The sequence below is a fragment of the Apostichopus japonicus genome, chromosome 12 (assembly GCF_037975245.1).
Source record: "Apostichopus japonicus isolate 1M-3 chromosome 12, ASM3797524v1, whole genome shotgun sequence".
NCBI lineage: Eukaryota > Metazoa > Echinodermata > Holothuroidea > Aspidochirotida > Stichopodidae > Apostichopus > Apostichopus japonicus.
The window spans coordinates 217,530-650,000 of record NC_092572.1 but is presented as its reverse complement, the minus strand read 5'-3'; the positions used below and the strand labels follow the sequence as shown (position 1 = coordinate 650,000).

Here is a 432,471-nt window from a genome sequence, read left to right as displayed (position 1 = left end):
GTGTGACTGGATCACTATTTTTATTTAAATCATTGGCGGTGATTGTTAAAATTATTCAATTCTTTCCCATGTAGATCCAGCTTCAATCAGATACGCAGGGAATGACATACTTCATATATCTTTGCACCAGTTTGCCAACGTATGCTGCATATCTGAGGGTAACCCTAGACCAAGTGTTGAATTACAATGGCTGTCAACAGAGGGACGTTGGAAATTCCTCTCCAACGTCACTGAGTATATTTATCATATAGAACCATTCACGTATTGGACGTTCATGATACACGTCGCAGTGAGACAGCCTCTGCAAGTCAGATGCTTCGCTATCAACAAGATTCCCCAGCTGCAACAACACAAGCATTAAATCTTGTAGCTAAATGTAAGTCTTCAGCCATGAACAAGTAACTAAAAATACACGTGAACTTATTACCATTCACACTAAAAGGTATCAGTTGTTTTTGTTTACATAGTACCAAATTCTGTGTTTAAAATTTATTCTTCACAGTTCCCCATCTGTGCTACAAATTTAACCCTGATTTAAGTTTCTTTATGAACAAGTTGGACCAGATAATTTTGTAAAATGTCAACTAATGTCAATTTCTCTACAGAAAATAGCAATGCAGCCCTCTGTTAACTACTTAAACCTTGTAATATAGGTTTAACAGCAAAGCACAAATGATATACGTTTATTTTAATTGCTTTTGTAACAGATCTAGCCAGTGTACGTATGCTGAGCCCCTCAACTACGGTACCCGAAGGAAGTGACATAATTTTTGAGTGTCAGTCTGACGGATATCCTCCCCTGATACAGTGTTAGTTATGATCCCGAACATGAATGGATCTGAGGGAGCACACCTTCCCATCAAAGCTAAGATGAGCAACAAAAGCATTACTAGTTGGAAGTTTGAGCTTAAAAGCCTTGCAATGAACGATTCTGGGAAATACCAGTGTGTGGCTAATAATTCAGCAGGATATATTTCAAGTAAGAAGATTAAAATAAATGGTAAGTTCACAACTGTGTGTTTAATAAAATATTTGGCCGGCAGTTTCACTAAAGCTCAAATAATTTCAGAAATTGTTAACAATAACACATAGTAGATTTCTTTCTTTAATTATCATGTGAAAGTTCAGGTTTCACAGTTATCGCTTGAAGGACGTGAACTAATCCTTCTGAATCAAAATTAGCGGCCTGCTTAGTCACAGTTCCCCTGACCATAGTTATGTGTGTATTTTAATTGATCAATTAATTATTGACTCCACTGAATAATACGTACATCCCTCTGTTGTTTGTTTTCTTTTGTAGTGACATCCAGGGTATATTTTTCACGAGAATTATTGGCAATCGTCATGTTAGCAGTTCTTGCTTTAATTTTTCTGGTGGCTCTGCTAATGCAAATATTAAAAAGTAAGTACATCATAATCATGGTTTCACTTTAAGCTATGTATAATGCAGAATTGAACAATGTAACATCGACAAACGCTTACAACTATATTCACTTTCTTTTTACAAAAGTTTAAGATACTGTTACAGCAGGTAAAATAAAGCTATTTAAAAATAGTAATCGAGCCTTTATGCTTTATGACATTGAAATGCATGTTTATTTACCAAAGCTATTGTCCAATGGAGATTTAAAGAGAACAATGCTTCACATTGCAGGTGCGTGTTAATAGTATGGTTTATAAATTTAATTTCCAACTCAAAACTAGTCTTATCATCTTTTCAGACAGACACGATAGAAGTTGCGTATTCTCTTCCGAACGTGAAAGGTATATATATTATTGAAATATACAAAAAAAACTATACCTTGTTAGCTTAGTAAATTATAGCTTTAACCATTTTTCTTGCATCTGCCGTTACTAATCGGGAATACAGCAAGTAATGTATTCGAGAAATGCACAAATCCAGAAACAGTTATTGTCAATTCCCAAAAGAAAAACCTTTTCCATCCAATAAAAGTTAAGTGTTTGTTTCTTGATGGAACTGTTTGCATGCATTTACGACTGAACAGTAACTACATAGCACGTTAGCTTAGCACATTAAATATTGTACTATACCAAGTGCGTTTTCATAGCACACGTCAATGACCGTTATGTCATTTCACTGTATCGCTGTACGTCTTGACATAAACGCATCGGTTTGTGTTGCTTACCAACTATGTCCTTGCGTCAGATCGTTTTGCTGTTCAGTATAAAGCCCCATTCTTACTTTACCAGCTTGGGAATCTTATGAAAATCTGCTGAATCAAGAGATATTCTACAATACATATACTGCATAATTGTACGAAAGGTTTAGATTCAAAACTTTGTTCTTGCCATCACAGTCCAGATTGGACTGTAGAGAAGCGTTACAAGCACACAACAACAAAGCTGTATGCTGAAGAAGGCATATCTAGGGAAAGATATTTGTTTTTGCAATTGCAGTTTTTATGAGGTTTTGATTCTATTTTAATTGTAAGTTAAAGGTATTTTTGCATATTTTGCATTTCTCAAATATACTTGGTAGCTTTGCTGTTAGCTTAAGTTTACACTGCAGTTTAATTTTAAATGGTGTAAGATTTCCAAGCATAGCGTAGTTGTCATCATAGTTGAAACTATTATAGATGGTGATAGTATATACGATTAACTTTTATAAAACCTATTTTCCTGTCTCTCTTTCTCTTTATTCTTTTTATTTAACTTTTCTGTCCTTTTAGATTTCAGAATAAAGAGAGCAACAGTGAGAATGACAAGAACGAAAGACAACAAAGTGAGTTATATCACAATAATACCCTGGAGGCATGCAAAGCAGCTGTTTTCTTTCATAACAATCTATATAATGCCAATTTTAACATGTAAAACTCTGGTTTGAGCTCTTTTTATGTGGACGTTTTGATTATCTTATTTTTAATGACGTTAGAAGCTTTACATCAGGTATCCTAACAATATAAGTATTGCTACCCAAATGAGTACTTGGACAATATTAATAAAATAAGAAATTCTGTTTCTTTTTCGTCTTCATATCTCCTGATACAGAAACGTATATTGCTATAATTCCTCATTTTGCTTAATATTTCGTACCGTTGTATTTTCGTCCATGCACTCTACAGGCACTCATTGTTACGCGGCCACTGATCTTAGATATGATTGGTATGTAACTCCCTTTGCTACTTAAATATTTCCTTAAGAATCTAAGATTTACCCAAAAAAGTATGTTACAATATTCTATTTGAAAGTTTTAATTGTATATTATTTCAACTAACATAAATAGAGGTGTAGAGTTTGTTCCGGAAGCTTACCAAAATTTAACATTTAAGAATTACCATTAGCCATTTCTGTAATGATATCATGTATTTAATGCATTAAAATAGTAGACATACATAAAAAAAATATATAAATATATATTTCTTCCTCTGCATATTCAACATTAGCTTAACATTATGTTAATAATAATATATTATAATTAATATACGTAGTATTAGCAAACGTCCTTGACGTGTTCATGAAAGCTTAACTATCAGTGAATCATGTTTGTCATGCTTTCTTATTTCACTTTTTGTATTTCCAGCTGTGATGAGGACAATGATTGGGAAAATGAACCCGGTCCCTTCGTCAATTGTGTCGACGATTATTCGCCTGGGAATGAATACTTTGTTCTAAATAAGGATTAGCAGCAATAAAAACAATTTAGCTCTTTCAAATTCTTTAAAATACAGCCAGCTTGTACAATGTTGAAAAAAAATGTCATATATACTATACTGTCGTATCATACCAGGTTTCAAAATACTATCACTGATAGTTTGAACAGTTCCTGAACCTTTATCTAATAGAAAAATTATATCCATTACGCTACTTCTGTCGGCAAAAGTAAAAGTGTTTTGAAACATAATATGAAAAGAAACAGTGTATACAAAAGTGATCGCAAAGACATAAAGGAAAGGAATATGAATTACAAATTACATCGAATAGCAAATAGCTGTGCATCAAATGAAGTATCCTTTTGTTTGTGTGTGTTCTTCTTGTAATGTGCAATCTTATTGAAGGTGCTATTATTGCCATTACAATTAAACGTGATGCTTGGATACTTGAAAGTTTAATAACAATTTTATTGTACAATGTTTACGTATTTAACTTCCGTTTGCTCCTTTCCCATGCAAAAAATGAACATTAACTAGATGAAACAGTAACACATAAATATTAGTTGTATATATGCAATATATGCACTGCACTCCATTGTCCTTCATTATTCGGTTAACTTTTTTATTTGCTGGAAATAATATTACAATTAATTAATGTAATGGAAATTATTTATAAAAAGGAACTGTGTTCGTTCGTTCATGAAAGCATTTTCAGAATGCCAACACTTTCAGAAACACCTTTTGAGAAAGTTTACGCCGAGAACAAAATATCACAAACTGATTGCCTGAAACGATTATATTTGGTAGAAATGTTAAGATATATTTCAAACATTTATTGGTATGATCGGGATCATTGAGAATACTTTCCATTTTGCTACTTCTGGTTTGTCACTAATGATTTACTATAGTAAAGATTTTACACGTTCCATATAACATGATATGTTTTATAGAGACAAAGAGTACCAGCACAATCTCCACTATAAATATATACACTTTGGTCTCTGTGTTGTCTATTGTCTGTTGTATTTATTAACCATGACCTCACATTATTATGTTATGTTTGCTTTTATTTTCATTATTGAATTTCCTTCTAAGCATGGAAGTGTAGAAGCAACATCACATTGACGACTAACACACACAGCAAACCTGTGCAAATTGAAAATAATCGTTAAGACAGTTCTAGGGTAAGGAATATTTATAGATATGATCAAAATATATAGGGGTATCCTCCAGAAGAATGTAAGAACATGCAACGATGACCAAAATGAGATGTAGGAAATGTCTATTATTTATTTCCAAATTTATTATCTTCTCGAAATATTTGCTCATTTTCTCGAAATATCGAGAAATACATTTTGTTTCACAATCTCGTCTTGGTTTTCTTTACCACTTATGACTTTGAAGTGCCATTTTTTTTTATCTAGATCCCCTAATGGGAACAATATCAGGCGCGTATCCAGGGGGATGTTGGGGGCGTGCGCCCCCCCCCCGGGTAAGAAAAAGAGGATAGAAAAAAAAAGAGAAGAAAAAAGGGATAAAAGAGGGGGGAAAGAGGAGGAAGGAGAGGAAGGAAGGGAAAAGAAAAAGAAGAAAGAGAGAAACAGGAGAAAAGGAGGGAGTAAAAGAAAAACGCCAAGACACCGGGAAAAGAGAGAGGAACAGTGACATCATTACAGCGCTGATCCCTATTATATACACATGGCCGGGTAGCCAGTGACGGATCGAGGATTTCGGAAGAGGCGTGCGCCTCACCCTACCCTTACACCGACAACTCCATTTTTGACGTTTCCATTTTCCTCTCTCACTAATGTATCTATATATAAACTAAATATGGTCTATCATAACGCGTGTGTGTATGGACGCCTAAACAATTGTGCTATGAAACCAACTGTGGCAGGTCTCGACCGAGTCGTCGGGGAACATGACGAATTTTGGGAAGGGGGAGACCGCCCCCCGAGCATATTTTTTTTTATGATTTTATGATATCGCTAGTAATTTCAAAATAGAAAATGCTTGGATGAAACTTACAAGGCATGGGAAGTGTCATTTCTAGCGATCTGGGAGGCATTTTCGGTCAAAATTTTCTTGTACGCTTCGCGCTTACTCGTGGTGGCGCTACGCTTAGAAAGTTTGCCTACAGGCTTCGCCCCTCCCTTGGCGCGCCTGTTCCAATTTGTAAAGCAAACAGCAGATATCACATCATATCAGTGAACATGAAAATGGTGTAGTCATAAGAACTCAATTTGATTTTGGGGGCTGTAACGATTAGCCCGAAAAATATCACCTAAATTTTTCGCGCGCCAAGCGCGCGTTCAACATGTTAATGTCAATGTCATAAGAGCAAGCATCGGTCATTACATCGCATGACATCGTGTACCGTACTGTCCGTTGAAATTGAGCAGTATACCGCGGGAAAATGTAAACAACGAAAAGTTTTAAGCAGATGGAGAAACAGCACGGTGGTCCGATTGTGTCAAATTCTCTTTTACATTAGTAATGGCGAATAAGTCGGCCAAGCTTAGAACTTTATTTTAATTATCAAGGAGATACTTTTTAAACTATTCATTTCCTTTAGCTACATCATTGCAATTTATTTTTCTTTCAGTAGGAGCCCCCCCCCCCCCCTCGCCTCCTACGCCTATGTGTGTAGTGTTCGGTCTCGGAAATATCTCGTATTTTTTTTTCATTTCCTTCAACCAAGTTTTATAATAGCCGTTATAAGAGGGGTTAATATTTGTACACCAATAAATTAACTGTGACTGAATTTTCGAAAATTTCCTTACCAACATTCTTCATCATACTTCCCTCTACTCGTGTAATTTTGACCGGTCTGTTAGAGGTTCAAGGAGGTTTTTCTATATTGGTTGTCCATAGATGACATTTTGTGTATTATGGGTATGTTTTGAAGTGAGTTTATTCACGGCAAATGTGAAGTTTCAAATTCTGAACAAATAATGGGCTCAAAACCTTGAAAAGTGGGCCTGTCGTGTATGGTGGGCCGCGACGATATAGAATCACCTACAAAAGCAATGATCCACAGGAGATGCGATGAGGTAAAACATGATGTGTGACTGGTGAAAATCTTCAAAAAGGTTATGGATGGAAAAAAAAACTATTGGGAAATACTTGGTTCTCAGGCAAAAGTATACAACTGGTTGGTCATTTTCAAGCCTGAAAAGTGCCATTTCCGGTGATCTGGGTGGTATTAAAACCAGATATTTTCTTGTACGATGCGCGCCAACCGATGGTGGCGCTCCGCTTAAATAGTAATTCGCGCCCCCGGGTTAGAAAATCCTGGATACGCCCCTGAATATATATGGGAAGGAGTGGGAAACCCTTGAGAGGTCAGTCCCATTCTGGCGTAGATCCAGTGGGGAGCTTCACATAAAACTCGTACAGGCAGGAGTATTAGTATACGGTTAAGACCTGATTATAGACCTAATTGTATAACTAATTTATAGTATGATAGTATTGGACCTCAAAGGGCTTTTATTCTGGCTGATGGGCCTCAACCTGCCCCCTCCCCTCCCGCCACCCACCAACCTGACAGTCGTCTTATCGATACCAATTGTATAAAAATTGCACTTGTATAGTATTTTCACAATTTTGCATAGCATTTTGTGAGGCGGTCCGGATAAATTATTCCGCGGAAAGTGACCATTTTCAAGACATTTGTTCATAAACCACAGGCTTTATTGTATGCAACGTTAATTGAAGACAGTATGGAGGGATTAATAAAAAATAGACCAATTAAGTTGGACATTCTTTCGAAGTTTACTACGAGGCCACAGTACAACCTGTATTTTCTTTGTATTTTAGTGTTGTATGACCTTTAATATAGATAGCCAGGTCATCCAATCTCAAAATTTATACTAGTTTGTACTGTACAGTTTACACAAAATTTCATGTTTATCCATAGGGACATACAGGTGAAGAGTTAGTATGTTGCAATATATAACTTGTCAAACACATTGGTGAGTTTCAGGTTGTGGGAATTCAAAAATAAAAGCCATGTTATGTGTTCCATTTCAAACTTGCCCAAAACGTTTACAACGTTTAAAATTGTTTACAATAAATTGGCAAATCTACTAAATCTTAATAAAAAAGTGAACACTGTGTCTTTCGTATTGTCTTTTTATTGTTTTTAGAAATACTTTTGCAGAAATACACACACTCACAATTGTAAACAAATACAATCATAACAATCACACGTTGTGATTCTTCCATACAAAACTAGCGACATTAAGAGTACTGAGATGTTCATGCTAAAAATAGTCTTTTCCAACTTTCTCTCACCTATTGTTCGCAAACATTCTGGCAACTACAACGCTCAAGAAGCACAGAGTATGTTATCGAAGAAAAAGTACTTGTAAAATTACTTCAACTGTGTAGAGACAGTGAAGTTGTGTTACAGGCTATCATATGTTTGTACGCAAATATCATAACATTAGGCCTTGTCACAAGTCCAGACGACAACGCTTGTGGTTCTACTATCACGTGATATCTGAATCGTTGTTTCGATTACAAATGCCATGAGTTGGGACAATTTATCAATTATTCGAGAAGCTAACATCTCCGATGCCGAAAAAGATTTTCCATCTAACAATATGTTATTTCTCTCCTTTGAGAATTGTTAAGGTGAACTGTGCATTCATACCACTACCAGTAATTTCTTCGTTGCAATCTTGCGTAAATTCAACTAGAATTTTGTTCGTGTGCTACGATAGTGTGTAAACTGTATCACACATATTCTAATGTAGCTATTGAAGCGGGGGTCTTTAAATTTACATTGCGTCAATAGTTCTTTATATATTGTAATACAAAAGGGGTCGGAACTGGCCGAGAATAGGTTTACTTGATTGTAGTGGACGGAAAAGTAAAAACGCGCTAAAATTGAATAAAACCAATAATCAATCACTTTTATAGTCTTTTCTGTCACCAACGAAAGGCGGTATTCTAAACATAAACACGGGTGGAGCCCCTTTAATTGCTTTCATAAATCCACACAACGAATGTTTCTTGTTAGAAGGTCACTTTCTTAGTATAATATGTTAATATTACGTATTGTTTTCTAACCCAAGTTGCCGTCGTATTACTGTGACATACTGACGGATCGTGCTTCTTTGACTTTCAGAACCATTGTAATTTACATGAACTATTATAATAAAGTCATATAGAAAGTAAAGGATTAATAATAAAAGTCAAGATCAATATTGAGAACAATGGATTTCAGTTTGCTAAACAGGAAAGACACTGTCATTTGCTTTCTGGAGGCAGCTATTGCCTTTTTTCAGAACAGTTTTATTTAGCGTCGAGATTTGTCTTCATTTTAACCAACACAATTTTTCAAAAATCCTTTAACCTACTAATGGATGTAGAAACTTATTCAATACAACTACCGCCGTACACAAGATGGTTGCTATTTGCTTTCATAGTTTCTTTGTCAGGTAAGTGTCCAATTATTAAAATTATCAAAACAGATCAACTTTACGAACACATCTTATTTAGTAAAGTATAATTCAGTTCACATATTTCCATTTCAGTTCCGTCAATCAAGTATGTCACGGTTATCACTACTTTTAAACAATAATATTAGAATCCAGCAAATTAAATTAATAAAAGGGAAATACTGTCCTGCTTTATATTTGATAAAAAAAAATTGACACTTATACGCCTGATGATTGTGTTCAAGTTCAGCCGATATATCATAGCTGGAACAACATCCAGTGTGCATTAGTAATGACTGCTGTGTATTTGTGACACGGTAACATGTGTTACAGGTAGCACTGTAACAACTGCAAATTGTTAACTTGTTCCCATGTAAGACAAAGAACTGCGCGACTGGTCAAGGAGTCTATTAAGTAAAGGAAGTACGGTACCATTTGATTTCAGTTAACACCTCTCTTTGAATTCCTCATGCCGAGAACGAAGAAAGGCCATCTTCGGGTGTACCCATCGGCCTATTTATAGCATAAAACGACTAGATACGACTTCATTTTACAATCGCGTATTCCTGAACTTGCACTGCTACTGCTCATACCCCACAACCTTACATCATTAATTACTACGTTTTGTTCGTAACACTGTAACATTTGTTACAGAAAACGAGCAATAAAACTGTACCAGCGATCAGTATCGGGTGTCAAGTTCATGATATGTGCTATTTAAAGTAATTACCATTAAGTTAAACATTTAAACGCTCAGGAAGTGAGCGATAAGGCAAATTGTCAGCCAATACTATTTTGGAATACTCCTGTCTTGTTATTAATCTAAACATGCAAAAGATACTTACTATTATCAGGGGTTCTGAGTTATTGCTCCAATCGCTCAGTTATTTTGCAAACAAATAATCGTATCAAGTTCGTTAGTTACATTTTTTTAATCTTCAGTATCATATTTCTGTACTTATACCTCAAGCAATTGTGAATGCTTGTTCTATCTTACAGTATCTCTGAACGAAAGCACGGAAATTCTAATACGACTTGGTACCGTTGGGAAAATAAAAGTAAACTTCGTCACGAGTGGACATGTACCATTCGTCACGTGGACTTTGCCCCAATCAACAACCATTCAACATGATTTACAAGTGGATAGCGTAGTAAAGACGACCGAAGACTACAAGTCTACTGTAGCGGAAGACGGCATGTTTGCTGCACTGGAGATTTACAATGTCAACTTTCTTGATGCTGGTACATATACCTGTCGTATGGATTTTTCGGACACAGGAACATCGTCAGAGAGATCTATTCAAGTTTCAGTTATTGGTGAGAACCACTCATTTAAATAAAACATTTCTGTGTCGCAGAGCTAATTAACTAGCTTAATAAATGCTCAATGTGAACTTTACCTTTTTTAAGCAATGTGAACGATCTTAGTCTCTTTTACTCCCGCAGCTTTTCCATCCGTGTCAATGAGAAATGGTGCAACAGAAGATAAGACAACATCAGCTACATGTTGTATAAATGTATCCCTTGCAGTAGAGGATACCATCACATGGACTATCAATGAAAGTAGATCGTTGCTTATTTCGCAAGAAGTGAAAACGTATTTTTCAGCGGGAGTTATTAAACAATTGAGTAGTGAGATTATCTTTGAAGTAAATCGCCGCTATCATCGTCAAATGTTAAGGTGTTCGTTGCGTAAAACGATGAATGTCTACTCGGAAGTGGCAATGGACGTCCTATGTAAGTAATATAATTTGCACAATACGTTGTATAATATTTCACAGTCATGCTCGTGAAGATATGTAAACATGAAAATGAGTTTTTACATTCTCGTCTAAGAAGGTGTAAGCTTAAAAACTAAATATATGTTAATGGTCATACAGGAAAATACACAGTTCGTACATTATTATGTATTCTAGTCATTGTCAAATGGAAGAAGCCCACTTTATGTATATCGCCTTTGTAAGGTATGTTGTGAGACCCATTGTATTCGATATTAATTAATTCAAAATTCAGGATAACTTTGCATTATCCCACTAAATCAGTTTATTCTTTAAACCAAATCATTGATTCCAATAGCGGCAGATGATTGTATAATTCCTTTCCATGCGGTACACACATGAATGATGTTCATAAATAAATTATGTTTTGAATACGCTAATTCTGAATTATGTAAATACATTGCCATGTTTCTTTAAACCAACTCATTGATTCCAATAGAGATCGGTGATTGTTTAAATTGTTAAACTGTTTGAAACTTAGATCCAGCCTCAATCAGATACGCAGAGAATGGCTTACATCATCTATCTGTTTACCAGTTTGCCAACGTATGCTGTATTTCTGAGGGTAACCCTAGACCAAGTGTAGAATTACAATGGCTGTCAACAGAGGGAGATTGGAAATTCCTTTCCAACGTCACTGAGTATGTTTATTATAGAGAACCATTCACGTATTGGACGTTCATGATACACGTGGCCGTGAGACAGCCTCTGCAAGTAAGATGCTTCGCTATCAACAAGATTCCGCCAGTTGCAACAACACAAGTATTGAATGTTGTAGCTAAATGTAAGTGATCAATTATGAAAAAGTAACAAAAATTACAGGTGAACTTATCACCTTTCACACTCAAGGGTATCAGTTGGCTGGGTTTTACATAGTACCAAAACTGTTTTAAAAAGTTTTCTTCACAATTCCAAGTCTGTGCTACGAATTTAACCCCTAATTCAAGCTTCTTTACCAACAATAAGGACAAGATAATTTGGTGAAATGTCAACTTAAGTCAATTTCTTTATTTTTCTTTTGAAGTGACATCTATTAGAAATTTATCTACGGTGTATTTACCACGACAATTATTAGCAGCCGTCATTTCAGTTGTTCTTGCTTTAATATTTCTAGTGGCTTTGCTAATACGAATATTAAAAAGTAAGTACAACATAGTCATGGTTCACTTTAGGCTATATTTAAACAGAATTGAAAATCCAACATCGAAAAGCTATCACTAATTTATTAAGTTTTGCTTTAAGAAAAGTTTAAACTACTGTTAACTAGGTAAAATATAGTTATATTGTCTACATGTATAAGTTTCTTAAGAAAACAAATCGATACTTTCCTCTTTATGTCATTGAAATGGATATTAATGAACGGAAATTGCTTAACATTGGAGGTATTTGTTTAAACCCAATGTTTCAAAGGAAACTGCGTTTAATATTAAGAAGGGTTTATTTCCAACTTAAAAATATTTGTATTATCTTTTCAGACGGACATGATAAAAGTTGCGAATTCTCTTCCAATCGTAAAAGGTATATTTTCAAATATGAACATATTATACGTTTGACACCGTTAAAAGAGTATAGCTTTTATTGTTGTTTCTTACATCTGCCCACCCGATTCTCCTAGCTAGTACAGTAACTACTGTTCATGTTCCACAACCGTGCATCAGTAACTATTAGGCTGTGTTCGCATCACGGTAACATGTGTTACAGGTGGCACTGTATCGGGTGATCTGCCGTAACTGATCGTAAACACAGCAGCAAATGTATATCATTAATGCACGAATCAGGGGCGTAGCGAGCGGGGGGGGGGGGGGGGGGTGGGGGGTGGGGGGTGTCACACCCCCCCAATAATTTGGTCGCTGTCGGCAAATTTTGGGTCTGTCGGCAAAAGGAGAAAAGGTGAAGAGAGATCGGAAGGGGAAGAAAGAAGGAAAGCTGAATAGAGAAAAGGAGAAAGGGAGCTTCTTCCGTGCCAAATTTGACTTAAAATATGCACCACATTGCATCTAAGGACGTTTCAAAACTAAAAATTTTCCAAAGGGGAGGGGTAGACCCCCTACCCTTAGACCCCTCCCCGATTTCAGTCACCACTTCAAGATCCGTCGGCAAATCAAATTTGACTTAAAATATACACCAGATTGCATCTAAGGACGTTTCAGAACTAAAAATTTTTCAAAGGGGAGGGGGACACCCCTTCCCCTTAGACCCCTCCCCCATTTCAGTCACCACTTCCAGATCCGTCGGCAAATCAAATTTGACTTAGAATATACACCAGATTGCATCTAAGGACGTTTCAAAACTGAAAAATTGCCATTTCAGTCACCACTTTCAGATCCGTCGGCAAATTAAATTCTCCACACCCCCCAACAAAAAACCCTTCGCTACGCCCCTGGCACGAATCGAGGAACAGTAAAAGAAATAGTAGTTCTTAACCTGGTTCACACCTTGCCCAGTCTTATCAAAGTTAACTGTTTGTTTTAGAACTCTCTTGATGGCATTGTTAACATGTATTTGAGCCTGAACAGTTACTATATAGCTTATCACAGTATATAGTGAACTGTACAAAGTACGTATTCGTAGCACACGTCATTCATTGACCGTTATGTCTATCCACTGCCAGGCTCGCAGTACGTCTTGACATACAGACATCGGTTGCAATACCAACTATTCCCTTGTATAACGTCGTTATGTGTAGCCTATTTTTGACCTAACCAGCCTGGATATCTTCTTTATAAAGATCTACTGTATAAACATATTTTGTACATTACATATACTACATAACTGTTTGATAGGTCTACTTTCAAAACTTTTTTCATGACATCACAGTCTAGATTACATATGTTGTTTCCTAAAGTTTGCAATTAATTTTTAAATGTTGAAAGATTTCCACGCATAGCATATTTGTTATGTTCATGATGAAATCAATCAAGCTGGTGGAAGTATATAGGATTAACTTTCTCCGTTCTTCTTAATTCCTTTTTAACTAACGTCTATGTCGTTATAGATTTCAGAAAGAAGATAGTTACAGTGATAATGACAAGAACGAAAGACAACAAAGTGTTTACTATCACAATTACCCTGCAGGTATTCAAATAAGTTATATAATAAAGTTATATCGTCTACTTGTATAAATTTCCTAATAACACTAATCGATCCTTACTTCTGTATGTCATTTAAATGGATGTCAATTAACCGAAGCTTCTATACACTGGAGGTAATTGTTTCTTAAACCCAATTCCTCAATAATATGTAATAGGGTTTATTTCCAACTTCAAAATATTTTTAATATATTTTCAGACAGACATGATAGAAGTTGCGTATTCTCTTCCGAACGTAAAAGGTATATATTTATATACAACATATTATACGTTAGACACAGTTAACAAATAATAGCTTTTATTATTGTATCTTACATCTAACGTTACTTATCGTGAACACAGCCACAAAGAAAATTCAAGTAATGCACGAATCGAGAAACTGTAAACGTCATTTTCCAAAAGAAGTAATAGTTCTTGACCTGGTTCACACCTTTCCCCGTCTGATAAAAGTTAACTGTTTGTTTAAGAACTTTCTTGATGGAATTGTTCACCTGTATTTGTGACAGAACAGTCACTATATAGCTTTTCACAGTATATTGTGTACTGTACGAATTAATATTCGTAGCACATGTCATTGACCGTTATGTCAAATCACTGTATCGCTGTACGTGTTGACATAAACACATCCGTGTTGCTTCACCAACTATACCCGTGCGGATCTTCATGCTGTACTACGTATTGCTGTGTACCATATTAATTTTGACCTTACCAGCCTTCGAGTGTTCTTTATACAGATATATTGTATATAGATATGTTGTACATTGCATACACTACATAACCGTACGATAGATTTAAATTCGAAACTTTGTTCATGCCATCACAGTCTAGATTACATATATATATGCAATATTTCCACGCATAGTATACTTGTTATGTTCATGATAAAATTACTATACCTGGTGGAAGTATATACGATTAACTTTTATAAACCGATCTTAATATATCTTAACTTTTCTGTCGAGATAGATTTCAGAAAGAAGAGAGTAACGGATATAATGACAAGAACGAGAGAAAACATAGTGTTACTCTGCAGATATTCAGCTTCACGCAACCACTAATTCTATATATGAAATGTATGTAACTTTGTTTATTACTTTATTATATTTTAGAATGTAAGTTTTACAAAAAACAAGTATGATTTCATATTCTGTTTGAAAGTTTTAGTAATATGACTGTCCATTATTTCAAGTAAAAGACATATAGATGTAGAGTTTGTTTCTGTAGCTTACCACATTCCACATTCAGTAATTACCATTAGCCATATTTGTAATGATATAATGTATTTAGTGAATTGAATAAAATAGGCCCTTACATAAAGCAAAAACGTATTTCTTTCTCTAATTTGTGATTATGCTGTGATCCTGCACATTAAACATTACCTTCACATTATGTTAATAAAAGTTTATAAAAATATTCATAGTATTAGCAAAAGGCCGTAACGTATTCATGAAAGACGAACCTTTCAGTGAATCATGTTTGTAGTTTTTCTCTTTTTCAATTTTTATAGTCCCAGCTGTAAGTAGGATGGGGAAAGGGGATATGAGCCTTGCGTCATCGTCGATTGTGTCGCAGATTACACGGAAAAGAATATGATGTCTAAATCTGGATTAGCAACTATGGAAACAAATTTCGCCCTTTTAAATTTATATTTTACAAATACTGTACCATACTATACTGTCCTATCATACCATGCTTCAAATCACTGACAGTACGAAAAGTTTCAATAATGCTCCATCTGTCAGTTGTTTGTGTTTTCTTCCTGTTATTTGCATTTTTAAAGTAGGTGTTATTAAAGTGCAAAGTGCAATCAAACGTGATGCTTGGCTTCTTGAAAGCTCAAACACGATATCGCATTCCTTTTTATTGTTAAACATTTATCTTCCTTTTTCTAATTTTCCATGCAGCAAATATAAATTAACAAAAAGAAACAGTAACACAAAAAAATTTCTGTAGCTAGAACAATGCACTTGTCTTTTATAATTCTTATGAACATTTGTGATTTGCTAGAATTAAATATTAATATTAATTAATGAAATGAATATTATGTTAGCGAAGGATATGTTTTCGATTGTTTATGATAGTATTTTCAGAACGCCATCAATAGAATATATATATGCGAAGAAGCTGTGTTCATTTGTTCTTGATAGCATTTTCACAACGACCTCACTTTCAGAGGCACCATTCTTTAAAAACTCGAGAATACTTTCGTTGGTAATAATATTACAAATTAATTGCCTGAAAAGATTATATTTGTTGAAAATTTTAACATATTTAAAAAGTATTCATTGTGATAAACGAGATCATTGAGAATAATTATAATTTTGTTACTTCTAGTTTGTTACTAATGATTTACTAAAGTTAAGATTGAAAGATTACCTTTTTCGGAATAATAGCAGAGCGCATACAGATCCTACCACAGCACAGAGACAGCTTTATTACGTGTGCATAACGGTTTGTTATTTGCTGCTGACTATGGAGATGAAGCAGTTTTGGAATGCTGGATTATTCTGCAGCATTTGATACAATTAATCATTACCTTTTTGTTTGACCGCCTTGTAAACAGATATGGTATTGCAGACACGGCACGAAATTGGTTCAAACATATATGACTCATACATCTCAAGTTGTGAGCGAGGGGTGCCACAAGGCTCTGTAATCGACCCGTTTACGTTCATCATGTACACGTCTCTTCTGGAGGACATTATTCAAAGTCATGGTACCATGCTGATGATACGCAATTTACACTCTCATGAGACACGATAAACTATTGCTATGCTTTCAAAATCGGAATCCTGTGTCAGAGATATCAAATATTGGTCTATTACAAATGATATGAAATTGAACGATGACAACACCGAAATTATTCACCTATCATCTCGCTTCAGATGGGTACCACCTGTTTCATATGTCATTATCGGTAACGTTCTTATTGAACATGTGTGTAAAGTTCGGAATATAGGGGTCATATTTGATAACAACCTAAAGATGGATTCGCTTGTAAATAACATTTGCCATGCAGCACTTTATGCTCTTCATAAAAGCGGTAAATTTGTAGTTTCCTCGACGGACGAACAACTGAGCGTCTTGTTCATGTATTCATCTCCTCTCGATTAGATAACTGTATCAGTTTGCTGTTTGGTCTACCAGATCATCAATTGAGCAAATTAAAACGCATTCAGAAATCTGCTGCCAGATTGGTCTCACAGTCTGGTCGTGTCTCTAACATCACACCGACCTTAATTGGATCCCTGCCAAACTGCGCATTGAAAGTCATCATGTTAACTTTTAAGTGTATTCATGGCATCGCTCCTCGCTATTTGAGTTGTGCAAAACTACACTCCAGCGCGCCGTCTAAGGTCTAGTCCAAATCACACCCGGTATCCACAAAGCCATATGGCCAACGTTCCTTTCAATGTGCTTCGGTTTTTTTTTTTTAATAGTCACCCAGAGCATTTCAAATGTGCTCAGTATGTTAATAACTTCATATGTTTTCACGATTGTAGTGTATTATATTTTGTATACATGTTTGTTTTGTGTACAACACATCAAGACTTTGTTGTGTGTTGCGCTTTATAAGAACTGTGTTATTATTATTGTATTATTATTATTGTCATCGTCATCATCATCATTATTATTTTTATTAAGATTGTACACTTTCATTATTTCATCAGATTTTTTGTAGACACAAGAGTAACAACACAATCTCCCTATAAAGATACACATTATCTCTGTGTTGTCTAAACTCTATTGCATTTATTAACTACGACCTCACGTTCGTAAATTACTTTTGCTTTTATTTTCCTTATTGATTTTACTCCTAAGAACTCAAGTATAGAGACGATTACCTATTTCCCATTGACGACTTACACACACTGTAAACCTGTAAAAAGTTGAGGATTACCGCTTTAGACAGTTTTAGGTATATAGGTTATAAATACAATACTATTGGGTTATTAAGGCGGAAGGGGATTCTCCAAAAGAATTTAAGCCGATACTTGTAGCTGGTACATCAATACTGTGCATGTCCCACAACTGTGCATCAGTAACTACTACTTTGTGTTCGTAATTAAGTGTTACAGGTGGTACTGTAACAACTACTAAGCTGTTAAATTGCTCCCATGTTTCTCCCTGAAATACTTTGTCATTTTCTCGAAATATTGAGAAATACTACAAAATCGTCTTCTTTTTCTTTGCCGCTTCTGACATTGAAATGCAATTTTCTCATCTAAATCCCCCTAATGGGAACAAACATTTCTAAAATTACAGGAAGGGAAAAAACTCTACAGAAGTAAGGCTCCTTCTGGCGCGGATCCAGGGTGTGTGGAGATTCACAACAACAATACAATCCTAAAGGAGTATTAGCATATGGTTTAACCGGATTATAGACCCAATTATCAATCGAATTATAAACCTCATTTATAGTGTAAAGATGCCTCGGACTATTGGTCATCAAAGGGTTTTATTCTGACTGATGGGTGCATAAACTCCTCGCGGTCGACTTGGCAGTCGTCTTATCGATAGTATATGTATAGCAATTTGAAAATTCTGCATAGCATGTTGCGATGCCATACCGGATAACGTATAAACTTGTTTTATTAACTTAAACTTATTAGTTTCAAGACTTATGTTTAGAAAACCCACGATTTGTTCTATGTAACGTTCCTTGAAAACATTATGGAGGGATTAATAATAAAAGAGACCAATTACGTTGGACATTTGTATACTAAGAGGCCATGGTACAACCTACATTATATTTGTATTTAAGTGATCTATTACCTTTGCCATAGTTAGCCAGGCATCCAATGTCACAATTTACACTGCTTCTCCCATTTATGTGTACTGCACAGTTTACAAAACAAATCATATATATGGGGACGCACATTTGAAGAGTCAATTTGATGCTATCTATCACAGATTGATGAGTATCAGGTTAATGTAATTCCAATTATGTAATACATTTTAAACTTGATCGGATCGATACCAGAGTCGTCAGTCTGTGTCAACGATTTTGACATTTGCATTTAGAAAGCAATTGTATATTTATGACAAAGTGCTTTCCAAAAATTTTACAATGAACAATTGGCAAATCCAAATCTCAATAAAAATTTCAAGACTCTGTCTAGCTTCTGTTTACCAATAATTTCAGCTTTGTTAAGAACCCAGAACTCATAGTTTTAGCCGAGACACAAAATATTTAAGCTGCATGCGTCCGACGGACGGATTTTTTTTTTTTTTTGGAGAAATACTTTGGAGAAGTACACATACTCACATATCACAACAATATAAAACATAACAAAGGACATTATTATTGAATGAGCATCGTTCCTTCTTTTTCTTGAAATGCACAACTTCTTTACAAAAGTACCAACATGTCTTCTATGATCCAAAAAATGTGATGCTTCAATACCGAGCTGGTAACTTTGGATTACTGAGATTTTAATGCTAAAATAGTCTATGATGTTAGGCCATTAGGCCTTGTCACAAGTTTCGACGACAACGCTCATGGTTCTACTTTCACATAATATCTGAATCATTGTTTCGATCACAAATGTCATGAGTTGGGAAAATTTATCAATTTTACGAGAAGCTTTCCTCTCCGATGCAGAAAAGGATTTTCCATCTAACAATATGTAATTTTTCTCCCGTGGGAGTTGTTAAGGTGAACTGTGCATTCATATACCACTGCCAGTAATTTCTTCGTTGCAAACTTGCGTTAATTCAGCTAGAATGTTGTTCTTGTGCTACGTTAGTGTGTAAACTACATCACATATCTTCTAAAGTAGCTATGCCAACTAGTCAGCTATCCGGTGATGGGTAGCGTTAAGCTAGTGAAAACTTCTATCTAGACTTAGAGACCACATTACTTTTGTGATATAGTGTGTAAGTCAATGGGGCTTTTAATGGGCGTATGCTATCTACAACAGGGACGTTTCAAAACTGGTCGTAGGTAATGACGCATTCAATTTAGATACATCATATCTATCAAGCATGAATAAAAGTAGGATTGCTACAGGACTAGACATAATGTAGTCTTCGTGACATCGATGTTAAACTCTTCGGTAGGTGTTGGTTGCGTAACCATCAGGGGCTAAAAGGCAAGGCTTGTCCATCTGGAAAGATAACTGCATAACAAATGATATGCCAAGATCATCACCAATATGGTCATATATGATATTAAGAATTAATTCTTCTTAGAAAAGAGAATTTATAAATGATAAATATGACCCTAATGAAAAGTAGTTTTTTTCCTAGTTAAATGTATTCTACCCACCTCCCCCATTAATTCAGCGTTTAGAGTTATCACAATGCGCTCTCAATACGAATTACATTTACCTGCTTAACTTATTACATCATTTTATTGGTTCCTTCATTCATTAAACGCGTCCCGGTTCTTCCTTCTCTCCATGCCTCTCACCTATGAACATGTCATTCAGGAATCTAGTCATCTCAGGATTTAACCAAATTTCTGGAAACGAAACACGAACAAACAAAAAAAACTTCAAACAAAGTTGTCAAACTATAAGTATAGAAACAAGAAATGAAAGCATTCTGCGTGACATAAAATCGACAAGACAGAACTATACACAATAGAGATAATCCAACTGAAAAGAATATTAAATATTCCAATTGCAAAGAAGCAAAAGCCTGCAAGAGAGTAGACTACGGAAAACTGCTAATGTTAGAACAATCAGTACTCGGATAGTATTACTTCAATATAAAAATAAAATAAAGATATTTACGAACAACTCTTAACAAAAGCTGCAGCCTCTCTATAACAGCATGAGATTTCAGTATAGTTTGACGCATTGATAATACTGTGCTTAGTCAACGACTCCGATTTGATATCCCAAATTTAATCACCCATTAATTATAAACGTATTCATCTGTGTAGGATTGTGTTACCGTTAATATAAATATACAATTTGAAACAAATATTTGTTGATAAAGAGAAAATTTCAGATAATCTGTTCATAATGTCGAATATTGTATTGGATCGATTATCACCCACAACACCCTGCTGAATGCTAACTTCATGTGTGTTAATTGCACTATGCCTAGTATAACGTTAATGTTAACACAAAAATAGAGAGGGCGCAAGTTCATTAAAATAGTCAACTGTGAATTAAACCATTCTTTCGTTCTCTGTGCGGGGATTATCAGACAGTCGGCTGTTTACTAACATCATACTTGCTTATACTGTGCTTAGTGTAACATAAACGGTGACACCAAACAGGACAACAATAGAGGGCGCAAGTCCATTACAAGAGTCAGAGCCGTATATAGAGAGAGTTTGGCCAACCATGTAACCGATTTGGATTGGTCGAGAGGGAAAACGCCCACACAGGGTGGTAAAATAGGTCCACTTGAAAACTTTATAGCAGACGACACGCATACTCACAGTGTATAGACTATCGTTTTGTACACGAAAAAAAGTACGAAATTATGAAAGAAATGTTGCTGGGGATGCTGCAATCGGTCAGAACATGGATATTGTTGTTCGATTATCCGACTGACCATAAAAGAAGAGGAATTTTTTGGAAGTAGAAAGAACAAGATGGAGATCTAATGAAAAAAAGTCTGTGTAGCCTAGGCCCATACTAGCCATAGGCCCTAGTGTAATACGAGTAATGTACAAGCAATGCGAGAATTTTACGTTCAGACTGGTTTCTGTAATTACATGCATGGCTATTCTCTCTCGTTTTACGATCCACAAATTCGATTTCATTATGCCAGCTCTCCTAATCATAGGCATGGCAGTTTCAGTCGCACATATAGTTATCCTAATTCCTAGTTATTGTATGCCTAGGCTATGCCTAGCCTAAAAAAGTATCACTTTTAGTTCTATGTAAAAGGGTGGGCTAGCCTCTAGGCATCACGTAAAGCCCTAATCCTTAGTTAAGCCCGAAGCATAAGTTAAGCCTGGGCTTAGTTAGACCTGGACCATTCTTGCTATTACTACAACTGTTATAGCACATTACATAATATGGCATAGTATAAGGCCCAATTAAACTAGGTCTAAGGAAAACAAAGTAGCCTAGGCCTAAACTAGTTAGGCTAGGTCTATACACATTGGCAACTTGTGGGTTGTGTACACATACAGGCCTAATTATATAGACCCTTTTAGTATGTCATAAACAAGTGCCCAAATGGTTAAATGATCTTGGTTTGTGTTAATTGTCAGCATTGGCCTAGCCTTTTTAGGCTAACATGAATTCAGCCTAATTTTTTCTTCTTCAAAAGTATAGCCTAGGCCTTGGTTTAATTTGGATGCAGTCAACTATCATTTATCAAAGTTGCATCAGTACCTCCTTATTCCCTTAATTGACACCCACATTGACGATTGAAGTTAAAAAAAACCTTTTTAAATTATCTTTAGACAGTAAATTTTAACTCCCTGAATTTCAGGACTTGTTTTACAAATCAAAGGTGACATGTGCTCTGAAGAAAAACTCCTAACATAAAAAGCCACAGTTAGCAGACTGTGATAATGACAAACCTGGTGAGTGACTTCTAGACTGAAATCCAGTTCCTGCAACCACAGCAATAAAGTCTTTGTTTTAATCAATGCACTTGTGTGTTTGAAACTTTCAAATGGACACTCAATGGCAGTTGGTTAAGATATAAGGTTTTACCTTCATCATGGAGAGTCGAAGGGAATCTGCCTCATCATCTGAATAATGGACTCAAGGATAGCAACAAATCATGATTGGATAATGATTTTGAGCAAGTAAATATCTGGCAATTTGAAAGTTTGTATTATTTTTTTACATATTATTTAAGCTGTTTAGCTCACACACAAGCAAATGATCAAGTGACAACAACCGATGCAGTATATTTAAAGGTATTGAAGACTTGCCCTAAACCGCATGCCGCGCTCTGAAAAAGTTTACTTTCCGTTGCTTGCAAGTGAAGTTTTTTCTTGTGTCGCTACAAAATGCAGACAGTAATGAAACCCGATACCTTGTTATCTTTTATCTAGACCTGAGATGTCCACGCTGCTATGTGCACTGTGTTGTGGGTATTGACTGTGATGTTTGTATTGACTGTACACTAATGTCTATTTAAAGATGGTAGCAAGCTGTATGTGTATTTTCTGGGATCAATGGTGGTGTCTAACACTTCTGTTACACCGCATTCGAATCTAGGTCAGATAACCGGCATGAGACGTTTCTTTGTGCGGGAGTCTCCACACCCTTTAAGGAGAAGTATTTATATCCCATTAATAGAGAAAGAATTATGTTTCAATTGGTAGCATGCAACTTAAAATTTTGCAAACATTAGATACAATCAAACAATAACAAGGTTCATTTACAAGGTAATCTACTGCCCTTTATTTCACATTAGTCTGTCACATCAGAAGGTCACAGCTTTCAATAATTATACAAACAAATTCCCTTGATGGGTGCTTCGTTAGATTCCTGCAATTTTCAAGTTTATCAATGTAATAAGTTCTGAATGTGGCAATGTGGAGAAGCTTTGGGATAATCTGTGGATAAGACTGCCAGACTATCAACAAGATTCCACATCCATGCAACTCCAACTGCTTCCTTCACCTCCTTGCAGATGTACCACATGTCCAAAAAAAGTCAGCATTGGTTAATGTAATTAAAATCTGGCTTCCTCCTGAGCTGGCAAATACACATGAATTGTCAAGTACAGAGGTCAGTGTGAAACCACTGAAAGATCTTCTCAGCTTTCAAGAAAACAAAGACTTGAAGCCAAATTGACAGAAGCCACACTGATACCATTCCACTCTCATAAGATAAAGGTATCACACACACACTTCATTTTGCTTCTGCGATGCAGTGCCTGGTAGACTGTGAGGGTCACCCAATGGATGTTTTAACAACTGCCTGGTTTATTCATCCTAATGTCTAGTCGTCATCCTGTCATGGCCTTGAGCAAGTTGAACCCACTTCAACACAAAGCAGCTATTGAATTCTTGTCTAGGTACTGTCAAATCCACATCACCATCATTGCGGGTTCCAGCTACGCTGACCATGATAAAAGAGTACAATGAGGGTTTTTTACTTCACCCAACAGAGCTTGCATTCCAGTACCATTGGGCAGCTGAAAAGATATTCAGAAATTGTTATATATGAGTGTGTTTGTATGCATGCATATGCGTGATTTTCTTGCTTTACAGAACAGCTCCATTTTGATAAGCTATGTAACGTGTAAACCTGCCAATCATATGTTTGAAATAGGACAGGCTGAAACGATTCTTAAATGCAAAGCTTAACGACTTCTTGCATTTTTATACATCACTGTTCAGGTAAGGCCAGTAAGGGCAGTATGAAGAATAAGTAACAATTAATAATTATCATTATGGCCATTTGCTGTCTGCATAAAAACAAACTGAATGATGTCATCAGCCCTATGCTCAGTTGACAACACTGACAAGTAGGCACACTATGTCAGTGTGATCCATGAAACCTCATTAAGGACATGACCGTATAGTATATATGTTAATGGAAAATACATAAGCTACAACAGACACCAGTATTTAGTTGTTGCAGGTTTTTTTTTTTCTCGACAGACCCATTCAATCTGTTGCACCTACTATAGCCTAGTACTACCTTCCTGAGAAATTAACACCACAATATCAGTCTTAGGTTTGCCCACAGACTCCCAACTATTGCTAACTCCTACACTCAAGTATATAGTTTAGTTTAGTAGAAAAAATGACCAGGAGAGACATTCAAGTCCCCATTAAGGACCCTAAGGCTATATGAGAGGAATAAAACCGAGGACATCAAATGCCATACCCAATTACAATGCTTAATGTACTCATCCAAAGTATTCTTAAACCCATACACACTACTTGCAATTCAACCTTCTCAGGCAAACCATTCAATCCATTCACAACCCTTGTATAAGTTGTATTAGACTTTAGAGAAAAAGTTATGCCGAATATTAATCCTACTATGTAACTTCTGGAGTTTAATACAATGACCTCTGGTACAACTACTTTTTGGCAAACCTGAAAGATCAGTGAAGCATAAATTGTCATTTTATGTGTAGGCCTACTTTATTTAATTGAAGGATCTATTAATGTAGGCCTGAAGCTATAGTTGTGCGTCTGTAATCTAGCCTAGCCAGGACTGTGATGTGTGCTTTTCGTTTGTATGACTAAAGTAGGACTAGTAGTATGAGGCGTAAAATAAAACAAGTGTAATGACAGGTTTTCAGCTAGTTTTCTATGCATTTCAGGTGTGAAGATAAACGTAAATGTCATTAACTAACGCATACTCTAATTCATTACCTGATATCCATTTTGTTCCTCGTATGCCTGTCAAAATCTGACATTCTGAGTCGCTTCGTTTGTTCGCAACGAGCACAGTGTGCAAAGCTGCTATATATTGTGTGTGGTGTTTTTCGTGTTTCGCGCAACTGGTAACGACAACTGGACCTATTTTGATGCCCATGGTTTGCGTGTGACGTCACAAATCGCCAGTTGGCCAAACTCTCTCTATATACGGCTCTGACAAGAGTCAATCAACAGTTAAAACACTTCCCTCTTTCGTTCTAAATGCTATGTACCATCAACAACTGTACACTTACAAATGCACCAAAAGAGTAAACCACGATATTTGTATGTTATGTATACCACATAAAATTGAAAGGGAAATTTTTCAATCGCTATTCTTGGGAATATGAAAGCTAGTTATTGACGTCAAACAACGTGAGAGTGCATGAAATAAGAGACTGTCCACATTCATGTCCTTTCTCTAACCATTTTTAAATCTAAAAATACGAATATTTAAGTCGCCCCAGCTCATAATGTGCACTCGCTATATGTTGAGTGCCTTAAATTACAATGAAAATTGATTGTGAAACATACGTTTTGGCAAACGTTATTAGTTGATTGAAAAACATACATAACTTGCAGAGAAAAACTTCCCTATGCTATACATAGCACATCTCCACCTAATAAATCCCATAGCTAACTTAAGCTATATTGAAAGTTCCATTAACTTGTAGCAGTGAAAGAACAGCAATGTTTGTCATCAACAAAAGGCGACGCTGTTACGTTTTATATAATGCCTGCTCTTAGTGACTGTTTCTGTTGTACTGAATTTTCAAACAGGAACCAGGATTATTCAAGGAAACGGAAGGCGGTAACGTTGCAAATGATCGGAATCACAACCGTATATTTACATATACTTTTTAAGAAAAGTCGCCAGGTAAGGACTTTGGCACGTAAAAAAAACCGAACGACTGATCCGCTCACAACCCTAGTCCCATTGCATCGAGACTGTGACTGTGTGATCATCGAAGAAGGCGAACATAATACCAAACATGATCTTAAGAAAGAGGTCGAGAAGTCTTTTTGCATATACGGTTCTGATAAGATTAGAGTAAGACCAACTTCTGTATCTGTACTGTGATCTGTCCTTCGGCTCCGATTTTTAATGGTAGTGAATATTGTGTACAAAGACTAATGTGTAGTGACCAGGTTTTAAAATTCCTTACACTCGCCAGACAACCCTTCTTTACATCATGTCAAGTTATCTTGTATTCCTATTGTTACTTTGTATATGAGATGGCGCTAGTTGATAGTATATATTTGTATATCACATCTCGATACATGGTTAGTTGAACAGAGTAAGCAGTAACCATGTTTCTCTGTATCATGTTAGTTAATATTCTTCTTCTTTTCATTCTAGTTACATGTCAAATACGGACATGTATTATTTATTGTGTTATAAGATGCTTTCCGTCCTCGTTCATTAGATAGCTAATGCAGGTCCCATCTAAACGATAGTCACAAGTTAGGGAACGATATTAACTGTACCTGTCTCTACCGTTACACTGCATTATACACGGCATTTTCCTGACCCGTTACTTCTATTACATACATAGTTCATATTGCGACCATACCATGCTAATATATTTATAGTTATTTCAGTTATTATAGTTAATGTAGGCTACATATCAAACTTTCATGAATGTGAGTTAATTTACTCCTTGCCTAAAACGAAAGTTTATTTATGATGACGTCGTTTCTTGTTAAGTTAGCTGTATTGACAATAAAGTGAAACTGCGCCATCCAAAAAGAGAAAACACATATGTAAAGGTGGACGTAACTACTAAATTGTGAACTAAAATGTATAAAAATGTTAGAAAATAATTACTTTTCTAGTCTTCTAGCAAAACACAGATTCAAATTTCTTATTTCTTTACGCAGGTTCAGTTTTGATAAGATCGAGTGAACGCTGTTATGTTTACAGATATGTTTATAGCTACTTAGATTACGTTGCCTCTGATGCTAATGAAACTATATAGCGCCCCCTCTTAACTAACATACGTGATTATGAAAGGAAAAAGAAAGAAAACAGCACTGGTGTATTATAAGCTCAATATACAGAACAGAGGTTCGACCAGTTAGAGATTGTTACAAAATTCCCTCTTCTAACGAGGCATTGATGTATTTCAGCCGTTCAGGTCAATACAAGGTCAATCAGCCTGCTGAATGCTAATATCATGTGAGTTATTTACACTATGCTTAGTGTAACGTTACCGGTAACATAAAAAAAAATGATTGTGGAGGGTGCAAGTCCATTTAAATAGTCAACTGAGAACTAAAGCATTATTTCTCTATGCTAGCATTATCAGACAGCCCGCTCAATGCTAACATCATTAGAGTCAACTATACTATGCTTAGTGTAACATTAATGGTAACACCAAACAGAAACATAAATAGAAATTGCTCCGATCTTAACATAACAAGAAAGCAATACTATTAGTGAATTATTGGGAGATGAATTCTGTGTTTCTGAATGCAGAATGTAGGCTACATATCAACACTTTCATGAATGTGAGTTAATTTACTCCTTGCTTGAAACGGAGGTTTATTTATGATGACATCGTTTCCTTAATTAATTGTATTTGTGTGTGTGTGGTATGCAATCCTTGAAATCCACAACGTATTCTAAGATCCCAGTAGAGTTGTAAAGTTAGCTGTATTGACAATAAAGTGAAACTACGCCATCCAAAATGAGAAAACACATATATAAAGGTGGACGTAACTACTAAATTGTGAACTAAAATCTTTAAATATGTTTACAATATAGCTTCTTCCCTAGTCTTCTAGCAAAACACAGATTCAAAGGTCTCTTTCTTTACGCAGGTTCAGTTTTGATAAGATCCACGAACGCTGTTATGTTTACAGATATGTTTATAGCTACTTAGATTACGTTGCCTTATGAAGCTAATGAAACTATATAGCACCCCTCTTAACGAAAATACGTTTGTGAAAGGAGAAAGAAAGAAAACAGCATTGGTGTATTATAAGCTCAATATGCAGAACAGAGGTTCGACCAGTTAGCATATGGAAAAGTTTAGGCTATAAAAGAGCATTTGCTCTACAAAGCCACACAGACTAAAATCCGCCGATGTTATGAGTCACCGGTATGAATATGCATATTGACAGGCGGACTGTTCCATTACCGGCAAGGGGATTGTATTTGTTTCTAAATGAATTGATGCTAAAATAATTATAGCAGTGAATGTAAACGAACACTGAGACATGACGTTGTGTTTATACATTTATTTGTCTGCACACCTTTTAATCGAACTTGAGAAAATAACATTTGTTACAAATCAATTGGTTGTAAAAGCAAAATAAAGAGTTACCCACTTACAGTGGTATCATCCAAACAAACAACCAGTGATAGTCCTAGCGATAGCTTTAGCCTACGTACATACGAGTGTTAACCTAACTGTACGAAACCATATGCATTAATACATAAAGCACGGTAGGCCTGTACGTTCGCTACAAACGTTTACGTGGGCAATTTATATCACTATATTCATCCTATTTCAAAGGAAACTATGAAATAGGATTCTCAGCTTGTTAATTTATGTTTATTGCAATGTCGTCATCTTATTTCATTGCATATTACTTAACAAATTTCGAAATTCACCTCAGAAATCACAATACGGTTGTCGGACGAAGCATCAGTGAGAATGTTGTTGATACACAAGCTGATTCGTGACGTAGCTCATGAATAAATAATGAGGCGTTATAATGAGGTTTTCGAAGAAAAATTTCTAACGGAAACTTTCATTCGATGGAAAAAAGACATACAGTGAACATTAACCAATCAGAAATAGGCTTATATAATATGAAAGAACAGAATTTGAAGTTAGTTGCGCAAGTTTAGCCATGCAGTTTGATAAAACGGTCTGAGAATTCGAGTAGTTTGAAGTTAGCGTCCTTGTAAAATAAACGAATATGCAAGCACATAAATCCGACTGGACTAAAAATTTAAACTTTTTTAATCGGAAAACGACATACAGTAAAGTTCAGATTAATGATGATTCGTTAAAAGATTATGAAAGAGAAATGTTTAAACTACTGTAATTTGTTTTAGCCGATATCAGTAAATGATATCGGTACATTGATTTTGTTCAAAAGATCGCGATACGGTCGTTTTGGAAGGTATAAAACACACACTTAAGGCCCGAGGTCGACTATGCACGGATCAAATGATCGCCACCTTTCCATATGAGATTGTTACAACGTTCCCTCTTCTAACGAGACATAGATGTATTTCAGCCGTTCAGGTCAATACAAGGTCAATTAACCTGCTGAATGCTAACATCATGTGTGTTAATTACACTCACTATACTTAGTGTAACGTTACTGGTAACAGAAAAAACAGAGTGAAAATAGAGGGCGCAAGTCCAATAAAATAGTCGACTGGGAGTTAAAACATTCTTTCTTTCTCTGTGCAAGGATGATCAGACAGCCTGCTAAATACTAACATCGTGTGACTTTATTATAATATGCTTCGTGTAACATTAACGGTGACGCTTACCAGGACAATAATAGAGGGCGCAATTCCATAACAAGAGTCAATTGACAGTTAAAAACACGTTCCTCTTTCGTTCTTTATGATAACGTTGTCAGTAGATCATTTTTTTACCAACAATGACACTGTTTCCTGTAAGCGAAGTTGTTGTCAGAAAACATCGATGGTCTGCAGCAGAGATGGGCATGGAATTAATCTTGCAATGTGCAATAATTATATTAAACTCATGTGTCTTTACACTTCAAAGTGCAACATTGACTGTAGACTAAATTTATAGGGGTTGAAAAGCCCGAGGGCTCCGAAAATTACTAACGGTTCGCACATAACCCAATTTCACTGGGTTGTACAGCCACATTTGAGGCAAAATCTGACTAACGTTCCAAAATATTTAGCAGGTAATTGTTAACATACAATTTGACAATTTTATTGAAACGAAATATATTTCAGAATGCAACTTGATAACCTAATCTCAATATTTTGCTCCAACTGGAGATATAGTTGATAGAATGTAATCTGTTTTGACTGGCTTAACCCTCGACTAATACAGGGAGATTACTCTGGAAGGTGATGGTGTCCTGGTAAAAGGTTTACTTAAGATATAATGTCGAATATTTACTTAGATGTCAAAGAAGATACCTTTTTGTTCACGCTGTATAACGTAGCATTATATAGTAAATATACCACAAATTAAGGCCAAAAGAATCGCAACGTTCAATACAAGTTCGTGAGAATTGGTTAGGATTAAGTATTAGATAAAACATTTTATGCACGGTAATGAAACAAACCCCCTCCGTGTCATGGTTTAAGTAGAGTTTATTTGTGTCAATCCTACCAGCACTTGTGTTTGCTTCTAAATTTTTAAGAACATGAATATTTTACTTAACACCTTATCATCCTTTAAGAAGACTTATCAATCGTCGAGGATAAACACGCGCCCTGTGAAAGTGAAAAATGCTCAGATATTTAGGTTAAAGCACCGTATCTCACACATATTGAATGGAACAATACATTCACACGAAACGATCTAAGGCTGGTGTGAGAACCTTCGTTATCCTCTGTAGAGAGGGTACTGAACGCATCATACTATTGAAATGCTTTTAACATGTGTATGTGCAGCTGTAATTGTGTTTAGTCATCTACACTTAATCGTAGTGCCTCATCTACACAATCAGTGGAATTACAACTGAGATAAATCTTCAAAACAATGTGCATTGATTGCACTGTGTCTTAATATTTAATGCTTCCGCCTTGAAGGACTACAAATTAACATCATTGGTCAACCCGGATTTCGAATACCACAATTAACTAGAAATTGTGGTTAAGATAAATCGATCGCAGCTACCATGTCCTTGATGATCGGTGTATTTAAACAAAGACCTTGCATTTCAGTATGTAATATCAAATTCATTAAATAGTATGAAAATATGGTACCGTTCGTGACTATGAATGTATTGAGCCATGGGGACCGCCGCCCTAATGTTCTTCTTTGATGTGTGCACATTAAAATGAAAATAACTGATACAAGAGCACTCTGCCGCCAATGATCCGGTTTAAAGGGAGACTCGAACGTAATACAAGACTTAGTGATTATTTGCTCATTGCAGATATTTTGTAATTGCTTTGGTTTCAAAGTGAGAGTTTTGGATATATGATGTTTGTAGGGTATTAACAGTTTGAGCTGTATTGACCCAAACTGAGCTTTGACCTTTATCAAAAACAATATGACAATTATGTTACGCCGACTGCGTTTGCACCAGGCGTGTTCAGGCGGGTTTTAGTAGGACCGCACCGGACATATCAAAACCTTCGTGCGTATGACAAGAACACTGGTCAGAGAGAGCTAGAGGAGCTCAGCAACGTGGAATTCAGCGCGGTCGCCAACTCGCCATTAGCGTTGGCGAATTTAAGCGTTGGCAAATAGGAAATGCACTTCGCTCGACAGTTTGGCGAGTGACTCGTGGGCTAGTCAAACCTCGATATTAGCAAGGCTATCTTTACAAGCAGATAAAGCTATCCTAGCTCAATGGGAAGTAAATGTGTAAAATGGTTCGCTATATGCATGTTTTTTTTTCCGGCATTTTCATTTGCAGAGGTTGTGCACAAACATCAAGGAGCATTTATAAACCAATGAAAAATGTTTATTAAACATCGATATCATGGCGGCTTGGTTATGCGCAGACAACCCCCATACACAATAAAGTATAGTACCAGCGGTCCAAGTAGACTGCTTACAGTAAAGATGTGGACATCCCCATCTGAAGTTAAAATATAAGACCATTACATGATTATTACAAACAGAACTGTAACAATGTGTAAACACTTTATTCCAAGTTTTGTGATTTTGAAATTCATTACTTAATGGCACAAAACCTCTTTAGAGTTGATATGCAAAAAATCCAGCTCGAAGTACACGATTAACTGTCATTTATGTAAAACATTTTTGACGACAAAGCATGGAACTGTCGAGTTGGTAAGGCTTCACTATGTCATACACTAACAACGGTAGCATAATATGTATGTATGTATGTATGTATTTTGGATCCTCCTGAGAGCAGGAACTCGCGAAGAAGCCTCATTGGCTTATCAAAGCCGCAAGTTGACCGAAGTCAGTCTTTTAGATTCATATTTAACGTCCATGATTATGAATTGTCAATTGTCAACAACTCTGTAACTGGACGACTTACATTAATCTTGGAGTGACTCGAACTGGAGACCTTGTGATTGGAAGGCACCGGCGTTAACTACTGAGCTAACACTCCCATTAGGTTCGTTAATACAAACACGTGAAGAGAAAGTGTTCGTGTCAGAATACCAAAACACTTAAGGTGGCCAAACATCTCCTAAATTATTACTTGAGGTATTTTTTTTTCTGCATGTTATCGATCATTATTTGCAAAATATACCACAATTGAAGGAGTTTGAGACAAATTTGCTGTTATCGCTGCCATGATTTTTATTGCAGAGATTTTCTCTCAACACCAAGTGCAAGTGGAAGATATATGCTTTGTCAGCTTGTCAGCTTAGATTTCGTCGGTTTTGTTCCTACATTAATTTTTTTTTTACATTTTTTATGGATGCCTACTGCGGACGATGGAATGATATAGACTTGTGCATCATGATGATAGTGTTAAAATATCTACGTGATGACAGTATGATCCATATTATAGGTACCGTAGAATGGGTTTTCATAAAACTACCAATTTTGAAATTTGACCCGTATGGAATTCCACAGAGACTTTTATTATTACCAAGGGCAATCCACATGCTAAGTCGGTACATCAACAAGATATTACTTCAAGAGTCATTGTTTTTCCTCCTAGTCACCCTTCCTAAGATATCTTGCCTACAAGCAGTTTAAAAGATTATAACATTTTGACCTCTGATGACCTGGAATGACCTTTTACTTTTACAAAAACAAATAGGTTTTTCTACCAAATATGGGTTACCCACATGTTAGTTATGAATTTAATCGAAGTCTCAATTATTGAGATATCGAGTAAGCGTCACATACACACGCCATCATCATCGCATATATTCCTTTGGCCTTCGGCAAGGAATACAAAAATGTGATATTTTGCGTATTGCTACAAAAAAAACTTATAAATATCTTTAAAATATTGCACGAATTATACCGACAAGATGTGAAATCATAAGCTATGTAACATGACGTGAACTGAACGACTGTGAGAGCATTGCTTTGTGACATTCGAAACCAAAAACATCACGTGGTAATATGGATAACCCAGTACTGGATGTGAGATATATTTTATGTCCAGTAATAAGGTGATATAAAATAATCAGTAAAACTTATTTACATAACACTTGTTCAGAATATCGTCCAAATATTACAAGGTCGTTAAAAATAATAACTTTCTCTGATGTCCGTCTTCCATATCTACACTTCATTAAGGGATGACCAGGTTCGAGTTAACAGTACGCAGATAAGATTTGTTTGTTAGGTCAATATGAAATTGTTGCGAAAGACCATACCAGCACATGATAAGACCATACCAGCACGTGATAATACTCAATTTGTGAATCTGGTTTGATAGTCACTGTGAAACGATTTTTTTAGTACGTTTTTAGTACATTATGTCTGTAGTGATCATCACCCTTTTGCATAATGGACTTGCCCACATCATCATCATCAACATTTATCAGTTAGGAAGAGCAGTGAGTTACTACGAAGGACGGGCCTGGATTTAGTGTCAGTCTGAATGGAGGCTCCATTACGTGAGCCACGTTTTACTGTACACACGTGAAGATATCGTTAGGCGCCGCCATCTTTGTTTGGACCCGAACTTCGAGCGGACACTGCGAATTGCGGAATATCGAAGGAGCAAAGTAACATAAGTTTGGGGGTGAGTTAATTATTTATCTTAGCCTTCAACATGTCATTGCAAAACTAGTTACCATGGTCGAAAACATTTGGGAAAATTGATGAAGTGATCCCCATTTTAAAATTCAATCTGATCACAGTGATAGTTGTCCGAAGGAGGAAAAAGAAGGAAGAAATATCATCACCATTATAATCGTCTACGTGTTCATAACCCTCGTGTTTAACATCATCTTTATTGCCTTCTTTCTCGTTATTTCCATAGTCAATGTCAACGTCATCACCAAAAATATTACAATCTCTTAATGTTACCGTCATCAAAAGAACTGAAGATTGAATTAGTCAGTGAAACCTCTAATATAGTTTGCATTGAAAATATCTTAACAAAATTCACTCTGGAAGATGCATGTTTGTCACACATGAACATCATCCTAACCAGCAGTCATTGCTTCATTGCGTGGAAGAAGGACCAAAGCCATATTCATGCTAATACAGTTATACAGATACTACAAGTAAGGGCAAACCAATAATACATACGAAGGCAGTTCAATTATGTTCTTTGTTGCTTTGTCAAATGCATGTGCTAAACGTGTAACAATGGGGGAGCAATGTAACCCCTCGTTAAAAGTGAAACGGGAAAATTGTACTCTCATTGTAAATTGGACGTTTTAAACTATTGGAAAAGGTGTTGTTAGCTAACGAATTGTAAATAATTATTGTATTGCGTAACAAACATTGCATTACCTTTCATTGATTGATTACTGTCATCCTTATCTTAGCCCTTACACTAGTAGATACATTCTTGATATTAAAATATAACACATTGAAATAAAATTAGGCTGGAAGTTTTTTCACTGTTCTCTCATTTTCCAACTCATTACGATTTTCAATCATATATATAATATATGTATATATATATATATATATATATATATATATATATATATATATATATATATATATATATACATATATGTGTATATATATATATATATATATATATATATATATATATATATATATATATATATATATATATATATATATATATATACATAAATATATATATATACAGTGGAATTACGACCTTCCTTACCGGTTCCGAACCTCTGGACATACAATCAGCGTCCGTAGCCTAGTGGTTAGGGTGTCCGCGTACAGAGCGGAAGGCCCGTGGTTCGAATCCCGGTGGAAGCTGAAAGTTTTTTCACTGTTCTTGATTTTCCACCTCATTACGATTTTCATATATATATATATATATATATATATATATATATATATATATATATATATATAAACGTTGTCTCAAAATAAGTGCTGACATGTATATATATATAGGCTATATATATATATATATATAAACGTTGTCTCAAAATAAGTCCTGACATGTCGTCATCTTACTGTTGTCATGTTTTACTTACCAATAACACACCGAGTCCACTTAATTAATACGTTAACTGTCTGTCGATATAGCAACGCCTAGTCCACCATTTGTTTACATATGATGTATAGTGAAAGTATGTTGCATTAGTTATCATACGTCATCTTGTATCGGGTACAGTACTCGCCCAACACAATCGGAAACAGAAATTGAAAGTATGTTGTCTCGTGTTCCGTCCGTGCTTGGGCGCTACTTCTTTACGTAGGAAAGAAATGAGATATTTTTTCATGAAGGTTGACAAAATATCCAAATTTGTCTTCTTCAATATTTTAAACAAAGGTTACATTCGGTAACAACACTACACGCAATGTTTACAATGAAAACCCTTGGATTGTTCTCACCCCTGAGTCAGGTGAGATTATCCGTCATATTTCAGTATGAGCGTAAAACGATACCAATACCATTCAATTAAGTTTATTCCATGTTATCTTCCTGTAAGTGATTTTGCCAAAAGAAATAAAAGAAATACTTCAGTCGAACAATGACAAGGAAATCATGGACTGAAATAAATCAGTACATCAAACGCTGGGGATGTTAGTAATTTAAATAGTAAGTGAAAGATTACGTTTCCGTTGTGTTTTACGGTTATAATATTACCCTATTAATAAGCTGATTTCACTTTTACATCGTTACATGAGCATTGTATCCTATAAACGTTTCCGTCGTGTACATAGTGCTTGCAATACAGTGAACGTCATGACACGATTAAGGTCAATACTATTTGCTCTTCTCAGCCTGTCGTTTGTTTTCTGCGGTAAGTAAATTCGGTGCATTAAAATCTGATAGAAAATAAATGATAGTATAACATTATCTAAAATGAAATTGCGCTATACGTTTCGTTTGCAGACGACCAAGAACAAGCTACTTGCATTTGTGACGAACTAGTTTACAGTCAGTCTTTTCCGACCTCCGTATGTAATGCCAGGTCGTGTGATCATGTCTGCCTTGTTTGCCCGGTTTATACAGAAAATAATGTGGAATGGTTCAATTCTGAGACTAACATTGCTCACGGAGCGATTTACTTGGGGGAACGTGTTGGAGAAAGCGTAAATAGCTGCCATGAGACGAATGCTTCGTTAACTGTGAAACCCTGTGACGATGAGAATGAATCCTCTATTCGATGTCAACAGGGAGAGAAAGTGTTGGCCAAATTTACACTCATATGTGAAATAGACGGTGAGTAGATTACATTGCTTCTGTAAGTGACTATGAACTTATCATATTTAATTACAAGCTGAATTAGAAAATTACCCCTCTTATAGAAAAACAAAGCAAAATGTGTTCATTCTCTGCAGACAATGATAATAATCAGAGAGAAATTCATTTTCAATAACAAAACTAATGCGATTCCATTTGATAATAATACATTGTATATTATGAATTATGTGTTCATCGTATACTGGAAGCGACACTCATTTGTCATTGATATTTTTGACCTTCTCTGCAGACAAAGATAATAATCAGGGATTTCCACATGGTAAATTGTTTTTCAATAAAAATGTAATTAATATTCCCTGTAATAACGATCCACAATGTATTTTGATAAGTATGTGTTCATCGTGTATTGGAAAGGACACTCAGGTTTTAGTGAAGATGGTAGAAAACATAATTGTGAGAAATACTTCAAGAGATTTATTTTCTTGTATACTTGTTGCAATAAAACATTTTGTTTCCATAATCAGTAATCATCTTTAGAGATAGTGTAAAAGAGTTGAAATATGGATAACTGTGTAACAACGCATTGGTGTAAGTCTTCGAAAGTCTTCAACAGGTGTTGCCATTAGTATCAATAACCCGTTTTTGCTTATGTAAATGACTTCTTATAATATTCTAATGAGAAGAATAATATTTCACTGATATTGATACAAGGAATGTCAACGAGTCCATATTAAGTGTAGCATAAATAAATCATATACAAAATATGATATTTATTATTTAATGTAGGGAAAGTACAACGTGGTTCTAATTATTTGCTAGATATTAATTCATTGTTATTTCCGATTTCTAATAAAGAACTTAAAGCTAGCACATATCATCAGTCTGACTATTCAATAAATTAAAATTAAAACTGAAAACCAAGTAATTTTAGAAAACGATCGTCTCTCTCTTTTCCCTTAGTGACAGATGCAGTGCCTGTAACAACGGGTAAACAGAGTTGTTCATTTCGTTCATTTTTTTTTCTCACTAACAATGGATGTGACGAAAGCATAAATCAAAATTATATATATCTAATATAAATTTCGGATTATTTGACTACATGTTGAGAGCACCAAGTGCCCTAATGTCTATGACGAATTCGCTTCTGAATTATACATAAAGTATCATATGATATAGTACCTCATTCACTGATGTTTTTAAAATAATCCATTTTATTTTTCTATTTCCTATACAGATAATCATCCCAATTTCACATTAACAATGTATATCATCACCGTTGGAGTAACAATTTCTATAGCTGTAGGCTGTGGTCTCACGTTTGCGTTACTTTTCTCCCTGCGAAAACGTAAGTTTGACCCAAACCCAAAGCGTAAACCCACTCAACCTATTTCTGCGTTTGTATCGAATATCAAATGAAACTCATTTGTTATCCCCGGTTATAGGTACGCAGTTTCTAGATATTTTATATATATATAAATATATATATATATATATACTTGTACTATTTATTGTGTTTTTATATGTTTTCCGTCCTCGTTCATTAGATAGCTAATGCAGGTCCCATCTAAACGATAGTCACAAGTTAGGGAACAATATTAACTTTACCTGTCTCTACCGTTCAACTGCATTAAACACGGCATTTTCCTGACCCGTTATACTTCTATAACGTACATAGTTTATATTGCGACCATACCATGCTAGTAAAGCTTATTTGCATATTTATAGTTATTTACAATTTATAAGCGATCTACTAGTGTTCGCCCGTTACCTTCTTCGTGTTCTTCTGAACGTGTTTTCAGTACTAAAGTAATGAAACATAGACTATACATTTACACATCTTCCCAAGGCCGTCTTACCCAACACCAGACCTTCTTTCAAGATCATAGCTTTGCAATAAGTATCGACAATATATCTTGATCATGTTAGCTCTGTAACCCTAAATTAGCCTAGATTACAATGCCAGTATCATGTACATGATAACTGGTGTAACATATGTAACGTTGTACGTAACTACTAAATTGCGAACTTAAATCTATAAAAATGTTAGAATATAACTTCTTTCCTAGTCTTCTAGCAAAAAACATATTTAAAATTATCCTTTCTTTACGCAGGTTCAGTTTTGATAAGATCCATGAACGCTGTTATGTTTACAGTTTTGTTAATAGCTACTTAGATTACGTTGCCTTATGAAGCTAATGGAACTATATAGCGCCCCCTATTAACTAACATACGTGATTATGAAAGGAAAAAGAAAGAAAACAGCACTGGTGTATTATAAGCTCAATATGCAGAACGGAGGTTCGACCAGTTAGAGATTGTTACAAAATTCCCTCTTCTAACGAGACATAGATGTATTTCAGCCGTTCAGGTCAATACAAGGTCAATCAGGGTACCGCGTGTAGTTTACGATCACTTAGACACTTTTCTGTCTCCCTTTCAGAATGAAATATTAAAATCTAAAATAACACGCCGTTCTTGCAACTTCGTCAAATTAACTTTGATAAAGTTTTCTATTGAGGAATCAATTAGTACTTCAAAGCATTGCTTAAAAGAAAGTCATTCCGAGACCAACGTTGCGTGGTGTTAGACATAGTTTGTTAACTCCGACCTCTACAATATGTGAACTTCGACATTTAATTGCTCACGACGAATAGTGCGATGGAATAAATCCGTGTACCGTTCGACATAGTAAGCTGTAACCGACCCATCTAGTTTGCTAACTTCGACAGTAATTTCAACATGGCGTACTTTCCGGTATTCGACATAATCATGAACCGAGTCTCTTCGTCAAAATCTCACTGTAACCATTGCTTCCATTTAAATCTCTCAAATCTTTCAATTAACAAAATGTTCAATTAAGATTTCCTAAAAAACTTTCAGTTCATGTTTATCTTATATTTTTAAGAGGTTTACTACACAATAGACAAGTTCATATCGTCTAAAGGTACTTCGACATTCTGTGATTGGGTGTATTCGTCAAATAAAACAAAACATGGAACCATGAAGATAGAACAAGCATCAAATGTACCTCAAAGAAATGCCAGTTTACCTGCTGCGCTACAATTATCGTCACGCGATCCCTATGTTTCTTGTGTGGTCAATAGGGATGTATATATATATATATATATATATATATATATATATATATATTACATGCGGTCGATTCTACACGGCTGGTGAAGCCCAATTAATCAACTTTCAACATATTTTAATCACTATTTTTCGACATGCATATATATAACAAAGGTCGTGATATCACCAAGTTGAACAAGATAATGTTCTTAATTAGAAGTATTCAATAGTTTGTTTCACGATCTGACCAATTTATTTTTATAAAGGAGGCTAATTTGATGAATTTATAATTGATGTACTGTAATGAATACGCAATATGCATTGCAAGGTACGCATTATCTAAGAATATTTTGTTTTGCATTGAAATGACCAAAATAACATCTCGCTGACTGCAATTCCCTGTTTTACTATTCAAAAAGCTAACTGTCTTCAAATTTGTGTTCATGTTTAAACTACATCCAATATAACATTGTGTCGTCAGTGATTTGAACGTTAAACTAAAATATAACTTCTTGAGGAACATAATTCATTAAGAACACAAGTCAGTATATGTTTATATTCATATCAACATCCAATATTCCATCTGCAATATTTTTCTTCCGCTCTATATAATTTTTGTTCAGTTGTGTTCAATTCTATTATTGTTAATTCTTTTGTTCAGTTATATGTAACTTATAGTTTTGGTACTTAATAGTTTCTGTGTTGCATACAAGGCTTGCGGTTAATATGTCATTCAATAGGTTGCGGTTTCTTTTCGCCAACGAGGGGAATACCTTTCATGATAGATCGTACTTGAATGTTAGCCTCGTTGTAATTAGTATACATGAACACACGATAATAACATCAGTAGACATAGCCTAATGCTTCCTTACTGAATAAGTGTATTTATACATATATTGATCAAATGCTAGTATATAGAAGCAATAATGTAAAAAAGAAGCTGCTGGGTATAGGTAGATCAAAACCAATACCATTCAAATTATGTAGTCATAGACCCAATATCGTCCTCAGGAGTTTCCACAAAAACATATCTTTACTCGTTTTACATCCTTAGGGAACAACAAATGGATGATTGTGGCTGGTGTTGTCGGGTCCATTTCCAGTTGTCTGTTAGTTTGTGCTTGTTTCACAGTCAGAAAATTCAGATGTAGGTATTAGTATTGTACACAATATTGAACTTTCAAATTTATGAAACAATGACAGCAATTTATATGATATAGACTATAACGCTGTTTCGTTTATCAAATACGTTAGCAAAAAACATCATAGAACTACGTATAGAACACATTATCGAGGTATAGCCACACAAATTGTCCACATGCCTATTAGAAAAGTTAAAATTCATGTCTGATCTGTAGGCATTAAAATTCCTTTTTAGACTGTTCTCTGTACTACAACGTAATGTAAGCATATAATAAAATGTTGTGATATGACCAGGGAGACATTTCAAATGTTAAACAGTGGATCAAATGAGAATGGGTAAACAATAAACCTTCGGAGATAGGAAGAGGTAGGACGAAGGTCTGGGTGCACGTATTATTTAAACTTCAAACATTTTACTACAAACTAGATCAAACTTTTAAAGGAAAGATGATATATCTCCTGATGCACAATTTACTACTGCTTTTATTATCTCAATAGTTTAATAGTACTTACCAACATTAGTGTATTTATGGATTTTACTTTATCATGTATATTACTTTATCATGTATATTTGATTGATCCATTTTCAAGATATATACTCACAAATGCATTATTTCTTTCTATGTTTTACAGTAACACAAAACCGGCGAGGGTGAGTTTATTAAAATGTCAAACTTTGGCATAAACACTACTTCTACCAGTAGCCCTCCAGCCACATCATTCCATCCCGCCTCTTCTTAACTTTTATTAGTAGCCCTTCAGCTACCTCGTCCCATCCCTTCACTACTTAACTTCTACCAGTAGCCCTCCAGTCACCTTATCCCATCCTGCCTCTTCTCAACTTCTACCAGAAGACCTCCCGCTACCTCATCCCATCCCGCCTCTTCTCAACTTCTACCAGTAGACCTCCCGCCACCTCATCCCATCCCGTCACTACTTAACTTCTACCAGTAGCCCTCCAGCCACCTCAATCCATCCCGCCTCTTCTCAACTTCTACCAGCAGCCCTCCAGCCACCTCATCCCATCCCGTCACTACTCACCTTTATCCAGTAGCCCTCCCGCCACCTCATCCCATCCCGCCTCTTCTTAACTTCTACCAGTGGCCCTCCAGCCACCTCATCCCATCCCGTTACTACTTAACTTATACCAGTAGCCCTAGCAAGCAATATGACTTACAGTGATATATAGAGCAAGGCAGAAATTATCACTCTCGCTTCCTCTTCATTCTCTTTTCCTTTCGGATTGGAATTCCAAATGTCACCTCATCAATGTCAAGTCATCAAATGAATGTTCTTGATAAAGGAGCCTCAGATACCGATCAATCAAGTAAGGTTTTATTTAAAATAAATTTCTGGATCTAATGTACAATTTCAAGTTTTGCTCTAAGATCCCTTTTATATGACACATGTTCTCATTAACCTTGCTTTGAAATGCTTTGTTTCATATTTCATTTCACAATGAACATTTAAATACAATACTATTATTACAAATACAACACTCAAAACACAAAACATTACTCCTTCAGTGATCTAAGTTCACGTTAGTTTGATTATAAAATGTATAACATAATAATATTATATATTTATTACATTTTCTGTTACAATTTAAATTGGTTTTCTGAAAATGCAATATCCCTACATTTTATGGAAACCAATAAGGTTTATATAAAATTTTCTTGAAAAAAATTCTCTTTATTGTACAGTTAATCGAAAAAGTATTCTGACAGAAGGAACGTAAGGAATTCTCGATTTGTTGTCATGTTCACTACTCTGTTGCCATGTAACCCAAAAATCATGATGTTTAAGTAGTGTGTAGTATATAATCCCACAATCACGTTGTTAAACTATTGTGTAGTATTTATCCCACAATCATGATGTTTAATGATTTTTTTATATATATTTATTACCACAATCACGATGTTTATTTTTGTGTAGTATGTAATCCCACAATCACGTTGTTTAACTAGTGTGCAATATGTAATCGGACAATTACGATGCTTCACTGGTTTTTCAAAATGTTGCCCTTTTCGCAGAGATCGAGCCACTAAAAACTTAAAACAAACACAAGCGTGTCCCATTCTTTGTTATTGCTGTGGTCGAGATGAAAAATTAATCGGACGCAAAAAGTACATAGTCATGTTTGTGAGATTATTTACTACACAATTAAACCAGAACAGATTGTGGAGTTAGGGATTGGTTGGTTCGTGTTTATAATGGAATGCATAGTGGGGGTTAATATAAAATGTTTTATGTCTTTCAGAAATATATCCCATTATTCAATTTATTTCATTACCCTTAAATTACTTCCAGAATTTTTTTTTTTCAAACGACAGATATTTGAAATTAAAGTATTTCCTTTTAATAATTTACTACATGGCTATTATGTTGATGAACTTTGCCAACATGATGCAACGCCATTTATTTCTGTAACAGGAAAGCATTACCAAAGATACCTGATGACGAAGAAAACTCACAAAACTCGCACAATTCTGGGGGAAGTGAACCGAGTAAGTTTACTCCAAATGGTAATAGTTTGAAAGTAAATTAATTATTGAAAGATAGCAGCTGTTTATCGTATACAGACTAGTCGTATTTAATAAAGTTTTATCTGTGGGTTATGATGTTTGAAAAGAAGATGGAAGAAAAGACAATACATAGAAGAAGATTAACATAGTTGACATGTAATTAAACTATGTCGACTGTTCAATCACTAATTAGCCAATGGGAATTGTCGGTCATCAACAGCCAACATTCAACGATGACTTACAATAGAAAATGACTACGATATATGCTCATTGGCCGTAATGTACGTTTCTCAACTTTTCCACAGATTATTATTCTACAGCAGATGTGATTGCAGGGAAAGACCCCCGTTTGTTGAGTGAGAATGAAATTTCCATCATCAAGAAAATAAAGATAGGAAAAATCTACAAAAGATGGATGGGATCTATAAATCTTGCTAATGAGACCAATAAGTGTGTTGTAATAACAACCCTAACAGGTTAGTGATATATTAAGTGAATATCTTCAAATTATGGCCGGAATCTGATCTAAGAGAATACTTCAATTTGTTGTGTGCAGTAAAGAAGGATTTATTCCTTTTGGATCTAGTTTCCCGATTGTATTATTAAATGGTGCTTCAGTCAACATTTTGAGCAGTATGAAGGCACGCCGTATTGAATTGATGACTTGTTGCGTTATATTTTCAGAAAAGCTCATTAGAAAGAAAGAAATTCATTGGGAGGCTTACATCAGAAAATGTCTCGAATTACCAGCATCGAACCATCTAGCAAAGATCGAGGCTATATCTATCCAAAACAGTGAGTTGTTGACTCTTTCAATCCTTTCGATATCTCTGATATTTCGTACACACGCTATCAAGTGATGAAGAAAAAAAAGCACGAAAGAATTGCAAGAATTACATAAGAGACAAATCTATCATATCATGACATGTATTGAAATGCAAGCTTCCCACAGCATCATATCGGACTACAGCACAGTATACGATTACAAGGAATAAGGACAACTGGATGTAAATAAAACTGACTGAACTCAAGTTCTCAAACTGGATGTAATGTTAAAAGTCATGTGATACAATTTTGTTACTTACTTTAATTTTTCTTACATTTATTTTACATTTATAACAAAGGAATGATTAATTTTCAGTCATTGATATCAAATTACGCTTATCTTGACAGGACATTGCTGTTCTATATATATCCTTATGTAATTTTGATATAATCCATCATTTTTTTAGATAGACTTTGGCTGATAACTACACATTTCGCTGGCGAAAATCTGCATAGCGTGTTGTCACGTGACACTAAAGAAAAGGGGGATTATTATTGCTGCAGTTCAATGTCAGTTACTGACGTCATCAAACATATCTCAGGTATCTTAGAAGGAATGGACATTCTTAAAACCTTCGGGGTAAGTGACCACACACATTTTGTTTGCAATTCGGATGTTCCGGCCAATTTTCTGTTTCATATGTATATAAGCTTAACGTACTTTTGTTTTCTAATCCTTTCTTGACCTTTACGGAGATCATTGTTGTAAAACAGAGAATCTCTATGAATGAAGTTTAAATGACTGGTTTAGAATCTTGGAGGCAATTGATTATATTGGGTTTTGGAAACAGCAAATGGCAGGATAGCTCTGCTTTAGCGAATAACTTGTAATCCTTATATCTCTGGTACAAGTCTCGTTACAGCCAACATTATTACTTAGCTCTTTTCAAATGTGTTTTGGAGAAGATAAATTTTACAATTATAACCACAACTTACTTTTAACCGTATTCATCTAGATTGATGGTTTCATCGTGAAATTATTTGTTTATTGCAATTCTTTTCCAAATAATAAATTAACCGTTTTTTTGTTGTAATAAATCCACAGTTTCTTCATCCTGGATTGTCTTCTAAGAAGGTTTTACTGACAAAAGAAGGACATGTCAAATTGTACGATTTCTGTCTCTCTAGCGATGCACGGAAGCTAGCCATTCTTAAAAAGGAACAGGTGGACAAACCAATGATTTACTCTGTTCTCATACGTTTTCCCTCCCATATTCTCCACATATCTCATCACCGTCAATATATCTCCCACATCACCCATCTGACGAATAGTTATTACTTCATTTGCTCATTGAATTTACTTTTTTCTTAATTTTAAGATCAGTAAGTAAACATTATTATTTTTCCAAGCTTCCTTAATCTCTGAGAAAGTGATTTATGTCTGGCTATTGTTGAATATTTCTCTTGGGAAACAAATAGTTTTATCATCACGTCAGGAAAATCAATAAATTAAGAGTGTAAGAAAGTATCTTATTTGAAATTTAATAACTCTATCATTTCATGAATCGTAGTTCATAAAAAAATCTTATTCATGCTTAACTCAAGTTATATATTCGTGAAACATATTTCTCTTTGACAATAGATACGCTTGGTGAGTTTGAACCAGTTTCCACCAGAACTGTTACTATTGAATGAATATACAGAATCCAGTGACGTGTGGTCTACAGCAGTAGTAATATGGGAGATTATGTCAGCTGGTAAACTATCCATCAAATATCATACCATCGATACGTATTTCTGTGCTCATTGGTTTATTGGCAGTCATATATGATTGCCTAAATACTCATAGATAAGTGTTTAACGTCGATAGTGATTGTGTGTGCTGGTATATATACTAATGCACACTCAGTAGCCTACTTCCACTGTATGTGTCCTGATAGTGATTGTGTGTGCTGGTATATATACTAATGTACACTCAGTAGCCTACTTCCACTGTATGTGTCCTGATAGTGATTGTGTGTGCTGGTATATATACTAATGTACACTCAGTAGCCTACTTCCACTGTATGTGTCCTAATAGTGATTGTGTGTGCTGGTATATATACTAATGTACACTCAGTAGCCTACTTCCACTGTATGTGTTCCGATAGTGATTGTGTGTGCTGGTATATATACTAATGTACACTCAGTAGCCTACTTCCACTGTATGTGTCCCGATAGTGATTGTGTGTGCTGGTATATATACTAATGTACACTCAGTAGCCTACTTCCACTGTATGTGTTCCGATAGTGATTGTGTGTGCTGGTATATATACTAATGCACACTCAGTAGCCTACTTCCACTGTATGTGTCCTGATAGTGATTGTGTGTGCTGGTATATATACTAATGTACACTCAGTAGCCTACTTCCACTGTATGTGTCCTGATAGTGATTGTGTGTGCTGGTATATATACTAATGTACACTCAGTAGCCTACTTCCACTGTATGTGTTCCGATAGTGATTGTGTGTGCTGGTATATATACTAATGTACACTCAGTAGCCTACTTCCACTGTATGTGTTCCGATAGTGATTGTGTGTGCTGGTATATATACTAATGCACACTCAGTAGCCTACTTCCACTGTATGTGTCCTGATAGTGATTGTGTGTGCTGGTATATATACTAATGTACACTCAGTAGCCTACTTCCACTGTATGTGTCCTGATAGTGATTGTGTGTGCTGGTATATATACTAATGTACACTCAGTAGCCTACTTCCACTGTATGTGTTCCGATAGTAATTGTGTGTGCTGGTATATATACTAATGCACACTCAGTAGCCTACTTCCACTGTATGTGTCCTGATAGTGATTGTGTGTGCTGGTATATATACTAATGTACACTCAGTAGCCTACTTCCACTGTATGTGTCCTGATAGTGATTGTGTGTGCTGGTATATATACTAATGTACACTCAGTAGCCTACTTCCACTGTATGTGTCCCGATAGTGATTATGTGTGCTGGTATACTAATGGACAATCAGTAACCTACTTCCACTGTATGTGTTCCGATAGTGATTGTGTGTGCTGGTATATATACTAATGTACACTCAGTAGCCTACTTCCACTGTATGTGTCCCGATAGTGATTATGTGTGCTGGTATACTAATGGACAATCAGTAACCTACTTCCACTGTACGTGTCCGGGAGGAGTCTATTGATTGGTATATCGAACCATTACATTGTCTTAGCGAAACTAATGTAGATCTAAGATGATTCATAGTATGTGCATATTACTTTTATTGTTGCGTTAACTTGTGTGGTCTTTAAATATCTGAAAATTGCAATAAAACTATGATACCTTTCTTTCAGGGAGGTATACATTTATAAAATTGTTGTGTTGCGTACTTGGTAACTTATGTATAATGAGTCTTCTGATATCATCAATCTACATGACTTGAATTTGCATTATATTTTAAGATGAATGTTATCAATGTTCATAACTGCTGTTAGGAACACCACCGTTTCCGGTCGACATGGAAGTGGAATCGATTGACAACGTTGCAGCGCCATCAGTACCTTGGCCAGAGAGGTACATGCAGATAAAGTTAGTATCGTATTAATTTACTTTTTGTCTTATCCACAATGTCCGTACACCGTTTGGTGCTATTTGATAATCATACTGAAATCGGGTAACAATATAATCCAGTATGGTTCAAGAAACAATGAATTTTTTCAATGTCTGTTTCAATGGCATTAATATAAATATTGAAGTAGTTCAAGGAAGGATTAAATGCAGAGACCTTGCTATTTTCTTAGACTCTATAGAATTTATTTAGTAAACACCCAGACATAGTTTGCAGTCTTATTTTGAACAATTCTTGGTCGATGTTTCATGGTGTCAACCAAACTCAGAAAACTGATTTCATTCACTGGTTTCTTTTTATGATTGAATTTCGTAACTTTCTTGTATTTTTTTTAAAGTGTCTCCAAAACAAAGAGCTGTATAGCAAAATAAGTACTGTCATTTGTGTGTCCTTAATTATACCAAATCGTCAATACCTTGCACATTTGAGAATGATAAATAAATGAAGCTCAAACTAACAATTTACATCTCTGATACCCGTTATACACGGTACCTCACAGGGAATCAAATGCATTGATGGTAAAGTGTTGCTTTGTGTCAAGAACATCCCCATACAGTCTCGTGGAAATTCTTGGCAGACAATGGTTATAAAAGTAAAAGTATTTATGGTCCCCTATTCATGTTAAATACTGCGCTTCTCAACACAACATTTTATGATTGTGGCTTAACAAACAATGCTCGGTTTTTGATGGCCAGGCTGTATCTTGGCTGACGTTATTTAAGAAAAAAATCTGCTCAGCACTAATCGCATTTTGTTTTGGAATATTTGTAGAGATGAGATCTTGTTCGATTGCTGGAACCATAACTGTTCTCTTCGACCTTCCATTCATCATTTGAGGGAAACGTTCGTAGCTGTAAGTACTGTTTTTCTCTTTACTGGTCTTTCCAACGTGTCGTAACGTCTATAATGAGCGTCTATTTGGAAGCATGATTTGACAATATTTGTTGGTGGTAGCATTCAACCAATCTTCTTCTCCCTTTACGTCTTTGAATAATGTAATGTTGTACCATTAAAAATGTTGAGTACTTGTGACCAATGGACTCTGCTCTTGAAAAAAAAAAACACCTTGTTTCCACACAGCTAGTTATTGTTTGTAAATAAACCGCCTTGTTCCAACACAGCTAGTTATTGTTTTGTAAATAAACTGCCTTGTTCCCACACAGCTAGTCATTGTTAATAATAAATTGTCATTTTCCCACACAGCTAGTCATTGTTAGTAAATAAACCACCATTTTCCCACACAGCTAGTCATTGTTAGTATATAAACCGCCTTGTTTCCACAAAGCTAGTTACTGTTGGTACAAAAACCGCCTTGTTTCCACACAGCTAGTCATTGTTAGTAAATGAGCCGTCTTGTTTCCACAAAGCTAGTTATTGTTGGTAAATAAACCGCCTTGTTTCCACACAACCAGTTATTGTTTGTAAATAAACCGCCTTGTTTCCATACAGATAGTTATTGTTTGTAAATAAACCGCCTTGTTACAAGATAGTTAAGCTTATGTAAACATGTGTGACGTCACCACAACCGCCGTTTGTTGATTTCCATTACAACGATACAATCTATAAAGATGTTGCAGAGATGCGAGATGATAGGCTCATAATATGGACAGCCCTTTAATAGATTCATGGTGTGTGTTTCTTTATTGTTCAACATATATAGAAAACATGTTTTAACTGGTCACTAGGCTGTACTCGAATAGCATCATTCTCCTTGTTCTTTCTCTTGTTTTTATATTAATTATGGAGTGAAACGTGATGATTAGTTTGGGCAGACGTTAAAGCAATTCACTGAGTGACGGAAACACGGAAATTCATTCTGTAACAAAAATACACGCATTATCCCTTAACAGAAATTTGAGAAACTAATCGGCGACAGTTCGTATGAGATACCGATTCCAACAACGTATGTTCCCATGGGAGCCGCGAATACCGATCAAGCAACCTACGCAGAACACATCTATCATGCTGGGAACTAGAACAACTGGGTGTAGCTAGGATCTTCTTGGATGTCAGAGGGAATGATTTTAATAATCATAATATTAAGCGTATTACATAAAACTTTAGGCGGTTGCATTTTTTCTTCAATTCTAGCGCTTTCTTTATTTTTGTTTACAAACGGTAGTTTTAAGGGTGTAAAATGGTGATTATCGTAACCTTTCCTCAAGGTAACCTTCTCGCTTTGTGAAAAAGACATGGAGTAAATTGAGATATTTTAAGAAATCAGATTTGAATGATTTTAGTGGCAACCATCCAAGTTGGACAGGGTGTGTTGGTATTGAGTAATATTTCAAAAAGTTATTAAAGAAACTTCTGAGTTTTAAAAACTTCTAAATTATCTTAATCATTTTTAAGTGCTCACGTTTAAATGAATTTTACTTCCTGCTTCTTGGAATATATCAAGCCACCATATTTATAGTAAGGAAGATGGTCTTTTGATTTGGATTTCAGCTAAGGTATGTGGAATATTTTTGACATTATTGATTATCTCACATTCATAAATAACTCAAATATAAATTATTCTAAGATCACCGAGACCAATGTAAATAGTTTCGCAAACTCAAAACATGACAGTAGCGCTAGATATCATTCATTATATCAGGTTGTTAATTGGAAAGTTGACGCATATTTATTATTTTTCAATAACTTTCTGTATATATTACTTCTTTACTAAACCATTTTGAGCTGTTTTATAGCATAGGCTAGCCAAAACAATGCCGACAAAGTGATTTAAGTCTCCCAAAAGCATTGTATATCATTTTTAATGGTATTGACACTAACAAAACAAACGCAGCGTTTAGTTTGGCTTAGGATAAGTAAGTAAGTTTTCATTTTGGACGACATTATTACCGTAGTGAGTTTAACAGGTTCTCTTACATGCCATTAAATGAATGAAGCACTGAACCTTAACTAATATGAGAAGAGTTCCATGAATATCATCCATAAGTCAATCACATAACTATTTTACGCCATACATATCATGACTAATTGTATACTGCTAACTTTTTTTATTTCTGTCTTTTTTTATAGACTAGATTCTGAAGTAGATAGTTTTAAACGAAAATAAAGAATAGACTGAAAGATATGAACACTTTAATACTTTTCTGTTTGGTTAAACTTCACAAAATCTTGTTCTCCATTATGCAAAGATTGCATAGTAAGCTATGTGAGTACAGATGACAATGTCAACACAGGAAGAATATCTGACATAGTAATCTATGTGAGTACAAATAACACTGTAACACAGGAAGAATATCTTGCATAGTAAAATATGTGAGTACAACTAGCAATGTCTACGCAGGAATAATATCTTGCATAGAAAGCTATGTGAGTAAAAATAGCAATGTCTTCACAGGAAGAATACCTGATACAGTAAGCTTTGTGACTACAGATAACAATGTCAACACAGGAAGAATATCTTGCACAGTAAGCTATGTGAGTACAAATAGCAATGTCTTCACAGGAAGAATATCTCACACAGTAAGCTATGTGAGTACAAATGGCAATGTCTACAAAGGAAGAGTATCTTGCATAGTAAAATATGTGAGTACAAATAACAATGTCTTCACAGGAAGAATATCTTGCATAGCAAGCTATGTGAGTACAAATAGCAATGTCTACACAGCAAGAATATCTTGCTTAGTAAGCTATGGGAGTAATAATGCCAATGTCTACACAGGAAGAATATCTCACACAGTAAGCTATGTGAGTACAAATAGCTATGTCTACACAGGAAGAGTATCTAATATAATCAGCTTTATCGAAGAAATCACTGTAGTGAAATTCCACGCATGTCTTAAAAAACTTAGTTCACACTACCTATTAACAATGCACTATGCTAGGCAGTGATTGCAGTATAGGCAGAGGTAGGCAGTTTAATTACCATACCATTTTAGCCTTAACGGTTCCTGTTGCTTATTCCAACATAGTAACATTATTCAATCCGCAAACCGTCTCTTGCGGAATATACTATTCTTTGTTTATAAAACAAAAGTACAACATTAAGTTGATGATGCTCTGGTAGTTAGTCTTATGAGGCATAAATTACGCAGCATGAAAACAAAATCGCTCAAAATGTGAGGTTAATAGGGTTCCACGTCTCCTTTGTCCAGGCTCTTAAATATGTTGCAGGAAATTAAATTAGAAATAAATCATATTATATTACACTAATGTTGGTGTATCATAGAAAAAACATATTGCGATGAAATTATAGACCACAATTATATATGTTATCTTTCCACACAATACGATGTCCAATGACACCTGATACACACAGAGAACACAGTTACTAAATATGATATATGAACCACAGTAAAAACTGGATCGTGTTATAAATCAGCTGCATGTTCTATTAGAATTACAGAAAGAACTGAAGATATGTGTAATCCCAACAAAGCGAGTTGTTGAGATTCGATGAGATTACAAATATCCTCAGTTTTTACTGTAATTCTAACAGAACATGCTACCGATTTATCATATATTTTTTACTGTGGTACAAAACTTTTGCAGATTAACAGTAGTTACTGTAATCTCTGTGTGAATCGGATGGCAATGAGTTTACAAGGAAGTATAACACATCGTGGCATTAACTGACACAGAACAGTAAAAAACAAGAAAGTGAAAGTAGGGTGGCCACTTCACACCGTATTAAGTCCTGAACAAAGAGGTGAATACCCACATATGATATTATACAATAATATGTTCTGTTGATGCAACACGGTATTAGAGAAACTTATATGTTTCTATTTTTTGTTTCTTCGTTGTATATATAGGCTGTTACATGTCTTTGTTAATATACAATATATTCAGCACACATCGTATTACTATCGTAGTAGCAATGGAGAGTGATTATATGCAGTTTTCGATTAACACTAAGCTTAACATGAACATATTGAAATAGTGAAAACGTTGTTATCAATACTTCTGATAATGAAACTTCCATTACTTATAATCGTATAAAATAACGCATAGGAAATGGTGTATTCAGAAAATGGCTTGTAAGAAACTCTAATAAATACAAGAAAATCAATAGTTCTCATATTATCGGCCTTGTAAAGTTGGGAAACATCATTTTCTTCCAAGTATTTCCATAATATACATCAGTTACATGGTTTAGTCACTTGAAATTTGGAATCTCTTCTTTATTGACAGGTGTTTCTGTGAAACAATAACAAAACCCATAAATGATATAATAATATAATAAATGCTGATATCTTACTAGTAAGGGTTATGGCTGTTAAATACTAAAATGATTACATTTTAAATTTAAGATATGGATATATATGTAAATATACAAGCGCAAGTTAATAAAATGTGATAAATCATCGTTTGTTTTAACAGACCATTCCCCTCCCCCCCCCCCCCCTCCTAAACCCACCTCATCTCAATCACAGCTACCTGTTGAAATCATATTTCATAAAATGGAACTTGTGGACAAGAGAAACGTTTATTAATAGTAAGTAATAACATAACACTTCTTTCGAATTTGCCTTGCCACTAGTTTTCGAAAATATGTCAATTTCCCCGTTATGCAATTGCAAGTTAGCCTACAGTATATCTGTGAGTCAACGAAAGTACCACAGTGAATAGAACATGTGTGCGTTATCCGATAAAACGCCAAAAAATGAATAATTATAAATTGCAGAAGAAAATTTCGCAGACACTTTAGTTCTAAGATATATACGCGAGGTCTTTATTGATTGATACCATGAGAATTATTGCAGTAGTGAATATAAAGTCTTATAATATTTTGGTTCTCATGTTATAACTTGCGTTAATATGAACATTTAACACATACGACCAACACATTCCTAGAACTAATGTTTCAATATACAAAGAAAAAAAGAATCTCACCAAAAATAGTTACCATTAATGCGTGAGAAAGACATATTCAGTGCATATATTAAAATAGTTGGTCAAAATATTCCTTCGATGTAGGAGAGAAGTTAATTACAATTGATCATATGTCGGATATGATAGCCAATCGAGTATTACTGACAATACTCTACAGAACTGTGTACTCTGATATGTTGATGACATAATTCTGCCAGAGAACAGTTAGTATAATAGGTGGCGTAATATCATAATTGCAAATATGGACCCGTATACTGAGAGATATGGCGTATTGGGTACTAGAAACTATATCACATGGTGCACGGGTGCCATTTTAGGAGGTCATCACATAACTAATAAGTATGTTGTAACTAACTTAGTAAACACATTCTCCCTAAAGCTTTCGTAAACACATGTAAGCTAATTCCCCTAACAATGAGTTTTGGGTGAAAATGTTTTCTTTAAATTTCAAAGATACACAATGATAGGACGCAAACCTGTGACGATAAAGGAATCAATAACCTTCATCTAAGCTTTAATTTGGAAGGGGTTTACCCCAGCTGCTATGGCCTCTGGTGATAACACCATGTTAAGTAAAACCACGAATCAGTTTCAACAACTCTCAGGTTAGGATGTTTTAAAGAAAAGAAAATCTCGCGTTGTTTAAATGCGTTGGCATATTAACTATATTAGCGAGACTTTTCGAAAGCCTTCAGCTTGCAATACTTTTTGATACTAAAATCACATCATGAACGATGTAGTGAGTCCACAATATCCACTTTATTTAAAAAGGGCGAGGGTTTTTAAGTTTCCAAGTATTAGTTTAAATGAAACAAATTAATAACCATCTTACATCAAGAAACTTGTCTAGTCCGAAAATGCTGAGAATTGAATGTAATGATTACTTTATCGCTCCTATCCGATAACCTTCATTTCCGATAACAGAGTATTAGTTAAATCCATTTCAGTACTTTTTCAGTAGTCTATACATCATCATCTTGGTGAAATTATCAAACATTTGCAAACAAGTGCTTTAAATTTTCCATCTCATCTCTCTCGACTCTCTCATTTTATTGGCTCCTGAGCTAATCTTGTACATTAACGTCTAATTATTTGTGTTTATATGAACGTGACCATGTGCAGATTTTCTCTATCCTTGTGTAGGCAGATGTGGAATTATTTTTGCCTCTAACGTAAAATCAAAACTTAAATTGACTCTCTTGCGAGAACAGATAGGCTCTCATCAATGTTGTAATTGCACACCGCTATTTTGTCAATAAGTCATATCATGTACATACTTCCCTGCGGATTTTAGCGTAATAATAAGTGGACATTGTCTTCCCAAGGGTCTGTGATGTACTTGTGTACTTGTGTAATATGTCCTCATTTTTTACGTTGTTTTATATTCTTAGCATTTGTAGCAAGCACTATGTTTATTGTGTTGTCAAGTGTGTTTTTTTTTCTCTCTGGTAATATAAGTCTTCCTACAGTAAGCTTATCACTCCTGGTACTAGAATTCTACCTACATTTTGATTATCACTCCCGGCAATATATATATATACCTACAGTTTGCTTATAACTCCTGGCAACATATTTTACAGAATGTTTGCTGATCACTCTGGAAATAGAATTCTACCTACAGTTTGATTATCACTACCGGCAATGATATATACCTACAGTTTGCTTATAACTCCTAGCAACAGATTTCTACAGAATGTTTGCTTATCACTCTGGAAATAGAATTCTACCTACAGTTATCTTATCACTCCTGGTAATAGAAGTCTACCTACAGTTTGATTATCACTCCTGGCAATATTTATATATACCTACAGTTGCTTATCACTCCTGGCAACATATGTCTACAGAATGTTTGCTTATCACTCTGGTAATAGAAGTGTACCCATAGTTGTGCTTCTCACTCGTGATACTAGGAGTCTACTTACAATTTTTCACTCCTGGTAATAGAAGTTTACCCACAGTTTACTTATCACCCATGTTAAATATTTTCTTTAAGAGTTAGATCTTAAATAGCGCCCTAAGTTTAAAGTATCATAATCGCATTCATCGCTTCTCGGCCTTTTGGCTAAGATCGTGTGTAGTATATGTTCCCTTTCGAGAGGATGGTGATGCACACCTGACAATTATCACACAGATGCAAGGGGACTGGGGTTGAGAGCGGATCAGTCGTTCGGTAGTTGGGTTTTCGTGTCCAAGTTCTTTCCTGGGCGACTTTTTCTTAAAAAGTATAATCGCATTCATTAATGTGTGATAAGACCAGGTTTTCATTCGATGTGATTGCCATAGAAACAATGTGGCTTCTTATGTTCATCAAATAGCTAATCATCCTAATCTTCTAAGTACTGACAAATCGTTCATGAAATGTTGTTATTTGTAAACTATTTAGTAAATTTCTCTCGCTTTAGTGACGTAGTGACACGATTAATGTATAGAGTTAAGATGCAAGCTGTTTTTAAATTCTGTGATCACGTAATGGCATGCTGATGGTAATCTAAGAAGCAGCACAGACACCATAAGTGAGTTTAAAGTTCTTTTGAGATATCTACACTGTCGCATTTACTAGATAGTAACATTCTTGTCACGGAAAAATTCAAGGCATACCGAATCTGAAATATAAACATTATAAAAATAAGTGATAATTCTCTCGATTGTTAAGATGAAATATTGTATTTTAGTTGGTTTGGTCATTGCACAATAATCGTGTTGCGTCATACATGGACCACACCAACTTCGTGTACCTTTAAAATACTTATATAACATAGAAAAACAATTAAAATACATGACATGACTATGGGGTGTTATCGTATAATCGTAAGATGTGATCAAGGACTTAACTAGTAAATTGTATGTTTACACAAAGCATTTAAAGAATTATTTTTTTAATACGTTGTACATATACGACTCTTTAATAACGATTATTAATTACCAAAGTTCAAAGGAAACAAAGCATATAGAATAACGGTAAAAGCAGGTATTTGTTTTGATTTATAAAATGAAACAAGTAGCCGAGTGAGACATTGAAGCGTTTCGTTACACTTTGATTAGTTTAATATGTTTTTTTGCTAAAGGCGCAGTTTTATCATATAGGAGGACTGCTGCCATGGTGCTGTTATGGTGTAGTCACGGTGATGTCATGATGAAGTCACGGTTCTGTCACGGTGCAGTCACGGTGCTGTCATGGTGAAGTATATCAAGTTTCTCACCGAAAGTAAAACACATACCATTAACTGATGACGCAGATATAAAGATGAAAGGTGCATAGTCAATTCTACGATAAATGTGTTTAATTGTTGTTTTAAAAGGATACACAATGCAAAGCCTATATAAGGATCTGATAACAAACGTTCGTTCAATACCTCCAAAGCCTTTCAATTCTAACAAAATATCAGTTCTACAGTATCGATCGACAACACAAAAGGTTTATGAAAGCAGTCTAGGCTGTTTGCTAAGAACGTCAATTGACAATAAAATGAACAATTACGTCATCTTTAGTGTCATAGTAATCACAAAATAATCAATGTATGACGAAAGAATGCTACTTACTTGCGTTTAATTGATGCTGCTCAGTTAAAGGGAAACAAGAAGAGAAAAATATGTAAAGTGTTTCTATGGTGTTTACTATTACAACGTTCTTTTGAAGTTTTTTGTTTTCATTATGTAAAGCTGCTAAACTATGTGATATATGTCAGTCTTTAAAAGTATGATGCTTGAATGTCTTGCTAAATAAACACACAATAGAATGAGGGGAAAAATACTTTTAACTGTGAAAAATATTCTTAAATGGTATTTATCGAAATGAGTCTTAAACGAAGGGATGTTGTCATGGAACTTCTTACTTATCACAGGTCACAGAGAGGTCAAACAGGGTATCATGAGCGGTTTTCGATCACTTAGATATTTTAACGCTTATTGTAAAAAGGAGAGAAAGTAACGTATTTTACAGTGCAATTATGGTGTGCGCTATTCCGTCTGGTATCTTATCCCTATAAGATAGTTTTGATTGAAGATCGCTTACACACTTACAATTGTGATTTTTTAGTGGCAATCGGGATGGGGTCTTAGGCATAGTACGCGAACTTCGACCTCATAGATAAGCAAACTTCGACCAAAAGATATGCTTATTTCGACACGAAAGATGAATATTTTGCTCCACGTGGCTAAATTCGACATGTCCATTGTTATTCCGGCATGTTGAATTCCGCGATATTCGACATGCTTTATCAAATATCTTTGAGCAGTTCGATTAATGCAGTCACCACGTGAGGCTAATTATCCCCGTATACGTTAATAAGTCACGCGTGGGATTTCTATATCCGGTTTATATTTATTAATTCCGTAATCTGTAGTTGTTAAATCTGTTTATTTATGATAATTCCGACAGTGGTCGTAAATTCGACATGTTTGTATTGGGTATAATCGACATGGTCTTAAAATCATTCTCGCCCATTTAAGAGTTTTTCTGATAGGCAATAATCGAACACACATTAGCCAAATACTCCCGAACATCTTATATTTGGATACATATTTGATAAATGACCATATTACAAGACTAATATGGTATAAAGCCACCTTTCGACCTGTCGGATATCTGAATGCGGCATGAAAACATTTTGCTAATTGTATCCAAGGGAACAATTGGAAAGTTACATTATCATTGTTAGCATCAAGTTCCGTTTTCGCTTTAGGTATCAGCTATGGAATTGAAACAATAACTAATTAGACATAACTGTGTTATATCATTCGTTATGATGGTTGTGTTCAGGAACATGAACTTGTGCAAATCATCACTTTCAGTGTCTGTGTGATTATCATAAATGGGCAACTGTAACATCATATATCTGAATACATAACTGTCATCTACACGTCTCGTTCTTTTGTATGTTGCAAACAGTTCAAACAGTAATAAATTTAACAAATAAAATTGAGGAATCAGTTTGTAGCTTATATTAGCTAGCATTTAATTTAGAAATAAGCAGTCAGGTGATCTCTTTAAAAAGATCCCATTATTACATTCATAAACAGAGAAGTGGTATCCTTTTTACATTCATTAGCAGTAAGGTGATCTCATTCTTACAATCATAAGCAGTAAGGTGATTTCATTCTTACATTCATAAGCAGTAAGGTGATCTCATTCTTACATTCATAAGCAGTAAGGTGATATCATTCTTACAATCATAAGCAGTAAGGTGATCTCATTCTTACATTCATAAGCAGTAAGGTGATATCATTCTTATATTCATAAACAGTAAGGTGATCTCATTCTTACATTCATTAGCAGTAAGGTGATCACATTCTTACATTCATGGACACTAAGGTGATCTCATTCTTACATTCATAAGCAGTAAGGTGATCACATTCTTACATTCATTAGCAGTAATGTGATCACATTCTTACATTCATGAACAGTAAGGTGATCAGATTCTTACATTCTTAAGCAGTAAGGTGATATCATTTTTACATTCATAAGCAGTAAGGTGATCACATTCTTACATTCATTAGCAGTAAGGTGATCACATTCCTACATTCATGAACAGTAAGGTGATCTCATTCTTACATTCATAAGCAGTAAGGTGATCTCATTCTTACATTCATAAGCAGTAAGTTGATATCATTCTTACATTCATAAACAGTTAGGTGATCTCATTCTTATATTCATAAGCAGTAAGGTGATATCATTCTTACATTCATAAACAGTTAGGTGATTTCATTCTAACATTCATAAGCAGTAAGGTGATCACATTCTTACATTCATAAACAGTTAGGTGATCCCATTCTTACATGCATAAGCAGTAAGGTGATCTCATTCTTGCATTCATAAGCAGTAAGGTGATCTCATTCTTACATTCAAAAGCAGTAAGGTGATCTCATTCTTACATTCATAGGCAGTACGGTGATCTCATTCTTACATTCATAAGCAGTAAGGTGATCTCATTCTTACATTCATGAGCAGTCAGGTGATCTCATTCTTACATTCATTAGCAGTAAGGTGATCTCATTCTTACATTCATAAGCAGTAAGGTGATATCATTCTTACATTCATAAGCAGTAAGGTGATCTCATTCTTACATTCATAAGCAGTAAGGTGATATCATTCTTACATTCATAAGCAGTAATGTGATCTCATTCTTACATTCATAAGCAGTAAGGTGATCTCATTCTTACATTCATGAGCAGTTAGGTGATCACATTCTTACATTCTTAAGCAGTAAGATGATTTTCATTCTTACATTCATAAACAGTTAGGTGATACCATTCTTACATTCATACTATTAATTTTGTTTCACAGATGATGTGTTCGCTTTGTTATTGGGTAACATAGCATCGATTATTCCCAGTGTGATGGCGCTTCTGACCTGCTTTATGTTACTGTGTATGTATATCAGTAACAAGAGAACTAGATGTAGGTATAACAAATTATTAATTAAGGCTAATTAGTAAGACTCGTTTATGTCTCTCATTTACACCATCTTTATGTTTATAACACACACACAAAGGATACCTAAGTGAGTGCGTTATTACGCCAGAGGAATGTGATTCTAAAGTTAACCCGTAATAGAGTTCGTTCCAGAGTTAGTTGACCTTTAACTTAACATGTAATAGCTTTAGCACCAAAACGAATCAAATCAATGTTCTGAGTTCTTTCTGTGCTTTCAAATTTCTTCTGATTATTGACAGTTTTGTCTTTCTTAGAAACTTAGCTAATCTGCGTTTGCAAATAATTGATTACCTCCTTTTAACACTAGATTCGGATTGCACACTCGATGGCTCAAATTAAGCGACATCAGCCCTAAGTTTAATACGAAGTTTTAACTCAATTCCATTAACGTAATGCATTTGAACTTTCCTGAAATGTGCTCGAATCGAGTATAGATGGATCACCATCTTTTTACTAATGCATAAACATTATACCACGTGTATGCTTTAGCTAATAACTATGTAGCTGGTGTATATAGCTGTAGATCCTGGATAGACCAGTGCTGCAGCGGTATTACTACCAGATTATGTTCTATGGAGTGAAATAAATTGCAAATAATTATGACTGATCTTTACTGATCGTATTTATAGCTGTTCGCAACTGTTCGCAACTGTTCACGACTGTTTGCGACTGTTCGCGACTGTTTGCGACTGTTCGCGACTGTTCGTGACTGTTCGCAACTGTTCGTGACTGTTCGCAACTGTTCGTGACTGTTCGTGGCCGTCTTGTTCTATTCGAGTATATGTTTAATGGACATTCGAATTATTTGTTATTACATTTACTGTAACACAATCAGTTTCGTAAATGTAAAATAGTTAGATATTGTGACTAACACATATGTATAGACCTCTACTTGAAGTGTGCTTAGCTCCCATCATAAAGCTATTACTGTTAGCATATTTTCATCGATTCAGTTCACTTAATTTAAGTTCATTCCACTATGTAAAAAACAAGGAAAAACCAAGTATTAATAGGAGACGTGGATGAGAGCTGAAGAAGCTAAATGCATTTACAGGCAGCTGCTATTTACATAATTAAGACAAAAGTTAAAGCAATTCGACCAACTGTCGATATCATTTCTTCCTGCAGCAGACCTGATGACAGTTGGAACGTAAGTACTCCAATCATATGCACCCCTCCTCACCCCACATCAACCCTTATCATAATAACAACACTTTGGTGAACCATTGATGTGATAAGTCCAAATTGGTTTCGTAATTGATAAAGTATCAATAAAGGATCGCTCGTAAAGAAAATATGGCTTTTGCTGTTTTACTCAGTAAGTTGCTGGTCCAGGTGATAAAAATTAATTTGTATTCAGTATATGACAAACGACATAGCACAACAAGTCTGATGACTGCATGATTGTATTCTTATTTTCGTTTTCCTTTATAGAAGGAGCGACGCTGCACTGAATTCTAATGAAGTTTCTTTGAACGTTCTCAGCAGAAATATTGAGAATCCTCAACGACCGGGTAAATACTTTTGAAATATAAATTTTGATATTTTAACTTCAACAAGTCAACAAGTCAACAACTTTTCAATTTTTTTCTGTTTTTCCTTCCTTTTTTTGCATGTTTAACTAAACGTAATAGTTACCAAAATAGTTAAGTAGTTCAGCAGGTTGGTCGCGTCTTATATAAAGGACGTCTTATATAATATATATAAATGAGTGTTAGCTCAATGGTTAACGCCGGTGCCTTCCAATCATAAGGTTCCCAGTTCAAGTCACTACAAGATTGTATGTCGTCCAGTTACAGAGTTGTTGACATGAACGTTAAATATGATCTAAGAGACTGACTTCGGTCAGCTTGCGGCTTTGATAGGCCAATGAGGCTTCTTTGCGAGTTCCTGCTTGCCAAAAGGATCTAAACTACATATATACATATTTTGTGCTATATGTTTTCGGTTTGTTTGTATATTGTACACGTCCCGTTCATCTTGAAGCAATATGAAAACACTTGCACATAACATTAGGCTGATATGTTCTCTATGTATGAATGATGTGTACGGTGTCAATTTTACTAACCAAATACTTATTTGGCAAGATTGAAAGAAGGGGGAGCATGGCTTACTCTTTATCCTCTGCAGTATACTAGTAGTATTTTAATCAGGAAGCACTTGACTGTCATGTTAATTACTCATACCTTCTCATCTGATACATTTGCTGTATGCTTCTGTCAACTAGCTTGTCATGTATGTTCAACCTTATGGTATCAGTACTACGTTGTACCAGGAAAATGGGAAAATAGAACCTGGCCATCTCAGTCATCTTCCACGATATTGGAGTTAGCAATATGTTACGTATAACATATACAATACACTTACATGACTGTACTCCAACTGCAATACGTTGCCTCGTAGAATCTACCATAGCAATGTATTCTGAGAACTTTATATATATATATGTATATATATATATAGAGTAGGTTGGCGTCTATCTTGGCGCAGAGTGCTCTATGTCCATTGGACAGAGCGGAATATATGTTGATACTAGATGAGACTAGTTGCAGTTGTCTGAAGATCGCTACAAAGCGTGAAACTCCGAGTTACAACTACTAGTGTTCCACTAGTCTCATCTAGTATCAACATGTATATATATAAATATATATATATATATATATATATATATATATATATATTTATATATATATATATATATATATATATATATATATATATATATATATATTTATATATATATATATATATATATATATATATATATATATATATATATATATATGAGATTATTTCATAAATTCAATTTTCTTTCTCCATTTTCATTAAAAAAAACTGTTACGTCATTAGTCAGTTGATTAACATAAAACCTTTCTATTACTTGCTATTATTTTAGGTAGAGAATTTTAAATACTATATTTTTTCTTACTTTATATTTTCCTATATAGTTGTTCAACCTAGCATTCCAGTACGCAAAAAGTAAGTTTTAATTACCCTGTTAATAATTAGTACAGGGTTATTCCCTTCGTTTAAATGATAAATGTCGATATACTTAAGAATGGGCTTACCATAGCAGACGAATGTCCCGAATGTAATGGCACACTTCTTACAGTATTCAGTTAGCTTAGCTTTGTGAAGACACACTCCCCATGGTATTCAGTTAGCTTAGCAATGTAAAGGCAACCTCCTATGGTATTCAGTTAGCTTAGCTATGTAAAGGCAACCTCCTTGTGGTATTCAGTTAGCTTAGCTATGTAAAGGCAACTTCCTTATGGTAATCAGAGGCACACTCCCTGTGTTATTCAGTTAGCTTAGCTATGTAATGGCACACTTCTTACGGTATTCAGTTAGCTTAGCTTTGTGAAGACACACTCCCCATGGTATTCAGTTAGCTTAGCAATGTAAAGGCAACCTCCTATGGTATTCAGTTAGCTTAGCTATGTAAAGGCAACCTCCTTGTGGTATTCAGTTAGCTTAGCTATGTAAAGGCAACCTCCTTATGGTATTCAGTTAGCTTAGCTTTGTAACGACACACTCCCCATGGTATTCAGTTAGCTTAGCTATGTAAAGGCAACCTTCTTATGGTATTCAGTTAACTTAGCTAAGTAAAGACACACTCCCGTTGGTATTCAGATAAATTACGTTACTAAATCTTCTAGCGGACACTCACTTTCATTGAACTTATGTTTTTGTTTCAGAAAAGAATTACCAATGATTCCTGTTACAGCAGAAAATTCGCGGTAAGATCAATATGCTTTGTCAAAAAGAAACCGTTTCTTCCTCCTTGAAGAATATCCTCTTTTTTCTTACTTTGGTTGTATTTTAACGATAATTGCTTTAATTTGGTCATTTCAGAATATATAAGGCAAATTTACTCGAACAGAGACTTGGAGGGGATATCTCAAATGATTCTTCAGAGAGCGAAAAAAGTAAGTTGCTTCAGTGACCTTTCAGTGTTGTTCTCGTCTAAAATATTACATTAATTTAAATAAGGGTAACTCCTGTTGCCTCAAAAGAACAATTTTTAGCGAGAGAAGCACTGTTTTATCATAATAATGGAAAACGGGACGACGAAATAGTCAAGAAATTTTGTGGCAATACTTAAATACCATGACTACAGGAACATGATGTTGCATGATCAGTGTAAAAATATAAAGATTTAATTTGTAACGAGAAGATAATGTTACTAAAGCGACATCCTTTCATCATAATGTGTGGAACATTTCTCAATCCAAACATGTTTTGTTAAACCTATCGTGTATATAAGCAAATAACCTCGCCTAAATGTCGAACTTTATGAGAATGATGATATTGCATTTAAGTTATTCCGTATGAAATGAATAATATAACTTTAATAATTAAATTAAAGATATCGTCTTGTAAATAATTTGCTCCTGTCTTGAATATTTCGGTAAACTTTTAAGACATTCAAGGGAATGTTGTTTGAGTAGAAAGCAATTCTGTACGTATCTGCAAGTATCAGGTAAGTTCATTGTTTGGATATTAAAGTAACATATATAGCCCATGTGGATTAGTGGCTGTCAATTACGTCATACATAATGCGGTATTGGTGCTGCTGTTACATAACTCTTTACGATGTAATAATTAACCATCGAGTTATGCGTTCCCCTGACAGAGTACTATTCTACGACAAACGAAGGGATATACCATGAGGATAGGATCCTAGACCAGAAAGATGTTAGTATTATTATGGTTATCAAGATTGGAAAGATCCACAACAGATGGACGGGATCCATTAACATCCCTGGTGGTATCACCAAATGTGTGGTACTAACAACTATGGCAGGTAGGAATGTGTATTATGCAGGAACACAATGTTTGGTATGACAGTATTGACAGGAATTTAACTAACTAACTTGACATACTAGGGCATTGAATGGGACCATCTTACTTGATATACTAAGGTTTTGAATGGGACAATCTTACTTCACACACATTAGGGTATTGAATGAGGCAATCTCACTTGACATACTATAGGGCATTGAATGGGACAATCTTACTTGACATACTAGGGTATTGAATGGGACAATCTTACTTCACACACATTAGGGTATTGAATGGGACAATCTTACTTGACATACTAGGGCATTGAATGGGACAATCTTACTTGACATACTAGGGTATTGAATGGGACCATCTTACTTCACACACATTACGGTATGGAATGGGGCAATCTCATTTGACATACTAGGGCATTGAATGGGACAATCTTACTTGACATACTAGGGTATTGAATGGGACAATCTTATTGACATACTAGGGTATTGAATGGGACAATCTTACTTGACACACATTAGGGTATGGAATGGGCCATCTCACTTACGTTTGCTCTCTGATAAATGTTCATTCTTGTTACCGTATTTATATTTCCAGATGGACTTAAAGAGTTGCGCGAATAATAACCAAAAACCTTTTTTCTTTTCTAAAGATCGAGTGAAAAAGAAGACAATCCATTGGGATGCTTTCATCAAGTTATGTCTAGAATTGCCAAAGACAGAGCATATCGTAAAGGTTGAGGCGATTTCTATCCAAAAGAGTAAGATATAAGCAGCTTCCAGTTGCTTCCCTCTCGTGATGTTCTATAGATATATTACCGATCCAATGTTTTACATGAGTAATAACAAACAGAATATAAATTAACTTGCTTTCCTAAGCTACTTATATCGTTTGAAGAGTAAGTTTTATATTAAACAACAATAAGATTGATCAAAGTTAGAAAAAGAAGTAATCTGATGTATTTTTGTTGCCGCCTCATTTCAGAATACAATTATCTCATTACCGAGCATCTTGTCTGTGAAACCTTGAAGAGCAAACTCTCCCGGACAGGAGATGAATCTGCTGCTGCTAGCTCATATGGTTCACTTTCCATTCCTGACGTCATCCAACACGTTGCAGGTATTTTAGAAGCAATGGACATTTTGAAGTCGTTTGGGGTAAGCTTTAGTTTATTGACATATGTTATGTCAAGCGTATTTACCATTAAGCTTGCTATCATTTAAAGATGCATGTTAATATGTACACTTCGGTCTTATATTTATTACATCGATTATTAATGTAGGATGATGTATTCTGTATGATGCTATACTATCTTGTTTTCTTTGCATCAAAGTTTCTCCATCCTGGTTTATCAACCAGAAAGATCTTGATAACTCACCAAGGAGTTTGTAAACTTTATGATTTCTGTTTGGCTGGTGATGCACCGAAGATAGCTGCATTGATTAAACAGCAGGTAATTTAATACATCATTTCAAAGTAGTATCATTTAAAACTGGCGATTTGCTTTTCCATGGTGTTTCTGAAGAGACAGGCAAATTGTGTACGCTGACTGTTGTAGTTTAATATTACATTCGACAATTTGTCATATTTGTCAAAACGTCATTGTAGTCTAACTCGATTGTCAAGAGATAGACTTTTGTTTTGAGATGCCGTGAAGTTAAAGGTAAACTAGCTCCATGTGAAAAATCAGCTTTTGACAATTGACAATACTTGTGAAGATATCACGCTAGCGTGACTTTTTCTTTCTCTAATATAATGCAACACAGTCACTCGACAATTTGGCAAAGTTAGTCGAGATATATCATCTATTAAAGTACGACAGCTCAACAAAAGTATACATTTTTCTTATGATGTAATTTTGTTTCTGACACAGTGGCTATATATTTTCGCTGTTACAAGAGATCTGAATATTCTGGTTGAGCATATTTCTGCTGTTACAAGCAATTTGATTTTTCTAGTAGTGCATCCGCCTGTAAGAATATTCCACTTAGGAATGGGTCAGTAGATACACTCAGTGTGAATATTGAGGTGGATCAAATATGAAATTTTGACCTTTGTTTCATACAACTCTCATGTATCAAACACAAGACATCCATGTACACTGTAATGTTCGATAAAGTTATAATAATGGCAAAATTGATACATATCGTCATTGATACTGCTTTTAGTAATAATCAGCTAAGGGATATATCATCGTGAAAACAAAAACGTTAGTTATGAGTAGTAACAAACAGTGCATTTGCCTCTTAGATGATGAATGTGTCATTGAACGAATTTCCACCTGAAATGTTGCTGTCAAGTGAATATACAGAATCCAGTGACGTGTGGTCTACAGCTGTGGTGATATATGAAATTATGTCAGGTGGTAAGACTATACATCAAAGAAACCATGTATATAACATACATTAATATTTATTGCACTTCTTTATTACATAGGTTGTATAAAGTAGCATGATTAAATCGAATCTAGCGATGTTTGATCAAGAGCAGTTGTGATGTTTATGACCATGATTTGTAGTTACATCTTTCGGTACTTGTTTACCTTAAAGCAATGGTTCCCTAACTAGGGTGCATGAACCCACAGGGGTACGTGAGTCCATCCCAGGGGGTCGTGAGACGTTTCTGAAAGTCAAAACTAGAGTACTTTTTGTTGAACTAAAATCTGAAGTATCATATCATTTAGTAATGTACAAAAGTTGTACCTATCGACAAACTCTTTTGGCGTTCCATACACATATGTTGCCATAGTAGTACCGTACCGTGCACTTTTCATTACATTATTACACTATGAACTTGATCTTTAACAAAGCACTGTTATGAGTGTTATAGTATAATAATTACTCAGATCGTGTCTCGAAAATTGCGGGGTTTGTGGACATCTCTGATATCCACAAGGGGTTCGTGGGGGATAAAGTCAGGGTAACCCATGCCTTAAACTATAAGACTGTTAAGTACCAGAGGAATGTCCTGTAACTGCAGTGTGATTCCTGCTCAGAGATAATTCATGATAATTTGTTTAATCAATAACATTACACTGGAAACCTTATTAATATATACCTCAATAATTGAAAATTGGAGATATTTATTTAAGTCTTATAATATGCTCTTGCAGGTAATCCGCCATTTCCTGATAGCATGAAACCTGATAAGGATATGCCTGCAACAACTCCATCTTGGCCGACAACATACAAGGAGTTAAAGTAAAATTGTGCAATCTTTGCTTGGGTAACATATTGTTAGAGCTGATAGAAAATTTGAACTTGGATTATTTATAATAAAACAGAAAAATGTCCTAGTATCCAGATACAGCGATTATGATAATATTATAATAAATGCAATATAATTAAGTTTGCATAATCATTTTCACTCATCCCTGCATGTAATGTTAACGTGTAATGTAATAAGTTTGCATGTTTCCTTTTCCTTCTTCCCTGTCTGTATGGTTAACTTCTTATTTATTAAGTTTGCATAATTCCTTTCATGTATGTAATGTGAAACGCAGCGAACCTTTGTGGTTGAACGAAGAGTTTTTTCTTGTATGAATCACTAAAACTTTTGCTGACTATGTTATTAATGTTGCTAGTGCATGTGAATTCTACAGAAACAATGCGTTGTTTGAGAGCTGGAGTCACAACTGTTCTTTGCGTCCCTCCATTCACCATTTAAGAGGAACATTTTTAGAGGTAACTCATATTCCTGCTAATTGTTCTATCGTTAATTATGTCTTACTTTAGAGGGTGGCTGGCTTTGCTAACGATCCACATTATTTTGCTTGTAACGTTATTCCTGGTCAATAATATTTTCAAGATAGCATTAAGTCTAATCATCACCTTTTACTTTATTCTTGATCACCAATGATTTACCAAAATGTATTTTTGCAGAGGATTTAGTTCTATATTTTCCAATCCTCATTCTCAACATTTATTCTTCTTTTTGCGGGATAGATTATATTCTGGCAGAGGCACTGCTACAATCTTTGTTGTATTTACTAATAGAAATAAATTGCTTGAATCGACAGATTTTTGAGAAGATTATTGAAGACGGTTCATATGAGATACCAATCCCAACTATGTACATACCCATGCCAGATCCCTATGACGTCACTGACGAGAAATATCAGGACCACATTTACCATGCTTGGGAGTAATTTAGTCAACTGATGATTCACGTTCATAGTGTTTTTAAATATCAATTATGTTATTGTTTCAATCTTGTTTCAGAGTTTGAATGTTTTACCAATGTAGACAATTTTATTAGTTATTTTAATCATAACAGAAAACTAACTGAGGAATTTTAGACGATGGAAAAAACAAATAAATACTTTCAAACAGTTAATGAACCACCACATTGTAAAGTGAGCGCTCAACGTATGTTTACTATGTTGGATGATTAAAATTTGTGTATCTAGCACATGAGGAAAGTAAGATAAGCTATTAATGCAATTAGTGTTTGCCCACCATGTTTACATGTTTAGGTGTCTGTTGGGAGAGCTGTATATTTCACATGTTACTCGTTTGAAAACCAAGTGCTTTGTAACTTTATTATTTCTTAATAACTGTGTGTATAATGCACTTGAAGCATTAAAATATTACTTATGTCTATTTTGTGAGTTTTCCTGAATAAGAAGAGGGAGGATGTATGAAAGACGCAGATAACGCAACAACAAAACCATTTGAAATTGGACATTAGAAATTACCACTCCTTTTAGTGTTACTTCAAATCATTTTCTTGCAAACAGACTTTATGATGAGCAGTATGTATATTAATTATAAGTGCATGATAATGTGTGGGTGCAAACAAGTGTTGACAATTCTTAATGAAGACATATCGATAAATGTCATTAATTACCTATGGTATTGGAAGTTGTGTTATTATAAAACCACTATAACTCCGGAAAAGTGACTCACTTAAAAACACAGTTACTGTGTTATTAATACACACACATAACTACTGTTCCTACAAGGATATTTCAAGGCAAACTGGTTATATATGCAAAATGTTATTGGAAATAAAATAAATGCGCCTTTGTCCAGGAAATGATGCTCATACGTATACTTTATGTATCAGTTTATTTGTTCGTATCTAAATGATGCTAACGAATTAAGGAGTCTTAATATACTTCAGTGATACTAGTTGAATAGTTAACGTTGTCCGCATTTAATGAATGTACAATTTCTTCATTGAACGAGTATCGCTGCAGGGGACTTATGTGTTGTTCTTGATTGTCTTATATTGGTCATCATTGACTAATACCTTCAAAACTGGTCAAACAGAATAATAAATAAGTAATGACCGATTAATAATTTCAGAGTAAACTGAACATTATTTCCGTCACATGAATTGATTTTTTTCCCTAATAAAAATAATAATTGCGTAGACACAGTTATCAACAGATCTTTGTTTGAAATTTTGTCAACTGTTCAGCTCATTATTCTCAATTATTTCTTGAATCATATATCCTTCTCTTACAGTCATCGTAGACACTGTATACCAGCATAGACCGGCAAGCAGACGAACAATACAACATCATTTTCAATTGTTTAGTTGTAATTCAAAGCATGTCAGTTATAAATAGAAATTTAAAAGTCTGTAGTTCAAGCTTCGTGTGTACAGTTACATCACCCATCACAACTTTACTACTATAGAATTAGTATTGTCATACAAACATTGTACATTTATGTAGACTGCGAATGTATAGGTTTGATTTATAATAGGAATAATACAAGGAAGTATTATCAAACAAGGAAATATTAATGAACAACTAACGCAGAACAACGAATCCAGATACTGAGAGATACAATACTCAAAAGGGAAATTGTTTAAAAGATACTTTTATTGCACATCTGTGTTAAGTTAAAAACGATACTAAAACCTACTGATTTGATCAGTACTCTATATACGTATGGCCATTACATTACATATGATGAGTACATATCATTGTCCTAGCAGGTAGTAATGCATCGAGGTTTCTGTTTCTTGGTTTCATTTTATATTCTTTCAAAATGGTTTATTTTTACTTAGCTCTCAAAACGAGCTTAGCAGCTATTAAGGAACAATAATGTAATTTCTTAACATTTTACATTAAAAATATTTAGTTTAGTGGTGATGAAGAAAGCTGTCAACACACCTACATTACAATAATTAGATTGTTTGGAGTTATACATGGCAGTCAATATCTACTGTTATTAGCTTCCATACGACACTTTATATCCCGATATGTGTCCTCGTACTATCCTAAACATCCCGATACGTGTCCTCGTACTTTCCTACACATTCCGATACGTGTCCTCGTAATATCCTACACATTCCAATACGTGTCCTCATACAATCCTTTACAATCCGATACGTGTCCTCGTACTACCCTACACATCCCGATACGGCATACTCTATTTGTTGCACTAAAGGACAATGTAGAATATTGATGTTAGATGGTGTAAGCTGGCTACGTACATCTCCATAGAAGTAAACGCAATACAGTGGCTGTCTTCACTCATTGGTAGAAAGGGATCAGATGTACCACGGATTACACCTGCTACCAAACGATCCAAGTCCATCACGGATTACACCTGCTACCAAACGATCCAAGTCCACCACGGATTACACCTGCTACCAACCGATCCAAGTCCACCACGGATTACACCTGCTACCAACCGATCCAAGTCCACCACGGATTACACCTGCTACCAAACGATCCAAGTCCACCACGGATTACACCTGCTACCAACCGATCCAAGTCCACCACGGATTACACCTGCTACCAAACGATCCAAGTCCACCACGGATTACACCTGATACCAACCGATCCAAGTCCACCACGGATTACACCTGCTACCAACCGATCCAAGTCCACCACGGATTACACCTGCTACCAAACGATCCAAGTCCACCACGGATTACACCTGCTACCAAACGATCCAAGTCCACCACGGACTACACCTGCTACTAACCGATCCAAGTTCACCACGGACTACACCTGCTACCAAACGATCCAAGTCCACCACGGATTACACCTGCTACCAACCGATCCAAGTCCATAAATTGAATACCCTAAGTGTTGCATATATATCTCGTTTACTTGTAGCGGGATTCCTCTACCGGCAATCGTATCTGTGGAAATAAATCCATTAGGGAATCGAAAATTGTGCGATTTGTATATATTACATGCTTCTATAGCACTGTAAATGTTGAGTGTAATATTTACATTCCATCGACTAGATAATAAAACGCTTTATGCTATATTTTAGTGAATCATTTACATAGGCACTGTACAGAGTATGTTGCAATCCCCAATTAGCATGGCAAACGTAGTAAGTTACACACAAAACGATCTGTAGGCCTAATAAAATAAACAAGTGAAATATTACGAATTAATAATTCTAGATGTGAATCACTTACATTATAATAAATACATAAATACATAAGTTATTTTATTATTAGCTTGAAAACATCTTTATCTATGATCTATTACTTAACTTCCATCAATGGATTCTTACAGACCGTAGTAAGAGCATTGCATTGAAACTACGAATCACAATGTTAGAGCCATAGGAAACATCAAATTTGCACATTTTCACCAACGGTAAAATAATTGGTGAAATATTAAGTCAAGAGGGATTCTTTTGATAAATGTAAACACTGAGGCAGAATTTTCCTGTAATATATCTCAGGAAACAGGAAAGAAATGCAACAGTCGAATATTATGGCTGACCGATTATTCCCGACTGTACCCTAATTAAAAAGAACCCGTCTAATATCATTGATTACCTCGCGTGTATGATACACATAGTGACTTAGTTAATTAAATGTTAAAGAATCCTAAAGCATAATAGAGGGGGTTGATTCATTAAAGTACTTTGCGCTGCTGTCTGCAGTTTCGAAAGCTGTAAAGGAGAACACTAGCATTGTGATAGCTTACAATGGTTTCTAACTATTTCTAATTATAGCTTACAATGGTAGCATACTCCATATAATTTTCCGGTTCATTTAACTTACACACGTTACGATTAAAGTAATGTGTCTCTAAATCTCTGTAGTTCTCAATAATTAAGCCCTTCCCTTCACAAGAGCGTTGCCACGTTGGCTATTTATGTCACCTTCAGTTAGCCGTATCATGACCGTGTACAATTAGCTATGAGAGCTGAAGTCTTCGTCATATGTGAACAAAGCTCTCTGCAGGAATCGCTAACTGCAGGACTCGCTACTGTAACTGCAGGACTCGCTTACTGCAGGATTCGTTGGTGACAGATCACGCTTACTGCAAGACTCGCTCTATGCAGGATTTGCTTACTGCAGGATTCGCTTACGGCAGGAATAGCTTACCGCAGGAATCGCTAACTGAAGGACTCGTTACCTGCAGGATTCGCTTACTGCAATACTCGCTTACTGCAGTAATAGCTCCTAACTGCACGACTTGCTTACTGCAGGAATCGCTTACTGCAGGATTCGCTTACTGCAGGACTCGTTAACTGTAGGAATAGCTTACTGCATGACTCGCTAACTGCAGGAATCGCTAACTGCAAGACTCGCTTACTGCAGGAATAGCACCTAACTGCGATACTTGCTTACTGCAGGTATCGCTACCTGCAGGATTCGCTTACTGTAGGGCTCGTTAACTGCAGGAATAGCTTACTGCATGACTCGCTAACTGCAGGATTCGCTAACTGCAAGACTCGCTTACTGCCGGAAGCGCTCCCTTACTGCAGGACTCACTTACTACTGAAATCGCTACCTGCAGGATTCGCTTACTGCAGGACTCGTTGGTGACATACACGCTCTGTGAAGGATTTGCTTACTGCATGAACTAACTGAATGAATCGCTAACTGCAGGAATCTCTACTTGCAGGATTCACTTACTGCAGGACTCGTTTACTGCAGGACTCGCTCTCTGCAGGATTCGCCTGTCTCAAGACTCGTAGTAAAGGAACCTCTACGTGCAGGACTTGCTTGGTACATGATTGGCTTACTGCAGAACTGTCGCTCAGCAGGACTGTCGCTAATACAGGACTGTCGCTAATGCAGGACTGTCGCTAATGCAGGACTGTCGCTAATGCAGGACTGTCGCTAATGCAGGGCTGTCGCTAATGCAGGACTGTCGCTAATGCAGGACTGTCGCTAATGCAGGACTGTCACTAATGCAGGACTGTCGCTAATGCAGGACTGTCGCTTAAGCAGAATGATCGAGGGATAATCGTTTCGTAATAAGAATTCAGTGTAAATTCACATTAAACAGTGCAAAAGGCTTCTCCAACAAAAGAACGATATAAATTTCCAAGGATGATTTGCCCTTTACTTTATCGTTGGACGTATCGGTTAGTTTTTTCTTGCATTGAGAATTCAACTTTAAGTGGAAGAACGCCATCACTATCACATAAAATTTCGTGCTACACAAACGTTTGTATAGTGAATTAAGAAGAACATGTACAATCGATGTCACACGACCTTTTAGATATCAGTGATCGAGGAAATAAAGCTGTAACTGAAATTTGCTGCTCTTCAGGTTGTATTTGGAAATACTAATTACAATGAACATTCAGCTCGGTATCATTACGTGAGTAGAACTGAATTATTACATGATGTAATATTTCAATCATATTACCAAATCTGAATCGCTTCGTTTGTAAATCAGTGCCTATTTGCGGAAATGCTGTTTAGAGATTACTCTCTTGCAGTGAACATTTGTTATGTTGTTTACTATTTTTTAGTGTTTTATTTCTATACCACTTTAACTGCAATTTTGCAAAGCTATCCGCAAACAAATATTTGACATATTTTGTACTAGATGTTCAGTGTAAGTCACGTTAGGGTACAGTTTGTTCAATAATGTTAAAGGTACACTACCCTAACCGTTGTCATTGTATATTGAATAGAATTTTGAAAAGAGAAAGAAACAAGAAGTATATTAAATCAGGTTTTTTAAGTTTTGCATGAAACGCAAAGGAATTATCTCTCATGTAGGCCTATATGATGTGAATTGATTTTGTTACATTTGTGCCATGATGTAATCACAGTTACTTCTTCTCCTTCTCCTTCTCCTTCTCCTTCTCCTTCTCCTTCTCCTTCTCCTTCTCCTTCTCCTTCTCCTTCTCCTTCTCCTTCTCCTTCTCCTTCTCCTTCTCCTTCTCCTTCTCCTTCTCCTTCTCCTTCTCCTTCTCCTTCTCCTTCTCCTTCTCCTTCTCCTTCTCCTTCTCCTTCTCCTTCTCCTTCTCCTTCTCCTTCTCCTTCTCCTTCTCCTTCTCCTTCTCCTTCTCCTTCTCCTTCTCCTTCTCCTTTTCCTTCTCCTTCTCCTTCTCCTTCTCCTTCTCCTTCTCCTTCTCCTTCTCCTTCTCCTTCTCCTTCTCCTTCTACCGCCTCCTCCTATCTCTGACATTAAATGAATTCTTTTGGTTCGCAGTTCATTGTGATGGGAGATTATCTGCAGTTGTCCTTGTACATTTTTGGACTGATTATTCTGTGTGCGTTATGTATGCTGTCAGTGACATGTTGCTGCATATACAGGAGGAGAACAAGTAGGTATATCAAGATTATTCTTTATAAGGAGCAAGTTAAATCAAGAATGAATACATTGGTTAACTTAAAATAAACGTATTTGTTTAAACATCTAACGGTTTGCTGGTTATGAGGGGCACAATATCAACTGCATATTATTGAATTCATGTACACTAGATATAGTACCACTCAGCAGATCTTATGATATTTTCATGTTTAATTTAATAAACTATAACTACTTAGACTACTAATTAATTTGCTATAGATAGTGTATTTTTGTATAAAGCATTCATTGTCTTGTAACCAAAAATGCATTTTGCTATTATTACAGGAAGCAGAAGAATGTATGTCGAAAGGTAAACTAAATAGACTTTACCATTTCAGAATCTAATTATCGAATAATTTGCACTACTACCGGAATATCACAAGACATCAACTATTCGTTTTATATATTTTTGTGCGTGTCTATTGACACGCAACTTGAATCTTAACGCAACTTGAATCTTGAATCGTAACTTGAATCTGATTTTGCTTTCTATGGGATGGAATGAATCGGAATGGAAGAGGTGGGGATAGAAGGGGTGGGGATAGAAGGGGTGGGGATAGAAGGGGTGGGGTAGAAGGGGTTGGGATAGAAGGGGTGGTTGGCGTTTGGTTGCTACAAAGCCTCCAAAAAACAAAGCACCTCAACTTTTGCATTTGTCAGCCATACTCTATTGGTACTCTAGTCTTATTATCGATGTATACATATTGCATTCATTTTTACTTCTTATCTTCAAAGCAGTTTAAATTTAGCAAACAACCAGCCAATGCACCAGCCTGATACAGGTTAGTGAGAACCACAACATCAGTTATCATTGCATACCTCAATACATAACAATATGTTTCCCATAACAATTTGCATACCATAATACATACCATATAATACATAACAAGCTAGGTCAGATCTCACATCAGAACGTATTACTTAAGTCAGTTTTAACCATGTTCACCAATTTCTTGTAACGTCAACAAACGTGTAAGAATTTTCATTCTTATTATCCTTATTCCCAACAGAATTCCTTGTTCAGAGGATTCATATTTGTATAATTTTTGAGGAGGATATGATTGAACTCAAAAGCATATGCAAATAAACTGAAGTATATTATATCTTCTTATTACGCTTCTACATCGTGTTAATTTCGTTTGATTTCATCATGCATTCAGGGCATATATGATATTACTGCTATCCTAAACCAATATTTTAATATTACTATATTATTTCTTTGGCACTTAATCCACATATATTCTTCATAATGCATCAAACCTGTGATTGGATTGCATTCCATTTTTCATCAGATATTCCGAGAAACTCTCAAACTTTCAAAAGGTGAGCATATTGACTTTGATTTTCGATTGAAGATATGCCAACACGGAATTTAAAGTAACACTATACGTAAATGAAAGGTAGAATTATCTTAAAAATAAAAAATTAACTTGTTGTAGAAACAGCAGTTAGTCTTATCTCTTTCTTCTTAGTTTTATTGAACAATATCTAGTACAGTGCACAATAAAGAAGAAAATATCTAATTATTAGCTTCATACGCTTTTGAGTATCTTTACAGAGCAATATCCATAATTTATTGTCCATATTTTGTGTTCTCATTTTTATTCTTCTTTTGTGTATCGTTTTAAAATAATATTTTTGGCTTTGTTTCATTCCAGTCTACCAGATATATCATTTCAAGAAGAAAGTAAGTTTTTCTGATCTAAATCAAACTTCAGTAGATATGGACGACAAATATAGAATGTATTGCAGAAATATATTAAGTCTAATTTCTTCAAATCTAAATCAAACTTCATGTTTCATTGTTGATAAATAACAGGAAATTTGCAACATTGGCTACATTTATGTCTACTCAATAACATCAAGGTAAATTGAAAGTATATGTTATTTATTTGATTTTGCTGTCGAACGAAGCAACTTTTATCTCATTAAAGCGTCACAATTTCTATCAATGTTTTTATTGAAATGACACAGCTGCATGTTCGTTGTGTTTTTTCGTTCTTTGTCTTGGTTGGAAAAATGGTTTAGGGTCAAATTTATTCTCCCTGACTAAACAGGAATAATGTTAGCGTATTGGTAAATTCTCGTTTAAACCCTGCATGTTATATCCGAGATAATAATAACATGTTAATTTAGTTTCATTAATGAACATTGACAAAACTGATTGAATTTGGAATTCTCCAAGCGTTATGTGTGATGTTGTAAATTGATGTTAGAGGACAACACTTACTTGGTTTCTTTTGCAAATGTTGATTCAATGTTGTTAACATGTTTACGTATATGTAAAATTCACAACTCCTATATAGATTAATTTAAACTATACCTAATCCACGAATAAACGACAGAGAGGATATTAAAATTTACTATGAAAAGCAAAACCAAATGCAATATTATAATTAGTTTTAACTATAGGTATCCTCTAAAACGGTACATAGCAATTGAGTACAAATTCGACCAAGAAATTCTTCTTCAACCTAAGTCTAAAATCGATGGATTATACCATTAATTTGTGAGTGTCAGCAGCATTTTAATTGAGTATTTAGAAATCAAGTCTGTAAACAAGCCTTATACCGACGTTTCTATTACAGAGTACTACACAGCTACGGATGTGATTCCATGCGATGATTATAGATTGATTAAGGAGACCGATGTATGTATCATAATGCCGATGAAGATTGGTAACATTTACAGTAGATGGATGGGTTCAATAACTCTGCAGGGTGACATCGGTAAATGCGCAGTATTAACTGATTTGACAGGTAAGTAAATTCTAATGCAAAGAATATGTGGATGTGTACTACATAAATGAAGTGATTACACGAACGAAAGACAATAATCTAATGCAATGAATATATGGATTTGTACTATATAAATAAAGTGATTACACGAATGGGTGACAATAATATAATGCAATTCATATATGGATGTGTACTATATAAATAAAAGTGATTACACGAACGGGTGACAATAATCTAATGCAATGAATATATGAATATGTACTCTATAAATAACAGTGATTACACGAACGGGTGACAATAATCTAATGCAATGAATATATGGATGTGTACTATATAAATAACAGTGATTACATAAACGGTTGGTAATAATCTAATGCAATGAATATATGAATGTGTACTATATAAATAAAGTGATAACACGACCGGATGACAATAATTTGACAGGTTATTGGTGACTACGAGAAACACTCAACGTAAACAAGAAAGTATTCAACACAAGTGTTACTATATAACCTTACAAATAGAAGTGACCAGCATAAAGCATGTGACACAGCTTATAACGTTCATCCATTTCGTAAACTATAACAGTGAATAATAGTGTCTTTCCTTTTTTGTTCTGTACACTTTGATCCTTATATCACTTTGTATAATTGCCTTTGTATAAATGAACTTATACCTTGCCCATAACTTTACATCACAGTTCATATAACAGTTTTGTAGAATGAGATTACAAGGATTCAAGTTAATGATCATATTTGTGAAAAGAATTTTCCTTTCCATGTTCGCGAGAACACGTAATGATCTTAAAGTAGTAAATCAATGACACATTGAACTAGGAATAAGTACCAGCAAGAAAGGCATCGAGTAGTGTCCGTGTTGGTAGAACAGACCTGTATTGTTTCACAAAGATTCCTATACAGAAACTAATATTTAATGATATACTAACGTCAAATACCATTACTTTCTAGGTAAGAATGGCTAGAATGAAGTCTATGTTAAATATATTAGGCAGAGGATTGACAGCAAAGGCTACAAGATGATACACCTGTATTCCTAGATCCAATCAGCTGGAGTGACAGTGATGAACCTCCCAGCAAACAGTCACAAAAGCCGCGGTGGCAGACATCGCGAGCTGCCCCAAAATCTATGACTTTCTTGCTCTTTTCTCTCACAAATTTAGAGAAGGTAAAGAAAGAAAACATTTTCCATTGGGAATCTTTTCTTAAGAAGTGTTTAGCTTTACCAAAGTCAGATTATCTTGTGAAGATTGAAGGAGTTACAATCCAGAAAAGTGAGTACATTATTTTAATGAGTTTTTATTATGGTAGGATAGTTTAACAAATGTAGTTTATATACTCCGTTTAAATAGAAGACAATGGGATCACGTACGTAATGTATATAATCAGGTTTGTATGTATTTCTTTAAATTATACAATTGATCATTATAAGTCACCATACATTTGAATTTGTGCTTCGACTATATAAAGTTATGTTAAAACATGCATATCTATCATTCAATCAATTTATGAGAGGATTAATTAATATAGTTTACTATATAATTTTACAGTAAACCAGTTTCTAATTAGTGAACACCTTGACTGTGAAAGTCTCGATGGATTATTTACCAGGGAAATGACTGGAGGTAGACCAGCGGACAGTGTACTTTCTGTTACTACTCTCATCAAATATATATCCGGTATCTTAGAAGGTATGGAGATAATAAAGACCTATGGGGTGAGTTTTCTATAGCTTAGTATGTTACTTTACTTTAAGAGGTCGTGGTTTCTTGTCTTCATCATATTAAACTTATAACCAGATAGTAGATTGTTTTCAAACACACCTGCTGAACAGCAACAGCTATATTTTATGATAGATGACTGAGATATTTCGTGCTCTATGGTTTAATTTTAAATACGTCAGTTGAGTAACACATAAATATAGTCGTACATCCATTGCGTATGCTATATCATTAATAAACATTTTTTTTAAATTAATGTTTGTCATGTGAGCATGTTTTAATCAATGTTATCTGACTCTTGAAAATTCCCCCCAAAAAATAACGTTACTCAAACGAACACAACAAAACAATTATAGTATACTAGTGAATAAGTTTAAGTTTACGCAGCTTTTCGTTCTAATGCGCCCCTCCCCCTGGCTTCAATCATCAAACACTGCCTTCTGTTTGAGTGATTTCCAAACTAAGCTTATGTTTTTATTATTTTGTCTTTATCATTACCAAATAACTCTCCTTCCTCTCATTGAACTTCAGTTTCTCCATCCTGGTTTATCAACGAAAAAGATCTTACTCACTCAATTAGACTGTTGTAAACTCTATGAGTTTTGTCTCGCTGATGACGCAGCTAAGGTTGCTGAACTAAAGAAAAAACAGGTGACTAAAGACATAGTTATATATATATATATATATATATATATATATATATATATATATATAAAATATATATATATATAAAAAATATATATATATAAAAAATATATATATATATAAAATATATCTATATATATATATATATATATAAATATATATATATATATATAAATATATATATGTATATATATATATATATATATATATGTATATATATATAAATATATATATATATATATATATATATATATATATATATATATATATATATATATATATATAAAAAACATTTGCCAAACATTCATCCGTATTCTCTGCTCCGATGATTTATTCATAAGTCATAACTTGTATGATAGCGCAAATAAAGAACACATAACTGGCTGTGTAAGAATACCGTTATAAAAGAAGTGGCTACGAGAACGGTATTTGGTTTGGTTCTTATGAGTTTGTAATAAAGAAAGGTCGCTTTTAAGTTTTAAATTTGTTTATTACAACATTAATACTATTCATTTTTATCATTTCTGTGTTATAACTAGATGAAGTCGTTCTCTTTGAACCAGTTTGCCCCAGAAACCTTGTTTTCAAAAGAGTATACGGAATCAAGTGACGTTTGGTCTACAGCAGTAGTGATATGGGAGATATTGACAGCAGGTATTAAGACCATAAAATATTGAAAACGATTGTAAAACATAGTCAAAATATGCATTTATTTCTGGTTTCGGTGATAAACTTTGAAGCATATTTCATGGAAAATTGATGGAATATGTTAGTTTTTACAACAAAAAAAGACTCATAACTCGTTTCAGAGTGACCTTGATTAGTTCACCTGGTACCTTGATGAAATAATACCACCACTGATACTGTATTAGGCAAGTAAAATCAATTACATTGCATCAGGAAATGAAAATGAGTAGTAGATAATAAAACTGACTTGACATTCAATTAAACTTAAATAGAGTTTACTTAAAGGCTTACTATATGATAGAATCACAGCTCATATAAACCATCAGTATTAAACTTAAATGGAGTTTACTCAACAGCTTACTACATGATCGAATCGCAGCTTATATAAACCATCAGTATTAAACTTAAATGGAGTTTACTCAACAGCTTACTACATGATCGAATCACAGCTCATATAAACCATCAGTATTAAACTTAAATGGAGTTTACTCAACAGCTCACTACATGATCGAATCGCAGCTGATATAAACCATCAGTATTAAACTTAAATGGAGTTTACTCAACAGCTTACTACATGATCGAATCACAGCTCATATAAACCATCAGTATTAAACTTAAATGGAGTTTACTCAACAGCTTACTACATGATCGAATCGCAGCTTATATAAACCATCAGTATTAAACTTAAATGGAGTTTACTCAACAGATTACTTTATGACCGAATCACAGTTCATATAAACCATCAGTATTAAACTTAAATAGAGTTTACTCTACATATTACTATATGATCGAATCACAGCTCAATAAACCACCAGTATTGCCCTAAAATATGTAAGACAGTCAACTAATGTTCACCTTTTGCTCACATTTCATTCGCACTTTACTCTTATTCTAAAATAGTTATCCAAAACAGATATTTAATTATCTCATTTTATATCCTCAGTGCTTTGGTATAAAATGGTACTTTCGCAAAGATTTCGACATTTTCTTAGCATGCTAAACTGTTTTGCCAATGCTGATGACCTGGTCATTGTTTTCAGTTAGGAACATCTTTTAGTGCTTTTATAATTTCTCTTGTTTCTCCAGGCGCGTTACCCTTCCCTGTAGATAAAGTGGTAAAATCAGAAATGGATGTACAATTACCAAAGTTATCCTGGCCGGACAAGTTCCTGCAATTAAGGTAAAAGGGCGAATATCGTGTAAACCTCAATGGTTATAGAAACATTACTAGCACTCAATTTCCATTTACAATTAATAGGAAACAATTAATATCGTGTAAACGTCAATGATTATAGAAACATTACTAATACTCAAATCCCAGTTTGCTCGGATAGTAACATATCAAGACTATATATTTCACCTGATTCCCCCTTTCATGTCAATAATTACTTTCATGTAGAATGTATATGTTATAACACGTATCCGTGATCGTTAGAAAGTTCAATTAAATGACAGATATGATACACTACAGCATCTTCTTTACAGGAACAACGTATTGGCCGAGTGCTGGAATCTTAACTGTTCACTTCGACCCTCGATTCATCATTTACGGGGATCATTCTTAACGGTATGTTAGTCATTCAATTCAGTATTTATAGGTCGAATCACCATTTACCGAGATCATTCTTGGGGGTCAGTCGGCCATTCCATTCACTGTTTATAGGTCGAATCACGATTTTACCGAGATTATTCTTAGGGGTCAGTTAGCCATTCAATTCAGTATATATAGTTCGAATCACCATTTTACCGAGATCATTCGTAGCGGTAATTTAGCCATCCATTGACTATTTATAGGTCGAATCACTATTTATAGAACTATTCTTAGCTGTATTATTTACTCTGAATCCACACAGCTATAATACAAATCCCAGGCCGAACTGTAACTCAATCACCCATTGTGTCTGGGAGGTTTCAATTCTGTAAACTCTTATCCCTGGGCCATTACATTGATGTAAAGCTGGTTGCTATTATCTCATTAACTTCATGGAGTAGTTTAACATTTTCTTGAATAGATTTTTGAGAAGTTGATTGTGGACAGTGATTACGAGATTCCTATTCCTAGCACTTATACTGCAATGGGAAGCACAAAAAGAGCGAGACCATGGAAAGAAGACGCGGGAACATTACATGATGTAACTTTGTGAACTTTTACAATATTTATTAGTATACTCATTCTCTTACAACCAGAAATCAAACAGCCATTCTCGATGTATGATGTCACACGATAACATTATTCTACGATGGATAATATTTACAGTATGTGGACTAAATAGTATTTGACTTATCTATATTCTAGCGTCGCTGTCAATATCTGTCTTGATGGACCATACGGTTATGTCTCGTTACTCTACGGCAATGTCGTCGTAAAAACGGTAAAATTATTACCATTTTCTTACAACAGATCACATCTAAACCATTCAGTAAAGAAGATATAAGATGGTTTGTTTTATATATGATATCCTTGGGTGTCCTATGATTTAAGTTTAGATATTATATAATGTATAGCTGTATTTCATCAACTAAACGACCTCTGATAATTCTAACATGTTTTTAGCTTGAAAGTATTTCCACAGGTCATGGTACTAATACTTCTAGGGTCTCCAATCACTATTCATTACAGTGTAGTCAGGCCCATTGTTATCCAGTTGAATACTTCAATATGTGTATAGATTGTACTGACTCTTCACTGTATTGAGCGGCTGTATTTAAAAACAATCTGAAGGATTTGGATCGAGGGACTTTCCAAATCAACTATTTAAACTGTGTGACCTCATAATGGTCTTCCAATTGTTATTGGCAATAAAGTGAAAATGAAACATAGTAGCCATAAATGAAGAAGCTGATCATAACAAATAAACGAGAATAGTTTCAAGTTTGTCAGTTTCAATCTGTACAATGTGATGTAAGAAATTATAAATGACACTTCTATTTCTTCAATATGATCAACTTAACCATAGAAAGATAATTCAACTCGTTGAATGGTTAAATAGTCAAACCCTTGATGTACAAAATAACAACTCTATATAACACTAAAGAAATGACACGAATACAATTTCTTGCAAAATGTATGATGTAAAGTACAACGCCATCTTTCTTGCTTTGCACACTACGTCATCAAGCAAAAAAATGTGCTGACAAAATTATGCTATAAACAGTTAAGATAATAATTTGTTTCTTTCTTTTGGAAATTTACAATAATTATTAAAACAAACCAAAACGTTTGAAAGCTCATTTAGGGAAAACTCATCAACAAAATTATTTGAGAATATTGTAAATCCAAACTATGTCATGGTTATGTCAAATCCTATATCAAGTGTTACGTCACGTAGTTTAAGAACACACGGCCCGTTCTATTTTCTTCTAAACTATGCATAATTAATAATCATAACATAGTCTATCTGAACACTGTGCAAATCAATAAAGAGAATTGACGTTTCGTTTGTCCTGTGTCACGATTCAGTACTTATGTAACTAAGGCTCATCGAACAACATTATGAAAGTGAAAATAAAGTCAATGTATTACGTACAGTACTGTACAGTTAATTTAATGCGTGAGTTCATTCAAACACATACTACTTATGTGTATATCTTTTAGTAAGCATAGTATCTCGTGCGTGATATTTGTAGGGGAGCTTTCCTTACGTTATTATTGATTCAACATTTTGTTTTGGACGGGAATGTAGGGGCACAGGGTTAACTATATGACGACTACAACTCTATCCATGTATCATGAATAAACAAAAGACTGAACATATACAACTGGAATCTATGCACCATAAGCATGTGTATTATATGAATGGTATAGGTATTATGGATATAGCCTAAATTAAAGACTAAATCCATATAACTGTAATATATGTAGCATGAACATGTGTATTATATAAATGGAATATGTAATAGGGTATACCCTATATAAAACACTGAATATATACTACTGGAATCTATGTACCATGAACATGTGTATTAAATGAATGGAATATGTAGTAGGGGGTATAGCCTTAATAAAACACTAAATATATACTTCTGGAATCTATGTACAAGGAACATGTGTATTATATGAATGGAATATGTATTAGGGGTATAGCCTTACTAAAACACTGAATATATACTACTGGAATCTATGTACTGTGAACATGGAATTTATGTATTAGGGGTATAGCCTTAATAAAACACTGAATATTTACTACTGGAATCTATGTAAACATGTATAATGAATGAATGGAATATGTATTAGGGGTATAGCCTTAATAAAACACTGAATAAATACAACTGAAATTAATGTACTATGAACATGTGTATTATATGAATGGTATAGGCATTATGTGTACAGCCTAAATTAAACACTAAATATGTACAACTGGAATATATGTACCGTGAATATGTGTATTATATAAATGGAATATGTATTAGAGGTATAACTTACATAAACAACTGAATATATACATCTGGAATTAATGTACTATGAACATGTGTATTATATGAATGGAATATGTATTAGGGGTATAGCCTTACTGAAACACTGAATATATACTACTGGAATCTATGTACCATGAATATGTGTATTATATGAATGGAATATGTATTAGGGGTATAGCCTAAATTAAACACTAAATTTATACAACTGGAATTTATGTAACATGAGCATGTGTATTACATGTATGGAATATATATTAGGGGTAAAGCCTAAATTAAACACTAAATTTATACAACTGAAATTTATGTACCATGAACATGTGTATTATATATGAATGGAATATGTATTAGGGGTAAAGCCTAAATAAAACACTAAATTTATACAACTGGAATTTATGTACCATGAACATGTGTATTATATATGAATGGAATATGCATTAGGGGTATAGCCTTAATAATACACTGAATATATACTACTGGAATCTATGTACCATGAACATGTGTATTATATGAATGGAATATGTATTAGGGGTGTAGCCTTAATAAAACACTGAAAATATACAACTGGAATCTATATATGTACACATGTATAATGTATGAATGGAATATGTATTAGGGGTAAAGCCTAAATAAAACACTAAATTTATACAACAGGAATCTATGTACCATGAACATGTGTAATATATAAATGGAATATGTATTATGGGTATAGCCTTAATAAAACACTGAATATATACAACAGGACTCTGTGTACCATGAACATGTTTATTATATGAATGGAATAGGTATTAGGTGTTTATCTACAAATTAAACATTAAATTTATACAACTGGAATTTATGGACCATGATTATGTTTATTATATGAATGGAATATTTATTATGTGTACAGCCTAAATTAAACACTAAATATGTACAACTGGAATATATGTACCGTGAATATGTGTATTATATAAATGGAATATGTATTAGAGGTATAACTTACATAAACAACTGAATATATACATCTGGAATTAATGTACTATGAACATGTGTATTATATGAATGGAATATGTATTAGGGGTATAGCCTTACTGAAACACTGAATATATACTACTGGAATCTATGTACCATGAATATGTGTATTATATGAATGGAATATGTATTAGGGGTATAGCCTAAATTAAACACTAAATTTATACAACTGGAATTTATGTAACATGAGCATGTGTATTACATGTATGGAATATATATTAGGGGTAAAGCCTAAATTAAACACTAAATTTATACAACTGAAATTTATGTACCATGAACATGTGTATTATATATGAATGGAATATGTATTAGGGGTAAAGCCTAAATAAAACACTAAATTTATACAACTGGAATTTATGTACCATGAACATGTGTATTATATATGAATGGAATATGCATTAGGGGTATAGCCTTAATAATACACTGAATATATACTACTGGAATCTATGTACCATGAACATGTGTATTATATGAATGGAATATGTATTAGGGGTGTAGCCTTAATAAAACACTGAAAATATACAACTGGAATCTATATATGTACACATGTATAATGTATGAATGGAATATGTATTAGGGGTAAAGCCTAAATAAAACACTAAATTTATACAACAGGAATCTATGTACCATGAACATGTGTAATATATAAATGGAATATGTATTATGGGTATAGCCTTAATAAAACACTGAATATATACAACAGGACTCTGTGTACCATGAACATGTTTATTATATGAATGGAATAGGTATTAGGTGTTTATCTACAAATTAAACATTAAATTTATACAACTGGAATTTATGGACCATGATTATGTTTATTATATGAATGGAATATGTATTATGGGTAAAGCCTAAATAAAACAATGAATATATTGAGTCAGAAGCAATTAAAACTATTAGTTAATAAAAAAACATACATTATACATATATTATAGATTTGTATAGGTTTTAATGCGCCAATGTTCACCCATGTAGTCAGCAGTATGGGAATATGACTCAACAACAACATAGTATCTTTTACTACGATAGGCTGCAAGGCCTCCAAGTACAGTGAATGGTTAATGACATCATTGTTTAATGGTTACGTCTGTGACGTCACTTGAAGAAAGAGAAAATAAAACAAACTTCATCAAAACTCATTGCGTTAGTTTTCATTATTTCTGCTCGCCATTACTGATAATACAAACGCAGCTGATTGTCCTTACTTATTTTTTTTTAAATAAATCATTCATGTTATTTGATGTCTTGCGATCTCATTCAGGGTAATGCCAACTCATCAACCAATAGTCTGTTAAATTATCTACGGGATCACTTTGTCAGAATGACCGATATTCCTAGAAATAACACGACTATGTTATATTAGTTGTATTAGTTTTATTAGTTATATTAGTTTTATTGGTTTTATTAGTTATGTTAGTTATATTAGTCATACTAGTTATACTAGTTATATTAGTTATAGTAGTTATATTAGTTATACTAGTTATATTAGTTATACTAGTTATATTAGTTATATTAGTTATACTAGTTATATTACTTATATTAGTTATACTAATTATATTACTTATGTTAGTTATATGCTGGATAAGCAGCATGCAGTCCCACATGAAAAGAGTATTGCTATGTTAATATCAGTCGTGAACTGGATTGTATCAGATAAACACTTGAGCACAAATCGAAAGTGATTTATTGAGTGTTACTTCGTAAAAGGGAGAAAGAGTTCTTTATCAATCAGTTAGCAATATTGGATGTTGTAATCAATGTAGATGATAATGACACTTCTCATCAAAGGCAAAGGCTCATCAAAGACACTTCTCATCAAAGGCAAACATTGACCATTAATATTATAGTTGTAATGTCGATATACTTTCTTGATATATACATATGCATATAACATAACCATCTTAGTCATGTTTTCAACTCCTAAATGTCGTTTTTAAGATATTTTTCTACCTTCCATATTTTTGTCAGGAAAATGAAAGAAAGAATTCTGATTTCAAAAATATATCGTTCTGTTTTGGATCTTTTCAAAGTTGATTTGAATTTTAAAAATCAATACATACGAATTAAACACACTACTGTTGAAAACCATCAGTAAACGCTGAAGGGGTAAACTATTCAAGATTGCAACAGTAGATTGAAATTTAAAATGAAGAAACACCCGCACAAAGTAATAATCATCAGCCAATCATTTATATCAAGGAAGATGTACGTGGTAATTGTTACGACCTAGAGAAATGCAAAAGAAAATGAATCAAGCTAGGTAAGACCTTAGCGATTTAATAGGTGAAATATGAGACACGACCCTATAATTGGTTGTAATTACCTATGAATATTTATAGGGTGGTGAGTCAAAACATTGTTCTATGTATTTTAATGTATCAATATAAAATAGAACTGTTAGCAAATTGCTTATCCACTAGAGAGCCTGTGTAATAGAATGTGTAAAAGTAAGTTGGCCTGACGTTTCGATCCTAGCAGGATCTTCTTCAGAGGCTAAATGACAAGTAAAGGTAACAGAAGGGACAAAAACACGCACAGAATACAGACAGGTTAATAAGCACGGTGAACACAATGAGAGAGATGTAAGGGGATAGTAGACAAGGGATGAAGACAGCAAAGCAACAGGGGAAGAGGAGAGGGTAGGAGATAAACAGTGGAGGGACAAAGGGAGGATTAAAGGAACGGGGTAGGGAATAAACTGGAGAAGGACAAAGACAGAGTTTAATGTATGTGAGACTCAATCAAATCACAAGGTTAAATTCATGAAGGTTACAGACAATTGAAACGTGGCGCTCTACCGTAATGATGGTGCTGTTTACATATTCCCTTAAGTTAGTCCTCGCAGACAGAAAACGAAAACGATGAAAAGATATAAAATATTGCGCAGATGTGAAGCAGTTTCTATTTGAAGAAATCAACGGACGTAACCTAGACAGGAAGCAGATGAATAAGCCAATATGCGAGAATCTTTGCACTGTAAAGATAAAATACAGAAAATTCATATTAAATACAAAGGGATTTGAACATGATGCTAAAACATCCAGAAACATCGAGTATGTGATATATGTACATTACATGGCTTAACTACGTATAGCAGTTATAAATTATTAAGTTTCATTAATATTATTATTAGAGACGTTTGGAATTGATGAATGTATTTATTCTTTTCTTACATCATTTTTGTCCATTGTCATACCGAACCACTAGTACTATGTAAACTGTGCCAAGGTATCTCAACACTGCTGTATGTCTAGCGTTAATCGGTTGTATGACATTACTGTTCAAACACAATCAGCTGTTTACAAATGGGGAAAATGAATGTTAATTCCTCATGGGAAACTGAAGCATTAGCTGTAGCTCTATACAGCCGCGGCAAAACCCTGGAGCTTTATAGCTCTATAGCAAAACCCACACAGACTATCAGAACGCTAAGTCTGCATGATCCAAATTGGTGGCGCCATACCAATCAAGTCTCTCTCCATCTGAACAATTTACGATGGAAAACACGTGTGGAGATATAAAGCAATGTAGATTTGACTAGTCGATAACACGTGATCAAGACTTGGATTCTTCTACTGCCACCGTGATGGAGCACTACTATTGGGCGGATGACGTCATGATGAAGAGAACGTTAAACCCATATGGTAGTTTACCAAGTCCAAACCAAATATGCAGCGGTCACTTCAACATGCGTTCTCCAAATTAAGTCACATAATTTCTTTATTGTTTTTTTTTTTTTATTTGTATCACTGTAAACAGTTAAAATAGGCAAACTTGTGTGTGTTTGTAATGATTATTTCATCTCGTATTAAGCTAAAATCAAGATGCAGGAGCGGATCCATAAGCCTCCTCCCTTATCCCCTCCCCAAACCCTACAACAGAACAATAGAGGTGAAATGATGCATACTAATGAATACTTAACACCACATATAAAGCGTTGAAAAGTGTACAAATGGAACACTTTTAGTATTTTGTATATTCTTATTATATGACATGAAAGCGTCCGAGCATCAGACATGTACAGTTTAACTGAACTTGAAAACACCCTCCCTCCTTCCTTGATGCTATACCGCACATTCAAATAACCACATTGTTGGGAGTCTTCCATCGTAACCGTTATTGTCGGTTTGATTTGGCGCAAACAATTACAGATCTCCATTAACGACCTTTGTACGAGTTTTGTTTGTATTTTATCTGATTTTCATCGCCATTGAATAGATGTGTCTACCGCCAATACCTTGTAACGCCTTTTCAAAGCTTGTTGCAAATATCTGTTACATTTCAAACTGGTGAATCAACATCATAAATTCATTCAAAATACAAGTTCTCTTAATTTGTGTTGAATATTTCCTTAAACGATTCGCTAGATTAATTGTCTTAGTCTGTATATCTGTATATCAAAGATAAGGTTTGGGATAAGGTTTGGAATAAGGTGGTACATCACTTCGTTCATCTCACACGCTGTTCCAACGGTTTACTTACAGTATCTCATCGTAGATGTTCACCAACTGAAAAGCACTGAAGATTGTAGATAAGATGTTTGTGTCTTGTATTTTACTGGTTTTCGCGTTCCCGCTCGTTCCTGGGCAGGGTAAGTTTTGATACTGTTTTTATTAAATAGGTTACGTATTACATCTACTCTTGAATTCATGTATGTGCCTTCGTTTGTATATCAATTCTGGGAGGGATGAAATCATTTTTAGGTAGTGAAAATAACACGCATTTGTTAGTGTAGTACATCTCATTTTAATACTCCAACACATAAGTTTTTAGTCTTATAAGTCGGCTGGTCTCGGTCGTAGTCAAAGCAATTAAGTTGTTCTTTTGTGTAAAAGTATAATTAATGTCATCGTTTGTAACTCATATATACGAAATATATAGTGAGTACTGACCCATTGGCACACCCTATGTGTTCAGTAACAATGAGGCATGGATATATGTGTACATCCTATGTGGTCAATAATAGTGGGCCTCTGGAAAATATACACACCCCAATAGTTCAATAATAGTGAGACACTAAAACAGTGAGACACTGATATATGTACACACTCTATATGTTCAATAATAGTGTGCCATTGGTATATATGCACACCCTTTATGTTTAATAATAGTGTGCCAATTGTATATGTACACACCCTATATGTTCAATATTAGTGTGCCATTGGTATATGTACACACCATATATGTCCAATAACAGTGAGATACTAATACAGTGAGGCACTGATATATGTACACACCCTATGTGTTCAATAATGGTGTGCCACTGGGGTATGTACACACCCTATATGTTAAATAATAGTGAGATACTAATACAGTTAGGCACTCATATATGTATACACCCTATGTGTTGGCAATAATGGTGTGCCATTGGTATATGTACACACCCTGTATATTCAAGAATAGTGAGGACACTGATATAAGTGCACACCCTATGTGGTCAATGATAGTGGGCCACTGACACATGGGCGCACCCTAATTTGCAATTGTGATGGAATCTCTGTTTGTCCATGTAAAATGCGTGGTAGTTGTACAACAATTAAATATTTTTTATAACAAACTCTTGGAAGTTCAAATTGATAATAAATAGGATCTCAAAATAATGTGATGTTCAGATGCAACTTCCAAAGTATGGGAAGTGTCATTTCAGGCGATCAAGGAGGTATTGTTAGCAAACGTTTCTTTCTGCGCTACGCGCCAATCAGTATATAGTGCCACAAATAAATCTGTCTCTTCCCGCTAACATATAATATTCAATATCTAGTCTGGCTCCTTGTCCGAGGTGAAGAGATGATGCCGATATCGTAATATTATAAATACGATCATAGAGTGAAGAGGTCAACAAGACATGCTTATACACGTGACTGACATGAAGGGATCAAAGGGCAAGCCCGCGTCAATTAGAAGCCCCAAGAAGTATAGGATTTTCTTAATAAACTTAAGGTAAACGAAGACTTTAAGTGCGAGGCCCGGTGGCGTAGTTGTTCTCGGGACCCTACATGTTTCTCAACAAAATCTGTTAAACCCTAAATAGAAATGAGCAGAACATAAACACTAACACCAGAAATGTACGTCTTTCTTCAAGGTAACCATTGAAACGTTCACGATAACTGTTTACTACTCGCTTATCAGCATGTATCGCATGTACAACGAGTATCCATGTCTTTGAACAGCGAGTGTCCCAGTCCATGTCTTTATTATTATTAACCAATGTAGACTAATGACTTGTACAGTACGCCTAAACATGTACACGTTATCGTAACTAACTAAGACAATGACTCGCTATATATAATCAATTCACACACTCACGTTCATGCGTAACAACCATAGAGATGTGACATAATATGGTATGCCAGATTTGTACTATGGACCTTAGTTAATCAATTGCCTTGGATGTTTAAACACATAGAAACAAACAGTGTGTATACAACTGAGTAATATTCCCTGTTTATATGACCTTTGAGACTCTGTGTAAGTTTAAAATAGTCTCAAACATCTCTTCGACGGTTACTATGACACTAGACTTTAGTTTCTAGTTTTATTGTTTGGCTTTATAATTTCCCTATAAAGGTATTAACACGACCAATATACAAGCAGAAACAACTATGTGTCGTTTTTCAGACTGAACCCTATCCCTGGTAAAGACTATACACACTGTATATCCTACAGGAGTTTTATAATATGTTAAACAACCTTTGCCGAAAGCATATTTGAAGAAGCGTTTGTAATGCGATCATGTCGTTCCTTCTTCATGTATTGACACCTCTTGGTTCGAGAATAATGAATCATTTCATATTTATTGCTAAGTATCATTTGATCATCATGACCCGTTTGCAATACTGAAATGGTCGCTAAGTACGTGTGTGTTTTTCATCATGTGTTAAGATGTTAAGTCTACACTGTCCCCATTAATTGAATACATTTATCATACAGTTTGCAGTAGGGACATTATCGCAAAACACATACTATATATGTAGTTGGCAAACAACACAACTATCGTAATGTCATATCCACATAAAAAACCCGATGATTTGAGTGACAATCTCTGACTAACGTTACTATTCTAAATAGATTCAACACTACCAGTGGCGGAGATTTCTTGTCAGAAGTGGGGGGGGGGGGGGGGGTTGCAGGCCATTGATGAAATAAAAAGTCATAACTGCTGGCTCACTATCTAAGTGGAGCGCCACCATAAGTTGGCGCGAAGTGCACAAGAATTTTTTGGCAAATATTGCCTCCCAGATTGCAGTAAATGGCACTGCCCAGGCCTTGAAAAGCTGCATTTAACCAGGGGCGTATGCAGGATTTTCTAACCCGGGGGCGCGTATTACTATAAGCGGAGCGCCACCATCGGTTGGCGCGCAGCGTACAAGCAAATTTCTGGTTTTGTTACCCCCAGATCACCGGAAATGGCACTTCTCGGGCTTGAAACTGACCAACATATATGTACACTTTTGCCTGAGAACCAAGTTTTTCCAAATACTTTTTTTCTCATCTATAACCTTTTTGAAGATTGTCACCAGTCACACATCATGTTCGACTTCATCACGTATCCTGTGGATCATTGCTTTTGTAGGTGATTCTTCATCGCGGCCCACAATATCCGTCAGCCCCACTGTTCAGAATTTGAAAATTCACAATTCTCGTGAATAAATTCACTTCAAAACATACCCATAATGTTGCACAAAATATCATCTATGGACAACCGATATAGAAAAACCTCCTTCAAAACCCAACAGACGGGTCTAAATTGCACGAGTATGATGAAGTATAATGAAGAATGTTGGTTAGGGAATTTTCGAAAATTCAGACGGCTACTAAAAAATTTCGTTGAAGGAAATAAAAATATACCAGATATTTCCGAAACCGAACACTACACACATCGACAGTTTTGAGCATGGGCGCAGATCAGTCTTGGATAATGGTGGGGACGCGTGTCTGTTCTATGACACTATCTAAGCGGCGCGCGATCATGGGTTCGCGCGTAGCGTACGATTTTTTGGGGCAAATATACCTCCCAGATCGCCGGAAATAACACTTCCCAGACATAATGATGCTCCTTACCTCCTTAAGTTTTAGATCTCATAGCTTAGAAATTTAGTTTGGAGAAATACATGGGCGTCTGCAGAAAGAAAATCAGGGGACAAATAATCCAAGTAGACTTTTGTATATACGATGGGTCTGGGGTCCTCTCCCAGAAAACAAATATAGACTGCCGCAAATGCGATTTCCGTCCTATATTTAACAACTGTGGATAAAATACAATAAAATGAGAACTGCTGCATGTCATTTGCGCAATGCTGGATCAAACTGCGCCAAAGTTCAATACAGGGGAACTTGAAGTGCAGCTATTGGTCAAGACAAATTGGTGGGGACACGGTATATCATGTCCCCACTACTGAAAAAGTTGGTGGGGACGCGTCCCGCTGTCCTCACCAGGATCTGCGCCCATGGTTTGGAGGCTGTTTATCGTGGAACGCCATTTTCATGCTCACTGATATGATGTGATATCTGCTGTTTGCTTTACAAGTTCGAATAATTTCGTCACTGTTCCTCTTTCTCTTCCGTTTTCTTGCCGTATTTTCTACTCCATCCTTTTCTCCTTTTCTCTCTTTCTTCTTTTCCTTCCTTCACCTCGTTGAATTTGGCAAGTGTATACAGTTCCAAAGCTATTCAACAGCAACAAAACGTTATTTTGTGTATGTCTGTTGTGGGGTGAAGTTAGTGCTATGAGCAACAAGTTCCAATGCGCAAGGTGGGGGAAAAGGGCTAGAAATAATGTGTGCATGAGTCAATTCTAACTCGGTTTTCGGTCGTTAATTATTGATGTAGCCTACCAGGTAAAAGGTTGAAATGACTTTAACAATTTCAAATTTAATAATTTGATTTATTATGCCATTTGGAGCACATAACATAGGCTATAACAGAACATTACTGGCAAAAACTAGGGGGGTTGATTGTGTGGGCCAACCCCCCTCTTCAAAAAGTGGGGGGTTAAAACCCCCCAACCCCCTGCTTCTCCGCCACTGAACACTACATACTTGGGTGAGTGGTAATCCTTGAGCACCATTTAAAAACTATTCTAGATAGATTCAGAACTACAAACTTGCGTGAGTCGTAATTGTGTAAATATACTCTTCTCCTCGTTTCTGTTGATTTTATGAACCTCTCTATTATCTCTTAGAAACGGTTCAAGTTAAAGTTGAGGATAATCGTTAAACACCGTCAACCTGTTTACACAATGGCTATATATTTACTTTGAACAAATTAACTGCTCGGCATTCTGGACTGTGAGTAAGACCGTTGGTATTCTGGGAATAGTAGGGGTATACAAACTGTACCGTAAGGAATATTGTAGCAGCCGTATCCAAAACCGTAGTGGAAGGTCCCACAATCGGTTAGTAAGTGGTTTGGTCACGTTTACTTAATCGCCTTGCTATTTACCAAGAAGTTCATTCATATGTAGGTGGGCTTGTCTGTTTATTTCATATTAATTGGACTAACACAAGCTGGTATTGACTAAGGTAAAGAGAGAGGAATGGTATTTTGCTAACATTTACTCATAGTTTGAAGAAATAATATAACTGGTTACTTATACGGATCTGCCCGTAACACAATGGCTTATAGGTAACTTATACAGCACTGCCCGTAACACATTGGCTCATTTGTAACTTATACAGCACTTCCCATAACACAATGACTCAAAGGTTACCTAAGCAGCACTGCCCGTTACACAATGTCTCTATGGTAACATATACAGTACTGCTCGTAACACATTGGCTTATTGGTAACTTATACAGCACTGCCCATAACACAATGGCTCAAAGGTTACATAAACAGCACTGCCAGTAACACAATGGCCCATTGGTTTCTTATAAAGCACTGCCAGTAACACAATGGCTCATTGGTTTCTTATAAAGCACTGCCCGTAACACAATCGCTCATTGGTAACTTATACAGCACTGCCGTAACACAATGATTCATCGGTTACCTATACAGGACTTTCCGCGTAACACAATGACTCATTAGTAACCTTTCACAACACAAAATCTTTAGCTAGCAAGTAATTTATCAAATACATGACTTTACGCTGCAGACCAGGCCTACACTGTTAGGATTTATTTTTAATACATTTAGTAAATGATTCACAATGGCTTTTTGGAGGATATCACATTTTACAACAGAGTCTTCTAGAACAGTTTTACTAATACCCACATAACTTGAATTCCAGCTATTGTTGGCATTCCATCTATTGATAACATTTCACCATATGCTAGATATTCAATATTTTATGTTCAATTTGTTATGAAATATCATCTCTGGAAGCTGTGAGGGTTGTCGGTTTATCACTCATGACCATTCGAAGGAGCTTATTGCAGTTATAGCTGAGTTACAATGATACTAATATAGTAGATACAAATACTCCAGATAGAACCTAAGCATGAAAACCAAAACCAAAACTAGAATCACTCTCAACTACTAACGCCTGCTCACATTGAGACTGTAACCAAACGTGACATTAAATATCACGAGGAGTCTATACTGCCCATGTAAAGGTTGGTGAGTGCTCTAGACCGTGAACTATGCAGCTGTTTACAACTATATAGAAACCAACCTACTTGATCGAACCCCAACCACAGCCCACTTACAATGATACTTACCATATGTGACATTAAATATAACGAGACTATACTGAACATGATCTGTGCAGCTGTATATTATTCATAGCTATATGGACACCACCCAACTTGATCCACTCTCAACCGAAGCCCTCAGCGCCCACCTCCTCCCCCACCCCACCCCACCCCTCCCCCTCCCCCTTATATCGAGTCTGAAATTATAGTGATAATGATAGCTTTAAACCGATTGTAGGATCACGATACTAGTCGAATGAGAATTGATAAACACATGATCATGTTGAACGTTGATGAGCCTCCTAACAGTGCACAATAAACGGACGATCTTTCGGCTTGCTTTGGTGAGTAATCGATACTGGCTAGATTAGCAAAACTTCCGGGCTAGGGAATGAATTCAGATCTATACTGGCTAGATTAGCACAACTTCCGGGCTAGGGAATGGATTCTGATCTATACTGGCTAGATTAGCACAACTTCCTGGCTAGGGAATGGATTCAGATCTATACTGGCTAGATAAGCACAACTTCCGGGCTAGGGAATGGATTCAGATCTATACTGGCTAGATAAGCACAACTTCCTGGCTAGGGAATGAATTCAGATCTATGCTGACTAGATTAGCACAGCTTCCGGGCTAGGGAATGAATTCAGCTATATACTGGCTAGATAAGCAGAACTTCCGGGCTAGGGAATGAATTCAGATATATACTGGCTAGGTAATCACAACTTCCAGGATAGGGAATAAATTCAGATCTATACTGGCTACATTAGCACAACTTCCGGGCTAGGGAATGGATTCTGATCTATACTGGCTAGATTAGCACAACTTCCTGGCTAGGGAATGGATTCAGATCTATACTGGCTAGATAAGCACAACTTCCGAGCTAGGGAATGGATTCAGATCTATAATGGCTAGATAAGCACAACTTCCTGGCTAGGGAATGAATTCAGATCTATGCTGACTAGATTAGCACAGCTTCCGGGCTAGGGAATGAATTCAGCTATATACTGGCTAGATAAGCAGAACTTCCGGGCTAGGGAATGAATTCAGATATATACTGGCTAGATAAGCACAACTTCCAGGCTAGGGAATGAATTCAGATATATACTGGCTAGATAATCACAACTTCCAGGCTAGGGAATGAATTCAGATATATACTGGCTAGATAATCACAACTTCCAGGATAGGGAATAAATTCAGATCTATACTGGCTGGATTATCACAACTTCCGGGCTAGGGAATGAATTCAGATCTATACTGGCTGGATTAGCACAACTTCCGGGCTAGGGAATGAATTCAGATCTATACTGGCTAGATAAGCACAACTTCCGGGCTAGGGAATGAATTCTGATCTATACTGGCTAGATTAGCACAACTTCGGAGATATTAGAGCAATTACTACAGACATGAGGGGCCGATTACAGGATTCCAGGTATTCATGCCAAAGATAATTTCCTATAGTATAGAGCAAGTCTTCTATTACATTGTACTTTGTACATCACGTCGGGAGCAAACCTATTTTTTGGATATCGAGGATTTCAGTGAATAAGTTAAAATGGTGTCACAATAAGACTTAATCCTTTAAAGATAAAAGCTACAAGATCTACATATCAAACTCGTAATCCTATTATGATAAAAGTTACAGAAGCTACATATCAAACTCGTACTATCTTGTGTCGAACAGGATTTGTTTATTCTTGAGAAGGCTTTAACGATGCGCTATAATCATACAAGAGGAGCGTGGTTAATGCTGTTTAGTGGTAATGAAATTAACCCAATTCGGAGTTCTCATGAAAATGTTCATTAAACAGAAGAATTCAATGACAAGCATGAAGTGTAGCTTGTTGGAATTACGAAATAAATCTAACAGTCCTTTTTATAATACTTTGGAAACATAAATATGAAAGACAAGTGACATATTAAGAAAATTGTAATTACTAAAGCTACTTTTAATTGAAAATTAAGCAGAAATAGTAATTAAACATTGCCGTTTTGTTTAAAAAAATAGCATTCATATATAGTTACCATTTGTAGTTGAAAATGCACAGATGGTCAATTTGTGGTTTGCTCTCTTAAATCAAAGTCACGTGTCCCATTACCATTCTTGGTGTGCACCCCCCCCCCCACCTCTTCAATCCCTGGTATCCTTGCTACGTGATCGTCGCAGGCATGATACCTTTGATTATATCACCCAATGTTTTAGCTGTCTTCTAATTTTACAGGAATTGGAGATCTTTATCCCTTTGGACCATCTGTCTCTGATTCTTCCCTCTCATCTGGTAATGATCTTTCCGACCAGCTCGAGCTCACTGTTCCGTTTAATTACTACGAAGAGATCTTCGAAATATTATATGTAAGTAAAGCGATACCCATGATTAACCTAATATTAAATATGTAAATATGCTGACTAATGCGTACAGATTGGTTAGCGTCCAGTGAACACGTACATAGAGTAATGACTGTTTGTCATTTTACATTCACTCTGTTACTCTAAATTAACAGCTCAATGTTCATCTTATGTAGGCCTACTTAGGATGTTACAGTGTAAATTAGTGTAATTTGCAATTGTATACAAATTCATATCGATCATTTTTCAGATGTTGTTGGTCGAAAGTGCCATATTCAAGTTGTAAGAAACATGGACCTTGATGCACGAAAATGTGATGTCACAAACTCAATTTTTTTTTTCTCGTCACTTATTTTCCCTTTATTCTGACCTTGGCAGTGGTTATGAGACTTCCCAACTTTCACTGCAAGTGAAGTGAAACTTAAAATAATATATTAACTTTCCTATTCTTTTCGTTTAGCAGCAGAATAGTGCGATATTCTGTAAGTGATTAACAAGTGAGAACTATAGTGGAGAACTTTATCCCAAACTAGCAAACTAGAAACGTTCGTAATAATGTCAAATAAAATGGCGATAAGATCGAGTTTCTTGTTTGAGATGATGATTGCATATTTTTCTTCATGGACAGATCAATACTAATGGGCTTATTTCATTCAACACTGCTGTATCGGAGCCACAAACGGGAAAGTTTACCAATTCCTTCCCTCTTAATCCAGAGTGGGTAAGTAGTTTTATGCACTGTTTATCAGTTAACAAAGAGCGCCATCTTACATATTTAACGATCGAATCTAGCAACACCTTGTACGTTTGAAAAGGTCACGTGTAATGAAAGCTGCTTAAAAAGCTGGTTATGGTTTATCTATTTCACTGGTCGTATTAACATTACTCCTCACTTATACCAGTCTCCTATACAGGTGTCATGCCAAGTTAATTGCTCCTTTTGACTTACACACTAAACTCGTCACCTTCCAAGGCTGCTAAAGCATAGACAAACGTTTTCGACTGACATGTCCAACCCACTCTATGATAGCTGATAGCTTGGGCTATGACAACACATTCAACTGACATGTCCAACCCACTATAAGATAGCTGATGGCTTGGGCTATGACAACATATTCAAGTGACATGTCCAATCCACTATATGATAGCTGATGGCTTGGGCTATGACAACATATTCAACTGACATGTCCAATCCACTATATGATAGCTGATGGCTTGGGCTATGACAACACATTCAAATGGCATGTCCAACCCACTATATGATAGCCGATGGCTTGGGCTATGACAACACATTCAAATGACATGTCCAATCCACTATATGATAGCTGATGGCTTGGGCTATGACAACACATTCAAATGGCATGTCCAACCCACCATATGATAGCTGACGGCTTGGGCTATGACAACTCATTCGACTGACATGTCCAACCCACTATATGATAGCCGATGGCTTGGGCTATGACAACACATTCAACTGACATGTCCAACCCACTCTATGATAGCTGATGGCTTGGGCTATGACAACACATTCAACTGACATGTCCAACCCACTATATAATAGCTGATGGCTTGGGCTATGACAACACATTCAAATGACATGTCCAATCCACTATATGATAGCTGATGGCTTGGGCTATGACAACACATTCAACTGTCATGTCCAACCCACTCTATGATAGCTGATGGCTTGGGCTATGACAACACATTCAACTGACATGTCCAAACTATACTATATACTAGCTGATGGCTTGGGTTATGACAACACATTCAACTGACATGTCCACCCCACTATATGATAGCTGATGGCTTGGGCTATGACAACACATTCAACTGTCATGTCCAACCCACTCTATGATAGCTGATGGCTTGGGCTATGACAACACATTCAACTGACATGTCCAAACTATACTATATACTAGCTGATGGCTTGGGTTATGACAACACATTCAACTGACATGTCCAACCCACTATATGATAGCTGATGGCTTGGGCTATGACAACACATTCGACTGACATTTCCAACCCACTATATGATAGCTGATGGCTTGGGCTATGACAACACATTCGACTGACATGTCCAACCCACTATATGATAGCTGATGGCTTGGGCTATGACAACACATTCGACTGAAATGTCCAACTCACTATATGATAGCTGATGGCTTGGGCTATGACAACACATTCGACTGACATGTCCAACCCACTATATGATAGCTGATGGCTTGGGCTATGACAACACATTCGACTGACATGTCCAACCCACTATATGATAGCTGATGGCTTTGGCTATGACAACACATTCGACTGACATGTCCAACCCACTCTTTGATAGCTGATGGCTCGGGCTATCAAAGTAAATTCAACTTTGGTCTCATTGACTTTTTAGATGCAGAGCTAAAAGAGCTGAAAGTTTAGCAAAGTGCTCCCCTTCTAATCTGCCAGCTGTTGCTGCGGAATTTTCTTGTTTCACCCAGGATTTTCTAAAATGCCTTAAATCAAATTCAATCCCCCAGATTGCTTTAACAATCAGTACTTTATTTCGTTCTCTTCAACATCCAAGCATCAAAAGAATAGTGATGAATTAAAGTAAGGGTGAGAAAACTCCCCAAACATAAGTACAGTAGATCACTTTAGTGCTTGTTCCGACGTTTAACCTTACACTACTCTAATAGTGGTATACCTTGCCTAATAATTGGTAAGATTCTTGCACAACTCCCCCAATATTCCCTCTATGAGTACACTAGCATTCTCTTGTATCTACCATTCAGAAGTCGATACAATCCTGTTTCTAACAGGATTTATAGTTATATTTATATTGAAACACGTTCTCAACAACTTAGCAAGTATCGTAATCTGTGTTCGAAAGTTAAAGGTCAACTTGTTTTACTCTGTCCACCGCTTCGTATAATGATATAACCTAGGTTTACCTCCAGTTATTAAATGGCAGGGAAGTATTTCACTAGGATATACAATTATTTGTTGTATTTATAATTGTGTATATAATACGGTAGGATGTTCATAATACCTTCCTAGCTTATTTATTTTGTGTTATTTAAATCTTTTTCCAGGATGGTACTTTTGGCACCGATATTTTAATTGCGCCATTTTGGGCTGATGTTGATACATCTAATGGTCGTGGAAATATCTACTACCGCCAATCAACAGATTCTCAACTTTTAAATAGTGTGAACTCTGATGTAAGAGAAACGTTTATTTTATACTCGGACTATTCAGCCGTTTGGGCTTTCGTTGCTACCTGGGATGATGTCTCATTCTACAATCATAACACAGCTTCAGCCACAGATCCAGTAAGTATGAAGTAGCTCAGTAGTATATATATATATATATATATATATATATATATATATATATATATTATATATATATATATATATATATATATATATATATATATATATATATATATATATATATATATATATATATATATATATATATATATGCATATATATCGATTTTTCGATTTTTGCCCGAAGCCCAAAGGCAACAAGATATGAACACTGCGTGCGGAGCGCACTGATTTATTTTCCTTCCTGATAAAACATGAATAAAGTCCAGCCACCCCCCCCCCCCTCCGCTGAGAGAGTGTCACACAAACTGACCTGTATGCAGTTTTTTGGACATAGAAGGTTCGAATGATTGATTATATAGCTTAAAATTGTTATCAATAAATCTGCTCACTAACATTTCGCACCGTAGAGCATCTCTGGCGGGCCGGACGCAACCATGCGGCGGGCCGGACTGTGGCCCGCGGGCCGTAGGTTGGACAACCCTGGTCTATACAGTATATAATATACGATACGCTGCGATAAGAAACTGGATATACCCTATGGACGTAACATTCTTGTTCCATTTGCATGATTCTGATTGGACAATTAATCTTGTTATATTTACATGATTCTGATTGGGCAACCAATCGCAGAGAGTCACATTCATAATACTATAAAAGTAAAAGTTATTCCATTTTTCTGGTCGCATTGGATCGAATCGCATATATTATGTAGTAACTACAGTAGTGTGAAAGGTGCTTCAGGTGATATATTTGTTTACTTCTTTGTTTCTAATATCTTCACCCATACCGAAATTATTACAGCCCTTCGATCTCATGTAAGCTGAAAGTACCATTGTTTCAAGTTAAAGTCGAAAGCACATACAATTTTTAAGTTTGCGCATCCTTATGAATTATCCTTGATTGATTGTTCATGTGAATAAAAATTCATATCATAGTTTGATGTTATATTGCGTATTCTCCAGAGAAATACATTCCAGTTGGTTTTAACAACTGACGGCATCCAGTCATTTGCATTTTTTCGCTACCAAACAATAAAATGGGAATGCGGAACAAAACTAGAAGGAGATGACGAGACAGGACTGACAGATATTCCAGCACATAATGCAGTGGTAAGAAACAATGGGGGACGAGGGGGGGGGGGGGGGGATGTACAGTAATGTGTAGGTAGGAATTAAGCAGTATATTAACCGTCTCTCGCACAAAACGATCTATATAAGTATAGTATATCTATTTACTTTCTTTACAAGTGGTAAAACAGCACGATTTCTTCCTTCCTAGTAAGCTCCTCAATTTAAAGAACACAACCCCTCCTTACTCCTCCCACCATACTGTTCCCCACCTAAATCCTCCCCACCGTACTCCCCCACCTTACTCCTCCCCCACCTTACTGATATTCACCTTATTCCTCCCACCCCTCCCACCTTACTGCTATTCACCTTACTCCTCCCCCACCGTACTGCTCCACATCTTATTACTCCTACCACACTCCTCCCCGCCTTATTCCTCCCCACCATACAGCTCCCAACTTTACTACTCCTACCTAACTCGAACCTACCTTACCCCTTCCCCACCGTACTGCTCCCAGCGTTCCTCTTCCCCACTTTAATCCTCCACACCTTACTGCTCCCCAACTTACTCTTCCCCATCTTACTCCTCCCAACCTAACTGATACCCCACCTTACTCCTCCCACCTTACTCCTTCCAACCTTACACCCTATACCTCCCAACCTTACTCCCCCACCTTACTGATCCCCTCTTTGCTCCTCCCACCTTACTCCTTCCAACCTTACACCCCAAACCTCCCAACCTTACTCTTCCCCCACCTTACTACTCCCCATCTTACTCTTCTCAACCTAACTGATACCCCACCTTGCTCCTCCCACCTTACTCCTCCCAACCTTACACCCCATACCTCCCAACCTTACTCCTCCCCACCTTACTGATCCCCCTCTTTGCTTCTCCCACCTTACTTCTTCCAACCTTACACCCCAAACCTCCCAACCTTACTCTTCCCCCACCTTACTCCTCCCCATCTTACTCTTCTCAACCTAACTGATACCCCACCTTGCTCCTCCCACCTTACTCCTCCCAACCTTACACCCCATACCTCCCAACCTTACTCCTCCCCACCTTACTCGACCCCACCTTACTCCTCCCCCACCTTACTCTTCCCATCTTACTCCTCTGAACCTAACTGATACCCCTCTTTGCTCCTCCCACCTTACTCCTTCCAACCTTACACCCCATACCTCCCAACCTTACTCCTCCCCACCTTACTCCTCCCCCACCTTACTCTTCCCATCTTACTCCTCTGAACCTAACTGATACCCCACCTTGCTCCTCCTACCTTACTCTTTCCAACCTTACTCCCTATACCTCCCAACCTTACTCCTCCCCACCTTACTCCTCCCCCACCTTACTCTTCCCATCTTACTCCTCTCAACCTAACTGATCCCCCTCTTTGCTCCTCCCGCCTTACTTCTCCCCACCTTACTCTTCCCATCTTCTTTTTTGGCGACACAGAACCTCTTTTCTACAAATATCCTAACCTTGAACTTGATTTCATGTTACTATTTTATATCCAGGTCGGATTTAACAAAGGCGATGGACTAACGACTTACAATGATGTCTTTCCTGAAGAAGTCCTTGATCTTCCAACATCATCGAATGTCGACGTCCCTGGTCTCTTTGCCTACCAAATTGACACCGATATGATCCCTGCCGGATGTGACAATGGTAAATACTCAACCTCCACACATCTTCAAGGAACCTAGTTGATGAGTTGAAAAGAAAGCAGGGCAACGTTTTCTAAAACATATCGTAAACGGTTAAGTATGAAAGTAATCTTGTAAGTTGTAAGAGTTTTAAGATTTTGGAAAACATTATTACCACATATGCAACACACGTAGATAGCAATTGTAAATATGTATAAACTATGTTTGACACTCAGCAGAGCATTATCATTTTACATACGGTTTACACATTCTTATCTTTTATTTGTACATATTTTCCTAGTCTTTGATGTTTCTGTATATAAATATTTTTATATTCATAATGACGAAAACTAAATAAAATGATATTTGATTTCAGGTGTCACGTTTTACACATATCCAGTATATGGGAATATGTTTGGTGGAGAAAAAGTTTATCTGAATGGTCCGTGTTGGGGTATAAACCAAGGACTAAAGTGTAAATTCTTGTACAATGGGAACGAGCTACAAATATCTAATGGCACACAGGTGGACAGGCAGACTGCCTACTGTATCCCGGAACCTTTCTTCATGGTAGGAGAAATCGATCTGGAAGTATCTGTCGATGATGGTATCGACTGGATGTATACAGGAGTATACCGAGTAGGTGGGTAGATAATGATATCATCTATATACTGGATTTATATAGGAATTTATGGAGTAGGTGGGTAGATAATGATATCATTTATATACTGGATTTATACAGGGGTATATGGAGTAGGTGGGTAGATAATGATATCATTTATATACTGAATTCATACAGGGGTATATGGAGTAGGTGGGTAGATAATGATATCATTTATATACTGGATTTATACAGGAGTATACAGAGTAGGTGGGTAGATAATAATATCATTTATATACTGGATTGATACAGGAGTATACCGAGTAGGTGGGTAGATAATGATATCATCTATATACTGGATTGATACAGGACATACCGAGTAGGTGGGTAGATAATAATATCATTTATATACTGGATTGATACAGGACATACCGAGTAGGTGGGTAGATAATGATATCATTTATATACTGGATTGATACAGGACATACCGAGTAGGTGGGTAGATAATAATATCATTTATATACTGGATTGTTACAGGAGTATACAGAGTAGGTGGGTAGATAATAATATCATTTATATACTGGATTGATACAGGAGTATACCGAGTAGGTGGGTAGATAATGATATCATCTATATACTGGATTGATACAGGACATACCGAGTAGGTGGGTAGATAATAATATCATTTATATACTGGATTGATACAGGACATACCGAGTAGGTGGGTAGATAATGATATCATTTATATACTGGATTGATACAGGACATACCGAGTAGGTGGGTAGATAATGATATCATTTATATACTGCATTGATACAGGACATACCGAGTAGGTGGGTAGAAAATGATATCATTTATAAACTGGATTTATACAGGAGTATACCGAGTAGGTGGGTAGATAATGATATCATCTATATACTGGATTGATACAGGACATACCGAGTAGGTGGGTAGATAATAATATCATTTATATACTGGATTGATACAGGACATACCGAGTAGGTGGGTAGATAATGATATCATTTATATACTGGATTGATACAGGACATACCGAGTAGGTGGGTAGATAATGATATCATTTATATACTGCATTGATACAGGACATACCGAGTAGGTGGGTAGATAATGATATCATTTATATACTGGATTGATACAGGAGTATATGGAGTAGGTGGGTAGATAATGATATCATTTATAAACTGGATTTATACAGGAGTATACCGAATAGGTGGGTAGAAAATGATATCATTTATAAACTGGATTTATACAGGAGTATACCGAGTAGGTGGGTAGATAATGATATCATTTATATACTGGATTGATACAGGAGTATACCGAGTAGGTGGGTAGAAAATGATATCATTTATAAACTGGATTTATACAGGAGTATACCGAATAGGTGGGTAGAAAATGATATCATTTATAAACTGGATTTATACAGGAGTATACCGAGTAGGTGGGTAGATAATGATATCATCTATATACTGGATTGATACAGGACATACCGAGTAGGTGGGTAGATAATAATATCATTTATATACTGGATTGATACAGGACATACCGAGTAGGTGGGTAGATAATGATATCATTTATATACTGCATTGATACAGGACATACCGAGTAGGTGGGTAGATAATGATATCATTTATATACTGGATTGATACAGGACATACCGAATAGGTGGGTAGATAATGATATCATCTATATACTGGATTGATACAGGAGTATACCGAGTAGGTGGGTAGATAATAATATCATTTATATACTGGATTGATACAGGACATACCGAGTAGGTGGGTAGATAATAATATCATTTATATACTGGATTGATACAGGACATACCGAGTAGGTGGGTAGATAATGATATCATTTATATACTGCATTGATACAGGACATACCGAGTAGGTGGGTAGATAATGATATCATTTATATACTGCATTGATACAGGACATACCGAGTAGGTGGGTAGATAATAATATCATTTATATACTGGATTGATACAGGAGTATACCGAGTAGGTGGGTAGATAATGATATCATTTATATACTGGATTGATACAGGAGTATACCGGTAAGTGGGTAGATAATAATATCATTTATATACTGGATTGATACAGGAGTATACCGAGTAGGTGGGTAGATAATGATATCATTTATATACTGGATTGATACAGGAGTATACCGGTAAGTGGGTAGATAATAATATCATTTATATACTGGATTGATACAGGAGTATACCGAGTAGGTGGGTAGATAATGATATCATTTATATACTGCATTGATACAGGACATACCGAGTAGGTGGGTAGATAATGATATCATTTATATACTGGATTGATACAGGACATACCGAGTAGGTGGGTAGATAATGATATCATTTATATACTGGATTGATACAGGAGTATACCGGTAAGTGGGTAGATAATAATATCATTTATATACTGGATTGATACAGGAGTATACCGAGTAGGTGGGTAGATAATGATATCATTTATATTACTGGATTGATACAGGAGTATATGGATTAGGTGGGTAGATATTGATATTTGATATTTACTTATCCATAGTCTTTCCTAGTCGAGTAACAAATGTTGGAAGAGTTACGAGGGAATCGTCAAACTCAGATGCCTGGTCGACCGCAGGTAACAGCCTCTCCATCACATGGAGCATAGATGAATTTGAAACCACCGATGTCCTGGATGCTCATGTACTGGCGTACAGAGAAGACGGAAGTGCTGGTCCTCGATGGGAGGTGGTCTATACCATAACTACCGAAGAGACAAACGATGGGTCCATTTCATTCACTCCTTCAGCTGTCAGCGAAGTAACAGAGGACAACGCATTCGGTCTGATACGGATACAGCCATCAAATGGAGGGTAAACCCAATCATTGGAAAAAGCATTAGGCTGGATTTAATGACCACATTTATAACATTTGTAAAGTGAAGTGATGTCAAGCAAAGTTTGCAGTTCAGTTTAGTTGGTTTAATACTTTTATACGATTATTTACTGTAACCCATTCAGGTCTGAGAGAGATAAAATTGTTCCTATTTTTCATCATATATACGCAATGGGAGCTCCACCTTGTCATGTATGGCGTTAACATTAATTTAGATTATTGGTTATGCATATACCCTAATATTAAAACCCCTGGTGTGAGATTACACAAATAATCCAGTAAATTATCCCAACAGAATACCCACAGACGCACACAAACAATCGAAGAAAAAAAACAAATAATCACTGATACAATAACTTCTCATTCTGATTAACCTATGTAAGATAAATTTGCTCTGAATAAAATCTTTTGAATGAATATAAACACATTTGCTTGTTTTCACTTGTTACTTTTGCCATTTTACTTTTATTTGACAATGCGACAATTATTGTCCTCATTTTCTAGGATAGGACGGAAGTTGTACAGTACTGAACATGCGTTAGGATATATTTTGGAAGAGCAATACCAGGAAAACCCAGTACAGTGGTCTAATGATAAATGTATTGACTGGTCATCGACAGACAATAGTGCCTATACCAGTAGTCTTCTCGCCTGCCCGTGTACCCTTGACCAAGCTTTAGCTGATTCAGGGAGGTTTCAGCCGGACACTGGATGTAGCATGTTCTCTGGTAGTGTTTGCACATACCATGTTGGGGCAAAACACTGTGTCAGAAGTGTGTTTGCTAGGTGAGCTTTACAATATTTACAGCAAACCGTTTATTTCGTCAAGAATCTTTCCTGCCACATGTGATACTCTTTCAGTACCTCAGCTGCCTTTTGAAACATGTCACATATATTGAACAAAATACATGTATATTACGTACAGAAGTTATAGCATATCTTGTGTAAAACACTGGTACCCGTGGCCTTAAATACATCACAGAAACTATAAATGGATAGGCCGATAAATTATTCATATTCGATCTTGCAGTCTATCTACTAAGTGTTAAACATATTCCTCTTTCACCAACGTCATTCTCCATAGCACCGACCATGCAGGTACACAGTGTTGCTATGATGTAGAGGGCTCACTAATGTATGCAGGGGACTCTGACCAGGGTAGCACCAATGATAGGTCCCATGTATGGGGGTCAGCTCCTTACCTACAGGCTGATATGGTACCGTCTCTTTCACATTGGAAACATGATGTCATTACCTTCTACTATTGTTGTCTATGGGGCACAGACTGCAAGACGTATATGGAGAGAAGAATAACTATGGACTGCTTTGATTATGAACCGCCAACTCAAGGTAAGCTTACTTAAAATACCTTTTACAGATGAGATCAAGCACCAAAATGCTCAAATGAAGTAAAGTCGATATGTTTACTAGACGCATGTTGAGATTAACGTTTGCATATTCGACTTAAAATGTCTAATTGTCGAGATAAAAAGGTCATATTTCTTCAACGTTTATTTCTGTACGTGCGCAAAGCCCGTCGGTTCTCTATTACCTTTCACTACCACCCTCTACTATACAGAACGTGCGCAAAGCCCGTCGGTTCCCCATTACCTTTCACTACTACCCTCTTCTTCATATCTGAACCAGGCCAGTCTCTAGAGAACTTTGAACTATCTCAGGCCCGTCAATTATAGAGTCTGGACTGCTAATCCTAAATCACAGACACTTAGGTGACTTACTTAGAATCAGAACATATATGTCAACAATAAATCGCTGATATTCATGGCCTCAATTTACATGTTTACAATGCATTGCACTGTCAAATGTCATGCTAGGGTACTTTATGAATGGTGGACTAGGATATACAAAACATGGATTATCATGAAAACAGGTATAAACGGAGAAGTCGACTCTATCTTCAATTTCGACTTTTGAAGCGTATTTTAGCACATTTTAATATCTGTGTATGGTAAATTTCGTATACTTGGTAATCACCTTAGATTTATCATTGAGTTATGTCATATATGATCATATTATTTGTTTTCTATTGACCTTAAAAGTAGAAAGCTGACTTGTTTTCTTCTTCTTACATTTTGCGACAGCTGCGATGTTTGGAGATCCACATATAATTACTCTTGATAATGCTAATTTTACCTTTAATGGTAAAGGAGAGTACACTTTACTGGAAGTTGATAGTGAGTCATTCCGATTGGACGGAAGATTTGAAGTTATACCTGCTTTTTCGAGCGGTGTTAATCGTAAGCATTCCTTTTCTTTTTCTTTCTGTTGCTACGGAAACCAACCTAGACCGTGCTAAAGATCATACAGTGTCGAATCTTCAATTCCTTACAGTAACACACATCTTGACTGGAGTTGGAGTAGCCAGGATGTACAGTCACACGTATATAAGTATTGATATGTCCCTTTGCTGGGAACATAAACCGAAGGCATACGAACAGGGAAGCAATACATAGAGGGTTCATGATATCGAGAAGTTTTGAGTATGTCTTTGGCTTGGCCTCACCCTGACTCACTCCTCTCCGTCGTTCCTGTCTGTCGCCACCTTATTCTACATCACTGCTTCCACTTAATTTCGACTCTTGTTTTGTGTGTGCATTGTTGATAATTGATGTGATACATCAGGTTCCAAACATTTAGAAGTTGAGCCTATTATGTGAAATATCAATGAACACACTGAGGACACGTTGCAATGTTAAAATCATTTACGACCGGACCACTCACAAAGCAGGAATAGTCAATCAATTGTTGACGTAAATCACAGAAATGGCGATTCCAACCTTAACGTTGACTATCAATTATTAAAGTGAGAGCTGTTTATGGCTCGGAAAAAATTGCATCACACCAATGAGTTGTTGGATACAAATATACATTAATCGAACTAAAAACTAGGGTCAGTTCTCAATATGACTAAAAGTGGTACCTCCTGCTCCTAGTACAAGGGACGTTTAAGTCATTTTAATGCCCCCTGCTTCCTGCACAAGCTACTCTTAGGTCATTTTAATGCCTAATGCATCCAGTACAAGATACGCTTAGTACATTTTAATGCCCCTGCTTCCAGTACAATATACGCTCAGTACATTTTAATGCCCCCTGCTTCCAGTAAAAGCTACTCTTAAGTCACTTTAATGCCTCATGCTTCCAGTACAAGATACGCTCAGTACATTTTAATGCCTTCTGCCTCCAGTACAAGATACGCTTATTATAAGTCAGTTTAATGCCCTTGCTTCCAGTACAAGCTACTCTTAAGTCATTTTAATGCCCCTGCTTCCAGTACAAGCTACTCTTAGGTCATTTTAATGCCCCCTGCTTCCAGTACAAGATACGCTTAGGTCAGTTTCATGCCCCCTGATTTGATTAGTTGGTTGTAAATTGATAAGGAAAACATACAGATAATTATTGCATGGTACTTAATAAATACTAGTTCACGATTGTGTGTTTTGTAATAAACCGTTATACACTTCATAATACTCTCCGTAGAACAAGACGGTGCAACAGGAATTACAGCTGTTGTTATGTTAGATGACTATTCTGACGTGTTACATGTTGAGAAGAATAACTTAGCAGGCTTGGCTCTCTATCGTGGCGAGCATACCGACCTAGCCGTTACTGATTGGGAAAGAATTGTATTCAGAGATCAAACGTGGCTAGATTTACCAGGTTTGTATGAGATCAATAACGCTAGAAATTAAGGGGGGGGGGGGTTGCAGAATTATAAAAGGTGCACATCTCACAAATGGAGCATTATTATACTTAACAGAGTGCCCTGGTGTACAAAGAAATGTAAAATAAATTTGATTAAAAGTCATGTTATATTGATAATTGTTGATGTCATAATGCCAATAGGATGTTGAAGTGTTTGCTCTCTTTTTCTTTGGTATTTTGTGTTTGTGTACTTTTATTCATAAGGCAGCCAGACGGTTAAAGACAATATTTACAAATAAAAACAATGCAATAAATAGGTTAAGTTAAATGATTCAATGTGAAAGATACATATATCGATTAAACATTGTAATACTTAAAGACAAACATACACAAATAGCAACACGTGTGGCTAGATGACGTCATACGAAGACTTGACCAAGTCTTATGTAAAGGAATATTAAACCTGTTTTATCTCACAAATGGAATCAAATGTTCTTAACCATTTGGGAAAGCTTTTCATGACTGTTATCTCTATCGCAGAATCAATAATGTTTGGGCCTGTGTCTCCTAAATGAAACTTACAATTTATTCGTAAAATCAAACAAATATATAGAGATGACACCGCGGATGTGATAAAGTACTGTGTCCAAACAGTAAACAGTGTTCTTGATCTGACTAGTAACTGAATGCATCTCGACAGAAACTAAGCAAGACAAGGCAGAGTGATTTCATTACTTTCACATTAGTTAGCTATTATTGTGGTATTATAAGACTGTACTTTTCTTGTATATGACCATACATGTAAATCTTTCGTTCAATCTATAATTCTCTTTAACTTGAGGTGTGTCTATCACCATCAACAATGATATGATATCAGATCAAATTATTACGTCCCTAATCGTGATGTTCGTCAATATTGTTTTCTTAATTTCTCTAGGTGTATCTATCACCATCAACAATAATTTCGAGTCAGATCAAATGATTACGTCACTAACTGTGATGTTCATGGAGAGTCGAATCGGTGTTAATGTGACCAGCGAAGAGGATCAAAATAACTTAGCTATATCAGTCATTCTTCCACCGGACCTGAAGGTTGGGTTTTCCGATGAATACACCTATACGCAGCTTAAAATGATAATTTCGCTTGATTTTATAAGATATTGGGATAGTTTCAAATGTTGGATTTGATGACTATAGAGACCTGAGTTCTTTCTGTCGTTTGGAGAGTATTACTAACATACCACTCTATCATAAGAATACACATATTTAAAGTCCGCGGTTATTGTTATGCGTTTATCTGACTGTTCATTTGGTTTTATATTGACCTGTTTAATTCAGAGACAGCTATTTTATGACTTCAGCGAATATTCTATCATTAAGTCCTAAATGTTTGATACTTTTACCAAATTTTAAATAGTATAGTATCATATAAAATCTCTCTTTCCCTATTCTGCACAATTCGATTAATTCCTGGAAATGCTGTAAATCATTATTTAGGGATCCAGCGGTGTACGTGGCATGCTGGGTAATTACAACGATGACCCCGATGATGACCTTCGGCCAAGGTCAGGATCTGTCTTGGACCCAAATACAGCCTCTGAGGAAGAAATTTATGAAGCTGGCTTAACATGTAAGTAAACTATTCAGACAAAATAATATATAATATAATACACCTAACCCAGATAGATTGCTCCCCTAATCCAGGTATGTCCTCATCCACTGAACCAGGTACGTCATACCCCCTTACCCATGTAGTTACCTCCCCTAACCTAGGTGTGTCTCTCTTCCCTTACCCACGTATGTCTCCCATCCCCTCACCCAGGTTTGTACCTCCCATAACCTACGTATGACCTACCTCCCTTAACTCAGGTTTCTACCTCCCCTAACCCATGTTAGTCCCCCACCCTAACCCAGGTATACCCCATTCCCTAACCCATGTTAGTCCCCCACCCTAACCCAGGTATACCCCATCCCCTAATCCAGGTAGCTCCTTCCTCTATCCCAGGTTTTCCCTCAACCCAGGTCTCTTAGAAAATAGGTCAACAGGCAAAACGATTTAGAACTTCCCAAAATATATTGCTCTGTATACCCACAGTTTTCAATTGATACACATACTTGCAAACTAAAGTCAACATGGAAGAAGTAATAGATAACCTCTCTAAATATATCCAACCTCCTCCCTCCCTCCCCCTCCCCCCACCCACCCCCCCGTCCTAATAAAATGGCTATAAGCTTTCTTTGTTTTAAATATGTCGCTTAATAATGATTGATATTCTGTGTCTAATTTTTACTATGTACATGCTTTTGCTGATGAATATTAAAGTTACAATTGAACAAGGCACCATAATAGAAGTAGACCTATGAAAAGTATATTGCAGCATTTTAAGCAGTACATTATAGTCTACTTACAAGTATTCTCCTTCTACTGTAACATTTGATTGTTTTCATTTTGTAAATTAATCTCCATATTGTAACTCTCAGCGGTCATCGGTGATGCATGGTGACTTACATGTAAATACTTTAAATTGTCATGAAATATAATTTATCAATTCTTAACCACAAAGAGGATGCATACATGTGTATACCACAAACATTTCATCTCATTGTCATTTGCTTAGAAGGAAGGCCTACAACAGGGCCTCAGTCGAGTTGCATGTTAGGCTTCTTAATTTAGCAGTTAGGCCTATATAGACAAACAGAGCAGACTGTCATCTTAGTCTCAACAAAGTTTGTTATCACCATTACTTGAGTTCTTTTTTCCTACCTTAGCAATTGGATATAGCCTAGGCCTGATTACCACTGTTGTATTAATACAACGATAACTTTATAGTTATACTACTACTAGTAGTATCAGTACTAGCTAACTTGTAGCTAGGCTATGCAAGCCATATGCTATCGTTCGTCTGTGTCTCTGCCAGTGAATGCTAAAAGACAACCGGAGTCTTGCGGTAATATAATACTGATCTATGAAGACTTCGGTAATATCCTACGAGTTGTATATTATTTGTTCAGTTATGTGTTGTTACGTCCCAGCAGTACACATCGTAAAACTATTTTTAACAGAAGTGGCTCTCAATGCTGAGCATATTTTCCAATTTTTATTATAAGTATCTCTAACAATTTGGAAAATTAATTCGGCAATTCATTGTCTAACGTTCAGACTACGTAAAATGCAGGGTAGGTTGACGCTTTTGGGTGAGCTGCTGATCTCCGATTTGCTGCAAGCGACAAGTCGGAAGTATATTCTATGTATACATTTCTGCGTGATATATCGCTAGCTTTATACGCATAAATGGTGACGTCACAGGTTTCTAACTTCACTGACAGTTAAACTAAATCGAATTTTCTTTTTTCCTCAGGGGAAACGGTATACCCAATGTTATTTCGATATAGCGGTGGCAAAACCCACGCAGATTATCAAAACAGTACCGTATATAATCCAGTATTGGTGGCGCCAGACGAGTCAAGTCTCTCTTCATCTGAACAGTCTACGATGGAAAACACGTGTGGAGATGTAGAGCAATGTAGATTTGACTATTTGGTAACACGTGATCAAGACTTGGCATCTTCTACTGCCACCGTGGTGGAGCACTACTATTGGGCGGATGACGTCATGATGAAAAGTACGTTCATAACAAGTAAACATTTATGAGCTAATTTTAAATTTACGAACATCCCACTGACCTTTATTTTATGATCTACATGTCTGATCTACCTCTATGATCTACCTGTCTGATCTACCTGTCTGATCTACCTGTCTGATCTACCTATTTGATCTACCTGTCTGATCTATCTAATATACCTGTCTGATCTACCTGTCTGATCTACATGCCTGATCTACCTATCTGATCTACCTGTCTGATCTACCTGTCTGATCTACCTGTCTGATCTACCATTCTGATCTACCTTTCTGATCTACCATTCTGATCTACCTTTCTGATCTACCTATCTGATCTACCTCTATGATCTACCTGTCTGATCTACCAATCTGATCTACCTGTCTGATTTACCTATCTGATCTACCTGTCCTACTATATAATGTACCTGTCTGATCTACCTGTCTGATCTACATGTCTGATCTGTCTATCTGATCTACCTGTCTGATCTACCTATCTGATCTACCTATATGATCTACCTATCTGATCTACCAATCTGATCTACCTGTCTGATTTACCTATCTGATCTACCTGTCCTACTATATAATGTACCTGTCTGATCTACCTGTCTGATCTACATGTCTGATCTGTCTATCTGATCTACCTGTCTGATCTACCTATCTGATCTACCTATATGATCTACCTATCTGATCTACCAATCTGATCTCCCTGTCTGATCTACCTATCTGATCTACCTGTCTGATCTACCTGTCTGATCTACCTGTCTGATCTACCTGTCTAATCTACCTGTCTGATCTACCTATTTGATCTACCTGTCTGATCTATCTATTATACTTCTCTGATCCACCTGTCTGATGTAACATGTCTGATCTACCTATATGATCTACCTATCTGATCTACCAATCTGATCTGCCTGTCTGATCTACCTATCTGATCTACCTGTCTGATCTACCTGTCTGATCTACCTGTCTAATCTACCTGTCTGATCTACCTATTTGATCTACCTGTCTGATCTATCTATTATACCTCTCTGATCCACCTGTCTGATGTAACATGTCTGATCTACCTAATAAACCTGTCTGTTTTACCTGTCTGATCTACCTCTCTGATTTACCTGTCTGATCTACCTATCTGATCTACATATCTGATCTACATATCTGATCTACCTATCTGATCTACCTATCTGATCTACCTATCTGCTCTACCTATTTGATCTACCTGTCTGATCTACCAATCTGATCTACCTGTCTGATTTACCTGTCTGATCTACATATCTGATCTACATATCTGATCTACCTATCTGATCTACCTATCTGATCTACCTATCTGCTCTACCTATTTGATCTACCTGTCTGATCTACCAATCTGATCTGCCTGTCTGATCTACCTGTCTGATTTACCTATCTGATCTACCTGTCTGATCTATCTAATATACCTGTCTGATCTACCTGTCTGATCTACATGTCTGATCTAACTATCTGATCTACCTGTCAGATCTACCTGTCTTATCTATCCGCCTGATCTACCTGTCTAATGTACCTATCTGATCTACCTGTCTGTTCTACCTGTCTGATCTACCTGTCTGATCTACATGTCTGATCTACCTATCTAATCTACCTGCCTGATCTACCTGTCTGATCTACCTGCCTGATCTACCTGTCTGATCTACCTGTCTGATCTACCTGCCTGATCTACCTGTCTGATCTACCTATCTGATCTACCTGTCTGATCTGCCTGTCTGATCTACCTCTCTGATTTACCTGTCTGATCTACCTATCTGATCTAACTGTCTGATCTACCTATCTGATCTACCTATCTGATCTACCTATCTGATCTACCTGTCTGATCTACCTGTCTGATCTACCTCTCTGATTTACCTGTCTGATCTACCTATCTGATCTAACTGTCTGATCTACCTATCTGATCTACCTATCTGATCTACCTATCTGATCTACCTGTCTGATCCACCTGTCTGATCTACCTCTCTGATTTACCTGTCTGATATCAAAGACCTTTACTCTCCCACCGACCTACCTCATATTTGCTAGCCCTACCTCATCTACCTTAATCACCCACAGCAACCTATCTCTTTTATCTTAGTAACCAATCCTAACATACTTATCTAATCTTTAGTTACTTACCCCAACCTACATCTCTGATCTCAATACTGTCTTTACTAACCTAGCTCTCTGACCTCACTAACCTTTACTAGCCTACTTCTCTGACCTCACTAACCTGAACTAAACTACCTCTCTGATCTCAATAACATTTACTTGTCTGATCCCACTAAACTTTACCACCCCACCTCTCTGACCTCACTTACCCTTACTAGCCTAATTCTCTGACCTCACTTACCATTACTCAACTACTTCGCTGACCTCACTAACCTGAACTAAACTACCTCTCTGATCTCAATAACATTTACTTGTCTGATCCCACTAAACTTTACCATCCCACCTCTCCGACCTCACTTACCCTTACTAGCCTAATTCTCTGACCTCACTTACCATTACTCAACTACTTCTTTGACCTCACTAACCATTACTAAACTACCTCTCTGATCTCAATAACCTTTACTTGCCTTCTAAGTTTTCTGATCCCACTAACCTTCACTATCCCACCTCTCTGATCTCAACTACCATTCCTCCAATGATAGGGCCATGATGAAGGTTCAAGCACCCGGTGTTCTACTCTTTCTTGTTTAGTTATTGATTATACTATTTCACATTTTCTGTTCATTGCAGTGACTTCATGTCCTTTCTTCGACACTCCGCGTAATGGGAGCAAGACATACTCACAGATGGAAAACGAAGAGGTTGTATCCAATGACATGAATAACTTTGTTGGTACCACGGTGATGATTGAGTGTGGCGAGGGGTCCGTGCTAGTTGGATCTCCGGAACGAACATGTCAGGAAAATGGAGAATACTCAGGCTCAGAAAACCCAACTGATTGTATTTGTGAGTTACAAACTTGAACTGCCCTTAAAGACTACTTAAGTATTCCATTCTAACAATGAACTAACTTAAACGTCACTCTATACGTCTTATACGTCACTCTACAGTCTTCATTTACTTGAATATTGTATAGTAAATATTCAAACAGTCTTCACGATGTACTGGTTCGCACAAACTTTGGCCCAATCGAGCGAATGTTAAATGAACGCTAGTCACGGGTTAACTTTGTCATCTCGACCAAAACAATAACACACAACGGGACACCTTTTGGTTTCGATTTTCTCCCACAGTTCGACCTTTGCGAATAGGCCAAAGTTTGTGCAGTAGGTCATCGTAATAATTGTATTATTTACTACACAATAGTAATGAAAAGATATTATTTAGACCGTCAGGATTGATTGCATAATTGGGAATTAAAGTTCCGAATTGCGAATATAATCATACTTAAACAGTTTGACTTCATATATATGACTTATTGTACTTCCATCTTCCTAATCAGTATCTTATTATTGGCTTAGGCCTATTGTACTTCCATCTTCCTAATCTTCCTAATCAGTATACATGTTTGTAGCGAAGGTTAGTGAAACTGCAATATCATTTACAAAAGCAGGTATTGTAGGCTATCAACATTAACAGATAATGATATCTCAGTATATCACATGAAACATGCCTTCTTTTGTATTACTACTCACAACATGTGGTTATACTCATATTTAAAGATTGTTTGTCAATATCTTTGTATCTTTGTTTGCAGTTTCTCCCTGTGGCAGTCTCCCTGCACTGGAAAATGGTTACATGTCCTACTCAACTTTTGAAGAAACACAGATTATAATAGTGACATGTGATGACGGTTACAAATTAGAGGGCGCTTCACGACACGAATGCAGTGGCGATGCTTGGTCTGGATCAACCTCCTCTTGCGTTGGTCAGTAAATGTCTTTGTTTGTTATGTGTTATGTGGTAAAGTCATTAATGGTTCAGTCTCGTTTAAGTAATACTATGTGAGCTGTGTATTGTAGGCTACAATTAGCCTTCTAAAGCAGGATATGTACATCAAATATTAGCCTTCTTAAGCAGGATATGTACATCAAATATTAGCCTTCTTAAGCAGGATATGTACATCAAATATTGGCCTTTTAAACCAGGATATGTACATCAAATATAAGCCTTCTAAAGCAGGATATGTACATCAAATATTAGCATTCTTAAGCAGGATATGTACATCAAATATTAGCCTTCTAAACCAGGATATGTACATCAAATATTAGCCTTCTAAAGCAGGATATGTACATCAAATATTAGCCTTCTTAAGCAGGATATGTACATCAAATATTAGCCTTCTAAAGCAAGATATGTAGTTCAAATATTCCGAACGTACAGCTTGAATCTCACGAAAGTAGTTAACAAGTGACTTTCAAGGTTTTGAACATTGTCACTAACTCACGATATCACTGAAGGGGCACGTCACAATGCCATGCTAATTACGAGATATCGATAAATAGACGAGGTGAAGTTTACACCAGACGATAAATAAATCCTCATGGTTCATCTTTTATGACAGGCCTAGTCTTTTACATATTCTGAATTCAACTGCATGAAATAAAGATTACTTGTTCTAAACATCTTTTTGGTTTTCATGTTCTGTAAATGACAATATTAAACATTTTTTTCACAATTTCTTTTCTTTCTCAGATGATAAAAATGGCGGTAAAATAGCCGGTATCGTGATCGGGAGCATTGTAGGAGCAGCTCTTCTGATTGTCTTAGTTATTCTTGCAATTCTCTACTTGCCGAAATATTTGAAGACACCGGTAATTCATGTTATTTAATTCAAAATTATTTACCTAAATAAATCACCTGTTTAGGCAGACCCGTGATAACATGATATTATGGAAGGTCATCAGGATTGAACCTTATTATGGTGACAAATGTTGGACTCCCAAACTACAAGTTCATCAACATTCTATTACAATTCTCAAGAATTTTTCCTAACTGAGACAAGGAATTGTTTAATTTAAGACTCTTACATATCTCAAATGAATTTGGAGATAAAAAAGCACCTGGTTTCAATTTTTACGTCATGAAGCTGTATTAAATCGACCTCAGAAAACAATGTCACAATGTTCATAATGTGATTCAATGTTTATATATTTAAAATAAGTTTGAACGTAGATAAAAAACTAATCATCTTATCATTAATGTATTCATTGACTGATTTGACATGATTGTGACTGATTTAATGATTCCACAGATATTTAGATGAATTCTTTTTCATTATGCATTGATTAATCTGAATACTCTTGAGAACATTCGAATCGCCGAGGAAAATGAACATAACATTTGGCCATCATGAAGGTTGCGAAATGCCACGTGGCTGGTTAGTTTAATATTTTAGATTTGGAGTAACTTTAAGTTACCAAAACATAGTTGTTGATAAACATGTAGCAAGATTATTGGATTTTAGCCTCTTATAAATTTGAAGTAGAGTTTTATCATAAAATTTTAAACATACTTTCGTTTTCCAAGCCAGTCAATAATTAGTTAGGAACACTCGCAAATACAAAGGTCCAATATGCTGGATTTTATTATAGCACATAGTTTAATTCAAAATATGTATTTTAATATCTTATATTTACCCAGCAAAAGAACAAGCCCAAGACGGCACGGCCAGTATATTATGACGCAGAAAACCCGAATAGCCCACAAAGTATCACACAGGTTTCAGTGCATACAGCAGGCTACAATAACCAACCAGGAGAATTGAAAAGTACAGGGGCGCCATCTGTTAGAAGTAATCTGGCGCCCTCAGTTAAGAGTACCGGGGCGCACTCCACACGGAGCAATGTCAACCAACCATCGCATAAGGATGACATGTCATCGTTGGCAAGTTCCGGGAAAGGGAACGACGAGACAGATCGAAATGAGTTGTGATCAATATTTCTCAAGCAACCGTTATTTACAAATGATTGTCATTGCAAAACAATGATGCACGATATTCACGTTGTGTATATGGTCTGTGAACTTCACATGCCTCCATTCATCACATATGGTCAATGAACGCCACATGCCTCCCATTATGGGTTTATCACTGTATCCTCGTCCAACATGGACCATGACTTTAGTTACGCACGGTTAGAAGACAGTCGTGTCAGTGATGTTGTTAGAGTAGTAACCTACGCATTAAACGGGCGTCACTGCATGTATATCACGTATTAACCATCGGGACGTTCTGGGCATACATCAGCTAGCCATTGCTCTATATATGGGTTGTATGATGTTCAATGTAATTACTTATCGATCATACTACCAATGAGATTTAATATACTTTGTGGTCATGCATCACTACAGGGAAAACTATAATATTATTTACGCCATAGCAGATCTTCCTTTCATCGTTTGCCCTGAGCATGACACAATGCGATTCTTAAAATGACAACATCCTGTTTCAAGAGGTACAAAGTTCCAATTGTTGGTATTTACAACTTTCCAAAGCTATTTTCCACAGCGTTTTGGATGAGTGACCGTATTTTTAAAATTGAGCCATTTTATAAGTTTTATCTGTTGCTGCATGTACCACAATGGCTAACTACCTTGGAAAGATGGCATGTTCAAGGCAATTAATGTTTAATTTTCAGTTTCTTTTATATGATTTCATATTTTACATAACTTTTTCTCTGTTTATATAATAGTATGTAGATATAACTGACGTATCCAAACTTTACAGCTTGACTATCAAATCATACGGAATATCAATATATATAAATACTCCAAATAGCAGCAAACAAACATGATGATTGTAAGACTACTTGACTAAAGGGGGCGGGATGGGGGAGTTGCAAACGATAGAGGGCAAAATGACTTCAAAGATCGGCAAGAAGGGATTTAATGACAAATGAAATATCATAAACGCCGTTTGATGGTGACAGTTTGGTTTATTAACACAGCACACATATCAGCAATGTTTCATGTTTGGTGTCAGAGAATGGAAAACGTAAACAAATGTGTAAATTTTTTGCCAAATCGACAATGACCAATGCAAATGATAGCAATAACTATACCATCCATTTCACTGCAGAGAAGTGTAATGCTTTATACAAATAAAATATAACGTAACTTAAAATAAAATATAACATATTGTAAAACATTTCTATCACATTGTTACATTTTCTTGAGCTATTAGACCACATTGCAATTATACAGATGTGCAACTATTCAATTTTTTATAAATTTGTATTCCTCTTTGTAGCGAAGTTAGTCTAATCGCATTAAAGTTAGTCTTAATCGCCTTATAGTGAGTCTTAATTGCATTAATATTAGTCTTAATTGCATTAAAGTTAGTCTTAATTGCATTAATATTAGTCTTAATTGCATTAATGTGTAAATACAGGGAAGAAAAGAAGAGGCAGGTCAAATCTTGAAAACATGTTGCACTTCGATAACTCAGTGACATTTTACGTTTGCAAGATGTAATAGAAATAAAACCAAAATTGATATTTTTGTATAAGATGAGTGATACAATATGATGACCATGACACTTTCAATAATTGTCATGTTTTATTAACAAGGAAACTACTTCTACTTGTATCATTTATGTCATACTGTTTAATAGCTTGGAATAGGAAGCTTAACATTTTACATGCATATTCAAATAGCACATACTTGAATCGACTGGGAATAGATGTGTGTTGTGTAAAATAAACTTTAACCGTGAAGACAGCTTTCGTTTCATCTTTCATAGCTGATCCATAAAATAACTGAAAGATGTGTACATTGCATAAACAACTCATGGAAATGGGAACGTCCGTTTTGTTACCAAGTTCACAATAAATCAAGGTTATGAATTTGGAAGGAATGTTTGAAGACAAGGTAAGTGGAAGAGTTATCATGAGATACTAGTGTCAGAACATTGGATGGATTGTTCAATTAAACACAGGTGCCAAGTAGATAACTTCAAAAATATGAAAGACTGAATATTAAGTTATTTACACAGCAACTGACTGAATGACTGGATATGAAACACTATTAGAAGATTAAATTAGCAATGAAATACTATAATCAAACCAATTGTTCTGTTGGGTTTGAAACAAACAGTACACAGTATCATAAGATTACTGGGTTCATTACATTACAGGACTGAAAATACTAAGCAGTATCTATTGCAGTCAACATATTAAAGGACAATACAATCCTTTGGTGATCTAAATTGCAAACTAATTGTTTGGTTTGTCTAGAAACACAAAATCTCAGTATTTAAGAACAGAGAACTTAATAATGAAGTACATAAAATTTCAAATTGCATCCTCTATTCACTATGAAATCATTTTTGGTTATGAAGGTTCTTTCATTTCTAAAGTTCAGTGACTATGATGCCAAGATTCAGTATGAACACACAGAGAGCCAAAATACATAAGACGCATTAATATCACAGAGAAACTGTCATCAAGTTGAAACGTGCAAAAATGAACAAGCAGAACTTGTGTACAAATACTGACCACTGGATTGAAAGTATTAGCTAATATGCAGGTGCATCCTTGTCAAATATGCTCTTTTTATCAATTGAATCATCACCAGGAGAACTTGCTCTTGCATTTTCTGCCTCTTGTTTGCCATTTTCATCATCAGCATTGTCAAGCATTCTCTCCAGAAGTGGTTTAGCAACATCTGTGTTACTTCCATCCTCAATGTCTTCCACTGCTGTAACATCTTTCTCATTGTTTTTGCTTCCTTCATCCTCAATAATATCCTCTTCTTTGGCTTCTTTCTCCAATGGAATATTTTTCTCTTCCCCATGATCTCCTTCAATGTCTTCTTCCTTGTCTTGTCCTTTGTCGCCATTGCCATACTTGTCTTCAAAGTGCTTCCTCTCTTCCCCAGCTTGATGTTCTTGTTCTGTTACCTCTTCATCATCATCACCATCATCATCATTATTGTCATCATCATCATCATCATTGTCATTGTCATCGTCATCATCATGATCATCGTCATCATCATCGTCATCATCATTGTCATCATCATCATTGTTATCATCATCTTTTTGATCGCCATCTGTTCCTATAGCTTCCGTTGCATCACTGTTGCCAACTCTGTTTCCATCATCACTGGTCGGTGATTCTATCAACCTCTCCTCACCGACTGTTTCAGAGGAATCATTCTTTGGTTGTCGTGCTGTCTTCTCCTCATCTTCCTCTGTGAATTTGTTACCTTCTCTTTGATCTATGAAATCATTATCCACTTCCTCTGTTGTCCTTTGGTCTTTGTCTTCCTCATAATTATCCATTATAGCATCTTCTCTGTTTGATAATGCAGAGACAGATTTCTTACTGGATCTTCTTGATGCTGCTGACCCTCCTCTCATATTTGACCTATCTACCCCCTCCTCCCTTACAGAATGCTTAGAGGACCTGCTACCTCCACTACCTGCCCTCTTGATTCCTGGGTCAGATCGTAAGCTTGTCTGGGATCCTTTCCTTTCAACAGCATCTTTCTTAAAGCTACCTAAATTGCCTTGTTCCCTCCTTGCCTTATCTTTCTCAGATGTCCCTGACATGGTGCTATGGAAAGACTCTTGCTTCTTTAATGATTGTACATCATTTTCCTCTTTGTCAGTTACCATCATTTCCTTAGTTTTGGATCTTACTCTTTCATTGGAACCGTATGGAGAGGTTTGCTTTTCTGGTACCTCAACATTATCAGAAGACTTCCTGCTACCGGCACTGCTCCTAGATTTATTAGATCTTCTCTCGGGATTGGGAACCTTTCCTTGACTAGTCCTTGATGTGTTAGACTCTGCTGATTTTCTGGATGCTGTTTCAAAGAAATCATCTTTTTCAACAGTTGTTATCTTTTCACTCTGATCAATGTCATCACTCTTTAGTACTTCATTTTGGTTCTGATTATCAAACAGCTCTTCCTTTTCTTCTCCGAGTAATACCTCTTCTTCCCTGCTTCCACCTCTTGACACTATCTCGTCCTCATCCTCTGTCCTGTCATCTTCATCTGTCACCTCTGTTTCATCTTGTTTATCATGACTGCTTCCTGATCTGTATGATTCATCTGCTGAGCTATCCTCCTTCCCCTCGTCTTCATACCTCTCTGAATCTGACTGTCCAGTAGATTTAGCATCATCTTCCTCTGTCTTCATCTTACTTATGTCTTCTTTTTCCCTGATGTTAACTTCCACTTCTTCACTAGCATTCTGATTTTTGTTCTCTGATTCCTTTTTGTCAGGAGATCTGTAGTCAAAGAGTGAAGTAGTATGTCGCTCCTTCCCTAGATTTAATGTTCTGCTGGTGAGAATAGCTTCAAACTCATCTGGTTTGATCTCCTCCCCAGTCTCATCACTGACTTCATCCATAACTCCAAGATCCTGACCAGGTGGCTTAGACTGTTGGGAGGAAGACCTCTTAGACCCCTGAGATTTAGAGTGAGCTGACCCTGCCCTTGATGGTGTCTCACTGTCTTGCTGTGGAGTATCCCTTGTTAACCCTTCATGAATGACACCAAGAGCAGACCGCCTGGACTGTCTTGAAGGAGGTGGTTGATCTGACTGGTCCCCCCGGTCTCTTGTTTGTTCCAAAGGTGGAACAGGCAGTGGGGATGATGAGTCACGCAGTTGATGTACTTTTGGTGATTTAGCTTCTGTAGTACGAGCTGCTGGTTTTGGCCATTTCCTTGGGCCATGCTCTGACAAACCTGGAGAGATGAAGAAATGTTTATGTTGATTATACCAATTAATTGGTAGGTTTGTTTGTCCTGTGAGATAAGTAAGCTATCTACATTGCATCTATCAGCTGATATCATGAATCATTGTATCTGTCTTTTCCAGTGCATACTTAAAACTAGAAGATACAATAACATAGATGCTTACCACCTGCTGAGACACAGACTATTCACTGGTATCAGATAGTAAGCAAAGCTGACAAAAATGACATCACAATCTTTCATCAACTTGATGTTAAATGTGTAACAGTGCTTGCTTACCTGGATCTAGTACGATGGATGTTCTCTGAATCTCCCACTGAGAGGCAGGATGGGGGCATGGTAGGTCTACTGTAAAACAACAGACTTGTCTATAACTGTTTATGAAGACAGGACAGCAGTACATCTCCATGCCAGATGGCAAGTTATCTCCATCACTAGATTTATCATCTTGCCTTGGTTCCTCTCCCTCTAATGGTGAAATTGACCTCTGGTTTTTAAGGACTGGATAAATATATAGCAAAGGAATCAGCTGAAACCCATCTCTGAAAGATATTAAACAAGAAACATTAGAAGTCATAATGAAATTTCAGCATCATCTTGATTATTACCAGTAATATAACTATTAGTTTATCTTCCCAACTTGTTTGGCAATATGACTAGCATCAATCAAGGTAAGAGAGACCTTGTGTCATGTGCCTATTACCATTACTTAGTGCACTATGACTCAGATACAGTTCTGCTGACTTCATGACATTATCAGAAAAGATCAAGCAAATGTTGACTAAGAAAACTGAGGGGAATACTTTAATACTGTGTAGTACATACCCTGCTTTAGTGAGGGCTCCCTTCTCTACATCCCATGATGCACCATTCATGAAGACATCAGTTATGTAAATACCACCTTCATGACTGACTGCATCAGTCAGTGACCCTTCTGCTGGCACCTCACAGACAAGACCAATCTGAACACAAAATAGCAAACAAGAGAATAAGTGAATTAAAGAAAACCTCCAACTTGTCATAACTTAAGTTGTGACCAGATCACACACACAGTCACAGCTTTGACCTACAGCAAAACTTAATCCAATATGTCCTACAACTTGACACACTTCTTGCTATGTTGACAGTAATAATTGGAAATTTTAATTAATGTAACTGTCAAAAGGGATTTCTAGTCTGATTACACTCTCATATACATTTGCCAATAAACTCACACTTACAGGGAATTGCAGATGCTATTATTACTTGCATTATCATAGTTCAGGGAATGCCAGATGCTATTGGTTACTTGCACAATTGTAATTAGATTAGATTCCCTAATCTATAATAACATATGGAACAAAGGGATTATCCTCACCAAGCTAGACAGAGATACTCTGATGTATAAATTGACACATAATTTGGCATACAAGAGGTAGATTTTGCATACACTGTACTAATGGTGAATATGACCACCAATTAACCTGTAAACTAAGTATATTATTATTCTGCACATTTTGTGACCAAACGGATAAAAAATAGGTCAAGATATCAATACTGTGCCTTTACATTAACTGATAATAATAACAGTCAGTTACCAGCGGCTCTAACATTTTGGTATACAAAAGTTTACTGCTTAATTTGTTAAATCTGATAGAAAATGTAAAATTAATATAAATGAAAGACAACAAGCTGATCTAATGATTTCAGAAGTTACTCTTCACCTAACAAAGCTAGATTGGTTAATTACCTCACTCAGAAGGCACTTCTCCAACACAGCTTTTTCAAGTCTTAGAGCTGTAATGCAAGCCCCAGGATTAACTAATCCACCCAGCCAGAGTGAAGAGAGGTGGCCATGGGGGTCCAATGGGCGTCGAGGATCCTGAGATGATCCTGGTACTTTGCCTTCTTTGATCCACTTTCTCATTTGGTTGTAACGTTTCTTCAGATCTGGAGTTATGAGAGCACAAGAGAAATATCATGTTACTTGATTCTGGACAATGTATATGCAAGGTTGGAGACCTCTGAAGTTTATCAACATGTAAGTTAGGATGACAGTATTATCAAAGGTATCAATGTAGAATGTTTCTCATTTTTATTATTCCAATTCTTCCTTCTTATCATGAGAATGCGCAAACCAATTCATATTGGAGTTGTGGTCAGTATAGTCGACTAACATTATGATTCCACTTCCCAGCCAGCCCCCACCCCTTTTATCTAACCCTGAAGCTTTAGAAAAATAACACTATTGAATAAAAAAATATTGGAAAATGACACAAGCATTGTCACAAAAACATTACAATTCTATTTATATTCTATTAAGGTTTTCCAGTATATTTAATGGTTAGTTTCAAGAGAATTGAATCTTACCAAGGGTCCACGAGACAATAGAGTGGCCACAGGGTAGTCTGTTAGGATGGACCCATAAAGATGGCACAGCATCCTCCTGTAGGGCCTTGGCTATCATAAGAACATCCTCAGGCATTGCCTCCTGACCCCCCAGGATATTAACCTCTAGATTATGCAGTGATTGACGTACATGACACAGCAAAGAGTTAAGCCAATGACACTCCTGAAGAGACAAATGTAGCAATTCAAATTGGTGATTAAATATGAATGTACATGTACCTTATAGCAATTGATACCCTCCTGCACTTCAAGACCAACATTGGATAAATAACTATATACCCTCCTGCACTTTAAGACAAACATTGGATAAATAACTATATACCCTCCTGCACTTCAAGACAAACATTGGATAAATAACTATATACCCTCCTGCACTTCAAGACCAACATTGGATAAATAACTATATACCCTCCTGCACTTCAAGACCAACATTGGATAAATAACTATATACCCTCCTGCACTTCGAGACAAACATTGGATAAATAACTATATACCCTCCTGCACGCACTTCAAGACAAACATTGGATAAATAACTATTCCCTCCTGCACTTCAAGACAAACATTGGATAAATACAGTACCGCTCACGTATAACTGGACATGTGTACGCGCACAGAATCGTATAAACACGTATAAACACGTACACTCGCGTATAAACTCGTTGACAAAGAAATTGCCGCGTAGAGGCCGCGTAGACACCGCGTATAATCCCTCTACGAGTTTATACGCAGGAAATGCTATTGTGCTCAATGAATAGGGATTAAAGTCGCCGAAAGAGTTAGTGAGATGTTTAAAACAGCCGTTTCTTACATCATAGTTTAAGAGGTGATATTCACTTTGCAGCGAAGGGGACGAAGGTAAAGTGTTTGATGGCATAGAATTTTTTTTGTTAATTGGGTTTCTATTCAGTGTTTCTTTCCCCGACTTTATTTTTCAGTTGTAGAGGTTCTGTTCCACGGAGGATTAGTTTACTTTGAATAGTTGTCAACATTTGGAAGAAATAATAAAGTATTACTAAGCGTTTCTTTGTCAATTTTTATTTAATTTACCGTTGGTTCGTTGGAATGAAAAGAAAAAATTCCACCGAACAACTTTGAAGCAGGGCCGGTTAAAAACAAAACATGTTTTTCGCCCGCACAAGGGGCCTCCTTTTTCCTGAATCCCCGGGTGTCTATTCGGATTACAAGCAATCTAAACTATCATTAAATAATATTTTGTAAAGGAAGCCACGTATTCCGAACTAGTATTAAAGCAATGAAAAGAAAAAATTATGGCCGCCCGTTTTTTTTCAGATTTCGTACGAGAAACATTTTATTTGAAAAAAAAGAACAACTCAAACGTATGGTAATTTTTTGTCGCAAGAAGTGTGTTATTGGAAAATATGTATTGAAAGAGGCAGAGAATTTGCCGCAAAACGGCGGACCTTTCATATGAAAATATGTAAACCTTCATTGAACATCCTGTTCTCCCTCAGTTGATTTGAGTAGGCCTAGGCCTATGCTAAAACAAAACTTTGAACAAAAAAAGAGGTGTTACGTAAAAAAACTTATACTTCTTAGAATGTAGGAAAACAGTTTCCAATTGCATGACTTTTTCCCTTGAATGTCCGTTTGCCAAATAAAAAACATTTAGGATCCACAGACTGATTGGCCATGACAAAAGTGTTCGAGCACAATTTAAAATGGCGCTAAGATGCTTACCAGCTCCATTCAACTTGACATTATAAGAACCAGTTGTAACCGAACATCAGAAGAGTAAAATCCACGTATTCCAACAGTAAGTTTCATTTGAGGTTTTTGTTTTCCCATGTCATGCGTACTAAAACGTGATCACCAAATATCCCAACTGCAGGTGCGCGCGCGGAATATTGACTACCCTGGAAATCTAGGTCATGTCCTGGTTTCTGCTCACAAGCCTGACACCTGTTAATTTGCATTCCATTCTGACCTAACAAGGAGTTGTTACAACCCTGGCAAACTGCCAAAAACGTGCGACACTATATTAACCCGTCTCGTAAGAGAGTAGGGGTGGCCCAAGCAGTCTCCCAGGTACCTTGCTTAGCGCGTGTGAGCTCAACCTTTGCAGCAACGAGCTTTACCCTGGATTCCTGGAAGTACAATTATGTTCGTGAGATTTTACGCCCTGGGATTTGTTTCTCAATGTGTTCAAATTTTGCGAATAACATTTCCTCATTGTCAAAAACAAACTTCGATAACCATTGAAGATGAAAAAAAAGGAAAATAACCGGACGATTGAACGGTGAGAAAAAATACAATTAACGTAGGGGTAAAACGTTCGTAACATTTGCATATTACTAGTACTTTCAGATGTTTCCGACTTTTTAAACAGTGTTACATTTCGTGGCGCCTTGTGTGTCTGGTAATGGCGGTACGTTCGGCGTTATCAATAAAAAGCTTAGCAACTTTTAAGGAGCTACGGGAGTGACATGTTAAAACGTTGAAATTATTTTTTTTTAAAAAGTTCAATACGTATCTCCGTGTTACATATTAAACATTAAACATTTTCGGTTGTGTCGGCAGGAGGTAAACATTAAAGTAACGATGCTGTAGTGTATTTATATTCGTTATTCAGTCTGGGATTTATTGGATTACTTCATGTGTACCGTTGTTTTGAAAATATTTTGTGCGACGTTTTGAGCCTAGGTAAAACGATATTTTTGTTGAACGGAAGCCACTTAGAACCAGGATAAGATATACCGATGGCCATTATCATCAATATGTCGATATTTCTCTTATTTCGTGTTACTGCTCCCCACTCCTGCTTGAATTTTTGTTTCAAAAGGTTAGTAAATAGTTATTGTACATTGAATGCTTTTGTCAAAACATGACGTTACTTCAATATATTTCTTCGCAGCAATTTTGTGTTCAAAGTTGTATCACCTTTGACTTTGTTCAAATCATTAATTCACCTTGCACGATTTTTCAACACTTTCTGAATGGCCAGGCCTATGTACTTTCAATATAACATACCAGCAATGGCCCTTGTGAAAAAAGCAATACACTGCATTTCGAAATATTTTGTTTGGCATCGTGCCAGGAGTGCAAAATAGAAACGCTACATATACAGTAGGAAAAGTATCCAAAGTCGCTTATGTTTGTGTTAACGATAACATTTTATTAAAAAGGCAACCAATCATAAACTTCGACTGATAAAACTTCTTTCGTTCCCATGGTGAAGTGAACCTGGGCAAGTTCGAATGTCGATGACCAATTTATGTTCCGTGACTAATGTCAATGGGAATTATGTGTGTAAAAAATCGGGTCTTTCCACGTGTTATATATATATATATATATAGAAGTTTTACGTAAGCGGAGCGAAATTCTTGGAGGCTCCTTGATTGTGAGGAAGCACTAATACCTAAGCCTCAATATTTGTGGAAAAAAATCGTAAGGGTTTTCTTCTGAAAATATTTTTTCATAGTAGGCCTAACCAAAACCTTGTCATTGCTTTTGGGGGAAGTCAGATCTTCAAGTTCAAATATTGTTTTTTTTTTCGTTAAACGGTTATCGTGGTTTTCTTGCGAGGCATATACGGCGTAACTTTCGATGAAGGCTAAAAGGTAGGATAGGCCAAGGCCTACCTTGTTCTCATTAATTGTTACCTACATTCAATTGAATGCCCAACGGGAGGAACTCGTATAAATATTAACAGACTGGTGCACATTGTAATTGATAAAGTTTCCTTGCTGAAGTTTTCCTGCACTGATTGTATCGATCGTTTGTACTTCTAGTAGCGCTGTTTTCTTTGTTACTCTTATCCTTAACGGCTTAAGTATATGCTTACTCTGTGGTTGAATATTTTGGAAAGGCTTAGGAGACATTACTTGTTGTTGAGTTTACCGACTCTTTTCTGCATCACAGTTTATTCTAACCCATAGAAGCTCTGCTATATAAAGCGGCTGAGAATATCCTACGTTTACAGATTATACGAGATTGTACGTCTTTACGCGCGTATAATCCCTATTCAGGTGCACTGAAGCGAAGCCCTAAGCCGCGTAGACACGGCGTAGACGCCGCGTAGACACCGCGTAGAAAGTCGCGTACAGAAACGTATAACATCGTGTAATCGCGTATAATCGCGTAGATAAACGTAGAGTATACGTCTACGCGAGTTATACGTGAGCGGTACTGTAACTATATACCCTCCTGCACTTGAAGACAAACATTGGATAAATAACTATATGCCCTCCTGCACTTCAAGACAAACATTGGATAAATAACTATATGCCCTCCTGCACTTCAAGACAAACATTGGATAAATAACTATATACCCTCCTGCACTTCAAGACAAACATTGGATAAATAACTATATACCCTCCTGCACTTCAAGACAAACATTGGATAAATAACTATATAACCTCCTGCACTTTAAGACAAACATTGGATAAATAACTATATACCCTCCTGCACTTCAAGACAAACATTGGATAAATAACTATATACCCTCCTGCACTTTAAGACAAACATTGGATAAATAACTATATACCCTCCTGCACTTCAAGACAAACATTGGATAAATAACTATATACCCTCCTGCACTTCAAGACAAACATTGGATAAATAACTATATACCCTCCTGCACTTTAAGACAAACATTGGATAAATAACTATATGCAAGTTAAGGAGTTGGAGTAACACCCCAGTACTTCTAAGGAAGCTTTCAAAGCACCACTTGGTACCTCCATATTCTCCAAGAAGCAAGATAAAACCATCCGCTCCATTATCATATCTTAACTCAACATTCTGTTACTCTCTGTCTATCTCTCTGACTCAATTGCAATCAACATCAATATTTTATAGCTTCAAGACACTTCCTCAAATTGATTGTCTAGAAAATTCACCATTAATTTACCATTAAAATCATGTTATTACTAGCAGTATTAGAATAAGCTTACCTGCAGAAGGACAAATCCAATGCTCTGAGGCATTTCATTGTTGGTAACACTAAGAAGGCTCATCAATGAAGGGGCATGGTAAGGGAATGTATACCTCTCTGCCTCATTGACAATGTGTAGTGGAAGCTCCCCAAGGTCTAACAGAGGTGGCAGCTTCTCACTGATAGCATCTACTGCATTCTGAACTTTAGTCAGATTTAACTTTCTTTGTAACAGGATATGGCTGTGAGGTCCACTGTGTTGAAGTTCATAGATGTTACTAAGGTGTCTTAAAAACTGCAACCCGCTGAAAGAAATGTAACCAATTGTGATATATGAAATTGATTCATATTGCATAGCCTGATAAAAAGGACTACTCCATTGAGGCAAAACTTGCAAACATTGCATATTTAATGCAAATCAAGTATTGAGAGCATATATGTCAAGCACAAGGGATCAGTCTGCTGTGAGTTTATCAAGGATCAGGCTTCTGAGCATACATACCAGGGATCAGTCAAGATAAAACAGTGTTGATGAGTCCTGTTACATCAAGGATTCTAATATTATACAGATCAGTCTAAATGAACGATGTTAATAAGTTGATGGTTTTTTTTCCTACCTGCAGCTCTGTAAAGCTCTTTTCACTTCTCTGGTGAATCCGTGACCATCATAGCTGTCATCCCTATCCTCCCAGCGCTCCGCCAGCCAATTTGGATAATCTCGTATGTCAACATTGGTAGGAGGGGTGGCTAAGGTGATGGCACCTAACTGAATGGACCCTGAGGGACTACAGGCTGACATTAGGATGTGATGGGAAATGGCTCTAACATACACCTGGTCCCAGGGGTCACTTATAATATTACTGTACACCAGCTGCAAGTGGAACAGAAACGAGGAAGGTGGCATTAAACTTAGCTTAACTTACATTTAATAAATAGTTTAGTGCTCTTATAGCAATTGCCAGCTCAGACAAATGATTAAGGTGCTATTTTCAAGTTTCAAACTCCCAAGTTTTAAGCAGAGGAATTTGTATCACACTGACTAAACAATCCTATCAAAACAAGGATAATGCGATATGAAGGCAAAGTTGGAACATTATGTCTTTCTGCAAAAAGAATGGCAACAAGCATTTTTCAACAAGCATTATGAACTTATGGACTGTATTACATGGAAATATACTTCATAGAATGATAAGCTTTACAATGTAAGACATTGATAGTTGAACTATTACTGTTTAACATCTCCAGGAGTCTATGAAGGGCATTGTCCAATCATGCAAGGCTAGTAATTAACATTAAACTATCAAACACTGTACTCCATAGAATGATAAGCTTTACAATGTAAGACATTGGTAGTTGAACTATTACTGTTTAACATCTCCAGGAGTCCATGAAGGGCATTGTCAAATCATGCAAGGCTAGTACTTAACATTAAACTTTCAAACACTGTACTCCATAGAATGATAAGCTTTACAATGTAAGACATTGGTAGCTGAACTATTACTGTTAAACATCTCCAGGAGTTTATGAAGGACATTGTCCAATCATGCAAGGCTAGTACTTAACATTTAACTATCAAACACTGTACTTCATAGAATGCTAAGCTTTACAATGTAAGACATTGGTAGTTGCACTATTACTGTTTAACATCTCCAGGAGTTTATGAAGGACATTGTCCAATCATGCAAGGCTAGTACTTAACATTAAACTTTCAAACACTGTACTTCATAGAATGCTAAGCTTTACAATGTAAGACATTGGTAGTTGCACTATTACTTTTGAACATCTCCAGGAGTCCATGAAGGACATTGTCCAATCATGCAAGGCTCTTAATTAACATTAAACTTTCAAACACTGTACTCCATAGAATGCTAAGCTTTACAATGTAAGACATTGGTAGTTGCACTATTACTGTTTAACATCTCCAGGAGTCCATGAAGGACATTGTCCAATCATGCAAGGCTCTTAATTAACATTAAACTTTCAAACACTGTACTCCATAGAATGATAAGCTTTACAATGTAAGACATTGGTAGTTGCACTATTACTGTTTAACATCTCCAGGAGTCCATGAAGGACATTGTCCAATCATGCAAGGCTCTTAATTAACATTAAACTTTCAAACACTGTACTCCATAGAATGATAAGCTTTACAATGTAAGACATTGGTAGTTGAACTATTACTGTTTAACATCTCCAGGAGTCCATGAAGGGCATTGTCCAATCATGCAAGGCTAGTACTTAACATTAAACTTTCAAACACTGTACTCCATAGAATGATGAGCTTTACAATGTAAGACATTGGTAGTTGAACTATTACTGTTTAACATCTCCAGGAGTCTATGAAGGGCATTGTCCAATCATGCAAGGCCAGTACTTAACATTAAATTTTCAAACACTGTACTTCATAGATTGATAAGCTTTACAATGTAAGACATTGGTAGTTGAACTATTACTGTTTAACATCTCCAGGAGTCCATGAAGGGCATTGTCCAATCATGCAAGGCTAGTACTTAACATTAAACTTTCAAACACTGTACTCCATAGAATGATGAGCTTTACAATGTAAGACATTGGTAGTTGAACTATTACTGTTTAACATCTCCAGGAGTCTATGAAGGGCATTGTCCAATCATGCAAGGCTAGTACTTAATATTAAACTTTAAAACACTGTAAAGTTTGGGAACAAAACTAAACAATAAACATAAAATGGTTAACAATAATGATGAAATATTATACTGGAATGTTTGACTTACTTTTGTTAACAATTCTCCAAGTTCTTGGAGTTCACTGGGTCTGTTTTGTTCCCTGAACTTTGACTTTAATATTACATCAATCCCATGATGCACTTGTGAATTACTAAGTGCATATATCTTGGTGAGACCAACTGGTCCAAACATCTGCCTGGAGACCAACAGGCCATGAATCATGCAGACAGCATACACTGCTGCTCGTACATTAGAAGCACTCTCTTGAAGCGTCTGCAAGTAGGCCTCTGGTATAGACTTCAATGAGGTTATTACAGCTGGTGGTATTGAGAGTGAAAGATCACTATGAACACAATGAATTCAGTGCACTATAACATAAACTGATCTGAGAATGAATCAGCATCACATAAATAAACACTTTACTAAGCAGTAGCTTCTGTGAAGTCATTACAGCTGGTGGTAAGGGAAAGATCAAACTATACTGATGAATGAATTTAGGGACACTAACTGAACTTTGCATTAGCTCAATGTCACTAGGACATTTGCAACAATCAATACAAACAGCTTCTTGAGAACCAAACACTTTAAACTATATATCCTTGCACAAAGCCATCCATTTTAAAACATTCAGCAATCTGTTTTATGAAATCTTTAGAAAGATGTGAAAAAGGAACCACACATTTGTGAAAATCAATGATCTCTGTATAACCCTCTACATATATGAACATTAACACTGAGGATGTCACCTTTAGATAAGATCCTGCAATTAGCAATGGAAAACACTTTCTACTTACACTAACTACTTACACTACATACTTACCCTACACTATAATGTTCATACAATGTTTGTTAACCATTAGCCTGGTTTATGCATTATACATACCAGTCTTAAATGTTTGGTTGAGAGATGGAGGGTTAAAGCTATCAATCTCTGCTTCTTGCTCCTCTGTGGTGTCAGGTGCAAATACATCCCATGTCACAATACGTAAATTCTGAATCAGAAAGTAGGGTATAGTGGAGGATGGTTCTGATGTCATCCAAATACAGGAACGTGATTGGTCACCTCTGTTAATGGGTACCATGCCTAAAGAACCTGACAGAGAAGAGTTAAAAATAAATATGAAAACAATGATTAGAAACAAGATTTAATGTTTACAACATCTAAACATGAATCACACTCAAGTTTACATTATATCTAAAATGCTACCAGAAAGCTGAGACCTCCCACTCTATGGTTACTCTGTTTATTAGTCTTCATAGAGAACTGAGACCATTATTTCTACTCTACCATTACTCTGCTAATTAGTCTTAATTGCTGTTGAGAATTTGAAGCAACTCTACTATTACTAACTCACAGTTTCTTCGCCAAAGAAGTAACTATGATAGAATAGGAATAACAGAACACATCAAAGATATTGTCTGCAAATGTTTTTATCATATAATATGAAAAAGTCATATACAATTAGTAGATTAATGCGAAACCCATTTCCCAGGGTCCTGGTTATAATACTTCCATTTGGCCTGGACTCTTTACATTAACACTATAGAGGGTAGTGTTATAAAGCATGAACTTGATATATGCAGCAGCAATGAGTGTGTTACACTGTGTATGTGGTACAGTAGAATGTTAACATACAAATGTCTGTTAATGTCAACAACACCTCCAGTTTCATCGTTATGGTTACAGTAATTAAACTGAGTGCCTCACCTCCCATATTGCCACCTCTTATCAGCTGATGTTTGAGGCTGGCTAAAAAACTCTTCTGAGCAATGAGTGTGTTGCACTGTGTATGTGGTACAGTAGAATGTTAACATACAAATGTCTGTTATTTCATCGTTATGGTTACAGTAATTAAAGTGAGTGTCTCACCTCCCATATTACCACCTCTTATCAGCTGATGTTTGAGGCTGGCTACAAACTCTTCTGAGGCCAGATGAAGACGTTCAATGACTAACCAACCTTCTTTATCAGTCATGGCGTCAATCATCATAGTAACATGAGCTTCACATCCCTCACCCAATGTTACCGACTGGAACGGAATACTCTTACGCTGTAAAAAAGTAACACCAGATTCATACAAATATGACACCCTAAATGTACGTAAACTTTGAAAGTTAATATAATGTCCAGAAAATATAAATAACCTTGTTCCATCATCAATATAAAGACTGGAGCATAAATCATACGGTTGGTCTGTTGCATATACTGTGGTATTGAATAGATTTGCATATAAGAGTTGGGATGGATATATCATGATCAGTAAGTAATGAGATAAGCAGTTACCTTTGCATACTCTCTAAGTATGTCTCTTGGGTTGGATATCTGTGTGATTTCGGAAGTCAACCTTACATTCCCGTAAGCTGGGGTGGGGGGCATAAGAATAAGCACTCCTAGCTGGTGGTGTACGCTAGCAACTAAACCCCCTAGAGAGGTGGGTAGAGCCTTCACCACCGTCAAATGCCTCGCAACGTACTTGGAAGCTGCTATAGCAAAACGATCTGGTCGCAATAATCTAAGAAGAACCAGTTGGTGGAAGTCTGTCAAATCTCCAAGGTCAGGCGTACTCTGCCCAGACTCAAGATCCCGATCTTTGGCTTCCACTTCCTCAAGACCTGTTTAAAGCAAAAAACGCACTTGGACATAATTCTGATAAAGTAACATAACTTTCAGCAATACAGTAGCCTAATACTTGGCCTTTTAATGGCCACACTAGTGAAGGCATATCCCATGACCCAACCATTTCATAACAGCTAAGGTCAAAGGGTACACATATGGTTTATTCCATGATCCAACCATCTCATACCAGCTAAGGTCAAAGGGTACACATATGGTTTATCCATGATCCAACCATCTCATTCCAGCTAAGGTCAAAGGGTACACATATGGTTTATTCCATGATCCAACAATCTCATACCAGCTAAGGTCAAATGGTACACATATGGTTTATTCCATGATCCAACCATCTCATACCAGCTAAGGTCAAATGGTACACATATGGTTTATCCATGACCCAACCATCTCATACCAGCTAAGGTCAAAGGGTACACATATGGTTTTGCCTCTGTCAAGTGAAAATAAATTAAAAAACAAATATAATTTATTAAAGATATTTATTTCTTAATGCATTTCATTTCCTGCCAGAAGTTCTGAACTAATATGAATGGTTTTGAACATTAACCTACCTGCCAGAGCACTTGTGGTGGGCCTGATTGGAATGGCTTCCATCTCTGGTTCTTCAGACTGGTACCATTTGGCCCATGGTTCAGGAGACTCTGCCAGCTGTACACAGATGCCATCCAATGGCCCAGGGAGTACTGACACTGCCATCAAGTCTTCCCACTGCTCTGAGGGGAGGAACTCTGGGGGTGTAGCATCGCTTTCAAAGTCTTTCAGGGTAAGGTCCATGGTGCCCAGACCAGGGTTACCTTAAAATTAACAAGAATGATCTAGCTGTTAAAATCCTACCCTGAAAACTGAAGGTTCTTGTTTGGTCAGTCTAAGTGTAAGCACTGCATCACCATATGTAAATAAGTAACATATTCACTTTGATAATATCTGTGCATTGTGTAGCAAGAATAGCAAACAAGTAACCTTAATTATAGGCAGTGTGCAAGAAATGAAAAAGTGTGCAGTTACTTATAATGCTGACTATGTTCACTCTTAGACCCCCCATAATAAGATAAACTTTACCTGATGAATTCCTATGTGTGCAGTTGAGGTCATATGTCCAATATCTGTCACCAGATGTCTTAGACAAAGAGCCTTAAGGTGCAATAAGAGACATATAAAGTGCAGATTAGTGTCTGGAAGCAGCAGGAGGACAGAACAGTTTAATAAAGTCATAGAAAAATATAACAGCAAGGCAAGAGAGGCTGCAGTTACAAAGGTAATGATTAGTTTTCATAATTACCTTATATTATGTTAAATATGTATCAGTTACTTACAAGTCTAGTTAAGTTACATAGAATTAATTTCATGACTTGATTAAAGTGAGGATCCTTCCATTCTACCCCCCTACTACATCATTTAAGAATTAATAACAATAACATGAGCAGTAATAAATTACTACCAACAGCAAGTGATGGTTGTAAACCTAAAAGTTTCTTTAATTAAATGAAACAGAAGATTGAGTTATTCATCTGAGTGTAAGACTGAAACTGACCTTGAAGTAGGAGAGACAACTCTTCTTCTGAAAATATGTTGAGAGTCTCGTACTGGATGTTGAGACAGATCATGGTAGCAAAGAGAAGACGGTGCTCCTCATACAAAGACCTGGAAATATTATTAACAGAATCAAATATATAACAGATCATGGAAGCAAGGAGGAGACGGTGCTCCTCATACAAAGACCTGGAAATATTATTAGCAGAATCAAATATATAACAGATCATGGTAGCAATGAGGAGACGGTGCTCCTCATACAAAGACCTGGAAAATATTATTAGCAGAATCAATTATATAACTTACAGATCATTTAAGGCTACTTATAACAACTGACTGGCTGCTGATTTAATTATAATGGCTCCCTCTATTTCCAAGCAATATCTAGCAATAAGTAGGCCTACGTGAACCATAACAGATACAACAGACTTTAAGTGTCTCTCAGGTTTGCACATTATATTTATGTATGTTTGGTTGGTATGTTTGGCTGACAGGCTGTTGTATTCTATAACCTCTTTGTACACAGTCAAAGCCAGTAGAGAGTACTATGATTGTAAGACTTACTGTCTGACATTCTGAAATACTGTCTGTATTAAGGAATCCACTAATTGTTTGATATGATTGGCTGACAGGCTGTTGTATTCTACTCCCTCTTTGTACACATTCAAAGCCAGTAGAGAGTACTATGATTGTAAGACTTACTGTCTGACATTCTGGAATACAGTCTGTGTCAAGGAATCCACTAATTGTTTGATATGATTGGCTGACAGGCTGTTGTATTCTATTACCTCTTCATACACAGTCAAAGCCAGTAGAGAGTACTATGATTGTAAGACTTACTGTCTGACATTCTGGAATACTGTCTGTATTAAGGAATCCACTAATTGTTTGATATGATTGGCTGACAGGCTGTTGTATTCTATTACCTCTTTGTACACATTCAAAGCCAGTAGAGAGTACTATGATTGTAAGACTTACTGTCTGACATTCTGGAATACTGTCTGTGTCAAGGAATCCACTAATTGTTTGATATGATTGGCTGACAGGCGGTTGTATTCTACTCCCTCTTTGTACACATTCAAAGCCAGTAGAGAGTACTATGATTGTAAGACTTACTGTCTGACATTCTGGAATACTGTCTGTATTAAGGAATCCACTAATTGTTTGATATGATTGGCTGACAGGCTGTTGTATTCTATTACCTCTTTGTACACATTCAAAGCCAGTAGAGAGTACTATGATTGTAAGACTTACTGTCTGACATTCTGGAATACTGTCTATGTCAAGGAATCCACTAATTGTTTGATATGATTGGCTGACAGGCTGTTGTATTCTATTACCTCTTTGTACACATTCAAAGCCAGTAGAGAGTACTATGATTGTAAGACTTACTGTCTGACATTCTGGAATACTGTCTGTATTAAGGAATCCACTAATTGTTTGATGATTGGCTGACAGGCTGTTGTATTCTATTACCTCTTTGTACACATTCAAAGCCAGTAGAGAGTACTATATATGATTGTAAGACTTACTGTCTGACATTCTGAAATACTGTCTGTGTCAAGGAATCCACTAATTGTTTGATATGAATGGCTGACAGGCTGTTGTATTATACTCCCTCTTTGTACACATTCAAAGCCAGTAGAGAGTACTATGATTGTAAGAATTACTGTCTGACATTCTGGAATACTGTCTGTGTCAAGGAATCCACTAATTGTTTGATATGATTGGCTGACAGGCTGTTGTATTCTATTACCTCTTTGTGCACATTAAAAGCCAGTAGAGAGTACTATGATTGTAAGACTTACTGTCTGACATTCTGGAATACTGTCTGTATTAACTCTTTGTACACATTCAAAGCCAGTAGAGAGTACTATGAATTTAAGACTTACTGTCTGACATTCTGGAATACTGTCTGTATTAAGGAATCCACTAATTGTTTGATATGATTGGCTGACAGGCTGTTATATTCTATTACCTCTTTGTACACATTCAAAGCCAGTAGAGAGTACTACTATGATTGTAAGACTTACTGTCTGACATTCTGGAATACTGTCTGTGTCAAGGAATCCACTGATTGTTTGATATGATTGGCTGACAGGCTGTTGTATTCTATTACCTCTTTGTGCACATTCAAAGCCAGTAGAGAGTTCTATGATTGTAAGACTTACTGTCTAACATTCTGGAATACTGTCTGTATTAAGGAATCCACTAATTGTTTGATATGAATGGCTGACAGGCTGTTGAATTCTTTTACCTCTTTGTACACATACAAAACCAGTAGAGAGTACTACTATGACTGTAAGACTTACTGTCTGACATTCTGGAATACTGTCTGTGTCAAGGAATCCACTGATTGTTTGATATGATTGGCTGACAGGCTGTTGTATTCTATTACCTCTTTGTACACATTCAAAGCCAGTAGAGAGTACTATGATTGTAAGACTTACTGTCTGACATTCTGGAATACTGTCTGTGTCAAGGAATCCACTGATTGTTTGATATGATTGGCTGACAGGCTGTTGTATTCTATTACCTCTTTGTACACATTCAAAACCAGTAGAGAGTACTATGAATGTAAGACTTACTGTCTGACATTCTGGAATACTGTCTGTATTAAGGAATCCACTTATTGTTTGATATGATTGGCTGACAGGCTGTTATATTCTATTACCTCTTTGTACACATTCAAAGCCAGTAGAGAGTACTACTATGATTGTAAAACTTACTGTCTGACATTCTGGAATACTGTCTGTGTCAAGGAATCCACTGATTGTTTGATATGATTGGCTGACAGGCTGTTGTATTCTATTACCTCTTTGTACACATTCAAAGCCAGTAGAGAGTACTACTATGATTGTAAGACTTACTGTCTGACATTCTGGAATACTGTCTGTGTCAAGGAATCCACTGATTGTTTGATATGATTGGCTGACAGGCTGTTGTATTCTATTACCTCTTTGTACACATTCAAAGCCAGTAGAGAGTACTATGAATGTAAGACTTACTGTCTGACATTCTGGAATACTGTCTGTATTAAGGAATCCACTAATTGTTTGATATGATTGGCTGACAGGCTGTTGTATTCTATTACCTCTTTGTACACATTCAAAGCCAGTAGAGAGTACTACTATGATTGTAAGACATTCTGTCTTTGTGCACATTACCTCTTTGTGCACATTACCTCTTTGTGCACATTCAAAGCCAGTAGAGAGTTCTATGATTGTAAGACTTACTGTCTGACATTCTGGAATACTGTCTGTATTAAGGAATCCACTAATTGTTTGATATGATTGGCTGTCAGGCTGTTGTATTCTATTACCTCTTTGTACACATTCAAAGCCAGTAGAGAGTACTATGACTGTAAGACTTACTGTCTGACATTCTGGAATACTGTCTGTGTCAAGGAATCCACTAATTGTTTGATATGATTGGCTGACAGGCTGTTGTATTCTATTACCTCTTTGTACACATTCAAAGCCAGTAGAGAGTACTATGATTGTAAGACTTTGTGTCTGACATTCTGGAATACTGTCTGTGTCAAGGAATCAACTGATTGTTTGATATGATTGGCTGACAGGCTGTTGTATTCTATTACCCCTTTGTACACATTCAAAGCCAGTAGAGAGTACTATGATTGTAAGACTTACTGTCTGACATTCTGGAATACTTTCTGTGTCAAAGAATCCACTGATTGTTTGATATGATTGGCTGACAGGCTGTTGTATTCTATTACCCCTTTGTACACATTCAAAGCCAGTAGAGAGTACTATGATTGTAAGACTTACTGTCTGACATTCTGGAATACTTTCTGTGTCAAAGAATCCACTAATTGTTTGATATGATTGGCTGACAGGCTGTTGTATTCTATTACCTCTTTGTGCACATTCAAAGCCAGTAGAGAGTTCTATGATTGTCAGACTTACTGTCTGACATTCTGGAATACTGTCTGTATTAAGGAATCCACTAATTGTTTGATATGATTGGCTGACAGGCTGTTGTATTCTATTACCTCTTTGTACACATTCAAAGCCAGTAGAGAGTACTATGATTGTAAGACTTACTGTCTGACATTCTGGAATACTGTCTGTGTCAAGGAATCCACTAATTGTTTGATATGATTGGCTGACAGGCTGTTGTATTCTATTACCTCTTTGTACACATTCAAAGCCAGTAGAGAGTACTATGATTGTAAGACTTACTGTCTGACATTCTGGAATACTGTCTGTGTCAAGGAATCCACTAATTGTTTGATATGATTGGCTGACAGGCTGTTGTATTCTATTACCTCTTTGTACACATTCAAAGCCAGTAGAGAGTACTATGATTGTAAGACTTACTGTCTGACATTCTGGAATACTGTCTGTGTCAAGGAATCCACTAATTGTTTGATATGATTGGCTGACAGGCTGTTGCATTCTATTACCTCTTTGTGCACATTCAAAGCCAGTAGAGAGTTCTATGATTGTCAGACTTACTGTCTGACATTCTGGAATACTGTCTGTATTAAGGAATCCACTAATTGTTTGATATGATTGGCTGACAGGCTGTTGTATTCTATTACCCCTTTGTACACATTCAAAGCCAGTAGAGAGTACTATGATTGTAAGACTTACTGTCTGACATTCTGGAATACTTTCTGTGTCAAAGAATCCACTGATTGTTTGATATGATTGGCTGACAGGCTGTTGTATTCTATTACCCCTTTGTACACATTCAAAGCCAGTAGAGAGTACTATGATTGTAAGACTTACTGTCTGACATTCTGGAATACTTTCTGTATTAAGGAATCCACTAATTGTTTGATATGATTGGCTGACAGGCTGTTGTATTCTATTACCTCTTTGTACACATTCAAAGCCAGTAGAGAGTACTATGATTGTAAGACTTACTGTCTGACATTCTGGAATACTGTCTGTGTCAAGGAATCCACTAATTGTTTGATATGATTGGCTGACAGGCTGTTGTATTCTATTACCTCTTTGTACACATTCAAAGCCAGTAGAGAGTACTATGATTGTAAGACTTACTGTCTGACATTCTGGAATACTGTCTGTGTCAAGGAATCCACTAATTGTTTGATATGATTGGCTGACAGGCTGTTGCATTCTATTACCTCTTTGTACACATTCAAAGCCAGTAGAGAGTACTACTATGATTGTAAGACTTACTGTCTGACATTCTGGAATACTGTCTGTGTCAAGGAATCCACTAATTGTTTGATATGATTGGCTGACAGGCTGTTGTATTCTACTCCCTCTGATGGAAACTCCTGTACTTGGGGTAGCTGTATGTCAATCTTTGGGGCAGATTCTTCCTGGGTTGGTGATGATTGAGTGTCTAATGAGGAGTAAATCAAATAAATAGGTAACGGTTTGCTTCTCAAGAGCATGGTACACTAAAATATTATATAGCCAACAAAAAGTACAGAAAAATTCAGGATCTTACATGAGCTTTGCCAAAAGAGAGAATTAAAAGACTGAAACTCAAGAAAATGTGTGTAGTGAAACACCAGAGAACCTGTTAGCACTACACATATCATAACCTTACCTATATGCTCTCATACTATATATCCCATACTAGTATGTACACAGGGGATTTGAGGGATGGAGGGAAGGGAAGGGAGGGAGGTGATGGAAAGAAGGATGGAGGAGGGAAAGTGATGGAGGTAAATGAGGGAAAAGATGGAGCAGAATGAAATGATCAATTTCAAACTATCAGTTTAAACTTATTCAGAACAGGTTTAAATGAGCACAGCGTAGTTGGCAGGCAAGTGCATTTGATTTTTTTTTTTATATTGAAGGCTTTTAATCAGGGCTGCAATAATATCAGCCAATTATGTCAAAGATAAACAGTAAAAGATTACTTATTGTGTCACTTAAGTGACGTCCTTCTGCTTGTGTGTCATCATTCCTTTGGTCTGCCTGTAAATCTTCCTCTCTCAAGACCCTAGAGATCTTTGTAGAGGCACTGAGAGATGGCCGATGGATGGACTCATCATCACTGTCTTCTCCATGCTGGATAAAAAGGAAAATACATGGAGACAATAAATCCAACTACTAGGAATTAAGGTACAAGATAATACTGTATATGGTTCTAAGATACCTTGTCTCTGACCTCACTGAAGTGCCAAGCCTGTTTAAATGAAACCATCTAGAGTATATATAGAGCTCTATAGGTCTCTTAACAACTTACATTTATCTCCTCTCTTCCCACGATATCATGAGAAGGATCTTCTCCTACTGCCTGGTCAAACATCCAAAGAAAGAATGGCAGAGAGAGATGGTATTCCCTCTGAATGCCCCGTAGGCTGCTACCAATAGAGTATAACATGGCACCCCTCTTGGCCACAGCCTGAAGACCATCCTTGATGGTGTCTAGAGTGTTGATAATCTCTTCCAATTCTTGAAGTCTGGCATAGACAGCTTGTTTATTGTCCACAATGGAAGAGACGTAGACCGTGTGAGAGGTGATAGCATTAGAGCCAACCTCTCCTTCCAGCACAACCAATAACTTGTCATCTAGAGTCTACGGAGATGATGAAAAAGATTACAGTCATTTTACAAACACAGCTTTGGCTGATGATTAGAGCCATACCAAACTGGTTGTAATTAGTATACAAAAGCAAACATTTTTTCCCACCACTTTTTTCTACTATTTGACCTACCAGTTTTGCTACATCTGCTAAATCTTTCCTGTTTGTTCAATAATGATGTAGTGATGGGTGGCTCATTTTAACCCCCCCCCCCCCCCAAATGAAGAAGGTGCACCAGAATCTTACTGAAGATCCAAATTACAAGGATATCTCTTACCTTGATGGTAGATCTCAGTTCCTTCAAGGATGCCATGACTTTTTGCCGTTCCTTGTAGAGATGTGGTAGGACCCTCTGGAAGGCTCTGTCTAGTAACTCTTCTTTTAAAGTCTCAGGAGTACTGCAGTAGTTCACCACTACAGTACTAGATGCTATTCTAGAACTAAGCTTTGGCAGGTTGTTGGTGGTTGCCATGGTGACGCAAAAGTTTTCATGCCCTAGCAATCGCCGTCCACAATACTTGATGAGACGGGCATCTGTTGGAAGTAAGTCAGGTATGTTTAACAATTAGTGAGCTCTTAATTTAGTTTCGCACAGTTGATTAATTGTATTAATGTAGTAGCTATTATTAATCCTGTTAATTAAACTACATAACTATGTCTATGCTTTATTACTTACTTCATCTGAGACCTATATTTCCACACTTCTTTACAATCCTCTTTGAACAATGCTTTGCAGTACTTCATTATGCTCATGTAAGACCACATGTTTAGATTTGTTAAAGAAAGTCAGGTTTCATCAATTACCTTCAGGTCCCTGGATTTCACTGCCATGATTAGCATGATGAATCAATGGAGACACCATATTATCAAAGGAATCATCTTCACAATTCATCAAGAGTAGAGGGCGTCCTGACAAAATCGCCTTCTCAATGCGAACTACAATGGATGGATCGAACCTGCAAAGATTGAAAACATTTGTTCATTCATACTTAGTAAAGATTCCTAAATCCTATTGGTCCATTCAGGTCAGCTGACCGTGGTTAATCCTGTGAGTAACGCACGGTAAAATTACGGGGCATCACTTTAATAAATCTTTGGTTATATGTAACCAAAAATGTTTTGTTTTATGATTTTCCCCCCACACAAATGGTAGTGTATGAATGAACGGGGTTAATCAACGGTCTAGCGTGCGTTACTCACAGGATTAATGCACGATCGGGGGATAATGCAAGCGATGCACGAGGGCGGAGCCCGAGTGCATCCAGCGATAGCATTAACACCCGTTGATTAACCCCTTATTAAAGTGATGTTTTGCACATTCAACACTAGTGGTAAGTTACGCATAGCATGTGTCACACACAGTCAGTATGACAAACCATCTGACATAAAGGAAACAATGAATTCACCTGCTTTGTAGAGTTACTAGCAATCTGCCATTAGGACGGGCCATGAGAGGCAAAAAATTGTTAGAAGCAAAATCCTAAGACAGCTCCCTGTCCTTAAGGAGCATTTTCTTATCCTCTGTTCATATTAAACACATTATGTGCAGTTCAGAGGAAAAGTAACTCAACCGAGCCTTTCAGCACTCCAGGCAGCTATGACTGCCGAGTGAGATAATGCTCTGGGCAGATCAGACAGTCTCAGAGAAACGGTAGGTTCTCTGAGACTGTCTGATCCGGCCCTAACTGGAGGCACACTGAAATTAATTCAGCCCCAACTGAAGCACACTAAAATTAATTCAGCCCTGTCTGGAGGCACACTGAAATTAATTCAGCCCTATCTGGAGGCACACTGAAATTAATTCAGCCCTAACTGGAGGTACATTAAAATTAATTCAGCCCTAACTGAAATTAATTCAGCCCTATCTGAAATTAATTCAGCCCCAACAGGAGGAACACTGAAATTAATTCAGCCCTCACTGGAGGCACACTGAAATTAATTCAGCCCCAACTGGAGACACACTGAAATTAATTCAGCCCCAACTGGAGGCACACTGAAATTAATTCAGCCCCGACTGGAGACACACTGAAATTAATTCAGCCCTATCTGGAGGCACCCTGAAATTAATTCAGCCCTAACTGGAGGTACATTGAAATTAATTCAGCCCTAACTGAAATTAATTCAGCCCTATCTGAAATTAATTCAGCCCCAACAGGAGGAACACTGAAATTAATTCAGCCCTCACTGGAGGCACACTGAAATTAATTCAGCCCTAACTGGAGACACACTGAAATTAATTCAGCCCTACCTGGAGGTACATTGAAATTAATTCAGCCCCAACTGGACACTGAAATTAAATCAGCCCTAACTTGAGGCACTGAAATTAATTCAGCCCTAACTTGAGGCACACTGAAAATAATTCAGCCCCAACTGGAGACACACTGAAATTAATTTAGCAGTTAAAGGTTGAGTGGCAACTTATAATCAACACTCAAAGTATACCAATCAACTTATATTCAACACTCAAAGTATACCAATCAACTTATAATCAACACTCAAGTATACCAATCAACACTCAAAGTATACCAATCAACTTATATTCAACACTCAAAGTATACCAATCAACTTATAATCAACACTCAAAGTATACCAATCAACTTATAATCAACACTCAAGTATACCAATCAACTTATAATCAACACTCAAGTTTACCAATCAACACTCAAAGTATACCAATCAACTCATAACCAACACTCAAATTATACCAATCAACTTATAATCAACACTCAAAGTATCCCAATCAACTTATATTCAACACTCAAGTATACCAATCAACACTCAAAGTATCCCAATCAACTTATATTCAACACTCAAAGTATATGTAAAGAGAATTTGGTCAACCAACTTGATGAAAGCAAATAAAATACGTAGACAGATCACTAATATGAAGTACATACCCTATTTTACTCTCCGTATGGCTTGCAAGTGGAAATGAAGAATGACAATGAGGATATTAGCATGCAAATGTAATCAAATGATATGTAAATGACCAGAAGTAAGCATCAACTGCTGACACTAAGGAATGTGAATTTGATGAAATACAAATATATACATTTAGCAGGAATTCCAATAAAAAGTGCAAGATTACTTAGTTATGTTGGCTTAATCACAATGGATATCAACTTTAGGTTCTGCAATGTTATTCAAAGCAAAAATTTATAAGTTTTACAGTTTTTAACTTTTTTGGCAAACTTCACTTTTCCAAGGGATGTGATGGTAAGTAATTGTAAAACTTTCGAATTGTTCAAATTGTTACATTACTTGAAAAAGGTTTTGATAAATCCATCAAAAACTTAAATATATATTGAAATTTATATATTTATGATTCTTTATTGAAAATTACTATATGTAGAACCATGTATAAACTGGGGTAGAGTTTATTACAAAGATTACAGAATTTTAGTGCACACATAGCCTCTTCAAGCAGTGACACTCAGCAAAAGAGGGATAGACTTGTGACTGGTTAGGATAGACTTGTGACTGGTTAGGATAGACTTGTGACTGGTTAGGATAGACATGTGACTGGCTAGGATAGACATGTGACTTGTTAGGCTTGTGACTGGTTAGGATATACTTGTGACTGGTTAGGGTAGACTTGCGACTGTTAAAAGTGAGAGACTGACTGGAATAAGGTGTTGATAAACAGACAAGATGGAAGAACCAACAGTGCAAGAAGACAAGAGTAGCTTGTGACTGGTTAGGGTAGACTTGCGACTGTTAAAAGTGATAGACTGACTGGAATAAGGTGTTGATAAACAGACAAGATGGAAGAACCAACAGTGCAAGAAGACAAGAGTAGCTTCATTAAAAACTTACACCAACAAACAGATTATTGTAAAGTTAGAATATATCTAACTTAATAGGGTTAATTAAGTCAATTTAAAGGTGAGTTCCAATTTTTCATCACATTTTGTTGCCAAATCAGTTTTCAAAAATCCACTTGCAAGAATGCAAAATTTTCATTTATGGCTAGGTTATAGTTACTCAAAAGCATTCTTCTTACAACTAGGATTAACTCAGTATCTTTATCTGTAAGTTTGAAATAAATTTTCAAGTTTTCTGTTCTTCGATAAGAACTTTTCTGACTTTTAAATGATGTGAGTGGTCTAATTCCAAGTGCGAGTTGTTCCAGTTGTGCTGCTACAAGGGCAAAGCCTTAGGAGAAGATAGTCTTAGAAGGACATGGCCTTAAAAGGGCATTGCCATAACATTGAATAGGCAGAGCACTGCCAAAGAGGGGCATTGCCTAAGAAGGGCTTTCCCCTTAGGAGGGCACTGACATAGACAAGCATTGTCAAAGAATAATGCCACCTAAGAAGAGAGCTACCTAAGAAGGGCATTGCCTTAAGAGGGCATTGTCTTAGAAAGGCACTGCTTTAGAAAGGCATCAGAAGAAAGGTTAAATCACACTTCAAATACATGCTTACAATTCAAATGTTTCTTTCACATATATTTGTACATGTTGATGTCGCCTGCAAAAGCATGATGGAGAGTAAAATCAGAAATTCAGGATGGAATAGTTGAAATGATCTCAATAGATATGATAAAGAGGTACAATGAATATCAAGGCTGTCAAATTGGAGGAATCTGTGGGAGGGGTTATAAATGAATATGCATGTATGGAACTAAAATGATGATGTTAGTAAATTTCTTTTACCACCCGTCCTCAACTTGTAAAATGACAAGAAACCAGGCAGTACCATGAAAAACAATACCATGAAAAATGATTTATGCTGATCATATTTGATCTGCTCTATCCAACATTTGTGAGAAGTAATGGTATCAAAGGCTTGCTTCGCAAATTCTAAAGTCATGCTGGTAGCATAGTTTGTTCAAGATCTGTGTATACTGTTATACCATAGGATGGCCACATAAATGTAGTTGCAGTTTACACAATACTGGGTCTTTCTACATCATCTACCTGTTGACATTTCCTAAGAGACCCTGCATGCTCATTGTAGCTGCAGTCTATGTATTATCACAGATATATGGAGTGGATACATGGTGTTATTAATATGAACTTAGAGACCCTGCAGGCTCATTGTAGCTGTAGTCTATGTATTATCACAGATATGGAATGGATACATGGTGTTATTAATATAAACTTAGAGACCATGCAGGCTCATTGTAGCTGTAGTCTATGTATTATTACAGATATATGGAGTGGATACATGGTGTTATTAACATAAACTTAGAGACCCTGCAGGCTCATTGTAGCTGTAGTCTATGTATTATCACAGATATATGGAGTGGATACATGGTGTTATTGACATAAACTTAGAGACCCTGCAGGCTCATTGTAGCTGCAGTCTATGTATTATCACAGATATATGGAGTGGATACATGGTGTTATTAACATAAACTTAGAGACCCTGCAGGCTCATTGTAGCTGCAGTCTATGTATTATTACAGATATGGAGTGGATACATGGTGTTATTTACATAAACTTAGAGACCCTGCAGGCTCATTGTAGCTGCATTCTATGTATTATTACAGATATGGAGTGGATACATGGTGTTATTAATATAAACTTAGAGACCATGCAGGCTCATTGTAGCTGTAGTCTATGTATTATTACAGATATATGGAGTGGATACATGGTGTTATTAATATAAACTTAGAGACCCTGCAGGCTCATTGTAGCTGTAGTCTATGTATTATCACAGATATGGAGTGGATACATGGTGTTATTAATATAAACTTAGAGACCCTGCAGGCTCATTGTATCTGCAGTCTATGTATTATCACAGATATATGGAGTGGATACATGGTGTTATTAATATAAACTTAGAGACCCTGCAGGCTCATTGTATCTGCAGTCTATGTATTATCACAGATATATGGAGTGGATACATGGTGTATTAATATAAACTTAGAGACCCTGCAGGCTCATTGTAGCTGTAGTCTATGTATTATTACAGATATATGGAGTGGATACATGGTGTTATTAACATAAACTTAGAGACCCTGCAGGCTCATTGTAGCTGCAGTCTATGTATTATACAGATATATGGAGTGGATACATGGTGTTATTAATATAAACTTAGAGACCCTGCAGGCTCATTGTAGCTGTAGTCTATGTATTATTACAGATATGGAGTGGATACATGGTGTTATTAACATAAACTTAGAGACCCTGCAGGCTCATTGTAGCTGTAGTCTATGTATTGTTACAGATATATGGAGTGGATACATGGTGTTATTAACATAAACTTAGAGACCCTGCAGGCTCATTGTAGCTGTAGTCTATGTATTATTACAGATATGGAGTGGATACATGGTGTTATTAACATAAACTTAGAGACCATGCAGGCTCATTATAGCTGTATTCTATGTATTGTTACAGATATATGGAGTGGATACATGGTGTTATTAACATAAACTTAGAGACCCTGCAGGCTCATTGTAGCTGCAGTCTATGTAATATTACAGATATGGAGTGGATACATGGTGTTATTAACATAAACTTAGAGACCATGCAGGCTCATTATAGCTGTATTCTATGTATTGTTACAGATATATGGAGTGGATACATGGTGTTATTAACATAAACTTAGAGACCCTGCAGGCTCATTGTAGCTGTAGTCTATGTATTATTACAGATATGGAGTGGATACATGGTGTTATTAACATAAACTTAGAGACCCTGCAGGCTCATTGTAGCTGTAGTCTATGTATTATTACAGATATGGAGTGGATACATGGTGTTATTAACATAAACTTAGAGACCCTGCAGGCTCATTGTAGCTGTAGTCTATGTATTATTACAGATATGGAGTGGATACATGGTGTTATTAACATAAACTTAGAGACCATGCAGGCTCATTATAGCTGTATTCTATGTATTGTTACAGATATATGGAGTGGATACATGGTGTTATTAACATAAACTTAGAGACCCTGCAGGCTCATTGTAGCTGTAGTCTATGTATTATTACAGATATGGAGTGGATACATGGTGTTATTAACATAAACTTAGAGACCATGCAGGCTCATTATAGCTGTATTCTATGTATTGTTACAGATATATGGAGTGGATACATGGTGTTATTAACATAAACTTAGAGACCCTGCAGGCTCATTGTAGCTGTAGTCTATGTATTATTACAGATATGGAGTGGATACATGGTGTTATTAACATAAACTTAGAGACCATGCAGGCTCATTATAGCTGTATTCTATGTATTGTTACAGATATATGGAGTGGATACATGGTGTTATTAACATAAACTTAGAGACCCTGCAGGCTCATTGTAGCTGCAGTCTATGTAATATCACAGATATATGGAGTGGATACATGGTGTTATTAACATAAACTTAGAGACCCTGCAGGCTCATTGTAGCTGCAGTCTATGTATTATCACAGATATATGGAGTGCATACATGGTGTTATTAACATATAGACTGGATAGTGGAAGAATACATACCATCTACAAACATCCAAAATGAAAGCAAGAAAGAGAGAAAATAAAAGAGGAAAAAAGAAAACACTAATGATATCACAATACTACAATGATATGATAGGGATCACATTGAAAAGGAACACATGACATTATTATGTGATTAGTATCATATGGAGAGGATCACATGACAAGGATCATAAGACATTATCATACCACAAGTTCATATCAAAAGGATCACATGACAAGGATTATATGACATTAACATATGAAAAGACTTGCATGGCAAGAATCATTTCTATATGATAAGTATCATATGAAGAGGATCACATGACAAGGATCATATGACATTATCATATGTAAAGTCCATATAAAAACGATCAAGTGACATGGATCATGTGAAATATGAAAAGTTTATATAACAAGGATCATAGGACAGTATCCCAGAAGTTCAAATCAAAAGGATCACAAGCATCATATGACATTAACATATGAAAGGTATCATATGAAAAGGATCACATGACATGGATCATGCGACATTATCATATGAAAAGTTTATATGAAAAGGACCATATGACATAATGACAAGTACCATAAGCAAAGAATCACATGGCAAGAATCATATAACATTACTACATGATAAGTATCATATGAGGATCACATAACAAGGATCATATGACATTATCATATGTAAAGTTCATATGAAAGGATTACACAACAAGAATCATGTGACATTGTCATATGTAAAGGATCATATGACATTAACATATATGACAAGTACCATATGAAAATGATCACATGGCAAAAATAATGACATTATTATGTGATAAGTATTATATGAGCAAAATCACATGACAAGGGTCATGTGACTTTTTTGATGATACATATCATATGACGAGGTTCACCTTGACAAGTATCATATGACATTGTGAAATGACAAGTACCATATGAATCGGTCACATGACAAGACGCATATAATATTACCATATGGTAAGTATCATATCAGAAAGGATCACAGTAACAAGTATCATGTGACATTACCATATGATAAGTATCATATGAGATGGATCACATGGCAAGGATCATGTGACTTTTTTCATGATTCATGTCATATGACGAGAATCACCTTGACAAGTATCATATGACATTGCCATATGATAAGTATCATATGAGAAGGATCACATGGCAAGGATCATGTGACATCATAGATATCATATGACAAGGATCATATGACATTATTATATGACAAGTATTTCATATGAAATATATTACATAACATTACCATTACTAGTTCTCATTTCTAGCAACCAGAATTACTTGTTGGTATAGTACATGTAGTTCCTGCTGAAGTCATATTCATAAGCTATGCGTCCTTTTCTGACTGACAGATAAATACAATATAAAAAGTGTTTTTAAAAGTATTTGAGAAGTTTTGTACCTGGAAGACATGTCAATATTGACCAGGTTACTCTGCTGTATGTATTTCCTGAGGAGATGAACCCCTTCCATGTTGGGATCTACCAGGAGAGGAGGTCTCTGCCAGCAGGAACTCTGAATCGAAAGGTTCTCCATCTGTTTAATGCTTAGACCTATCAAATACAAACAGATTCGCTTTAGGTTTAGCAGGGAATAAAATATTAACAAAAAGGTCTTTCAGGAAAGAAACAGACAGTATTTATAAGTTACAATACATCATTCAGTCTGGAGGCTTAAAGCTATAAGACTGGAAGATGGAGTCTGCAGAACTTTTAAAAAGTTACGATACATCATTCAGTCTGGTGGTTAAAGCTTTAAGACTGGAAGATATAGTCTGCAGAACTTTTAAAAAGTTACAATACATCATTCAGTCTGGTGGTTAAAGCTTTAAGACTGGAAGATATAGTCTGCAGAACTTTTAAAAAGTTACGATACATCATTCAGTCTGGTGGTAAAGCTGTAAGACTGGCAGATATAGACAGTATTTATAAGTTACAATACATCATTCAGTCTGAAGGCTTAAAGCTATAAGGCTGGAAGATAGAGTCTGCAGAACTTTTAAAAAGTTACGATACATCATTCAGTCTGGTGGTTAAAGCTATAAGACTGGAAGATATAGTCTGCAGAACTTTTAAAAAGTTACGATACATCATTCAGTCTGAAGGCTTAAAGCTATAAGACTTAATAATGTAACTGGATTTATCTAATCTATTGAGTTACTTTTAAATTAAACTTATAATTACCAGAAAGTAATCTGTGCCTAAAATCCCTGTACCCTACAGATATAGACAGCATTTATAAGTTAAAATACATCATTCAGTCTGGTGGTAAAGCTGTAAGACTGGAAGATATAGACAGTATTTATAGGTTACAATACATCATTCAGTCTGAAGGCTTAAAGCTATAAGACTTAATAATGTAACTGGATTTATCTAATCTATTGAGTTACTTTTAAATTAAACTTATAATTACCAGAAAGTAATCTGTGCCTAAAATCCCTATACCCTACCCCTTATATAGACATCATAACTAACCCTTTGTGATCCATTCTGTGACTGTCTCTGCTCCTACCAGTGATTTCAACATTGCCTGTATGTATTTCTCATATTCTGTAGATGTCACCTTGATGATTTAAGATCCTTGTACCCTACCCCTTATATAGACATCATAACTAACCCTTTGTGATCCATTCTGTGACTGTCTCTGTTCCTACCAGTAGTTTCAACATTGCCTGTATGTATTTCTCATATTCTGTAGATGTCACCTTGATGATTTAAGATCCCTGTACCCTACCCCTTATATACACATCATAACTAACCCTTTGTGATCCATTCTGTGACTGTCTCTGCTCCTACCAGTAATTTCAACATTGCCTGTATGTATTTCTCATATTCTGTAGATGTCACCTTGATGATTTAAGATCCCTGTACCCCTTATATACACATCATAACTAACCCTTTGTAATCCATTCTGTGACTGTCTCTGTTCCTACCAGTAATTTCAACATTGCCTGTATGTATTTCTCATATTCTGTAGATGTCACCTTGATGATTTAAGATCCCTGTACCCTACCCCTTATATACACATCATAACTAACCCTTTGTGATCCATTCTGTGACTGTCTCTGCTCCTACCAGTAGTTTCAACATTGCCTGTATGTATTTCTCATATTCTGTAGATGTCACCTTGATGATTTAAGATCCCTGTACCCTACCCCTTATATAGACATCGTAACTAACCCTTTGTGATCCATTCTGTGACTGTCTCTGCTCCTACCAGTAATTTCAACATTGCCTGTATGTATTTCTCATATTCTTTAGATGTCACCTTGATGATTTAAGATCCCTGTACCCTACCCCTTATATACACATCATAACTAACCCTTTGTGATCCATTCTGTGACTGTCTCTGCTCCTACCAGTAGTTTCAACATTGCCTGTATGTATTTCTCATATTCTGTAGATGTCACCTTGATGATTTAAGATCCTTGTACCCTACCCCTTATATACACATCATAACTAACCCTTTGTGATCCATTCTGTGACTGTCTCTGCTCCTACCAGTAGTTTCAACATTGCCTGTATGTATTTCTCATATTCTGTAGATGTCACCTTGATGATTTAAGATCCCTGTACCCTACCCCTTATATACACATCATAACTAACCCTTTGTGATCCATTCTGTGACTGTCTCTGCTCCTACCAGTAGTTTCAACATTGCCTGTATGTATTTCTCATATTCTGTAGATGTCACCTTGATGATTTAAGATCCCTGTACCCTACCCCTTATATAGACATCGTAACTAACCCTTTGTGATCCATTCTGTGACTGTCTCTGCTCCTACCAGTAGTTTCAACATTGCCTGTATGTATTTCTCATATTCTGTAGATGTCACCTTGATGATTTAATATCCTTGTACCCCTACCCCTTATATAGACATCATAACTAACCCTTTGTGATCCATTCTGTGACTGTCTCTGCTCCTACCAGTAGTTTCAACATTGCCTGTATGTATTTCTCATATTCTGTAGATGTCACCTTGATGATTTAAGATCCCTGTACCCTACCCCTTATATAGACATCGTAACTAACCCTTTGTGATCCATTCTGTGACTGTCTCTGTTCCTACCAGTAGTTTCAACATTGCCTGTATGTATTTCTCATATTCTTTAGATGTCACCTGTGGGAAGTTGTCCACTGTGTAAGAGTGGTGGGTTTCAGCCGCTTCACTGAAGGCATAGTCCTTCATAGTCTCAGCATTGGTGTTAACATTCTCATATTCAGGATCACAAACCACCTCCTGCTCCTCTTCATCTGAAGAAATGACATAAATAAGATGTAAATAAACACAAATGTTAAAATTGATTGATAGATACACTTGCTGCAGTATTATTGGATCAAATTCAATCAAAGTACTACATCAAATACTGCATCAATATTACATTTACTGTTTGATGAGAAGGGTTAAACAATTACCATTAGTAACTAACTGCAATAATTTTATGATACATTGATATCACAAACTCTTGTATATCAAGGCAAATCCATTTCATTTTCTTTCAATTTTTTTTGAGGTATCAAACAACTTTTATGACACAATTTCAAGAAGTTAAGAAACATTCATATTTTTCTACATGCATAACAAGAATAACTGACCTCTCAAAATCAACAGCTCTTACTAAAAATGATTGACATGTAACATACATGATCATGAATGTTACAGTTTTAACACACAAATATCACATAAATAGTGTGAGATACATAGAATATTGGAGGTAGACACTACAGAATGAATCTGACCTTTATCAACATCTTCTTCAGGTTCCATTGGTACAGCTGGCTTCTCCTCAGTAATATCTTTCTCTTCCATGAGTCCATCTTCATCCCTTGCTGCTGCTTGTTCCTTCTGGTCGACCTCTCCTCTCTCCTCTTGCTTTATTTCATCTTTCCTTGGACTACTGCCAACACTCAACAGTCCCCTGGTACTGGGCCTAGACTTGGCCTCAGTAGCAATGGCCCATTCAATGATCCATCCTGTCAACAGCAAGCAACATCAAAGACTCAGGACTAATATAGACATGCTAGAGGAATTGCAGCAGACTGTTGGAATATTTATATTGACATTCTATAACATCCAATGTAACAGGATGACAGTCTGTTGTAGACACATCTGGTCGTATCAGCAGAGTGTTGGAATATTTATCTAGCCACTCTATAACATCCAATGTAACAGGATGACAGTCTGTTGTAGACATTTTTGGTCATATCATACATATACTTATAATTATTCATTTTAATTTAATATCATTACCCATGTACTTTAATATCAGTATTAATATTATTTTGATATTACCTTTCATTGGATCAATAGCATCCATGACCAAAGGAATGCCTCTCTCCTGTAAGCAGATTGGCCAGTGAATGGTCAATACTGATTTCCTGAAGCGATGTTCATAAGGTCCTAGATATGTAGCAAACCCTGATGCTATGGCAACAGCACCAAATATGGCAAACTCTCTCTGGTTAACAGACTGGCAGATCTGTTGACAATGCTCGTACTCAACAGCAAGAATCTGAAAGTCAAATTTGTAGCAGCACATTATAGCAGTAGCATTATAGCAGCACATTGTAGCAGTAGCAGCACAGATTAGTACAATGGACCCCTAGGAATCTGGAAGTAAAACTTGTAGCATACCAGAAATGTAGTAGTTATGTAGAAGCTAATACCAGATATATAGCAGATATGTGTAACAGATATCATATCAGATATATGCAGTAGTTATGTAAAAGAAACATACCAGAAATGTAGATTTGTAACAAATACATACCAGGTATTAGTGTAGCAGATATGTAACAGATATCACACCAGATATATGCAGTAGTTATGTAAAAGAAACATACCAGAAATGTAGATGTGTGACAAATACATACCAGGTATGAGCCTAGCAGATATGTAACAGATATCACACCAGATATATGCAGTAGTTATGTAAAAGAGACATACCAGAAATGTAGATGTGTGACAAATACATACCAGGTATGAGCGTAGCAGATATGTAACAGATATCACACCAGATATATGCAGTAGTTATGTAAAAGAAACATACCAGAAATGTAGCAGATGATTTAAAAAATGCATACCAGGTATGAGCCTAGCAGATATGTACGTAGCAGATATGTATCAGATACATACCAGGTATGTAGCAGGTATACCAGATATGAAGTTATCCAACACAGACATACCAGAAATGTAGCAGATGATTTAAAAAATGCATACCAGGTATGAGCGTAGCAGATATGTACGTAGCAGATATGTATCAGATACATACCAGGTGTGTAGCAGATATACCAGATAAGTAGTAGTAATGCAACAGAGACATACCAGAAATGTAGCAGATGTGTAACAAATACATACCAGGTATGTACCTAGCAGATATGTACCTAGCAAATACTGTATGTACATAGCAGATATGTACCTAGCAGATATGTAACTAGAAGATACTGTATGTACATAGCAGATATGTACCTAGAAGATACTGTATGTACATAGCAGATATGTACCTAGAAGATATGTACCTAGAAGATACTGTATGTACATAGCAGATATGTACATAGCAGATATGTACCTAGCAGATATGTACCTAGCAGATATGTACCTAGAAGATATGTATCTAGAAGATATGTATCTAGAAGATATGTAGCAGATGTGAAGCAACTATATACCAGGTATGTACCTAGCAGATAAATACTAGATATTTAGTAGCTATGATAACAGATACATACCAGAAAAATATTATTATACCAATGATTTACTGTTTATGCCTACATGTATCATACAGTTTAATACCAATCAGTTACTGTTTATGCCTACATGTATCATATGTATATTATTATACCAATCAGATACTGTTTACGCCTACATGTATCATATATTATAAAACCAATAAGTTACTGTTTATGCCTACATGTATCATATATATATTATAATACCAATCAGTTACTGTTTATGCCTACATGTATCATATATTTTAATACCAATCAGTTACTGTTTATGCCTAAATGCTTACATAAAAAATAAAACAAGACAATATCTAGATGTGTACATTAGTTCATATTCATACACAATGTTCAAAATTCACAGTAATGATCCTATCAAATATCTTCACAGAATAAAGATGTAACCTGTAAGATAACCTACTCACCTCTCTGAATCTGTTAGCTGTCTCTAATTGTTTCTTCATCTCAACAGACAACTCATCTTGATCATTCTTGTCAACTGTTGCTCCTTCAAAACTCAAAGCTAAATCTAACAACCGTTCCTCCAAACTCTGATTTTTGGAAAAATGGAAAAGAAAGATTAAAACTACTGAATATGATAGCTGTAAGGAGTTTGATAAGTCCCATAAAATAACAGAATTCATAAACTTGGTACACAAAGTGATGTGGCTGACATCTTGGATTCAAATTCCTCTAAGGAACAACTGATGTGGTTCAGCAATGACACAGCAATGACACAATCTATTGTAGCTGAATGGATTAGATTTATGTCAAAACAGATGATCAAACAACTAATAACACCAGGTTACCTTAGCTGGTTGCACCAAGGGATTTATGGAGAACCCTATACAACAGGAATCAACACCAATCTACTCTATTGAGTCATAAACAACTAACCTTTTTCTTACTTTCCAGCATGGAAAGTTTCCTTTCTGCTTCACCAATTTCTGCTGTTGTCTCCTCTACTCTCACATGAAGGGGTTTAACTTTGGAAATCATTAGACGATGATACCTAGGACATAAAGTAAACAATTTATTAATCTTGGAATGTACCTGAATTAATTACTTGAGTGCATTTTGTGAATTATAAAACAAAGCAATTACTTTGATGTTACATGATATATATTTTACAATTAACAGACATCAAATAGGGCACAACACCTATAACCCATCTACAGAGTGAGGTTGTTACTCCTTAAACTAACTGAATTAAAACTATGTAAGTCATGGCTTACCTGACAACACCTCTAACCCATCTACAGAGTGAGGTTGTTACTCCTTAAACTCACTGAATTAAAACTATGTAAGTCATGGCTCACCTGACAACACCTCTAACCCATCTACAGAGTGAGGTTGTTACTCCTTAAACTCACTGAATTAAAACTATGTAAGTCATGGCTCACCTGACAACACCTCTAACCCATCTACAGAGTGACGTTGTTACTCCTTAAACTAACTGAATTAAAACTATGTAAGTCATGGCTTACCTGACAACACCTCTAACCCATCTACAGAGTGAGGTTGTTACTCCTTAAACTCACTGAATTAAAACTATGTACGTCATGGCTCACCTGACAACACCTCTAACCCATCTACAGAGTGAGGTTGTTACTCCTTAAACTCACTGAATTAAAACTATGTAAGTCATGGCTCACCTGACAACACCTCTAACCCATCTACAGAGTGACGTTGTTACTCCTTAAACTAACTGAATTAAAACTATGTAAGTCATGGCTCACCTGACAACACCTCTAACCCATCTACAGAGTGAGGTTGTTACTCCTTAAACTCACTGAATTAAAACTATGTACGTCATGGCTCACCTGACAACACCTCTAACCCATCTACAGAGTGACGTTGTTACTCCTTAAACTCACTGAATTAAAACTATGTAAGTCATGGCTCACCTGACAACACCTCTAACCCATCTACAGAGTGACGTTGTTACTCCTTAAACTCACTGAATTAAAACTATGTAAGTCATGGCTCACCTGACAACACCTCTAACCCATCTACAGAGTGACGTTGTTACTCCTTAAACTAACTGAATTAAAACTATATACGTCATGGCTGACCTGACAACACCTCTAACCCATCTACAGAGTGAGGTTGTTACTCCTTAAACTCACTGAATTAAAACTATGTACGTCATGGCTCACCTGACAACACCTCTAACCCATCTACAGAGTGACGTTGTTACTCCTTAAACTCACTGAATTAAAACTATGTAAGTCATGGCTCACCTGACAACACCTCTAACCCATCTACAGAGTGACGTTGTTACTCCTTAAACTAACTGAATTAAAACTATGTACGTCATGGCTTACCTGACAACACCTCTAACCCATCTACAGAGTGACGTTGTTACTCCTTAAACTCACTGAATTAAAACTATGTAAGTCATGGCTCACCTGACAACACCTCTAACTCACCTACAGAGTGATGTTGTTACTCCTTAAACTCACTAAATTTAAACTATGTTAAGTCACGGCTTACCTGACAACACCTCTAACCCATCTACAGAGTGACGTTGTTACTCCTCAAACTGACTGAATTAAAACTATGCAAGTCCTGACTTACCTGACAACACCTCTAACCCATCTACAGAGTGAGGTTGTTACTCCTTAAACTCACTGAATTAAAACTATGTACGTCATGGCTCACCTGACAACACCTCTAACCCATCTACAGAGTGAGGTTGTTACTCCTTAAACTCACTGAATTAAAACTATGTAAGTCATGGCTCACCTGACAACACCTCTAACCCATCTACAGAGTGACGTTGTTACTCCTTAAACTAACTGAATTAAAACTATGTAAGTCATGGCTTACCTGACAACACCTCTAACCCATCTACAGAGTGAGGTTGTTACTCCTTAAACTCACTGAATTAAAACTATGTACGTCATGGCTCACCTGACAACACCTCTAACCCATCTACAGAGTGACGTTGTTACTCCTTAAACTCACTGAATTAAAACTATGTAAGTCATGGCTCACCTGACAACACCTCTAACCCATCTACAGAGTGACGTTGTTACTCCTTAAACTCACTGAATTAAAACTATGTAAGTCATGGCTCACCTGACAACACCTCTAACCCATCTACAGAGTGACGTTGTTACTCCTTAAACTAACTGAATTAAAACTATATACGTCATGGCTGACCTGACAACACCTCTAACCCATCTACAGAGTGAGGTTGTTACTCCTTAAACTCACTGAATTAAAACTATGTACGTCATGGCTCACCTGACAACACCTCTAACCCATCTACAGAGTGACGTTGTTACTCCTTAAACTCACTGAATTAAAACTATGTAAGTCATGGCTCACCTGACAACACCTCTAACCCATCTACAGAGTGACGTTGTTACTCCTTAAACTAACTGAATTAAAACTATGTACGTCATGGCTTACCTGACAACACCTCTAACCCATCTACAGAGTGACGTTGTTACTCCTTAAACTCACTGAATTAAAACTATGTAAGTCATGGCTCACCTGACAACACCTCTAACTCACCTACAGAGTGATGTTGTTACTCCTTAAACTCACTAAATTTAAACTATGTTAAGTCACGGCTTACCTGACAACACCTCTAACCCATCTACAGAGTGACGTTGTTACTCCTCAAACTGACTGAATTAAAACTATGCAAGTCCTGACTTACCTGACAACACCTCTAACCCATCTACAGAGTGAGGTTGTTACTCCTTAAACTCACTGAATTAAAACTATGTACGTCATGGCTCACCTGACAACACCTCTAACCCATCTACAGAGTGAGGTTGTTACTCCTTAAACTCACTGAATTAAAACTATGTAAGTCATGGCTCACCTGACAACACCTCTAACCCATCTACAGAGTGACGTTGTTACTCCTTAAACTAACTGAATTAAAACTATGTAAGTCATGGCTTACCTGACAACACCTCTAACCCATCTACAGAGTGAGGTTGTTACTCCTTAAACTCACTGAATTAAAACTATGTACGTCATGGCTCACCTGACAACACCTCTAACCCATCTACAGAGTGACGTTGTTACTCCTTAAACTCACTGAATTAAAACTATGTAAGTCATGGCTCACCTGACAACACCTCTAACCCATCTACAGAGTGACGTTGTTACTCCTTAAACTCACTGAATTAAAACTATGTAAGTCATGGCTCACCTGACAACACCTCTAACCCATCTACAGAGTGACGTTGTTACTCCTTAAACTAACTGAATTAAAACTATGTACGTCATGGCTTACCTGACAACACCTCTAACCCATCTACAGAGTGAGGTTGTTACTCCTTAAACTCACTGAATTAAAACTATGTACGTCATGGCTCACCTGACAACACCTCTAACCCATCTACAGAGTGACGTTGTTACTCCTTAAACTCACTGAATTAAAACTATGTAAGTCATGGCTCACCTGACAACACCTCTAACCCATCTACAGAGTGACGTTGTTACTCCTTAAACTAACTGAATTAAAACTATGTACGTCATGGCTTACCTGACAACACATCTAACCCATCTACAGAGTGACGTTGTTACTCCTTAAACTCACTGAATTAAAACTATGTAAGTCATGGCTCACCTGACAACACCTCTAACTCACCTACAGAGTGATGTTGTTACTCCTTAAACTCACTAAATTTAAACTATGTTAAGTCACGGCTTACCTGACAACACCTCTAACCCATCTACAGAGTGACGTTGTTACTCCTCAAACTGACTGAATTAAAACTATGCAAGTCCTGACTTACCTGACAACACCTCTAACCCATCTACAGAGTGAAGCTGCTGCAATGCTGTTGGTTTTTCTGAGCAGGTTCTGTGGTTGGAAAGACGCTTTCTTTAAGTAAGGTTCAACAAGATTAAGTGTTGTTTCTGGAAGTTCATGGTCATCAAATGAACTCAATTCTTCCATGAACCTGTAGAAAAAAAGAAAAAAAAACCTTCTCACTATATAGAGCAAGTCTCTGCTCACATCCAAAACTTTCACAAATAGAATGGACAAATAACAAAACGAAAAATACACAAGAACCTACATTTCTTTTGATCACCTTTCATGTGAACATTCCATTTATCTTTTACATCATATTTCTGAATGCATCATAAATGCTGGATAACAGCTTCAACAACAAACCTTTCATGTGAACATTCCATTTATCTAGTACATTATATTTCTGAACGCATCATCAATGCTGGATAACAGCTTCAACAACAAACCTTTCATGTGAACATTCCATTTATCTAGTACATTATATTTCTGAACGCATCATCAATGCTGGATAACAGCTTCAACAACAAACCTTTCATGTGAACATTCCATTTATCTAGTACATTATATTTCTGAACGCATCATCAATGATGGATTACAGCTTCAACAACAAACCTTTCATGTGAACATTCCATTTATCTAGTACATTATATTTCTGAACGCATCATCAATGATGGATTACAGCTTCAACAACAAACCTTTCATGTGAACATTCCATTTATCTAGTACATTATATTTCTGAACGCATCATCAATGCTGGATAACAGCTTCAACAACATACCTTTCATGTGAACATTCCATTTATCTAGTACATTATATTTCTGAACGCATCATCAATGCTGGATAACAGCTTCAACAACATACCTTTCATGTGAACATTCCATTTATCTACTACATTATATTTCTGAACGCATCATCAATGCTGGATAACAGCTTCAACAACATACCTTTCATGTGAACATTCCATTTATCTACTACATTATATTTCTGAACGCATCATCAATGCTGGATAACAGCTTCAACAACATACCTTTCATGTGAACATTCCATTTATCTACTACATTATATTTCTGAACGCATCATCAATGCTGGATAACAGCTTCAACAACATACCTTTTATGTGAACATTCCATTTATCTAGTACATTATATTTCTGAACGCATCATCAATGCTGGATAACAGCTTCAACAACATACCTTTCATGTGAACATTCCATTTATCTAGTACATTATATTTCTGAACGCATCATCAATGCTGGATAACAGCTTCAACAACATACCTTTCATGTGAACATTCCATTTATCTAGTATATTATATTTCTGAACGCATCATCAATGCTGGATAACAGCTTCAACAACATACCTTTCATGTGAACATTCCATTGATCTAGTATATTATATTTCTGAACGCATCATCAATGCTGGATAACAGCTTCAACAACATACTTTCATGTGAACATTCCATTGATCTAGTATATTATATTTCTGAACGCATCATCAATGCTGGATAACAGCTTCAACAACATACTTTCATGTGAACATTCCATTGATCTAGTACATTATATTTCTGAACGCATCATCAATGCTGGATAACAGCTTCATCAACAAACCTTTCATGTGAACATTCCATTTATCTAGTACATTATATTTCTGAACGCATCATCAATGCTGGATAACAGCTTCAACAACATACCTTTCATGTGAACATTCCATTTATCTACTACATTATATTTCTGAACGCATCATCAATGCTGGATAACAGCTTCAACAACATACCTTTCATGTGAACATTCCATTTATCTAGTACATTATATTTCTGAACGCATCATCAATGATGGATAACAGCTTCAACAACATACCTTTCATGTGAACATTCCATTTATCTAGTACATTATATTTCTGAACGCATCATCAATGCTGGATAACAGCTTCAACAACATACCTTTCAAGGTTGGCCATTTGCCGCTTTGCCCCTTTCTTCCAAGTCAAATCCGTTGATGGACTTTTCACTAGAGTCAAGAAAGGAAAAGATGGTGTCTAATATGGGATTTGAAAGGAGACACTCAGGCAACTCATAAGTATAGGGGAAAGGGACAGGAGAAGGAGGGGAGTAACTGAGGTGTGATGAGGGTGTAGGTCTTATATCATTACCAGAATGTTATGAGGGTGTAGGTCTTACATATCATAACCAGGGTGTTATGAGGGTGTAGGTCTTACATATCATAACCAGGGTGTTATGAGGGTGTAGGTCTTACATATCATAACCAGGGTGTTATGAGGGTGTAGGTCTTACATGAACCAGGGTGTAATGAGGCTGAATGATATCATAACCAGGGTGTTATGAGGGTGAAGGTCTTAAATAAACCAGGGTGTAATGAGGGTGAATGATATCATAACCAGGGTGTTATGAGGGTGAAGGACTTAAATAAACCAGGGTGTAATGAGGGTGAATGTCTTACATATCATAACCAGGGTGTAATGAGGGTGAATGTCTTATATCATAACCAGGGTGCTATGAGGGTGTAGGTCTTACATATCATAACCAGGGTGTTATGAGGGTGAAGGTCTTACATATCATAACCAGGGTGTTATGAGGGTGTAGGTCTTACATATCATAACCAGGGTGTGATAAGTGTGTGGGTCTTACATATCATAACCAGGGTGTTATGAGGGTGTAGGTCTTATATCATAACCAGGGTGTGATGAGGATGAAGGTCCTACACATCATAACCAGGGTGTGATGAGGGTGTAGGTCTTATATCATAACCAGGGTGTGATAATGGTGAAGGTCTTACGTATCATAACCACGGTGTAATGAGGGTGTAGGTCTTACATATCATAATAATGGCTGCCATGAGATCCTCTGTATCAACGTCTGGTTTCTGCATCCCTCTGAGTTCACTCAGACTGTTTAAATCCATCTCATCAACAACTTTCTTGGTGTCCTGTACAATGGCCACAGTCTTGAAGACAGCCTTTTCATGGGCTAGGGCATATCTTGGTAATACCTGTGAAAGAATACAGAAAACATTCATACAACCATTGTCACAGTAATATGACCGTAGTCTTGCCGATCAACCAGGGACTAGGGCATACCTTGATAAACCTGCATTGAAATCACCTTACACAATGTAAAAGTACCATCTAAACATGATTGTATAACAGTATACATGTGCATATAAGTAGGTATGTATCACCACTGTGTAAAAGCATACAATACAATCAGATAAAATCACTGCATAATAGCAACATCAAATGTCACGGACATTTCATTTACACCATCAGAAATACTTCAGGAAATCAAATGAGAACTTCTAAGATTTAAAGTTGCAAGCTGCTCAGAAACTAAACCTTTGTCAAACATGAAACATTCCACACCTGCGAAGACAACAAAATAGTTACATCCTTTAGCTTCTGTATGTAATCTGGGCATGACAACCAGGAGAGTTAGTATCATGATACTTACAACCCTCAGCTTATGTAATCTGGCATTGACTAACAGGAGAGATAGTATCAGGATACTTACAACCCTCAGCTTATGTATATAATCTGGTAATAACTAACATGTGAGTTAGTATCAGGATACTGACAACCCTGAGCTTATGTATGTAATCTGGCATTGACTAACAGGTGAGTTAGTATCAGGATACTTACAACCCTGAGCTTATGTATGTAATCTGGCATTGACTAACAGGAAAGTTAGTCTAGGGATACTTACAACCCTGAGCTTATGTATGTAATCTGGTATTGACTAACAGGAGAGTTAGTATCATGATACTTACAACCCTGAGCTTATGTAATCTGGCATTGACTAACAGGAGAGTTAGTATCAGGATACTTACAACCCTGAGCTTATGTATATAATCTGGCATTGACTAACAGGAAAGTTAGTATAGGGATACTTACATCCCTGAGCTTTTGTAATCTGGCATTGACTAACAGGAAAGTTAGTATCAGGATACTTATAACCCTGAGCTTATGTAATCTGGCATTGACTAACAGGAAAGTTAGTATAGGGATACTTACATCCCTGAGCTTATATAATCTGGCATTGACTAACAGGAAAGTTAGTATAGGGATACTTACAACCCTGAGCTTATGTATGTAATCTGGTATTGACTAACAGGAGAGTTGGTATCATGATACTTACAATTCTGAGCTTTTGTAATCTGGCATTGACTAACAGGAAAGTTAGTATAGGGATACTTACATCCCTGAGCTTATATAATCTGGCATTGACTAACAGGAAAGTTAGTATAGGGATACTTACATCCCTGAGCTTATATAATCTGGCATTGACTAACAGGAAAGTTAGTATAGGGATACTTACATCCCTGAGCTTTTGTAATCTGGAATTGACTAACAGGAAAGTTAGTATAGGGATACTTATAACCCTGAGCTTATGTAATCTGGCATTGACTAACAGGAAAGTTAGTATAGGGATACTTACAACCCTGAGCTTATGTAATCTGGCATTGACTAACAGGAAAGTTAGTATAGGGATACTTATAACCCTGAGCTTATGTAATCTGGCATTGACTAACAGGAAAGTTAGTATAGGGATACTTACATCCCTGAGCTTATATAATCTGGCATTGACTAACAGGAAAGTTAGTCTAGGGATACTTACAACCCTGAGCTTATGTATGTAATCTGGTATTGACTAACAGGAGAGTTGGTATCATGATACTTACAATTCTGAGCTTTTGTAATCTGGCATTGACTAACAGGAAAGTTAGTATAGGGATACTTACATCCCTGAGCTTATATAATCTGGCATTGACTAACAGGAAAGTTAGTATAGGGATACTTACAATTCTGAGCTTTTGTAATCTGGCATTGACTAACAGGAAAGTTAGTATAGGGATACTTACATCCCTGAGCTTATATAATCTGGCATTGACTAACAGGAAAGTTAGTATAGGGATACTTACAACCCTGAGCTTATGTATGTAATCTGGTATTGACTAACAGGAGAGTTGGTATCATGATACTTACAATTCTGAGCTTTTGTAATCTGGCATTGACTAACAGGAAAGTTGGTATAGGGATACTTACAACCCTAAGCTTATGTAATCTGGCATTGACTCACAGGAAAGGTAGTATAGGGATACTTACATCCCTGAGCTTTTGTATGTGGTCTAGCTGTTTCTGGACTATCTTGACTTGTTGTTCAGCAATTGCTGTGTCCTGACCAATCTGAGAGAGTAACTTAATGGTTCCCTGGCAAGACAGAAAAACAGAAGAAAACATGTAGGATAGGATCAAGGAAAGCTATGAGACATCTGTTTACAGGAACAGATGGCTCCAAGACATCTGTTTACTGGAACAGATGGCTCCAAGACATCTGTTTACTGGAACAGATGGCTCGCAGACATCTGTTTACTGGAACAGATGGCTCCAAGACATCTGTTTACTGGAACAGATGGCTCAAAGACATCTGTTTACTGGAACAGATGGCTCGCAGACATCTGTTTACAGGAACAAGAAGGCTCCAAGACATCTGTTTACAGGAACAGATGGCTCCAAGACATATGTTTACTGGAACAGATGGCTCCAAGACATCTGTTTACAGGAACAAGAAAGCTTCAAGACATCTGTTTACAGGAACAGATGGCTCCAAGACATCTGTTTACAGGAACAGATGGCTCCAAGACATCTGTTTACAGGAACAAGAAAGCTCCAAGACATCTGTTTACAGGAACAGATGGCTCCAAGACATCTGTTTACAGGAATACATGTCAATAACAATTTGTTTGAAGGATATGATCAAACAAGGCTCCAAGACATCTGCTTACAGGAATACATGTCAATAACAATTTGTTTGAAGGATAGGATCAAGGAAGGCTCCAAGACATCTGTTTACTGGAACAGATGGCTCCAAAACATCTGTTTACAGGAATACATGTCAATAACAATTTGTAATACTGTGAAAAGTATCCAGTAAACAGTTTTCTCATTTATTTTCCTTACCTCTTTTCTTTCTTCCAAGACCACCAGTTCATGCTCTAACTGTTTCTGTAGCTTCATTGCCAGTTTGTTCTCCTTGTTAATGTGATGTAGTGCCTTAGTCACTGTAGCATGCTCACTGAAAATCCTCTCATACCGTTGTTTGTACATTGAAAGAAACCTGATATAAAGAAGACACACATACTTGCTATTTGAAGTTAACACTTCAATTCAATGAAGCTAAAACAGTTGTATAGTGGCACTGTACAATATCAGCTGCTCATGCAATGCTACTAAAGGCATACATGTTACAATACATGTTATCACCTAGTTTTGACTGTGTCCTTCCTATGCCCTCCCCCACCCCCTCCCTACACCATCTAGTGAATCTCTCACTCTTTAAGGTCTCTTTCTTATTCTGAGATCTACAATATGACAAATATGACTTGGTGGTTATTACATCAAATGTTAATGGTTTACGTAACAATATATTGATAAGCTTATTCTGTCCACTTCTAACAGACCTTATAGACTCTGATTATAACAGGATTCACTGTATATTGTCTGGTACGAGGGGAAGAAAATATTTATCAAGATAAAATTTACTCTTTACTTTGTTATTCCATATTCAACATGCTGCTAACACTGACTCTATGGGTTGTAAGTGCTTAAGGATTTAAGTAGCATTACATGCATCTACACGTTCATATTCATCTCTTACCTCTCAACAAACTTCTCATGAGTGGTGTTTGTGAGATTTAACTAGAGTTACATGCATCTATACGTTCATATTCATCTCTTACCTCTCCACAAACTTCTCATAAGTGGTGTTTGTGAGATTTAACTAGAGTTACATGTATCTATACGTTCATATTCATCTCTTACCTCTCCACAAACTTCTCATGAGTGGTGTTTGTGAGATTTAACTAGAGTTACATGCATCTATATGTTTATATTCATCTCTTACCTCTCCACAAACTTCTCATAAGTAGTGTTTGTGAGGTGATTATATCGACCACATCCAGTTTCCTCACCATCTAATTGTCGGATGGAGAGGTGCATGGTGGCCAACAGGTGGGCCAAGTTCTCCTTCTGGATGCTAGTTAAAGTCTTCACATCTATAAGTCAAGTATAATATCTTAATAAGATGCAAGAATGGTACTCATTGGTAAGATCAAACATAGTCTTCACATCTACAAGTCAAGTATAATGTCTTAATAAGATGCAAGAATGGTACTCATTTCAAGAACAAACATTGTCTTCACATCTTCAAGTCAGATATAATGTCTTAATGAGATGCAAGAATGGTACTCATGTCAAGTACAAACATAGTCTTCACATCTACAAGTCAAGTATAATATCTTAATGAGATGCAAGAATGGTACTCATGTCGAGTACAAATATAGTCTTCACATCTATAAGTCAAGTATAATGTCTTAATGAGATGCAAGAATGGTACTCATGTCAAGTACAAATATAGTCTACACATCTACAAGTCAAGTATAATGTCTTAATAAGATGCAAGAATGGTACTCATGTCAAGTACAAATATAGTCTACACATCTACAAGTCAAGTATAATGTCTTAATAAGATGCAAGAATGGTACTCATGTCAAGTACAAATATAGTCTACACATCTACAAGTCAAGTATAATGTCTTAATAAGATGCAAGAATGGTACTCATGTCAAGTACAAACATAGTCTTCACATCTACAAGTCAAGTATAATGTCTTAATAAGATGCTTTAAATGACAAGAGTAAAGGTATTTATCTGCCATTCAATTGACAGTAGTTTGATACCTCTCAGGTGGAACATAGCATGATCAACAAGGTTCTCTCTAGTCCAATGTTGAAACCAGAAACAGTTGAGATGTTCTGTCAGTGAAGGATACTGGGTGCACCTTTGCTGGAAGTCACCACCAGTGGAGGAAGACACCAAAATCACTCGGAAATTATTCCTCACGGTTCTGAAAATGAAATGATCATGGTCAGGAAATAAACAGTAAGTTGCTTAAAAGAATGCTCAGCTGCTGTTGGTTATTTATTCGAGTGGCATTTTGTACATTTTAGCAAAGTAATCACCCATCATGGTTTACAACAATAGCATAAAGCTATTTATCAGCTTACTCTAAAGTTACACATATTTAACCAGTCTTCTTCTTAAGTGTAGATAATCAACACCAAAAGTTTTTCATAGGCCATGGTTCCATCTACTCATGAATATTATCAAAATGCTGCCAACTTAAAAACATCACAAAAAAGAATGCAATGTTTTCATAAAATATTTGGTTCAATTTGAAGACATTATCTTTAGTGAGTTTTTGAGTTAGTGTTCTCCAGCATTCAGAGCTTACAACTTTGGATGAGAACCTAACTTGCCATGTTTGCAAAAATCACACAATATCTTTTCACCATAAAGTCTGAAAGAATGTTATAGCCTACTGCTGTATTGTTGTTACTTTTTGATATAACCAACGGTTACTTGGATGATTTAATAGAAGATATCTTACTTGAGGAAGAAATCCCAAGCAGTTTCTCTGGTGTAGGTGAGTCCAGCAGCGGTCACCTCAGTCCTGATGGCATTTATGACTGTAGTCTGCTCCTCGGGTGTAAAGAGGTGACTGATGGCACCAGTCACTACATACTCTTCCATGTACACTAAGTAGTCTATATCTTGCAACTCCTCTTCATTCAACAAAAATACAATCTTCTCTCCCTATATATAATTAGAGATATTGAAACATTAAACAATCTCTCTGAATAATTAAAAGATATATTCATACATTATACAATCTCTCTGAAATGTCACACATTTAGAGAGATATTATTGCTGTTACAGACCATTGCATCAATGATATCCCTACTTCAACATCTAAAGAGATATTATTGTTGTTACAGACCATAGCATCCATGATATCCCTACTTCAACATCTAAAGAGATATCATTGTTGTTACAGACCATTGCATCAATGATATCCCTACTGCAACATCTAAAGAGATATCATTGTTGTTACAGACCATTGCATCAATGATATCCCTACTGCAACATCTAAAGAGATATCATTGTTGTTACAGACCATTGCATCAATGATATCCCTACTGCAACATCTAAAGAGATATCACTGTTGTTACAGACCATTGCATCAATGATATCCCTACTGCAACATCTAAAGAGATATCACTGTTGTTACAGACCATTGCATCAATGATATCCCTACTGCAACATCTAAAGAGATATCACTGTTGTTACAGACCATTGCATCAATGATATCCCTACTGCAACATCTAAAGAGATATCACTGTTGTTACAGACCATTGCATCAATGATATCCCTACTGCAACATCTAAAGAGATATCATTGTTGTTACAGACCATTGCATCAATGATATCCCTACTGCAACATCTAAAGAGATATCACGGTTGTTACAGACCATTGCATCAATGATATCCCTACTTCAACATCTAAAGAGATATCACTGTTGTTACAGACCATTGCATCAATGATATCCCTACTGCAACATCTAAAGAGATATCATTGTTGTTACAGACCATGGCATCAATGATATCCCTACTGCAACATCTATAAGAGATATCATTGTTGTTACAGACCCAACATCCAGAGATATCATTGTTGTTGCAGACCAATGCCACAGTGATACTGTCAGTGACATTCTATGTTAGTGACAACAACAAAGACCATCTGAACATAGCATAACAATTTGTTTTAAATGACTATAAATTGAATGATAATTAAATATGTAACTTATACTGAAACCATATGTAGCTCCACAGACTGCTTTAATTCTTTTAAACTAATTTGAAGATAGAAACATTGCTAACCCTAACTCCGGCTTTTGTGTAGGCAGCCACCAAGTCTGTTTTGAACTGATCAAGTTTAAATTGTCTGGAAGCATTTGCTGGGCTAGAATTCAGGTCATAGGCATTAAACCCACAGAGATTAGCAGCCAGGCGAGCCAGGAGTGAGGCAAGGCCTGGGTTACCCTCGGCAACGATAAGGATATGAGACACATCATGGGGTGATTGAATGGTCCTGGCCAGACGACAGACATGTTGAATGGTCTCCTGAGGAAAAGGACAACAAGAACAAAATGAAATTAATATAAGTTATGATTCAACACTGAGAGAGAATCAATGGAAGATTAACACATGGTTACTCAAAGATACCCGTAGAGTGTAGAAAGTGTCTGCAAGGTGGTATCATTTCATTTGAATTAATAGCTTAAAAAAGAACAACAAAGATGCTAAAATAACAACGGTATTTGATGGAGAATCTTATGCTCCCTTGTACCAACAGAGTTTCATTGGTGTTGTCTTCTCCCCTCACCCCTCACTAGTTATTGTTTGATGATACCTTATATAAGGATATGTTTATCTTTGGCTGTCCTTTATTGTATTCATCCAGATCTAACCCTAACCCTACCTTGTACCAATAGAGTTTTATTTGTTGTCTTCTCCCCTCACCCCCTCATTACTTATTGTTTGATGATACCTTATATAATGATATGTTTATCTTTGGCTGTCCTTTATTTTATTCATCCAGATCTAACCCTAACCCTACCTTGTACTGACAGAGTTTTATTTGTTGTTGTCTTCTCCCCTCACCCCCTCATTACTTATTGTTTGATGATACCTTATATAATGATATGTTTATCTTTGGCTGTCCTTTATTGTATTCATCCAGATCTAACCACAACCCTACACTGTACAAATAGAGTTTTTTTTTTTTTTTTTGTCTTCTCCCCTCACCCCCTCATTACTTATTGTTTTATGATACCTTATATAAGGATATGTTTATCTTTGGCTGTCCTTTATTGTATTCATCCAGATCTTACCATAACCCTACATTGTACCAACAGAGTTTTTTTTTTTCCTTCTCCCCTCACCCCCTCATTACTTATTGTTTGATGATACCTTATATAATGATATGTTTATCTTTGGCTGTCCTTTATTGTATTCATCCAGATCTAACCCTAACCCTACATTGTACCAATAGAGCTTTTGTTGTTGTTGTCTTCTCCCCTCACCCTATCATTACTTATTGTTTGATGATACCTTATATAAGGATATGTTTATCTTTGGCTGTCCTTTATTGTATTCATCCAGGGCATCCTTGACCAGATCTTTGATCCTATCCACCGCCTCACATGGTTGGTATTGGTCTGTTAAATCCTCCTCACCGACAGTGCTACTCGTTGATGCCACCGCAGTTTTGTAGCCCCCTGCCGTAACTATGCCGCTGTCCTGTTGTACCAGGTTACTAAAAAGTGGCTGGCTGGAGTCTATTATCAGATGGAGCTGAAAGGTCAAAGGTCACTTCCATACTGAAAAGTCTCATACAATCAAGTCATTGATAAAGTAAATTCTTTATTTGTCAGTACTAGATATCCCTGATGGTACAAATGTCATGTTCTCCATTTTGAGATATTAAAAATTCAAGGTGCCTTACCTGTACTAAATAAAGACAAACCAAATGTTGTTAAAGATATGCTGACATAGAAATAATACCACTATACCTGGTGTCACAGCATGGTGTTAGAGATATGCTGACATAGAAATAATACCACTATACCTGGTGTAACTTACAGCATGGTGTTAGAGATATACTGACATAGAAATAATACCACTCTACCTGGTGTCACTTACAGCATGGTGTTAGAGATATACTGACATAGAAATAATACCACTATACCTGGTGTCACTTACAGCATGATGTTAGAGATATGCTGACATAGAAATAATACCACTCTACCTGGTGTCACTTACATCATGGTGTTAGAGATATGCTGACATAGAAATAATACCACTATACCTGGTGTCACTTACAGCATGGTGTTAGACATATATATGCTGACATAGAAATAATACCACTCTACCCGGTGTCACTTACAGCATGGTGTTAGAGATATGCTGACATAGAAATAATACCACTCTACCTGGTGTCACTTACAGCATGGTGTTAGAGATATGCTGACATAGAAATAATACCACTCTACCTGGTGTCACTTACAGCATGGTGTTAGAGATATGCTGACATAGAAATAATACCACTCTACCTGGTGTCACTTACAGCATGGTGTTAGAGATATGCTGACATAGAAATAATACCACTATACCTGGTGTCACTTACAGCATGGTGTTAGAGATATGCTGACATAGAAATAATACCATTCTACCTGGTGTCACTTACAGCATGGTGTTAGAGATATGCTGACATAGAAATAATACCACTATACCTGGTGTCACTTACAGCATGGTGTTAGAGATATGCTGACATAGAAATAATACCACTATACCTGGTGTCACTTACAGCATGGTGTTAGAGATATGCTGACATAGAAATAATACCACTATACCCGGTGTCACTTACAGCATGGTGTTAGAGATATGCTGACATAGAAATAATACCACTCTACCCGGTGTCACTTACATCATGGTGTTAGAGATATGCTGACATAGAAATAATACCACTATACCTGGTGTCACTTACAGCATGGTGTTAGAGATATGCTGACATAGAAATAATACCACTCTACCTGGTGTCACTTACAGCATGGTGTTAGAGATATGCTGACATAGAAATAATACCACTCTACCTGGTGTCACTTACAGCATGGTGTTAGAGATATGCTGACATAGAAATAATACCACTCTACCTGGTGTCACTTACAGCATGGTGTTAGAGATATGCTGACATAGAAATAATACCACTCTACCTGGAGTCACTTACAGCATGGTGTTAGAGATATGCTAAGATAGAAATAATACCACTCTACCTGGTGTCACTTACAGTTTGGTGTTATACATATGGATACAGTTAGTCCTATTACTACAAACATGCAAATTTACTCAATTGAGTTTGGCTAATAGAACGGTTAGTATAAAAAGGCAAAATACAAATTGACAGTCATTTATGATATTGTTACTTTCATTGGTAGAGTGAAATGTGTGTATACCAGAAGAGCACTATGAAATGAAGAGAGTGGCCAAGAGTACCATGTACTCTATGTATATCAAGAGTGCAATGGTCGTGTGCAGACATGTATGTTAATACTTTGGTAAATCATGGACCTAAAAATCAAAACGAATCTTTTACAACCTTCATTATTGGCCCGCAATACCATAAAAGAACTGACTTTATCATAAATTTATTGTACTTCGAGAGGAGATAACTACTGTGGAGGGGAACTTAGCAGTTCATTAATTAATATAAATGAAATCAACTGTTATCAGAGACTAAAGAAATATTATAACTAATCAGGCAAGGTGATGAAAGTTTCCTAATTGTGACAAATTAATGTTGTGCAATAAACATTGCATGTGGTGTTGTGGTGCTTGGAGCATACCATTTCCTGACTTCTGATTATAGAAGTGCAATAAACTATAGTGGTGCAATAAACCAGTGCATGTGATGTTGTGGTGCTTGGAGCATACCATTTCCTGACTTCTGATTATAGAAGTGCAATAAACTATAGTGGTGCAATAAACCAGTGCATGTGATGTTGTGGTGCTTGGAGCATACCATTTCCTGACTTCTCATTATAGAAGTGCAATAAACTATAGTAGTGCAATAAACCAGTGCATGTGGTGTTGTGGTGCTTGGAGCATACCATTTCCTGACTTCTGATTATAGAAATGCAATAAACTATAGTAGTGCAATAAACCAGTGCATGTTGTGTTGTGGTGCTTGGAGCATTACCGTTTCCTGATTTCTGACAGCTGTCTCTGCTAAACGAGCCTTATCCTTAAGTTCATGAGGGAGCTGATATGAATGTAAAATAACAAGTCAACAATGAACACAAGAAGGAATGATGATAGCGCATACTGCAATATTATACTAACAATGAATATTCATAGAACTTTAGGCTGACCTTATATGGACTTATTTCCTTTACAGAAGAATATTTAGACTTGGCTGTATACATTTATAGGAGACAATTCTCTAGCTGCAAATGTTATTAGTTCATAAACATGTTAGTCCATGTTAGAGTTTTGACTATACTAATCAACACAATACTTAAAATGTGGAAAATTAATTCCAATTAAATCTCATGAAAAGGGACTGAAAATAAGCAACTTCAAGTCAATTGTTGATTGAAATGTTACAAAGTTCATGTAAAACCATATCAGACCAGGATAAGGGATCCATTATTGACTATCATATAAAAGACACCATATCAGACCAGGATAAGGGATCCATTATTGACTATCATATAAAAAGCTAATTATATAATAGCCTTATCTTAAAACTAGACTCTTGGATGGATCTAAGTTACAAAATGATTTTTGTTTCAGTGATAATCCCATATTTCACTTCATCCACATTAGATATTCCTATACACATACACAAATTTTGTTCAAATCAAAAAGTTCTTAGCGCCTTTCTGAGGACAAAAGAGCAAGAAAATGAAATGATCGAAACAAGTTTCTATTGTATCAACACCACCAGCCAGTAAATTAATTTCACTTTTTGAGATTAATTTAGAAGACAGTAAAGGTATTGACAAAAGATGGAGAGAACAGGGGTGGATAAATCAATGATAGCTATACTATGAGTGTGACAATGATACATAGGAGACTTAAATGCAATGGGCTGGATAAATCAATAATAGCTTTAGTATGAGAGTGACAATGATACATAGGAGACTTAAATGCAATGGGCTGGATAAATCAATAATAGCTTTAGTATGAGAGTGACAATGATACATAGGAGACTTAAATGCAATGGGCTGGATAAATCAATAATAGCTTTAGTATGAGAGTGACAATGATACATAGGAGACTTAAATGCAATGGGCTGGATAAATCAATGATAGCTTTAGTATGAGAGTGACAGGAGACTTAAATGCAATGGGCTGGATAAATCAATGATAGCTTTAGTATGAGAGTGACAGGAGACTTAAATGCAATGGGCTGGATAAGTCAATGATAGCTTTAGTATGAGAGTGACGATACATAGGAGACTTAAATGCAATGGGCTGGATAAATCAAATATAGCTTTAGTATGAGAGTGACAATGATACATAGGAGACTTAAATGCAATGGGCTGGATAAATCAATGATAGCTTTAGTATGAGAGTGACAATGATACATAGGAGACTTAAATGCAATGGGCTGGATAAATCAATGATAGCTTTAGTATGAGAGTGACAGGAGACTTAAATGCAATGGGCTGGATAAATCAATGATAGCTTTAGTATGAGAGTGACAGGAGACTTAAATGCAATGGGCTGGATAAGTCAATGATAGCTTTAGTATGAGAGTGACGATACATAGGAGACTTAAATGCAATGGGCTGGATAAATCAAATATAGCTTTAGTATGAGAGTGACAATGATACATAGGAGACTTAAATGCAATGGGCTGGATAAATCAATGATAGCTTTAGTATGAGAGTGACAATGATACATATGAGACTTAAATGCAATGGGCTGGATAAATCAATGATAGCTTTAGTATGAGAGTGACAGGAGACTTAAATGCAATGGGCTGGATAAATCAATGATAGCTTTAGTATGAGAGTGACAGGAGACTTAAATGCAATGGGCTGGATAAGTCAATGATAGCTTTAGTATGAGAGTGACGATACATAGGAGACTTAAATGCAATGGGCTGGATAAATCAAATATAGCTTTAGTATGAGAGTGACAATGATCTATAGGAGACTTAAATGCAATGGGCTGGATAAATCAAATATAGCTTTAGTATGAGAGTGACAATGATACATAGGAGACTGAAATGCAATGGGCTGGATAAATCAATGATAGCTTTAGTATGAGAGTGACAGGAGACTTAAATACAATGGGCTGGATAAGTCAATGATAGCTTTAGTATGAGAGTGACAATGATACATAGGAGACTTAAATGCAATGGGCTGGATAAATCAATGATAGCTTTAGTATGAGAGTGACAATGATACATAGGAGACTTAAATGCAATGGGCTGGATAAATCAATGATAGCTTTAGTATGAGAGTGACAGGAGACTTAAATGCAATGGGCTGGATAAATCAATGATAGCTTTAGTATGAGAGTGACAGGAGACTTAAATGCAATGGGCTGGATAAGTCAATGATAGCTTTAGTATGAGAGTGACGATACATAGGAGACATAAATGCAATGGGCTGGATAAATCAAATATAGCTTTAGTATGAGAGTGACAATGATCTATAGGAGACTTAAATGCAATGGGCTGGATAAATCAATGATAGCTTTAGTATGAGAGTGACAATGATACATAGGAGACTGAAATGCAATGGACTGGATAAATCAATGATAGCTTTAGTATGAGAGTGACAGGAGACTTAAATACAATGGGCTGGATAAATCAATGATAGCTTTAGTATGAGAGTGACAGGAGACTTAAATGCAATGGGCTGGATAAGTCAATGATAGCTTTAGTATGAGAGTGACGATACATAGGAGACTTAAATGCAATGGGCTGGATAAATCAAATATAGCTTTAGTATGAGAGTGACAATGATACATAGGAGACTTAAATGCAATGGGCTGGATAAATCAATGATAGCTTTAGTATGAGAGTGACAATGATACATAGGAGACTTAAATGCAATGGGCTGGATAAATCAATGATAGCTTTAGTATGAGAGTGACAGGAGACTTAAATGCAATGGGCTGGATAAATCAATGATAGCTTTAGTATGAGAGTGACAGGAGACTTAAATGCAATGGGCTGGATAAGTCAATGATAGCTTTAGTATGAGAGTGACGATACATAGGAGACTTAAATGCAATGGGCTGGATAAATCAAATATAGCTTTAGTATGAGAGTGACAATGATACATAGGAGACTTAAATGCAATGGGCTGGATAAATCAATGATAGCTTTAGTATGAGAGTGACAGGAGACTTAAATGCAATGGGCTGGATAAGTCAATGATAGCTTTAGTATGAGAGTGACGATACATAGGAGACTTAAATGCAATGGGCTGGATAAATCAAATATAGCTTTAGTATGAGAGTGACAATGATACATAGGAGACTTAAATGCAATGGGCTGGATAAATCAATGATAGCTTTAGTATGAGAGTGACAGGAGACTTAAATGCAATGGGCTGGATAAATCAATGATAGCTTTAGTATGAGAGTGACAGGAGACTTAAATGCAATGGGCTGGATAAGTCAATGATAGCTTTAGTATGAGAGTGACGATACATAGGAGACTTAAATGCAATGGGCTGGATAAATCAAATATAGCTTTAGTATGAGAGTGACAATGATACATAGGAGACTTAAATGCAATGGGCTGGATAAATCAATGACAGCTTTAGTATGAGAGTGACAATGATACATAGGAGACTTAAATGCAATGGGCTGGATAAATCAATGATAGCTTTAGTATGAGAGTGACAGGAGACTTAAATACAATGGGCTGGATAAATCAATGATAGCTTTAGTATGAGAGTGACAGGAGACTTAAATGCAATGGGCTGGATAAGTCAATGATAGCTTTAGTATGAGAGTGACGATACATAGGAGACTTAAATGCAATGGGCTGGATAAATCAAATATAGCTTTAGTATGAGAGTGACAATGATACATAGGAGACTTAAATGCAATGGGCTGGATAAATCAATGATAGCTTTAGTATGAGAGTGACAATGATACATAGGAGACTTAAATGCAATGGGCTGGATAAATCAATGATAGCTTTAGTATGAGAGTGACAGGAGACTTAAATGCAATGGGCTGGATAAATCAATGATAGCTTTAGTATGAGAGTGACAGGAGACTTAAATGCAATGGGCTGGATAAATCAAATATAGCTTTAGTATGAGAGTGACAATGATCTATAGGAGACTTAAATGCAATGGGCTGGATAAATCAAATATAGCTTTAGTATGAGAGTGACAGGAGACTTAAATGCAATGGGCTGGATAAATCAATGATAGCTATAGTATGAGAGTGACAATGATACATAGGAGACTTAAATGCAATGGGCTGGATAAATCAATGATAGCTATAGTATGAGAGTGACAGGAGACTTAAATGCAATGGGCTGGATAAATCAATGATAGCTATAGTATGAGAGTGACAGGAGACTTAAATGCAATGGGCTGGATAAATCAATGATAGCTATAGTATGAGAGTGACAATGATACATAGGAGACTTAAATGCAATGGGCTGGATAAATCAATGATAGCTATAGTATGAGAGTGACAGGAGACTTAAATGCAATGGGCTGGATAAATCAATGATAGCTATAGTATGAGAGTGACAGGAGACTTAAATGCAATGGGCTGGATAAGTCAATGATAGCTTTAGTATGAGAGTGACGATGATACATAGGAGACTTAAATGCAATGGGCTGGATAAATCAAATATAGCTTTAGTATGAGAGTGACAATGATCTATAGGAGACTTAAATGCAATGGGCTGGATAAATCAAATATAGCTTTAGTATGAGAGTGACAATGATCTATAGGAGACTTAAATGCAATGGGCTGGATAAATTAAATATAGCTTTAGTATGAGAGTGACAGGAGACTTAAATGCAATGGGCTGGATAAATCAAATATAGCTTTAGTATGAGAGTGACAATGATCTATAGGAGACTTAAATGCAATGGGCTGGATAAATCAAATATAGCTTTAGTATGAGAGTGACAATGATCTATAGGAGACTTAAATGCAATGGGCTGGATAAATCAATGATAGCTATAGTATGAGAGTGACAATGATACATAGGAGACTTAAATGCAATGGGCTGGATAAATCAATGATAGCTATAGTATGAGAGTGACAGGAGACTTAAATGCAATGGGCTGGATAAATCAATGATAGCTATAGTATGAGAGTGACAGGAGACTTAAATGCAATGGGCTGGATAAATCAATGATAGCTATAGTATGAGAGTGACAATGATACATAGGAGACTTAAATGCAATGGGCTGGATAAATCAATGATAGCTATAGTATGAGAGTGACAGGAGACTTAAATGCAATGGGCTGGATAAATCAATAATAGCTATAGTATGAGAGTGACAATGATCTATAAATATTCTCAAAGGAGAATTAAATACAAATGGTAGACAATTATCTAGTGTATAAACCATAAAATACAAACCCATGATTTAATAATCGCTTCTACTTTGTTTTTATCCATACCCAAAAGTTCAATACTTTCAGGTGTTAGTAAAACTGGCATCTGGAAAGTTAATCAAATTGTTAATTTAAAGATTATTAGTAGATAAAACAATGTATTAGTAACAGGACTAAATTGTATTAAACATCTTTGTAAATAATCTACATTTCTCATGTATTAATATGAACAGCAAACATGCATTTAATGAACACTGTAAATGTTAGTTCTTCACATCTGCCATTTAATGCAGCAAGCAGTAAGCACATGTCATTGTTTCAAGAAGACAAAAACACAAACTATCATGGACGACCAGAAAGAGAAGTATTTAATAATATTCTAGTGTGATGTATACTTTGGAATGTTTCCATTGACATTTTCCTCTTTGTTGTAACTTGATCCTTTTTTAAACTTACCAAATATCTCAAGTTTGCAGAAATAATCAATATATTGATTGTAAATGCATTTTGCATCTTCAAAAAACAACCACTCATTTATAGATCCATATAGATCAATACCCTTTTTGTTTGTGTGAAACTCTCTTCCCAGACTTTAGCAGCAATAGTTACACTAAATAAATGACTTTGGTCTACATAGAAGAGCTTTATCTTCAGACCTATAAGGTTAATATGTTGATGAGTGAATTTTTATTAATTTTCACGATGTAAATGTGTTTTTGTTCCCTACTGCCTTGAGACTATCTCTAATAGATGTAAACAGTTGTTAGTAAACACAGCACCCTTTCAAGGTAGAGTTATGAGCAAACAATCAACAGAACATTTTCTAAATATGAGAAACTAATAAAAGCAGCACCCAGTAAAGTTAACCAGTTAGATCTTTAATGAGAATATTAATAAATAATAATTCAACACAGACATCCCTTAATGTTCTCACCAATTCTTCACTGGTGAATTCCTTTCTGGCTGCAGTCACAAAAGTAAGATTGAATCTTTCAAAGTCTACTGGGGATACCAGACGGCCTCCATAAATCCATTCACACTCATGACGCCACAGCATTAACAGTGATTCCAACGTTGCCCCAGGTTTTAATGAAAGACAAATGTTTCTGTAAAATAATTATTAAAGATATAGACTTTGTTTTGCCTCTGACTGATGAGTACAATGTATTAGAAGAGGACTTGGAGAGCTGGAACAATTGTTAGGATCAGCCAATCAAGATGGAACTACTCAATCTTAAAGAAAGAAAATGCTACAAATGTGGTAAGAAAGAAGATCCACCTCCAAGCACTCATGTCAAAGGTTAATATAACATCTACATCGACCACATATCTGTGACTTCATTTTGCATGACTAAACAGTTAATAGCCTTATTATACAGTTTATGTAGTAATAGCCTTGCTATACAGTTTATGTATTGATATCCTTACTATAGAGTTTATGTAGTAATAGCCTTACTATACAGTGTATGTAGTAATAACCTTACTATATAGATTATGTATTAATAGCCTTACTATATAGATTATGTGTTAATAGCCATACTATATAGTATATGTTTTAATAGCCTTACTGTACAGTTTATGTAGTAATAGCCTTACTGTACAGTTTATGTAATAATAACCTTACTATATAGATTATGTATTAATAGCCTTACTATATAGTTTATGTTTTAATAGCCTTACTGTACATTTTATGTATTAATAGCCTTCACATATATATATATTTAGATATCACTCTACTTAATACTTACCTATACATTCGTCTCATGTCTCTTAAGGTGAATACATAATGACATCTTTGTGCTGTAGGCAGGAACATAGTTCTCATTCGGTCTTGAACCTCAATCGTTACTGATACTATCATCGAAATTAAAGCACCAAGTTTCTCCTCTTCCTTGTCATTTAGAAAGTGTCTCTGTTCAGGGACATGAAAGAAATGCTAGCAATCAGTGTATGCGATGGATAATAGACTCTTTACATAGCAGTAGGCTACTTACAGATATTCCAATCAGCGTAACCGATGGATAATAGACTCTTTACATAGCAGTAGGCTACTTACAGATATTCCAATCAGTGTAACCGATGGATAATAGACTCTTTACATAGCAGTACGCTACTTGTAGGTATTCTCTATATAAAGGCACTCATCTTTTCAAATCTGCTTAACTTTCAGAAATCAGATTATGAAAACAAATAACATTGAACTAAACTGATCATTGCAGTGGATCAGCAGTTTAATTAAAGCAGATAAAGCATCTTAAGTTTTGTGCAGAAAGTTAACAATTAGTGATTGAGTGCACATTTAAGCACTTCCACAAATGAATGCTTAGAATTGTTGAATAGAAGAAGATGACATATTAGTCTCATTTTGAAAACATGAGAAGAGTTGCTTAAGCCAATGAGCATGTTGCAAAAATTCATACATAAAGTATATTTTTGTGACACAAAATGCATTGGAAATACTGCCCTCTTTATGCTCATAAATATAATGATTCAATATACTATGTTCTTTACCCTGTTATCTTTAGCAGAATTAGATGAGGTAGTTGCAGGCGTCAGGAAGTGAGTGTTGAGCAGGGTTGTGAAAATACTGTGTACTTCAGAGGACCTGTGAAATAAGACAACAAACAATACTGTGTACTTAAGAGGACCAGTGAATAACACAACAAAATACTATGTACTTCAGAGGACTTATGAAATAAGACAACAAACAATACTGTGTACTTAAGAGGACCTGTGAAATAATGCAACAAAATACTGTGTACTTCAGAGGATGTGAAATAAGACATCAAACAATACTGTGTACTTAAGAGGACCAGTAAAATAAGAAAACAAACAATACTGTGTACCTTAAGAGGACCAGTCAAATAATGCAACGAAATACTATTACTTCAGAGGACCTGTGAACTAAGACAACAAACAATACTGTGTACTTCAGAGGACCTGTGAAATAAGACAACACACAATACTGTGTAGTTATGATGACCTGTGAAATAAGACAACAAACAATACTGTGTACTTAAGAGGACCAGTGAAATAATAAAACAGACAATACTATGTACTTCAGAGGACCTGTGAAATATTGCAACAAAATACTGTTACTTCAGAGGACCTGTGAAATAAGACAACAAACAATACTGTGTACTTAAGAGGACCAGTGAAATAATAAAACAGACAATACTATGTACTTCAGAGGACCTGTAAAATATTGCAAAAAAATACTGTTACTTCAGAGGACCTGTGAAATAAGACAACAAATAATACTGTGTACTTCAGTCAGTGGACCAGTGAAATAACACATCAAAATAATGTGCACTTCAGAGGACCTGTGAAATAAGACAACAAACTTAAAATACAAGGATAGATCTGCTTTCTCGTGATGTTGTGTTGGATTGCAAGAGTGTCACAAACAATACTGTGTACTTCAGAGGACCTGAGAATAATACAACAAAATTAAAATACAAGGATAGATCTGCATTCTGGTAATGTTGTGTGTTGGACAATACTGATGTTGCTTAGTTGAGATCATGAGTAACTATTACTACCTTGCTCCCAACAAAGCACTGACTGTATCAGACATAACATCCTTCCCTCATACATACTGACAATGGTAACATGATGGTAGTGTATACATATATTACTTTATTTACTGAAGCAGAAGTGACTCTTGACTTACTTTAGATAAGGTATTCCCAGCACTGCAAAGTGCCTGAGCAGTCTAGGGTTCAGCTGTGGTACACTAGCAGGGGTATGGGGGTTAACAGTGGCAACATATGTCAGATTCTTGATTTCTCTCAACCTATAGGTGTCTGGCTCATAAACTCCTCCACTGTCTAGATGTTGTCTGACCATTTCACAGGCACTCTGTCTGCCTCCTGGATCAACCTGTAAGTAACATATGACATTACAAGTATTATACACTTTGATGCATGTTGACCTCATGTGACCTTTACCTTTTACCATTGGATAGGGTTCTTGAATTCAATACAGTGGATTTACATACCCCCATGAACCTATTGAGTTCCAGTATTTACAAGCAAGTGTCACACACAAACCATCGCATGGATTCCTTCACATTCTGCAAGGAATCTAAGACTAGGATCCATAGATGGTTTGTCAATGGTATCAATCAGATCAATAGATCTGTTTATACTTCACAAAACAGCAATAACCTTTGTTTTTCCAGATGGAGACCTTACGTGCATGATACTTACGTAAGCCAGATTTAAATCATCAACCAGGCACATCAGTTTCTTGTTTCCTCTTGGAACAAACGTCCTCCCATGACGCCATTCCAGTCTCTCCTCTAGCCTCTGCCAGAGAACTCTACTGGTTGTGAACCTGATCATATAAATAAAGATCCTCTTTCAGTTAATTCAGAGTTACTTCACATTCATAACATATTATTGTATTATTCAGTCTGACTCACTGCTGCACTTGAAACAAGGTGAATGGAAAGAACCTTTTATTGTAGCTGAGCATCACAGGTTCTGTAGCCATAGTTCCTACAGCACAGCAGAGACACTCTCAGGTATACATATATGCAACTATATATGAAGTAGAGTGTTAAGTGTTTTACCTGTTACTGGTACCAGTCAATCACAAGACCGCAACACTCTCAGGGTATATGTATAATCAACTATATATGAAGTATAGTGTTAAGTTTCCTTTACCGGTTACTGTTAACAGTCAATGATAAGACCGCAACACTCTCAGGTATATGAAGTAGAGTGTTAAGTTTCCTTTACCTGTTAGTAGTAACAGTCAATGATAAGACCGCAACACTCTCAGGTATATGTATAATCAACTATATATGAAGTAGAGTGTTAAGTTTCCTTTACCTGTTACTGGTAACAGTCAATGATAAGACCGCAACACTCTCAGGTATACGTATAATCAACTATATATGACGTAGAGTGTTAAGTTTCCTTTACCTGTTACTGGTAACAGTCAATGATAAGACTGCAACACTCTCAGGTATATGAAGTAGAGTGTTAAGTTTCCTTTACCTGTTACTGGTAACAGTCGATGATAAGACTGCAACACTTTCAGGTATATGTATAATCAACTATACATGAAGTAGAGTGTTAAGTTTCCTTTACCGGTTACTGTTAACAGTCAATGATAAGACCGCAACAATCTCAGGTATATGTATAATCAACTATATAGAAGAGTGTTAAGTGTTTTTTACCTGTTACTGGTAACAGTCAATGATAAGACCGCAACACTCTCAGGTATATGAAGTAGAGTGTTAAGTTTCCTTTACCTGTTACTGGTAACAGTCAATGATAAGACCGCAACACTCTCAGGTATATGTATAATCAACTATATATGACGTAGAGTGTTAAGTTTCTTTTACCTGTTACTGGTAACAGTCAATGATAAGACTGCAACACTCTCAGGTATATGTATAATCAACTATATATGAAGTAGAGTGTTAAGTTTCTTTTACCTGTTACTGGTAACAGTCAATGATAAGACCGCAACACTCTCAGGTATACGTATAATCAACTATATATGACGTAGAGTGTTAAGTTTCCTTTACCTGTTACTGGTAACAGTCAATGATAAGACCTCTGCCACTTCACCAGAGCAAACTGATCTGATTCTGTCGTTAACAATAGCAGTCTTACCACAGCCAGCCTCTCCTACCAGAAGGACTGGTTTACCAGCATCTGAGAGGATGCTGAGCAGGTATGAAATTTGCTGATAACAAGAGAAGTAAAATATCATACACTTTAATACTGGTTGAAACAGTCACTATACATCTAATTACTGGACTCACATCATTTATTAACTGAATAAAATAGTCACTATGAAACTTATCATCGGCTAAAACAGTCACTGGTCAGCTAAAACAGTCACTGGTCAGTTAAAACAGTCAATGGTCAGTTAAAACAGTCACTATGAATCTAATGATCAGTTAAAACAGTCACTATACATCTTATTACTGGACTTCCATCATTTATTAACTGGTTAAAACAGTCACAATGCATCTTATGATTGGTTAAAACAGTCACAATGCATATCATGGTCGGTTAAAAAAGTCACTATGAATCTTATTACTGGACTTCCATCATTTATTAACTGGCTAAAACAGTCACAATGCATCTCATGGTTGGTTAAAACAGTCACAATGCATCTCATGGTCGGTTAAAAAAGTCACTATGAATCTTCTTACTGGACTTCCATCATATATTAACTGGTTAAAACAGTCACAATGCATCTTATGATTGGCTAAAACAGTCACAATGCATCTCATGGTCGGTTAAAAAAGTCACTATGAATCTTATTACTGGACTTCCATCATATATTAACTGGTTAAAACAGTCACAATGCATCTTATGATCAGTTAAAACAGTCACAATGCATCTCATGGTCCGTTAAAAAAGTCACTATGAATCTTATTACTGGACTTCCATCATTTATTAACTGGCTAAAACAGTCACTTTGCATCTCATGGTCGGTTAAAACAGTCACTATACAACTCATGATTGGTTGAAACAGTCACTATGCATCTCATGGTCGGTTAAAACAGTCACTATGCATCTCATGGTAGGTTAAAACAGTTACAATGCATCTTATGTTTGGTTAAAACAGTCACATATTAATGGTTACTACAAATGATATGAGAGTATTACTGACATAGGTATTTCAAACTAAAACCACATAATTAATCTATCATTGAACACTAAATAATCAATACTTTTGCTAAGACAGTGAACACTTGTAGTAATTGTTTTAAATGCTGTTAACTTAACTACAGATCAGTCTGTGTATTTAATAATTGGATTCAATATGTTGCTCTACCATCATTTTCTTACCCCATTGCTGACTGTGTGCACAAAGGCATCCAGAGGAATGCCCTCGTGAGGGGGCATACTGTAAGGGGGAACTGCCTCCTTCCAGTGGGTAAACTCCTGGGTCTCTCCATCTACAAAGTAGTCAAACACCTCACCAATCTCAGGGTACTGGACATGCTCTTCCCACTCTGATCGCCACCAAAAGTTAAAAGCAGACCTATGAGTGTCCTCCAATGTACCAGCAAATGCCCAGATTGCAGCAAAATTGACCAGAAGTTCATATTTGGATTCTGCTATGGCAACACCCTGAGGAATAGTTGACTAATGGAGGAAACAGAATGGATTATGAATAATAAGTAGTTAAAGACTAAATCTCCAATTGTTGCTTATAAAGTAAAGTCTAAAGTAATCAAATCTACCCGCTCCCTGTCCCACCACTAAGACTCCACCCCTCCTCCTTCATAGAGTCCATGACATTTACGTTAAACATTCCTTCATTCTCAAATTTACTATCCATGCATGAGCTCATGCACTGAGTGAAGTTTACTAACATCCACCTTTCTCTTCATCTTTTCTCCTGTCACCAAACACTCATTCTTTAGTATTCATTCCTCATAATCTTACCTCTAAGATGTGACAGAACATCATCACCATGCTAATGTCACTAACATCCACCATTCTCTTCATCTTTTTTCCTGTCACCAAACACTCATTCTTGGTATTCCTTCCTCATTATCTTACCTCTAAGATGTGACAGAACATCATCACCATGCTAATGTCACTAACATCCACCATTCTCTTCATCTTTATTCCTGTCACCAAACACTCATTCTTGGTATTCCTTCCTCATTATCTTACCTCTAGGATGTGACAGAACATCATCACCATGCTAATGTCACTAACATCCACCATTCTCTTCATCTTTTTTCCTGTCACCAAACACTCATTCTTGGTATTCCTTCCTCATTATCTTACCTCTAAGATGTGACAGAACATCATCACCATGCTAATGTCACTAACATCCACCATTCTCTTCATCTTTTTTCCTGTCACCAAAAACTCATTCTTGGTATTCCTTCCTCATTATCTTACCTCTAAGATGTGACAGAACATCATCACCATGCTAATGTCACTAACATCCACCATTCTCTTCATCTTTTTTCCTGTCACCAAACACTCATTCTTGGTATTCCTTCCTCATTATCTTACCTCTAGGATGTGACAGAACATCATCACCATGCTAATGTCACTAATGTCCACCATTCTCTTCATCTTTTCTCCTGTCACCAAACACTCATTCTTGGTATTCCTTCCTCATTATCTTACCTCTAGGATGTGACAGAACATCATCACCATGCTAATGTCACTAATATCAACCATTCTCTTCATCTTTTTTCCTGTCACCAAACACTCATTCTTGGTATTCCTTCCTCATTATCTTACCTCTAGGATGTGACAGAACATCATCACCATGCTAATGTCACTAACATCCACCATTCCCTTCATCTTTTCTACTGTCACCAAACACTCATTCTTGGTATTCCTTCCTCATTATCTTACCTCTAGGATGTGACAGAACATCATCACCATGCTAATGTCACTAATGTCAACCATTCTCTTCATCTTTTCTCCTGTCACCAAACACTCATTCTTGGTATTCCTTCCTCATTATCTTACCTCTAGGATGTGACAGAACATCATCACCATGCTAATGTCACTAACATCCACCATTCTCTTCATCTTTTCTACTGTCACCAAACACTCATTCTTGGTATTCCTTCCTCATTATCTTACCTCTAGGATGTGACAGAACATCATCACCATGCTAATGTCACTAATGTCAACCATTCTCTTCATCTTTTCTCCTGTCACCAAACACTCATTCTTGGTATTCCTTCCTCATTATCTTACCTCTAGGATGTGACAGAACATCATCACCATGCTAATGTCACTAACATCCACCATTCTCTTCATCTTTTCTACTGTCACCAAACACTCATTCTTGGTATTCCTTCCTCATTATCTTACCTCTAGGATGTGACAGAACATCATCACCATGCTAATGTCACTAACATCCACCATTCTCTTCATCTTTTCTCCTGTCACCAAACACTCATTCTTGGTATTCCTTCCTCATTATCTTACCTCTAGGATGTGACAGAACATCATCACCATGCTAATGTCACTAACATCCACCATTCTCTTCATCTTTTCTACTGTCACCAAACACTCATTCTTGGTATTCCTTCCTCATTATCTTACCTCTAGGATGTGACAGAACATCATCACCATGCTGATGTCACTAACATCCACCATTCTCTTCATCTTTATTCCTGTCACCAAACACTCATTCTTGTATTCCTTCTTCATTATCTTACCTCTAGGATGTGACAGAACATCATCACCATGCTAATGTCACTAACATCCACCACTCTCTTCATCTTTTCTCCTGTCACCAAAAACTCATTCTTGGTATTCCTTCCTCATTATCTTACCTCTAGGATGTGACAGAACATCATCACCATGCTAATGTCACTAACATCCACCATTCTCTTCATCTTTTCTCCTGTCACCAAACACTCATTCTTGGTATTCCTTCCTCATTATCTTACCTCTAAGATGTGACAGAACATCATCACCATGCTAATGTCACTAACATCCACCACTCTCTTCATCTTTTCTCCTGTCACCAAAAACTCATTCTTGGTATTCCTTCCTCATTATCTTACCTCTAGGATGTGACAGAACATCATCACCATGCTAATGTCACTAACATCCACCATTCTCTTCATCTTTTCTCCTGTCACCAAACACTCATTCTTGGTATTCCTTCCTCATTATCTTACCTCTAAGATGTGACAGAACATCATCACCATGCTAATGTCACTAACATCCACCATTCTCTTCATCTTTTTTCCTGTCACCAAACACTCATTCTTGGTATTCCTTCCTCATTATCTTACCTCTAGGATGTGACAGAACCAGGGATGTAAGTGCAGCCAAAAAAAAAAAACGGAAAAATATTCGGAGACCCCAGGTGAATGCCGTCCTAACACATCCTACTCCTAGCTCTGACTTCTTACACACTATCGTTACTGTATGTTAGGCTAGCTTAGAAGTATTAGCGCTAACACATCCTACCCCTAGTTCTTACTACTTACACACTATTGTTATGTTAGGCTAGCTCAAAGTTACGAATACGTCGCAGCGAACTACGGAATAAAAAACAGTCTCACATTCGAATGCGATCACAAATATCGACTTTCATATGAGTATCCCGTAGATTTCCGCCGCTCGCAAATATCACAAGCGTTAATTCCAAAACTTATGTCGAGCACCAGCAGTTACGAAGATATTAATTAGCAGTCCAATCAACATGAATTAGGCAAGGTTTTTCAACGACAGAAATGAGCTATAGCGATTTGAAGTTCGCACGTACGCAACGATATTCACATGGCACAATGTTGTACAGTGCAATGCGATGATGCGAAACTAGAAATGGTATTTTGAGTGATCGATGAGTGAAAATTGAAGTTAGCTTGCTGCAACGGGCCAGGCACTTTTGCCGCGTTGTGTCTTTCATATTCGTACAATTTTGTGGAACTTTATTGGAATTTAAAAAAAAAACGGATTTCCGTAAAAATACGGAAGACTTATTGGGATTAAAAAAAAAAAACGGATTTCCGTAAAAATCCGGAAGACTTACATCCCTGCAGAACATCATCACCATGCTAATGTCACTAATGTCCACCATTTTCTTCATCTTTTCTCCTGTCACCAAACACTCATTCTTGGTATTCTTTCCTCATTATCTTACCTCTAGGATGTGACAGAACATCATCACCATGCTAATGTCACTAACATCCACCATTCTCTTCATCTTTTCTCCTGTCACCAAACACTCATTCTTGGTATTCCTTCCTCATTATCTTACCTCTAAGATGTGACAAAACATCATCACCATGCTGATGTCACTAACATCCACCATTCTCTTCATCTTTGGTAGTTTTGCCTGTTGGTTCTGACTGAGCATCACAGCTGGACTGGTGCACATATCTAAATAATCCAGTGTCTTCTTGACATATCTTTCTATCAGTTTTTCAAGAACTAGCTGCTCTTCTTCTGGTCTTGTCTTTAACCAGTTCATCACAATGAGCTGCCATCCAACATCAGACTTGTCCATCGAAAGCAGTCCAGTGTGGGACAGGATAGAGGGCGCTACGCTAGCAAGAGACTCAAGCTGTAAAACGAGTAATGTGAAACCTTCTTTATGTTCAACTTGAAAACTTCTTAATGACATACACAGTGATGTCTCCTTAATGATATACACAGTGACGTCTTCTTTATGAGATACACAGCAATGTCGTCTTATGATATCAACAGTGATGTTTTCTTATGAGATACACAGTGATGTCTTCTTTTTATATCACCAGTGATGTCTTCTTTGATATACACAGTGATGTCTTCTTAATGATATCAACAGTGATGTCTTCTTTATGATATACACAGTGATGTCCTCTTTATGAGACACACAGCAATGTCTTCTTATGATATCAACAGTGATGTTTTCTTATGAGATACACAGTGATGTCTTCTTTTTATATCACCAGTGATGTCTTCTTTGATATACACAGTGATGTCTTCTTTATGATATCAACATTGATGTCTTCTTTATGATATACACAGCAATGTCTTCTTATGATATCAACAGTGATGTTTTCTTATGAGATACACAGTGATGTCTTCTATTTAGATCACCAGTGATGTCTTCTTAATGATATACACAGTGATGTCTTCTTAATGATATACACAGTGATGTCTTCTTAATGATATACACAGTGATGTCTTCTTAATGATATACACAGTGATGTCTTCTTAATGATATACACAGTGATGTCTTCTTAATGATATACACAGTGATGTCTTCTTAATGATATACACAGTGATGTCTTCTTTATGATATCAATAGTGATGTCTTCTTTATGATATCAACAGTGATGTTTTCTTAATGATATACACAGTGATGTCTTCTTTATGATATACACAGTGATGTCTTCTTAATGATATACACAGCAATGTCTTCTTATGATATCAACAGTGATGTTTTCTTATGAGATACACAGTGATGTCTTCTTGTTATATCACCAGTGATGTCTTCTTTGATATACACAGTGATGTCTTCTTATGATATCAACAGTGATGTTTTCTTATGAGATACACAGTGATGTCTTCTTAATGATATACAGTGATGTCTTCTTAATGATATACACAGTGATGTCTTCTTTATGATATCAATAGTGATGTCTTCTTTATGATATCAACAGTGATGTTTTCTTAATGATATACACAGTGATGTCTTCTTTATGATATACACAGTGATGTTTTCTTAATGATATACACAGCAATGTCTTCTTATGATATCAACAGTGATGTTTTCTTATGATATACACAGTGATGTCTTCTTTATGAGATACACAGCAATGTCTTCTCATGATATCAACAGTGATGTTTTCTTATGAGATACACAGTGATGTCTTCTTTTTATATCACCAGTGATGTCTTCCGAATGATATACACAGTGATGTCTTCTTTATGATATCAACATTGATGTCTTCTTTATGATATACACAGCAATGTCTTCTTATGATATCAACAGTGATGTTTTCTTATGAGATACATAGTGATGTCTTCTATTTAGATCACCAGTGATGTCTTCTTAATGATATACACAGTGATGTTTTCTTAATGATATACACAGTGATGTCTTCTTTATGATATCAACATTGATGTCTTCTTTATGATATACACAGTGATGTCTTCTTTATGAGATACACAGCAATGTCTTCTTATGATATCAACAGTGATGTTTTCTTATGAGATACACAGTGATGTCTTCTTTTTATATCACCAGTGATGTCTTCTTTGATATACACAGTGATGTCTTCTTTATGATATCAACATTGATGTCTTCTTTATGATATACACAGCAATGTCTTCTTATGATATTAACAGTGATGTTTTCTTATGAGATACACAGTGATGTCTTCTATTTAGATCACCAGTGATGTCTTCTTAATGATATACACAGTGATGTCTTCTTAATGATATACACAGTGATGTCTTCTTAATGATATACACAGTGATGTCTTCTTTATGATATCAATAGTGATGTCTTCTTTATGATATCAACAGTGATGTTTTCTTATGAGATACACAGCAATGTCTTCTTATGATATCAACAGTGATGTTTTCTTATGAGATACACAGTGATGTCTTCTATTTAGATCACCAGTGATGTCTTCTTAATGATATACACAGTGATGTCTTCTTTATGATATACACAGTGATATCTTCTTAATGATATACACAGCAATGTCTTCTTATGATATCAACAGTGATGTTTTCTTATGAGATACACAGTGATGTCTTCTTGTTATATCACCAGTGATGTCTTCTTTGATATACACAGTGATGTCTTCTTTACGATATCAACAGTGATGTCTTCTTTATGATATACAGTGATGTCTTCTTTATGATATCAACAGTGATGTCTTCTTCATGATATACACAGTGATGTCTTCTTTATGATATCAACAGTGATGTCTTCTTAATGATATACACAGTGATGTCTTCTTAATGATATACACAGTGATGTCTTCTTAATGATATACACAGTGATGTCTTCTTTATGATATCAACAGTGATGTCTTCTTAATGATATACACAGTGATGTCTTCTTTATGATATCAACAGTGATGTCTTCTTAATGATATACACAGTGATGTCTTCTTAATGATATACACAGTGATGTCTTCTTAATGATATACACAGTGATGTCTTCTTTATGATATCAACAGTGATGTCTTCTTAATGATACACACAGTGATGTCTTCCGAATGATATACACAGTGATGGCTTCTTCATGATATTAACAGTAATGTCTTCTTTATAATATACAGTGACGTCTCCTTTATAAGATACAGTGATGGCTTCTTAACACTCTACATTTGATATCTTCTTTATATTTAACATACTGAAGTTTGATGTATGTTGTAGATAATACTTGTCTTCTTTATGTGTAAACATATTCAAAGACTTGCAGAATAGACCTTGATCCTAAGCGCATATTAAGTGCCTTATGTACTGTCCACAGATGGCTGTTATCTGTTACATATCCATGATGTACACTTACCTCCCAGAACAGCCTTAGATTGTCTGGCATGTTAATCCGCTCATTATTAGCAAGAGTTAACGAGCTTGGATCTTGTAAGACACAGCTAAATACTTCCATCTGGTAAGGATCAATCTGAGAAGAAAAGAAATAATGTTATATCAGAAACTACAGGCTGGATAAAAGAACAATTTTGAATATTACAGTGTCAGACACTACATACTGGATAAAAGACCAATTATAAATAATACAGTGTCAGACACTACAGGCTGGATAAAAAACCAATTTTATATAATACAGAGTCAGAAACTACAGGCTGGATAAAAGACCAAATTTAAATTATACAGTGACAGAAACTACAGGCTGGATAAAAGACCAGTTATAAATAATACAGTGTCAGCCACTACAGGCTGGATAAAAGACCAAATTTAAATTATACAGTGACAGAAACTACAGGCTGGATAAAAGACCAGTTATAAATAATACAGTGTCAGCCACTACAGGCTGGATAAAAGACCAAATTTAAATTATAGTGTCAGAAACTACAGGCTGGATAAAGAACCTAATTTAAATAAGAAACTAGAGGCTGGATAAAAGATAACTTTAAAATATTGCAGTGTCAGACACTACAGGCTGGATAAAAGATCAATTTGATATAATGTGGTGTCAGACACTACATGTAGGAAAAAGATCAATTTTAAATACTGCTATGTCAGAAGCTACAGGCTTGTTAAATGACAAAATGTAAATAATGTTATGTCAGAAACTACAGGCTGGATAAAAGACCAAATTCAAATTGTACAGTGTCAGAAACTACAGGCTGGATAAAAGACCTAATTTAAATAAGAACCTAGAGGCTGGATAAAAGATACATTTAAAATATTGCAGTGTCAGACACTACAGGCTGGATTAAAGATCAATTTGATATAATGTGGTGTCAGACACTACATGTAGGAAAAAGATCAATTTTAAATACTGCTATGTCAGAAATTACAGGCTGGATAAATGACAAAATGTAAATAATGTTATGTCAGAAACTACAGGCTGGATAAAAGAACAATTATAAATAATGTTATGTCAGAAACTACAGGCGGGATAAAAGACCAGTTTTAAATAATGCAGTGTCAAAAAATACAGGCTGGATAAAAGACCAGTTTTAAATAATACAGTGTCAGACACTACAGGCTGGATAAAAGACCAAATTCAAATTGTACAGTGTCAGAAACTACAGGCTGGATAAAAGACCTAATTTAAATAAGAACCTAGAGGCTGGATAAAAGATACATTTAAAATATTGCAGTGTCAGACACTACAGGCTGGATTAAAGATCAATTTGATATAATGTGGTGTCAGACACTACATGTAGGAAAAGATCAATTTTAAATACTGCTATGTCAAAAACTACAGGCTGGATAAATGACAAAATGTAAATAATGTTATGTCAAAAACTACAGGCTGGATAAAAGAACAATTATAAATAATGTTATGTCAGAAACTACAGGCGGGATAAAAGACCAGTTTTAAATAATGCAGTGTCAAAAAATACAGGCTGGATAAAAGACCAGTTTTAAATAATACAGTGTCAGACACTACAGGCTGGATAAAAGACCAATTATAAATAATGTTATGTCAGAAACTACAGGCTGGTTAAAGACCAGTTTTAAATAATGCAGTGTCAAAAACTACAGGCTGGATAAAAGAACAATTATAAATAATGTTATGTCAGAAACTACAGGCTGGATAAAAGAACAATTATAAATAATGTTATGTCAGAAACTACAGGCGGGATAAAAGACCAGTTTTAAATAATGCATCGTCAGAAACTACAGGCTGGTTAAAGACCAGTTTTAAATAATGCAGTGTTAGGCACTACAGGCTGGATAAAAGACCAGTTATAAATAATGCAGTGTCAGAAACTACAGGCTGGTTAAAGACCAGTTATAAATAATGCAGTGTCAGAAACTACAGGCTGGTTAAAGACCAGTTTTAAATAATGCATCGTCAGAAACTACAGGCTGGATAAAAGACCAGTTATAAATAATGCAGTGTCAGAAACTACAGGCTGGTTAAAGACCAGTTATAAATAATGCAGTGTCAGAAACTACAGGCTGGTTAAAGACCAATTATAAATAATGCAGTGTTAGGCACTACAGGCTGGATAAAAGACCAGTTATAAATAATGCAGTGTCAGAAACTACAGGCTGGTTAAAGACCAATTATAAATAATGCAGTGTCAGAAACTACAGGCTGGTTAAAGACCAATTATAAATAATGCAGTGTTAGGCACTACAGGCTGGTTAAAGACCAGTTTTAAATAATGCAGTGTTAGGCACTATTCTCTCAATAAATGCCAGAGTGTTAATTACATATTGAGAAATAATTGATCTCCTAGAGTAGTTACTCACCTCGCCATCTAGGTGTAGTACTTTCATCTGTGGATTGGCATCTATGAAACCATTGCTGGGAACCAGGCTGAGTTTCCTTAGTAAAGTAGTGAATAGTCCATCCTTCCATTCCCTATGGAAATCAGTTAAACGATCATTATTTGTCACCTAAAACTTTGGATTAATTAGTTACAGTTTACTGTCAGCAGTGTTGAACTAAACAGAGGTATCACTCTTCCTGATATTATATTGTGTGGTAGCAAACCAATAACAAGAGATCCGTCCTTCAATTGTGCTGGTCAAGCAACTGACAATTACTTAACCTACATTTAATTTCTTCACAACCTGATGTATGGAGTACAGTCACTACAGGCACATGCTGCACTGCCTATAATGATGGCCCTGCCTAATGTGTTGTTATTATGTATTACCTTGTTTCTGGATCAGAATATCCCAGGAGTTCTTGAGATTCCACAGACTGTGTGTAGACTCTGTATGATTTGACTAGTTTACCCATCTCACCATGAGTACAGCCCCTAAAGGCAATGTTCTCTTTTTGCATATGATACACTGCCTATAATGATGGCCCTGCCTAATGTGTTGTTATTATGTATTACCTTGTTTCTGGATCAGAATATCCCAGGAGTTCTTGAGATTCCACAGACTGTGTGTAGACTCTGTATGATTTGACTATTTTACCCATCTCACCATGAGTACAGCCCCTAAAGGCAATGTTCTCTTTTTGCATATGATACACTGCCTATAATGATGGCCCTGCCTAATGTGTTGTTATTATATATTACCTTGTTTCTGGATCAGGGTATCCCAGGAGTTCTTGAGATTCCACAGACTGTGTGCAGACTCTGTATGATTTGACTAGTTTACCCATCTCACCATGAGTACAGCCCCTAAAGGCAATGTTCTCTTTTTGCATATGATACACTGCCTATAATGATGGCCCTACCTAATGTGTTGTTATTATGTATTACCTTGTTTCTGGATCAGAATATCCCAGGAGTTCTTGAGATTCCACAGACTGTGTGTAGACTCTGTATGATTTGACTAGTTTACCCATCTCACCATGAGTACAGCCCCTAAAGGCAATGTTCTCTTTTTGCATATGATACACTGCCTATAATGATGGCCCTGCCTAATGTGTTGTTATTATGTATTACCTTGTTTCTGGATCAGAATATCCCAGGAGTTCTTGAGATTCCACAGACTGTGTGTAGACTCTGTATGATTTGACTATTTTACCCATCTCACCATGAGTACAGCCCCTAAAGGCAATGTTCTCTTTTTGCATATGATACACTGCCTATAATGATGGCCCTGCCTAATGTGTTGTTATTATATATTACCTTGTTTCTGGATCAGGGTATCCCAGGAGTTCTTGAGATTCCACAGACTGTGTGCAGACTCTGTATGATTTGACTAGTTTACCCATCTCACCATGAGTACAGCCCCTAAAGGCAATGTTCTCTTTATGCATATGATACACTGCCTATAATGATGGCCCTGCCTAATGTGTTGTTATTATATATTACCTTGTTTCTGGATCAGGGTATCCCAGGAGTTCTTGAGATTCCACAGACTGTGTGTAGACTCTGTATGATTTGACTAGTTTACCCATCTCACCATGAGTACAGCCCCTAAAGGCAATGTTCTCTTTTTGCATATGATGCACTGCCTATAATGATGGCCCTGCCTAATGTGTTGTTATTATATATTACCTTGTTTCTGGATCAGGGTATCCCAGGAGTTCTTGAGATTCCACAGACTGTGTGTAGACTCTGTATGATTTGACTAGTTTACCCATCTCACCGTGAGCAGACAGAACGGTCTTGATACTCTCGGTCTTACCACAGCCAGGTGGACCAACTACAACCACCTAACATTAATAGAAGGCAACAAGATCAAAATAAATAATCATTCCTTGAAGTATATATAAATTTAGTATTATAGTAATCATAATAATAAAACCATATTTATAAAGTGCTATCATATCCATCAATACAATGTTCATAGGCGCTATTACAAACTATGAACTTCTAAACTATTATCAAAATGACAAAACTTACAAATTTTAGACATTTATAGCTGTTTTGAATAAATGAGTTTTGAGGTGACTTTTAAAAATGTTAAGAGATAAACAACAATGAACATGTGGAGGAAGAGTGTTGAAACATTGGACCCCAAAATTTTCAAAAGCATGATATTTATATAAAATCTTAGGCCTTTTACCATCATTCTTAGACTATGTGACAGACTTAATTATATTGATACTGTATTATTGTATTGATATATTATAGATATTGTATATATATATTTATATAATATAGATATTGTATATTGATATAGTATAGATATTGTATATATTCATATATCAGTGATATTGTATTATATTGATACTGTATTATATATTGATATAGGTATTGATATTGTATATTACATATATACACAGATGTACACTAAATAAACACTATGGCCCTACTGCATTACACAGATACACTAAATATACACTATGGTCCCTACTGCATTACACAGATGTACACTAAATACACACCATGGTTCCTACTGCATTACACAGATGTACACTAAATACACACCATGGTTCCTACTGCATTACACAGATACACTAAATACACACTATGGTCCCTACTGCATTACACAGATGTACACTTAATACACACTATGGTCCCTACTGCATTACACAGATGTACACTTAATACACACTATGGTCCCTACTGCATTACACAGATGTACACTTAATACACACTATGGTCCCTACTGCATTACACAGATGTACACTAAATACACACTATGGTCCCTACTGCATTACACAGATGCACACTAAATACACACTACGGTCCCTACTGCATTACACAGATGTACACTAAATACACACTATGGTCCCTACTGCATTACACAGATGCACACTAAATACACACCATGGTTCCTACTGCATTACACAGATACACTAAATACACACTATGGTCCCTACTGCATTACACAGATGTACACTAAATACACACTATGGTCCCTACTGCATTACACAGATGCACACTAAATACACACCATGGTTCCTACTGCATTACACAGATACACTAAATACACACTATGGTCCCTACTGCATTACACAGATGTACACTTAATACACACTATGGTCCCTACTGCATTACACAGATGTACACTTAATACACACTATGGTCCCTACTGCATTACACAGATGTACACTAAATACACACTATGGTCCCTACTGCATTACACAGATGCACACTAAATACACACTACGGTCCCTACTGCATTACACAGATGTACACTAAATACACACTATGGTCCCTACTGCATTACACAGATGCACACTAAATACATACCATGGTTCCTACTGCATTACACAGATACACTAAATACACACTATGGTCCCTACTGCATTACACAGATGTACACTAAATACACACTATGGTCCCTACTGCATTACACAGATGCACACTAAATACACACCATGGTTCCTACTGCATTACACAGATACACTAAATACACACTATGGTCCCTACTGCATTACACAGATGCACACTAAATACACACTATGGTCCCTACTGCATTACACAGATACACTAAATACACACTATGGTTCCTACTGCATTACACAGAGGTACACTAAATACACACTATAGTCCCTACTGCATTACACAGATACACTAAATACACACTATGGTCCCTACTGCATAACAGAGGTACACTAAATACACACTATGGTCCCTACTGCATTACACAGATGCACACTAAATACACACTACGGTCCCTACTGCATTACACAGATGTACACTTAATATACACACTATGGTCCCTACTGCATTACACAGATGCACACTAAATACACACTATGGTCCCTACTGCATTACACAGATGTACACTAAATACACACTATGGTCCCTACTGCATTACACAGATGTACACTAAATACACACTATGGTCCCTACTGCATTACACAGATACACTAAATACACACTATGGTCCCTACTGCATTACACAGATGTACACTAAATACACACTATGGTCCCTACTGCATTACACGGATGTACACTAAATACACACTATAGTCCCTACTGCATTACAGAGGTACACTAAATACACACTATGGTTCCTACTGCATTACACAGATGCACACTAAATATACACACTATGGTCCCTACTGCATTACACAGATGTACACTAAATACACACTACGGTCCCTACTGCATTACACAGATGTACACTAAATATACACACTATGGTTCCTACTGCATTATACAGATGTACACTAAATACACACTATGGTCCCTACTGCATTACACAGATACACTAAATACACACTATGGTCCCTACTGCATTACACAGATGTACACTAAATACACACTATGGTCCCTACTGCATTACACAGATGTACACTAAATACACACTATGGTCCCTACTGCATTACACAGATGCACACTAAATACACACTACGGTCCCTACTGCATTACACAGATGTACACTTAATATACACACTATGGTCCCTACTGCATTACACAGATGCACACTAAATACACACTACGGTCCCTACTGCATTACACAGACGTACACTAAATACACACTATGGTCCCTACTGCATTACACAGATACACTAAATACACACTATGGTCCCTACTGCATTACACAGATGTACACTAAATACACACTATGGTCCCTACTGCATTACACAGATACACTAAATACACACTATGGTCCCTACTGCATTACACAGATGTACACTAAATACACACTATGGTCCCTACTGCATTACACAGATGCACACTAAATACACACTACGGTCCCTACTGCATTACACAGATGTACACTAAATACACACTATGGTCCCTACTGCATTACACAGATACACTAAATACACACTATGGTCCCTACTGCATAACAGAGGCACACTAAATACACACTATGGTCCCTACTGCATTACACAGATGTACACTAAATACACACTATGGTTCCTACTACATTACACAGATGCACACTAAATACACACTATGGTCCCTACTGCATTACACAGATGCACACTAAATACACACTATGGTCCCTACTGCATTACACAGATGTACACTAAATATACACTATGGCCCTACTGCAGTACACTAAATACACACTATGGTCCCTACTGCATTACACAGATGTACACTAAATACACACTATGGTCCCTACTGCATTACACTTAATACACACTACACACTGACTGTTATAAATCCTATCAGACAATGGCAGTGTTTTTGTAATAGCCTGCAATAACCTTTCTCTTAATATTCTGTATTTGAACTAATAGTTCTTTTTGTAAAAGTTTAGGGACAGAAATAAACATTGCATAATTATTAAGTTCCATGAAGGGCCACAAAATCTACTGGAAATTAGGGAGCACATCCTCCAAGGTACAAGAACAATTGATTACTTGCTGGTAAATTTGACCTGTAACCAATACTCACAGTTTGGTGGGTGTCCATGAGTTGGGCCAGTTGAGCAACTCTACTCTGGAAGGCCACAGCTGGCAAGAGACCCAGTTGATGGCTGGCCACTGCAATGGCAGCTTCTATATCCTCAAGGGCCTGTGTGTCACTGCCTCCTGCCACAGGGACCTGGGCATTGTGTCCAGCAGCGGGATGAATACTAGCTAAAGGAACATTTAATTCGGGTTTCTCTGTAGAATGACAAAGAGTTGTTTCATCAATAAACTCTACAGATCATATCATCTTACTGATAACTAATATTCTACATAGTCCTTTTCTAAGCAGTCCTTTTCTAAGGATTTCAACATTCTAACAATAGCACCAAATATAAACTAGTTTCATAATATCTGAGAAAATCTATTCATAGTATTCCTGTTGAGCTATTCATAGTATTCCTGTTGAGCTATTCATAGTATTCCTGTTGAGCTATTCATAGTATTCCTGTTGAGCTATTCATAGTATTCCTGTTGAGCTATTCATAGTATTCCTGTTGAGCTATTCATAGTATTCCTGTTGAGCTATTCATAGTATTCCTGTCCTATGAATTGTGTGGTTTTGTTTTTTTCCTTCTGTTTTATAAATAACGGCTACAGGTAACATGTGGATTGAAATAAACCATTAAAACAGGTTCAAAACAGGTTTTTTTTTCCTTAATATTTTCTTTAATTTTGCATTCACCCAAATCTCTCCAAAAGTAATACATTTTGGATATCAATTATACATCCAACCAATCACAGAGACAAGTCATAATATGCTTAGCAATATGAAGACTAATGTTGCTAACAGTATGATTCAAGAACCTCCCTGGTTATATAAAATTACCTTTTCTTGTATCTGTTGGGTCATGTTTCCCTCCAAACATCAATGGTACTCCTACATCAGGGAAGACATCCTCCACCATACCAGCAAACATCTCAGCATCACTACCATGGAGACGAGGCATGTAAGTGTTCCTTACAGCAGTCACAATAGCTTTGTATTCAAGCTGGAGGAAGCTGGAGGGGATATCTTCTGAATCTGTCAACAATCATAAGAACAAGAATCATAGTAAGTAAGACATAAACATAGTAACATAGTAAGTAATGCATAAACATAGTAACATAGCAAGTAATGCATGAACACAGTAACATAGCAAGTAATGCATGAACATAGTAACATAGCAAGTAATGCATAAACACAGTAACATAGCAAGTAATGCATTAACACAGTAACATAGTAAGTAAGACATCAACACAGTAACATGGCAAGTAATGCATGAACACAGTAACATAGTAAGTAATGCATAAACACAGTTACATAGTAAGAAATGCATGAACACAGTAACATAGCAAGTAATGCATAAACATAGTAACATAGCAAGTAATGCATAAACACAGTAACATAGCAAGTAATGCATTAACACAGTAACATAGTAAGTAAGACATCAACACAGTAACATGGCAAGTAATGCATGAACACAGTAACATAGTAAGTAATGCATAAACACAGTTACATAGTAAGAAATGCATGAACACAGTAACATAGCAAGTAATGCATAAACATAGTAACATAGCAAGTAATGCATAAACATAGCTCATTTAAAGGCATAGCTGGTGGTTCTTCGACTTCATCTTATCTGTTCAAAATTATGTCACAATGAATGTTTACACTTGTACCTTTCCATTGATGTATGGCACATTGTTTTATTTTCTTTACGGACTCAGTAAACTTAATCAAACATAGCACTTTTGGACAAGGAATCTGCTCTTTAGGCAAAAATTTCTAAGCGCTCACGTGACTGCAGGTCACCCTGTGACGTAAACGTGCGGAGTCGGTTGAGGAAATATTTCGATAAAGCTATTAACTTTATTAAGCTTTATTAAGCTATATTTCATGGATTCGATTAATATTGCATACACCGACTGGAAACTAACTGCAAACACGATTAATTGCAACAACAAATGCATATATACCCGAGATGTCGACAAATTTCACAAGGTATGCATTTCATTTGCGGCAAGAACTTGATATAGTATGGCACAGTATGTATACTGACCTATCATAATGTACACCGGCACAAAATTTGACTTTATTCTTGTAGGGAACAATACTGGTTTAATATTTTCCTTCACAACGAGAGATAAACCAATATTTACCCATATATCTTCATATCCTTGACAATGTATGATTTGTTCTTTATAAGCCAGAGTAAACATCATACCTCCTATTTCTTCTTGTTCTTCATTTTCTGCTGTTGCTCCCTCCTCCATGAGGTCTTCTTTCTTCAAGAACTCTGCTTCTCCTTGTCTCTGGTTATTGTTGTTATTCTCTGAATCTTTGTTCTGTCTCATCAAATCTAAACAAGGATGATATTACATGTGTCACTGTCATTAATTAATGCAATTAACAAACTTTGTTCATCAGTCAAATATCAGGTTAGCAGTCTAATTACTAAATCAACAGAAAATAATTACAAACAATTTAAAAGCTTGACAACTCTGGTGGTATTAATAACCACATCTTGTACAAGTATTCTACCTTGAGTTATCAATTAGATAATAATCTTCTATATCAGCTTACTTTTCTCCTCCTCCAAGGTATTGTGTTCAACTATAAGTTTATCCAAGATGGCCCCAGCCTCTGTGACAACCAGATGGAGGGTGTGAGGTGTCCAACCATGGCTTTCATCAAAGTCACCTACAGAAATTAACAAGCAAGAGAACTACTTTAGGCTGAGATATTAACTTGAATGTGCAACTGTGTGAATTTTATTACACGAATTCATTTTGTAGAATATAGTATTTATTTTGTCACTGTTCAGTGAGATATTCAGAAGTAAATAAGCCATGCTGACACAGCACAAGATGACTGAAGATGTGATAACTCATGACCATAACGTCCAGACAAGGAATGTAGAAATAAGTCACACACATGACGGTGATCATACCTAGCTGACAGCACTCTGGGGTACTCTGTACATAAGTCACACACATGACAGTGATCATACCTAGTTGACAGCACTCCGAGGTACTCTGTACATACGTCACACACATGACGGTGATCATACCTAGCTGACAGCACTCTGAGGTACTCTGTACATACGTCACACACATGACGGTGATCATACCTAGCTGACCGCACTCTGAGGTACTCTGTACATACGTCACACACATGACGGTGATCATACCCAGCTGACACCACTCTGAGGTACTCTGTACATACGTCACACACATGACGGTGATCATACCCAGCTGACACCACTCTGAGGTACTCTGTACATACGTCACACACATGACAGTGATCATACCCAGCTGACACCACTCTGAGGTACTCTGTACATACGTCACACACATGACGGTGATCATACCCAGCTGACACCACTCTGAGGTACTCTGTACATACGTCACACACATGACGGTGATCATACCTAGCTGACCGCACTCTGAGGTACTCTGTACATTCGTCACACACATGACGGTGATCATACTTAGCTGACAGCACTCTGAGGTACTCTGTACATACGTCACACACATGACGGTGATCATACCCAGCTGACCGCACTCTGAGGTACTCTGTACATACGTCACACACATGACAGTGATCATACCTAGCTGACAGCACTCTGAGGTACTCTGTACATACGTCACACACATGACGGTGATCATACCTAGCTGACCGCACTCTGAGGTACTCTGTACATACGTCACACACATGACGGTGATCATACCTAGCTGACAGCACTCTGAGGTACTCTGTACAGCAGCAGGAAGCAAACTGGTGAACATTTCTCTTAGAGAAATCAGCCTTCTTGAGACATCAGCTGACTGAGCAAATCCTACAAAAAAAAATGAATTACATTATAAACATGAATTACTTTGCCACGGATTGCAAGCAAAGGAGATTATGAAATATCTGAAGAGGTTAAGCTCTATTTACTCCAGGAATTGTGATAGAGTGACTTCAATAGCCATCTGGTTACTTCACTAGAAGAGATCCCTTCCATAGTTATCTAGTTACTTCACTAGAAGGGATCCCTTTCATAGCCATCTAGTTACTTCACTAGAAGGGATCCCTTCCAGGGCATTTGAGCTACCTTGACTTAACAGCATAGCACCACTGCATAATTTAATGTTCTGAGTAAAGTACCTTACCTTGACTCAACAGCATAACCTCCAAGGCTATCTTTAAATCAGGATTGATCACAGCTACCACTCTAAACATATCAGCTACATCCCTCGGCAATCGTGACACAGCAGACTCCAACCATACAACATGGTCAACTGTGGACATAGAGGGAGCCCTAACTTGACTGTCAAGAGTAGCAAAGCAGGCACCATTAGCATGCAGGGTTATTTCTTCTCCTTGAAGAGGGAAAGTCATAACTGTGGTTTTGGCTTGCAGAGCTTCCTGATAGGACTGGAGTAGCTGAGAGAAGATGCTGAGAGCTGGTGCTGGGATGTAGTTAAGATTGTTGAGGCAAATCCAGGCTCCTGAATGGAAAGAGGGAATCAGCAGCAGATATATGGAACATGTGATCATTACTAAATATATCACACATAAATATAGGTAAATATTGTGATTGCTAAATATAAATATATCATATATGGTTGTCTATATAGCATACAGTGTTGTGCCGGTAACTTTACTAACCTGTATCTGGTTGCTACATAGCATGCAGTGTTGTGCAGATAACTATACTAACCTGTATCTGGTTTCTACATAGCATGCAGTGTTGTGCAGATAAGTATACTACATGTATCTGGTTGCTACATAGCATACAGTGTTGTGCTGATAACTATACTAACCTGTATCTGGTTGCTATATATAGCATGCAATGTTGTGCTGATAACTATACTAACCTGTACTAGCAAGTCCTCTGAAGATGTCACCCAACATGATGGCATCCATATTCTGTGAGCAGTTAAAGAAATACAGCGGCTGACCAACAATACGTGACAACTCATGCAGGGTCTCAGCTCGACAAATGGGCTGTGCAAACAAAACAATATTAAAAAGACATGAAGAGAAATGTTAGACTATCATTTCACATTGGATATGCCTCAGTTTGCATGATCATAGCAGACTAGCATTTGACAGGGAATATGCCTCAGTTTGCATGCTCTTAGCAGACTAGCATTTGACAGGGGATATGCCTCAGTTTGCATGCTCTTAGCAGACTAGCATTTGACAGGGAATATGCCTCAGTTTGCATGCTCTTAGCAGACTAGCATTTGACAGGGGATATGCCTCAGCTTGCATGCTCTTAGCAGACTAGCATTTGACAGGGGATATGCCTCAGCTTGCATGCTCTTAGCAGACTAGCATTTGACAGGGGATATGCCTCAGTTTGCATGCTCTTAGCAGACTAGCATTTGACAGGGGATATGCCTCAGCTTGCATGCTCTTAGCAGACTAGCATTTGACAGGGAATATGCCTCAGTTTGCATGCTCTTAGCAGACTAGCATTTGACAGGGGATATGCCTCAGTTTGCATGCTCTTAGCAGACTAGCATTTGACAGGGTATATGCCTCAGTTTGCATGCTCTTAGCAGACTAGCATTTGACAGGGGATATGCCTCAGTTTGCATGCTCTTAGCAGACTAGCATTTGACAGGGTATATGCCTCAGTTTGCATGCTCCTAGCAGACTAGCATTTGACAGGGGATATTCTTCAGCTTCCATGCTCCTAGCAGACTAGCATTTCACATCGGATATGCCTCAGTTTGCATGCTCTTAGCAGACTAGCATTTGACAGGGGATATGCCTCAGTTTGCATGCTCTTAGCAGACTAGCATTTGACAGGGGATATGCCTCAGTTTGCATGCTCTTAGCAGACTAGCATTTGACAGGGGATATGCCTCAGTTTGCATGCTCTTAGCAGACTAGCATTTGACATTGGATATGCCTCAGTTTGCATGCTCTTAGCAGACTAGCATTTGACAGGGGATATGCCTCAGTTTGCATGCTCTTAGCAGACTAGCATTTGACATTGGATATGCCTCAGTTTGCATGCTCTTAGCAGACTAGCATTTGACATTGGATATGCCTCAGTTTGCATGCTCATAGCAGACTAGCATTTGACAGGGGATATGCCTCAGTTTGCATGCTCTTAGCAGACTAGCATTTGACAGGGGATATGCCTCAGTTTGCATGCTCTTAGCAGACTATCATTTGACAGGGGATATGCCTCAGTTTGCATGCTCTTAGCAGACTAGCATTTGACAGGGGATATGCCTCAGCTTGCATGCTCTTAGCAGACTAGCATTTGACAGGGGATATGCCTCAGCTTGCATGCTCTTAGCAGACTAGCATTTGACAGGGGATATGCCTCAGCTTGCATGCTCCTAGCAGACTATCATTTGACAGGGGATATGCCTCAGCTTGCATGCTCTTAGCAGACTATCATTTGACAGGGGATATTCTTCAGCTTGCATGCTCCTAGCAGACTATCATTTCACATCGGATATGCCTCAGTTTGCATGCTCTTAGCAGACTAGCATTTGACAGGGGATATGCCTCAGTTTGCATGCTCTTAGCAGACTAGCATTTGACAGGGGATATGCCTCAGTTTGCATGCTCTTAGCAGACTAGCATTTGACAGGGGATATGCCTCAGTTTGCATGCTCTTAGCAGACTAGCATTTGACAGGGGATATGCCTCAGTTTGCATGCTCTTAGCAGACTAGCATTTGACAGGGGATATGCCTCAGTTTGCATGCTCTTAGCAGACTAGCATTTGACAGGGGATATGCCTCAGTTTGCATGCTCTTAGCAGACTAGCATTTGACAGGGGATATGCCTCAGTTTGCATGCTCTTAGCAGACTAGCATTTGACAGGGGATATGCCTCAGTTTGCATGCTCTTAGCAGACTAGCATTTGACAGGGGATATTCTTCAGCTTGAATTCTCCTAGCATACTGTCATTTCATACGGGATACGCTTCAGTTTGCATGCTCCTAGCAGACTAGCATTTCACACGCGATATTCTTCAGCTTGCAAGCTCCTTAGCAGACTAGCATTTCACACGCGATATGATTCACCTTGCAAGCTCCTTAGCAGACTATCATTTCACAGCATTTCGCAGCATTATCCAGCTCTTCTTAAATCTGATCATTTGCTCTTATGTTCCAGTACTTCAAATTTTATGAACAAATACATCAAGATTTGTAATGACAATAACTATCATGGCAGCTTAAATATAGCAAAACTTTATAATTCACATGTGTCAACATAATAATACTCATGCTAGAAATACTTACATTAGAACCAACACAAAGACTGGCCTTACAGCTTTCAATATTTTGCATCATAGATACAAACATCTTCTGTGATGATGGGGTAATAATTAGCCGAGATGCTGAACCAAGGTACTCAAAACCGTAAATGAAATCGGAGTCCATCAACTGAAACAGAATGTTAACGGCAATTAACCCTTCAATGAAATATTTATGCATTGAACATGTGATTAACAACTTACAACATCCATAGATATTAAGTATACAAGTGAATAACATCCATAGATATAAAGTAAACAACTTACTACATCCATAGATATAAAGTATATAACTTACTACATCCATAGATATACAGTATACAACTTACTATATCCATAGATATAAAGTATACAACTTACTACATCCATAGATATAAAGTAAACAACTTACTATATCCATAGATATAAAGTATATAACTTACTACATCCATAGATATACAGTATACAAGAAAGAAAAACACAAATGTAGAATTATTCTGTTCAAAAGTTCAAAGTGTTCTGCCACAGATGAACATCTTAGAAAGGATGAACAAGACAAGATGGAAAGATTGAGCTTGATGGAGTATTGGAGTTTACCTTAACAGTGAGCTCAGAATTAGTTTCATTCCAGATGTATTTGAGATGAGACTGCCAATCAAAGGAGTCCACTGATACACACTTGCTCTCCTCTTGTTGTGTAAGCAGACTGTGGTGGAAGAAGTAAAACTAGAATCAGAATGCTGAGAATTCACAAAGCAGATAATCACTCAACATAGTCTCTATGGTGAGCCATTTATGTAACAAGATTGCTTGCTTACCTATCTAAATAGTCTCTATGGTGAGCCATTAATGCAACAAGATTGCTAACTTTTTGCATCTGTCCTGGGAAAAGCATTAGTTGTAACTCTGTCTTGTCAATCTCTTCTTCAACAACAACTGTGACCTTTGGTCTCTCAGGAGGCAGCACCACTTTCATGGTATCAACAGCAGCCTTGGGTTTATCCCCACCTGTTAAAAGTAAGATAATATTTTAAGATGGCTTTCATCAGTAAAATAAATTAAAGTAAATAATTAGAACTAAAATCATTCACAAACAGAAGCTAACTCTTGCTATGTGACACAAAACCATCAACCAATCATAGCTCAAATCATTCACAAACAGAAGCCAACTCTTGCTATGTGACACAAAACCATCAACCAATCATAGCTCAAATCATTCACAAACAGAAGCCAACTCTTGCTATGTGACACAAAACCATCAACCAATCATAGCTCAAATCATTCACAAACAGAAGCTAACTCTTGCTATGTGACACAAAACCATCAACCAATCATAGCTCAAATCATTCACAAACATAAAGTTACTATTGCTATGTGACATATTTGGCTAACCTTTGTTAATACTGCCCTGAAGTTGGACTTCCTCCATCATTCCAGATTGTATACTTCCCTCCTCAGCTATAGGGGGTGCTGTCACAATGGGTGCAGGTTCACTCAAGCTCCACTGAGATCCAAGGTTAGATCGGGCACTCTGCCTGCCAGTCTGTGAGACGTCTGTGCTGTTTGCTATAGACCCTTCTCTGACAGACTTCTCTGCTACAGCTAGGCACAGAAAAGACACAAGAAAAGTGCATTTATTATTATTATCATTATTATGATTCCAGCTTAGGCAATTCAACTAATTATTAAACTTAATTCAGTAGAAAAAGAGCCAGAGCATAACAGATGAAGATCAAATCTTACATTTGAATGAAAACCTCTGTCCACTTCAATCAGACACAAACAAATACTGGCCATTCATAACCTAGTATAATATTTCTAGCTGCTCAGATTCCAAACAGAATATAGTACCAAGCTGTTTACAGTATTAGCTTTATAAAGTTTGCAAGAGGGTTATCATGCTCACATGACTGTACAAACATAATGAAATACTAACATTAATCATAACTCTACCCACCAATGAAGACTTTGGACACCCCCCCACCATATAGGATAGTTCATGATATTACACACTCTACCCACCAATGAACCCTTTGGACATCCCCCTACCCTATTACCAAATAGGATAGTTCATGATAAGACACACTCTACCCACCAATGAACACTTTAGACACCCCCCTACCATATAGGATAGTTCATGATATTACACACTCTACCCACCAATGAACACTTTAGACCCCCCCTACCAAATAGGATAGTTCATGATATTACACACTCTACCCACCAATGAAGACTTTGGACACCCCCCTACCCTATTACCATATAGGATAGTTCATGATATTACACACTCTACCCACCAATGAACACTTTGGACACCCCCCTACCCTATTACCATATAGGATAGTTCATGATATTACACACTCTACCCACCAATGAACACTTTAGACCCCCTACCAAATAGGATAGTTCATGATATTACACACTCTACCCACCAATGAAGACTTTGGACACCCCCCTACCCTATTACCATATAGGATAGTTCATGATATTACACACTCTACCCACCAATGAAGACTTTGGACACCCCCCTACCCTATTACCATATAGGATAGTTCATGATATTACACACTCTACCCACCAATGAACCCTTTGGACATCCCCCTACCCTATTACCATATAGGATAGTTCATGATATGACACACTCTACCCACCAATGAACACTTTAGACACCCCCCTACCATATAGGATAGTTCATGATATTACACACTCTACCCACCAATGAACAATTTAGACCCCCCCTACCAAATAGGATAGTTCATGATATTACACACTCTACCCACCAATGAAGACTTTGGACACCCCCCTACCCTATTACCATATAGGATAGTTCATGATATTACACACTCTACCCACCAATGAAGACTTTGGACACCCCCCTACCCTATTACCATATAGGATAGTTCATGATATTACACACTCTACCCACCAATGAACACTTTAGACACCCCCCTACCCTATTACCAAATAGGATAGTTCATGATATTACACACCCTACCCACCAATGAAGACTTTGGACATCCCCCTACCCTATTACCATATAGGATAGTTCATGATATTACACACTCTACCCACCAATGAAGACTTTGGACACCCCCCTACCCTATTACCAAATAGGATAGTTCATGATATTACACACTCTACCCACCAATGAAGACTTTGGACACCCCCCTACCCTATTACCATATAGGATAGTTCATGATATTACACACTCTACCCACCAATGAAGACTTTAGACACCCCCCTACCCTATTACCATATAGGATAGTTCATGATATTACACACTCTACCCACCAATGAACAATTTAGACACCCCCCTACCCTATTACCATATAGGATAGTTCATGATATTACACACTCTACCCACCAATGAACACTTTAGACACCCCCCTACCCTATTACCATATAGGATAGTTCATGATATTACACACTCTACCCACCAATGAAGACTTTGGACACCCCCCTACCCTATTACCATATAGGATAGTTCATGATATTACACACTCTACCCACCAATGAAGACTTTGGACACCCCCCTACCCTATTACCATATAGGATAGTTCATGATATTACACACTCTACCCACTAATGAACACTTTAGACCCCCCCTACCAAATAGGATAGTTCATGATATTACACACACTCTACCTACCAATAAAGACTTTGGACACCCCCCTACCCTATTACCATATAGGATAGTTCATGATATGACACACTCTACCCACCAATGAACACTTTGGACACCCCCCATACCCTATTACCATATAGGATAGTTCATGATATGACACACTCTACCCACCAATGAACCCTTTAGACACCCCCCTACCATATAGGATAGTTCATGATATTACACACTCTACCCACCAATGAACACTTTAGACCCCCCCTACCAATTAGGATAGTTCATGATATTACACACTCTACCCACAAATGAAAACTTTGGACACCCCCCTACCCTATTACCATATAGGATAGTTCATGATATTACTAACCGTGTTCCATTGACTGCTTCTGCTTGTCCAGTCTTGCTTCCTTTTCTTTCTTGTCTTCGATTCCTTTCAACATTACAACAGCTGCCCAGAGACTGGTGCTGATCTTATCTCTTAATGACTAAAGAAAGAATGAGAATAATGAATGGATTACATCATAGCCAGCACTACTGCTCTTCAAAAAGCTAATTCTGTTAGGTAGAGTAAGAATCAGCTAAAATAGCTTACATCATAGCCAAGGCTACTACTCTGCAAAGAACTGATTCTGTTAGGTAGAATAAGAATCAGCTAAAATAGCTTACATCATAGCCAAGGCTACTGTTCTGCAAAGAACTGATTCTGTTAGGTAGAATAAGAATCAGCTAAAATAGCTTATAATCATAGCCAAGGCTACTGCTCTGCTAAGGACTGATTCTGTAAGGTAGAGTAAGAATCAGCAAATAGCCAACACTACTGCTCTTCTAAGAACTTATTCTGTTAGAGTAAGAATCAGTTGATGGTAATTCTTATTTACCTTGAGGGTTTGCCCTTTATCGCCTCCTTCCATGGCTTTGATGCCCTTCTCAATCTGTTGAGTCATCTGTATCTGCACGGCTAGATGGATGACCTCTGAGGTATGATCAAGCAGCCAAGACCCACCACTAACCACCTCAGTAGCTCCAGCTACCCCTTCCTGAGATTCCCTGGTGCTTGGTCTCTTTCCTGGTTGCATCCCTGTTCTACTATTTGCTCTGCTTCCATTTCGACTACCAGGAGCTTATGAAGACAATATGTTAAAACTTAAGCAGTTAAATGGGGTCAAACTTAACATGTGCTGGTAGTACTTAATACACTGGTATTACTTAATACACTGGTATTACTTAATACACTGGTAGTACTTAACACACTGTAGTACTTAATACACTGGTAGTACTTAATACACTGGTGTCCTTACACACTGGCAGCACTTAACACAATGGTAGTACTTAACACACTGGTAGTACTTACCACACTGGTCGTACTTAATACACTGGTAGAGAAGTTTAAATCAATGATACCTTTTCGTTCTTCTTTGTTCAATGTGACCCTCCTTGCACCTGCACTCTGGATGGATCTCTCCCTCTTAAGTCTTTTGGGGGTGAGTGCATCTTGTAGAAGCTCCTCACCAAGAGCAGACACTAGCTGCTGTTGGAGGCTGGCCTTGATGATTGGTAAAAGGTTTGCTAACCAGTTCTCAATGTCACCTTCACAAGACACAGACTAAATGGCAACAATCAGAATACTTATTATTAGAACAGGGTTAAACAATAGGTCTTCAAAGTTAACTTGACTTCATCAAATAAATTTACACAAATTGAGCACTTTCTGAAGGTTTGAAATTTCCCCATCTTTTATGATTGTCATGCATGCTCTTTAAGTGAAAACCAAACACCATTTACCAGGTTATCCACTTTACCTGTTTCAGTGGAAACTTTTCTCCCATGTGACTGATCAGACCAGTTATCTCATGATGGAGATCTGAGGCTTCTGTCTGGGCCTCCTCAAACTCTAGACGACCAAGGTTTTCAAAGAGTTTGGGCAGATAAAGGTTGACTTGATTCAAATCATAACCTGACAAAGATTGAAAGAATAAAGATGAATGTAACTATGTATCATTTATATAAATATCATATACACAGAGCACATAATGGTGAGGAGGGGAATAATAACACATTTTCAAAATATTGGTCCACATGAAACACACTTCAAGCTTGAGATTTCAATCAAAATATTAGGCCACATGAAACACACTTCAAGCTTGAGATTTCAATCTCACACATAACCTTTTCTTGTTGTACTTCATCCATAAATGTATTCATATTATTAATATTTTAGTAATTCATAAAGGTAAGGAAGCCAACAGAAGCTCAATTGAAACCCTTTCCATGTGATGATGTGAATGAATACTAGCTATTTAGTTAGCCTTCTCTCTTTGGTCAGTGTTTACAAAGTTACTAGGCAACCTGGCACATAATTGTTCCACCCATTCCTGCTCAAGACATCCCCTAAACGTCCCAATCTGACACACCTCAGAACTTTATGAAATACCGAGTGAGGTGAATGCAACCCATTCATCATCACAGCTGCAGTACCGAGTGAGGTGAATGCAACCCATTCATCATCACAGCTGCAGTACTGAGTGAGGTGAATGCAACCCATTCATCATCACAGCTGCAGTACCGAGTGAGGTGAATGCAACCCATTCATCATCACAGCTGCAGTACCGAGTGAGGTGAATGCAACCCATTCATCACAGCTGCAGTACCGAGTGAGGTGAATCCAACCCATTCATCATCACTGCAGTACCGAGTGAGGTGGATACATCCCATTCATCATCACTGCAGTACCGAGTGAGGTGGATACATCCCATTCATCATCACAGCTACAGTAACGAGTGAGGTGGATACAACCCATTCATCATCACAGCTACAGTACCGAGTGAGGTGAATGCAACCCATTCATCATCACAGCTACAGTACCGAGTGAGGTGAATGCAACCCATTCATCATCACAGCTACAGTACCGAGTGAGGTGAATGCAACCCATTCATCATCACAGCTACAGTACCGAGTGAGGTGAATGCAACCCATTCATCATCACAGCTACAGTACCTAGTGAGGTGAATGCAACCCATTCATCTTCACAGCTCCAGTACCGAGTGAGGTGAATGCAACCCATTCATCATCACAGCTGCAGTATCGAGTGAGGTGAATGCAACCCATTCATCATCACAGCTGCAGTACCGAGTGAGGTGAATGCAACCCATTCATCATCACAGCTGCAGTACCGAGTGAGGTGAATGCAACCCATTCATCATCACAGCTGCAGTACCGAGTGAGGTGAATGCAACCCATTCATCATCACAGCTGCAGTACCGAGTGAGGTGAATGCAACCCATTCATCATCACAGCTGCAGTACCGAGTGAGGTGAATGCAACCCATTCATCATCACAGCTGCAGTACCGAGTGAGGTGAATGCAACCCATTCATCATCACAGCTGCAGTACCGAGTGAGGTGAATGCAACCCATTCATCATCACAGCTGCAGTACCGAGTGAGGTGAATGCAACCCATTCATCATCACAGCTGCAGTACCGAGTGAGGTGAATGCAACCCATTCATCATCACAGCTGCAGTACCGAGTGAGGTGAATGCAACCCATTCATCATCACAGCTGCAGTACCGAGTGAGGTGAATGCAACCCATTCATCATCACAGCTGCAGTACCGAGTGAGGTGAATGCAACCCATTCATCATCACAGCTGCAGTACCGAGTGAGGTGAATGCAACCCATTCATCATCACAGCTGCAGTACCGAGTGAGGTGAATGCAACCCATTCATCATCACAGCTGCAGTACCGAGTGAGGTGAATGCAACCCATTCATCATCACAGCTGCAGTACCGAGTGAGGTGAATGCAACCCATTCATCATCACAGCTGCAGTACCGAGTGAGGTGAATGCAACCCATTCATCATCACAGCTGCAGTACCGAGTGAGGTGAATGCAACCCATTCATCATCACAGCTGCAGTACCGAGTGAGGTGAATGCAACCCATTCATCATCACAGCTGCAGTACCGAGTGAGGTGAATGCAACCCATTCATCATCACAGCTGCAGTACCGAGTGAGGTGAATGCAACCCATTCATCATCACAGCTGCAGTACCGAGTGAGGTGAATGCAACCCATTCATCATCACAGCTGCAGTACCGAGTGAGGTGAATGCAACCCATTCATCATCACAGCTGCAGTACCGAGTGAGGTGAATGCAACCCATTCATCATCACAGCTGCAGTACCGAGTGAGGTGAATGCAACCCATTCATCATCACAGCTGCAGTACCGAGTGAGGTGAATGCAACCCATTCATCATCACAGCTGCAGTACCGAGTGAGGTGAATGCAACCCATTCATCATCACAGCTGCAGTACCGAGTGAGGTGAATGCAACCCATTCATCATCACAGCTGCAGTACTGAGTGAGGTGAATGCAACCCATTCATCATCACAGCTGCAGTACTGAGTGAGGTGAATGCAACCCATTCATCATCACAGCTGCAGTACTGAGTGAGGTGAATGCAACCCATTCATCATCACAGCTGCAGTACTGAGTGAGGTGAATGCAACCCATTCATCATCACAGCTGCAGTACTGAGTGAGGTGAATGCAACCCATTCATCATCACAGCTGCAGTACTGAGTGAGGTGAATGCAACCCATTCATCATCACAGCTGCAGTACTGAGTGAGGTGAATGCAACCCATTCATCATCACAGCTGCAGTACTGAGTGAGGTGAATGCAACCCATTCATCACCACTGCAGTACTGAGTGAGGTGAATGCAACCCATTCATCATCACTGCAGTACTGAGTGAGGTGAATTCAACCCATTCATCATCACTGCAGTACTGAGTGAGGTGAATGCAACCCATTCATCATCACTGCAGTACTGAGTGAGGTGAATTCAACCCATTCATCATCACTGCAGTACTGAGTGAGGTGAATGCAACCCATTCATCACCACTGCAGTACTGAGTGAGGTGAATGCAACCCATTCATCATCACTACAGTACTGAGTGAGGTGAATGCAACCCATTCATCATCATTTTCAGTGTAAAGTTGGTCAATAAAGTTGTTTGGAAACCATCGAAAGAACAAACAAAGCCTCAGTTTAGAATTTGCAAATCAGAAATACCAAATGAATGAAAAACTGTTCATTGATACTGCAAGCTTCAAGCAAGTTTGAATAGGTTAAAACAATCTGGTGTCATGAGGATTTGAACCGTGAACCAGATTATCGTACGGGAGGTGGCACACACTGACAGCTACATCCACTTTACCTGCAATTTGCCTGAGCCTCCCAACAATAATTACTGCAAAACTGTTTTGTTCATAACCCTCCATAACTACAACTCTTCCAGTACCTTATGTCCTGATATAAATATTCTTTGGATTTGTATATTCAGTCTTCATCTTAAGGATTTAAAAGGTTGAAGAAATCACAATGTGTTAATGTATAATTACATGATGGACCTTTGTTGACATCAAAATTGCTGTAATGTCCTAGTGTCCTGTTTATCCATAATAACAGAATGTCCTTACCATTACACACAATATGTAGAACATCCTCCATTGAGAGTGACCTATTTATCCATAATAACAGAATGTCCTTACCATTACACACAATATGTAGAACATCCTCCATTGAAAGGAAGTAGAACCGTGGAAACCTCTGGCGCCTCTTCTCAAGATGTTGGAGGAGAGATTTACGGCAAATCTGTAGGTTGTTGTTCATTTTTTCAAGTATTGTTAGGATGCCTGTTGAAACACAAGAGGGTATCATATCATGTTAATCTGCTGTTTAACATTACCTGTTTACTCAATACACAACAATAGCTGGCAGTTCGTAGTATCAGATTATGTTAATCTGTTGTTTAACATTTCCTGCTAACTCAATACACAACAATAGCTGGAAGTTCATAGTATCAGATCATGTTAATCTGTTGTTTAACATTTCCTGCTAACTCAATACACAACAATAGCTGGCAGTTCATAGTATCAGATCATATTAATCTCCTGTTTAACATTTCCTGCTAACTCAATACACAACCATAGCTGGCAGTTCATAGTATCAGATCATGTTAATCTGTTGTTTAACATTACCTGCTAACTCAATACACAACCATAGCTGGCAGTTCATAGTATCAGATCATGTTAATCTGCTGTTTAACATTACCTGCTTACTCAATACACAACCATAGCTGGCAGTTCATAGTATCAGATCATGTTAATCTGCTGTTTAACATTACCTGCTAACTCAATACACAACCATAGCTGGCAGTTCATAGTATCAGATCATGTTAATCTGCTGTTTAACATTACCTGCTAACTCAATATACCACAATAGTTGGCAGTTTATACTATCAGATCATGTTAATCTGCTGTTTAACATTACCTGCTAACTCAATATACCACAATAGTTGGCAGTTTATACTATCAGATCATGTTAATCTGCTGTTTAACATTACCGGCTAACTCAATACAAAGCAATTGCTGGCAGTTCATAGTATCAGATCATGTTAATCTGCTGTTTAACATTACCTGCTAACTCAATACACAACAATAGCTGGCAGTTTATAGTATCAGATCATGTTAATCTGCTGTTTAACATTACCTGCTAACTCAATACACAACAATAGCTGGCAGTTCGTAGTATCAGATCATGTTAATCTGCTGTTTAAGATTGTCTGCTAACTCAATATACCACAAAAGCTGGTAGTTCGTAGAAAAATGTTTGCCACATACATATTAATACCTCTCAATTATACTAAAGTCTAAACAATTTCATATCATTCCAAAGTTTTATCTCAAATACAGCATTTCTTGTAAACAACTCAGTAACATACTACTGAACAAATTTGACATCCAGAGAGCACTGCAATATGTTGATGTTAATATACCACATAACAGCACAGCAATATTTTGATGTTAATGAACCAATTGATTGATTTCTAACCTTTCCTCTGGCAGCATTGTAACACATTTGGGTTCTTTTCTGTAGCTCTCATAAGTAACCTGAAGTCCCGGTTTGAGGAACTGAAGAGGGTGGCCTCATGAGATAGGGCATTCTTGATATCATTTCCACTGAATACCTATAAAGATAAAAATAGAGAAAACTAAGAAACCACCAGCATATGTAAGCAACCTCTACAAGCCCTAGTTGTATTACTGAATATTCACACAACCTTCAGCTCTCTCCATGCTATTCAATATTCCCACACAGCTCCTTAAGTATCCACTGTGTCATTGAATATTCACACAACCTTCAGCTCTATCCATGCTATTCAATATTCACACACGGCTCCTTAAGTATCCACTGTGTCACTGAATATTCACACAACCTTCAGCTCTATCCATGCTATTCAATATTCACACACAGCTCCTTAAGTATCCACTGTGTCACTGAATATTCACACAACCTTCAGCTCTATCCATGCTATTCAATATTCACACACAGCTCCTTAAGTATCCACTGTGTCACTGAATATTCACACAACCTTCAGCTCCTTCCATGCTATTCAATATTCACATACAGCTCCTTAAGTATCCACTGTGTCACTGAATATTCACACAACCTTCAGCTCTATCCATGCTATATAATATTCACACACAGCTCCTTAAGTGTCCACTGTGTCACTGAATATTCACACAACCTTCAGCTCCTTCCATGCTATTCAATATTCACACACAGCTCCTTAAGTATCCACTGTGTCACTGAATATTCACACAACCTTCAGCTCTATCCATGCTATTCAATATTCACACACGGCTCCTTAAGTATCCACTGTGTCACTGAATATTCACACAACCTTCAGCTCTATCCATGCTATTCAATATTCACACACAGCTGCTTAAGTATCCACTGTGTCACTGAATACTCATTCATTGTCAAACTCTATCCATCAACTCACACAGCATCATCCAGTACCAATCACAGTCATGAATATTCATTAATACCTTCTTATATGCCATCAATATCAATCAATAGTCACAATACCTCCTCAAGCTCCACCCATTTTTCCTGAACCTCTAACCAGATGGTGAGCACAGCTTCAATGGTCTGGAGTCTCTTCTGCCATTTGGTGACCTCATCAAGGAACGACCCTGCTGCACTACTACTCTGCATTCCCTGAAGAGCAACTTGATGGGATTCCAGCTCAGTGAAGATTGGAGCTGTCTCCGATAAGAGGAATAACTGGCCAGAATCCTGAAAGCAACAACAGCAGCACAATAAGAGACTCTGTTACAATCTAACACTCTTAACATGTTCCTTCATGTTGTCTGATCAAGGTACAGTTTGGAGCCATTTTGTTGTTTACATCTGTCTTACTTCAGGCTTCAGTATAGTTAGAATAAAGCAAGCAATCAAGACTAGATAACTCCACAGAGGATCTGAGTAAGTAGAAATCAAATGCTGCATTAAATTGGCGGTGCCTAATTATGAAGTACTATACTTGTCGGTACATTTTCCTTGTTTATGCTATGTTATACATAGTATTCTAGTTGTTTGTACTTTTCCCTTGTATATACTCTGTTATACGTAGTACTCTAGTTATTTGTACTTTATCCTTGGTTATGCTATGTTATACATAGTATTCTAGTTGTTTGTACTTTTCCCTTGTATATACTCTGTTATACGTAGTACTCTAGTTATTTGTACTTTATCCTTGGTTACGCTCTGTTATACGTAGTACTCTAGTTGTTTGTACTTTTCCCTTGTATATACTCTGTTATACGTAGAACTCTAGTTATTTGTACTTTATCCTTGGTTATGCTCTGTTATACGTAGTACTCTAGTTATTTGTACTTTATCCTTGGTTATGCTCTGTTATACGTAGTACTCTAGTTGTTTGTACTTTTCCCTTGTATATACTCTGTTATACATAGAACTCTAGTTATTTGTACTTTATCCTTGGTTATGCTTTGTTATATGTAGAACTCTAGTTATTTGTACTTTATCTTTGGTTATGCTCTGTTATACGTAGTACTCTAGTTGTTTGTACTTTTCCCTTGTATATACTCTGTTATACGTAGAACTCTAGTTATTTGTACTTTATCCTTGGTTATGCTTTGTTATACGTAGTACTCTATTTTTTTGTACTTTATCCTTGTTTATGATTCTTTACACAGCACTGCTTTAGACCAACCGTCCTCTGAATGGTCAAGAAGACAACATCATGAAATACCCTACAGATGAAGAACAGTCACTTGATAGACATTGCAGGTATGGAACCTTGTGATGATTGAATCTCTGTGATGCTCACCTCACCAAGGTTTAGAAGAGATGCTGGCAGGGAGGACACACTTGCTCTCCTCTGCCTGCCACCTGCTCCAAGGGTCAGAGAAGACATTCTGCTGTGAACACGACGTTTGCTGCTATCCCGGGCAGATATGCTCATGTCACTCTGACTCTGGGAGTATTCACTCTTGGTGTCTGTATCCTGCAAACACATAATTAATGACATTCACTGTAAACAAACAAATAATCACATCCACTGCTAAAGCTTGACCCCAATCACATAGAAAGGCTAGTAAAGAACGATCAACATGGTATTAATAAAATATTGATACACAGTTTGTTGTATCCCATCTCATCCCACATTATTTTTCCTATCCCCATCTCCCCTCACATTATTAATCCACACATACCTCCCTACATCACTAGTCCTACCCCCCATCTCACATTACTAATCCACACCTACCTCCCTACATTACTAGTCCTATCACCCATCTCACATTACTAATCCACACCTATATCCCAACATTACTAGTCCTATCCCCCATCTCACATTACTAATCCACACCTACCTCCCTACATTACATGTCCTATCCCCCATCTCACATTACTAATCCACACCTATATCCCTACATTACTAGTCCTATCCCCCATCTAACATGTGTAATCCACACCTACATTACTAGTCCTATCCCTCATCTCCACCCCACATTATTTGTCCTACCCCACACCTACCTCCCCTTCCACTCCTCTATTCTTTCAAAAAGACAATGATTACAATGTTCTTACATCTTTGTCTCCTTTTTCAAGTCCAGTCCCCGGTAGAGATCTTGCATGGGACCTCATATCGAACAGTTTGCTCAGCCAAATCTCTTCATATGTTTTTAAAGCACCCTCTATGGTTACATCTTTGATAGCTCGCTGTACTATTGACCTGACTTCATCTGCATGATCTACAAACAAACATGATCACATATAAACATCTATACAGATGTATATGATGTATGCAGATGTATACAGATATATATGTGCAAGACATGGAACATTGAAATGAATTACTGGGTACATAGAGTATTGCTGCCTGAATTGTAACCTTGGTGATACATATATAGTACCTTAACAGTTCAGATATGTTACAGAAAATAAGCCTCTGACAAAGAAAATGCAATCACTCAGAAACCAATTGATAAGACAATTTACTTTGTATTCCTCACTGATAGAGCTGTCCTTATTACCTGAACTCACTTTGTAGTACAGGCTGTAAGAGCTGTCCTAATTACCTAATAGGAGGTCTTACTTTGTATTCCTCACTGTCCTAATTACCTGAACTTACTTTGTAGTACAGGCTGTAAGAGCTGTCCAAATAGCCTGATAGGAGGTCTTACTTTGTATTCCTCACTGATAGAGCTGTCCTAATTACCTGATAGGAAGACTTACTTTGTATTCCTCACTGATAGAGCTGTCCAAATAGCCTGATAGGAGGTCTTACTTTGTATTCCTCACTGATAGAGCTGTCCTAATTACCTAATAGGAAGACTTACTTTGTATTCCTCACTGATAGAGCTGTCCAAATAGCCTGATAGGAGGTCTTACTTTGTATTCCTCACTAATAGAGCTGTCCTAATTACCTGATAGGAAGACTTACTTTGTATTCCTCACTGATAGAGCTGTCCTAATTACCTGATAGGAAGACTTACTTTGTAGTCCTCACTGATAGAGCTGTCCTAATTACCTGATAGGAAGACTTACTTTGTATTCCTCACTGATAGAGCTGTCCTAATTACCTGATAGGAAGACTTACTTTGTATTCCTCACTGATAGAGCTGTCCTTATTACCTGATAGGAAGACTTACTTTGTATTCCTCACTGATAGAGCTGTCCTTATTACCTGATAGGCAGACTTACTTTGTAGTACAGGCTGTAAGAGCTGTCCTAATTACCTGATAGGAAGACTTACTTTGTATTCCTCACTGATAGAGCTGTCCTAATTACCTGATAGGAAGACTTACTTTGTATTCCTCACTGATAGAGCTGTCCTTATTACCTGATAGGCAGACTTACTTTGTAGTCCCAGCTGTAGCAGCTGTCCTAAGGTCATACTCTGAAGACTATCGTTATCAGTAAGCATAGCGCCCCCAGTCACTCTGACCAGCTGCTTCCAGTGCCTGGTACGCATGGCTGGGTTACTCAAGTCTTCAATTAAAGGGAGACAGGCCTGTAATATATCAACAATAACAAATCAGTCATTGGTCTGAACTGATGTTCCAATCGTACATTAGTCTTCCATTAATTTAAACCATGTTTTTCTGAAATAAATGGGGTTTCTTTTATGATCCAATGTTTGTAAATAACCTAAAAGTTTTTGTTCTTACTTTAAAAACCTTAATTGAACATCCTGCAATGTATGTTTGATAATGTCTGAAGAGGGGAACCCTTGTATCAGCAGGTTATACTGTTGGGGTAGTACTATATACATGACACAGCTGTGAGAGGTTTATACTATCATAGGATACCTTGTCCTGCAATGTTTGTATGATATTGTCTGAAGAGTGGAACCCTTGTATCAGCAGGTTATACTGTTGGGGTAGTACTATATACATGACACAGCTGTGAGAGGTTTATACTATCATAGTATACCTTGTCCTGCAATGATTGTATGATATTGTCTGAAGAGTGGAACCCTTGTATCAACAGGTTATACTGTTGGGGTAGTACTATATACATGACACAGCTGTGAGAGGTTTATACTATCATAGTATACCTTGTCCTGCAATGTATTTTTGATATTGTCTGAAGAGTGGAACCCTTGTATCAGCAGGTTATACTGTTGGGGTAGTACTATATACATGACACAGCTGTGAGAGGTTTATACTATCATAGTATACCTTGTCCTGCAATGCATGTTTGATATTGTCTGAAGAGTGGAACCCTTGTATCAGCAGGTTATACTGTTGGGGTAGTACTATATACATGACACAGCTGTGAGAGGTTTATACTATCATAGTATACCTTGTCCTGCAATGTTTGTTTGATATTGTCTGAAGAGTGGAACCCTTGTATCAGCAGGTTATACTGTTGGGGTAGTACTATATACATGACACAGCTGTGAGAGGTTTATACTATCATAGTATACCTTGTCCTGCAATGTATGTTTGATATTGTCTGAAGAGTGGAACCCTTGTATCAGCAGGTTATACTGTTGGGGTAGTACTATATACATGACACAGCTGTGAGAGGTTTATACTATCATAGTATACCTTGTCCTGCAATGTATGTTTGATATTGTCTGAAGAGTGGAACCCTTGTATCAGCAGGTTATACTGTTGGGGTAGTACTATATACATGACACAGCTGTGAGAGGTTGATACTATCATAGTATACCTTGTCCTGCAATGATTGTATGATATTGTCTGAAGAGTGGAACCCTTGTATCAGCAGGTTATACTGTTGGGGTAGTACTATATACATGACACAGCTGTGAGAGGTTTATACTATCATAGTATACCTTGTCCTGCAATGTTTGTATGATATTGTCTGAAGAGTGGAACCCTTGTATCAGCAGGTTATACTGTTGGGGTAGTACTATATACATGACACAGCTGTGAGAGGTTGATACTATCATAGTATACCTTGTCCTGCAATGATTGTATGATATTGTCTGAAGAGTGGAACCCTTGTATCAGCAGGTTATACTGTTGGGGTAGTACTATATACATGACACAGCTGTGAGAGGTTTATACTATCATAGTATACCTTGTCCTGCAATGTTTGTATGATATTGTCTGAAGAGTGGAACCCTTGTATCAGCAGGTTATACTGTTGGGGTAGTACTATATACATGACACAGCTGTGAGAGGTTGATACTATCATAGTATACCTTGTCCTGCAATGATTGTATGATATTGTCTGAAGAGTGGAACCCTTGTATCAGCAGGTTATACTGTTGGGGTAGTACTATATACATGACACAGCTGTGAGAGGTTTATACTATCATAGTATACCTTGTCCTGCAATGTTTGTATGATATTGTCTGAAGAGTGGAACCCTTGTATCAGCAGGTTATACTGTTGGGGTAGTACTATATACATGACACAGCTGTGAGAGGTTGATACTATCATAGTATACCTTGTCCTGCAATGATTGTATGATATTGTCTGAAGAGTGGAACCCTTGTATCAGCAGGTTATACTGTTGGGGTAGTACTATATACATGACACAGCTGTGAGAGGTTTATACTATCATAGTATACCTTGTCCTGCAATGTTTGTATGATATTGTCTGAAGAGTGGAACCCTTGTATCAGCAGGTTATACTGTTGGGGTAGTACTATATACATGACACAGCTGTGAGAGGTTTATACTATCTTACTATACCTTGTTTCAGACAGTTGATGGTGCAAAGCCTAATACTTGGCAGTTTATATTACAATTCTATGTATATATCCAGTGTTGTACCTGTATGACAAAGATTGACTCCTGTAGTCCCATGTACACATCCCAATGGCTGGCTTCTTCCGGGAGTGTGTTGACCTTCTCTAACTGTTGATTGGTTGCATCCTTCAAGTATTTGGTATTCTGTTTCTGCCAGCTATCCTGCTTCCAGCTCTCCTGTTGTTCTTGGATGTACTGTACAGTCGCCCATACTTCATTCAGATTGTGCAACTCGTGTCGACACCTGGTAACATTTAAAAGATATTTACACTGACCATAACTCCATTATAACAGACAATAGTGAACTAAGACAAACCTTTGAACAAACAATCTGAGTAGAGCAGTAAACCTTACAAACAAATCTATTTCTTTGTGGAGTTCTAGAGTGAGACACATTTCAGTCATAAAAACGTTCAATTTTATAGTTAAAAATACTCTTCACTTACTCTGGCAGGATGGTAAAGTTGACAACTGCAGTCTCAAGGAGCTCTTGCAACTCAATCAGGTCCTGAATTAAAAAGAATAAAAACCATTGAACAAATGATGAAGGCCTTTCTTATATCTGATATTAATAGTGTAGTTTGATATGTCTGAGATTCACTGTAATGTAGGTAATAAATCATTTTTCTATGATATTTTAAGTCTTTATTTATATCTGTTATTAATAGTGTAGTTTGATCTACCTGAGCTTCATTGTCCAGTTGATCTAGCTGTTCCAGGAACACTTTGATAACATCAAAAGCCTCATCAATAAAACTTTCTCTGGTGTAAACTTCAGATTCAGACAATTCAGTCTTTAAATCTTCAACTCGCTTCCCAAATGCTTGAAGGTCCTGTAGGAAAATATAATGATCAAACTTTTAGTTTTGAATTACTTCTGTCTATTGTAGATATAGGTACATTTGCTGTGATATTGTTTCCAAATAGTTTGTTATACTATGATACCTTGGAAACAGTGTGTAATACAGCTGCTTCCAAATAGTTGTTATACTATGATATCTTGGTTATAATAGTTTGCTACGCTATGATACCTTGGAAACAGTATGTTATACAATTGTTTCCAAATAGTTTGTTATACTATGATACCTTGGTTATAATAGTTTGCTATACTATGATACCTTGGAAACAGTATGTAATACAATGTTTCCAAATAGTTTGTTATACTATACCTGGAAACAGTATGTAATACAATTGTTTCCAAATAGTTTGTTATACTATGATACCTTGGTTATAATAGTTTGTTATACTATGATACCTTGGTTATAATAGTTTGTTATACTATGATACCTTGGAAACAGTATGTAATACAATGTTTCCAAATAGTTTGTGATACTATACCTTGGAAACAGTATGTAATACAATTATTTTCAAATAGTTTGTTATACTATACCTTGGAAACAGTATGTAATACAATTGTTTCCAAATAGTTTGTTATACTATGATACCTTGGCTATAATAGTTTGTTATACTATGATACCTTGGTTATAATAGTTTGTTATACTATGATACCTTGGTTATAATAGTTTGTTATACTATGATACCTTGGTTATAATAGTTTGTTATACTATGATACCTTGGAAACAGTATGTAATACAATGTTTCCAAATAGCTTGTTATACTATGATACGAGGTTATAATAGTTTGCTATACTATGATACCTTGGAAACAGTATGTAATACAATGTTTCCAAATAGTTTGTTATACTATGATACCTTGGAAACAGTATGTAATACAATTGTTTCCAAATAGTTTTGTTATACTATGATACCTTGGTTATAATAGTTTGTTATACTACGATACCTTGGAAACAGTATGTAATACGTTTCCAAATAGTTTGTTATACTATGATACCTTGGAAACAGTATGTAATACAATTGTTTCCAAATAGTTTGTTATACTATGATACTAGGTTATAATAGTTTGCTATACTATGATACCTTGGAAACAGTATGTAATACAATGTTTCCAAATAGTTTGTTATACTATGATACCTTGGAAACAGTATGTAATACAATTGTTTCCAAATAGTTTGTTATACTATGATACCTTGGTTATAATAGTTTGCTATACTATGATACCTTGGAAACAGTATGTAATACAATGTTTCCAAATAGTTTGTTATACTATACCTGGAAACAGTATGTAATACAATTGTTTCCAAATAGTTTGTTATACTATGATACCTTGGTTATAATAGTTTGTTATACTATGATACCTTGGAAACAGTATGTAATACAATGTTTCCAAATAGTTTGTTATACTATACCTTGGAAACAGTATGTAATACAATTGTTTCCAAATAGTTTGTTATACTATGATACTAGGTTATAATAGTTTGCTATACTATGATACCTTGGAAACAGTATGTAATACAATTGTTTCCAAATAGTTTGTTATACTATGATACCTTGGTTATAATAGTTTGTTATACTATGATACCTTGGAAACAGTATGTAATACAATGTTTCCAAATAGTTTGTGATACTATACCTTGGAAACAGTATGTAATACAATTATTTTCAAATAGTTTGTTATACTATACCTTGGAAACAGTATGTAATACAATTGTTTCCAAATAGTTTGTTATACTATGATACCTTGGCTATAATAGTTTGTTATACTATGATACCTTGGTTATACTAGCAGACTCCTCCTGTATCCTGGGACCCAGTCTCTGCTTGGCCAAGGATACCTTGGTCTTGAGGTTATTCCAGCGTCCAGGAGCCCCATCATATAAATGTTTTGTTTTATCCGGCAGAGACTGTTTGTACTTGCTTAGGAGTAACACTGTTCTGTTCATAGCAGTGAACTGCCCATCCATTTCCTGCTGTTTTGCTGATACCTGTGTGGAGACAAAAATCATTAGAAACTCAAGAATACAATGTGATTAGTTTCATTCAGAGATTAACGTTTTAGCCAGTATCTTGAAGTAACTAAAAGAAGCAAGAAGAAAAGTGGACTCAACCAATGTGTGGATATTCTATGATCTAAATGAGTTCTGAGGGTAAATATTCAACAGCCCTGGCTGGGATAGATCAAACACCATCTTTTCTAAAGTACAACGGTCTGCAAATTCCAATTCAAAATATTGAAGGTCTTTATGTATATTAGTCGTGAATAGCGAATCACTGGCTCCCCTTATATAAGTAAATATTCCATACCCCTCCCTCCCTGGCTTCCTTATATCAGTAGTATCCCCTATCCCTCCCTCACTCCTTGGCTCCCATTATAACATTAGTATCCCCTACCCCCCAGATGGATCCCCTACCCCTCAGTAGTATTCCCTACCCCTCAGAAGTATCCCCTACCCCTCCCTCCCTGGCTCTCTTATATCAGTAGTATTCCCTACCCCCCAGTAGTATTCCCAACTCCTCCCTCCCTTGGCTCCCATATTACATCATACCTCATTGAATATCCTCATCATCTTCATAAAAGATGCAGTGTCTCTCTCTTCCCCGGTGATGCTTTCAATCTCTGGTTCTATCCTCTTCAAGAACTGATCCAGGTCCTGCAACAATGCTGTCACCTAAACAGACAAAATTAATTTATTCTCAAAAGTACATACATACATATCATTTTTTTAATGCTTTAGTTTGTTCCAGACAATACATTTTCCACATATAAATGTCAACACTCTTGATCCAAAGACTCTGAAATAGGTCAAAACTTTCCTCTCTAAAACTAAATATTTCAACCTGAATTTTCTGTTCTCATTTAGAAAATAAAAAAATAAGAGCCAGTACTGTACATCAAACTGAACATCAAAATCTGGATCCATGATTCCTTTATTACAGTCAAGCAATATCTATTCTATTTCTGGTTGCAGTAGCGTTAAACACAGCAGATCCACCCAGGACAAGTCTATCCTAGCTGTGATTAGTTGTCATTAATTAATTAATAAATTAATTAATTAATGGTTACCTGATCTGAGAGGTACTTAGTGAAGGTCCACATCCAGCGGCTTGCATAAGTTGTCAGAACCTGTTTGATTGGTTTCAGGTCAACTCTGATCCAGCCAATGTCACGATGATCCACAATGCCTGCAATCTCATCCCTAGCAGACTATAAGGAAGATAGCAATAAATACATTCACTTTCAATATCACACGAGTGCATAGCACATGTTCAAACATGTGCAGTAGTTGTAATGTAAGCTGCTGCTATGATTACATCATGAAGGTAAGGTGCAGAATCTACAACTTCATGAGTCTATTGAAGAGTGGTGATATGACACTGTATACCTACTGCAATGTTTCTATGTAGGTAAATGGTTACAGACAGTGTTAAGTTAGGACTGTGTAACCTATCACAGTCACTGGTAAACTTACATTGAGGGATAGTGTAGAGTTTCATTAATGATTCTGTAGTAGTTAGGACTGTGCAACCTATCACAGTCACTGGTAAACTTACATTGAGGGATAGTGTAGAGATTTATTAATGATTCTGTAGTAGTTAGGACTGTGTAACCTATCACAGTCACTGGTAAACTTACATTGAGGGATAGTGTAGAGTTTCATTAATGATTCTGTAGTAGTTAGGACTGTGTAACCTATCACAGTCACTGGTAAACTTACATTGAGGGATAGTGTAGAGTTTCATTAATGATTCTGTAGTAGTTAGGACTGTGTAACCTATCACAGTCACTGGTAAACTTACATTGAGGGATAGTGTAGAGTTTCATTAATGATTCTGTAGTAGTTAGGACTGTGTAACCTATCACAGTCACTGGTAAACTTACATTGAGGGATAGTGTAGAGTTTCATTAATGATTCTGTAGTAGTTAGGACTGTGTAACCTATCACAGTCACTGATAAACTTACATTGAGGGATAGTGTAGAGTTTCATTAATGATTCTGTAGTAGTTAGGACTGTGTAACCTATCACAGTCACTGGTAAACTTACATTGAGGGATAGTGTAGAGTTTCATTAATGATTCTGTAGTAGTTAGGACTGTGTAACCTATCACAGTCACTGGTAAACTTACATTGAGGGATAGTGTAGAGTTTCATTAATGATTCTGTAGTAGTTAGGACTGTGTAACCTATCACAGTCACTGGTAAACTTACATTGAGGGATAGTGTAGAGTTTCATTAATGATTCTGTAGTAGTTAGGACTGTGTAACCTATCACAGTCACTGGTTAACTTACATTGAGGAGGATAAGTGGGTGGATGACCTCTCCCAAAAGAAAACCAACCAGATTTAAGAATTGTAAAGATGAAGGAGTAAGGTATTTACCCTATAAATGTCTATCTCTGAGTCAAACATATCCAAAGATGGAACATTAATGCTCCCGGAGGTCTCTGCACTCTGAGGTCGGAGGAAAGCCTTCTCTGCCGTACCCATTGCCCCTCTCTGGGAAATGCTGTAGTTAGAAGCAGAGCTTGCCCTGAACAGTGAAAAAATAATAAAAAGACATACAGTCATTGAAAATTTAAGTCAAATGAGATCCATTCACAAAATCTTAATATTATAATTAAGCAGAGAAGGATGTAACCATGCCGATTACCATCCATTAAAAGCGTAACATGTAGTTGTGAGCCAAGAACTTTGTTAATAAAATGGAAAACAAATTTATAAGAAATACCTTCCACTATGAGCAGACTTAACAGATCTTTCAGAAGCTGCAGACCTGAGTCTAGCTGAGGCACTGCTTCCCTGTAGTCTGAGAGGGTTAGGAGTGAGACGCCCATGAAGAAATTCATCAAATGTCTCAGTTATGTCCTGAAGCCACAGAAAGGTGTACCCCTTAAAAATTTCCAAAAGTTTCTAAAAGGAAAGAAAATGATAAGCAAGTGATGTATGAAGCTCACAGTTTGAAATGATTTCAGGTTTACAGACACACATCAGATAATAGTTGTTAACATTGTAATAGCCTCATAAGTAGAAAAGATAACCCCCCTTTATAGAGGGTTATATTTGTATGACATCATGAAAGTATTCTTAATCATGACATTTGCTTATGTTTAGGTGACATATCACAAGAAAATTGTTATTTTACCAATGTACCAATACAGATGCTCAGAGGATGCAACAGGTTTGTGCTTAACTCAATAATCATGGTCATATGACCCTCTTTACTGGTTATTCATAATCAGGTCACAGCTTGAACCAATAATCATGGACCTGCTACCCTCTTTGCTGGTTATTCATAATCAGGTCACAGCTTGAACCAATAATCATGGACCTGCTACCCTCTTTGCTGGTTATTCATAATCAGGTCACAGCTTGAACCAATAATCATGGACCTGCTACCCTCTTTGCTGGTTATTCAGAATCAAGTCACAGCTTCATCCAATAACCATGGACCTGTTACCTTCTTTACTAGTGGCAACTGCTGATAACCTCCCAAATCAATACATTCATTAACCCATAAAGATGATAATTATTAATCCTGAAAACAACTTGTTTTCTCTCTAACTGGTACCATATGTATTCATACACAATACCATGGTTCTCAATATGGTGGTTTGTATTCATCCATTAATTGGATCATATAACTATTTAAACATGATCTCTATACTGGGTCCTTTTGCGAACACAATACCACGGTTCTCAATATGGTGGTTTATATTCATCCATTAATTGGATCATATAACTATTTGGACATGATCTCTATACTGGGTCCTTGTGCGAACAAAATACCATGATTCTCAATATGGTGGTTTATATTCATCCATTAATTGGATCATATAACTATTTGGACATGATCTCTATACTGGGTCCTTGTGCAAACACAATACCATGATTCTCAATATGGTGGTTTATATTCATACATTAATTGGATCATATAACTATTTGGACATGATCTCTATACTGGGTCCTTGTGTGAACACAATACCATGGTTCTCAATATGGTGGTTTATATTCATACATTAATTGGATCATATAACTATTTGGACATGATCTCTTTACTGGGTCCTTGTGAGAACACGATACCATGGTTCTCAATATGGTGGTTTATATTCATCCATTAATTGGATCATATGACTATTTGGACATGGTCTCTAATTTACTGGGTCCTTGTGAGAACACAATACCATGGTTCTCAATATGGTGGTTTATATTCATCCATTAATTGGATCATATAACTATTTGGACATGATCTCTATACTGGGTCCTTGTGAGAACACGATACCATGGTTCTCAATATGGTGGTTTATTCATCCATTAATTGATAACTATTTGGACATGATCTCTATACTGGGTCCTTGTGCGAACACAATACCATGGTTCTCAATATGGTGGTTTATATTCATACATTAATTGGATCATATAACTATTTGGACATGATCTCTATACTGGGTCCTTGTGCAAACACAATACCATGATTCTCAATATGGTGGTTTATATTCATACATTAATTGGATCATATAACTATTTGGACATGATCTCTATACTGGGTCCTTGTGTGAACACAATACTATGGTTCTCAATATGGTGGTTTATATTCATACATTAATTGGATCATATAACTATTTGGACATGATCTCTTTACTGGGTCCTTGTGAGAACACGATACCATGGTTCTCAATATGGTGGTTTATATTCATCCATTAATTGGATCATATGACTATTTGGACATGGTCTCTAATTTACTGGGTCCTTGTGAGAACACAATACCATGGTTCTCAATATGGTGGTTTATATTCATCCATTAATTGGATCATATAACTATTTGGACATGATCTCTATACTGGGTCCTTGTGAGAACACGATACCATGGTTCTCAATATGGTGGTTTATTCATCCATTAATTGATAACTATTTGGACATGATCTCTATACTGGGTCCTTGTGCGAACACAATACCATGGTTCTCAATATGGTGGTTTATATTCATACATTAATTGGATCATATAACTATTTGGACATGATCTCTATACTGGGTCCTTGTGCAAACACAATACCATGATTCTCAATATGGTGGTTTATATTCATCCATTAATTGATAGCTATTTGGACATGATCTCTATACTGGGTCCTTGTGAGAACACGATACCATGGTTCTCAATATGGTGGTTTATATTCATTCATTAATTGGATCATATGACTATTTGGACATGGTCTCTAATTTACTGGGTCCTTGTGAGAACACAATACCATGGTTCTCAATATGGTGGTTTATATTCATCTATTAATTGGATCATATAACTATTTGGACATGATCTCTATACTGGGTCCTTGTGAGAACATGATACCATGGTTCTCAATATGGTGGTTTATTCATCCATTAATTGATAACTATTTGGACATGGTCTCTAATTTACTGGGTCCTTGTGAGAACACAATACCATGGTTCTCAATATGGTGGTTTATATTCATACATTAATTGATAGCTATTTGGACATGGTCTCTAATTTACTGGGTCCTTGTGAGAACACAATACCATGGTTCTCAATATGGTGGTTTATATTCATCCATTAATTGGATCATATAACTATTTGGACATGGTCTCTAATTTACTGGGTCCTTGTGAGAACACAATACCATGGTTCTCAATATGGTGGTTTATATTCATCCATTAATTGGATCATATAACTATTTGGACATGATCTCTATACTGGGTCCTTGTGCGAACACAATACCATTGTTCTCAATATGGTGGTTTATATTCATCCATTAATTGGATCATATAACTATTTGGACATGGTCTCTAATTTACTGGGTCCTTGTGAGAACACAATACCATGGTTCTCAATATGGTGGTTTATATTCATCCATTAATTGGATCATATAACTATTTGGACATGATCTCTATACTGGGTCCTTGTGCGAACACAATACCATGGTTCTCAATATGGTGGTTTATTCATCCATTAATTGGATCATATAACTATTTGGACATGGTCTCTAATTTACTGGGTCCTTGTGAGAACACAATACCATGGTTCTCAATATGGTGGTTTATATTCATCCATTAATTGGATCATATAACTATTTGGACATGATCTCTATACTGGGTCCTTGTGCGAACACAATACCATGGTTCTCAATATGGTGGTTTATATTCATCCATTAATTGGATCATATAACTATTTGGACATGATCTCTATACTGGGTCCTTGTGCGAACACAATACCATTGTTCTCAATATGGTGGTTTATATTCATACATTAATTGGATCATATGACTATTTGGACATGATCTCTATACTTAAGTCCTTTCCGGGTGTTGCATGAGCGTACCTTGCTTTCTTCTCCATTTTCTTGAACCAGTGAGAGGATTTGATCACACAGGTTGATGACTTCATCATCCATTGTAATGTAGTCCTTGTAGCTTCCCTGAAGAATCAACAACAACAAACCTTGATTCAAACTGAAAGAGTATCAAACTTGTCTCTTGACAGAATCAGTCTCAACATCTAACAAAACAAATACAGGTCGATCACTGAATAAGCTTATTAAAATTATGCTTAAGATAACTGCATCAGGTCAACACTGCATATTGTAAGTTCAACATTGCATGTATACAGCATATTGCAAGTTAAAACAGTCAGTTATTAATACTCTGCATAACATATAACAATATAATATGGATGCGCTGTTTACATGATGCAAATGCACACATATACAGTGATCATACCTCAGTCAGTGGGTTGCAGTTTACATGATGCAAATGCACACATATACGGTGATCATACCTCAGTCAGTGGGTTGCTGTTTACATGATGCCAATACACACATATACAGTGATCATACCTCAGTCAGTGGGTTGCTGTTTACATGATGCCAGTACACACATATACAGTGATCATACCTCAGTCAATGGGTTGCTGTTTACATGATGCCAGTACACACATATACAGTGATCATACCTCAGTCAGTGGGTTGCTGTTTACATGATGCCAATACACACATATACAGTGATCATACCTCAGTCAGTGGGTTGCTGTTTACATGATGCCGATACACACATATACGGTGATCATACCTCAGTCAGTGGGTTGCTGTTTACATGATGCCAGTACACACATATACAGTGATCATACCTCAGTCAGTGGGTTGCTGTTTACATGATGCCAGTACACACATATACAGTGATCATACCTCAGTCAGTGGGTTGCTGTTTACATGATGCCAATACACACACATACGGTGATCATACCTCAGTCAGTGGGTTGCTGTTTACATGATGCCGATACACACACATACGGTGATCATACCTCAGTCAGTGGGTTGCTGTTTACATGATGCCGATACACACATATACGGTGATCATACCTCAGTCAGTGGGTTGCTGTTTACATGATGCAAATGCACACATATACAGTGATCATACCTCAGTCAGTAGGTTGCTGTTTACATGATGCCAGTACACACATATACAGTGATCATACCTCAGTCAGTGGGTTGCTGTTTACATGATGCCAGTACACACATATACAGTGATCATACCTCAGTCAGTGGGTTGCTGTTTACATAATGCCAATACACACACATACGGTGATCATACCTCAGTCAGTGGGTTGCTGTTTACATGATGCCGATACACACATATACGGTGATCATACCTCAGTCAGTGGGTTGCTGTTTACATGATGCAAATGCACACATATACAGTGATCATACCTCAGTCAGTAGGTTGCTGTTTACATGATGCCAATACACACACATACAGTGATCATACCTCAGTCAGTGGGTTGCTGTTTACATGATGCCAGTACACACATATACAGTGATCATACCTCAGTCAGTGGGTTGCTGTTTACATGATGCCAATACACACACATACAGTGATCATACCTCAGTCAGTGGGTTGCTGTTTACATGATGCCAGTACACACATATACAGTGATCATACCTCAGTCAGTGGGTTGCTGTTTACATGATGCCAATACACACACATACGGTGATCATACCTCAGTCAGTGGGTTGCTGTTTACATGATGCCAGTACACACATATACAGTGATCATACCTCAGTCAGTGGGTTGCTGTTTACATGATGCCAATACACACACATACAGTGATCATACCTCAGTCAGTGGGTTGCTGTTTACATGATGCAAGTACACACATATACAGTGATCATACCTCAGTCAGTGGGTTGCTGTTTACATGATGCCAATACACACACATACGGTGATCATACCTCAGTCAGTGGGTTGCTGTTTACATGATGCCGATACACACATATACAGTGATCATACCTCAGTCAGTGGGTTGCTGTTTACATGATGCAAATGCACACACATACAGTGATCATACCTCAGTCAGTGGGTTGCTGTTTACATGATGCAAATGCACACATATACAGTGATCATACCTCAGTCAGTGGGTTGCTGTTTACATGATGCCAGTACACACATATACAGTGATCATACCTCAGTCAGTGGGTTGCTGTTTACATGATGCAAATGCACACATATACAGTGATCATACCTCAGTCAGTGGGTTGCTGTTTACATAATGCAAATGCACACACATACAGTGATCATACCTCAGTCAGTGGGTTGCAGTTTACATGATGCAAATGCACACACATACAGTGATCATACCTCAGTCAGTGGGTTGCTGTTTACATGATGCCAATACACACACATACGGTGATCATACCTCAGTCAGTGGGTTGCTGTTTACATGATGCCAATACACACATATACGGTGATCATACCTCAGTCAGTGGGTTGCTGTTTACATGATGCCGATACACACATATACGGTGATCATACCTCAGTCAGTGGGTTGCTGTTTACATGATGCCAATACACACACATACGGTGATCATTCCTCAGTCAGTGGGTTGCTGTTTACATGATGCCGATACACACATATACGGTGATCATACCTCAGTCAGTGGGTTGCTGTTTACATGATGCAAATGCACACACATACAGTGATCATACCTCAGTCAGTGGGTTGCTGTTTACATGATGCAAATGCACACATATACAGTGATCATACCTCAGTCAGTGGGTTGCTGTTTACATAATGCAAATGCACACACATACAGTGATCATACCTCAGTCAGTGGGTTGCAGTTTACATGATGCAAATGCACACACATACAGTGATCATACCTCAGTCAGTGGGTTGCTGTTTACATGATGCAAATGCACACACATACAGTGATCATACCTCAGTCAGTGGGTTGCTGTTTACATGATGCCAATACACACACATACGGTGATCATACCTCAGTCAGTGGGTTGCTGTTTACATGATGCCAATACACACATATACGGTGATCATACCTCAGTCAGTGGGTTGCTGTTTACATGATGCAAATGCACACATATACAGTGATCATACCTCAGTCAGTGGGTTGCTGTTTACATGATGCCAGTACACACATATACAGTGATCATACCTCAGTCAGTGGGTTGCTGTTTACATGATGCCAATACACACATATACAGTGATCATACCTCAGTCAGTGGGTTGCTGTTTACATGATGCCAGTACACACATATACAGTGATCATACCTCAGTCAGTGGGTTGCTGTTTACATGATGCCGATACACACATATACAGTGATCATACCTCAGTCAGTGGGTTGCTGTTTACATGATGCAAATGCACACACATACAGTGATCATACCTCAGTCAGTGGGTTGCTGTTTACATGATGCCAATACACACACATACGGTGATCATACCTCAGTCAGTGGGTTGCTGTTTACATGATGCAAATGCACACACATACAGTGATCATACCTCAGTCAGTGGGTTGCTGTTTACATGATGCCGATACACACATATACAGTGATCATACCTCAGTCAGTGGGTTGCTGTTTACATGATGCAAATGCACACACATACAGTGATCATACCTCAGTCAGTGGGTTGCTGTTTACATGATGCCAATACACACACATACGGTGATCATACCTCAGTCAGTGGGTTGCTGTTTACATGATGCCAATACACACATATACAGTGATCATACCTCAGTCAGTGGGTTGCTGTTTACATGATGCCGATACACACATATACAGTGATCATACCTCAGTCAGTGGGTTGCTGTTTACATGATGCAAATGCACACACATACAGTGATCATACCTCAGTCAGTGGGTTGCTGTTTACATGATGCCAATACACACACATACGGTGATCATACCTCAGTCAGTGGGTTGCTGTTTACATGATGCCAATACACATATATACAGTGATCATACCTCAGTCAGTGGGTTGCTGTTTACATGATGCCAATACACACACATACGGTGATCATACCTCAGTCAGTGGGTTTAGCATTTTTACTAGCAGTCCTCTAGTCTTGAACTCCTCTAACCAAGTGGTCACATTCTCTAGTACACTGGTTACAGCTGTACTTTGGTCAAGGGGTGGGGTAAAGGTCACTTGGTTTTCTATTAATTCCAGATGAATGGTCAAGATTGGTGTTACTGCTCCTTGAATCTATAACAAAAGAAAGACAAGTTAATACTCTATACTCTATAGCATAAAACCAATCAAACGTACTTACTACTGAATCCACTGTTCACAGAAATGTCACATTACAAATGTGATCGAATGTGATATTGTCAAATAACACTTTCTTCAGGCTTTGAATAAAGGTGTATAAGAAAATTGCTATGAGACACATCACTTCTCTAATGTGAGACTAACTACCAGTGTATAGTTATCAATATTAGAATAATTACCAGTGTATATTAATCCATATTAGAATAAATACCAGTGTATATTAATCCATATTAGAATGACTACCTGTGTATATTAATCCATATTAGAATCACTACCAGAGTATATTAATCCATATTAGAATCACTACCAGAGTATATTAATCCATATTAACCCATATTAGAATTAATACCAGTGTATATTAATCCATATTAGAATAAAAACCAGTGTATATTAATCCATGTTAGAGTAAATACCAGTTTATATTAATCCATATTAGAATAAATACCAGTGTATATTAATCCATATTAGAATAAATATCAGTGTATATTAATCCATATTAGACTAAATACCAGTATATTAATCTATATTAGAATAAATACCAGTGTATATTAATCCATATTAGAATAAAAACCAGTGTATATTAATCCATATTAGAGTAAATACCAGTTTATATTAATCCATATTAGAATAAATACCAGTGTATATTAATCCATATTAGAATAAAAACCAGTGTATATTAATCCATATTAGAGTAAATACCAGTTTATATTAATCCATATTAGAATAAATACCAGTGTATATTAATCCATATTAGAATAAATACCAGTGTATATTAATCCATATTAGACTAAATACCAGTATATTAATCTATATTAGAATAAATACCAGTGTATATTAATCCATATTAGACTAAATACCAGAGTATATTAATCTATATTAGAATAAATACCAGTGTATATTGCTCCATATTAGACTGACTCAATGTTTGAATTATTACCAGTATTAATCAGTGTTAGATTAACATACCAGTATATATTAATCAATGTTAGACTAATTTACCTGTGTAAATAAATCAATGTTAGAATCCTTACCTATGTATAATAACCAATGTTAGAATCCTTACCTATGTATATTCACCAATGTTAGAATCCTTACCTATGTATATTAACCAATGTTAGAATCCTTACCTATGTATATTAATCAATTTTAGAATCCTTACCTATGTATATTAATCAATGTTAGACTCCTTACCTATGTATATTAATCAATGTTAGAATCCTTACCTATGTATATTAACCAATGTTAGAATCCTTACCTATGTATATTAATCAATGTTAGAATCCTTACCTATGTATATTCACCAATGTTAGAATCCTTACCTATGTATATTAACCAATGTTAGAATCCTTACCTATGTTAGAATCCTTACCTATGTATATTCACCAATGTTAGAATCCTTACCTATGTATATTAACCAATGTTAGAATCCTTACCTATGTTAGAATCCTTACCTATGTATATTAATCAATTTTAGAATCCTTAACTATGTATATTAATCAATGTTAGAATCCTTACCTATGTATATTAATCAATGTTAGAATCCTTACCTATGTATATTAACCAATGTCAGAATCCTTACCTATGTATATTAATCAATGTTAGAATCCTTACCTATGTATATTAATCAATGTTAGAATCCTTACCTGTGTATATTAACCAATGTTAGAATCCTTAACTATGTATATTAATCAATGTTAGAATCCTTACCTGTGTATATTAACCAATGTTAGAATCCTTACCTATGTATATTAATCAATATTAGAATCCTTACCTATGTATATTAACCAATGTTAGAATCCTTACCTATGTATATTAATCAATGTTAGAATCCTTAACTATGTATATTAATCAATGTTAGAATCCTTACCTATGTATATTAATCAATGTTAGAATCCTTAACTATGTATATTAATCAATGTTAGAATCCTTACCTATGTATATTAATCAATGTTAGAATCCTTACCTATGTATATTAATCAATGTTAGAATCCTTACCTATGTATATTAACCAATGTTAGAATCATTACCTATGTATATTAATCAATGTTAGAATCCTTACCTATGTATATTAATCAATGTTAGAAATCTTACCTATGTATATTAATCAATATTAGAATCCTTAACTATGTATATTAATCAATGTTAGAATCCTTACCTATGTATATTAATCAATTTTAGAATCCTTACCTATGTATATTAATCAATGTTAGAATCCTTACCTATGTATATTAATCAATGTTAGAAATCTTACCTATGTATATTAACCAATGTTAGAATCCTTACCTATGTATATTAACCAATGTTAGAATCCTTACCTATGTATATTAATCAATGTTAGAATCCTTACCTATGTATATTAATCAATGTTAGAATCCTTACCTGTGTATATTAACCAATGTTAGAATCCTTACCTATGGATATTAATCAATGTTAGAATCCTTACCTGTGTATATTAATCAATATTAGAATCCTTACCTGTGTATATTAATCAATGTTAGAATCCTTACCTATGTATATTAATCAATTTTAGAATCCTTACCTATGTATATTAATCAATGTTAGAATCCTTACCTATGTATATTAATCAATGTTAGAAATCTTACCTATGTATATTAACCAATGTTAGAATCCTTACCTATGTATATTAACCAATGTTAGAATCCTTACCTATGTATATTAATCAATGTTAGAATCCTTACCTATGTATATTAATCAATGTTAGAATCCTTACCTGTGTATATTAACCAATGTTAGAATCCTTACCTATGGATATTAATCAATGTTAGAATCCTTACCTGTGTATATTAATCAATATTAGAATCCTTACCTATGTATATTAACCAATGTTAGAATCCTTACCTATGTATATTAACCAATGTTAGAATCCTTAACTATGTATATTAATCAATGTTAGAATCCTTACCTATGTATATTAATCAATGTTAGAATCCTTACCTATGTATATTAATCAATGTTAGAATCCTTACCTATGTATATTAACCAATGTTAGAATCATTACCTATGTATATTAATCAATGTTAGAATCCTTACCTATGTATATTAATCAAAGTTAGAAATCTTACCTATGTATATTAATCAATATTAGAATCCTTAACTATGTATATTAATCAATGTTAGAATCCTTACCTATGTATATTAACCAATGTTAGAATGTTAGAATGTTAGAAAAATGTTAGAAAATGTTAGAAAAATTAGAATGTTAGAATGTTAGAAAAATGTTAGAATGTTGAATTAATCAATGTTAGACATATTACCAGTGTATACCCATCCCTACTAGTGTTTATTAATCAACAGTGCTAACTGAATCATTGCCACATCTCACCTCAGTCACATTAGCGTGAACCAGAGTGTTCAGCATTGAACGTAGACTCTTTAAGGTGGACAGTTTGAGTCCATCCAGGACTAGGGCATCAATGTGATCAACATACTCTTCCCAGGCAGGTGAGGCTTGGCTGATTTGTACTGCCTGTTTATAAGTAAAGAATAAACATATAATCTCTCAGTAGGTTTCCTTATTTATACAGTAAATATTACTAAGAAGGGAAGGGGCATGATATTAATAAGGTCCTGGTATTGTATTAGTACTCTTGTATGATCCTGTCTCCCTTAGACAAATTACATGCTACTCTCAGTTTTATGACTCCACACCCGCAAACACACCACCATGACCCCAACCCCATGAGCACAACCCCTTGACCCAAACCACATGACCAAACCCCATGACCCAAAGCCATGACCCAACTCCCTGACCACAAACCCCATGACCCCAACCCATGACCCCAACTCCCTGACCACAAACCCATGACCCAACCCCATCACCCCAACCCCATCACCCCAACTCCATGACCACAACCTCATGACCCCATACCCCCAACCCCATCACCCCAACTCCATGACCAAAACCCCATGACCAAAACCCCATGATCCCAACCCCATGACCAAAACCCCATGACCCCAACCCCATGACCACACAACCCTATCACCAAACCCCATCACCAAACCCCATCACCCAACCACATCACCAAACCCCATCACCCAACCACATCACCCAAACCCATCACCCCAACCCCATCACCCCAACCCCATCATCCCAACCCCTCACCCCAACCCATCACCCCAACCCCATCACCATCTTCCCAACCCCATCACCCCAATCCCATCACCCCAACCACATCACCCCAACCCCATCACACCAACCCCATCACCCCAACCCCATCACACCAACCCCATCACACCAACCCCATCACACCAACCCCATCACACCAACCCCATCATCCCAACCCTATCACACGAACCCCATCACCTTAACCCCATCATCCCAACCCCATCACTCCAACCCCATCACCCCAACCCCATCACACCAACCCCATCACACCAACCCCATCACCCCAACCCCATCATCCCAACCCCATCACCCCAATCCCATCATCCCAACCCCATCACACCAACCCCATCACACCAACCCCATCACACCAACCCCATCACACCAACCCCATCACACCAACCCTATCACACCAATCCCATCATCCCAACCCCATCACCCCAATCCCATCACCCCAACCCTATCACACCAACCCATCACCCCAACCCCATCACCCCAATCACATCACCCCAACCCCATCCCCATCACCTAATCATCACAGCTTTTGATTAATTGTAGACCATAACACAGAGTTGCTCTTGGTTTAGTTTTCAATCTATCTTACCTCAGCTCATCAAATAGGATCTGTACTGATATGTATGTATGAAAGGTACTAAGCTTGAAAAAGACACACTACCTTAGTAATAAACATGTATGTGTTACTTTGAATTAGCATTGACATTACTGAACTTAACTAGTAGAGGTTCCTATGTAATCCTCACTAGTCTTTGCTTATTATTCATTATTCATTTGCCTACTTTATTATTCATGAGATAAATCTCCTTCTATTGGTAAAGAACCAATCTTAATAAAAATGTTTACATCATATGTATATATTTATTTATTTACATATTTTTTGATTGAATCTAAATTGTGCAAAGCATAGTTTGGATGTATGAAAAGAATAACAGACCTGGAATGAATTCTGTAATAGAGAATGAATCTTGAATCCCGATGGTCGAACCAGTCTTTCTTGGTCTTCATTTAGTTCACTGCAGTAACAGAACATATCACAATTGATCAAGTAAGGTGAACTAAGTTTTGAAATTCAACATGTAACTGTTCTTTGTAGCCTAGCAGACAACTCATTTAACACAGCATTTACACAATTTATCAAGTAAGGTGAACTCAGTTTTCAAATTCAACATTAATATATTTAACTGTTCATGTAGCCTAGCAGACCACTCATTTAACACAGCATTTACACAATTGATCAAGTAAGGTTAACTAAGTTTTGAAATTCAACATCTATAACTGTTCCATGCATCCTAGCAGACCACTCATTTAACACAGAAGATAAGAAACAATGTACCCTAACAGTCACCATGGATATATACATTACTGTTAACATGATAATAAGTTCCATCATGAATTTAACACAGAAGATAAGATATACACCCAGTTGGGACAATTTTTGCCATACTGTAATGCTATGTCCTGCCCAGCACTGGTACATGTATTGTCAGTAGGAGCAGTATGAATATCATGTTTCTATCAGCTCAAGGTTAGGAACTGTTTGTACTGACAATATCAGTGCTTTGAGAGCATGATATTGGAGTACAGTTTAGAGAGGTATTAGCATAATAAGAAAATTGTCCCAACTGGCTGAAGATATATCTATAATAAATGAATATTCATTACCGTTGCCATAGAAGTAGGTCATCCATTAGGTAGCTCTCCTTTGGCTGTCTGGCCTCAAACACATCCAATGCTGTGTTAGACCATGACTGTGTTATTTCCACCATGTCCTGGCAGTTACTCTGCACAATAGCTAGTGTTCGATGGAGGTCTGTACCAACTAGTGATGATGCCAGCTCAATAAAGTCTCCACTCTCTGTCATCTTCCATGTGTAATGGTTGAGACCTTGATCTAATAGCTAAAACCAGACCAAAAAAATACTAGCAGTGCTAAAACATACTGGATGTATGGGAAGGGTGAGTTCTGGATTATAAATGGACGCTGCTTATTGTATGAGTTCTGGATTCTACTGGATGGTGCTTATTGTGGGAGTTCTGGATTCTACTGGATGGCGCTTATTGTGGGAGGGGTGGATTCTGGATTCTACTGGATGGTGCTTATTCGGGAGGAGGGTGGGTTCTGGATTCTACTGGACGGTGCTTATAGTGGGAGGGTGAGTTCTGGATTCTACTGGATGGTGCTTATTGTGGGAGTTCTGGATTCTACTGGACGGTGCTTATTGTGGGAGTTCTGGATTCTACTGGACGGTGCTTATTGTGGGAGGGGTGGATTCTGGATTCTACTGGATGGTGCTTATTGGGGAGGAGGGTGGGTTCTGGATTCTACTGGGCGGTGCTTATAGTGGGAGGGTGAGTTCTGGATTCTACTGGATGGTGCATATTGTGGGAGTTCTGGATCCTAATGGACGTTGCTTATTGTGGGAGGTGATTGTTCTGTATTCTACTGGACGGTGCTTATAGTGGAAAGGGTGACTTCTGGATTCTACTGGATGGTGCTTATTGCGGGAGAGGTGGGTTCTGGATTCAACTGGATGGTGCTTATTGTGGGAGAGGTGGGTTCTGAATTCTACTGGATAGTGCTTATAGTAGGAGGGGTGAGTTCTGGATTCTACTGGATGGTGTTTATTGTGGGAGGGGTGGGTTCTGGATTATATTGAACGGTGCTTATTGTGGGAAGGGTGGGTTCTGGATTCTACTGGACGGTGCTTATGTATAAGTGTTACAAATGTAGAAGATATGTAGTCGGTCTTAAAACATAACATACAAATTACAATCTGAATGTAGAGAGTATGTTCACAGTGGAACTAAAAGTCCCATCATGCACCTGACTATACTGGGGGTCATACACCTCAGATCTCTGCCAAACCCTACATTTCAATCAATGAATCTTACCATTAATTCGATCAGTTAAATAGATTAGTGTAAAACAATGTCAGTTTAATTGTGAAGGAATATTTAACTGATACCCAACAATCAAAACAACAATACAAATCAAACGTAAGCAGTTGTACAAACCCAAGGATAGTTTTATCTACTCCTGTGTAACATTTACAGAAGAAATACTCATTAAATAATCAATTACTCTTCACATTAACTCAAAAAGAAAATGCAGCAACCTAACAGGGCTTTCTGATCTACTAATTTAAAACTAATTTTCCAATTCCCTGTCCTGCTATGTTCCAAGTGAAGGGTCAGTTGAAGCAATGAACCTCAGCACTGTGTTCTACATGTATCCTGGGATAGATTAGAACATGTGCAACTAAGATCTTGCTGGTCCCTCCTCTTTCCTAATATAGATTATCTCTACATTAATAATGTTTCACACACACAAAGTGTCTTTGCATTATAATTATATGATAGCACTGGTAAACAGAAGTATTAGACTTACATGATCAATCTTGGCCAGTTTTCTGTCAAAGAGTGGCTTTTCAAAGTCCACCATAGATTTCATGGCTGAATTGTACTTGGACACAATGGTAGCTAGTCTGGCTGCAGTAGTTCTTAAAGTGGCTGCATCTGAAAGCACCATGGAGACTATTAATAAGATGACACTGAGTGTGATGATATAAACTTGGCAGGGTCATACACCACCCAACTTAACATATATGGTAGTACCAAAGTCTCTAAATCAGAGTTGATAATAATCTATTTCACATCTTATAACATATAGTATTCTGATTCAGCAATTTGTATGTACCTTACAGCCAGTCCCTCTTGTAACATAAGTTAAGTAACTACCAAACTTTGCAGGTTAGAGAGCCTTATGTTACATCCTCTGGATAGAGAGCCTAATGTTACATCCTAGCATGCTCTTCAGAGACTGGATAAGTTAGTATCTGATGAAGATCCTTTACTGCATGTTTTCTTTTTCCTCATGAGCATCATTTACAATATTCTAATATATATATATATATATATATGCATAAGTGCCTGTGTAATATAGTATAGGTACTCATAAATTAAAGTAAGATTTGTTTTGCCTCTAAAATTTCAGAGATTTTTTTCAATTCTCTCAACTGGAGACTTGACAAGTGGCCAAAAGTTAATGGAATATGTATTACAGTAGACATGATCATTTGTTAGGTTACCTGCATGTCTTAGTAGTTTAGTAGTATACATGTGCCTTAGCCTTAAGTTACCTGCATGTCTTTATACTCTAGACAATATACATGTGCCTTAGCAAGGTACCTGCATTTCTTAGTATCAATGCAATATAATTTTGCCTTTTAGAAGTTACCTGCATGTCTTAATATCCCTCTCAATTTAATTGTGCTTTAAGTTACCTGCATGTCTTAATATCCCTCTCAATTTAATTGTGCTTTAAGTTACCTGCATGTCTCAATAGTTCTCGGACAACATCAGGGAGCTTTACATTGAAAGGTTCCTTAGAAAGGTAGTGAACTTCTCGTAAGAGCAAAAGTAGGGTAGGGTCAAGGTTGACATGAAGAATCTGTGGCCTTCCTTCCATCTCCTCATCAAAGTCATCAGAAATCTGACCAAGTAAAAGATCACAAAACAAACATCTTACCTGGTCTCATGTATAGCTTACTTTAGTGTGTTTTATTAGAATTTGTATTCACTAGTTAAATGTACCTAATGTCTTATAGACAAGTCAGTCTCTTTAAAGGCCAAGAAAGGAGCACTGAAGCACTTGCTATATTTTATCATGGATGACTGTTTACTTACCAGCAATGGCTGCTTGAGGCGATCTCTAAGGTCATTGTAAAGCTGCACTTGCCATTCCATGATGGAGTTTTCTTCAAAGGTTTCAAAGTCCTTGAGAGTATCAGCGTAAATGTCTCTGAGGTGCCAGCCGGCATCTCCCTCCAATGAATGAGGACTGATCCTTTTCAACTTTTCCATGGGCTCCTATCAAATATCAGATCAGTTCATTCTTAGTTTCAAATTTAATAATACTGAAGTCTGCCATCAAACTCAAACCTTCCATCTTCACTGATGTAACAACAACCAACAACAGACTGCAGACAAACATGCAGGCCTCACAATTATGGCTATTAACTGGCTAATTACCAGAAGATGTAGCTGTTTGCCAGTAGCAGAAAGTCACTGGGATTATCTGCCTGTGGACATTATTGAATCGAAACATGTGAACAATTGTCAGTCAGTATGATTCACATACTTAAAACAAACAAGATTCACTGCTTATTATCAGCAATATTATTGGGCTGGTCACAAACCAACTGCTCTCAGCTGATGTGTCTTGTAATTCAGAAAAATGACAGTGAGATCTTAATTTTTACACTTTTTAAGCACTGCCAATGTTTAGCTAGTGGCTAATCTTGTCTAACGTTAGGCCTGACATAGTTTGACAAAAGGTAATCATTACATAATACATAGACAGTAACAACAAATGTGAACTAGGATACATGTGAACTCAGACAAATGTGAACCAAAAAAATGTGAACTAGGATATATGTGAACTAGGACAAATGTGAACTAGGACAAATGTGAACTAGGGCAAATGTGAACTAGGGCAAATGTGAACTAAGGCAAATGTGAACTAGGGCAAATGTGAATTAGGGCAAATGTGAATTAGGGCAAATGTGAACCAGGGCATATGTGAACTAGAGAAAAGGTGAACTATGGCAAATGTTAACAAGGGCAAATGTGAACTAGGGCAAATGTGAATTAGGGCAAATGTGAACCAGGGCATATGTGAACTAGAGAAAAGGTGAACTAGGGCAAATTTGAACTAGGATGTCAACTGGGGAAAAGGAGAACTGTGAATTAGGGCAAATGTTAACTAGGGAAAATGTGAACCTGGGCAAATGTAAACTAGGACTAATGTATACTAGGACAAGAACATATTACATTTAATTTAAAACAAGCCCTTCTTTTCCTTTTTTAGGTTCTTTGCCCCTCCCTTATCCCTCATTCTATTGGTAAATGTCCTATAATCAATTATGTATAATTACATTAATGTACCATCTACAAAGTTATGCCTTCTACTGTTAGAAAAGAGAACCAACTTTCCAATCTATGCAGCACAAAACGTTATAAAATTTGGACCCCTAATAGAAAACATAGCATGATTCAGACATTCAGTAAATGCTAACATCATATCTGTGAAAGCACACCCCATAGCTATAGATGAAGACATTATCCATACCTTTATTCTCCTCTGTAGTGCCCTGACCCAGGTCATACAGCTAACAATGGGAGGCAGGTTGATGTGGAGTGGTGGGGAATTCATCTTTGCTATGAACATGGACCTCACAGCAATTAATTCATCAGTAAATGAATTAATCAGCTGTTTATCTTTATCCTTCAGATACTCCTGTACCATCTCCCTACCGCTGACCCCCTCAAAGACCTCCAACAGCCTCAGTTGAGCCCCTATGGTGGGACACTGCTGGAAACTTTGACGCAGAACAGTTGCCAACCTTCTCTCCAAATCCTGCAATATGATAGATTAATGAGCAATCTATTATAATCCATTGCCTAAACACATCACTCAGGAAGCAGTGCCTTAGTATATTAGACTGTGATTGGTTTCATACTTATTAACAAAATGTGTATGATAGATGAATTTAAAAACTAGTCAAAACCTTTCTATTTAGATCTGCATTCCATTAACCGTGCTTTCTATACTATTTATATTGTCACATTGTTACAACGCAATTCCATTTTGCATTTATAGCGCTTTTAAAATTTTTCACATTTATATATATTTTAAATTTTAAGATTTTGTTTGTATAATTTTCGATTTCCCATTTGCAGTTTTTATACAATTTATTATCAGATTGTATATAACAAATTTTCTATCCTTTTTATACCTTACATTATCGATTTATATATTTGTATATCATGTGTGAATGCATTTTACTGTAAAGCGCCTTAGAGCAATTTCTGATTGGATAAGGCGCTATAGAAATTTTGTAAAATAAATAAATAAATATTAGTTATAAATACAGGTAGCCGCCTTACCTTTACTACAGATCTGAAATGGAAGAAGCCCTTCTCAAATGTATGATTATCTCTAACATCCAAGATGTCCTCAACCACATTGCCAAACATCTCCATTGAGGATGTGAATTCTTGGTGTATTTCCCGTACAAGCGCATCTAAGCCTTTCGTACCGGCACCCCCAACCTCAGCTGTCTTTTGAAGGAGGTTAAAATGACGGGTGGTTTGAACGAGTTCAAGCAGGTCATTACACCTAATAAAGAAACAAAGAAATAAAATATGAGATGCTTCTAATCTTGCCCATCATTAAGCCCAGTGTTGACATTAGTAGTATAGACCAGTGTTGACATTAGTAGTATAGCCCAGTGTTGACATTAGTAGTATAGCCCAGTGTTGACATCAGTACCATAGCCCAGTGTTGATATCAAACTACTATTTATTCTGGATAAGTAGATTCACATACTTTTGTTTCCTAGGTCTGACATAAATACTTATTTCCAGGACTTTTCTTTTGTTTTTAAAGGTTTTAATAGTGAAAGTGACTTTTTTAGAAATCTATTTGGAATTACCTTTCCATAAAGCTGTTCATGAGATTGAAGCAAGGTGCATTTCTTGCAGGCCAGGGTGAGTCCTCCCATTCATCGTCCCCTATGGTGGTAATATTAGCCCTACCACTGGATTGCCGCCACATCTCTGCTGACTTGCGAGAGGAGAGCTTCTTTTGGTTGGTGTTGTAGAGTTTGTTGGTGTATAATACTCCTTTGGGAGGATTTAAATTCCTAAAAAAAAATACCAGAGTAAATATAAATAAACAATACAAAACTGTACATTAGAAAATGACATGAATAACAAAACTCATAGCGAAACATCTTGACCAGAGCAACAGCAACATGAGCAAAGGATATTAGATTGAGAATGCTACCAATAATTATTAAGAATGGCAGAAAATTTCTCTTATGCTCACACTGTTAAACCACCCCTCCTCTGTAAAGTAGAGAATATATTTACTCGCTACTGAGTTAAATGCATGTATTAAAAATCCAATCAAGCTATACTACTATTATGTAGAATTTATCTGTCTGCCCAGCTCTCAGTAATATCAATCAATATTACAACCATCTACATCACATTATCTCCTATTTGACAAGATCAGAGAACCTTCCTACATCAGATAGATAGCATTACCGTGGTTTCATCTGTCTGCCCAGCTCTCAGTAACATCAATCAATATTACAACCATCTAAATCACATTATCTCCTATCTGACAAGATCAGAGAACCTTCCTACATCAGATAGATAACATTACCATGGTTTCATCTATCTGCCCAGCTCTCAGTAACATCAATCAATATTACAACCATCTAAATCATAGTATCTCCTATCTGACAAGATCAGAGAACCTTCCTACATCAGATAGATAACATTACCATGGTTTCATCTGTCTGCCCAGCTCTCAGTAACATCAATCAATATTACAACCATCTTAATCACATTATCTCCTATCTGACAAGATCAGAGAACCTTCCTACATCAGATAGATAACATTACCATGGTTTCATCTGTCTGCCCAGCTCTCAGTAACATCAGTCAATATTACAACCATCTTAATCACATTATCTCCTATCTGACAAGATCAGAGAACCTTCCTACATCAGATAGATAACATTACCATGGTTTCATCTGTCTGCCCAGCTCTCAGTAACATCAATCAATATTACAACCATCTAAATCACATTATCTCCTATCTGACAAGATCAGAGAACCTTCCTACATCAGATAGATAACATTACCATGGTTTCATCTGTCTGCCCAGCTCTCAGTAACATCAATCAATATTACAACCATCTTAATCACATTATCTCCTATCTGACAAGATCAGAGAACCTTCCTACATCAGATAGATAACATTACCATGGTTTCATCTGTCTGCCCAGCTCTCAGTAACATCAATCAATATTACAACCATCTAAATCACATTATCTCCTATCTGACAAGATCAGAGAACCTTCCTACATCAGATAGATAACATTACCATGGTTTCATCTGTCTGCCCAGCTCTCAGTAACATCAATCAATATTACAACCATCTTAATCACATTATCTCCTATCTGACAAGATCAGAGAACCTTCCTACATCAGATAGATAACATTACCATGGTTTCATCTGTCTGCCCAGCTCTCAGTAACATCAGTCAATATTACAACCATCTTAATCACATTATCTCCTATCTGACAAGATCAGAGAACCTTCCTACATCAGATAGATAACATTACCATGGTTTCATCTGTCTGCCCAGCTCTCAGTAACATCAATCAATATTACAACCATCTAAATCACATTATCTCCTATCTGACAAGATCAGAGAACCTTCCTACATCAGATAGATAACATTACCATGGTTTCATCTGTCTGCCCAGCTCTCAGTAACATCAATCAATATTACAACCATCTAAATCACATTATCTCCTATCTGACAAGATCAGAGAACCTTCCTACATCAGATAGATAACATTACCATGGTTTCATCTGTCTGCCCAGCTCTCAGTAACATCAATCAATATTACAACCATCTTAATCACATTATCTCCTATCTGACAAGATCAGAGAACCTTCCTACATCAGATAGATAACATTACCATGGTTTCATCTGTCTGCCCAGCTCTCAGTAACATCAGTCAATATTACAACCATCTTAATCACATTATCTCCTATCTGACAAGATCAGAGAACCTTCCTACATCAGATAGATAACATTACCATGGTTTCATCTGTCTGCCCAGCTCTCAGTAACATCAATCAATATTACAACCATCTTAATCACATTATCTCCTATCTGACAAGATCAGAGAACCTTCCTACATCAGATAGATAACATTACCATGGTTTCATCTGTCTGCCCAGCTCTCAGTAACATCAATCAATATTACAACCATCTTAATCACATTATCTCCTATCTGACAAGATCAGAGAACCTTCCTACATCAGATAGATAACATTACCATGGTTTCATCTGTCTGCCCAGCTCTCAGTAACATCAGTCAATATTACAACCATCTTAATCACATTATCTCCTATCTGACAAGATCAGAGAACCTTCCTACATCAGATAGATAACATTACCATGGTTTCATCTGTCTGCCCAGCTCTCAGTAACATCAATCAATATTACAACCATCTAAATCACATTATCTCCTATCTGACAAGATCAGAGAACCTTCCTACATCAGATAGATAACATTACCATGGTTTCATCTGTCTGCCCAGCTCTCAGTAACATCAGTCAATATTACAACCATCTTAATCACATTATCTCCTATCTGACAAGATCAGAGAACCTTCCTACATCAGATAGATAACATTACCATGGTTTCATCTGTCTGCCCAGCTCTCAGTAACATCAGTCAATATTACAACCATCTTAATCACATTATCTCCTTCCTGACAAGATCAGAGAACCTTCCTACATCAGATAGATAACATTACCATGGTTTCATCTGTCTGCCCAGCTCTCAGTAACATCAGTCAATATTACAACCATCTTAATCACATTATCTCCTATCTGACAAGATCAGAGAACCTTCCTACATCAGATAGATAACATTACCATGGTTTCATCTGTCTGCCCAGCTCTCAGTAACATCAGTCAATATTACAACCATCTTAATCACATTATCTCCTTCCTGACAAGATCAGAGAACCTTCCTACATCAGATAGATAACATTACCATGGTTTCATCTGTCTGCCCAGCTCTCAGTAACATCAATCAATATTACAACCATCTTAATCACATTATCTCCTATCTGACAAGATCAGAGAACCTTCCTACATCAGATAGATAACATTACCATGGTTTCATCTGTCTGCCCAGCTCTCAGTAACATCAGTCAATATTACAACCATCTTAATCACATTATCTCCTATCTGACAAGATCAGAGAACCTTCCTACATCAGATAGATAACATTACCATGGTTTCATCTGTCTGCCCAGCTCTCAGTAACATCAGTCAATATTACAACCATCTAAATCACATTATCTCCTATCTGACAAGATCAGAGAACCTTCCTACATCAGATAGATAACATTACCATGGTTTCATCTGTCTGCCCAGCTCTCAGTAACATCAATCAATATTACAACCATCTAAATCACATTATCTCCTATCTGACAAGATCAGAGAACCTTCCTACATCAGATAGATAACATTACCATGGTTTCATCTGTCTGCCCAGCTCTCAGTAACATCAATCAATATTACAACCATCTTAATCACATTATCTCCTATCTGACAAGATCAGAGAACCTTCCTACATCAGATAGATAACATTACCATGGTTTCATCTGTCTGCCCAGCTCTCAGTAACATCAATCAATATTACAACCATCTTAATCACATTATCTCCTATCTGACAAGATCAGAGAACCTTCCTACATCAGATAGATAACATTACCATGGTTTCATCTGTCTGCCCAGCTCTCAGTAACATCAGTCAATATTACAACCATCTTAATCACATTATCTCCTATCTGACAAGATCAGAGAACCTTCCTACATCAGATAGATAACATTACCATGGTTTCATCTGTCTGCCCAGCTCTCAGTAACATCAGTCAATATTACAACCATCTAAATCACATTATCTCCTATCTGACAAGATCAGAGAACCTTCCTACATCAGATAGATAACATTACCATGGTTTCATCTGTCTGCCCAGCTCTCAGTAACATCAGTCAATATTACAACCATCTTAATCACATTATCTCCTATCTGACAAGATCAGAGAACCTTCCTACATCAGATAGATAACATTACCATGGTTTCATCTGTCTGCCCAGCTCTCAGTAACATCAGTCAATATTACAACCATCTTAATCACATTATCTCCTATCTGACAAGATCAGAGAACCTTCCTACATCAGATAGATAACATTACCATGGTTTCATCTGTCTGCCCAGCTCTCAGTAACATCAATCAATATTACAACCATCTTAATCACATTATCTCCTATCTGACAAGATCAGAGAACCTTCCTACATCAGATAGATAACATTACCATGGTTTCATCTGTCTGCCCAGCTCTCAGTAACATCAATCAATATTACAACCATCTTAATCACATTATCTCCTATCTGACAAGATCAGAGAACCTTCCTACATCAGATAGATAACATTACCATGGTTTCATCTGTCTGCCCAGCTCTCAGTAACATCAATCAATATTACAACCATCTTAATCACATTATCTCCTATCTGACAAGATCAGAGAACCTTCCTACATCAGATAGATAACATTACCATGGTTTCATCTGTCTGCCCAGCTCTCAGTAACATCAGTCAATATTACAACCATCTTAATCACATTATCTCCTATCTGACAAGATCAGAGAACCTTCCTACATCAGATAGATAACATTACCATGGTTTCATCTGTCTGCCCAGCTCTCAGTAACATCAATCAATATTACAACCATCTAAATCACATTATCTCCTATCTGACAAGATCAGAGAACCTTCCTACATCAGATAGATAACATTACCATGGTTTCATCTGTCTGCCCAGCTCTCAGTAACATCAATCAATATTACAACCATCTTAATCACATTATCTCCTATCTGACAAGATCAGAGAACCTTCCTACATCAGATAGATAACATTACCATGGTTTCATCTGTCTGCCCAGCTCTCAGTAACATCAATCAATATTACAACCATCTAAATCACATTATCTCCTATCTGACAAGATCAGAGAACCTTCCTACATCAGATAGATAACATTACCATGGTTTCATCTGTCTGCCCAGCTCTCAGTAACATCAATCAATATTACAACCATCTTAATCACATTATCTCCTATCTGACAAGATCAGAGAACCTTCCTACATCAGATAGATAACATTACCATGGTTTCATCTGTCTGCCCAGCTCTCAGTAACATCAGTCAATATTACAACCATCTTAATCACATTATCTCCTATCTGACAAGATCAGAGAACATTCCTACATCAGATAGATAACATTACCATGGTTTCATCTGTCTGCCCAGCTCTCAGTAACATCAGTCAATATTACAACCATCTTAATCACATTATCTCCTATCTGACAAGATCAGAGAACCTTCCTACATCAGATAGATAACATTACCATGGTTTCATCTGTCTGCCCAGCTCTCAGTAACATCAATCAATATTACAACCATCTAAATCACATTATCTCCTATCTGACAAGATCAGAGAACCTTCCTACATCAGATAGATAACATTACCATGGTTTCATCTGTCTGCCCAGCTCTCAGTAACATCAGTCAATATTACAACCATCTTAATCACATTATCTCCTATCTGACAAGATCAGAGAACCTTCCTACATCAGATAGATAACATTACCATGGTTTCATCTGTCTGCCCAGCTCTCAGTAACATCAATCAATATTACAACCATCTTAATCACATTATCTCCTATCTGACAAGATCAGAGAACCTTCCTACATCAGATAGATAACATTACCATGGTTTCATCTGTCTGCCCAGCTCTCAGTAACATCAGTCAATATTACAACCATCTTAATCACATTATCTCCTATCTGACAAGATCAGAGAACCTTCCTACATCAGATAGATAACATTACCATGGTTTCATCTGTCTGCCCAGCTCTCAGTAACATCAATCAATATTACAACCATCTAAATCACATTATCTCCTATCTGACAAGATCAGAGAACATTCCTACATCAGATAGATAACATTACCATGGTTTCATCTGTCTGCCCAGCTCTCAGTAACATCAATCAATATTACAACCATCTAAATCACATTATCTCCTATCTGACAAGATCAGAGAACCTTCCTACATCAGATAGATAACATTACCATGGTTTCATCTGTCTGCCCAGCTCTCAGTAACATCAGTCAATATTACAACCATCTAAATCACATTATCTCCTATCTGACAAGATCAGAGAACCTTCCTACATCAGATAGATAACATTACCATGGTTTCATCTGTCTGCCCAGCTCTCAGTAACATCAGTCAATATTACAACCATCTAAATCACATTATCTCCTATCTGACCAGATCAGAGAACCTTCCTACATCAGATAGATAACATTACCATGGTTTCATCTGTCTGCCAAGCTCTCAGTAACATCAATCAATATTACAACCATCTTAATCACATTATCTCCTATCTGACAAGATCAGAGAACCTTCCTACATCAGATAGATAACATTACCATGGTTTCATCTGTCTGCCCAGCTCTCAGTAACATCAGTCAATATTACAACCATCTAAATCACATTATCTCCTATCTGACAAGATCAGAGAACCTTCCTACATCAGATAGATAACATTACCATGGTTTCATCTATCTGCCCAGCTCTCAGTAACATCAATCAATATTACAACCATCTAAATCACATTATATCCTATCTGACCAGATCAGAGAACCTTCCTACATCAGATAGATAACATTACCATGGTTTCATCTATCTGCCCAGCTCTCAGTAACATCAATCAATATTACAACCATCTAAATCACATTATCTCCTATCTGACAATATCAGAGAACCTTCCTACATCAGATAGATAACATTACCATGGTTTCATCTATCTGCCCAGCTCTCAGTAACATCAATCAATATTACAACCATCTAAATCACATTATCTCCTATCTGACAATATCAGAGAACCTTCCTACATCAGATAGATAACATTACCATGGTTTCATCTATCTGCCCAGCTCTCAGTAACATCAATCAATATTACAACCATCTAAATCACATTATCTCCTATCTGACAAGATCAGAGAACCTTCCTACATCAGATAGATAACATTACCATGGTTTCATCTGTCTGCCCAGCTCTCAGTAACATCAATCAATATTACAACCATCTAAATCACATTATATCCTATCTGACCAGATCAGAGAACCTTCCTACATCAGATAGATAACATTACCATGGTTTCATCTGTCTGCCCAGCTCTCAGTAACATCAATCAATATTACAACCATCTTAATCACATTATCTCCTATCTGACAAGATCAGAGAACCTTCCTACATCAGATAGATAACATTACCATGGTTTCATCTGTCTGCCCAGCTCTCAGTAACATCAGTCAATATTACAACCATCTAAATCACATTATCTCCTATCTGACAAGATCAGAGAACCTTCCTACATCAGATAGATAACATTACCATGGTTTCATCTGTCTGCCCAGCTCTCAGTAACATCAATCAATATTACAACCATCTAAATCACATTATATCCTATCTGACCAGATCAGAGAACCTTCCTACATCAGATAGATAACATTACCATGGTTTCATCTGTCTGCCCAGCTCTCAGTAACATCAATCAATATTACAACCATCTTAATCACATTATCTCCTATCTGACAAGATCAGAGAACCTTCCTACATCAGATAGATAACATTACCATGGTTTCATCTGTCTGCCCAGCTCTCAGTAACATCAGTCAATATTACAACCATCTTAATCACATTATCTCCTATCTGACAAGATCAGAGAACCTTCCTACATCAGATAGATAACATTACCATGGTTTCATCTGTCTGCCCAGCTCTCAGTAACATCAATCAATATTACAACCATCTAAATCACATTATCTCCTATCTGACAAGATCAGAGAACCTTCCTACATCAGATAGATAACATTACCATGGTTTCATCTGTCTGCCCAGCTCTCAGTAACATCAATCAATATTACAACCATCTAAATCACATTATATCCTATCTGACAAGATCAGAGAACCTTCCTACATCAGATAGATAACATTACCATGGTTTCATCTGTCTGCCCAGCTCTCAGTAACATCAATCAATATTACAACCATCTTAATCACATTATCTCCTATCTGACCAGATCAGAGAACCTTCCTACATCAGATAGATAACATTACCATGGTTTCATCTGTCTGCCCAGCTCTCAGTAACATCAATCAATATTACAACCATCTTAATCACATTATCTCCTATCTGACAAGATCAGAGAACCTTCCTACATCAGATAGATAACATTACCATGGTTTCATCTGTCTGCCCAGCTCTCAGTAACATCAATCAATATTACAACCATCTTAATCACATTATCTCCTATCTGACCAGATCAGAGAACCTTCCTACATCAGATAGATAACATTACCATGGTTTCATCTGTCTGCCCAGCTCTCAGTAACATCAATCAATATTACAACCATCTTAATCACATTATCTCCTATCTGACAAGATCAGAGAACCTTCCTACATCAGATAGATAACATTACCATGGTTTCATCTGTCTGCCCAGCTCTCAGTAACATCAGTCAATATTACAACCATCTAAATCACATTATCTCCTATCTGACAAGATCAGAGAACCTTCCTACATCAGATAGATAACATTACCATGGTTTCATCTGTCTGCCCAGCTCTCAGTAACATCAATCAATATTACAACCATCTAAATCACATTATCTCCTATCTGACAAGATCAGAGAACCTTCCTACATCAGATAGATAACATTACCATGGTTTCATCTGTCTGCCCAGCTCTCAGTAACATCAATCAATATTACAACCATCTAAATCACATTATCTCCTACCTGACAAGATCAGAGAACCTTCCTACATCAGATAGATAACATTACCATGGTTTCATCTGTCTGCCCAGCTCTCAGTAACATCAGTCAATATTACAACCATCTAAATCACATTATCTCCTATCTGACAAGATCAGAGAACCTTCCTACATCAGATAGATAACATTACCATGGTTTCATCTGTCTGCCCAGCTCTCAGTAACATCAGTCAATATTACAACCATCTAAATCACATTATCTCCTATCTGACAAGATCAGAGAACCTTCCTACATCAGATAGATAACATTACCATGGTTTCATCTGTCTGCCCAGCTCTCAGTAACATCAATCAATATTACAACCATCTAAATCACATTATCTCCTATCTGACAAGATCAGAGAACCTTCCTACATCAGATAGATAACATTACCATGGTTTCATCTGTCTGCCCAGTTCTCAGTAACATCAATCAATATTACAACCATCTTAATCACATTATCTCCTATCTGACAAGATCAGAGAACCTTCCTACATCAGATAGATAACATTACCATGGTTTCATCTATCTGCCCAGCTCTCAGTAACATCAATCAATATTACAACCATCTAAATCACATTATCTCCTATCTGACAAGATCAGAGAACCTTCCTACATCAGATAGATAACATTACCATGGTTTCATCTGTCTGCCCAGCTCTCAGTAACATCAATCAATATTACAACCATCTAAATCACATTATCTCCTATCTGACAAGATCAGAGAACCTTCCTACATCAGATCTATGTTTGCCTTCTTTCACTTCTCTAATCCCTTATGTACAGACAGGTCCTCATACAAACTTGTATCAGAACTATACCAACTTTGAATTATGTTCATTGGATAACGTACATAACCTCTGCCATTTCAGACACTTTGTCCTCATTGACAGCATCGGCCTTGTCCTTCATGTCTAAATATGTCCCTCTGTAAGCTGCACAAACTCTCAGAGCCTCCTTGAGACCAGCATATGACTGTAAGACAAGTTACAGAAAAGAATGGGTCATGATTTTGGTTGACTTTCTTTTTGTGTATTATTTAGTAAAATACTTTTTGAATTAATTCAGTAAAAACATTAAAGAAACATAATTACTATGCCTCACATCGAATGTAATGCCTGAGAGCTTGATAAAAGTTCACAATAAAAAAAAGAAATAAAACCTGCAAGATATTGCATCCACGAAAAATGCAGTAATGAATTTTCATACCTGAATAGTATTCTTCAAAATGTTTTTGCCTACAAATGTCTTTGCTCTGACAACCACCTCATTTGAGACTACTTCCAACAAGCTGTGAAAGTTTGCTGGATCATGGTAATACCTGTTATAAATAGAAATAGTGTCATAGTAATAATGGTAATAGAAATATTATATCATGACACCCCACACGGACAACCCAAACACTAACCTCCAATATCATTATTGAAAAATTAACCAGCTATCACTTTCTAAATACATCTGTTTATGGTCATGGACTCATGACAGGGGTTCAACACAAAAACACTCCATTCTCATTATGGCCTACTTGTTAGTCAATGAACTGTTAGTTACTACCCTGTACTATACATCTGTTTATGGTCATGGACTCATGACAGGGGTTCAACTCAAAAACACTCCATTCTTATTATGGCCTACTTGTTAAAGGTTGCTTTAAGAGAAGCATTGAGACATACTGCTAAACCAGTAGGAAGGCCTGTGACTACCTTGCTTGGAAAAATAAAGTCGCAATTTAAGGACGTTAACATTAACAATTTCAAGAAGCAATAAACCTTGCGCATGATCGTGATACGTGGCGGAGGTTAATCACTGAGCATGTCGGATAGACGAGACTCAACTTACTACTACTGTTAGTCCTTGAACTGTTAGTTACTACCCTATACTATGAAGTAGTACATGTTTCAATAAATCACAGTTTTTGCGTTAGAAGCTGATGTAGTGTTGCCTATCTCTTAAGACTTTAAAGTTGGATGTTTTGGCAGATCATCTTTTGTGATGATCTCACTTGACGATCCTATTATTCAACTATGTAATCTGGGTAGTTTGAACTTTGAAATTCATATCATTGCCTTTATTTTATTCATTCTATCAAAATAAACACAAAACATTTAGCAACATAATCATCATGATTCACTACAATCAAGTTAAATTGAGGTTTGAGGATAAGCATTTAAACATTAAAGTAGTCCTTACTTTGAATGTGACCATACCAACATCATGGTATTTAGTAACGGAGGGAAAAGTGTAAGTAAATGCTCTGGGACAGATGCAGAATGTAGATGATCAAACCATGGAAGCATTGTCTCCAGGAAACATAGGTTATCATTGGTTTCAGTCAAGGCCTGCAAAAGAATACTTCATAGGTTAATATCATATCAATATATATGGTTGATATTATATCACACACATCCACATATTAGACCTGACTATATGCATTGAATCCACTCCCAATCACATTACACTAAATGTACTACTATTTAAGTCCTATTTAATCTTTGTCAATACTGATTTGTTGATTAAATGGCTTGATTGTGTCACCTTACACTTTTCCATGACAAATGAAGGATTTACTTCCTGATACATATATGTGGCAGCTCACAGAAATCTCAAATTAAACATCAATTCCTAGTCTACAACTCTAATGCAACCAACCTACAAACTCCAGTCAAATTACTCTACGATTGAACATGTGACAATGGATGATAAAAATGTACCAATGTAGTCATTAGACTGGCAACTGATGTTGAACATAAATGTTCTACTTTGATGCATTAATACATAACATAAACAACAAATGTTAGTTTTTGAATGTTAGAATCCCTAAATAATTTATTTACCAGCTAAACAAAAGAAAGGTTTCATTTGTTTTACCTGAGCAATTTCTTTCCTAACATTGTGGAAGGATTGTGAGTAAGCACTACTAGCTTCATCCAGATTGACCAAGATATCACTAGCAACTGTTGAGTCAAGCTGTTTGTTGATGGAGACTAATTTATCTTGTCTGTTTCTCCATAAGGTGACCTCATCCACTGGAAGGGGGCATGGTCCATACAATGTGTGCAGGTCATTCAAGGGGTCATGCTTCAACACCAGCTAAAAAATAATCAAAATAGGATTGCAGGATAAGTACTAGCATTCTTCTTGTTCAAACTATAAGCCAAATTCATTGATCTAAGAAGATAAATTTATTAAAAGTACCTTCTGGTCTAACAAAGCCAAGCATCATTCTCACTAGTTCCTGGCATTTCACTCATATAGTTACATAACTATCCTACAAGATTTATTAAACATACCTCCTGGTCTAACAAAGCAAAGCATCATTCTCACTAGTTCCTGGCATTTCACTCATATAGTTACATAACTATCCTACAAGATTTATTAAACATACCTCCTGGTCTAACAAAGCAAACTAACAAAGCAAAGCATCATTCTCACTAGTTCCTGGCATTTCACTCATAGTTACATAACTATCCTGCTAGATTTATTAAACATACCTTCTGGTCAAACAAAGCAAAGCATCATTCTCACTAGTTCCTGGCATTTCACTCATAGTTACATAACTATCCTGCTAGATTTATTAAACATACCTTCTGGTCAAACAAAGCAAAGCATCATTCTCACTAGTTTCTGGCATTTCACTCATATAGTTACATAACTATCCAGCTAGATTTATTAAACATACCTCCTGGTCTAACAAAGCAAACTAACAAAGCAAAGCATCATTCTCACTAGTTCCTGGCATTTCACTCATTTAGTTACATAACTATCCTACAAGATTTTTAAACATACCTTCTGGTCTAACAAAGCAAACTAACAAAGCAAAGCATCATTCTCACTAGTTTCTGGCATTTCACTCATATACAGTAGTTACATAACTATCCTGCTAGATTTATTAAACATACCTCCTGGTCTAACAAAGCAAACTAACAAAGCAAAGCATCATTCTCACTAGTTCCTGGCATTTCACTCATTTAGTTACATAACTATCCTACAAGATTTTTAAACATACCTTCTGGTCTAACAAAGCAAAGCATCATTCTCACTAGTTCCTGGCATTTCACTCATATAGTTACATAACTATCCTACAAGATTTATTAAACATACCTCCTGGTCTAACAAAGCAAACTAACAAAGCAAAGCATCATTCTCACTAGTTTCTGGCATTTCACTCATATACAGTAGTTACATAACTATCCTGCTAGATTTATTAAACATACCTCCTGGTCTAACAAAGCAAACTAACAAAGCAAAGCATCATTCTCACTAGTTCCTGGCATTTCACTCATTTAGTTACATAACTATCCTACAAGATTTTTAAACATACCTTCTGGTCTAACAAAGCAAAGCATCATTCTCACTAGTTCCTGGCATTTCACTCATTTAGTTACATAACTATCCTACAAGATTTTTAAACATACCTTCTGGTCTAACAAAGCAAAGCATCATTCTCACTAGTTCCTGGCATTTCACTCATATAGTTACATAACTATCCTACAAGATTTATCAAACATACCTTCTGGTCTAACAAAGCAAACTAACAAAGCAAAGCATCATTCTCACTAGTTCCTGGCATTTCACTCATAGTTACATAACTATCCTGCTAGATTTATTAAACATACCTTCTGGTCAAACAAAGCAAAGCATCATTCTCACTAGTTTCTGGCATTTCACTCATATAGTTACATAACTATCCTGCTAGATTTATTAAACATACCTCCTGGTCTAACAAAGCAAAGCATCATTCTCACTAGTTTCTGGCATTTCACTCATATAGTTACATAACTATCCTGCTAGATTTATTAAACATACCTCCTGGTCTAACAAAGCAAACTAACAAAGCAAAGCATCATTCTCACTAGTTTCTGGCATTTCACTCATTTAGTTACATAACTATCCTGCTAGATTACAAGTAATGAACGCATTTTCACACAAATGCCTCTTTTCCTTACCCCAAGACGTGCAACTAGTTGGTACTAAGTCATATTGTTAAGTACTTGCAATAAACAATGCTGGCATTGATTCCTATATAGGCAAAGTTCACAAGGCTTAGGACATCTGTCTAAGATGTTTATTTATGGGTGACATTGATGATTTTGACAATAAACATTTGGTGCCAACTCATCCAATGGTTTACCATCATTTAGTGTTGTCCTGTAACTAGTTATTAATGATATGACTAGTATGATAATGCCAGGAATATGTCAATTATACCTGTTTGATGCAACACATGACAATACAGATCCTGTGTTAAGTTTGTTTCAACTTGAAGATGTGCACAGCAACGTTACATTAGAGAAAACAGTATGAGCATAATCTCAATCAATATGGCCTGAGTTTCTGCTTTGCTTAGAGGTTTTCTAATGTCACTGTATCTGCAACATATCTTTACATTACTTCTTAATTATTAACATTCATTGCTTTTCCAAAAGTGCAATGGCCAAAAAGACTCCTGATGAAAACAAAGGTTATTGATATATGGCATGCTCACCCTGATTTGCTTGATCCAACCAATAACTGATGATTCTAGCACATGAATGACAGAAGCTTGTCTGGTAGGTAACGATGCAGCCTCAGCCAATACCTCAATAGACGGAAGAGGTAGAGTGATATCACCCTAGAAACGATACAAAGATAAAGAATTATGTCAAATATTCATCACTCTTTGATTTAATGTTAGTCATAACTGATGATTCTAGCACATGAATGACAGAAGCTTGTCTGGTAGGTAACGATGCAGCCTCAGCCAATACCTCAATAGACGGAAGAGGCAGAGTGATATCACCCTAGAAACGATACAAAGACAAAGGATTATGTCAAATATTATATTCTCTTCATCACTCTTTGACTTAATGTTAGTCATAACTTATACATATAACCATAAATGTTTCCACATTCTGTGTATCATTAAATATAGTTGTTCATATTTAAGTTTTAATTTTGCCATTAAAGATGCAATCATAGGCCAATACAGAGAACATAATGTGACCAATTATTGCTGAATAATTGTAGAGTGCAGTTCTTTTCATGAGAGTTTTCATGCTGTAATATCATCCAAAGAATTGAACTCTGTAACAAATTAAAAGGTTGCAGAAGATCCATATTTACCTTTGTGTATCCATCTGTTACTTCAGTTGTACCCATTAGTCTGTGTAGGATATCCATCAGCTTATCTGCACTGACTTTCCCATACGTCTGAGTACCATCAGTACACAACAATGGAAGATAAACCTATTAAAGAAAGAATCATGTATGCTGAATACAAGGTTTTACTACATAATGTACATAGTTTCATCAACCCTACAATCAGAGATGTCCCCCCCCCTCCCCCCGGTCTGAGTATCATCAGTACACAACAATGGAAGATAAACCTGCCAAAGAAAGAATCATGTATACTGAATACAAGGTTTTACTACATAATGGTAGTTTCATCAACCCTACAATCAGAGATGTCCCCCAACCCCCCCCCCCCCTGGTCTGAGTACCATCAGTACACAACAATGGAAGATAAACCTATTAAAGAAAGAATCATGTATACTGAATACAAGGTTTTACTACATAATGAAGGTAGTTTCATCAACCCTACAATCAGAGAAGCTTCCCCCTCCCTTTCCCCCCTCCCCACATTTGTACATGTACATTATGTGCCAATGCAATCACCATCATAGCAGCAGCAGTAAATATTCACCTCTTTAGCCAGAAGATCTAGTTGTTTGAGGACAATCGTTTCACAATCTGCAAACACAACATCAGTCCGAATATTATCCTTTGTGAGTTTGGTTGCTTGGCTGGTCTTGAGGAAGAATACTGCTTTGCTCCTCACATTAACAGGAGGTTCCAAGGAGGACACCAGGGTGGACTTAGGCTCCTTTGTGTACACAAACAATCGACGGACATCTTCATTATTGCAAAACTCCAAGAAAGCATTTCTGTAGGATATTAATTTAAAGCATAAAGAGAGTTCACTTACTTTCACAGACAGACAATATATTCACAACCAAATTGTTGCTGGAATAGCATTTAACTAAATTCCAGGCCTGTCAACTTCAATGTCAGTATTAATTCGTAGGTTTGCGTATTAATTCTTAGGTTTGCTGATGGCCTGACAATAACAAAGGCGGTTGTTTATTCACTCCCAACCAAGAAATATGAATTCTAACTTTGAAAATACTTAATATAGTAAAATGTGAAATTATTCACTTCTGAAGAGGTAAATTGCATTTTAACATTGTACAGCCACATCTGCTGCTACATTGCCATGTTCTAACCCATAACATCTGATGATGTTAACGATAACTACAGTATGGGTATATGGCTGGATACACTAACCCATAACATCTGATGATGTTAACGATAACTACAGTATGGGTATATGGCTGGATACACTAACCCATAACATCTGATGATGTTAAAGATAACTACAGTATGGGTATATGGCTGGATACACTAACCCATAACATCTGATGATGTTAAAGATAACTACAGTATGGGTATATGGCTGGATACACTAACCCATAACATCTGATGATGTTAAAGATAACTACAGTATGGGTATATGGCTGGATACACTAACCCATAACATCTGATGATGTTAAAGATAACTACAGTATGGGTATATGGCTGGATACACTAACCCATAACATCTGATGATGTTAAAGATAACTACAGTATGGGTATATGGCTGGATACACAAATATTTGGATTGCTGAGAGTAGAACATTGATCAATAATATTAATGAAGTGACATAGAACAAAACAAGAACACTGACAGAATTAGGTTATTAGTTCACACTTTGTTGCAGTTTCATGTACATATACAGTATGCTTGTGAGAGATTGTATGTGATGAATGATAAATAAATCCTGGCTACTGAACTCTTTGTATGCACCTTTGATTGGTACTACATATATTCAAGGTTTCTATCACTATTTTCTGAGTTCTACATGTATGTTTGTATTTTTTTGGTTTGTCTAATGCTTTGACCAACATTCCAGCCATTTAGATCCTTACACTCTGTCAGCCTACTGAGAAGCATTATTACATCACCATTTCAATCTTCTGGTACAATTTTATACTTCTAAATGAAACATCACAGTATATGATGATGAGCTTTAATGTTTATAGCCAAACCTGTTCTCGTTCCCTGCAAATAAAGCTTTCAAATCATCGTTCCGTGGCCTCAGACTGGAGGTTATCCGTGTTTCCAAAAAGCGGAGACGCTCATCAACCTCCATTGTCTTGTTCCTTAGTCACACAAGATTGGTTTTCTTTTGCTACAATAAAGAAAATAAATGAACATAAGCTTAGGCTTCATGGCATTGCCAAAGTTTATTGATTGACCATGGTCAGTAGTTTGTGAACTCTATAAGCTAGTTACTGGTTTAATGGTTAATTAAGCTTCAAAATGTCCAGCAAATAATAATGGTGTAGGATAAATTCACCATAGAAAGAGCATGATTGTTATTTTAAGATACAGTAGCAGTGATGCAGTGCTCTACAATATTTTCAGAAGTAGTACTCTGTCAAGTTTTTTTTGTCCTGAGTTTGTGGTAGTCTGATAACATTTAGAGAAAGTCTGTAACATTTTTTTTTTAAAACACTATCAAAATTTGCTTCCAGAAGGTGTTAATAAAAGTGTGTAAATCATTTGTACCCAGCTTAATGTGGCTGTGCACTCCTCATAATGATAAGGCCTCCTCATCAAAATTTAAATCATAAAACATTTTATGCAATGATTATGAATCTAGCCATTACATTATTTGCAGTAGCATTCTTACTATTTTATATGAACAATCACATTCCCCACCACATTGATATGCATGAAAGTGTGTGTTGTGCAGTTTGTTGGAAAAACACTAGCCTTTCCTTCCAGTTACTTCTGGGGTATGATTCATTACTCTGTTTGACCAAAATCAAACTGAGCTGAACAGAAATGTATAAAGATGACGTAGGCCTAGTGTGATGAATAAAACGGATATCATGCGGACACGACAGTGGTGTATCCTGACAAAGAATTTAACTACCCATAAAGTGTATATCAGGACCAAAACGATCAGTTTCTTCAATTTTCTCATTTACATCAAAAAATTATCCTAATTACAGGTGTCACATGGTATATTCAGGCTTACTTGTGCTGTGTCCATTGTACAAAAAAGTGCTAGACTAGTAAAATTTATTTTACTGGGTGGCAGAGAAAGAAGGCAATTTTGAATGTCGGGAGCCTGACAGTCTTTTGAAGTTTGGTAGCCCAAATAGAGCAATAAGGAGCACTGGGCACCCAGTACATAGGATTTTTCAAGCCCAAGGTGATGGCAATCTCGCTTAGTTTACTCAGTGGTTTAGTTCTATCCTTCACTATGTAATTTCTTCGATCACTGGACCAGATTTCATCAGAAATAAAAGAATTATACTTGTAATGTCCGTAGTCAAACTGCTCGAAGAAAGGACAAATTTCCATAACTATTGAATTGAAGTTTGCTGTATAATTCCACTTAGTAAATGGGTGTCACTTCCCAAAGTATCACAAAATATAAAGATGGTGTTCCTTGTTTCACTGTGGCAATTTGGACCAGTTCTGTAACGGCTTTGCAGACCAAAATTGCGACTGAAAATGTGGTTACAATTTGACTTAATAACACACGAACTAGGCCTAGTGCCTATTAGTATTACTGTGCAACTGCATATACAGTAACACAGTACGACAATGTAGGGTACACGCAAACCACCATACTACTAATAAGAACGTCAGCAGCCTAACTAAAAATCCCAGCACTAAGTTTCAGAGACTAACCTAGCTTAGTGTTAATCTAATAGTAATAACGTTAATGAGTCGATTGTTTTTAACAGGTCTAGGTTAGCCTAAAGCTTGATATGAACAAACTTCTATTCGACACATGTATTGAGACCCTCATCAAGCTTCATCTCACAGACAAGGTGAACTTACTGCATTATTTATTAGTTTTCTACTCGCGTTCATAAATAACAGTGGAGAATATTATGATTGTTGTAAAGTTTAACGGTCGGTCCGGTTGCTAACGAAGCTTCGCCTCACTAGTGATGTATTGCCATTTCAGCAATAATATTTCGTCAAAACATAGAAATATAATAATTTCAGTGCTTTATTTTTTTCACTTCAGAAAAGTCATTAAAATATTATATAAATAATAATAAATCTTATTTTCTAACATTCGGTTTCATAAAAAACATTTTGGATAGGTTTTTCTTCTAAGTAAATTTTTAAACTTTGTTAGCTGCAAATAATGGCGGCTTCCTTGAAAACTTCGTGAAGCTGCGTAGTGCAAGAGAGACCGGTTATTGAGGCCTTAGGAAAATGTCAGATGTTTTATTTTGGCAACAGAAACTGAAGCAGTAGGTTTTCTGCAGGCATAGCATAGTACGAATGAATAGCTTACGACCTAGTTCAAGGTGTCACTGTGTTGCTTATGAGTGTTTGGCCTAACTTGCCATCGCCTAACGTTATTATCCTAGGCCTAGCCTAACTTCAGTAACATGAAAAGGCACCAACCTGATGTTGGCCTAGTTCTAGACCTAGGCTTAAGCAGTGCTAGTAGCTGGATAGGTAATGCATTGTCTTCAGTTGCCATTCCTTCCCTTTTTCTTGTCGAAGTTTCAGTGCATTAGGAAGAAATGTCCTTATCCTTACCAAAAACAAGAGAGTAAAGAATGCTTAGCCTAGGCTAAAACATTTGACATTTCCTTGAATTTTGTTTGAACGCTGACCAAGGGACACTCAAATAAAACACACTGCACAGCGGATTTTTCGAGGTACAAACTGTGAAAGCTGCTGACTGGTTGTCAAACCCCTTAAACAATTAAAAAAAAAATCAATTTATACTGTATAACTCTAGTCTTAAGGCCTATCCTAGGCTTTAAGTTGTTTAGTTTAGGGGTGGGGGGTATAGGTCTTCTTGGTAAGGGGCTTTATTATCATGCCCATATCCTTTATACATGTTATTTTTTTTTTTTGGTGGGTCTTCTTGTACAAGCTACGGCTTCCAAGCCCTTCCACCATTTTCTCCCCGTAATTTCCATGATATATTTTTCTTTTATATGATTTATTACTCATTATTTTCTTTGTATGGTATTGTCTTCACCGTCTTATTATATAAACATTGTGAGGAAATGGAAACAATAAATGAAATGAAGTTATACTTGAGTTTAATATGGTAATGGCACATTAAGTCTAACCTCTGGTGACTAATATCTCCTCAAAGATTCACCACCTGTTAAAGATCTAATTATTTGCCTATGGTTGTCCATCAACTAGAACACATACAATTAACTATTTATTCATTTATGTAAACTTTTTAAATTTGTCATTTCCTCTTTAACTAATCGTAACTCAATGTTACTCCATATCTATTTCATACATACAGTAGATATTATTTAGTGGCTACTTTGTTACTCCTTTGTTTTATATCTGTTTCATACATAGATAATAGTACTTAATGGCTCTTATGTTTACTTTGTTTTAGGGATGACCCTTTCTTGGAACCATCATTACCCTTGGCCTTCTACCACCCATCTTTACTGAGGACCTTGACAAAAGAAGAATCGCAGGTTGATATTTAAGTGTTTCATACTTTGATACCCGCAGATATTGCTTCTTTCATGTTGCATGATATCCTCCTCCTCCTGGTATGTAATTTTGCATTGAAAATCACTAGTTACAAGATAGCAAGAAAAAATATCAAAATGTCTTAGCTTCCAGAAGCATTGGCCTCAAAGTCGGCTCTTTGGTATACATGTGCCAAAGAAATTCCTCTTTCTGACAAACTAATTTTGCTCGAAACTTCCTACAAGATAACAAGATTGTCTGCAACTGTACAGCTTCCTGGGCATATAAACTCCAACTATATAGCTTCCTGGGCATATAAACTCCAACTATACAGCTTCCTGGGCATATAAACTCAAATGTAAAGCTTTTTGGGTATATTAACTCCACTATATTTGCCTTGTTTTTTAGACAAAACTAAGTCCAGAGAAGTTGCAACCATCTGCTGAAGACAAGAAGAACGGCAATGAGTGCCAGCTTACACCTCAAGAACAGGCCTTCATGAGTAGGACAAATACTGTGTTAGCTAAGGAACTCCCTACCAGAGACACACCAAGTCCACCAGATAATTCATCTAAGTTTAATGAATCTTGGCCAACAAGTGAGAGACCATCCTCAATTGAAAGTCCACTTTCTTTAAGGTCATCATCAGGTCATAAGGTCAATGGAGACTTGTCAGGATCTTCAGTTGTTCTGACTAGGGCAGAGGAAGGGGAACTGTTAGCTCTTCTGAAGAAACAAAGTAGGCTGTCATCATCATCATCATCATCATCATTCAAAATAAATGAGGAAACAGGGAGACCAACAACCCAACCTCAACATAGCTCAGTTCTTGCTCGGTGAGGGTTACATCTATTATTTTTATATGATTATATACTATTACGGCACATTCATAATCTTGCTTCTATTGTCTGGTGCGCCTCATTTAGAAACTTGATTACAAATTTCATGAACTATACTTCCTCGCATTGCTGAAAAGAAACTATAGCAAGGGCATCATAATAGGAAGTCTTTGCAATATAACTGTAGATATGTGTTATAATCCTCTGCTGTATGGTAGGACATGTTTACAGTACTGTAATACCTGCTATATCTTATATCTTTGCAGTGTTACTATACATTATGAGGGTTACATTGACTACCTTCCCTACTATACCTTACTGTGTGTTTATATTATGCTTGTAGCTGCTCTAATAGCTCTACATCTTGTTGCTAACATTACAGGTACATACATCGATTTCGACATGCAGCACCTCAGAGCAGAGAGGAGAGGGCAGGAGATCCTGAAGGTGACCTCTGGTGGTTATCACCCCCTACCAGGGATACCACAAGGGCTTCCTCTTCTGATGGACAGCAGGACATAACTAGTAAACTAACACAGAGGATGCCTGGAATAAACAAAGAGGAGAGGCCAGTGAGGAGGCTGTCATCAAACCCTGCAAGGAAAGAATTATCTAGCATACCTGCAAGGAGAGGATCATCTAGCATACCTGCAAGGAGAGGAGTTCAGCTGAATAATGTTCCCTTAATGGACACCAATAAATTATCAGCCAGCTCTGACAGAGATGGATTATCATCAGTTGATGCAGAAACACTCCTCCTACAAGAGAAAGCTCAGCATCTGCTGGAACTAAGGTTTGTTGAATTCTCATTGATGTACCTAACCCAAGGGAAGTCTTCATTGTATGTAAAATATTAATAACATCATATGTTACCCTCACCAACCCCCCAGAGGTCGGCCCTTACAAGCACCCTGATAGCTTTGTTTATCCTTTTTGTTATAAGCATGGTGCATATTGGATCCTGCATAGTTTACAGTCATAACTAGTATTCTGTACTGTGTTGTGCTGTACTATACTCTACTATGCTGTACTGTGTGTTATAATTCTGTTATCTAGTGTCAGACTAACAGTCATTTGCGAGCAATGTTTTACTTGGTAATCTACTCTGGAATGACAATTCAAATCAGAGAGCTATTTTGTTCCAGTCATTCTAAGTGGCCTTGAGTGTAGTTGACATACTATAGTCTATACAGCCTACCTCCTAAATATAAAATGCATTACACTGTTGCCTATGCTGGTTTACTGCCAGTACTTTAACATACATAACGTATGCTAAGCATCTCTATAGCAGCTAACTGTAATACAGTGCATATACTGATTAGTCACATGTTACTGTATGTAGCCAGTGTGTAAGTTACCTGCATATTACCTACTTGTATCATGTACCGTCTTTAAACATATATAATAGAAGTGATGATAGCATACACATGCTAATAAAATCACATGTATCCAGTATGATATTTAAATAGAGATAATATTGTAACCTGGATCACTACATGTAGTGTAAGTTATTGTGCCTATGAAGCACATATATAGGATAGCTGCTGTAAATACTATACCCACTATGTTAATTGACTGGACACATTGCAACCTGTCATGGCCTACTGTTTGTTACAAGCAACTGTAAGGTATGCTTCATCATCGAATGTAGGTGTAGCCTATATGCAATTAAACTGTGTATACTGTAACCTGTGTCTGTTTATACTGGTTGTATTGTATAGATACTGGTATGCATTCATGACTTTTTGCTGCTTAATCCCTGTTTGTTTCTTGGTATAGTCTGACTATTTAAGTACATCAGCATCATATATCTTATGATTCACCATGACGATGCCATGGTAACTTGTTTAATCTTTCCTCACCTGACAGTGAATCATCCCTATTAAGTGTGCCTATCGTGAGTTCTGAAGGTATTGGTTCATCTTCACCAAGTCAACCCAGTAGTGATGAGAAGGTTTACATCCCTCCTGATATCAGTCCAATTACAGGTAAATTAATGCCATGTACTTATAAACCTTGTTTGTGTCTATATGTAACCAAGTCAACCCAGTAGTGATGAGAAGGTTTACATCCCTCCTGATATCAGTCCAATTACAGGTAAATTAATGCCATGTACTTATAAACCTTGTTTGTGTCTATATGTAACCAAGTCAACCCAGTAGTGATGAGAAGGTTTACATCCCTCCTGATATCAGTCCAATTACAGGTAAATTAATGCCATGTACTTATAAACCTTGTTTGTGTCTATATGTAACCAAGTCAACCCAGTAGTGATGAGAAGGTTTACATCCCTCCTGATATCAGTCCAATTACAGGTAAATTAATGCCATGTACTTATAAACCTTGTTTGTGTCTATGTGTAACCAAGTCAACCCAGTAGTGATGAGAAGGTTTACATCCCTCCTGATATCAGTCCAATTACAGGTAAATTAATGCCATGTACTTATAAACCTTGTTTGTGTCTATGTGTAACCAAGTCAACCCAGTAGTGATGAGAAGGTTTACATCCCTCCTGATATCAGTCCAATTACAGGTAAATTAATGCCATGTACTTATAAACCTTGTTTGTGTCTATGTGTAACCAAGTCAACCCAGTAGTGATGAGAAGGTTTACATCCCTCCTGATATCAGTCCAATTACAGGTAAATTAATGCCATACATACATATAAACCTTGTTTGTGTCTATATGTAACCAAGTCAACCCAGTAGTGATGAGAAGGTTAACATCCCTCCTGATATCAGTCCAATTACAGGTAAATTAATGCCATGTACATATAAACCTTGTTTGTGTCTATATGTAACCAAGTCAACCCAGTAGTGATGAGTAGGTTTACATCCCTCCTGATATCAGTCCAATTACAGGTAAATTAATGCCATGTACTTATAAACCTTGTTTGTGTCTATATGTAACCAAGTCAACCCAGTAGTGATGAGAAGGTTTACATCCCTCCTGATATCAGTCCAATTACAGGTAAATTAATGCCATGTACTTATAAACCTTGTTTGTGTCTATATGTAACCAAGTCAACCCAGTAGTGATGAGAAGGTTTACATCCCTCCTGATATCAGTCCAATTACAGGTAAATTAATGCCATGTACATATAAACCTTGTTTGTGTCTATATGTAACCAAGTCAACCCAGTAGTGATGAGAAGGTTTACATCCCTCCTGATATCAGTCCAATTACAGGTAAATTAATGCCATGTACTTATAAACCTTGTTTGTGTCTATGTGTAACCAAGTCAACCCAGTAGTGATGAGAAGGTTTACATCCCTCCTGATATCAGTCCAATTACAGGTAAATTAATGCCATGTACATATAAACCTTGTTTGTGTCTATATGTAACCAAGTCAACCCAGTAGTGATGAGAAGGTTTACATCCCTCCTGATATCAGTCCAATTACAGGTAAATTAATGCCATGTACTTATAAACCTTGTTTGTGTCTATGTGTAACCAAGTCAACCCAGTAGTGATGAGAAGGTTTACATCCCTCCTGATATCAGTCCAATTACAGGTAAATTAATGCCATGTACTTATAAACCTTGTTTGTGTCTATGTGTAACCAAGTCAACCCAGTAGTGATGAGAAGGTTTACATCCCTCCTGATATCAGTCCAATTACAGGTAAATTAATGCCGTGTACTTATAAACCTTGTCTAGTATCACAGACTTGCAATACCTTCCATAAGATCAGAACTCAACAACAATAAAAACTATTGTTTCATTCTCCTTTGGACTTTTTATAATATTTTCCGATAATGTTTACAAGGTGAGGATAATTCAATAACTGGATACTATTTAGCAGATGATTTGCAATGACCCTGCCTCATATTAAGTCTTTGTTTAGATTATTTTATTTATATTATTTTTATACCACTTGGTTTGTTGCTAAGAATGCCCTCCAGCCTACTATCAACTAAGTGTGATACCTAGGTTCACTGTATACCACTTGTTTTGTTGCTAAGAATGCCCTCCAGCCTACTATCAACTTAATGTGATGCCTAGGTTTACTGTATACCACTTGTTTTATGGCTAAGCATTCCCTACAGATCTGTAAAATCAATGTAATGTCTGAAGATCAAGTAGTTCCTTTGTAAATATTTCAAAGGATCTGTGATTGAAATACCCAATTAAGACATAAAGGATTATTTCAATGCTTCATATTGATTAATGCTGAGTTGGGAGATGGAACAAAAATATACCCAAAAAATTACAGGTCCTGAATCTAAACATTATCTGCAAAGAGAGCTAAGTCAGTTGAAGCTGAGAGACCAGAAACGATTGTATCAAGACCAGACACCATTGTATCAAGACAAGCTGAGAGACCAGACACCATTGCATCAAGACAAGCTGAGAGACCAGACACCATTGCATCAAGACAAGCTGAGAGACCAGACACCATTGCATCAAGAGAATGATATTTTATACCAGTGGAGACTGAGAAGGAAAGTGGAAGTAGCCAGAAATCAAGGAAAGGTAACTTCTCAAAAGAGAGTAAAGAAGATTCGGAAATAAATTGTTATCACTTTTTTGAAAGGTCAACTAAGAAAATGAATTGTCTCATAATGATAATGTATTAGGAGTATACATGGTTTTCAGTTAATATTAGTGGTACTTTAAAGTGTTTTATTATTGTTTATTTACCCTGATTTTCAGTTATTGTTAGTAGTACTTTAGATTGTTTTTGTAATTGTTATACCCTGATTTGTTAGGCATGCTTTCTTTCAATGGCTGCCACATCAATCCCTGGACTTCTATGTTGGTTTGTAGTTTAATTTGTTTAATGAATGGTCAGAGAGTGAGTGTATGTTCTTCAGCCTACGAGCACTTCAGGTTCTGTTGTTTGAGATTAGATTTAATTGAATGAGATGAGTTCTACCTTTGATACCTAATAAATCTTCCTACTTTCACAGACACTAATCATTACATCATCATATGTGATATGCCTAACTTCATTTCCATTTCCATAGGTCTCAAATCATCAAAATACTCCCACCTTAGACACATTGAAAGCCCAATTACAAAATGATCGAATATCAACAAGACCTACTACAAAACCTGAGACTCCTATTAATACAAGAAGGTGTTCAACACACCCAGTCCCTCAAACAGCTGTTACTGAAACCAGTTTTGATTGTCATCGGACTACGTGTATTAATTCTAATCAAGTCACAAGTAATGTTACGAACAGGACTGGCACTGCTGCACATCATGTTACTCCTCACTTACACATGTCATGTGACATTATTCCATGTCACCATAGTAGCATATCCCACCATCACCAATATGAGAGGGACAACAGACTTACAAGAGAACCTTCACACTTGTCAGCAGAAACCAACCTAAAAGAAAGTGATGACACTGCAAGACTTGAAAAAGATAAAAGTATGCCTGATGGTAATGATGGGTTTGGAACCTCACAAATAAAAGATGTAAGCAGAAAAACTAGCAAAGCTGATAAAACAACAGATAAAGAGGATGTGAAAGTTAAGAAATTAGAAAAACAAGAATTGAAGACAAATTCGAGAGTAAAATTGCAAAAGAGTAAAATTCCCACAAGACAATGGCAAAGTGTCCAATCACAGAGGACAAAAGAGCCAAACTCAAAAAGGATTGGATCTGAAGGACAAGATTTAAGTCATGAGAAAAGTGACATGAGAACAGAAATACAGTTAGTGGCAGAGGTCACCCATCCAATAGGTAATAAAACTGACGAATCAGGAAAGGAATTAGCTAGAGGGAATGAGGAGTTGTGGTCATCACAGAGAGAACTTGATGAAGAGTCTGAAAGAAAGGACAACTCAGAGATTGATGATGGTAATTCAATTGCAGAGGAGGAGTATTCTTCCCCGGCAATAAGAGGCAGCAGTGATACAGAACCTTTTACAGATGTCTCTGATGGTCAGAATGATGATGTCAAGATATCAACAATTGGTCAGGTGAGTGACAGTTATATTGATACTAGGTACAGATACATAAAACATCCTACTACACAATACCTTAGTATATTACACATTAGATACTATTGGAGTGAGCTTTACCTTGACATATTCAGATAAAAGGTACAGATACATAAAACATCCTACTACACAATACCTTAGCATATTACACATTATATACTATTGGAGTGAGCTTTACCTTGAAATATTCAGGTAATAGGTACAGACACATAGAACATCCTACTACTCAGTACCTTAGTATATTACACATTATATACTATTGGAGTGAGCTTTACCTTGACATATTCAGATAAAAGGTACAGACACATAGAACATCCTTCTACTCAATACCTTAGTATATTACACATTAGATACTATTGGAGTGAGCTTTACCTTGACATATTCATGCAGATAAAAGGTACAGATACATAAAACATCCTACTACACAATACCTTAGTATATTACACATTATATACTATTGGAGTGAGCTTTACCTTGAAATATTCAGATAATAGGTACAGACACATAGAACATCCTACTACTCAATACCTTAGTATATTACACATTATATACTATTTGAGTGAGCTTTACCTTGACATATTCAGATAATAGGTACAGATACATAAAACATCCTACTACACAATACCTTAGTATAAACACATTATATACTATTTGAGTGAGCTTTACCTTGACATATTCAGATAATAGGTACAGATACATAGAACATCCTACTACTCAATACCTTAGTATATTACACATTATATACTATTGGAGTGAGCTTTACCTTGACATATTCAGATAAAAGGTACAGATACATAAAACATCCTACCACTCAATACCTTAGTATATTACACATTATATACTATTGGAGTGAGCTTTACCTTGACATATTCAGATAATAGCTACAGATACATAGAACATCCTACTACTTAATACCTTAGTATTATACACATAAGGTAATATTCTACATCTGTACTTTAGTGCATAGAAACATACCTCACCATTGAGGTATCAGTTAATATACATAAGATATTGCATAACGCACTGCTGATGCATTGAATATTGCACAGGATTGCACAGGATATCTAATACATAAATGTTCTTAGCAGGTTTTACTTGTTGAAATGTGGTAGTATTATGTTTGGGATAAACACATTGATAATTCAGCTAGGTGTGATCCAGATTTAAGCTATTAGCTTCCCCTGTTCACATATGTTATGTTTGAAACCCTTTAAAGTAACAATTCTTTTCAAACTGCTATGGTGAAGTTTGTTTCTATCAACTCATTCACATGTTTCCCTTTCATGATAGGTCATCAACAGACGACTCTTTGAGCCTGTAAGTCCAAAATTAACTCCATCAACCCCATCAGGGAGAAACTTGAAAGGTACTTGATGAATTTACTTCCTGGATATGATGCTGTCCCATAGGATGGCCACATTATAACACAATCTCTTGATATGTTGTGAACAACCAGTGCATATCTAATGTATTGACTGTACAATCAAACCACCAACTCCAACAAAATGAAAATTTACAAAGTATTCCATGGAAATATCAGGTCATGAGGTTACACGGTGTATAAGATTGTGATAAGAAATTAAGCACTGGACAATCCATATATACATGGGTGGCGATCCGTACTTCCGAGTGGGGGGGATATGACCTTGTTGACTATCTAAGCGTAGCGCCACCATGAGTTGGCGCGAAGCGTACAAGAAAATTTTGGGATTTACAAACCCTCTAGATGGCCGGAAACGGCACTTGCCGAGGTTTCCAAGCGGCATATACCCATAAAATACCCATAATATACCCATAAAATAGGGATTTCATGTCCGAAATATCTCATAATCAGGATCCAAAATACTTTTTTTTTAATTTCGGGTGTTATTTTGGGAAAATTGCCCCTGTCAATCTTGTTTCAGGCGCTACGTTAGAATGTTCGAGAGCTCTTTATATTATTCGATGAAGAAAATGGCCTCATGCAGGCTATTATAGGCCTATACACATGCAATACACAATTACACATAGTTACATTCCTAGGTACCGATTGCTAGGGCATCCAGGTGAAACGTACGTGTATTAACAGGGGCGTCGGAAGCTATTTTGGATTGGTACGGAAGATCAGAGTGTGGCCATCTACCATAATTATCGGGGGAGTGGGGGACGTTTGGAAGGTCAAACTACGCTACGCGCCACCATTGGTTGGCGCGTAGCGTAATGGAGAAAATGTTGAAAAAATGCCTGCCAGATTGCAGGAAATGGCACTTCCCGAGCTTTTCTTCTGTGCATTCTCCCTTGTCTGTTTTTGTACCCGATTAATCTTCTGAAACACATTTTGAAGTATGTTTTCATTTTGGTTCTTTATTTTTTGCCTTTTTTTCTTCTTAGTGCTACTTTTTTCTCCTTTTTTTTTGCGCCGTGGATATTGGTCCGGCGAACCGCTCCGACGCCCCTAATTAAGCATTACCCTGGTAACATGAGATTCTCAGCTGTTCGAGGGAACATGTACGTGTGTAGGCCTACTATAGGGCCTATATGAATACTATGAGGGTGCATATATGTACTATATCAATACCGTGGGCGCAATAATACATTTTGTTGTTATAGGGCCAATGAAGCCTACTGTCAACTATTCTTGCTTTATAAAGACGGTTTATTTGAAAAGATCGCACTGCGTTTATGGTATAGGCGAGAAATGAAGCTAAAAAGAGCCGTACATTCACGATGATGCATAAATGAAGGCATGAAAATATTCTTATTCCTGGCATTTGTTGGGGGGGATATGGTGTATTACATCCCCTCCACCCATTTTCATGGGGGGATATATCCCCCCCAGGATCGCCGCCCATGCATATATATGTATCGAGGATTGAAGCAATGTCAAAAACCATATGGAATTGTATTGTTTATGGAAGATTGAAGCGAACATTGCTCAAAGAATTGTACCTATTAAGAGCAAGAAGACCCTTTTACTGAAACATTAAAATGCCCCTTCCTGTTTTCCAACTTCAGGTGTTACTCAAGATAGTTCCTCTCCAAAATTCTCACCAAATGAAACAGATGAGGGCAGTAACATGGTTTCCTCCTCTGACAGCGAAGAATTTGCTGATGACGAACTGCTACATATGTTGAGACAAAAGAGGGCACTTTTTGAGAAGCAGTTGATTGAAGTTGATGAGCTGATATGCAAAAAGCTGGTGATGAACAACCTTTGACTGCATCTGATAGTATTAGAGTAGTATTATCTATCAAGTCTAACAAAAGCCACATAAGTTACTTTATGATGGAATCTTGTGTTTAGTGAAGTTTCAACACATTCTTTTGCATCATATTTACATAAATGTTGTTTCTAAGAAATTAATGTTATACTTGTCTGTTTTCTGGGAACAAATTATATTTTGTGACAGTTTTTTTGGCCATATAGAATTGTTAGTTTTCTTCAAGAATTTCTTTTGGGGAACTTGTTTATCCCAGATAAATATTCTATCTTTCTGAAGGCAAATGGAATCTATGCGGTGGTGATTGTGTGTGTATATGATAACTTGGCTTCTAAACACAATATCTCAAAAAGTGAAGTTCATGCATGGTATGTAGAGCCCTCTTAGAGAGTACAAGAACTGTACTCTCTCTAATTCAGAAAATTATGTGAGGTCAACAGAGGTTAGTTTTATTTGTTTGTTATTAGAGTAAATCCAACATGGATGCACTTTATACTTGGTATGTGGAACCAATGAAGTACAAGAACCTTCTTGCATTTATATTAAGTTATCTGTACTCCTGTGAAATTTGGCAAGGAATCACTAAGCCGTTTAACTTCCTGTTCTAGAGAAATATTTTGATGAAGCTCTTTGTTTTTTCAGTATCTCTCTTTTCTTCCTTTTTGAGCAGGCAAGCTTTGACATAATTTATTGCTCAAAAGCAAATGAACGAGAATATGTTCCTCAATGGGATGTTTCATATCGGATATTAGATCAAGCTAGGGAAAACCTTAATTCTAATGGGATGTTTCATATCGGATATTAGATCAAGCTAGAGAAAACCTTAAGTCTAATGGGATGTTTCATATCGGATATTAGATCAAGCTAGAGAAAACCTTAAGTCTAATGGGATGTTTCATATCGGATATTAGATCAAGCTAGGGAAAACCTTAAGTCTAATGGGATGTTTCATATCAGATATTAGATCAAGCTAGGGAAAACCTTAAGTCTAATGGGATGTTTCATATCAGATATTAGATCAAGCTAGAGAAAACCTTAATTCTAATGGGATGTTTCATATCGGATATTAGATCAAGCTAGAGAAAACCTTAAGTCTAATGGGATGTTTCATATCGGATATTAGATCAAGCTAGGGAAAACCTTAAGTCTAATGGGATGTTTCATATCAGATACTAGATCAAGCTAGGGAAAACCTTAAGTCTAATGGGATGTTTCATTAAGTCTAATAGGATGTTTCATATCAGATGTTAGATCAAGCTAGGGAAAACCTTAGGTCTAATGGGATGTTTCATATCAGATGTTAGATCAAGCTAGGGAAAACCTTAAGTCTAATGGGATGTTTCATATCAGATACTAGATCAAGCTAGGGAAAACCTTAAGTCTAATGGGATGTTTCATTAAGTCTAATAGGATGTTTCATATCAGATGTTAGATCAAGCTAGGGAAAACCTTAGGTCTAATGGGATGTTTCATATCAGATGTTAGATCAAGCTAGGGAAAACCTTAAGTCTAATGGGATGTTTCATATCGGATATTAGATCAAGCTAGGGAAAACCTTAAGTCTAATGGGATGTTTCATATCGGATATTAGATCAAGCTAGGGAAAACCTTAAGTCTAATGGGATGTTTCATATCGGATATTAGATCAAGCTAGGGAAAACCTTAAGTCTAATGGGATGTTTCATATCGGATATTAGATCAAGCTAGGGAAAACCTTAAGTCTTAATGGGATGTTTCATATCGGATATTAGATCCAAGCTAGGGAAAACCTTAAGTCTAATCGGATGTTTCATATCGGATATTAGATCAAGCTAGCACCAGGTTCTCCACCCTCAACTCACGAACATAATTGTTTTTTAACTCACATGCCAATATGTCTAGTGAGTTATTGTGATCATGAGGCAAGAAATTGCATCAACAGTTGTAAATGGTCACATTCATTTATTTTCAGCATGATTTACTTGAAATCTGGTAAAAGCATGTAGTTTGTGAGATGGGTATTGGGATTTGGGTAATTATTTTGGAAAGGATCGTTTCTGACCATTTTGATCAAATTTGTTAAATGTTGTATGACTTTTAAGCTGTACCGAACATAAAAAAGTTTGAATAAAATTTGATGGGGAATTGTCCCTTCAATCGACTAAATACATCCATTTTTGTTACTGCTAAGTAAGTACTGTCTGTGTTGCTTGGTTGACGTGATTTGAATGGTTATTTTGACTGTTAGATGTGTGTTCAGGGTATATCTGGTTGACGTGATTTTAATGGTTATTTGGACTGTTAGATGTGTGTTCAGGGTATATCTGGTTGGTCGTGATTTGAATGGTTATTTGGACTGTTAGATGTGTGTTCAGGGTATATCTGGTTGGACGTGATTTGAATGGTTATTTGGACTGTTAGATGTGTGTTCAGGGTATATCTGGTTGGACGTGATTTGAATGGTTATTTGGACTGTTAGATGTGTGTTCAGGGTATATCTGGTTGACGTGATTTGAATGGTTATTTGGACTGTTAGATGTGTGTTCAGGGTATATCTGGTTGGACGTGATTTGACTGGTTATTTGGACTGTTAGATGTGTGTTCAGGGTATATCTGGTTGACGTGATTTGAATGGTTATTTGGACTGTTAGATGTGTGTTCAGGGTATATCTGGTTGACGTGATTTTAATGGTTATTTGGACTGTTAGATGTGTGTTCAGGGTATATCTGGTTGGTTCCTTGGTAACTTAACAACAGCTTGATGGAGATTTGTGATTGTTGCCTATCATTTTGGCACTGACCTATGTTAATGAGGTTATGGGGTCAAACATTAATATCTTTACATTTCAATAACTCCACAACCATCAGTAAAACTTGGTATACAGTTGTTGCTCAATAGCTGGTTCATGTAGACCTAATTTTGTTTGGACCATCTGGGCCCCTGAAACTTCCGGACGCATTTCTGTCTGCACCTCAAATCAAGTTTGGGACACATTCTTTGGGACCCGAATTTGTGGAGCCCAATATTTTTGAGACCATTTGGGACCACATTTTGGTGGATTCAATGTTTGGGAGGTAAATATCTTTTTGAGCCAGTTTGTTTGGGCCAAATAGTTAGGCGCAAATTTTATCGGGCATTTTGTGGGGAGGGGCCAAAATTTTTAAATTGCATCAAGAGGACAATGCACGGTGTTGCATATCTCAGTGCAAGCAAACACTGATTTCAGATTAACAAATTTATTATTAGCTGTGCAATCTGACAATACCGTTTTTGATGTTAACATGACTACATTCTTTTGTCAACCCTGCACTGAACTAAGTTAGGCTGGGAGTCCTGATTCAAGAATCATACTTTTAACTGTAATAAACTTATTGTGAAATTTTCCACTCTCTTTTTGTAAATTTGATTCTAACTTTGAACACTAGAAACATTACCAGTCAGTGAAATTCTAATGTCGCATGAAGACATAGACTAGGCCCATAGAATTTGAAGTAGGGAGAATGACGTCATGCGACATATACTGAAGCCACTCATCCAATTGGTGGCGCTTTGCTTGTAAGGCAAGAAAGTACCGACGCGTTATACAAACACTAAGTCTTTGACATAACTAAAAGATAAAGTTTACATAAATTACTCGAAATGGTGATATCGTGTGCTGCATTTGGATGCCGAAATCGTAAAAAAAAAATGTGGCAGTGGACTGCAGTTTCACAGGTAATTCCTAGCAAGCGATAGTAGAAGCTACTACATAGGAATGTGATTACTTATAGTGTCTTCTGCTCAGCTGCTGTATCGTTATTCACTGGACCCTGGACATAGGCGTACGAGGCAGGGGGCAGACTGCCCCCCCCCCAAATTTCCAGAGGACAAGAAATTCGGGCAAAAGTCCTGAAAAATTCGGGCAGCCTAAGAGGAGAAAATTTTTTTTTTTTTTTTTTCTCCTCTTAGGCTGCCCGAATTTTTCAGGACTTTTGCCCGAATTTCTTGTCCTCTGGAAATATATATATATATATATATATATATATATATATATATATATATATAAATATGCAGTAGCTTGCCCGAATCTTTTTCAAATTTTTGCCCGACAATTCCATGATTTTCTTTATTTAGCATCATGATGCCCGAATATTTCCGTGTAACACCACCGTAAGCGCAGTTCATCTGGGCTACCACGCTTTTTGCACGATCAATTTTTTTCTAACTAGTCAATTGTATACCTGGACCAAGGGCGGTGGAAACGGGGGGCACGTGGGGCACGTGCCACCCCCCCCCCCACTTTTCCTCAGGTTAAAAATGTGCCTTTTTTCTAGATAAAAATTGAGGTGCCTCAAGTTAGCAAGAGGCAATGGAACCAGAATGAACACTCGGGGAGGGCCGTTTCCGGCCATCTGAGGGGTTTGCAAAACCAAAAATTTTCTAGTACGATCCGCGCCAGCCGATGGTGGCGCTCCGCTCAGATAGTCGTGCATACAACTTTGCAAATCCTGGCAATTTCGAATGGAAAAAAAATTGTTAAGATATTAACAAGAAAAAAAAACTCTAATTCGGAAGATTCCTACATTAGCAACTAGTATGATTTCACCTCATTTTGTCTCAAAAGAAAACTTGTTCCTTGTTTCCCAATTTGCGCATTGGATATTTCAGTGCTAGTATACATATTTTATTTGAGGGAGGGGGGGGGTGTTGATGGAGTGATGTGTATACGCAAATAAGATAATACAATAACAGTTATAAAGGGTACTAAATATAAGGCTGCATCAGTCCAATCGAATTTCTGCAAAGTGCCCTTTGATGTCGGTGCCCCCCAGAATAAAGTGCCTCCGCCGCCCTTGACCTGGACATCCCCGACATGAGTGTATATAAGAAATATATTCTTTTTCATGGATGGTGGAGGGGGGGGGGGGGTGCCTACAAGCCTAGAAGTACAGGTTTATCATATTCTTTGTTATATTTTATACATTTTTGTGAGACAAATTGCAGTCTCACCCGACACAGCGACATTATCCCGCCTACGTGTCGTTGAACAATGTATGTTTTTCTGGAGGTAGCTGAGTACTGTGTTAAAATAATAAATAAGGTAACTAAATAGGAGCTTAAAAAATATACTGTCCCATTTTTCCCCTTCAAAGTGATGTTACCATTTTTTCTTCTTCTAATTTACCAAATTTTTGGGGAAGTGTAAATTTCTAAAACGTGAGATTATAAAATAAAGAATGTTTAGATGCAACTTACAAGGCCTCAGAAGTGCCGTTTCCGGCAATCTGAGAGGCATTGTTTGCCAAAAATGTTCTTGTACGCTACGCGCCAACCGATGGTGGCGCTTCGCTTACATAGTGTCACGGGAACTTTCGGGCACAAAAAGTTCTGCCCCCCCCCCCAAACTGAAATGATCCCGTACGCCTATGACCCTGGATATCATTAGCCTAGGCCCCTAGACCGACTACGGCTGTCCATTCGGATGCGATATGGTAGGGTTGCTTTTTCACAGCATTTTCCAGGGACAACTCTGACACAATCTGAGTGGAGCACTAAAATAATACAAGCAAGTAAAATGTTGCGATGTGCCTCTCAGATACCGGAAATGACACTTTCCAGACATTAACAGTTGCACAAAACACTCCACTTACTCGAGTCACTAGAGGCGAAAATAAATGTTTTTAAAGTTGGTTCTTAAGCCAGGAGTATAATACTTACCACTCTGGTCGCCATAACATGTCTCTATTGCGCAAAGTACACCTATTCTTTCGAAAAAACGGGTAAAATTGAATTCACTTTCAGAGTAGAATGCACAATGTATGTATGAAGACTACAAATGATCTGGCATTTTGCCATACAACGAAAAGCGCCCTCACTTTTTCAAGGCTTCACTGCTTAAACACACGTCGATACACTGTGTCAGCATTCTTCTTGTTCAATTTCTATGACTAGGCCTCTACTTTGTCCCCGTGCGCGCTTCGACGCATGGAATAGACCTAGGCTACGCGCCTATTGGCGCAATACAATATATATATATATATATATATATATATATATATATCGCGCGTACTCAAGGACGCTTTTATAAGTTATAGACTAGTTATAGGCTAGCCCCAGACGCGAGATTGAACCGCGTTACTAAACTGCGACTATTACATTCTCATTCTGAACGCGCTATCATTGCGTCGCGCGTAACCGACGTTGTAACCATGTGTGGCACTGAGACTTTTTGGGAAATTTCAAAGCCCGTCAATTAACCCAAGTTAGCACAATATTGTACTTTGCAGCTTCGTTGTATTAATCATTTGCCCAGGCCTAACATAGCAGTTAGGTTCAGTCTATTACAGCTTAAGCTAGATCTAGGTTAAGCCTATAGGTTAGGTTTATGCTCCTACACATCACTAGGCCTGAAACTAAAGGTCTGGGTACTAGTTTAAACTATTCATTGAACATTTAACCACTCGACCGTTGACCTCGCTTCCCATGGCAAGCACTTTGATAGTGTTTGACATTGCCATGATATAGATGAAGGTTCCATATAATTTCAATGTTTCCCTTGGAGCAAAAACTCTATCTGCACTAAATTTGACCTTTGACTCTGGTTCCGCCGACTGTAAGACAAGGGTTCACCTTGGGGTACCTTCCAATCAAGTATGAAGAAAATGGACTTTTGACCCACAGGCAAAGATACACACACGGAAACGTATTACTATTAACCCATCCCATAGTCATGGACTTCCGGTCACCATGGAGTATCCCACCATGGGTGAGCCCCCCCCCCTGGCCGAGAGTATAGTTACTCAGGAAAATCCACCAACACCATGACAACTGTTGCTATGGCAACTGACTTAACTGTATATGGCCCAACTAACAAAGGAACTGCAATATCACATTCCTCCTTATGAGAGCGATGAGATAACAAAACAGCGATCTAATTTCACTGCTGTGCCAGTTGTAGAGTTTCCCTGTACGTAATGAAATATGTATACTAACAACCTGTTTATTGAGAGTAACTGCGGTAGGTAAACACTGCAGTATCCAAAGCATAACGCTGCATCCAGACATACATTATGTGCTTGGCTCTGTAAAATCCCATGGACTTGTTTACGTAAAGTAAGTTATCAGTCAGGTAATGCTGTACCTGCGGCTGTACGGAGGTACTGAAGGAATCTTTATAGTTGTTACTCCTACCAGGGAATTGTTAGGGAAGCAAATAAACACACTGTTTTGACAATACTATTCGACACCGAAGTGCCTTTGTAATCCCTACACATTCTTACAGCAATCCAATCCTACTTAAGGTCAGGGCCGTCTTAACGCATGGGCCCACTGGGCCCTGGCCCAGGGCCCCGCGATGTCAGGGGCCCCGCAATCACAGGAACCCCGTGTCTTAATCTGGGAGGAAAACTTATTGAATAGGCCATTATGCCTGATTGAATTCGATACTTGACAACTTGTGACGAGAGTTGGTGAAACACTTGAGAGTTTGACATCAAATATTCAAATCTGAGTTGGCAACCCTGGAATATACAATGCCCGAAGGCTTACACAGAGAAACTGTTACTCCGTAACTATAAGAAAGAGGAAATTGCCTCAGCCACGAAAGGCATAAAATTTGAAAACCGTGGGCAATACCTCACTACCAAACCTAAACAAATGTAACCACCACTTGTGTTCAAGCTCACCTTTACACCCCATATCAAAACCACGCATTTGAAAAAAACACTTTAGAAACATTGGCACTTAATCTCGCAACACGCAACAATTATCCAAACTGTTTCCAAAAGAACCGATTCTAGCCTACAATAGGGCCCAAAATCTCAAAGATTTACTTGTTAACTCAAGGTTTCGTACTAACGAAGAATCAGCTGACTCTCAAGGTTCACACGAAGCTCTTTTAGATGCTCTTATCGCTGCACCATGAGTCCATAAAAACTTGTGCACAGAAAATAGATGCATTTTGAGAATGAGACGCCCAGGCCGAATATAAAATATTCAAAGGCTACTACTGATGAAGCTCCTCCTATGAAGTTTGAAAGCAGAAACCGGTCTAGTTGGTCATAATAACCTACGCTAGTCTCTCCTACTATTAACAGTACACTCAATTCACCTAATAGGTGCAATTATGTTTCACCATGAGGAGCATGCTATAAGTTCATGTTACTCGGGCCCTCCCTTAAAAATAATTCATGTTCTTGGCGACTACGTTGCGTTAGATAGTGTAAAACCGCCTACACCTCCCTCTCAGTTGAAAGACTCAACACAAGGGTGTTACAAATGGTAAGTCCAGTATTGTTAGGGAAGGGATGGAGGGCAACTGGAAGATTTCTCTTCTATAATGTATTTCATTTTTTAGATATATGTTATTCAGCTAAAGTTTTATACTTTATGCGCGACATAGGGAGGGGTGGTAAATGCAGGCATGTCTATGCTTGAGCGATTGTCAAGGATGTCAATTTTTCACGCAACTTCTTTCGAACTCACTTGATTGATGGGCCCCGCTCCATTGCCGGGCCCAGGGCCCGGTGATCACTTAAGACGGCCCTGCTTAAGGTGAGCTGTGTTTCGCGCTCAAATTTCAGGGCGCTCTAATTTCACAGTATGTCATTGAGGGTCATAACGGTGCCTAATAAACGGATCACTGTACATGTGGTATATGTGCAGTTATTTGTACCAGCATACAATATCCATATTGTAACTATTCGTATAGTATGTATGTATGTATATGTGATCTTCCCGCAAGCAGGAACTCGCGAAAGAAGCCATGGAGGCATATAGTGTACATATTTTGTCTATAAGAAAATACTTTCTGTACACCTGGAGAACATATAAATATATACTATATGGGCAAGGGCGGCGGAACCGGGGGCACAGGGGGCACGTGCCCCCCCCCCTTTTCCTCAGAATAAAAATGTGCCCTTTTTCTACATAAAAAATTGTACTCTTGATCACCTTATAAGGTCAGCGATATTTCAGTAAGAGATCTAATCATAATTAAGAACTATTAATGAATTTCTGTGGTTCAAACTCAAATGTTTACTACCACAAGGATTCTAACATTCTGGTGAGTGCCATTATGCATATTCAATTTGTCAAAAAAATCCTAATACATTTCCAAAAATACATTGCTATATTACATTGTGACTTTGTAATAAGCAGAAGCCATTTATAGCCTACTATGAATGAGTTTAGTTTAATATCCAATAACCTACCCCATCCTTTCGTATTTTGACATATTTCATTTGCTTTCATGCATGTATGATCGCGTGTGAATGGACTAGGACTTTATAATGATTTCCCCTCCTTTTGTCTCGAAAGAAAACTTGTTCCTTGTTTCCAATTTGCACATTGGATATTTCAGTGCTAGTATGCATTTTTCCTTGGGAGGGGGGGGGAGCTCAAAATGACTTCTGGCGCCCCTTTTCAGCTTTTTACCACTTTTTACTTATTCGCGATTATAGACTATTTTGTTGCGCTCTCAAATACCTGTTTACATTTGTCACATTTTGTTGGTGTAATTTTCCGGCCTACAGACCATTCTCGGTCCCCTGACCATTACCCCTAGCTCCGCCACTGGGGGGGGGGCGTTGATGGAGTGATGTGAATACGCAAATACGATAATACAATAAGAGTTATAAAGGGTACTAAATATCAGGCTGCATCAGTCCAATCGAATTTTTTCTGCAAAGTGCCCTTCGACGTCGGTGTCCCCCAGAATAAAAGTGCTTCCGCCTCCCTTGTTTATGGGAATAAATATAATTTTCAGGGAATATATATGTGTAAACTTATATATAAAAATATGTATCAATTTATATTTGAAGTTAACCATGTATGTGTGTCGCAAGTACAGCATATATATATTTGTACGTAATATATTCCGCTTTCTCGCGCCATAATTACCGGAACAGGTTTCTATTTGGAGACTCACGTAGTGAATATTTGTTTACGTGTTCGTTGTATTATTGCATGAATGAAAACTAAGAAATGTATGTACTGTTGGTTCTTTGTGTTTTGCAATGAAATGAGATCTGTTGCATAAAAATGTTCTTGGAAGTATATAGATCCAATGACAATCCGACCTATGAACTCATGATGGCGTGTGTGAATATGTATATGCAGAGTCGTATTTACATATAGGCCTATATAAATAAATATATATATATATATATATATATATATGACTCTGTGTATATGTCTGGTGTGTATGTGTGTGCGCGCTGTCTTCTTGTAACACCCGTTTCTCTAAGAGTGTATGTATCATTGGCAACCATCATACTTGGCATGTTGGTTGCCCATATTAGAAAGTGACTTTATTGGAGGTCATCGCCGGGGTGGGGGGACAACAGATGCGGCAGTGCCGGGGATGGGGGACAACAGGGGCGGAAGTGCCGGGATGGGGCGACAATAGGTGCGGCAGTGTCGGAATGGGGCGACAACAGGTGCGGCAGTGTCGGGATGGGGTGACAACAGGTGCGGCAGTGCCGGGATGGGGCGACAACAGGTGCGGCAGTGTCGGGATGGGGCGACAACGGGTGCGGCAATGTCGGGATGGGGCGACAACAGGTGCGCCAGTGTCGGGATGGAGAGACAACAAGTGCGGAAGCGCCAGGAAGGGGGACAACAGGTGCGGCAGTGCCGGTATGGGGCGACAACAGGGGCGGAAGTGCCGGGATGGGGGACAACAGGGGCGGAAGTGCCGGGATGGGGGGAGGGCAACAGCTGCGGCATTGCCGGGATGGGCGACAACAGGTGCGGCAGTGCCGGGATGGTGTGAGGGCAACAGCTGCGGCATTGCTGGGATGGGCGACAACAGCTGCGGCATTGCCGGGATGGGCGACAACAGGTTCGGCAGTGTCGGGATGGGGGGGGGGACGTGCCTCCCTCCTCAGGTCTGAGAAATACCTTAAAAGTGTAACTTTTCATAAATTAGAAGTGGCCCTGTTTGCACATGACTGAAAGTACCCGCTTCCCTATTTGTAATGGTAAGAGCCGTTTTGTTATTTCAAAAAGCTCTTCTTTCGTGAGATATTATGAAATTTGATATTAGAATGTGCCCTTTTGTGGAAATTTACAACATGTATACTTATAAGATGCATTGTTGCTGTTATCTGTGCATGGCCAGGGGAATAATGTAAAACAAAGCGTCATATGCTTTTTTTCAATCAGACGTTCCTAACTTATTTAAACTTTTGCAACGCCAACTGATAATATTCTCAAAGATATAACGGGATATTATGACCTAACAGCACAGTCAGCTCATTCATGCGCAAAGAACTTCCTAGCTTTTCGGGTCAGGGGTCAATCACCTTATGAAGCATATTATAACGTGAATTCCACATGTTAGGCATACCGTGATCGGATGTTTCATTTTTAGAATAAATCCATATTCACATTTTGATGTTTCCACTTCATAGATGTACATATTGCTCCACCTGTTTAATCCCACCAATAATATAGACCAGCTTTGGTCATCTATGATCCGATTGCTAGAGTTTCTAACATCTTTGTTTTCAACCGGATTAGGTAATAATCCCATCGTTTCGGCTGGATCAAGCTTATCGGCCGGATTTTGCTATAATTCCATCAATACGGCTAGATCAAGTTTATCAGCCGGATTTGGTTATAATCTCATCGATTCGGCTAGATCAAGTTCATCATTGTAAGAACTTAAATACTTAAGGCAATAGACCACCAAGCAACAAAGTACAAACATGTTTACAATGCTTCAGCGGATCCCTTCATTCTCTCAACGGCTTATCGTATCGCTATTCTCAGAAACTATCCATAGCGTGTAATTCAACCTTAGGTCTGGCTATGCGGGTGGGTATGTTATGTTTGCAAGACCCTATATTAACATGTGTTGATAAAGTACTGTTCCAAACCAATGATTTATTATTCTAAGCAAAGAAAAAAGATGACAAAGAAAGGTACATTATGTTACTATCATGTTTAACTTAAGTATTGTACATTACTTTCAATGATGCCAACTATAGTAGGCTGTACGCTAAACACATAGGCCGACCATTTACATAATAGTCGGCGAGATGTCAAGAGAACTACCTTAACGAGCATAGGGCTATTGTAATGTTAATTTGAGTGTTAATTATATATAGTCCAATCAACATCCAGCCAGACAGAAGCACAGAACGTATCCAGCTCTGCTGTCAAACTCTGCAACAAGAGTGCTAGATTTCATGAATATAAAATGCCCATTGTAGGCTACGGATACTTTAGATGTCAGCCTGATGTTTTAATTGTTGATTAAGATTAACCGTTGTCTGCATGCAGGATTAACCACTCTCTGGATTAATAACATACTTGAATTACCCATTGTTTGGATTAACATCACATACTTGAATTATCCATTGTTTGGATTAATATCAAATACTTGAATTATCCATTGTTTGGATTAATATAACATACTTGAATTATCCATTGTTTGGATTAATATAACATACTTGAATTATCCATTGTTTGGATTAATATAACATACTTGAATTATCCATTGTTTGGATTAATATAACATACTTGAATTATCCATTGTTTGGATTAATATAACATACTTGAATTATCCATTGTTTGGATTAATATAACATACTTGAATTATCCATTGTTTGGATTAATATAACATACTTGAATTATCCATTGTTTGGATTAATATAACATACTTGAATTATCCATTGTTTGGATTAATATAACATACTTGAATTATCCATTGTTTGGATTAATCACTGTTTGAGCACCACGGCCTACATTTCCCACTATATGCATTATTAACCACCACCTCTTGGGGAAATTACTGCCTAGATTAACCACTATACCTGAAGGATTAATCACTTCTTTAAAAATCACTGCCTAGATTAACCACTATACCTGCAGGATTAATCACTGCCTAGATTAACCACTGTACCTGCAGGATTAATCACTGCCTAGATTTACCACTGCCTAGATTAACCAGTATACCTGCAGGATTAATCACTGCCTAGATTAACCACTGCCTAGATTAACCACTATACCTGCAGGATTAATCACTGCCTAGATTAACCACTGCCTAGATTAACCACTGTACCTGCAGGATTAATCACTGCCTAGATTAACCACTGCCTAGATTAACCACTGTACCTGTAGGATAAATCACTGCCTAGATTAACCACTGCCTAGATTAACCACTGCCTGCAGGATTAATCACTTCTTGGGAACATCACTACCTAGATTAACCACTGTACCTGCAGGATTAATCACTTCTTGGGAAAATCACTGCCTAGATTAACCACTTTACCTGCAGGATTAATCACTTCTTGGGAAAATCACTGCCTAGATTAACCACTGTACCTGCAGGATTAATCACTTCTTGGGAACATCACTGCCTAGATTAACCACTGTACCTGCAGGATTAATCACTTCTTGGGAAAATCACTGCCTAGATTAACCACTGTACCTGCAGGATTCATCACTTCTTGGGAAAATCACTGCCTAGATTAACCACTGTACCTGCAGGATTCATCACTTCTTGGGAACATCACTGCCTAGACTAACCACTATACCTGCAGGATTAATCACTTCTTGGGAAAATCACTTTCTTGACAGACCTTACCCTTGAAAAGATGAAACGTTGTAACGCTTTTCGAACTAGTTGTTTTTAAATGATAGACGAGTTACATTAACGTAACTAAGTCACTATACAAACCATAGAAGAGAGGATAATGTGGGCCCATGAGGATGATAGGGGTGGGGGTTGGGGGATTAATTGAGATATTTCCCTTGTTTCGGTATCTATATAACTAATTTTATTTCCCTCTGGAATAAACCTTCTTTCTACAGTGAAGAGTCTTTATTCAAGTGCAAGGTAAATATCTACACCATATTTGATTTTTATTGATGCTTTCTTCTGCATTGTTTCGGTTTATATTTATTAGTGTTTCCTCTATGTATGTCTATCACCTCATTGAAGATATCGTTGCTGTTGTTCTCTGGTGTCCATTCATATTTCAGGTTTTTGTAGACTATTAGAGCGAGTGCTGAAGCATCAAATCGGTGTTCCCCTTTCTTACTGCCCTCCGGACTGATGCATTCTAACTGCATGGCACATTCAACCAGAGGTTGGATTATTTTTGATTGTACTGTTGAACTGTTTATAATCAGCTGCCTGTTTGCGGTGAGGTGTGGTGAAGAATTCTTTTCCGAATAATATCTTGTTCGATTAATATTCAGGAATTTGAACATCTCAGGGTGAGTGTAAAAATATTGATGTATAATGGAAGAATTAACTTTTGGGTCAAAGCTATGTATTAACGCCAAGTAACCATGGTGACGCTTTGCCGCAGGGAGTAGTGCTTTGAGTGATTTCTTGAAACGAACTGACGCGTCACCCCAGTATATAGCACCAAACTCATTAAGAGTTATCTAAAGAAAAATATGAAAAACAAAAGAATGTTTATAAAAGATAGAAAAGATAGAATGTAAATTGACTAAAAGGTTGAAAAGATTAAACATATATGTATCCTGCACAACAAGTTACTTTAAGGTAGGGGCCTCCAGGGGGACGGTAGGGGCCTCCAGGGGGACGGTAGGGGCCTCCAGGGGGACGGTAGGGGCCTCCAGGGGGACGGTAGGGGCCTCCGAGGGGACACTATATTTCTGGAGTTGGTGAAATACCAAAGATCAAACTCCAGCCATAGGACTAGTCAACTCTCTTCCATCGCACTGTTGCATAAAACGTTTCGTCGTATTCACGGCCCTCCTGTTTTCTGTTCCCTTTTATAGTTCCGCCCCGCACCTTATATTCATAACTCCTCCCCACAATGGTTATAACTCACATTGATGATAATTGGTTTCCAGGAGTACACCTTCAAGTTTGACACAAACTTTGGATACATGTCGAATGGAAATTCCCGAAGTTCTACGTTACAATATGATTTAACCTGAAATAATATAAGAAAAATCATATAAAAAAAAATAATAAAAAAATAAATAAATAAAAAAATAATAATATGGTTCTAAAATCCAAAAGAGATGGCCTGTAGCTTCGTGTAAAACTGACAATCCTATCGCAGTTCATTTATTTTTTTAACAGCAGCGTGATCACGCAAGGATTTGTCCATATTTAGTGATTTGCCTTCAGTTGTGGTTATACCGTGTGGAAACCGTTGTTACGGATTACGCTCAGTTTGCTTGTATATATTGATTGGATGTTCAAACATGTGAAATAAACTTCTAATGGTGCAAAAAAAAAACCGGAGAATTGCTGGTGACTTAGCGAATTTTTGAAATTCATTCATGATGGAGAGAGACTACGCATGGACTAAGAAGATTAATATATTTAGGATTTATTCCATTCACCATCTGACCACTCCCACTACCCAGCTCCTCATCTGACCACTCCCACCAGTACCCAGCTCCTCATCTGACCACTCCCACTGCCCAGCTCATTGCAATCGGTTTACTTTAGGATTTAATCCATTCACCATCTGACCACTCCCACTACCCAGCTCATTGCAATCGGTTTACTTTAGGATTTAATCCATTCACCATCTGACCACTCCCACTACCCAGCTCATTGCAATCGGTTTACTTTAGGATTTAATCCATTCACCATCTGACCACTCCCACTACCCAGCTCATTGCAATCGGTTTACTTTAGGATTTAATCCATTCACCATCTGACCACTCCCACTACCCAGCTCATTGCAATCGGTTTACTTTAGGATTTAATCCATTCACCATCTGACCACTCCCACTGCCCAGCTCATTGCAATCGGTTTACTTTAGGATTTAATCCATTCACCATCTGACCACTCCCACTACCCAGCTCCTTGCAATCGGTTTACTTTGGGATTTAATCCATTCACCATCTGACCACTCCCACTGCCCAGCTCCTTGCAATCGGTTTACTTTAGGATTTAATCCATTCACCATCTGACCACTCCCACTGCCCGATTTAATCCATTCACCATCTGACCACTCCCACTGCCCAGCTCATTGCAATCGGTTTACTTTAGGATTTAATCCATTCACCATCTGACCACTCCCACTGCCCAGCTCATTGCAATCGGTTTACTTTAGGATTTAATCCATTCACCATCTGACCACTCCCACTACCCAGCTCCTTGCAATCGGTTTACTTTAGGATTTAATCCATTCACCATCTGACCACTCCCACTACCCAGCTCCTTGCAATCGGTTTACTTTAGGATTTAATTCACCATCTGACCACTCCCACTACCCAGCTCATTACAATCATCGTATCACTTTACTCCACGCGACTAAGAAGTATGAAGTAACTAGATAGTGTCGTTACGGTGAATTGCAGCCAGCCACCCTGTCCAAGAGGATCGGTTCGTTAGCGTGGCCTGTGCATGTAGGTATGTAATAAATATGTTATATGTATGTAAGGACTCTGCATGTAAGTAAATATATCAAACTCTCAAATAAGTTTACTACCTTAAAAATATATAAGTCACATTAACATAGGAACAATTGGTGGGAGAGCAATGGTTTATCCACATAGTATTATGCAAGAGTATAGAAAGGATTCTCCATTGTCGATTTACACAAGAGGGAAAACGGTAAATACAAGAAAAAAAAAATTACCTTTTGTCGAGAAACGCAAATCGTCTAAAATGCTTAAAAGATTTAAAAAACGTTTTACAGCCTTTATACCATTTCGAACAAAATCTTAGAAATTTGAAACTGACTGTTTTGAGGCTGAATGCAAACGTGTTGCATAGTGACTTAGTAAGCATATATTCTGTTGCACAGAGACTTAGTAAGCATATAGTGACTTAGTAAGCATATATTCTGTTGCACAGAGACTTAGTAAGCATATAGTGACTTAGTAAGCATATATTCTGTTGCACAGAGACTTAGTAAGCATATAGTGACTTAGTAAGCATATATTCTGTTGCACAGAGACTTAGTAAGCATATAGTGACTTAGTAAGCATATATTCTGTTGCACAGAGACTTAGTAAGCATATAGTGACTTAGTAAGCATATATTCTGTTGCACAGAGACTTAGTAAGCATATAGTGACTTAGTAAGCATATATTCTGTTGCACAGAGACTTAGTAAGCATATAGTGACTTAGTAAGCATATATTCTGTTGCATAATGACTAAGTAAGCATATAGTCTCACATTTTTAACTTGTCGGACATGTTTTAGATGCGTGTTTTGAAGAGAGTGCAAAATTGTTATTTTTAGATTTATTACGTTATGCAAATTTATTGCATCGCGTTAAGCGGTATTCAGATTGGCATTTTTACGAGGAACGGAAATGTGCAAGTTTCACATTTTTAGCGTTTTTAGATGGTAACTGTATCTAGACAAAACGTTCTGCCCCGGATTACCGTTGTGGATAATTATTCCTAGTTATGTACGTAGTGTATGGCAAAGAAGCCTGTTTTATTTCGAAAGACGAAGAGAGATCAAGTGACAGTGCCACATAAATATTATCACATATATTTGAATAAAAAACTGTAAAATAACAGTGCGAGTATTTCAATTAAAATTATATGAATGCGCGATAATCAATTAAAGTGAGGTTCTGTATTTTATAATTGTGGATCGTCCTAAAGCTCAATTCATATAAACACATTAGAAAACTTGCATGTTCATGTATTAACATGCCACACACAAAAATTGCACCTACTTTCAAACTTGTGCACGAATTTCACCGATAAGATGTCGTTCTCGATTGCAGTGGCTTATAAATCATTGGGCTGAACGGTAATGTCTTCAGTGCTCTGTGACATTCGAAAAACTGAACCAAACATTAACATCACGTGACCACAATTCGCCGTACAGAACACAATACATAAGTTATATCTCATGTCCAGTAATATGAAGAATATTTACCTCTTCCTTGGTGTCTTTTTCTAAACCTAAGTCATAAACCACTATCTTCTTGTTTGGCATCGTCCTCTGGGCCGTTAAAATAACACCTTGGGCCTCCTTGAAGTGGTTTTGAGAGAAAGCGGTAACAATCACCAACTTCTTGTAAAGTTGATCAATGTTTGTTGTTCCCTCATCAATATCAATGTATCCACGGGATGGAGCATCATAATGTACCTTCTTCGTTGAATTGTCTCCTTCGGTTGAAGGTACAGAAGACCTCGATGTAGGCCTACTATCAGATATGGAAGACGTATATGCTGGAAACAAATACAACGCCATTAATGTTAAAAAACGTCAAATTTAAAGTTGTTTTTACAAGATATTTCAACCTCTCAGTAATAGTTCGTTATAGGTGTCTCATATAACCATTGCCCCCTGAACCCACATGTTCATCGTTATAGGTGTCTCATGTAACCATTGCCCCCTGAACCCACATGTTCATCGTTATAGGTGTCTCATATAACCATTGCCCCCTGAACCCACATGTTCATCGTTATAGGTGTCTCATATAACCATTGCCCCCTGAACCCACATGTTCATCGTTATCTCATTTAAAAACAATTGGTTCGAAACACGTTACAACGTTTCATCTTTTCAGGGGTAAGGTCTGTCAAATATGTTTGGATGCACTGCAGCATTCCTGTTCATAATAAATTCTAATTACCATGCAGTTAAACTGTACTGTATATAATCGTCTCTGAGTTTTCATTGTTCCATTGATTACTATTTCTACTTCTTTGTATGTTGTAGTGCTATGACTTCGAGGGTCAATTCTGAGTTTCATAGTTTTATTTTACTTACCACAGGTACAATGAGGTAACACCCTCCTATATGCCGATAATAACAATCCCAGTGAAAATCCAATAATTAAGGCAAAGGCCAGATGCATAGAACATGGTGGAGTCTTCATATTATATCGTTTTTTATACCCACATGTTCATCGTTATAGGTGTCTCATATAACCATTGCCCCCTGAACCCACATGTCCATCGTTATGCCTCTGACAAGGAATATCATCGTCATTGGTGAGTCATCTTGATAATCCAAGCATTTACGTCACTATATAAAGAGGCATTTGTTTACAGATGCTCTAAAACAGAGTATCCACATTGATGCCCTAAACAGAGTACCTACAATGATGCCTTAAAACAGAGTATCCACATTGATGCCCTAAACAGACTATCCACATTGATGCCCTTAACAGAGTATCCACATTGATGCCCTAAACAGAGTATCCACATTGATGCCCTAAACAGAGTACCTACAATGATGCCTTAAAACAGAGTATCCACATTGATGCCCTAAACAGAGTATCCACATTGATGCCCTAAACAGAGTACCTACATTAAAGCCCTAACATAGAGTATCCACATTGATGCCCTAAACAGAGTATCCACATTGATGCCCTAAATAGAGTATCCACATTGATGCCCTAAAACAGAGTACCTACATTAAAGCCCTAACATAGAGTATCCACATTGATGCCCTTAACAGAGTATCCACATTGATGCCCTAACATAGAGTATCCACATTGATGCCCTAAACAGAGTACCTACATTGATGCCCTTAACAGAGTACGCTATGTCGATACTCGCCTGACCGTCAAACACAACCGAAATTACGGGATTTGTATTTGATTTTAGTATTAAACTGCTATATGAAATATATTTTTACAATATATATATTAAACATTTAAATATAGTACAAAACATTACGATGTTATTTATAGCAGTAGTTATTATTGTACATGCACCTTTAATAATAATCACAGTACAATGCCACACTTGATGTCATGTATACAAATACCCTCATCTAATGAAATATACATCGAAAAATAACGATATGACAATTAATCCCCCACGACTCCACCCCACCCCTCTCATCCTCATTGGCCCACATCATTCTCTCTTCTATGCTTAGTAGTGACTTAGTGACGTTAATATAACTCGTCTCTCATTTAAAAACAATTGGTTCGAAACACGTTACAACGTTTCATCTTTTCAGGGGTAAGGTCTGTCAAATATGTTTGGATGCACTGCAGCATTCCTGTTCATAATAAATTCTAATTACCATGCAGTTAAACTGTACTGTATATAATCGTCTCTGAGTTTTCGTTGTTCCATTGATTACTATTTCTACTTCTTTGTATGTTGTAGTGCTATGACTTCGAGGGTCAATTCTGAGTTTCATAGTTTTATTTTACTTACCACAGGTACAATGAGGTAACACCCTCCTATATGCCGATAATAACAATCCCAGTGAAAATCCAATAATTAAGGCAAAGGCCAGATGCATAGAACATGGTGGAGTCTTCATATTGTTTGGCTCGACATCGAGTGATACTCATAACACATACTGATCTGTGAGAGAGAAACAGTAAATTAGTTATACCTTGAATACACACTGTTTTACCATACTCTTTAATTACGACCTAGATTTCTGTCATAGCATAACCGAATATTTTCTGAATTCAATAGCAGCTTTCAAAAAGTTATTTCCTTGTGAGTTTCATAAAACGCACGAACAGGTGCGGCAGTGAGTGCCGGGGTGGGGTGGGGCGGAACAGGCGCGGCTATGCCGGGATGGGGGGCAACAGGCGCGGCTATGCCGGGATGGGGGGACAACAGGTGCGGCAGTGCCGGGATTGGGCGAAATACCTTAAAAGTGTTACTTTTCATAAATTAGAAGTGCCCCTGTTTGCTCATGACTGAAAGTACCCGCTTCCCTTTTGTATTTTAAAAGAGCCGTTTTGTTATTTCAAAAAGCCCCTTTTTCGTGCGATATTATGAAATATGAAATTAGAATGTGCCCTTTTGTGGAATTCTAGATCAAGTTTATCAGCCGGATTTCGCTATAATCCCATTAATATGACTTGATCAAGTTTATTAAACGGAATTTCCGTAGACATAAAATGTCTGAAGATGGTAGGGTTCGGGGATCTCGGGAGGGGTCTAAGAAGAGAAATTTCCGGATTTTATAAAGCCCACGCCTAGATGTACTATTGTGCAATATGTATAGGCCATTTTCCAATATCAGTTGTGTATTTAAAAATTTTATTAGGCTATATGCATAAAGTGTTGCCAGATTTATTAAGCGACCTACAAAGTAACAAATGTTCCATCTTATCGTAATGGAGGGATATACACGACGCTCGCTGACACTCTCATATATGGGACTCTCTTCATGTCTGTATTTCAGCGTTTGTTTCAATGTTCAATATACAGACATGCTGGATAAACTTAAAGGTCATAGGCCTAGCTATAGGGCACTGCCACATCGATACTTGTAATAATATGCTGGTACTCGTGCGTTACGCAAAAAAAATCGCCAAAATAGTTCGGTCTATTTTATAGCCTGTGTAAATGACAGTATAAACAAGTATATATACACATGGCAGAGCTGTTAGTATATTGCTGAGGCATAATCACCAAATTACCGACGGATAAGAAATCCAACTCAAGGTCTAGAAACAAAGTGAGGGGCAATTGTCCCCTTCTTTTAATTCTGCCTAGAGCAATATGAGCATGCTGAAAGGTTCATATCCAAAATGCGATATGCCTGAACAAATCAAAGTACCGTATGACAATGAGTACACACATTGAAGACCTATGGTGAAACACACCACTCCTAAATTAATGCAGGCTAAGAATTTCTGAAAGAAAACTCACCAAAGACTCACATAAGCTCATTACATATAGAAAGTTCTTTGCAACATGAACATATAAGGTTCTCGACTTCTTCTCCTTGAGTTTATGAGAGATTTTGTCACACCAAATTAAACACAAACGAGGACAGACCAATATTTTGTAACGTTCATATGATAATTGTAATACCGTTACGGTATACTGTACTAGTTAACTGTGGAAGGCTACTGAATCAAGTCATGAACGTACCATTACAAACTAGGTGAAGAGTATGTATATATGAAGTTATACAGCAGTATACAAACGAGTCATGTATGTGCCCTAATGCAAAAGTGTAGCTTCTTTATATTTTAGAGTGATATTAACGTTAGAGAACAACCTTTCCCTCTGAAACGGCACAAAACTCTCAATCTGCAGCAGTCGAGGAGTTGTTTACAAAACGAACTTACAGTTACTGAGTCCCAACAACCAACGTGCCTTCGCTAATACTACCCTCAATGATGCGGGGTTCAATATTAGTGCGTCGTCGTCGTTGTCGTCCTATGAGTCATGACTGACCCTTTGTGACCCTATTGATGATGACGTTCCAACCACTTCTATCCTGGGCATATCGGTGAGCTGCGCAGATGTTCATGCCGGTGATCTCTTTTATTCCGTCAGCAAATCGAACTTTTGGCCTACCACGTTTTCGTTGACCCTCAACATGACCTTGGATAATGATCTTCTCAAAGTTGTCACCTTCTCTCCTAGAAATGTGTCCAAAATACTGCAGCTTGTTCCTATCTATCTTCTGACATAAGGTGACCATCGCTCCAATTTGGTACTTGACAAAATCATTTGACTTACGTTCCTTCCATGATATCCTCAGCATCCTCCTCCAACACCACATTTCAAAAGCATGGATTTTCTTTCTGTCTACTGCTCCAAGAGCCCACGTCTCAGACCCATAGGCCTATGTAGCGATTGGAAAGACCAAAGCATTCATCATATAAGTGAATTAGTTTAGTGCGTAGCTTGCACGAAAAGAAATCGCTCTAAACATTAGACCACTGTGTGAGGAAAACAAAAACAACAAAATAACATCGGAATCGTACGGATTCCAACAAAATGTTTCATCTCGTACAAACATAACGTAATGTATTACACTAAATGAAATCGAAACCAAGTTTTATCGTTGCATACGAACGCCCACTATAAATATGTCATTTCTGGTATATCGTACAAAACTAGAACATGCCGCATAAACGAAAGTTTCAGAGGGAAAGGTTGATCTTTAACGTTAAGATAATTCTAAAATATAAAGAGGCTATCCTTTGCATCACTTTAATTAGTATATATGTGACACGTTTGAGATCATATTCTGCTGTAACTGAGTACAAGCACGTACTGAACACCTATAGTTGTAATGGTACATTCCTTGACAATGACGTGACGACACCTACCGGACAGTCTGTATTATATATCATATTTACTATCCTACTAAACATCTTTGTTCGTAATTATTGGACTGTATCTTCAGCTTTAGGCTAGCAAGGTCAAACTTAGGTAGGCGCACTATATACTCAATATGCTACCCCTAAGCATACAACTGGCATACAACTAAAAGAATTTCCCTATGCATCAGTGCACTACAAAAGTTCTCCAAAACCCCTATCTCCTGGTTTAGTAAATAGAGAGTTCAAATTTGATTTGATTTTGATTTATTTGTTTTCTCACAAAAATACAATGTGGGGAAGTCCTCTGAAAACCTATACATGGTTTAACAATGCAGATGACTCATTTGGAAAAGAAAAGAGGTGTTCACAATAAGAAGTATTTACATATTAATTACGTGTCATCTATATACATGTGATATACATTAAAGCATGATGTAAACATTACATGGTAACGTGATCAACATAATAAATTGAATTATAGCAAATGCGTAATAATAATAATATAATCAATAAGATTCAATAAAAGATTTGGTGAGATTACGTCTAAAGACCAGATGGGCTTGATTTGATTTGATCAGAGATATTGTTCCAGGTTTTACTTGCTGTGCGTAATGTCCACCTATTGTCCTATAATACCTATTGTAATAGAAACTGTTTGCTGAGCGTGTTTGGTAGCTATGGAGATAAGTATTTGGCCTTAAGTAGTATTGAAAAGCATTAGATAAAAGCCCATTCGCAGCATTGTAGGCAACCGTGTCAAGATTAAATTCTATCATATCGTTAAGCCTTAGAAGTCCAGAATTCTTAAACATTGGATTGGTGTGGTCACGTGGTTTAGCCTGCGAAATGTGACGAATAGCTTCTTTTTTTTTCTGCAGAATAGTTAAGGGATTAAGATTACATTCCTGTGTACCAGACCATATAACTGAACAATAATTAACATGAGGTAAAACTCAAGACTGATACAGTATTTCCAGTATGTGATTTGGCCGAAAGTGTTTTAATTTGGATAACATATACCCGAGTTTCTGGAGAAAAAAAAAATTGCAAACGAATGAAATGTGATCACACCATGTAAGTCTACTGTCAATTAAAATACCCAGACATTGTGTTGTGGACTTCTTTGAGATTATGCCCTCCCATAATAACTTATTTATTCCAGTTAAAATTTGGTGAGGTGTTAAAAGCTATATAACTTGTCTTATCAATGTTTAGTGAGAGTTTGCTGGCTGCAAACCAATCATTATTTTTTTTCAATTCCGTAGATACTGTATATATGAACAGATTCAGATGAGTCAGATTAAAAGAAAATACTTGTGTCATCGGCGAACAGTGTAATGTTGGCTAATGACGACACACGGCAGATGTCATTGATATATAGAATAAACAGTAAGGGTCCTAGTATAGAACCATGTGGAACACCACATTGAATTCTCTCTAGTTGGAAAGGATAATTATTGTAGGATACATTTTGAAAACGGTCAGTTAAATAGCTATCAATCCAGCTTAAATTTGTACCTCTTATCCCGTAATGATGCAGTTTGTTCGATAGGATGGTATGATCTATAGTGTCAAAAGCCTTAGAAAGGTCAAGGAAACCCCAATGCAAGTTTTATTCTGATCAAGACTGTTGTATGAGTTATCAATAGCATCTGCCAGTGAAAGTTCTGTAGAATAATCAGGGCGGAATTCATACTGTTGGTGACATAAAATGTTGTACTTATCTAGAAAACGAAGAATACGATTGAACTTTAATCTCTCTATAATTTTTGAAAAACATGATAATAAAGATATATCGGTCTATAATTTTCGAATTTATCATTGATACCTTTTCTATAAATAAGAATAACTTTTGTAACTTTTAATTTTTCAGGAAAGATACCAGTATTGCATGAAATATTGCAAATACGAGTAAGTGGTTTAGTAATAAAAGGGATAATGTGTCTAATAATGCCAGGATTAAACTCATCGTATCCTCCAGCCTTTAGGGTTTGAGGCAAGAGGTTGCTACTTTCAATAACTCATCCTCAGTAACATGGTATATAAATATAGAACGTTCAATTGTACTGCTACGTTTAACTTTAGATGTCATACTGTTATGCTTGATTTGACTCGCTAAAGACGGCCCTAAATTGGTAAGAAAGATAGCAAATTTATTAGTAATATCGTGATCATTGATCAGCTATCTGTCCTCATCCATGTAACAAGAAGGATAGTGAGATTGCTTTTCCCTTTATGAATAATTTCATTGATAGTTTTCCAGGTATTAGTTGAGTTATTTCTAGAATTATACAATTTTGAATTGGAATACAGCCTTTTAGAGACTCTTATAACGTGATTTAATTTGTTGCGGTACCTAGTTTAACTAATCCTGTTTAAATCAGATGAGCTCCTTTTAAACTGCTTGAGTAGCTTATCTTTTCTTTTAATAGAAACAAGAAGAATACATTTAGTAATCCAAGGTTTCATTTCGCTTCGTCTCCTTTTGACATTTACACGGTATTTGGGAAAGCACACATGGTATACATGGTTAACAGTAAATTAATCCAAATATATAAATCTAAGCTTGTAATCTTTAAGTACCCTTTTCCCAATGACTCTATCAGCGACCAGAGTGGTAAATACTATGCTCCTGACTTAAGAACCAACTGTGAACTAAAAGATCGTCTCTAATGACTCGAGCAAGTGATCCAGGAGTACTTTATGCAACTGTTAATGTCTGGAAAATGTAATTTCCGATATCATAGAGGCACATGGCAAACATTTTTCTTGCTTGTATTATTTTAGTGCTCCACTCAGATAGTGCCATAGTTGTCCCTGGAAAATGCTGTGAAAAAGCAACTCCGCCCACTTCCCACACACACCTATGTTTGTGTAATATTCCATATTAGTCTGTGTGTTTTAGTTCTCAGTTGACTTTTTAATGGACTTGCGCCCTCTATTTCACTCTGTTTTGCTGTTACCAGTAACGTTACACTAAGCATATTGTGTAATTAACACACATAATGTTAGCATTCAGCAGGGTGTTGTTGGTTATAATCGATCCAATACAATATTCGACATGTTGAACAGATTATCTGAAATTTTCTCTTTATCAACAAATATTTGTTTCAAATAGTATATTTATATTAAAGGTAACACAATCCTACACAGATAAATACGTTTAAAATTATTGGGTGATTAATTTTTGGATATCAAATCGAAATGTTTGACTTAGTACAGTATTATCAATGCGTCATACTATACTGAAATCTAATGCTGTAAGAGAGGGTGTAGGTTATGTTAAGATTTGTTCATAAATATCTTTATTTCAGTTTTATATTAAAGTAATATCCTAGTACTGATTATTCTAACAAGCAGTTTTCTGTAGTCTACTCTTTTGCAGGTTTTTGCTTATTTGCAATTTGAATATTGAATATTCTTTTCAGTTGGATTATCTCCTCTGTGGAAAGTTCTGTCTTGTCAATTTTATGTCATGCAGAATGCTTTCACTTCTTGTTTCTATACTAACAGTTTGACAACTTTGTTTGTAGTTTCACTTTGTTCGTGTTTTGTTTCCAGATATTTGGTTAAATTCTGACATGACTAGACTCCTGAATGACGTGTTCATACGTGAGATATGTTTGCAAGTGTTTCAAAGTTATATACTAAACATATACAGCCTAATAATCATATTTTACAGAGAGTAAAACAATTGTTACCAATGAGACACCCCGGGTCTACTGTAACACCCCTGTACCCCGGCCGAGCGGTAGCGTGGGAAATCAGGCAGCTGGAGGCCACCTGATGTCAGGGCAGGGGAAGGGGGGAGGCGAAGACTTATGCTAGCAGGGCTTGAACCAAAACACAAAAATAGAGAGAAGAATAAAGTTAAAGAGAACTGGGTCTCAAATCAACAATTTAATAGCTTAATTAACTTTAAACATACACTTAACAAAAATAAGACAGTGACTTTCTGCCGTACACAAATATGAAAGCAAACAATGGGCAGAGATTCAGTTTAAATAAATAACAAATACACTACATACCAGGGCGTGGGCAGCACGGCTCTTAAGAATCACGAGAGTGAATACCCGACACTTGGCGCCAACGGCAGACTAAACAAATACTGCCTAATGTGGTCCCGCCCCGATTAACTTCTGCAATACCTCCGGGGAGACCCTAATTTGACCCTACCTCCGGAGTCTATAACATGCAAAGAAGCCAACCAGGACGGGAAATTATTAGTTGTACAATACAAAAGGAATGGCGCCCCGTAGTCAGCCCTCACTCCCGGACCCGCTCTCTATATTAAATGAACCTTGCCTTTACAATAATACTATACTGTAATTGCCGTGCTGCTCACCGCTGGTCTCCAGTTCTCTGCCCGAACTTCAACGAAATAAATTAAGTGTCCACAAAACAAAATACATATGGAAAACAACGTCTTAATTAAACAAGGTAAAGAGAGCAAGTGAAAGTAAAATAGATAAACACAGAACAACTCGTGTTATAAAAGAGAGAATGCCTGGAATGCTGGTGATGGCAGACGACGGGGAGAGCGAAAGAGACCTGCATAATAAAACAAAAGTAAATGGAATGGTGAATGAATGGACAACAAATCGCGGGGTAAATTATTCAAACAAAACGGGAAAACATATTCTTAGTAGCCCTGGGCGTGTTCGAAATACGGGGTACACGCATCCCGAACAACCCAGGGCGTAACACTACTACCGTACATGATGAATATTTAATTGCGGAGGTTAACACTGTTATACTATCATGTGATCTCGCCGAAGTAGGGATCAATAATGACAGCCGATAAGCACATATTTGACACACTGTTGTACTCTATAATATGGTATATATGTGTATAGCTCCCGTAGCTTCAGGGAATCTTGAGGTTTCGTAGCGATTACAAATCACCAGTACTAGATCCTAGTCATACCCAGTTCACACTCCAGCATGGTAGATTTGTTCTGCATAGGTAGGTTGAGCGGTATCAGGGGTTCTCATAGGTAAATACGTCGTAGGTATCGGTATCTCGTAAGAGCTGTCCGCGATTAATTTCTCAAATATCTGTTAAGGGATAATGCGGGACTTTTGCAAGATACTATCAAAACATAAATGCTAAATAACATGTATAACGTTGCATGAACTGACTTTACAGACCTTCTTTACATTAAAGGTAAAATAAAATATAGAGAAATCATAAATAAACTTAAACTAAATAAAACTGTTAGCAAACTGCTTATCCACTAGGAGAGCCTGTGTAATAGAATGTGTAAAAGTAAGTTGGCCTGATGTTTCGATCCTAGTAGGATCTTCTTCAGAGGCTAAATGACAAGTAACAGTAACAGAAGGGACAAAAACATGCACAGAATACAGACTGGTTAATAAGCACGGTGAGCACACCGTGCTCATTAACCTGTCTGTATTATGTGCATGTTTTTCAAATCAAGAGAAATCATAAATAAGTTAGATATGAACATTTTTGTGAATCACTTTAAGCTGGTTATACGAGACAGCTGTATAATTACAACTATTCATTATCGATTATTATTACAGAAACTTCCAAACGTTAAGCTGGTGATATGAGACAGTTGTATAATAACAACTATCGTTTATAAACTATTATTACACACACTGCCTAACGTTAAGCTGGTAATATGACACTGCTATATAATTACAACATTCCATTAAATATTATTATTATCACACTGCCTAACGGCAAGCTGGTAACATGATACTGCTGTATTATTACAACTATCCATCATCGATTATTTATATACACTTCTTAACGTTAAGCTACATATTCAGTTACATCGTTCTTTTTACACGTGACATGGTACATCATGATGGTCAACATAAGAACTTTATTGTGAATAAAAGCCGTTTTACTTCAGTAAATCTGTGGCAGTTTTCTCTGTTAAATCATAAAATTATATGAATTATATTACGCGTTTCCATATTGGTTTAGTTGTCATAATGCTTTAGCTCGGTTGCAATCAATACCATATAAACTAAACCTCACTAAATATTCTCTTCTCGACTTCATTCCCTAACCTTGGATTTCAATTTGAAAGCGGAGATTGAACATGATGCCATTAAGGAATGCTCAATGAAGCAGGATTAGGATAGACTCTATGAACTACTGTTTACACTACAATCAACAGCTTGGTAAAACTCTTAATCTACTCTCAAGTCTCTAATACTCTCTAGGAGAGAAGTTCCTTCATTGTGCATGTGTAACAATGCTAATAATACCACATTCGGACACGTAATGGTGGCTGATAACTGTTCTAAAATGAATATTAAATTACTTACTGCTACGAATGTTCCCCTCAGTTGATGAATCGAAGGTCGAAGAGAACAGTTATGGTTCCAGCAATCGAACAATACTTTATCTCTGCAAATGATTAAGAAATCAGTACTAATAGTGAATCAGCAGATGTAGTGTATTATTGTATATGTTTAAGTGTATAAATGAAACAAGAAGTGTTATACTAACAGACACATTTAGTAAGTTTTACTTTCATAATCATTTTTTCTTGTAAGATTTTCCAATAGAAATTGTGAAGCTATTACTTGGTTAAATACTGGACACTTTCGACGTTTTACATATCAATGAGAATTACATAGCTAAAAGTAAAGTGACAAAGGTAGCACTTACTTGGATGAAAGTACCTTGAAACAAACAAGTCAGCGCTCCTTTAGATACTAAAATGTCCATTCATAGTAACCTATGTAGACTTAAGTATAAATAAGTAGTCCACAATAACTTTATTATATTAACGTTTCAAATCTATCTACAAAACTCGCATACACTGTCTAATTGTTGCACAACCTACAATAATTGTAAAATATTTGTTTTTCAAATAGTAAAAATACAGAACGAATAACAAACCGGCTTCAACTAGTATGGAATGTGTTTACTCGGGCACTTATATAATGAAAGGGACATTTAGGGATTGACATCTTACTTTATCTGCAAGTACCTCTCCGGCCAGGGTACTGATGGTGTGACCGCTTCTTCGCCAAATCTAACTTCTTTGTCCACAGGAAATGGTGGGTTCCCTAACAGATGTGCGAGTGTAGAAACATCGAAACTATTATGTATATCCAACTTGTGAATTGAGATAACCCCAAGGTTTTCACGCTTTTAACACATTTGTACAGCTGAGTGTCTGTCATGAATGTTGTCAAACTCTACTATTTCCTTCTTGCATTCACTTTATTCATGATACTACCAATTGTTAAAGATGCTGTACCTAATTTCAGACAACAAAGTCTTAAATGATGTTCATGTCTCTTTTTCTAGTTAACTAACCTTAAATACATCTAAGAGCAGCATTTTGTGATTTTACAATTTGGTACTGGATTGCAATCAATGGTATGTTATGTACAATATATCTAGGTGTCTCTATAGAGTATTATTATAAGTTGATTTTATATATAGAATATTTAAATGTTTCTTCCTAAAAAATACTGTAATTATTCACGTTACTTAGGATTAACTGAAATTAAAAACTTGAGTTATCTCTGATGTATATTTATTAGTAGTGTACATGTCAATCAAATTGAATGTACTAATAAAATGTGAAATTACTTATTGGTTTTGTAATTGCTGTAGTTTTCTTTTATAGTATGCAACATATTTTGTTATCACACGCTACATTATATGCTACAATTATTTCGTTATTATTAAATTTCTTTACCAGCTGCCATAATCTCCCATATTACTACTGCTGTAGACCACACGTCACTGGATTCTGTATACTGACTCAACAGTAACATTTCAGGTGGAAATTGGTTCAAAGTTACCGTAGAAATCTGTAAAAGAAAAAGTAATTTATGACAAACACAAGTAATTTATTTTGTTAATATATTAATATTTTATTCAGGTTATACTAATCTACAATTGTACACTTTAATAGACTCACAACTGATTTTTGATTTCTTAAATCGAAATGATGATAATTTATATTAGAAAATAATCCAATTGTGCTATGGGATGTTGAAAAGTTGTGATCATGATAAAGCAGTGTTTTGAATTACGAAGAATTTTGAATTGCATTTGTGAAAAACAATTTAGAGTGGTACATGTATGATATTGAAATTTAAAGAGCTTTCTATTAATACAATCATAATGTACTTGTGTTATGAAATCCACAAAAATATACCAAAACTCCAAGAGAACAAGCGATTCAGTTGGATTATTGTTCGTTTTTGCTTTTATTTTTGCATGATCTAAATAAAGTTTTACATCTTAGACTCCATTACCTTTTAAAAAATAAAATTCTAATTATGACGACAGTACAAGTAATGAAGTAAATAAATAACTATAATGATTAAACAGACGAAGAACAAGGTCATAACAGGGTCGATTAATAATTGAGTAATTTACCTGTGCTTTCTTAAGAGCAGCTATTTTTGGTGCATCGCCGGCCAGACAGAAGTCAAATAATTTGACCTGCCCTTCCTTGGTTAGTAAAACCTTTTTGGTTGTTAAGCCAGGGTGAAGGAACTGACAGAATATGAAAACCAATAAGTTAAGCAGTTATTCCATCATTAAGAGACACAATTGTCTCACTTATACCTTTGTGTTTGACTGAAAACTTGTTTGTTTACAGAACTGTTAGATAAGATTAGCAACTTTACCACAAACAGTGATGAGGTTGATCTGATGATATAGGACTAAATAAACAATAATATTTAGCTGATAACTTAGGCAAGTTTTACATTTCTTACCCCGAATGTCTTAAGGATGTCCATTCCTTCCAAAACTCCAGCTACGTGTTTGATGACGTCAGGAACTGACAATGAACTACAACAATAGTAGTCTCCTTTATCTTTAGTATCACGTGACAAGACGCTATGCAGACTTTCACAATTGAGATGCTCACTAATAAGAAACAGTTTACCTAAAACAATAGAAGAAATCAAAGTTAGATTACAACAGATAAATCTCCATCAATATTGAAATTTAATATGATTCTAATCGCAATGAAAACTGGCTAGCTTAATTATCAATTCGAATTATTATCTCTGTTAATGTAATCCCTGATTTAGTCCTGTTCGGACAATATAGAATGATTATTGACTTGATCAGAAGATCTTGTCGGCTACAGATAGTCCATGAGAACTTTATCGTAATAAACTTGGCACTTTTAATGAAAACAATTAGATGCACGTTCCACCTTTTCCCATTAGTACGTTCTTAAAACATGTAAAAGGACAATAACAACTCACTGCTTTGGATAGATATAGCCTCTATCTTTGCTAGATGGTTCGATGCTGGCAATTCGAGACATTTCCTGATGAAAGCCTCCCAATGAATTGCTTTCTTTCTAATGAGCTTTTCTGAAAAAATACAGAAAAAGGTCAGTTATAAATAAAAGCGTGTTAACATTTATTTATCGAAATGTTGCACAAGGTCACTTAATATAAGTTTAATATTTAATTCATATAAAATATGAGAGGAATTACCATTCGAGACACCGAGTTGTCGAATACAACAAAGCGATGAAGACACCTGTAAGTTTTAATTGGCTGCATCAATATATGACTATGAAGCTAACATCAGCCTTGGATTATAGATATTTGTTATCACCAACCTGTCAGTGTTGTTATTACAACACACTTATTGGCCTCCTCAGCCAAATTGACAGATCCCATCCATCGTTTGTAGATTTTTCCCATCTTGATATTCATGATGATGGAAATATCTTTCTCACTCAACATCCGGGGATCTTTTCCTGTAATCACATCTGCTGTATAGTAATCTGCCAATAAATTAAGACTCATAAAGGAAACATACATCACGAATACAGACCGTTACCTATAGTAATTTAGACCAAAGGTGTGTGTTGTAGGTCAGATTTAACAAAGGTAGCTATATAATATGATTATGGTTATTGATTCTCTTTGGGAGGACATTTATGAATTAAAATAACTTATAAAACGTAATTTGTGAGTATATAAATAATTTGAACTTTATCTTCTTATTGTAATGTTTTAACGGCTCTCTATACGTACTCTGTTATACGTACTCTGGGCTATAATTAGGGTGTGTGGTAATGTTGTAGTTTCGTTTATGCCTTCATTGATTCATTTCGTCATAAATAGATTTATTTTGAGTAAACTTACTAGGTTCACTTCCTTCAGAATGGTGCGAGTTCTGTGAGTTGTCCTCGTCAACAGGTATCTCTGGTAATTCTTTCCTTCAACAGAAATAAACGACGAAATGAACTCTGACCTTTCATGATAATGCATACCAAGAGAGTATTAGCAACATTATACACCTTGTCATTACTGATAAGTAAAGTTATCTGCTATTTTCGAAATCAATATAATTAAAGCATTTAAATATACACTCAATTCCAAAGCTAGAGTAAATTGATAATTAAAGCTTACCTTCCTACTTTTTCATTGACTGTAAATGAAGTAAATATTTTGGTAAATTCATTTCTCTATAATTGTTTTCGTTTTTGTTCAAGTATTGCAAGGTAAGAAAAACTTTGATGCAACAGGTATATAACTTCCGTTAAAATGCAATATTTAGTAAACATATCTTTGTTTTAATGCTTGAATATAGTGAGTATAAAGTTCTGCATGTGACTGTAGTACAGCAACATGAAATAATACCAATGAAATACAGAACGTTTTTTGTTGTAATATTCAAAATTGATTTTAGTAAAAAAAATACTGTAATGCCAATCTTATTAATGTGTCTTATTAACGTGTCTTATTAATGTGTCTTATTATTGTGTCATATTAATGTGTCATATATTAAAATGTATTTAGCATGACAATAAGGTACCAGTTCAAAGCACTATTATGTAATTCAATATGGATCCTGTACAGGGTATTATGTGAACACTCTTATTTAAATTATGATTTGAAATCAAAATATCCCTTACTTGATTGATTGATATCTAAGGGTCCTTTATCAAGTACTTTCATTGGATGACTTGAGCTGCTACTCTGGTTTCTAAACCAAAAGGAAAGAAAATTGAAGTAAACAATAAAATTCACATTTGGTGTCATCAATGTAAACAACTCTATTGGCTGTCTTATATACGGTGAAGATATTCGATAATCATAATTGTAGTAAATAATGTCGGGACTGGGTTCAGGAAAGATGAGGGATGGGGGAGAGGGTTGGTGTGAGTGGAGCTGTTCACATGTCACAATCAGTACAATATGCTATGCTCCAAACTCACCCTCGTCGGTTTCTTGACACTGTAAGCGAAGAGAGAAAGAATACATCATATTATTTAAATCTTTCTAAAGTGACCATCGATTTTATAAAAAACTCGATAAGATAACAACACGATGTCTAAATCTCAAATGATCATTTCCCTCAAAATGTTTGTTAACTAGATGTAGAAATCTGGTCTACAATGATGTTTCCTTGGCTGATTCTTTTGCATAATTAAGCAATTTACTGCACGCGTAATATACAATGATTTAACAGCACCCTCTACTTCGCTTAAGCCCCCCCACCCTCCCCACCATGTCATTCGCCTTCTTTATCTAATGTATGAAATAATATATAAATCCAATGTCAGAATCGTAAATTGTCGAGGTCATTGAACAAACTTACTATATGATATCTAAATCATAGGACTGTGAAATGGTAACACTTTCGTTCTGCCTCATGCATGAACTTTCATTTTACTACACTGTGCTCATTATTTATAGAAGATACCAATGAAAAAAATAACCAATGTTATCCAAACCTGACTTTCTATGTCCACCTCGGGATTATGTTTGTTAACATTTGTTCATATATCTTTAAATTTGGTAAACTAATAGAAACCTGACTTTTTCTTTTTTCAAACAAAGAAACGTTAAATTTCAATAATATTGAAGTTCAACTGTTTGTACAATGCGTATACCTACATCTAAATTTCCTGACTTTGAAACAAGCACAAACTAACAGGCAACTGGAAATGCACCCGACAACACCAGCCACAATCACCCAAATGTTTTCTAAAGCGCTTTCTCCTTTTGTTTGTACAGTTGCTGTAAGAAACAAGCAAAGAGAGTGTTCGTCTTTGAGGTGCGAGGAATCAGACTTCCGTCCATGACAACATAATATGAACGTGGTGATGACTTGTTGATTACATGTAAATGTTACCCATTAACACACGTAAGCTTCTGTACTTAAAACCTGAATTGTTCAGACTATGTTATCATATGATGTACGAACATCAACTAGCTATTACCTGCGTGAAAATGAACTTTTGTATGAACGAGCCGAAACAAACTGGAACTCCCACACCTACTATGTCTGTTGTTACAACCTGTTCACTAATTTGAATATAATCATTCCCGCCTCCCCTCCCTCAGGTGGTGGGTAATACCACCATTAATTTCTTTAAATATCACTACATGTGCTATGCATGTCAAAACAAGGGACTATAATACGTAAACAGTTGTCGAATAAACCTTCATCGGCTGTGTCGAATACATCAACATTATCTCTAACGAATAGTAATTCGGTCATTTTAAGCGGAAGTAAGTCTTAGTCGTTATTATTATTATTATTGTTGTTATTATTAGATTATTCACGGTTATTATTAGATTATTATTTAATTTTTCACGTCTTCCTTAAAATGACGAGTAAACTCCGCTTATTCTTACTATCAAGTTTAAGAATTCTTCTTTGAAACGGGAGATTATTTAATGCAAAATTCGTTTTGCTTCCTAAGCTTTCCGCGAACAAAAAAAAATACGCTGGAAGCAGAAAACTAAAATAAATCTCATAATTGCTCAAATTAAGTCAATGTTAGGGAAAGATTATCGGGCAACATAATCCTTAGAAATTAATAATTTTAGTTCAGCCATTGCAAGGAACGAACTTGTATCAACAAGTTTTACAATGTATAATTATTATTCTCTCTAGGGCAAGATGGGTGGGAAAGAATACACAATACTTTCTAAATTTAGAAAGCCGTAAAAAATCAACTACATTCATTCCAATTCTATTTCTAATGGTAAAAGCTCAAAGCTCTGGAACAACCGATCTGCTGGTTGGATAATTAGTACTATAAAGTCAGTCTATTCTCTCCATGCATGAACAGTCACGTAGTGTTATCACCCTCATTCCTCAGACAGGGGAGGATCGTACTCTGCGTTCATAATTTTTGGCAGTTTATAATTTTTGGCAGTTTAGGATCTTATAAAAGTCGAGCCTTTTTTTAATATATGTGGTCCTTTTCTTTTTAACAATGTGAAGCCAGTTTTCATTCTTACTGCGTAACGAGCTTTCTATATAACTTTTTTGATTGGCTTTGTCTAGTAGACGGTCTACTTGACTATCTGCAAATTGGTACTCGCCATTTCATGGTCTACCATATTAGCAAAGAGTTTTTTATCACATTTACTTATTGTTCTCACTTATACGCTTTGTCCACCACATAATGGCATAACAATGAACAAGGGAAGGTAGAACAAGGTTTAGCAGCAATCCAAAGTTACATGCACTATTAACCAAGCAATTTTTACGCAAACTGATTTAGTGTAGCGATATAATACAATTTGCATCTTATTTTTGTTATTACTATCTAAACGTAGTTTCATTCTAGATTTGAACATCATTACATTTACTTAATAGGTAATCAAGATTGTTTTGCTACATTATTACTATGTACTTCCTCGTTAGCATAAAACGTTAATAGGTATTACCGTACCTGTTTTTTCACCTAGGTTTTTCGAAACTGATACACTTCCGTGTTCGCACGTGACTGTTGTATTGGGAATGCCCCGTGGAAAAATTAAAACAGATGCATTAACAGAGCCTTCTGAAGTATTATATATAATTTCATAACTGTCGTTAATAACAATTTCTCCATCGATTCTCCATACAAACGGCTCTGTTGGCTGCTGGTCCCCGAAACAGATGATATAATAATACCAGTCAACTTCAAGATATAGCTTTGAGATGGGCACTGGAAATGAAAACAAGACAGTAAAGAACATGCAATGCTCAGTTATTGCATACCTTACAGGATAGTAGAAAACCATGTAATGCTCAGTTATTGCATACCTTACAGGATAATAAAGAGCATGTAATGATCAGTTATTGCATACCTTACAGGATAGTAAAGAGCATGTAATGATCAGTTATTGCATACCTTACAGGATAGTAAAGAACATGTAATGCTCAGTTATTGCATACCTTACAGGATAGTAAAGAACATGTAATGATCAGTTATTGCATACCTTACAGGATAGTAAAGAGCATGTAATGATCAGTTATTGCATACCTTACAGGATAGTAAAGGACATGTAATGCTCAGTTATTGCATACCTTACTGGACAGTTAAGAACATGTAATGCTCAGTTACTGCATACCTTACAGGATAATAAAGAACATGTAATGATCAGTTATTGCATACCTTACAGGGTATTAAAGGACATGTAATGCTCAATTATTGCATACCGTTGTCATATGACATCACGTTCCCATATTGAGATTGTAAACGCATGATTTTTATGCAATACTGTAGAATCACTAATACTATTTTACTTATAACGAATCTGGAGATTCATAATGATACCAGAGATGATGATTTTGAGATTTGGAAGATGCATAACAAGTAGACATATTCACAAACTTACCTCTAACATCGATGTAATAGGTTGAAATAGTTTTATTTCCGAGAGCACACATATATTCCCCTGTATTATTTGTAGTACTGTTGATGATGTGCAGTCGTGTATATTCTTCATCCAGTGTCACATTCAAGTTATGTTCAGTACCGGTAGCATGTCGTCCATAGTAAACTATCTTGTTGTTGAACCACCATAAGGACGTGTTAGTGTTGTTAATGCAACACGTTAAGTTAGTTGAAGTGCCAGAAAGAATGGATTGGTGGGATCCATTCTTATTTATCATACCTTGTATAAAAGAAGAGCAATTGGTCATATACTGTGCTGGATCATTGGGCCAGCATCATCAATCTAGCTCTAGCCTCCCATCAGCTAACAAATTACAAAAGTAAGAGGTAGGGGAAGGAGGGGGGGGGGGTTGTAGTAACCTACGACACGCATTAAACCTTTTAATCTTTCAAATCTTTTAATAAACGATTTCTCCCTCCTCATATCACTTTCCTCATTATACTGCACCCTTACCATTTGATAGCTCCCTGCTGCACTGGGTGTCCCCCTCCTCTGTCAGCAATTTTGACAATCGAGATATTTAATAAAGCAAACTGGTGCAACTTGGAGATGATTCTTTTTGCTCTTTTGCCTCACATGAATCACACAAAATTTTCACATTTAAGGTGTGGAAAAGAAAATATCCAACTTCCATCTGAAGATATTTGTAATAATTCGCGTTAATTCCGTTAACAGTCTCCAAATACGGCTTACCAAAGGGCAGTGATAGGACCAACTCTAGCGAGCTACATAAGGCACAGTCATGGCGACATATCCACGTACATTACAGTATTCACATCTGTGTAGCTTTCTAGCGATATCAACTTTATTAGGGTCTATCTATAACATGGTACAGATGATGACATGGGTCATTCCTAGTAAAATGTGCATCACTATTCCACCGATCTTGTAATGTTGTTCAAAAATTAAAACGCATCTTTAATTATCACTAATTAATCATAATTTTTCATGTGGAGAAATTTACTTTCTGGCACACTCAAATCCATAACATTGGAGATGGCGGGGGGTTGATTACATCGATCATCGCCCTAGTGTAATGTTGAGGATACATCCACCCCACCCCGGCAAACCAAGCATCTTTTTAGTCCTTATTAAAATCAATCTAGAACACATTCTTTGATCTACTGGCACACACAATCAAATGGAATCGATTTGATAAATTACATGTATCATGCGGCTGATTCGCCTGGCTTTCTTGAGTGATCGAAACCTTGTTCGTTGGTGAGGCTGGCGACAACTCTGTAACGAATAGTAAGAAACAGCAATAACACAGCTATAAACATTACAAACACACACTTCCTTATCTGTAGTAAGTCAAAGTACAATCAGATTGTGTTGTGACATGTTAAGAGACACACATACATTATTTCAACGTAAGCGTTGCATAAGAATCAAATACTTTCAAGTACACAACAAAGACAGGAATCTTCGACAATATACATTATTAAGACCATATTACCATAATAAAATTCTACATAAATTAATTGTAATAATTCACAACATCATCCTCCCAGAAATTTAACAAACGGAAGATGTTTGTGAAAATAAGACCCCTGTGGCTGTTACTCTTCTCTCGTTCAACTTGGAAGCTACGCACCTGCTGCTGTAAGTGGCATCCATGTTACGGCATAGAGAAACACCGTTACAGTGTTGACGTGGCGGCTAGAAAACAACAATACACAAAAAGACTGTTACACGATTTCATATCAGATGTCATGTCCGCCTATCAACGAGCTACCGACGCGCATAAGTGGTAATAACTGCAGCAAAAAGATATTTGATATATTATATCTAACCATTTGCACAGATTTCAGAAAAGTAGATCTTAATATTGTTTAAACATTAACATTATTATATCTACATTCACAAGATCGTGTTATTCGCATATAAAAGTATTAAGAAATGCTCAGATATAAAACATAACTAATATCCATCAATTACGAAGTCCATCAGTTTGAAGGTTGTTTAAAACTTGTGAATCATTCCTTCTTTTTGCACAAATCTGGTCAAATTTAACCTTTTTTGACGTTTGGGATGGGCTGGGGGGGGGGGGGGGCTTTTTAAAATCAACACTTTCTTCAATTCCGGACGTGGAAATTGACCGCGAACTGTCAAATAATTAAGTCTATGTTTTATATTCTCCTTAGTCCGTCGAAAGACCCTTTCCGCTAAAGTTATATAGAAAGTTGAAATTCTGTTGAACCACCGAAATTATTCAACAGTTTATTTCGAACTTTCGTTAATGTTAGATGCTAAACTAAACTTTGAAATAAAATGACAAAAGTCGACATTTTCCGATAAAAGTAGACAATTTCAGTACAACCGGTTGAAATTTAGAAGAAAATGGCATTTTTCAGTAAAGGATAAAACTACTTCTTCATGTCAGATGGAGATCTTCTAGCTGTTGCAATATAACATACCGTAGGACTTGTTATCAGCAAGATATGTGTAAGAGTGCTATAATCTGCACCAGGGGTTTCTTGGACAAATACGTGACAATTCATGACACGTTCTGTCATGACATTATTGACGAAATAATATTGAAGAAATCTTTCAGACTTAAAAAGTCTTTCTGGATTTTCAAAGTTTGGTCAAAAAATACTTATGGCTTGTGAGTGGCTGGAGGTTGTGTCCTATAAGGCTATCAAATAAAACCCTAATCTATTTAGCTTACAAATACAAATTGACTGACTGACGTTGTAAAAGATCTTCGGCTTGGCTTGATACATATCTTCCAGCTCACACGTACATGCACTAGTAACACACTCCACTTGTTCTTTCATTTCAACATGCATATTGCAGATACATATCTTCCACCTCACACTTACATGCACTAGTAACACACTCCACTTGTTCTTTCATTTCAACATGCATATTGCAGATACATATCTTCCACCTCACACTTACATGCACTAGAAACACACTCCACTTGTTCTTTCATTTCAACATGCATATTGCAGATACATATCTTCCACCTCACACTTACATGCACTAGTAACACACTCCACTTGCTCTTTCATTTCAACATGCATATTGCAGATATATATCTTCCAGCTCACACTTACATGCACTAGAAACACACTCCACTTGTTCTTTCATTTCAACATGCATATTGCAGCCCATAGTTTGGAAGGTGAAATCATACGTCATAACTTCTATTCTAGGGAATTGTCATCATTTTGAAAGGTAATGGTGTGGCGTAATGGTTACAGTGTCCGCCCGCAGTTATAAGGTTCCTGGGTTAAATCCTCGTCAAAACAAATTCTCTACACCTATTCAAAATTGCTGCTTTGCAGTGTTGCTGAGAAGAGTTGTGTTTCTGTTCTTTCGATAGTTTCAAAACAACTTCGTTCAAAATATCTGCGCTGCAATGATGATGATTCATAGTGGGTGCCTTCACCTCCCTCAGAACTTGAGAGAGTGGTCTGGTGCGGAGGTACAATCCTGTCCGTCGGATGGGGACGTTAAATGGGCGCTTCTATGGGCAGTAATGGTTGCAACAATTACACGCCCAAGTAAGCTTTACAACTTTTCAACATGGTGCTTTGAAGAAGAACACATTTCATTTTTCAATCAGAATAACTTGCTATTTTCACACTGAGTTTTCTATGATTAATGTTTGTACTCATCCGTGTTTTCCTCAAATATACTAGATAGTCATGCTTAATGGTCTTCCATCCTCACATTTCAACAGCATTTTAACTGCCAGTGTAAAGGAATTTACGCATCCTGAGATTTTCAATGCTATAGGAAGGAGGTTCAAAGTCTCAGGACATACTTTGGTAAACCTCTAGCAATTGTTAGCATGCCAATACTGATGATCTTTGACAATACAAAAGGAACGTCAAGTGTTAGGTTATATTAAGACATAAGAGTAATATTCCGTTTACCATTTTGTGGTGGATGTGCAATTTCTTTCATATGTGGGCACTAATATAGTTAATATGTATAGTCTGTTGTGAATGCAGAAAATAAACTTATCCTTCATATTTACTACCATTAATGGAGGAGTAAAACGGTTGTTCTGCGACTGTCGATCATCATTAGGTTAAGTAATGAGGCAGGGTGGGGGAAGGAATGCGTTGGGGTATTTTGCTAAATGACATTCCGATGCTGTCTGTAGTTAATAGGTCTATTACAACAAACTTTCTTCTTAATTTGGCGATCCAATTTTCCTACTTTATCCCACTGACTAGTACCACTACGGCATGTTTTCCACAACACTGAATTGTGTTTTGTAAATAGCATATAGTCTGTACTTGCATACTGCTTTAAAAGCGACATTATCGTGTTCAGATTTCGAATTGTCAAAATATCCTAAGCCAGAAATCAAGAGCGACACTAAATACATTTCTGCACACTTTGCCTCCGCCACCCCCTTAGTTCCGCCCCTCCCTCACGCACTGGCACACAAAATATTACAAAAACAGAAAAAACTGTAGTTGAGTACATTACCTAACTATGTATGTTTAGTAAACTCTTCAATATTGTTCTAGACTAAGATCACCATATAAGCAACTTCCCTTTTACCAAGATTTCTCAGAGAGGAGGGTATACCAATATCCTTAGCCCCTCCCTCCGATATCATAACATATTAACTCTCTCTCCCACTCCCTAGTACAAAACTTGTTGGTGTGTCTCCTACAGCAAGTCTAAAATGGTCAAGTACAAGTGCGTCATTACCACTACCATGAATCCCTGCCACACCTTGGCGCTAATATGTTCATTATGTTGATATCCTACAAGTAACCGCCCGTACTGCGAGTGGTAAGACGAGGCCTTTTGGTTGCTCAGGTGAACACAATTGTAAGATAATACCATGAAGACTTGAACATTGAATCATGTATAAATAAAAGGCTATAGTGTATACAATGTAAGGCTAGTATCTGCAATGACAGGCTAGTATCTACTAGCACGGCTAGTGTCTACTAGGAAGGTTAGTGTCTGCTAGGAAGGTTATGTGTCTGCTGGGAAGGTCAGTGTCTGCTATGAAGGTTATGTGTCTGCTATGAAGGTTAGTGTCTGCTATGAAGGTTAGTGTCTACAGTTGAAGGCTATAGAGTCAACTGTGAAGGCAAGTGTCTGCTATGAAGGTTAGTGTCTACAGTTGAAGGCTATAGAGTCTACTATGAAGGCAAGTGTCTGCTATGAAAGTCAGTGTCTACAGTTGAAGGTTATAGAGTCTACTACGAAGGCAAGTGTCTGCTATGAAGGTTAGTGTCTACAGTTGAAGGTTATAGAGTCTACTATGAAGGCAAGTGTCTGCTATGAAAGTTAGTGTCTATAGTTGAAGGCTATAGAGTCTACTATGAAGGCAAGTGTCTGCTATGAAAGTTAGTGTCTACAGTTGAAGGCTATAGAGTCAACTATGAAGGCAAGTGTCTGCTGTGAAGGTTAGTATCTACAGTTGAAGGCTATAGAGTCTACTATGAAGGCAAGTGTCTGCTAGGAAGGTAATGTGTCTGCTATGAAGGTTAGTGTCTGCTATGAAGGCTAGTGTCTACAGTTGAAAGCTATAGAGTCAACTATGAAGGCAAGTGTCTGCTATGAAGGTTAGTGTCTACAGTTGAAGGCTATAGAGTCTACTATGAAGGCAAGTGTCAGCTATGAAGATCAGTGTCTACAGTTGAAGGTTATAGAGTCTACTACGAAGGCAAGTGTCTGCTATGAAGGTTAGTGTCTACAGTTGAGGCTATAGAGTCTACTATGAAGGCAAGTGTCTGATATGAAGGTTAGTGTCTACAGTTGAAGGCTATAGAGTCAACTATGAAGGCTAGTGTCTGCTAGGAAGGCTAGTGTCTACTAGAACGACTAGTGTCTGCTATATAGGAAGGTTAGTGTCTGCTATGCAGTTTAGTGCCTACAGTTGAAGGCTATGTGAGTCTACTTTGAAGGCTTCTGTCTACTATAAAAGCTATTGTCTACTAGGAACGGCTAGTGTCTGCTAGGAAGGCTAGGGTCTACAGTTGAAGGCTATAGAGTCTACTATGAAGGCAAGTGTCTGCTATGAAGGTTTGTGTCTACAGTTGAAAGCTATAGAGTCTACTTTGAAGGCTACTGTCTACTATAAAAGCTATTGTCTACTAGGAAGGTTATGTGTCTGCTATGAAGGTAATGTGTCTGCTATGAAGGTTAGTGTCTACAGTTGAAGGCTATAGAGTCAACTATGAAGGCAAGTGTCTGCTATGAAGGTTAGTGTCTACAGTTGAAGGCTATAGAGTCTACTATGAAGGCAAGTGTCTGCTATGAAGGTCAGTGTCTACAGTTGAAGGTTATAGAGTCTACTACGAAGGCAAGTGTCTGCTATGAAGGTTAGTGTCTACAGTTGAGGCTATAGAGTCTACTATGAAGGCAAGTGTCTGATATGAAGGTTAGTGTCTGCTAGGAAGGCTATAATGTCTACTATGAAGGCTAGTGTCTGCTAGGAAGGCTAGTGTCTACTAGAACGACTAGTGTCTGCTATATAGGAAGGTTAGTGTCTGCTATGCAATTTAGTGCCTACAGTTGAAGGCTATGTGAGTCTATTTTGAAGGCTTCTGTCTACTATAAAAGCTATTGTCTACTAGGAACGACTAGTGTCTGCTAGGAAGGCTAGGGTCTACAGTTGAAGGCTATAGAGTCTACTATGAAGGCTAGTGTCTGCTAGGAAGGTTAGTGTCTACTAGAACGACTAGTGTCTGCTATATAGGAAGGTTAGTGTCTGCTATGCAGTTTAGTGCCTACAGTTGAAGGCTATGTGAGTCTATTTTGAAGGCTTCTGTCTACTATAAAAGCTATTGTCTACTAGGAACGACTAGTGTCTGCTAGGAAGGTTAGTGTCTACAGTTGAAGGCTATAGAGTCTACTATGAAGGCAATTGTCTGGTATGAAGGTTAGTGTCTACAGTTAAAGGCTATAGAGTCTACTTTGAAGGCTACTGTCTACTATAAAAGCTATTGTCTACTAGGAACGGCTAGTGTCTGCTAGGAAGGTAATTTGTCTGCTATGAAGGTTAGTGTCTGCTATGAAGGTTAGTGTCTGCTATGAAGGCTAGTGTCTACAGTTGAAAGCTATAGAGTCAACTATGAAGGCAAGTGTCTGCTATGAAGGTTAGTGTCTACAGTTGAAGGCTATAGAGTCTACTATGAAGGCAAGTGTCAGCTATGAAGATCAGTGTCTACAGTTGAAGGTTATAGAGTCTACTACGAAGGCAAGTGTCTGCTATGAAGGTTAGTGTCTACAGTTGAGGCTATAGAGGCTACTATGAAGGCAAGTGTCTGATATGAAGGTTAGTGTCTACAGTTGTAGGCTATAGAGTCAACTATGAAGGCTAGTGTCTGCTAGGAAGGCTAGTGTCTACTAGAACGACTAGTGTCTGCTATATAGGAAGGTTAGTGTCTGCTATGCAGTTTAGTGCCTACAGTTGAAGGCTATGTGAGTCTACTTTGAAGGCTTCTGTCTACTATAAAAGCTATTGTCTACTAGGAACGGCTAGTGTCTGCTAGGAAGGCTAGGGTCTACAGTTGAAGGCTATAGAGTCTACTATGAAGGCAAGTGTCTGCTATGAAGGTTAGTGTCTACAGTTGAAGGCTATATGAGTCTACTTTGAAGGCTACTGTCTACTATAAAAGCTATTGTCTACTAGGAAGGTTATGTGTCTGCTATGAAGGTTAGTGTCTGCTATGAAGGTTAGTGTCTACAGTTGAAGGCTATATTCAACTATGAAGGCAAGTGTCTGCTATGAAGGTCAGTGTCTACAGTTGAAGGTTATAGAGTCTACTACGAAGGCAAGTGTTTGCTATGAAGGTTAGTGTCTACAGTTGAGGCTATAGAGTCTACTATGAAGGCAAGTGTCTGCTATGAAGGTTAGTGTCTACAGTCGAAGGCTATAGAGTCTACTATGAAGGCAAGTGTCTGCTAGGAAGGCTAGTGTCTACTAGAACGACTAGTGTCTGCTATATAGGAAGGTTAGTGTCTGCTATGCAGTTTAGTGCCTACAGTTGAAGGCTATGTGAGTCTACAGTTGAAGGCTTCTGTCTACTATAAAAGCTATTGTCTACTAGGAACGGCTAGTGTCTGCTAGGAAGGCTAGGGTCTACAGTTGAAGGCTATAGAGTCTACTATGAAGGCAAGTGTCTGCTATGAAGGTTAGTGTCTACAGTTGAAAGCTATAGAGTCTACTTTGAAGGCTACTGTCTACTATAAAAGCTATTGTCTACTAGGAAGGTTATGTGTCTGCTATGAAGGTTAGTGTCTGCTATGAAGGTTAGTGTCTACAGTTGAAGGCTATAGAGTCAACTATGAAGGCAAGTGTCTGCTATGAAGGTCAGTGTCTACAGTTGAAGGTTATAGAGTCTACTACGAAGGCAAGTGTTTGCTATGAAGGTTAGTGTCTACAGTTGAGGCTATAGAGTCTACTATGAAGGCAAGTGTCTGCTATGAAGGTTAGTGTCTACAGTCGAAGGCTATAGAGTCTACTATGAAGGCAAGTGTCTGCTAGGAAGGCTAGTGTCTACTAGAACGACTAGTGTCTGCTATATAGGAAGGTTAGTGTCTGCTATGCAGTTTAGTGCCTACAGTTGAAGGCTATGTGAGTCTACTTTGAAGGCTTCTGTCTACTATAAAAGCTATTGTCTACTAGGAACGGCTAGTGTCTGCTAGGAAGGCTAGGGTCTACAGTTGAAGGCTATAGAGTCTACTATGAAGGCAAGTGTCTGCTATGAAGGTTAGTGTCTACAGTTGAAAGCTATAGAGTCTACTTTGAAGGCTACTGTCTACTATAAAAGCTATTGTCTACTAGGAAGGTTATGTGTCTGCTATGAAGGTTAGTGTCTGCTATGAAGGTTAGTGTCTACAGTTGAAGGCTATAGAGTCAACTATGAAGGCAAGTGTCTGCTATGAAGGTCAGTGTCTACAGTTGAAGGCTATAGAGTCTACTACGAAGGCAAGTGTCTGCTATGAAGGTCAGTGTCTACAGTTGAAGGTTATAGAGTCTACTACGAAGGCAAGTGTCTGCTATGAAGGTTAGTGTCTACAGTTGAGGCTATAGAGTCTACTATGAAGGCAAGTGTCTGATATGAAGGTTAGTGTCTGCTAGGAAGGCTATAATGTCTACTATGAAGGCTAGTGTCTGCTAGGAAGGCTAGTGTCTACTAGAACGACTAGTGTCTGCTATATAGGAAGGTTAGTGTCTGCTATGCAATTTAGTGCCTACAGTTGAAGGCTATGTGAGTCTATTTTGAAGGCTTCTGTCTACTATAAAAGCTATTGTCTACTAGGAACGACTAGTGTCTGCTAGGAAGGCTAGGGTCTACAGTTGAAGGCTATAGAGTCAACTATGAAGGCTAGTGTCTGCTAGGAAGGTTAGTGTCTACTAGAACGACTAGTGTCTGCTATATAGGAAGGTTAGTGTCTGCTATGCAGTATAGTGCCTACAGTTGAAGGCTATGTGAGTCTATTTTGAAGGCTTCTGTCTACTATAAAAGCTATTGTCTACTAGGAACGACTAGTGTCTGCTAGGAAGGTTAGTGTCTACAGTTGAAGGCTATAGAGTCTACTATGAAGGCAATTGTCTGGTATGAAGGTTAGTGTCTACAGTTAAAGGCTATAGAGTCTACTTTGAAGGCTACTGTCTACTATAAAAGCTATTGTCTACTAGGAACGGCTAGTGTCTGCTAGGAAGGTAATTTGTCTGCTATGAAGGTTAGTGTCTGCTATGAAGGTTAGTGTCTGCTATGAAGGCTAGTGTCTACAGTTGAAAGCTATAGAGTCAACTATGAAGGCAAGTGTCTGCTGGGAAGGTTAGTGTCTACAGTTGAAGGCTATAGAGTCTACTATGAAGGCAAGTGTCAGCTATGAAGATCAGTGTCTACAGTTGAAGGTTATAGAGTCTACTACGAAGGCAAGTGTCTGCTATGAAGGTTAGTGTCTACAGTTGAGGCTATAGAGGCTACCATGAAGGCAAGTGTCTGATATGAAGGTTAGTGTCTACAGTTGTAGGCTATAGAGTCAACTATGAAGGCTAGTGTCTGCTAGGAAGGCTAGTGTCTACTAGAACGACTAGTGTCTGCTATATAGGAAGGTTAGTGTCTGCTATGCAGTTTAGTGCCTACAGTTGAAGGCTATGTGAGTCTACTTTGAAGGCTTCTGTCTACTATAAAAGCTATTGTCTACTAGGAACGGCTAGTGTCTGCTAGGAAGGCTAGGGTCTACAGTTGAAGGCTATAGAGTCTACTATGAAGGCAAGTGTCTGCTATGAAGGTTAGTGTCTACAGTTGAAGGCTATATGAGTCTACTTTGAAGGCTACTGTCTACTATAAAAGCTATTGTCTACTAGGAAGGTTATGTGTCTGCTATGAAGGTTAGTGTCTGCTATGAAGGTTAGTGTCTACAGTTGAAGGCTATAGAGTCAACTATGATGGCAAGTGTCTGCTATGAAGGTCAGTGTCTACAGTTGAAGGTTATAGAGTCTACTACGAAGGCAAGTGTCTGCTATGAAGGTTAGTGTCTACAGTTGAGGCTATAGAGTCTACTATGAAGGCAAGTGTCTGCTATGAAGGTTAGTGTCTACAGTCGAAGGCTATAGAGTCTACTATGAAGGCAAGTGTCTGCTAGGAAGGCTAGTGTCTACTAGAACGACTAGTGTCTGCTATATAGGAAGGTTAGTGTCTGCTATGCAGTTTAGTGCCTACAGTTGAAGGCTATGTGAGTCTACTTTGAAGGCTTCTGTCTACTATAAAAGCTATTGTCTACTAGGAACGACTAGTGTCTGCTAGGAAGGCTAGTGTCTACAGTTGAAGGCTATAGAGTCTACTTTGAAGGCTACTGTCTACTATAAAAGCTATTGTCTACTAGGAACGGCTAGTGTCTGCTAGGAAGGTAATGTGTCTGCTTTGAAGGTGAATGTCTGCTATGAAGGCTAGTGTCTACAGTTGAAAGCTATAGAGTCTACTATGAAGGCAAGTGTCAGCTATGAAGATCAGTGTCTACAGTTGAAGGTTATAGAGTCTACTACGAAGGCAAGTGTCTGCTATGAAGGTTAGTGTCTACAGTTGAGGCTATAGAGTCTACTATGAAGGCAAGTGTCTGATATGAAGGTTAGTGTCTACAGTTGAAGGCTATAGAGTCTACTATGAAGGCTAGTGTCTGCTAGGAACGGCTAGTGTCTACTAGAACGACTAGTGTCTGCTATATAGGAAGGTTAGTGTCTGCTATGCAGTTTAGTGCCTACAGTTGAAGGCTATATGAGTCTACTAGGAAGGTTAGTGTCTGCTAGGAAGGTTATGTGTCTGCTGGGAAGGTTAGTGTCTGCTATGAAGGTTAGTGTCTACAGTTGAAGGCTATAGAGTCTACTATGAAGGCAAGTGTCTGCTATGAAGGTTAGTGTCTACAGTTGAAGGCTATAGAGTCTACTATGAAGGCTAGTGTCTGCTAGGAACGGCTAGTGTCTACTAGAACGACTAGTGTCTGCTATATAGGAAGGTTAGTGTCTGCTATGCAGTTTAGTGCCTTGAAGGCTATATGAGTCTACTTTGAAGGCTACTGTCTACTATAAAAGCTATTGTCTACTAGGAACGGCTAATGTCTGCTAGGAAGGCTATAGTGTCTACAGTTGAAGGTTATAGAGTCTACTATGAAAGCTAGTGTCTACTATCAAATCTAGAGTCTACTATATGAAGGATAGATTTGATATTTGTTTAGAGAAGCAAAGAGTGTAATCATCCGTTGTTTTCAACTAAGTATAATAACTATATAAAACGTCTCTGTTCAAGTTGAAGGCGTTTTCAGTGATCATAGAAACGCAACCTGTATCCCTTATACCCTGAAACTCAGTCAAAAATGTCAGATTTTAAATTATGGAATTTTGGAAACAAATAGCAAAACGCTAAATTGAAAGATTACTTACATCATCTCCGTTTTAAGTGATTTAGTATAACTTGATCCTGGATTACTCACAACACGGTGAGCTGTTGAATCTGCAGTGTTTGTTACAAAAAAATGGCATGTGTGACGTAAACATACGAGGAAATACGATTAGGTGAAAGTTAGCCCCTTACACACTTTTAACTATTAACTACAATACAATACAGTACAATAGTTCTACCTGAAACAGAAAGAGGAAGAGGGCAGCTAATGTATTAAAGCTCAATATACATAGTAGTATTACAGCATGCTAGAATATGAAATATAACTTCCTGGTGACTTAACCTTCAATTAAACATATATATGGTCAATTCCATGGTGACTCGCGTGACATTTTTACTCAAATTCCTCTCTGTTTGATATCATTTAACAAATAAAGAAATTACCTGGGAGAAAAGCATTAATGTAGCAGTGAATGTACGCCTTAATGCTTACAACAGTAGAGAAAAAAATATTTATACCTCAAGTATTTGGGGTGAAATTGGCGAAAAACTAAACGTGACTCGCGTGACAGTTACTATTAGCAAAAATCAGAATGCACACACAAATGTTCGATTTCTTATGTCTTATTAAAATTTTTCCAATCACTTTTTATAATCATACCGAAGTTGAAAAACACCTCTACCTCAATTGCTATGCAACTTTGAAAAAAAGTTGTAACGCATGAAAATAACGATGAAGATGTATTGTGACTCGCGTGACAAGAAAACGTGACTCGCGTGACAAGTTCACTTTTCGGATAGTTCTAGACCAAATGCAGTAGTGAATTGAGGGTACAGATCTTGCATAGTAAAATATAACATTCATTGGTCTAGAAAGTGTCCAAAAGGTACTTCCCTTGGGAATGTCCAGATGATATTAATGTCCCCGAGTTACCTTCATGACTGCAGACAGTAGGTAATATACTGTACGGGTAGTACAGTTGTTCAGGCAATATATTTTGTCAATTAATATTTATAACAATATTTAGTCTGTTGAAGTCACTCATTTGAAAGTTATAGAAGAAACAGATCTATCAAAATGTGATTCAAATTACCATTCTCATTTGTCATATTTGAATAAACCAAAAGTGTAATATTTGAGAAGATACATTCGCTCATAGAATTTTGGGAATGATTGAGCAGTTTAGACCTTAAGGTTGTCAAGTCATAGGACATGGCATTGCCAGATACAAATGTAGATTATGGTTTAGTATAATACTAAAAAATCAATGACATGTGCTAACTTTCCAAATGTGGTGATAAAATAGGCATTATATTGCGAATAAATATTCATGATTTTAAATTCTGATATTTCAAATGAAATTATGATAATAGTTGCATTATGTGTGCCCATATTATTCAAGTTGCGTAATTAAAGGGAATGCATATATGATATCTTTAATCAGTGATTCATTCATCAAAATATAACATCCCTGTAATTTTCACACAGTAAATAGGTAGAAACACTATCTTGATTTGACGTGACTCGCGTGACGTGACTCGCGTGACATTTGTAAAGGGTGATTTTCTGCAAAATTTGAATATCTTCTGAAAAGGAAATTTCAGTAATCCTTTTGGTATCTATGTGAAGACTTGATATTCATTATTTTGGAGTAAAACTATTGTGCAGGCAAGGAGAAAAAAAGCAAAAACAGTCAATTTTGTGACTCCGTGACAGTAAATCGAGGGTGTTTACTGTTTTCTATTTACCACTGTTGTCTAATGCCTTGATATCAAAATAAAATTGAAGCTATTAAGTGAGCACTATGCTATAGCAAATATAATTAGTCCAACACACAGTAAATAGGTAGAAACACTATCTTGATTTGACGTGACTCGCATGACGTGACTCGCGTGACATTCATAAAGGGTGATTTTCCGCAAAATTTGAATATCTTCTGGAAAGGAAAATTCAGTAATCCTTTTGGTATCTATGTGAAGACTTGATATTCATTATTTGGTGTAAAACTAATGTGCAGGCAAGGAGAAAAAAAAAACAGTAAATTTTGTGACTCGCGTGACAGTAAATGGAGGGTGTTTTCAATTCACCACTATTGTCTAATGCCTTGATGTCGAAAAAAAATTGAAGCTATTAAGTGAGCACTATGCTATAGCAAATATAATTAGTCCAAAAAACTGATGATATCTATGATTACTATGTACAAATCTGCACAAAATGAAATTTCACTGTATTTTTCATAATTTAGTTAAAACGGGAACCATTTGTTATAACTGACCCCATAATCAAACAAATGATGTTTTGGGGGTGAACAAATTATTTTTAGTAACTACAAGTATTCTGTTTATTGGAAACTTATACAATTTTAATGTACAATGATTTTAAATTTTTAGGTATGATGTTGACCTTATCATGGAATTGACCATATATATATATATATATATATATATATATATATATATATATATATATATATATATATATATATATATATATATATATATATATATATATATATACTGCACTTCTATATATTGCACTTCTGTGCAATACTATATATATATATATCTATATATATATATATATATATATATATATATATATATATATATATATATAGTATTGCACAGAAGTACATATCTACCTAAACATGTATGACAATATGAAAATCACAATATGATTTCATATTTGCAACAGTAAAACAACATGATGACAATACATGGATTTGCAGATCTAATCGTAGACGTTGGTCACATTTCTATCATCATGTTATCATTTTTACTTTACAAATATCCTCTAAACATATTTCCGTTACAGTATGTTACCTCCACTGACTTTATAACCGGTGACGTTTTACATAAATACACTTTTAAACTTTCAGAAGCTGATCTCCTTTATCAGTCGGTTATCAACGAGAGCAGTTTTCTTGTAGCCCCGCCCTAAAGATATGGTCAGACGTATGAAATTTCGAGAAACTGCTTGCGACATACCCCTCTGTTTTGAAATGGAGGATAACTAGGAGTGATTAATCCCTTGCCATGACAACTGTATATGACAGCACAATTATCCTTTCAGATTGACTGAAAGGCTCAACAAACAATGCAAGTTTCTTTTGAGAAATATAATAACAATTGATGGAAACTAGTCAGAACGATATGCAGTCACTGTCTGCACATTTTTCATCTGAGCCCTACTATAGTTAACAGGTGGACAATTATTTATTGTCAACACTATAACCTGCATGTCTCCACAAAACTAGTTAAAAAGCCCCTGTCTTGTTACCATCAGGGCTCCACATGCTGACTACTAGCAGCCGTACAAATTCAGGAGGGTGCATTTGAAGGGGCACTGGCAGTGATTGTACTCTTTGCAGTGGAAGTAGCGGGGCTTGTACTTGGTAGAGCACCAGGATGAATCCATCTTCTTGAAGGGGCACTGGCAGGGATTGTGCTCTTTGCAGTGGAAGTAGCGGGGCTTGTACTTGGTAGAGCACCAGGATGAATCCATCTTCTTGAAGGGGCACTGGCAGGGATTGTGCTCTTTGCAGTGGAAGTAGGGGGCTTGTACTTGGTAGAGCACCAGGATGAATCCATTTTCTTGAAGGGGCACTGACAGGGATTGTGCTCTTTGCAGTGGAAGTAGCGGGGCTTACACTTGGTAGAATACCAGGATGAATCCATCTTCTTGAAGGGGCACTGGCAGGGATTGTGCTCTTTGCAGTGGAAGTAGCGGGGCTTGTACTTGGTAGAGTACCAGGATGAATCCATCTTCTTGAAGGGGCACTGGCAGTGATTGTGCTCTTTGCAGTGGAAGTAGGGGGCTTGTACTTGGTAGAGTACCAGGATGAATCCATCTTCTTGAAGGGGCACTGGCAGTTATTGTGCTCTTTGCAGTGGAAGTAGCGGGGCTTGTACTTGGTAGAGTACCAGGATGAATCCATTTTCTTGAAGGGGCACTGACAGGGATTGTGCTCTTTGCAGTGGAAGTAGCGGGGCTTGTACTTGGAAGAGCACCAGGATGAATCCATCTTCTTGAAGGGCCACTGGTAGGTATTGTGCTCTTTGCAGTGGAAGTAGCGGGGCTTGTACTCGGAAGAGCACTAGGATGAATCCATCTTCTTGAAGGGGCACTGGCAGGGATTGTACTCTTTGCAGTGGAAGTAGCGGGGCTTGTACTTGGAAGAGCACCAGGATGAACCCATCTTCTTGAAGGGGCACTGGCAGGGATTGTACTCTTTGCAGTGGAAGTAGCGGGGCTTATACTTGGTAGAGTACCAGGATGAATCCATCTTCTTGAGAGTCTCTTAAATAAAATGATTGCAGGGAGGAAATGCAATCCAGTGTTGAGTGTCTGATTATACAGCTAGTACTGAGTACTAGAAGTAGCGATTGTCAGTGGCGTAGGAAGGTACTTTTGAGTGGGGGGGTGGGGGCTGAAGACTGATGGCCGGCCTGGGGGAGGGTGTAAAGGGAGGGGGTGTCCCCCTCCCCTTTGGAATTGTTTGCATTTCCAGGTTACCTCAGATGCAATTTGGTGCAATAAAGCACACTTCAACACACACTCCATTTTGTAAACTTAATTTTGTATTTTCACCTTCACTTGGTGATCCAAATGAGATTGCAGCTGCAGCCCCCCTTACCAAATATTTTGTTGAAAATTCGGGCAATATGCTGAGAATTTTTTTCAGGCACCTACTGAAAGAAAAATAAATTGGAATGTGTTTTTCAATGGTTAAACTTCTAATATTATGATCATTATTATTGTAACGACCTCCCAAAAATTCTAACTTATACGGAAGGGTACACGTAAATACAATGGATCTCCTTGCGTAGCACACTTCTTCAAAACAATACGTAAAGTTCTCTACTTTGGTTCATTATTCTCGAATGGCACATGACAGGCAACATTTGAACGCTTTTGGGTTAACAACATCCTGCCATAAAGTTACAAGCAACAAAGCGTATTTACATGCAACGAATTGGCATTATCTGTACTAATTCAGCTCTTGCAACACAGGCACACAGGAACATTGTACGTATATGGTTGGCCGTGTATGATTGGATGTTGACCAACCAGGCAGGCGCGGCGGAACGGGAAAATTAATGGGGGGGGGGGTAGCTAATGTGTGGAGACTATCTAAGCGGAGCGCCACCATCGTTTGGCGAGGAGCGTACAAGAAAATTTTGTTTTCTTTCAAACCCCCAGATGGCCGGAAACAGCACTTCCAGAGTGTTTTATGCTGCGAATACCTAGCCCTAAAATATGGGTCTCAAGCCTGCAATTTCTCAGATTGCACGTAAAGTCTGTAAAAACATTGTGATTTGTATATTCGATGGTGTTTTAAGAGAGTAGCTATTACTCGTAGTGTACTCGCAAAGACGTTTTTGTATATTTTGTATATTTATTTGTTTCATCACAATTTACAGTGTGACGGGAAGTCTCCTATAAAGCCCGTAAGGCTTAACAAAGTAGGAGACTCCCCAAAAAGAAAAAAGAGAGAAAAACTTAAGAATAGAAAAAGAAAAGTTAATAGTAGCATCTACAATGATGAAATAATCGAATTGACTCTACTTGAAATTAATAATCTTAATAGGCAATCCTAACAATCTTTATAATGATCTTAATCGCAAACACATACAAGAATAAATCCATCAATAGTGAGAAATAATTACAGTTTGGAGATTCCTTTTGAATACAGAGTAAGAAGGCTTATTCTTAACATTATCCTGGAGATTATTCCACGTTTTTATAGCACGAATACGAGGGTTAAAAGAACTTAAAGTACTTCGTTGGGATAAAAGATGGGCGTTATTACAATGGCGTGTTTCATGGTTGTGGATTAGTCTGTTACTATATATAAAATCTTTAAAAGCCTCGGGTAGCAATCCATTCCATGCTTTATATGCAAATGTTGCAAGCTGGACTCTTATAATATCATTTAGTTTTAATAAATTTAATCTTTTATATAATGGGCTAGTATGATCACGTGGTGCAGCATGTGATATATGGCGGATAGCTCTCTTCTGGAGGACACATAGGTGATTAAGATTTCCAGAATAGGTTCCTGACCAAATAGTCGTGCAATAAGTTAATTGGGGTAAAATCAGAGTTATATAGAGTGTTCTGAGTATATTTGGAGGTAAATAATGTTTTAATTTGCATATAATACCAGTATTTCTAGCCACTCTGTTACAGACTGCTGATATGTGATCACGCCACGAAAGTTTATTGTCTATGTGTACACCCAAGAACTTAGTGGTGTTAACCCGATTAATAATTTTATCATTCATGGTACTATTGTGATCCCATCTGAATGAGTGACTAGCATTAAACACCATATAATTAGTTTTTTCTATATTAAGAGATAATTTGTTTGCTGCAAACCAGCTGGAAAATTTAGTTAGTTCAGTAGAAACAGTTTTATGTGATGAGAGTAGATTTTGGGAATCGAAGAAAATATTTGTGTCGTCGGCAAATAATATTGTTTTAGCAATATCGGAGACATTAACGATATCATTGACATAAATTATAAATAGTAATGGACCTAGTATAGAACCCTGAGGAACTCCGCAAGCGATTTTAGCAAGTTCAGATTTAGAATTTTTATATAAAGTGTACTGGTATCTATTTGAAAGATAACTATCTAGCCAATTTAGGGTTGTTCCTCTGATACCATAAAAAAATAATTTACTTAGTAATATTTTGTGATCGATGGTGTCAAAAGCTTTGGATAGGTCGAGAAATACGCCTACACAGGTATTATTCTTATCAAGACTATTATCAATATTGTTGACTGCATCTGCTAAAGCTAATTCTGTAGAATGGTCAGGACGAAATCCGTACTGCTCGTTATTAAGAACATTATATTTACATAGAAAACTGTATATACGATTAAACATTAATCGTTCAATGATTTTTGAAAAGACTGACAATAAAGATATAGGGCGGTAATTTTCAAAATGACTGGGGTCTCCTTTTTTAAAGATTGGTTTTACCTTTGCTATTTTAAGCTTATCCGGAAAAATGCCGGTGTTAAAAGAAATATTGCAGAGATGAGTTAAAGGCTTTACAATGTATGGGATAACTTGTTTGATAATACCTGGCTTAAAGTCATCATAGCCTGCTGCTTTGTTTGGTTTCACATTTGTGTGAGCAACTTTTAAAACTTCTTCTACTGTTACTGGATATGTAAATATGGAATGGCATACCTTGTCCTTATTATGTAAAAAATGTTCCGCTTTTAGTTTAATATTAATCTTACTAGCGAGATTATAACCAAGATTTACAAAGTATTTGTTAAAGTTGCTAGCGATTTTATTATCATTGCTAATTTCGCAATCATCATTTTTAAATGTTGCTGGATATGATGAGTCTTTACCGTTTTTATTGAGAATTTCATTAATTGTACTCCAAGTACTGTTTACGTTGTTTCTACTCTGCTTGAATTTATCATAAAAGTATAGTCGTTTAGAATATCGTATTACATGGTTTAATTTATTACGGTACATTTTGTAAATAGACTTAGTATGTTCAGTATAATTGGGATTCTTCAAATAACGTCTAAATAATATGTTCTTCCTTTTGATTGATTTTAAAATGCCCTTCGTGATCCAGGGATGTTTTTTAGTACGTTTCTTTTTTGGATTGAACACTTGAGAAGGAAAGCAATTATTATACGTAGTATTGAAATAATAGTAAAATGTATTATAAGCAGTATTAACATCTGGTTTGTTTAGGACATTGTCCCACGTAGTTTTCCCAATTTCAGAAGTGAAAAGTTTTATATTATTATCACTGTAATTACGTGCATAGATGGGATTATTTTGTCGGCGATTAGTCTCGAGGGCATTGACAAACACTGGAAAGTGATCAGTGATATCAGTTACAAAAATACATGATGAAAGTTTAGAATTACTATTATTTATAATATTGTCAATCAAAGTTGAAGAGGTACTGTTCACTCTGGTTGGTCTTGATATTGTTGGATAGAAACCATTTGAGTAAAGGTTATTTAGAAACTCTGGTGATTTGTTTTTATCTAACAAATCAATATTAAAATCCCCCATTATGTAGGAAGTACAGTTTAGCTGATTAATGGCAGTACAAATATTTTGCATGTTATAATAAAATTGTTCTAAAGAACCATTTGGAGGTCTATAAACAATACCAATAATTATTTTCTCTTTAGAATTTGGCAAGTTTGCCTCAATAAATAAGGATTCAATGATATCGTTAAATGTTGATAGATCTGGTTGGTGTTTAAAGTTTAAACCATTGTGCACATATAAGCAGACACCGCCACCCCTTCTATTAACACGATGTTTTTCTATAATTTGGTAATTTTTCATATGAATGGGAGGTGATGGGTGGTCACTTAGCCACGTTTCGGTGAAGCCAAGTACAGAGAATTCATTCTTTAGTAGTGAAATAAAGGTATTTGAGTGTAGTAAGGGCAGTGGCGGGGCTAGGGTTATTGGTCGGGGGGGGGGGGGGCAAGAATGGTCTGTAGGGGCGCTTTCGACACTATCTAAACGGAGCGCCACCACAGGATGGCGCGGAGCGTACAGAAAATTTTTGAGTAAAGATACTCCCTAGATTGCAGGAAATGACCCTTTCCGGGCCTTGCTAATTTGCAGATAAACGGAGAATAAATAGGTGTCGTCGCCACTTTGTCGGAAAATTACACCAACAGAATATGACAAATGTCAATAGGTATATGAGAGCGCAATAAAATAGTCAATAATCGCGAATAAGTAAAAAGGAGTGAAAAGCTGAAAAGGGCGCCAGCAGTCCATTTGAGTCCGCCAGGGGGGGGGGGGGCATCCGCCCCTGACTGTATATATGGACGCCCCGCCACTAAGTAAGGGGATGTTGGAGAACTGGCTGAAATGAGGCAAGTCATTGGCCTAAGACGAAGTTGTGTTACGCTTACCGGTACTCACACTCACTGCTTCCACTTTTCACGGGGCGTGAAGACGCGGTTGGGGTGACAATGTGGTCTATAGCCAGGGGACGGGCCGAGGGTCCCCCAGCAATTACTAAAATTATTACACCTATATAGTATACGCGTGCATCGGACAGATCGACAAGTATGCATTGAAAAATGGGCAGATGCACGTTTCGGAGCCTTGGTAAATATTGGGGGGGGGGCTTATCATGCATTTGCCCCCCCCCCAACTTTTTCATTGGGGGACTGAGCCCTCCCAAGCCCCCCCCCCCCGGTTCCGCCGCCACTGCAACCAGGGCCAGGAAATCGACCAAGCGGTTTTTGATAGTCCGGAGAGTTGCATTTCTGCAATGATATAGACTAGACATGTACATTTTATTCCTTAGATTAATAGTGCATTGGGCCTTCGGTGTATAAACCACTGTATGTTCTTAAAATTCCGCCATCTAGCAGCGAGGATACAGTAACGTTAACATGTTATTCAATTTGACCAATCAGTGTCCAGGACTCTGTGTGTATTAGTGATTGATTAGTGATTGAGAGCTTGGTAGTCCGGTTAATCTGTGACGGTTTTATTCATCATTTTCTTCGTTTATATTGTTGGCGCTTGCCAGCTGGATTACTGTTTATAAACATTACACAATATAGCCTAGCTTTTCGTTAAAGTACTAAACACCGAAATGGTTTATTCGTGACCGAAATAACTTCAAAAGACCCCTCCATTGAATATCGACAACTAACTAACTTTCACCGCGCATTACAATGTCATATATTTGTATAAAAATACAGTTGAACTAGTTTGGGTATCTCCTTCAGTTCCGTTTGTGACAGTTTGAGTGAGAAGTTGACCCACAATAGTTTAACTATTCAGTGGTATCTATGTCATGTATCTGACGGGAGGATGATATATTGCAGTATATACGTCAATTGCCACAGCAACAGTTGCCAAGGTACTGTAAATACCTGAGTAGCTCCTCCCGGGAGTATCTATGATGGGATAACCCCGAGGGTGACCGGAAGTCCATGACTGAGGGCTTACAACGTATGTTCGCGTGTGTACGAGTGAGTGTGTAAGGGTATTTGTGTGCGTGTTTGTGTCAAAAACTCCTTAGTAGGAAGGTACCCCATGGTAAACCTTGTGTCTTGCAGGCCTCCTGGACGAAAGGTCACAGTTCAAAGGTCAATGTAGTGCAAATCGAGTTTTTGCTATAACTCGATCCAGAGGGAACCATGGAATCGACATGGAATCTTTACAGGTATCATGGCAATATCAAATACTATCAAAATATGTGGTTGCCATGGTTAAAGGTCAAATGACCAGTATAGCCAGTCCTAAGTTACATGCCTGTGAAAATGAGGAACAAGACGTAGCCTATACTCAACCAATATCATAGCTAAAGCCGAACTAGACTGAACCTAACTGTTAGGCCTTGGGCAAATGATTACTTCAACTGGGCTACAAAGTCCAATATTCTGCCTGGCCTGGTCCAGTAATGTGTGAAAACTTGACTGAATTCCCTGCGTTTAGGCGCGCAAGAGGACAAAGTCGGCCTAGTTGTACAGTAACCTTAACGCGACATTATAATTTCGCTGATTTACAATGAGTGGTAATCTTTCTAGTATCAAAGGTTAGTACAAAATGGACACCAAAATGATATTAAAAGTATAATTCAGCAGTCAGGACTCCCAGCCTAGCTTTTTTCAGTGTTTGGTTCACAAAAGAATGTAGTCATTTTAACTTTAAAAACGGTTTTGTCAGATTGCAATTATAATTCAAATTTCATCATTTGAAATCAGTGTTTGCTGGCGATGAGATATGCAACTCTGTGGATTGCCTCTCTGTGTAAGGTATATATGGTGTTATATTGTTTTAGTATTAATAAATTTAGTTGTATGTTACGAACATGCTAGAAATTGGGTTAAGAGCAATTAGCACTTGAGTGAGACTCGCTGGATGATATCCATTACTGACTGTCACACCGGCTTGATGTAAGCTTTATACTTATGCTAATTGTTCAAAAGTTCATGAGCTATCACAAGTTTGTAAGTATGAAAACTTGAAAAGACATAATGCACAAGGGCATCCGTTGTTTTGCATCTCTGAATCTTATAGCATCAGAACAAAAGCCATATATACGCAATATGCGGTAACGGCCGCGCTAACGATATCACCTGTGGAATCTAATTCAAAGAGAATCTGTATACAGAGCCTTGTGGTCGTTCTCACTGTGTTTAATGACGCTTATGTAATTCCTGCCGTCATGTATCTGTCTTCCTCCTCAAACTATTTCCGGGAAGTTTCTGAGAGGGTTTTAGTTTCTTTATTTTACATACTTTCCTTTTCAACCGATTAAACCTGCCGTCTATACCGTACGATACTTTCAATGGATTCAGATACTTCTGCTGTGAAAGAACTTTTATTTTCCATCTGTTTAACTTCCCGCATACTTTCACCCAATTTCGAGGCACCTTCCAGGGAAAGCGAAACTCGCCAACTTCGCGGTAGCCTACGCCAAGGGCGGCGGAACCGGGGGGGGGGCACAGGGGGCACGTGCCCCCCCACTTTTCCTCAGATTAAAAATGTGCCCTTTTTCTACATAAAAATTTCTAAATAAAAAAGAGTTTACAAAGCGAAACCCACGTCGAATGAAATATTTCGGGAAGTTTTAAATGTTTACTACCACAGGCGTAGGAGCCCAATTTGATTTGGGGGGCTGTAACGACTTGTCCGAAAAATATTAACAAAGTTTTTCGCGCGCTTCGCGCGCGTTCAATATCTTAATGTGCATATCATATAGGCATGCGTTGGTTATTACATCGCATGCCAATAACATACAATCATTTCCCGTGTTATAACCGTTGTAAATTGGTTAGAATTATTGGCAAAGTCGTTACAATAATAATGATCATAATAATATCAGTTTAACCATTGAAAAACACATAGAAAATTACTTTTCTTTCAGTATTTTGACATATTTCATTTGCTTTCATGCATGTATCGATCGCGTGTGTAGGGACTTGGACTTTATAATGATTTCACCTCATTTTGTCTTTTTCCCTGTTTCCCAATTTGCACATTAGATACTGCAGTGCTAGTATGCATTGTTTCCTTGAGGGGGGGGGGGGGGGGCGTTGATGGAGTGATGTGTATACGCAAATAAGATAATACAATAAGAGTTATAAAGGGTACTAAATATCAGGCTGCATCAGTCCAATCGAATTTCTGCAAAGTGCCCTTCGACGTTGGTGCCCCCCCAGATTCAAAGTGCTTCCGCCGCCCTTGGCCTACGCTCCAGCTTATGGAAACCGACAGTGTTGTAGTACTCAATACTCGGGTATACTTGAGTGATACTCGGTAGTCGAGTACTTCTCGAGTACTGACTTTTGAAGTACTCGTACGAAAGGAATCGTACTCGACCATCGATACCCGACAGTCGAATTACTCGTACAAAGGTACTCGGTGCTCGGAATGAAGTGTTCTCGAATATACAAGTACTTTACGGATCCTTTAATAAAAAACTCCGGAAAAATACCGAATATAACAACACTTCTCTAAATTTTGCTCTCCCTTTCGGCAATAAAGTACTTAATTTATGAATTTTGTCACGTTACCATCTCGTCAACTCGTCAATTTGCAGATAATTGTCGTTTTGTCAAGTTGGTAACTCGTCAATGCAATGTCCCTTCTACGCTTCCGTACCTTTGACCTCAAAGTTCAGTACTAAGTCCCCTTTTATTATAACATCTACGTTAACGATGATCTCCCATACAATAAACTTAACTCCACACAATGCAGTACAGTTCGCCGACGATCTCGCTATTTGGCAAACAAATAAAATAATTTCCTTATGCATCAGTGCACTACAAAAGTTCTCCAACACCCTAAGCTCCTGGTGTATTAAATGGAGAGCTAAAATTAATCCAAATAAATCTAAGCTAGTTATCTTTAAGTACCCTTTTTCCAATGATTAATACTAAAGTATTAATCTTTTTACGACTGACATCACACCCAGCAAAGAAGCTGTTTAACTGGGATTCACCCTAGACAATAAACTTAATTTTAAGAGAGACATTAATATCACTATCGGCAAGCTTGGAGAATCCTAAACCCACTTAAAAGTTTAAGTAATCTATAGTACCTATCCCCACATATTTTATTACAAATTTATAACTCAAAAATTAAACCAATTATTGCTTATGGCAATATCTGCCTCCTTAACTGTAATAAATCTCAAATTTCCCAAATAAACATTATTAATCATAAAGCCCTTAGAAATTTCCTCAATACCCCTAGCTATATCGCCACTGGTAAGCTCCTTAAAGCAGCAAACTCTTTACCACATTTTACCAACTAATTATCTCAAACAATAAATCCTTAAAATATACCCTCCTTCTTGATTCCCTAATTCATGACCTCTTAAGTAAATACTTAGTTCATAAAATCTACGCTAAAAATAATTTAAAAGGTTCCATAGAATACTTTAGATTTTTTTAAACTAGAGAAGGCTTCAGCCCTGGCAGAGGGAGGGGCCCCTTGTTTAGGAACTCGGTGGCTAGAGGACTTGTGAGTACTAAACCCCATTGGAATTGTTCTCCTCTGGGGAACAGTCCAGTCACCGGGAACTATTTTTTACTTTAATTTACTTTTTTTGTAAGCATAAGTGTACATCCCGGCAGGGTGTGTTTGCCAGGGATGATGGGGCAACCTCCTATTAGTTTTCCTAAGTAGTTTCGTTTTCTCCTTTAAAGCTCCAAATTACGTGCGTTGCTTTTCTCCTGCTTCACTCGTTTCTTCAAACTGCGTTTGTCTGTTTTACCTAACATTTCTAATTAACCTGCAGGAGCCTTGCATGGCTCGAACAGGAATTTGCATTCTGACCTTGCATTCCAATCGCGAATTTGGTATCAATGTAAAGAGCATAGTCTAATCTAGTGAATTTTATCGGCACTTTTGGAGCCATGGAAAAGGGGACCACATTCAATGGAGATTTATCATAAAGTACGATAAAAATAGAAATTTTTACTGTTTTATTAGAAATATAAATGTTGTGAGATTCAACTTACCGTGTCATGGTGGCTAGCGACGCCTTCTTTTGCATTATTAATTAAGTATTATTCTCATTAATTTTCAATAATGATGACGGCAAGTAGGCTAAATGTGACTACACTGGCATGGCAGGGGTCTTGTTTTCAAGCTCGGGAAGTGCCATTTCCTGCAATCTGGGAGGCATTTTTTCAAAATTTTCTCCATTACGCTTAGTTTGACCTACTAAACGTCCTCCCAATAATTATGATAGATGGCCCCACCAGGCGCGTAGGCAAGGGGGGGGGCGAAGGGGGCAGCCGCCCCTCCCCTTGAGCATATATTAGTTTTTTTTAATGTTTTTATGATATCGCTAGTATTTTCAAAGGAGAAAATGCTAAGATGCAACTTACAAGGCCTGGGAAGTGCCATTTCCAGCGATCTGGGAGGCATTTTCAGACAAATTTTTATTGTACGCTTCGCGCCAAAACATGGTGGCGCTACGCTTAGATAGTTTGCATTGCCGAATCTACAGTTTCTCCCCTCCCTTGGCAAATTCCTGGCTACGCGCCTGGGCCCCACTCTGATCTGCCGTACCAATCAAAAATAGCTTCCGACGCCCCTGGACTGACTGTTATGATATTTGGATCTATCGTTAGGGATACAGTTTTTTTAGTAAAATTAGGTGGTGATAATTGTTGTCATTAGGCTTTAGTCATATTGCTTCCGAAAGAACAGCCGTCACGTAGGCCGTCCAGGGGCCTAGGCTAACCATATCCAGGGTCCAGTGAATAACAATACAGCAGCTGAGCAGAAGACACTAGAACATTAGATTCCTATGTAATTGCTTCTACTATCGCTTCCTATACCTATCAAACTGCAGTCCGCTGCCACATTTTTGACAATTTTGGCAACCAAATGCGGCTCACGATATCACCATTTCGAGTGATTTATGTCAACTTTATCACTTTAGTTATGACAGAGACGTGGTGTTTGTATTACGCGCCGGTACTGCCTTGCCTCTTGCCATGCATGCAAAGCCCCACTAGTTGGATGAATGGCTTCAGTGTATGTCGCATAACGTCATTCTTCCTATTTCAATTTCTATGGACGAGACATAAAAAACATTTTATCTCAAACATTCGCTTTTTATCCTCAAAGTTTCGACTAATGTCTCGAAATTTTGACAGAATTTTTTACCGGAGGGTAATTAACGTGGCCGAAAATTTCAAGTGGTCTGATGCAGCAACGAGGAAGGGTCAAATTCTCACTCAACCCGACTGATTTAAATATGGGGATGATCCTTCGTGGGAAGGCCACGGAGTGTAGCTTTGAGGCTGTAGAAGCCGACTCCAAAGCAGGGATTGTTGGGCGTCACCCAGAAAAAAGGAATTTTATACCTCAAGATCGGTGCATTTTTAGAAATTAGATAAAGATATGTCTTCAATTATTTCTAAACGCAAGTTTTGATAACAAATACGGTTGAATTTTTGTGAGAGGTTGAAAGGAGATGGGATGTAACCCCCCCTCCCCCACCCCCACCCTCTTAGATCCACGGCAGAGTGACGATGAAGCTGGGGCCAACCCTCACACCCCCCCACCCTCTTAGATCCACGGCAGAGTGACGGTGATGGGGGCCACCCCCCCTCTTAGATCCACGGCAGAATGACGATGAAGGTGGGACCAACCCTCACACCCCCCACCCTCTTAGATCCACGGCAGAGTGACGATGATGGGGGCCACCCCTCACACCCCCCACCCTCTTAGGTCCACAGCAGAATGACGATGAAGGTGGGGCCTCCCCTCACACCCCTTGCGCATGCTACATGTCTGATGGGTGTTAGTTTGGATAACTCTGCATCTTTATAGCATATATATGTGGTGCTGGAGTCACCATTTTTGAAAAATCGTAACTCAACTATCTAACACCCTACAACCTTCATTTCAGTGTTAGAATGTAGCTAAGAACTAGAAGTTCAATACAGCACCAACAAAATTGGGGCTGCAGTGGGTTTTCCTGTTTGGAGGTCAAAGGTCAAGTGTCAAACGAAAATGACCGAAAATGCTGAAAATTGAAGTCAAAATTGAAAACAATCTGTCTCCAAAAAATAAAACTCCAACCGATGCTTGTGACATCATTTGGAATATTGCCTCATGTCTTTTGAACACTTCATGAGCATTTCTGTCCTATTTCTAATGCCGTTCCTCTAAAAGTTCAGAAATTCTACGAAATTTTCTTCATTTTGAGCCAAAAATCTTCGAAATCCGTTGAGTTTTGAGATAATTATGGCTGCCGAACGATACCCCCTCGAACTTCTGGTTTGCTGATTTCGCATGATCGGGATTCCCGGCAAGATGTCCAATACTAAATTCTGTCATTGCGCCCTCACTATGAGCACTACGACTTCTTGGAAGTGGAACGTCTGGTCGGCGAGTTGGGCATATGCCCATGAGTCTGGAGGAAGTTTTGGAGAGGTGGGACTAGTTTGGAGGGGAAGATGAGGAGGAGGAGTTGCAGCAGCCATTATTACTAGAAGAGGAAGATTCTTTCCTATTTGAGGACCAGGAAGTGGTAAGTATGAATTAGGCCTAGGCCTTAGGGTAGGGCTAGGCTAGTCCCAAGTCTAGGCTAGGGCAGATGTGTTTGTTTTTATGTTTGTTCGTAGTTTTGCGAAGGAAATAACTTGGAATGATATTGATATTCAAGAGTTATTGTTGCAATATGTGGTGAAGAAAAGAAATTAATAATTGGGTGGGGGGGGGAGACCCCTGAGCCTGACATTTTTGGGGGTGAAATGAGACGCCGATGTGGGGAGCCCCTGGCCATTTTTTTTGGGGGGGGGGCCGAATAAAACGTAAACGTTGGGGGAACCCCCGGCGATTTTACTTTTTGGGGTGCGAATGAAACAACGTCAATGTCGGGGATCCCCTGTCATTTTTTTTTTGGAGGGGGGGACGAATGAAACGTCAACGCAGGGGGAACCACTGACCACATTTTTTATGGGTGCGAGTGAATGGAACGAACCGTCAACATAGGCGGGAAACCCCTGGCAATTGTTTCCACGGCTTCATTGTAACTGACTGAATCTTTTCATTGTCAGGGTAACACAGTACAGCTTGGGCCAGCGTCGGTACAGGACCTGCCCGACGACATACCCGCAGCAGTTGTGCAACCTGAAGCCGCTTGCGCCCCGCCAGCCAGACGCTCCAGAGGACGCCCTCCCAAGCATGCACCAGCGGTGGAAGCTCCACCAAAGAGGCCAGCAACGCCACCCTCAGACATCTCGGCCCCAGGGCGAGCACAGTTGAAGAAAAGATCGAAAGGCAGCCATCCTCCTTCTGGGAAAGTCCACAGAAAGCAGGTACATACGGTAATGCAACTGTCATCTACCTGAGAGAAAGATCAGGACTCGACGAAACCGACAGCACAGCGGGTTGGTTATTACTGCTCCGATGGCCTTTTGCCATGCCCCTTTCGAAAATTATGTGGAGCCATGAAATATTGATATATCGCTGTTTTATTCATACATGTTTTTTTTTTTTACTCAACAGTGTTACGAGGGCCCATTGTAGCCTAACGCTAGTCACTGCTAGTGAGAAACCTAATGTTATAATGTGGAGAGTAATTGAAATTGCCTACGTGATAAATCAGTATTTGAGAAATTAGGTCGGGTTACCGTGTCACAATGTTATAATACACGATTGTTCTGGTATATTCCTAATGATGACGCGCTGGTCTCGGGTTAACGTCGGTTTACGTGAGATCGCGTGTAAGCTGTACACATCTTCGTGGATTCTCTGGAATATTCGCGAGCGATGCAAAGGACTTCCAAGAATAGAGAAACCGGGTCGCGTTGTTACTCAGGTGTATCGAGAGAGATCTAGATGATTCTTGACATGGCGAATCGTATATAAACCCGCCCAGATCGGAGAGTTTCTCAGTTTCTGAACGAATACAAGCGACGACACATATTATACCATTCTACTATATATCGTCAGTGCTCAACTACCAGTAGTTTCTGAAGGATTGAGATATCGATAACAAGATTGATTCTACACTTCCATTCAGAAGTTTGAAGAGGACTTTGCTGTGAAACTACAGTTTTTCAGTCTTTAATTCGGAGAAGGTGAAGAATTTATGTTTCCGTTGAGGAAGTTCGTTACGCCAGGAGTTGGTGGCTATAAAGCTGATTTTGGACTGACTCTGGTAATATTTAGTCGGCGAGAAGTTCGACTTGTGCTTCACTCTATTGTGGCTGGAGGTCCGTCTTCTATTTTGGAGCATCGCCGGAAAGAAGGTGACTGCTGTTTCTGGGATCGCGAGAAACTTCGTCGAGGACCAGTGAATTTCGCGGTACAACGGACCGAGAATCGTCGTCATCGAGGTCGTGGCCGCTGAGGGATATCGCCGTTGGAAGAGACCAGCGTGTTTTAAAGTGTATCCTATCTTGTTAAGTTTGTGAGTAATTTTCTATATATTTGTAATTACCACTTGTTGTTGTTGGTTCGAAATCCATTGTTCAATATAGTTTACGTTCTCATTTAAAATCTCTAGACTCGTCAATTTGTCTGTGTTCCTTACGGAAACGAACCCAGGCTTGTGTCTCGTTAAAAATTAGTTATCGAGACTTCTCGCATTCCAACGTAACAACAGCCACTTATCAACAACACTGCTGTCTTCACGAGTAAGGGAGACAATGACAAAGGTCTTTCAAGAGCGGCTCAGATGGCAGAATCAAAGCTAGATTTGATGAAACTGTTCCTCACGGAGCCAGTCTTGGCAAATATCGTAGAGCAGACAAATCGGTATGCGAGGCAAAAAAAATTTGTAAGGAAGGTAGGTAGTAGTAAGGAGGGTAAGGAAGGTAGTAGTAAGGAGGCCTGGTCCCCGTTACTAGAGAGGAGATACTGGCCTTCATTAGGGATGCCGTTGCCATGAGTATTTCCTACAAAAGTGATATGTGAGATTACTGGTCAGCCCTTCCACTCTATAGAAGCAGCATGGTTTCCGTCTGTAATGCCATGTTATCGTTTCCGCATGATTCAAACATGTTAACTACCTGTAGAAACCCATATGCTTTAGTGGATACTGACATGACGGAAGTATTCCAGCGATGGCAAAGACAAAGTATGAGACGGGATTTCATGTAATACGTCCATTTATTATCTTTCTGTCGATTTATATAGCAGTTTTTACACCTGCCATGACTCAGCCCAGCAGAAGAAGGCGTTTTATATTACTTTCTTCTTTATAAAGTTTAAACGTGGAAACATGTGACGTGAAATAACTAGACTAGACTTGACACTATAGTAACGGTCGCAAGAAACACTCATGACTTACAGACACCAAACTACCAAATTTCATACTCCTAGATGCCAGCCTCCTAATATGTCACCCTACCAGATGCCAGCCTCCTAATATGCCACCCTACCAGATGCCAGCCTCCTAGATGACACCCTTCTAGATGACATCCTTCTAGGTGACACCCTTCTAGATGACATCCTTCTAGGTGACACCCTTCTAGGTGACACCCTTCTAGATGACACCCTTCTAGGTGACACCCTACCAGATGACACCCTTCTATGTGACACCCTTCTAGGTGACACCCTTCTAGATGACACCCTTCTATGTGACACCCTTCTAGGTGACACCCTACCAGATGTCACCCTACCAGGTGTCACCCTTCTAGGTGACACCCTACCAGATGACACCCTTCTATGTGACACCCTTCTAGGTGACACCCTACCAGGTGACACCCTTCTAGATGACACCCTACCAAAGACACCCTTCTAGGTGACACCCTTCTAGATGTCACCCTTCTAGGTGACACCCTACCAGAGACACCCTTCTAGGTGACACCCTTCTAGATGTCACCCTTCTAGGTGACATCCTTCTAGGTGACATCCTTCTAGGTGACACCCTTCTAGGTGACATCCTTCTAGGTGACACCCTTCTAGGTGACACCCTTCTAGATGACACCCTTCTAGATGACACCCTTCTAGGTGACACCCTACCAGATGACACCCTTCTAGGTGACACCCTTCTAGGTGACACCCTTCTAGGTGACACCATTCTGGATGACACCCTACCAGATGACACCCTACTCGGTGACACCCTTCTAGATGACACCGTTCTAGGTGATACCATTTTAGGTGACACCCTTCTAGATGACACCCTTCTAGGTGACACCCTCTTAGGTGACACCCTTCTAGGTGATACCCTTCTAGATGACACCATACCAGATGACACCCTTCTATATGACAACATACCAGATGACACCCTTCTAGGTGACACCCTTTTAGGTGACACCCTACCAGAGACACCCTACCAGATGTCGCTCTTCTAGATGACACCCTGCTAGATGTCAGCTGTTCTAGATGTCGCTAAATACTATATTTTATTTTTATTTTCTTGAACGAATGTAGTGTCCTCGACTGTGAGGAATCAAACGGTTTTATTATTTCTTTGCAAGGGAAAAGCAAGCTATAGATCATTTAAAGTATCAGATGTACCACATAAATATTCCTGAAATATATTACCACATAAATATTTCTTTGCAAGGGAAAAGCAAGCTATAGTCCATTTAAAGTATCAGATGTACCACATAAATATTCCTGAAAGGTATTGAATCGCGGAATTCGCTTTCTCTATATATGTTTGAAACGACAGTACTATTTGTTAGATTGAACATGATGAGGCATATGGTGAATGCCTTGCTTTTACAGTCCCAGGCAATTGATAATGATATTTGAATCAGGAGAAAGTGCTTTTTCAATAATACTTATATAAGAATACAAACATAGATAGACATGACTTGTCTTATTGCAATAAATGAAAGATAAAGTGTTTCATCTAAAAAGAGTTTAGCAAGCTAATAATTGAATTGAGAATCTTCCTTTCTGACATTTCATAACGTTCTTATAGCCTAGTTTCCTCGTTGCACGTTCTTGGTTTATATTTTGACCCGTTTGATCTTTCCATTCCAATCACTTCGTTGAATTTATTATTATCATTATTATCTGGCGTCCATTCGTATTTTAGATTTTGGTAAATTATCAGCGCGAGCGCAGACGCATCGAATCTATGTGTCCCTACTTTGCTTCCATTTGGGCTAATGCAATCATATTGCATTGCACATTCAAAGAGTGGCTGAACTATGTTAGTTTGGAGCGTAGTGCTATTTATGAACAATTGCCTGTTTGCAGTCGGATGCGGAGATGCGTTATGCTCTTGGTAGTACATTGTGCGATTTATGCCCAAGAATTCAAACATTCCTTTATTAGTATAGTAGTACTGATGACGAATTGGTGAATGCACCTTTGGATCAAAACTGTGCATCAAGGACATATAACCATGATGGTTGTTAGCGTACGGGATCAGTTCCTTTAAAGACTTTTTGAAGCGAACCGCGGCGTCACCCCAGTATATCGCTCCAAACTCGTTCAGGGTTGTCTGCGGAATAGGAGAGAATCACTCAAAATTTAATCAACAATATTTCGTTATTTCACTTTGGTCCTGATGTCTCACTTCTTCATAAATCCTACTCTTGTAAAGTGTTTTTAACCGATTAGCATGGATAAAAGTGAACATCAAATGTCAAAGGGACAGAAGTAATGGTATATTATTTGGTTGTAATTAATATTTTCATAGAACGATTCCAAATATTTTCTGTCGCAGCGTAAAAGCACTTACTTTTATAATAATAGGTTTCCACGAAAAAACATGTAAGTTTGACACAAATTTGGGGTACTTGGCAAACGGAAACGGGCGAAGCTCTACGTTGCAGTAAGACTGGACCTGAAATAATGATAACAATTAGGTTATAAGTAATAATTGAAGTTGATGTAATTTGGTATATTTCATTGTTACTTAAGAGTTTGAACTGTCACATTTGACTATTAATGCCTTCTCTAATTCTTGCATTACGGTATGTATTCGAGCAACTGTTAGCTGAATTAGGCCATGCTTCTTGCCTTACCATGTGTTCTTTTTAGTAGAGAATTTAGTGTTAGTCAATCATAAATTAATATAATAACAATAAAACCATATTTATAAATATACACCAATACAATGTTCATATGCGCTATTACAAAACTACAAACCATTCAATCCTTTTTAAATTAACATTCTTTAACATTATAATCAATTTAAGCACGGTGCAGTGTATTTAATTTAAATAAAATGATACAACATGCAGGAAGCGGTCGATGAGTTGGTCAATTGTAAAATCTCTTCTCGAACCCTCCCCCAACCCCTAGCTCCTACAACCCCACTCCCCCAATATCATCTTGATGGAACATTTTCACAGGTCGTAATTTGGCATAAAAAGTGGATCTTTTTATGTAAAATACCGTCCTGTCCTCATCATTTTCAGATCAAACAGTCGAAAGTTTGTAATGAAAGGCCGAGATTTAGAGTTTGTCCCTAACTTCAATTTTTACTTCGGAAACCCTTGTGTAAATGAGTCAAATTTTGTTACCAAATGGTCGAAATTGAAGTACCGTAAATGATGACAAAGTTTGCTATATAAAGTCGAAATTTCAAGAAAACAGTCAAATGAAAAGATAGAAAGTTGAAATTTATTTAATCCTTAACTTCGAAATGCCACGATCAAAGAGCTAACAACTTGATAAGAAATTTGGGATAAATAGTTAAATCCACAACTCATAGTTGGGCTTCGGTGAATACGGACAGTGCTTTGAGGCGTATTACATTGCTGCACCCATCATGGTTACGTCCCCCGCCCCCCCAGACCCAGACACCTTATAATAAGGATCCAATTATACCCGGTTAATACTTTTATAGTAAACCGGTTAATTCTTTGGACAGTTTACCGGTTATTGAAAAATAAAAGTGTACTTGGCCCCACCTCCTGTATTTTTTTGTTTTGTTCTGCGGTAGGCCATGGCGGTTCTAAGATGATTTAAATAAATATGTATTTTGTGATGAATCTGACGATATTCATATTTATGAGGATAAAGGTCAAATTTTCCACAAACACAACAACATTGCGTAATAATATTAAACATTGAGAGATTATGACCTAGTTTTACCAAACATTGTTAATCAGAGTTATTCATTTTGTAGAAATAAACGTATTTCTTTGGGGGGGGGGGCAGACGGAAGCGCAAATTGGCCGATGACTGTGTTGTGACAAACTCCCCCGTATTTAGTAGGACTAGGCCCTATGTTAACAAAGGTTATGCGTCCCGGGGCTCGCCAAGCAGCTTGGTGTTATGCCGCTGGTAATTACGAACGATACTTACTGCCTTTTTTGTTTCTCCGTTCAAACCGAGGTCATATACCACTATCTTCTTGCTCGGCATTTGCCTTTGAGCTGTTCCGATAATACCTTTAGCTTCCATAAAGTGGTTTTGAGAGAAGGCTGTCACAATCACCAACTTATCGTATATATGATCCACATCTGGTATTCTTTCATCCAGATCAATGTATCCAACTGAGGGTCCATGAGACTTATTATTCATCAATTGCTGACTCTCAGTTGAGTTGTCGAATGGTTCAATAACATTGTTATTGTTCAGCTCATAGTGTCCATCGATGTATGTGTTACCTGCCAACAAACCCATAGAGTTCAAAGTGAGCTGTTCGTTTCCCTTATTTAGAATCATCAACAAAAGTCTCAGTCTCAAGAAATGTGTCGTCTATACTCATTGAAAATGACTATGACACAGTTGTAGTTTAAATATATAAGTGACATGAAAAATGGGGGGTGGGGGATTGCACATTCATCCAGGCGCGTTGCCAGGGGGGCGAATTTTTTTAAATGCTTTTATGATATCGCTAGTATTTTCAAAAGAGAAAATGCTAAGATGCAACTTACAAGGCCTGGGAAGTGCCATTTCCAGCGATCTGGGAGTTATTTTCAGCCAAAATTTTCTTGTATGCTTCGGGCCAAAACATGGTGGCGCTACGCTTAGATAGTTTGCAATGCCGAATCTACAGTTTCGCCCCTCCCTTGGCAAATTCCTGGCTACGCGCCTGCATTCATCAATTGACGGGGAGGGGAAGGATTTTCAGTCGGGCCACATTTTGTTAGCATTCAGCTGGTGAAAAATTAGACCACTGCGATATGGTAGGATGGTCTTAGCAACTCGCGAGTTCGATATATCGATATATTTGTGTGTGTTTCTATGCTGAAAGTATCAGCAATCTATAATAATATATTATGTATTCAACTTAGTGTGTACGTGTATGGCAGGCCAAATGCCCAATTATTACAAAATCCAGGTTTATCGGTCGAAAATCCTGTTTTATCACAGAAAGGCCTGGATTATCACTTGAAAAACCTGTATTGACGGTGCAAAACTTGTATATCCTTCGATAAACCTGGATAATGGATAAAAAACCTGCATTTTCGATTAATTAACGAGACCTGCATTTTCGATTGATATAACCTGCATTTTCGATTGACATAACCTGCATTTTCGATTGATATACCAGGAATTTCGATAAATATAACCTGGAATTTCGACAGATAATCCAAGTTTATCAGCCGAAACTGCAGGTTTAACAGAGAATGAGTTAACATAGATCGGCAATCAACACAAAAAAGATCAGTCAACCTGTTGCAAATAATCCTTTTATGAATCACTCGCTTGAGACTTTACTGTGGATTTACCTGTGGAAAGGATATTGCTGGGAACTGAAAAACCATGTAACCATTCTGAATCTAAAAACCATGTCACCATTCTGAATCTAAAAGCCATGTCAACATTCTGAATCTAAACACCATGTCACCATTCTGAATCTTAAAACCATCTCACCATTCTGAATCTAAAAACCATGTCACCATTCTGAATCTAAAAACCATGTCACCATTCTGAATCTAAAAGCCATGTCACCATTCTGAATCTAAACACCATGTCACCATTCTGAATCTTAAAACCATCTCACCATTCTGAATCTAAAAACCATGTCACCATTCTGAATCTTAAAACCATGTCACCATTCTGAATCTAAAAACCATATCACCATTCTGAATCATAACACCATCTCACCATTCTGAATCTAAAAATCAATCTCACCATTCTGAATCTAAAAACCATGCCACCATTCTGAATCTAAAAACCATCTCACCATTTTGAATCTAAAAACCATCTCACCATTTTTTAATCTTAAAACCATGTCACCATTCTGAATCTAAAAACCATATCACCATTCTGAATCTAAAAACCATGTCACCATTCTGAATCTAAAAATCAATCTCACCATTCTGAATCTAAAAACCATGCCACCATTCTGAATCTGAAAACCATCTCACCATTTTGAATTTAAAAACCATCTCACCATTTTTTAATCTTAAAACCATGTCACCATTCTGAATCTATAAATCATGTCATCTTTCTGAATCTAAAACCATGTCACCATTCTGAATCTAAACACCATCTCACCATTCTGAATCTAAAAACCATGTCACCATTCTGAATTTAAAAACCATCTCACCATTTTTTAATCTTAAAACCATCTCACCATTCTGAATCTAAAAATCATCTCACCATTCTGAATCTAAAAACCATGTCACCATTCTGAATCTAAACACCATCTCACCATTTTGAATCTAAAAACCATCTCACCATTTTTTAATCTTAAAACCATGTCACCATTCTGAATCTATAAACCATGTCATCTTTCTGAATCTAAAAACCATATCACCATTCTGAATCTAAAAATCAATCTCACCATTCTGAATCTAAAAACCATGCCACCATTCTGAATCCAAAAACCATCTCACCATTTTGAATCTAAAAACCATCTCACCATTTTTTAATCTTAAAACCATGTCACCATTCTGAATCTATAAATCATGTCATCTTTCTGAATCTAAAAACCATGTCACCATTCTGAATCTAAAAACCATCTCACCATTCTGAATCTAAAAACCATCTCACCATTCTGAATCTAAAAACCATCTCACCATTTTTTAATCTTAAAACAATGTCACCATTCTGAATCTATAAATCATGTCATCTTTCTGAATCTAAAAACCATGTCACCATTCTGAATCTATAAACCATATCACCATTCTGAATCTAAACACCATCTCACCATTCTGCTGAAACATCAGAAATAACCTGTCCTGCCAGATATGTAAAAGCAATTCCTTTGAAGTAACGACAGAATCGAATTAAGATCAGTCAACGACGGAATAGGTTTAAGATAAATCAACATTGGAATCGGATTAAGATTAATCAACATTGGAATCGGATTAAGATTAATCAACATTGGAATCGGATTAAGATTAATCAACGACAGAATGGGATAAAGATTGATCAAAAACGTATAAAGAACATTTGAAATGTGGTTAACATTGATTGAGACACTTTCATCATTCGGATCATATCTTTCTAATTTTTAAGCAGGACCTGATGTTACTACCTTGCAAACACTGAGTTTACTTACGGCTGTGTGTAAGTTTTGATACCGAGTTGGTATTCGGCGATAGTAACACCCCAAGTAAGAAGGTGATCAGAAGTGCTAAGGCAAGCTGAATATATTTAAGCGGTTTCATCATCTTTCATGAAGTTGCTTACTCCGGCACATTTCCCATAACGACAGTTCTCTGAAATAAATAGAAAGCAGGTACTATACCGATCATTGTGGTTTACTTTATTGCATGAGTGGAAAGCCGACATCCGAAAAATATAGGCCTAGGCGAATGTCTCACGGAAGGATATATGGGGTAATTTAAAACCGAAGGAGGACAGAGGGGGAGGTGGGGGGGTAATGGAAGGGACTCGAGCCGATTGGCCGAGTCAACCTCGTTTGGAAAGCAGACTGGTAGAAGGTCCATGGAACATATGTAAGACAGAATATTAGTTGATTGGCTAAGCATTAATGATGACATCACTATTTAATTTAGACTATATTTATATTTGGTAAGCCCTACATTCCGGGAGCAAGGCAGCATGTCTTCGTAGTGTGTGCAGTACTGCTTACAGAATATATCGACCGCTAGACAGAAACCGACAAAAGGCAAGTCTGTGGAGAAAGACAGATGGAGCCTGCATTTTCAGTTGGATAATACTAAACTAGTTGTGCTTACCTACGTCCAAACAGCCACAGTGTCCGACACAGATGGAGGCGCAAAATATCAACTGAATGTTCAAAAAGCTGCCCGAAGTGTAGTACAACGTGTTTACTGATCGGTGTACTGTAATAGTGGCATATAGCTTTATGTGTGGTTAAAGTCCAACTTGTAATATGATGATGTTTACACATTGCATGTGTATTAACAAACCATAGTTAGGCTGTATGATAGTATCTCCATTTATGTCTCCATGCTGTTGTTCTTGTTGATGTACAAACCATAGTTAGGCTATATGATAGTATCTCCATTTATGTCTCTGTGCTGTTGTTCTTGTTAATATGTACAAACCATAGTTAGGCTATATGATAGTATCTCCATTTATGTCTCCGTGCTGTTGTTCTTGTTAATATGTACAAACCATAGTTAGGCTATATGATAGTATCTCCATTTATGTCTCTGTGCTGTTGTTCTTGTTGATGTACAAACCATAGTTAGGCTGTATGATAGTATCTCCATTTATGTCTCTGTGCTGTTGTTCTTGTTGATGTACAAACCATAGTTAGGCTATATGATAGTATCTCCATTTATGTCTCCGTGCTGTTGTTCTTCTTGATATGTTCGTTCATCCATTACATCATCTTGCATTCCGACTCTTTCTATTCATGATAGAGATTTAAGTCTGCGAGGTTGTGGCGGTGTGTGAATATAAAAGAGATCAACAGAGGATACAACAAAGCCACAATTGATGAGCAAAGCTTGCCCTATTCACTTGTATTCCACAGACAAAAGCACAGACAAGCGAAACGCGGACCACATATATGCGTGGTCAGAATGAAATTGCTGTTCAAGCCTTGCAAGGCACGGCTCCTGCAAGTTAATTGGAACTTTTTTAAAAGGAAAAACAGACAATCGATAGCAAAAGTAGCGAATGAAATGGAAGACAAGCAGCACACACATTTAGAAGAGAAAAGGGAGCTTCTTGGGAAAACTAATGGGAGGTTGCACCATCCCTGGCAAACCCACCCTGCCGGGATGTACCCTACCCGGCTTATGCTAAGCAAAATTAAACTATATGATATATATATATATATTGGCCGACTCTAAGTATATATATATCTATCAGCTTCGAACGGCTCGATCGGGCTAGTAACACCCCCCCCCCCCCGATGAAGCAGCTGTTGATGGTTACAAACATTCTAAAATGTAAACCTGTACTAACAACTTTTGCCTCCATGATAAATTAAAAAGCTCTTGAAACTGTGATTTACTATGCTGGTATAGCCATACGTAGGCCTACATGATTTTCTATGATTACCGTAAAATTGCAGTGGTGGTGTTTACGCATTGTCATTGTACATCTTGTTAATTTTTACTAACATAACATAACCGTAGTATATGTATATATATATATATATATATATATATATATATATATATATATATATATATATATATATATATATATATATATATATATATATATATATATATATATATATATATATGGGTGTATGTATATATGTATTAATATATATATATTTTCGGTTTCGAACCTCTAGACATACAATCAGCGTCCATAGCCTAGTGGTTAGGGTGTCCGCGTGCAGAGCGGAAGGCCCGTGGCTCGAATCCCGGTGGAGGCTGAAAGCTTTATCACTGTTCTTGATTTTCCAACTCATTACGATTTTCATATTATATACATATATATATATATAAATAAATGAAAATCGTAATGAGTTGGAATATATATATATATATATATATATATATATATATATATATATATATATATATATATATATCTGTATCTATCTATAGGCTGCAATTTTCGCGGACGAAACGTGGACGGGAAAATTGCACGCTCGTAAAGTTGTATACATTGTTAAGATTTAGAGTTGTACTACACAAATTTAGTTAAAATTGTGGAAATGATAGCACAATTATTCATTTAGGCCATACCCGAAACAAACATCTATTTGTTTATCTGCATGATACAGAACCCCCTTTAATGATATCGGCTTCAACGAACACAAGAGTAACTACTTCCTGGATCCGCCGCATCTGTCCGTTCCATACATAAAGGTTCATGCCCTCCCTAAAGTCAGCCTTTCCATGTGTACGTTACTGTTAAATTGTATTTATAAGTTACAGCATGGAGCTGCTTCTATATACTTGGACCGCAAAAATAAGCGCAGGCTTTCTGTTTAACAGTTGTTGACGCTGCCTCGCCGTAGAGCCAGTGAGTTAATATCATGTAGAAAGTAAATAAGAGGTAGAACTCATATGTATATACCTTACCTTGTTATATATCTGTACAAAGTCACTTCTTTGCCTTGGCAGTATATACATTGCAATCACGATATGTCAAGACCTGTGCTCACAGTATAATATATCCTACTGTCATTGAACGCCGAGCCCCTTCTAAGTGACGGTACTTGTTATAGCTTTATGTTTCAGCTTGTATCTTTCGTGAATCGTTTGCTCTTCACTCAACTAAACTTACACGTCAAAAGCAATAATACATACTACAACATCCACAGACCGCACAACGTACGACCGAAGTCTATTCAGCGATCTAACCATTTCTATTGTTATTATCTCGAGGAAAGAAAAATCCATAATTCTCCGCAATAGATTATTGACATAATACACTGCTTGTATGTGCACTTGAGATGTAATAGGAGTTGATTGGTTTCATGAAACTGTAACTATATCCAAACCAAGGGGCAGATCATGTATACCGTGTGTCTCTATCTATATTAATATTCTGTACTCAGTTGATGTCATAGAAGGACCGAGTTTTACTTTCAGACTGCAAATTTTCTGAAAATCTACTTTTTGTTAACTTGCATGCGATGCTCTAGGCTGAATTTACAAGAGGACTTCATGAGTTAGCATTGTATGAGAAATCTCTGGACTTCACTACACTATAGACTGATCACCACGAGAGGTAATTACTGCAGTTATTCGAGAAATAAAGGTGGCGCTCTACGTATATTTGAACACCGGAAGCAGGACACTTCGCCCAACAACCATTTCGCCCAACTGCCATTTCGCCCAACCTTACCATTTCGCCCAACCAGCCTGGTCATTTCGCCCAACAAGCCTGGTCATTTCGCCCAACCAGCCTGGTCATTTCGCCCAACCAGCCTGGTCATTTCGCCCAACCAGCCTGGTCATTTCGCCCAACCAGCCTGGTCATTTCGCCCAACCTTGATTAAATATGATACTTGAAAAGTAAACGTTCGGGAATTGTTAAAGTTACAGGATACGAACCGAATATTAAGGAAACTTGAGGACCGATCAGTGTGTTGGGGGTTAGGTTTGATAGTAAACGTTCGAATATTAAGGAATATTAAGGAAACTTGAAGTCCTTTTCTTTGTATAACTTTAGCAAGGAAACGTTACAGAATACGAACCGAATATTAAGGAATCTTGAGGATGGATCAGTGTTTTAGGGGTTAGGTTTGATAGGTTTGATAGTAAACGGTCGGGAATTGTTAACGTTACGGGATACGAACCGAGTATTAAGGAAACTTGAAGTCGTGGTTAAATTGATTAGGCCTACATATGTGATTACATATGTGGTTACATTGATAAATATTACGGACGGGTTTTATATATATATTGTTTTTCACTTAACGTTCCGGAATTGTTAGTCAGTAGGATGGACCAGTATTTTAGGGGTTAGGTTTGATAGGTTTTTAAAAAATAACAATATAACTTCCAATAATTTAACCCAAAATAAATAAAATTGAATTAGTGAAATAGAAACGGTTATATTATTCCACACCGATTCCCCTTTGTTTGTATAATAATATAACTTCCATTGTATGCGTAAACGCCTAAAGTAGTGTAATCCTCCCATTATACCCGAAATAACTGCTCAGACTCCGATCGATATCGAGCGGACCTCACTTTATTTACCTATTACGAAGTAACCTTACCCAAAATAAATCAAATTGAACTGGTGGAATAGAAAAAGTAATATTATTCTGACTGAATATTAGTAAAAATAAGGTTGGGCGAAATGACCAACACGGTTGGGCGAAATGACCAACACGGTTGGGCGAACTGACCATGCTGGTTGGGCGAAATGACCAACGCGGTTGGGCGAAATGACCAGGCTGGTTGGGCGAAATGGCAGTTGGGCGAAATGGTTGTTGGGCGAAGTGACTCGCAAGCTGAACACCTACTTACCCACTGATTGTAACGTCTGCTGTCCGCGCTTGGTCTTGTTTTATAAGTGTAGAGAATATATCCTTGTCCTTTTTCCATAATTCTAATAGCATTATTGCACTCATGCAATGATGCATTGTTCTGTGAAGTTAAAAAGATGAGGGGAGCACACATCCCTAGATCCGCGTCTGTGGGTGTCCTGGACTCGCAGGGAAATTAACAGCAATTAAAATCATTTCACTTATGCAGGATAGACTGTCCTATATGCAAATTATGAATGAACGAATCAATACAAGAGGCCTTAGCAACTCCACAAAAAAATATAAACAGTAGTAATAATGGAAGCAGGACACTTCGCCCAACAACCATTTCGCCCAACCAGCCTGGTCATTTCGCCCAACCAGCCTGGTCATTTCGCCCAACCAGTCTGGTCATTTCGCCCAACCAGCCTGGTCATTTCGCCCAACCAGTCTGGTCATTTCGCCCAACCAGCCTGGTCATTTCGCCCAACCAGCCTGGTCATTTCGCCCAACCAGCCTGGTCATTTCGCCCAACCAGCCTCGTCATTTCGCCCAACCAGTCTGGTCATTTCGCCCAACCTTGATTAAATATGATATGTCAAAAGGAAACGTTCAGGAATTGTTAACGTTACAGGATACGAACCGAATATTAAGGAATCTTGAGGATTGATCAGTGTGTTAGGGGTTAGGTTTGATAGTAAAGTTCGAATATTAAGGAATATTAAGGAAACTTGAAGTCCTTTACTTTGTATAACTTTAGTAAATGTAACCCTTTGAAAGTGATGTGTTACTTTAATTGGTGGCGCTCTATAGAATTAATTAGAGGGTTTACTGTTATTTTATGCCACTGCACATGTCTAGGTTTTTGTTGCCTGGTAGCCATCTTTACCCGTGCAGCCCTGTTAGCCTTGCTATCCTCTGTAAGGCATTGTTTATCTAGTACCATTTGTCAGCTGGTGTTTTGTGGTTTTGTCTTGAGACCTTCTTGTAGCAGATTACTTGGCAGCTCTCCAGACTGGTGTTGAGGACCGGTGCTCCATACTTGAGGGTCGCAGGAACTTCGCCTGAGCCTGTGATGTCCGCGAACTGATCAGTTAGCGCGCAATATTAATTAGGGGAAATTTGTATAGTCTAGCTGGGGATAAGTGCATGCAACGGGGGGTGTATTAATCTAGAAGGGGGTTTATCTCACTACTGTGGGATAGCATTCATTGTTATTATATTAAGCAGTACAGTATTAAGTATTTAAGTGTATTAATCTAGAAGGGGGTTTATCTCACTACTGTGGGGTAACATTCATTGTTACTTTGTTTAAGCATTATCATATTAAGCCTTTAAGTGTATACCACACCGTATTCCAACGGGGGAATTGATCTCTCCCGTCTCAATAATCGATTACCCTGACCGTATAAATTCAGTACGTGTTGGGACAATTTAATAACTTGGGTTTTGAGTCTTTATTTCTTCTGGGTTAGGGGGCTATTACTTTAACCTAAATAGAGGGCGGACGAACCACGGGTTACATTTGGGGGCCTATCCGGGAACACACTTCTCTTGAAAAAAAAAAAACTTAGCAAGAGTTTAGTGAAGCATCTTAGTGTTCTATGAGACGGGAGTGTGGTTCCCTTGTTTGTTATTTATATTTGCTGCACTATATTTTTTACTAACGATTAAGGTACCACCAGTTGGAGAGCTGTCCAGTAAGTATGGCCAGGCCATACACTGCTTCACTAGAAAGTGAATCTGAAGTGATCACTATAGGGAGGGAGTGGTGTAAAAAGGAAGATGTGGCTGAGTCACGAGCAATATTGCTCACAGCTAGGCATACTCAATCTACCACTAGAGCGTTACATGAAAGTCTAGCCAGAGGTCTCCCTAGGGGTCTGGTGGGGATTAGTCGTAAAGAGGTAACCCGAGGGGGGAGGACAGAGACTCTTGTTCTTTGCGAGTATGAGATGGATATAGGTGACCAAGAATTTGGAAAACATGCAACCATTAGGGTTGCGAAGGAACAGCTGTGGTTCAAAATTATACCCCTGGGTGAAAGCCTACAGTCAACAGATTCAACAGAGCGAATGATGGTGAGTGAACTAGGCTACCGAGACAACAATACCACTCCTGTGACAGAGTTGCAGTACACTCTCGCATCTTCCTACCGACGCCTCAAGTTCTTTTCTGGGAAAGACAATCTGTCCAGAGATGAAGAGGAATGGAGCTCGTGGGTAGAGCAGGTGGAGGGTCTCATGGCCGAATGGACTGGGGTGTCAGAAATTGAGAAACGTAAGAGGATCAGGGAATCATTACGTCCCCCAGCATCCCAGATTATTTCAGACCTAAAACAGGATCTCCCATCTGCGACTTCCGAGGACTACCTTGCCGCACTGGAGGCGGTATTTGGAACAACCGAGAGTGGAGAAGAACTGCTAATCAAATACCATAGCATGAAGCAGAACAATGAAGAGAAGCCCTCAGCATATCTTTCTCGTTTGCAGAGTGCGATTCGGCATGTTTTAAGAAAGGGAGGATTGGTTCCCGGAGATGTCAACCGCATCAGACTTCGACAATTTATCAGAGGGCTCTTATTTGACGATCTGCTCATCACAACCCTCCAACTACGAGACAGGCTCACCAACCCCCCCCCCCCCCGGTTTCATCTCTCTGCTGAGTATGCTAAGGAGGTATGAAGAGGAGCAAGATTGCAAGTCCCAACAGCGACAGTCTAGAAACAACAAGACCCAGAGAAAACCAGTGGGTGTCACCGCAGCTAGCATCACAACAACTAGTGAGGAAAAACCAAAGAAGGAAATGAATGATCTAAAAGCTAGTGACCGTCTTGAACGACTTGAAGCAGAAGTTCGTGCCCTCAAGGTATCGGGTTCCCCAAAGGTTGTGGAGCCAGAGTCAGAAGAAGCTCCCCGGGAATACAGACAGTGGACCTCTGGAAATAACAGGAACCAGAGCCCTAATTTTTGCTTTAACTGTGGCCGTACTGGGCATATCAGCCGGACATGCCGCTTTGACCCCGATATCCAGACGGTAAACAGAAAACTGATCCAATTCGTGCTGGGTCAGGGAAACCCACAAGGATCCATGGGCAGAGGCACTCAGGGGTCCAATACGTAGATTGCCTCTCATCTGAACCAACCAAAAATGCTCACCATTCTAACATTCCCCCTGGGCTAGTGGGAAAAGCAAATAGGCAGGATTGCTTTGTGGATAAACAACCTATCAGTTGCCTAATTGACAGTGGGTCCCAGGTAACCTTAATATCTGAAGGTTTCTTTAAGAGCTTAAGCCGAGAGATGTATCCTTTGGAGGATTTGGTGATCAGGCATGGTGGGGACGGAACTATTCCCTATTTAGGATATAGTGAGATAGAGATACAATTCCCTTCCAAGTTTTGTGGAACAGCCAAATCATTTAACACTCTAGCCATTGTTGTTCCAGATGGACGAGATTCAGCCACCTGCCCTCTCATCATTGGGACTAACTCTGGTGTTTTTAAGCAGTGCCACGAGGCCTGTAGACAGATTGGTGGAAAAAGTTACCTGCAAGACTTAGATATTTCAACCACCTGCCGTATGATTTATGTGTCCCTAGACGAATTGGAAAAACTGGGACCTGATGGGCGAGTTGGATCTGTGCGTACCAAGAAAAATGAGAACATTTGTATCCCGGCTGGTAAGATGTTAGAAGTGACTGGTGTGATGCACTCACGGTGCACGTCAAATCAGCTTGTACTAGTGGATGTCCCGGAGAAAGGACTTCCTCCAAATTTAGGTATGACCCCTCATGTGAGACAGCTACCTGGTGCCACATTCTGCAAAGTTCAAATCAGTATTTGGAACCAAGGAGAGAAGGACATTGCATTGAGACCTGGAACTATCATTGCTGAGGTGGTGGTGCCACAGTTATGTACCCGGCCTGATGACATACAAACAGCTCAAGTAAGTTGTAACCTAAGTAGAGTGGATGTAACCAGCAACCCTGACCTTACTGAAGAGTTTAAGAGGCTTCCATTCCGCTGGGGTCCCGTTAGCCCTGAATGGAAGGAACGGTTAATCCAGTCCTTTGTTGCTAGAAGAAAGGTGTTTTCAATGGGAGAGTGGGATTTCGGTGAAACTAAGCAGGTGGAACATGAAATAAAACTAAATGATGAACGACCTTTCAGAGAGAGATCCAGACGACTTGCATTGTCCGACTTGAATGATTTACGGGCACACCTTCATCAGTTGCTGGATAGTAAAATCATCCAGGAGTCCAGAAGTCAATATGCATCACCCATAGTGATTGTTCGAAAGAAAAATGGGGATATACGCCTGTGCGTGGATTACAGGAAATTGAATGCCAGGACCCTTCCGGATCAGTATGCTGTCCCATTGGTGCAGGAAGCTCTGGACTGCATGAGCGGATGCAAGTGGTTTTCAGTTATTGACCTGAAATCAGGATATTACCAAATACCTATGAAAAAGGATGATCAAGAGAAAACTGCGTTCATCTGTCCTTTGGGTTTCTATGAATTCCGCAGACTGCCCCAAGGCATAAAAGGGGCACCGGCCACTTTTCAGAGGCTAATGGAACGGTGCATGGCTGGTTTGAATCTGACTGAGGCTTTAGTGTATATGGATGATATCATTGTATTTGCAAAATCCCTGGAGGAAATGGAGGACAGGTTAGTCAAGGTACTAGACAGATTGGCTGAGTTTGGACTCAAGATTTCTCCAGATAAGTGTCAGTTTGGTTGTCGGAGCGTGAAGTATCTTGGGCACATAATATCAGAAAAGGGAGTTGAAACAGACCCAGATAAGTTGGAAGCATTAAAGAGTTGGCCTCGCCCGACAAATGTCAGAGAGTTAAGATCATTTCTTGGCTTTGCAGGATTTTATCGAAGATTTGTGTCAGGCTACTCACAGATTGCCTACCCTTTACACAGATTGACTGCAGGGGGTGACTGTGCACGGAAGAAGGGCGCAAAATATAAAACCCCTATTGTGTCTCCAACCCGACCCTTTGGGAACGACTGGACTCATGCGTGTGAACTGGCATTCCAGAGCCTGAAGGATCAACTGTGCTCCGCTCCAGTGTTGGTGTTTGCTGACTTCTCAAAACCTTTTGTAGTTCACACTGATGCCAGTAGAGAGGGCTTAGGAGGAGTCTTATACCAAGAAGTTGACGGCCGACTACATCCAGTGGCCTATGCTAGCCGAAGTTTGACCCCATCTGAGAGGAATTATCCAGCCCATAAATTAGAGTTTCTGGGTCTGAAATGGGTGGTGTGTGAGAAATTTAGAGACTATCTATATCGAGCTAGGGGAACCAAGGTAATGACGGATAATAACCCGTTGACGTATGTGCTTACGTCAGCTAAGCTAGATGCCACCGGCCAGAGATGGCTAGCGGATATAACTAATTATGATATTACTATTCACTATAGATCCGGAAAGAAGAACATAGATGCCGATGCTTTGTCTCGTAGACCAAATGGGGGCGGGCTCTACAATGATGTGAAGGAACAAGAACTGCTCAAGCAGAAGTTGAGAGGGGAAAGGTACGATAGTGGGTCAGAAGGAGGCCTAGTTACCCTGGAGACCTTGCAGGCTATTGCCTGTGCAGTAGGAATAGAAGTTATACCAGGTATTGGTAAGGAGGACTTTGACACTGGTCATAGTGGTGACGTTCACCCTCTTGTGGTATCACTGGCGATGTCAGCTGAGGCAATTCCCGATGTGTATGTTCAGCCCACTGAAAACACTATTGGAGGTCATGTGGACTGGGCAGAGATTCAGAGGCAGGACATAGATATTCGGAATATGATGGACTATGTTCAGAAAAAGCAGAAACCATCAAATCGAGTGCAAGAAACTGATGAAGTGAAAGTCATGTTAAGAACCTTCGACCAGCTGAAGATTAAAGATAATATATTGTATAGGGAGACGATGAACTCAAAACTAGGGCTCTCTGTTACCCAGATAGTGTTACCAAAATCTCTAAGGCGGGAAATTTTAACTGCCCTCCACGATGATCAAGGTCATTTAGGTGTAGATAGGACGACTGCTTTTGTACGATCCAGATTTTACTGGCCTCGTATGGCATCCGATATACACTCCTGGGTGTCCAACTGTAGGAGATGTGTGGCACGGAAGAGTCTTCCACCCCCAGCTGCACCATTGAAGACCATCAAGACTACTAGACCCCTGGAGCTTTGCTGCATGGATTTTCTGTCTTTGGAAGAAGACAAATTTGGATATAAGTCAATATTGGTGGTTACTGACCACTTCACCCGATATGCGCAAGCCTTTCCAACGAAGAATCAAAAGGCTATTACGGTGGCTAGGATCTTGTGGGAAAAATATTTTGTGCACTATGGCCTTCCTGAGCGATTGCACACAGATCAGGGGAGGGATTTTGAATCCAAGATAATCCAAGAGTTGACTAGATTGTTAGGAGTCAAGAAGTCCCGCACCAGCCCCTACCATCCCCAAGGTGACCCCCAACCAGAGCGATTCAACAGAACTCTCCTCAACATGTTAGGGACATTGGAGGCAGATCAGAAAGAGAAATGGAGTCAGCACTTAGCAGTTCTAGTACATGCTTATAACTGCTCTACCAACGACAGCACAGGTTTCTCACCTTATATGCTAATGTTCGGAAGGGAAGCTAAATTACCGGCTGACGTGAAATTTGGTGTGAATCCTTGGAGTACAGATGCTTCCAGGAGCCATACTCAGTATGTGGCTGAATTGAAGGATCAACTGTGTAATGCCTTCGACATTGCCCACAAGAACTCTAGTAAATCTGGTGCTGCAAACAAAGGGAGGTATGATGCTAAAGTTCGAGAAAACAAGTTGGCCTCTGGAGACTTGGTGTTAGTTAGGAATTTGGGACAAAGAGGACCTGCTAAACTGAAAGATCGATGGAATCCTACTCCCTGGGTGATTATCAGCCAGATGTCAGACAGCCCAGTGTATAGACTCCAGCCTAAGAATGGTGGAAAAATTAAAACCTATCACAGGAATCACTTGCTACCAATCAGAGACGCAGAGAGTAATATGGAGGGCTTGGCTGCTTCCCAACGAGGATTCTCTGAACGAGGTAAGACTACCATTATTAAGAAAAAAACGGACCGCAAAGGTAGGACGGAAGGAGCTGACGATTCTGGTGATGAAGTGGAGAGTGTAGACGAAACTGAGTGTGTGCTAACCAATGAGAGGCCTGTATCTGTAGTTCCTAAACCCCAGATGCCACTCCTTATAGGAACCTCTGAGAGAGCAAGATTCACGCTTAATCCTGCAATCCTTCCATTTGTACCAGGTGCAGCTAAAAGGCCATGTCAGGTAACAGATGACTTGATCAGTGGAGACACTGAAGATGTTCTCCCTAGGCAGAATGACGTCACCACAGCAGATAAAGACCTGCACGATGAAGAGTCATCTGAATTGCTCCGGACGAAAACGGAACCTAAAGGCTTGGAAAACCAAAATGGAACTGATGATGTACAACCTATGGATGAAGTTCATCCTCCTGAATCTGCCTCTGCGCAGTTACAACCAGAAGCTCCGCCGGATATTATTGGGAAAAATGATCCCAAAAGTAAAGAGGAAGAGCAGCTGGACAATAGTACTAGTGAAGAGAATGACGCCAAATTACAAAATAGTTTGGCAGGAGAAATGACTGAAGACCAGTCCCCTCAGCCGGAAACTGCAGATGGAGAACAGGAGTCTCCACTAGCTGTAGCTGCTGATTTGGGAGGGGAGTCTGAGGAATCTGATGACCTCAGGCAGCAGGTGCGAACGTCAAAGAGAATTTCGAAAAAGTTAGCCAGATTCACATATCCAGCTTTGGGTGTTCCCAGTTATAGTAATTCCTTCATGATTCAAATGGAGACCACTGTATAGTGATATCTTTAGTTGCCCTGAGGACATGGCAGATTTAGGGAGGGGAGAATGTAACCCTTTGAAAGTGATGTGTTACTTTAATTGGTGGCGCTCTATAGAATTAATTAGAGGGTTTACTGTTATTTTATGCCACTGCACATGTCTAGGTTTTTGTTGCCTGGTAGCCATCTTTACCCGTGCAGCCCTGTTAGCCTTGCTATCCTCTGTAAGGCATTGTTTATCTAGTACCATTTGTCAGCTGGTGTTTTGTGGTTTTGTCTTGAGACCTTCTTGTAGCAGATTACTTGGCAGCTCTCCAGACTGGTGTTGAGGACCGGTGCTCCATACTTGAGGGTCGCAGGAACTTCGCCTGAGCCTGTGATGTCCGCGAACTGATCAGTTAGCGCGCAATATTAATTAGGGGAAATTTGTATAGTCTAGCTGGGGATAAGTGCATGCAACGGGGGGTGTATTAATCTAGAAGGGGGTTTATCTCACTACTGTGGGATAGCATTCATTGTTATTATATTAAGCAGTACAGTATTAAGTATTTAAGTGTATTAATCTAGAAGGGGGTTTATCTCACTACTGTGGGGTAACATTCATTGTTACTTTGTTTAAGCATTATCATATTAAGCCTTTAAGTGTATACCACACCGTATTCCAACGGGGGAATTGATCTCTCCCGTCTCAATAATCGATTACCCTGACCGTATAAATTCAGTACGTGTTGGGACAATTTAATAACTTGGGTTTTGAGTCTTTATTTCTTCTGGGTTAGGGGGCTATTACTTTAACCTAAATAGAGGGCGGACGAACCACGGGTGGCTATTACTTTAACCTAAATAGAGGGCGGACGAACCACGGGTTACATAAGGAAACGTTCGGGAATTTTTAACGTTACAGGATACGAACCGAATATTATTGACATTGACATTGACATCATTTATTTCCATCATCAATTAAATACAAGAATGTTGAGCGTAACATTTTTAAGCTCACAGAAAGCACAATACAATATAGAGACAACATTCGTTGAATGGATATATATGTAGATAAATCAAGATTTAATGGAAATGGAGAAAAAAGAAGCAAAATGCTTATAAATACTTTCCCCAGTTATGTATCTGTCTATACATGTAATACAGTGAAGGTAAATTGGTGATGGCAATAATAAATGGAAGAAAAAAAAAATACAGAAAGCACTAAAAATAAAAACACACGTGTTGTGGCATATAAGAGAAGGTGTATAACTTAATTTAAACAATCATCATCATAGGCTGCCAGGAAATTGTTTTTAAGTCTTTTCTTAAACAAACTTAATGTAACAGCAGATTTAATGGTTTTATCCAATGAATTCCAAATTTTAACACCAGAGAAGGAAATAGAAAATTGTTTTTTCTTTGTTCTTGCATAATTCAAATAAAAATTGTCATAAAATCTCTTATTGTTACTAAGTACAAAATAGCTTTGCAAAGTTGATGGCAGACTATTATGAAAAGCTTTATACATGAAAATACTTGTATTGAAATCAATAAGATCAAAAAACTTAAGTGCTCGTAACTTATGAAATAGTGGGGAAGTATGGTCCAAAAATTTAGCCTTACAGACAATACGAATAACCTTTTTCTGTTTTAAAAATATTGGATGTACATTGGTTTTGTAAGTGTTACCCCATGCTTCCACACAATAATTCAAATAAGGAAGGAAAATAGCACAATATAAAGAATACAGAGCATGTGTATTAAGAACATGGCTAGCTTTGTAAATAGCACCAATACTTTTGGAAAGTTTACTTGAAATATGGGAAATGTGATCTTTCCAGGAGAGTTTACAGTCAAGGAACACACCAAGAAACTTGACACAGTTAACTTGGTCAATTTCTAAACCATCTATAGTAATGTTGACATTGTTACATGTGGAATGGTTGGAGAAAATCATATAATTTGTTTTGTTTACATTCAATGATAATTTATTAAGGGCAAACCATCTGCTTAACTTCTTAAGTTCGGTACTGACCAAATTACATAATGTTTTGATGTCACTATGACTGCAGAATATGTTTGTGTCATCTGCAAAAAAAAATGAAATTCAATATATTGGTAACATTGCAAATATCATTCAAGTACAAAATGAAAAGTTTAGGTCCAAGGATTGATCCTTGCGGAACCCCACACAATACATTACATATTAAGGAATCTTGAGGATGGATCAGTGTTTTAGGGGTAAGGTTTGATAGGTCTGATATAGTAAACGTTCTTGAATTTACAAGAGGACTTCATGAGTTAGCATTGTATGAGAAATCTCTGGACTTCACTACACTATAGACTGATCACCACGAGAGGTAATTACTGCAGTTATTCGAGAAATAAAGGTGGCGCTCTACGTATATTTGAACACCTACTTACCCACTGATTGTAACGTCTGCTGTCCGCGCTTGGTCTTGTTTTATATATGTAGAGAATATATTCGAATATTAAGGAATATTAAGGAAACTTGAAGTCCTTTACTTTGTATAACTTTAGTAAGGAAACGTTCGGGAATTTTTAACGTTACAGGATACGAACCGAATATTAAGGAATCTTGAGGATGGATCAGTGTTTTAGGGGTAAGGTTTGATAGGTTTGATATAGTAAACGTTCGGGAATTGTTAACGTTACGGGATACGAACCGAGTATTAAGGAAACTTGAAGTCGTGGTTAAATTGATTACATATGTGATTACATATGTGGTTACATTGATAAAGTGGTTACATTGATTAAATAAAGTAATTCAATACTACGGACGGGTTTTATATATTTTTTTCAATTTAATAAGGAAACGTTCGGGAATTGTTAGTCAGTAGGATGGATCAGTGTTTTAGGGGTTAGGTTTGATAGGTTTTTATGAAGACCGATTCCCCTGTGTTTGTATAATAATATAACTTCCATTGTATGCATAAACGCCTAAAGTAGTGTAATCCTCCCATTATACCCGAAGTAACTGCTCAGACTCCGATCGATATCGAGCGGACCTCACTCTTTTATTTACCTATTACGAAGTAACCTAATCCAAAATAAATCAAATTGAACTAGTGGAATAGAAAAAGTAATATTATTCTGACTGAATATTAGTAAAAATAAGGTTGGGCGAAATGACCAACACGGTTGGGCGAAATGACCATGCTGGTTGGGCGAAATGACTATGATGGTTGGGCGAAATGACCATGCTGGTTGGGCGAAATGACCAGGCTGGTTGGGCGAAATGACCAGGCTGGTTGGGCGAAATGGCAGTTGGGCGAAATGGTTGTTGGGCGAAGTGACTAGAAAGCGTAATAATAATTAGCACAAACCCAAAACGCGGCACGTTGAAAAGTTTAAAAAGTGACTGCGAAGCAAGATCTAAGAGTATGTTGCGAGTGTGGTGTTGGGGAGGGGGAGGGGGAAGGGGTGGAATAAAATTCAAATTGATAGCGAAACAACTCTCTAATGGCATAATAACACTCGCTGAGTATCTTCCTTATCTATTGAAAGTTTGTAGAGATGGGTGGAAGAGACCAAAAGAAGATAACAATTATTTACCATATCAACTGAATCTAAGAAATGAGTATAGGCCTATTCATCTATCGATTGAGTGTGGACAACGCCACATTACAAAATATCATCAGATAGAACAAATAACGAGTTCGTAATTTCGTAATATATTATTGTCAACCATGAATTCAGACCATCTACTTTCAAAGCAAGATTTAGAACACAAAATAAAATAGAAAACTTTTAGGTACATATAATAACCATAACCATGGTGTCAGTTGATACAGAGTAAACAAAGAAGATATTGATAAGCTGAATATATTTTCGTCAAACCAATATAAAAGTTCGATATTTAGAACCCATGGCGTGACTTCAAACGCCTAAATGTTCACTGTACAAAGTTGAAGAGCGCATGCAGTTACACTCGAGACTTTTCAATTACTTATTGACACGCTTATTTAATTAATAATCTAATCTTACCCCTTCCACTCTGTTAGGGCCTTGGATATGTCTTCTTTATACACAAATATTCCTATACAAAAGCCTTCACACCGAAACGTGGTGAAACCCCCACGAAGAAAGAATTGACTGAATTGAAGCAACTTATCTTGACTATCAATAAGATGGGTTAAGACGCATTCAGCTGAAGATCATGCTGCCTATACATCTGAGGACAAGATATAATCAAAAATTGATCACATATCGGACAGAATCCATCTCGGAGAAAGTCGCTGAATGTGGTACCAATCAGACCAAACTGTATAAACTGATCAACAAACTCACTGGTAGGACCAAAGTTAATTCGATTCCAGGGCGATGATAATGTATTATCGGAAGACTTTGCATCCTTTTTTCTGAACAAAATTTACACCATCAGAACTCATACTTGCTGGACTATCCGAAATTCGATTCCACACAATATTCTTGTCCAAATCACTTCTCATGCTTTACCGTGGCTGGCCAGCACGAAATACGTGAAATCATCATGCGTTCAAAGTATACAACGTGTCCTTCGGACCCTATACCTTATAGCCTTGTTAAACAACACCTGAAGACCCTTCTGCCTGCTTTTGTCCATTTTATTAATCTGTCTCTTCAAGCAGGATCCTTCCCGTCCGTTGGGAAAAGGACTCATGTTACACCATTGCTGAAAAAACATCTTTTGACACAATCCTTGGAAATTATCGTCCAGTTAACAACCTTTGTCTAGTGTCAAAATTCACTGAAAGAGCAATGGTGGATCAGTTATCATCCCACATGAATATGTATGACTTACTCCCGCCATATTATAATGCTTATAGACCATTTCACATTACTGAGACGGCATTGGAGTGAAGCTGACAAACGATATTCTTCTAAATATGGATCGTAAGCATTCTACACTGTTAGAAGCTGTAGATTTATCTGCTGCTTTCGGTACTGTCGACCACGAAATACCAATGAATCTGCTAAAAAAAAATGGTGCAAAATGGTGCAACTGGCATGGTTTTGAATTGGCTAAAATTATACATTTATCCTAGAGATTGTGTTATTTCTGTTAACTCTGCTGTTTCGAAGCCTATTGATCTGCCATTTTCAGTCCCACAGGGATCTGTAACAGGTCCAGTTCTAATTGTTGTGCTAACACGTTGGCGGAGTCGATTTTTCATGTGAGCTCTCGTCGACAACAGGTTGATGTCATTGGTTACGCAGATGATCACTCATTTTACATGGATTTTAGATATGGTAATACCGCAGAAGAGCAACATGCTGTCTCTGTTCAACAACACACATCATTCAGTGTGAAAACCTGGATGACTGAAAATAAACTACGGATGAATGACAACAAAACGGAGGTCATTGTGTTTCATTCACAGTTCTATAACAACAAGACTGAGACAAGTTCTATTGTGGTGCAGGGTGATACTAACGTTGACGTTGTCACTCTGGAGGTTCAGCTTGACACTTACTTGTCTCTGAAAAAAATGTATTTCTGAGAAATGCAGGATTGCTAGGGTGGCAACCTTAACAAAATCGAAATATCTCATGTTGACTATTGTATTGCTTTACTGATCGGTTAACCTGCCTCTAGTACACTGCTTCCCTTACAGTCTATACAAAACCAAGCTGCGAAATTGATTCTCTGCAGAAGAAAATATGACACTCTTTTCACTTTACATTAGCTTCCATTAAGCAACGCATTACATTCAAGGTTTTGTCTTTATTTGATTTATAAATGTATTAATAAACAGGCCCCCGATTATTTGTGTAAGATGTTTACTATAAGCGTGTTTCGCCATACCGTATAAGAAGTATATCTGCTACTACTTTAAACGTTCTCGCCACCCGCACAAAACAGTTTGGCAACCGTGTAATTTCTGTAACTGGGGCCAGGCCGTGGAACGACTTGCCGTCTTCCGTTGCTGATCAATCCACATTTCTCTCTTTCAAAAAGCTCTGAAGACAGTTCTCTTTAATAAAACTTTTAATTGGTAATCCTATATTTTCTCTTTTCTGTCTTGTTGATGTTTTGTTCATTTGTATGTTTTAATAAATTGATAAATTAGAATATCGTTTTAGTTATGGTGCTATATCAATGCCTTATATTATTATATGATGATCTGGATTTGCCAACAAACGCTCCCTCCAGATTCATGGACAGCAATGATGGGTATGCCTACCGAAATGGCTCCTTCTTTTGCCAACATCTTTATGGGAAACCTCGAGAAAAATTTTTATCTCGACAAAACTTGAAACCACACACTTTGTTACGTTTCAATGACGATGTCTTTATGATATGAACCCATGGTGGGCAAATATAAAACTCTTTATTAATGACATAAGCTCGTTTCATCACACAATCAAATTAACTGCCGATTTTTCTATATGACGTTCCATTTCTGGACACCACTGTCATGGGCGGCGATCATGGGGGGGGGGCGACGGGGGAGGACATGTCCCCCCATTATTTCAGGTGGGGGAATATAGTATCTAATATCCCCCCAATATTTGGTGGCAGTCTTTTTGTGTGGCTATAAATAGAAAATAATGCGTGAGATTATTTATCCAAATCATATTTGGCGATGGCTAAAACTTCATCCAACACATGCTGCATGAGGTAAATGACTCTTCGTGGTCGTTTCTGTGACCTGTGACCGTATAGCATGTTGTCACTCATGATTATTATCATAATGTCTGTACATCTCTTGTGTATGAGTGTAAGTACGTACAATCATACATATGATCCACATCGATATGGGTTCAATGTGTTTCCATTTGGCCTGTTTCCTACAAGATTTCTAACCGCAGGCGCGTAGCCAGGGGGCGAAGGGGGAGCCCCTCCCCTCGAGCATATTTTTTTTATGATATCGAAGTTTTATAGTAGCCATTATGAGAGGTTTTAATATTTGTACACCAATAAATTAACTGTGTCTGAATTTTCGAAAATTCCCTGACCAACATTCTTCATCATACTTCCCTCTACTCGTGCAATTTTGACAGGTCTGTTAGGGGTTGAAGGTCTTTTTTTCTATATTGGTTGTCCATAGATGATATTTTGTGCAACATTATGGGTATGTTTTCAAGTGAATTTACTATTCAAATTCTGAACAAATAATGGGCTTAAAACCTTGAAAAGTGGGGCTGACGGGTATTGTGGGCCGTTACGTAGTATTACCTACAAGAGCAATGATCCACAGGAGATGCGATGAGGTCGAACATGATGTGTGACTGGTGAAAATCTTGAAAAAGGTTATGGGAAACTATTGAGAAAAACTTGGTTCTCAGGCAAAAGTGTACATCTGGTTGGTCATTTTGAAGCCCGAGAAGTGCCATTGCCGGTGATCTGGGGGCCGGGCTACCAAAACCAGAACTTTTCTTGTAGGCTACGCTGCGCGCCAACCGATGGTGGCGCTCCGCTTAGATAGTAATCAGAGCCGTATCTAAATATACGGCTCTGATAGTAATATACATATCACGAAGCGCGCGAACAATTTTGGGGATGAAAGTTGCTACGCGCCTGCACCCAAGCAAATCCCCCCCCCCCCCAAAATATTTGAAACAAATCGCCGCCCCTGCCACTGTAAACCTACAAATGGCTCACTTAAAACACTGACAGACTTGTTTAATAACGGACGAACAATAAGCACAACTTCTTCTTACCAATTAGCAGTTGACATCCATGTCATTGTGTCGGAAACATCCCATAGAGTCATACATTGAAATGTCCTTGAATTCAGTCAACAGCATGCAGTGATACTCAACGACATGCCAGCCACCCTCACGGTTCAAAGCATTACGAACTGGTAAAACATCGGATTGCGATCGGATTGGGAACATTTGTCAATAACCTACAAGTATCTTTCGCTTCTCGACGAAAATCAGATCATAACAGCTTCGAAATTCGCTAATGTAATTGGTCTATTTAATGCCGGTATTAATTATATTTTATGCCGGTATTAAATAGAATTAATACCGATAATAATTTTAATTCGTATGGACATTAAAATAAACAATTATTTCCCGTATGGCCTACCATACACGGAATAGCCCGTAAGTTCATCGAGACAACATATCCTCACTACGTCTGCTAGAGGCAATCTGATCCTCGATACCATCAACACCACTTAACAACAGATTCTGATGAAAGATCAATGGTCCTCCATCAACGGTAAAACACCTTGCTGACCTTACTGACACTGGTTCGAATCTCCATGGAGGCTGGAACTTTTTTCACTGCTCTGGATTTTCCAACTCATTACATTCTGTTTAGTTCAGGAACGACGCAAAGTACCCATCAGGAACAAAATAAACAAATAAGAAAAATACGGCAAGTACACCATATTTGTCGACTTGTCAAGCTACAATTAAATGATATCTTGACGATAATAGTCGAATCAGTCGTGTAAATAAACCACCAACGGGTCTTTTGTTGAGTGGTCGCAAAATACTAATATGGTCTATCTACAACTCGCGTGCCCCTTTTGATTCATTATTATTAATATACCAATAGCTTGCATCGTTTTTCATTTGTGGCAATTTATTCCGGATACATATTTCACAGAAACGCTTTGGCATAATAGTGAAGTCTCCATGACGATGTTTTAGTCACGTGATCTTTTATTGACATACGAACGTTTGTGCAATGTGAATTTTGCCGTACCTATACGATAGGCTTTACATAGTTGAACTATGGTCGTTGTGTAGTCACTGTATATGGCCGATGAACGTCAGAATTCCTAGTGTTATGCTGTAGGCCGTGAATGTCTCTTCGATCGTTAGTTGTTACTTAATGTTCTTGATCAAACAGCAATGAATTTATGGTAAGGAACACTGGATTCTTTCATAGATAATATAATATGTTCGTATTCTTACTGATGTAGCGTTATATATTATATTTAACGTTATGTTATAGCTAAGTAGAGTCTTAAGCAGTGACATTTTGTAGGGCCTAGGCCTACCGTTACTAGAACTAGCCTAACTCTGTAATATTACTGCAGTGTTAGTGTTCCTTCAGCTAGTTTTTACTACAATTATTATTAGCTTTGACCTTCATATACTAGGCCTACTAACATGATGTGTGGCTGCTATAGTCTTGCGCATGAAACCAACATTAACGCAAGGGTCAACAGACAGTGAACATAGTATAGTCAGTATTGTGAAGTTCGGCATACTGCGAAGTTCGGACACCCTAAGAAATACACGATTTTACCATGACAACTTACAGGAAGAGCCAAATTTCACCAAAAAGTACGAAGCTACAGTTATTTTCTCTCCAAAATGGCCTGTGTGCAAGAAAATACTTACATATTAGTCAATAAAATGACCGAGATATATGAAGTCTGTTATAATTACTGAAAAAGCAACTGCGCCACCAATTTTATCACCAGCGCCACACTGTGGGTTGCGTGTCCGAACTTCGCAATACTCTAGCAAAGAAATACCAGTTCCACAATCACGAAGAATCTCCTTGGAATACAACGTGAAAACAGTTTGCAGGAAAGAAAGTTTGGCCGTGTATCGTACTGTAATATTGTGACGAGCCCGCTCCTCCGATAGTAAAACTATATCGGGACTCGTGATAGAAAGGTACTGGGATATCTTGATGCCGTATTTACGCTTCTTCAGGAGATGTCTCGAACGGAAGAAAACAATGACTTCACACAAAAAACAATTTGACGAGATAGGATTTGATTAATGATTCGGTATAATTTCTTCTCTGTCGATTCTCTTTACAAATAAAACTAAATTACAATGATTTGACTTGACTCCGTCAATTAAACAATTAGGAGTGATGAACTTTCGGCGGAGTGATAAATTTGCTGACCAAGTCATAAATTTGCTGACAGAGGCTGACGGAGTGATAAATTTCTGACCTCCTTTTTCTTTTATACCTTACTTCCATAAAATCTCACTGCGCACAATCAGTAGGTAGCCAATAAACTGACCATCCTGTATTAACCTAATGATATAAAAATAAGTGCGCTGGCACTGATCTGCCCTGATTGGTTGGGAGTTTGGAAGTCCATCCCCTTTCTATGGAAACTTCCATACCACGTGAGAGAACCTTCTCGAATGTTCCACAGACATAATGGAATCTATTTTGGGAAAAGGCCCTGTACCAAGATTCAATAAGATAGTTAAAAACTTCTCGTGGGAAAACTGAATCCATGACCTAGATAAATACATAAGAGGCCTGTAAGGTATCTCGATGGAGCTTTTCGGTAACATCAAAGAGATGGTATTACTATTTCATAACATCCCCCTCAATCTTTTAAAATTTTTGGATACTCCAAAATTTTAACATCATACTGCTTTAACTTATCATTATCTCAAGAAGGTAAGTGTACTGTAAGCACAATCACTAATATTCATTGCCTTCAATAAATGGTCTTCATATATCTCAAAGGTTAACATCTTGGTTACGAATTATTAAAAAAGATCATATGGTATATACATTGACACTATCTCCATGAAAATTTTTGTGTACCTCTTCAATATTGATGACATCATATGATGTAATCTAAAAAAAAATAATATATCATTAAGATATCTTAATGATACTTTTTTTAGATTACATCATATGATGTCATCAATATTGAAGAGGTACACAAATTTCATGGAGATAGTGTCAATGTATATACCATATGATCATTTTTAATATTCGTAACCTTTGAGATATATGTAGACCATTTATTGAAGTCAAAGAATATTGGTGAATGTGCTTACAGTACTCTACCTTCTTGAGATAATGATAAGTTAAAGCAGTATGATGTTAAAATTTTGGAGTATCCAAAAATTTTAAAAGATTGAGGGGGATGTTATGAAATAGTGATACCATCTCTTTGATGTTACCGAAACACTCCATCGAGACACCCTTACAGGCCTCTTATGTATTTATCTAGGTCATGGATTCAGTTTTCCCACGAGAAGTTTTTAACTATCTTATTGAATCTTGGTACAGGGCCTTTTCCCAAAATAGATTCCATTATGTCTGTGGAACATTCGAGAAGGTTCTCTCACGTGGTATGGAAGTTTCCATAGAAAGGGGATGGACTTCCAAACTCCCAACCAATCAGGGCAGATCAGTGCCAGCGCACTTATTTTTATATCATTAAGTTAATAAGGGATGGTCAGGTCATTGGCTGCCTACTGATTGTGCGCAGTGAGATTTTATGGAAGTAAGGTATAAAAGAAAAAGGAGGTCAGAAATTTATCACTCTGTCAGCAAATTTATGACTTGGTCAGCAAATTTATCACTCCGCCGAAAGTTCATCACTCCTAATTGTTTAATTGACGGAGTCAAGTCAAGTCAAATCATTGTAATTTAGTTTTATTTGTAAAGAGAATCGACAGAGAAGAAATTATACCGAATCATTAATCAAATCCTATCTCGTCAAATTGTTTTTTGTGTGAAGTCATTGTTTTCTTCCGTTCGAGACATCTCCTGAAGGAGCATAAATACGGCATCAAGATATCCCAGTACCTTTCTATCGCGAGTCCCAATATAGTTTTACTATCGGAGGAGCCGGGCTCGACACAATATTACAGTACTATAACACAATTCTCCCACCATATGAAGTTTATTTTCCGGTGATTTATACCAGAAGATTTAGTTTTGGTGTGTTTTAAGTCTTAAGTGTCCGAACTTCGAAGTCACCATGCTACCCCTAGTCTAGGCCTAGTGCCTACTGTAGCAGTTTTGTTATTCTCCGCACACAGTACTTTCCGCTGATTACTTTCCGTTGAAAAATTTCTTGTGCGGAAAACAACTTCTTCTTTTTCCACTTACATGTACACTATGTTTATCTTCAATTTTAGGATATCAAATCCAGGATGATGAAAATAACAAAGTATCATAGATAGTCGAAAAGGATGGTTAGACTGAGTTAATGGACATCAGGGAAATTAAGCTGCATATAATTTACTGGAGGCATGGGTGTGTGTAATTAAGGATGACGTAAAGAAGTACAGGGCGGTCGCGATCAGATGAATACCTACAAAGCTTTCATTGGCAGAATAATACAAAGCATAGTTATTGCTGTGAAAATAGAGCCTAACAAAAGATAGATAGAAATATAAGCTTTACATAAATTGCCCACCTCGACACTCAACTGTGAGAACAGGACATTACATAAGAATGTATGGGCAATTTGTACATGCACTAAATCCAACTGACGATTCAATAAGAAACATATAAGCAGATTTGTACTTTTGACAAAAAAAAAGCAAATTCACAGAAAAGTTAACCATTGTAAAAATATAACAAATGGTTAACACTGACAGACTTGAATCACTGATTTGAGAAAATGTAGGAAACACTAAACAAATTGCAAAAGACAGTTGGTTCCAACCTCTGTGAAGATATTGAACACAATTGTGAAAACGTAAAGTTTGGTTCCAACCAGTAGCCATCCATCACAAATCTGACCCTTAAAAGAATCGTCCGGTGGAAGATTCAATACATGTCCTTGTAGTATTATATTTCTCTTTCTAACCATGTGAAATTGTCCCCATTCGATTTCTTCTTGTAGAAATCTGGTTCACCAAATTCACCAGTTTCTCACCAAAAGTATCGTTTGTTCGAATGCATCAAAATGTTGATTGACATAGTGCAGGCAAAACAGGCAACTTGAAGTTAGCACTCCCATTTCCGCAGCAAATACACTCTCACGTGTACACGCACAAGTGATTGCCTATCATATTACATACATATCGCTAATGTATACAGCCTACCATGCCCAGTTGGTATACTGTACGTATAGCATTGCACACTCACACTCAAACCATGGTTCATAAATTGTTCTTCGAAATCGCTGAAATAAACTTCACAGATCAAATTTACAGTAAAAGGAAACAGCCTTCTATTTTGGTTTGGGCGATACTCACTGCCAGTTACACTTTGCTGGCGTGACTTATCTGTCTACCCGGTATCGTTTGGATGTATTGGTATAGATTGTGCACCTAGAGGCTGGTGATGTATTGGTAAAGATGGTGCACTAGGCTGGTGACTGGTGACAAATGTAGGGATCCACTAAAAGGAGAGAATGCACTTACGCCTGTTGGTAGGAGGAACAAAGCATAACCAAGAGGCAGCTTGAAACTTGTCAAAATGAAACAGAAAACTGTTTGAATTATGCAAATTAATTTTAGACAGACTATACCAGCACGGTCTATGAAATAGTATAGATTGAAAAATTGTAGATTGAAAGGTGTTCACACTTTTTGATGGTAGATGTTTTAACATGATTTAGTCACCACACGCAAAGACATGAAAGAACAAATAAAGACAGTGCACCATGGAGAAAGATTTGTTTTGACTGTATTTCTGCAATGTAAAATGACAGTGATGACGTCATAACTGTAACCGAGTAATCACATTATCACAAGAAGAACAATGCGATTAATTGAATACGAAATAAATAGTCGAATATCAGCACTACTGTAACTCTTCTTATTCATATTTCATACATTTCAATGACTTTGAAAACATTTTTCATTCTGTGTTCATGTTAAAATATCAAGAGATGAACTGTAATATGAGAAGTTTACTCCAAACTTTGCACTGTCTCTACTATTTGCACTTGAAATTTAAAATTCCTTCCAAAGCATCACAATGTTACTGTGGAATTGCCCTATTACTTACTTAAACTAAGTTTAAGTTAGACCACATGCATGGGCTAACGATTGCCTAGGCCTAACTTACCATAGGCTAGGGCAAATAAGGGACCTTTAGTTAGGGCTTGGCTACCTACAGTAGGCCTAGTAACTTACACTGTAGACTAGTTTGTAGGCCTTAGTTCGGCCAACTCAGTTCTAAAGCAACTTAAGATTTAAAGTGAGTTGGCTAGTATTACTGTACTTAATTTAGTCTCTCTTGGACCCGGCTGGGGTGTTATAATGTGCACTATTCCATTTGGATAATAGTTTGGCATCAAGTTTACCATTGGATAATAGTTTGGCATCAAGTTTACCATTGGATAATAGTGTGGCATCAAGTTTACCATTGGATAATAGTGTGGCATCAAGTTTACCATTGGATAATAGTGTGGCATCAAGTTTACCATTGGATAATAGTGTGGCATCAAGTTTACCATTGGATAATAGTGTGGCATCAAGTTTACCATTGGATAATAGTGTGGCATCAAGTTTACCATTGGATAATAGTGTGGCGTAGGTTAGGGATTTCAAATGTTGTACAGTTTGTGAATCGTTAATTGGTAATTGTCATTTGTCTCTGTGTGTACTTTCTGTGTTGCATTTAAATGTGTCATTATCGATTTGATATATGCAGTAGTTGTGAATGATTATTGGTAATTACATGTATGGTACAGAAGCTTAAAAGTGCCATCACTATAAGAAAACTTTCCCCCAAAAAGTCAACATTTTGCAGTAAATTGTTTAGATAACAAGATAATATCTTAATTATCAAAAATCAGAAAAATGTGGGATTGCTCTGTTGCTTCAACTGAGCAAAAAAATTACTCAGTTGGAATGGAGTGTACAATTGAACAATTTACTGCAAACTTATCGTATCTCGTCAATTCAACATTTTTCTGCAAAATGTTTAATTGTTAACTTCATTCCATCTGAGCAATTGAACAATTTTCTGCAAAATGTTTAATTGACAACTTATCATTGATGTGATTTGACCTTGAAATGAAGTGATGTCAACCCAGGATATTTGGCTGCCAACATTTAATGTATTTGGACTTAGGCAGGCAAGGAACCCATTAATGTAGTTATGTTGCCATGGGTGTGTGTGTGTGTGTGTGTGGGTAATAATTTTCCAGTTGTCAGTGCAGAGATTGACATGTGTCGTCCTGCTGTTCACTGTTATCAGTGTAACTTAAATGTTACTTACTTAACCATAATGGTGTGTCTGAAGTTCACGCAGGTCCAGGGTTCCATGTAAGAAATATGTTTGTTTCTAGTTTGAATCTCTTAAACTAGTACTACACAGTTCTTTATGTATTTCTTTCTGTAATACAGCAATATGTGATGGACTCTGGGTTATGTCTCAAATCTCTTGGAGTCTTGGAGATCTTGGATACATTGGATTCCCTTTGGTGAAGAAGCCCCAGATACCTCACTCATGAGAGTTTTATGTTGTTGACTTGGTCAAACGAGGTCACTTTCTGATTGTGAGGTGTGGTATGTCTGTCCGCACTGCTCGATCGCCTCTGCCTTTCAGACCTTCATCCAGGCAGGGTAAGGACTCGATCCTCAAGCCCCATCCACCTTCTTCTTACTGTTCTTCCTATGGCTCTAAAACACCCATACTCAACAGGGAAACCTCCAACCATAGACCTCTACCAAGAGGTCCAGGCCCACTAGATGACAAGGGTCGTAGGTTGAGGCTCACAGACTATAAATCAACTTCTAGTTTTAGGCCAAAAAAAACCAGCTTGCCATCAACCTTAGGAACCAATCAGCCACTGCGAGCAACCCATAGCTCTGATGTAGGTAGCAGCTACTACAGCTCAAGATACAGAGATGACTCTACCTTGAAGTATAATCTATCACAGACTGGTAATCATAGGAGCAGAAGCATCAGTGACTTAACTAGAGGTGTAAACTTGCTACAAGTAGATGAATATCCGCTGAGAACTACCTACAAAGAGTCCTCATTTGGAAATGTAAGTGACAGAATTCAAAAATCTCGACTACTAAGTTACAGTACAAACAACTCTCCAGGTCAAAGGTCATATCAACATTCAGATACTAGAGACTACTCTAGAAGCAGTTATCTCTCCTCACCATCTAGTCGTTTGTCAAGACAAGATAGTTATCCATCCAGCAGCCAAACATCTGACTCTGAATCTCCACGAGACCGTAGTAGATGCTCATCCAGGACTCGCAAGTTAAATAGATCATCAAGTCTCCTTAGCCCTCTAAATGTAAGTTTGATCTCATTACACAACTTTACCTCTCTTCCCTCTGTATGACTTCTCTGTAACGTGTGATTTAGTTTATGTCTGTTCCTTTGATGCTAAGATATTTATAATTGGATTCAGATTGTATTAACTTCCCAAAAATGATTGCAAAGGCTGGGGCAGATCCAGGACTTTAAACATGAGGTTGTGTTGCCTTTGGGTTGTTGAAAGTGACTCTATGAGTTTGCAAAGAAACCTCCAGTGATAAAAGTAAAATTTAGGTTTCAGTGGTGATTCTGATGCATATTTTGGGCTATGAATTAGGTCTACATACAAGATTTTGCTTAAAGCTACTGTTAATTTCTGATGTGTGGTTGAGACAGCGGTGGGATCACACGGTCTATTTGCCTCGATCTGCACTACGTACATTATTGATCACTTTGTAAGGGTTATGTTAAACATTGTAATGTTAAAGTAACACTAGCTGTATGGTTTGGCTTACACTTTTGATAAAGTATGTTTTCCCACAAACTTATCTTTCAGAATTCTACCCGACTGACACTTGACAAAGAAGGTTTGGTTGGTTTAAGTAACCTTGGCAATACAGTGAGTAAATGCATTAAAAAGTATGGTTGACAGTATTTACAGTACACCTGTACATGGTATTTATTATGTAAGGAGATTTTGATATGGATTTGTATTTACATTTCATTCATAAATTCTTGATTCTGATTGATCTATTGTCCTCAGCTGATCGTTTATTAACCTAATGTTTATATGTTGTAAACTCACCAGCACTGGATTAATATCAGTTGCCAAAAAAATATGAAAAAAAGAGAAACTTGTATCTTGGCGAGCTTAATCCCAATCCCAGATAACTTCCTAATCTCATTTAAAGCAAGGAATCCACAGAACTTTTGTGAAACAAATCAGATCTAGTTCATGGTATGAAAACTATCCCATTGCTAAAAACACCACTTGACCAAGAAATGACCAGAAATGACCGAAAAGTGTACAGTTTACCATAGCCTGGTGTGAGCAATAACGATAACCCCATTAGCAATGCTCCCAATGTTGATTTTCACGGTCGTCCGGACGACTAGAAATTACCTCAGACTACCAAATCTTTCAAAATGTTGTGTGCTTGGTAGTCCTTCGGACGACCAAAAACATGAAGGCTTTGAAGAATTATTGAGCCTAATTATATTTCATTAAAAACGAAAGTCAATTCAATAAAATAGTTTCTGAATAACACCCAAACCATACAATACATAAATTATTTAAAAACATGCGCGATATATTATCTTACAACATCGTTAGCAAAAATCTGTACACTAATAAAGTCGCCTAACGTTAGTTTCTAATAATGTTCCCAGAAAACAAATGAGACTCGTGGCTAAATGTCAGTTCAATGCATTTTGAACGGTGTTGTAACAACAGTCGATCAGACACTGACAGTCTATAGGCCGAGTGAAAATGCATTACTGGACAATGGGGGAAATCTAGCCTATACCACTGAATTTGTGACGCAGTTATAAGATATATTCATCTCTCATGTTCTGCATGAAGACCTACATTATTTATCCATTGAAGTATATGGATATATACCACAGTGTAGTGGTGTAACATCAGCTGATAGGAGGTTATCATCAACATAACTAGCAATTCTAGAATATATTCAAAAACAGAAAATTGTGTACAGATGTTAACTTAATATCTTGCTAACCTTATTGCAGACATCTGGCAGTAGATCACTACTCAGACATTTACACACAAGTTGGTTATCACTTCAAGTTTGACCAGTAAAGACATGTGGCTTTTAAAGATAAGATACATGTTGTACTAGATACATGAGTAGAAACTTCTCTGTGATGATTTTGTAAAGTGCTTATGACAATTATATTTATCTTTCAAACAGTGTTTCTTGAATGCAATAGTTCAGTGTCTGAGTCACATCAAGGCTTTGTTGGAATATTGTCTGAAGGAAGACTATCATCTTGACCTTAACACAAGTAGCACAACAAAGGGTCAGCTAATACAAGGTATGTTGACTTTATGAGGTTGGTACTAGATGAATAGTGTAATGTGTGTATACAAGGCAGCAGTAATACAAAGGGTCAGCTGATACAAGGTATGTTGACTGTATGAGGTTGGTACTAGATGAATAGTGTAATGTGTGTATACAAGGCAACAGTAATACAAAGGGTCAGCTGATACAAGGTATGTTGACTGTGTGAGGTTGGTACTAGATAAATAGTGTAATGTGTGCATACAAGGCAGCAGTAATACAAAGGGTCAGCTGATACAAGGTATGTTGACTGTATGAGGTTGGTACTAGATGAATAGTGTAATGTGTGTATACAAGGCAGCAGTAGTACAAAGGGTCAGCTAATATGTAGGTATGTTGACTGTATGAGGTTGGTACTAGATGAATAGTGTAATGTGTGTATACAAGGCAGCAGTAATACAAAGGGTTGGCTGGTATAAGGTATGCTGACTGTATGAGGTTGGTACTAGATGAGTAGTGTAATGTGTGTATACAAGGCAGCAGTAAAACAAAGGGTTGGCTGATACAAGGTTTGTTGAATATATAAGGTTGGTACTAGATGAATAGTGTAATGTGTGCATACAAGGCAGCAGTAATACAAAGGGTTGGCTGATATGAGGTTTGTTGACTATGTGAGGTTGGTACTAGATAAAAAGTGTAATGTGTGCAAAACTGTGCATACAAGGCAGGAAAATACAAAGGGTCAGCTGATACAAGGTATGTTGACTGTATGAGGTTGGTACTAGATGAGTAGTGTAATGTGTGCATACAAGGCAGCAGTAATACAAAGGGTCAGCTGATACAAGGTATGTTGAATATATAAGGTTGGTACTAGATGAATAGTGTAATGTGTGCATACAAGGCAGCAGTAATACAAAGGGTTGGCTGATATGAGGTTTGTTGACTATGTGAGGTTGGTACTAGATAAAAAGTGTAATGTGTGCAAAACTGTGCATACAAGGCAGGAAAATACAAAGGGTCAACTGATATGAGGTTTGTTGACTGTATGAGGTTGGTACTAGATAAATAGTGTAATGTGTGCATACAAGGCAGCAGTAATACAAAGGGTCAGCTGGTATAAGGTATGCTGACTGTATGAGGTTGGTACTAGATGAGTAGTGTAATGTGTGCATACAAGGCAGCAGTAATACAAAGGGTCGGCTGATACAAGGTATGTTGACTGTGTGAGGTTGGTACTAGATGAATAGTGTAATGTGTGCATACAAGGCAGCAGTAATACAAAGGGTTGGCTGATATGAGGTTTGTTGACTATGTGAGGTTGGTACTAGATAAAAAGTGTAATGTGTGCAAAACTGTGCATACAAGGCAGGAAAATACAAAGGGTCAACTGATATGAGGTTTGTTGACTGTATGAGGTTGGTACTAGATAAATAGTGTAATGTGTGCATACAAGGCAGCAGTAATACAAAGGGTTGGCTAATACAAGGTATGTTGACTGTATGAGGTTGGTACTAGATGAATACTGTAGTGTGTGCATATAAGGCAGCAGTAATGAAAAGGGTTGGCTGATATGAGGTTTGTTGACTATATGAGGTTGGTACTAGATGAATAGTGTAATGTGTGCATATAAGGCAGCAGTAATACAAAGGGTCAGTTGATACAAGGTATGTTTACTGTATGAGGTTGGTACTAGATGAGTAGTGTAATGTGTGTATATAAGGCAGAAGTAATACAAAGGGTTGGCTAATACAAGGTATGTTGACTATGTGAGGTTGGTACTAGATGAATACTGTAGTGTGTGCATATAAGGCAGCAGTAATGAAAAGGGTTGGCTGATATGAGGTTTGTTAACTATATGAGGTTGGTACTAGATGAATAGTGTAATGTGTGCATATAAGGCAGCAGTAATACAAAGGGTCAGTTGATACAAGGTATGTTTACTGTATGAGGTTGGTACTAGATGAATAGTGTAATGTGTGTATACAAGGCAGCAGTAATACAAAGGGTTGGCTGATATGAGGTTTGTTGAATATATAAGGTTGGTACTAGATGGATAGTGTAATGTGTGCATATAAGGCAGCAGTAATACAAAGGGTCAGTTGATACAAGGTATGTTGACTGTATGAGGTTGGTACTAGATAAATAGTGTAATGTGTGCATACAAGGCAGCAGTAATACAAAGGGTCAGCCGATACAAGGTATGTTGACTGTATGAGGTTGGTACTAGATGAATACTGTAATGTGTGCATATAAGGCAGAAGTAATACAAAGGGTTGGCTAATACAAGGTATGTTGACTATGTGAGGTTGGTACTAGATGAATAGTGTAATGTGTGTATACAAGGCAGCAGTAATACAAAGGGTCAGCTGATACAAGGTATGTTGAATATATAAGGTTGTACTAGATAAATAGTGTAATGTGTGCATATAAGGCAGCAGTAGTACAAAGGGTCAGCTGATACAAGGTATGTTGACTGTATGAGGTTGGTACTAGATGAATAGTGTAATGTGTGCATACAAGGCAGCAGTAATACAAAGGGTCAGCTGATACAAGGTATGTTGAATATATAAGGTTGGTACTAGATGAATAGTGTAATGTGTGCATATAAGGCAGCAGTAATACAAAGGGTCAGCTGATACAAGGTATGTTGACTGTATGAGGTTGGTACTAGATGAATAGTGTAATGTGTGCATACAAGGCAGCAGTAATACAAAGGGTCAGCTGATACAAGGTATGTCGAATATATAAGGTTGGTACTAGATGAATAGTGTAATGTGTGCATATAAGGCAGCAGTAAAACAAAGGGTCAGCTGATACAAGGTATGTTGACTGTGTGAGGTTGGTACTAGATGAATAGTGTAATGTGTGCATATAAGGCAGCAGTAATACAAAGGGTCAGCTGATACAAGGTATGTTGACTGTGTGAGGTTGGTACTAGATAAATAGTGTAATGTGTGTATACAAGGCAGCAGTAATACAAAGGGTCAGCTGGTATAAGGTATGTTGAGTGTATGAGGTTGGTACTAGATGAATAGTGTAATGTGTGCATACAAGGCAGCAGTAAAACAAAGGGTTGGCTGATACAAGGTATGTTGAGTGTATGAGGTTGGTACTAGATGAGTAGTGTAATGTGTGCATATAAGGCAGCAGTAATACAAAGAGTCAGCCGATACAAGGTATGTTGACTGTATGAGGTTGGTACTAGATGGATAGTGTAATGTGTGTATACAAGGCAGCAGTAATACAAAGGGTCAGCTGGTACAAGGTATGTTGACTGTGTGAGGTTGGTACTAGATGAATACTGTAATGTGTGTATACAAGGCAGCAGTAATATAAAGGGTCAGCTGATACAAGGTATGTCGAGTGTATGAGGTTGGTACTAGATGAGTAGTGTAATGTGTGCATACAAGGCAGCAGTAAAACAAAGGGTTGGCTGATACAAGGTATGTTGAGTGTATGAGGTTGGTACTAGATGAGTAGTGTAATGTGTGCATACAAGGCAGCAGTAAAACAAAGGGTTGGCTGATACAAGGTATGTTGAGTGTATGAGGTTGGTACTAGATGAGTAGTGTAATGTGTGCATACAAGGCAGCAGTAAAACAAAGGGTTGGCTGATACAAGGTATGTTGAGTGTATGAGGTTGGTACTAGATGAGTAGTGTAATGTGTGTATACAAGGCAGCAGTAAAACAAAGGGTTGGCTGATACAAGGTATGTTGAGTGTATGAGGTTGGTACTAGATGAGTAGTGTAATGTGTGTATACAAGGCAGCAGTAATACAAAGGGTCAGCTGATACAAGGTATGTTGAGTGTATGAGGTTGGTACTAGATGAGTAGTGTAATGTGTGTATACAAGGCAGCAGTATTACAAAGGGTCAGCTGATACAAGGTATGTTGACTGTGTGAGGTTGGTACTAGATGAGTAGTGTAATGTGTGTATACAAGGCAGCAGTAATACAAAGGGTCAGCTGATACAAGGTATGTTGACTGTGTGAGGTTGGTACTAGATGAGTAGTGTAATGTGTGCATACAAGGCAGCAGTAATATAAAGGGTCAGCTGATACAAGGTATGTTGACTGTGTGAGGTTGGTACTAGATGAGTAGTGTAATGTGTGCATACAAGGCAGCAGTAATACAAAGGGTTGGCTGATACAAGAGACCACCTTTATTTATTAGTGCTAGCTTAGTATTGAGGGTATGTAAGAGACCAACTGCAGTATATTTAATATTGCTAGCTCTGTATTTAAGGTGTCAAAGAGACCACCTATAGTTATTAGTGCTATCTGCTTATTTAGGGTTTTCTAAGAGACCACCTGCAATATATTTATTATTGCTAGATATGTATTGAGGGTGACAGCAATAGTGAGTAGAGTTTCACACTTCACAGAATGGTTAAATTTACATCCTGAAATACATTACAAGGTGAACTCATTGTTTTTTTTATGTGGTAGTAGGTAACACATACTGAAAGACTGTTTCATGAGTTCTGGAATCATTTAGGACATTTTGCTTTTCACAGCATACACACAGGTCATGATTCAACTATGGAAACCAAATGGAGAACGATACTTCAGTCCTCGACAGTTTAAGAGTCAAGTCGAGAAGTTTGCAAAGCAATTTGCTGGTTACAGGTTAGTTGTGCTGTTCTCTCAGTCAAGCACTTGTCTCTTCTCATTTCTTGTCTATGAAACTGATCTGTGAGCCATTTTCTCTCTTAGCTTTGCTAAATTTTGTTTCATTAATACTACCACCAGCCTGACTGGTTGCATGCTTATAATGCTGATTGCCAGCACCTTAACACCAGCCTGACAGGTTGCATGCTTATAATGCTGATTGCCAGCACCTTAACACCAGCCTGACTGGTTGCATGCTTATAATGTTCATTGCCAGCACCTTACCACCAGTCTGACTGGTTGCATGCTTATAATGCTGATTGCCAGCACCTTAACACCAGCCTGACTGGTTGCATACTTATAATGCTGATTGCCAGCACCTTAACACCAGCCTGACTGGTTGCATGCTTATAATGCTGATTGTCAGCACCTTACCACCAGCCTGACTGGTTGCATGCTTATAATGCTGATTGTCAGTACCTTAACACCAGCCTGACTGGTTGCATGCTTATAATACAGATTGCCAGCACCTTACCACCAGTCTGACTGGTTGCATGCTTATAATACAGATTGCCAGCACCTTAACACCAGCCTGACTGGTTGCATGCTTGTAATAATGATTGCCAGCACCTTAACACCAGCCTGACTGGTTGCATGCTTATAATGCTAATTGCCAGCACCTTACCACCAGTCTGACTGGTTGCATGCTTATAATGCTGATTGTCAGCACCTTAACACCAGCCTGACTGGTTGCATGCTTATAATACTGATTGCCAGCACCTTACCACCAGCCTGACTGGTTGCATGCTTATAATACAGATTGCCAGCACCTTAACACCAGCCTGACTGGTTGCATGCTTATAATGCTAATTGCCAGCACCTTAACACCAGCCTGACTGGTTGCATGCTTATAATGCTGATTGCCAGCACCTTACCACCAGCCTGACTGGTTGCATGCTTATAATACAGATTGCCAGCACCTTACCACCAGTCTGACTGGTTGCATGCTTATAATGCCGATTGCCAGCACCTTAACACCAGCCTGACTGGTTGCATGCTTATAATGCTAATTACCAGCACCTTACCACCAGTCTGACTGGTAGCATGCTTATAATACATATTGCCAGCACCTAAACACCGGCCTGACTGGTTGCATGCTTATAATGCTGATTGCCAGCACCTTACCACCAGTCTGACTGGTTGCATGCTTGTAATAATGATTGCCAGCACCTTAACACCAGCCTGACTGGTTGCATGCTTATAATGCTGATTGCCAGCACCTTAAAGCGAGCCTGACTGGTTGCATGCTTATAATGCTGATTGCCAGCACCTTACCACCAGCCTGACTGGTTGCATGCTTATAATGCTGATTGCCAGCACCTTAACACCAGCCTGACTGGTTGCATGCTTATAATGTTCATTGCCAGCACCTTACCACCAGTCTGACTGGTTGCATGCTTATAATGCTGATTGCCAGCACCTTACCACCAGCCTGACTGGTTGCATACTTATAATGCTGATTGCCAGCACCTTACCACCAGCCTGACTGGTTGCATGCTTATAATGCTGATTGTCAGCACCTTACCACCAGCCTGACTGGTTGCATGCTTATAATGCTGATTGTCAGTACCTTAACACCAGCCTGACTGGTTGCATGCTTATTATACAGATTGCCAGCACCTTACCACCAGTCTGACTGGTTGCATGCTTATAATACAGATTGCCAGCACCTTAACACCAGCCTGACTGGTTGCATGCTTGTAATAATGATTGCCAGCACCTTAACACCAGCCTGACTGGTTGCATGCTTATAATGCTAATTGCCAGCACCTTAACACCAGTCTGACTGGTTGCATGCTTATAATGCTGATTGTCAGCACCTTAACACCAGCCTGACTGGTTGCATGCTTATAATACTGATTGCCAGCACCTTACCACCAGCCTGACTGGTTGCATGCTTATAATACAGATTGCCAGCACCTTAACACCAGCCTGACTGGTTGCATGCTTATAATGCTAATTGCCAGCACCTTAACACCAGCCTGACTGGTTGCATGCTTATAATGCTGATTGCCAGCACCTTACCACCAGCCTGACTGGTTGCATGCTTATAATACAGATTGCCAGCACCTTACCACCAGTCTGACTGGTTGCATGCTTATAATGCCGATTGCCAGCACCTTAACACCAGCCTGACTGGTTGCATGCTTATAATGCTAATTACCAGCACCTTACCACCAGTCTGACTGGTAGCATGCTTATAATACATATTGCCAGCACCTAAACACCGGCCTGACTGGTTGCATGCTTATAATGCTGATTGCCAGCACCTTACCACCAGTCTGACTGGTTGCATGCTTGTAATAATGATTGCCAGCACCTTAACACCAGCCTGACTGGTTGCATGCTTATAATGCTGATTGCCAGCACCTTAAAACGAGCCTGACTGGTTGCATGCTTATAATGCTGATTGCCAGCACCTTACCACCAGCCTGACTGGTTGCATGCTTATAATGCTGATTGTCAGCACCTTACCACCAGCCTGACAGGTTGCATGCTTATAATGCTGATTGCCAGCACCTTACCACCAGCCTGACTGGTTGCATGCTTATAATGCTGATTGCCAGCACCTTAACACCAGCCTGACTGGTTGCATGCTTATAATACAGATTGCCAGCACCTTAACACCAGCCTGACTGGTTGCATGCTTGTCATAATGATTGCCAGCACCTTAACACCAGCCTGACTGGTTGCATGCTTATAATGCTAATTGCCAGCACCTTACCACCAGTCTGACTGGTTGCATGCTTATAATGCTGATTGTCAGCACCTTAACACCAGCCTGACTGGTTGCATGCTTATAATACTGATTGCCAGCACCTTACCACCAGCCTGACTGGTTGCATGCTTATAATACAGATTGCCAGCACCTTAACACCAGCCTGACTGGTTGCATGCTTATAATGGTAATTGCCAGCACCTTAACACCAGCCTGACTGGTTGCATGCTTATAATGCTGATTGCCAGCACCTTACCACCAGCCTGACTGGTTGCATGCTTATAATACAGATTGCCAGCACCTTACCACCAGTCTGACTGGTTGCATGCTTATAATGCCGATTGCCAGCACCTTAACACCAGCCTGACTGGTTGCATGCTTATAATGCTAATTACCAGCACCTTACCACCAGTCTGACTGGTAGCATGCTTATAATACATATTGCCAGCACCTAAACACCGGCCTGACTGGTTGCATGCTTATAATGCTGATTGCCAGCACCTTACCACCAGTCTGACTGGTTGCATGCTTGTAATAATGATTGCCAGCACCTTAACACCAGCCTGACTGGTTGCATGCTTATAATGGTGATTGCCAGCACCTTAAAACGAGCCTGACTGGTTGCATGCTTATAATGCTGATTGCCAGCACCTTACCACCAGCCTGACTGGTTGCATGCTTATAATGCTGATTGTCAGCACCTTACCACCAGCCTGACAGGTTGCATGCTTATAATGCTGATTGCCAGCACCTTACCACCAGCCTGACTGGTTGCATGCTTATAATGCTGATTGCCAGCACCTTAACACCAGCCTGACTGGTTGCATGCTTATAATGCTGATTGCCAGCACCTTACCACCAGCCTGACTAGTTGCATGCTTATAATACTGATTGCCAGCACCTTACCACCAGCCTGACTGGTTGCATGCTTATAATGCTGATTGCCAGCACCTTACCACCAGCCTGACTGGTTGCATGCTTGTAATAATGATTGCCAGCACCTTAACACCAGTCTGACTGGTAGCATGCTTATAATACATATTGCCAGCACCTAAACACCGGCCTAACTGGTTGCATGCTTATAATGCTGATTGCCAGGACCTTACCACCAGTCTGACTGGTTGCATGCTTGTAATAATGATTGCCAGCACCTTAACACCAGCCTGACTGGTTGCATGCTTATAATGCTGATTGCCAGCACCTTAAAACAAGCCTGACTGGTTGCATGCTTATAATGCTGATTGCCAGCACCTTACCACCAGCCTGACTGGTTGCATGCTTATAATGCTGATTGTCAGCACCTTACCACCAGCCTGACTGGTTGCATGCTTGTAATAATGCTGATTGCCAGCACCTTACCACCAGCCTGACTGGTTGCATGCTTATAATGCTGATTGCCAGCACCTTAACACCAGCCTGACTGGTTGCATGCTTATAATGCTGATTGCCAGCACCTTACCACCAGCCTGACTGGTTGCATGCTTATAATACTGATTGCCAGCACCTTACCACCAGCCTGACTGGTTGCATGCTTATAATGCTGATTGCCAGCACCTTACCACCAGCCTGACTGGTTGCATGCTTGTAATAATGATTGCCAGCACCTTAACACCAGCCTGACTGGTTGCATGCTTATAATGCTGATTGCCAGCACCTTACCACCAGCCTGACTGGTTGCATGCTTGTAATAATGATTGCCAGCACCTTAAAACCAGCCTGACTGGTTGCATGCTTGTAATAATGATTGCCAGCACCTTAACACCAGCCTGACTGGTTGCATGCTTATAATCCTGATTGCCAGCACCTTAACACCAGCCTGACTGGTTGCATGCTTGTAATGCTGATTGCCAGCACCTTACCACCAGCCTGACTGGTTGCATGCTTGTAATAATGATTGCCAGCACCTTAACACCAGCCTGACTGGTTGCATGCTTATAATGCTGATTGCCAGCACCTTACCACCAGCCTGACTGGTTGCATGCTTGTAATAATGATTGCCAGCACCTTAAAACCAGACTGACTGGTTGCATGCTTGTAATACTGATTGCCAGCACCTTAACACCAGCCTGACTGGTTGCATGCTTATAATCCTGATTGCCAGCACCTTAACACCAGCCTGACTGGTTGCATGCTTGTAATGCTGATTACCAGCACCTTAAAACCAGCCTGACTGGTTGCATGCGTATAATGCTGATTGCCAGTATAAGTATCACTCATCATTTTCTATCGTCATACCATCTTTATTACATATCTCCAACAGTCAGCAAGATGCTCAGGAATTTTTGATATTCTTGTTGGAGGGTTTACATGAAGACGTAAATGCAGTTAAAAGGAAACCTCGTTACAACACAGAGATTGCTGATGACCTCAGGTATGTCTCTTCATTGGCCCTATTTACATTCTGTCCTCAAAGGTTTCATATAGAAAGTGTAGGTGTTCTTGTAGTTATAGGCTGCTTTTAATATGGGTTTGGTTTGTATTAAAAGATGCAATGAGCATGTCCAGCCAAAATGTATTTTGTGGTCAACCTCTATCTACGGCTGGTTATGTCCTTTGGGTGAATGAAAACACATTTCTCTCATTTTTTCTGCCATTTAAACTTGCTTCTCTCTTTTCCTTTGGCAGTGATACTGAAAAAGCTATGGAAGCCTGGCAGAGATACAAATCCAGAGAAAAATCTCACATTTCAGAATTGTTTGTGGGTCAGTTGAAAAGTACTTTAGAATGCTGCACTTGTGGATTTAAATCAGTGACCTTTGACCCTTTCTGGGACCTGTCCTTACCAATACCCAGAGTGAGTGCTACACACAGTTCAGTAAATGCTAAAATGTTTTATTTTCAGTCATATACTCACAGCTGATTGTAAAGTATTGCCACTCACGAACTCCAGCTTTTGTTTTTAACATTACAGTGTAAAGTAGTGAACTTGTCTTGTGTGAGAAAAATTCTTTTATATTTTCTGCTGGTTTTGATGCCTTGCCAAAGGCAAATAGAAATGTGAATCTTTGCGATGGTGTACATGCGTGTGTGATATCTTGGCTTATAAACATGATAACTCAAAAACTATGTGGTGGGTGATCATCATTTTTTGTACCTTGGAGTAGAAAAACGATGTTGTATCCTGCAGAGTTCAAAGGTTATTGAGGTCAACAGGTCAAAGTCCTAAAACCTTGTAGACACATTACCTGACAAAGTCAACTTTGTTGACATTATAACTCAAAATTGAAGCTTGGATTTACTTCATACTTAGAATGTTGATATAACTTATTGAGTACAAGAGAATTGTATTCTTTTCTGCAGAGTTTGAAGGTCATTTAAGGTCAATACAGCTCAAAGTTTAAAAAGGAAAGATTTGATTTAATTCATACTTGGTATGTGGATGCACCTTACTGAGTATCAGAACCTTTTAAGCTCTCAAACTCAAAAATGAAAATTTGATTTACGTGGATCCAACTTATTGAGTGTAAGAAATGTCAGTGGATATCATCAGTGGTCAAAACATAAAGTTAAAATATCTAACACCTTCCTCCAAAATGACCCTCAGATCATTCTTTTCACTTTGACACAATTCTTTAACAAATGGCTTTTCTGTCTCACTAAATGTCACAGGATTTACTCGTTGCTTGTTTAATTAGCTGTGAGTGTTTACCATTCCCAACTATGACCCTGCTGTAACTCATTCTCAGAAGGGTCAAGTAACCTTTTACTCTATTCTGATTTTCTGGTACTTGACTTTAGATGACCCTGCTGTAACTCATTCTCAGAAGGGTCAAGTAACCTGTTACTCTATGCTGATGTTCTGGTACTTGACTTTAGATGACCCTGCTGTAACTCATTCTCAGAAGGGTCAAGTAATCTGTTACGCTATTCTGATGTTCTGGTATTTGACTTTAGATGACCCTGCTGTAACTCATTCTCAGAAGGGTCAAGTAACCTGTTACTCTATTCTGATGTTCTGGTACTTGACTTTAGATGACCCTGCTGTAACTCATTCTCAGAAGGGTCAAGTAACCTGTTACTCTATTCTGATTTTCTGGTACTTGACTTTAGATGACCCTGCTGTAACTCATTCTCAGAAGGGTCAAGTAACCTGTTACTCTATTCTGATGTTCTGGTACTTGACTTTAGATGACCCTGCTGTAACTCATTCTCAGAAGGGTCAAGTAATCTGTTACTCTATTCTGATGTTCTGGTATTTGACTTTAGATGACCCTGCTGTAACTCATTCTCAGAAGGGTCAAGTAACCTGTTACTCTATTCTGATGTTCTGGTACTTGATTTTAGATGACCCTGCTGTAACTCTTTCTCAGAAGGGTCAAGTTATCTGTTACGCTATTCTGATTTTCTGGTACTTGACTTTAGATGACCCTGCTGTAACTCATTCTCAGAAGGGTCAGATAATCTGTTACTCTATTCTGATGTTCTGGTACTTGACTTTAGATGACCCTGCTGTAACTCATTCTCAGAAGGGTCAAGTAACCTGAACTCTATTCTGATGTTCTGGTACTTGACTTTAGATGACCCTGCTGTAACTCATTCTCAGAAGGGTCAAGTTATCTGTTACTCTATTCTGATGTTCTGGTACTTGACTTTAGATGACCCTGCTGTAACTCATTCTCAGAAGGGTCAAGTAACCTGTTACTCTATTCTGATGTTCTGGTACTTGACTTTAGATGACCCTGCTGTAACTCATTCTCAGAAGGGTCAAGTAATCTGTTACTCTATTCTGATGTTCTGGTACTTGACTTTAGATGACTCTGCTGTAACTCATTCTCAGAAGGGTCAAGTAATCTGTTACACTATTCTGATGTTCTGGTACATGACTTTAGATGACCCTGCTGTAACTCATTCTCAGAAGGGTCAAGTAATCTGTTACTCTATTCTGATGTTCTGGTACTTGACTTTAGATGACCCTGCTGTAACTCATTCTCAGAAGGGTCAAGTAATCTGTTACTCTATTCTGATGTTCTGGTACTTGACTTTAGATGACCCTGCTGTAACTCATTCTCAGAAGGGTCAAGTAATCTGTAACTCTATTCTGATGTTCTGGTACTTGACTTTAGATGACCCTGCTGTAACTCATTCTCAGAAGGGTCAAGTAACCTGTTATTCTATTCTGATGTTTTGGTACTTGACTTTAGATGACCCTGCTGTAACTCATTCTCAGAAGGGTCAAGTAATCCGTTACTCTATTCTGATGTTCTGGTACTTGACTTTAGATGACCCTGCTGTAACTCATTCTCAGAAGGGTCAAGTTATCTGTTACTCTATTCTGATGTTCTGGTACTTGACTTTAGATGACCCTGCTGTAACTCATTCTCAGAAGGGTCAAGTAATCTGTTACTCTATTCTGATGTTCTGGTACTTGACTTTAGATGACCCTGCTGTAACTCATTCTCAGAAGGGTCAAGTTATCTGTTGTACTCTATTCTGATGTTCTGGTACTTGACTTTAGATGACCCTGCTGTAACTCATTCTCAGAAGGGTCAAGTAATCTGTTACTCTATTCTGATGTTCTGGTACTTGACTTTAGATGACCCTGCTGTAACTCATTCTCAGAAGGGTCAAGTTACCTGTTACTCTATTCTGATGTTCTGGTACTTGGCTTTAGATGACCCTGCTGTAACTCATTCTCAGAAGGGTCAAGTTATCTGTTACTCTATTCTGATGTTCTGGTACTTGACTTTAGATGACCCAGCTGTAACTCATTCTCAGAAGGGTCAAGTAATCTGTTACTCTATTCTGATGTTCTGGTACTTGACTTTAGATGACCCTGCTGTAACTCATTCTCAGAAGGGTCAAGTTATCTGTTACTCTATTCTGATGTTCTGGTACTTGACTTTAGATGACCCTGCTGTAACTCATTCTCAGAAGGGTCAAGTTTCCTGTTACTCTATTCTGATGTTCTGGTACTTGACTTTAGTACACATTCCCTCAGTTGCTCTATGAATCATGAGGCAAGAAATAACAAAGCCTTCTGGCTTTCTGGTTTCATTTTGCATAGCTGTGTTAGATGTCATTTCCTAAAGTGGAACACATTTGCATGAACACTAGTTAAGGTTGCTAAATGAAATAAAATATAAGGTGTCCAAGGGTCAAAGAAAAAAACTGAAATTTTTTGTGAAACTGCAAATTATTTACAAGAACAGTTAAAGAATATGAGATTTCTATTCTAGCAAGAGCCCTTAGGATCCGAGAAAGTCTAACTTATACAATAGAATTGTAAAATATAAGGTGAATGTCTTGGTAGTAAATCTATCCGAAATTTTAATGAACAGAATGCCTGATAACAGACTTATATTTGTTTTTGCACAGGAACAAGGTAGTGTTACATTGAATGATTGCCTTCAACATTTCACAAGATCGGAAGTGCTGGACAAAGAGGAGAAACCGGTATGTTATATATGTGGGTTTATTCACACAGTTAGATATATTGGTGTTGATGTGGGTTTATTTATACAGTTAGATATATTGCTTCTTGATGTGGGTTTATTCACACAGTTAGATATATTGGTTTTTAATTTGGGTTTATTCACAAAGTTAGATATATTGGTTCTCGATGTGGGATTATTTACACAGTTAGATATATTGGTTCTTAATGTGGGTTTATTTACAGAGTTTTAGATATATTGGTTCTCAATGTGGGTTTATTTACACAGTTAGATATATTGGTTCTTGATGTGGGTTTATTTACACAGTTAGATATATTGGTTCTTGATGTGGGTTTATTAACCCAGTTAGATATATTTGTTCTCGATGTGAGTTTATTCACACAGTTAAATATATTGGTTTTTAATGTGGGTTTATTTACACAGTTAGATATATTGGTTCTTAATGTGGGTTTATTCACAAAGTTAGATATGTTGGTTCTCAATGTGGGTTTATTTACACAGTTAGATATATTGGTTCTTGATGTGTTTTTATTTTCACAGTTAGATATATTGGTTCTCGATGGTTTATTCACACAGTTAGATATATTGATTCCTGATGTGGGTTAAATTTACACAGTTAATATATTGGTTCTTGGTGTGGGTTTATTTACACAGTTAAATATATTGGTACTTAGTGTGGGATTATTTACACAGTTAGATATATTGGTTCTTATTATGGGTTTATGCACACAGTTAGATATATTGGTTTTAGATATGGGTTTATTCACACAGTTAGATTTATTGGTTCTTGATGTGGGTTTATTTACACAGTTAGATATTTTGGCTCTTGGTGTGGGTTCATTTACACAGTTAGATATTTTGGCTCTTGATGTGGTTTTATTTACACAGTTAGATATATTGGTTCTCGATGTGGGATTATTTACACAGTTAGATATATTGGTTCTTAATATGGGTTTATGCACACAGTTAGATATATTGGTTTTAGATATGGGTTTATTCACACAGTTAGATTTATTGGTTCTTGATATGGGTTTATTTACACAGTTAGATATTTTGGCTCTTGATGTGGTTTTTATTTATACAGTTAGATATATTGGTTTTCGATGTGGGTTTATTTACACAGTTTTAGATATATTGGTTGTTGATGTGGGTTTATTTACACAGTTAGATATATTAGTTCTTAATGTGAGTTTATTTACACAGTTTTAGATATATTGGTTCTCGATGTGGGTTTATTTACACAGTTAGATATATTTGTTCTTAATGTGAGTCTATTTACACAGTATTAGATATATTGGTTCTTAATGTTTGTCCTCAAGTAGTATTTGATACCCATTTCTTTCACTTATGAAGCATACATTAACTTTCTTTTTGTTTAATTTTTAGATGTGTGATCGGTGTAAGTCCTTGCAGGTCTGTACAAAGACATTATCCATACAGAGGTTCCCGCCAGTCTTAGTGATACGTATCCTTACTTTCACATATGATAATAAAAATAATGAACATGAGAGTGTGGTTAAGGCAGTGAATCTAAGGTTTGCAGGTCAGGTCAGTTTATCTCTGACATTGTCTCTCTTCACCCAGGTAAATGAATGGGGACCTGTGAGATAAATTGTTAAGTTTATCTCTGACATTGTCTCTCTTCACCCAGGTAAATGAATGGGAACCTGTGAGATAAATTGTTAAGTTTATCTCTGACATTGTCTCTCTTCACCCAGGTAAATGAATGGGGACCTGTGAGATAAATTGTTAAGTTTATCTCTGACATTGTCTCTCTTCACCCAGGTAAATGTATGGGGACCTGTGAGATAAATTGTTACGTTTACAGTATCTCTGACATTGTCTCTCTTCACCCAGGTAAATGAATGGGGACCTGTGAGATACATTGTTAAGTTTATCTCGGACATTGTCTCTCTTCACCCAGGTAAATGAATGGGGACCTGTGAGATAAATTGTTAAGTTTATCTCTGACATTGTCTCTCTTCACCCAGGTAAATGAATGGGGACCTGTGAGATAAATTGTTAGTTGGGCAATGTTTAGCTGTTGCCATGTTGAGGGATTGTCTTTATGTTTGACTGGTTGTCGTTGCCAAGGTCAATATTATTGGTATTCCCTTTGAGCACCATTATCGGTGTATATGTCTGCGTTTTAAAAATCCTCAATGTTATTTAAACAAATTCTGGTCACAATGCAGTGAGCTAGCATTATTGCATGCTATGAAATAAACGAATGAAAAAAAAAATAATTGTGCGAATTCTTTGAAGTTTTTCCACATGGTAGCCTTACACCACAGTAAGTCAATGTAGAAATCTAGCCGTACCATCTGTTCATTCGCTGTAATTGTAAAGCACTTAGAAGATATCCATGGAATACTTTCATTATTGCTGTTATCTTTGACTTCATGGTAGCCTAACACCACACTAAATCAGTGGAGAAAATCTTGCCTAACCTAAATCTTGCCAAAAAAATCACACTTTGCGTAGGGTTCGGGTAATAAATTGGGAACCAGGTAGTATTGCGTCGGGTGAGTACCGGGTACCCAGATACCCCGTGCAAACACTAGTATAAGGAGGTACTGGATACACCTAGTGAGCTAATAGTATTACATGATAATGTATATAACAGGTACTGGAACAAAACTAGTGAGCATACAAGATACTGGACACACCTAGTGAGTTAATATTAATACATGTTAATGTATATAACAGGTACTGGAACAAAACTAGTGAGCATTACTGTATAATATACATACAAGATACTGGACACACCTAGTGAGCTAATATTAATACATGTTAATGAACAGGTGCTGGAACAAAACTAGTGAGCATTACTGTATAATATACAGACGAGATACTGGACACACCTAGTGAGTTAATATTAATACATGTTAATGAACAGGTGCTGGAACAAAACTAGTGAGCATTACTGTATAATATACAGACGAGATACTGGACACACCTAGTGAGTTAATATTAATACATGTTAATGAACAGGTGCTGGAACAAAACTAGTGAGCATTACTGTATAATATACATACAAGATACTGGACACACCTAGTGAGCTAATATTAATACATGTTAATGAACAGGTGCTGGAACAAAACTAGTGAGCATTACTGTATAATATACATACAAGATACTGGACACACCTAGTGAGCTAATATTAATACATGTTAATGAACAGGTGCTGGAACAAAACTAGTGAGCATTACTGTATAATATACATACAAGATACTGGACACACCTAGTGAGCTAATATTAATACATGTTAATGAACAGGTGCTGGAACAAAACTAGTGAGCATTACTGTATAATATACATACAAGATACTGGACACACCTAGTGAGCTAATATTAATACATGTTAATGAACAGGTGCTGGAACAAAACTAGTGAGCATTACTGTATAATATACAGACGAGATACTGGACACACCTAGTGAGTTAATATTAATACATGTTAATGAACAGGTGCTGGAACAAAACTAGTGAGCATTACTGTATAATATACAGACGAGATACTGGACACACCTAGTGAGTTAATATTAATACATGTTAATGAACAGGTGCTGGAACAAAACTAGTGAGCATTACTGTATAATATACATACAAGATACTGGACACACCTAGTGAGTTAATATTAATACATGTTAATGAACAGGTGCTGGAACAAAACTAGTGAGCATTACTGTATAATATACAGACGAGATACTGGACACACCTAGTGAGTTAATATTAATACATGTTAATGAACAGGTGCTGGAACAAAACTAGTGAGCATTACTGTATAATATACAGACGAGATACTGGACACACCTAGTGAGTTAATATTAATACATGTTAATGAACAGGTGCTGGAACAAAACTAGTGAGCATTACTGTATAATATACAGACGAGATACTGGACACACCTAGTGAGTTAATATTAATACATGTTAATGAACAGGTGCTGGAACAAAACTAGTGAGCATTACTGTATAATATACAGACGAGATACTGGACACACCTAGTGAGTTAATATTAATACATGTTAATGAACAGGTGCTGGAACAAAACTAGTGAGCATTACTGTATAATATACAGACGAGATACTGGACACACCTAGTGAGTTAATATTAATACATGTTAATGAACAGGTGCTGGAACAAAACTAGTGAGCAATACTGTATAGTTTACATAGGAGATACTGGATACACCTAGTGAGCTAAAAGTATTACATGATAATGTATTAAACAGGTACTTGTGTATTCTACGCTCAGGTTTATTATATTACCAAACACTTATGAGGCACTCATTATAAGCCAAAGTTATCAAAAGTGCCATTATAAACAGAAAATCTCCACTCTACCCCAGGAGGCATTGATGGTCTGTTTGGTTGAGGGTGGTGGGTTGGTGGGCACCCCTCTGCTTCAATAAGTAATTCCCAACTCAGTGTCAGTCTGACAACATCTGTATGATTTTTGTTTCCTTTTTAATTATTTTCTCATTTTCATGTTTATTAGGCTAACAAACCAACTCTTAACATTTATGGTCATTCTATTGGATTATCATCCCCCCCCCCTTCTGTTTCTTTATTTGTGATTTTCATTCCTTAATTCTTCAAATAATATATAAAACATATTGTCAAATTAACTAACTTGTTCAAAGCTGAATATTGAAAGCAGAACTCTAAGGTTGTTTGACTCTGCATCATCTGTTATTAAACAACTGGGATGTGGAAGAACATCAGTATTGTTGCTCCAGTTACTCTCCATTTGATGTTTGCCAAAGAGGGAACCTGTTAGGCCTTAACAGAATTATTTTAAATAATTTTCATATGCTAAAAATGTTCCTCAACTAACTTTTTTCAGATTTAAAACGATTTTCAGGGAGGAGCAAACTCTCCACATTTGTTGATTTTCCGCTGCAAGAATTAAACTTGGAAAGATATGCAGCTGATGATTCACGTGAGTTGTAAAGGAGCAGCAACATGTAAAGAGGAAAAGCCCCTTGCATACATTAAAATGGTTGGCACTGTGAAGCTACTTATTAAATACATTGTAACTTTCACCCAGCAATCTCTCTTCAACAACTCAAACAGGGTATAAATGTGTCTTGTCTGCCAGCAATCTCTGATGTTATTCGTCTGACATGTTGGTGTTACTCATCTGACATGTTCATGTTATTCAACTGACATTTCAAAGGTTTTCATCTGACATGCTGTTGTTACTCATCTGATATGCTGATCTGTTATTCATTCAACATGCTGATTTTATTCATCTGATATGCTGATGTTACTCATCTGACATGCTGATTTTATTCATCTGATATGCTGATGTTACTCATCTGACATGGACCTTATTCATCTGACATGCTGATGTTACTCATCTGACATGCTGATGTTACTCATCTGACATGCTGATGTTACTCATCTGACATGCTGATGTTACTCACCTGACATGCTGATGTTACTCATCTGACATGGACCTTATTCATCTGACATGTTGATGTTACTCATCTGACATGCTGATGTTACTCACCTGACATGTTGATGTTACTCATCTGACATGCTGATGTTACTCATCTGACATGCTGATGTTACTCATCTGACATGCTGATGTTACTCATCTGACATGCTGTTGTTACTCATCTGATATGCTGATCTGTTATTCATTCAACATGCTGATGTTACTCATCTGATATGCTGATGTTACTCATCTGACATGCTGATGTTATTCATCTAACATGGTGATGTTACTCATCTGACATGCTGATGTTACTCATCTGACATGTTGATGTTACTCATCTGACATGCTGATGTTACTCATCTGACATGCTGATATTACTCATCTGACATGTTGATGTTACTCATCTGACATGTTGATGTTACTCATCTGACATGTTGATGTTACTCATCTGACATGCTGATGTTACTCATCTGACATGGTGATGTTACTCATCTGACATGTTGATGTTACTCATCTGACATGCTGATGTTACTCATCTGACATGTTGATGTTACTCATCTGACATGCTGATGTTACTCATCTGACATGGTGATGTTACTCATCTGACATGTTGATGTTACTCACCTGACATGCTGATTCCCACCATCTACCACAGGGAAACAACTCTTAATGCTTATTATTGTTATATTTTATTGCTGTGTTTCATCTTTTGTAATGCACAGGTTCTGATAGCAGTAACTTCAAGTATAACCTTCATGGCACAGTAAATCACTTTGGGTCCATATATCACGGTCATTATGTTGCAGTGTGCAAACATGCCAAACAACAGAAATGGCATAAATATGATGACGAAAGGTAATTTTTTATTTGTGTAACCATTGTATATGACTATGTTGTCTCTTCTCTTGGTGATGTTGTACTTTATGCTTTAACACTGTTGAGCATATTCTCAATTTCTGATAGTGCTGCACATTGCTAATACCAATGTAGTGTACTCACCAACTAAATAGTTAGCCAGTTACATTTAAGGTAAATCATGTCTTCCCTTCTTCAAGAAATAAGTCAGTATTGTTTTGATGCTGCATCTAAACAAATGAAGTGCTGCCTAGATGAACATGAGTCAACCACATTATGACCCATTCCTTATTGTGAAATTCAATACTTTTATTCTAACATGCACAAGAAAGAGTTGTATTAGCATTCCTTAAACTACTGTATTTGTGTGTGCTGTTCAATATCATAGTTCCATGCACAAGCAAGAGTTGTGTATAAGCATTCCTTAAACTATCTGTGTGTGCTGTTCAATAGCATAGTTCCATGCACAAGAAAGAGTTGTATATAAGCATTTCTTTAAATATATGTGTGTGCTGTTCAATAGCATAGTTCCATGCACAAGCAAGAGTTGTATTAGCATTCCTTAAACTATCTGTGTTTGCTGTTCAATAGCATAGTTCCATGCACAAGCAAGAGTTGTGTATAAGCATTTCTTAAACTATCTGTGTGTGCTGTTCAGTAGCATAGTTCCATGCACAAGAAAGAGTTGTATTAGCATTCCTTAAACTATCTGTGTTTGCTGTTCAATAGCATAGTTCCATGCACAAGAAAGAGTTGTATATAAGCATTTCTTTAAATATATGTGTGTGCTGTTCAATAGCATAGTTCCATGCACAAGCAAGAGTTGTGTATAAGCATTTCTTAAACTATCTGTGTGTGCTGTTCAATAGCATAGTTCCATGCACAAGAAAGAGTTGTATATAAGCATTTCTTTAAATATATGTGTGTGCTGTTCAATAGCATAGTTCCATGCACAAGAAAGAGTTGTATTAGCATTCCTTAAACTATCTGTGTTTGCTGTTCTATAGCATAGTTCCATGCACAAGAAAGAGTTGTATATAAGCATTTCTTTAAATATATGTGTGTGCTGTTCAATAGCATAGTTCCATGCACAAGAAAGAGTTGTATTAGCATTCCTTAAACTATCTGTGTTTGCTGTTCTATAGCATAGTTCCATGCACAAGAAAGAGTTGTATATAAGCATTTCTTTAAATATATGTGTGTGCTGTTCAATAGCATAGTTCCATGCACAAGCAAGAGTTGTGTATAAGCATTTCTTAAACTATCTGTGTGTGCTGTTCAGTAGCATAGTTCCATGCACAAGAAAGAGTTGTATTAGCATTCCTTAAACTATCTGTGTTTGCTGTTCAATAGCATAGTTCCATGCACAAGAAAGAGTTGTATATAAGCATTTCTTTAAATATATGTGTGTGCTGTTCAATAGCATAGTTCCATGCACAAGAAAGAGTTGTATTAGCATTCCTTAAACTATCTGTGTTTGCTGTTCAATAGCATAGTTCCATGCACTAGAAAGAGTTGTTTATAAGCATTTCTTTAAATATATGTGTTGCCTGTTCAATAGCATAGTTCCACACCCAAGAAAGAGTTGTATTAGCATTTCTTTCAATATTAAAAGTCCAATTAGCAGTTGTGTGATTTGTTCTGTAAACAGTCATAGCAATGTGTCAACTATAGTAAAACTGTTATTTGTTTATTATCTTTTCTAAGACTAATTTGTATTTCAGCTAGACATAAACTGATTTTTGTATTTCAATTATACTAAGACTTATTTGTATGTGATATATGCTAGAGCTATATATATATTGTACTTTAACTACACAAAGACTGTTATTTGTATTTCAATTATACTATGACTTATTTGTATGTGATATATGCTAGAGCTATACTATAATTACTATATATTGTACTTTAACTACACAAAGACTATTATTTGTGTCTCAGCTATATTAAGACTTATATGTATGTGATATATGCTAGAGCTATACTATAATTACTATATATTGTACTTTAACTACACACATGTGTTATATGCTAGAGCTATACTATAATTACTATATATTGTACTAACTCACAAAGACTGTTATTTGTGTCTCAGCTATATTAAGACTTATTTGTATGTGTTATATGCTAGAGCTATACTATAATTACTATATATTGTACTTTAACTACACAAAGACTATTATTTGTGTCTCAGCTATATTAAGACTTATATGTATGTGATATATGCTAGAGCTATACTATAATTACTATATATTGTACTTTAACTACACACATGTGTTATATGCTAGAGCTATACTATAATTACTATATATTGTACTAACTCACAAAGACTGTTATTTGTGTCTCAGCTATATTAAGACTTATATGTATGTGATATATGCTAGAGCTATACTATAATTACTATAAGTTGTACATTAACTACACACATGTGATATATGCTAGAGCTATACTATAATTACTGTATATTGTACTAACTCACAAAGACTGTTATTTGTGTCTCAGCTATATTAAGACTTATTTGTATGTGATATATGCTAGAGCTATACTATAATTACTATATATTGTACTTTAACTACACACATGTGATATATGCTAGAGCTGTACTATAATTACTGTATATTGTACTAACTCACAAAGACTGTTATTTGTGTCTCAGCTATATTAAGACTTATTTGTATGTGATATATGCTAGAGCTATACTATAATTACTGTTTATTGTACTAACTCACAAAGACTGTTATTTGTGTCTCAGCTATATTAAGACTTATTTGTATGTGATATATGCTAGAGCGATACTATAATTACTATATATTGTACTTTAACTACACAAAGACTGTTATTTGTGTCTCAGCTATATTAAGACTTATTTGTATGTGATATATGCTAGAGCTATACTATAATTACTGTATATTGTACTAACTCACAAAGACTGTTATTTGTGTCTCAGCTATATTAAGACTTATATGTATGTGATATATGCTAGAGCTATACTATAATTACTATGTGTTGTACTTTAACTACACAAAGACTGTTATTTGTGTCTCAGCTATATTAAGACTTATTTGTATGTGATATATATGCTAGAGCTATACTATAATTACTATATATTGTACTTTAACTACACAAAGACTGTTATTTGTATTTCAATTATACTAAGATGGTTATTTGTATTTCTGTAATGCTTAGACAGTTTTTTGTATTTTAGCTGAAGTAACACTGTTATTTGCATGTCAGTTATACTTAGACTGATAATTCTGCCGTAATATTAATATACTTGGTGGAAATATTGTAAACAATGCTATACTTCAGTTTCATTTATCTGTAGACTTAACTGCTTGCTATGACTCCTGTATTATTTTTTTTTCCAGGGTTGAGACTGTGAGTTCCGCATCCATCCGGTCATCACAGGCTTATGTGTTATTTTATGAGCAGTGTGACAGTAGTTTGACAATGGCAGTGTCTCACCTTTAGATCAGCTTCTCTCTGATTCAGCAGTAAACTACTACACAGTCTCTGCTAGAGAAATACCACAGCAATGATGTGTCTCTCAGAAACCTTGGTTATTTGATTGAAGTGTTAGTATGTTTGCAGTGTATCTAATTTATTTTTGATTATGGATCTATAAATATGCAAGGTTGGCGATTAACAGAGTATGGTACTCTCTCCTTTCTTTTTTGTTTGATTTTTTATTCATGTTTTGGTTTATTGTTTTTAATCAGATTCCAAGAATCTCATACCTACTTGTACAAAACTGTAAGAATAAGCTAGTTGTGTACTGTTGATGGTGGTCACTGAACAGGGGATTGTGTGGGAATGGGGAGAGGATAAAGAATATAAAAACATATTTAATGAGCTAGTTTTGTACTGTTGATGGTGGTCACTGAACAGGGAATTGTGGGAATGGGGAGAGGATAAAGAATATAAAAACATATTTAATGAGCTAGTTTTGTACTGTTGATGGTGGTCACTGAACAGGGAATTGTGGGAATGGGGAGAGGATAAAGAATATAAAAACATATTTAATGAGCTAGTTTTGTACTGTTGATGGTGGTCACTGAACAGGGAATTGTGTGGGAATGGGGAGAGGACAAAAAGATAAAAACATATTTAATGAGCTAGTTTTGTACTGTTGATGGTGGGCACTGAACAGGGAATTGTGGGAATGGGGAGAGGACAAAGAATATAAAAACATATTTAATGAGCTAGTTTTGTACTGTTGATGGTGGGCACTGAACAGGGAATTGTGTGGGAATGGGGAGAGGACAAAGAATATAAAAACATATTTAATGAGCTAGTTTTGTACTGTTGATGGTGGTCACTGAACAGGGAATTGTGGGAATGGGGAGAGGACAAAAAGATAAAAACATATTTAATGAGCAATGGTGAAGTCAGTATGTTGCATTCGGTTGAAACTTGGATAATAAAATGTGAAAAATGCCTAAATTATGTTCCACAAACTCCTTAAATACTCACTTACAAACAACATAAATCACAGTAGATTCGTGTCAGTAGCAAATGCCGGTAATAACAATTCTTTGGAAGTTATGTGAAACTGGGCAAATAATTCTGATATTTTCATTGATTCATTGTCTGTGATTTAGTACAGTACAAGCTGGATAATTCTGATCCTTTTAAACCATTCATAGTCAGTCACTACTAGACATATAAAATGATGTTAGTTTATACAGCAAGTAACTAAGGAAGACATTACTACATAGCATCAGCACTGAAGTATTGCTGTGTATTAAATGACATAAACTACAATCATTGAGAGAGGCAATGTTTGGTTCATCATACACTTACGATTACAAAAGAAAAGAAGATTAAAACTCACCATTATCTTTAAACTGTGAAATATTCAGAAAGTTATCATTTAAGATATTTGTGAACAACTTTTTAATTGTTTGTCGCTAGTATCATGTTCACACTTGGGTCAATAATTTCATATATTTTATGTTCATGGAGAAGTGCAACTTTTGTCATACACCTTGAAAGAATATTAAAACACCTTGAGGGAGCCTTCTTTTTAATATTTTTAAACAGTTTTGTTGTTACAATAATATTGTATGATTGTTGCTATGTTTATTTGTTTTCATTGATAATTGCAATATAATGTGAATTGTTTTAGTGTATTTATTTCTAAGAGCAACAATTCCTAAATGGTATTTAAAGCTTACCTAGTGTTTGCTCATTTTCGTTTTTAGTTTTTGTTTCTTTCTGGTGTAGCATTTGCTATCAAACCAAACACAGAAACCATTTTAGTTCTATACAGAAACATTGGTTAAATACCTAAGCCACTGATAATATTTCTATTCAAGGGTTATTTCTTTAGTACACTTGATGAATGCAAAATGTCACACTGTGCAGAGAACTTGAATGATTAATCAGAGCCAAACAATGATATGAAGACATTGATATGAAGACATTGATATGAAGGTCTGTGCAGAGAACTTGCATGATTAATCACAGCCAAACATTCATTGAAGACATTGATATGAAGGTCTGTGCAGAGAACTTGCATGATTAATCACAGCCAAACATTCATTGAAGACATTGATATGAAGGTCTGTGCAGAGAAGTAATCACAGCCAAACATTCATTGAAGACATTGATATGAAGGTCTGTGCAGAGAAGTTGCATGATAAATCACAGCCAAACATTGATATGAGGACATGTGAAGGTCTGGAGCAAAATACCAGATGTACCTCCTACAGTGTGCTTTATTTATATCATTATTAAATGAAACATGAGTATTCCAATTAGTTTTTAGTAGGACTGTAATAATAAAAGTTTGATACCAGGTGCATATTGAATGGTCAGCTGATTCATCAGGTGCTGACATTGATAGTACCTGTCAACTTTAAACAGTATTCCCCTCCCTCCCCCACCCACCCTTAATGTCACTGATTATGTATCATAAAATGGTTGAGCTAAAATACAACTATTCTAATATGAATGATGAGTAAGTCGACTTAACTGATGTGTAATCAAGTATCAACATTATGACCCAGTAAAATGCAGCTGTTTTCTAGTACAACTACAATGTAAACCCATTGGTCCCACCAAGATGTGTTTCATTTTACCAATTAGCTGAAACAACTTTCTTCTAGTGTAAAAGATGTGCAATGTAAACCCATTGGTCCCACTAAGATGTGTTTTATTTTACCAATTAGCTCAAACAACTTTCTTCTAGTGTTAATGATGTGTGATGTAAACCCATTGGTCCCACCAAGATGTGTTTTATTTTACCAATTAGCTCAAACAACTTTCTTCTAGTGTTAATGATGTGTGATGTAAACCCATTGGTCCCACCAAGATGTGTTTTATACTGTACTAATTGGCTCAAAACAACTTTCTTCTAGTGTTAATGATGTGTGATGTAAACCCATTGGTCCCACCAAGATGTGTTTTATTTTACCAATTAGCTCAAACAACTTTCTTCTAGTGTTAATGATGTGTGATGTAAACCCATTGGTCCTACCAAGATGTTTTTATACTGTACTAATTGGCTCAAAACAACTTTCTGTAAATGATGTGTGATGTAAACCCATTTGTCCCACCAAGATGTGTTTTATACTGTACTAATTGGCTCAAAACAACTTTCTTCTAGTATTTATGATGTGTGATGTAAACCCATTGGTCCTACCAAGATGTGTTTTATAGTACCATCAATAAAACAACTGTATGTCATGATAGTCTGGTGGTGAGGTGCATATAGAATGGAGAGGTAGGGAGGGATATTATATAGAATGCAAATATACATTGTGGTGAGTACTTAATTGATTCGTGGAGTAGTTTAAGGTGATAGATTGTTCATGGTATCTTGAGATGGGTGGCGGTTGCTCAGGTAGGTGAGAGATACGTGAGCACCTTAAGATTGTTTGGGGAGCAGTAATGCAGTGCTCACTCTAATTACAAATACCTCCATGTTTATAAATCAATATTAGGCCTTGTAACTCAAAGGAACGTAAATGATCACTGATACAGCCAATCAGGAATGAGCATCGCAATGTTATGAGGTATACAAAATTGTTTATTATTAATGGTTTGATTCACAGTTTGAGTAAAAGATTGACAATTTTAAAAGTATGTAAAGCACTTCAGTATTCATGTACATATATAATAGAGAATAGAATTATAATTGACAAATTCAAGTATTGAATCAACTATGTGTTGTGTTTGGTGCAGTGGCATGAACAGGATGTGAATGGTGAGGTAGGAGACTGAAAATGAATGGGACCGTCGGCCAAATACGAATGAAGGACTTTATGAAGTTGAGGTTTCTGCGCTGGGGTAATTGAAGCCATTTGGGGTCCTCCAGAATATACTTCAAATTTTAAATAATGAGGCAAATTTAGATTATAAAATAGGTATTTATAAGTAGCCCTCAATACAATAACGTTGTGTTATTAAATACTTGTGTGCATTAAGTTGAAATATTGGGGGTGGGAAGGGGGGGAGGGTAATGTGCACCTATAGTAGTGGTCTTGTTCACCCCGGCTGAATACCAATCAAAGTCCCCAACTGAACCATATTCAGGGGCGTATCCAGGATTTTCTAACCCAGGGGAGGAGGGGGGGGTTTTACTATCTAAGCATAGCGCCACCAGTGGTTGGCGCTTAGCCAACAAGAAAATTTCTGGTTTTGATAACCTCCAGATCACCAGAAATGGCACTTCTCGGGCTTGAAAATGACCAACCAGATGTACACTTTTGCCTGAGAACCAAGTATTTCCCAGTAGTTTTTTTTTTTCCATCTATAACCTTTTTGAAGATTGTCACCACTCACAAATCATGTTCAACCTCATCGCATGTCCTGTGGATCATTGCTTTTGTAAGTGATTCTACGTCGCGGCCCACAATCCACGACAGGACCACTTTTCAAGGTTTTAAGCCCATTATTATTTTGTTCAGAATCTGAAAATTCACATTTTTCGTGAATAAACTCACTTCAAAACATACCCATAATCAGGCGCGTATCCAGGGGGGGGCGTTGAGGGCGCGCGCCCCCCCGGGTAAGAAAAAGAGGAGGGATAAAAAAGAGGAGAAAAAAGAGGGGGGGGGGAAAAAGAAAAAGAAGAAGGAGAAAAAAAGGAGAAAAGGAGGGAGTAGAAGATAAACGCCTAGACACGGGGAAGAGAAAGAGGAACAGTCATAATCACAGCTCTGATCCCTATTATATACACACGGTAGCCAGTGACGGATCGAGGATTTCAGAAAGGGCGTGCGCCTCAGCTTACCCCTTACACCGACAACTCCATTTTTGACGTTTCCATTTTTCCTATCTCACTAATATATATATATATATATATATATATATATTTATATATATATATTTATATATGGGCGATTCCATGGTAACTCGAATTACACTTTTTCCTGTTTTTGGTTCCTTGCTGAAAGCAAAGGAACCTATGTATTCAGGTTGGCGTGTGTGTGTGTGTGTGTGTGTGGGTGTGTGTGTGTGTGTGACGCTTAAGCTTGTATGCACGATAACTCAACAAGGGATTGACTGATCATGATCAAACTTGGTGGGTGGGTGGCCCATAGTGAGTAGATGAACCCTATTGTTTTTGGTGCCCACAAAGGTCAGTTATGGTCCAAAAACCCAAAATACTAAAACTGCAATAACTCCCAGTGCCAATGTGCGACAAGGTTGATATTTTGGGACAAGTTGTGAACTGGTTAGGGCAATATTTTGAAACTTAACGGTCATGTGATCTGAGGTCACCAAAGGTCAATTAATGTTAAAAAACTAGTATTTTTGCGATAACTTGAGAACGAATTGTCCGTTAGGGTTGGGAGTTGCTTCAGTATAATCCAATTGTCGACCCACATCTGGGTGACCCTTGACCTCAATTTGACCTCTCGTGACCTTTTCATGTTTTGGGGATTTTTACAGTTTCGATGCTATTTTCAGATGTCAAAGGTACCTTCCGATCATAAATATCGATAGGTTGACCCCCGTGTGACCTTTGTGTGCGAACTTATATGGGGTCAAAGTTTTCGGTCAGAGTTAGGATGGCTGTACAGACTTATCGTGTTGATTTTTGGAATCAGCAGATCAAACTACATTTGAAACCAAGGTCAAAAGGTCAAAGGTCACATTAGAAAAAATGTGCTTAGTTTGGGAGAAAACGGGCGAAAAAGAAAATGTTTGGTTTTGATGCTAGATTTGGATATCAAAGGTACCTTCCGATCAAAAATGTCAATGGGTTGACACCCGGGTGACCTTTGTTTGTAAAGTTATACAAGGTCAAAGTTAATTTTCAGACATTTAATGCAATAACTCCCAGGGCCAAGGTGTAACAAGGTTGATATTTTGGGACAAGTTGCAAATGGTATAGAGGAATATTTTCAAACTTAACAGTCATGTGATCCGAGGTCATCAAAGGTCAATTAATGTTAAAAAACTAGTATTTTCGGTGAGAAAATGGGCAAAGAAAAAAATGTTTGAATTCTTACAGTTTTGATGCTATATTCACGTCTCAACAATCAAAAATGTCAATAGGTTTACCCCAGGTGACCTTTGTGTGTGAAGTTATATGAGGTCAAAGTAAATTTTCAGACATTTAGTGCAATAATTCCCAGTTCCAAGGTGTGACACGGTTGATATTTAGGGACAAGTTGCAAATGGTATAGGGGAATATTTTCAAATTTAACGGTCATGTGATCCAAGTTCACCAAAGGTCAATTAATGATAAAAAACTAGTATTTTTGCGATAACTTGAGAATGAATTGTCCGTTAGGATTGGGAGTTGCTTCAATTTAATCCAATTGTCGACCCGCATCTGGGTGACCCTTGACCTCAATTTGACCTCTGGTGACCTTTTCATGTTTTGGGGATTTTTACAGTTTCGATGCTATTTTCAGATGTCAAAGGTACCTTCTGATCATAAATGTCAATGGGTTGACCCCCGTGTGACCTTCGTGTGCGGAGTTATACGAGGTCAAAGTTAATTTTCAGACATTTAATGCAATAACTCTCAGTTCCAAGGTGTGACACGGTTGATATTTTGGGACAAGTTGCAAATGGTATAGGGGAATATTCTCAAACTTAACGGTCATGTGATCCGAGGTCACCAAAGGTCAATTAATGATAAAAAACTAGTATTTTTGCGATAACTTGAGAACGAATTGTCCGTTAGGGTTGGGAGTTGCTTCAATTTAATCCAATTGTCGACCCGCATCTGGGTGACCCTTGACCTCAATTTGACCTCTGGTGACCTTTTCATGTTTTGGGGATTTTTACAGTTTCGATGCTATTTTCAGATGTCAAAGGTACCTTCTGATCATAAATGTCAATGGGTTGACCCCCGTGTGACCTTCGTGTGCGGAGTTATACGAGGTCAAAGTTAATTTTCAAACATTTAATGCAATAACTCTCAGTTCCAAGGTGTGACACGGTTGATATTTTGGGACAAGTTGCAAATGGTATAGGGGAATATTTTCAAACTTAATGGTCATGTGATCCGAGGTCACCAAAAATGTCAAAGGTACCTTCTGATCATAAATGTCAATAGGTTGACCCCCGTGTGACCTTTGTGTGCGAAGTTATACGAGGTCAAAGTTAAAAAATATTAATGAGGTCACGGGTCAAACGTGAAAAACTCCCAAGTTGCAATAACTTGGCTACTATTTATTGGAATTTCGTCAAACTTGGTATGATGATATTGGTAGATAGTCTCCACACACTGATGTGTGTTGCAATTGATATCATGCATGTTTATAAGGGGGGGGGGGCCTAGCATTATTTCGTTATGAAAAGTTTGTATGCACAATAACTCAACAAGGGAATGACCAATCATTACCATACTTGGTGAGTGGGTGGCCAATAGTAAGTAGATTAACCCTGTTGATTTTGGTGCTCATATCATGAATATTAATGAGGTCATGGGGTCAAACGTGAAATACTCCAAATTGCAATTACTTGGCTACTATTACTAATGGGAATTTCGTCAAACTTGGTATGATGATAATGGTAGATAGTCTTCACACACTGATGTGTGTTGCAATTGATATCAGGGCTTAGCATTACTTTGGCAACAAAAGTTTGTGAGCATAAATTACTGTTGTTGTATTAGGGCTTTGTTAGAAATTTCCCTATGAATGGAACTAATGAACAGCAGCAAGGAACCATGAAATGTTTTCATTCTGGTTTTATAATCCAAGTGCTGTGGCTTGAATATGGGTTAGTGTAACTCCTCAATTGTCTGTGGTGTTATATCCAACATTCATAGCTACAACATGAAATTATCAAGAATTATAATTATGTTCGCCTTAATGTATGGTGCGCTTCCAAATATCGGTAACTCGCATTACGGGAAAAGGACACCTGAAAAATTGACACCGGTACAATATGGCACGGTGCTCAAACAAAGAACGATTTCTTCAATTGCATACATGTAGAAGATATCTACCCTACTGATGTTTATATAACAGCCGTAGAAAATATGAAAAAACTTCAGATGTGGTATGGAGGGGGGAAAAGTCTGGTAACTTGCATTACGGTAACTCGCATTACACTTTTTCCAGTCATCGATTTTGCTCTTTATTCACCAAATTCTTTGAAAGAGATGTGCTCCAAAGCATTTTTGAAACACTTGGAAACTCTTAGAAACTGTAAAACTTTCCAAAACTTTTAACAACATTTTAACAACGATTAGCAAAACATCCTGACTATTATATCAATAAGAATCGAAGCAGATTGAATCAGAAAATTCAACTGAAGAATTGTTGATTAACAAGATTGCAATGTACACTCTTGAATTATCAATCCAAATTTCCAATCAAGCTACTGTAATCCAAGCAAAACTGGTAGCTCTCCTCTTCCATTTTAATGTCTCAAAACATGTACTGAAAGTTAAACAGGTTCACAGCTAATAGTCAATTACAAGAAAATTAGTTTCTTTAGCATGTTGTTTAGTGATTGGTCCTTTGAAAATTGGTACTTAGGGTTCTTAGGAAAAGCATGAAACTAATAAAACAATCCTTGTCCCTAATTCTATCAGTATAATAACATTATCAACAATAACACAACAGATGTATCATCATGCAGTATGAGGGCATGATGGTAGGCCATTCTAGATAACCTTGAATGGATGGTGTTTTGTATCAAATTAGAATTTTGATGCAAACTTGAATTGGCCACGACTATTGCGGCAATCAAAGGCGTTCACAACTTCTCTATCATCTGGCTTCGTCGATAGAAAGTTTTGCCATCCCTGAGGTTCGGCCATTTCCAGTTATCGATCGTTCCCTTGAAATCCGGTGGCCTGCAATATTTTGTGTAATTTAGGGATTTGAAATGCTTTGGAGAAAAGGTTGATTTTCACATTGTAGTGACATAAGACACTCATATTGGGGAAAGGGGTTTGCACATCATGATATTTGGGGAACACAAATTTGACTTGGAAAGCCACACCAATCTATCCCAACTGACCAAGCCTCCGCCGGCAACCATGCCCCCTCCGCCCAGCAGCCCCAATCCTCCCCTCTGCAAACTCCCCGTACCCCCTCCCCTCTGCCCACCCCACTAATTCCGAGGTGCCCACACCCTTGGCAGCATCAGTTTTCATATCAAGACTACTTTCCATGAAGATGTTAGGCACATTATAATGGTCATGATTTACAATATTTGCCCATCCTAGAACATACTAGATTACTATGTGATAGGCTACAGACTAATATAGCCTAAGCTCTCACAATTTGTCCTAAATATTGTATTTAGCAATTAATATCCCATGAAAAAATGCTAATGTTAAAATGGAGAAAGAATATGCTAACTTTACTCATGTGATGATGTTACAGTTGAATGCAACTTGGAAACTTGGTGATTCCCCAAAGGTCAGGTGATAAAATCATCAATGTCTGTTGAAACTGTCCTAAGGGTTACATGTGATGTAATGGAGGTTGCAGTGCATTCTGGGTACAGGATGTACCTACTGTGCACACGATATAAAAGTATATATTGGGCTCTTTTATTTTGTTGATCATTAGTACTGCAAGTGTGCTTTGTACGTGATATTGGAATAATACATATGGTATATAACTCGCATTACAGCGATAACTCGCATTACTGGTAACTCGCATTACAGTTTACAATGGCTCTTTATATCTATATACTAGGTACATTTCTAATTTTTTCAACTATTATTATACTCTTTACTTTGGCTAGAAGCATAATATGAAATGGCAGGAAATTATTTGCTCCAGTGAAAAAAAAAAGTTAAAAACTTTGTCTCTCGGTAACTCGCATTACGCTCTCAAATCAGCTCTTTGTCGTGACAGCCATATATGCCTACAAACCAAAAATGTTTGGGGGAGTTGCGATTAATATTTTAATATATCACTAATGGCACTGCCAATACATATATATCAAATTTATTTAGGATGCTTTCAAATATGGAAATCTTGAGCCTTTGAAATATCCATACTATTTCCTCAAATATTCCCTCAAAAATCAACATTAGTCATGTATTCACATTTTTTGGTAGAAGAACATGGTAAAGTGGAAAAAAAGTACATAATTAACCCAGACCCTAAATGTGTTTATAGTATATTAGAAGCCAAAAATGGCTGCAGAAATGATTTTGAAAATTTGGGGTCATGTCCCTGTTTTCACGGAATCGCCCATATATATATATATATATATATATATATATATATATATATATATATATATATATATATATATATATATATATATATAGGCTATATAAAAAACTAGTAGCAAAGACATTTGCGATTCGTTTTCGCTGCTATTCCAGTTTCGCTAGTCTTGTCCAACAACGGTTCTTTCCTTGATTTTTGCTTATTCGATGCTTTAATATTCTGTTTGTAACTGCCCTGCACAAATCTCCTCTAACCTCCTTCATGGACAATTGTTGACCAACTTGAATCGTTCTCAGAGGAATTTCCCATTGTGTTTACGTTGGTTTCCAAGGAGACGTGGTTATAATCTCTTTCAGTTTCCCCTGGACTGTAGCTTGTATCATTCATGGCCCTTGCGCCTGAGGACAACGACTCGCATGACTACGGCCATTGGCCTTCTATCTATCACTGTCTTGACTCATCCTACATTTACGGCCATTAGCCTTCTATCTATAATTGTGTCTTGACTCATCCTACATTTACGGCCATTGGCCTTCTATCTATAATTGTGTCTTGACTCATCCTACATATACGGCCTTTGGCCTTCTATCTATAATTGTGTCTAGACCCATCCTACATTTACGGCCATTGGCCTTCTATCTATAATTGTGTCTTGACTCATCCTACATTTACGGCCATTGGCCTTCTATCTATAATTGTGTCTTGACTCATCCTACATTTACGGCCATTGGCCTTCTATCTATAATTGTGTCTAGACCCATCCTACATTTACGGCCATTGGCCTTCTATCTATCATTGTGTCTTGACTCATCCTACATTTACGGCCTTTGGCCTTCTATCTATAATTGTGTCTAGACCCATCCTACATTTACGGCCATTGGCCTTCTATCTATAATTGTGTCTTGACTCATCCTACATTTACGGCCATTGGCCTTCTATCTATAATTGTGTCTTGACTCATCCTACATTTACGGCCATTGGCCTATCTATAATTGTGTCTAGACTTATCCTACATTTACGGCCATTGGCCTTCTATCTATAATTGTGTCTAGACCCATCCTGCATTTACGGCCATTGGCCTTCTCTCCATCATTGCGTCTTGGCTCATCCTACATTTTGGGCCTTTGGCCTTCTATCTATCATGATGTCTAGACCCATCCTGCATTTATGGCCATTGCCTCCTTCTATCTATTATTGTCTTGACTCATCCTACAAATTTTCGGCCATTGGCCATTTATTGTGTTTCTTTAGACTTGTGGTAAAGTGTGTCTAACATATGCTATCCATCATTCGAAAAACGCCCAGTTTGTAAATGCTGTCAAGTGTGAACATTTCTACTGGAGCAATCACCATATCGACTCTTAGTGTTGATGTGTTTCAAGAGCACTTGCTATGGCGACTTTTACGGAGGTCAGAGCTAAAGTGACTCCCATGTCGTAAACTTCCATTGGTCAGTTGACAATGTCTTGAATATTGAACAACAGGTAATGCGCCAACTCAAAATCTAAAAATATAGGCTAGACTAGAATAGGCTTCATACGTTCATTGCATGCAAGTAATGCTGTATCGTTGAGCGTATTACTAATAAGAGGATATAGTTCTGCAATTTGCCCAACCAAAACAGTAGCAGGAACACGTTTCACATAGTATTTACAGCCTTGGAAGAATTTAAGTTATACCCATGTGCTTCACGCCCAATTACCACAGCTCACCTCGTGAACGTGTCAGCAGCAAATTTCTACTTTTATTCGGGCTATGCACAGTGCTGTGGTAGGTATATGATTGTGTTTAACGGTCACGGTCGAGCAGGGAGTAGTACAACGCCACGGTGCTTTCCAAATATTCACCTTTAATATATGCTTTTCTTTGGAATGTTCCCTTAAGGCTAAATTGAGAGGGACATATCGGATCTTCCGTGCAAGCCTAAATGCCGTCAATGTTAACCCATTGCTTTAGAAACTATAGTAGCTCAATCTTGGTCTTTTTAACTTCATAAAAACAATAGAGCACCGTTGGATGACATTCAACACCATTTGACCTTGACCAAGTTGTAATGCATCGTTAACATGTCTTGTCTGGAAGTGAGTAAATGACACATCCTATGATCTTTCTTGTTAGACTATGTAGTTCAGTCACTTTCATTGGTAAGCCTCAGATGTGAAGTTGTCACGTCTCAAACATTTACGAGTGGCATAGAAGTACAAGCTGGAATGTTAGCAGCGTACTATAATTGTCTACAATGGTTTCAAATTAATTTAGTTCCTTGGAAGTCCTCAACGTTTCTGCCACCGTGCATATGATTTAGTTCATGTTTATTTTCCGCTCATTGTTTAGTCCCAACATGCATGTAAAATGTATAGATATATTAGCCTCTCAAAGTTACGTAATAATATCTTAGTAGTAATGTGCATGATGCTGCACCTCGAACCTCCTTATTCCGCTAGAAAATACATATTAATCACTTATACCAGGCGCGTATCCCGAGGGGGCGTTGGGGGCGCGCGCCCCCCGGGTAAGAAAAAGAGGAGAGAAAAAAGCGAGAAGAAAAAAAGGGGGAAAGAGAAGGGAAGAAAGAGGAGGAAGGAAGGGAAAAGAAAATGAAGAAAGAGATAAAAAGGAGAAAGGAAAAAAGGAGCCTGGAGGAGAAGAATAACGCCAGACACCGGGAAGAGAAAGAGGAACAGTGAAATTATTACAGCGTTGATCCCTATTATATACACAGGGTAGCCAGTGAAAGATCGAGGATTTCGGAAGGGGCGTGCGCCTCAGCCTACCCCTTACACCGACAACTCTATTTTTTGACTTTTTTTCTCTCTCTCTCACTAATATATATATATATATATATATATATATATATATATATATATATATATATATATATATATATATATATATAGTATATCATGACGCGTGTGTGTGTGTGTGGACGCCTTAATCAATTGTACAACTGTGCTATGAAACCAACTATGGCTGATCTTGAACTCGACCGAGTCGTCGGGAACATGACGCATTTCGGTATTAGACCAGGATCTATATGCGAACTGCACTAGACATATGTCCTTCGATGCAACACTGCCATCCAGAGATAAAATGTTAGACACCCAGAATTGAATGCTAATTGTTACCCCAAACCTAGTACCGTAACTAACTCATACAATGAATCTAAAAATTAAATTGCGATTTTAGAATTGAGCACATTTCCTGTGAATATTAGTGGATCCAAGGGCGTATCACCGTCGGAGGGGGGGGGGGGGGCTGACGCACCACCAATACTTGAGATCGTTCCATCTACATGGAAACGCGCGCCCCACAACCCTGAGCCCACCCCTCTAATCGCTTCCCGATGAGTTAATGACCTTCGCCCGTATTACCAAGACTTTGACAAAATCCGGCAACACACTAATTCATCGATAACAAGTCATCAGGTTGTGTTTTAGTTACGTCTAGAGGAGTTGTGCACTGACCTACATGGAGTTTGACAACTCCCGATTTTGCAATTTCCCAAGATCAGGCCCCGAAAAATCCCAAAGACACTGTACTGTATGGATATCTAGCAATATCTATAGCGATATCTATAGGGATGAAAATCCCAAGATCTTCCCTAAACTAAAGGCAAATATAGAATCGAAGCCTTCAGTGTGAAATGGACTTGAAACCTTGCTTCTTTCGAAATGAAAAGAATGTGGGGTATTGCACAATAAACAGATCAAAGTTATTTATTTCAGTCTCATTTCAATTATTCGAATTCGTAAAGCAAACAGCAGATATCACATCATATCAGTGAGCATGAAAATGGCGTTCCAGGATGAACAACCTCCAAACTGTCTTCGTGTGTAGTGTTCGGTTTCGGAAATATCTGGTAGTGTTTTGACGAAGCTTTATAGTAGCCGTTATTAGAGGTTTTAATATTTGTACACCAATACATGGGCGCAGATCATGGCGCGGACAGCGGGATGCGTCCCCACCAACCTTTTCAATGGCGGGGACATGATGTACCGTGTCCCCACCAATTTGTCTTGACCAAACGTTGCATTTCAAATTCCCTTGTATTGAACTTTGGCGCAGTTTGATCCAGCATTGTGCAAATGATATGCTATAAAGGATGATAATTATTACTATTGATACTGTTAGGCGTGACACATTCAATCATGTGAAACATAATCTATACACGAGACTGGTTAATTGTGGTTAGCAAACGGACTGAGTGCGAACAAAACAATCGTTAGCAACTCACACTGTGTGTTGCCAATTTGAGCTAGCTTCACGTTACACGTCCAGTTCTCATTTTATTATATTTATCCACAATTGTTAAATATCGGACGGAAATCGCATTTGCGGCAGTCTATATTTTTCAGGGAGAGGACCCCAGACCCATCGTATGCAAAAGTCTACTTGGATTATATGTCTCCTGTTTTTTTTCTGCAGATAACCATGTATTTCCCCAAACTAAATTTCTAAGCCATGGGATCTAAAACTTAAAGAGGCGTGGGAGCATCTTTGGGTCTGGGAAGTGTTATTTCCGGCGATCTAGGAGGTATATTTGCCCAAAATTTTTTTGTGCGCTACGCGCGGGCCCATGGTCGCGCTCCGCTTAGATAGTAGCAGAGA

At 37.2% G+C, this 432,471-nt stretch overlaps 12 protein-coding genes and 3 long non-coding RNA genes across 44 annotated transcripts in view; 10 read left to right on the top strand and 5 right to left on the bottom strand.

Moving 5' to 3' along the window:
• Nucleotides 1-5,059, top strand: part of LOC139977532 (uncharacterized) — a 6,829-nt gene extending 1,770 nt beyond the window's left edge. Inside the window, exons 4-10 of one of the 2 annotated variants that reach the window (XM_071986911.1) lie at nt 75-376; nt 708-1,000; nt 1,301-1,402; nt 1,722-1,764; nt 2,691-2,743; nt 3,084-3,123; nt 3,542-5,059. In XM_071986911.1, the coding sequence (XP_071843012.1) occupies nt 817-1,000; nt 1,301-1,402; nt 1,722-1,764; nt 2,691-2,743; nt 3,084-3,123; nt 3,542-3,644 (525 nt within the window). In that variant the 5' untranslated portion in view covers nt 75-376; nt 708-816 and the 3' untranslated portion in view covers nt 3,645-5,059. Of the gene's footprint in view, nt 1-74; nt 377-707; nt 1,001-1,300; nt 1,403-1,721; nt 1,765-2,690; nt 2,744-3,083; nt 3,124-3,541 lie in introns of those variants that run through there. The other variant, XM_071986910.1, reaches the window with a different exon arrangement.
• Nucleotides 5,060-8,915: 3,856 nt separating this feature from the next.
• LOC139977295 (uncharacterized) lies at nt 8,916-12,057 on the top strand. Its single transcript, XM_071986582.1, has 5 exons — nt 8,916-9,058; nt 10,058-10,375; nt 10,505-10,795; nt 11,318-11,620; nt 11,861-12,057. The coding sequence occupies exons 1-5, from the start codon at nt 8,980-8,982 to the stop codon at nt 12,055-12,057; spliced, it is 1,188 nt and encodes a 395-aa protein (XP_071842683.1). The 5' UTR covers nt 8,916-8,979.
• Nucleotides 12,058-13,829: 1,772 nt separating this feature from the next.
• LOC139977567 (uncharacterized) lies at nt 13,830-17,406 on the top strand. Its single transcript, XR_011796599.1, has 4 exons — nt 13,830-13,911; nt 14,125-14,167; nt 14,892-14,998; nt 15,433-17,406. It is a non-coding gene; the product is annotated as an uncharacterized lncRNA (long non-coding RNA).
• Nucleotides 17,407-35,955: 18,549 nt separating this feature from the next.
• LOC139977525 (ALK tyrosine kinase receptor-like) lies at nt 35,956-50,896 on the top strand. 8 transcript variants are annotated; one of them, XM_071986896.1, is made up of 18 exons: nt 35,956-36,277; nt 36,490-36,699; nt 36,971-37,000; nt 37,642-37,668; nt 37,916-38,026; nt 40,808-40,900; nt 41,530-41,548; nt 42,174-42,223; nt 42,600-42,630; nt 43,330-43,403; nt 43,727-43,897; nt 44,106-44,216; nt 44,654-44,826; nt 45,292-45,411; nt 45,829-45,943; nt 47,681-47,774; nt 48,586-48,667; nt 49,665-50,896. In XM_071986896.1, the coding sequence occupies exons 1-18, from the start codon at nt 36,157-36,159 to the stop codon at nt 49,788-49,790; spliced, it is 1,758 nt and encodes a 585-aa protein (XP_071842997.1). In that variant the 5' UTR covers nt 35,956-36,156; the 3' UTR covers nt 49,791-50,896. The 8 variants fall into 8 exon arrangements, with proteins under 8 accessions (XP_071842997.1, XP_071842992.1, XP_071842994.1 ...); XM_071986891.1 differs by having other exon boundaries at nt 36,370-36,699; XM_071986893.1 differs by lacking the exon at nt 36,971-37,000 and having other exon boundaries at nt 36,370-36,699.
• A 5,997-nt stretch (nt 50,897-56,893) lies between these two features.
• On the top strand, nt 56,894-69,934 carry LOC139977526 (tyrosine-protein kinase SRK3-like). Of its 3 annotated transcripts, none has more exons than XM_071986900.1 (15): nt 56,894-56,915; nt 59,948-60,061; nt 61,229-61,247; nt 61,532-61,611; nt 63,046-63,076; nt 63,796-63,837; nt 63,953-64,026; nt 64,734-64,904; nt 65,547-65,654; nt 65,879-66,051; nt 66,228-66,347; nt 67,145-67,259; nt 68,007-68,094; nt 68,496-68,577; nt 68,913-69,934. In XM_071986900.1, the coding sequence occupies exons 1-15, from the start codon at nt 56,909-56,911 to the stop codon at nt 69,039-69,041; spliced, it is 1,353 nt and encodes a 450-aa protein (XP_071843001.1). In that variant the 5' UTR covers nt 56,894-56,908; the 3' UTR covers nt 69,042-69,934. The 3 variants fall into 3 exon arrangements, with proteins under 3 accessions (XP_071843001.1, XP_071843000.1, XP_071843002.1); XM_071986899.1 differs by having other exon boundaries at nt 61,226-61,247; XM_071986901.1 differs by lacking the exons at nt 56,894-56,915; nt 61,229-61,247 and having other exon boundaries at nt 59,687-60,061.
• A 3,968-nt stretch (nt 69,935-73,902) lies between these two features.
• LOC139977529 (tyrosine-protein kinase CSK-like) lies at nt 73,903-87,803 on the top strand. 5 transcript variants are annotated; one of them, XM_071986903.1, is made up of 14 exons: nt 74,188-74,441; nt 75,285-75,399; nt 75,711-75,735; nt 76,161-76,207; nt 76,718-76,748; nt 77,084-77,112; nt 78,014-78,184; nt 79,344-79,454; nt 79,731-79,897; nt 80,433-80,552; nt 81,086-81,200; nt 82,320-82,413; nt 82,719-82,800; nt 83,246-87,803. In XM_071986903.1, the coding sequence occupies exons 2-14, from the start codon at nt 75,294-75,296 to the stop codon at nt 83,375-83,377; spliced, it is 1,230 nt and encodes a 409-aa protein (XP_071843004.1). In that variant the 5' UTR covers nt 74,188-74,441; nt 75,285-75,293; the 3' UTR covers nt 83,378-87,803. The 5 variants fall into 5 exon arrangements, with proteins under 5 accessions (XP_071843009.1, XP_071843004.1, XP_071843006.1 ...); XM_071986905.1 differs by having other exon boundaries at nt 74,196-74,441; nt 76,164-76,207; XM_071986908.1 differs by lacking the exon at nt 82,320-82,413 and having other exon boundaries at nt 73,903-74,441; nt 83,246-83,385.
• Nucleotides 87,804-90,867: 3,064 nt separating this feature from the next.
• On the top strand, nt 90,868-124,111 carry LOC139976769 (sushi domain-containing protein 2-like). Its single transcript, XM_071985509.1, has 19 exons — nt 90,868-91,248; nt 99,512-99,642; nt 100,265-100,357; nt 102,705-102,944; nt 103,912-104,058; nt 105,535-105,685; nt 106,040-106,306; nt 108,831-109,140; nt 109,667-109,948; nt 110,247-110,512; nt 111,265-111,420; nt 112,661-112,840; nt 113,763-113,917; nt 114,323-114,455; nt 116,185-116,448; nt 119,187-119,402; nt 120,154-120,324; nt 121,092-121,210; nt 122,040-124,111. Exons 1-19 carry the CDS (start codon nt 91,194-91,196, stop codon nt 122,328-122,330), a joined length of 3,627 nt encoding a protein of 1,208 aa, XP_071841610.1. The 5' UTR covers nt 90,868-91,193; the 3' UTR covers nt 122,331-124,111.
• Nucleotides 123,382-276,261, bottom strand: LOC139977294 (uncharacterized). Its single transcript, XM_071986581.1, has 96 exons — nt 276,126-276,261; nt 274,313-274,455; nt 272,871-273,111; nt 272,291-272,413; nt 271,674-271,799; nt 269,057-269,278; nt 268,379-268,527; nt 267,398-267,509; nt 267,042-267,163; nt 257,133-257,342; nt 256,585-256,816; nt 255,767-256,054; nt 254,323-254,505; nt 253,966-254,128; nt 253,025-253,152; nt 251,299-251,534; nt 250,571-250,649; nt 248,839-248,982; nt 245,247-245,429; nt 241,254-241,349; nt 237,654-237,835; nt 237,305-237,455; nt 235,990-236,130; nt 235,472-235,594; nt 234,698-234,910; nt 232,752-232,901; nt 232,515-232,576; nt 232,093-232,312; nt 229,700-229,853; nt 228,428-228,591; nt 227,667-227,843; nt 226,400-226,609; nt 225,359-225,494; nt 224,017-224,160; nt 220,262-220,416; nt 219,864-220,065; nt 219,341-219,582; nt 218,830-218,947; nt 216,233-216,442; nt 215,659-215,848; nt 215,438-215,546; nt 214,848-214,991; nt 212,449-212,578; nt 211,741-212,079; nt 211,317-211,424; nt 210,170-210,286; nt 209,811-209,945; nt 208,433-208,627; nt 207,590-207,801; nt 203,837-203,994; nt 202,125-202,236; nt 199,741-199,854; nt 196,483-196,788; nt 192,570-192,869; nt 191,291-191,451; nt 189,960-190,086; nt 189,422-189,630; nt 188,260-188,353; nt 187,497-187,660; nt 186,683-186,854; nt 177,743-177,985; nt 176,510-176,752; nt 175,180-175,385; nt 174,470-174,636; nt 173,636-173,786; nt 172,693-172,849; nt 171,838-171,942; nt 169,553-169,727; nt 168,662-168,728; nt 166,704-166,871; nt 162,835-162,949; nt 162,363-162,488; nt 160,514-160,733; nt 159,961-160,194; nt 159,253-159,474; nt 158,579-158,616; nt 157,695-157,782; nt 156,623-156,773; nt 148,589-148,740; nt 148,062-148,318; nt 147,445-147,777; nt 147,116-147,266; nt 146,421-146,589; nt 141,251-141,360; nt 140,271-140,513; nt 139,372-139,700; nt 138,958-139,138; nt 137,971-138,180; nt 137,136-137,404; nt 135,000-135,253; nt 134,402-134,687; nt 129,450-129,651; nt 128,830-129,029; nt 127,926-128,062; nt 127,380-127,642; nt 123,382-127,091 (listed from the first exon to the last, which is right to left on the bottom strand). The coding sequence occupies exons 2-96, from the start codon at nt 274,414-274,416 to the stop codon at nt 124,912-124,914; spliced, it is 18,693 nt and encodes a 6,230-aa protein (XP_071842682.1). The 5' UTR covers nt 274,417-274,455; nt 276,126-276,261; the 3' UTR covers nt 123,382-124,911.
• Nucleotides 276,262-276,423: 162 nt separating this feature from the next.
• Nucleotides 276,424-287,757, top strand: LOC139978041 (uncharacterized). Of its 2 annotated transcripts, XM_071987987.1 has the most exons (9): nt 276,424-276,550; nt 277,678-277,762; nt 278,169-278,596; nt 278,982-279,392; nt 280,469-280,587; nt 282,817-283,076; nt 283,571-284,539; nt 285,851-285,926; nt 287,555-287,757. In XM_071987987.1, the coding sequence occupies exons 1-9, from the start codon at nt 276,513-276,515 to the stop codon at nt 287,755-287,757; spliced, it is 2,589 nt and encodes an 862-aa protein (XP_071844088.1). In that variant the 5' UTR covers nt 276,424-276,512. The 2 variants fall into 2 exon arrangements, with proteins under 2 accessions (XP_071844088.1, XP_071844089.1); XM_071987988.1 differs by lacking the exon at nt 285,851-285,926 and having other exon boundaries at nt 287,555-287,753.
• Nucleotides 287,758-288,841: 1,084 nt separating this feature from the next.
• LOC139978042 (uncharacterized) lies at nt 288,842-291,326 on the bottom strand. The gene is made up of 3 exons (XR_011796886.1): nt 289,530-291,326; nt 289,082-289,474; nt 288,842-288,953 (listed from the first exon to the last, which is right to left on the bottom strand). It is a non-coding gene; the product is annotated as an uncharacterized lncRNA (long non-coding RNA).
• An 8,325-nt stretch (nt 291,327-299,651) lies between these two features.
• LOC139977071 (uncharacterized) lies at nt 299,652-337,396 on the bottom strand. Of its 9 annotated transcripts, XM_071986082.1 has the most exons (25): nt 337,246-337,396; nt 326,959-327,023; nt 326,526-326,600; nt 325,302-325,580; nt 324,371-324,628; nt 322,578-322,700; nt 321,896-321,914; nt 321,593-321,663; nt 321,087-321,105; nt 320,820-320,893; nt 320,288-320,455; nt 319,923-320,033; nt 319,422-319,594; nt 319,078-319,197; nt 318,389-318,503; nt 317,654-317,747; nt 316,998-317,079; nt 315,619-315,749; nt 310,102-315,242; nt 306,413-307,971; nt 305,573-305,868; nt 302,536-302,640; nt 301,052-302,122; nt 300,842-300,876; nt 299,652-300,629 (listed from the first exon to the last, which is right to left on the bottom strand). In XM_071986082.1, exons 1-18 carry the CDS (start codon nt 337,248-337,250, stop codon nt 315,624-315,626), a joined length of 1,977 nt encoding a protein of 658 aa, XP_071842183.1. In that variant the 5' UTR covers nt 337,251-337,396; the 3' UTR covers nt 299,652-300,629; nt 300,842-300,876; nt 301,052-302,122; nt 302,536-302,640; nt 305,573-305,868; nt 306,413-307,971; nt 310,102-315,242; nt 315,619-315,623. The 9 variants fall into 9 exon arrangements, with proteins under 9 accessions (XP_071842183.1, XP_071842181.1, XP_071842178.1 ...); XM_071986080.1 differs by having other exon boundaries at nt 299,652-300,592; nt 300,630-302,122; XM_071986077.1 differs by having other exon boundaries at nt 299,652-300,540; nt 300,630-302,122.
• LOC139977290 (uncharacterized) lies at nt 301,592-305,890 on the bottom strand. Its single transcript, XM_071986575.1, has 3 exons — nt 305,573-305,890; nt 302,536-302,640; nt 301,592-302,122 (listed from the first exon to the last, which is right to left on the bottom strand). The coding sequence occupies exons 1-3, from the start codon at nt 305,888-305,890 to the stop codon at nt 301,592-301,594; spliced, it is 954 nt and encodes a 317-aa protein (XP_071842676.1).
• A 20,324-nt stretch (nt 337,397-357,720) lies between the features above and the next one.
• On the bottom strand, nt 357,721-366,800 carry LOC139977072 (uncharacterized). 6 transcript variants are annotated; one of them, XM_071986090.1, is made up of 5 exons: nt 366,515-366,800; nt 363,594-363,753; nt 360,440-360,744; nt 358,866-358,970; nt 357,721-358,625 (listed from the first exon to the last, which is right to left on the bottom strand). In XM_071986090.1, the coding sequence occupies exons 2-5, from the start codon at nt 363,703-363,705 to the stop codon at nt 358,092-358,094; spliced, it is 1,056 nt and encodes a 351-aa protein (XP_071842191.1). In that variant the 5' UTR covers nt 363,706-363,753; nt 366,515-366,800; the 3' UTR covers nt 357,721-358,091. The 6 variants fall into 6 exon arrangements, with proteins under 6 accessions (XP_071842191.1, XP_071842189.1, XP_071842187.1 ...); XM_071986088.1 differs by having other exon boundaries at nt 366,520-366,799; XM_071986086.1 differs by lacking the exon at nt 366,515-366,800 and adding an exon at nt 364,237-364,558.
• A 434-nt stretch (nt 366,801-367,234) lies between these two features.
• On the top strand, nt 367,235-379,223 carry LOC139977390 (uncharacterized). The gene is made up of 2 exons (XR_011796523.1): nt 367,235-367,921; nt 379,174-379,223. It is a non-coding gene; the product is annotated as an uncharacterized lncRNA (long non-coding RNA).
• Nucleotides 379,224-384,790: 5,567 nt separating this feature from the next.
• LOC139977007 (ubiquitin carboxyl-terminal hydrolase 2-like) lies at nt 384,791-421,404 on the top strand. 2 transcript variants are annotated; one of them, XR_011796369.1, is made up of 13 exons: nt 384,791-385,106; nt 391,276-392,183; nt 392,703-392,765; nt 394,078-394,201; nt 398,686-398,797; nt 403,819-403,929; nt 404,184-404,352; nt 407,874-407,951; nt 409,337-409,415; nt 412,799-412,894; nt 414,118-414,250; nt 417,619-419,686; nt 419,737-421,404. XR_011796369.1 is itself a non-coding variant. In XM_071985948.1 (12 exons), exons 2-12 carry the CDS (start codon nt 391,440-391,442, stop codon nt 417,719-417,721), a joined length of 1,812 nt encoding a protein of 603 aa, XP_071842049.1. In that variant the 5' UTR covers nt 384,791-385,106; nt 391,276-391,439; the 3' UTR covers nt 417,722-421,404. The 2 variants fall into 2 exon arrangements, 1 of the variants encoding a protein (XP_071842049.1); XM_071985948.1 differs by having other exon boundaries at nt 417,619-421,404.
• Nucleotides 421,405-432,471: the final 11,067 nt, after the last annotated feature.

Bases quoted from the DNA above. Each gene is read 5' to 3' on its own strand.
- LOC139978041 (XM_071987987.1), top strand. From the start codon at position 276,513: ATGTCAGATGTTTTATTTTGGCAACAGAAACTGAAGCA. The intron at 284,540-285,850 runs GTGAGTGACAGT...CTTTCATGATAG, and splicing joins AGATATCAACAATTGGTCAG to GTCATCAACAGACGACTCTT. The intron at 285,927-287,554 runs GTACTTGATGAA...TTCCAACTTCAG, and splicing joins ATCAGGGAGAAACTTGAAAG to GTGTTACTCAAGATAGTTCC.
- LOC139976769 (XM_071985509.1), top strand. From the start codon at position 91,194: ATGTTTGTGTCTTGTATTTTACTGGTTTTCGCGTTCCCGCTCGTTCCT. The intron at 109,949-110,246 runs GTGAGCTTTACA...CATTCTCCATAG, and splicing joins GTCAGAAGTGTGTTTGCTAG to CACCGACCATGCAGGTACAC. The intron at 114,456-116,184 runs GTAAGTAAACTA...TTTTTTCCTCAG, and splicing joins TTATGAAGCTGGCTTAACAT to GGGAAACGGTATACCCAATG.
- LOC139977072 (XM_071986090.1), bottom strand. From the start codon at position 363,705: ATGATGAAACCGCTTAAATATATTCAGCTTGCCTTAGCACTTCTGATC. The intron at 360,745-363,593 runs GTAAGTAAACTC...GTTTGTTGGCAG, and splicing joins ATCAAAACTTACACACAGCC to GTAACACATACATCGATGGA. The intron at 358,971-360,439 runs GTAAGTATCGTT...TCATTATTTCAG, and splicing joins ACGGAGAAACAAAAAAGGCA to GTCCAGTCTTACTGCAACGT.
- LOC139977295 (XM_071986582.1), top strand. From the start codon at position 8,980: ATGGATGTAGAAACTTATTCAATACAACTACCGCCGTACACAAGATGG. The intron at 9,059-10,057 runs GTAAGTGTCCAA...TCTATCTTACAG, and splicing joins TTTCATAGTTTCTTTGTCAG to TATCTCTGAACGAAAGCACG. The intron at 10,376-10,504 runs GTGAGAACCACT...TTACTCCCGCAG, and splicing joins TATTCAAGTTTCAGTTATTG to CTTTTCCATCCGTGTCAATG.
- LOC139977071 (XM_071986076.1), bottom strand. The intron at 324,629-325,301 runs GTAAGTTTGTGA...TTTCATTTCCAG, and splicing joins CTATTACATCGATGTTAGAG to TGCCCATCTCAAAGCTATAT. The intron at 322,701-324,370 runs GTACGGTAATAC...TGTTTCTTACAG, and splicing joins AAACCTAGGTGAAAAAACAG to CAACTGTACAAACAAAAGGA.
- LOC139977290 (XM_071986575.1), bottom strand. From the start codon at position 305,890: ATGGCGTTGTATTTGTTTCCAGCATATACGTCTTCCATATCTGATAGT. The intron at 302,641-305,572 runs GTAAATATTCTT...ATATTATTTCAG, and splicing joins AAAAAGACACCAAGGAAGAG to GTTAAATCATATTGTAACGT. The intron at 302,123-302,535 runs GTGAGTTATAAC...ATTTTTCTTTAG, and splicing joins GGAAACCAATTATCATCAAT to ATAACTCTTAATGAGTTTGG.
- LOC139977294 (XM_071986581.1), bottom strand. From the start codon at position 274,416: ATGGAGGTTGATGAGCGTCTCCGCTTTTTGGAAACACGGATAACCTCC. The intron at 162,950-166,703 runs GTAAGTCAGGAC...TTTATGTCCTAG, and splicing joins TGGGTTAGAGGTGTTGTCAG to GTATCATCGTCTAATGATTT. The intron at 147,267-147,444 runs GTAAGTTGTTAA...CTTTTTATCCAG, and splicing joins TGGGAAGAGAGGAGATAAAT to CATGGAGAAGACAGTGATGA.
- LOC139977525 (XM_071986891.1), top strand. From the start codon at position 36,157: ATGAGCATTGTATCCTATAAACGTTTCCGTCGTGTACATAGTGCTTGC. The intron at 37,669-37,915 runs GTAAACAGAGTT...TTTCCTATACAG, and splicing joins TGCAGTGCCTGTAACAACGG to ATAATCATCCCAATTTCACA. The intron at 45,944-47,680 runs GTAAACTATCCA...AACTGCTGTTAG, and splicing joins ATGGGAGATTATGTCAGCTG to GAACACCACCGTTTCCGGTC.
- LOC139977526 (XM_071986899.1), top strand. The intron at 63,838-63,952 runs GTAAGATCAATA...TGGTCATTTCAG, and splicing joins GTTACAGCAGAAAATTCGCG to AATATATAAGGCAAATTTAC. The intron at 68,095-68,495 runs GTAAAATTGTGC...TGAATTCTACAG, and splicing joins ACAACATACAAGGAGTTAAA to AAACAATGCGTTGTTTGAGA.
- LOC139977007 (XM_071985948.1), top strand. From the start codon at position 391,440: ATGTCTGTCCGCACTGCTCGATCGCCTCTGCCTTTCAGACCTTCATCC. The intron at 394,202-398,685 runs GTATGTTGACTT...TGCTTTTCACAG, and splicing joins AAAGGGTCAGCTAATACAAG to CATACACACAGGTCATGATT. The intron at 414,251-417,618 runs GTAATTTTTTAT...TTTTTTTTCCAG, and splicing joins CATAAATATGATGACGAAAG to GGTTGAGACTGTGAGTTCCG.
- LOC139977529 (XM_071986903.1), top strand. From the start codon at position 75,294: ATGGGAGATTATCTGCAGTTGTCCTTGTACATTTTTGGACTGATTATT. The intron at 75,400-75,710 runs GTAGGTATATCA...CTATTATTACAG, and splicing joins CATATACAGGAGGAGAACAA to GAAGCAGAAGAATGTATGTC. The intron at 81,201-82,319 runs GTATTAAGACCA...TTGTTTCTCCAG, and splicing joins ATGGGAGATATTGACAGCAG to GCGCGTTACCCTTCCCTGTA.